This window comes from Bos grunniens, chromosome 14 (genome assembly GCF_055505025.1).
Source record: "Bos grunniens cultivar Pamir isolate PY7600 chromosome 14, Bosgru_T2T1.0, whole genome shotgun sequence".
NCBI lineage: Eukaryota > Metazoa > Chordata > Mammalia > Artiodactyla > Bovidae > Bos > Bos grunniens.
In genome coordinates this window covers 79,037,056-79,613,771 of record NC_141178.1, presented here as the reverse complement: position 1 = coordinate 79,613,771, position 576,716 = coordinate 79,037,056, and the positions used below count along the sequence as shown (strand labels likewise).

General features: G+C 48.3%; 3 protein-coding genes, 3 long non-coding RNA genes and 1 other non-coding gene across 11 annotated transcripts in view; 4 read left to right on the top strand and 3 right to left on the bottom strand.

Annotated features, from left to right (window-relative positions):
* Positions 1-34,341: 34,341 nt before the first annotated feature.
* On the bottom strand, positions 34,342-39,948 carry LOC147359718 (uncharacterized). The gene is given in 5 exon segments (XM_086335661.1): positions 34,342-35,312; positions 35,315-35,650; positions 35,653-36,285; positions 36,532-36,695; positions 39,779-39,948. Coding segments are annotated over 5 exon segments (2,031 nt in total). The 3' UTR covers positions 34,342-34,584.
* An 86,486-nt stretch (positions 39,949-126,434) lies between these two features.
* Positions 126,435-141,518, top strand: LOC147359717 (uncharacterized). 4 transcript variants are annotated; one of them, XR_015140365.1, is made up of 3 exons: positions 127,683-127,905; positions 138,032-138,167; positions 141,380-141,518. It is a non-coding gene; the product is annotated as an uncharacterized LOC147359717 (long non-coding RNA). The 4 variants fall into 4 exon arrangements; XR_015140364.1 differs by lacking the exon at positions 141,380-141,518 and adding an exon at positions 139,198-139,665; XR_015140363.1 differs by lacking the exons at positions 138,032-138,167; positions 141,380-141,518 and adding an exon at positions 134,790-135,059 and having other exon boundaries at positions 126,435-127,905.
* Positions 135,128-142,528, bottom strand: LOC147359716 (uncharacterized). The gene is made up of 4 exons (XR_015140362.1): positions 142,264-142,528; positions 141,442-141,657; positions 140,873-140,955; positions 135,128-135,774 (listed from the first exon to the last, which is right to left on the bottom strand). It is a non-coding gene; the product is annotated as an uncharacterized LOC147359716 (long non-coding RNA).
* Positions 142,529-146,312: 3,784 nt separating this feature from the next.
* COL22A1 (collagen type XXII alpha 1 chain) lies at positions 146,313-377,146 on the top strand. 2 transcript variants are annotated; one of them, XM_086335603.1, is made up of 64 exons: positions 146,313-146,705; positions 175,805-175,967; positions 179,569-180,135; positions 203,660-203,734; positions 208,215-208,326; positions 210,876-210,999; positions 215,120-215,395; positions 217,090-217,170; positions 218,343-218,459; positions 220,923-220,967; positions 223,059-223,121; positions 227,392-227,430; positions 242,764-242,817; positions 243,598-243,651; positions 245,042-245,095; positions 245,718-245,762; positions 249,397-249,450; positions 250,063-250,107; positions 251,694-251,738; positions 251,996-252,025; positions 252,244-252,297; positions 256,586-256,639; positions 266,529-266,582; positions 272,707-272,760; positions 273,390-273,443; positions 274,691-274,744; positions 275,674-275,727; positions 280,589-280,633; positions 281,158-281,220; positions 281,653-281,706; positions 284,894-284,935; positions 285,898-285,930; positions 288,891-288,944; positions 289,587-289,640; positions 290,596-290,649; positions 291,299-291,352; positions 292,918-292,971; positions 296,125-296,238; positions 297,544-297,588; positions 308,229-308,306; positions 318,085-318,120; positions 318,993-319,046; positions 319,691-319,735; positions 323,854-323,901; positions 330,626-330,739; positions 331,099-331,152; positions 342,877-342,930; positions 344,875-344,928; positions 346,675-346,728; positions 350,012-350,065; positions 353,605-353,658; positions 357,142-357,195; positions 359,856-359,900; positions 360,618-360,671; positions 361,995-362,048; positions 363,977-364,030; positions 365,699-365,770; positions 365,926-365,961; positions 366,987-367,031; positions 368,881-369,060; positions 370,670-370,736; positions 373,224-373,406; positions 375,609-375,686; positions 375,947-377,146. In XM_086335603.1, exons 2-64 carry the CDS (start codon positions 175,850-175,852, stop codon positions 376,135-376,137), a joined length of 4,854 nt encoding a protein of 1,617 aa, XP_086191729.1. In that variant the 5' UTR covers positions 146,313-146,705; positions 175,805-175,849; the 3' UTR covers positions 376,138-377,146. The 2 variants fall into 2 exon arrangements, 1 of the variants encoding a protein (XP_086191729.1); XR_015140361.1 differs by having other exon boundaries at positions 146,568-146,705; positions 373,228-373,406.
* Positions 331,670-331,776, top strand: LOC147359715 (U6 spliceosomal RNA). Its single transcript, XR_015141386.1, has one exon. It is a non-coding gene; the product is annotated as a U6 spliceosomal RNA (small nuclear RNA).
* Positions 377,147-399,904: 22,758 nt separating the features above from the next.
* LOC147359713 (uncharacterized) lies at positions 399,905-407,731 on the bottom strand. The gene is made up of 4 exons (XR_015140360.1): positions 407,555-407,731; positions 407,152-407,217; positions 400,634-400,695; positions 399,905-400,227 (listed from the first exon to the last, which is right to left on the bottom strand). It is a non-coding gene; the product is annotated as an uncharacterized LOC147359713 (long non-coding RNA).
* Positions 407,732-478,916: 71,185 nt separating this feature from the next.
* Positions 478,917-576,716, top strand: part of FAM135B (family with sequence similarity 135 member B) — a 225,651-nt gene continuing 127,851 nt past the window's right edge. The window contains exons 1-2 of the mRNA XM_086335602.1: positions 478,917-479,042; positions 553,180-553,275. Coding sequence (XP_086191728.1) covers positions 553,199-553,275 — 77 coding nt within the window. The 5' untranslated portion in view covers positions 478,917-479,042; positions 553,180-553,198. The remainder of the gene's footprint in view (positions 479,043-553,179; positions 553,276-576,716) is intronic.

Below are 576,716 nucleotides of genomic sequence, written 5' to 3'. Positions count from 1 at the left end.
GACTGGTGATAGAAGCAAAGTTCAATGCTGTAAGAGCAATATTGCATAGGAACCTGGAATGTTAGGCCCATGAATCAAGGAAAATTGAAAGTGGTCAAACAGGAGATGGCAAGAGTGAATGTCGACATTCTAGGAATCAGCGAACTAAAATGGACTGGAATGGGTGAATTTAACCCCGATGATCATTATATCTACTACTGTGGGCAGGAATCCCTTAGGAGAAATGGAGTAGTCATCATAGTCAATGAAAGAGTCTGAAATGTAGTACTTGGATGCAATCTCAAAAATGACAGAATGATCTCTGTTTATTTCCAAGGCAAACCATTCAATATCACAGTAATCCAAGTCTGTGCCTTGACCAGTAATGCTGAAGAAGCTGAAGTTGAATGGTTCTATGAAGACCTACAAGACCTTTCAGAACACCCAAAAAAGATGTCCTTTTCATTATAGGGGACTGGAATGCAAAAGGAGAAAGTTAAGAAACACTTGGTGTAACAGGCAAATTTGGCCTTGGAGTACAGAATGAAGCAGGACAAAGGCTAATAGAGTTTTGCCAAGAGAACATTCTGGCCATAGCAAACACCCTCTTCCAACAACACAAGAGAAGACTCTACACGTGGACATCACCAGATTGTCAATATCGAAATCAGATTGATTATATTCTTTGCAGCCAAAGATGGAGAAGCTCTATACAGTCAGCAAAAACAAGACTGGGAGCTGACTGTGGCTCCATCATGAACTCTTTATTGGCAAATTCAGACTTAAATTGAAGAAACTGGAGAAAACCACTAGACCATTCAGGTATGACCTAAATAAAATCCCTTATGACTATACAGTGGAAGTGACAAATAGATTCAAGGGATTAGATCTGATAGATGGAGTGCCTGATGAACCACGGATGGAGGTTCATGACTTTGTACAGGAGACAGGGATCAAGACCATCCCCAAGAAAAAGAAATGCAAAAAAGCAAAATGGCTGTCTGATGAGGCCTTACAAATAGCTATGAAAAAGAGAGAAGTGAAAAACAAAGGAGAAAAGGAAAGATATTCCCAGTTGAATCCAGAGTTCCAAAGAATAGCAAGGAGAGATAAGAAAGCATTCCTCAGTGATCAGTGCAAAGAAATAGAGGAAAACAATAGAATGGGAAAGACTAGTGATCTCTTCAAGAAAATTAGAGATACCAAGGGAATATTTCATGCAAAAATATGCACAATAAAGTACAGAAATGGTATGGACCTAACAGAAGCAGAAGATATTAAGAAGAGGTGGCAAGAATACACAGAAGAACTATACAAAAAAGATCTTCATGACCCAGATAACCACAATGGTGTGGTAACTTACCTAGAGCCAGACATCCTGGTATGCGCAGTCAAGTGGGCCTTAGGAAGCATCACTATGAACAAAGCTAGTGGAGGTGATGGAATTCCAGGTGAGCTATTTCAAATCCTAAAAGCATCATTTCAAATGATGCTGTGAAAGTGCTGCATTCAACATGCCCGCAAATTTGGCAAACTCAGCAGTGGCCACAGGACTGGAAAAGGTCAGTTTTCATTCCAATCCCAAAGAAAGGCAATGCCAAAGAATACTCAAACTACCACCCAATTGTACTCATCTCACATGCTAGTAAAGTAATGATCAAAATTCTCCAAGCCAGGCTTCAACAGTATGTGAGCCATGAACTTCCAGATGCTGTTGTTTAGTATAGAGTAAACATAATTTGGGGGCTTTCCAGGTGGCGCTAGTGGTAAAGAACCAACCTGCCAATGAAGGAAACAAAAGGGACCTGGGTTCGATCCCTGGCTTGGGATGATGATATGGAAAAGGGAATAGCAACCGCTTCAGTATTCTTGTTTGGAGCATCCCATGGACAGAGGAGCCTGGTGGGCTACAAAGTCCATAAGGTTATTATAAAGAGTCGGAACACGATTGAAATGACTTTGCATGCTTACATACATTATTTTTATACACACTGGAAAACAAAAACATTCATAAGACTCCCTTTATTGTGGTGGTTTGGAACATACCTCCATGTCTGAGGTATGATAGGTGAATATCCTTTGGATTCCTCTCTTCCGTCTCCACCTGCTCTCTTGATTTCCTTTGGATGAGAGCACCTCAAACAAAATTATATAATTTTCGGGGTGAATGAAACCCTTTTCCAAGCTCACCACCTGTGAGAGGGGGAGAAAGGAGCAGTGATGTTTCTGTACACCCCAAGTTGTTACACGTTTGGAACAACTACACCTGTGTGGAGTCAGGAAAGGCCATCTCCACGCGGGCCTCCCAGGATGCGGGGAGAAGTACATGGAGGTGATGGAGCTGGTCACAGAAGAGGCTAGCCGTCAACAAGCAGTTAACCATCCACCATCGGCACTTGAAGCCACGTGATTTGGCGATTTGAGGATTCGAGTGAGCCGCCTTCTCATCGTCTCAGCATTAAACAATTGCCTCTTTATCTCGCAGAGCCTCGCATAAGAGCCCGCTTACCTCAGGAACATTTTTCATTTCCTTCCCGGGCCTTATTTATTGCAGGCAATTCATCTTTCTCTCGGCGCCCTTTGCTGCCACCTCGTTAATTGCTTGTTGTGCAAAGTTTTTCATGTTTACTTTTTTTATTCAGTAACCAGGAAGCACAGCTTTAAAAGAAATATGTGGGAAACTATACTAGAAAGTTTAGAAAAATCAGGAGTTTAATGGGGGTTCTGAGAGTTAGCTGTGATGTATTTCAGGGGCGGTAGAAGGACAGTACAAGGAGAGAGAAGTAGACGGGACCTTGGGGAACCTGTGAGTTTTTCCTGCTTCACGATGTATGTTTCTATTTATTCCACATGTCATTTGTGTCCTGTGGGTCTTGGGAAGGAATGGCCTGGATTTGTGTCCATGGAGCTTGTAAGAGGCAGAGGCAAGCACAGAAGGCCATCTCTCCTTTCTCATCAATCAGCCATTACCTTCCTTTGGGACAGTGGTTTAAGTCTGAAAGCAATTGCCTGGTGAACGCGCATCTTCTCAGGAGAGTCGGGCAGGCAGGAAGCCTCAGGAGGAAGCAGTCACCTTGATGAATTCTCTAGCCCTTGGAGACTTGCAGGTTCAGAGATAGCTTCAGCAGCCCACGGGGTTTGTGCTTTGGCTCAGTAGGGCACTCACATTAGCTGACTGCGCGGGAGTGGGTATGTGAACCAAATCCACTTTATCATGTTACAGTGAGAAGCAGCTCTCTCCACTGGCAGGCTCGTGTTAGTGTGACAATCCCATTTGCTCCCTGTAGATGGACCGATCAAAGGCAGTCAAAATACCCAAACGCTTTGAACAAATCCATGGAAGTAGATTTACAAATTCAGGAAATAACCAGATATGTGCACGTAGATAATTCTGATGGTGTAATTTGTGGGTGAAACTGGAGACCATTAGAATGTCTTGCAGTGGGGGAACTGGTAAGATTGTGGTATAACCAAACTGTGGACTAGCCTGCAAGAGTTTAAATTTATATTTATAGGTGGTTCTTAAGTGTAGACAATATGTTCATTTTACAAAACATATTGGAAAGCTTGTATCAGCATTGAATGTGTGTGTGTGGAGAGGAAAAACTAAGGGGCAATACCTGAAATTTGTAATTTTTTATTTTTTTAATATACAATTTATTTTAATTGGAGGCTAATTACTTTAAAATATTGTATTGGTTTTGCCATACATCAACATGAATCTGCCACGGGTGTACACGTGTTCCCCATCCTGAACCTCCCCTCCCACCTCCCTCTCCATACCATCCCTCTGGGTATCCCAGTGCACCAGCCGTGAGCATCCTGTATCATGCATTGAACCTGGACTGGTTATTCATTTCACATACGATAATATACATGTTTCAATGCCATTCTCTCAAATCCCACCCTTGCCCTCTCCCACACAGTCCAAAAGACTGTTCTATACATCTGTGTCTCTTTTGCTATCTTGCATAAGGGTTATCATTACCATCTTTCTAAATTCCATATATATATGTATTAGTATACTGTATTGGTGTTTTTCTTTCTGGCTTACTTCACTCTGCATAATAGGCTCCAGTTTCATACACCTCATTAGAACTGACTCAAAAGTATTCTTTTAAATGGCTGAGTAATACTCCATTGTGTATATGTACCACAGCTTTCTTATCCATTCATCTGCTGCTGGACATCTAGGTTGCTTCCATGTCCTGGCTATTATAAACAGTGCTGCAATGAACATTGGGGTACACGTGTCTGTTTCAATTCTGGTTTCCTTGGTATGTATGCCCACCATTGGGATTGCTGGGTCATATGGCAGTTCTATTTCCAGTTTTTTAAGGAATCTCCACACTGTTCTCCATAGTGGCTGTACTACTTTGCATTCCCACCAACAGTATAAGAGGGTTCCCTTTTCTCCACACCTTCTCCAGCATTTACCGCTTGTAGACTTTTGGATCACAGCCATTCTGACTGGCGTGAAATGGTATCTCATTGTGGTTTTTATTTGCATTTCTCTGATAATGAGTGATGTTGAGCATCTTTTCATGTGTTTGTTAGCCATCTGTATGTCTTCTTTGGAGAAATGTCTGTTTAGTTCTTTGGCCCATTTTTTGATTGGGTTGTTTATTTTTCTGGAATTGAGCTGCAGGAGTTGCTTGTATATTTTTGAGATTAATTCTTTGTCAGTTGCTTTATTTGGTATTATTTTCTCCCATTCTGAAGGCTGTCTTTTCACCTTGCTTATAGTTTTGTTTGTTGTGCAGAAGCTTTTAATTTTAATTAGGTCCCATTTGTTTATTTTTGCTTTTATTTCCAGTATTCTGGGAAGTGGGTCATAGAGGATACTGCTGTGATTTATATCAGAGAGTGTTTTGCCTATGTTCTCTAGGAGTTTTAGTTTCTGGTCTTATGTTTAGATTTTTAATCCATTTTGAGTTTATTTTTGTGGATGGTGTTAGGAAGTGTTCTAGTTTCATTCTTTTACAAGTGGTTGACCAGTTTTCCCAGCACCACTCATTAAAAAGATCGTCTTTTCTCCATTGTATATTCTTGCCTCCTTTGTCAAAGATAAATCCACGCACCTATGGACACCTTATCTCTGGGCTTTCTATTTTGTTCCATTGATCTATATTTCTGTCTTTGTGCCAGTACCATACTGTCTTGATGACTGTGGCTTTGTAGTAGAGCCTGAAGTCAGGCAGGTTGATTCCTCCAGTTCCATTCTTCTTTCTCAAGATTGCTTTGGCTATTCGAGTTTTTGTGTTTCCATACAAATTGTGAAATTATTTGTTCTAGCTCTGTGAAAAATACCGTTGGTAGATTGATAGGGATTGCATTGAATCTATAGATTGCTTTGGGTAGTACACTCATTTTCACTATATTGATTCTTCTGATTCATGAACACAGTATATTTCTCCATCTATTAGTGTCCTCTTTGATTTTTTCATCAGTGTTTTATAGTTTTCTATATATAGGTCTTTTGTTTCTTTAGGTGGATATATTCCTATTTTATTCTTGTCGTTGCAATGGTGAATTGAATTGTTTCCTTAATTTCTCTTTCTATTTTCTCATTATTAGTGTATAGGAATGCAAGGGATTTCTTGTGTGTTGATTTTATATCCTGCAACTTTACTCTATTCATTGATTAGCTTTAGTAATTTTCTGGTGGAATCTTTAGGGTTTTCTATGTAGAGGACCATGTCATCTGCAAACAGTGAGAGTTTTTCTTCTTTTCCAATTTGGATTCCTTTTATTTCTTTTTCTGCTCTGATTGCTGTGGCCAAAACTTCCAAAACTATGTTGAAAAAAGCAGTTGTAAAAGTGGGCACCCTTGTCTTATTCCTGACTTTAGGGGAAATGCTTTCAATTTTTCACCATTGAGGATAATGTTTGTTGTGGGTTTGTCATATATAGCTTTTACTATTTTGCAATACCTGAAATTTTTAACATTATTTATCCCAGAACGATAGTCCTTACATTTAAAATTTCTACTTATTTCACAATGAACATCCATTATGTTTATACTTATAGGATGATTTATATTTTTATAGCTTATAAGATGCATGTTTACACATTTCATATTAAAATATAACGATAGAGAAAAAATCTGATAGAGTATGCTAGGAAAAAAACTTTTAAAATGAGGCAGACCTTGTTTATTAAATCATTCTGCCATTTTCTAACCTCAGACCTTAGATTTAAAACAGCAGTTCACCTTTGAGTTGTTTATTCGAATGGGGATCTATAAAAACTCTGACACAATTTCTGTGAGATATAGCATAGAGCCCTTAGCACATCTGCTCAAATAAGGGAGCTGACATTGTTAGAGAACAATAACATTCCAGTTTTCTTCTGTGCAGGGACTTGCACGGATGTGATCTTGTGACTCAGAGCAAAGGATGCTGACTGGGGAGCCGGGTTTCAGTGTGAGGCTGCCGGGGTCCTGGGCCTCGGGGCACCCAGGTCCTGGCAGAACCTGCTGGCATGGCCACCGTCTGCCTCCATGACTGCTTTCTCTGGGTGCTCCATGGACCAGCCTCTCCTGCTTTGCAAGTTCTCTCCCGTGCACGATGATGATAATGACTTTAGTTAGAATGGATGGCCATCCTTTCCCCTTCAGGTAGGAGGGAGGTCTCTGCTCTCATCCCTTCATTCTTGGGGACAGCTCTCTGAGGAGCTCAGATCTTACTTATTACATTCAAAACCCAGAAACAACTATGGCACTACCTCTGAAACCCCTGCCCAGGAAGTGCATTTTTTTTTCTTTTCCTTTTGTACTGGGGTATAGCCGATTAACAATGTTGTGATAGTTTCAGGTGAACAGCAAAGGGACTCAGCCATACATAACACATGTGTCCATTCTCTCCCAAGCCCCGTCCCCCCCAGGTTTCCACAGAACACAGCAGAGTTCCAGGAAGCATGTATTCTGATGTAGGGCCCGGCAGTAGGACTCTCCGACTTCCAGCAGTCTCACCGACCCTCTCTCACAGTTGGGCATCTTTCTAAACAATATTTAAATTCAAGCTCTGCCTAGTCTTAGCTGATGATTTGGGGTGAGTCACTTCCCCAGGCTGGGCCTTTGCCAAGTCTCATCTCCCCACCTGGCAGGGCCTTTATGCATCATCTTGTCCAAACTCCTCATCTCGACAGATGAACAGTCACTCCGCCCCCGGCCCCATCACTCAGCAGCCCCACTGATCAGGCTGGGCCCCCCCTCACCCCTCTGCTGGAGAAGCGGGGGCTGGGGCATTCCAGGCCAGCAGAGGCAGTGGTGACTCACGGGCATGGAGGGCCCCCCCCCACTGCAGAAAAGTCTATTAATCAGAGTTGCAATGTGCCGAGGAAATTCAGTGTGAAGTCTGACTCCAAGAAATATTTCTGATTTGAGTTTTCTGTTATTTATGTTGCTGATTTCAGGAATGAGTATCATGTATGGGATCCCTACTCTATGCTAAACAAGGGAGAGATATGCTAATACTTCCTAATTCTTCCATCAATGCTTCAGGAATATTAATGTTATCCTCATTTCAAGGAAGAGGTTATTATACTTTAGAGAGATGAGATGGAGAGATTTAGAGATGGCCAGCTGTCACAGTTAGTAAGTGGGCTATAAAATGCAATTGATGGTTATTATTGAAATAAGGAGCTGAACTCTTTCTAAACCCCATTTTTTCCTTTTCAAAAGTGAGGAAATTGAGGTTTCAAGAGGGTACCAGGTCTGGGGTCCCCAGAGCTGCTTTTCCGGATGCTGCAGCTCCTTGGCGTTCTTCACCACGTGCAATTGCTTGAGGCCGTGTCCGTGGCCTCTGCCCCTCGTTTTGGAAACTCACCCGCTCTTCCACGTTCAGTAATGTCTATGGATCTAGGCGTGCCCATCCGTTGTTACAAGGCTTCCTGGGGGGCAAATCTGCCTTGATGACAAGATGAGGCTGTGGTCTCAAAGAGAGACTTGCAGCCTGAGCTGGGGACATGGAAGGAGAGAAGGAGGGTGTGGATCCAGGTGGCCTCGGGGACAGAGGAGCCAGAGGAAGGTGCTTCTCTGAGTGCCCGCGAGGCGAGCTCCAGGTTTTTGTTTTGTTCGTTTGTTTTTTCCCATTCTGTTATTTTTGATGACCGGCCTTCCCCTCATCACCTGTGTGCAGGAGTGTCTGTCTTCTTTGTTCCTGAATAGAGGACTTGGAACAAGCTTGGTATGAGCATCACCATAGTTCAGACTCATGTCAGAGTCTATTGTTTGTATATTCAGTGTAAATGAGTAAAAAAAAGAAAATAAAGAGTAAAAAATAATACAGCAGGTGCCAATAAAACAGTACTAAGAGGAAAGTTAAAAAAATAAAGGCCTACAATAAGATCAGATAAAAATCTATCTTTATGCCTCAAGGAACTAAGAGAAAGAACAAACTAAGCCCAAAGTTAGCAGAAGGAAGCTAAGAGCAGAAACACATGAAATACAGACTAGAACGATAGACCAGTGAAAATGAGAGCTGTTTTTTTAAAAAAATAATTTTAAAATGATTCATATAAATGTAGAAATGAAACAGGAGACATTACAGCTGATGCCACAGAAATATGAAGGACATGAAAAATACTACGAGAGCAGAGTGGTACAGGGAGGTGGAAGGGAGATTATTTTTCATTAAGTTTTGGTTTTTATTGGGTATAAAGTTTTTGTTATGTGAGATGAATAAATTTTTAGAGATCCACTCTACAACACAGTAAGTTTAGTTAACAAAAACTGAAGGTTAAGAGTATGTGCATTTAAAGTATGCTCACTTTTAAAATGTTAAGAGGAGAGATCTCGTGTTAAGTGTTCTCACCAAAACAAAAACCCATGAAAGAACATAAGGACCTTTTTGGAGGCGATGAACATGTTAGTACCTGGGTTATGGTGAAGGTAAGTAAGTGAAGTCGCTCAGTCGTGTCTGACTCTTTGCGACCCCATGGACTGTAGCCTACCAGGCTCCTCTGTCCATGGGATTTTCCAGGCAATAGTACTGGAATGGATTGCCATTTCCTTCTCCAGTGGATCTTCCTGACCCAGGGATCGACCCGGGTCTCCCGCATTGTAGACAGATGCTTTACCATCTGAGCCACCAGGTAAGTCATCACAGGTGTAATTATATGTCCAAACTCACCAAGATGTGTACGTTAGATGTATGCAATTTTCTGTATATGCAATTTTCTGTATACCAGGTATACCTCAATAAAGCAAATAATTAAATTCATTTATAGTGAGTAAATGAGCAAATGAAGAAAAATCCCAACTTCCATACATCCAGATTGTGACCTGAGGACCAAAAGGCAGCTCCACTCAGTATGAAGACCACAGGTGAGCACCAGACAGACTTGACTTCAAATGCTGGCTTTGATGCATATTAGTGGCTCCATTCTTTGAGTCTATTTCCTTTTCTCTAAAAGAGGGTAATAATTCTTACCACTATGGTTGTTGGGAAGATAAACGTTAGCTTTTGTTTATGTTGTTCAGTCGCTCAGGCGTGTCCAACTCTGAGACCCCATGGACTGCAGCACGCCAGGCTTTCCTGTCCATCGCCAACTCCCAGAGTTTACTCAAACTCATGTCCATTGACTCGGTGATGCCATCCAACCATCTCATCCTCTGTCCTCCCCTTCTCCTCCTGCATTCAATCTTTCCCAGTGAGTCAGTTCACATCAGATGGCCAAAGCACTGGAGTTTCAGCTTCAACATCATTCCTTCCAATGAATATTCAGGACTGATTTCCTTTAGGATGGACTGGTTGGATCTCCTTGCTTTCCTTATGTTGTTATTCTATGACTAATTTTCAGTCCCATGATGACAATGATTAAGCTGGTCACCAGAGTCAGCTAAGTCCATCAGAGGGGCCGGAAGCAGGGGCCAGGGGCTGCACTGGCCTGCAGCAGACTCTCTCCAGATGTCTAGTCTTTGACCTTTTGAAATACGACCATATAAACAGAAGTGGACTTCAGGGTAAACCTTCCTCGGGGGGCAGCTGAGCCATATGGTTTAGAATGATGTGGATTCCACCGAGCTATGCAATCTTTGAGTAGAAAAGGATGTAGGCTGGCTTTGTTGCCTTTTTAAAATTATGCCAAGATCTATTTCAGTGAATCCTGAAAGACCTTCTGCTCTAAAGACCAGAGCCAGACTGGGTGGAAGAACCCCAGAGGGGACACCCAGCGCCGCTGCTTCCTGGGTACACAGCGCCCTCTAGTGTCAGGGAGCCCAAGTGTTCTGGCCGCTTCCTTTGAGCAGCTGTTTCTGAAGGGATGCTCCTGAGATTCCCACCATCCTCTGAGCTGTTCTGTCTCCCTTGGGAGCCTAGAGATTTAAGAGGGAAGGAGGACAAGGGGAGTCCTCTCATTGTGTTCAGATGTGGGCTCATGTAATGGATCTGGGCTGTACTACGAACTTGCTGAAGGATCCACAATTGTTTGCCTGGCCTCAGTATTTGTAGGAAATTAGAAGACAGATAATGCAGGTGTAAGCACCCTGAGCATTTCCTGACACTCCGTAGACTCACATTAAATAATTAGTTGCCTTGACTTCAATATTTTCCTTTCTAAGCTAGATGAAATTGCTAAGGTCCAGAAGAAGGTCTAAACCCTTCCATAGATGTTAATGGAGTGCTGAAGAGTGGTGGATTCACAGATCTCTAAAACCTGACCACCCTCCGCCCCCAGGAGCTCATAAACTCAACGGAGAGAAAGCACTGTACAAGAATACAACTTTATTTTTAAGATGGTTGCGTGAAAGTGAACCTTCTTAATGTATTGTTAAGCTAGTTAAGTTGAGGCTGTGGTCTCATTGTAATTGCATCCCTGCTTCAGAGATGGGAAAGGAGTTAATGGTTCTAATAACCATGCCCGGTCCATAAGGCACACACGAGAGGGAGGAGGCAGCAACAGTCACATAAGAAGAATCCCTTTGGAGTTAACTTGAATCTACTGCACCTCGAAAAGAACAATTAGGAAATGCAATTAAGTATGCTATTGCCTTTGACCCAGAATTATATTCCCAATAAATTATTCTAAGCAAACAGTTTATATGAAAGTTTTAAAAAGGAATTAGTCACATGCAGAAGATACTGTTAACAGGACTTGGTAAAGGACACAGATATGGACATAATCTAACTGAACAGAATTACAGTCAGAGGGACCCTGATGCAGCCATACAAAGTTAGAATTAGGGAGATACTGAAAGGTGGAAAGATGTATGCGGTTAAGTACAAATATAAGAGCAGGTATTTACAGCTAAAAAAAGATGTACCCTCAGTAAGAGGAGATAGTATAGTAAGATGTAATTTGGGATACGGTCTTTTGCTAACGTGATAAAAATTGAGGAGCACACTTTCACGCAAAGATACAAATTTTATGTGAAGGTTTTAATCCTAATACAAAGTGAATAAATTAAAAATACAGATTATTAACTGTGCAAAAGAAAGAACCAAATGATGACATGATTTCAGAATGGTGAGAGGTCCCTTCTGGGTTGGGTGGTTTGTGCTGCCATCTGGGAGTTGGCGACTCGTTTTCTGAATAGTGGAAGTAGGAAAGCTGTAGCTGTCCCTGGAGATGGAACCGCCCAGGGATTAGGAACATAGGCTTTGGAGCCAAAGTGGGTCGATTTGAATCCTCCTCTGCTTTGCTGCTCCACCTGCAGCGATATTTAAACCTTGTTACTCAGCATCCTTCCTGGTCCTGTGAGATCATAAGAGGACTTAAATGGCTCTTAGGAAGCTCATGTTAGTTAATAGACGGGAAGAGTTCAGTGCATAGTTAGCATTTTTTGATGTCTTATCACCGTAATTCTCATCACCATTGTCATGTAGTTTGAGAGCTAGGAGAGGCTTTAGAGACTGAAAAGGCTTGGATATGGGACAGCATTAACCTTTACCCAGTCACGATTTCCATGGAGTACACAGTAACAGATGATGTTACTGGGCAGGTCTGTGCAGGCATGTAAAAATCCAGGGTACACTCGGATACCATCTCACAGGGACCTTTGAGGTTCACGGGGAAGATATGGGGACAGAAGGCAACATGTCCCATAAAGACATGCTTATATCAGCCACCAAAACCTCAAGATGTGGCTGGCAGCAGCGTTACCAAGAAGCCATTTCTTTAGCGTCTTCACTGAATTGCACGAAGCAATAAATAAAAACCTCATATCGATTTTATGCTCCAATTTTACGCTTGGGATGCTGGAAAAAGTTCAGCAAGTGAATAAAAGAAATCCAGCTGAATTTTAGAGTTGGTGGACTCAGCATCAGACTTTTGGATTGCACAACCCTGAGAGTTCATTGTCCTTTAAGTGTTAGTCAGTCGTGCCCGACTCTTTGCGACTCCATGAACTGCAGCCCACCAGGCTCCTCTGTCCATGAGATTTTCCAGGCAAGGATACTGGAGTGGGTTGCCATTTCCTTCTCCAGGGGATCTTCCTGACCCAGGGATCGAACCCGGGTTTCCTGCACTGCAGGCAGATTCTTTATCGACTGAGCTGCAAGGGAAGCTCGTTGTCATTTATGGGACCATAAACCTGGCAGGGGATGAGGGTGGGGAACGGGGAGACTCTGAGCTGAGACAATAGCCAAGGAAGCTCTGTGTCCAGAGGGGCTACCTTTCTACGGCTTTTCCGAGGGCTCCAAACCAGAGACTCCTGGTGCAACAGCGATCAGCACATGCGTGTTCTACAAGCGAGCACCAAGGCCCCACGCGTGACTGGCCACATAGGTGATGGGAAGAGAGAACCCAAGGTTCAGATCAGGAAGGCTGTGCAAGACGTAGGTTTCTATCCACCAACTGAGCACAGTGGTGCTGCGAGCGCCGGGGCCACAGAGGAGTCTGGTTCTAGGCCCATTTGTTCTAAACCCAGGTCTCCCCAAGGTCCCTAGGTCCCTAAAGCTCCTTCATAAAATTCTCCAACATCTTCACGTTATCAGAAGCCAAAAAGGATCCTCCTCACTCTATGGACTTCGAGGCAGATGGCCTTGCTAAGGTGCAGTGACTCAAGTTCAGCCTTTGGCTTAAATAGAAGCCAGCACCTGAGAGGCAGTGGCACCCACCTGGCTCCAGCCCTGACCGCAAAATCCATGCCCCACAAGAGGGTGAGAGTCCTGCATTTTTCATGGCACCAGATGCCCTTTTGAACTTGTTTTTTCTTGCAAAGTAGTTCTTAACAGAACAAGTGTTAATCTCCATATGTATCATTGATTATCCACTGGGTGCCAAACCTTTGCTAGATACTGTGTAGACGAAGGAAGAGAAGTCCCATTAGCTGATATGATGAACACTTTGCACCTGAGGTTAAGGGGAAAAAAAAAAAAAGGACCTGATCCTAGTTATTTCCTGGAAGGACCCCCTTTGTCCACAGGAGGAAATGTTGACCAGGAACTACAGCTGATTGGATGTAACAGAGTAAATGCTCTGATAGCTCTGAGTTACCTCCATGGGCACCCAGAGCAAAGGCACCCATGTCCCATTGGGGAAGTAGGTACCGGCCTGGAGTGCTTCCTGGAAGAGGCAACACTTTAGCTCAGTAGAAGTTAAGCTCAGGATTTCTCAGTTTTAGCAGCATGGGCATTTTCGGCTGGATGAATCTTTGTGGTGGGGGGTTGTCTTGGGCACTGCAGCATGTTCAGCAGCATCCTTGGCCTCTGCTCAGTTATAAAAACCAGAAATGTCGCTAGATATTGCTCCTGTCTCATTGAGAGCCATGGATGGAGCTCCATGAAGGCAAGTGGGGGTGTGTCTATAAAACATAACTCAGCTTTATCTGTAGGCAGTCCTTGTGTGTCCTGCTGTGAGGCTCAGCTGGCAGAGGCAGTAGCTAGCGGTGATGTCGCCACTCAGCTCAGCTTCTAATTAGGGAGAAGTTTTGGAGCAGTCACTGGTCGGATCCTGCCCCAGGTGGCTTTTCCTACAGAACAGCGCGTCCTCGTGGTTTCTGGGCAGTCCTACATGGATCCGTGATGTCAGCATCTGATTTCAGTGTGGTGTGGGCTTCCTCCTACAGCGTAGACAGCACGTGAACAAAGGGAGTTTGAAAACAGGAGAATCCAGGTTCTGGTTCCAAGTGAGGGTCTGTTCGAAATTCTGAGATTCAGAAGTTTGGGAGCTAGAAGTCGGCCGTGGAGGCCATCTGATCCATTACGTGGGTGGTCAGTAGAAGGGAGGGGCTCAGATAACAGTCTTTTCCCCCAAAGACCCTCCACACTTCAGCAGTGAATTTATATGAGCTCCAGATGCTGGAAGGGGACTTTTACTTCCCTGGGTAACAGTCCAGGCAAAATAAGCGGTGACAGGGACAATGACACACCCTGTTCCACCCTGTTCCTTCTGGGTGCACACAACAGGGGCATTAGCAACAGCAGGACAGAAGACGTGCAGCCGTTAAGAATTATTGGCCAACACTTTGTTGTTACACAGTAGCGAGTAGTGAGTAGTGAGTTCTTGCTTAAAAGAAGGCATTTCCAGGAGGCAGTACCTGTCGTTGAGCTTTGGTGTGCTTAGTCGCAGAGTCGCGTCCAGCTGTTTGCAACCCAATGGACTGTAGCCCACCAGGCTCCTCCACCCATGGGATTCTCCAGGCAAGAATACTGGAGTTGGTTGCCATTTCCTTCTCCGAGGGATCTTCCCGACACAAGTATAGAAGCCGGGTCTCCTGCATTGCAGGCAGATTGTTTACCATCTGAGCCACCAGGGAAGCCCATTACATCCTGAGCTATCAGCAGACCTTCTCCCGAGCTCCCAACAACTCTGGAGAAGACATGACCTGCCAGAGGCCACACAACGAGCAGGCGACCCGCGCGTCTGACCCCAGGTCCCCAGCTCCTAACCCCTATGCTGGTCAAGGTGCTTCCTGCCCATTCCCCATTGATAATTTAAGGGCTGGTGAAACTGATGACATGTGAAGTCATTTTCGAAATAAAACCATGATTCTTAGATAAAACAGAGTGACCTGGAGGACTTGTTAAAGCAGATTTCTGGGTTTTTCCACCCCGCCAGAAGTTCACCCTGGGTGATGGTGCCAATCCAGCCTGCTTGACGTGGTATGTGGCATCTGCATCTGAAGATGCAGGAGATGCATGTTTGGACAAATATCTTGGAAGTCCCACACATACAGTTTACCCCGATCCTGGTTGCTCACGGCTGGCTGAATCAGCGCCCCCGACTCCTATTCTTAGCCTGTGCCTTCATGTGCATTATTCATGGTTATAGGGTTGGATAACTGGTCGAGTGCCTTCTATTCTTATCATAATTAAAGGGTTTTAGGGGAAAATCAGTATAACTGCTACATGCCCTCACATAGCCTTGGAGGGTTGGGACAGAAAATGATGGGGGTTAGAATGAAGCACCACAGGCCTGTCCATGGTGACGAAGCCCACAGACACTTCAGTGCAAGAATCTCCCAGCCCAGGCAGAGGTGGAAGGGGACAGTCGGTCTTTCCTCCAGCTCCATCTGATGCTCACGAGTTTGCCAAGGGAATGGTCCTGGGCCCCTGGCACGGCTGGGCTCCACACTTCAGCTTAAGTGCAGTGCAGAGATGACCCAGAGGTGCCCACGGCTGAGGCTAGATCAAGGTCGTTGACCATCCTGCTCCACTACATACGCCCAACCTGCTTCTCTGATGGTTGTCAGGGTGCTGAACCCAGAGGCAGGACAGTTTGAGCCTGTGGACTCTAAACATAATGGGTTTATTCAAACCCAGTGTGGAATTCGTGAGACTAGGAATAAGTTACCCCATAAGACTTGGTTTCCTCAGCTCTACTTTGGCTGCTATAACAACTCCTGCTTCAGCATTAACGTGAGTATTAAATAAAAGATAATCACATATGGGAACACTCAAGATTAGTTGTAGCTGTGCTTACCCCAGAGAATTATTGACATTTATGTATACCTTGTACACCTAATGGTGTCATCTACACCCTCTAAGTCAACGTCCCCCAGAGGCTGGCCCACAGTTGACCACATCCAAGCTCTGAAGAGTCACCCTAAGGATTCCTTCTTAATGCCCACAGCTTCTTGAACGTAGCACAGAGCTTCTCAATGAGCACACAAATCGCGTGGGTCTCTAGTTAAAACGCCTGCACTCCTTAAGGTATGGGCCCTCGACCAGGAGCCTTGACATCACCTGGGAACTTGTGAAGACAGCAGATCACAGGACCCACGTCAGACCTGTTGAATCAGAACCTGCCTTTTAACTAATGCCGCAGACAATTTGCATGTTCACTAAAGCTTGAGAAGTCCCAGCTTAACAGGCAAATCCTATTAGTAACTGCTTTAACTCGGGGTGTTTTAGAAGGAAATCACTCCTTGGCTCATGGTATTGATAATCCTCTTTCTTCCATGGCCATTTACATCTAATATTACTACTGCTCATCACTTACTGTCAGATTACATATATACACATGTATTCGTGACTTTAATCCTTGGAGCAACTCCATAAGGTGGATACTGCAATCTGCAGATGAGCCAGCTAGGAATTGGTAACTAGATGACCTGAGGCAGGTAGTGTTAACTCTCCCAACCACCAGGCCAGGATCTGACCCCAGACCCTTCTTACGGTTAGTGCTTCACTATCCAGGACTCACCGAGTGGAGGACCTCCATTTCTGCACAAATTGGAAGAAGATACAGTCCAAGCGGCAAACAGATGACACAGTATCACAGTTACACAAAACTGTAACTGCAAACAAAGCAACCTCTTTGTGAAAATTTGATAATGAAAACTGATAGTAAACTGAGAGACACCAAGAAGTCTTCCTCTGACCTCTAGGTCTTGCCCCTTGGTGTAGACAGTCCTTAGACCCCCAGGTGCTGAGAAGTGGGGTGGTGGTAGATTTCTTCCATGATGTGAGGCTTCTGCAGGAAGGGGGGATATTTGGATGGCATCTCAGAATCAGAAGGTGCCTGCAGAGGCCAGGTGATCCTGGTGAAGAGGCTACACGAGCCTCTATAACCCCTGGAACTAACGGAAGTGTTTCTATACACTTACCCAGCTTTTTAGTTTTCAGAACATTTCATATTATCTAATTCCATCCTCCCAACCTCATGAGTAAGCCATGTTTGAAATTCTGATTTCTGTTTTACAGGAGAGAAAATGGGGACTCCCACCTTTTCCCCCTCAGTGGCATTCCTGGTGCCATTTATAAATCAGCATCCAAAAACATTTTCACAAGCAAAGTCTGGAAACATCACTGACTCCCTTGTTAGCAGTACAAACCAGATTTGGGAGGCCGAATGACTTATCCCACCCACCTAATCTCTCCAGATTCAGTACGGCAAAACCAATACAATATTGTAAAGTAGCCTCTAAGTTTAAAAAATATATATATGATTGATTCGGTACCATGGGGAAAAAAAAAAAAAAATCACACGTGAGTCAATCAGACAACACCTTAGGAACAGTTTGTCTCTGACCAAACCACAATCCTCACCATCACCAGGTAACAGTCTTGCAACCCCAGGAGGTCTTTCCTTCTGCTCCCAGCTCAAGGGGTCTGTACAGACCCATTTCCAACAGGGAGACAAGCCATGACTCACCCCTATGGAAATGTTAGTGTTCTTAAGATGTACTGCACAGTCCTCGGTCAGGTCCCCCATTGACGTGCATTTGAAAGTAAAAGTATTGAGTCTGAGACTCAGAGCTTAAGTGACCTACTTCGTGGGTACAGAGATAGAAAGTTGGAGCTCCAAACTGAACACAGTTGTTCTGAACGCATGCATCTGTACCAGGATTCCTCAAAGGACAGTCCACAGGCTCATCACCAATGAAGAATGGCTTCAGTACTTACTAATACTACTGATTCCTTGGTACAGACAATAAGATACTTGATGAGAACCTCCGGAGTGGGGCTGTCACCTAGAGTGGGGTTGGCTGCTGGCCGCTCAAAAGCCATTAAAGAGGCCGGGTTGGTGGAAAGGAAAGTTTATTTTGGATGCCAGCAACTGGAGGGGAGGGGAGACACCTGTCCAAAGGCTGACTCCCCCAGCCCCACACACTGACAATCAGGGGGGCGAAAGCTTTTATAGGCTGAGGGAAGGGGCTACAGCCAGTAACAGCACGGTCAGCTCTGGCAGTCATCTTGAGATTGGTCATCAGTTGTTTGACCAGCATCGTCTTGGTTGTTTTATGCACAGTCTTCAGTTCCAGGGTTGGTGTGTTCCCATTTCCTGGAGGGAAGTTCTTGAATTGTTTCAGCTTACATCATGGCTTCTGTCTGGTCATGATGCGTGTATTCAACTTCCCCACCTGGTGGGAGTTTCCACATCTATATGACAGCTTATAGGGTATGGCTCAGAATATTATCTATAGCCCTTGAGAAGAAATTAGAAGTTGCTGACTTTGCTCAATGACCAAGTATTATTATTTGGTCTCCTCTGATTGTTGCTTCTGCATTTTCTCACTTCTGATTTTTCTTTAAACTTGGAATAGATTTAAAATTTTTCCACAGACAAAAGGCAGGCAGAGGACGTGGGGGCAGGGGCAAGGACCATAGGGTCACGCTCCATTTCAGGGCCTGGGATCTGCTTTTTAGAAGCTCACCAGCATCTTGCTACTCTCTCAGCTTTGAAAGACAGCCATCAGTACTGCCGGGAGCCAGCGTGAGGCACTCCGCCCGTGGCAAAGGTCATGAGAGGGAGGCTCAACATACGCAAAGGCGGGATGGAGCCTCAGGAGTCCCCCTGGAAATTCCCGAGCATCTACCCCCCAAACCAGAGTCTGCCTACTTTACTACTTTGTGCTCTCACCTACACCTCTGACTTTATGGGGGGCTGTCCCCCACCACCTCTTTCAGAGAAGGAGTTAACTTAGAGCTCCAGTTAAAAATTCCTGGGCGTGACAGGAGTGTTTCAACCTACAAACTCCTCTGAAGGTTCTCTAGCTTGCCTGACAGGCTTGTCTGGCCACATGTGATTGTTCACAGCCTCCCAACCGTGAGAGGCACGAGATGCTCTAAACTTTCTAAAAACAGGTTCTTTAGAGAAGTTAGAAAACTATTAGCATAAGTATAATGGGCTGATTAAAAATTGTATTGGTGAAGGGTTTTTCGTTTGTTCAGCCAATGTTTGCTGCTAAGTCTCCACATCCCCTGCCCTTATACACATTAATGAATATATAGAAGAAATAAGTATTAACCTTTGATATTAATCACATTAGACCTTAGGCTAAGCAAATTCTTTCCTTCAATTAAAACCCACTGCACCCTCACCCTATAGGAATGTAACTTTATCTGGTACCTTCGGAAGGTGGCGTCTGTTTTAAGAATAATCACCCCTGGAGAAATAAGTGTTCTGGTTGACTGACCGCTGTCACAAGGAGAGGGTCATAAATTGTTAGCAGGCCCCCTGGCCAGAAGATGATGTAACACCCCTAAGACCTCTGTATACATTTGTATGAAGCACCCGACTTTAATAAAAGTCAGGACTGCTGACCCCGTGTGACTTTTGTATAACATCTCAGTGTATAAAAACAGATCCTGGAAAAATAAAAAAGGGGATCAATTCCTCGAAAGACTGGTCTCCCCATGTCGTTCTTTCTCTCACCTTTTGGCTGAATTTCCATCTGAAATGTGGAGGCTCGTCAAGCCTACTAATTATGCCTGGGCTTCTAAGATCTGACTGGGGAGGCCTTAGTTAGTCTCCTCTCCTTCGGGAGAATGGGAGGACGCCTGCGGCCTATGTAGGTGACGTAAATTCCTTGCCTTGGAATTTTATTAGCTTTCCACGTAAACCAAGTTATTCAGCCTCTTTTCTCCACTGAATTTTCCCACTGAGCTATCCTCATTCTATTACTCTTTATATCTCTAATCAATATTTAATTAAAGCTATTGTATCCAGTTCGCCGAAGCCATCTCCCCTTCGAATTCCCTGGATCCACCAGGGCTGGACCCCGGCACAGTACAGTTAGCACTTCTGAGTCAATATAACCATCATGTCACATTTTTCTCAAATGTCTTTCCTCGCAATGTCCTCCCCCTGCAACTTTCAGGAAAACCATTGTCCTTTATTCTACTTGATGACTTCCTAGTATTTGCCGTGACATTAATAGGTGGCTGCTCTGAGATGATTTGTTACCCTTGTCTGAGACATCAGTAATCCTAATGAACAGATGTGACAAAGACTTAGGGAGATTAAGGAACTTCACAGTAGGCATTACAGCTAGTAAGAGATGGGCCAGCCTGAATTCAAATGCAGGAGGACCTGATGTCAAAGTCCAGTGTTTGAGTTTAACTATCTCAGTGACGATACAGAACAGCATTTAACACACGGTGTGTGCTTGATGTTTGTTGAATGACTGAGTCACTGCATCCTTGGTGAACTCACTTGTTCTGAGCTCATTCATCCATGTTAGAACTCAGGGAGGGTCACACCTGCAGTGTGGCCATGAGTACAAAATGACAGGCGATGTGGAGGGTACCGCAGGGCACCTGCACTGGTAATTCCCCTTCAACTCCTGACCAGGGCTGCCTCTGGCTGCTTCAGAAGGTATTTAGGCTGAGCTGAATTGCACTCGAGAGAGAAAAGCTTGAAACCTTGGGAGAAATAGGCAGCATCTCCTGGAGACTTCAAGCAGCCCCGGGCAAACAGCCTCCTTCTAAAACCCCCCCAGGGGAAACAGGGGGGTGAGGAGCCCCTCCCCTAGGCTCACCATAGCTGGTGGTATTCACACCTCTCCCCCAGGGCCAGCCCCCGATGGCAGCCTGGCTTGTGAGCACCTGCCCAGCAGGAGATGTGAGCCAGGGCACATCCACTGCTTGTCCGAGCACCTCCCTGTGCGTCTTGCATCCTTGCATTGAGGGTCAGGAGGGATGGGAGCGCCTGGTCTCTCGGGCTTAAGATCCTGGGCAGGAGGCTCCAAGCGGAGCTGCCCAAAGCCCTGTTTTGGAGAATACAGTCAGGGGCACAGAGCAGGGATCAGCCTGAGGAAGTGCGGTGAGGGCCCCGGAAGGTTGAGACCTTGCAGTGGCTTCTGGAAACTTGTCCAGGAACATGGAGGATGGTGTTCCCAGAGCCCAGGTTGGGGCACAAGGAGCTCTGCAGCCGATTTTCCAGTCAGTTCAGTTGCTCAGTCCTGTCCAAATATTTGCAACCCCATGAACCACAGCACGCCAGGCCTCCCTGTCCATCACCAACTCCCGGAGTCCACCCAAATCCGTGCCCATTAAGTCAGTGATGCCATCCACCCATCTCATCCTCTGTTGTCCCCTTCTTCTGCCCTCAATCTTTCCCAGAATCAGGGTCTTTTCAGATGAGTCAGCTCTTCGCATCAGGTGGCCAAAGTATTGGAGTTTCAGCTTCAACATCAGTCCTTCCAATGAACACCCAGGACTGATCTCCTTTAGGATGGACAATGTTCTTGACTTGATCACTGAGAAAACCGAGACAGCCGACAAGATGCACACCAGAAGCTCCCTGGTTACCAGCTCACAGAAACAGCCTGGAGGTCCCTGATGCTGCCACCCCCTCATGAGGCCAGAGCCAGGCTCTCTAGTGGGGTGGGTGGCTTGGACCTGAGTGCGCTGCTGAGGCCTGTTCTCTATTGGGTTAACATTTCACACAAGGCACAGTTAGACCAGTTAACTGGAAGTCAGATATTCCTAGAACAGGCCCATGTTAGCCTTTTGGTCAGCCTCAGACAGGGAGAATTCTTTTAACCCCACATTGGAAACGGGTCATCACATTTGTCCCTGAAGCTGCCATAAAAAATACCGCAAACTGGGTGAGTCAGAAACAAAACTGAACCACGGCTCTGGATGACAGGAGTTGGAGGTCAGGGCAAGAGCAGACTTGGCTCCTGCTGGGGGCTCTGAAGAAGGTCTGTTTCACTCCTCTTCCACGCTGCTGGTGGTGGCTGCCAGGCCTTGGCTTTTGTGTGATTCCCTTCAGTCTCTGCAGCCATCTCACGTGGGTTTCTTCCCAATGTATCTTGATCTGTGTCCAAGTTCCTTTCTGATAAGGACAAAGGTCATTGAACCCCAGTTCACCGAATCCAATAGGCCCTCATTCTAAAGGTGATTACATCTGAAGAGATCCTATTTCCAAGTGGTGTCACATTCACGAGTACTAGAGATTAGGACTTGAACCTGTGTTTTGAGGGTCTTAAGTGTGATTTTGGACCGAACTAAAATTTGGTCCCTAAGGATTCAGGCTGGAGGGTACTAAGTTCTTTTAAGGCTTATGCAACATGGATAACCATTTAGAACATCTTTGGCTATACATCATGGATACCACCTATTTCTAAAAAAAGTCTATTTCCCATATCCAACATGTTAACTAGAAAACCACTTAGTATTGCTCACAAGTAAAGCCTACCACTACCCATACCTGGAGGGGTTTTCTGACTGAAATGCCACTCGAACATCTGAGATGTGATTTCCTTAAAACAGTAATTTCCCCTCAAGAGGTGGTATAAATTCACCAGCACCCCTCAAGAGGTGGTGTAAATTCACCAGCACCCCTCAAGAGGTGGTGTAAATTCACCAGCACACACATTGATAACCGTTTATGATAAAGCGTACGTGAACTTATGTGTAAGCGTAAGTGATGTTACAGCTTGATGCTGTAACATCAAGCAACAGTCGTATCTACTTCACTTGGTTGCCAAGGTAAAAATAATACATTCAATTATCTCTGGTTAATAAACAACTTGAGGAAGAGATATGAAGCCATTAGCTTAGAAAACACAGTTAATACATCACAGGGGGGAAGTGAAAATACAGTCTATGCTCCTCAGTTTCTCACTGAACTTAGACTCATGTCTTATTCCTTACCCACTTGACAGCTGAGCGACCTTGGATGGGTCGCTTGCCCTCTCCCAGTGGTGGTGTCCCCAGCTGTTTCAAGATTGAGAAATTGCTTTCTCTGCCAGGGACTTGTTGGTCAATGGAAGGAAGAGTGCTCTGTGGACCCTAAGCTGATAGGCATCCCAGGAGGTTTGTGATGGGGCGTTTTCTGCTTCCAGAATGGTCTAATGTCTTAGCTCTTTTATCAAGCACTAAAACAGGTATGGGAGGTCAGGCATCTAGGTCTAAAAATAGTTTCTCTCTGTCGATCAAGGAAATGCAATGGAAGTTACTGTTTGAAACAATCTTCCAGCAGAGTCTGATCACAAGGAGGTGGGCAGGACTTTTTCTTAGAACCAGGTTTTATGGGTCTCCCTGTGTAGCCAATCTTCTACACAATTTTCTCTAGGAAGGACAGTCATTGAGACGACCAGATGTTTCTTCATGGAGTAAAAATCTCCTCTTATCCCCTTAGCTCAGCCATACTGCAAAACATATTTATAAATTACAAGAGTTTTTTTTTTTTTTTTACCATTTTAAATATAGCTACATATTAGATACCTGAAAGCCAGAGAATAGCCTGTAACATCTCCCCCCGACCGATCACAATAATTATCTGTATTGGTTTCAGGACATTCTTACATATTTCAATATTTACCTAGATGAAATCATTCTGCTTTTTATCCTGTTTTTTCCCTGCTTACATCATGGTGTAAGCTTTTTTCCCATGTTATTTTAGAGTTTTAACTCATTTAAAAGAGCTGAGTGTATATACTGAAATTTATATACCCATTTCCCTATTATTGATTATTCAAGGCTCTTTCTAGTTTTTTCCCCATTAAAAATGCCTTAGGGAATATATTTATACATAGATGTTGCTTTTGTGTCTCAGACAAGAAATTACATCCTTAGGCTCAGTTCCCAGAAGTGAGTTATTGGGTCAAAGAATATGAGTAGTTCTTTGCTTCTGGAAGTATTTGCCAAACTGCTTTCCAAAATAGTCACTTACAAAAGAGGGACAGGAGAGTTCTATCCCAACTCCAGTGATTTTTATTTTCTCCTTCAATCACTGATATTTTAACAAGCAAAGCATTTTTCTTTGCATTTGGCTTTCTTTGCATGTGAGACTGGCCATTATGTATCTATATGCTTCCTGTGATTTCTATAAAGCCTATGACCTTCTTTATATGTGGTATCAGGCCTCACTGGAGGTCTTTGCCACCCCCTGGCCTGTAGCCCACCAGGCTCCTCTGTCCATGGGATCCCCCAGGCCAGAATACTGGAGTGGGTCATCATGCTCTCCCCTCCAGGATATCTTCCCAACCCTGGGTTGATCCTGCTTTGGCAGGCAGGTTCTTTACCACTGAGCCACCTGGGAAGCCCACAGAGGTGCAGGCACAAGGCAGTCCGGGCTGATTGCACAGACATGGGGTTCAAGTGATTGGGAAGGGATCTGAGCCTTGTGGTCAGTCATAAGCAGGGTTTAGGGAACTGGTGGGTAACAGAAGCAAGGGGAGGGCGGAGATCCAGGGTGTATAGGGTGTGGTGCTCTGCTGTAATCCACATCCCCAGTGGCAGAGAAAGCCTGGGAATGAGGAGTTAGATGGTGGCCACTGTCTAAAGGTGCAGGCTCATCCCCTAGCTGGTGTGTGTCACTGGAGCTGAATCATTCAGCCTGGGGCGGGTCTGCCGTGCACCTGGCCCAGCATCAGTACCTAGTCCCAAGCAGCCCATGTGAAGTGCAAGCCCTGTCTTCAGCGCCCAACGACAATCTTCAGAGGGAAGGTCACAAAAAGGGCCACCGAGTCCCCAGAGCTCAGCACAGTGCTCACCACAGTGGCACACCCTTGCTAAGTACGCATCACGTTTATTAGCAGGTAACAGTAAAACAGAAACAGTGACAGACTCTTCTTGGGCTCCAAAGTCACTGCAGATACTGACTGCACCATGAAGTTAAAAGACACTTGATCCTTAGAAGAAAAGCTGTGACAAACCTAGACAGTGTTTCGCAAAGCAGAGACACTTTGCTGACAAAAGTCTGAATACTCAAAACTACGGTTTTTCCAGTAGTCATGCATGGATATGAGTTGGACTGTAAAGGCTGCTGAGAATGGAAGAATTGATGCTTTTGAACTGTGCTGCTGGAGAAGACTCTTGAGAGTCCCTTGGACAGCAAGGAGATCAAACCAGTCAGTCCTAAGGAAATCAGTCCTGAATATTCATTGGAAGGAGTAATGCTGAAACTCCAATACTTTGGCCACCTGATGTGAAAAGCTGACTCATTGGAAAAGACCTTGGTGCCGGGAAAGATTGAGGGCAGCAAGGAAAAGGGGACAACAGAGGATGAGATGGTTGGATGGCATCACCAACTCAATGGACATGAGTTTGAGCAAACTCCAGGAGATAGTAAAGGACAGGGAAACCTAGAATGCTGCATTCCATGGGGTCACAAAGAGTTGACATGACTTAGTGACCGAACAATGACAGCAGTTGAATGGTTAGCATGTCTGTGATGGTTAATGTCCTGGAACCAGACCCATGCATCAAGAAGAAGGAACCAGAATTGTTACAATTAGAGCTGAGGCCTGTGATGTGATACCACTTGAGTTTTAGCAGCTCAAGAAAATCCCAAAGGAGATGACAGCTGGAGACTGCTCTTTCCTTCCTATACTTGGTAGAAAGTTCCAGTAAAACGCTAAGAGCATTGGCTTTTGAGTCAGAACCTAGACTCCTACCTTGACTTGGCCACTTACTAGATCTTAGGTTGTTCAAACATACTTAATGTCTAGCCTCCCACCTCAAAATTAGGGAGGAAACCACACCTCTGAGAGATTCTGAGGATTAACTAAGTGAAAACAGTTGGCATCTGGTGGATGCTTCATAAATGTTCAAGCAGCAGTCAAGTTTGAAGGGACTGTAATCATGATCCATCCGACTGGTGGGGACCCTACCGTCTTTACCACATTGGTTCTAACTGCCTTATATCATCTGATCAGAAGAGCCATCACATCCAAACATCAATCATGAGTCTTGGCAGGGATTTCAGATGAGTCTTAATTCAATTAAGTGTTAATTAAACAACCTTTTCCTGGATGAGGGATTGGTGCTGAAGAGACAGGTTCACTTATCCATTTATTAAATACTTGCCAGAACCTACCATCATAAACAATGGGGAGAATCTAGCAAGATTCCTATCTCTTTAGCAACAGAATTCACATCTCGAGAACCAAGAGATTGACAACTTGAGCTCTCAAATGCCGAGTTGTGAAACTGGCTACCTATTCAAGGAAAAATTGCTTTTATAAATTGGCTTGTTTTACAATTTCAACTGAGACTACCAAAGCTTTTCTCATGATGCCATGCCATTATCTGGAGCATGTTGGTCCTGGACATAGATTTTACAGTGACATTTGGAGAGCAAACCCAATCAAGGGGATCTTAAGTAACAAATACTAGAAGAAGAAAAAAAAAAACCCTTTGGGTTCATCCTTAGACCACCTGGAAAGCACACAGATTTCTTGTTTTGTGGGATTGTAATCAGGTCTGTGCGGGCTTGCTGATTGAGTCATCTGAATCATTATTGTAGCCCCAGGGAATTTCATGGAACTTGGAGCAGAGTTGTCGCTCGAGCTACGCTTATGGAATGACAATCTCATAGTCATAATGGAATCAGCCAAAGCAATCCATTTATTTGTTCATCTTCTTGAGTGTTCATTGAGCCTTTCCTGTCTGCCAAGCCCTCTGGAGAATATAAAATTGAATCAGATGAGGGCTGTGCTCACAGTCCAGTAGAGAAGACATGCCAAGTACAGAGTGGAGAGAACTGAGACCTGGGGGAAGAGTTGATAAAGTTATTCGGCTTTAAGAGAGATTATTTCTGGATGAGATGAGAGGTGGAATAGGACGTCCAGACCATCTTCATGAGAGCAGTTGAATTGAGTTATATATACAACAGCAGAAACCAACACAACATTGTAAAACTATATTCCAATAAAAATTGAATTTTACTTTGCCAATCTGATAGGTAAAAATAATATATATAACACACATACCATGCATTTTATCCACTACATATCTGGCACTTTTCCTATGATAGCTTATAAATTCTGACCCCCGCCCCCCCCGCAAAACAAAACAAAACCTCAAGTTGGTGCATACACGACTCCCATTTTATGTGTAAAAAATAGCTCAGACGTTAGCAGTGTTCAAGACCACTATGGAGTACAGATGTAACGGGAGACAGTTTGGAGCAAGGTTAGTCTGTCCCACTCCAGCTCTTCTCCTGGCACCGTGCTGCCCACATCTATTGGCTGGCCGACATTTAAACAGAGCCCAGACATGGCCAAATAGGGAGGCAGGATGTGTGTGACTGACAGAGGGCACCGCACCAATGGTGGGGGAGTGAGCAAGAGTGGAAGGTGTACGCTTTCTCTTGCAGGCAGTGGGGTCTGTGGAAGTATGTCGTCTATGGAAGAGAAACAGCTGGAACAGAATACAAAGGTAGATGAAGGTGAAGAGACATAGCCTTAACGATTGAAGCTGGATGGGGAGCCCTCAAATAGAGGGGAGGACCGGGCTAAGCCTGGGTTAGCAAGAGGACGAGCACCAACTCCTGCTGAGGGGTTCAGAGCATGCCACCCCAACGTGCCCCACCCCGGCATGTTATTTTGAGCTGAAAGTACTTGAGAAACAGATGTAGGAAGGACTGCTGGCCTATCCACTTCTGCCCTTAAAGCAGGTCATAAAATTTTCCTGACCAAAGGTCACAGTATGGCAGGCGGGGAAGGACATTCTTGTCACTGGAGACAGTGACAACACCAAAGTGAACCCGTGGGAGCCAACCTACTCAGACAACCCTTCTCTCCCATTCTTTCCCCATCCGTTTCCTGCTTGCTGGCCTGTAATTCACTGCCCTTAGACCAAGCCCCTTAGTCTCCTCACATCCCCACAATCATTGTGGATAAAGAGATGTGAAAACGTTTTAGGACCAGCGACTTCTTCAGATCTTCATTTTGCTTCTGAAGACTCCTGTGTATGTATTAAAGATATTAAATTGGTATGTTTTTCTCCTGTTACTCTGTCTTAGGTTCTAAGAATCAAGCTGACAAGAGGGTAGAAGGAAGCTTTGCTTCCCTTACACTGGGGAGGCTGGAAGCCCTGTCTCCATTTCTAACCTGCTGGTGCTTGTCAGTTTCCTATGAGCTTCATCACCATGAGCTTGTATGTGGTGAAGGAGATGAAGACAGACACACAGAGCCCCAGACCCCTGATGCTCACAGACAGGCAGGACCCTCGCTCATACACACACCGGATGCTTGCCTCATAGATCATAGGATGCTTTCCAAATTCAGAAACATGGAAGAAATGCAGAGATGTGCAGCTTGCATGCAGGTACCCACGTTTATTGCTCCAAGTAGCATCTGCGCTCCCTCTACTGATGGAGTCAAAGACTCGCTGGTGGATGACACCAGGACCGTCCCTCCCTGGCCTCCATTCTGAGGTTCAGGAGGGTTAAGATGCAGCAGGTTCAAGTCTGCATGGCCGGGAAGAGGCAGGGCCAGGACCAGCCGGCCCAGTTCTGTCAATTCCTCTTTCTGTAAGATAAGGCCTAGTCTTCAGGAGCTTGTGGGCATTAAATAACGCATGCACACTGCTCATTTAGGAGCTGGCAGGTGCTCAAGGCACAGGAGTTCATTGTAACTTACTGCACAGACACACAGAGCTTCCTGTCAATCACAGGATGTTAGAACCAGCGACACCTCAGCAATCTTACAGCCCAGCTCCCTTGCTCTGCAAAGAGGAAGTGGAGGTGCCGAGATGGTGGGGCCAGGGACTGGCCAAACTGGAGTGGAGTGCTCAGGTTTCCTGACTCAGGCCAAGGGATTAGCCTTTGAGCTGGTGGAGGAAAGACTTGGCCAATTGACATGAGCCGCCCCCCGTCTTTGGCCTCCCCATTGCCGACACAAACAGCACATGAACCAAGTGACCAAGGAGGCAGGCACGGGCCAAACAGCATGGGCTCTCGCTTACCAAAGCTGAGTTAATGACTTTGAATCTCCGGCAAGGACCAAAGTCAAGTCAGGGGTTAATAGCCATGAGAAAATCACCACGGGAAAAGAATAAAAGCAAAATATAGCAATACAGCATAACCCAAATAAAGGTTCATTGGGTTGATCAGTTGGGGTCGTCACACCCTGCTAAGCTAAGGAAAAACATAGTGTGGACCTTGGAACGCTGGGTCAGCGCAAGTTCAGAACGCTGCTTGTGCGCACACCAAGATGTTTCCCCAAGGCATATGCGGGTCTATGACCTCCAGCTAGGTGAGAGCCCTTGTACAAGAAAACAACAAAGATAGTTTAATCAATAAAATGGGAGACGTGACCAGGGACACGGGAGGCTGACTTCATCATAGCACAACAGATCCTTTCTGCGTGCCAAGACACTAAAGAAAAGTGATGTGGCTCCAAGGAGCAGGGCTCTTGATCCAAGAGGTCTTGAGTCCCCTGGTCCCACCTTTAAAACTTTACTTCTGTCTCTAGTTTCTTTTTCCCAAACTGTGCATCGACCACTTCCGATCCCTACCTGCTGTGCTGGCCACAGCAGTCGAGGCCCTGGCCTGGCACCGTCATTCTAGGGGACCAACTTGGAGCTGAGCAGACTCCTGGGATCCCTCTACTACTGAGGGAGGAGGAAGACTGCTGATAGGAGCAGGCATTCGGGGCATGGGCTCGTCTTTCCTCTGGATTTTAGCCAGTGTCCTCACTAAGTCCTTACTGACTGAATGTTTGACCCACTGGCCTCGGGTCCTACTTAACATATCATGAGAGCAGGGTACCCGTTTTACAAAGGGGAGGACCAGCGGGCATAAGAAATGCAAGTCATGTGACAGGCTGACACCCAAGTGCTGCCTGCCTTCATAAAGCGTGAAGTGGCCGGCTGCAGGCATAGCCACAGCCCCAGCTGAGAGGTAATCCTGTGAGAATTTGGGGCCAGCCCCCAGGATGCAGTAGATGTACTGAATCAGACATTAAGTCTCTGTCCCCAGGAGGAACAATATATAGATCTGGGAATAAAGGGGATAAGGCAGTGGGGTCTCACTTAACATCTATCCAAAAGACTCACAATGGCAAATGTGTGTTTACTGAGCCCACAACTCTGGGCTTTGCAAGATTAGGTGTACTGGTCCCCTGGGGGGAATTATTTCACCAGGAAGCAAGAGGTTGGACTATAAGCTCTAGCTTCCTTTAGGAACTTTAGGCTACTTGTGATCAGAGACTAGCAGACAAGAGCTGTCAGCACGTGAGGAGGAGTTGTTAGTCCTGATCAGGAGATGCGGGCCGCTCTGATGTAAGAAGGGCAGGAAGGAATATGGTCAGGACCTGAATCATCCATCCGGATACTTCTTGGAGCTCCTCTGCCCACTGTGATGGTAAATGGGTACATAAGCAAACTGGTTCAAGTCCCCAGGGATAAGAGTCTGGATCCAGCAGAGGTGCTAGGTGAGGGTGATATTGTCTAGGATGGAGAGAGGAAGGGGCACCACACGTATCCGTTACAGGTTTGAGATCAGGTGCCACGGTGGGGAGGGATATTTCATCCCACCCTTTAAGCTCCTTGCCTGTAGACAGGCCCATAGGAATGTCTGATGAAGAATACAATGGCCCTCCCTTCCCTGTAGTCAAATTCAACCTTCACCAGCTCTCAGCTGCCTATGGATCAGCCAGCAGCTTGAGGATTTGTAATGCCTTCAGTTGAAGGTGAGGGGTCAGTTCTCAGCACCCCTTCCAAGGGTTCCACATACTACACTGTCTGCTTCTGTTTCAAACTGTAACGGCCTCTAATATTCCTGGAGTGTATACCACATAAGTGAGTGCCTGTCATAACTTACAGGTCACACTGTGGACTCCATAAGTGGTTTACTGTAGTTATAACTATGTTCTTGCAAGTAATTTCTGAGATGCGTGTAATTGTCCTCCAAGGTAGGGAAAACAACTCAAATTGTTCAGTGAGTAGGTGAGACCTGCAATGGAAAACCAGCTCTGGCTCCACTGGGTTGTATCCCTCCTCCAGTTATTTTTTGCATATTGAGCGAATGGTTGACTGTTAGCTAATAAGCATTTGACTGTGTTGATTTTGCAGATCATAAATCTGACTCATGAGTTATTTCCTTTGATCCACACAACCTACCATGTAGGCAATCCTCTTTAGCCCTCATGCTACAAATGAGGAAATTGTGGCTGGTTCTCTGTTGTTCCTCCATCTTCTGCCTGACCAGGGTTTGAAAAGTGATCAACCAGGATGTTAACTCTAAAACCCTACTCATTCCTTAGAGAACAAGAAAATGTTAGTGCCACTTATGTTTTAAGCACATTAAGAGATCAGTTAATGAGTTAGCTAAAGTTCTGAACCTCAAGTAAGTTAATTGTATATAAAAATTGTTTGCACCCTATAAAGGGCTATGCCAATGGGTTGACAATGAGAACCCATTTTTGTAAGCATTCTGGAATTTCTAGATAATCTTGATTTCCAAGGGAACAGGGGTAGTAATATAATATCATGCTCAGTATCATAATGGAAATGGGTGGTGAGAGGCAGACCTGTGTGAGATAAAGAATGATTTTTACCCAGGCTCACAGCACTTTAGGAGACTTTCAACACCGTAGATAGAAGATAAGTTGGAAGATGGATGGGAACTCGGCTATCCAACTCAACTAAGACAGAGGCACAACTCAACTAAGACAGAGGCACATCCCTTCTACTCGGCATGATATAGCAGAGCTCATGTGAAGGTCATTGCCTGACTCAGACTAGTCCCAGCACATCCTTAAAAATAAAGGAAAATCTGTTTCTGACACTTTTGGAAGGAGACAGGGTATGCATTGCAAAGAAATATTCCCTGTACCTGCTGTGAAACCTCAGCTCAAGAATGCAGACAGAATGACGTTATCCTCCTAAACTCCCTCCCATGCAACTCATCTCCAGGAAGCGAGGCCTCTCTCCTCTAGGTTTCCTTTGCTGCTTTATGCTACTATTTTAAAAATAGCTCTTAAAACCTGAAGACTCACTGTATGTCTGCAAACTGGTATCCGGATTATGATGTATCCCATTCATTAACTGACAGGTGAAGGTGGTGGTGAATGCAAAGGTGTCAGTTGAAGCCAGATGTCTTGTTACTGCTGCTGCGTGTGTGTCTGTACATGTGTGTAGTTTGCACGTGTGTTTAAATACAATCTAACCACCTTCCTTGTTTGTTTCACACCCCTGCTATTTAGGAAGCAAATCAATACATCATAAATAATAGGCAGAGAAGGGAGTGTTGGGTAAGTGAGGCTTATTTTCCTGGGAGAGTTATTAAAATTAGTATTAGAAATGCTTCTGTTAACTCTTGAGAGAAGGGAAAAATCTTCAGGGTCATGAAATAGAGGAAAACAGGTACGTTATAGCTCAGCCAAATTCCCCTCTATTTCTAAAGGGTGAGAAGGCTGAAGTACAGGAAGTCCAGGTGATCTAGGCCAGGCTGCCCAGTGGATGGACGAGGACACAGGACTCGGGTTAATTCTATTTGGGTGAGGTGGGAGGCACGGATCCCAATACTGGGCTGCCCACGACTTGTGCAGTGTTAAGAGATTACCTCTACAGATTTCATAGCGCTTGGTTGTCTCTAGATAATAGGAATAAAAATACTGAAGGAAAAAGATTCTGACCTCAAAACTTACTGGCAATGAGACTTTGGACTTTAAGTTTCTTGGCTTCTCTACACCTCAATTTCCTTATCTCTGTATCTCTAAAGAAGAGATCTTATGGCTCCTTTTCAGAATCAAGTGAGCTCAATGTGTACTGGACTCATCTCTTTCCCATCAGAGACAGAAGAGCCCCTTCAGGGAACAGGTGAGATTGCTACACAACGGCTACAGCAAAAGTGGCCAAGCGGGTGTGGGGACTTGCAACCTCCAGCACAGGTCAGTCACTGGCTACGGTCCCCGTGGGGAGATGTGGGCTGCCAGGCATTTCTAGCCACCTGTGCTCCAATCAGAGCAGCCCAGGGTCACAGTGAGGAAGTCCACCATCCTATGCAGCGACCCGCTTGGCTTTCGAAGGGGTCCGTCTAGGGCTATGGTGGGCCCAACGACTCCAACTCAAGGGCACCATTCACCTCTTTCATTCCACAGGAACCTCAGCTGGGGTTGGGGTCCATTGGGCCTTTCCTGCCATTATGGCTCCCTACCCCACCAGTCAAGGAACCAGTGAGCATTTGGCCAGTTGCTGGGTCCATCCTGATGGGGTACTTGGAAACTGGGGATGTAATGGATGGGCCTGTGGACCATTCTGAGCTCTATTGGTCAGAGCTGGGTCAGATTCATTTGTCCCTTGACCTTCAGAAGTCCTTACTCTCACGGGGCACTTTGGGACTCCTAGAATCATGTCACTCTCACATCCCTACTGCCTAGTTATTTGAGAACACCATAGGATCCTTTGAGCAGGAACTGCAAAATAAAATCTGTGATCACCTATAGTGATTTAATGCCAGGTGCTTATGCATTGCTAGATCCATTCCAAATGAACCTTTTCTTTCAATATGTCCTCAGACAGAACTGGCTCAGTTCTGAAAACTGAGGGATCAAGACTTTCCAGTAGCCTCTGCTCACTCTCCCTATCTCTAAACGCTTATGTGTGCATTTATATGTATTTTCACATATCACATACAATTATTTTGCTGGCTGCCACTCCTGTATTACATTTATAGATACAAGATCCCTTCATCAGCAGCCTACTCGTCTTGCCCTTATGAATGGTGTGGCCCACTCGATTCCTCTGGGTAAAGGCCCCTGGGTATCATTGTGGTCTTTCATCTAGTCAGTCATGTGATCCTTGATTTTGCTGGTTGGTCATGGCCCCTCCATGGCCTGTGCGTCTCTGTAATCCTGTCATCTCAAAGACACCAGCATTTCCAAACGTCACCCTTTAAGAGCTGACAGCACGGCTCAATGTCAGCACCCAACCCCAGCACACTGAACTGAAACGTGTTCTCTAGAACGCCCAGAGAATGCTGTCGGTTGATGGGACTTTCTGGTCTCATATCATGGATCCTTCCTAGTATGTCTTCTTGCCTGAGCCTTCCTTCCTGGGGACAGAGTTCCAGCATCCCGTTGAGACCTTCTCCCCGCTCATAGCATTCATCATCTTTCCTATCATGCAGTAGAACTGTCTTGGGGACCCTTGCCAAGGCATTAAATCCCAAGCCAAGGAGAATGCCCATGTTACTCATTCATCTTTTTACCATTTTCTTGTTGAGGATCCTGAAGATCTCTTCTCAGGTATATTTCCCCCAGGTTCTTCATAGTAAGTACACTTGAGTCATGTCTTAAAGCTGCTTTGATAAATAACTTATTCCTTGAACACTGTTAGCATTACCCAATCTGGTCACAGTGAAACTGACCCTAGTTAACATGTACGACTCATGGCAAACTTCTGCTAACTAGAGGGCAGTGTGTATGCACATTTGCTTTTGTCTTTAGCCTTGCAGACTCCACTCTTAGGTTTGGGATCTCATTCCCCTACCCACTTTTAGTGAAGTTCATTCTTTTTTTTTTTCCCCGACAGAAGGGAGGTGTTTATTCTTATGGGGAAACAAAAAGTCTTTTCCACATTGTTCATATTTTACAGGATTCCTGTCCAGTGTGAATGTTTTCATACACCAGCACATAAGAGAAAGTGAAGGTTTTCCTGAATGTTTTTCAATCATTGGATGTTTCTACAGTATGGGTTCTTAGATGTTTACTTACACATTCCTTACATTTATAAGGTCCATCTCCAGCATGTGTTATTTTGCGTTTCTGGAGACTTTCCCATATTCTATACACTCATAGTGTTTTTCTCCACTGTGGATTTTTTCATGCCTTTGAAGAGAGCTGGGCCAAAAGAATACTTTAGAACATGTTTTACATACATATGTTGTCTCTCCTGTATGACGTCTTTTGTGTCTCTCTAAGGAACTCAAATAATGGAAGGCTTTACCACACTGCTTACATTCATAGGGTTTCTCTGCCCTGTGAATTCTTTCATGTTTTTTAATACTTTCAGGACCTTTAAAGGCTTTTCCACATTGTTTACATTGATATAGTTTCTCTACATTGTGACTCCATTCATGCTTTCGAAGATCACAGGAAAAAATGAATCCTTTCTCACATTTCTGACATTTGAAAGGTAAATCACCAGTGTGTGTTACCATGTGTCTTTGAAAAGTTACTTTCCACATGAAGGCATTCCCACATTCTTTACATTCATAAGGTTTCTCTCCAGTGTGAGTTCTTTTGTGTTCTTGGAAAGAGTTTCAATATGGAAAAACTTTTCCACATTGTAAACACTCATAGGGTTTCTCTCCAGTGTGATTACTTTCATGTATTTCAAGAGAATTGAAATTAATGAATGCTCTCTCACACTCCTTACATTTATAAGGGCCATCTCCAGTGTGTGTTATCATGTGTTTCTGGAGGCTTTCCTTAAATCTGAAGGCTTTCCCACATTGTATGCACTCATATGGTTTTTTCCACTGTGGATCGCTTCATGTATTTGAAGAGCGCTGGCACAAGTCAATACTTTAGAATATATTTTACATACATATTGTGTCTCTCCTGTGTGAACTCTTGTGTGTGCCTTTAAGGAACTCAAATTATTGAAGGTTTTCCCACACTGGTTACATTCATAGGGTTTCCCTCCCCTATGAATTCTTTCATGTACTGGAACACTCTCAGGGCTTTTAAAGGCTTTTCCACAGTGCTTACCTTGACTGGGTTTCTCTCTATTGTGTTTCCTTTCATGACTTCTAAGCCAACTGGGAGTAAGGAATGCTTTCTCACACTTCTGACATTTGTAAGGTAAATCTCCGTGTGTATTAACATGTGATTCTGGTAAGTTATTCTCCACAAGAAGGCTTTCCCACATTTCTTACATTCATAGGGTTTCTCCCCTGTGTGAGTTCTTTTGTGTTGTTGCAAAGAGTTTCGATATGAAAAAACTTTTCCACATGGTAAACATTCATAGTGTTTCTCTCCAGTGCGACTCCTTTCATGTGATATGAGAGCACTGGGAGAAAAGAATGCCTTCCCACATTCTTTGAATTTACATACCTTCTCAGGGTACTTTCGATGTTCTCTTGATTTGTCTTCAATGTGACATTTCATGTATCTAGTAAGGGATGAACCACTCATGACGGTATTTTCATATGCACTGCATTCCCATGGTTTTAAATCAGGAGTTTTCCCCTTCATTTTGAGAGTTGTAATAAGATTGAAGTTTTCTCCAAAGGAACTAATGTCTTTACTTTTACAGAGTTTCTCTATCATTGGCCTTCTTAATTTTTTCCCATGGTTTTTCTCCTGCTCATCAATGTCATGATGATCTGGCCGTTTTGCCACTACTGATGCCAAATTCCTGATGTTTTCCAACATCACGCCTCTGTGGAGTTTCTTCTGTGAGGAATCCAGTAAAAGCCACTCCTCCCAGGTGAAATTCACAGCCGCATCTCAAAGGCCAATGAGTCCACTTTGTTCTGTTACAGAGATAATTAGCATATTCTTTTAGGCAAGGGAGAGTCCAAGTCCGGAAGCTCTTTTATCCGGGGGTCTGGTTTTCCATTGGTATGCCATTTCTATAGACACTGGGCACAAAGTTCAGAGTCCATTGGGAGAGTGACCGTGCGTGTAGCTTAAAGTCTGTAGCCTGGCCTAAGGTGGGGTCCAGCTCTGTCTGTTCCCTCCTTCCCCCTCACGCACTACTCCACTGGGGATGCCACCCACGTGAGACAAGACAGGTTCGGTCCCAGAAAGGGGAAGCGGGCGCGGGCGGTCACCGGTCCGGGACCAGGTTGGGGGTGCAGGGTCGGGGGTGAGGCCAGCAGCGACGGGGAGGGGCAGCAACCACGCACAGCGAGGGCTGCGGGACAGGGTTGCATGTGCTGTCCAGGGACCAGAAAGGCTGAGACACGGACGGGCCACTAGGAAAACAAGCGCGGGGTCCCACCACCACACACAGGATGGCGGCCCCCGCGACGCCCGAGACACCGGACGGCCCCGTCCACCCCCGGAGCCTCCCACAACCCGGCCCCACCACCCAGCCTGGCGTGCCACAGCCCCACTGCGTGCAGCGGAGGGGCCCCGTCTACCCATCTCCTCCATCTGTCCTCAGCAGATCGGTCTTGACCTAGTCCGGCCCCGAGGCTCACGTCCTGGACACGAGCTCTCCAGGGAAACAGCTCAGCCCGTGCCTGACAACGGTACCGACACCAGTTGAGACTCGGATGGAGGGCTGGGGTGACAGGCTCCTCACGGCTGCTGGACTAGGGTGCTGCACCAGGAGTCCCCCTCCTCCTGGGCTCACCACAGGGATTGTCCACGTGCATCCATTCTTCTTTAATATATATTTTTTCATCACATTCTGAACTGAATTTGATCCTGGGGCGGGGGGGTGGGGGTCTCCCAAACTTTTTTCTGAACTCAAAAATTAAGGTTCAGTCTTTCATGCCTTTGTAAACTGTCCAAAAAAATTTAAAGCACAGTATCTTCACCATTCCATATGATACAGAATTGTTATTTTACCATATATCCAGAGCTTCATCTATTCTGCCTGTCTGGTTTTGGTATTGTCTGACCAGTAATTCTAACCTTTTATCATGAATTGTTACCTCTGCTTTTAATTTCTGGAATAGATTAGTGAATCAGTACTATTTCTTCCTTAAATGTTTACTAGAATTCAGAGCAATCTGGGCTGGGTACATTTAAGCTTTAATTATTGGTTCTATGATATAGGGCTATTCAGAGTGTCAGTTTTCCCTGCAAGTTTTTGTAGTTTCTCTTTCAAAGAGTTTGGTCAGCTTCACCTAAATTATCAACATGGTGGGCCTCACATTGTCACAGTCATGCTCTTATATTATTCCTTTAGTGTCTAGGAGTTCGGCAGTGATAAGACCCCGTTTTATCTGTCACTGATACTTTGTTCTCCATTAGCCTGGCTAGAAGTTCACTTTTATTGATCTTTACAAAGAACCCATTTTCCTGATTTCAATTCATTCATTTTTTCTCTATTGTTTTAGGCTTAATTTGATCTTCTTCTTCTAGTTTTAAGATATATAAGTTCAGGTTATTGACTTTAGACCTTTAATCTTTCCTAATACATTTATTTAGTCTACAAGTTTTCCTCCAAGCACAGCTTTTGCTTTATCCTAGAAGTTGATATGTAGAATTTAGTTCAAAACTTTAATCTTGATACTTTGAAAAGTGTTTACAAGTATGTTTAGTTTGGATATGGAGGAGGCAATGGCAGCCCACTCCAGTACTCTTGCCTGGCAAATCCCATGGACGGAGGAGCCTGGTAGGCTGCAGTCCATGGGGTCACTAGAAGTCGGACACTACTGAGCGACTTCATTTTCACTTTTCACTTTCATGCATTGGAGAAGGACATGGCAACCCACTCCAGTGTTCTTGCCTGGAGAATCCCAGGGACGAGGGAGTCTGGTGGGCTGCCGTCTATGGGGTTGCAGAGTCGGACACGACTGAAGTGACTTAGCAGCAGCAGTTTGGATATGTTTGAAGATTCTCCATGTATCTGTTATGTCTAGTTTAATCTTATAGTGTGAGAACATTCTATGGTTTGTTCTTTTAAATTTAAGGTGCATTCTAAACCCCGAATGTGATCTATTCTGGTGACTGTATCATGCAGGCTTGAGGAAGGTGTATTTTGTTGAAATATTCCATACAGGTTGATTAGATCAAGTTGATTGACAGTGCTGTTCAGGCTAACTTTAAAGTTATTGTTTTTCTACTTTTCCATTCAGCTCCCTGTTTGAGGAATTCCTGTGTTCTCATTAGGCAGATAAATTTAAAATTGTTATGACTTCTTGAAAAATTAGTCCTTTATCATTGTGTAATGCCCCTTCTATTCCTACTAAAATTTTCTTGTTCTAAAGTCTGCTCTGTCTGAAATACAGCTAGTTTTCTTTTGGGTAGTTTTAACATGGTCTTTCTTTATCCCTTTACTTTTAACCATTTAGTGTCTTTAAGAAGTTCACTTCTTATAGACAAATTATGTAGGCCTTTCCTTAAATCCTCTAGAAATTTCTTTTCGTTGGTGTATTTATACCATTTAATTGATATATCTTTATGTTTCTTAGTCTGCTCAGTCTGCTATAACAAGATGGCATAGACAAGGTTGCTTAAACAACCTGGAGGCTGGAAGTTCAAGTCACCAGCTGATTTGGTTCTTGGCGAAGGCATTCTACCTGGCTTACAGACACCCAGCCTTTTCACTGTGTCCTCTCATAAGACAGCAGAAGTGAAGCCTCTGTGTCTCTTATAATAACACTAACTATACCAGATTAGGTTGTATGTCAAAGGTCTTTGATTTTTACACAATTTTTTTTTGCCCCCTTATAACTATTCAGGATGTGGTTTATATTATTTTCTCCCAATTTATACATGAGAACTGAAGGTGGTTCTTCAACGTCTAGAAGTCTTTAAATTTTAAGTTTCTCAAAAGATGCACTTTTAAATAGAACCTACCTATATAGCATAGGCTTCCCGGGTGGCTCAGTGGTAAAGAATCCACCTGCAATGATCCCTAGGTCGGGAAGATACCCTGGAGAAGGGCATGGCAACCCACTCCAGTATTCTTGACTGGGAAATCCCATGGACAAAGAAGCCTGGTGGGCTGTAGTCCATGGGGTTGCAGAAGAGTCAGACTCAGCTTAGCAACTAAAAATATAGAGTATAGAGCTAATAAGTACTAAGGACCCTAATATTGAGGGTCATACTCTGCAAGTTGGCTTTTGCAACATTATCTCATCAACTCCAAGGGTGCTATGAAGTGGGCATTATTGATCCAGCTCTGTTGGTGAGGAAACAGATTCAAGGAAATATAGCAATTGTTGCGTTTCATCTACAAGGTATGAAAATGAGGCTTTTCTGGATCTAAAACCTTCTGCTCCAGGCTGCCACCTCCCTTGGAGTGTGTTTCTCACACACCCAAGCTCTAGCGGGAGGATCTGTGGCTGACTGGCCATGGGCAAGGCCCTGTGACATACTTGGCCCGTGCTGGTTTCACCTGGACCGCACACCTTTCTGTGCACCACCAGTGAGCTGACAGCGATGCTGGCTTTCGAGGGTGGGACCCTCGAGCACCCAGAAAGGGTCATGGGAGTCTTGCCAGTGGCAGGCTATGTTGAAATTGTTTCATTTAGGTTTCTAGCCCATCTGCTCGCTTTTCCTGCTCCAGATGGCAACAGCATCTGGAATGAAGAGGTTTGTGGTACTTTGTGACAGGGATGCGCTTTATGTCAGGGGTTCCAGGTGTTTGAGTGCCGACTTCAGCCTGACCTAGCGGAACACAATGCTGTTTGACGTTTGAAGACATGAAGAATGGAGACCAAGAGAAAGATGAGGCAGCTTAGAGCCTCTCATGCAAACAATTTGCCAGAATACCCCTTCTCTGGGCCACGTGAACTCCTGGCTTAGGAGTTGCTGCCTTGAGTTTCCAGGCTTCCCTTTTCCCTGTGCATACAGGCTGCTTTTCAACTACCAGCTCCATTTAGCACATTGGCATTCAGGCTGGTACGATAAAGCACACCTTTATCATAAGTCACAGATTAAGCTGCTACCCTAACAAGATATTTGTGGACATGAGGAAAAAAGGCAAGGAGTACATTCCTCAGCCTCAACACAGTTCTTTAGTTTTGCTAAGTTTGCCTTGAGAACACTTGCTTCATCACCACAACCAACTGTAGGGACCCAAGGAGACCAAAACACCACATCCCATCATTGATATGACTTCTACAAGGATGGTTACTAGCATTATAAGTGTTCACTACATGCCCAAACAAAGTTAAGCACTTTGCCTGCTATTTTAGCCTGTCTAGGATGCCATAATGAAATGTCACCACCTGCACGGTTTATGTAAGAAATTTCTCACAGCTCCAAGATCAAGATGCCAGGGTGGTTGGGCTCTGGTGAGAGCCGCTCCTGGCTGGCAGAGACCTCCTCCTACTGTATCCTCACATTATTACTGACCAGGGTTCTTGGCTGCCTTAATAAAAATTAACCAGAGGCTAGACAAAAAGTTCAGGCAAGGTTTCATTGGGACCCCTGATGCAGAGGCTGTGCCTGGGTGTTGGGTAGGAGGGGTCGCTTAGGTGGCTTGCTCACCCTTAGGTAGTGTTGTGTGCAGGGGGCATCGGCCATGTTTTTGAATTTGTTCAACCCCCTGCTTTTGCTTCAGGCTGCTCAGAAATGGCAGTTGGGTTGTTTGTTCTCCTATCTTGTGTCCAGAATTTGTCCCAACTGCTCATGTATGCAGTGATTTTTAGTCCCATACAACTTTTGTATTTTCTTGCTCGAGAAACGTCTAGGTGCAAGCGTTCCAGCATTGCAGAGGGACGTAGGTCCAAGCCTGTCTCAGCATTGTGCTTCTTCCTCTTCTAAGGACACTAATCCCATCTTGAGGCACCATCCTCATGACCTCATGTAAACCTCATCACCTACGCAAAGCTCCATCTCCTAGTACTATCACACTGGAGGTTAGAGCTTCAACATGAGTTTGGGGGATGAGGACACAGATATTCAGTCCATAACACGTGCATTACCTTCCCACTGAATCTTCACAATAATCCCATGAAATTAAACTAGCCCTTAGCATTTCCATTTTACTGATGACACAAGCAGTTAAAAATTTTATGTCAGTCCATACAAGTAAGAGGTTGAATGGAGTTTCATACTCAGGTAATGAGTGATACCCGTCTGTGCTGGGAAACAGTACAGGAGCCCAAAGTGGGAAAATAGCTCTACAGTCCCTTCCTTATTCATCTTTAAGATGCTCCTTTTCATTGTTGTCTGTTATATTTGTATATTTATCTTGTACAGGTGGCTTTCACAAGCATTTCCCCCTTTATTCCTACATAATGAGTTCCTCCATCTGAATTATAATTCAAAGGCTCAGCAAGATTAAGTGGGTTTTCCTTCCCTATCTCATCAACATGTTGATCTTGAACTTGGAAACTTTAGTGACTCATGTTACACAGGAAAGTAGAGAAGGCTACACCGATCATTATGTAGGTTTCCATAAGATTCTATAGCCATGTTAATATGCACCCAGAACTTTAAGATTACTAGAGAACTGCACTTTCACATTTCCTGGAAAGAAATCTTAAATGCAACCTGTTTTGACTTTAAGATTACTAGAGGACTGCACTTTCACATCTCCTGGAAAGAAATCTTAAATGCAACCTGTATTGGGCCTTGAACAGATTGATAAAGCAATACAATTCATCACCATGTCCTTAGCAAATCCTCTGTGCCAGGTGTGGGTGGAGTTCTCAGGGAAGAGAAAAGAAAGTGCTCCCTTGTTAGGAGCTGAGTGCCCACAAGGCAAAGCAGAATGGGGCATGTGCTGTGGGACTCCGGAGGACAGCCTACTTTCCCTGGACAGGCAGAGAGACTTTGGGGGGGAACAGGGACATTGCAGTCAGGCATGCCTGGGTTAGAATCACCTTCACATTCACAGCAAGGTCTGGGGCTTGTGAATGGCATTAAAACATGTATAATATCATATAAGAAACAAATCGCCAGTCCAGGTTCGATGCAGGATACAGGAAGCTTGGGGCTGGTGCACTGGGATGACCCAGAGGGATGGTATGGGGAGGGAGGAGGAGGGGGGTTCAGGATGGGGAACACGTGTACACCCATGGCAGATGCATGTTGATGTATGGCAAAACCAATACAATGTTGTAAAAAAAAAAAAAAAAAAAAAAAAAGACTCTTGCTGCCTGTCCTTGGGGCTTAGTTCTACCATAATCACATTTCATCACACACTCAACCAGGCTTGATCCTAGGTTCAGGTTTATCTGTGATATCTAAGATCACTATTTCTGCAGTCACAGATCATCACATTAACCTGGGGAGATTAAAGAGCCCACAGATCCAATAGAGCTCCTCATGGTTCATGTCCCTGGAAGGTTTTGACTTCGTCGCACTGGGGAATCAGCAATTCTAGCTTGTTTTGTTATTGAGGTTTCCTGGGAGGGGAACACTCAGGAAGTAGAGCGACACAGGAAAATAAATCGGCAAAGCCACAGAAGCAAAGTTGAAGCAGAGATAAAGCCATCACTACAGCCCAGGCAAGATAATCACAGTGACTTGTGCTGGAAGAGTCAGCAAGGATTGGAAGTGGTTTGATTGACAGTGGAAGGGAGGATGTTCTAAGAAGGTTTAGAAGAGAATCAGCTTTCTAGAAGTTAGAGCATGTTATCTAAAACATTTTACTGGCTCAGTGGCTCCCATGACTGAGGCCCTCCAGGGCTATTTGTGACCTACCCTCATCACCCCAACTTTCCTGCCTCATTTTCAGAAACTCTGCATGGGATATAGTTCCTTATATATGCAGGCATCTTAGTCCTCTGAGCATTTGCACACACTGTTCCCAGTATGTGAAACACCCAAAAATCCACGTCCAATGTCTTCAGTGATCTAAATTCTAAATTTGAATTCAGAAAATTCAAATTCACAACTGTAATAGCACGTGTTATGGACTGGATGTTTGCGTCCCATAAAATTCATCTTAGACCCTGACTCCCAGTATGGCTATATTTGGAGAAGAGGCCTTGAAGAAGTGACAGGATTATATTAGGACTCTATCAGTTTGTAATGGTGGATCTCTGGTCTGATAAAGTGAGAGTCCCTATAAGGGAGACCAGGTAGCTCAGACTGTCACAAGAGTGAGCCAAAGGCCATTGGCAAGCCAGAAAGTCTCACTAGAAACCAAATTGACCACAGCCATGAACTTGGCTTCTGGCCTCTAGAACCGAGAAAATACATTTGTATTTAAGCCATCCAATTTGTGGTATTTTGTGTGGCAGCCTAAACAGGGTAATAGAGCACGTAAATTGGTAGGGAGGTAAGGAGTTAGTGCTCTAGGACTTATGTTCCTGTGCATGAGAAAATGCTAGTGTACATTAGACCTTAGTATTCCAAGAGTGCAGATTAGAGTGGTCCTAGAATAAACTGCTGGACAATGGAAGAGGCAAGAGGAGAGGGGAAGAGATAACGATATGACTTATTTTGATAATCCAGAATAAGAACAAAAAGAACGCAAGATGAGAGTAGAAAGAATACTCCATAAAACACTAGGAGTAGCTGAAAAATGCCCCAGAGCCAAAGGCAGAAGAGGAAACTCCTCAGATGGCGAACAAAATGACATTTTTCAGAGCTCAGTATAGATATAATCAGTGTATTTCTAACAACAACTGCTTTCACTTCGCAAACTACCTACATTGTCCCTCAAATAACTAGTTTTGACCCCGGGATGTGGACAATTTATTTGGATGGCGGAAGCCCCAACAGCTCATCAATGTGGGTTTGGGAGAGTCAAGTAGAAGCGGGTGCAGACTCTGCCTCCCTGGAAGGTCTGGCTTAACCGCTTTGTTGCCATTCATGTTCCCTATTTCCAATTCCATAGTTTCGGGCTTTAGTAGAGGCTGGGGCTGCAGTTTACCCCTTGCAGGCTTCATGTGACAGTCATGATGTAGGATCTGTGACAAGGCCTGACAGAGCTGGGGGCCCCTCTAAGTCCATGGCACTAAGAAGGGTCCTTCCATTATTTTTTCCCTGAAGGCAGGTAAGAAGCATGGTACAGTGACACGGTTTACAATGCCCACGAATGTCTAAGTTCCTGAGCAGTCTACTACACAGCCTGACACCTGGACATTCAGTTTCTAGTGACAAGGCTCCTGGCTACTCAGGTGAGGCGTTGCTGACAGATTCTCCTTGAAACAGCCAGAGAAGAGCAGTGAGGAGCCATGGAATCTTTCTGCTTGAGCAGGAGACTCGCAGCCATGTCTGGAATCTCTATTTTTAAGACGTATCTTGAACTCTGGGCACATTTTCCCTCTCGATCTTGACAATGTAGAACGTGTACACACCTGGGTCTTCTGTGACCCGTGATGCAGGACTTCGTGTCCAAGGACTGGTGCAGCGAGAGACCCTTCAGGAGACCCAGTGAAAGGCTGCAGCTATCTTGAAGTAATCAGAAGGGCAATAAATGCAGGCCCCCAGACAGGAACCTGGGTTCTTCCTGCTGCTGCTACTGCTAAGTCCCTTCAGTCATGTCTGACTCTGTGCAACCCCATAGACGGCAGCCCACCAGGCTCCCCCATCCCTGGGATTCTCCAGGCAAGAACACTGGAGTGGGTTGCTATTTCCTTCTCCAGTGCAAAAAAGTGAAAAGTGAAAGTGAAGTCGCTCAGTCGTGTCCGACTCTAGCAACCCCATGGACTGCAGCCTACCAGGCTCCTCTGCTCATGGGATTTTCCAGGCAAAAGTACTGGAGTGGGGTGCCATTGGGTTCTTCCTAGCACACTGCTAATGTACCTTCCTAATGCAGGAATCTGAGCCTAAATGGAGAAGACACCCAAGGCTCTCCCACCTTAGGCACCTGGTGGAGAGAGGCTGCTAAACCCAGTCTTGGCCTCTGTGTCTAGTCAGTGACTGGTCACATGGCCAGAACCTCCGACACAGGGAAGGTGAGAAGTTCCAGGTGGTGTATTCTACTACAACACAGCTGTGGTGAGGGCAGATTGGCCACGGGACATAACAGGTGTTTAATATCTATGTGGCTTTGTAAGAGGATCATGTTAATAACAGAAGTTGTGTCCACAGCATCTTTATCTCACTGGGGACCCAGGAGCTTAAGTGCTCAGCTTCCTTAGCCTAACACGTGTGGGGCACAGGACTGCAGTGGGCTGTGCACCTGGCTCTCCATGGAGCTGAGCTCTGCAGCCTGGAGAAGCAGCGCTGTGAGCAGGTAGAGGCAAGGTCTTGTCAGACCTGAGGATGGGTATCTCACCAAAACTCAACATGGAGGAAATTAATGCTAAAGGCTTAAGTCTAAAAGGGCCTGTCCTGGACAACGGGATGTCACCACTTGTCTTTTCATGTTACCAGAACTTAGTCTGATACCTCTTGTTTCAGCAAAGGTTGCTGAGTATCCTCCCCACCCCCACTTGCTCAGAAGCAAAGCAGGCAGTGCACATTTCCACTTAGCAGGTGTGGTGACTCATTCATCCCGTCCCTTCCTAAAGGTTCTCCCTCAAGTCACCTGAGGTTCCCTCATCCTGGTCCCCATGCAGTCAGGAGAGTGCCTCTTTGCCCCCTGCCCTCACCCTGCCCATCAGGAAGAAGCACACCAGAGTGGTGGGGAGAGCTGGCCCCACACAAGCCCTGAGCCTTTAAGATCTGACCACAAACCAGAATGAGCCCTAAAAATGAGGTGCTAGATTCAACACCTAGGAAGCATTACTACCAAAGCTAGAAGAGATGAAATTTTAGCTTGGTGATTTAAAAATCTTAGATGCTGCTGTTAAAATGCTGAGTCAATTTGTCAGATTTGGAAAACTCAGCAGTGGCCACAGGACTAGAAAAGGTCAGTTTTCATTCCAATCCCAAAGAAGGGAAATGCCAAAGAATGCTCAGACTACCACACAGTTGTGCTCAATTTGAATGCTAGCAAGGTTATACTCAAACTCTTTTAGCTAGGCTTCAACAGTACATGAACCAAGAATTTCCAGATACACAAACTGGGTTTAGAAGAGGCAGGGGAATCAGAGATCAAATTGCCAACATCCATCGGATCAGAGAAAGCAAGGGAATTCCAGAAAAATATGTGCTACTGCTTCGTTGACTGTGCTAAAGCTTTGATTGTGTGGATCACAACTGGAAGATTCTGAGAGATGGAAGTACAAGACCACCTTACCTGTCTGAGAAACCTGTAAAGAGGTCAAGAAGCAAGTGTTAGAACCCTACATGGAACCAGCTGGCTCAAAATTGGGAAAGGAGTACAACAAGACTGTATTTTGTCACCCTGTTTGTCTGTGAAGCCTCTATTGCAAGATGGTGTCTCTTTTCTTTGAGCAGGGAAAGTATGCAGGAAGCCCAATTGTGGAGAGCTCAGCTCTCTTTATTCTTGGTTTTCTGTTGCCTTCCTTCTACAAGTATATTAGAGAACCATTGGAGAGAGAAACCTATGAAGGGTTGCTTTTTAGAAATGACTATGAAAGCTTGTATCACTGCTGCTGCTGCATCAATTCAGTCGTGTCTGACTCTGTGCGACCCCATAGACGGCAGCCCACCAGGCTCCCCCGTCCCTGGGATTCTCCAGGCAAGAACACTGGAGTGGGTTGCCATGTCCTTCTCCAATGCATGAAAGTGAAAAGTGAAAGTGAAGTCACTCAGTCGTGTCCAACTCCTAGCGACCCCATGGACTGCAGCCCACCAGGCTCCTCCACCCACGGGATTTTCCAGGCAAGCATACTGGAGTGGGTTGCCATTGCCTTCTCCCTTTTATACCCTTAAAAGCCTAAGCTCTACGCTTTTTGAAGTTTTAGGGAGAGTGAGCCTATAACTTCAAGATACCTTAAATAGCAAAATTTGAACCATGTCTTCCAAGTGCCATTCTTCATAAATCTATTTAGAACAAAGCTTAAAAATCACCACTAGCAAATCATTTTCATAGCCTATATGGCAACTGAACTTTCTTCTATTTTTCAGCACTGCTTTATTATAAGACATAGGTTGCAAAAAATAAGCTATTTGTATTGTAAGCTGAGAAGAATGAGAATCAGAGTAGATCTGCAGCAATCTCTTCTGAGGATGGCAAGAAAAATAGACATTTCAACTGTGCCTTTAGATTCACAATCAGGTTGATGGAAACAAAGAGCCCCAGGTCATTCACCTTAAAACCTAAACAAACATCGGCCAACCAGAGGTGTAGAATTTAAAGACTCGAGAGACAGTTTTCTATAACAGGTTAACCTGGGGTATCCTCTAATGCACATTAATGAAGTCTCCCTTATGTACAGTTGGGAAGGTCCCCTGGAGGAGGAAATGGAAACCCACTCCAGTATTTTTGCCTAGAGAATCCCATGGACAGAGGAGCCTGGCAGGCTACATAGAGTCCATGGGGTCGCAAAAAGTCGGTCATGACTGAGCGACTAATACTTTACTAATACTATAGAGGGAAGTGAAAGTCACTCAGTCATGTCCGACTCTTTGCAACCCCATGGACTGTATAAGTCCATTGAATTCTTTAGGCCAGAATACTGGAGTGGGTAGCCTTTCCCTTCTCCAGGGCATCTTCCAAACCCGGAGATCCAACCCAGGTCTCCCACATTGCAGGTGGACTCTACCAGCTGAGCCACAAGGGAAGCCCTATATGTAGAGAATGTCATGTGAAATACTAGGCTGGATGACTCACAAGCAGGAATCAAGGTTGCCGGGAAAAATAACTTCAGATATGCAGATACCACTCTAATGGGAGAAAGCAAGGAGGAAAGCAAAGAGCCTCTTGATGAAGGTGAAAGAGGAGTGAAAAATCTGGCTTAAAACTCAATATTCAAAAAACTAGGATCATGATATCTGGTCCCATTATTTCATGGCAAATATAAAGCGAAAAAGTGGAAGCAGTGTCAGATTTTATTTTATTGGGCTCCAAAATAGTGCAGACAGTGACTGCAGTGGTGAAATTAAGATGCTTGCTCCTTGGAAGGAAAGCTACGATAAACCTAGACAGTGCATTAAAAAGCAAAGACACCACTTTGCTGACAAAGTTCTGTTTAGTCAAAGCTATGGTTTTTCTAGTAGTCATGTATGGATGTTAGTTGGACCATAAAGGCTGAGCAACAAAGAATTGATGGTTTCGAACTGTGGTGCTGGAGAAGACTCTTGAGTCCCTTGGACTGCAAAGGGATCAAACAAGTCGATCCTATAGGAAATCAACCCTGAATATTCATTGGAAGGATTGATGCTGAAGCTCCAATACTTTGGCTACGTGATGAGACGAGCCGACTGACTGAAGAGTCCCTGATGCTGGGTAAGACTGAGGGCAGGAGAAGGGGCAGCAAAGAATGAGACGGCTAGACGGCATCACCGACTCAATGGACATGAACTTGAGGAAACTCTGGGAGATAGTGGAGTGGAGGACAGAGGAGCCTGAAGTGCTATAGTTTGTGGGGCTGGCTACAAAGTCAGACATTACTTAGTGACTGAACAGATTCGACACCCCAACTCTTAACATGACCACAGTGGACAAACATTTGATTTGTCCAGAGACGTTGTTGCAAGCATCCTTCCTCTGCAGCTGTTTCTGTTTGTGATGTAGTCTTGCTCTCTGGGAAGCTGGCTCCTCCCTCACTCCTGAGGATCTCAGTTTAAGAAAACATTCTATGGACTTGTGCTGATGGCCTGAAGTTACATGAGCCCCAGTTTGTAGAAGACTGATGGAAGGCATCTTGTTCTTATTTTCCTCCGGACTTCAGTTGTGCTCCTTCTCAGAGTTCTATTCTGCTTGTCTCTGATGTGTCTGCTAAGCACTGAGATCCCAGGAAATAAGGCAGCCTGGAGACCAGGCCTGGCTGCCCTCTCTGGACCATTCAGGGAGCTACAACTGGCCAGGGTGACTATTGGAGAAAGAAGTGTCTGCTGCCAGCCAGGACCTCCATCGTCATGGAAACCCGAGCTCCATCCTCAGCCATCCTAGTTGTCACAGCTTTAAGTTAAAATTCACCCCCATCATTCAGACATCCAATGAGTGACTCACCCACATCCCTTCTAGAAAACGAGAACTTGTTAAGCCCTCCGTGATTCCCACCCTCACATCCCATTCCTTTTATTACATGGTGAGATAGGACCTAGGTGAGAACAAGTCATTCCATCAGTCTTGCAGAGAAACCAGGACTCCCATGAATAAAACATTCTAGTCAACGTTAATAGTTTTTGAAAATAAGTGAGTGAGTGAAGTCGCTCAGTCGTGTCCAACTCTTTGTGACCCCATGGACTGTAGCCTACAAGGCTCCTCTGTCCATGGAATTTTCCAGGCAAGAGTACTGGAGTGGGTTGCCATTTCCTTCTCCAGGGGCTCATCCCGACCCAGGGATCAAACCCGGGTCTCCTGCATTGCAGGCAGATGCTTTACCATCTGAAGCCAGGAGCAAAAGCTCACAGGCTTCTCCATGGAAAGATTCTATAACTCAAAAGTCTGCGAAGCTAAGAGGAAATGTAATCATTTAAGGCATCATTAATGCATCACCTGCACTTATTCCAAAACAGGTGTGCCCTGGGCTAAGTCGATGCATGCAGGAGCTGGGGGCTTTAGGTAATGAGACGTGGCTCATGCAAGCTGCAGTGTCAAAGTCCATAGAGCCAGTAGGACAGTTTTTTCCCACAGTGACAAGGACCTGGGTGACCCTCTGGTTACAATGCTGTAACAGAGGTGCCGAACGTCCAGCACAGCAAGGAAAACCTCAGCCACGTCTGATTCACACTCCAGCTTGTGTCCTGGATGTCACAAAGCCCCCTCCCCAACATGCCCACCCTCCAGTGATGGGGTTTGCTATCCCAGAAAAGAGACTAAGGTGAGAGCAGTTCCCTTACCTTCTGGGCACCAGCACCTCCAATCCTCCTACTCAAAGACTCCCTTCCTGACACAAACACCATGATAAGTCTGCATCAAACCTGGTTTCTAATGATCCACCAGAGGCTAAATGTTAAGAAAAATTCTGAACCAGCCCTCTAGACCACCATTTTCCATAACTCCGGTTTCCTTCAGAAGTGGTTGGATCAGCCTCCAGAACATCAGACATCGCTCTGGAGAGCAAGCATTCCTTCACTGCGGGCACAAGGTGGTCCCCCTGGGTGCCCAGCTTGTCGAGTCCATGAACTCTGAAAGGTCAGGCTCCGTGTGGATGTGCAGTGACCTCTTCCCTCCTACTCGACTTGTCCTCGGGCGTCCTCGAACAATCGAGGAAGATCGGAGGCAGCCAGTGCAGATCACAGAGCAGAGACAAGGTCTGAGGGTTTTACAGAGAAGTTTACATACGTTTAGAAGCCAGTTCATTTTTTTATTTTACATGAGAACCAGGAAGAGTGTGGTCTACACAACCTGACTAGGATGAAAAGTCACTTCAACGCTCCTGAAGTTGACCGGGAAGGATGACAGAACAGGCTTCTAGAAAAGGAAGCAAGCCTGCTAAGATCAGAGACTGCACCATTTCTAGAGCTGGTACTTTCTGCCTTCGGGCCTGACCCACACGGGCACATACGCCCTCGGCACTGTGCCCTCTTCTCAGGGCCTGACCCACACGGGCACATACGCCCTCGGCACTGTGCCCTCTTCTCAGGGCCTGACCCACACGGGCACATACGCCCTCGGCACTGTGCCCTCTTCTCAGGGCCTGACCCACACGGGCACATACGCCCTCGGCACTGTGCCCTCTTCTCAGGGCCTGACCCACACGGGCACATACGCCCTCGGCACTGTGCCCTCTTCTCAGGGCCTGACCCACACGGGCACATACGCCCTCGGCACTGTGCCCTCTTCTCAGGGCCTGACCCACACGGGCACATACGCCCTCGGCACTGTGCCCTCTTCTCAGGGCCTGACCCACACGGGCACATACGCCCTCGGCACTGTGCCCTCTTCTCAGGGCCTGACCCACACGGGCACATACGCCCTCGGCACTGTGCCCTCTTCTCAGGGCCAGTGGCCTTTCTCAGCCTTACGATTAGCCCCAGCCATCTCTAGCCACAGGCCGGCTTGTATCTAGCCCCACATGGAACCAGATGAGGTGCCATCCCTCACCACTCAGCCTTGCTCCAGGGGGTTCACTTCAGACCAGGACACTATCATCCGGCCTCTTTTGCGGGGATCGTAAGCCAGTTCAGAGAGGAGTATGAAATGCCAAACAGATACAGTGTCTAACAGGATGCTCCCTTGGTCCCTATCCAAGTTTCTGGGGGTTCAAGGACACAGTACATTTTAGGTCCAGAAGTTTCTCCACAGAAATCTGTCTAGTACAAAAGTCTGTTTCAAACAGCCCTCTTTGCACTTATGGACATCACAGCACTGGTGGGATAACGGTCATCTTGGTCCTGGGTAATGGGTCTTTAAGGGAATATTCTCTATGCACAGTTCTAAAACTGCCATGGGTTCCGAGAGGGAGGTGGTGGACGTGGGTCCTGGCTTGCTGCCTTGAGCAAATGGCCATGAGTCTAGAAGCTGATGCCGGTTGGCAGGCCAAGACTACCCGAGTCGGGAAGGGGGAGATCAATATTGGGCCAGGAGTGTACAGAGTGAGGTCCAAGGACAGTCAAGCCGAGGGCATGGACGGGCCTCCTGGAGCAGCGTGCAGCTCTGGAGGGGCCCCTCGCCGCCTTCACGCTCTCACTGAGCGTTGAGCACCATGTTTCAGTTCACACCAGCCCTTAATTTGAGATCCCATCTCTGCAAAAGATTCTTGCCCCTATACTTCAACACCTTGGATTTCTCAGCTCTCTGGATGGGTCCCTACTGGCAGCTTGGGGGGCCCAATGCTGGCTTGGGATCCAGCGTGTGGATTTTATCCTGGAGACAGTCACCACTCACCTCAGGCCGTACCATCCTCTGACTTCAGATGCGACTACCCATCCTCCCACCCTCCTTGTAAAGGCAGCATCACTCCCTGTCCTCTTTCTGCAACTTGTTTGTAAACTATGGTTGACTTACAGTGTTAGTGTCAGGTGTACAGCTTCAGATTCTTATTCAGTATAGGTTGTAACAAGATACGGAATACAAGGTCCATGTGCTCTACAGTAAATCCTTCTTTATGGCTTCCTGTATTCTTAATGGGTCACTATTAGAAGAGATGTTTGTCCCTCCAGGCCTGGGAAGTCCTGTTACCCCAGATGTGTCACCCCTGGCTTTCCTGCACCTGTGCCAGCCTCTTAGCTGATGCCTGAGCTGCCTAGCATCTGCCACCCACATCTCTGTAGTGAACAAGGGTAGAGCAGCCAGTCCAAGAAGTCACTTCACTGAAGTCAGTGCCACTTAGTGAGGTATCTGTTCCTACAGGTCCCCCCTTCCCTTTTTCTTGGGCAACCTGGTTTTGCAGAGGGGTTCCTCTCAAACTCATTTCCTCCCAAACCAGAGGCTACTGAGGTGCCCGAAGTCCTAAGTGTTTCAAAAAAAAAAAAAAAAAGGCTTTGGTGCCTGAATCAAGAAGGCCAGTTTCCCCTGTACTAAAGAGTTTTGCCAACCCACTGCCACATCACAACACTTCTAGTTTAGTATATACAGTTTATGTTTCATTAAGAGAACTCAGCTTTACTCTTGACACTTGTTTTACGACATTCTCTTAAACTTGTGCTTTGAAAAGTCTGTTCATTTGAGATACCACGATCTAGGTTGACCCATGACTCCCTGGATATCTAGCCATGGACAACTCTGAACATCACTGCCCGTCTGGGTTTCAAGGACACAAGGACCAGGATGGGGCTGAAAACTCCTCTGCAGCGTCTGGCATCTATGTTGGTTTATCTTTTAAAGAGAAGCAGATTTGGACTTTGACATATGGACCAATGCTCTCAGACCCTCATCACTCAAGGGTTCTCACAAAATAAAAGCAAACTCAGAGAAAATTGGTATTTGCCAGAGGGGAAGAAAATGGGAAAAGCTGGGTGAAAGGCAGGGCCATGACACACTTCCAGCTATAATCAAGGGGACGTCAAGTCCTCTGTTACTAGAGCTGCCATGCTGTATATCTAGAAGTCAGACAGAGCAGACCTTCAGTTCTCATCACAAGGAAAGACACCTTTGTTACTTGAATGGTGATCAGTGTCCACAAATCATGATTTTGTATACCTCAAACTTACGTCAATTTGACTCAAAGTTATGAAAACTCAGTGGAACTCAAAACAGGCTCATGCTAATAGAAGTAATTTCTAGTTCGGTAAACGCTTCTTTAGTGACAACGAGAATAGGCATGCTTCACTTAAGACCAAAATAAATGTTTGTTGAAGTGGCCCTGGGGTTTTTCCTGGCTCAAGTGACTCGATGGTCTGAAGTTCAGAAATATCTTCGAACCTTCCAAGCCTGGAGTACGAGAGAGACATTCCTACTCTTTCACAAGGTAAACACGAAGTGGGGCTCTGGCTTTGGTCTCTCGTGGGTGAGCCTGGAGAGGGAAGGCCTGGTGTGTCCTGTGTCTCGTGCAGTGCCCTCATGGAGATGGAGTCCTCTGTCCGACTCCTGAACCACATGCAGAGGAGCCACAAGTCCACCGATCCCATCACCATCTGTCTCAGAGGCGAAGAACTGCCCCAGAGACACCCCAAAGCAACAGTGGCTCGACCACAGTGCCTTTAGGGAGGGCAGTGGGCGTGGCCTGCAGCTCCCCCAGGGCCTGGTGGGCAGCTGAAGACTGTGCAACCTGGAGGACAGGAGCACTGAGCCCCGACAGACAGCCCAGCAGCCTCAGAGCCAGAATTAGAGGAAGGAAGGTGCTCACAACAGAGGACAAGGAGCAAAACAGGAGAGACGGAAAAGTGATACGCTTACTGAGGGCGAGTTACGAACAGACATAGGGATAGGGGACCTGGGCCGCTGAGCAGCCCCGCCGGCAGGTGGATGTGAGTGATCCCTGGTTTCAGAGACAAGCAAGACCTCAAAAGCAGAGCCTAGTGCCAATTCCTAAGGAAAGAGCAGTTGCATCCACAAGAATGGCCTCAAGCTTGGGCTCAGGAATGCTTACAAAAAGCAGCCAGGGGAAAGCAGACATTGTCACCCCATCACAGACACCAGTATCCTCTCCAAGCCTTCAAGGACTAGTTTCCTGGTATTGCTGTCAGGGAAGAACAGGCTAGACAGGCAGGCACACCTCAGAATCCAGGTGCAGCTTTAGAACCAGAGAGGTGGGCATCTAGAGGGGGGCCCTGAGTACCTCAGGAGGCCCCGGTCCCAGGCCTCAGCCAACTGTTCCCCTGGACCAAAGCTCCCTGTCCACTGTCCCCAGAGGCCCTCCCCTTCTGCCCCACCATCTTCTCAGGAGCATCCAATCATTTGCTCAGCAGAGCTCTTTTCTCCCCCCACACTTTGGTCCTCAAGTTCCTCTGGGGGCTTTGGGGGCCAGTCACAGGAAGGTCCAGCCCATCCAGACTGTAGGAGAGAACTCACCCTCCAAGGACATTTACGAGGTCACTGACAATAGTGTGACCCAGGGAGGGCCCCCCTCCCATCTCTCCTCTGGGATCCATGACTTGGAAATGGCAAGGAGCACAGTGGCCTGGGCTCACTGCCCACCCCCAAGACTCCCTTCGAGCCTGACTCTGACCATCCTCAGCAGTGGGGGCAGCACTTGAGTCAGCCAGGAACATTCCACACACTAGACAGAGGTGGGATGAGCGGCCCCAGGTTGTCCTTGCAGAGTGGAGGGGGCGGAGGAAGGGGACCATCCTGTAGCTTCAACACACGTGACAAGCACCGTGTGCCAAAGAGCTACAGCCCTGACAGCCCCAGAGTCAGCAGAAACCTAAGTTAAGCCCCTTAGATGGGAGCTCCTCTCCACCACGAAGCCCCAGGAAGGGGCATCACCTCTTCTGCATAACAAAGAGCAAGAAGAGGATTTTACGAGACCCTCTGCAATGAAGAATGTCAGGCTCCTCTGGACACATTGCAGAGCTCAGGAGAAAGGCATCAGCTTCTATCCTCCACCCTCATAGGACTTCTTTCCAAGGATGCAGAGCCAGTCTGACAAAGGAACTAGGATAGCCATCATGTTGGGGACCAAGACAAAGGCAAGAGCAGCCATCACCTGGAAGCCCAGAGAGGGTTTCCTCCATCCTGTGGGTGGCACCCTCTCTGCTTCCCTGATGGTCGCCAAAGCTCGGACGGCCTCTGCAGCCCACCACAGGTACCAGGCAGTGGATGTCCTCCTTGGAGTCTGAATGAACCAGAGCATTCTGAGGACACAGGATCCCCTCCCTGCCATCTCCATGATGCCAGATCTGAACATGGCAAGTGTAGATCTGAAAACTCACCCAACACAGGTGTGCCTTTGGGCAGGATCAGAAGTTGAACCCAAAGGTCGGTTGGTGTACAGAAGAGGATGCTCCACATCTGGGCTGTTGGAGTCCAGGAGCATGCTTGTGTCCTAGCCGTGAGCACTGGACCTGGCGATGGCCTGGTCTTCATCTAGCGATGTCTAGCTCAAAGGTCAAGCCCATAGGATGCTGGAATCTAAGTCTTGGAGCATTTAAAACATGCAGAAAATAGCAGACGAAGGTATAATAGCGACTCTATGAAATCCCTCAGTTTGTGAAACTGACTCTTTCCATAGTTGTAGCAGCTTTGTACATATGAGCACGCATGTTCACCCATGATCTTTCCTTGTGTCTTTATGAAGTGTAAGTTGTCTAAGTCTCTTGGTGGTCTTTCATCTGTCTCCTCCCTTCTTTAAGTGTGAACTTGGAAAGATACAGCCTGGATTATCAAGATATGTGACTTTCCATTGGTGCAAGTCTTTGTAAATTCAAAATTGTTCTCAGATTCATATATAAAGCTGACTCCTTGAACTGAGTGTTACCCTAATTCTGGGTTGTCTGAGAAATGTAATCAAAACCTTTGCGTTTGTTCCTGGATAAATGTCAGGAGTTATTGACCCTCTGTACTTTCTAGAGGCTCTTTTTCCATTTTTCTCTTAAAATTGCCACCTGCCAATTTTGGCAGACACCAGCTCTGTGGCAGGTAGAATACCTTAAAATCCACCCCCCGCCCCGCCCGCCGCCCACAGCATGTGAGATCTTAGCTCCCTGATTGGGGATCAAACCTCTAGACTCCGCAGTGGAAGTGAGGAGTCAACCACGGGCCCACCAGGGAAGTCTCATTTGATCCCATCCTTGGGGTCTTCAATCAGTGTTATCATGGATGGCAAGGACCTTCTGAAAGTTTCATTTTGTAAAGCTTCTTTTATGATTAAGCTACAGGCTAGGCACACACTATTCCCTACTTGACCACTCTCAATTTGTCTAGATTTTGGAGATTCAAATTTTTAAAAAGACATTCAAGGCAGTTACCATAGATGCCCCAGTGAGTTGTTAGGCTTTTGGTGGTACCAGAGATCCTTGCATGAAGTGCCTGGAGGAAGAGACAGCTGGAGGTCTAGTAATGTAGGATTTAGACATCAAGACAAGTTTCACATCAAAGCCAGATTCCATCTCACACTGCAGGGTCCTTTTTTTTAAACTATTATCTCGATTTCCAGCTTCTCCTTATGAAAAAGCTAACAGAGCGCCTGAAATCTTACACGAATAGAAAAAGGAATGTAAGCTGACTACTGAAAACCCTGGCCTTGTGGAAGTCACATCCTTTTCTAATCTTGCTGTGGACCCGAAACCCAGCAGGCCTCTGTACTGCCCCTGGGGGCTATTGGCCCTGCAACTTCATAGCAACTTCAAGTGTTTAGCTGCACTTGCACCGATGGCAGCCACAAGTTGTCGAGACTTTTCCTCCTAGAGGGTGTGTTTGTATCCGTGTGTGTGTAGATCTGGTCTAGTTTCTGGAGCTCTGCAGAAGTTTAACACCTCACATCCCTTTAACCTGTCACCACCACTGTCCTAGAGATTGTTAGCAGAAAGCCTCTTGAATCCTGGCTAACTCACAGATTAACTTAGTGAATGTAATCAAAGCAGGAGATGCCATAAGTGAGGTGGTGTCAAGAGAAAAACAGAAGACAGAAGTAGCATAGGGAATGCGGGACGTGGCAGAGGAGAGGGCTAACCTGCATGCGGCTGTGGTCTCAGCAGGAAGAAGGTAAGACAGATGATATAATAGCAGTTTCCCCAAACTAAGATCTACATTAACTTTTGCCTTCAGTGAGAACTATTTGCATTTTACTTTAAATGACGTCTACTGTAAGCCCCACATCCTGATCCAGATCCATCACATTCAACCCCCATCAACCAATTCCTAAAAGTATACTGAGTGTCACCAGAAGCCAGGACTTGATATAAAAAGCTTGGATTCTAAACCACTGTGACGTAGCCAGGCAGGTTCTGGGGATCTCCTGGGCTCTCATCTGCCACCAGGCCCAACACAAGGCATAGGAGAACACCCAGTCCTCGTCCACTTCTAGAGAACCTCCTCCTTTGGATAGGACTCCCAGGTGGCCAGGCTCTTGGCATTGAGAATTGGGGCAAATATGAAGAGATCGGAGTCATTCCCTTGGTTTGGAAAGACGCAGGAGATGGTGGTTACGCTTAAACGGAGGGATAAAAAGTCCACAAATATAGGTCACTCCAAATCACTTCCTGGAATAATCTGAAGACAGATTTGTAAAACTGAAGCTCAGTTGTGAGGCTCAATTCCAGACACACAATGTTCAGGAACGTTCCCTGAGGAACCTTGTGGTACTGCTGGGAGAAGCAACTGAGTGGAGTTTTAGGAAGAATTCTTAGGATTTGGAATTAAGATGGCAGGGTAGATGTTTCCAGAAAAGATTATCCCTCAAGATACATCCTACCAACACCCAGGATGTTGTTCCGTTCTCCACACTTCCTCAGAAGCAAGTAGCCCCTACTTTCCCCGCCATATAGCCAATATTTTATAGTAGCTATAAAGTATAATCGTCAGGCTATCAGTATATTGTACACCTGTAACAATGTTGTATAGCAACTATAATTTGATAAAAAAAATTAAAAACGTTAATGTGAATGAAAGTGACTCCATACCCAACAGCACATGGTTTGTTTTTTTAAACACACATGGATTTACACTTGTAACCATCCTGGTACCCCGTTACCAACCTCATCTGTCTGTCCCTCATTCTCTGCCTGCTAACACATCCCTGAGTGTTATAACAGAAGTGAGGAGCGAGGTTGGACTGCTGACCTCAATTCCCTTTATCTTTAATACAAATACGAATTTTCCTAACCCTTTGTGATCACAAGATGGGTAGAGACAGTTTTGAGTGGAGACACCACAGATCTTCTAAGTAGACTTAATGCAAGTTGACATGAGAGTGTATTACAGGGTAGACAGGATCTGCCTGTTAACATAAGGCAAGGTGACTATTTCTAGGATGAATGGAAAGGGCTCATCTCATCCTTAGACTTGGATTCAGGGTTTATTTGGTTCATCTTAAGTATAGGAAAGGAAGACACCTAATATCACTTCTTCCAACTGCTGTTTTCAAAGACTAGGGACAGAGGGATATAGTAGATTCAGACACCTGCCAGTTACTCCCACTGGCCACTCAACTAAGACTTGAATTTGGGCTGTCTAGACTTGAATTCGAACGTATGACCCAGATATCAAAGTCCCACTAGAAGTGGAGGTCAGAGGGCAACATGAGCTCGCGAGGGGCAGTTGGCACCACGTCAACAGGCACCACAGAGGGGGAGAGTCACCCACGAGGGACCGAGACGACCAATGAAAGCAGAGCTGATAAAAGGTGGTCGATGTCGCCAGTTCGCTCCCTGCATTTTGCTTCATTTTTATGGGCAAATAACCTTGAGAACAGATTTTCACATCAGGCAGCTGACGGAAAGTATGGGAGACAGTCGTCAGAGTCTACCTTTAGACTGTAGGTTAGCTACAGGACACCATGTAAAGAGCCTGAAGTCACAGTTCTAAGCCCTCCTGTCACATGGCTGCTTGTGCTGCCTTGGATCTGTAGGTCAGTGTGTGGCTCATGCAGGATTTCTAGCTGAGCGTAGAACCAGACATAGATGACCATCCTCAGGGCAAGACAGACACACCCTAGTGACAGGGAAACCTTGAAGCCATCCCTCACTTATTTTAGGGCTCAGGCTGTTTACCAGGAGCTTCCCTGAAAGGCTACCCTTCAGGGGACCATTAATATTTTAGTTACTCCGATTTGCAGCATCATGAAGCCTTCCAGAAAAATCTAGGGATATGTTTGGCAGATGCCAGAGAAGGAAGGAAGTTCCACAAAAGGACACCACAGTGAGTAGAAGGTTTCTTAGGTGTAGACCTCCCAGCACGGGAGGAGATACGCCCAGGGAGCCCTGAAGAGTGCATTTGGGTCATTCAGGTCCAAAATGCAGAGGGACCACTTTTAAAGTCTAGAGTCAGAAAAGCTGGACCAGGACCTCCAGGACTGTATGCCAGCTACCATCTGCCACCAAAAAGGATGTCAGGGGAAGCCCCTATGTGAAGGGCTATAAGTGATCAAGAAAATTCTATTAGGTTTTGGGAATAAAAATGTCAGCGGCTTATAGCTATTGTGGCCCCATACTGAGTTTTTCACGTTAAAATGGTGGTGAGTCGGCACCCAGAAGGTCCCCAGTGAGAAGCCTGCAATGCTGGGGTCACCCCTGGCTCCCCAGGACTCACCCTCAGCCAGTTATCGTCCTGGCTCAGTCCCTCCATGCTTCTCACTCTGGCACGTCCATCATGAAGAAGGGTCCAGAGCGTCTTGGGCCTTGGGGTCATTTTAGGACCCCTGTCCTCCCGCCAACACACGTCCAAGATCAAGCCACATTCATGCAGATCCTTTCAGACTCTTAGGAAATAAATTTTAAGATACATGAATTCATGGATTTAACCTGTCTCAGAGGTTGTCCTGAGGGTCCTGTTCTCCTTGAAAACAGACAGCTAGTCTGAAAAGTGGTCAGTTCTTCCTTCGCCAGGCTAGTGTCTGAATAAAGGCGCTGAGCAGTCACGCAAGCTGGGCGCCAGAGGAACAAGGTGTGGACATGGTGGCATTGACCGCCAGGACTGTGGTAGCAAAATGAAATGAGTGAACAGCCTTATGGCACATACCAGCCAAACAGACCTACAGGAGTTAAACAACCCTGGTTACTGTTTAGCTGTTCCTAACACACGCTTGTAGCTAGACTTGTCCTTCGGAAAGCTAATCACTCTGACTCCATGTAGATTACACTCTGCACCTAGCATTCTTCTCCCCTCTCGTGTAGAATTCTGCATTTCAGAAAGAACGTCATGGGCCAATAATTTCAGGGACACCAGACCTGCTTGCTGAGTTGCCCGAGGCCGGCTGTGGCCATTTGGAAACTTCTCAAAAGAAATGCAAAACCTTCAAGAGGATATAAAACCTCTCCCTATTCCCCAAAGAGGCGGCATGTTCTGGAGGCACTAGCCTGCTGTGCGTTTCCCTTGGACTGGCAAAAATAAAGCTGCTCTTGTCTACTTCCTCCACAAACTCAGTCTCCACCTCTCTCTCTGGCATCGGTAGACAGAGCCAAGATTCTGGCAACAGAACCAGTCCAGCAGGCGAAGAGCTAGTGGAGGCGGCCCCCGCAGGCAGCTCGCCTCTGCAGGGCCCACAGGAAGCATCGCCCATGTCCATCACTGCACCCCTCTGTCCTTTCCCACCCCTTGGCTTTTTCTCCCGTGATTGTGGAGCCTGCCGGATAATCCTAGGTCACCTCCAGGCTCCGAGAGGTCCATGGCTCCCTATGATAATCACTGTTGTGAGACAGAAAGGGAACCAAGGATGTTTCAGGCCAACTGACCCAGGACAGGCCCCCAGACTCTCTGGACTGCAATGACTTAGGGTCGTCAGAGGTGCCAAACCCAAGTTCGTTTACCCTGTCCCCAAGCCCGCTGTGACGACGTTACAGTTTGCCAGTTCAGGTCCACCGGGGAGCCTTGCCCCCTCTGCCCAGATGACCCTGGGCCCCTCCCTCCCTCCGTCAGCAGGCAGCCTCTCCCAGCTTCCCTGTGGCCTTGGGGACAGCCGCTCACCCTTGGAGGTAAGAGGGGCATCAGGGAGAATCTGTGTCCTCACCTAACATGCAGTTGCCCCAAGGGCAGTTCACACCACACTGTCTTACAGGAGTAGTGAGCATTACTAAAAGCCACTAGAGGAAATGCTGGCCAACTCTAACATGAAAGTGAGCTTCACAGTGGGACTGTCGGACTTCAGGTCCTAGGCTGACTGAAGTGAGTATGGTTGCCGTTCTGTTTAGTGCTTTGTAGAGGGTTTTTGTTGTGAAGAGTTTGAGGGAAGAGCAAACGAGATGCCACCCGCATGCCTGCAGGTGGCCCTCATCACCTGCCCCATACGTAGGACCTGCACTCTTTGGTAAGGAGCGACTCAAGACACCTGTTCTGAGTGAAGGACCACCGATCTCGAAGGATCCTGAAGCTGCCCCAAGAGCCCATTTAGCTCTCACGGCCAGCTGGCTGTCACTCTGATGGCTAAGGCCTCCTCCTCCCTGGGTCTAACACGAGACTCTTCAAAAGGTTAAAGGTGCAGGCCTGAGCCGTTCATTCACCCACACCAGGCAGCACTTAGAGAGACAGGCAACAACTGCGTGCCGGGATGGCAAGCGGCGTCTTGTTTTATGGAGAAGGAAGAGAGTGAGGCAGTGTCTTCTGGCTTAAGGAGACGGCGATAGCATTTTCCGTCTGGGTCTGTAGATTTAGGGACAGCCCAGCCCGGCTTCCAGTTCCCCAGGCGGCTCTAGTGGTGAAGAACCCACTTGCCAATGCAGGTAGACAGACACAGGTTCGATCCCTGGGTCAGAGAGATCCCCTGGAGGAGGGCATGGCAACCCACTCCAGTATTCTTGCCTGGAGCATCCCATGGACAGAGGGGCCTGCGGGGTACAGTCCACGGGGTCTCAGAGTCAGACGCAACTGAGCGACTTAGCTCTGTCCGCTTCTCTAAGGACAGAGACGCAGCCTGGCCAGAGCATCCTCCCCAGGCCTCCCAGCACGCTTGTCTCACACAGTCCGGGGCAGCCTGCTGTACCCTCTCCACATCCGCCCCCGCCCACTTTACTTCCCCGGCCCCCTGCTGCCCTAGAAGGCTCCAAGGGACGGGGTCCTCTCTCCACCTCATTTTCTATAAAGCAACCTAAAGCGTCACCCCCCCTGCTGGCCTGAGGACAGGCACTTTTCAAGGTTCTTTTACTGAAGAATAAAGGGTTGGGGAGGAAGGGGGGGCTTCAGAAGAAAAGAGGCTTATCCCTGTGAGGAGGCCGGCTCAGGCCCTCCCAAGCGCCAGGCCCCTTAGAGAGGACGGAGGCAGGCCCCCCCAGCTGCCAGAGTGAGAGGGGCGAGCAGGAGAGACGCAGTGAGACCGCGCTCAGGGAGGAGAGTGCCAGAGAGAGAAGAAAAAGTGGGGACTTTGCCCTGAAGAAAAACAAAATCCTTCCAGCCCACCAGCCCCAACCTCCCCAGAAACCCATTCAAAGCAAACCCAACCCCTGGGGCAGAGCCCGGCTCAGCAACCCAACCCTGATCAGCAGCAGCGGGCTTGCCCTTATATACCCGCTGCGCTTCCCCGCAATCAGCAGTAACGACGCAGGCCTGGGCTGGGCATGCTCCTCACCCTCCTCTGCTACAGGTGGAAGGGGGCCTTCTAGAAGCTCAGAGCATCTGGCTTTCAGCACCAGGTCCATGTGGAGATGGAGGTGGGGAGGCAGATTCCGAACAGGTCTCAGTAGTTGAGCAGCTTCTCTTAATAAGAAATCTTGCATTTGCAACACCTGTGGCTCACTGAGGAAGGGGGTTCATCCTTCACATGACACATTGAAAGGGCAAAGAATATCACTTCAATTTCACAGGGAAGACTTTAATTTGTGGAGTTGGTGTGTGACCCTGGCCTCACTGAGTTGATAGCATTTGATGATGTTACATGGTCATATTTGACTCAGAATAAATTCTCTGAGTTCTAAAATGTCTACCACTGCTGGAGAAATACCTTTCAAATATGCTCTAACGGTTCAAAAATATTAAAATCTGGCATCCTTCAATTCCTATCATGTACATCACGTTAATAAAAGAAATCTACTCATGGAATTTAAATTTAACAACTTCTTGTGAGAAATTAGTTTAACATTCTTGTGGTTTTGTATAACACCATTGATCATGAATTTTATTTTTAATTTGCTTTTATTGGTGTTTTAATTCTTCAGGAGACTTGGAAGGTAGAACTGAGGACCCAGAGGACGTAGCAGCTGGGAGAGGGCTCTGCAAATCTTTCCTGCGCTACCACAGCGGCCCTGGAGTCCTCCTAAGACAGACCACATACATGTTTAAGGATACAAGACTCAAAGGAAGAGCCCCCTACAACCACCCAGGAAATGTTGCTTCCTGCTCTTGAAAGCCAACACCAAACAGAGCTGATGTGCCGTGAACATAGGTGGCTCAGATGGTAAGGAGTCTGCCTGCATTGAGGGAGACCCAGGTTCGATCCCTGGGTGGGGAAGATCCCCTGGAGGAGGAAATGGCAGCCCACTCCAGTGTCCTTGTCTGGAAAATTCCACGGATGGGGGAGCCTGGCAGGCTACAGTCCATGGGGTCGCAAAGAGTCAGACACGACTGAGCAACTTCACTCGCTCACTCCTTCATCCTACCACGGAGGGAATATTAATATTATGAGGGCTTGTCCTCATACTGTAGCCTGAATCCTGGTCAGAACAGGATGCAGGCGTGGGAATCCATTATTCTCTCGGGAGATTTGGGGATGGACTGAGTGCATCTGTGGAGCACACAGGACAAACTTAGATTCCCAGTAAAGAGAAGGGTATACGTGTATTTAGTGTTCTGGTTTTAGAAGACATCCATCAAATACCAGCCCCAACGTGGTTCGTGAACACAGCACCCATTCACAGCACCACAGAGTCCATGGCTCCAACCTCCAGACACAGCACCGATCACCTTGGAAACCACAAGCCCAAAGAACAGTGCCCACCAGATGTTTTGACTGCTGGACACTCTACGGCAAATTCCACACCGGACCATTCACCTGAGCCTCGCCTCCTGGTGACTGCCCTGTGCGTCCCTCTAGCCCTCCTGGTACTTAGGCTAGACAGTCATGTGGCCTTCGCTGTATTGCTGAGAACCAGTGAGGGAACAAGGATGGGAAGCGAATCTCGATGATGCACGGTTACTTGCATAGTTCAGGTTTCTTTTTTGTGAGCTGCCGTCTTCCGTCCTCCTCCTTTTGGATGGACTGTGGCTGTGTATGTGTGCTCAGTTGCTTCTGTCATGTCTGACTTGTTGCAACCCCACAGGCTGTGGCCCACCAGGTTCCTCTGTCTTTGGGATTTTTCTCGGCAAGATTACTGGAGCAGGTTGCTATGCCCTTCTCCAGGGGATCTTCCTGACTCAGGGATCTAACCATGTCTTCTGTGTCTCCTGCAATGCAGGTGGGTTCTTTACCACTTGAGCCATCAGGGAATCCCTGACTGTATCTATCCTTACTCAAAATGTATTCTTGTAAAGATGAGTAATTACAGAGATCTACTTTGAGATTTCAACATCTGCTGGATCATCAAAAAAGCAAGAGAGTTTCAGAAAAACATCTATTTCTGCTTTATTGACTATGCCAAAGCCTTTGACTGTGTGGATGACAATAAACTGCGGAAAATTCTGAAAGAGATGGGAATACCAGACTACCTGATCTGCCTCTTGAGAAATCTGTATGCAGGTCAGGAGGCCACAGTTAGAACTGGACATGGAATAACAGACTGGTTCCAAATAGGAAAAGGAGTACATCAAGGCTGTATATTGTCACCTTGCTTATTTAACTTCTATGCAGAGTACATCATGAGAAATGCTGGGCTGGAGGAAGCACAAGCTGGAATCAAGATTGCTGGGAGAAATATCAATAACTTCAGATATGCAGATGATAACACCCTTATGGCAGAAAGTGAAGAAGAACTGAAGAGCCTCTTGATGAAAGTGAAAGAGGAGAGGGAAAAAGTTGACTTAAAGCTCAACATTCAGAAAACTAAGATCATGGCATCTGGTCCCATCACTTCATGGCAAATAGATGAGGAGACAGTGGAAACAGTGGCTGACTTTATTTTTTGGGGCTCCAAAATCACTGCAGATGGTGACTGCAGCCATGAAATGAAGATGCTTACTCCTTGGAAGGAAAGTTATGACCAAACTACACATCATATTAAACATATTAAAAACATATTAAAAAACATATTAAAAAACTTTGCCAACAGAGGTCTGTCTCATCAAGGCTATGGTTTTTCCAGTAGTCATGTATGGATGTGAGAGCTGGACTATAAGGAGAGCTGAGCGCAGAAGAATTGATGCCTTTTAACTGTGGTGTTGAAGAAGACTTTTGCAAGTCACTTGGACTGCAAGGAGATCCAACCAGTCCATCCTAAAGGAGATCAGTCCTGAGTGTTCATTGGAAGGACTGATGGTGAAGCTGAAACTCCAATGCTTTGGCCACCTGATGCGAAGAGCTGACTCATTTGAAAAGACCCTGATGCTTGGAAAGATTGAAGGCAGGAGGAGAAGGGGATGACAGAGGATGAGATGGTTGGATGGCATCACCAACTCAATGGACATGAGTTTGGGTGAACTCTGGGAGTTGGTGATGGACAGGGAGGCCTGGTGTCCTGTGGTCCATGGGGTCACAAAGAGTTGCACATGACTGAGCGACTGAACTGAATTGAACTGAAGCACATATCTACAGAGGGTGATATGTAGTATGTTTGACATAATAAAAACTTCACGGGCCTTAAAATTTTATATTGCATACTTCTGTTACAGCTCATCCGCCTAGTGTCCACAGAATTTAATAATGACTCATTCTGAATTCTAAGAATCACTGTACACTTGGCAGAAGCGATTGTGTAAAGAATCCTTAGGGATGATTTAGGTTGAATGTGACCTGGTGCGTTTTGACCAAAATAATTCATTCAGGAACAGTTTGATCTCATTACTCTTCCCTCCACCCTACACTCTAATCACAGTAAAGTAGCTGAATTTTTACAAGCTGTTTTCCTTTGGGGCATCTGATTCAAGCAGTTCATTCTGAGTGATACATCTCTTTCGCCAAGAACCCAAGAAGTAAGGGCACGGGGGTTACATAAGGTTTACAATTGAACCAGTGGGAACCTAGAAGCAAATTGAGGATCCACCACTATTGATCGAGCACCAGCCCTCAGATGGAGCCTTAAATGTACAAGCCTGGGTGTGTCGATTCATGCACTGCAGACGGATTAGTGAGAATAACCTTTGAGATCATTAAAGCCAGTAGTCTCCTAACTGAAATATTTTTTCCAACAGAACTTTTAATTTTTTTTCACATGAAACCTGCACATCACCTCACTAACTCACATACTTGCAAGTGATTTGTAGGTACCCTGCCCAGCAATGACTCAGCCTGTGCTAACAGCAAAGTGCCCTGCTGGAGATTCACCCCATGCTGTCTCCAGGGAGCTGACGAGTTCATGTAGCAAGAGCTGAGGGAGGCTTCTAGGGCCCAGTTTCCTTCCTTCCAGGAGAGAAACCTGATATAAGACGCTCTCCCTTCTCCCCTTGGATCTGGTGTTCATATGTGACCCATGGAATTATTGTAGCGGACTTTCTCTGAAGCTAAGAACAAAGTCACAGAGTTCACAGCAATGTGAGGAGAGAAAAAAAATACACTAGTTTTTGATAATCTTTTTGAGTCACTGACCCAAGCAATGATGAAGTCCTGTATTACCTTTGGACTTGAAAATACGCAGCAGTCCATGCCTTCGATGTTAAAGTTGGGCGTTAGGGGTCTACTTTCATGGAGCCTGGATCATCCTCACTGGCAAAATCACTCCTGGGGACCTGTTTGCTGCTGCTCCTCCTGTGGGCTCTAAGAAATAAAGTTTGAAACCCTTCTGAGATGTTCCAAATCTTATTACAAATGTAACAAAAGGAAAATGTTATTTACAAGATTTTATGAGGTAGGTGATTGACCATACACTATCTTCATAAGTTTATTCTAAAAAAGAAATACTGGTTAACTTTCAGTTTCTTTACCTTATGATTAGCATAAGTGTGAATATTGTGTAGACTTCTAAGTCATTTGGTTGTGAGTAACACAGAGTCGGACACCACTGAAGCGACTTAGCAGCAGCAGCAGCAACTTTGTTTTGTTTTATCTCTATAGGTTATTTTGTCTCTTTATATTTTTATTAATGCTGTTTGATTTAATTCATTGTGGTCAGAGCCTATGAGCTGTATCTTGGTTATTTCAAACTTGTTGAGATTTATTTGTGATCTAGTGCCTGGTCAAAATTCCAAATGTTTCATTTGCATATGAAAGATAAATTTCAGATTAGGTATGTTAATACACTATCCTTTTGTATATTTTATTAATTTGTGTCACTCTGAGAGGAAAATTGAAATCCGTGAATGAGTCTTAAAGTGGTCTGCTGAATGCCTACCCTTTTATTCTGAGTTTTTTCAGGAGCTTATTTAGTACATTCAATATTTTAAACACATTCATGTATTCAACAATATTGGCCAAGCCCTTTCACTGCGTGCTCATAATGTATCAGACAGTAATGGTCAAAACCGAACAAGAAAAACAACCTGCCAAGAGGCATCTTTCATTGCAGGAGGAAAAAACTGAGTCATGAACGGAATGCCATAATATAATGGGTGATCTCAAGGAGAGGGAGGAAGTAGGGGGTGGGGGACGGGAGGATGACTCATAAGGTTTAGAGAAGCATAGAATAGCTAGGCAGGAATCCATTACTGTCTTATGCCTTGGAGGAAACAGCGTATTGTGGTAGCTTCTGGAAGGAGGTGACACTGATTTGAATTTAAAGCAGGAGTGGGAGATAGATTCATAGTACAGCCACTTTGGGGGAATGAAAAAGAGAAAGTAAATTGCAGAGAAGAACACGGCATGTCCTCTTGCCTTCCTTTAGAAAAGCATTTTAATTTCATACCTGAAAATTATCAAAGTTCCAAAAAGGAAGACTCATTAAGAGAATTAAAAACCAAGCCACGGTTTGGGAGAAAATATTTGTGAAGCATGTATCTGATACACAACTTGCATTTAAAATGTACAAAGAACTCTTAAAACTCAAAAATAAACACCCAAGTTTTGGCAAAATTGGCAAAAGAGCTGAACAGACACTTTACCAAAGATGATATAGAGATGGCAAATAAGCATATAAAAAAGATGGTAAATATCATAGGTCATTAGAGAATTATAAAGTGAAATGAAAATATACCACTACAAACATATTTGAATGGCTAAAATCTAAAGAACTAACAATACCAATGATGACAGGGATGCAGAACAAAAGGAACTTTCCTTCATTGTTGGTGGAAATGCAGAATGGTACAGCCATTTTGGAAGACTGGTGGGCAGTTTTTTACTCAGCTAAACAGAGTCTTATGAGTCAGCAGAGGTGCTCCTAGTTATTTTTTCAAATGACTTGAATGCTTAGGTCCACACAAAAACCTACACACAGAGGTTTAAATCAGTTTCATTTGGGAGAAGGCAATGGCAACCCACTCCAGTACTCTTGCCTGGAAAATCCCATGGAAGGAGGAGCCTGGTAGGCTGCAGTCCATGGGGTTGCTAAGAGTCAGACATGAGTGGCTTCACTTTCACTTTTCACTTTTATGCATTGGAGAAGGAAATGGCAACCCACTCCAGTGTTCCTGCCTGGAGAATCCCAGAGATGGGGGAGCAGACAACCAAGATGTCCTTCAGAAGATGAATAGATAAGCAAGCTGTGGTACACCCATACAGTGCATCCCTAAGTGACAAAAGGAATGAGCCATCATGCCATGAGAAGACATGGGAAAATGCCTGCTGCTAAGTAAAAGGGAAGCTATGACCAACCTAGACAGAATATTAAAAAGCAGAGACATTGCTTTGTCAACAAAGGTCTGTCTAGTCAAGGCTATGGTTTTTCCAGTGGTCACGTATGGATGTGAGAGTTGGACTATAAAGAAAGCTGAGGGCCAAAGAATTGATGCTTTTGAACTGTGGTGCTGAAGAAGACTCTTGAGAGTCCCTTGGACTGCAAAGAGATCCAACCAGTCCATCTGAAAGGAGATCAGTCCTGGGTGTTCATTGGAAGGACTGATGTTGAAGCTGAAACTCCAATACTTTGGCCACCTGATGGGAAGAGCTGACTCATTGGAAAAGACCCTGATGCTGGGAAGGATTGAGGGCAGGAGGAGAAGGGGACGGCAGAGGATGAGATGGTTGGATGGCATCACTGACTCGATGGACATGGGTTTGGGTGGACTCCAGGAGTTGGTGATGGACAGGGAGGCCTGGCGTGCTGTGGTTCATGGGGTTGCAAAGAGTTGGACACGACTGAGTGACTGAACTGAACTGAACTGAAGTGAAAGGGGCTAAATAGTGTCTTATTTTAATCACATAACATTCAGACAAGCAAACCACAAAGAATGTATAGAGAATGGTAGTCTCCAGGAGTTCAGAGGAAGGAGAAGGGTGAACAGATGAAGCAGAGATTTTCGGGGCAATTAAACTATTCTCTATGATGCTGTACTGATGGTAGGTTCATGACATGATATATTTATCCAAACATATTTTCACTGTACAACGCAGAGTGCACTTTCATGTAAGATACGGTCTTTAGTCAGTACACATGTATCAGTACTCATTCTTTAATTGTAACAACTATACCACAGTAATTCAAACAGTTAATAGAAGTAATTTGTGCAGGGGAGAGAGAAAACATGGGAACTCTATAGCATCCGCTTAATTTATCAGTAAATCTATTGATTTATTTAATAAATGTAGAATTGTTCTAAAATAGTCTATTAGCTAAAAAAAAAAAAAAAAAAGGCTAATCTAAAAATAAACATCTAGAAGAGCATTACAAAGCAGAGGAAGTGAGTGCGGAGTTGAGAAATAGCGCGTGGGCAGATGAGTTGCAGGGATTATCAGGTAGATGCGGCAGTGGGGGTGCCTACCAGTAATTCCATGTGGTTGCACTACAAGTCATAAGGCAGAGAAGTCACGAGTGATGGGCTGGGGAAAACCGGCAGAGGCCAGTCCATGGATCTAGTTTGGAAGAATGAATTCTATCCTGGAGGTAATGGATTTTAAACATGGAGATATAAAGTTTGTCTCCTGGGATGGTGTGGACAATGCCTGTGTGGCTTATCACACAAGGCTGCTGTGTGTGCCCAATCAGACCATGTCTGTTGAATGCCGACCCTGGATCAAGTTGTCAGTAAATGGCCTGTCGCTTCTGTAGGAACCTCAGGGTCTTGATCCCTCAAGGGAGGATCAAAAAGTCCTTACACATCTAACTTTCCATGTCTAACTTTCTGCTTGTGATAATGTCCACCCAAGTCTGAGGCCTGTGAAGTCACTTTTATGGTGTAACCAGTAACAGTGAGAGGTGGACTGTCTTGGATTGTGACTGGACTCTCTGGCTCCTCCAAAAGATGTTGGAAACAGTCTCATCCACTCAAGATAGCCTGGATCAGAGCAAAATTCTAGAAAGTTAAACTCACAGTATGGAATTGTAGTAGAATCATGCTGTCTGAATGACACTGCTGCTAAGTCACTTCAGTCGTGTCCGACTCTGTGTGACCCCAGAGATGGTCTCCTACCAGGCTCCTCTGTCCCTGGGATTCTCCAGGCAAGAACACTAGAGTGGGTTGCCATTTCCTTCTCCAATGCATGCAAGTGAAAAGTAAAAGTGAAGTTGCTCAGTCGTGTCCGACTCTTAGCGACCCCATGGACTGCAGCCTACCAGGCTCCTCCTTCCATGGGATTTTCCAGGCAAGAGTACTGGAGTGGGTGCCATTGCCTTCTCCATGACACAGTGTGTGTAAAATCTTGAGAAAAACAAACAACAAAAAGAAGTGGACAAAAAGCCCAAAGTATCGTGACTATCTGGAGGAAGGCTTATTTTATTCAACAAAATTAGTTTGCATTGACATAGCTATAAAAACAGTGGACAATTAATTGGGGTATAAAGTGAAATAATAATTAGTATTTATTGAGCACTTTCTACATGCTAGGCACTTGACTGTCATTTCCCTCATTTCTATAGTTAAAGATGACTTTGCAGAGAATTGAACTCATGTAATTTGCTCAAGGGCTTCCCAGGTGGCCCAGTGGTAAAGAATCCACCTGCAGGAAATCCCTGGGTTGTGAAGATCCTCTGGAGGAGGAAATGGCAACCCACTCCAGTATTCTTGCCTGGGAAATCCCATGGACAGAGGAGCCTGGTGGGCTGCAGTTCGTGGGGTTGCAAAGAGTTGCACATGACTTACTGACAGAGCCAAACCAAATCTGCTCAATATCAACCACGCAGGAAGCAGAAGCAAGATAGAAACACAGGAGGCTCACCTCAGACGTCACGTTCTCATCACAGTGCATTTCTGTCCCTCACTCCATAAGAAAATATCCTACAATAAAATACAACATCAAGTTTCATTAATTCCAGGAAGATATTAACTTTCCAGGAGTGGAGTGCTGAGAGAATACCTTTCTGGACAGACAGAAGTAGGTTCAAGCTCTGGCTCTGCTATACCCCAGCTCTGGGGAAAGTACTGAAACTCCATAAGCTTCTGGTAGTTTATCTCAGATTCTTTATTTGAATGAAATGTGATGGGATAAATAAAACGTCTAGCACCCAGTGCTTCACACATGCTCCATTCACGTTAGCTCAGCTCTCGCCATTTAATTTTTCATGCCTTGGTCTCCCAAATGGCTTTTCCCAGCGTGAGAGAATGAACTGATTATTTAGACAGCTCTAGTCTCCCCGTGAAACTGAATAAATAGGCACTCAATTTCAATCATGCGCTTGGTCAATATGAGTCATCCTGCAGAACGAGATAAACTCTTGGAGAACCTGTAAGTTCTGTTCTTTAGTTATATAAAGCTATTGACCAGAGTTTGAGTTCATGAAGTTCATTTTCTGAGCCAGCAGTCGGCTTCCCCCTCTCATATCTGTTCAGTTCATGCAAAATTCCTCTTTGATGACTTTGTTTTTATGGCTTCTATTGATGACCGTGTAATGAGGTGGTTATTAATATCCTAAACTGCTTACCTGGATGGCATATCAATGATAACTCGCTGAGTGAACAAAAACAAGATGTCTCGGTTGGTGAGCTCAGAAGTACACATCCTATGGATCTCTGGCATCTGGGTAGGGGGCACCTCCTGCGTGCAGTGCCAGCCCCAGCCTTGGCTCTCCTACTCCTCCCCATGCTGTCAGAGCTCAAGCTGCTATGCCCATGGAGAGCTGCTACCCTGCATGGGACAGGGTGACAACTCGAGAGTTCTAAAAGCAAGGATTATAATTGCGCAGGGCAATGTCCAGACCTCCTCTTGCTGCTATCAAGGGTCAGATACTCATTTCTCTATCGTAGCACTCAGGAAACTTGGTACCTGTGTTAGGCTATTTGGCACAAGTGAAACAGGAGGATTGCACAAGTTATATAGGAAGAAGGATGACACATACCCATATCTACTTGAAGAAGGCAGGGTTTTTCTATTTCTTGATGTATCACAAGTATATAAAATAGAGCTTGGCAATAACAGAGCCTCTGCACTGTATGATATACTCCTGGGACTATACGATACACGTCCCTGGTGGTCCAGTGGTTAAGAGTCCACTTGCCAATGCAAGGGGCACAGGTTCAATCCCTGGTCTGGGAAGATCCCACATGCAGCAGAGCAACTGAGCCCTTGCTACAACTACTGAAGCAGATGTGCCCTAGAGCCTGTGCTTGGCAACATGAGAACCCACCACAATGAGAAGCCCTCACGCCGCAGCTAGAGAGTAGCCCTTGCTCACTGCAACTAGAGAAAGCCCGTGTATAGCAATGAAGACCCAGTGCAGCCAAAAAATAAAAAAACAAATAACTTTGTATTTCCAATGCCTGATATGTAATGAATACTCTGTTATCACATATCCCCGACACCATCACTGGAACTACCTCTAAGAAACAACCAGAGAACCAGGACGCTACAGATGGACCTCTAATCATACTCACTCTGAATCGCTTCTCCAACCCTGGAGTTTTCATTTAAGCACAGTATTAAAATATTCTTATTAACTTGCATCATCAATATATCCTTCATCTATTATTTATATGCTTTAGTTCTGCAGCCTGGTCTGGAAGAAACAGATACCGTGGGGGTTATATTACCCTGTGGTTGAAAATTGCTTTTCTCTGACTCTTCCTTTCTCTCTCTCCCCATCAGTGAAGTGCTAGTTCAGTTTCTGTTTTCCACTGGTGTGAACCAGTTTCAAAGCTTTCTCATCGCTTGCATTACTTCTGATTCATTTTCCCTGCAATGAAATAGAGCTTCCTGGTTGCCTTCTAAACAATGTGCCGACTGCACCACTTTTCCTTACTGGGCTTAGCATCACCTTCAGAATCCAAACTTTCTTTAGAGACAGTGGCTCTTCTTTGCCTAATACCAGAGGTGTTATTGGGCCCTGTGTGTTTGTTAGTTGCTCTTTGTGACCCCTTGGACTATAGCTTGCCAGGCCCCTCTATCCATGGAATTCTCCAGGTAAGATTATTGGAGTGGGTTGCCATTTCCTTCTCCAGGAGATCTTCCCAACCCAGGGATTGAACCCGGGTCTCCTGCATTGCAGGCAGATTCTTTAACATTTGAGCCCTGGTTCAATGGATCAAAGGCTTCCCTGGTGGCTCAGAGGTTAAAACGTCTGCCTGCAATGCAGGAGACCTGGGTTTGATCCCTGGGTTGGGAAGATCCTCTGGAGAAAGAAATGGCAACCCACTCCAGTATTCTTGCCTGGATAATCCTATGGATGGAGGAGCCTGGTGGGCTACAGTCCACAGGGTTGCAAAGAGTCGGACACGACTGAGTGACTTCACTTTCAATGGATCAAATGCTTTGGATCAAATCCTAGGATCAAATGCTTCATCCTAGGACATCAAGTGACTCAGCAACCTCAATTTACTATTATTGGCTAATTGTTACCTGAACTGGCAAATCATTTTTTAAAAAAGTTGTTTAGTTAAGTGGAAGTTATTTAAGTGAGACCAAAACTAACCCAGAGGCACAGGTAACCTTCGAGAGAATGTGGCTCATAGTCCAAAGTTACCTGCTCTGACTGTGCTGTCTAATGAATCGTGTCTTTCTGAAATTCGCATGTTGAAGTCCCAACCTCCATTGCGACTATATCTGGAGAAAGGGTCTTTAGGAGTTAAAGTTAGATAACGTCATAAGAGTGGAGCCGTAGTCTGATGCAAACGTGGCCTGTGGCCTTATAGGAAGAGGAAACTCTCTCTCACTTTTGCTCTCCCCACCCCGTGCCATGTGAGGTCACCGGGAGAAGGTGGACCGTCTGCAGGACAGGAAGAGAATTCTCTTAAGGACCCACCCGTGCCTTCACCCTCACCTGGGACTTTGAGCTTCCAGAACTGTAAGGAAGTAAATTTTTATTGTCTTGGCCGCCCAGTCCCTGATATTTTGTCGTGTCAGCACAAGCTTACTTAATATAAACTATTAATACTCTACTACTTCTCCGTGAACTCACACCTACAGAATCACATGCAGCTCCAAGGGCAGCCAACACAACTGGAAAGAATTATGGGTCTCTTTCACCTTTGGGAACGAAACCATGAGAGAACCCCCTCAAGGGTTCCCCTTTAGGACCATTACACAATAAGGTTATGCAAGGAAGAGTTCAGGTAGTATTCTCTATATATATGTTCATTATACAATGGAAAAGACAGATCCTGTATAGTGATCACAAATGGATGGGTTGGCAGCTGGTATTTTTTCCCAAAAGATAACTCTTGGAAATTACATGTCATATAGAGGAGTAATGTGTGGATAGACCTCTTAGAAAGGGCATGGTGAATGAAAATATCTATGATAGAACTAAATAAGCACTAGGAGACATAGCCCATTGGGAAAACACTCAGTAGCCAGGTGGACAAGGTGAACATATGTGGACATCCCTCGGCCTCTTTCTCCAGGAAGCCTGGCATTTTCTCTGTGGGCACAAAGGTTCTGTGGCATCAGGAAGGAAGACTAGGCATGGTCTCCACAAGCTGGATGTCCTTCACCAAGCTGCACTGGACACTGCTACTGCCAAATACTGATAGTTCTGCTTTCTTCTATTTTTATTGGAGTTTAGTTGCTCTACAATGCTGTGTTAGTTTCTGCTGCACAGCAAAGTGAATAGCTATGATGCTTTTGAACTGTGGTGTTGGAGAAGACTCTTGAGAGTCCCTTGGACTGCAAGGAGATCCAACCAGTCCATTCTGAAGGAGATCAGCCCTGGGATTTCTTTGGAAGGAATGATGCTAAAGCTGAAACTCCAGTACTTTGGCCACCTCATACGAAGAGTTGACTCATTGGAAAAGACTCTGATGCTGGGAGGGATTGGGGGCAGGAGGAGAAGGGGATGACAGAGGATGAGATGGCTGGATGGCATCACTGACTCGATGGACGTGAGTCTCAGTGAACTCCGGGGGTTGGTGATGGACAGGCAGGCCTGGCGTGCTGCAATTCATGGGGTCGCAAAGAGTCGGACACGACTGAGCTACTGATCTGATCTGATCTGATCTGATATATATATATATATATAGATGTATCCCCTCTTTTTTTGGATTTCCTTCCCACGCAGTTCACCACAGGGCACTGAGAGGAGTTCCCTGTGCAGTATAGTGGTTTCTCACTAGTTATCTATTTTATACATAGTGGTGTGTATTCAGTTCAGTCGCTCAGTTGTGTCCGACCCTTTGTGACCCCATGAACCGCAGCACACCAGGCCTCCCTGTCCATCACCAACTCCTGGAGTCCACCCAAACCCATGTCCATCGAGTCGGTGATGCCATCCAACCATCTCATCCTCTGTCGTCCCCTTCTCCTCCTGCCCCCAATCCCTCCCAGCATCAGGGTCTTTTCAAATGAGTCAGCTCTTCGCATCAGGTGGCAAAAGTAATGGAGTTTCAGCTTCAACATCAGTCCTTCCAATGAACAACTAAGACGGATCTCCTTTAGGATGGACTGTTTCAGCTTCAACATCAGTACTTCCGATGAACAACCAGGACTTATCTCCTTTAGAATGGACTGGTTGGATCTCCTTGCAGTCCAAGGGACTCTCAAGAGTCTTCTCTAACACCACAGTTCAAAAGCATCAATTCTTTGGTGCTCAGCTTTCTTTACAGTCCAACACTCACATCCATACATGACCACTGGAAAAACCATAGCCTTGACTAGACAGACCTTTGTTGGCAAAGTAATGTCTCTGCTTTTTAACACGGTATCTGCTGCCAACTCACTTCAGTCATGTCCAACTCTGTGCAACCCCATAGATGGCAGCCCAGCAGGCTCCACCGTCCCTGGGATTCTCCAGGCAAGAACACTGGAGTGGGTTGCCATTTCCTTCTCCAATTCATGAAAGTGAAAAGTGAAACTGAAGTCGCTCAGTTGTGTCCAACCCTCAGCGACCCCATGGACTGCAGCCCACCAGGCTCCTCCGTCCATGGGATTTTCCAGGCAAGAGTACTGGAGTGGGGTGCCATCGCCTTCTCCGAACATGGTATCTAGGTTGGTCATAACTTTCCTTCCAAGGAGTAAGCGTCTTTTAATTTCATGGCTGCCATCACCATCTGCAGCAAGCTTGGAGCCCAGAAAAATAAAGTCAGCCACTGATTCCACTGTTTCTCCATTTATTTGCCATGAAGTGATAGGACCGGATGCCATGATCTTAGTTTTCTGAATGTTGAGCTTTAAGCCAACTTTTTCACTCTCCTCTTTTACTCTCATCAAGAGGCTCTTTAGTTCTTCTTCACTTTCTGCCATAAGGGTGGTGTCATCTGTATATCTGAGGTTATTGATATTTCTCCTGGCAATCTTGATTCCAGCTTGTGCTTCATCCAGCCCAGTGTTTCTCATGATGTACTCTGCATAGAAGTTAAATAAGCGAGGTGACAATATACAGCCTTGACATACTCCTTTTCCTATTTGGAACCAGTCTGTTGTTTCATGTCCAGTTCTAACTGTTGCTTCCTGACCTGTATACAGGTTTCTTAAGAGGCAGGTCAGGTGGTCTGGTATTTCCATCTCTTTCAGAATTTCCCACAGTTGATTGTGATCCACACAGTCAAAGGCTTTGGCATAGTCAATAAAGCAAAAATAGATGTTTTTCTGGAACTCTCTTGCTTTGTCGATGATCCAGTGGATGTTGGCAATTTGATCTCTGGTTCCTCTGCCTTTTCTAAAACCAGCTTGAACATCTGGAAGTTCACAGTTCACATATTGCTGAAGCCTGGCTTGGAGAATTTTGAGCATTACCTTACTAGTGTGTGAGATGAGTGCAATTGTGCGGTAGTTTGAGCATTCTTTGGCATTGCCTTTCTTTGGGATTGGAATGAAAACTGACCTTTCCCAGTCCTGTGGCCACTGCTGAGTTTTCCAAATTTGCTGGCATATTGAGTGCAGCACTTTCACAGCATCATCTTTCAGGATTTGAAAGAGCTCAACTGGAATTCCATCACCTCCACTAGCTTTGTTTGTAGTGATGCTTCCTAAGGCCCACTTGACTTCATATTCCAGGATGTCTGGCTTTAGGTGAGTGATCACACCATCATAATTATCTGGGTCATGAGGCTGTTTTTTGTACAGTTTTGTGTATTCATGCCACCTCTTCTTCTTAATATCTTCTGCTTCTATTAGGTCCATACCATTTCTGTCCTTATATTGAGCCCGTCTTTGCATGAAATATTCCCTTGGGATCACTAATTTTCCTGAAGAGATCTCTAGTCTTTCCCATTCTATTATTTTCCTCTATTTCTTTGCATTGATCGCTGAGGAAGGCTTTCTTATCTCTCCTTGCTATTCTTTGGAACTCTGCGTTCAAATGGGTATATCTTTCCTTTTCTCCTTTGCTTTTCACTTCTCTTCTTTTCACAGCTATTTGTAAGGTCTCCTCAGACAGCCATTTTGCTTTTTTGCATTTCTTTTCCATGGGGATGGTCTTGATCCCTGTCTCCTATACAGTGTCACAAACCTCTGTCCATAGCTCATCAGGCACTCTGTCTATCAGATCTAGTCCCTTAAATCTATTTCTCACTTCCACTGTATAGTCATGAGGGATTGGATTTAGGTCACACTGAATGGTCTAGTGTGTTTCTCCACTTTCTTCAATTTCAGTCTGAAGCGGTGTGTATATGTCAATCCCAATCTCCCAATTCATCCCACCCACTCCCCTGTCCTCCTTATGACTTACTTCATGCTGTATGACAGTCTCTAGATCCATCCATCTCTACAAATGGCCCAACATTGTTCCTTTTCATGGCTGAGTAATATTCTATTGTATATGTGCCACTCCTTCTTTATTCATTCCCTTGCATATAGATTGCATTCAGGTTGTGTCCATGCCCTGGCTCCTGTAAATAGGGCTGCAATGAACATTAGGGTGAATGTGTCATTTTGAATTATAGTTTTCTCTGGGTGTATGCCCATGGTGGGATTGCTGGGTCACATGGTAGTTATATTTTTAGTTTTTTAAGGAACCTCCACACTCTTCTCCATAGTGACTGTATTAATTTACATTCTCACCTAGAGTACAAGAAGGTTCCCTTTTCCTCGCATCTTGTCCAGCATTTCTTGTTTGCAGATTTATTGATGATGGCTATTCTGACTGGTGTGAGGTGATATTTCATTATAGTTTTGAGTTGCATTTCTCTAATAATTAGTGATGTTGAGCAACTTTGCATGAGTTTTTTACACATTTGTATGTCTCCTTTGGAGAAGTGTCTATTTTTGTCTTTGCCCATTTTTTGATTGTGTTTTTTTTTATTGGGATACATGAACTGTTTGTATATTTTGGAGGTCAATTCTTTGTCAGTTTCTTTGTTTGCAAATATTTTATCCCACTCTGAAGGTTGTCTTCTGATCTTGTTTATGGCTTCCTTTTCTGTGCACTGATGATTTCCTTGGCAGTGACTAATGTCAAGTAAATACAATAATAAAATAATAAAGAAATCTAAGTGCTGAAGAATCGATACTTTTGAACTGAGGTGCTGGAGAGGACTCTTGGGAGTCCCTTATACAGCAAGGAGATCAAACCAGTCAATCCTAGAGGGAACCAACCCTGAATATTCATTGGAAAGACCGATGCTAAAGCTTAAGCTTCAATAATTTGGCCATCTGATGTGAAGAGCCAACTCACTGGAAAAGACCTTGATGCTGGGAAAGATGAAGGGTGGAGGAGAAGGAAGTGACAGAGGATGAGATGGTGGGATGAAATAATGAACTCGGTGGACATAGTTTGAGTAAACTCTGGGAGACAGTGAAGGACAGGAGAGCCTGGAATGCCGCAGCCCCTGGGGTTGCAAACAGTTGGAGATGACTGAGCAACTGAACAACAGGGACCAAACAGAGTCGTGGTTTATCCCTTCGGTCCTGCTGTCCCATACGCTCCTCTTTTCATTCTCTAAAGTGTCCCACTAGAGAAAGCCGATTGTGTGGCCGCCCTGCTGATACGGCACCGCTGCCAAACACAATCACCCTGCCGCCAGGTGGGAGGTGCAGTACCTTTTTCCTTCCGTAGTGCAGTGGGCAGCAATTTATTCTAACAGAAACACATACATATTCTACATGCAGATTTGTCTTCCCTGCAGGAAACATTTCCAACAGAACCATCATCATTCAGCGGCTTGTGGAATTCATCACCATAGTATCCCACTTTGCATTGACACTAACCGAGGAAATCATTTTACTGTGAAGGAGAATTCGTAATGAGCTAAAACCTACAAATTAATTTTGCGGCCATGTGCCTTATACGACAAAGTCACTGGCTTGACAAACAGATGGAATGGGCTTCTGAGACTCAGCATAGATTTGAGGTAACTCTGTGCAAGGTTGGGGTGCTGTCCCACAAAATGAGGTGCTCCCTTCCACCAACAGTTTCCTGCATTGTGGCTTGACACAGACCTTCCCTTTACTATTGTCTGGTTCAAAAGACCCAGAGAGCAGAGTCCAAAGCTCTAAAGACCTAAAGCAGAGTCTTCTTTTGTGCTGAGCCCGTATGAAAACTTGCAGCCTATGGGTTATCTTAAGGGTAAATGGATTTAAACAGTATTCCCAAATGTGGTATGTGGTTACCCCTAAAATCCAAAGAGGCTCACAAAGCAGCATATCCTGTTCTGCAGAGTGGTATGAGGTGAAGCAAGTTCTCTCTTCCTTTAAAAGGACTTTTTCCACTTGCCCTACACTCTGGAGCCCAGAAGCTTCAAGAATGTGGCAGAGTACTTACCCAACATGCTGCTGCTGCTGCTGCTAAGTCGCTTCAGTCGTGTCTCTGTGCGACCCGAGATGGCAGACCACCAGGCTCCCCTGTCCCTGGGATTCTCCAGGCAAGAACACTGGAGTGGGTTGCCATTTCCTTCTCCAATGCAGGAAAGTGAAAAGTGAAAGTGAAGTTGCCCAGTCGTGTCTGACTCCTAGCGACCCCATGTACTGCAGCCCACCAGGCTCCTCCGTCCAAGGGACTTGCCAGGCAAGAGTACTGGAGGGGGTTGCCATTGCCTTCTCCGTGAAGCAGATGTAAATAAAAATCTGTCATCTCACTACCCTAATCCGAAACCAACTAATAGTATTCAGTGATGTCTTGGGTGCCCAGGACTAGAGACAGTGAGAGCCTGTGTCTGATGAAAGGTCTATGAGTTTCCATTTTTCTATGCACAGCTACCCTGGTGAATAGCCATAGGGTGTTTCTGTGACCATTTATGTTTTAATAATATACAATTATTGTTTTTAGCAATTTAAAATTTCATTAATTATTTTGAAAGTACATTTCTCCATAAATTTAAATTTTATGTATTTTAAGCTCTGAATACATTATTATAGCCTCCCACTCTTGAAATTACTGATGGTTTTAATCTCAGTTATTTTCCTCTGAAACCTGGAGGTATTTTTTGCATATTTGTGGTCTGTATTGTTTATTTGAGCCTATGGAATTTTACATCTCCATATTTTTTAGTCCTCAGTGTGACTTTTCTCTTTTTGTTTACGTTCCTTCACTATCTCATCCTGTTGACTTTTTGTCTTAAATTTTGCTTACCTAGTGGTTTTCTGCTCCATTTTACAGAGGCTCTGGCTTCTTGAATTTTTGAAAAGCCAGTTTAATTCCCATTGAACTGCAATTATACTTCATAGATGAAGTAATGTTCTCTTTGGTCATTATTCAATGAGGTGATTTTTTTCTGGATGTACTTTCAGCAGCACATAGTGTGGGTACCCAGTGCTTCGCTCGGCATACTCAAGTGATGATAGACAAGACACTCAGCTCAGACTTGCAATTGGATGCTGCATTGGTATGTTGGAAGGAAGTCCGCCCTCAGAGAGCTGTCCAGGGTGCTGTCTGGGGCACCAAAATGCTTCTACTTTGACAACTCCTGTTTGGATAGTGCACTGAACCTCCACAGTATTTAAAAGCCAAGATCTAGACGCTAATTGCTACTCTAGTTGCTATTGTCCACAGTCCCTCCCAGTGGAAATGTGTTTGTGCACATATACCCCTTAAGTCTAATTGTTTTATGTTTACAACTACCTACTCATCTACTTATATAATAACACACATGGTATTACCATAAGATGTCTTTCCATATTTCTACCTTCCTTCTTGTTACTCAAACACTGGCTCCCATTCCCAGCATATTTACTTAGATAAGTAAATGCCTGTATGCCAGTCTATGCCTCTATTGTCCCGTTCTGATACTGTATCTCAGACTAGCATTTTGGTCGCCACTGGACTGACTGGCTCTGTGGTCTGGTTCTGATAGCATCCTATAGGCTACTGTTGCTGATTCACTTTGGTCTTCCCAGTGACTTTTGGACTAAATTAACTGAAGAAAGAAGGAAGGAAGGCAGGAAGGGGGAAAGGAAGGAAAGAAGCAGGGGGAAATAAAAGAAATTTAATTGACTCAGATCTCATCCAAACTTCAAGGATCAGCTCAGAGAAATATTCCCTAGTTATGCAGAATGATAGCCTTCCAAAGATGCCCATGCCCTAACCCACAGAATCTATGAATATGCTACCTTGCATGCAAAAGGATCTTGAAGATGAGATTAAATTAAGCATCTTTGCTGGGAAGTTGTTACAGTGGGTCCAAAGTAACCACAGGGGTCCTTCTAAGTGAAACTGGGAGGAGCAAAGTCTGAGAAAGGCTTGACTATGACACACTGCTGGCTGTGAAAATGGAGAACAGACCACTGGCAGAGGAATGCAGGAGGTCTCTAGAAGCAGAAACAGGCAAGGAAATGAATTCTCCCTTAGAGCCCCAGAAGGAACACAGCCCTGCCAAACTGTGAGACCCAGGTCTGATTTTTGACCTCCAGAACCATAAGAAATCCATTGTGCTATAAGCCACCTGGTTTGTGGTCATTTGTTGGCATAGCAGTAGGAAGTTAATGCACCCATCTCTGCTGATAACTTACTTAAGGAATCTCCTTATGATCCTCACAAGGGTTCAGACTCCACAAAGACAGGGGCCCTATCCTTGGTGCCCATGGTTATAGCCAGCACATGGATGTGTCCTGGTGAAACTAACCCCTCCAATGGTTTAACTTTTGTGGCTTGACTCTTATTCATTTTAGTGGAGACTTTTAGGTCTTTGTGTGAATTACAAATAAAGGGAAATGACTCTGAACTCTACCTTCTTTTTGTGTTAACCTATGAAACAGTCAACATGCCAAGGAAAAACAATTCAGTCAATGCGTGATCTTCTAAGCATGCCCCGTGTGTGCATTTATTCTTCCACACCTTTCCTGCACTGGTTCCTCCATCAAGAGCGCCCGTCCCAGGACTCCCCGGGCCCAGCGGTTAGGACTTCACCTCCCAGGGCAGGTGGTGTGGTTCAATCCCTGGTGGGAGAGCGAAGGTCCCACATGCCTCCTGGCTGAAAAACCAAAACAGAAGCAATAGTGTAACAAATTCAACCAAGACTTTTAAAATGGCCCACATCAAAAATATCTTAAAAAGAAACAACAACAAAAACAAAAACGAATGCCTGTCCCTTCTTCTCTTCAACTCTTACTGTTGCCACCCAGAACAAAGATTAGGAATGCATGGCCCTCTCTCCTCGTGCATTAGAATGCATCATAGAAAGTTTCCAGGAAGTCGAAAGGCTATAGTCAAGGTTGCATTTAAAGCATGCATTGATGACTTCAGGAAGTGAGCTCATCAAAGACACTGGGGACTATGAGACATTGGTGTATCTTCAGAGATTGCATAATTCACTCAAATTCCCTGTCATGACTGATTGTCTCCTAATAGGGTGGCAAAAGCTATAATAGAAACCTAAAATGCTTCTAAGCCTGAGCTAAGGGAAGATATCTGGGCTCATTTAGTGTAAAGAGGGATGCATTTTACATCTCTGCCTTCCTACTCATTATATTACATCTTAGAAGTTCAACAACCTGAAAGTCAGATTTTTCTATCACATTAAGGACCTGTCAATGACTTATGGCTTTGCATTATTCAAGGGTTTGTTTAATCAGGATTTGCTTAATAAAAAAAGAAATGATGAAGCAGCTTTGACCTTTAAACTCTTCATGTCTGGTTTCGGATTTGGGTCTGCACTCATCTAAAAGGAAGATTTTGGCATTGAAAGCAATTGAAGTGGAAGCTTTTCTTGCATAACAGTTATACATTGTTTTCCTCTGAGATGCCTGCGTATCTTCCTCCTGCTGTAATGTGTTCTCATCAGTGAGACCTGGATGAAGTGTCATTGTGTCCTCGAAGCCAGGTGGAGATGTGAAAGAAGTGAATTTCATTAGGCTGATTTCTGCTGTCAGCTTGGAACTCTGTAGTTTGGATTTGCTCTGGGACAATATCATTCTTTATGCTTTTATAAATGTTATAAATAATACTTTACTTATTTTTGTGAAATGTTTAATGAAAGGTTATCTTCATGAATGAGAGTTATCCAAAATTCTGTAAAGAAATCACTGTTCTTTCTACCCTTTTCAGACATGAGAACTTGAGGCTTATAAAGATCACTCACCCAAGCTAACCTCTGGCCACAGTAGTGAGGGGTCAGGCGAAAAACCACTGATGTAACACAAGTTCCTCATTTTCCCAACAGCAAGATGAAGGCTTGATTGAGAAAAATGGAGTTTCCAAAAATTACTCCATGACTTTGGATCAAAGAAGCATTAGAATGCCAACTGAAATATTTTCCTTCTGGTACCATATTTGAGATAATTCATAGGGAATTTAGGTCAGAAGCCTGTTCTTCTGATTCTGTTGCCATGGAGGTGTGGTGTCTATATGGTGTGAAGTTCTGTCGGATCCCTGGTGGTAGAATTGATAGGATATGAGGGCTGGATGAGTGGGATGGGTCAGAGTGATGGAGGAGTTGATGGTGACTTTTGATTTTCACAATTCCAGCATTTCAGTCCGTCTTTTTAGAAAATCTCTCTTTATACTTCGCATAGACAAGCTTTCACCCACAAAATATTACCCAAGAAAACATGACTGGGTATGTACCTAGCAGTTGTCATTGGGAATATCTTTTTAATATGAAATAGATGTGTCATGCTATGAAGAATCCATAACTTTGCTCAAGTCAAGATATATTACACCTGTCCCCATCTTCCCATCTCTAAGCCCCATTACCCTGTCATGGGAGATTAGACTCATCAGGCTGAAAATGGGCCTTCAGAAAATCTCTCAGGCTACTGCCTAACTCTCTGCTCTCTTCTGTGGTATCACATTTTTTCTCAGTAAGCATTTCGTAACCGTGTAAGAGACTAGACATCTGGCTTACAAATAACATAGCTTCTAAAGTGATTGAAAAATTCATCTGGAAAATATATAGAATAAAATAGCTGAATTTCAATTAACTACTTGACAAAATAGATAATTTTCAATACGCTAATATTCACTTGCTCTTGACTACAAAGGGAAGATGTAAAATTTGTTGTATATAATTACTTAACAAGTATTTACTTGTGTTCTAATGATATTATAAGCTAGGAGCCCAAAACATCTAAACCTCTGGGAATATCACGTTTCCAGTCTTCATTCCTACTCAGCTCCACCAAGAAACTCTTATATTCTCTACTGCCTCAACTTCAGCAGCTCCATCAATATTGGCTTTGGAAAATTCTGCTGTGTGTTGTTAGTCACTCAGTTGTGTCCGACTCTTTGTGACCCCTTGGACTATAGCTTGTCAGGCTCTTCTGTCCATGAAATTCTCCAGGCAAGAACACAGAAGTGGGGTGCCATTCTCCAGGGGGTTGTCCCGACCCAGGGATCCAACCCAGGTCTCCTGCATTGCAGGGAGATTCTTTACCATCTGAGTCACCAGGGACATTTCCCCTAAGGAACCTTTTGTTCTGTGACTATGTACTGTCACTGGCTTGCCACCACATCTCAGAGGGTTGCCCTGCAAGTGCCCTACACCATGCACGGCACTTCCCTTCTCATCCTGTAATCAACCCTGCCCACGGCCCCTCCTCTGGACCAAGGTGCTTAACAGTTAAGCAGCATAAACTGGATGGCAGTTCTGGGAAAGGAGGCCTGGGGTCTCTGAGAAGACAAGGCAGGAAGGCAACTTTCACTTGGCATCTCTGGGAAGCCCTCCCAGAGGAGAGGCAGCATCCTGGAAAACAAGTAGGAGTAAGCCAGACGCACACAGTTAACGGCTAATGTTGGAAATCCAGGTCAGCAAGAAGGAGAAGTCAAGAGGAAGAGAAGACAGAGAAGGAGGAGGAAGAGGAGGAGAGTTATATTATTGAAATCCCAGCGCGTAGAGATAACCACTATATTTTTTTACTATCTGGCTACAGTCCAATGTGGAGAAGGCAAGGGCACCCCACTCCAGTACTCTTGCCTGGAAAATCCCATAGTGGGCTGCAGTCCATGGGGTCGCTGGGAGTCGGACACGACTGAACGACTTCATTTTCACTTTTCACTTTCATGCATTGGAGAAGGAAATGGCAACCCACTCCAGTGTTCTTGCCTAGAGAACCCCAGGGACAAGGGAGCCTGGTGGGCTGCAGTCCATGGGGTCGCACAGAATCGGACATGACTGAAGCGACTTAGCAGCAGCAGCAGCACAGTCCAATGGGGTCTCAAAGAGTCAGTCACGACTGAGCGACTGAGCACACACAGACGCCCAACCATTCTATATGCAAATACAGGACAAATGTACTCAATGCTATTGTGTAAACATAGATTGTATTTAATTCTCCCCCATGCAACTGGACATAACGCATCATATACATCCTGAAACCCAAGCAGAAGTGTCTTCAGGTTCTTGAACAATTCAGGTGGCCTCACCTGACAACTGATGGACAGGGCAGGTTCTCAGGTGGCAGATACTCAGCAACATAATCAGGATGCACCGTTAACTTTCACAGTGATGTCTGATTGAGTAACTTCTTTCCAGCGCAGTTAAAATGGACACACAAAGAAAGCTTTGTCACACATGTGCACAGACACACAGGTGAATGAGGGCATGCGCAGGGCAGCTGCCTCTCCCATCCTGGGTTCTCAGATGCTGCTTGAGTGGGAGAGGGGATTTCCCGGGTCTAATGGGAAAACCGCCAGAATCCTGACTCATCCGCGTACTTCCTCAGGTTTTCAGTGACCTACGGCTGGTGAATAGTTTCCTAAGCACCACCTCAAAAGAGAAAGTCTGTGGGACTCTTTGCTCTCCTTCTCTTTAAAAGTTGTTAGAGTTTTGTAAAAGTAGAGTAGATCTATGGAAGCAGGTTAAACATGACATCCTTCATTGGTTTGGGGACAGGTGTATGTCTCACAAATAAATGGAATGTAGAATGTAGAAACCTCCCTGGAATTGCCCCAAATCCATGGATTTTGAGTACTTAAAGCAGGGGTTATATGGCCACTGGAAGGACTAAGGTTTCACAAAAATGCTAAATACCTTCTGTTGGTGAGATGACCTTATTTGAGTTGGTTTGGGTTTTATTTTTCCCATCCCAGAGGCATTAGGGAAAACCATTAGAACAACATTCACTCTCCAGGCATATGGACCACGAGGGCCAGAAGAGTGAGGGAAACTCCACCTGCTTTCTGATTTTCAGTGCGGTGTGATTGGTGGGCTTGGGGTGGAACAAACGTGAGTTCAAACCCTGGTTCGCAGCTTGCTGTCTGTGAGATTTGGAATAAGCCATGTCCTTTCTATGAAAGCGTCTCCTTCCTCTGTCCTGCTGCTGCTGCTGCTGCTGCTAAGTCGCTTCAGTCGTGTCTGACTCTGTGCAACCCCATAGATGGCAGCCTACCAGGTTCCCCCATCCCTGGGATTCTCCAGGCAAGAACACTGGAGTGGACTGCCATTTCCTTCTCCAATGCGTGAAAGTGAAACGTGAAAGGGAAGTCACTCAGTCGTGTCTGACTCTTAGCGACCCCATGGACTGCAGCCTACCAGGCTCTTCCATCCATGGGGTTTTCCAGGCAAGAGTACTGGAGTGGGGTGCCATTGCCTTTTCCTACGGGATAAGAAAATAAAGCCTGATTCCAAAATCAGCTCTCCACAGTTAGTGCCAACATCCTCACACGCTAACATCTCACGGCCCCAACGCCTCTTCTCCCCGGTGCAGAAGCTTAAACTGCTCACAGTGGGCCTTGGAGTCCTGGGATGCACCTTCTGGCTCTTCTGCTGAATCGTCTGGAAATCTGCCAGGGACCGTTCCACAGCCACAGCTGTCCCCCGCCGGCTTCCGTCTCCTGCTCGGCCCTGGGCCACAGTCTCTCCTTATGCTCCTTGGCCGGGGACCTGAGAGCCCTTTGACAATGATTCGCTATGACATGGGCCTTGGCGGGGAAGGGACCCCAGCCAGGGAATGAGAGATGGTGCTGGTACCTCCTCTCGGTCCTCCCTGGCTGTACTTGCCAGCCCATGTTCATGACCCCGGGACCCCTGGCGCTCCGTGGGTGCTGCAGTTTCCCACAGGGAGCCTGGTTCCTTCCTAGGGACATACTATGCTGTGTGATTTGTCTCCTCTCGAGACAAATGTGAGTGCAAGTGAAAGTCGCTAAGTCGTGTCTGACTCTTTCAACCCCATGGACTATGCAGTCCATGGAATTCTCCAGGCCAGAATATGGAGTGGGTAGCCTTTCCCTTCTCCAGGGGATCTTCCCAATCCAGGGATGGAAACCAGGTCTCCCGCATTGCAGGTGGATTCTTACCAGCTGAGCCACCAGGGAAGCCTGACTATGTGAGAAGCAGATCCAACTCTGTGCAGCTACCTCTCAGGTCCTGTCCCCCACTCAGCAGATGGTGGTTTTTTTACTCCACGGCTCCATCAGCCAGCTCCCTACATTCCTTCCCAGGTCTCTCCTAACATGTCTTTGGCTCAATAGAAAGCAAGTTGTTGGTGACTAATATCCTGTGCATATAAAACCTTTTTTTTTTTCTTTAAAAATTACTAATTTCAAATGTATGCTCAATCGCGTCCGACTCTTCAACCCTATGGGCTGACCAGACTCCTCTGTCCCTGGGATTCTCCAGGAAAGAATAGAAAACTGGAATGGGTTGCCATGCCCTCCTCCAGGGGATCTTCCCTACCCAGGGATCAAACCTGCATCTCTTATGCCTCCTACATTGGCAGGCAGGTTCTTTACCACTAGCACCACCTGGGGAAGCTGTTCTTGAAGACTGAGCATTGGTTGAACTAGGCAACCTTTGGAGAAGGAACTTGATATTGTTGTCATAGAAACGTTCATTCGCAACATTGTGGTTCTTTAGCCTTGGGGAGAAAAGTCATTGCAGCTGTGAACTACCCTCTAAGAGTTGGAAAGACTTTCTGATATTTGGGGAAAATATTTCTTTGATGCTACCTCAAAATTTTCAATGAGGACTAAGAGATTCAAATATTGAAAGTGAACTTCTTCTTATTTTGAAGAATAACTTTAACCCCCCAAAATTAAAAGAAATCTAAATGGTTCCTTGGGAGGCAGTGAGCTTTCTGCCACCTTTGATTTTTTAAGTAGAAATGGGATGGGCACCATGTAACTCTTGGAGGAAAGCTTTTGTTCATGATCCATCTACCTTACCACCTTGTAGCCATTCTCACAACTTGACTTCTTTAGAAACATTACAGAAGTGTGTAAATGATTCAGTCACTGAAGCCAGACTATCTGAATTCTCCTTGAATAAGCTCTAAAGATGGGTTATTTCAGGTTATACCACAGCTTTAGACAATGTCCTTGCCAAACCTCAAGGTGCTTGTCCATAATACAGAGGCTGCGCAGGTACCCCTCTGGTCTCTGCTGACGTGCTGAAGCTGCTCTCACTCTCTGCTAACCTGGAAGAGAACTCATCCTCGTGGAAGTCCCTGAGATAACCCATTTGCACAGAGCCTCACTGAGCACAGCAGACTTTACTGAGGTGTCAGGGTGGAGGAGGGTTTACACGGCATCCTTCATACATAACAACTCACAGCAATGGGCAAATATCTCCCAAACTCCCTTCTCGCCTGTGCCTCCTCACAGGCTGATGGGTCTTTGTTTTTCCTCATTCCTCTTCCTACCTGCCCCCTCGAAGATACTTATTCCAGCTCCCCTTTCTTTCCAGATTCCAGCCCTGCACCTACCTTCAAATCCCTCTGCTCTAATGCAATTCCACTTCCATGGCTGTCTCAGACCATCAGAGGCTCTTCAAAGAAGGGATGGACAAAGGGCTCCCTCCTTGGACGGTTTTGTGCGCGCATGCTCAGTCACGTCTGACTCTCTGTAGTCCGCCAGGCTCCTCTGTCCATGGATTCTCCAGGCAAGAATACTGGAGTGGTTTGCCATTTCCTTCTCCAGGGGATCTTCCCAACCCAGGGATCAGACCTGCATCTCCTGCACTGACAGGCAGAGTCTTTACCCCTGCGCCTCCTGTGAAGCCCCCAGAAGGCTTTATACTGGGTTATTTTTGTGATTTCACTTCTACCTCAGAAAACTCTTAAAAATATTTCTCCTGAATAAACATATTGCCATCTTTATAAGAAAATTTTTATTTCTTTTCTTGATTCAATGAGTTAAAACTAAGATGCCTCGGCTGTCTTATTCATAATGTGATTCATTATTATAATTGAATGCTATAAAATGCACAGCACCCACTGTTCAGTGTTCCTTAGAGGAAAGAGATTAAAAAGGAGGATGACAATACACATAAATGCCAAAAGGGAATTTCAAGTCAACCAAGGTGCTCTGGACTGAACTATACCCCTTCCCTCATTCATTGCTGAATCCCTAACTCCCATTGTGATGGCATTTGGAAGTGGGGTCTTTGGGAAGCTATTAAGCTTAGTTGAGGGTGGGGCCCTTGGGATAGGATTAGTACCCTTATAAGAAGAGGAAGAAACACCAAAGCTCTCCATCCTATGAAGACCTCTTGAGAAGGTGGCCATCTGCAAGCTAGGAAGAGAACTCAACCATGCTGGCTCCTTGATCTTAGACTTCCAACATCCAGAACTATGAGGAAAACATGAATTATGAGGAAAACATGTTGTTCACTGTAAATCAATTATACTTCAGTAATTTTTTTAAATGTCTGACATTTAAGCCACCCAGTCTACTATATTAAAAAATGCTTGCTCCTTGAAAGAAATCTATGGCAAACCTAGACAGCATATTAAAAAGCAGAGACATCACTTTGCTGACAAAGATCTGTATAGTCAAAACTATGGTTCTACCAGTAGTCATGTATGGCTGTGAAAGTTGGACCATAAAGATAGCCAAGTCGAAGAACTGCTGCTTTTGAACTGTGGTGTTGGAGAAGACTCTTGAGAGTCCCTTAGACTGCAAGGAGATCCAACCAGTCAATCCTCAAGGAAATCAACCCTGAATATTCATTGGAAGGACTGACACTGAAGCTGAAGCTCCAATACTTTAGGCACCTGATGCAAAGAGCCAATTCATTGGAGAAGACCCTAATGCTGGGAAAGATTGAGGGCAGGAGGAGAAGGGGACGACAGAGTATGAGATGGTTGGATGGCATCACCAACTCAATGGGCATGCTGCTGCTGCTGCTAAGTCGCTTCAGTCGTGTCCGACTCTGTGTGACCCCATAGACAGCAGCCCACCAGGCTCCCCCGAGAAACCCCTGGGATTCTCCAGGCAAGAACACTGGAGTGGGTTGCCATTTCTTTCTCCAATGCATGAAAATGAAAAGTGAAAGTGAAGTTGCTCAGTCGTGTCCGACTCTTAGCGACCCCATGGACTGCAGCCTACCAGGCTCCTCCGCCCATGGGATTTTCCAGGCAAGAGTACTGGAGTGGGGTGCCATTGTGAGTTTGAGTCAATTTCGAGAGATAGTGAAGGACAGGGAAGCCTGACATGCTGCAGTCCCTGGGGGTCACAGAGAGACACACAGTTTAGCAACTGACCATTCATTCAAAGGTTGAGGAGCAATATCAACGGTATAATCCCATGTGTCTAGAAAGAAAAGCCTTACCTGTAAAGGTCCAGAATGAAGTACAGGAAGCTGTGTAGGGTGAGTGACAGGCGTGGCTGGCTCATGTCAGCCACCAGAGGAGGCACCACAGGACTGACATGGCTCACAGCTCTGGAAAGGGGTGGATCAGCCTGCATCTGTGCATTGAATTTCCTGGCGAAAGGCACCTTTCTACTCACCACATTTTCACACACACATACAGGCCAGGGAAGTATTTGTAGGGAGTCGTTTAGTCGCTCAGTCGCTCACTCTTTGCAGCCCCATGGACTGCAGCACACCAGGCTTCCCTGTCCTTCACTATCTCCCTGAGTTTGCTGAAACTCAAGTCCATTGAGTTGATGATGCCATCTAACCAACTCATCTTCTGTCACCCCCTTCTCCTCCTGCTCTCAGTCTTGCCCAGCATCAGGGTCTTTTCCAGTGTTCCCTACTGGAAGGCGTGCTACTCCAGGGGGCCGACCCCCGTGCTGTCTCCACGTGGGTTTGATTGTGAAGGTCTGCAGCTGCTCCCGGGCCTGATAATCGGATTATTCTGGCAGAAGGACATTTCACTGCTAATTAGTACAAGGAGATCTTCCAGGCTTCTCGGGTTGGGGCCTGGCGGATGATAAAAGGCCTGGGTCCTGAATGGTGCCCTTTGAGATGTTTAAATGGGTTTGGGAGAGAGCCTGTCACATCTGGTTGCTGTGATAATTAGATTATGAAACAGGGAGGGAGAGAAGGTGTCCAATATAATCTGCAGAGACTCTGCCAGAGCCTGGAGCAGGAAACTGGCCATGCAGTTGACCTCCAGAGGGTCACAGGCGATGTGGGCCCCAGGGCCGGAGCTGGGGGCACCAATGCAAGGAAGCTCTTTTTGGTGTCTAAGGGCTGTTGAGGACATCTTGTTGAGTGACTTCCAAATATCAGGCGCTTGGCATGTTCGTTTGAAAATATAGGTTTCCAGGCCCTGTCCCTGCAAAGTCTAGGTCACTGGACTTGGCTTTGATCCAGGGATGAGGCCTGTATTTTTTAAGTTCTTAAGTAGCTCTTTTTAATGTATACAGTTTAGTAGTCCCTTGCCTAGTTCAGCATTGACATTTGGCAGACGGAAATGAGGAGACATCCTGGAGACAGTGGTGACAACAGAACCCACGTATGCTTCCTGGCAGCCCTGCAGTGGTGGCTGTGTTTGCCCAACTTGACAGATGAGGATACCAAAGGTCTGAGAGGACCAGGGACTTGTCCACAGTCACCTGGCCAGTCAGCGATGAAATAAGACTCAGCAGTGCCTCCCAGGGGGCCGCTGAAAGCACCTGGTCAGAGTCCACAGGCTTATCACCGTCTGGTCCCTGCAGAGCCGCTGAAGGTAGTCACTGGATCCTGGAGGGAGGGGGTGCTGCATGGGGAACAGCATCTAAGATGAGCTGTGGTTGCCAAGGACACCGCCAACCTGCAGAGATCTTGCTGGGAGAGGAAAAAGAAGGAAGACCCTGATCTTGCCACCTCCCTGCCCTCGGATCTCTGCCAGGGCTCCCCTGTGAGCTTGGAGCAAAGTGAGAAGAGTAGAGAGAGCAAGTGGGGAGAGCGGTAGACAGAAAATTTACAGCACACAATTTGCAGGAGACATCGGAATGCGATCAAGTAGAATTTTACAGAGATAACCTTGAATTGCTCCAAGTTATTTATAAAGCCTGTAATTTGCAAACCTCAGCATGTTAATGGTTATTAGTCTCAAATTACTTGGGGCATATCTCTGCATCGTTGGAGGTGCATCAAAGGAGCCTCACCATGTTTACAAGGATGATCAGAGACGTGGAGAAAAGATCGTTTAACTGGAACATATAAGACCTGCTGTGCGCCTGACGAACATTTCTACAATGTAAATATGTCAACTGGAAAGAGTATAATTATCTAAAAAGTATAATTCACTTGTAGGATCATCTTCATATATCCTGTTAGGTTCTCCACCCATTATAGGAAATGAGAGACATGACATATAACATATATTTACACAATCTGCAATTCAGCAACTCCAAGGGCTTGTTATTTACTGACCACAGAAGCACCTGAGAACAATCACAATCCTTGTATTATCATCAAAACTACTGTTATCATAATGCACTTTATAGGATCTAGCCTGCCTTGTCTTTACTGAACGGATTGGATTAATGGGGCATGGTGTCCAATTACTCAGGAGGTTTCAGTCTTATCATTCTTCCATTCTATGCCATTTAAGAGGGAAACTGTTCTTCAATTATATTTGCACCACTGATGTGAAAAGGCGTTAGGCCAACACTCCTTCCAAGAATACCAAGAAGAGTTTAAAAATATTTCATTTCACATTGCAATTCTATGAATGTGTAATAAACCACCCAATATATTCATGTGCACACACACACATATATTCCATGAGTGTATAAGGAGCTACTCCAAAATTTAGAGGCTTAAAATAAATAAAGGAATTCATTTTCTCAAGCGCTTCAACTGGGCACGTGGCTCCAGCTGGGGGAGCTTGAAGAGGGCTGGAGGACTTATTCCCAGAAGGGTTCACTCCTGGGGCTGGCAAGTTAGTGCTGGTTGTTGCTGGAACCTCAGCCAGGTCTTGGGGCCTGAACAGCCTCTCCAGATGGCTGGGTTAGCTTCTCATGGTGCCCCAGCTTCTCCTAGGTTTGAAAAGGAAGCATCCCAAAGTCAGTGTCCCAGGGACCAAGCATCAGAATACATGATTTTGCTGTTTCAGGAGCTAAAAGTTAGCCTCAAGGTCAATCCAAAGCAAGAGTCAAGGTGACAGAGGCTACAAAGTACATATGTTCCAGGAAGCACAATGCACTGGATATGAGTGTGTATTTGTTGATTTACTGGCATAGATAATTTGTCAAGGAAGTTAGAATTTGGGGCTGTAAATCATAGGGAAATTAAAACAAAATGAGGTGAATCCAAAATCAAATTGCATATTGCTTCTTTCATCTGAGTCATTTTTATGTAATTACAAGTGATAAAAATAGCCAAGACAATCTTGAAGAAGTAGAACCAACATGGAGGACTTTTACTACCAAACATTAAGATTTATATAAAGTTAATAATTATGGCAGTACACTAACAGATGCAGAAATGGGCGAATAGAGGAATGGAATACAATGAAAAATTTCACTGAATACACACACACACTGCTGCTGCTGCTAAGTCGCTTCAGTCGTGTCCGACTCTGTGCGACCCCATACACGGCAGCCCACCAGGCTCCCCTGTCCCTGGGATTCCCCAGGCAAGAACACTGGAGTGGGTTGCCATTTCCTTCTCCAATGCATGAAAGTGAAAAGTGAAAGTGAAAAGTGAAAGTGAAGTCACTCAGTCGTGTCCGACTCTAGCGACCCCATGGACTGCAGCCCACCAGGCTCCTCTGTCCACGGGATTTTCCAGGCAAAAGTACTGGAGTGGGGTGCCATTGCCTTCTCCACACACACACATACACACACACATGTAATCAAATAAATGAATTATTCCGTATAAATTGGATATCCATATTTTAAAACTCTGAATATTGATTCCTTCTATGTTGGATCCATAAAATTCATTCCAGATAAATTATAGATCTAAATATAAAGAGAAATTGTTATACATTCTTAAAAGGTAACTTGAAGAATGGCTTAATGCTATGATACAGGCATCTTAAAAAAAGGTTTTTTTTAAGCAGGAAAAACATTCATAAACTATTAAGTATTTTTTTAAAGATAACTTGTCTAGGATGTAATTAAGAATTGCTATTCATCAAAACACTCCAGTAAGAGAAGAACTGTGCAAACCATGGATAGGAGGAGATGATTATATCTTATGAAGGACTCCTTCTCAGAATAAAGAAATCTTTTAAATCAGTAAGAAAAAGAAAGAAAATTCAATAAAAAATGAGCAAGAAATTGACTAATCAGTTTCCAAAAAATTTTATCCAAAAGCCAAACAAGTATATGAAGTGTGTTCAACCTCTCTGCATGCTCAGTTGCTCAGTCGTGTCCGACCCTTTGTGACCCCCTAGACTGTAGCCCACCAGGCTTCTCCAGCCATGGGAGTTTCCAGGCAAGAAGAGGGAGTTGCCATTTCCTACTCCAGGGGATCTTCTGGACCCAGGGATAGAACCCAAGTCTCTTGCATTGGCAGGCAGATTCTTTACAGCTGAGCCCCCTGGGAAGCCTTCAACTTTTTTAGGTAAATTTAATGTGCAATGAGATCCCAGTAAATGCCCTCTCACCTCCCAGAAGATACTAAATGCTGGTAGCTGACTGAGAATTTGTCAACTGCAATCTTCACCAACAGGAGGATAACCACAATTGCAGAGGTCCTCCCCAAGGAGTGCGGGGTCTCCAGCCTCCACACTGGGCTCCCAGCAAAGGGATCCTGAGCAAGGAAGATGAGCCCCTGGAACATTTGAAGGCCAGGGGGCTTTTGTATGATAGATCTGGTGGGCTGTAGGAAAAAGAATCTGCTCTTGAAGGGGCTACACAAAACCTCATGCACTCTGGGTCCCGCAGAAAAGCAGTAGTTTGAAAGGACCCTGGGTCAAAGCCATCTGCTTATCTTGCAGAGCCTTTTGGAGGGAAAGGAGGCAAACGGGGCTCCTCATTTTGGGGAGCACGTCCTACCGCAAGGACACTGAAGCTGGCAATTGCTATTTCAGAGACCTCACTCTAGTCCATGAGAGCCAGGAGATTGAGCTGAGACAAGGATTCTAAATATGGAAACTCACAGGATTGGATTAAAGAAACATTTAGAGATGACAAATTATCAAGCTACAGTGATTGGCTGGATATGAGAGGCTTAGAAGAGAAGACAGATAAGGGATGAGTTTGGAGATGAGATGATGAGTGTGAAGGGCCCTGGACAGACTCAGAAAAGCCTGAAACTCAGAGAACAAAGAGAGGCCCTGAAGAATCACAGAGAGGAGAGTTAGATCATCAGGGGTGTTTTATACTAAAGATACGTGACAGCTGCTATGAAATAGTCCTCCTGGTAGACTCTAACCTAAAGCTCCATTTTAGCTTTAAGGTCAGTGGCCTTCATGAGTGATCTATTTGAAATGGCAACATATTTCTGCAAAAAGAAAAAAAAAATGGCTCAATATCAAAATATCTAGCAATGAAATTCAACACATGTACATCCTAAAGGAGAGGAAAGGACTGAGCAACTTAACAAGATTAAGGAAATGGAAGGTGTATCCACGTTGAACACTATCTCTAAGGTAAGAGTATATAGGGGAGGAAAAGGCATTTCCCTCCACCCTCCTAGGCTTTCGGCTGAGAACCCCATAAAAGGCACTAACAGGGGGAAAGCCAATGTTTAGTAACGTGATTTCTCCTGTACACATGGGAGAGACCCAAGAAAACTGAGTAACCTGTTGAAATGGCCCATCCACCACCTTCAATACTGTGCTTGGAACAGTGACCACGGCTTAGCAGTGATGAACATCAGTGGCCGTTAATGTTATTATGTGTAAGTCTCCCGTGTCCACAGGGTGGCATTTAGGATACGGCCTCAGCTGGGCTCCCAACTTCCCTTTACGTGTCTCTGGCATCCACCAGCGGCTCCTCTGCCCTGCCCATTCCTGGGGTCACTGTGGCCGGGCCTCTGCCTGCCCACGGCTGTCCTTGGCACATTGCCTGGCACTGTTCCCCTCTCCCGCCACATCGTGCCTGACTTCTGTGCTTTCTCCTTGGAAACCTGCCTCTCCTGACTCCTGGGAGGCTGTCCTCACCTGTCCCCCTCACGCCGGCCTAGGCTCACTGGTCCTCCCCATACCTGCCCAGGGAGGGGCCTTAAACCCTTGAATGGCAGTTCCTGTCTCTCCTCTTCTCAGTGTTCATTCTAACCCACGTTTACTCGTCTGTTCGGTCATCTCTCTGGGGGACTCCGATGACCTTCTGGACACAAGCTCCTCCTCGTCACTGTCCACTCTCAGACCCAGAGTCTCCCTCCTCAGGTGGACGGGGCCCCAGGTGGGCCTGCCTGCCCCTGGAGGGGAGCAGGCTGTTGCCTCCCTGCAAAACTGCTCTGTCTGGTCTCGGAGAATGGCCCACCCACCTCCCGCCTGGCGTTCAGCCTCTCACCACCATCCTGTGAACCAGACCACAAATGTCTCTGTAATTACAGTGAAGATACTACTAATCTTAACACTTAATCAATAGTTAAGCACTTGGCAGACACCACAGTAAGCACTTTAAGTGGATTAATTCATTCAGTAACAACGTATGGAGTGGATCCTATCACTCCTCCCATTTTGCACCTCCCATTTGGCCTGGAGGGGAAGCTGCTCGCCTGGCAGAAGAAGAGGAAGACCCTTCCTAACAGGCTACCCCGTCTCCCACAACCACCCCATTTCATTGCCAGAACCTGCCCTGCAACTGCTACAGCGAGCTTCCGAAAACAAGGGGGGGCTATTCTGTTTAGGAACTCCCCATCTTCTGCAGCTGCAAGCCCACCTGTGACCTGCCCACCGACCAGCCTCCAACTGATGCTCCGAGGCGGTCACCCGCGCGACGCCTCCTCAGGCTCCCATCACAGCCACACGGATGTGTGCTCGGAGGATGTCGACACACGGAAGCTCTTTGCTGCCCCCTGCCGGCCGCCGGCCGCTATAAGGGAGCCCCGTGGGAGGAAACCTGCAAACCTCCGTAACCATCCCATCCGTGGGGTTTCAGCCCCAGGATTCTGGGGGATCTTACTTCGCACCGGGTTCCTGTAACATTCTCCAAACATGAATCCCAGAATCCCCAGCTGAGGGACCCTACCATCTGTAAAGTGCCTTGGCTGATTTTTTGTTGTTGTTGTTTCAAAAGTGCCTTTGCTGACTTTCATTATCAGGCAGGTTTAGAGAAATCACGTTCCAAACACATTTGAGATCCAGCCGAATGGGCTTCGCCTGTCAGCTCTGCCCCTCCCGCTCCCATCGCCAATCTGAGCATCTCCTTAGGGTTTGCTGTGTGTGCAAACAGCCCCTGATTCAGTGGGGGAAAAGAGGTACCCACTCTCTGAAAAGTATAGTGTTGCAGACACAGGGGCTCACATGTACATATTGAACGTTAGCTATTATTACTGTCCTCTGGCACTCTTGGGTCCACAGGACGGGGGGTGAGGGGGTTGCTTAGATGATAGTGGGGAGTTTGAGTCTTAAGATTATAGAAAGGAATACAACTGGCTAAGGTGGGGGGGGGGGTCTGGTCCCCTTTGGATGGACAGCACAAGACTTCTTGGTTTCTTATTTCTTCTCTCATCTTGGTCCTTCTTCCTCCTTTTCTATCTCCTTCTATGGAAGACCAGCCTCAGGGCCCAATACAGGCTGAGGTCACGTGGCGGAATGAGACCAGGTTCCTCCCATCAAGAACCTTCCCATCACCTCACATGGAAGAGACAAAGAGGAGTCAGCGTGTGGTCCTCCATGGAGGACTCCCCACCCGCTGCCGCCCCAGGAGGATCACCCTCTACCTCTGCCTCAGTGAACACGCAGTTCCTGGGGGTGAATATGTGCTCCACCCCATGCCCTAAGTCAGACCCAGACATCCAGAACAGACACTCATGCCTACAATACTGAACTTTACTTTTTCCCCCAGACCATGTTTAAGGTTGTTAAAGTAATCAGGTGCCCTCGCTTAGACTGGATTACAAAATTTTGAAGATAGGAGACTAGTCTTTAAAAAAAAAAAAAAAAAAGTGAGTCAATTCTTTATTCTGAGAGGAGACCAAATTGACTGTTTTTAGGGCAGACTCGACTTTGTTCTGGAAAATCTACTACATGGGAGTGCATTGTAGAGAATTTCTTATCCTCATGCCTTGGGAAAAAATTTTAATTCAGCATAGTGACCCAAATGAGTTCTCTGAGACAAAATGAAAAAGGACATGTTCTGCTTAGTTATGGGAATTAATTGGATGTGGTAATTGGATGTGGAAGAATTCCTGCAGATTTTGTTGCTTCAGTTGGAGCAAAGTCACTTTTCTCTGTGTGGGTTAGACTGCCATAGGCCTGAACTTACTTTGTGTTCTTACAAGATTTCATGGCTTCTCACAAAATGAGTTGCAAGGTGAGACCTTGAGGCCCCAGAAAAAATCAAACATGTTTAAGATTCACTGCATCGTGCTGGAGGAGGAATTTAGGTGAAGCAACCTGAAAGATCTGTGTGGTCCTTCTTCTGGCTGAGCGCTGGAGCAGTGGGCCCGGTGGTGCCTACGGTCTGAAGTCAAGGCCCTTTACATTTTTCATCATGAGCTAGCCCTAACCTTGAATCAAACCCAACAAATAAGAGGCGCCATAAACTCCAAGTCTCTTAACAGGAACTCAGAGCTTATAACCCCCTGGTCAAAAACAGCCTTTGCAGCTTTATTTCCCATCGCAGCCATAATTGTTTCAAATTGTCCCAATCAGGACCACGGCCCCTCACTGTCGTCTATTTCCAGTTGGCTCTGCTGGGAATGACTGTGCCACTACTTCTGTTTCTCTTGGTTGTTTGAAGGTTATGTGAAATGCACGACTCTGTGACGCTTTTTCAGACTTGTCCTGCTCTGTAGACTTGCAGGCCTCCTTGCGCCCCACCCCCGCCCACAGGTCACATCCTTCTGTAAGAGCAGATCACCTTTTGGAAAACAGGGCACAGTGAGGCAGGTGAGCAGAGTGGTTGGCAGATCCCACTGTGGAGCAAAAGTGCTAACATTAAAATCTACGTTTCACAACTGGCTGGGAATGTGATTTCGAGCTGTTTCCATAAACCCTCTAAATCTCAACTCTGCACAAGCATGCAGATAATTGTGGTAACTGTGCTAAGAGTTTTGAAGAAAATGCAGCAAAATATGTAAATATCTAACCAGAGTGCTTGGCACTGCTGCTGCTGCTGCTAAGTCGCTTCAGTCGTGTCTGACTCTGTGCGACCCCATAGACGGCAGCCCACCAGGCTCCCCCGTCCCTGGGATTCTCCAGGCAAGAACACTGGAGTGGGTTGCCATTTCCTTCTCCAATGCATGAAAGTGAAAAGTGAAAGTGAAGTCACTCAGTTGTGTCTGACTCTTAGCGACCCCATGGACTGCAGCCTACCAGACTCCTCTGTCCATGGAATTTTCCAGGCAAGAGTACTGGAGTGGTGTGCCATTGCCTTCTCCAGCTTGGCACCGAAGCTATGCTCAATTCCTATCCACCATCATCTTCACCATCACATCACCATCGTCATTATCAAGATACCATCATCCCCATCAGCAGCAGCAGCAACATCATCACCAGTAACATTATCATCATCCTCACCATCCCCAGCATATCAAAATTAACATCATCATCATCACCCTCATTGATATGCCTGTGATGGTCATCTTATCACCATCATCTCATCATCCCCATCATCCTTATTATCATCCCCATCACCAACATAATCATCAACACCATCATCATCACTGTCATGCCCATGATGGTGTTCATCTTGCCATCTCTATCATCTCACCATCTCCATCAACTCACCGTCTCCATCATCTCCACCATCTCACCATCTCCATCATTTCACCATCTCCATCATCTCACCGTCTCCATCATCTCCACCATCTCGCTGTCTTCATCATCTCACCATCTCCATCATCTCACCGTCTCCATCATCTCACCATATCCATCATCCCCATCATCTCACCATCTCCATCATTTCACCATCTCCATCATCTCACCATCTCCATCATCTCACCATATCCATCATCCCCATCATCTCACCATCCCCATCATTTCACCATCTCCATCATCTCACCATCTCCATCATTTCACCATCTCCATCATCTCACCATCTCCATCATCTCACCGTCTTCATCATCTCACCGTCTCCATCATCTCCATCATCTCGCTGTCTTCATCATTTCGCCGTCTCCATCATCTTGCCATCTCCGTCATCTCACCGTCTCCATCATCTCCATCATCTCACCGTCTCCATCATCTCCATCATCTCCACCATCTCACCATCTCCATCATTTCACCATCTCCATCATCTCACCATCTCCATCATCTCCATCATCTCACTGTCTTCATCATTTTGTCATCTCCATCATCTCACGGTCTGCATCATCTCACCATCTGCATCATCTCCCCGTCTCCATCATCTCACTGTCTCCATCATCTCCATCATCTCACCGTCTGCACCATCTCCCCGTCTCCATCATCTCACCGTCTGCATCATCTCCCCGTCTCCATCATCTCGCTGTCTCCATCATCTCATCCTCTCCACCCTCCTCGTTATCATCTTCATTAATACCACCATCATTCTCATGATGCTCCTCATCCCTATCATCTTCATTACTGTCATCAGTATCAACATGACTGCTGTCATCATCTGTGTTCCCAGGTCTAGTTCAGTTCTTAGCCTTAGCAACCCCTTGAGGTTGCCATCCAACAGTCACATGAGTGAACCTGGAATTTGAGATGATGGTGGCCATGCACTCAATGCTTACCTCCTGAGGGACCTTTAGCCAGAACCACCCAGAGAAGCCACTGCAGAGTCCAGGCCCCTGGAAACCATGAGATGATGCTTCCTTCTCTTTTTTCTTCAGAGATAAATGAGCCTGTAATTCCCTTATTGTCTGATATATGGAACCTATTTTGTATCTATTTTTTTTAGTAAATACCCTTATTTTTAAATAAATATTTAAATATGTTTTAATTAAATTTCAGTTATTATTAAATATTTCTATGTTAATTTTTATCCTCTTAAAGACATTTGTACATTTTTAACTTCTCACTGAACACCCTTCTCCCACCACAGTAGTCAAATGTTTTTTAAATTTATTTTTTAAACCTAAATTATAGTGTGAAGTCAAAGTGAAAGTGTTAGTCGCTCAGTTATGTCTGACTCTTCACGACCCCATGGACTGTAGCATGCCAGGCTCCTCTGTCCATGGAAGTCTCCAGGCAAGAATACTGGAGTGGGTAGCCGTTCCCTTCTCCAGGAGATCTTCCCAACCCAGGGATTGAACCCGGGTCTCTTGCATTGCAGGCAGACTCTAAGCCACCAGGGAAGCCCAAATTATAGTGTATAGCCTCCTAAATGTTCTCATTTAAAATCATTTTGCACTGTCCTATAGGAATATGGCTCAGATGGTAAAGCATCTGCCTACAATGTGGGAGACCTGGCTTCGATCCCTGGGACAGGAAGATCCCCTGGAGAAGGAAATGGCAACCCACTCCAGTATTCTTGCCTGGAAAATTCCATGGACGGAGGAGCGTGGTAGGCTACAGTCCACGGGTCACAAAGAATTGGACGCGACTGAGCGACTTCACTGCACTACAGGAGTAGCGAGTAGAATGGGCAGTTTTTGTTTACATTATTGATTTTGCTGGCCTCCTCTTTGCTTGGATGAACTTCATTTATTTCTTGTTATTTAGTGAGCTGTTTTGCTAAGGAGATGATTTTGACCCAGAGTAGCTCATTCTACACGTGTTTCCAGGCTCTGTGCTCACCCTTACTAAAAAGTCAACAGAAATGTCCTCATCCTCCTGTTTGCAGCCACGTGTTCCTATTAGTTACTTAGGGTCCTGACCTTATGGCCCAGCTCCTGCCCCTTCTGCTGGGCTTCTCTCTCCCTTCCTAGCCCCCCACGTTCTTAAGGAAAAGTTAAACTCAGAAGATACACTGGCGGCAGCTTCATTCGGCTTAATTTCCTGAGTGCCACAGGAGTGTGCATGGAGGTGAACTTGTCTGTCAAAGATGTGTTTGGTGCCCCAGGTGGCATTGTCTCTGGCTCTGATTTCAGTCTCACCTGTAGAGACTTGTGAATAGCAACACACCTTGGAGTCTTTCTGCGATCTGCCTTGGTGCCTTCTTGGAAGCCACCGGAGTTCACTCAGCACAAAAGTGCTGTCAGGAAGTGTCTGTGGGTCTGGCTTTTCATCATTGATTTTTTTTAAGTGTTCTTTATTGTGTGGATTTTCTCAAAGACTTAAGTCTTCTGTCACGTAGGCACTGCACTGACTCTTTGTTCCCCAGCCTGCAGCTTACCCCTCAATTTACTTACAGATGTCATTTGATGAGCACATTGAAGCAACAATGTGTTGAAGCCCAGGTTTTCTCTTATTTCTTTTATAGGGTTGGTGCTTTTGTGTCCTCAGAAGCCTTTGCCTATGTGAAAGTGGCATATATATGACATGTGTTCTTTTGCAAGTTTTAACGGCTCTAAAGATTTTAAAATTTAGTCTATGATTCACTTAAAATGTATACTAAAAATAGTGTGTCTGTATGACTGAGGTAGAGATTTCATTTTTTTAAATATGGATACTTGATTGTTTAGCAAGTTGACCTTATGAAATTCACTTATCTGTTATACTCTTCTTTTTTTAGAGCCCTTAGATTTTTCTGTAGATACAACCATATCCATGAAAATAAAGAGTTTGAATTCCTTCTTTGTAATGTTTATCTTCTTCCTGTTCCTTGCCCATTGCTCTAAGATGCCCAGTTCAAGATTGGGTATGAAAGGTGAGGATGGGCATCTCTGCCTTACAAACAATGAGAGAAGACAAACATTCACTATTTTATGATTAAGTGTGATGACAGCTGTGGGGTTTTGTAGACGGTTACTATATATTTCTCATTGATGCTGATTATCATCATGAATAGTTATTAAAATATATAAAATAATTTTTATTCCTTCATTAAAATGGTCAGATGATTTTTCTTTTTGATACTCTTTTTTAATTGAGGTATAATTGACTGATACTCTTAATCTGGTGAATTACCATGGATTGTTTCTCAAATGCTGAAAACACCCCAAGAGTCCTGAGATAAACTTCACTTGGTCATATTTTAGATACTTCTAGATTCATTTTACCAACATTTTGTTATAAATTTTTGCATATATATTCCATTCCTTCCTTCCTGATTTTGTACTCTATATTTCACTTAGATTTTACAGACTCCACAATATTGTTATTTTTGCTTTCTACAGTCATTATGTTTTAATGAAAAAATGTACAGAATAAGATTTTTCATATATTTATGTACATATTTATAGTGTCTGATATTCTCTTATTTTTCCTGTAGATCTGAATTTCCATCAAGTGTCTTTTCTATACCTTTTCCACTGTATTTTCTTCACATATTTTTCACAGCTGTGTTGAAGCCCCCATCTGCTAATTCCAACCTCTGAACTACCTATGGGTCTGCTTCGATACAACATTATGACACCTGATTTGGTTTGGTTTGCTTCTTTATATGGGGTGGGGGGGCTTCCTAGGCGGCTCAGTGGCAAGGAATCCATCTGGCAATGCAGGGGACGTTGGTTCAACTCTTGGGTCAGGAAGATCCTGTGGAGAAGGAAATGCTAACCCAGGGGGCTACAAGAAAATGGTCCAGGGGGCCGTAAGGAGTTGGACATGACTGGGTGACTGTGAACAGCAGTCTGGGTTTGTCACGCTGGACTTGTTTGAGTCATCAGTAGGAACATGAGTTGGTAGACCAAAACAGATCCTTAGAGGTCAGCAAGACAACCCCCCTCACATTTTAGAGTATAGAAAATTGGCTCAGAGAGAACCAGTCCAAGTTTACCCAGGAATTAGCTACAGGGTCAGAACTCCAACTCACCATCTATCTATCTCTTTGCTTTTGAAGCACCTGCCTCCCGGAGCCTAGGTTCCCTCATTATTAAACTAAGGGAGTTGGACTAGGTTAACAGCCGGTCCCTTCCAGCAACATGATTCTATTTTTTCCTTTCATTGTGCCTGTGAAAGCTTTCAAGGGCGTCAGGGACATGACCCGTGTTACATCATCGGAGGCCCTCTTCTATTTACGCTTAAAGGTTTGTCAGACCATGTCTAGATCACAATTCCAGGAAAAAAATAATAGCTTCGTGTAAAAAAGTAATAAAAACCAAAAACAAAACTTTTTTTAAAAAAAATTGGTTCTCACCAAATCCAAATGTGTTCTTGTGAAATATTTATTAGGCATTGTCAAGTATAATAAAAACACTATAATTTCCTCCTCCTTCCATCCCCAGATATAACTGCTATAAAGAGTTTGATATATGATTCTCACAATACTAGGGGCTTACATTACATCTATGCTTTATTCCTTCTGCATATGCTCACTGATGTCCTTTAGTGTGCTGGAATACTCCGCTAGATCCCAGGGCAAGGCAACAAGACACAGTCTCTCCTCTCATGGACTTTATATTCCAATGATGAAGGCAGATAGGAAGTAAGCAAGTGAATCGACAGCAGCATCCCACAGGTACAGAAGGGGGCAGTGGCTCGGAAGAGGGCTGCTCTGGAGAGGGTGATCAGAGTGCGTCTGTCTCCGAAATTGAGATCCAATGATATAGAAGAGTCAGACGTTATAAAGCATGGGTAAGAGTGAGCTGATGAGAAAAAGCAAAGGCCCTGAGAAAGATCAAGCTATGTGCGTTCAGCCCCCAAGCAGAGTGGCTGGAGTGTGGAGGACAGGGAAGAATAGAGTGAGGCGCAGGGCAGCTGGGGTCCAGGTCACGCAGGGCTTCAGCCAGTGAATTAGGTGTGGTCTAAGTGCAGCACAAAGTCAGTGAGCAGTGTTAAGGGAAAACCTGAGTCTAATTCATAACTTAAACTGTGGTTAAATATAGACTCACACATAACACATGCTTATACTAAAATAGATACATATCCATTCACACATCCATTTCATTGAAGAGACGATTCCTTCTTGCTTGAGAAGGATAGGATCTTTCTTTGTATACTCTCTGACACACCTTTCAGTCCATATCTGTCAGACATCTTCGCTTGTCAGCATCTAGAGGTCACACATGGTCTTTTCAACAGCGTTTCTCTGTTTTCTAAACCCCTTTGCAGAGAGACATTCCTTTGTATGAAATGACCATGTGTGTATAAGTTCTATTTGCTTATTTCAGTTACTAACGACTCACCCATTCAGTTACCCAGCATTCGTTGTCTGAGCCTCCACAGTGTCTAAAGCTAGATATTCATAGGAATATGAGTGAGTGGAGGGTCCTCGCCCTTAAGAAGCAGCGTTTGGGGAAAAGTGTGCGCAGTGTATGACCATGTCCTGTCAGGTTTCACGAGGTCTGGAGGGAAGACCGCACAGAGTAACAGAGGAGCACAGGTGGGGAGGAGTCCAGTCTCGGGATGCTGGGGGACAGGGGAGCCTTGCAGAGCGGCTGGCTCCCAGGGGCCTCTGAGACGTCGGTAGGAACGTGCAGCAGACAGAGCCAGTAAGGGGAAAGCACGGGGCAGGATGCGGCCCCGCATGTGAAAGGCATTGTCATTAACACTTGAGGAGACTTCAGTGAGGAGAAAAAAGGGACTGGCGCTGGTGGTAAGGCCCCTGGGGTCCGACTTGCTTTTTCCTCTAATCCCCGTGTCTTCACCGCTCAGTCCCTTCCCTTTTCTGTGCCTCAGTCTCTGCATCTCAAAGGAGCACTCTGGCTTTCACATCCTGTGGCCTTAAGTAAAAATACGACATAAGCAAGACAGCTGGGAGGGGGCGGGAGCAGAATCTGCTTTGATTGCTCCCCAGCTCTGAGATGCTGCCAAGTCCTTTTCCCAGCAGACAATATTGAAGCAATTAATGGAATGAAAAATACTGATCTCACAGAGGGCATCTTCGACAGACTAAGGGGAATCATCAAATAATACTGTAGTTAAAGTTTCAAAGTAGCAAGGAGGTAGTTTGGTCCCATGCCCAGTTGGTAATTTGATAATCCTCAACAGTGCCACCTAGTGGTCATCCAGCTTGGGCTTTAATGAAGGAAGGTGTCCCTGGTGGCTCAGTGGTAAAGAATTCGCCTGCAATGCAAGAGATGCCAGCAATGGAGGACCTGGGGGTTGATCTCTGAGTGGGGAGGACCCCCTGGAGAAGGGAATGGCAACCCACTCCAGTATTCTTGCCTGGAGAGTCCCATTGACAGAGGAGCCTGGCAGGCTACAGTCCATGGGGTCACAAAAGAGACACTACTTAGAGACTACACAACAGCAATGGAGGAAGCCCACCCTCTGCAGGATTTGCTCTAGGTGCCTGCTGCACCCATAACTTCGGCTGAGACCCCAGGCTGTAGCCCTGAGCTGGGGTGTTCATGATCTTTACAAAGTGACTCCCTACAGTCTGAGTAGAAGCAGCAGGGCAGACCGAGGCAGGGCCCTTCCTTGGGGACATCAAGCTCCAGCCTGGTCGAAGAATTCAAACAAGGGTGATGGAAACTGGCTGAAATGGGTTCCTTCTTTGAAGAATTTGAAATGGGGATGTAAACAGACAACTGATGGGAAGAGCAGAGGGACAGACGTTCACCATGCAGGACACCGTGTTTGCCCTTCCATTACCCAACCCACTTTGCCCCTGGGATTGGAAATGAGTTTTCAACTCTTTCCTAAGATGCAGGGGCACTTAACCAGAAAGATTACTTCTCCCCTCTTCACTGTGTTGACCAGCATAGGCCAAGAGATCCTGATTTCTCTCCCAGCCACAGGGAGTGCCTTATGAACTCAGGATTTTACAGGCAATTCTGAGAAACAGGCTTCCTATCTGTGGTTTAAAAATGCAAAACTTGGAACTTGATGACTGCCATTGTCTCCCCAGTATGAGATAAAGCCAACATGAGAAGAAAGCAGACGCGTAGAGATGAGCAGAATAAAGGAAGTTGCAGAGAAACAGAGGTGGTGCTGTTCCACTGGTCCTAAATCCACTCTCTTTTATTGTCTAGGCCAGTTTGATTTGGAATTTCTGTTACTTATTAAAACTCTATCCCCAAAACAAAAAAGAAAATGAAAACAGTGTCCTCTCTAAGACACCGAGGCAAGGTGCATGTACCATCAGAATCCTGCACCCCAAGTTCCCCCTGCGTGGGGGCGTGATGATCTGGACCAGACTTTAGTGCTAACTCAGATCTTGGTTGTTCCAGACCCAGGAACCTGCTTGTATTCCAGCTTTCAAGTTGTATCTTTCCTGATTACCTTACTTTACAACATATATTTGACTATATCTACCATCCTTGTGTGTGTGCGTGCTTAGTCGCTCAGTCATGTCCAGCTCTTTGCAACCCCATGGACGGTGACCCGCAGGCTTCTCTGTCTGTGCAGTTTCCCAGGCAAGAATACTAGCGTGGGCTGCCCTTTCCTTCTCCAGGGGATCTTCCTGACCCAGGGATTGAACCCCAGGTCTCTTGCATTGTAGGCAGATTCTTTACCATCTGAGCCACCAAGGAAGACCATCACCCATCCTTGCTGCTACTGCTAAGTTACTTCAGTCATGTCCAACTCTGTGTGACCCCATAGACGGCAGCCCACCAGGCTCTGCCATCCCTGGGATTCTCCAGGCAAGAACACTGGAGTGGGTTGCCATTTCCTTCTCCATTGCATGAAAGTGAAAAGTGAACGTGAAGTCGCTCAGTCGCGACCTACTCATAGCGACCCCATGGACTGTATCCCACCAGGCTCCTCCATCCATGGGATTTTCTAGGCAAGAGTACTGGAATGGCTTGCCATTGCCTTCTCCGATCTCCCATCCTTACTCCTGCTTAAAACCTTTTATTTGGGTTTTCAGTGATTTGAGAATGCAGAGCCAAATCTCTCCTCTGGCCCATAGGGCCCTGTGTGGTCTGGCACAGAAGCTCACTCTTGGGTCTTCTTGACCAATGTCACCTCCTTTTCAAAGCTCAGGGCTCTGATCCACCTGCAGCAGACACCCCCTGTCCCTAAGACAGCCCCTCCCGTCTCCAGCTCCTGGTGTGTCGGATGATTCTGCCAGTGGGTGTGTTTGGGGAGCCCCAAGAGTACAGACCCCGAATCTTCTTCTGCTCACCATTGCCTTCAGTCTCCAGCAAAGAAGAGGCAGGACAGAATTAATAGGTACGTGAATGAATTCCTACCACTAACAGAAAGGGTCAGTTCTTACTAAGCCGAATCTCTGCAATTAATCCCTTCCAGCAAGTCAGAACATGATATAGAACTTCTTGAACCACCAAATCAGGTGTCATGATGTCCCCAGGAGTCTCACACCATCAGAGTGGGGGGAAGGCACACCTCTTAAGTGGATACAAGCAGGATCAGCTGCTCAGTGATACCTTGAGAATTGCCAAGGCATGGAGTTACTGCTGCTGTTTCCACTGGATTGAGGAAAAGACTGCGGCTGACGCACTCCTCTTAAGTGTGTTAGTCGCTCAGTCGTGCCTGACTCTTTGTGACCCCATGGACTGCAGCTCACCAGGCTCCTCTGTCCGTGAGATTTTCCAGGCAATGATACTGGAGTGGGTTGCCATTTCCTTCTCCAACACTCCTCTAGAGTCTAAGAAATATGTCTAATTGATTTCGGGGTGGTGTGGGGGTGGCTTTTATAAAATTCATCCCCAGACCCTGGAAATGTATGTGTATCTGAAGTGACAAAGTGTGCCATGCTTCCCAGGCAGCTCCTACCCCCTGCCTGGATGGATGGAGGTCGCGCTGAGCTGCAGGTTGCCTCAGTGGTACCAGCACTGAACTGTGCAGTCAGAACTGAGTTTTAACTCCAGCCTGACCACTTGGGAGCATGGATTGTCAAACTCTAAGCGTGCATTAGAAGCTGACCTGTCCTCTCCTCTCATCTTTTGTAGATGCTGACTTGGATGGCTGGCCGGCTTGGCATTTGGTTAGCAGTCTTCCCTGTGGCTCAGATGGTAAAGAATCCACTTGCAATGCAGGAGGCCCGGGTTCAGTCCCTGGGTTGAGAAGACCCCCTGGAGAAGGAAATGGCGACCGACTCCATTATCTTGCCTGGAGAATCCCATGGACAGAGGAGCCTGGAGGGCTACGGTCCATGGAGTCGCAAAGAGTCGGACATAGCTGAGCGGCTAACACACACAGATACTTCCCAGATCACAGTGGAAGGTGTCCCTTCATGAGAGATTAGAGCTCAGGCTCTGGATTCAGACTAATTTGGAGCCCTGACTCTACCCTGTGCTTGGGTTAGAGGCCTGAGCCATCATTAAACTCTCAGCTCTTTCCTGATCTATAAAGAGGGGTGGGGGTAGGGGGCATGGAATCTGCTGTAGGCCTCAACAAAAAGCAATTAGTGAGACACCCTTCAGTCCAGAGCAAGTGCTGAATATATCTGCCCCAGTGCTTTTCCCAGTGAAGTCAAAATCCAGCGCCAGGTCTTGTTACCCAGCTCAGAATTCCACATCCTACACCATGAAGAGGGGCCTGCCTGGGTGACCCACAGGAGGCAACAGCCAAAGGCGGAGAAGCCATGCACATTTCTGACATTGGAAGTCTTGCCAACCAGAGGAGAGGGCCTTGGGATCTGCTGCCCGTGCTTCTCCATGGGCTGAAGGGAGCCCCGGCGTGCGTCCAGGCCCCATTCAGTGGGTTCCATGTTTCCATGGACTGGAGGAAGCCTCAGAGGTGGGCCCAGGCCCCATTCAGTGGGTTCTGTGTCTCCATGGACTGGAGGAAGCCTCAGATGTAGGGCCAGGCCCCATTCAGGGGGTCCCGTCTCTCCATGGACTGGAGGAAGCCTCAGAGGTGGGGCCAGACCCCATTCAGTGGGTTCTGTGTTTCCATGGACTGGAGGAAGCCTCAGAGGTGGGCCCAGGCCCCATTCAGTGGGTTCTGTGTCTCCATGGACTGGAGGAAGCCTCAGAGGTGGGCCCAGGCCCCATTCAGTGGGTTCCGTGTTCCCATGGACTGGAGGAAGCCTCAGAGGTGGGCCCAGGCCCCATTCAGGGGGTCCTGTGTCTCCATGGACTGGAGGAAGCCTCAGAGGTGGGGCCAGACCCCATTCAGTGGGTTCCAGCTGTCTTCAAGGCAAGCAGCCCAAGACCGGTTTCCTCTCCCTGAAGCTTGGTAGCCACCCCTTTGGCTTCTCAGTATAAATCAGGATGGACAATGGTATCGTTTAGCTCCCATGACGATGTCAGACGCATAAAGAGCAAGACATTTTGTGAAATGGAGAACAGGTTCTTTGCTGAACTGAAACCTAAGCTGCTGAAGCTCAGAGACGGAAGGGATCTTAGAGAGACTTGTGCTTTCCTGAGGCCAGAGAGGGAAAGGAACTTTTCTGCACAGTGAGTTGGAGGAATGACAGGAAGAAAATGCTCATCCTGGCCCTGAGTTCAGTTATTTTCCATTATTCTACACCATTTTTGCTTGCTCCCTCAGATAAATTATACTGCAGCTCTTTGTGAGAATTAAATGTTGGGGAAAACTGCAGAAGACCTGCAGTGAGAAGACCCCAGCCACTCTGCCTGTGTGGCTTGCAGGGGGCAGCAGGGATGCTGGGAGAGTCAGGAGGGCTGGTCCCCACCCTACCTCTGCCCACCTCCCCCCACCCCCCTACTGCCACTCTGAGACTCTGGGGAAGTCACTCTGCATTTCCGCATCCTTGTCATGAGCGTGGATGACATTCTGAGGCATCCATGGATTCTGAAATACCTGTGGTCCAATTCCCCCAAGTGATCAGAGATCAAGATGATTGGCTTTCTTCCAAACAGCCCATCCTGGACATAGCAGTAAACACTCGAGAGAGATTTGAGGATAAATTAACAAAGGACTGAAAGGAGCTTCAAAAAAAAAAAAAGCTGCACCAAGTGAAAGAAGCCAGCCGCAAAGAACACATAGCGTTTGCTTCCACTTGTATGAAATGTCTAGGAAGGGAAAATCCACAGACAGAAAGTACAGCAGTGGTTGTCAGAGTGATTATGCTCCGAGAAGCATGACATCTGAAAGGACTTCCACGTGTGCCATCTGACAGAAGCCGTAGAAGGATGGTGCACGGAAGGTAATCACTGGTGTTTCATCCCCATAGAACTGGGATCCAGAGATGAGAAGTGGCTTGCACGATGACCCGCACACCTCGACAGGGGCAGAAGGGCAAAGGGACCACTTGGTGCTCCTCTGAGGCTCTCCACAGCCTCTACCCACACCCTCCAGACTCAGAGCACTGATTAATGTTATTAATAAGAGCAACACATCCTGGACAGATGCAGGAGTGGTGTCTGCCCCTTCCTCGAGGGGTGCTACGCCGTCTCCAATGCTGCTTACTCAGCACCCCAGAGACGCTTGACCCACCCGTCACTCTTCGCCCCCTGCCCAGCGCCTTCACCCTGCAGCCCCTCGGTTTTTCTGTTTCGGGCCCGCTGACGACCGGTGCTCTCAGCCCCCAGATGGGCCAGCTTACCCTACGATCCCCCTAGGGATATCTCCCTCCCTCGGGGACCCTTCCTGGGCTGTGTCGGGCTCTCTCTCCAGATTCTCCCCTCTCAGGATCTCTGGTCCCACCTCTGCACGTGCTTCCTGAATTTCAACTGCTGCAGGGCCCAGGCCCACGTCAAACTCGACTTCATCAGTATCTCCTCTGCTGGGCCGTCTCTCGGCCCCCGCCCTGGAGGGTGCAGAAACCTCACGTGCAGAGAAAGGGACCGGCTGTATTCCTCAGTCCCCACTCGCCCGCATCCGTACAAAATGTCCTCAGTCTCAGGCTGAGTCTCAGGCTCAGTCTCGCCTGTCTCCTCCCCCTCCTCCCCTTCTCTGTCTGCATCTCTCACCGTGTCTGGCTCCTCCTCTGCTCCTTCCTCAGTTATACCCCTTGTCTCCCCATGAGTAACTGCTGTGCGTTTGCTGGCATTCCCTGGAGGTGTGGGTATCTTCGGGAAATGTGTCAAGTTGTCTTCTGCATACGTATTTTGAATGTGTATCAACGATGTCTTGCTGAGATTTCACTCGGCACTTTTAAGACCTAGCCGTGTTACGGGGTGTTCCTCTGGTCCGCCGCTTCTGACTGCTCCGTGTCCACAGTGCGTTCGCACAGCCCACCTGTCTGGTCTGCCATTGATGGGCGACTGGGCACCTTCTGACACTTGCTACCGCAAATGGATAGCCGGCCACGGGCCTTCTTATTTCTGCGGATTCCGCCTGCCTTTCCGCCCTGAGGGGCCGCCAGTGTCCCTTTCCCCACGCCCCCTCCCACACGCCCCATTGTACCCCCGCGCCGTTGTTGTCAGGATAAAAAGTTGTACCTTTCTTTCCATTAGCATTTTTAAATTACTGAGTCTCCATGTTTTCACTAAACACATTAGTAATTTTGACTTCCCCATCTGTCAGTAGCCCTATTTATAGCCTCAGCTCATATTTGTACTCTGTTTAGTGTCTTTTATATTTTATTTTCAGGAATTTTACCTTTTATTACTGATATTAATCATATGTCTGTTTCGGAAGTTGGGGAAAAAAATCTTTTCCTGGCCTGTCATTAATATAACTTTATTTTTTTGAATGGGGATTATTATTGTTCGTGTTTTAAGAACCATTCTTGCTCCCTTGTGGCTGGGGCTTCCTGTGGCACCTGTCCTGTCGTTCTGCATCCTAGCTGACCGCCCCAACGTGTCCTATCTCAGCTCAGCACCGCCCGCCCACCCTCCCCGATGGCTCCCTCTCCCCCGCCAGCCCACCAGCACCCCCGCCAGCCGTGCGGTCTCCTCTCCCGGCACCATCGCTGCCCCGGTTTGTTGCTCACCGGCTCTCACCTACACTGTCCACCGGGCCTCTCTCCCTACCCCGACCCCACCTCTTCCCACTCCAGTCTCCCAGCTGCTTTCGTGTAGTAGTGTTAGTGGCTCAGTTGTGTGTGACTCTTTGTGATCCTGTGGACTGTAGCCCTCCAGGCTCCTCTGTCCATGGGATTCTCCAGGCAAGAATACTGGAGTATGCGCTCCTCCAGGGGATCTTCCCGACCCAGGGATCAAGCCCTGGGTCTCCTGCATTGCAGGCAGATTCTTTACTGTCTGAGCCACCAGGGAAGCCCCCCAACTGCTTTAGTGCAACTTAAAAAAAAACCCTAAGTTTATTATTACTGCTACTGTGACTCCTAGTGCTGTGACTTCTATTGGTCTGGGGCCGACGGGACTCAGTTAAAGGCTCTAACTGGGAGGCAGCCACTGCATTGCAGCCAGATGTGGCTGAGGTGGAGTCTGTCTGGAGGCCCCCTCGCTCCTGTACCTGCTGGCTGGGGTTGGTTATCGGCCACAGCACCTGCCTGTGGGCTCCCCATGTAGCCTGGGCTTCCTCAAGGCACGGTGGCTGAGCTCCAAGAACGAATGGCTCCAGAAAGAGTTAGGAAGAAACTATTTCCTTCCACGAAAGTCACATGGGTCACTTCTGCCTCACTGTCGTGGCCCAGGCAGTCACCGAGACCCCCCTGATTTCCAGGGGAGGGGACGGACACTCCTCCTGCCTGGGGAGCCCTGGGTCACGTGGTCCAGAGAGCACATGGACTTTTGTTATGACCCATATTTGGAAACTACAAGCTGCCTCACCAGGAAGCTGGTTAACTTCTCTGAGCCTTGGCTTCCCTGTCTGTAAAATATGGACACCAGCACAGACATCACAGGAAGGCTGGCTGAGAGGTTTTGTCTCCAATGAAACCTGACTTCTGTTAGTAAATATTGAGCATCTGCTGAGTGAAAGCAGAAATGGATTGAACATGCCTGAGGTTCATGATCTTAACAAGCCCACAATCACTATTAGCTTCAAGTTCCCTGTAGAAAATGACAACATGCAATGTTCAAAGTCGGTATCTCTGTTTGGGAGTGGGCCTTTGTAAAAAAACATTAGAGCAGGAAATTGCCTGCCTGTGTACTTCTCCCCAAGCCACCACTGCTCCCCGTCTTCCCTATTTTCACCCTTGTTCTGAGCTGTTTTCAACCAGATCTGGGCGTATTTCCAGCAATGAACACCCTTAACTGTTTTGTCTTCAAATATTTCATTTTGGAAGAAATCCACGTTTAATTAAATAAACAGCTTGGTCTGGGGTAAGGAAAAGACAGAATATTCCCATTTTCACTACAAGAAGTCTTATGTCTCTCTCTTCATTTTATCTGATTATGCCTCTCAAATTCACAAATTTCCATCCATTAATGTCACTATACAACATGTACAAATTTTATTAAATACAAGGCTTAATTTTTTTATCCTCTTCCCCTTTCCCCTTTGGTAACCATAAGTGTGTTTTCTATGCCTCTGTGTCTATTTCTGTTTATATATATAAGTTCATTTATATCACTAGGGGGTTGAAAAGAGTTGGACATGACTTAGCAACTGAATAAGAATAACAAATCATTTTCTTTAGATTCCATATGTAAATGAGATCACATGATATTTGTCTTCCTCTATCTGACGTACTAAGTGAAGTAAATCACTTACTTAGTACGTGACTTATTAGTGTGATAAGCTCCAAGCCCATTCATGTTGCGGCAAATGGCATTAGTTCATTCTTTTTAATGGCCGAGTAATATTCCAATGAATATATATGCACCACTCTTCTTTACCCATTCATCTGTCGATGGACATCTAGATTGCTTCTATGTCTTGGCTATTGTAATTCCTGCTGCTATAAACAGTATGCAGTGTGGAGTTCGAGGGAGTATGGACTTTGGGGTCAGACAGACAGAAGTGCAGTTTACAGGGATGGAATTTACGTCTTGGCTTTAGACACATCACCTTGCCCACTGGGTCTCATTTTTCTTATCTGGGGTGATTAGTTAGTTATTTTTAGTGCTTAAAATATCAAAATCTATTCCATGAAATACCAGCTCCATGATGCTAATAGATATTCCACATATAAACGGATACGTTATCAAACATGGCTCATCATTTCTAAGAAGAAACTATTTTACATTTTATGATTCCTAAAGGGATCTTTCTAGTGACTATTCTAAATCTCCAAGGAAGTACCAGAATATTCAGTTTTTCAATACATCTCTGACACACAGGAAGCATTTTCCACAGAAAACCCTAGTGTTGTACAAACACGCCTGGTGCAATGATGGTGTAAGACAGAATATACATTCCAAAATGCTACCTACTATTATTATTACTACTGTTATTATTGCTAATATAACTATTATTCAGTTATTAATTATTACTTAGCAGCAACAATAATAATGCAAGAGGCCCAAATCTGAAGAAATCCAAGTTACAGTTCAAAATTCCGAGTTTTCCAAACAAAATTTTGCATGTTGGATTTTCCTTGGTGCATCTCCTCTGAATTCTACTGGTTATAGAATAGACAACTTGAACACAGACAAATCCCTCTTCCCCTTGCTAATTAGCAAGTTGGATTGTTGAGATGGGACTGCTCCATCACCGCAGAGATGATGCCATTGCTTTTAATTAACCATACAGGGACTTGAATTGATTCAAAAAGAAAGAAAAGTTCTGAACATGCCCACTCACCTGGGTTAAGGACCAAAGAAGTCAAAGAAATAACAGCTGTGGGCATGTGTTTCCTATTGAGCTCCTTACATGACAACAAATTTATACATACAATCCATGGGGTTGCAATGAGTCAGACACGACTGAGCTCCATCACCACCACCATGACTTTGAATATTTATAACTGTCTGTGTTTTCATGACGTGGGGCTAATAAGAGCATAGTCAGAGAAAGCGGTACACTCACATAATTCTGAAGTGCCAGCTTTTTGTCCAGTGCCTTCCTGGATTATGCTATTAATTCCTTGGAAAGTGTGAATCACAGTAGTTTCTAGGTGATGAGTGATTTTCCATTATTCATGAATGCATTCTTGTATATAAACAACAGCCTCTGTGTTGCCAGCATCTGTTTTATTCACTGAGACAGAGGCCCCCACCCCCTGCACTCTGGCTCTAGCCCTCCAGCCTCCCTAGGTCTCCAGGATGAATGGAAAACCAGAAAGCACCCAGGCCTTGGGGTCTTTATTGCCTCTGGGTTCTTATCTAGACTCTTCCCCGTGTGGGAGTCTGGGCAAGATTCACCATCATTCCTCTTCTCTTTCCTAAGATGAGCTAGATGCCTTCTGAGTCCAAGACTGCATGACTCCATGGCTTCGGGTTAAGGGAAAAATGAAACCCTTGGGTTGGAGGGAGAAAACGGGAATATTACTCTGTCACTGGCCCTAGCTATCTTTTATAACTACTCAGCAGACATTTACTGAGCACTTAGTTACTAGGCCGTGGGTTGGACACTGGAGAAATAGAGCTCATGATCAAATTGCAGAGAAAAACACGCGCCCATAAAATAATGCGGTGTGTGGTATTCAGTCCTGATGCGGACATGCTACCAAAGAGATTACAAAAGGCAGGGTGGTTGCAGCAGGCCTCACAGAAGTCACTGCTCTGAAGCAGAGTTCTGAAGGTTGAATGTGTGTTTGGCAGTTGAGTAGGGATGGGAACTCTGAGTAGAGAGAACAGCACGTGGAAAAGTGCTGTGAGACTCAATATAGAAAAGGAAATACACACACACACATATAGTAACTATATATAGTAAATCAATCTACAGGCAATCCAGAAAGCCAACTCAAGGGCCTCCCAGGTAACTCAGTGGTAAAGAATCCGCCTGCAATGCAGAAGATACGGGTTCAGTCCCTGGGTTGGGGAAGATCCCCTGCAGAAGGAAATGGCAACCGGCTCTGGTATTCTTGCCTAGGAAACCCCATGGACAGAGGAGCCTGGCAGGCTATAGTCCATGGGGTCACAAAAGAGTCAGACACGACTGAGCAACAACAACAACAAAAAGGAAACCAACCCATGACCCACAGTAGGTCCAACTACTATCTTTAGCAACCAACTCAGGAAGCCAAACAATAACCCCTATAACAATCAGCCCCACATGGCCAGGTCTTGTTTAATAACTGACAGCTTCCCTCATTTTTGTCCCCTTTTCCAGCTTAGGGCCCAATGGAATAAAACAATGGTCACCCCTAAACTGTCACAGAGGAGGCCCCACTGGAGGGAGGTAGTCCACTTCCAGCTTCTCCAGGCCAACAGCCTCCAATCAGGGGACATCTGAACTTTTGTGTTTCCTCCACTATAAAGCTTTCCAACTCCTCTGTGTCGATTCCCTGCCAAACGTAAGAGATGGTGGTTGACTCCCCTGCTAGAGCAAGTTCAAAGTAAATAGCCTTTGCTTATTTTCATTTGGGAAATCTTCTTTTAATGTCACAGCACAGAAGCATGAAACCATATGTTTTGTGTAAAGAACTGAAAATGTGTGTTTACTGTAGGTGGTTTTGTGTGTGTGTTTCTGTGAATGTTAATATGCATTGGTTGAGGGGAGGATGATGGCAGATGGGTTTGGAAAGCAGGCAAGATCAAAGCCACTTAGACTTTTGTATAATGTATTAGTTAACCATTGCAGTAGAATAATATTACCACAACATCAGGTGCTTCAAGCAACACACATGTACTCTCTCCATTCATGTGAGTCAGGAGTCCAGGCACCCTTGGCTTCAACCAAGGTCTCCTTTGGGACTGGATTGAGGCTGGTCTGGGGAAGGTTCTGCTCCTGGCCCACGTGGCTGCTGGCAGCATGCAGTTTCTTGTGGAATGTTAGTCTGAGGACCTCAGTTTCTTCCTAGTTATTGGCTGGAGGTCACTGGAGGAGGCAAGGTAATGGTCCCCCAAAGATGTCCATGACTTCATAACCAAAATCTTGAATATATGCCCTTACATGGACAAAGAGACTTTGCACATGTGATGATAGCCAAGGACCCTGAGATGGAGGTGGGGGTGTTATCCTGGAGTACCCAGGTAGACCCAGTTTCATCATATGGATCTTTAGTACCAGGGAACATCTCCTAGTTATAGCCAGAGAGAATCGTGAGAACACAAAAGAGACGAGACTGTGGCTGGACTTGAAGATGGGGGAAGAGGGTCATGAGCCGAGGAGAGCAGGTACCTCCAGGATCTGGAAAAGGCAAAGGACAGATTCTCCCCCAGAACCCCTGGGAGGAACCCAGCTCCTGATCTGTGCACTACACAAAGGTCCCCCCAGCCTGAGCCTGTGGCCACTGAAATCCTGCCTGTGCTCTGCCTATGCTCTGCTCACCAAGCAACACCTTGTTAAGGGGTGTCCACCCATCTGTCTAGTCTGTCCAGCTGAAGATGGTGCCACTTCCTGAATATCTCTAGGAGCATCCCTGTGTACTTTGCCCACAGGTACCAGACAGCAAGTCCTCTGTTTTCACAAATGCCTCCACAAAGTTACTGTTACCCACTTCCTGGGAACAAAGCTTAGAAATAAATGGTATTTTGCTCTTAAGTCCAAGGGATCTAGGCTCTAATTTTAGAGCCCAAGCTCACTCCTGCTTCACGCCGTTGAGCCCCTGTGCTTCCCCAGATGGTCATGCTCCCTCCCTGCTGAGTCTATTCCTCTTTCCTCTTCCCCGGCTGTCTACTGAAGCACCAAACTAGCCACTCAGCTGTGACCTCAGAGCTGAGAACCAGGCAGGCAGCCCCTGGCCTCAGGCAGGCCTTGCGCTTTCCTGCTGAACCCAAACATTTCACAGAATATCCACATTAGACAAGGCCACTCTGCCCATGATGGATCTAGACAAACAAGATTGTTGGGCAATCATGAATAAGAACTTTGTCAAAACCACAAAAATGTGCACATGTCCCCCATCCTGGTTATCAGAGCAACTGCTGCTTTTTTTGAGAATCACAGCTGAAGCTGTCACCCTCCTGGCCCCTGAGAGCTGAAAGAGCCTTGCCTCAATTTATCTCTGTTTGTTTCAAAAGCACTGGGGATTTGACAGAGATGTTTGCAGCTGGACTTTAAGAGATATGTGGTGGTCAACTGCCCTGAACTGACTCTGACTTGACCAAAGGAAGAAGCCAGCACAGAAGAGATCTGGAGGTGTCTGAAAGCACCCAGAACAGAGCTTTCCCCACCTCTTCCCACCCTGTGTCACCGCAAAGCCCATGAACAATTCCAGGGAATAAAAACTTAGTCTTGGTGATAAAATAAAGTCTAACCTTTTCTTTTCCTTTGTGCTTGGTCAGTTTCACTGGCTCACAGGGGGCCACGTGCAGAGGCCTTGCACCGAGTGCTTTAGTCCAGAGTTCCTGATGAAAGATGGCTGCACCCACACTTCAGCTCTCCGGCCGTGTGCAGGATGCTGTGCAAGACACCACGTTAACCAAGATGGCGGCGGCGGCGGGCTGTGTGCAGAGGTGCCGCACACGACAACCAGGCCAAGATGGCGGCGGCGGCGGGCCGTGTGCAGAGGTGCCCCACACGACAACCAGGCCAAGATGGCAGCAGTGATGGGTCGTGTGCAGAGACGCCACACCTGGGCCTGCAATCTGGAACATCAGGATTCTACTCACCCTCCAGGGCCCAATTCAAATGGCACCTCCTCCACGGAGTCTTCTCTGGAATTCGCCTTAAGAAGGGGTCACTTCTTCCTCTGTATTTCCTGAAGAAGAAAGCTAATCCTTATGGGAAAATAAAGACATGGAAATGAATGAAGACCAGCTCCCTGGTATGGAGACACTTCTAAAAGCTCACCTTGATCTTGCCCTTCTGTTCCCTCTCTTGCCACAGGTAAAATAATAAAAATGCAAAAATACCATTTTGTTTTGGGGGTTTGCCCCTTCAGGAAGCAGCTGGTAAACAGTAAACCTCATTACACAACACACATTCCAATTAGAAGCTCAACGCCCAGGAATGGAAGGATGGGTCAGCCCCCTGCCATTGTGAACAAGAGTATCTCTACTTACTCTTTCTAGCCCTGCAAATGGACTTGTGGGGTTGGTATTCAAAAAGACAAAAATAAAGTCAGTTTAAATTTGTGGTGATGTATGTCTTGGACTGCAAGGAGATCCAACCAGTCCATTCTGAAGGAGATCAGCCCTGGGATTTCTTTGGAAGGAATGATGCTAAAGCTGAAACTCCAGTACTTTGGCCACCTCATGCGAAGAGTTGACTCATTGGAAAAGACTCTGATGCTGGGAGGGATTGGGGGCAGGAGGAGAAGGGGATGACAGAGGATGAGATGGCTGGATGGCATCACTGACTCGATGGACGTGAGTCTGGGTGAACTCCGGGAATTGGTGATGGACAGGGAGGCCTGGCGTGCTGCAGTTCATGGGATCACAAAGAGTCGGACATGACTGAGCGACTGAACTGAACTGACTGATGTCTTGCCAGGTAAGTTATTTAAAATTGCTCAAGAGTAACACTAGGGCAAGTAATTATAGAATCAGAAAGGTTATAGCTATAAATCTATAGCTACACATCTATATGACAGTATTTTGTTGTAGACAACAAATACTGATATAACAGAAAATTCAAGAAATTTGTTGTAACCAGATCTGGTGTTTATAATTAAATTAATTATAGTAATTATAATTACTTCTATCACTTTCTGGATGGATGAAATCAGTCAGGCTTTTTGAACCTAAATGCTGTCATCCTGTAGAGTGGTGGTGGTTTAGTCACCAAGTCGTGTCTGACTCTTGTGGCCCCATGGACTGTAGCCCCCAGGCTCCTCCATCCATGGGATTTTCCAGGCAAAAATACTGGAATGGGTTGCCATTTCCTTCTCCAGGGGATCTTCCTGACCCAGGGATTGAACCCAGGTCTCCTGCATTGCAGGCAGATTCTTACCCACTAAGCTTTTAGGACAGTTTCAGGACAGAGTTTTATGCAAGCAGTGAGTTTCCTTCCTTCTCTCTCCCTCTGACAACAGCATGTATTGTCCCTCCTGGCTGAGCATCGCCAGCATTTGCTGGTCTGCCTCAAGATTGCTCTCTCAATCTTTAAACTCCAAAGAGTTAAACTCTATCAAACTGAAAGTGTTAGTCATTCAGTCATATCCAACTCTTTGTGACCCCATGAACTGTAGCCCACCAGGCTCCTCTGTCCATGGAATTCTCCAGGCAAGAATACCGGAGTGGGTTGCCATTCCCTTCCCCAGGAGATCTTCCCAACCCAGGGGAAATTGGGTCTCCTGCATTGCAGGCAGATTCTAAACTCTATCAAGGCCTTTCTCAAATATTTTTCTGTTCCTGTGTCCATGTCACTGCTCCATACTGGAACGCCTTCTCCGGTCACGAGCCTTACGAACGGTCCCCATCTTCCCAGACCTGGATCAGAGCTCATCCCTGCCCCGGAGCAGCCCTCAGCCCCTGCTGCTCTGGGCCCAGGGAGCCCGGCCAGCTGTCACAGAGCTTTGACATCAGGTCATCCTGTGCCCTCTGGGTTGGCGAAGGCAGAAATGTAAACAAACGATTACAGTGAACTGTGACAGTGTTCTGAATGGAGATGAAAAGGAGTCATTCTGTCTGTGGTTAATGAAGGGACCGCTGAGCCTTGGGTCCATTGAAAGGGGGTGGGGGTGCTGTTTATAGGAAAATGGAATCTGAGATGCCTGTATGGTAGCTGGTGCTGACCAGGAGCAGACAGACCACCTGGAGGGCACCGGGAGGAGCAGAGTGTCAGCTTGGTCCAAGACCCACAGCAAGCAAGCGTCACCACTGCTGCAGTGTGACCCAGGCAGGCAGTGCCCGGCACTCCTGAGCTTGGTGCTGGGAAAGATGACAACAGGGTTTGGTCTGAACACCACATCACCAGAATGCAGTCCATGGGGAAGGTGTGGTCACTGTGGCTCCCCTTTCTCCCCCTCCCTCACCCTTCTTGCTCCTGCTCTGCGTGGCCTGAGGCAGGGCAGGAGGTCCCGAGAGCCAGGTAGACAGGCAGGCAGCCCCACTGCACCCAGAGAGCAGGCAGATCTGACCAGCTCTCTGCTCCCACTGGGCCAGACCTTAGCCACTCTCTGGAATTGACTTGAAAACTTGGCCGGAAGAGCACCACCCAGGCTTATGCAATGGCCAGCACATGGCTTGGATGTCAGGGAGGGGGGAGGCAGCATTGTAGCTGGAGGTTTTCAAGAAAAATGCTTATATTGAGGACAGTACTAAGAGCCATCAGCACACGGCCAGCTTCGGGCCAGCCTCCCAGGCACCACTGCTTCCATGCCTCTCTCCAGACACAGCTGTGAGCTGCCTTTCACTCACCCCATTTCACAGATGACAGCATCACCAATATTTGTGAGTCATTTACACTCCACGGAGGGCTTCCCAGGTTGCTCAGTGGTTAAGAATCCGCCTGCCAATGCAGGAGATGTGGGTTTGATTCCTGGGTCAGGAAGATCTGCTGGAGGAGAAAATGGCAATCCACTCCAGGATTCTTGCCTGGAAAATCCCACAGATAGAGGAGCTTGGTAGGCTACAGTCGGGTCACAGAGTCGGACATGGCTGAGTGACCGAGCATGCAAGCATGCACCTCTGTGGGTACTGATAAACACCAGAAGGCACTGCCTCATTTAATAAAATAACCTCTTGAGGAAAATGCCATTAAGATCCCTACTTCACAGACAGATAGACTGAGGCTAGAGGGCTCTTAGTGTTTACACACAATCACACATCGTGAACTGATGTTAAGCCTGCATAGAAGTCAGCTCCAAATACCATCCGGGGGTCTGGCGGGGAGGGTGGAGGCAGGGATCCTGAAGGGCAGGGGGGGCAGGATGGGGAGGGAAAACCTTTCTGTGAAGCAGCTTTAGCCAGGATCCGGTCTGAGTACAGGCCGAGAGTCCGAGGGGCTGCTGCACCTTTCCCGATGGCCTTGAGCAAACCAGCTCATCTCTTAGGCCTCCCACTTCCAAGGCGGGAACAGTAGCACCTGCTCGGGTTATGACGGTGAATTCCATTCCAAAGTCCAGCACTACAGTGTGGACAGACCTTGGAAACAGTAGGCTAAGTGGAAGAAACCAGCCACAAAGGCGACACACGCAGCGAGGACTTTATGTGAAATTTCCACTGTACGCAAAGCTGTGGAGACAGGGCGTTATTGGTGGTAGGGACCAGACGGGGGGAGGGGGAGTGACTGCTGATGGGCACGGGTTTCTTTCAGGATGATGAAACTGTTCTGGAATTAGGGATGATATCATACAACCCTGTTAATATATGAAAACCCCTGAAGTACACAGCTTAAAATGGTAAATTTTATGTGTCAACCACAAATGGGCACTTGCCAGGGGTGTTTGCCATTTACCTCTACAAGGATGAAATCACGTGCTGTTGCAGCTGAAGGAGTTCAGCGTGGAGATCAGGAATGGGGCACTCATGTGCTCCTGGAAAACTGCCAGGACAGGTCTCCAGATAGATATTCTCAGGAGCTGATTTTATGAGCCCAATTTTTGTATCTCCTTATATCTAAAGAAGCACTAAAATCCTTCATGGTGTCAACTGTTTCTGGTGACTAGCTTCCCAAGACCCGCAGAAATGTTGCAATGTATGTCAAAACCACTACAACATTGTAAAGTAAGTAGCCTCCAATTTAAATAAATAAACTAATTTAAAACAAAAATGCGGGCTTGATTGCATGTACTCCCGCTTGACCAAAATCACATGTGTACTGTCCCTTCTCCCTGCCTCTTTGGAGCAGGTGCTCAGGGCTGTCTGAGGTGCTTGCTAACCGTCCCCTGGGCTGCGGTCCTCATTTTGCCCCAAACCAAATTTAACTCACAGCTCTCATTGTGCATTTTTTAAGTCAATATATAGTATATGGATCATATCTCAATAAAAAAGATCAATTTCTTTTGACATTCAGGCTGCGCATTGGGCTCCAGACGTTTATGTATTTTAATTTTTGTGGTCTACCCTGGATCTGAGAAGGAAGGATAAAGGAGGTCAGGCTCTGGCACCTTAAATCCAGATTTGTGTCAGCATTTCCCCACACATTAAATCATTAAAACTTGGCCTCAGATCTCTGAGCCTGTATAGTGGTTCTAATTTTATCTGCAGGAATCTGAACTCGGAGAGGGGTGAATTTACTGGAGGGTGACATGAAGAAGCGGCACTTGGCAGCCTTAATAAAACAGGCAGGTGTCAGGGGAACTGCCCGTGACTGTCATTAACAGTAAAGCCCTGTTAACAGTCAGCGCTAAAGTGACGCTGACCCGCCATTGTGCAGAGGGTACTGTATTCCCCGGACCTGTGGTCACTCACCTGCTTCTCACTAAGTGTGTGGATCAACTCCATGAGGCAGGAAATGTTCTCATCCTTTCCTTCTGAACAAGGCTCAGAGGTTGCATGACTTAGCTAAGGTCGCAGGCCCGCCTGGAACCTACAGGAATGTGTAGTGACAGCGTGCTCGGAGGCTCCTGACTTCAAACATAGGTGGGCATTGTGGAGGACGTACACAGTTGGGGCAGACGAGGCTCTGTGGGTGAAACCACAGAGGAGCTGCCCTCTCCACTGAGACGCATCATTTTCTGGCAGCTCAAGTTGCCCTGGAAGGGAGAGGTTGTCAAGGAAAGAACTGAGCTCCCTGTTCCTGGAGGCATTCAAGCCGAGGCCACCCAGAAAGGAGGCTGAGGAGCAGACTCCCAAGGAAGGGGTGTATGTTGAAGCAGATGGCCCCTAAAGCCCCCCATCATTCCTGCATCCAGGGATCCCAAAACAATACATAGATTTCTCGGGGTGTCTGAGCCTCTTGCATATCTCAGCAGGCCCCATCTTCTGTACAAGTGAAGACTGCGGTTAGTCCACTGGTTATGTTGGCAGAGCAGCTGTTTTCATAGCTTCCTTTTAGAAAACACAAGAATTACAAAGTCCAGTATGACAAAGGGACGCCCTTTCTTAAGGAAATCAGAAACCCTGCTTCACAATGAAACCCCAAGCAGAGGACTGGATGGTGAATTTACAGATCGTTCTCTGCAGCTGTGAGCATTGGCCTCCTTTGATGGGGAGCTGGTTGTGTGTATACTGATAGGGTCTACATGGGGGCTCATCATTAAGACAGTTCATTATGTTGACCTCACAAACAAAGAAGAAAATCCGTGACCCTTCAGGCTGACCAAATTGCCCAGACGACATTCTTTTTTCACTGGCGCCTACCTTCTCAAAGCTATGAGACCTCCAGATTCCAGACCTCTGGCTACATGACCACAGGACTCAACTGCAGGCTAAAAATTAAGCATCCCTTCAGAGAATGTTTCATTAGTGGGTATAGAGAAAGACCCCATCAGAAAGGGAGGATGCTGGTTCTCCTCAAGTCGCCCTCTCATTTCCCTCTAATAAATTTCCCTTTTATTGCCTGACTGCCCAGCTCATTGTCTTTTTCTCTGCACTTGTCTTCCATATACATGCTCTGAATTTTCCCCAGAGGCTAGACAGACGATTAAACTGTAAGTGTATCTCTACGCACCAAAGCTACACCAGCAGATCCCGGGAACCAGGGTTTTCGGGAAGCAGCCAAATCCATGGTGGATGCCCTGGAACAGGAGAGGGGACACAGCGTGGCCAGCTTGTGCCCAAAAGAAGAAAAAGAGGGGAAGCACCTGGCCTCCCCTCCTCCAGCTGCCCTCCAGGCTGGCTCTTGGGAACTTGGTCCGCCCCGCCCCCCCCCCCCCCCCCCCCGACTGGTAAGTCAGGAACAAAGCTGTCTGGGGAGTGCAGGTCCCGGCTTCGCACATGAGGGTGTGCCAGGGTGGGCGGATGCGAGAGCACACAGAAACCAAGACCACAGCCTGCCCACTCTCACATGTCTGCTCCCACAACCCCTCGGGAAAGGACCCACAGCCCCCGCTTCACACAGGAGGAAACCGAGGCTCAGAGGCGAATGACTCACTCATTCAACTCCCGAAGCTGGGCAGCGTCACAGCAGAATTCCAGTCTGGGGGTCTTTCTGTGACAGCGGTCGGCCCCCAAATGGCAGGGTCGTCATGGCTCACTTTGTTATCCCTCCTGGGACCACAGCATCCAGCCTATGTGTGACATCCTAAACGCTCGCAGAATGTCAGTGGCGGTGGATGAGTCATGACCGCGTGGGGAGCAAAGGCTGCAGGTGGCCTGGGATTTCGCGATGACAGGACTGTGACAGCCCGGTGGCTTCTGGACCTGGAGTGTGGATTTGGAGCCGCGGCTCCAGGGACACAGAACCGTAGAGTCAGAGGCCTCGGGCCTGTTAGGCTGCTCCGGGTCAGCTCAGATCGTCCTCACGGTCCCGCCAGGCACTCATCTCCCCCACAGGATATAGCAGGGGGGCTTCAAAGCAGCTGTTGTAAGCTGCATTGTACAGAAGGGCCAGATGCCCCTGAGGATGGGGAGACAGCCGGGGCGGGGTGGCGGGGACTGCGACACGCCCTTCCTTCTGGGGGCGGAGCCTGGTGGGGGCGTGCGTGCTCAGGGCGGCTTCACAGAGAAGCTAGGTAGGCGGTGCGCATGTGCGCTCAGTAGCTTCAGTGGTGTCCGACGCTTTGAGACCCCATGGACTGTGGCCGCCAGGCTCCTCTGTCCATGCGATTCTCCAGGCAAGAAGACTGGAGTGGGGTTGCCATGCCCGCCTCCAGGGGAGCTTCCTGACCCGGGGATCGAACCTGCGTTTCCTGAGCCTCCAGCATTGCAGGTGGGTTCTTTATCGCTCAGCCATCTGGGAAGCCCTGGGTAGGCGAGCTTGAGTGTGAACTTCCAAGATGTTTAAATGGTGGTCATGAAGTCAGATTTTTTTTTAATACCACACAGGTAATAATAATAACAACGAGAGTGAAAACTTTAAAGGTCGAGTCTGACCTGCGGGCCACTGGTTCTGTCCTTCCACCCTGGAGAATCTGACCCAGGCTCCGGGCCCGCAGGCCTGTCCTGGCTGCCGTCCACCGGCCCTGCTAGCAGGGGGCGCTGTGCCTTTTGTTTACGTATTTGCTTTCTGCTCACCGGTGCCCCTCCCAGGGCAGCTTTATGGGGGGCATTCGTGAAAGGCCTTCTCCGGCCGTGGCCTTCCCTTTCTGAGAAGGCGGTAAAATCAGAGACGCTGAGAGCCGCCCTTAGACCAAGGGAGTGCAGGGAGGCAGCCAGGGCAGGGGCCTGGGGGACGCTGCAGGGGGCAGTGTGGGGGGGTGTGTGTGTGCACGCATACTCGCACACAGCCCGGGGTCAGGGACGCGACGTGCAGGGGACGCTGGAGAGCGTGTGTCTGTGCCCCGCTCCCTTTAGGGATCTGCATTCTGAGCCCCGGGCCTCCCGAAGCGGAGGGGACTCACCTGGGGATGGGGGGAAAGCTGGGAAGGAAACTCAGCTGAAAGTGGTTTAGCTGACACTATCGGCTTTCTACCGGAGAGGGAGACAGACAGCGAGAGAGATGGAGAGAGAGAAACAGAGGTATAGAGACAGAAAGAGAGACACAGAGAGAGGGAGATGCACACGGATGGACAGACACAGAGAGAGACTGGGAGGGACAGAAAGACAAAGAGACAGAGAGACAGACAGAGATGCAGAGGGATGCAGGGAGACGGACAGAGACACAGACAGAAAGACAAAGAGACACAGAGAGAGACACACACAGATGGACAGAGACACAGAGAGAGACTGGGAGGGACAGAAAGCCAAAGAGACACAGAGAGACAAACACAGAGATGCAGAGAGATGGAGGGAGACAGACAGAGACACAGACAGAAAGACAAAGTCACAGAAAGACTCTCCGAGAGGGAGCACTTCCTGGGAGTGAGACGGTGTCGGCTGGAGCTCGTCCCTGGGTTCAGCTGGCCTTCAAGCGGCGATCACTGGTCTCTGGGCTTGGCCCAGGGAGCACTTGGCTCTTTGCTTGCTGCCCGCTTACAGATTTTGGACACGTTCTCCTTGTGTGGCTCAAGCTCAGAGGGCAGCCTGGGCTCAGCGTGCGGGCGGCCCTGGCATCCAGGAAGGACCGAGTCGGGAGAGAAAGCCCAGGAGGACCGGGGAGGCGGGCAGGAGGAAGTCCCTGCGTGGCGGGGCCTCGGCCACCAGCTCTCCTGCCTCAGCCCACTATCCCTGGGATGGGGTGCCAGCTCCACGTCAGCCCGCGTCACCCTGGTCAGTCCTCGGGATACTCAGAAGCCCAGGCGTTGCTATCACCCTCCCCTCCCCTGCCCCGACTGTACGGGGAGTGAAACGAAGTGCAGAGAGGCTAACGCTGCGCCCAAGGAGGCACAATTTCTAACTAGCAGAGCTGCCAGGACCAGGCACTCCCTTGATCGCCGAGAGGGTTTGGAGTCTCAGGACACTGAGATGCTGGCCTCAGCAGGATGCTGGCCTTGGCATGGTCCTGCCTCCCCACATCCCCTTCCCTGAGGCCCGCCTTCCTCCAAGCTGCAGCTCTGTTTCCCCCCAGGCTGCTGAGGGCGTCCTGGGGGAAGAAGTGACCCCTCTCCAGCCCCAAGGTGTGTGGGGTCCGGCCCTGGTCCCGCCCCTCATTCACTGAGACTGTGTTAGTGCCTTCCCCCTCTATTGACCCTTTTTGTAGCTGTTGGTTGTTCCTCTTATTTCATTTTAAAAATTGACTTCATATTCAATGTGCTCTGAGTTTTTGAGTTCCTTGCATGGAAGTCTGGGGTACTGCTTTGACAATTTCCCCCTACCTCTTACTGAACAGCATTCTTTTCTGACACTTCTGTTCATTGAGTTTTTTGATGAAAGAAACCACAGCTGGTCCTCTGTGTGCCCCCAGAGCCTAGAGTAGCACCCAGCGCCCAGCAGGCATTGAGAACACACTGAAGCCACATGTCCAGGGGTGTGGGGCAAGATGAAGTTATCAAGGGGTGTCAGAGCCTCAGATTTATAGACCCTGCTGAATCATCCTTTCAAATTGGCTTAATAAGTTGGTTGTCTTAAAGGTTTGAAGTCAAAGTTAATGCTCACTTTTTATAGAGCAAGAAAGGAAGGGAACTATTAAAATAATGACAAAGGAAATATCAGTGAAGTGACATTTAAAGGGCACTGTCGGACATCCAAACTGCACAACAGAGCTCCTCTTGTGACATTATCAAGTTTGCAGTTGCCTGGCCTTAGAGAGCTAAACAGGGCCTTGATGCTGGTTTTTATCCAATGACAAGGATGAGAGGAAGGCAGAGAAAGCAGCTGAGGGACACTGGGCCATGAAGCCAAGGACTCACTCAGGCACCGCCTACCTCCAAGCTCCATAGGCAAAAGAGCCTTGTCCTTTGGTTTAAGCCTTAAATGTAGGGGAAAGCAGTCAAATAATGTAATGTTTGTGATATTTTTCCATAATATTGGAAATCAACCAAAATAGAGAATGATTTACTAAGATGATTATATAATTTATACCCTAAATAATATTTATATAAGTGGGACTTTTTAATAAGCATTTGAAAATAATATTTAGGACATGTTTGTATTAAGAATCAAACCATGATATACTTGGACACTTCTGTATATTCTCAGTAACGTTCAAAATAGCTTTTTCTTAATTAAAAAAAAAGTCTAGATTAAAAATACTCCAAATTGTTCATAGTGAATATTTGCAAACTTAATATTTGGGAAGATTTTAATTTTAAACATTTTAGTAGACTACTTTTCTACTAAATATGCATAGACATATTTTCTATGTCATCTGTTTTGTAGGAAAAGAAAAAATAAAAGTGTACACATATGAGAAAACTGAAAGCAAACATCTTCCTTGAGGCTCCGCAGATTCCTGGATTTCTTCTGGAATTTATTTATAAATATGAATCTATCAATTTATTTATGTCATAAAATTAAAATACATATATTTATAAGTTACAGATTTATAACTTGTAAATATATGTTATAAATTTACTCATAAATATAAATTCAATAATGCCTTCTTGAAGCAGACTTAAAAATAAATATAAATCAGAAACAAATGAATTTCATATTATGACGTAGAACTGGTTTCTGAGAGAATGGAGGCAGCTGGTGTGACCTGGGTCTCACACTGTGTTGGTCACATAGAAAGCCTTCCACATGGGCTTCCTGGCCACCTGTCATCCTCTCACTGACACCAGTGAATTATCATCAGGTTTGCTGTGTTGTACGAGGAGCAATTATTTTCCTACCAGAAAAACACTCTGAAGCTGAGTGACTGCAGACATCCCAGGCCCTGTGCTAACACCATTCCCCAGCCGACCTGTCCTGACCCACCCTACATCACCACTCTACTCCTAACTCATGCAACTGTGAGAACTGGTTCATGTAATTACAGAGACTGGCAAGTCCAAAATCTGCAATGTGGGCTGGCAGGCTGGAGATGCAGGAAGAGCTACTGTTGCCATTCAAGTCCGAAGGCTGTCTGCTGCAGAATTCCCTCTTGCTTGAAGATCAGGCTTTTTGTTCTAGTCATGCCTTCAACTGATTAGATGAGGCCCACCCACACGTGGGAGGGCAATCTGCTCCCTCAAATTTCCACCAGTTTACATGTAATTTAAAACATCCCCAAATAGCCTCGCAGAAACACTCACAGTGTTTGACCACATATCTGTGCACCATGGCCCAGCCACGCTGATGCAAAGCAAATCATCACAAGCTTAAAATATAACCAAGTCCATCTCCCCACCCTCACGCAAGCCTCCCTCTCCTGGCTCTTTGGAATTGGTACTGGCAGCACATTGCTTAGTCCATGCTGGGCTCTTGAGAGGGAGAAGCTAACTGGCTGGATATTGGCAAGGTCAGCTGCCTGGACCATTGGGGCATTCTGAACTGGCCACAACCAGTCCACATGTCTGTCATGACCAGGGAGTGTGGTGGGCGTGGGGGTTGTGGTGGGCACTCCCCCGTCAGCATGGACCATGAGCAGAAGCTGGCGCTGAAGGGGGTGGGTGCCGGCAGGAGCATGGAGTCTTGAGCACCATGAAGACCAGGCGGAGGTGGGAAAGTTCAGAAGGAAAGTGCCAGCCGGTCCTTACTAAGGGCGCCAATTCACTGCCGGCCTCGTCTTGTTAAAACAACGTGCCCACCATCAGGAACTGCACTGCCTACCATGCAACAGGGAGAGAGCCGTTCACTAGGTCTGCAGCTTTGGGCCTGAGCATGACTCAGTCTTTGACATCAAAAGTCAGAGCCCAGGGTGGGAGAGGGCAGGTTGTCCTTGTGAGCAATGGAGGGAGTGAGGAGTCCTGGGAACAGAGGGTGAATTTCTGGGAAGAGTCCGCTCCAAAGCCCTCGGGGTGGGAGTACGTCTGGGTCTTGCGAATATAGCAGATTAACCTCCTCCCCTCCACAGTTCGTTCTCGTGGCTTGTACCTTTCCCGGCTCATCCTAATAGTGCATGTGCTTTGGTATCTAAGAGCGCACCGGGCAGTCAGACCCAGACAGACCAGAACGGGGTCCGAGCGCGGGGCCGGGCCATTACCCGCGCCGTCCACCAGGGGGCGCGCTCCTGTCGGGAATCAGCCCAGGCAGGAGTATTGGCCCCTTGTCCAGCGCTCACTCCCTTTTACCCGCTTTGCTGCTGTCTTTTGGATGGACCTCTCCCCTGCTGCTCCCTCTCCCTGCCCACCTGTTCTCCCCTGCACTGGCTTGACTTCCGGTGTGAGTCCAAGAAAGAGCTCCACTCTGGGGACCAGCCTGTGGTCACAGTCCCAGGCTGGACTGGTCCCTTAGTGACAGGAGGGAGCCCAGAAGCCCCCTTAAGCAGGGCCCATCACCTCCTCCCCGCTTCCCTTCTCCGTACTCCCGGACTTCCTCCAGGCAGCTCACTCTTTCAGGAGGCAGCTCCATCAGGGGAATGAACTCTGAGCTCAGCAGCTTCACCCCTTCAGGTGCTGCCCTTCAAAGGGTGGGTGGGTGATTAGCATGGTAATTGATTGTATCTGCATTTTACAGGCCAGAACCTCACTCAGGTTTGCACTTGTTATGGAAGTGGCCCTCCACTACAAGGTTAGGGAATCGAGAATGCTATGATTTAGATAAAGATTTGCCAGGATTCCTGCCTCGCCTGTGTGCTCCTTTGTCCCGATGCTTCCTTGTCCATGTGTTTGAACCTGCTTTCTCCCGAGTGGATGCCTGACTCTTCCCACAGTTCAAGTTCTCCCCTTGGGAACCAAACAAAAGAGCCCAGGGCAGTGTTTTTCCATATGATCTAGCTCGTTCGTCATGTGATGAACGTGCTGGATAAGAGCTTCTGGCTCTTTCATTTTCTGCGTATGGACTCTGAGGCTCACCAAGGGGCAGAGAGCTTACTCAGTCTCCCCAGGTGCTGATGTTGAATGTAGAGCACTGAGTTCTCATCCACCGGGCAGTGCCCTGGGCTCCAAGGGAGGAGAAAGAGAGTTTCTTAGAGACAATGGGCCAGTAACAGTGCCACCAAGTGACCGGCCACTTTCCTCAAAGACAGCACCTTCCCAAAGAAGCCTGGGGCAGGGGAAGGTCCGCTATGCCCGTCCCCAGCCCCAGGATTGGAGAGGACGGCTGTGGGGTGCTGTGGACTTTGCCCTGAGGGGAGAAGGTATCGGGCTTCTGCAGAAGCAGAGCCAGGTCTCAGAGGAGCCTGGCGAGCTGACGGGACAGATGTCCCTGGACTTGGGCGGGGGCGGCTGTCAGGCTGGCGTGGGAACCAGACATGACCCTCCCGGAAATGCTCCACTGCTTCTCATGTTTGATGTCCCTGCCAGCCTGGCTTCTGCGGAAGGTTAATGACCACCTGCAACCCTGCATCATCAGATGTGGTACCCAGGCCAGCGTCTTCCCCAGAACAGCGACCTACACGGCTCCTAGCACGCTGCCTTTTCCTCTCCTGGTTTCAAAACTCTGGGTCCCTCCAAGGGGCGTTAAGAAGGGGCTCACTACCCGCCCCTGCTCTGCCTGGCCAGCCCAGATGTCCCCAGTGAAGGTCCCAGCCTCATCAGAGCTCCATGGTTTGGAGTTGCCTAACTATGCTCCGCAAAGTGTTTTCCGGAAAGTGCTTCTTGTGCAGATGGGTCTGGGACTTCCTGCCGGCAGTTCACAAAGCTCTGGAGTCTATTAATGATGCTGTGGGTTTCCATGTATAGAGTTTGTTGAAATTTAACTTGTTATTTCCCAAACCATCATGCTGTTTTTGTTGTTCCCCTCCCTCCTCCCCCTCTCCCTCCTCCCTCTTCCTCTCTCCTTTCTCCCCTTCCCTCCTCCCCTCCCTCCTCCCCTCTCCCGCCTCCCCCTCCTGCTCTCTCCCTCCCTCTTCCCCTCTCCTTTCTCCCTCTCTCTCTCTCCTCTCCCCTTCTTCCTCATCTTCCTCTCCCCCCTCTTCTTTTTCTTTCTTCCCTCCCTCCTCCTCCTTTTTCCAAGAAACGTGTATTTACACCTCATAGAAGACAGAGAAGTATTCCTCTAAGCCAGTCCTGACAGGGAACAGGGCTGGACAGATAAACACAGTCTCAGCAGGAAGGGGTCCAGAAGCCATTTAGCCCCTCGTGCTTAACATCCGATGCTCCCTGTGGTGGGGCTGGGAGAGCCTTGGGCATCTGCATCCCTAGCCAGGGTCTACACCCGCCATCTGGTTTTGAAACTGAATTTCTGCCTCAGTTTCCTGTCCAGCACCTCAGCTCTGTGCAGGGCTGGAGGCCAGTCTGGGGATCCAGAGAGACTGGCTGGGATCCTGCAAGCTGCGTGGCCCCCGTGAACTTCAACAACTCTCTGATCCTGCCTCAGATCAAGCGTTGGAACCACGCCTCTGCCCTGCCTGACTCTGAGAATCGCTGCAGACCCTGGGCCCTTCCTGTTCTTCCCCATGCACCTGGGGAGATGCTCTTACTTATGATAATTATTAAAACAAGAGTTGCAGTACGTGCCAGATATTTTGCAGGTATTGTCTGATTTAATGGTCCTAACAACAAAGAATGTTCTCAAGGTGAGGAAGCAGACTCAGAGAGGCCCCGCCACTCATGCCTGTAATCCCCACGGCTGATTAAGTACTGTCAGTACCCCCATCACGCAGGTGAGAAGGAAGATGAGGCTCAAGTGTGCAAGGCTTTTGTCTAAGGTCTTCCAGCACAAGGTGGATGGGTGTGTCCTTGTCGCAGCCTATGGAAGGGTTTCATACAAGCCAAATCAGATAAACCCTCCAGAGGAGCGACAGTGACTGGCACCAGCGGCTGGGCCAGCCTCACACAGGAGACCCGTGCAGACACATGCAGGACCCCACGGCCAGAAGGGCCTCGTGATGGTGAATTTTCTATATCGACCTGGCTGGACCTGCAGATGGCCTGCTATCTAGTTAAACCTTATTCTGGGTGAGTCGGGGAGGATGTTTCTGGAAGATACTGACATTTGAGTCCATGGACTACGATTTCCCTCTTCAACGTGGGTGGGCATCACCCAATCCACTGAGGCCGGGATAGAACAAAAAGGTAGAAGAAGGGAGAGTCCGCTCTGCCGACCCCTTGAGCTGGGCTCTGGGTCTCCTCCTGCCCTTGGACTGGAGTTGTACTGCCAGCTTCCCTGGGTTGGTGTCCAACTTCAGACAGTAGCTCATGAGACTTCTCAGTCTCCATAGCTCGTAAGCTGGCTCCTTGATAGAGAGAGAGATAACAAGGCACCCTGTGTGGGTGTGTGCCAAGTAATGTTGATCACATCCAACTCTTTGTAACTCCATGGCCTGTAGGACTGTATCCCGCCAGGCTCCTCTGTCCAGGGGATTCTCCAGGCAAGACGACTGGAGTGGGATGCCAAGCCCTCCTCCAGGGGATCTTCCCAACCCAGGGATTGAACTTGCATCTCTCATGTATCCTGCATTGGCAGCTGGGTTCTTTACCACTATTGCCCATGTGGGAAGCCCCAAGGCATCCTACATTTTCATTTTGAGCTAGAATCTGCATAAAATGTAGCCAGTCCTGAACAGCAAGTTTTTTAGTTGAAAGGGAATTGGGAGGACTTTATTTTAACCCTCCTTTCACAGCTTAGTTCTCTTGCCCCACACAGTCCGGCCCCACGCAGGCCCTGCCCAGCCTCTGCGGAGCTCACCAGCTGCCAAGGCCATGCCCAGGACACAGCTCTTCTGGGAAGCTGCCAGGGGCCCCAGCCAGGCTGGCCTCCTCTAAGGGCACAGGCTGTGTACTTAACTGTTTTATGAGAAAGTCCCAGAAACTCCCTGCTTCTTCCCCAACAAAGTCTCTCTGGCCACGTGAAGCCCCATGCTGTGAGGCCCGTGGCCCACGGAAAACCCCTCATTGTGGCCGGCACAAAGCCTGAATGCGCAGCCTGGCCCGGAATCCCAGCCTCATTCACTGCATTGTACCCAGAGAAAGAAGGGTGCCTTGAAGTGTGCAGAAAAGAGGGGGCACGTCTCGCCTTGAGCATGGAGTCGGTGTCCACCCTCTGGTTCGTGGGGCCTCCACTTTCCCACGGCAACTCCCCCCACCCCCCCTGCTTTGGCCTTATCCTACCGGCTTTGAATCCGAAGGTCATTTCCAAGGGCCACCGGGTCAGGGCGTCTTGGCTCAGTGGAAAGGAAAGGTGCTTCTTCAGGGAGGCAACAGCACCGTGGGTGGAGGAAGCTGGGCTGGGCTTTGGTGGCAGGGGGCTGGGGGTTGCGCAGGCAGCAGGCCTCGGAGGTGCTCTGATGGGCCTGTGGCTGGACGCGGCGCACCTGCCCTGTCCTTAGGAAAGTCTTCCCTAACACAGCCTTTCCTCCCAGGTTGGAAGCCCTGTGCTCATTCTGCCTCCAACCAAATCTGAGCATGCCTTAAAGTCACCCACCCCCTCTTCTTCCTTCCCCATCTCACCAGCCTCCTGCGTTTGGTTGACTCAAGGCAGCAAGGAAAGGCTTCCCAGGTGGCTCAGGGCTGAAGAATCCACCTGGCAATGCAGGAGATGTGGGTTCGATCCCCGATCCAGGAAGATCCCACACGTCTTAGAGCAGCTAAGTCCACGCGCCACAACTATTGAGCCTGTGCTCTGGAACCTGGGAACAGAAACTACTAAGCCCTCATGACTTAAGGCCTGTGGCCTGCAGCAAGAGAGACCGCATGCGAAGCCGGCACATCACGACCAGAGAGCAGCCCCCACTCACCAAAACTAGAGAAAAGGCCATGCAGCAGTGAAAGCCCAGTGCAGTCGAAAATCAATAAGATTAAACAAAAGAAGATAGCAAGGAATCACGCCCAGCCGCCTGGCTCCAGCCCCTTCAGCTCTCCCTTCCCTGGGCCCTGACCTCCACGTGCTCCCTCAGCTCAGACTGGAGACAGGAGGGGTCTTGGCTCTAGCCGACCCTGCATGCTAACTTACATGCTGGAACTCAGGCTTCCTGGCTAGTCTGGTGCTGACTTTGGACCTCACCTATAACGTATGCACACTTAGTCCTGACCCTGGAGCTGGTGAGAATTGCAGGCACCTTACTGGCTCAGACGCCAAAGCGTCTGCCTACAGTGCGGGAGACCCGGGTTTGATCCCTGGGTTGGGAAGATCCCCTGGAGAAGGACATGGCAACCCACTCCAGTATTTTTGCCTGGAAAATCCCAAGGACGGAGGAGCCTGCTGGGCTACAGTACATGGGGTCACAAAGAGTCAGACATGACTGAGCGACTTTGCTTTCACTTACCTGAGAGCAGGGATGGGGCCAAGAAGGAGCACCAATCACCGAGTCTCGCGGGTCACCCAGGGGTGCCTGAGTTTTCTCTGTGCCCACAAACATCTTCTCTTTCATTCTCAGCACCTCACGCACATCCCACATGCAGACCACTCTCCTGAGACTGTATGGTTCAATAGAGGACCGTGACTAGCTTTTCTGAGCACCTACTAAGTGCTGGCATTTGTGGCTAATTTCACAGAGGGGCTGTCATTTACATGAGGAAACTACTGAAGGCTCGAAGTCACCCTCAGAAGACTTGCGTGAACCCACGGGATGGGCGCCACGAGGCAGGACCTAGGAGATAGTGGGTGTTTCGGCCAAGCTTACGCAGCCAGGTAAGCAGCAGAACAAGGGTTCCTGGTGGTCTCCCCTCTCTGCCTTGAGTCCTTGCAGCGGGTGATACTCAGACTTCAGGGTATCTCTCCGAGACCATGTATGGGTCCGCCTCCCCAACCCCTGCAGGCAGAAGGCCGCCCCTTCCAACCCTTTCCTTGTCCAGATAGCCTGAGGGCAGGGCGCATCCCGCGTGCAAGCCCATGCCCAGTCCACTGTCGCTCTGTAAAGATTTGTCTGCACCTTTCTCACAGCCTGTAAAGGTGGGTGAGCGCAATGCCAGACGGGGCATGTGAACACAGGCCGTTTGTCAGCATAATTGATACTGCGAGGCCGGAGGCCCGGCTCAATGGATGCCTGCCGAGCAGATGGGCGAGGATATGTAATCCCTATAATACAGGCAGGCGTGTAATTTAGGAAAGTGGATTTGTTTTTCTGGAACAACGGGGACAGATAATGCCACTCCACGCAGCCAAGACGGTCTCTGGAGAGTTCAGATCCGCACCGCTTTTCTCTCCTCCGTTTTGAATGCTTGCTCTGCAGGCATCCATCACCGGATGGCGGCCCTGTGGGTGAGCACTCCATCCTCGCTGGTCCCCCCCACCCCCTCCCAGCTGCCCATGGGGGACACAGATTGACTTCTGGGCAGCAGTGGGGCGTGGGGGAAGTCGAAAACCAGCTTCTGCTTTCTCATCTCTGCAGCAGGGATGATGGTGCCTTCTGCATCATTCAGCCACATAAGCGTACTCGTGGAGCCCCTGTCTCTGTGAGCTGGGTGTAACCAGCTCTGACAGTGCCGAGCAGATAGTAGATTCTCCACACATGCACCGTCCAGACTTTTCCTTCTTTCTTAAAACTCCAGTTTATAAAGCAGCCCCCCGTCTTCAAACCCCCTCCCCCCATCCCTCTTGTCCTGTACAGAGTAAGATTGCTATTTCTTTATTGGGCTCTAACATTGAAGCTATCCAAGAAAAATAAATCTATCAGGAAATAAGGTGTACACATCCTTTAACCACCTGGGACCATTTCTAGGACCCTTCCTGCCTAATTCACAAGCACAGACAGAGAACAGAGTGAGACGCACACGGAAAGATGTTTCCTGCAGCCTGCTGTCAGTGACTGAAGACTTGGGAATAGCCACCTATCCCTTGAGGAATCGCGACGGAAATTCCTGTTCTCCATTCACTAAGCTTAGTGAAATTTCCTGGCATGTGATGGGCGTCTAGTGTGTGTGTGAAATGAAAGAACAGATGGAAATCAAGATCCCCTGGAGGAGGGCATGGCAACCCACTCCAGTATCTTGCCTGAAGAATCCCATGGACAGGGGAGCCTGGTGGGCTACAAGTCCACGGGGGTCGCAAAGAGCCGGACATGACTGAAGTGACTTAGCACGCATGCAGGGTATGTAAAGAACATGTTCTCATTTTAGAAAATAGAATGGAGAAAATATTAAGAAAGCTACAAAAGCATCTCTTCGATAAAGACTTTTGGAAAGAGAAAGGGAGAGTCTGCTTTTTTTCTTCCCCCAACTCTTCTCCTGTTTTATTCTTTCTTACCTTATAATGAGCATAACCCTAAATCTCCACTTGAATGACTTTCCATCGTTTCTTTCATCCGCTCCCCTAGCGTTGGACATTATGACTGTTGCCCATTTTTCACTTTTGTAAACAGTGCTGGTCTGAACACTCTTGGGAACATATCTGTGCTGATGAGGAATGCATTCTGGGAAGTACAATCACTGCCGTTTTTACTAATGTTCCTTCCAGTTGTCTTTGACCCACTGCACATAATTTAATTGATTTCACAATCAAGGAATGGTTCAACCTTTACTAGCTCTGACACAGAGCAAGCGACCCTCCGAAGCTCACTTGCCTCACCTGGAAAAGGGAAGTTTATGATTTGAGATGCTGCCAACCGACAGGGAAGATCCCTGGACGTGGGCAGTTAAATCACCCGGGGTGCCAAGGAATATTAGCAGGGGATTCACAGGAAGAAGGAGTTACTGATGTTGGGGTAACTGGCTCAATTTCTAAAACAGGGAAGCCTGGGAATGGGGTGTGAACCCAAGGGCAAGCAACTGACCCAGGACTTGCCTAGGTGGCTTTGGCAGGATCACACCATGAATGTGATGGCTCTGGTTGAAATCACCCTGAATGGGACACCGGGAAAGATCCAGGAAGAAGGAGATTCTGAGTTGCCAGGAAATCAGTGTTTGATTTCTCAGCAGATAACTTCGACCCACTTTTCAGAAACCAGAGCATTTTTGTGCTAAAAAAAAAGGAAATTTTCAAGTCATGTTTCAGGCTGGGATATGTAGAAGAAAAGCTTCTAGAAGAAGACCTAGGTTCATAGGCAGGTGGACAACTCTGGCAGGATTCTCAGCAACCAAGCCTCTGCCTTGTATCCATGAGAGGAGGCTGGCCCTGTTACCCCGCCAGCTGTGCTCAAAGTGACACACGCATGTCTGCAAGTGTTTCTAGCACACAGGTGCCTAACTCGTGGTGACTGATGTCGTTGTTGTTTAGTTGCTATATTATTTGCTGTCTCTCCTGGAGAATTCCATGGACAGAGGAGTCTGCTGGGGCTACTGTCTCTGGGGTTACAAAGAGTCAGACACAACTGAGCGACTAACACTTCCAACTTCACTGGAGATGTCAGGGCATCTCAGGAGGAGACATCAGCCCAGGGACTAAGTCCCCTCACTCACCAGCTCCTCTCTGATCTGGACCAGGCGCTGTCCTCACCAAAGGATGCAATAGAATTTCCTGCCCTCTTGGGTCTTGTTTCTGGCTGCGGAGACAAAGAGGAAACACTCAAACATAAAATACACCATCAGAAAGCACGACCGGCCTGTCCTCAGTTGCTCAGTCGCTCAGTCATGTCCGACTCTTTGAGACCCCATGGATTGCAACCTACCAGGCTCCTCTGTCCAGGGGGATTCTCCAGGCAAGAACACTGGAGTGGGTTGCCATGCCCTCCCCCAGGAGATCTTCCCAACCTGGGGATTGAATCCAGGTCTCCCGCATTGCAGGCAGATTCTTTACTATTTGAGCCACCAGGGAAGCCCATGACAGGCCTTGGAGAACCACAAAGCCAAGTAGGGAGCAGGGACAGATGTCGAGCTGGTTTGCATTTTTTTTTTAATTCATTATTGTCATAAATTAACATGACACCTACCCTTAACATGAGATCTACCCTCTTAACCCATTTTTAGGTGTGTAATACCATACTGTGCACACTGTTGTAGAGAATCTAGAACGGATTCATCTTGCTTACGTGAAACTTCATACCCCTGGAACAGGGACTCTTCGTTTCTTGCTCCCCTGGATCATGGCAACCACCATTCCATGCCCTCCTTCTGTGTATCTGACTACTCCAGCTGCTCAGAAGTGGAATCATACAGCGTTGGTCGTTCTGAAACTTGCCCGTTTCACCGAGAGGAGTGTCTTCAAGACGCACTGTGTTGTCACATATGGCAGGATTTCCTTTTTTCTAAGCAGAATGACACTCCATCATATGTCCATACCGCACTGTCTTCATCCATCCATCCACAGGGGGCATTTAGGTTGTTCCGAAATAACCTCGGACATCGTGCCCAATAAACGCAGATGGGGTGGGGAGGGGGCCTGCTGAGGAGGGGGCCTTTGACCCGAACCCTCCGTGGAGGAGCACACGACGCCTGAGGCCGGCCCTCGTGGGAGGGAGGGTCACCGAGAGCCCCGACTGTGCAGGGGGACTCCAGGTGCGAGGAAAGGCAGGGAGGCCACTGGGGCTGGTGCTCTGGGATGAGGGTCCAGGGACAGACGGTGGGGAGGGCAGGGTCCTGGGCAGTTTGTGAAGGAACACGGTGTGGCCGGGGGGCTTCAGAGTTGATTCTAAGCAAATGGGGAAACCCACAGGAGCATTTCCAGCAAAGATAAAGAAACTGGATTTGATTTTCAAAGGATCCCCTTGGAGGCTGGTGGGTGGAGGGAGGAGGGTGCCCAGAATCCATTCCAAACATGCCCTCCCCCGCCCCACCCTTCCAACCACCGCAAGCTGGCCCCCTCGCTTTTCCGCGATGTTCATCCTGTCAATTGTATTTGATTTGTAACGTACCTGTTACACGGCAAGCACCACCCTAGGCTTGGGGACACAGCAGTGATCAAGAAGATGCATTTACTGCCCTCACAGAGACTGAAGTAAGAAAGAAATGCAGGAAATACCCCAATTTTCTTAAGAGGAAGGAAAAGAATAACTACAGATTTCAATAAGTGAAGAAGTTTGATAAAAGGGCGTGGTGGGTCAGAGTGACTCCTCCCAGGAAAACGTCCCTCTCTAACCCCTAGAACATCAGCATGGGGTGGGATATCACTCTTGGGTTTGTGTTATGTGATGGGGCCCACGTGACATTAATAGAGGGAGCTTATTGAGATTGTCTGGGAGAGCCTCACCTAATCCCATCAGCCAAACTTTCTCTGGCTGGTGGCAGAAGAAGGCAGAAAGAGACACGAAAGCGGTGCTCCCACTGAGCTGGCCCAGGAAGAAGTAGACGTCTGACGGAGAGCACTGACCTCTCACAGGGATGCTGGGGCCACGCTCGGCCCTGACGGGGAGCCAGACAACAGGGATCTCTGTGCTACAAGCAAGGCACCACAGCCAGCAACCTCAATGCACTCGGCAGCCAATTCTTCCCCAGAAATTTCTGAGGGAAATGTGGTCTGCAACACCTGAACTGCACCTTCGGGAAACCTTGAGTAGAGGATCCCATGATGTTTCCACCCAGAAATGCAAACTATGACTGGCGATCACCTTAAAGTTGTTCCATATGTTTACCCATGGTGTTAATCATCACCATGATGGAATGGGCGGAAGAAATGAGAAGGAAGTAAGTCACAGGAGACATTTTCTAGCTCTTTGTTTAATGGATATCCATATACTTTTGTATGCAGAATGGTGTGTGTGTGTGTGTATTAGTCAGTCGTGCCTGACTCTTTGCAACCCTATGGATTGTAGCCCATCAGGCTCCTCTGTCCATAGGATTCTCCAGGCAAGAATACTGGAGTGGGTAGCCATTCCCTTCTCCGGGGAATCTTCCCGATCGAGTCCAGGTCTCCTGCATTGCAGGCAGATTCTTTACTGTTTGAGCCATCAGGAGGCCCATGAGGAATGATACCCATGTGCATTTTCCATTTCTGTTTAACACATCTTGAAAATGTGGGCAGCTTGGCATCAGAGTTGGACTCAGCAACTGGACTCAGCAGAGAAAGAGTCCAGAAGGGAAGGAGGCGAGACAGAGCTTTCTGAAATTGTCTTTGCAGAGCCCTCTGCTCACTTCTCCAGGCTCTCAGCCTCTCTTTGCAGAGATGCAGAACAGAACAAATCCTCGTGTCCATTTCTCAGAGGAAGGGCATGACCTTGTGAACCCACGGATCCGTTTTCGTGAAGAGGTTTGGTTTGGAAGAACGGCAGCGAGGAGGGGCTGGACAGCAGTCCCGAGTGTGCCCAGCCTCCTCTCTGGGCCTCGGGGTGCTCAGGTGGGGAAGGAGATGGAAGGGGAGGCCGCTGGTCTCCGGGGGTTTGTCCAGTCCAGAGAGGCCTTCATCCTGGTTTAACAGTGGCAGCAGGGATTTCCCTGGCAGTCCAGGGATTCAAACTCTGTGCTTCCATTGCAGGGGCAAGGGTTCAATTCCTGGTTAGGGAACTAAGTTCCCATGTGCTGCTGCTTCTGCTGCTGCTGCTGCTGCTAAGTCGCTTCAGTCGTGTATGACTCTGTGTGACCCCATAGATGCTGCTGCTGCTGCTAAGTCACTTAAGTCGTGTCCGACTCTGTGCGACCCCATAGATGGCAAAAAAAGGTTACCATTACATTTGATAAAAATTAAAAACAAAATAATTTTTAAGAAACCACTGGCAGCAGCAGAAGGGAAGATGGGAGACTGAGGGCTAGGGTGTGTGGTGGGGGCCGTGGGCTCTGTCCACAGTTGGTGGTCAGGACACACTCCGTCATGGTGAGGCGTGGGGCAGGGGCAGGGGGAGAGCCCTGGGCGACAGGACCACTGCAGGGCAGGGTCCCAGAGACAGTCACAATGGTGGAAGGGGCCTTCTGTCCTGTGAGCCGACCTCCCTCACTAGGTCTCAGGGGTCATCAGAGGGGAGAGGTTGTTTGTGGGACCCCACTGGGGCCGCCCCTCAAATGTGCAAGCTCGTTTTCAGCACGGGGCTCGGCACTAGCTGTTCTAGGAGCTCTCTCTCTGATCTTGGATGGTTTCCCAGCTCACCTCCCTACCATGGCCCATGGGCTCTAGAAAGCTCCCTACTGGCCAAACCCCTGCCCCACAAGTGCTCCAGACACTCCTGATCATCTGGCTCCACTCCACACTCTTCTCAGGCCTCCCCAGCTGCATCAGTCACCTGTGCCCTGCTCCCCTCTCTAGCCTGGCCCTGGCCACAGTCCCCCCACGAACCCCAGGCCACAAGGGGCCCTCAACTCCACGCTCAAGTCCTTCACTCTGCCTGGACAGCTGTCTGTGCCGTAGTGACCTATGGGCACCCTGCAAGCCTCGACCCTGGGTGCCCTCCTTCACCAGGCAGGGCAGAGGTGCTCCCATCTCTAGTCACGGCCCCGTGGTACTGACTCTGGAGTCCGGCTCCCTCTCCATTCACTCTCTAATTCATCTTTCTTCTCTGTGTCCTTCACAGCTCTTAGGACAACCTGGTCATTCAGTGCGGTGGGCTGCATCCCTGTTTTCTGTCTCCCTGTGATGATGGACACAGGCAACCTCCCCCTCCCAACCAGGCTCACCATGATACCTGGCACCTGGGCACACACGGGGCCCATGACGCCTGTGTGTTAAGTGACTGTGCCGTCTAGTCCTTTCACGCAGGTGTGATGACTCTCTTCCTAACCTCCCTACCCTACCTGTCACTCTGATAACCAGGGCACCCATGTCAGTTCGTCGCCATCCCATGCCAGGACAGTGCCCCCCACTCCCCCGCTCCCAGCACGCCTCCTGTGTTCCATTTACCTGGCACCTGACACTCTGCCTGGTACCAAGTGGGCTCCCAGTAACCACATGTGGAATGAACTGCCACAGGGGAAAAGGGAAATGAGGAGGAGGGGAAGGAAGGGGCTGGATGGCTGAGAATTCCCTGGGTCACAGATGAGCCCCACTCTGTCTGTTTATTAAATCCCTGCTGCCGAGCAGGAGGCCAAATAAAGACACCCCCGAGCTTGGGAGTCTGATTTGGGTCGAGTGGGGCTGAGGGAGGTCATTCAAATTAAGCCATGTTCTCATCTAGTTCAAAATACTCATGCCCGGCCCATTTTTAGGAACGGAGGTCAGCAAGAAAAAGCAGAAGAGCCCCTGGGGCCAGCACCTGTTCCTTCTCTTCTTTTGGAGGCTTGGCAACCCTTGAGGAAGGGAAGTGTGCTTCTCACACCCACCTGGCCCCCACCCCTGCTCTTCTGGGGGACCCCCGCAGGCGGATGACAACGGCTCTCCCTGAACTTTCCTAGTCCTCATCTCAAAATAAGGACATCAACTCACCCCTCGCCCAGGATGTTCTGAGAGCAGGGAGAGGGGCCACCTGTAGCCAGAGGCAGGCAGGTGCTGAGCCAGGAGAGGGGCTCACAGAGCGCGGCAAAAGCGAAGCCCCCCACCTCCGGCCCCCTGCCCCTCCAAACTTTCCAAACTTGCAGGCAGCTGCTGCCTAGCGAGGCGGCTATTTCAGACCAGGCTGTAAAAGGGACCGAAATACCCGCTAAAGTCTATAATTGGACGAGTTGTCAGGCCCTGTCCCGGGCTTCTGAGCGACTTCTCTTTGCCGCCTGGGGCCCGACGCTGTTCCTGCTGCCTGACCCCTCCCCAGCCTCCTGCCCCCACCCCCCAACCGCGACCCCCAGAGGGACACCCCATCCTCCTCTCCCCCTTCTTCCGGGAGCCTCCCGCCCCTCCGGCCCCTGGCACTCCAGAGGACCAGGCGTCTCCTTCTCCGCTCGCCCCGCCCCCGCCCCTTCGCCCGCCCCTTCGCCCGCCCCGCCCCTCTTAGCCCCTCCCCTCCCACTGCCCGCCTCCCTCATCGCCCCGCCCACCTCCGGGCCCCGCCCTCCGCGCTCCGGGCTGGGGATCCCACCGCCCCGGCCGCTTCGCCCCTGGGGGGACCAGAGCAGCTTTGTTCTTGGGCAGCAGCTGGGCTGGCTGCCGCTGCTGCATTTTTTTCCCCCCAAGGAGGTGTCTCCCGTTTCCTTATTTTTCTGTTTCTCACAAACTTTCTGTTTTATCCTCTAAGTGCCAAGCCTCACCTTTTTTACAGTATTTATTTAGTTAGTGGTCGGATAAGTAGCTCTCTCTCCGGACCCCGGCCGGGGCCAATTCGCCAGAGCTATTACAGGTCTAACCTAGGGAGTCAGTTTGCTAGATTGGGGGGAGGGTGGGCGGTGACACCCCCCCGCCCGGGAGGGGGCTGCCTGGGGCTCGCGGCTTCTCCAGACTCGCTTCTTCTGGATCCGCCTGGACTGGGACCCCGGCTGGCATCCCCCTGAGCCTCGCCCCTGCCAGGTAAGGCCGGCTTCTCTTCTCTGCTCGGGGCTGCCGGGGGTCACAGGGCTTCAGGCTTCCCCCATCTCCTCCGCGACCAGGAGGGGAGCGTCCTGGGGGCGTGAGCCCCGGGGGCAATGCCCTCTCCTCCCTGGGATCTAGCTCTTTCTGGAGCACCAGCACACTGAGCTCCTCAGGCAGTGTGACGTCGGTCCTGACAGGTGGGCCTGTGCTGGGCCCAGGTTCAGAGTGGGATGGAGCAAAGTCGGTGAGAAGCACCTGTTTGATTCCAGCCAAACAACCCTGGGAAACAGGAGCACAGGGTGGCTGGCGCCCGGCAGCCTGTCAGATGCAGGTTGGTTTCTGAGTTGCTACTTTTGAGTTGTTGAGACATCCTAGCTTCTTTTAACTTTCCAATAAGAAATTTGGAAGAGGAGCCAGAAAGATTAAAAAAAAAAAAAAAAAGACAAAAAATCACAAAGAGAGTGAAGTGGGGAAGGATAGTGTCCCTTTGGTTTTGCATTCAGTGTCCAGGAGCTTTGCCTGTTGGTCTCAGTTGACATCTCTTTCCTATCTGAGCAGTGTGTCTCCCTCTCCCAACTTTCTCCGGCCCAGGAAGGTGTTTTTGTTCCTTTTCTGCAAAGCCAATCTCTGCAGCAGACCTGAGCTTCTTGTCCCAGGTTATAAAGTGTAATTGAAATTAGTCACATTTTTGGGAAAATGTACCTTCCCTTCTCCCCACTCAAGTCCAGACTCAGAGATGACAGACAGGGGAGAGGCTTATCAGGCATGTCCTGAAGGGGGCGACCCCCCTGGTCCCCTCCACAGAACATCATTCCATTACTTGTCATCTTCCAGCACTTTGTATGGCACCCCTGTGGGAACACAGGTCATTCCAGCTCCCGTCTGTCTGTGTCTCATTGAGGATGTACACCCGGAAAAATCCTAGGAAGCCAGACTTGTGCTGTGAGAGCCCCCGGTGATGGGCCACGTCTTCAGACCCTTTGAGTTTAGTTCACTGAGTTGTTCCAGGGAAGTTCTAAAGCCCAGGGCTTCTATGTTGGGCTGAGTGGGGTGTGCTATCTGGTTGGCACTGATGCTGAAGAAGGTCAGGAGCCTTGCTGCTCATTTGGCTTCCTGGTCTTAACTCCGTTGCTCTCTCTGGCTGCCCTGAGCTGGGGGAGCTGTGCCCAGGGAGGTTCGGGTTCCTTATCTGCCAAATGGACATGATTAAAGCACACAGGGAGAACTCTGAGAGTGCCCGGGACCTCGTTGGCATGCGGTGGATCTAAGTTAGCTTCTGCTGCACAGACCCGGGGAGGGGGTGGCATCAGTGGTTGTACCCCCACCCCATCCTGCATCTCCTTGTCACTCTGCTGCTCAGGGGCCAGCTGTGTGATTTGAGGGAAATTGCCACCTTGTGTCGGTGGGTGTCCTATGTCTGTCAAGAGGCTGGAAGAGTCGAGGGTTTCCTTTCCTGCAGATCTACAAGTGACTCTGGGGATCAATGGGGCCTTGAAGGGGCTTCCCAGGTGGTGCTAATGGTAAAAAATCTACCTGCCATTGCAGGAGACACAAGAGACTCGAGTTGGATCCCTGGGTTGGAAAGATCTGCTGGAGTATGAGATGGCAATCCACTCCAGTATGCTTGCCTGGAAAATCCCATGGACAGAGGAGCCTGTGGGCTACAGTCCCTGGGGTCGAAAAGAGTCAGACACAACTGTCGGAACACACGCACACACCTCCTTGGGGCCTTGAAAATGTTGGGAGCAGAAATTTGTAACTTTTTTTTCCCCCTGGAGCTTCTTCAAAGTTTCGTCAGGTTCTCGAAAGTTTTTTCATTATTTACAAAATGGTTAAGGAAGTGGCCTACAGGCTGATCCAGCCCTCAGATAGTCTTAATGCTTCTTAGGAGCATTTTGCATTTGTTTTGATTACTTTTCAACATAAACTGAATCAGGAGATTTCATGTACACATCTTAATCTCTGGCTTCTCTTGAAAAGTGAGAAGATGGGACAGCCTTGGGCTTGTGTCCCAGGGAGGCCGTCCATGTGGCTGCCCACCAGCCAGGCGGATGCCCCCTGGTCATCCACGGTCATCGGTGTGACTGGTGTGACCGGCAGGGGGCTTGCCCCCTCTGGACTGGAAGGTCCAGCTTCTCTCTCTCCCTCTGGCTCCATTCTAAGAGGATTGCAGATAAGCAGAGTCACTTTCAGAGAGAATGCAGGCTGCCCTGGGAACAGAGCTGTGGACTGTAAGAAAGAGCCTCTGTTGCGGAGGAGAGAAGACCCGTGGCTGATGGAGTCTGCGGGGATGCTGTGGAGAAGAGACAGCTGACCCACTCTCTTGGTCCCCAGAGGGTGGAAGCAGGAGGACCGGTGAATGAAATTTCACTGGATGCTGGATTCCTGTCCAGTGGGAATATCGGGTCAGAGACAGGAGGGGTTCCCCTGGATTCAATCACTGGGGGACGAGGCTCCGATGCTGGAGGGATTTAAACAGAGGTTGGACGGCCATTTCACAGGGCCGGAATGGGTGCTGATCTGAACGTCGATGGCCATGTGAACATTTAAGGTCTTCTCCCAGCTTGAGGGTCTGCACTTCCTAAGTGCTTCCTTCCCTAAAATTCTGCTCATCCACTCTGGCCCCCTGCTCTTACTTCAGTGCTGCTGCCAATAGAGGCCAGCATGGGTGTGTGGTCACTCGGGTCAGGACTGTGAACTCTCTGTGGGTCATTCATTTCTTGGTTTTGTGAACAAGGAAACCGAAGGTGAGAGTCTGAATGGCTTACCTCGGGACAGGTAGAGGGAATACAAGAGCCAAGATTCAAAGCCACATCTGGGGGATCAAAGCCCTTATCACACCAACAGAAGGAGCCACCATTACAGATGCAGGCAGCTGAGGAGAACCAGAATGAAAAAAGCCCACAGGGATCTTTAGGGTGGGAAAGGTCCCTGAGGAATTCTTAGCCCATCTTCCTACTCAAGAGTGGAAGACAAGGCAGCTTGCCTGACAAAAACAGCTTTAATCATTTTTATTAAATAAATATTTTTATTAATAAAAATCAAATAACAGAAATCAAGAAAGATGTATCTGGTAAGATGAGAAGAGTACAGTTGCCCCATTTTACAGATGAAGGGACAGAGTCCAGGAGAACGTGAATGACTTGACTGTTTTGTATTTAGAGACAGAGATGGGTCTTAAATGCATGTCTACTGAGAGATGCCCGGGCATAGAGGGCTTCCCCTTGGTCTTCCTGCCCATTGTGCATGTGTGTGTGTGTGTGTGTCAAGGCCAGGCGGCCACACTGACCTCTCCTCCTTGCACTTTGCAATGAGTAAGTGAACAAATGTCCACAGGAATTGCAACGTTGAATGAGTGAATGACATGTAGCACTCCTCAGCCTTATGATTTAGCAAAATTGGTCACTTTCTTTGTGGTTTGCTAAGTCGCTTCAGGCGTGTACGACTCTGTGCAACCCCTAGACAGCAGCCCACCAGGCTCCCCCGTCCCCAGGATTCTCCAGGCAAGAACACTGGAGTGGGTTGCCATTTCCTTCTCCAAAGCATGAAAGTGAAAAGTGAAAGTGAAGTCGCTCAGTCGTGTCCAACTCTGTGCGACCGCATGGACTGCCACCCACCAGGCTCCTTTGTCCATGGGATTTTCCAGGCAAGAATACTGGAGTGGGGTGCCATTGCCTTCTTTGTGGTTTAGTAAGCACCATTTTTTATCACTTCTTCTAATCCTTTTGGTGGATGTGCCCCCCCAACTCCCCATTCCCGCTTGCTGCCTCAGCGAGCATCTTTCTGCATGTGACTTCCCCCCCTTGCGATGCCTTCCCTGAGATTATTCCTAAGGAATAGGCATTCTGGGTCAAAGGGCACGGCCATTTTAGTGGCTCTCAGGAGGTTTTGGGACTGGGCCTTCATGAGAAGCCAAAAGCTGGGTAACATCGTGGTCTGAACAGAGGGAAGTCTTGGCCGAGATCCAGGGAATGTGCCGACCAGCCCTCCCGCTGTGGTCGTGGAGCTTGTCGGAACCCTCTAGTGACAAACCCCATTTGATGGGGTTAAGTTCTCATCTGCTGTCTGCCTGCCTTAGCTTGGACACTCCCAGTTACTGTATGCTCACTACTTCTAGCTAACTCTGCCTAAGTTCTGATAGAGATGAGAACATCATTTTAATTTCTTAAAGTTGGGTTCATAATACAGTTTTGGAAAAAAAAAAAAAGCAATTTGCACATCCTTTTTGTTTGGAGCTCTCTAAAGAGAAGACTTTCTTTTAACTGCATCCTGACAGAGAGGAGCCAATTGGAACTGGTCTTGACTGCCCAGCAGCCAAGTAGCTGAAGCCAGAGTGTGCTGTATAAAAACAAGAAAAAGCAAACTGAGCTCAACAATCCATTCAACAAAGTCTCACTTGAAAATCAAACAGTGCTACAAGCTTCTTTGGGGTGATAGATTCATGACCACACAGGGCTTTACCGGATAGTCGTTCCTTTAACAGGCTCTTTCTTCTCAAGCCTGTGAGATGACCATCACAGCCACCTTGCCCCATCTCCTCTACCGGAGTCTGACTCATCTGTCCCAGCCTTTGCCTACCTTCTCCTATCCTACTCCCGGGGCAGAGAAACTGCCACCTCCCAAGGGGAACCAGTGGTTTGTTAGTGGATATCACGTTAAAATGAAAACTTTCTCCCTGCCACCTCTGTCTGTCAGCCCTTACTCCATGTTTTTGGCGGTACTTAGAATAATTAAAGGGGGCCTCCCTGGCAGTCCAGTGGTTAAGACTCTGTGCTTGCAATGCAAGGGGTTAGGTTCCATCCCTGTTCAGGGAACTAAGATCCCACATGCCATGCGGTGTGGCCAAAGAAAAAAAAGAAAAGTAGAATAATTGAAATCTCCTTTCCCATGACATTTTTTTGACCCCTATAAAAACAAGACTAATGTGACCCTAAGCCTGAGATTGGACTCCAGTTGGTCCCAGGGTATATAATCCACATTCTCCCATCACTCCTGGGGATCAGTTATGCTGCTAACCCCTGTGCAGATGGACAGCCCAGTGGCCTGTCCATCCGGGGCTTACAGATGTTTAGTCCCTCAGTAAGTAAGCAGCTGAGCTGGGACTCAAACCCATGTCTTCGTGCAGAATCCATGGGCTGAACCAAAATTCCGATCTGCCTTAAGTGTGTAAGATAAATGTATAACATTCATCCAAAGGACAATCTTTGTTCTTTTTAGAAAATATTTTTCATTAGAATGTCTTAAATTATAAAAGCAATGAAAGCATGTTTTTTAGCATTTAAATACATGTATGTTTGTTTTATTTTTTTTTTATTAGTGTATAGTTGCTTTACACTTGAAAGTGTATTTTTACAAGGGCAAAATTATTGGCAATGTCCTGTGTTTTCATCTCCCCAGCTTATCCAGTAGTAACATTCTGACAAATACCCTTTCAGAATCTTATATCCAAACATACACATCAATCAAAAATCCAACATTTGAACAATTGTAGCAACAATGACCACTACAACAAGTTTACCTACCACTGTGTCTAGCTCATAGGAGGGGCTCTGTTAATAACTGAAAGGTAGAATTGCCTGTTTTGCCTGGTCTAATGGTTTCTCTGAGGCCACTGGGCTGCGGGGCAATGGTCTTCATTGGCCTTCAGCGAAACAGACAGGCAGGATAAGACCCTGGATGGCATGTTTGCCATGGTCTCTGTGGAAACACCTACTGCAGCTCAGCTTTTCCCTTTGCTCCTGAGTTGCTGTGGGCGAGTCCGCGTGGGCTTTCCCTGCAGCTCGCTTCTCCCACGAACCCCGCCCTCCCGGTGCTCCTCGCCCCCTGCCCCCCATGCTGCCACAGCTTCACGTCTTCAACTTCTGTCATCCCCCAAGGGCTGGTCTGTTTCTGCCCCTTGCTAGTGAGTTCCTGGAGTTCACGGGTTTTGTGTTTCTTATCTCTGAATTACTAGTGTCTGCACAATGGTGGGTGCAGTAAGGAACTTAGTACATCTTTGTGGGAGGAAGGAATTTCCAAACGGTGATAATCAAGTGCCTGGCACATAGTATCCGATTAATAAAATTACAGCTTGGTTTAAATCACAAATAAGGGAGTGAAATATCAAGATTGGAAAAGTGGTACCATTATTTGCAGTGTCTGGCACAGCGTCCCACACACAGGCATGCATGGCGGATGTTAGTCCTTCCCATCAGTGTGGCGTGGTGGTGGTGGGGTGGGGGGTGAGCTCCGAGTGATGACCAGGCAGCTCTGGACCTTGGGCATTGCTGGGGGTCCCACTGAGCCCTAGGGGCCTGGATTCATGGACTGGGCTGTGTTGGTGGGTGTAAGTCTGGCTTGGGTCTGAATTTGGCCCTTCTCTTGCTTGTCTGTGTGGTCCAGGACCTTTTAGAGAATCTCTACCGGAGCCAAGGGGATAGGCTCAGAAAACACGGTGAGGGACAGCTCAGGGCCCAGAAATCTCTGGTCAGTGAGTAGATCTGACATCCTTAATGCCTGGTAGGTCAACTTGCTAGAACCTTTAGAAGGTCGTACAGGCCCCAGGATTCCCTGTCAGCCACACCAGCCTGTTCTTATGCTGGAAAAGAAAGTCCTCAACACCTGATCACAGAGGATCACCCCTCCCTCAGACGATGCACTGGCTGTACAGCACATACTGAATGTACTGTGCTAAGTCGCTCAGTCATGTCTGAGTCTTTGCAACCCGGTGGACTGTAGCCCACCAAGCTCTTTGTCCATGGGATTCTCCAGGCAAGAGAGTGGGTTGCCATGCCCTCCTCCAGGGGATTTCCAACCCAGGGATCGATCCCACGTCTCCCACATTGCAGGTGGATTCTTTACCGTCTGAGCCACTGGGGAAGCCCAAGAATGCTGGGGTGGGTAGCCTATCCCTTCTCCAGGGGAACTTCCTGACCCAGGAATCCAACCAGGATCTCCAGCATTACATACTGACTACAAATACCTATATCTCTTGCCTCTTTGGTTGGTCATTTCCTGATAGCCCTGCCCCCAGGGCTGTGTCCGGTTAGTGCTCTGAATGCCTGCTGCAGGCCAGATGTGTTTAGGGCCTCAAGGGGCAGATACCCCAGTGCCCTGAGGCCAAGCTGCCGCCGGTGTGTTCAGGCGGGGGTTTGGGTGCCTCTAGCCAACCACTCACCAAGCAGCAGGACTTACTGGAACACACTCCCCCCGGCTAATTTCTGCAAGAATACTAGACAGAGTTAGTCATCACTTTATGTAGGAGAAGAGACCTAGAGCGGTAGGCGACCTGTCCAGGGGCAAATGGCCAGATAAGAGCAGAAGCCTCTTTCGCTTGTGCTCCCCCAACTTTGTCCTCCCCTCCCCTCCCTTCCCTTCTCTGTGTCAGTGTGTTGTCTGTTAAGGCTGGGCTCTCACATCCGGCTTCCTAGAGGGTAAACACGGAGCCTTGGAGGAAAGTGGAGAATTCCTCAAACTATTTTTATCTGTTTTTATTTTTTTAACTGGAGTATAATTGCATCACAATGTTGTTTTAGTTTCTGCTGTGAAAGAAAATGAATCAGCCATGCACACATATCCCCTCCCCCTTGAGCCTCCCCGCTACCCCTCACCCCCCACCCACCCCTCTAGGTCATCACAGAGCAAGCACTGAGCTGAGCTCCCTGTGCTATGCAGAAGCTTCCCGGTAGCTTTACACATGGCAGTGTATATATGTTAGTGCTACTCTCGCAGGTCGTTCCACACTCCTTCCCTGCAGGGTCCACACGTCCGTTCTGTTTGTCTGTGTCTCTATTCCTGCCCTGCAAACAGGTCATCAGTGCCATTTTCTAGATTCCACACATACGCATTAATATGTGGTATTTGCTTTTCTCTTTCTGACTTTCTTCACTCTGTTCACCCACGTCGCTGCAACTGACCCCACACTATTTTGAATGCCTTGTTCCTCTCTGGGGCTGTGTTCCTACCATGTGCAGTCCCGGAGGCAGGAACTCTGCCTGGTTTATCTCCGTTGCCGAAGCTCTGGTGTGGGCTTGGGTGGGAGTGGGTTCCGTACTGGGCCTGTGGTGTGAGTGAGCGCCTGTGTGGGTGGGTGGTTGGTGGTGATGAGGTGGGGAGGGACGGAGGGGGTGCAGAAATGCATGACTCCCTGGGTGGAGGGCGGGCGAGAGAGCCGACTGACGAAACGGTGAGTGAGAGACCAAGCCTGCGGGTGGATGGATGCACGAGGGCCTTGTGATGCGTTAACGTCGCCACGAGTTGATCTGCCATGTGTGGACTGTTCTCAGGTGAAAAGGAAGGAAAGAGGATGGGGTGGCAGGGTTCAGTCCTCAGAGAGAACCTTTCAAGAGGCTCTTCTCTATCGCTCCTGCGAATTCTCCCACCGAGAAATGCTCAGACTGGGTTTGAAAAGCCTGACTTCACTGGACACGGCAAAGCACAGAGGTGATGAGCAGAACCCCTCCCACTGCCGCCCCCCCTGAAGGGGAGGTATTTCTGGAGCTTCCTCTTCTCCTTGGTCCTGGAGTCCCCGCACAGTGATGCCAGAACAGCGGATCCTTTGAACCACAGTGAGCCGGAGCCCTGGGAAACGCTGGGCACGAACCTCCCTGGTCCCACTGTGTCAGGCACATCTGTGCATTGATTCCCTGAGAAGGAAACTCACCCCGTGGGGGTCTCTGTTCCTGGTTCCTCCCCAGGCATCCCTGACCTTCCCCACCTACTCACACCTGTGGAGCATGGGTCCTGGAGATCTGAGAAGCTCTCTTAGAAAAAAAGAAACACCCTTTGTGACTAGACAGAGACGGTAACTCCTGTGCTCATAAGCCACATGCTTGCTCTATTCTCAGCACGTAGAAGTTTTAAGATTATATTTTTTAGTTTTTTTTTCAAAAAAATAAAAGAGAACGTGCTTTTATTATCTAAGTCAATGTAGAGTTAAGTTAGTGGAGACACTCTGTCATGGTTATGCTGATGCATGGAGTGCCTGCTCTGTGCCTGTCACCCTTCCAGGCCCTGAGACATGACCGCTAAGTCTAAGGAGCTCCGTGGAAAACACAGACCAATAAGCTGTTGTGCTTAGTCGCTCAGTCGTGTCTGACTCTTTGCACCCCCATGGATTGTAGCCCGCCAGGCTCCTCTGTCCATGGGGATTCTCCAGGCAAGAATACTGGAGTGGGTTGCCATGCTCTCCTCCAGGAGATCTTCCCAACCCAGGGATAGAACCCAAGTCTCCCACCTTGTAGGTGGATTCTTTACTGTCTGAGCCACCAGGGAAGCCCAAGAATACTAGAGGGGGTGGCCTATCCCTTCTCCAGGGGGATCTTCCTGACCCAGAAGGAGAAGGAAAAAAGATCATAGGAAATAAGATAAAATAACATAAACACTAGATGAGGGGATGGGAGGAGCCAAAGCTGCCTGAGTTCACCTCTGCCCACCCCCAGAGGCCTGGCCAGAGGGGAAATGCCTTAAGTTCAGCTCAGTCACTCCTTAGGCTCATGTATTGATGGCCCAGAAAGAGGGAGAGAGAGACAGTTATGCTGGAGCCCACCATAATACAACCTGAATCAACCCTGAATATTCGTTGGAAGGATTGATGTGGAAGCTGAAACTCCAATACCCTGGCCACCTGATGCGAAGAACTGACTCATTCGAAAAGACCTTGATGGTGGGAAAGACTGAAATCAAAAGGAGAAGGAGATGAGATGGTTGGATAGCATCACCAACTCAATGGACATGAGTTTGAGCAAACTCTGGGAGACAGTGAAGGACAGGGAAGCCTGGAGTGCTGCAGTCCATGGGGTCACAAAGAGTCAGACCCAAATGAGCTACTGAACAACAGCAACACACTACAATATCAGCTTCCCACTTGACAGGATTCAGAAGATAAGGAGGTCAGTTTTAATATTGTTTGTGAGATGATAAAACAGTATCATCCCGGGGGTCTGTGGGAGCCTGAAGAAGATAGTGACACTCCCTCTGTGGGAAATCAGAGAAGGCTTCACAGAGGAGAAGATGCATCCTAGGGGTTTTGAAGGATAAGTAGGAGTCTGCCTGGCAAGGAAAAGACTGTTGTCATCCCAGAGGTAATGACAGAGGCAGTGGCAAAGACTTAGGGCAATTGTGGGGTGTTGAAGAAAGAGGGGGAAGTTGCTGAGGCTGGAGGAAAAGGCTCATGAGGAGCCTTTTCGGTGGGGACCACGAACCTGGAAAAGGAGATCGGGACCAGACTGAGGGCCGGAAGGAGAAGGCTTTCTGCTGGGAATGACGTGAACAGACCTGTGTGCTCCAATGACAACTGTGCCCAAGGCCCTTTACAGACTTACAGAGCTTAACCCACAGGGTTACAATCTGGTTTAGATGTCAGAGTCTCACCCTCAGAAGGAAAAGTGTCTTCAGAGATTCTGGGGTCCTGGGTACCCCCAGGGCTGAGCCAGGAGCTTGGATGCTAGACTACAGCATCTCTTAAGGTAGGGGCTCCAAGTGAGGGCTGGATCCTCCCTTCAGCTTCCTCACCCGAAGATGGTTAACGTCTCTCGGACACCGTGCAGCTCCAAGAGTGCAGGATTCTGAGATGTTCTTAGTGCCTTGAGAGGTTGCCAGCACCTGGTTACTGGGGGCACTCAGGCTTAGGTGGAAGCATGAGAGGGGCTGAGAGTGGATTCAGTTCAGTTCAGTTCAGTCGCTCAGTCACAGACTCTTTGCGACCCCATGGACTGCAGCACGCCAGGCTTCCCTGTCCATCACCAACTCCTGGAGTTTACTCAAACTCATGTCCATTGAGTCGGTGACACCATCCAACCATCTCATCCTCTGTCATCCCCTTCTCCTCCCACCTTCAATGTTTTCCAGCATCAAGGTCTTTTCAAATGAGCCAGTTCTTCACGTCAGGTGGCCACAGTATTGGAGTTTCAGCTTCAACATTAGTCCTTCCAATGAATATTCAGGACTGATTTACTTTAGGACGGACTGATTGGATCGCCTTGCAGTCCAAGGGACTCTCAAGAGTCTTCTCCATCACCACAGCTCAAAAGCAACAATTCTTTGGCTCTCAGCTTGCTTTATGGTTCAACTCTCACATCCATACATGACCACTGGAAAAACCATAGCCTTGACTAGACAGACCTTTGTTGGCAAAGTAATGTCTCTGCTTTTTAATATGCTGTCTGCTGCCGCCAAGTTGCTTCAGTCGTGTCCGACTCTGTGTGACCCCATGGACTACAGCCTACCAGGCTTCTCTGTCCATGGGATTCTCCAGGCAAGAACACTGGAGTAGGTTGCCATTTCCTTCTCCAATGCATGAAAGTGGAAAGTGAAATTGAAGTCACTCAGTCGTGTCTGACTCTTAGCGACCCCATGGACTGCAGCCCACCAGGCTCCTCCATCCATGGGATTTTCCAGGCAACAGTACTCGAGTGGGGTGCCATTGCCTTCTCCCAATATGCTGTCTAGGTTGGTCATAACTTTTCTTCAAAGGAGTAAGTGTTTTTTAATTTCATGGCTGCAGTCACCATCTGCAGTGATTTTGGAGCCCCCCCCAAATAAAGTCAACCACTGTTTCCACTGTTTCCCCATCTATATCCCATGAAGTGATGGGACCAGATGCCATGATCTTCGTTTTCTGAATGTTGAGCATTAAGCCAACTTTTCCACTCTCCTCTTTCACTTTTATCAAGGGGCTCTTTAGTTCTTCTTCGCTTTCTGCCATAAGGGTGGTGTCATCTGCATGTCTGAGGTTATTGATATTTCTCCCAGCAATCTTGATTCCAGCTTGTGCTTCATCCAGCCCAGCATTTTGCATGATGTACTCTGCATATAAGTTAAATAAGCAGGGTGACAATATATAGCCTTGACATACTCCTTATCCTATTTGGAACCAGTCTGTTGTTCCATGTCCAGTTCTAACTATTGCTTCCTGACCTGCATACAGATTTCTCAAGAGGCAGGTCAGGTGGTCTAGCGTTCCCATCTCTTTCAAAATTTTCCACAGTTTGTTGTGATCCACACAGTCAAAGGCTTTGGCATAGTCAGTAAAGCAGAAATAGATGTTTTTCTGGAACTCTCTTGCTTTTTTGAGGATCCAGCAGATGTTGGCAATTTGGTCTCTGGTTCCTCTGCCTCAAGCATGGGGCAGTGGGGGAGTTTGGAGTAGACCACTCTCTCAGACAGAGGTCTCATGTGGTGGTACAGAAGGTACTGTTGACTTGAAACAAGTGCTAGAAAGGGCTCTCTGGTAACTTCCTTTAATTGAGTGCTCATAGCTTTTTTTTTTTTTAATTGACTGGCAACCGGGCACTGTGGTAGGGACCCTAATCCTTCCCATAAGCTGATGGGGCAGGCTAATCCCCTTGTTACAGACGAGGCGCGGAAGCTTAGACAGTAGCTGAGATCATGGAGCAAACCTGACAAGTGCTGGACCCGGGAACCGAACTCTAGTCTGTCTGGCCCCACGGCCCGTGGCTCTCTGTTGACTGCCAATCTCAGCTCTCACCGGGGCTGAGAGCTGAGATTGGCAGCGGGGGACACCGCTTAAGACTCCTCACTGTCCTTCCCCCCCAAAATGAGGACTCTACTGGGTCGGCACCTCCCAAATCAGAGTGGGCACTGCAGCACTATTTATATGCATTGCTTCATCAGACCAGACGCTACTCAAAATAAGTTAAACAGAAATATCTCTCTGTGTCCTCAGGACCCTGTAATCGGAGACAGTCTCTTGTAAAATGAACTGAGACAGTCTATTTGGGGTGGGGCGGTGGAGAGAGAAAATAAAGAACAAAATCAAGAAGAATTCAGTACTGAACATGAAAGAGAGAAGAACAGGGTTACGGCAGCTGTCGGATGTTTGCACAGACTCACAGAGCCATCACGGGCCTTGAGTGGTTTCTGGTGCGGATGGTGGGGCTCTCTCAAGGGAAGGCATCCTTCTCTGTGCCGCCCCATTGGCCCAGGAAGGATGCAGGGGTGCGGTATCTGGATGGACTTTGGAAGTCAGCCCCTGGAAAGGGATTCTGGGAAAGCCAGTCTAAGCTGAGTTGTCAATCAAACATGAAAGGAGGGGAAGAGGGGAAAAGACACAGAGCAAGGAAGGAGATTAAGGACCCGGGGTGGGGAGGGCACTTGGAAGGGCCTGGGTGAGCGCGAGATGGAGCCATTATCTGCAGAGCCATATAAAGTCCAAGGCCTGTCTGTGGTTTGGAAGTGAAAGAAGCCCAGCTCAGACTGGCTAATATTTTTTAAAAAATGGGGCTGGAGAAATATTTATCCCCAACACAAAAGGTCTGAGTGCTTGTGGACTTTGGGCAACACTGGGCTAAGGTGCTCAAGCGACAAAACTCATCTCGTTCCCCTCAATGGGTGGCTTCCTTCTCCATCAGGATTCCCCCACCCCTGGGTCATGGCAAATGGCCCTCCACAACTCCAAACCTAGCATCTCTATCAGAAACACGCCTCTCTTCCCGGAAACTCCAGCAGAGTTTCCAGAGATGCCGTGGCTTGAGTTTCATTCACAGTTTTTAGCAACTGGCAGAGAAACGCGACTGGCATCTGGTCTCTTGATAAAAAGAACTGATAGGAAATATTTTTGAATTCCACAGCACAAAGAAGGAGGTTAGCAAAGCACATTTCTCATTCTGTTTCCATCCCCTGCAATGAAACTGATCCTGCATTTTGGTAGCCTGGGGTTTAAGCTGATTCCATGTGAGTCTTTCAATGTCTGAGTAGAAGGAGGGCTGGGTGGGTGTTCTTGCTGGTAATTAGAACTAGACTCCTAAAGTCCCGAGTTCCCTTGTTTCCTCCTCTTCTATGAGACATCAGCTAGTGCTTTCGTTCTGTAGAGGGCAGGGAGCAGTCCTCTGTGGTTACTGATGGTATCTGTCTACGGCTGAATTCTAGTTCTGTGTGTTCCTGGGTGTATGATTTGAGACACATGTGTTAACTTTCCTGAGTTTGAGATTCCTGGATTCTAACCACCATTTGGTCAGCTTGTTGTGAGGAGATAAAACAATTCAAGTGAAACCACAGCATGGCTCTGGCTACTGTTTACATTGTTCATGCCACTGTACGTTCACCACATCTGTTATCGCATAACCTGTTGAACCAGCTGTCATACTGTGGGTTTGGACATGTATTTTCACTGCCCTAAAAATCCTCTGTGCTCTGCCTGTTCATCCCTCCCTCCCCTCACCCCCGACACACTCTTGGAAACCACTGATCTTTTTATTGTCTCCATAGTTCGGCCTTTTTCATAATGGCACAGAGTTGGAACCATACTGCATGTAGCCTTTTCAGATTGGCTTCTTTCACATCGTAATATGCATTTAAGGTTCCTCCAGGTCTTTCCATGGCTAGCTGGCTCATTTCTTTGTAGTGATGCATAATCTTCCATTGTCTGGATGGACCACAGTTTATTTATTGATTCACTTGCTGAAGGGCATCTTGGTTGCTTCTGCGTCTTGGAAGTTATACATAAAGTTCTATAAACATCCGTGTGCAGGTTTTTGTGTGGACCTAAGGCTTCAGTTCCTTTAGATAAATACCAAGGAGGGTGGCTGCTGGATCACATGGTAAGAATGTGTTTAGTTTCGTAAGAAAGCACCAGAGTGTCCTCCAAAGTGGCTGCGCCATTCTGCGCTCCCACCAGCGATGACTGAGGGTTCTCGTTGGGCCACAGTCTCGCCTGCATTTGGTGTTGTCAGTCTTTGGACCGTTCTAACAGGTGTGGAGGGGTGTCTTGCTGCTGCTTGAATTTATGTTTCCCCGATGACAGGTGATATGGAATATCTTCCCCTGTGCTTGTTTTCCCTCTGTATATCTTTTTTGGTGAGGGGTCTGTTAAGAACCTCAGCTTATTTTTAAAATCAGGTTGTTTTCTTATTGCTGAGTTTTAAGGGTTTTGGGTTTATTTTGGAGAACTGTTCTTTTTTTTTTTTTTTTTTTTTAGCTTTTTCATATTGGTTTATTCTACTTAGCAATATGCATTTAATGTTCATCAGTATCATTGGGTATGTTGATAGCTCATTTCTTTTTATTTATTTATTTATTTTTTTTAATTTTATTTTTAAAAAAAAAATCACATGCTCCCCATCCTGAACCCTCCTCCCTCCCAACCTCCCCATACCATCCCCCTGGGCCTTCCCAGCGCACCAGCCCCAAGCATCCAGCATCGTACACTGAACCTGGACTGGCATCTCGTTTCATACATGACATTTCAGATGTTTCAATGACATTCTCCCAAATCTTCCCACCCTCTCCCACAGAGTCCATAAGACTGTTCTATACATCAGTGTCTCTTTTGCTGTCTCGTACACAGGGTTATCGTTACCATCTTTCTAAATTCCATATACATGCGTTAGTATACTGTATTTATGTTTTTCCTTCTGGCTTACTTCACTCTGTATAATAGTCTCCAGTTTCATCCACCTCATTAGAACTGATTCAAATGTATTCTTTTTAATGGCTGAGTAATACTCCATTGTGTATATGTACCACAGCTTTCTTATCCATTCATCTGCTGATGGACATCTAGGTTGCTTCCATGTCCTGGCTATTATAAACAGTGCTGCGATGAACATTGGGGTACACGTGTCTCTTTCCCTTCTGGTTTCCTCAGTGTGTATGCCCAGCAGTGGGATTGCTGGATCATAAGGCAGTTCTATTTCCAGTTTTTTAAGGAATCTCCACACTGTTCTCCATAGTGGCTGTACTAATTTGCATTCCCACCAACAGTGTAAGAGGGTTCCCTTTTCTCCACACCCTCTCCAGCATTTATTATTTGTAGACTTTTGGATCGCAGCCATTCTGACTGGTGTGAAATGGTACCTCATAGTGGTTTTGATTTGCATTTCTCTGATAAAGAGTGATGTTGAACATCTTTTCAAGTGTTTGTTAGCCATCTGTATGTCTTCTTTGGAGAAATGTCTATTTAGATCTTTGGCCCATTTTTTGATTGGGTCATTTATTTTTCTGGAGTTGAGCTGTAGGAGTTGCTTGTATATTTTTGAGATTAGTTGTTTGTCGGTTGCTTCATTTGCTATTATTTTCTCCCATTCTGAAGGCTGTCTTTTCACCTTGCTAATAGTTTCCTTTGATGTGCAGAAGCTTTTAAGTTTAATTAGGTCCCATTTGTTTATTTTTGCTTTTATTTCCAATATTCTGGGAGGTGGGTCATAGAGGATCCTGCTGTGATGTATGTCAGAGAGTGTTTTGCCTATGTTCTCCTCTAGGAGTTTTATAGTTTCTGGTCTTATGTTGAGATCTTTAATCCATTTTGAGTTTATTTTTGTATATGGTGTTAGAAAGTGTTCTAGTTTCATTCTTTTACAAGTGGTTGACCAGATTTCCCAGCACCACTTGTTAAAGAGATTGTCTTTAATCCACTGTATATTCTTGCCTCCTTTGTCAAAGATAAGGTGTCCATATGTGCGTGGATTTATCTCTGGGCTTTCTATTTTGTTCCATTGATCTATATTTCTGTCTTTGTGCCAGTACCATACTGTCTTGATAACTGTGGCTTTGTAGTAGAGCCTGAAGTCAGGTAGGTTGATTCCTCCAGTTCCATTTTTCTTTCTCAAGATCGCTTTGGCTATTCGAGGTTTTTTGTATTTCCATACAAATTGTGAAATTATTTGTTCTAGCTCTGTGAAGAATACTGTTGGTAGCTTGATAGGGATTGCATTGAATCTATAAATTGCTTTGGGTAGTATACTCATTTTCACTATATTGATTCTTCCAATCCATGAACATGGTATATTTCTCCATCTATTAGTGTCCTCTTTGATTTCTTTCACCAGTGTTTTATAGTTTTCTATATATAGGTCTTTAGTTTCTTTAGGTAGATATATTCCTAAGTATTTTATTCTCTTCGTTGCAATGGTGAATGGAATTGTTTCCTTAATTTCTCTTTCTGTTTTCTCATTATTAGTGTATAGGAATGCAAGGGATTTCTGTGTGTTGATTTTATATCCTGCAACTTTACTATAATCATTGATTAGTTCTAGTAATTTTCTGGTGGAGTCTTTAGGGTTTTCTATGTAGAGGATCATGTCATCTGCAAATAGTGAGAGTTTTACTTCTTCTTTTCCAATTTGGATTCCTTTTATTTCTTTTTCTGCTCTGATTGCTGTAGCCAAAACTTCCAAAACTATGTTGAATAGTAATGGTGAAAGTGGGCACCCTTGTTTTGTTCCTGACTTTAGAGGAAATGCTTTCAATTTTTCACCATTGAGGATAATGTTTGCTGTGGGTTTGTCATATATAGCTTTTATTATGTTGAGGTATGTTCCTTCTATTCCTGCTTTCTGGAGAGTTTTTATCATAAATGGGTGTTGAATTTTGTCAAAGGCTTTCTCTGCATCTATTGAGATAATCATATGGTTTTTGTTTTTCAATTTGTTAATGTGGTGTATTACATTGATTGATTTGCGGATATTGAAGAATCCTTGCATCCCTGGGATAAAGCCCACTTGGTCATGGTGTATGATCTTTTTAATGTGTTGTTGGATTCTGATTGCTAGAATTTTGTTTAGGATTTTTGCATCTATGTTCATCAGTGATATTGGCCTATAGTTTTCTTTTTTTGTGGCATCTTTGTCAGGTTTTGGTATTAGGGTGATGGTGGCCTCATAGAATGAGTTTGGAAGTTTACCTTCCTCTGCAATTTTCTGGAAGAGTTTGAGCAGGATAGGTGTTAGCTCTTCTCTAAATTTTTGGTAGAATTCAGCTGTGAAGCCGTCTGGACCTGGGCTTTTGTTTGCTGGAAGATTTTTGATTACAGTTTCAATTTCCATGCTTGTGATGGGTCTGTTAAGGTTTTCTATTTCTTCCTGGTCGAGTTTTGGAAAGTTGTACTTTTCTAAGAATTTGTCCATTTCTTCCTCGTTGTCCATTTTATTGGCATATAATTGTTGATAATAGTCTCTTATGATCCTTTGTATTTCTATGTTGTCTGTTGTGATCTCTCCACTGTCATTTCTAATTTTATTGATTTGATTTTTCTCCCTTTGTTTCTTGATGAGTCTGGCTAATGGTTTGTCAATTTTATTTATCCTTTCAAAGAACCAGCTTTTGGCTTTGTTGATTTTTGCTATGGTCTCTTTTGTTTCTTTTGCATTTATTTCTGCTCTAATTTTTAAGATTTCTTTCCTTCTACTAACCCTGGGGTTCTTCATTTCTTCCTTTTCTAGTTGTTTGAGGTGTAGAGTTAGGTTATTTATTTGACTTTTTTCTTGTTTCTTGAGGTGTGCCTGTATTGCTATGAACTTTCCCCTTAGGACTGCTTTTACTGTGTCCCACAGGTTTTGGGTTGTTGTGTTTTCATTTTCATTCGTTTCTATGCAAATTTTGATTTCTTTTTTGATTTCTTCTGTGATTTGTTGGTTATTCAGCAGCGTGTTGTTCAGCCTCCATATGTTGGAATTTTTAATAGTTTTTCTCCTGTAATTGAGATCTAATCTTACTGCATTGTGGTCAGAAAAGATGCTTGGAATGATTTCTATTTTTTTGAATTTACCAAGGCTAGCTTTATGGCCCAGGATGTGATCTATCCTGGAGAAGGTTCCATGTGCGCTTGAGAAAAAGGTGAAATTCATTGTTTTGGGATGAAATGTCCTATAGATATCAATTAGGTCTAACTGGTCTATTGTATCGTTTAAAGTTTGTGTTTCCTTATTAATTTTCTGTTTAGTTGATCTATCCATAGGTGTGAGTGGGGTATTAAAGTCTCCCACTATTATTGTGTTATTGTTAATTTCTCCTTTCATACTTGTTAGCATTTGTCTTACATACTGCGGTGCTCCCGTGTTGGGTGCATATATATTTATAATTGTTATATCTTCTTCTTGGATTGATCCTTTGATCATTATGTAGTGACCTTCTTTGTCTCTTTTCACAGCCTTTGTTTTAAAGTCTATTTTATCTGATATGAGTATTGCTACTCCTGCTTTCTTTTGGTCCCTATTTGCATGGAAAATCTTTTTCCAGCCCTTCACTTTCAGTCTGTATGTGTCCCCTGTTTTGAGGTGGGTCTCCTGTAGACGACATATGTAGGGGTCTTGTTTTTGTATCCATTCAGCCAGTCTTTGTCTTTTGGTTGGGGCATTCAACCCATTTACGTTTAAGGTAATTACTGATAAGTATGATCCCGTTGCCATTTACTTTATTGTTTGGGGTTCGAATTTATACACCATTTTTGTGTTTCCTGTCTAGAGAATATCCTTTAGTATTTGTTGTAGAGCTGGTTTGGTGGTGCAGAATTCTCTCAGCTTTTGCTTATCTGAGAAGCTTTTGATTTCTCCTTCATACTTGAATGAAATCCTTGCTGGGTACAATAATCTGGGCTGTAGGTTATTTTCTTTCATCATTTTAAGTATGTCTTGCCATTCCCTCCTGGCTTGAAGAGTTTCTATTGAAAGATCAGCTGTTATCCTTATGGGAATTCCCTTGTGTGTTATTTGTTGTTTTTCCCTTGCTGCTTTTAATATTTGTTCTTTGTGTTTGATCTTTGTTAATTTGAGTAATATGTGTCTTGGGGTGTTTCGCCTTGGGTTTATCCTGTTTGGGATTCTCTGGGTTTCTTGGACTTGGGTGATTATTTCCTTCCCCAGTTTAGGGAAGTTTTCCACTATTATCTCCTCAAGTATTTTCTCATGGTCTTTCTTTTTGTCTTCTTCTTCTGGAACCCCTATGATTCGAATGTTATAGCGTTTAATATTGTCCTGGAGGTCTCTGAGATTGTCCTCATTTCTTTTAATTCGTTTTTCTTTTATTCTCTCTGATTCATTTATTTCTACCATTCTATCTTCTAATTCACTAATCCTATCTTCTGCCTCTGTTATTCTACTATTTGTTGCCTCCAGAGTGTTTTTAATTTCATTTATTGCATTATTCATTGTATATTGACTCTTTTTTATTTCTTCTAGGTCCTTGTTAAACCTTTCTTGCATCTTCTCAATCCTTGTCTCCAAGCTATTTATCTGTGATTCCATTTTAATTTCTAGATTTTGGATCAATTTCACTATCATTATTCGGAATTCTTTATCAGGTAGATTCCCTATCTCTTCCTCTTTTGTTTGGTTTGGTGGGCATTTATCCTGTTCCTTTATCTGCTGGCTATTCCTCTGTCTCTTCATCTTGTTTAAATTGCTGAGTATGGGGTGTCCTTTCTGTATTCTGGCAGTTTGTGGAGTTCTCTTTATTGTGGCTATTCCTCACTGTGTGTGGGTTTGTACAGGTGGCTTGTCAAGGTTTCCTGGTTAGGGAAGCTTGTGTCAGTGTTCTGATGGGTGGAACTGTATTTCTTCTCTTTGTTCAGTCGCGCTGTGGGGAGGGAGGGAGGGATGCTGCAAGCAAATAACACTGGCGTGCGCTCGCAGTGCCTCAGCCACACTGGGTCTGCCCCCGCTCACTGCGCATGTAGCCTCCCTGCCCACACTGCTCGGGCTCTAGCTTGTTCCGCCGGGAACAATCCAAGGCTGGCCCTGGGTTGCATGTACCTCCCAGGTCCAAGCCGCTCAGGTTCAGGCACTCGGATAGTCCTCAGAGGCGCAGACTCAGTTGGGCCTGAGTATTGTGCTCTTCCCAGGTCCGAGCAGCTCAAGTGATGAGGTGTTTGGCGAGCGCCAATGCTGCGACTTATCGCCTCCCCGCCACTCGGTTATCTGGGCGCAAAACCGGCGCACCTTCTTAGGCAGATGTTAACCGTCCAGACCCCCAAGAAGTTCTAGTTAGCAAAGAAGCCTGCTTACAGTTTTACAGATAATGTCTCTCTGGGGCTGTGATTGCCCCCTTCCGGCTCTGGCTGCCTATCACCGGAGGGGGAAGGTCTGCAGCCGGCTATCTCTGTTCAATTCTTTGTTCCGTGCACGGGCCTGGCGGTCTTAGGTTGGGGCTGGCTTTTCGCGTAGTAGATATCCCACAGTCTGGTCTGCTAGCCCAAATTATTTCGCTCAGATAGTGCTCAGGGTATTCAGGCCAGATTCTTACTCCAAGCGATGCAGCCCGCGCTGCGCCTCCCTGCCCAGCCCCCGCTTGTTAATGGCGCCTGCAGGCGTCTGCGCTGCTTCTCCACTGGGGGAGTTACCGTAGGACTCGCAATCTTCGAGTTTTAATTGTTTATTTATTTTTTCTTCCTGTTACGTTGCCCTCTGTGCTTCCAAAGCTCGGCACAGATTCGGCAGTGAGAAGGTTTCCTGGTGTTTGGAAACTTCTCTCTTTTTAAGACTCCCTTCCCGGGACGGAGCTCCGTCCCTCCCTCTTTTGTCTCTTTTTTTGTCTTTTATATTTTTTCCTACCTCCTTTCGAAGAGTTGGATTGCTTTTCTGGGTGCCTGATGTCCTCTGCCGGCATTCAGAAGTTGTTTTGTGGAATTTACTCGACGTTTAAATGCTCTTTTGATGAATTTGTGGGGGAGAAAGTGTTCTCCCTGTCCTACTCCTCCGCCATCTTGGCTCCTCCTCCTGGAGAACTGTTCTTTATCAGATGTATCTTTTGCAAATATTTTCTCCTGATCTATGACGTATCTTTTTATTCTCTTGAAGATTTTGTTTGTTTGTCTATAGTTGAAAGTGCACCACAGAGGGTTCTCCACCATGGAAGTCACAGGAAAACATTGGATCGCGGGAAGCAAAGCAGCGGCACAGAAGCACCCTAGCACTTCTGAGACTAAGTGCGGTAGTTGACCGTGAGGCCGACGCTGTGTCAGCAGGGCAGGGGACGGGCACTTGGTTCCTCTGCCTGCCCCCACCCTGGCTGCACACTGCTTTCCCTAAGGGCTCTGTCCTCCGCTCCCTCTTCACTTTTCCAGGAGGGTCTCCTGCCCCATTGTCTCTTCTGAGCTAGACTCAGATGTCTTTGACTTCTCCACCCGGGTGTCTTCCAGGCGACTCAGACTCACTCACTATGTCCTGCTTATCGCCCCCACCCCACTCAGTGCCTGGCTCCCAGATGTTCAAACTGGAAGCCTGGTACCATGGGATCTGCAGCTGGGCCACTTGAAAATGTTAGCGTTAGTTGCTCAGCGTGTCTGACCCTTTGCAACCCCATGGACAGTAGTGTGCCAGGCTCCTCTGTCCATACTGGAGTGAGTTGCCGTGCCCTCCTCCAGGGGATCTTCCCGACCCAGGGATCGAACCCTAGTCTCCTACATTGCAGGCAGATTCTTTACCGTCTGAGCCACCAGGGAAGCCCAAGGACCACTTGACCTCCTTACTGTCTTAGGAAAGATTATCAGCATCTCTCTTTGGATGTTGCACTGACCTCCTTGTTGGTACTTCTGCTCCATCCATCCTTCTCAATAGGGTTTTTGAAATTGCACTAATATAGGTCACTCCCTTGCATGAGGACATCCACTGCTTCCAAGGGCAAAGTCTGACCCCTTTTACTAGGTTACTGACCAAGTCCTTTGACTGCCTTTATTAACATGGATTCTGGCCTTGTGGTCCAGCCTGAATTTTCATCATTGCTTTTACTTCCTCATCTAAATACTTTACTTATTGCTCATAAGTGATCCTGGAAGGGAGGCGGGCTATTCCTGGTGAAGACAACCCTTATCTCCCTGCCTGCTCTCCACCCATCTTTCCCAACTCCGCTCAGGTGTAAGCTCCTCCAGGAAGCCTTCCCTGACTCTCAGGCCTAAGTCAAGTGCTATCAGAGCACTGACCCTACAGAAATGGAAGCATCTAATTGCTTATCTGCGTCCACTATTAGGTCTGAAGCTTCTTGGACAGTGTCCTGTTCTGTGCGCCTGGCACTTAGTAAGTACCTGACCTGCCTTCAGGGCATAACTGAATTGGGGAATAGTTAGACATCAAAGGCCTGGGACCCCTACGCAGTTAATATTGGCCTGTGACATAGGTGTTATACGGAATGGTTTGAGGTCCAGAGAGGTTAAGTGACTTCCCTGGTTTGCACAGTGAGTCACAGGCAGAACTGGACTCTGAACACAGGGTTCTAAACAGAAGCTCTGTCATTGTGCCAGCTGCTGCAGGAATAGTCAACGGCCCTGAAGGTGCTCGGTTTGTGGTGACTGAGGAGGACTTTTGCAGGTCTTGAATCCAGGAGGCAGGCTCCCCAGCACTCCCCAGGCAGCTGGCCTCTTGGGCTTCCATAGAGACAGAAGCCAGCCAGCTCCCTCTGCCCTTCTGCCCCTGCAAGTGCGGTCTTCATCAGACAGCACAGCAGAGGCTCAGAAGGACCCGGCTCAGTGTCCTGGACACAGCCACGCCAGGCTTTCCTGTCTCCACCAGATTCCTGCCCAGAGCTTCGTCCGTCGCCCCAGCAACACATCCGCGGTGCCTCACTCCACGCAGTCTCCACCCTCCGTGGGCAGCGGCCAGACCCTCTGCAGCAGGCAGAGCTCGCACTTTGTCCAGGCTGCCTCGCGATGTGCCAGATCTCATTTTCTCCCTCTAAATTGCCTTCTGCTCAGTGTCTTTTCTCCCCCACCTCTGAGTCCCTGAATAGGGAAGGCTGGTTACTATGGCGATGGGCTGGCTCGTGGAAGGAACTCAGCTCAGTAAATTAATTGCTGGACTTTTTGGAGACTAATGGCATAGCCCTGCCTCCTAGGGACAGGGTGTGGCCTGCGTCATGCCCACTTGGCAGCCAAGTCCTAGACAGAGCTGGTGAGAGAAGTAGAATCGTGGTACCCATGCTTGCTGGTGGGGAAGCAGGGCACACAGATCTCACCAGGTACAGTGGCTGTGTCCCTGGTCTGTGCCAGTATCTCTGCAGCATGCTTTGTAGAAACGACTTCATGGAACCCTCACAGCATCCCGTATGGAGTAGGGGTGATCCCCTCTTTTGATGGAGATGGGATGCTCATTTAGTGGCTCCTGAGCATAAAGGTACCTTACCTAGCCTGCCTCCTCGTGGGCATTTTGCTATGAACACTCATTCATTCTCTTCCCTACAACATCTTCCAGAAGACAGAAGTACAGGGAACATTTCCTATCTCATTCTGTGATGCCAACATGATCCTAATCCCAAATAAAGGCATTCGAGAAGAGAAAATGGCACACCAATATCTATTGTGAGACTCGACGCAAAAACTCTCAACAAAATATTAGCAAATAAATATGACAGTGAATAAAGGGAGTTCTAGGTCATGGCCAAACAGAGTGTATCCCAGGCATGCAAGGATGGTTCAATGTTTGGAAATCACTTAATGGAATCCATCACACAACAACCAGAGAAGACCCTTCTCTGTCCTCTGGAGGATGCACGACTTGTTTTGGCTATATCCATGTTGTCTCTGTGCTTAAGAAAGAAGGGTTTCTCCAGCCAGATCCCAACATCCTGAGAAGCCCTGTTATGCTTGATTATACCTATGCGCCTGTGTTTGCCTGGGACTAAATCCCGGCTACTGGGTGTGCGTCAGGGGCAGGTTCCTGAGCCCTTTGTGCCTCAGTTTCTTAATCTGTAAAATGGGTCTCATGATACCTGCCTTCCAGATTAAATGAGCTATTATGTATCAAGTCCTGCGAATGACTCTTGGCGTTTAGTAAGCATGTGATATATGTTAAAAAGGTGAGTGTTGGAGAGTGTGGACTTTGGTCATTCAGGCCTGACAGCAGGTCCAGCTCCGACTTTACTGGCCTGGGTGCCTAGCAAAATTGTCTGTGCTCCCTGATCCCAGATTTGTCTTCAGGAGGGTGGGGCTCGCAGTACTGCCTTGCAGAGAAGATGTTGCTAAAAGGGGCCTGGCTTGCAGCACACACATTTCCCCAGCCTTTTCTTTAGAGGACCAGACAGCAAGACTGAATTTTCAACTCCACACATATTCACCGGGACAGAGCTCAGCACAGACTGGGCCTGGGGGAGCTTGCTGTGTTGCTGCCGCTGCTAAGTCGATTCTGTCATGTCCGACTCTGTGCGACCCCAGAGACGGCAGCCCACCAGGTTCCCCCGTCCCTGGGATTCTCCAGGCAAGAACACTGGAGTGGGTTGTCATTTCCTTCTCCAATGCATGAAAGTGAAAAGTGAAAGTGAGGTCGCTCAGCCATGCCCAACTCTTAGTGACCCCATGGACTGCAGCCTACCAGGCTCCTCCATCCATGGGATTTTCCCATGGAAAGAGTACTGGAGCGGGGTGCCATTGCCTAAGGAATAGTTATTTCTGAGTCCTGTGGACCTGCTTTCACATGCAGCTCTACCCTTCACCGGCTGGGTGTGCTGGGGGCATCTCCCTGCTTGTCAGCCTTGGCTTGCTGGCCTGTGAATGGGGGATGCAGGTGTCCACACCATGGTGCTGTTCTAGAGATGGGACCTATGATATGTGCAGTGTGGAGGCTCTCCAGTGACGCCGGGTTTTACCCAGGTAAGGGACCCTTGGGCTTCCCAGGTGGCGCTAGTGGTAAAGAACCCGCCTGCCAATGCAGGTAGAAGTAAAAGACACAGGTCCAGTCCCTGAGTCGGGAAGATCCCCTGGAGGAGGGCATGGCAACCCACTCCAGGATTCTTGCCTGGAGGATCCCATGGACAGAGGAGCCTGGAGGGCTGCAGTCCACAGGGTCACAAAGAGTTGGACACGGCTGAAGTGGCATAGCATGCACACGTGCACAGGATGGTGATGGGCTGAAGAAGCACGTGTGGTCGGAGTCCCTGCCCTGGCTTCTGCTACTGACATGGCCTTAAGGTTGTGCTAAGGCTTTACTTGCAGGTTTCTTTTTTTTAAGGTTTGTTTTTGCTTTCACTGAGTCTTTGTCACTGCACCAGCTTTCTCTAGCTGCAGTGAGTGGGGGCTGCTCTCTAGTTGCCGTGGGCTGGCTTCTCATTGCAGTGGCTTCTCCTGTTGCAGAGCGCAGGCTCTAGGTGCACAGGCTCAGCAGCTGTGGCTCTCTGGCTCTAGGGTGCTGGCTCAGTAGTTGTGCACATGGGCTCAGTTGCCTTGTAGCATGTGGGATCTTCCCGGAGCAGGGATCGAACCCGTGTCCCCTGCATTGGCAGGTGGATTCTTAACCGCTGGGTCACCGGGGAAGCCCTTACTTGCAGTTTTCTTGTTTAATCCCCTTGCAGCAACCCTGTAAGGTGGTTTGTTCGTATCTCACTCCTCAGTGAGGATGCTAAGGCGCAGAAAGTTTAGGTCGCTCTCTGAGATTGCAGAGTTGGTGATTGACGGAGATTTGCACCACCAGGCACTCTGGGTTGAGGCTCTGCCTCCTGACCTCCTGTCGAGGTCTGCCCCAATCTACATCTGACCCCATCAACCGAAGCTGCTTTTCTCTTAGTGGTGCTGGTGGGTGATGGAGCTGTGAGAGGGCTGAGCGTGCTGACCTGCAGCCTGGGATGTGGGGTCAGGCAGTCCTCAGCCCAGTGTGGGGATGCTCCTGGGCTGTTACAGAATCTGCTGCCTGTTTCACAGTTAGGCCAACCAGTCCACCCTCACTAGAGAGAACCACTCCTGAGATCTCTTCTTCTTATAAGGACACTAATTTATCGTGGTGAACACAACCTCATGACCTCATCTAAACCTAAGTATCTTCCAAAAGGGGCTTCCCAGGTGACTCAGCCCATAAAAAATCTGCCTAGAGTGAAGGAGACCTGGGTTCGATCCCTGGGTTGGGAAGATCCCCTGAAGGAGGGCATGGCAACCCAGTCCAGGATTCTTGCCTGGAGAATCCCATGGACAGAGGGCTACAGTCCATGGGTCGCAAAGAGTCAGACACAACTGAGCAACTACCACACACACAGTTTCCAACGACCCGGCTTCCAAACACCATCACACTTGGGATTGAGGTTTCAACACGTGAATTTGGGGGGGACTTGATTTAGTCCAGAGAAAAAGGCCTGGACAAACATTTGTAGATGGTAGGTGAAGAGAAAGGGAGGGTGGGAAGTTGCCAGGAGGGACCACTCAGTATGCCCCAGGATCCACTGGGCCCTCCATTCCCCTAAACTGTCATCTGAATTAAGTGTCCTGTGGATGCTGTGACAAATCATAGAACAATTTAAGCAATGCAGATTTATTATCTTAAAGTGTTCAAGATCAGAATTCCAAAATGGGTCTTACTGGGCTAAAATTAAGGGGTTGGCAGGGCTGTCCCCTTCGAAGTCCAGAGGGGAGAATTCAGTCCTTGCCTCTTCCAGCTTCCAGAGGTCACTTGCATTCCTTGGCTCGTGGACCCTTTCTCTGTCCTCAGAGCCAACAATGGCTGAGCAAGTCTTTCTCAGGTTGCCATCTCTCTGTGTTCTGACCCAGATTCTTCCTTTTGTAAGGATCCTTGTGATTACATGGAGCCTACCCAGATACTCCAGGTTATCTCCATATTTTAAGGTCAGGCGATTAGCTATGTGTTTTTTTTTTTTTTTTTTTTTAGCACTAACTTATTGTTTTTTTTTCATTTCCTTATGTATTTATTGGCTGTCCTGGGTCTTTGCTGCGGTGTGTAGGCTTCTCCAGTTGCAGCGCACAGCCTCTCTAGCTATGTGTGTGGGCTCAGCAGTTGTGGCACACAGATTTAGTTGCCCTGTGGCATGTGGGATCTTCATTCCTCAACCAGGGATTGAATCCACGTCCCTGGTGTTGGAAGACAAATTCTTAACCACTGGCCCACCAAGGAAGTCATGATTTGCGATCTTAATTCCACCTGTATCTGTCATTCTTCCTTGCTATGTAGCATAATATATTCACAGAGATAAGGATATGGACATCATTTATAAGGTTTATTGTAATAAAAAGTATATAACATAACATTTACCATTTTAAGTGTGTGACTCAGTAGCATCAGGTTCATTCAGATATTATATAAACATCAGCACTATTTCTGGAACATTTTCATCACCCCAGACAGAAACCCTATAACCATAAAGCAGTAACAGAAGATGTCTTACTGCGTATTTAGGCCTTTCTTTAATTCCGTTCAGCAGTGACTTGTGGTTTTCAGTGTACAAGTCTTGCACCTCCTTGGTTCAGTTTATTCCTAAGTATTTTACGCTATTTTTTGATGCTGTTGTAAATAAAATTCTTTTCCTTAATTTCTCTATGGATTGTTCATTGCTCCTGGACAGAAATACAGAAGATTTTTGAATGTTGTTTTTTTTTTTCATTCTGCAACTTTGCTGAGTTTGTTTATTGGTTCTAATGGCTTTTTGTGAGTTTTTAGGGTTTCTTACACGTGGTAACTATCATCTCACCTTCTCCTGAAATGGTCACAGGACAATCCCCCTCCTGTTCCTGAGCCCCATAAACACCCCCTTCCCTCTCTCAGTGTCATTGAGCCTACCTTGCCTGGGCCTATGTCTTACCTGTCTCCCAGGTGTCTGTGAGTATGGATTTGGTGACATTCATCTGCCTGCCCTCAGAACCTGTCACATGAGGGCCACTGGCAAATATTTGTGAGTGAATAAATGAATGGTAACATCTATAAGCAGTTTCCTTTACCTGGATCTTGGTGTTCTCAATGACAAACAGTTTTTGAAATGGCCATCCACGTGAAAATAAAATACACAAAATGGGAAATCATTTAGCTAATAAACCTCAATGGATCAAAGAAATGCATTGAAAGCAAGAAGGGATGTTGAGTTAGCCAAGATCAAAGGAATGGTGCCAATCTGTGCGGCCAGGTACGCAGTGAGAGGGGCACCCACACATGCACTCTGACCCTGCTAGGGGCAGTGAAAACAGGGCAGCCTTTTTGCAAAGCAGTTTGACAGTTCTTACCAGGGCCCTTTCAAAACCCATAGGACGGATGCCCCAAGTGTTTTCCTACAAATCTATTGTAAGAAAATAGCTGAGTATGGGCAAAGAGATGTCCTCTTGTGACATGCTAAACAAATAAAGCAGCCTATTAATGTCTAAAAGTAGAAAATACGATCAGAATAATGACGTTAGCGTCACAGGTCAGAGCCTTAGGGAGCAGATAACAGGAGGCCTGCGGGTTCTTAATTAATTTGCATCTGCTAGTGGATGGATGGGGATCGGAGAGATGGATGAATCAGGGAACAGGAGGTAACACTGAGCTTTGCTCTTAGAAAGTCACACCTTTGGCTGTGTGAAAAGTTGAGTCTCAGCAGTGAAGAGGGTTGGGAGGCTGGGTCTGGGGAATTCCTCCCCTGAGGGGGTCCAGAGGTTACTTCTGCAGCTTCTTAGCTCAAGGGCCCTCCTGTAAAGATGTTCTTTCTCCACACAGGACATGTTCCAGTAGACCCTCACGGTGTCTCTTCCTGGCCAAGAAATGCTGGTTCCCAAGCACGAGAGAGCCATGGGCCAGCTGAGAGGGAGCGTCGTGGCCGGCCTCCTGTGGATGCTGCTGCTTTGGAGCGGGGACCGCGGCTGTCAGGCCCAGAGGGCAGGTAGGGCCGTAGGCGGAATACAGAGCAGTGGGTGTGTGTCCATGTGTGTGTGGGTGTGGGCCAGGGGTGAGCTAGTGCCAGGGGGTGTGAGAGTGTGGGTCATCCCAGGTGTGGTGTCCACTGTCCCCCAGCCAGTGTGAGTCATAATCAGCCATGCCACTGGGGCGTGTACACGTGTGTGAGAGTGAACACACATCTGAGGTCGATCATACAACGTGTTGAGGCTGTGTCTCTGTTGACCACATACATGGTGTGGGGACAGCAGTGGGGTTAGCGTCCTGCTGCCTCGTCTGGTTCCTGAGAGGACCTTGGGCCACAGCCCGAGGGGCACTGAGTGCCCTGGAGTCCAGCCTAAAGGGGTGGCCGGGACAGTGAGCGGCCAGAAAGTGGGGAAGTTAGGAGCAGAAACAGCCCGGGCGGGAGAGGTGAGAAGTGACAGAATGGCTTGCCCACCTGTCCAAGGGCCTCCTGAGAGGAGTCATGGTCCGTGGGAGACCTGGGGAAGGAGTCAGGACGGGAGCGGCTTGGGCTGTCCCGGCACCCAGCCCCGAGCCTGCATGCCAGGTCTGCAGTACACAGCTGGACCTGGTCTCAGGGAGAGAACTGCCGCTGGATGGCTGGGTGTGAAATGCTGCCCCATTTTACAGACAAGATGCACAGTATTGGATAAAAACTACGTAAACCGCAAGGATTTACTGTGCAGTCCAGGGGACTATATTCAGTATCTTGTAGTGACTTATAATGGAAAAGAATTTTTAAAAAGACTATAGATTGATACATAAATATGCATAAGCAGATCACTTTGCTCTAAGCCCTGAAAATAACACAATATTGTAAATCAACTATGCTTTGATTTTTTTAAAACGTTGAAAAAAAAAAAAGAGAGCCCCCCCCCCCATGCCCCACCCCCTGTGAGGTTGAACGAATGGGCAGGGTTGAGCTAGAGTCAGGCTGTTTATCTGGGCCCTCCAAAGAAGAGGAAAAACAAACAACAACCCCCCAAGGCTTGTGTTTCTCCATCACTTTACAAGGGTCTATTCTGCCTGCGACTCACAAAGCTGGGGTAGCTAGACAGACAGTGATGAGTGTGGACATCTTGTTTTCCGTGTGGGGAACACGGGCCTTCCCAGGAGATTTCTGTGCCCCCAGGACAGCTGCAAGTGCCCAGTTGGCACCAGGATTATCAAATTCAGAAGTGGGAAGGCCCGAGGACCTTCTGTCTCCGCCCCCATTTCATGGAGTGGAAAGCAGTCTGTGGGGTCACAGGGCCCCTGCGAGTGGCAGGACCGAAGCCAGAAACCAGGGCCCCTCCCGCCTCATTGCCCTTCATTCTCACCTTCCTGCAACCGCACCTGTGCCCTGGCCTCCAGAGAAAGTGGCCCCGTGGTGAGGCCTCCCGCACGAGTGAACCTTCTGCCGCCTGCAACCACATCACCTCAAGGGTTAGAGCCGTGGGCAGCAATCACCCTGATCAGGCTTGGACATCATGGTCCCAAAGGCAAAAGGATGACCTTTGTGTCCAGGGCAAAAACTCCCCAGGAGTTTTCTCTGAGTGCACACATCTGGGCAAACACACTTCAAAAGCTCTGATCCTGTTAGGGGATCCGTTCTGCGAAGGCAGGGGTTCACCTCGGCTTCTCAGCCGATTGGACTTGGATTTTAAAAAACTAGAGGGGAAGGTAGACGTGGAAAATTCAAGGGGAGCTCTGGAGCAGGGTGGGATGAGGATGTGTGCGTGTGTGTTTAAATATACCTAGCTATATTATTTTTGTTTTTTGAACTTAATGCATTGTGTATTGTGTAAACGCAAGATCAGGACTACATAGAACTACAAGGTAATACAATTCGCTCATGGCTCTGCTTGCCAGAAAGAAGCAATGGTTCTTTTCGTAGCTTCTCTCCTCAATACGCAGTTGTATACATGCACATGCACACACAGACACACACAGACACACACACATGTGCTTTTCATACCTAGTGATAGATGATAGAGTGAAAAATGTATCCACATTGGTAAATGTGGCAATGGTAGAGTGGAAGGTGTATCCACGTTGGTAAATACGGCCATCACTGTGGTGGCCGCCTAGCATTCCATTGAATGATGCAGGCGGAATATTATTTAAGTGGTCCTTATGCGTACCCATGAAGGCAGGCTCCGGGATTTTGCTTGGCAATGCTGCCATGAACTTCCTTACAGCTTTACTTTTGCCCTTTCTATTTATCTGCTGGTTTTCTTTAAGTAAATCACTGAATCTGGAATTGGCGGATTCAAAGATACAAGGCTTTTAGGGCTCTGATGATGGGGGTGACAAACCCCAGACTCACTCCTTGAGCCCATAAAGGCATTCTCCTTATATCCTCACTGGCCACCACAGTCAATATTTTTTACTTTTGCCAACTGGACGTTTTAACACAGTGAGATCTCTCTTTTAAAAAAAAAAAAAATTATTTTCACTGATCAACTGTCTGTGCCAGGTATTTCCAGAAGCCTGATCCGCTGCTCCCATTGTCATGGCCAAGACTCAGATTCTGGAAAAATCGAGGCAAGGGCATTTTGATGATTCCCCTGTCTACTTGGGCAGCACTTTGAAGTTTAGAAAACACTTTTCTTCCTATTATCTAACTGTAAAATGGGGACCAGCAAGCTCTCTGCACAGGGTTGCCCTGTGGATCAGAAATAAATTATAGTGCTGCATTTTATTTAATCAAAAGTGTCATATAGCTTATATAAAGTTTATATTTGTAAAGATATGAGCCTATTTTTATAAAGCACCGTAGACTTTCTAAAATATATGAATGCAATCCATTTTATATGATTTCTAATAGTGAGACACTGTGAACTGTTTAACTCTCTGACAGGAGAGGACTGGCTAAATAAATTATGTTCATCCCTGTGGCGGAATCTCTGCAGCCATGGAAACCAGCATTATCACACTGGAAATGGGCTCCTGGCCTATCACTGGATGCTGGGAACCAGCTTATATATCAGTGCCACGGGTACAGGCCCGCTTCTGCCAACAGCATAGATAAATACACCGTGGGTTAGCAGTAGTTATCTCTGCCCAGATGGAAATATGAGCGTTTGAAGATTTTTTGGATTGCCTTTTGCAGGTCTGAAAGACAATGAAGTCACTTTTGAACCAACATAGTAGGAGGAGTTAAAGAAACTGACAACAGTAGTCAGCACTGTTACATGACTGTTATGCACTTACATGGATATATCTGTAACCTATATATAATCATATATGCTTATACACAGTACATAATATATAATATATAATTATGTTATTCACTTGTATAAATACATGTAGACTATATATATAATTATCTATAGTATATAATATATACTTATATGTTATTCACTATGTATATATGTGAGTGTACATATTAACTATATACGTAGTCAGGTGAACTTCACAGCAATCTTGGGGAGACTCCCCATCAGATAGCCTTTAGGGAACCAAGGTTGGGGCTTTAAGGCGGCAGCCCAGCCTCGCTTCACCCTGCGGAGCGGGCGGGGCCTGGAGGCAGGTCTGGGGGACCCAGATGACCACGCTTCCAGCCCGCTGCAAGGACCCTGCCTTTCCCGTTGCCCCTGTAGGTTGCAAAACTGTCCACTATGACCTGGTGTTCGTGCTGGACTCCTCCTCGAGCGTGGGCAAAGAGAACTTCGAGAAGGTCCGGCAGTGGGTGGCCAACCTGGTGGACACGTTCGAGGTGGGCCCAGAGCGCACGCGGGTGGGCGTGGTGCGCTACAGCGACCGCCCGGCCACAGCCTTCGAGCTGGGCCGCTTCGGCTCGCGGGCTGCGGTGCGCGCGGCGGCGCGGCAGCTGGCCTACCACGGCGGCCACACGCACACGGGCGACGCGCTGCGCTTCATCACACGCCACAGCTTCACGCCGCGAGCCGGCGGCCGCCCCGGGGACCGCGCCTTCAAGCAGGTGGCCATCCTGCTGACCGACGGCCGCAGCCAGGACCTGGTGCTGCCCGCTGCCACGGCCGCGCGCCGTGCTGGCATCCGCATCTTTGCCGTGGGCGTGGGCGAGGCGCTGCGCGAGGAGCTAGAGGAGATCGCCTCCGAGCCCACAGCGGCGCACGTCTTTCACGTGTCTGACTTCGACGCCATCGACAAGATCCGGGGCAAGCTGCGGCGCCGCCTGTGCGAGAGTGAGTGGGGACCGTGCCCGGGGCGGGCGGGGCGAGGGGCAAACCCAGCTTCCAGGCAGAGGCGGGCCTGAGGACACCCTGCGGCTGCTCTGCAGCTCAGGAACCTGGAAACCCAGGCGCACCCACCCCCAGCGTGCACACCTACCCTCAGGGTCCCATGGGCCCTGTGCCTTGGGCCCTGAGTCCAGGGAAAGAAAATTCATGAGGGCTGGGTCCTAAACCCCATCCAGCCTCAGATTTTGGTTACCTGTCTCTGGTTGCAGCTCCATATCTGCCATGGGGACTATGCATTGGTTTCTCAGGGCCCTTGAGTCAGAGCAGGTGCTTGCAAGGCCTCGCCCAAGCACCTGCTCACACAGGTGAGAGATGTCAGGTCCTGCCCCTTTCCTGAGGTGTCACAGTGAAAAATCATGGAAGAATGGGGCACAGACCGCCTTCAGGAACTGTCCCCGACAAGCCCGAGGCAGCCACTTCAAGATGATGGCTGCTGCTGGTCCCAAAGGCCAGGGGCTCTTGACCTGTTGCTCTCTGAGGTCACCCGAGGCCTCCGAGTTATTTGTCTGGAATCTTGACTGTGGCTAGGGCTAGGGGGATGAGAGAGGGAAGAGTTTGTGGGTGGAGTAAGGGGACAACTGGGCAGAGAGCCAGGAGCCCCTAGGGCTCTGACCTGGGCGGCTGACCTCAAGATTCTAGTGGGGTCATCCTGAGGCCAGCCCCCTCTCCAGGACAGGAGGGGCTGGAGTGGGTTTCTCCTGTGTCAACCTTTCCCCAGCTTCAGCCTGTGCCTGCTTCACTGGGGTGACATTCCTTCCTTGCTGGTAACTTCCCCCTCCCGGGCCCAGGTGGGGGCAGGGAGCAGTGTTGCCTCTGTCTTACTGACTTCTCTGGGGGACTGAGCCCTGGGTCAGGGAGCCCCGAGGGTCCCACCTAGACAGGGGCAGGAGGCTGGGTCAGTGGAGGAGGGACTGACAGTGGGAACAGCAGGCCGGAGCTGCAGGGACCTGGTCTCAGGGATGGGCCAGCCTTGCAGCTAAGACTTGTCTGAGCCTTGATGCTTGTCTCCATTTCTTTTGCACTCTGTGGCTTTTTCTCTGTGTTGACTTTCTCAATCTCTACTTACTTATTCACAGATACTTAATGAGAGTCTGTTTTTTGTGCAGCCTTGTGCTGATTTCTGGGCCTATAGAAAAAGATAAGACACAGCCCTTGCCCTCAGGCTTTCCTCATCTGTTGCTGTTCAGTCTCTAAGTCGTGTCTGACTCTTTGAGACCCCATGGACTGCAGCACGCCAGGATCCCCTGTCCTTCATCATCTCCTGGCGTTTGCTCAAACCCATGTCCATTGAGTCAGTGATGCCATCCAGCCATCTCATCCTGTACCCTTGTGCTGCCTTCAATCTTTCTCAGCATCAGGGTCTTTTCTGATGAGTTGACTCTTCACATCAGGTGGCCAAAGTATTGGCACTTCAGCATCAGTCCTTCCAAGGAATATTTAGGATTGATTTCCTTTAGGATGGACTGGTTGGATCTCCTTGCTGTCCAAGGCATTCTCAAGAGTCTTCTTTAGCACCACAGTTCAAAAGTATTGATTCTTCGGCGCTCAGCCTTCTTTATGGTCCACACATGACTACTGGGAAAACCATAGCTTTGACTAGACAGACCTTTGTTAGCAAAGTAATGTCTTTGCTTTTGAATATGCTCTCTAGGTTTGTCATAGCTTTTCTTGCAAAGAGTAAGTGTCTTTTAATATCATATCTGCAGTCACCATCTGCAGTGATTTTGGGGCCCAAGAAAATGAAATCTGTTCCTCATCTAGATATTGGGAAAGACACCAAAGAAAAGAATGTGGTGGGTGAGGTCCTGCTGTGGTTTTGGTGGATGGTGACCTTGAGAATGAGGGAGGGCTTCCTGGAGGAGGTGGCACTTAGTTTAGAAGAAAGAGCACAAGCTTCAGGATGAGGTGGCAACGTTTAGTCAGTGCACTATAATGATTGGAGGAGAGGAGCAGAGTGGGGGCTGGTGGCTTTGTGTGATTGTCAAGGCCTGGATAAAGAGGGGCCTTGTGTGCACCGCGAGGCATTGAGGGTTCTGGGCAGGACGTGACATGGTCAGATCTTCGCGGAGAAAGGAATCCTGGCAGGTTAGTGAGCCCCCTCACAAGACAGCTGGGCAACTTCAGAGAATGGTGTTGGGGGTGGATGCCCAGGCCCGTTTTACAGATGAGGAAAGGGATGCCCAGAGGGTTAAGGGACACTCACCTGCTCCATAGCGTGCAGTTCACTGGCTGTGGACTTCCACAGTGACTTCATTTGACCCTCGTTACAGCCTCCTAAGATACAGATGCTCCCCTTCTTGCTGAATGCTGAGATCCAAGGGGGCACAGCTGCAAGGCCTGCAGGGCCCTCAGCAGCAGTCCAGAGAGGTGATGGCGCCACGTGGGGAAGAGGAGGAAGGGAGGATGAACTGCTGCGCCACGGCCAGGTAGAGACATGATCTAGGTGCATATGGCCAGAAATACCGGCTGACAGAGGCGGGTGCTAGGACCAGGTCAGCCCAGGGGCAGTCATCCAGCCTGGTGGCTCAGAGTCTGTGAGCACCCAGCTGACCACTCCCGCCAGCATCTCTTCATCCTGGCAGCCTGGGTTCAAAGTGGTTCTTCGTCTTGGCAGACCAGAAGCTAGATTTTGAAGAGGTTCCCCCTCCCAGGGGATGGCTTTGGGAATGGTTCGGACAACCCTGGAGACGTCAAGTCACTGGATCGTGTTGCCCAGTTAATAAAGTGGCAGTGTGGGCACAGAATCTGGGCTGTCGGCCTCTGCCCTCATCCCCCTGTGCCCCTAGAACACAGATTTCACCACCACTGACCCTGGGTCTGAGCGAGGGACAATGGTCACAGGTAACAGCAAACCCTGCTCTAACTTGCTTAAGGAGTAAGACACAGGGACATCACCCAGGATGCAGAGGCCAGCGGTTGGGCAGCCCCGAGCGGGGACCGGGCCCTCTACTCTCCTGTTGCTCTGCTCGCCTTTGCTGTTAATTCTGTTCTTGGCAGATTTGTGTGTCAGCGTCCGGCAGTGACCAGCGTGGATGGAAGAGATGCTGATGAGGTTCTGTTTGGAGAAGACTGAGGTTGGGGAGGGAGAGGGAGGCACCGGGAGCCAGTGGCTGGAGCAGGGATGGCAGGGAGCCGGGGCCCCTGGGTGGGGAGGGCCTGACCATCACAAGCTCTGGTCTCCTCGTCTCAGGGAGAATCGCGGCTGCCCACTCGGCCGTGACCCAGAGGGAGCAGGAAAGGAGTCCCTGCCTCACTCCCTGTCCGCCGGGCTGGCTGACATCCCACAGCAGCCAGCGAAAGGGCTGGGTGACAGGGGCCCGAGCAGGACAGAGAAAGAGCGGGTGTGGGTTGGACCCAGGAGAGGAGAGGGTGACCCCACAGGCCTGGACTTGACTAGCTGGACGCCTTTTAGACCCTGTGACTGTCCCCAGCCAATCACCGTAACCTCAGAGTGAAAGCAGGCTGACTCTCTGGGCCTGAACCACAGGACCCTGTTTGATATTGTGCAGTGGGGTCAGTTACTGCCTCTCCTCCCCCAGGGAAAGGGATCTGACCCCGGCAGGAACACCAGGGACCAGACCCAAAGGGGAAAGGATGCACGTCCAGCCGGCCAGCACATCTCACATTTGCTGTGGAAATGTCAGGAGAAAGTCAGGACTCTCCCTCGCAGGCTTCTCCACATGCCTGAATGGAGGGAAGAGTCGAGTTATTCTTAATCATCTGAAGGGAATCCGGTTTGTAAATACAGCTGGAGGCTGAGAGGGTCCGCTGTATTCTGGAGACTCAGGAAGCAAAATGTCTTCACAATTGCTTCAATTAGAAACAAAGCAAAACAAAACAGAAGAGCGAACAGGAACGTAGTGGGAAGCACATGGCGGGTGAGATTGAGGAGCCTCACAGCATCCAAACAGCCAGAAGCCCTTTGGCACAGGCAGGGTACCTGCAGATGATGCATGGTCTGGATCTGGGCTGTTCCCGCGGGGGCTTCTCACTGATGACCTGGGAGATCTGAGAGTAAGGACATGGGTTTCCAGTGTTGTGATCATTCAGTCCATCCAGTCCACTCATTCATTTATTCATTCAACAGCCATGGTGGATTCACACTAATCTGTTCATTCATTCAACTTCAACCCAACCGTACGCTGTAGTCAGCATTGGTTCACTTCAGTCCATCTGTCGGTCCATTCATTCATTCACTGAGCAGTCACACACTGAGTGAGTCCTCTGCCAGGCAATTATCAGGTGTCCAGGATGCGGTGTTGGAGCTGATGTCCTTCTTGTCCTTGGGAAGCTTTTCCTCCTGGAGGCAGCAGGGAAGTGACACATGATTATACCACAGACTGTGCATGCTGGTTGCCTCCTGCCGTTTGAAATTTCTGTTCGTTTGTCTGCGTCAGAGCTGCCTTCACCCACGGAATATAATCCTTACCAAGGAAAGGCTGTTCCTAGGGGTACCAGTGCCTGGAACAGAGCCTGGGATGGAGGAGGAGCTGCCTGAATGTTGTTGAAAAAGAAATCAGGGGCAGCAACCTGCAGTGGATTCTGTGCTGTGCATGTTGGAAGCAACTCATGCAATGATCTACTGCCTCCCAAATGCAAAGACTAAGCATATTCAGCAAATCTGAAATCCTAGCCAACAATAACTGTTTCCCTCGTGTGTATGTTGGTGAGCAGAGTGGAACAATTAGACGTTGGAGGTTGATGAATGTCTGGAAAAGGTAGGCTGGGGCATGGGGGGTGGGGGGTGAATCATACCTGCACCCTATGGCAGGCCACATCTGGGGGAGAAGGACCCCAACCTGACTTCCCAGGGTGTGGGGGAGGTGAACAGCACTCAGAGAGCCCGCTGTTCTCTGAGCACCAAACGTTTTGAAGGCTGGGGAGGATATTTGCGTTTCATTCACACTGTGTTCTCACCCAGCCCAGTTGGGGTGGGGGGAAGGGGCGGTGTCAGTGCTCACGATTTGCATCTGGGGAAACTAGTGCCTCGTCCCGCGCTGGCCATCACATGTGGCCAGTGACCAATCTGGAGCTGGTCCAGACTGAGAAGTGCCTGAGTGCCATACCCACTGGATTTTGTAGACGAGGTATGAAAAAAGGGAGTAAAGCATCTCATGCATCTTTTTATATTAATTACATGTTTAAATGATAGTATTCTGGAAATGTGGGGCTTCCCTTGTAGCTCAGTCAGTAAGAGTCTGCCTGCAATGCAGGACACCTGGGTTGGATTCCTGGGTCGGGAAGATTTCCCCTGGAGAAGGAAATGGCAACCTACTCCAGTACTCTTGCCTGGAGAATCCCATGGACAGAGGAACCTGGCAGGCTACAGCCCGTGGGGTCGCAAGAGTCAGACACGACTGAGAGATGAAGCACACACACATCCTCAAAATTTAGGGTTCAATACAACATATTCCTAAAAGTAATTTTACCTAGTTCTTTTTACTTTTTTAAAACTGTGGCTGCTAGGAAATTTCATACGATCTTCTTCCTCCTCCGCTTCCTCCTCCTCCTCCGTCTTCTATGATGCTGATGCTGCAGATGGGAACTGAGGTATGACTGCTTCCAGAGCCTGTGCTTTCCAGCCAGCCTGGCTACCAGAGGGAGGCAGGGCAGTCTTGGGGGACAGTAGGGAAACTGAGTCCCAGCTCAGCGCACAGGAGGTGAGGGGCCAGTGTCCAGGTGGGTGCCCAGCCCCAGCCCTCAGGCAGGACAGGCTGGGATGTGGGGGCCGTGGCTGCCCTGCTCTGGTCTGGAAGCCCAGCCGGGAGTGACCATGTGAGCAGAGGAGGGGGTGATGTGGGGACAGGACCAGGCATGAGATTGGACAGCGCTTTTTGAGGGTGGCTGCTGCAGAAGCTTCTCTTTGTCCAAATTGCTCCTGGATCAGCCATGGACTCGAACTGTCCTGCTTCTCAGGCCTCAGAATGCCATCATCCCTCTCTGCTTGGAGCAAAATTCCCATAACCTGCCTCCTAAATCATAGCAGCAAATAGGATAACTTAGTGCCGCCAGCTGATTTTTTTTTTTTTTCTAATGCATTTATGGCTTCCTTTCCACGTCCATCCTTTCTCAGAGTTCATATTCACAACACTTAGGTACTTATATTGGCTTTTACCCCATGGCCACTCCTGGTCCCTCGGAGGGTGGCTAGTTCAGGTCACTCCTGAAGTGGCCCTGCTGGCTGGGAGCAGACCTGGGATTTTGACCTCACTCTGACCGCAGAGCCTGAGCTCTTCCCACTAAGTTTGGATATTCAGGAACCATCTTTAAACCTACTGTGGCTTTGAAGTCTCACCCCAATCCCCTAAGTAAGTTTTCCTTCTGTCGCTGACGGCACTGAGGGGCCGAGTGGCTTATCCAGGATCACAGGGAATCAGGCCTTCGACTCCTCACCCAGCTCAACACTCAGTGCCCGCGAGTCTGAGCTTTTCTGAGCTGTCCTTCCGTAGTAATCCCATCAGATGTCTAATTATTGAACCCTACCAGGGCCTGGACCAGCCCTGGCTCCTGCACGGTGACCAGTGGCTGTTTGTTCAGTAGACAGATGAAGGTCATGGTAGCTGAAGAAATCTTTATCCTCATTTTATAAATGAAAGAGATGATCTGCAGACTTAGGAGTGGACCAGCAGCAGCAGCAGCATTAAGCATGCATGGCGGTGTTGTCAGAGGCCTGTTTCTAGCATCATGACCTCCGTGGCCTTGCCCAGTGACCTCCCCTAAGGTCTGCTCTGGCCCATGGCTCACTGTCCCCCTGGCCCTGGACTCATCCAGGGAAGCACTTCCGTGTCAGGGCATCAGCTCCTGCCCCTCCATGGCCTGCCGAGGCCCCCAGGGGACTGGATCTCAGCCTGGCTTCCTGCAGAGCGTGGGGCGGAGGCCCAGCCCCAGAGCCGCAGCTGTAATTAAGAGCCCTCTCCACCCTGGGCTCGGTCACGGCCACGACACAGCCTTTATATAGCTGGTGGTGTGGCCTTCAGCGATCCTGTGGCTGCCAGCACCCACAGCCGGGGAGCCTCCACCTACTTCTATTCTGGGGACGCTCTCTGGTGGTCCTGCCTCCCCTCTCCCCAGGGACAAGGGCCATGTCCTGGGCTGTGTCCTGTAGCTCTTGGATGTTAGTGTGACAGGGCCCAGGAGGAGCTTCTCGTGTCTCTGCAGCCTCCCTCCCTCCCTCCTCTGTGCTATGTGTCCACATGCTTTCCCAGTGGGTTTTGACTACTGGATGCGATCCTTACTCACTCACACACACTGACACACACACACACACAGAGGGGCTTTCTTATGTGTGAGGTGGAATGCATTTCACTGTTCTCCTGCAGATCTCACGGGGAGCATGTCGGCATCCCCTCCCCAGCCATGCGTTTCACCAGTTTGTGATTTTATGCATGTCCTCAGCCCCTGCAAGAAGGGTCCCGACGTCCTCTGCTCGTTAGACCTGCTCACAGACTTGGCTACCGTGAGGATGGGGAAGATGGGCCTGGGGGCTGGGCACTGAGATTCCTTGAGAGGCTCTTTATTGCTTTTGACCGTATCTGCCATAGGCCACTTCACCTTCAGGTGAGGGAATCACTTGAAAATATATTCTATGCTTTTTTTTTTTTTAATAGCAAAAAACAGTGTGAGTAAATCACAGGACTTATTTGTGTAACTGGGAACGGACCAGGTGGACCTTTGAAGACAGCAGCTCGCGGCAGTGCGTGTCTTAAAGGCTCTCTGTGATACGCTTGTGTTACTTTCTCAACACATATTTTTTGTTTCCCTCTTATCTCCTGGACTTTGTTCTGAGGCAAGGGGATCACGATGGTGAGTGATCACATCTGAGATTCTACTTTTAGGGCAATACTTTCCAGAAAGAAGATGGAGGGAAAAAAAAAATCAAGTGAACTTGATTGTGATTTCATAGAGTGGTTAAGTGCTTTGAAGAAATGAGAAAGGGTTGCATGATAAAGGGTCTTAAGTGGGAAGGTTATAGGAAGGCCTTTGAGAAGAGAAAAGCTGGAATGACGTGGAACAGCCGTTCACGCCAAGGTTGATGGGCCAGAGTTCCAGCAGAGGCAAGCAGGAGAGCCAAGGGCCTGCAGGAGGCCTGGGCCTGATGCTGGTGGAGGAGGGGCTGGGCCTGGCGGGGGTGGGCAGCAGTGGTGCCCAGGGGTGGAGCATCATGGCGCTTACCTGTGAGGGCCGCTTACCCCCGAGGGGTGCTTATCGCCAAAGCCGCCGAGGGACCCTTACTGTTGAGGGTGGATGCTGAGGCTTGACTCTGGGGCTTGATTCTCCAGAGTCCACTCAGCTGGGAGGGGGCCGAGAACCAGCCAAGGGCAGAGCGCACCTCAGCACCCAAGAATGTCCCCTTGAGGACCAAGAGATACTGTCCAGGGAGAGCCTGGGCCCAGCTGTTGGCATGTCTGGGCGGCGTGTCTGGGCTGGGAGTCTGTTTGGGCCTGTCTCCCTCGGGGCCTGAGTCTTGTGGTCATCAGAGAGGGCACAGCCCTGCTGGCGGCCTTGTGCCCAGGGACCAAGTCCTCCTGTCCCCACCTGTCTCCTTTCCCACGTCCCTCTGCATGGCCCAGAGACTTGTGAGGTCAGCGCATGCGTGCACACACACACACACACACACTTACTCACATACACCCCATAAACCATACATACACCCCCCCACACTCTACACACACCCACACACACCCCATAAATCATACATGCACCCCCAGACACTGCACACACCACACACACACTCACATCTAGGAGCACACACGTGCCCATGAGGCGACCTGCCCAGCTTGTCCCCCCTGGATGGATCTGAAGCCGGGCCAGAGCCGGCGGCCGCCCCAGCTGCGGGTTTGGAGCCTCTACGTGGATGCCTGTGGCCTGGCTCCCTGACCACATCGCCTTCAGGAAGCGAGGCTGGGGGTCCCACCCTTTGCCTGAAGGTCACTGGGAGGTCCTCCCTGGGAAAACTTGTCTTGATTGAGGTCACCCCCTGGAAACGGTCATGGGGTTTCTTAATTCTGATTATGAGCTGGGACATTTTATTGGAAAATTACTGAAAGCAATGGAAAACTAAAAACCACCCATCACTCATTCTTGATTTGTGTGCTTGGGGAAGAAGGCAGAGTTGCCCAGCCCGGCCCCACAGGGCCCGCGCCCCCGATGAGGCCCCTGCCTGACTCCTCTGTTGGCCGCATCTGCGTGACCCACATGTCCAAACCCCAGAGCTTCCGCCTTTAGCCTCTGCTGAACCAGGGAGGGCAGCTCGTGTTGTCCACACTTGCTGATGGGTGTTTCCCGATGCACAGAAGGAGTAGGCCCCCTCGCATCCTGAGTTCTCCCCACCTGACCATCGCTTTCTGCTGCTGGGTTCTGGGGTCTTAGGATGGCTGTCCTGCCTTTTAAGTGCTGAGCTCTCTGTGGATTTGTGCAGGTAGGGAGGCTCCTAGAGCAGGCTTGCACATGCCCAGTGACTCCCCCCGGTGCAGTGTGGGCTGGTGGGAGGCCTTGGCACCCCGCACCCTGGGTGAAGCCTCAGGCCCGTTAGCTCACCTCTTCCTGTCCTGTTCATTGGTACAAAGAGGATGATGGTGACATTTCTACCTTGTTGAGCGTCCTAAAAAATCTAAGGATTGGGATGCGGAAAGTGCTTGACACAACAATGGCCCTGAGCACACATTCTGCCACTGTCTTCTCTTACTGTGTGTGTCGGCATGTGTGGGCTGTAGCCCCCAGGCTCCTCTGCCCGTGGGGTTCCCCAGGCAAGAGTACTGGAGTGGGCTGCCATTTCCTTCTCCAGGGGACCTTCCCGACCCAGGGATGGAACCTGCATCTCCTGCGTTAGCAGGCCAGCTCTTTACCGCTGAGCCGCCTGGGAAGCTCACGTGTGCATAGTTATTGTTTGTCAGAAAGGTGATTGAGTTTATGTGTTTTATGCAGGGCAGTATTTCTTGACCTTTTAAAAATAATTATCTCCTTTGAAGGGTATTTATGTAAGTGTTTTGTTTCCTCTCATTGCCTGCTTCTCTGAAACCGTAATATCACACCTACTATTTATGCTGTTTGGGTAGGTTGAACTTTGGAGGGCCCCATCTGAAATCCCTCAGATTTTTTCAAACCCTCACTGAAAGCCATTTTTGCTCCTTTGGAGGCAGTATTACCTGCTTTGGGAATGCGTGGTTTCTGGCGTGTGTGAGGATTACAGGATGAGAATTTGGGGAGGGCCTGCGTTCATAGCCTGCCCTCTGCCCCTGGGGAGCTACAGTGTTGTAGCATCTGGGTTGAGCAGATGGACTGAGGTCTACAGGCCCCAGTTAAACACAAGTTTCTCTGTTTGACAGCTTCCTTTTTTAACCTTTAGTTTTTACTATAAATCGAGGACAGTAATATTACTACCTACTCTCTGGAGCCCAGGGAACATGCACATGAAAGGCTCCCTTTGTAGCCTGGCACAGAGTTTGTGACCATCATAATCAGGGCACGGCCTTGCCAGCATTTCTGATCTGTGGACAGAGACTGGATGGAATCCCAACTCTGCCCGCTGCCTGCTGCCCGCTGGTGGTGCCTGGGCTGGAGTGTGAGCCTCTCTGAGCCTTGGTCTCCTCGTCTGAAAGAATGTGATATTTACTGATCTAGTGAACCACTTACAGTGGTTCTTGTTTTTATTGCATTGTTTATTATCATACTTAATACCATGATGCTGGGAAAGATTGGAGGCAAAAGCAGAAGGGGGCGAAAGAGGATGAGATGGTTAGATAGCATCACTGACTCAATAGACATGAATTGGAACAAACTCCAAGAGATAGTGAAAGACAGGGAAGCCTGGTATGCTGCAGTTCATGGGGTCAGAGAGTCAGGTGCAACTGATAAACTATTTTTATGACAAATCTATATTTGAAAAAAGTAAAAAACTGAAGTTCTGAGACATAACGACTGCGTTTGAGCTCCTCATCCCAGGAGAGAATCAGGCAGGGTCTCGAAGTTCACGCACTTTGGATTCTGTAAAGAGAGTTAGCCTATTCAGGAAGGCAAGCCCGTCCTTGACCTAGTGCAGGGGCTGGCCAACTCCAGCCCGCAGGCCAGATCCGCTCAGGCACCACGTTTTACACAGTGAGTTTTATTGGAGGATGTAGTTCATGTCAGCTTGTTTACATATGGCCGGTGGCTCTGTTCACACAACCACAGGCAGAGTGGTTGTGACAGCGACCACGTGGCCCATGAAGTCCGAAGTGTTTACTCTCTGGCTCTGTAGAGGGAAAAATCACGGACTCCCGATGATGGGTTCTGATGCAATGGTTAGGAGAATCTGAAGTCGCTGCCACTGTCTCCTGGGGTGACCCTGGAGAGGGCGTTTCATGGGGTGCTGAGCAGGGTGTGTGGGGTTCCCACCCACCTATTATATTATAAATTAATATGTATTTTACATTATATTATAAATTAATACATTAAAAATTAATATTAACTATTATAAATAATATGTTATATATAATCCCACCCATTATATACTGAAAATTATAAATTATCCAGAAGGCCCCTTCCCTTCTGTGTCTTGATTGTCATCCTGCATAACCCTCTCCCCTGCCCCCAGGAGCTGTTGCTTTATAGGTGCTTCCTCGCCTTGCCATTTTTTAGGGGTGACTCGTGTATCCTAAAAAGTCCTTCTGCCATCCCACGTCTTAGACAAGGATTCATACCCCGGTACGACTAAAAAGGACTCAAGGTCAGCTGTGGGTCTGCGTGCTCCCCTTGCCACTGCCCGGCTGTGGGATGGTCCCAGCCATGGCGCTCTTTGTCCCTGGGCCATCCCAGACAGAGTGCGTGCACGCAGGCATGACTGTCTCATTTACTGGCATCGTCACGCCAGGAGTTCCAGCTCAGGGAGGGAGGTTTGACTCTGCACTTGCCACAGTGGCTTTCGTGTTGCGTTGGTAAAGGGATGAAATGTAGTGGCCACAGTGAAATTGGCACTTGCAAAATGTATATACACGTATACACAGTCTATATATACACACGTGTCTGTAAATAAGTATGCATCTATATAATTAACTATGTGGAGGAATTCTGCCTTCTGAGTGTCTCTCACGTCCTGTAGCTAACCTTGACCTAGCTGATCTGGATTCACACTTGTGGGAGGGCGAGGGGGGCACAGGGGTTACACGGTGTCTGGGGCTTTCCAAGAAATGCGGCTGATTAATTGCTGTGCTTCTGATACAGCCTCACGCTTCCTGGAAGGCTGAAGGAAAACAATTGTCAAAGCAGCATGTTCTTGGCGACTTTTTGGCTGTAAAATGTGTCTGTCTTTGTCCTTTTAATGACACAGATTCAGGTTTCTTTGAGTTTATCCACATATAAACACAACAAATCACAGACACACAGTCACACAGACACAGATACACACACACACTCAAACACACGGGCACGCAAACACACATGCCCACTCAGAACACACACATGGATCATGTATGTGCCTACACACACTCACACACGAATCTAGAGACAGGTGGTCCATACAGCAAAACCCCCTTCCTCCTGACCCTCACCCTGGAAGTTGTAAAATTACAGCTTTATTAAAAATCAGTGCATTTGGGGCTTTCCAGGTGCTGCTAGGGGTAAAGAATCTGCCTGCAGATTCAGGAGACTTAAGAGATGCAGGTTCAATCCCCGGGTTGGGAAGATCCCCTGGAGGAGGTTCTGGCAGCCCACTTCCGTATTCTTTCCTGGAGAATCCCATGGACAGAGGAGCCTGGAGGGTTACAGTACATAGGCTTGCAAAGAGTCGGACACAACTGAAGCGACTTAGCAGACACGTACGCGTGGGAGAGAGATGGAGGAATCTCATGGGGAATAGGAACAAAAAACCCCAGTGCATATGGAGTGTCTGTCTGCGCTTCTGAAATACCTGCTCATATTCTGGACGTAGCCAGTGTTGCTTGATCAAGTAATGAACACATAGTGATTTTCTTTGGTTTGTTTGTTTTCAGTCCATCTCCTGTTCCTTGCATCAGTCTAACAGCTGGACGTAGGATGAGTGACCAAGGCAGGGGCAGTGATGACAGGAGCTCTTGGAGGGGCCCCAGCTCCCCTGCAGGGCGAGCCCGGCGTCCCTCGCCGCTTGCTCAGCCTGGGTGTTTTGCGCTGCTGCCGTGTCTGCCTAGGGCCTGAGATCTGCCCTGAGCTCAGGTTGAACCAGAGGAGCCTGTACTGGTGGACCCTGTGGGACCCATGGTTCCAGGGGTTGGAATGCAGAGCTGGGCATCTCCAGTGACCTCCACCTTGACCAAAGCCTGCCCAGCACTGGGGAGGCCCTGAGCCCCGAACCCCAGGCAGAAGAACAAAAGGAAACCTACCCACTGTGCACTCTGTTACGTGTAAGTCACCAATCAAGTGTGAAAAGTGTCCCCGGAAACATGTCCCATCCCCGTAACGTGGGCCTAGGAGGCGGGCGAGACCCCCGTCCAGTGGTGTCTAGGACACAGCGGCCCCAGTCTGCCCAGCCTATGCCCAGCCCCCTTCTCGTCACTGCTCCTGCTCAGTTGGCCTTGCCTCACAGGGCCCTTGTGGGGGTAAGGACCCCCCAGGCTGCAAGGTCAAGTGTTGTCCACAGACCCCACCGAAGGCTGCCCCTCACGGTCCTGGTGCCCCCAGGCTCAGGGTGGAGCAGGAGAGGGAGCTGGAGCTGAGCCCAGCACCCCAGGCAGGTGGGCTGGGCAAAGCCCGGGAGATGGGGTGCGTGTCCCCGAGAAGGTTGTCTGAGGGCAGGCCTAGGGTGGGCGGAAGGGTCGGCCTTCGGAAGTTAGGAAAGGTGAGCGGAGGTTTGACCAGACAGCCCAGCACCTGGTGATGCCCTGGTGAAGACACGGGGCTGGAAGGGGATGGGGCAGCAGCCATGGTCAGCTGGGAGGAGGGGGGGCCCCCGTGCCTGCACTCCCTGTGTGAGGTCGGCAGGAAGCCGCACTGCGGAAGGGGCTCCGCAGCCTCTGCCTGCAGGTCCTTGGGGGAGGCTGCCACCTGTGGCGGGTGGGCGGGCAGCCCTAGGTGGGGGCCCTGCTCCCCGGACCGTGTGCCCTCGTGCCCCAGCCTTCCTCCCGGCCTCAGCCCCGGCTCCACTCAGCGCTCTGCCTCTGCGGCTGGTTTGTCCAGTGTTGGGGGGAGGCAGCCAGGCTGGCCGTGCTGACCCACTGGCCTCCCCATGGCTCCCACGGAAATGCAGCTGGTGGCCGTTCCAGGAACCCACCTCCGCCGACCTTGGGGAGAGTGGCCAGGGGCAGGTGGGCCTGGGGGCTGGCTGTGTCTGCCTCTGCCTGGTGCCCTGGTGCCCACCTTGCCATCCCACCCCCCACACACAGGCGTTCAGGGCCTGACACGGTGCACAGCTGAGCTGGGCCCCACTGTCCACAGTGGGCTCCAGGCCTCTGTCTCTCTCCCCTGACTGGGGACATGACCCTGAGTCTGGACACAGTCTGACCCCAGTCCGCCTGCTAATGGAGAGGCTGTGGCTGAAAGTAGAGAGAAGAGACTGGGTATCTTGCTCGCCCATCCGCCCTGAGACCCACAGACGCTGTGGGTAGCGGTCAGGGGTGTGCCTGTGAGGAGGCATTTGTGCTCCCTCAGCCTGTCCTCTTTCCTGAAATGCAGCGGGGAGGTGGTTTGTCCTGGCCACATGCTGAGGGCCTCAGATCTGCACTGCCTCCAGAGCTGGGTTCCCGAGGCCTCTTCCCGCCGTGGGTCTCCCCCTTCTCCCCCCACCCCCCGCCTCCGGTCTTCCCAGCCCAGTCTCAGCCCCTCTGCACAGGGCCAGGGGGACGTATCTTGTTCACCCTTCTCTGGAGTCATGTGATAATTTTGCCGCTTTTTTGGTTTTACCTATTTTTCCATCTCCTCAGACTCCATGTTGGAAGGAATGGAGGGTTCCTTTTGCCTAGCTTTTCTCGCCCGTTCAGCAACCTTTTCACGTGGGACCCCTGCCCTGTGTGAAAACCTTGGGGCTGCTCCCTGTCCTCTCTGATTCTGCAGAAGCTCGGGGTTCGGGGGTGCGGACACCTCAGGTGACACCTCGCTGGGCACCGGCGTCCTGGGGTGAGGGGGACCGTGACCCCGTGGGATCGCCATGGCCTCAGCCCTGAGTCTGGAGCCTCCTGTCCTTTCTCTTGTCCAGTCCCTGTTGGAACCCTGAAGGGTCGATGCTAAGGGTGTGGATTCGGTTCTGGAACTGAGGAGACAGTCTCGGAAGGTCAGAGAAGATGGAGGGTGCCTCGCACAGAGAGCGTGGCTTCCCCCACGAAGCCTCCCCGGCCCCTGGCCGTCCACATGGTGCTTTCGGGGTGCAGGGCGGGGTCGTGCTGCCATCCCACACTGGGCGTGAGCTCTGCCTCCTGGTGGTGAACTCTGTTACTCAGAGGCCTGACCCTGTCCTCTGAGACGCTCCCTCCTGTAGCCTCTGGGCCTCCTCCCTGCCCCGGGTCCTACTCCCATCTCACGAGCCTCTCCTTCTCAGCCTCCTCTGCTGGTCAGTTCTCGTGTCCCGGCGTGTGACACGGGAGGCTGGGACCTACTCCGAGGCCTCCTCTTGGCCCTCTCACTCTCCAAACCATGTCCTCCACGCCCTCCCAGCACGTTAAACGCTGTCCGCACATGGGCCACTCCCAAACCAAAAGCCAGGCGCCTCGTCTTGGAGTCGGAAAGCCAGGCTTATGGATCTGGTTGCTTGCTGGGTGTCTTGAGACACCTCAAACACAGGGTGGTGGGAACTGGACTTGGGTTCTCTGTTTTCCAGATGGGTTCTTCCTACAGGTTTCCAGACACTCAGAACATTCTTTCTGGTTCTCTCCTCATCTAGTCGGCCACCCGCCTGCTCATTCTGCTTGGCAGAGAGCCCAGGGTCTGACCGCCTCTCCCTCCGCAACCCTGTGGCTCTCTGCCACCCCCTGGCTGGTCCCTCCGCCCCCATCTTGCCCAGGCAGAGGGGCATCTCCCACCAGGGCCTGTCCGCCCCCATCCTTGCCCAGGCAGAGCGGCATCTCCCACCAGGGCCTGTCCGCCCCCTTCCTTGCGCAGGCAGAGCGGCATCTCCCACAGGGGCCTGTCAGTCCCCACCCCTCCTGGACCACCCCCAGCTTGTTTCACGGTCGCTCCTCCCTGTCTGCCATCCGGGCCATGGTGGCCACGCTCCCTGGCCCCCCGGCCCTGGCCCATGCCCGTGCCTCTGGAGGACCGCCCTCCTCCTGCTATCACCTGCCTGGCTCCACCTCAGACCTCAGTGGAGACACCCTGGCCCTCCAGCCAGCTCCGACCCTGCTGTTTGCACCCCTCACTGGCCTCCGCACCTTCCAGGGGTTGGGATCACACGGTTCTTGGAGACATCAGTGCCTGGCTTGACCAGTTTCCACCCTGTCTGCTGGAGACAGCAGCTCCCTGAGTGCCGAGGGCCCCTTACCACGAGCCCTGGCCTGACTTAGTGCCAGGTGTGTGGCAGGCGCTCGTCAGATGCGGCGTGAAGGAGGTTTGCATTCAGGTGCTGCTCAGATGCCAGGTGCTAACGGTCACTGCGGGGCTGAGCACCTGGGTGCTGGCCGAAGGCTCTGCCGCCCTCCCAACTTCCAGCCGCCCCAGGCTTCTCCCTGCCTGGCCTCCAGGAGGTCCTCGCAGTCTCTGCTGACACCTACTGGTGCTTAGCCCACGGGACAGTCCCCAGGAGGAAGGAGGTCCAAGGAATACGGACAGCTGGAATCACACCCTCCTGGCAGGGGTCGCACTTCCAAGGTCACCGTGATAAACTCTTTCTCCCTGGCCGGGATGGCCCCCTTCCTGCCCTGCTCTGTATCCCGGGCAGAGTCATTTTCTCATTGCTCTGAAAGATTCTACCTGGGGTTAGGAGATGTCCCCTGATCCACCTCTGCCCTCTCCCCTCCCTGGACTTTGCTACAGGGCTTGGTACTGCCCTCCCACCCCCCTGCCCATCACCCTTGGGCTGACCGAGCGGCTTCCTCCCCGGGGCTCTGCCCTCACTGGGACCTTCTGGCCCTCTGCTCTTCCTGTGGCTGCTTGCTCCCTTCTGAGCTTTCAGCCCAGAAGCATCAAGCCCGGAGTCGTCTCAGACCCCACGTGCGTCCTGACCCCCACACCTAGCGCCCCTCACCAGCCAGTTTCCTCCGTGGACTGATCACCCATGACGACCCCTTGCTTCTCCGTGTCTTTCTCTGCCTTTGCTCCCGGCATCCCCCATGTCTGGCCTGTGACTCCAGCAGGGCAGGACTGCCTCGTCTGTATGTTTACACATTTGCTCCTTGTGGCAGGATGTCTTGAGTCCAGACGTGCATATGAGCCCCACGAGGTCCCTGCCATCCTCCGGGACTCCAGGTCACCCCTGGAAACAGCCCTTGTGCCCGCCTGCCCATCCCTGGTGACCCTGCCGCCCCCTGCCCCTACAGCCTCCAGCTGCCTAAGCATCGAGGGTACCAGAGCAAGGCTCAGGCCTCCTTCTAGTAAAGTATAATATTGATAACCTGCAAATACTGTACTAGTGAATCACTTTCATATTTTTAAGGCCCACATGAAAACAAAGAAAAGCAAAAAGGAGGTAAAAACCACTTCAAGTCCTGCCCTCGCAGAGGTAGCCACAGTTTAAGTGTTAACGTGTGTTCTTCCCCACCCCATACGTTTATATCGAGTTATGGTGTCAAGTGTGGAAATGCTGGGGTCATACTGGGTCTGAATCCTGCTTCTACCGCTAACCAGAGGTGTGCTTGGAGCAGGTTCTCTAAGCTCTCTTAGACTCAGTTGTCTCATCTGAAAAATGGGCATAACACTTCACTGACGGGTGTCACAAAGGAGGCCAACCACTGGCCTCTGTCGGCAGAAGATACGGAGGTGAGTCACTAGCACAGTATTTGCAGGTTATCAATATTGTACTTTACTAGAAGGAGGCCTGAGCCTTGCTCTGGTACCCTCGATGCTTAGGCAGCTGGAGGCTGTAGGGGCAGGGGTGGCAGGGTTACCAGGGATGGGCAGGGGGGTGCAAGGGCTGTTTCCAGGGGTGACCTGGAGTCCCGGAGGATGGCAGCCACTCCTCAGCCGTGCCCCGGGACCTGTGAGTGTACGGTGTGTGTGCTCATAGGTTGGGGTCTTACTGCTTCCGATCTTCCTCTCCTGGGTGAGGGAGCTGCTGGAAACAAGGGATGCTCAGCTGGAGACGATTGGAGAGAGGAGGACGCTGACTATCTGAAAACATCTAACCCACTTTTGTGAGAGACAGTGGGGCCGTTCTGGATTTGGCACCAGCAGAGGGTACACTCAAGGTCAGAGTCTTGACATCTGCCCTCCCCAGGTTCCCCAGTGTCCTGTTCAGAGCCAGCCGTAAGCGGGCCCAAGTATTCGGGTCTGACGGGCGGAAGTCAGAGAGCAGATGAATCCTCAGTGCAGACCAAGGAAGCTCTGGGTGCATGTCGGGGCGTCCAGAGGCAGAAGGTGTGCCCCCAAAAGTAGCAAGCTGGCCATCTGTCCCCGCAGGCTTTGGAGACAAGACAGACTTGGGTCCTCTGTGTTGGGTGACCTTGGGCTGGTGACCTTGGAGAGAAGCTTCGTGCTGTCGTGGTCCCGAGCCAACGCCAGGGCTGGCGTGCTGGCTTTGCCTCCTCGCTCTGTGGCCTTGGACAGCCTGCTGACCTCTTTATGCCTTTGTTTCTGCACCTGTGAACCGCCGCACCTGGCCCGTAAAGCTGCAGGGAGGAGTTGGTCAGACGTGCTGATGTTTTCAACGCCCCTGGCGCAGTGTCTGTGCAGAGCAAGCTCCCTCCGTCTGCTGACCGCAGGGAGAGCTCTGGCCCCGGGCAGAAGCAGACCACAGTACCTCGATGTGTGGGCCATCGGCCTTGGAAGCCTGTGGTTCTAATCATTATTCCTTTCATCCCTGGGGCCTTGGGGCCTGGCTCTCCAGAGTGGGGGTGTGTGGACTGTTTTCCTGGCTGGCCTCCTGGCCTCAGAGTAACGACCCCATGAGTCTGGCCCGTGTCTGCCTCCCCCGTCCCCTCCCCTGCCCACTTGGACCATCGTCATCCCGTCTGTGGTTCATGGCCGTGAGGTGATGGATGGGCAGTGACCGCCTCCTCCCTCGGGCTCTGCTCCCAGCTTCTCCCGGTGCTGCTCAGCTTGGCCGGGGAACCACCTCTGCACGCTCATTCTAGACACAGGTGGCCCTTTATTCAAACCCAGACACCCTTCCTTCCTGGTGAGTTTCTTAACCTGTCTTAGCCTCCATTCCTCCATCTAAGTCATGGGAACAAAATCTGCCTCCTGGAATGGCTGTTGTGAGTCAAATCTCCAGTGTGACTGGTGCGCAGTAGCCACTCAGTAGTTGCCAGCACCCTCCCATTTTCCCCCCACTGGAGAAGCTCTGGACTGGGAGCCAGGGGACTGGGAGGCATGTCTGGGATGGCCTGGCGTGTCTCCTCCATACAGAGCTGCAGAGTGGGTCAGCTCGAAGCAGAGGACAGCAGAGACTGTCTCTGCTAACGTCCCTCCCCTGATGCTCAGACACATGCTCCCTATTTGCAACTCGGTAAACTGAGGGCAAGTTTTTTTTTTTTTCTTCCTGAGAACCTGCAGTGAGTTTCTGTCATGTGCCCCAGGGAGCAGCAGCTCTGATCAGCCAAGACTCAGCCTCTGTTGCAGCTTCTGATGAAAAAGAATCCATCCTGGGGAAAGGGAGATCGCTTTGCTCCCAGGAAGTCTAGAATGTTCTACCTTCCTAAAGGCTGAGGGAATACAGACATCAATGAGTGAACTCTGGGGGAAACGGGGCTTTGTCATCAGCTGTATCTTTTTTATGCTCTCACACTTTCAAAAAGGAAAAGCAACCAGCTCACCGGGAACTAGTTAAATACACGTTTTGACTGCTGAGAACTTACTCTCCTCCTTAATTCCAGAGCGGCTCCTTACGTTGATCCTGAATGATAACCTGAAAAGTCTGTATTGACTGGATATGTGACGGTAATCCAGTCTCTCAGTAGCTCCTTTGCTTTTTCTCAAGCTTTTCACTTGGACTTGGGGGCAGCGGAATTCCTCTTTCTTCAGTTCTCCTAGACAGTGCTGCAGATGTTCTGTCCTGCATTTGAAGGAGGAGGAAGGGAATGTGCCCCTGCCAGCCCCTTCGGCCCACCTGTCCCCGTCCATCAGGGAAACGGAGGTCTTCTCAGACCTCAGCCTTCTCCCACCCACCGTGCACTTCTGGTGTTTACGCCCTTAGCCAGAACTGGGTCACAGATGCATCTCTAGCTGGAGGGGGTGGCTGGAAAGGTGGGGACCATAGGAGTCATAACTGGCTTGGACCTACCACTCACCGCTTTTCTCCCTGGGCTAACAATGCTGCTCATCTGAATAAAAGTGACATTGTTTTCGCCAGGAGGAAGTGAGGGATGGGTATGAGGGTGGCAGCTAACAGTGCCTGCCCCAGTGGCTGGGGTCCTGGACTCTGAGTTCTCACCTGGTTGAAAGCACAGTGAAGCCCTTTCCCAGGAGGCATCTGGTCTACCACTCAGCGTTTACCTCTTGGTTCAGGCACCGCTGGTCCTTCCGTCCATCATGGACTCGCCTCCCGTTCTGAGCCTGGAGCCGGGAAGGCAGTGGAGACAGGGCTGGACTGAGACTCAGCTGGGCCTCTAGACTTAACTGGGGAGGCAGCCACGCTGGTCAGTGCCTTCAGCACGGCACCACCAGCCCTAGGACACGGGACCCTGCTGAGGGGTCCTCACTCAGGCTGGGGTGAGTGGGAGCAAGGCCCAGGGGGCTGCTGATCAGGGTCTGGAGGGTCAAGGAGGAGGATGCTGTGAGGCAAGAAGACAGACACAGGGTGTCAGGGCAGCCCTGGCACTTTCTGGAGCTGACCCATCTCAGGCCCTGGCCACAGTCAGCCCACGAGCACCCTGAAGGCAGGGATGCTATCTTATCTGTTTTCTCATTTGTGGGTCCTTAAAACTAGCTCAGGACCTGGATTGTGTCTGGACCTCTGTATTTCAATTCCAATAAGCAAGTTCATGTGGAAATAAATAGATCATTATCCAAGAGGTGGACGTGTCTTGGCCAAAGGCACATAGTTACGAGCTGAGAGTGACTTTGGGTGCTCACCCCCACTCCCTGCAAAGAGGTGACCCTCCAGGGCCCCCTCTTCCCTGGGAAGCCTGGATGTAGTGTGTATTTTGGGAGCCATTTGTCCTGACTTATTGTCAGCTATAAATTCCCTCTTGAGGCTTTGGCATGTATGGGGCTTAGTGATGGCTCCCATGAGGGGACTGGCAGGTGGTCTGGGGACTGATTTCTTAAAGTGGTTTGGGCACATGTTGACATCTCTGAAACGTTTCCATCTTTTCTGTGTTCGTGGCCTTCAAACTGTCTTTGACCATCGGTTCGGGAGTCAGGGCCTCCCCCTGGGATATTTGCAGAGATGAAGACTCAGTGGCTTTGCCTGCCCTGAGCTCCAGCCGTCGACTCCAGAGGTTTGCTCATAATCAAGGCTAGAAGGTTCTGAGTCAATTCATTTTAATGACGCACAGTCCCAGTGCATCCCTCTGGCGGCCCGCCAGCCTTGGAGCAGTTGGTTGTCACCCGCAGCTGCCTCTGTCCTGGGTGGCGCTGTCTGTACCCTGCGCAGCGCCGGCACCCACTTGCATATATGTGGTTCTAGACACAGACAGCTCTGTGCTGTTTCCAAAATAACCCCTTCCTTGGGGCCTGTCAGACCTCTGGTGCCTTCAGGGATAAATGTTAAAAATACCTCCTCCCAAATCAGGGAGAATCCCATTCTTGCTCCTCACTCCTGATTGGTGAAGGGTCCCACAATGAAACACTTGTGCCGAAAAGAAGTCATTGTATGTGACATCTGTGGGATGACAGGACTGCCTGATCAGGTGTGATTATTACAATAATGTGTGTTACCAGATTGCTTCCAGGGCAGGGCAGCGTCTGTGCTGAGTTGCCTCTGGTGATAAATTTAATCCCGTTATGAATTGATCTTGCCTGTCCTCCAAGCTACCCTATGACAAGTGTGTTCTCTGTAAGGTGTCCCATGGCACACATGCTCACACAGAGAAAGAGATTAGGGGAAGCCTAATCTCTTGCAGGGAAGCCAACACTAGGGCCCGAGACTTCAACATCCACAGTGGGTTCTCTAGGATTTTTAAAAATTGAAGTATAATTGGTTTACAATGTTGTGTTAGTTTCAGGTGTGCAGCAAAGTGACTCAGTTATGCACATATGTGTATATATACAGTTATGCACATATATGTGTATGCACATATGTGTATATATACATATGTATTCTTTTTCAGTTTCTTTAATATTCTAGGTTATTCCAAGATACTGACTATAGTTCCCTGTGTTGTATGTACAATATGTCCTAGTTGTTTAGTATATATATATATATATGTGTGTGTGTGTGTATATATATACACACACACACATGTATATGGTAGTTTGTATCTGCCAATCCCAAATTCTTAGTTTATCCCTCCCTACCCTTTCCCTGGGAAGAGAAGGGGATGACAGAGGATGAGGTGGCTGAATGGCATCACCGACTGGATGGACATGAGTTTGAGTGAACTCCGGGAGTTGGTGATGGACAGGGAGGCCTGGCGTGCTGTACTCCATGGGGTCGCAAAGAGTCGGATACAACTGAGCGACTGAACTGACCCTTTCCCCTTTGGTAACAATGAGTTTCTGGGATTTTTAGGGCAACTGAAAGAATCCCTTTTCCTTCCAGTGTTTTTTTAAAGGTGAGAAATCATGACGATGTTTAGATATGATATGCCATATAACGAAGTATGTTTTACTTTGACTTCCTCCATTGCCTCTGTATAACTGAGCAGTCTTGCTTCCTCTGGGGTTTGCCTGGAGTGGCACCTGAAGCTCCCTCGGGCGTTGTAACAGATGCCTTGCAGGTGGGCCCTCAGCACATTTCCCGTTCCATTGACACCTCTCTGACTTGGGATTCTCATCTTTTAGGTTCATGCCTGTGTGAGTGACATTCCCTCTCTGCCTGTGTCCCCTTTTGTTCTTTGGTCCGGCTGGCTGAGTCTTACTGTTCCTTTAGGAGAAACCGCAAGCATCACCTTTCTGGGAAAGCTTCCCTGACCTCCCAGGCAAGGCTGGGTGTTGGATCCTGAGACCCCCAGGAATCCAGACCTATTCCTGTCACTTAGGACGCTGTTGACCCTGTGGGCATTGCTCCTGGGCTCCCTCTAATGGGCACACTGTGAGCTCCTTGCTGGGACCTTGCCTGTTCCTGTGTCACCTCTGGGCACGGCACTGGCAGTAGGGCCCATGCTCATCAGGTACATCTGGGAGTAAAGAGAACACGCGGTCGGTGTGGCCCTGCTTCTGCCGCTGCTCTCGGCAGATGTCCCACATGCTGGGGGGTGGACGGGGTCTCTGCCCTGTCACTTTCCACGGAGGGAACGTCAAGATTGCTCATCAGTCTCTTTCCTCTCGCCCTTCTCAGATGTGCTCTGCCCGAGCGTTCGTGTGGAAGGAGATCGCTTTAAGCACACCAGTGGCGGAACCAAGGAGATCACAGGTACGAGAAACAGCCACCCAGCACGGCTTGCTTTGCGATGCCATTTGCCAGACGTGAATCTTCCCTGATGGCTCAGACTGCAGAGAATCTGCCTGCAATGCCGAAGACCTGGGTTCGATCCCTGGATCAGGAAGATCCCCTGGAGAAGGGAATAGCAACCCACTCCAGTATTCTTGCCTGGAGAATCCCATGGACAGAGGAGCCTGGTGGGCTACAGTCCATGGGGTCACATAGAGTCGGACACAACTGAGCAACTAACACTTTTACTTTCTTCTTTGCCGGACTTGACCGTGACCCTCCTGGACTCAAGGGTGGTAGCCTTGCTGGTACTGTCCTCATCGCTGTCTTTCACCAAATTCCTGGGGACGGTCTGAGCTGTGCAGGTAGCAACTCCTGTCCATGAACTGCCCACTGAGGGAGGCCATTCACGTCTTCCATCTGGGAGTCGGTGGTGATGCTATAGGCGTCGGTAGAGAATGAAGTAGGATGAGGGATGTGGGGAATGAGTAAGTGATGGGCAGCCCGAGTAAGAAGGTGAATAAATAGCTGCATTTGGGCGTGAAGGAGAGAGTGAATCAGAGTTATAAATATAGGAGCGAATCAATGGATGAGGGAGCAGAGAGACACATGACTGCAGAGCCAGCAGCAGAAATAAGCACTGCAGAGGCTGTCTCCATCCATGACGGGGTGATTGGGGGTACGTAGGGACGGCTGAGCCAGCTTCCCCTTCATCCTGGCGGTGATGAGCATCTGTCTACTGCTCCCTGTGGCCAGGCGTCCTGCAGACACTTTAGGTGCATGATCACAGGGGAGCTTTCTCCCCCTCCAGGACAGCAGCCCAGCTCTCCTCACCAGTGCCGGCCAGGTTGGGAGCCCCATCCATCCACCCTAAACTATCTCAGGTCCAGTACGAACCCACGTGCAGTCTCCCTCCCGAGGCAGTGAGCCGTGGGCGATCAGAACCAGGTGTCTCGTAGGTGCCGCTCTGCCCGACCCCTACCCCAGGAACCCTGCCTGCTCACATGAATGAGCCAGCATCTGCAACTTGGTGCCTGGGGGATGTTTCTAGAATGGCAGGAGACTGTGCTGCCTGTGTGCACAGCAGGTGAGATGAATCAGGAGGTTAACCCTCCTCAGGTGTAACAGAGTAACCCAGACCTCAGCCAGTGACCACGGGTGAGGAAACACTCAGGCCCTCTGACCCACTTCCTGGAGCGTCCCAGTGGGGTCCCGCTGCAGCCGCTTGCCGGGGCTGAGGCTGGAGTTAAGGACAGAAGGTGTTGCGGACATGCCATGTTCAGCACAGCCGGGTAATGGGAGGAGGTTTTGTAAAAGATGCGGTTTGCAAAGGCTTATCTCCAGGTGTTTCCTTAAGTGACTCCAGCTAGTCTTCGGGCTCAGTGGGGCTGGAGCAGTGAGGACGGGGTGGAGGACAGACCAGGCAGTTGGAGGCGGCAGTCTGGGACTCAGTTTACCCACTTCTGGCACAATGCCTTTTAGGACCCCTCCCAGCTCTGAAACCTGAACATTCTGCAGATTCTAGCAACTACGATGCTATGCAGTGCTCTCTGAAGGAGTTATTTAATGGTGAAGGGAGGTGCTGGGCTCGGTCTTACTCTGAAACTTGGCCACAGGCATTCTGATGGGTCTCTGCTTCTGTCTGGTCTCTGACTTCCAGATAATCATCACCAAGTCCCGACCCACTCAGATGATCCCAGCCTAGTGCCTCTTCCCTCCCCGCCCCCCAGCCCCGTGCTTCCAGTCTGGTCCTCCCTGGTCTCCCAGCTCCTCCATCCCTGCAGCCAGAGTGACTTCTGAGCACAGGCCCGGGGTTGTGTTTCTCCCTGCTTTAAAGCCTTTCCCCGCCCCCCCTCCTACAGAAAGAAGCCCAGGCCACCTCATGTGGCCGTTGGAGCCTGGCCCGATATGCATCTGCCTCACTCACTCCTTGGTCCCCCTCTCGTGGTTCCTGACATCCTGAAATAGTGGGGATTCTCGGAAGGAACCTCACTGCCTCAGGTCCGGTGACCTTTGCACATCCAGTTACCTTGAATGCCCTTCCCTCCTCCTCTCCCCAGATTTCATTTGTTTTTTAAATTCAGGCCAGGCCTTGCCTCCTCTCGGGAGCCCTCCTTAATGTCTCCTCAGCTGGGCCAGGCAGATACTCCATGTGCTCCTCTACAAGCCCAGACATCTCCCTTCTTCCCATCTACCCACTATACGGACACTGCTCACCTCTGTGCCCGTTTCTCTGTGGACAGTAGACTTCAGGCAGTGGGAGGCACGGTGGGAATTTTGTCCTGTTGATTACTGAAATCTGAGCAGCCAGTGGGGCATTGTAAGACGTAGGAAGCCCTGAGTGGTTTAGTGAATTCCTTTCTTCTCTCCTTCCCTCTCTCCACCAGTGTGAGCCTCAGTTAAGAACAGCAGCGGATCCCATCCTTTTTCAGGGATGGAAGCGTGAATCAGATCAGGCCCCACCCCCAATTGCTCAGCTTCCTCCTCGGACACAGACACTGTGTGTACCTCAGCCAGACCCACTGAAGACCTGGAAGTGACTCTCATGCCCGGGGTGTCCAGCGGAGCTTGGTCCCACGCAGACCCCTGAAGGACTCTGAGCAGGGTCACAGTGTCCCTGATGCCATTTGCTTCAGCTGAGTCCACGACTTCAGGGAGGTGCCCCCTCGCACTTGCTGCATTAAACAATTGCCTCTTTATCTCTCGGTGCGTCACATCTGAGTCCGCTTACCTGGGGAACATTTTTCATTTTCCTTCCCGGCCTTTATTTATTGCAGGCAATTCATCTTTCTCTCGGTGCCCTTTGCTGCCACCTCGTTAATTGCTTGTTGTTCAGTTTCGTGGTGTTTAAGTCTTTGTTTTTATTCATGGAAACCAGTGAAAGTGGAATTAGGCAGCAGAGCATATGTTTGCTTTTTGAAAAGTCTTTTTTTTGTTGTTCTTTCACAAATAACTACTACAGGGAAACCAAACTGAAAGTGGAGGTTTCCAGGAAGAGGGATGGCGCTGTGAAGGGAAGGAGCAGGCCTCTTTCCCGTTCAGCCCTGGCACCTTGCTGTGTGGGCATCGGGCACGTGCCCGCTGGATTTTGAACCCACTCTCTTGGGAACCTCTGGGGGCCAGTTCTCCCAGCTTGTTGCCGGTGCTGACATGTGCTTGGCTCAGAGCAGCCTCTCAAAAAATACATATTGAATGAATAAATGAAATCCATGGACAGATGTAGTGGGATAAGAGACGGCAGTCATTGTCAGGGGAAGTAATTAATATGAAAACTGTTCCGTGGATCTTTCACTGCATGTCAGGCTATGTATGATGAGCTCTGTACCATATTATTCAAGCTTCACCACAGCCCTGTGAGACGCATGCAAAGACAGCCCCCTTTCTACAGATGAAGAAATGGATGCTCAGAGACGTCAGGCACCCTGCCTCAGGTCACATAGCTAGGACCTCATGATCAGGAGGACATGGAAAAACCCACCCCAGTATTCTCTGGCCTGGAGAATCCCATGAACAGAGGAGCCTGGCAGGGCTACAGCCCATGGAGTGGCAGAGTCAGACATGACGGAGAGACTAACACTTTCACTTCCGGGTCAGCCCAGGTTGGTCTGACTCTGCTGCTGCTCAGACTCTCGGTTGGAGGTCAGTGCTTTCTGTCCTTGCAGCTCCTTGCGCAGAGTTGGGAACAGACAGGCTCTCAAGAATACAAGCTGGATGACTCAGTCATCTCTTAGGGCAGAATTTTGTGGTAGAAGATGTTTTAATCATCCTAACGTGAGAGTTCATTTCCTCTTTTCCGTGGCCTCACCCCAGAGTGTTGGAGACAGAGGAATCTTACTGAAGAATTGTGGGTTTGGTGCTGCCGATGCTGAGCGGCACGTTAGACCTGGGGATGCGGAGATGGGTGAGGGCCTCCCTTCACTGGCCGGGAGTGCTTCCTTCCCCGGGGATGCGGTGTCAGGCCGACGCATCCCACTGACGTGTCTGTGCGGGCGCTGTGGTTGGGCTTCTCTGAGGACCGTATCTGCAGGACTCGAGCCAGCCCCCCACGCTGGTCCAGGAGGTTTTGTAGAGGGTCGTGGGTCTGGATGTGTGGCTGGTGATGCAGAATCCTGAGGAATAACCGACCTGCTGAGTCAGCTTCCTACCCTGTGTTGAGTGACCACCTGGGGGCCTTAGGACAGTCTCAGGTGGCGTGTCAACCTTCTGTCACAACCAAGCGCCCAGGCTCCTGGGGGTTATGTCGCTGCTCAGCATCACACAGATACATGACTGACCTGGATGCCCCCGCCTCCTCCTGCCAGCTCCCCCGAGCCCTAGGATCATGTCTTTCCCATTACTTCCCATGACCAGTGAGCCAGGTCCTCTCTTGGAGCCAAAACAAAGCGAAGGACACGCTTCTGTTCCTGCGGTATCACAGACAGAGTCGTCTTCTCTCTGATGTGCCTTTCGTCTCTTTGGACAGGTTTTGACCTGATGGACTTGTTCAGTGTGAAGACGCTCTTGGGGGAGAGAGAGAACGGGGCACAGAGCTCCTACGTCCGGATGGGATCCTTCCCTGTGGTGCAGAGGACGGAGTGAGTGCTTGCTTCCCCCCCAGACCTGCCCCGGATGCCTTAGTAAGGGCGGGAAGCAGCCAGAGAGCTTGGTTGCTCGCTGAGCACTGGGTAGGGGTTTAGCCTGCAGAGTGCCTGGTGAGATCACCCTGCGATGAAGCATCCGTATCACTGACCCCAGAAATTCCACCTGTTTCTTAACTGATCTGTTCCCTGTAATGTTACTGGTTCCCCGGTCCTCCTACACTCACCTCTCCATATGGATTTGGTGTCCATCCTTCATTCACTCATGCGTGTATTTTTTTTTTTTTTTGTCTGAAAATGGGACAGTAACCTGTTCAAAATCTCATAGTCCTAGGAAGCAGAAGTTGGCCTCAAACTCTGGTCCTCCAACTTCAATCCCTTTACCCCCTCCTGTATATCTGTGTATGTATAAACAGCCAAATAAAAAGTCTTAGTCTCTTGATAGATTTACAGGAAGGTAGTGACAGAGGTAGAGAGAGAGAGGAGCACGCCCTTAAGTTACTATAGGTTTGGTTCCAGACCACCCCAGTAAATTGAATGTCGAAACAAAGCAAGTCACAACTCTTTTGGTTTCCCAGTGTGTATCAAAGTTACGTTTGCACTGAACTGTAGTCTGTTACCCGACTCCAGTACTCTTGCCTGGAAAATCCCATGGACGGTGGCCTGCAGTCCATGGGGTCGCTAAGAGTCGGGAACGACTAAGTGACTTCACTTTCACTTTTCACTTTCATGCATTGGAGAAGGACATGGCAACCCACTCCAGTGTTCTTGCCTGGAGAATCCCAGGGACAGAGGAGCCTGGTGGGCTGCCGTCTATGGGGTCGCACAGAGTCGGACATGACTGAAGTGACTTAGCAGCAGTAGCAGCAGCAGTAGTCTGTTAAGTGTGCAATAGCATTATGTCTAACAAAACAATGTACATATCTTAATTAAAAGAGAATGCTGTGTGACAGTGGCAGCCATGGGCCTGCTTGGTGCAGAGCAGCCACCAGTCTTGTGTTTTAAAAAAAAACTCAGTATCTTCAAAACTAAAGCAGTATCTAAACACAGTATCTTTGTAAAGCTAAAGCAAAACGAGGCGTGCCTGTGTATAGATAAACAGATGTAGATACAGTTATAAATACATAGACACAGCATATATATATACATGGGCTTCCCAGGTAGCTCAATGGGTAAAGAATCCACCTGCCAATGCAGGAGATGCGAGAGACGTGGGTTCAGTCCCTGGGTTGGGAAGATCCCCTGGAGAAGGAAATGGCAGCCCACTCCAATATTCTTGCCTGGAAAATTCCATGAACAGAGGAACCTGGTGGGCTAAAGAGTTGGAGATAACTGAGCAACTGAACACACACACGCTCATAGCATATCTGTCTGTATGTTACACATACACGTGTTGAGATGTAAGTGTGTTTAGAAACTCCGTAGCAGAGTTGGCCTCATTGACGCAGTAAGATGAAAAAGGAAGTGAAGGGCAGCGTCTATCCGAGGCTCCCAAGCCCATGTCTGTGCAGACCCTCCCGTGGGCAGTGACCGGGGGTGGCCCTGACTCTGGGGGAGGCCCAGGGGAGTGATGGGCGCTGCTTACAGCGCTGGGGTGTGATCCAGGGTGAGACTCCAGCTCAGAGAACGACTCTGAGCAGCTGGGCCAACTCGAAGCTCGGATCCAAGACCTGAGAAGCACAGAGAGAGGACCAGTCTTTGCTCGCAGCTCCTACAGCCAAACCAAGGGCCCCTGAGGGTCCATGAGTCTGAGAACCAGGAAGCCAGACGCCCCCTCATTTCCCGTCCTGGCTTTCAGACCAGACAGCCTCCACCTGCTCCAGCGCAGAAGGCAGTGCCTCTGAACAGGGCGTGCAGGGCAACAGCTGATAGTGATGAGGGGTGCTCTGGAGACCAGCTGCTCTCTGGGGGGGAGCCTCTACTGGGCTGCTGAGCCCCAGGAGTTTTGCCCTGACAGCCCGGCTGCCCTCAGCTAGGACAGGAGCGGCACAGCTCCTCACGGCCCTGACTCCTGGTGGGGAGCCATGCTCCCTTGGGATGCTGTCGGCAAAGGGCAGTGTGCCTGCCTTGTAGGGCTGTCTGGGCTGGAGCTGATGGGGTTGAGGGACTTCCCCAGATGAGAGCTGGCCCCCGCGCTCTGTAGGGGATGGAGGGTGTCCTGTGATGTGGGGCAGCAACCAGGCAGGATAAGATACCCCTGTGCGGCCTTGCTGGGAGTCAGCAGGCAGGGAGAGGTGAGGGCTGGCACAGTCGGCTGCATCTGACCCCAGGGCAGGAGGCAGGGTAGCGCATCTCATTGATTTTGGAGAGATGGAAGCAGGTGAGCCCTGGAGGGGAGCAGGTGGATTTGAAGGGGCTAAGGCAGGGCTCAGAAAGAGTTGGGTGGAGGCACTGCTGGAAGGAGAAGGCAGTGAAGGCAGGTGAGGAGGTGGACTTCAGAAATCCACGAGGTCAGCGTGGCAAGACTCAGTGACCCTGGGGTGCGTGGGCTGCCTTTGCAGCCTCTGCCCTCAGCCTGGTGGTGTCTGTCTCTTGTCTCCCTCCAGGGACGTGTTCCCGCAAGGTTTGCCCGATGAGTACGCCTTTGTCACCACCTTCCGGCTCAGGAAATCATCCCGGAGAGAAGACTGGTATATCTGGCAGGTCATCGACCAGTACGGCATCCCGCAGGTGCGAGCTGCACACCATGTCCCAGTGCGGGCTTCTGTCTCCTCCTCATGGGCAGGGCAGCACCCGCTGTGTTTTCTCCATGGGTCCTGTCTTGGGCTCTGAAAATGGAGAGTCCAGTGTATCCAGGCCCAGGGCACCTGCAGGGACTGGGAGACCCCTGGGGGACCGGGAGGCCCCCGGGGGGACTGCAGCCTCACTTCTCACTAATGGCCAAGCCCCCAGCACCCTGGTGGGCTGGAGGCCTAGCTGCTGCCTCAGGGACCCTCAGCCCAGCCAGGGAGGTGGCGGCCAGCACTGCTGTCCTAATGCACGTATTGTGTTAGCAGCGTGTTTGTGATGCAGTGGAGGAAACCGGCTCAGAGTTGGCACGACTGGGCTCAGACCTTGTGTCTGGTCCTTTCTTGGTGTGGGCTCAGGGCCACATTGGCTTTCCGAGTCCTGATGTTCTTAGTCGGGACACAGAGCACCTCTTGTCAATGGTTGGTGGAGGCATCGTACAGAGTGATGTCTGTAAAGCATCTAAGATGCTGCCTGATGTATAATAGAGTTTTTATGGTCGTCCTTGGTTTGACCTTGAATGGAGCGCTGCAGCCTGTCTTTGCCCACATCAGGTGCATTGTGGTTCTCATCCCTGTGAAGCTGGGACAGTGCAGCAGAGCAGGCAGCCGAGTGAGGGCCTGCCTCTCTCTGATTTGACCATCAAAGCAGCATGATGTGTTCATCTGAGGTGCAGCTACCAAACCCCTTGTTCTCAGAGCTCATGGACCAACTGTGTCTGTCCTTCACCCTTGTCCCCTCTTGACAACGTATGAGCTGTATCGAGACATGACTCATCTTCATCCGGGAGACACATGTATTTTCATTTGGGGTTGAAACAAAACAAAAGCATGCTCAAGCCGCAGGACCACAGCAGCCACTCATGGGCTGCTCGCTGAGAGGGGACTTGCTCCATGGTGGTGAGTTCCCTTCCCGAGGTTGAAGCTGAGCCCTGCCCCCGAGCACACGTTGTACCCACACTCACACACAGTCAGTAGGAGCCCAAGCTTGTTCCGACTGCTTCGGCGATCCTTCTTCAGTTCTCATAGCCACCCTATGAAAGGGTGGCTTTCACCCTTTCTGTGAAAGGGGTAGTCGCTCCGTCGTGTCTGACTCTTTGTGACCCCATGGATTGTAGCCCGCCAGGCTCCCGTCAGTGGGATTCTCCAGGCAAGAATACTGGAGTGGGTTGCTCTTTCCTTCTCCAGGGGCACTTCCTGGCCCAGGGATCAAACCCAGGTCTCCTGCATCACAGGCAGATTCTTTGTCATCTGAGCTATTGGGGACCTCCTGTGAATAGGAGGAGGAGGCATCACAGTGAGCTTCAGCGTCTGCCTAGCATTCGTAGGTCATGATGTGGGGAGGTGGGATTGGAGCCCAGGCAGTCCCTCCTGGCTCCGGTCCCCATCAGCTAGTCCTGTAATGAGACTGCTACAGCATCCCTGGTCAGACTGGGATGCAGAGCGTGGTCAGGCTTGGCTGCCCTGGCCTGATTTCCTGAGCGCGGGAAGCTGGACAGAGGAGGTGAGCGTCTGCTCCGGAGGCTGTTATTGCAGAGAGCAGGCAGCGCACCATGACCCCTGTCTACCGTCTGCAGACACGCACATCTCTGGCTCCGCGGGGTCCGGTGCTGTGGGCCTGGGCGCCTGCCATGACATTCCTGTGGGTGAGCGTGCACTGCCCCCGCCGTCTGGGTCCTCTTCCTTCATGGTGTTTGCAGGGCTGCTTGCTCCCTCTGCCATGTCCACCCCCTCCTCTTCTTCTGCCAGAATGCGCCCCAGGCTGGGGTCCTGCAGAGCTGTGCGCAGTCAGAACCTGCCTTTTCGGAGAGGCACCTTGCAGTCCCGTTCCGTCGAACCAGCCTCGGGGTTGATCCTCCCCTGGAGACGCCATGATGGCCACCCCAAGCATGCCCTGGGGAATCCTGGCCGGACCCAAGAAAAGTGGACAGAAGCCAAGCAGCAGATGAGCTCTGAGCAGAGTGTTGCGAGCAGCCTCCCTCTGTGCTCTTGAACCTGTAACCGGACCTAGCTATATTTACCTCCATGACCCCATGTAGGATTACAGCCTCCCTTGACCACTGGCATATCATTGGGAGAAACTGAGGGGCGCTCACTAACTCCAGGTCTGATAAAGGGCCAGGAAGAGACTGGCCTTGGAGCAGGGGTGGAGGGGGGCATACTTGGAGATGAGGCTCCTGACTGGGTGGGCGGCCAGTGCAGGGACCTAAGCGCGGGAGGCTGGACAGAGGAGGTGAGTGTCTGCTCCGGATGCTGGGAGGTGGGCAGGCCTGGAACAGGGAGCCTGGGAGACCGTTGTCCTCTTGGTGAGGGATGGCGAGGGATGAGGCTGACTTAGATCAAGTGATCGTGGGGAACTGCGGAGAAATTGGATTCCGGGCATGTATTTTGAAAATAGAATCAGCAGGGTTTGCTGATGGATCCGACCCATGGGTTGTCTTTCTGAGGCTTCCTGGCTCAGATTGGTAGACACAGGACTTGGGCCTGACAGGCCTTCCTGTGTTCTTATCATGCTGGAAGAAATGGAAACATTGGAGAAAAATTCATGGCCTCATGAAGCTCGCCAAGTCCTCAGGGGTTCAGGGTTCAAACAGGTGAAGCCAATTTCAAGAAGTAGCAGACTAGGTATAATCACAAGTATTAGATTACATGTATGTGAGTTTCAGGAGGAGGGCACGGCAACACACTTGAGTATTCTTGCCTGGAGAATCCCCATGGACAGAGGAGCCTGGCGGGCTGCAGTCCATGGAGGTGCAAAGAGTCGGACCCAACTGAGCAACTAAGCACAGCACATGAGAAGTTTCAGGGTATTAAGGGTTCATAGTTTTATTTCTCCCTATAATTGTAACATACCACCAGACAGTGCAAAAAATAATAAATCTTAGGTCCCCCTTGGCTGGACTGAGCCCACGTGGAGCCCAGACAGAGAAACTAGAACACCTGGGTGGTGTCCTGAACACTGGCTGATATGCAGAGCAGTGGGCTCCTTCCTCTAACCTCAGAGCTCCCATTCATTCATTCCCTTTCTGTTAAGTGCTACTGTGTGGAGTGTGTTGGTTGTCCTAGCTACTGGGGTTAAAGAAATGAGCGACAGAGACAGAGTGCCTGCTTAAAAAGATGGGGTGGGGCAGGCAAGAAACAGGTGGACAAAATAAGTGAATGGGATACTTTCATATACTGACCCAAAGTTCTATGAAAAAATAAATCAACATGCCTGAGGATGTGAGAGCAAATGACCAGGCTAGAATCCAGTTATGTGTGTGTCTCAGAGAAGGCGGCACTGCAGTGATGTCTTTGAACTCGCTTGATTTATTATAGTTGATACGTGTAACAGCGCTTGACTTATAACAAGTACTGTAAATGTTTTACATATCTGTAAATTAATTTAATTCCTGTAATAGCTCTATGAAGTCAGCACTATCATTGGTGCTGTTTTACAAATGAAGAAATAGCACAGAGAGGTTAAATAACCTGCCTGAGGTCACACAGCTTAAAAGTGATTTGCCAGTTTGGGTGTAGGAGGAAAGTAAAAGTTTCCTCCAGAGTTTTCCAGGCATTTTGCAAAAGGCTAGGGGGTAATCCAGTGAACAAGATGGGCAAGTTCCCTTTATTCTGCTGGGGATTCATTTTTATCCTCAAGGTGAGAGAGAGAGCAGGTTAGTGGCAGGTTAGTGGACGGATTACACACTTGGCACCTGGCATCTGGAAACAGTCTTGTTCTCTGGGCTTTTAAAAGACGCTGAAACCACCCACGGTTTCTGGTAGGTCTGACAACTCAAGCCCCATCCACACTTGCAGGTTTACAAATGTGCTCTTACGGCATGGCCCCTCTGGGCATTTGAGAGTTTGACCCCTGGATTAACGTGTGAGCTCAAGTCTTCCAGTACAGGGTTGGGAACAGTGTACAAGGGAGCTGTCAGCCATCGCATCGCAGTGAGGAGGCCCCGAGGCTGACCGGCTCGGGAGGGTCCTGGCCGCGGCCTGACTCTGCGGCCTCCCCTCTCCGCTGTCCTCTCCGCCTCGGGCCCAGGCAGCTCACAGGTCCCTGGTGCCCTCCTCCGCAGGTGTCCATCCGCCTGGATGGCGAGAACAAGGCCGTGGAGTACAGCGCTGTGGGCGCCATGAAGGATGCCGTCAGGGTGGTCTTCCGGGGCCCCCGGGTCCACGACCTCTTCGACCGGGACTGGCACAAGGTGGCCCTGAGCGTGCAGGCCCAGCACGCCTCCCTGTACGTCGACTGTGCACTGGTGCAGACGCTGCCCCTTGAGGAGCGGGAGAACATCGACATCCAGGGCAAGACGGCGATCGGCAAGCGCCTCTACGACAGCGTGCCCGTCGACGTGAGTTCCGGGGTCGCGGGGTCACCTCAGGGGAGGGGGCCTCAGGAGCCGGGTGCCCCCATGCCTGCCTGTATCACTCACCGAGTCGTCACCGTGGGCCGTCTTAGGAGGGAGGGCCCCGGCTCAGAACACTGCCGTGTCCCATCGATCACTCGTTCAGTGACCTAGCCACTTACTCATTTAGCATATATGCCGAGCACCTCCTGTGTGCCGGGCACTGTGCGCTGGGGAAGTGGCTCATGTATCTCCATATCACACCCACACTCATCAAGCAGTCACGTCCGACTCCGTGTGACCCCATGGACTGTGGCCCACCAGGCTCCTCTGTCCATGGGATTCTCCAGGCAAGAATACTGGAGTGGGTCGCCGTGCCTCCTCCCTGGGTCTTCCCGACCCAGGGATTAAACCCACATCTTCTGTGTCCCCTGCATTGCAGACAGATTCTTTACTGCTGAGCCACATCTACGTATATGTGTAGGCAAAATCGATGGGTAGGTAGAGTTATATAGTTTCCTTTACATTTAAATAGACTCTTTTCCCTTTTCTGATTGTTGGAAATTAGGAAAATATAGGCAAGTATGTGGGAAGTAAGTAAAAAGCATCCTGATTCCACTATCCCAGAATGTTAACCAGTGGCTGGAAAGAGCTGTCCTTCCTTCTTCATTCCATCATTCTTTTCTTTGTCTTTCCTCCTCCTTTGTTTCTCTTTTCCTTTAATGTATTTTCTTCTCTAGAGGTGCATTCCGACACCTACACACACAGACACACACACTTATGCACCATCTTCAAACTAAAGTCATTCTATCCTTCTAACTGGAAGTGTCCCCCGCTTGCCAAGATGTAAACAAATCATAATCTGGGATAGCTAGCTCTTCCCAAGGCCATCTCTCTCTCTCTCTTTTTTTTTTTTTTCATGTATTTGCATTTCTGTGATCGAATGTAGTGTTGTTGGATGTGTGCTGGATATTTTGAAATGTATGTAGTAATGTATAGCATGTATAGTCACATACTGCTTTTTTCCTCTAAAATTATGTGTCTAAGCCTTTATTCCTTTTAGCTGCTTCATAATACTCTATTTTGGTGTACATTTTGCTTATTTGTTCCCCTGTTGGTGGGTATTTAGGTTGCCTCGATGTGTTACCATCATAACCAGCAGGTCTTGGGTTTTGAATATGCTGGTCTCTCTCTGGTGTGCTTTCTTGGAGAAAATGGGGTAATAGAGCCCCTTTATATTAAGGGCACAGTGATATTGAAGACAGTGATAGAAGCAGATTTGTAATATGAAAAAAGTTCAGTTAAGACACCCTGTGGAGCTGCTGAAGGGTCGAAAAGAGGAACATGCTGAACCTTCGGAGACCGTTGGCGACCACGTCACAGCCTGGCCTGTAGTGAATGCAGGGCAGTGAGCAGGGAGAGGAGGGGTGTGCGAGGGCCTGACTCACAGAAAGCAGGAGACACTGCTCCTAGCCTGTGCTCATTCGCTCCTTGCACGCAGGGCTTGCACTTTTGGAAGGATGGGATGTCGGTAGATGATACTTTGGCTCCCTCTGACATTCAGCTTGGAGTCAGACCACCACACAGGACCCCAAGGAGGAAGTGGGCTGGATCCCTGAGCGGGGCCTGCCTGATACCAGGGGGAAGCCTGGGTTCTGAACCCCCCCAAACTCATCCTCTGACCTCACTTCCCCTCCCAGTTTGACCTCCAGCGGGTCGTGATTTACTGCGACTCCCGACACGCGGAACTGGAGACCTGCTGTGACATCCCCTCGGGTCCGGTGAGCAGAGACTCTGCCGGGGGGTGGGGGGATGGGCCCTTGACTTCCTCCCCGTGACCCTCTGGGGAGGGGGTGTTCAGGGTCTGGGAGCAGAATCAGGACACCCGCCATCAGAGTGCGGGCTCGGAGGGAGCCTGGTGGTCATCACCAGGGGCTCCAGTTCCGGGTCGGGTGGGGTGTGGGTTGGGGGAGCAGGTCCCTCTGGCCTAAGTCAGCAGTCCCAGGGGCCCAGCTCTGGGTGATGAGGGGCAGAGGCTGGCCACGTGTCCCCAGGAGAGAATGGCCTTGGTGCTGTCAGTGCTCAGGGCTCATCAGCAAGACCGGGGAGGCAGCTCGGGGTCGGGAACAGCGGGCCGGACCAGACTGCCTGGTGTGCCTGGACCCTCCGTGCGGTTCTGCCTGTCCTGGGCCCTCCCCACCTCCGCCTGTGCCAAGGTGCCTCCTCTCCACTCTCTTTACCGAGGACCCACCCCAAGGATGCTTCAGTAGTCCTGCCTTCCAGGGCTAAAGGCTAAAATCCCCATACTGTGCTTGGGCGGCCCAGATCCTAAGTACAGTGAGCACCCTGTCAGTGTGTCCTGTCTCAGGACGACCGTTGGGCACAGGCACCCAGAGGTGGTCATTGTCAGAGGTGGGGCTGCAGAGTCAGATGAGCCTGGCTGTTGAGAGAGGAGAGGGAGAGAAAGGAGGAGGACAGATTAAATTAGGAGAGAACAAAGGGAAAGAACGAGCGAGGCAGTGAAGGGGAAGGGAAGGAGGAAAGAAGCGAGGGAAGGGAAGAAATAAGTCATCCGGCACGTGCCTGGCTCCTGGTGTCCAGCTCGATACTTCAGTCCCACTAAACCCTTCTCACCGCATTATGATGGAAACGCCCTTGTCCCCATTTTGTGGAGGTTAACACTGAGGCTCAGAGGTGTTAAGCGGTTCCCTCAGGCTGCTGAGAGGCCAGTGGAGGGGCCGAGACCTGTTGTCTCATTTGACTCCAGATGAGCCTGACTCCATGCCCATCTGACTCCGAGATCTCGGAGTGCCAGGACCTATAGTCAGATACTTGCCTGTCCTGCTCAGGCTCTGGCCTCCTCAGGGTTCCTGGCTCCCCTTTGCCTGGACAGGGAAGTGCTCCAGGGTGCTGGACAAAAAGCCAGGTTCTGACCGCTCTGCTTTCCTCCCAGTGTCAGGTGACCGTGCTGACGGAACCCTCCCCGCTGCCCCAGCCGCCTCCCACCTCCGGCAGTGAGCAGATCGGGTTTTTGAAGACCATCAACTGCTCCTGCCCACCTGGAGAAAAGGTACACAGTCCACCCTTATCCGCAGGCCTGGGGCCCCAGAGCTCAGTGGGCCCACAGCTCACAGAACTAGCGGTGGAGCTGGGAATTTCCCATCATGCACATGGGCTGCCAGGGCAGGATGACCCCGGGCTCCAGGTAGCTCTGGGGTCTGGGGACCATCCTTGCTCCTGGGACTTCTTCCGGATCTCTGTGGGCCTTGGGAGGGGAGCCCCTCAGACCCCACTGGGATGAACATTTTCCTGACGTTAATGATGTCTTCCCAAAGTTTCTCTGCCTCCTGGTGTCCTCTTCACTCCTGTGCAACTAAACAGCCAGATTTGCTTTGAGAATAAGTGTCAGCAGGGCAGTGGCAGAGGGTTCAGGTGGCTCTGTGGGGTCCACCGCCATCCGTCTGCATTCTGTTGGCCATGCTGTGGAATCTGAACGTATATAGGAATAGAGTTCAGCACCTCTTGTTTTAAAACCCAGTGCATTTCTGACTAGCACCACCACCTCCTGTTTGTCTGGATGAAATGTCTCCTTGGATGCCTGGGGCCATCATCTGTTGTTTTCCTGTAGACCAGCGGCCTTCTTAATAAGAAAAAAATTCCACCGTTGGAGCAGAACAAACAAGTAACACCAGGATGACAAATTGGAGTTGGTCTCCACGAGGCTCTGCTTTAGGCTCTGCCCTGGGTGGCTCCAGGGCCCTCCATCTCCAGTGTTCAGCATAGTCATCGCTCTGTCTACCCCTCCCAGCTCGGGACTGGCACGCAGCAGGTGCCGCCCGACTTTGCAGGGGTCTTGGGAGACAGGCCAGCATACAAAGTGGTGATTGAGGTTACCTGGAATAAACACACTTTAAGAATTTCCCAACAGATGTGTTTCATTAAGCCTGCCCGTCGTGGCAGCCTCTCCTCCCTACCGCCTTCCCTCTCCTCTGTTCTCCATCACTCTGTCTTTTCTTTTTCCTCCCAGAGGGCCCCTCAGGAGCGCTCAGTCAGGTGGGGTGGTCAGACTATGGCCCTACCTGTTGGAAGACCTCGAGGAGCCAGCCCAGTCTTGCTCCAAGCTGAAGCTTTCCTGGGGAGTTGGTGAAGTGAGGCACCTCTGGCCTGGTTCTGGGTTCTGATTGGGAGAAGCCAGGGAGGGAGTCAGAGTGGGTGCCCACAGGGTGCTGGGCAGGGCTCCTCCTCCATGGCGCCTTGGGCACGCTCAGGGCTTCAGGCCACGGACAACATGCTGATCATATTCTCACTCATCAATGTCATAACAAAAGCAACCATCCAAACCCAAATCCTTTTGGAGTCTTTGTTTTCCGTTAAAAACCCCAAATGAGAAGGGTAACTGCAACAATGTGAGGTTTGGCGCACCGGCACGCGGACTGTGCCAGAGAGGGTGGCCAGTGGGGCTGCCCAGGTCAGGATTCCCCGGGGCCTTGCCCTGGCGGGGACCCCTGCAGGGAAGTCTGGGGTCAAGCAGGCTTCTGTCCCCTCTTAGCACCCACCTTCCCCGTCCCCAGCTCACAGACACCCGCTGGATGGCCACTGACCTCCTCGGCTTGGCCTCTGGATCCCCTCCCCCAGCTGTCCCTGCTCTGTGCGGCCCCTCGTGGCTCCCAGTTGCCCTTCTTGCCTCATTTCACTCCACGTTCCCCTCCCAGTCTCCAGGCAGGCAGGAGCGTCCTGTTCCATGGAGGGGGCGAGATCCTCCTTGCCTTCTGCAGTTTGCATGTGAAGGTTCTTCTGCCTAGAACACCTTTTCCCCCTCTGGCCTTTTTATCTGGCTAATGCCTGCTCTTCTTTCAAGACATCCTCAGAAAATCCTTTTCTCATCGTATTATTGTCTGATTTTCCTCCTTCCTTCCTCCTGTCCTCCCCTTCCCTGCTCCTCCCTTCCCCTCCTTTAGGCTCCCTCCCTGTTTGTATTCTTCCTTTCATTATCACATCTGTCCGTAATTATTCCTTCAGCACCTGCTATTTGCATGACATTATGGCCTTTTTCTCTCCCTCTTCTTCCATCTACCACGGCAGTTATCATCCTGGATGAAGACTGTTTGTCTCTACTTCCATAAGCTCATAAATTCCAGATGGCAAAGACTGAATCATTTCATGTGTGTATTTTCAGCCACTGTATTAAATGATTGAGTTGATGGGAAGGTGGGATCCAGGCAGCGTATGAAGCGATGGATGGAATGGATTATTGGGTGATGCTCCCCAGAGTTTGAGGCTGGCGTCTGTCGATTGATGGATGATCTCTCCACCAGTAGCTGTATTTGGAGGCCAGGTCCCAGCTCCCCATGCAGGTTGGCAGTTTGCAATCAGGAGCTCTCAGCTGCCGTGAACTCTGTCCAGCTTACTGATCAGCACATGGCTTTCTAAGAGACTGGCTTACGAGCCTGTGCCAGGGATCACCCGCCAGTGAAGAGAGAAGGGGGAAATTAAGACAGAGCCTTACTTGTTTCTTTTGTCTTTCTTCCTTCAGGGTGAGAAGGGCTTCGATGGCCCCGTGGGACTCCCCGGCCCAAAGGTCAGTACTGGAGCTGCAGACGAGTCCTTTGAGCCCGAGGATCTTTTGATTTGCTCTTTTTGTAAGAAAGAAAGAAAGAAAAAATAACCAAAACAGTGGTGTGTTAGTTTACTGTCCTGTGGGGTTTTTCTTCTGAGCTTGTTGAGATGGAAGAACAGAGCAAGTGCCACGAAGTTCGGAACCTTTGAGTCTCTTCGCAGCTCAGAAGGTTCATTTCTCAGCTTGACAGTGTGAGCTAGAAGGAGGTGGAACTCGCACACCCAGGCTCAGATCCTGTTTGTTCCAGCAGCCTCAGTTCTCTGTGGTCAGCTAACCCTCATCCATCCTTTCAGGCCTCTATAGTCCAGAAACTTTGGGGGTTGGGCTTTAAACAGTCTGTTTAGCACCTGCGATCTGTTTATTTAAATTGGTTGGAATTATTTTTGTGCTCATTTTCCAAGCTCACCAATTGCTCAAAGCCAGGTGTCTCCCCGGGGCCTCCCCCTTCCTCATTCAGGGCCCAGCCTCTTCTGTCTCCACCACTGCCCAGGTTTACAGCATTTATGGGGTGGGACGGGGCTGTCATCTCCCATCATGGTTTTGGTCTCAGAAAGCTGAGACCCAGAAAGATGTGGATTGCCCCTGGGGGTGGGTCATACAGTGGCTGAGGGCAGAGGTCAGCGTGCCCCAGTGACCATCACCTGGTCTGGTGTCAGAAAGAGGGGCTGAGTGTAAGGGTGGAGACACAGGGATGCCTCCCTTCGCTCCTCCCTAATTCACTCTCCCCTCCCCCTCCCCCTTTCGTTCCCTCTCCCCATCCCTCACCTGCATGGATGATGTTCAAGTTCAGCGAACCACCGTGGAGTGCCTGCTAAGGTCCCTTTTTGTCTTTTCCCTTCTTCCTTCCTCTGTGGGTATCTCCTTCATCTCCCCTCCTGTCACCCTGCTCCCCTCTGCCCCGAGTCTGCTAGGATGGAGAGGACACACACAGACACGCATGGGCGTGCACTCAGACACACACACAGACACACATGGGTGTGCACTCACACACACAGACACCACACATGGGCGTGCACTCACACACACACACAGATACACAAGACACACATGGGCGTGCATGCACGTGCGAGCACACACACACACACACACACACAAGCAGCTCTGAGATCCAGGGTGCCCGGTGTTCTCTGCAAAGAGGAGAGTGGGGGTTTCTGCTCAGGTATCCCCAGGCTCTAACCTTGACTTCTTGGCTGTCAGATGAAAGAAAGGAGCAGAGCCGTCTGGGGGTGTGAGCCTCTAAGTAGAAAATGTTTGTCTGAAGCAGCGACTGTTCACAGAGCAACCGTACTGGGGCTGTGGTGGAACAGATCCGGGCTGTGGGGCGGCAGAGCCCACCCCCCGGCCCTGGGAGAGAAGCTAGGTGCGAGGGAGGGATTCCAAGGAGAGAAGAGGCCCCACGGCCTGCAGGGGAGCCTGGCTGCCCTGTGGCTGGTCAGCTGTCCTGGCCCTTCATCTGTGTCCCAGCCCGTCCATGGTTAGGAGGCTGCATGAACACTTGTGAGTCCCTTGGCTCCGTTTACCTAGAGGTCACTCAGGTCATGTCCACAGGTGTGGCCTGGTGGACCCAGGTGCCCAGGCCCTCTCTGGATGCAAGGATGTGCCTATGGGTGACAGGGAGCCAGGTCCCCAGGACTCAGAGGCAGCAGGAAGAGGCATGACTGGGAGATGGGAGAGTGGGTGGGGGAGTGGGGCCAGAGGGGAGCCCTGAAGCTGCCTGGGGGGCTCCAGGATGCCTGGGGCCCCTGCCTGAGCTGGGTCTGGTAGGATGCATGGAATCTCCCATTCCTGCTCCCAGCAACCAGCGTGCGAGGCTTTCATCCACTCGCTGTCTCAAGCTGCCCTGGGCTCCTGGAATTAGGAGGTTGGGGAAGTTATTCAGATGCTTCTCCCCTCTCCGGGGGTGGGAAGCCTGGCCTCATGGTGCAGTTGGCAGTGATAAAACCAGTCGGTTCCAGGAAATGGGGGCAAGGTGGGCTGTGGGCAGCCGGTGTCAGGGAGCCTTGCCCGACCGGAGGAACTGACCTGCTGCTGTCTCTGGTTTCCTCCCCTCAGGGAGACATGGGAGCCACTGGGCCAGCAGGCGCTCCTGGACCCAAGGGAGAGAAAGGAGATACGGTGAGTGAAGGCCTCTCCACCATGGCTAGTGTGGGGGACCCCTCTCCACGGGCGTGGGGGTGCCTCCCGGCCACTCTGGCCTCACCCCACACCACCCCACCCCCAACCCCCGGAATCCTGTGCTCCAGATGGGCGCTGCATCTCCTAGCATCAATGGCACAGATTCAGAGTAGGTGGACCCCAGCCATTGGCCTTGGCTCCAGTCTTCGTTAGCTGGGTGACTGTGAGGTTAGTCTCTTAACCTCTGAAAATCTCATCTTACTCCACTAGCAAAGTAAAGAAAGTAACAGCTTTGTCTATAAAATGCCTGGGCCGTGGTAAGTGGTCAGTGAATGAGAGTGGGTATAGCCAGTTCCTTTTAGGTTCTGTGCTCAGGGGGTTCCCTGAAGACAAGACAGATGAGACAGAGTCACTCTCCTAGACGAGTTAGCCTGGCAGATAGCACCCCTCACATCATCATCTGAGAGCTCGTAATTGTAACTGTACTGCCTGCCCTTCTTCACCAGTGCTCCATGTGGGTTCCCTCCTTACTTCTTAGAAGCGCTTATTTTAAATTCTTATTGGAGTATGGTTGGTTTACAGTGTTGTGTTGGTTTCTGGTGTACAGCAGAGCAAATCAGCCATGCACGTCCCTTCTTTTTTGGATTTCCTTCCCACTTGGGTGACCAAAGAGCATTGAATGAGTTCCTTGTGCCATACAGTAGGTTCTCACTGGTTATCTATTTTAGACATACTATCAATAGCGTACATATGCCAATCTCAGTCTCCCAGTTCATCCCACCCCAGAACATAGTCTCGTCACTTCTCTGATGTGAAGGATACAGGATTTTCAGACTTGTATGATATGCTTGTTATCATGGAGCCTACATGTGTCAGAGGCGAGATTTGAACCTGTGTTAGTCTGAGTCCTGTGCTCACCTGCTGAGCTCCGCCTTTCACCCACACCGTGTATGCCTGCCTCCTGTAGGGGTGGGAAGCACCTGCTATGTGCAGAGCAACACGGAAGCAGGAAGACCTGCTGGTGTCACAGTGTGCATTGTGTACCTGGCTCTGTTTACCTGAGTACTGTTTGACAGTACTCTTTCTCACTTAACCTTCAGATCGGTGTTACAAGGTGGGGGCTAGTGAAACACCCATCTTACTCATACACGGGGAAAAAAAGCAGAAACAGCCAGCGAGAGGTCTCAGATGTCAGATTTAACAGACAAAGCCTGCAAAGCAGGCACTAAATCATATCCAAAGAGCTAAAGGAAACTTCTGAAGGAAATGGAGAGGAGTGTTGTGACAATATCTCATCAAATACAGAATATAAAGAAGTATAACAGATTTGAACTGGCTGAAGAAAGAGCCAGAATTCTTGAAAATAAATCAGTGGAGATTACTTAAACTGAAGATCAGAGAGAAAAAAATAATGAATAGAAATGAAGAGCCTCAGAGAAATGTGGGGGCCCGTGAAGTCAATCAGTGGGCACATAATATGGTTACCAGGAGAGGAGAATAAAAAGTAATCAGGGAAATCATGTCTAAAGACATCCTCAACTTGATGAAGCATAGTCACCTACACACTCGGAAAGCCTCAGGAACTCCAATCAAGAAATGCAAAAGGAGATCCATCCTTAGAAACATCATAATATCAATTTGTTGTTCAGTCACTAAGTCATGTCCAGCTCTTTGCAACCGAATGAACTGGAGCACGCCAGGCCTTCCTGTCCTTCACCGTCTCTCAGAGTTTGCTCAAACTCATGTCCATTGAGTTGGTGATGCCATCCAACCGTCTCATTCTCTGTCGTCCCCTTCTCCTTCTGCCCAGAATCTTTCCCAGCATCAGGGTCTTTTCCAATGAGTCAGCTCTTCACATCAGGTGACCAAAATATTGGAGCTTCAACTTCAGCATCAGTCACTCATGAATGTTCAGGGTTGATTTCCTTCAGGATTGACTGCTTTGATCTTGCAATCCAAGGCACTCTCAAGAGTCTACTCAAGAACCATAATTCAAAAGCATCAGTTATTCAGTGCTCAGCCCTCTTTATGGTCCAACTCTCACATCCATACATGACTACTGGAAAAGCCATAGCTTTGACTATATGGACCTTTGTTGGCAAAGTGATGTCTCTGCTTTTTAATATGCTGTCTAGGAGTCTTCCAAAGATCAAGCATCTTTCAATTTCATGACTGCTGTTACCGTCTACAGTGATTTTGGAGCCCAAGAAAATAATATCAATAAAAAATGCTAAAAGACAAAACAAAAAATGGGAAAGCAGCAGAAGAAAAATGAGTCACGATGTGGAAGGAAACCCCAATAACATCATCAGCTGACTCATCACCAAAAATAATTGAGGTCAGAATGTAGGGGGATGACAACTTCAAAGTAATAATTATGGCAGTGTATCACTGGGTACTTAAATATTTGTCACAACAGTAGCTCAAAAGGGGGGGAGATGGAATAGGTCACACAGCAGTATGTCTCTCAACCTCAATGGAAGTGAGTTAGTGTAAGTCTGAGGTTGATCCTGAAAAGTTAAGACATATATGGGAAACTTCAAACAACCTCCAAGAAAAATAATTTAAAAGTATACAGTGACAATATCCTTAAAGAGGTTAAAATATTGCAGTAAAAACGTACTCATGTAGTAAAGGAAAGAGTAATAAAGAACGAAAAAAAGGAAGAAAGTCAGGAGGCATAGAAACCAGAAAGTTAGATGGCATATGTAAATCTGCCTATATCAAAACCAGCATTGCCTGTAAATGGATTATACAAACTAATTAAAAAAGCAGAGATTTTCAGACTGGACATAAAAGCAAGATCCAGTGTGTTCTGTCTAGAGGAGACAAACTTTAGATTCAAATATATAAATAGGCTGAAAATGTGTCCAATACACATTCTACAAGTTGAAAACATTAAAATTGGAGTGACTGTAGCCATACCAGAGAGAGTAGGCTTTAAAAAGTTAATAGAAACAAAGAGGAGCATTTTATCACCATAAAAATGTTGATCCTTCAAAAATATGCAACAGTTATCAACATATGTGCACCTAAGAACAGAACCCCTAAATACGTGAAGTCAGTACTGAGAACTGAAGTGAGAGATAAACAAGTCGTCACCAAGGATTAGAGATGTCGGCGCTCCACTCGCAGTAACAGGCGCACAGCGAGGAGTGTGGAGGCGTGGAGCCCCACGCACAGGGACGGGTGCACAGCGAGGAGTGTGGAGGCGTGGAGCCCTCCGATACGCTGCAGCTGCTTTGAAGAACCATCCGGCGCTCATTCAAGGGTTAAGCACAGAATTACCGCAAGACCCAGCAGTTCCACTCCTAGGTATATAGCCAAGAGAAATGAAAACACGTGTTTGTATGAAAATTTGCCCATGGATTTTCATAGCGGCGTTATTCATCATAACCAGACAGCAGAAACAAGCCAAATGTTCACTACCTGATGAACGGATAAATGAAATGTGTCAGCCATGCAACATCATATTGTTCTGCAATAGAATGAAGTTTGATACAGGCCATAAGGAGGGTGAACCTTGGAAACACTTCGCTAAGGAAACACTGGCTATGAAGCCAGTCATAAAAGCCCACATATTGTATGATTCCATTTATATAAAATATCTAGAATAGGCAAACCTACAGAGACAGGAAGGAGACTGATTGTTGCCCAGAGCAGAGGGTGAGGGAAAAGGGGAGCGACAACCATGGGTATGGGGTTCTTTGGGGGGCGATGAGACTCTAAAATTGACTGTGGTGATGTTGCACAAGTCTATAAATGTACTAAGTTGAATGTAAATAGCTGAATTATGTGCTGTGTAGATTGTATCTTGGGCTTCCCTGGTGGCTCAGTGGTAAAGAATCTGCCTGCCAGTGCAGGAGACTCAGGTTCGATCTCTGGGTCAGGAAGATCCCCTGGAGGAGGAAATGGAAACCCACTCCAGTATTCTTGTCTGGAGAATCCCATGGACAGAGGAGCCTTGTGGGTTATAGTCCATGGGGGTCACAAAGAGCTGGATGTGACTTAGTGACTAAACAACAACAGATTACATCTTTAAAAAGCTGATGTGGAAAAAAGAATACTACTGTCATGCTGAGTCATTGGGAAAATGAAATAAAAATGTTGATAATCAACACTCAGTGAATGATAGACGACTTTTAGAGGTTCTCTGGCAGAGCTTGTGAAAAAGCAGCCAGCCGTTCGAATCCAAGGCACGCTCGCCATGTGTGGTGCCGTGCCATGGAGATGGTCTGCAGCAAACCTGTCTTTTGCTTTCCCCTTCCAGGGCGGAGGACCTTTTGTGCAAGGAGAAAAGGGTGAAAAGGTAAGCACCTCCCCGTTGTCTCACTCCTCCAGGGGCCATGGAGGTGGCTCAGGACCAGGATGAGGGCCTTGGGTTCAGGAGAGGTGTGTGTGCCGTGTTGCTGCTGGTAAGAATTGGGTGGGAGGGAAGAGGTCTCCCGGCTGAGTGCCTCAGTGTTAAGTGCGAGGAGGGAAAGGCTTGTCTAGGTCCTGGATGCTCTGCAGTGCCTAAGAGCACAGGGCACTTCATGGGGCTCCTGGTAAGTGGGATACAGAGCTGCAGATGTGGTTTGAGGACCAGCACGCTGGGCGTTCAGTATCAAAACCTGTCCAGGCTTGTTTGCAGTGATGGGAAGGATGGTCTGTGCTTGATCAGACGTGCTGAGAAAGTTCGAATAGCAGGTACCGGGAGGAGGGGGGAGACCAGAGGAGCTTGGGGAATTGCCAGGAGATTGTTGCAGAAGCACAAAAGGAAGATGAGGAGGGACAGAGTGGCAGGCGGCAGCAGCAGGACAGATGGAGGGACGGAGGCCTGTGACGTGCTCCCCAGCTACGAATGCTGCACCTTTTCTGACCTTCATCCGTCGTGGCGATGATGCACACACTCAACAGATTCTGGGAAAGAGGGGATCACTTTCTTACAGTGTCCACCTAGAAGAAGCAATAAAATAGTCACTAAAATGCCATCTTCTACTCACACCAGTGATCAAAGCTACATCTCCCTTTTCTCAGGAGAACAGCCACAAGACTTTGCAACATACATTCATGTTGATCATTTTGTCAGAGTCTGGGCACTTTCAGACTCAGGATGCAGACCACTGGACCCTGGGGGGCTCACATCAACCTCTTGCATAGGGTTTATGGTGTAAAGCAGGTGCCGCTCTGTCAAGTTACTATGGAAACAGAGCTCTCACATACCCAGCCCATTTTCTCTGTAGAGTACCTTTTATTTAGTTCGTTCAGGTCTAGAGATTTACTCTGAGGAGATAAATGGAGGTTGTGCACAAGTACATAGCCACACGTTTCCTTCAGCGAAATCTATAAGCCAGTCTGGAAAGAACTATTGCTCTGTCGGCAGCTACAGCACTGTAGAATGAGTCGTCGTTGTGCTGTTCCATAACACAACGGCACAGCTCCGTAACGCAATAACACTTATGGACACATAGTCACATTTAGAAGGATAATTAACGACCCAGAAAATGAAGGTAATATTTTGTTAATTTTTAAAACACATTGCAAAATATCTATGCAGTGTGACTCATTCATTGTGTGTGGGCATGTGCGTGTGTGGAAGAGAGACAGATGAATTCTGGAAGCAAATCCCCATTGTTGACCTCTGGTTGTCTGGGTGGCCAGGCTGTGAGGGTCTTTATTTTGTCCCTTATATTCCTTTGTGTCTTCGTTGATTCCACAATGAACTTCTCTTTGTTTACCTGTATTAGAAGCTCAGGCACATGCTCACACACATAGTAACTGGTGCACAAGAATGCAAAGCCGTTGGAGAGAGGGCATGAGCAGACAGCATAACGCGAGCTCTGCACCTGCAGACCTGGGTGGCTGGTGCTGCTCTCAGCCCTGCTGTCAGAGTCTAGTCTCCCGATGCCTGAAGCAGGGCTGACGGACCACCTTCCACGGTTCCTGTGTAGGCTCAAAGCATCGCAGCTGGAACTTGGTTTGATAACTGCCAGCGTGCTGGTTCCTGAGGGCCCAGAGCCAGAGCACAGGCTATTAACAGGACACCCAGATGCTCCTCGGGCTCAGGACTGGGGCTGCCGGAGCCCTCTTGAAGTCGGGGCTCAGCCTGGGTCCTGGTCCAGCCTGAGCTCTGAGTGACGTGCTGCCCTTCTCGTGTGTAGATGTCGCCAGGAGAAACTGACAGTCACCCCTTCTCCTCGGAGGAGCAGCTGCATCTCTGCCCCGTGCATTCTGGTTGAGCTCAGGTTAGGCAGCCTCCTCCCGATGCCTGGAGGCACGTCCCTGGTGCCCTGGAGTCCAGGCTGCAGCACCACCCTCAAAGCTGAAGCTGCTCTGTCAGAGCCCCGTGGGGGCACCTCCTCACACACGTGGCGCTGGCAGAAGAGGCTCTGGCATGCCTGGCTCTGTCCTCGATTGACACTCTCTTGCAGTTGGACATTTTTAGTAAAGTCTGAGTTTAGATTCTGCCACATATGAGCTGTGCGATTTGGGGTGAGTCACCTCCATCTCTGGGTCCCTGCTTCCTCATCAGTGGAAACGAGGGAGTGGGTGTGATGATGCATAAAGGCCCTTGCAGGTGGCTGTTCTGAGGTTTGGTCATCAGCCCACCCCCAGCCTGAGTCCCTGGGGTCACCTTCAGTAGCTTGGAGCCTCTGCTTCTCCTCCAAGGATGCAGGAGGCCCAGGTGAGTCAAAGGGATGACTGAATCCACGGCAGGGAGAAGGCCACTGGTGACTCATGCACTTGGAAAGAGCTTTGCAGACTGGCTTTTTTGCTTGAATATTCTCTCGAAAGCAGTTGCAGAATACCAAGCAGATTGGATGGACAGGAGCCCGATGTGTCTGGAAATCATATTGCTCTGAATTGTGCTGTTTTGTTTTTTTTTAATTTTTGGTGACGCAATTAACCAGTGTGACAATGTGCATCAGCCCCGTGAAGGCCACGCACCCTGTAAGCTGTGTCTCATGCTGTGTGTGTCACTGTTCACATGGTGCTTCAGGGAAAGCAGTGCCCTGCCCGTTTCACAGATGAGAGAGCTAGCTTAGGGGTCAAGTGGCCTGCCCAAGGTCACTGCTAGTAAGATGGCTAGAAAACAGTCCCGATGGGTACTACCATGAAGGGAAGCTGGGAGGCTGATTGAATCCCCTTTGTCCGATAGCTGAGTGAACTGAGGCTCAGAGAAGGTGATGAGTGGCTGAGGGTCACACACCTGAAGCTCTGTAGGAGCTCTTGGCCCCTTGACTCTCCTGGCCCAAGACTGGTGTGTGGCTCTCTGTTCCTGGGCTGCTTCTGCCCTTCATTTTGGAAATTAACGTCCTCTCTGGTTCCTGTTGTGCCCCATATTCTCCCCGGGGTTCTTGGGGTTCTGGTCCCTCAGTGTTTTAATATGTATGGAATCAGGCTCAGGGAAAGGGGAAAGCAGGCTTGTGGGGCTACCTGAAAAGATCTGCCTGCACCTCAGGCACTGGGGAGATAGAGAAAAAGGGACTTGAGACCTCCTCACAGTGTCTGGAAGACATCTGCAATTAATCCGTACTTGTCTAAGAAGTGAATGGGTGGTTGGAACGTGGACCTCCATCATCCAGGACCAGGGGCCAGTAGAGGGGTCCCAGACTCTGTGGTCAAAAAGACTCAGCTTCAAATTCATGTTGATTGTGTGTCTCCCCTTGGGCTACTTTGAGCCTTAGTTTCCTTTTCTGTAAAAGATAGGAAAAGAAATAATAGCTCCTACCATGAGAGGTTGCTCAGAGGATTCATCCACTGCCCTTGCCTGCATAATGTGTGACACTGCTGTTCTTGTTATCCCATCATCGTTGGCAGTTCTGTCTTGGTGATGATGGTGGTGGTGGTGATAGTGATGATGGTAGTGATGATGATGATGTGATGGTGGTGGTGATGATGGTGATGATGTGTTGATGGTGGTGATGTGATTGTGATGGTGATGGTGATGTGATGGTGATGATGGTGATAGTAATGTGGTGGTGGTGATGATGGTGATGTGGTGGTGGTGATGGTGGTGCTGTGATTGTGATGGTGATGTGATGGTGGTGGTGCGATTGTGCTGGTGATATGATGGTGGTGGTGATGATGATGATGTGGTGGTGGTGATGGTGGTGATGTGATTGTGATGGTGATGTGATGGTGATGATGGTGATGGTGATGTGATCGTGGTGATGATGGTGATGTGGTGATGTGATGATGGAGATGGTGATGTGATGTTGGTAGTGATGATGGTGATGTGACGGTGGTGATGGTGGTGATGTGATTGTCATGGTGATGGTGATGATGGTGATGGTGATGTGATGGTGGTGATGTGGTGGTGGTGATGTGATGATGGTGATGTGATGGTGATGATGGTGATGTGATGGTGGTGGTGATGACAGTGATGTGATGGTGGTGATGTGATGGTGATGATGGTGGTGATGTGATGGTGGTGATGGTGATGTGATGGTGGTGGTGATGACAGTGATGTGATGGTGGTGATGTGATGGTGATGATGGTGGTGATGTGGTGGTGGTGATGATGGTGATGGTGATGTGATGGTGGTGATGTGGTGGTGGTGATGTGATGATGGTGATGTGATGGTGGTGGTGATGACAGTGATGTGATGATGGTGATGTGATGGTGATGATGGTGATGTGATGGTGGTGGTGATGACAGTGATGTGATGGTGGTGATGTGATGGTGATGATGGTGGTGATGTGATGGTGGTGATGGTGATGTGATGGTGGTGATGATGGTGATGTGGTGGTGGTGATGATGGTGATGGTGATGTGATGGTGGTGATGATGGTGATGTGGTGGTGGTGATGTGATGATGGTGGTGATGGTGATGTGATGGTGGTGGTGATGACAGTGATGTGATGGCGGTGATATGATGGTGATGATGGTGGTGATGTGATGGTGATAATGGTGATGGTGATGTGATGGTGATAATGGTGATGGTGATGTGATGGTGGTGGTGATGGTGATGTGATGGTGGTGATAGTGGTGATGTCATGGTGGTGATGATGGTGATGTGATGGTGGTGATGATGGTGATGTGATGGTGATGTGATGGTGGTGATGTGATTGTGATGGTGATGGTGGTGATGTGATAGTGATGATGGTGATATGGTGGTGGTGATGATGGTGATGTGATGGTGGTGATAGTGGTGATGTCATGGTGGTGATGATGGTGATGTGATGGTGGTGATGATGGTGATGTGATGGTGATGTGATGGTGGTGATGTGATTGTGATGGTGATGGTGGTGATGGTGGTGATGGTGGTGATATGATAGTGATTATGGTGATATGGTGGTGGTGATGATGGTGATGTGATGGTGGTGATAGTGGTGATGTCATGGTGGTGATGATGGTGATGTGATGGTGGTGATGATGGTGATGTGATGGTGATGTGATGGTGATGGTGATGTGATGGTGGTGATGTGATTGTGGTGGTGATGGTGGTGATGGTGGTGATGATGGTGATGTGATGGTGGTGATGGTGGTGATGGTGGTGATGTGATAGTGATGATGGTGATATGGTGGTGGTGATGATGGTGATGGTGATGTGATGGTGGTGATGTGGTGGTGATGGTGGTGATGTGATTGTGATGGTGCTGGTTATGTGATGGTGGTGGTGATGATGGTGATGATGGTGGTGATGTGATGGTGGTGATGGTGATGATGTGATGGTGGTGGTGGTGCTGATGTCATAGTGGTGGTGATGATGATGAGGATGATGGTCATGATGGTGGTGAAGGTGATGACAGTTACATTGGTGACAGTGATGACGATGGTGATGGTGGTGATGATGATGATGATAGGGTAGAGCCACTGCTCTGGGCTGGTTTGGACTAGTTTGGGGAGAGTCAGGGAGAGCAGGGAGGGGCGATGACTTCCACGGCCCTCCATCCTTGGTCCTTCCCTGTTGACAAAGTAAATGAGTAACCGTGGTGAGGATGTTGGTGTGAGGTTTCCTGCAGCTGGGCACAGTGTCTTTTTTCCTTGGAGACGTGGTTCATGAGCCCCAAGGAGAGAAAAAGATTGAGAAACAAAAATGCAAGGCCAAACCGTGGGGTGTCCAGTGAACCTCCTTTTCATTCTGAGGGCCCTCGTGCTCTGGGGACCAGACCCTTCAGGGGAAGAACCAGGAGAGGCTGCATTGTGGCCGCTTCCTGGACCCACAGTGCCCTCTGGTGTCTGGAAGTCAGGGTGTCGGTCCAGTTTTCTTCTGCATGGCTTCATTCAATATTGGGGAACTCTCTGCCCTTTGGGGGTGCACTGCTTTTCCCTGGGAATCTGGCACATGGCGGAATAAGGGTAAAGGAGCCTTCGTTTTGTGCTCGAATGTGGGCTCAGGTGTTGGAAAGAAAGCAGGTTTGGGGAGTGGGCAGACCTGGTTTGGACCAGCTCTGCAGTGGCTGTGCGAGTTTTAGGTGGTGTCTCTGAGCCTCAGTCTCATCGTCTGTAAAGTGGGGCCGCTGATGCCCATCCCTTAGGGCTGTGTTAAAGGAGGTTGGCATTGCCTGTGAGAGTGCCTGCCTTAGGTCCTTAGGTAGGTGCATATAAAAATCTGTCTTTCATCATTCTTCCTTTCATTCATCTGCTAGAAACTAGTACTCAGATCCATGAAAGAGTGACAAGTGCTTCTTCAGGAGGCAGTCTTAAAGTACTGAGTACGTGGGAGACAGTGGTGGGTTCACGGAGCTCTAAAACCTGCCCTGGGTGGCCTTCTGGCGGAGAGCAGCCCAGATCTGGTGCTGGGAAGACCCAGCCCCCCCCCACACACAGTTTCCCTAGAGTGGAGAGTAACCGAGGACAGGGTGGGGAGCAGGCTTTACAACCCCCCTCAGGAGTCTGGATCACAACTTATAGATGGTGACGGCTTTTGGGAGACATGGGATGGAATCAGGGCAAAGTGTCTCCAAGCCATGCTTGGGTCAGCAACTCTATACTCAGCACTTGGTACACGGGGTAAAAAAAAATCCAAACAACAACCTGAAAGCCCTTTCTTCAGCATTTTCACAGGAATCCTGTCTGGCAATAAATAATACTTTGTATGGATTTTGTGCTTGGATTTCACAGTGCGGTGCCCCAGAAAATAATACACGAGCAAGTAGAAGAAACTCAGCTGAATTTTTTTGGGCTGGTTGGCTCATAGGAGATAGAATTTTCAGTTCAGTTCAGTTGCTCAGTTGTGTCTGACTCTTTGCGACCCCATGGACTGCAGCACACCAGGCTTCCCTGTCCATCACCAACTTCTGGAGCTTGCTCAAACTCATGTCCATCGAGTCAGCGATGCCATCTAACCATCTCATCCTCTGTCGTCCCCTTCTCTTCCTGCCTTCAATCTTTCCCAGTGTCAGGGTCTTTTCCAGTGAGCCAGTTCTTCCCATCAGGTGGCCAGATTATTGGAGGGCAGTGAGCTCAGGTGGAGGGCATCACCTTCTCTCTCTCTTGTGGAAAAGGCCCCCAAGATTTAGGACAGTGCTCTTACACAGTGATTTTTTCATTGTAGAAGGTGTAGGAAGTAGTCTGTAAGGAGCTCTGCTTCATTCAGAAGTTTAAGAGTTACCCAGTCTAGGGCCAGGCACTGGCCGGAGACGGGGGAAGGATGGCACAGTGAGGGGCATGAGCTTTAGAGCAGGATTAACCCGCTGTCAACATCTGAGAGTCAGGGTGGGTGGAGGAGCCAGGATGGGGTCGGGGTGAGTGACAAAGAGAGAGAAGGGAGAATCACTGTGGCCCCTGCAGAGCTCGCAGGGCAGAGCCAGCGGTGGGTGGCAGTGTGGCTACTCACACGGTCCTGATTAGCCCGCAATCTGAGCCAGCTGGGAGCCCTTCCCATGAACATCACAGGGGTGCCTGGGGCCCTACTCCAGAGGATGGTCAGACCTGCTCTCACAGTGACTGTTCTCTCATCTCAACACGACAGACCCACCTTGTGCCATCACAGCATGAAAGACCTGGTCTCTCCCACCGGATCTGGTTCTTTGTTTGGTGTCTTTAAAGGCAGGCGGTCTTTGAAATTGTGAGATGAGAGGATTTTGCGGAAGTGGAGATGGACTGCCCAGGTGGATGGGAGTGGAGCGCAGGCTCTGCTATGTGATGGATTTTATTCCCAGCACCTCCTTTCAGAGCTAGTGACCAAGTCAGGTCCTCAGAAGGTCTCAGCTGTCTCTGCATATCACGGGGGTCTGGTGCAGGTGAGACGTGGACCCTTGCAAGGGATGATGGATCCACTTTATGTCACAGATTCTGTCTGAGAGGATGGCCTGGGGGAATTAACACTGGTGGCCAAGGTGAATTTAGTGGCCAGAGCTTGGTGATTTTTGTCTGGAATCGTCTCCGAGAGGTACCTTGAAGTGGAAAGAATCATGATGTCAGCCTTTTATTGACCGCTTTCATCTGCCTGCTGTCCAGTTTATGAGTACTAGCCTCTGCAACTCTTTGAAGGAGTCTAGGGCACGCCTGAGGGCACAGAGCGGTGGGTGAGGGTGGCTGGGGCCGTGTCTGACCCTACATGCCCCACTGTTAACACCACACTGGCCAATGCTGGTTCCCTGCCCGCCCCTAGAGAGATGCCTTTATCTGGGATTTCTTGACCCTCAAAACCCACGTCCCTTGTGGGGAGGAACTTATTTTAGGCAATGACTACATTATAGAGCCTCTGAGCCATAAAATATAAATTATATGTGTGTGTTTATATGTGTGAAACTTCTTTTTTTTTTTTTTGAAACTTCTAAGATGTATTTATACCCTTTGCCTCCAGCTCTGGGTCTCATCCCCTTTGTTAACGACTGGCTTAATCAGCACCCCCATCTCCTATTCTTAGCCTGTGCCTTAATGTGCATTATTCATGGTTATCGAGCTGGATAACTGTGGTCGAGTGCCTTCTATTTTTATCATAATTAAAGGATTTAGGGGGAAGTAAGTTTAGCTGCCTACGTGCCCTCAAATAGCCTTGTAGGTGGGGGCAGATTGCTGGGAGTTGGAATAAATAAAGGTGCTGCTGACCCTGTCCGTGGTGCTGAAGGACACACTGAGGAAGTTTTGAGTTCACGGGTTCTCACAGCCCCAGGCAGAGCCAGAATAGTAAAGTGTGCACTTTTTCCAGCTCCGTCTGACACTCAGGCTCTTGCCAAGTCTCATGGCCCAGTCACAGGGCCAAGGGCCTCATACAGGAGGGTGAGAGCATTTATTGGAAGGGTAAGTGCTGGACTGGGAGGGCAGTGGAGGCCAAGCGTGCAGACCCTAGACACCAGCTGGCTGGACTCAGATCCCAGCTTGGCCACTTAGCAGCTGTGTAACCCTGGCGAAGTCAGTTACTCAACCCCTGCAACCCTTGCTTTCCCCCATCTATAAACTGATGACTATAATTCTACCGGCCTCGGCGGGTTACAGCAAGGACGAAGTGAACTAGTGAAAATAAATGACTTCTATTGTTAAGAAGTACTCATAAATGTTGAGTATAATTACTATCACGCCAATGTAGTTTTTCACTTTTTACACCGAATGACATTTTCTGCATCCTCTGCAGCAATGAGGTCTTATCCCCAGGGGTGGCCGACAGCTGGGAAATGTCAGTGTCCCCACCCCGCCCTGCCCCACCTCAGGAGGACTTGTGCAACTCCCGGAGCCTCAGGAAGCCTGGAGGGTGTTTTTAGAAAGTGTGTCCCAGGTGGGCTGACACAGGGGTATAACGTGTCTTTCTCTTTCTTCACTTCATCCAAAACAACTTGCAGAGCATCCAGGAGTAACAGCAGTCCCCTGTACTCACAAGTGTCTGCCAGCACAAGCTACTTAGTTTCGGGGTAGATACTGTTGTCCTTGTTTTCAGGCCTGTTCACTATGTGACCAGGTGCAAGTGACTATCTCTGTGTGGCCAAGCCAGGGATTGTGCTCATATATTCAGACACCACAGAAAAGTGGCTCTCAAACTTGAGCAAGCACCTGAACCACAGCGGGGGTTTGTTGAACCCGCTGGCCAGGCTCCGCTCCCCATCTGTCTGATTCGATGGCCCTGGGGTGAGGCCAGAGAATCCGCCTGCCTAACCAGGCCCAGGGATGCTGCTGGGCCAGAGCCGCACTTGAAGGATCACTGTGCAGAGGACCCCTCTGTTCCACCTGAAGAGCCTGCTCGGGCTCAGCCAGGGGGCAAAGAGGAATCCTAACGGGGCATCTCCACAGCGAAGCAGTGCTTTTGTCAGGATTTAGGGGGCAGGCTCTGATATTTAAGTAATAGAACAGGAGACATTCCTGTTTTCTCTTTGTATTTCGCCCAGTGAAGTCACCATATGATCCTTGGAGCTATGGTTCTCGCAAGTGGGCCTAGGTGGGTAATTTCCTGCCAGACGTTACCCGCTGGGGCTTCTGGCGAGATCCTCCAGGCAGTGTGTTTGTGGAGGGGGTGAGGTCAGCGCTTTGACTTGAAATCAGGGCCCCCGATTTAGAGTCACAGCTGCCAGTGTGAGCTGCGGGGAAGCCCTCACCCCTGAGCCCTGGCTGTTGTTGGTGATGCGTTTCATGTGTACTATCGACACTCGTCCTCCTGTTTGTTTTTCACCCAGGTTTTAGTAATTCTATTCCATCATGACTGTGACACAGGAAGATGAAGCGAAGTGTATTTTCTTTTTATAATTTATTTTTTATTGATGTATAGTTCATTTGCAATGTTGTGCTAATTTCTTCTGTATAGAAAAGTGACTCAGTGTGTGTATGTGTGTGTACATATATTCTTTTTTTCATGGTTTGTCCCAGGATACTGACTATAGTTTCCTATGCTGGACAGTAGGACCTTGTTGCTTGTACCTTCTCTATGTGATAGTTTTCAGCTACTATCCCCAGACTCCCACTCCACCTCTCCCCTTTCGCCACCAGGAGTCTGTCCTCCATGTCTGTGAGTCTGTTCCATGCTGCTGCTCCTGCTAAGTCACTTCAGTTGTGTCCGACTCTGTGCGACCCCATAGACGGCAGCTCACCGGGCTCCCCCGTCCCTGGGATTCTCCAGGCAAGGACACTGGAGTGGGTTGCCATTTCCTTCTCCAATGCATGAAAGTGAAAAGTGAAAGTGAAGTCACTCAGTCGTGTCTGACTCTTCGCGACCCCGTGGACTGCAGCCTTCCGGGCTCCTCTGTCCATGGGATTCTCCAGGCACGAGTACTGGTGGGGTGCCATCGCCTTCTCCGAGTCTGTTCCATAGACAGTTCCGTTTGTGTCATGTTAGATTCCATATGTAAGTGATAAGTATGGAGTTTGCCTTTCTCCTTCTAACTCAGTTCACTTCATATGATAACCTCTACTCTCATCTACATTGTTGCAAGTAGTATTATTTTGTTATTTTTTATGGCTGAGTAGTATTCCATTGTATATACGGATATAGTCATCTTAAGCTGAGTGATTTCCTTTTCACAGGCAAAGAATGGAGGTTCCAGATATTATATTCCAAATAACAGAACCTCATGCTCTTTTCAGATTCCCGTATGTTCAAGTCATTTTCTAAAGCATTGTCTCAAGGCATCTCACTTTGGGCCGGAGGTGCTGCTCCTCCTTGCATCACCCTGCTCACAGGTGATGAAACTGAGACCCAGGAGGGGAAGGAAGCTGTTTCTGCTCAGCTGAGGGTCAGCAGAGGCGTCGCATGAACCCAGACCCGCCCCCGCAGCCTGGTCCTCTCCTCTCCTCCCCATCTCTCATCTTTATCTTTCTCTCTCTTTCCTTCCTCCCTTCTCTTCCTCCCTTCCCTCCATCCATCCCCTTTCCTTTTTTGTGTGCTTTGCCGTGGATCCTGAGCTCCAAACTCCCTTTTCAGGAGCCCTCTATGCCAGCCTTTCCTGCTCCAGACCAGCCTCCTGTCTGTTTCCCACTCCTCTCATTGACCCGCCTTACAGACCTGAGAAAGTGTTCTTAGTTCTCCACAGAATATAAGCAACTGACACATCAATAATATTTTATAGTCTACAATTATATCCCCACTTGTTTACTCATCTCAAGCAGCACGAACCTCTATCTTACAAATGATGACACCAAGGCTCCAGGAGGCAGTGTGACTTTGCTGGTGGGATGTCAGGGAGCGGCTTAGGGCGCTGACTTCTCTCTTCACAGATTCTGCAGGCAGCTGAGTTCAAGAGAAGGACTTTGGAAGGTGTGTTCTGTGAACATGGTGGCATTCTGTGATGCTAAGATTATGTGACCCTGGAACATGAAATATCTGGGCCAGGTTGACTTTTTCTTGGGCACACAGCCTCCTGGGGCAGGAACCCATCTAAATGAAATGCCTGGACCTCACGATGACTGAAAGTGGAAGTTTCTCAGTATGTGTCTTATTTCTAGTGCTGGCTTGGTTATCTCAACCATGATTCAAAAAAAAAAAAAAAAAGATGTTAGCTTCTTAGACAAAGAAAATACTCGTTCATCTCTACAGAGGCTGACTTTCTTAGGCTGCAGGGCTAGCCCATCCCTGCAGACAAAGCAGAAGGGACTGGCTCTAGGATGCGTGTGTGCTCAGGTGTGTCCGACACAGACTGTAGCCCACCAGGCTCCTCCGTCCGTGGGACTTTCCCAGCAAGAATACTGGAATGGGTAGCCATTCCCATCTCCAGGGGATCTTCTCCACCCAGGGATCGAACCCATGTCTCCTGCATTGCAGGCAGATTCTTCACCACTGAGACACCGGGGAAGCCCTGGTTCTGGGATACCAGTTCTCTAAAACCAGTTTGTCGAGCTGTTCCCATTTGTGGGAAGCACAGATCCTGCAGCGAGGTTCATGACACCTGCTTCCCAGTGGAGCCTGAGACTCAGAGCGCTGCCCTGACCTGGCCTATTCTGTCAGTACGGAGTGACGGAGCAGGATTTGAAGCTGTAACTTACTGGCTCTTGAAGCCGTTGTTTTCCTGCAACAGCCTGATTTTCACTTTGGCCCTGGCATTTCATACCCCCAGGGCTAATTCTGAAGTACGGGGCTTTCCCCTTTGTCTCCTCTTGCATGCCCATGGGGCTTAGGAAGGGATGGATGCCCAGGGAACACTTGTGGGGCTCTGGGCCCGGTGGACACTGTTCACACGGATGTGTCCGAGTCCCGATTCCCACCTCGTGGCTCTCCGGTCCTGTGATCAGACAGACTCACCCAGACACTTGCTGGACAGCAGTGACGGGGCTGGACCTGCGACAGCCGTGGGCACAGCAGAGGTTCCGGAACTCTCTCGAGTCCCCTCTGGCATTGTCTCTGGACTCCTACCCGGCTTCCTTTATTACACGGTCCTGGCAGCTCTGTGCCCTGCTGCTCCTGCCCCCTGGATTCCTGCGGCAGGAGCCCCCCAGACCTCCCTTCCCCACCTGCAGCCGCGAAGAGACAGACTGGCCTGTGAAGGACTGGGTAACTGACCCCCGGGGCAAGCTCTGCGCCATGCCACCCCAGGGGGCCTGATCTTGGGGGTGTCCTTATTCTTCTTGATGTTTCCCTTTTGGGAAATCTTGAATTTCTCCCTCATGTTGTAGGGAAGCACCATTAAGTGTGCTGGCCCTGGCTACCTGGAAACACACTGCCTTTTGCTTTAGCTCTGAGCAGATGAAACGTGGGCCTTGGAGACAGACAAGGCATCTGGGGAGCTGAGCCCACACTGTACCTGACCCCCAGCATGCTGGCTTGAGCAGGGGGCCTGCCTCCTGAGAGGCCTTTGGGGAAACTCTGATGCTTCCCCAGGGAAGGGGGGCTGGTGAGGCCGAGTGGGGCTGACCTTGATCCCTGGGGAGGGAGAGCAGGGCTGGGTGCCCAGGCTTCCGCTGCCCCAGCCTGCCTCACCAGGCCATGGAACTGCTGGGAGGCCACCAGGAATCCAGTGTCCTTGTGTGCTCGTGGGCTGCATGTGACGTGAGCATGAAACACGGACGTGCTGGGGGGACGAGTTCAGTGCACTGATGAGCGGAGAGAGCTCAGAACATGACAGGTTGGGAATGTTGGTGGGATACTGTCTTTAGTATCCCGTTCGTATTGCTGTTGGCTCTGCCATTAATGCTAATGATAGCAGTGCTAGCTGGTGTCTAGTCGCCGTTCCATATCAGAGAAATCACTTGCATCTGGACTGGTCGCCTCGTTCAACCTCAGCTGAGTTTCAGAATAGTCAGATGGAGGGACAGGCGGGCAGGGGGTTCATCCCCACAGTGCAGCGGTGGGATTAGAGGCTGAGGGATCTCCGGCCACAGCTGCCCTTCCCTTATAGGGGTGGACAGGGGGGGACAGTCTGACCCTAGCAAGCATCCCATCAGCTCCCAGTTGTCCTGAGGAAATGGCCACCCAGGCAGTTTACTATGCACATCGCACGTGAGCTGTGGTGTCCTTTGCTGGCCATGGGGGTGCCCAGTGGGCTGTGAGCTTTATATCTGAAATCGCCAGTCACCCGCCCAGTGATCCTGCTGGTGTCTGCACACGGCCTTCCAGGGTGGCTGCCTTTGGGGTCCCATGGCTAGAAAGGTGCAGGTGTGGGCCAGAGATGTCTGTCTGTCTGTCTTTCTCTCCAATAACAGAATAACTTAGAATGTTCGGCCGTAGAATGCACTCTGTAAACATTTTTAAAGTATTTGTGGGTGTGCGTGTGTGTGTGTGTGGACGTGTGCATACATGCGTGCATCTTAATTTCTAGGTAAAACTGTAAATGTGTGATGTGTCTGTGAGAAAACGAAACCTCTCTCACGGGCGTATTATAAGAACTAAGTAAGAAAATATTTGTAGAAGACATCCTGCAGGGTCTAGCCCATAGCATTTTCTTCTAAATATTACTTACAGGTTCATCAGTTCATTGATTCATTGAATGTCCGACATCCTCATTTCACAGATGGAAAAGCCCCAGAAAGAGGCATTGGCTTGCTCTGTGGTCCTTGGAAAATTGATGGAGAGTGGGGAGTGGGATGAAGGTCTTGGTGGAATCCTTTGATTTGAAGGAGACGGTGTGGGAGCTGGATGGGAGATAAGGGGTCCTCGGGTTCCCTGTTCCTGAGTTGCCCCCCTGCTGCACTTCCAGGGAGCATGGGGGTGGGATGAGGAGGCCCCCACACCTGCTCCATGGGCACATGTGTTGCATGCTTCCTCTTGATTTGCTGGAACGGAGTTTGCCCCAGCTTAAGAAGCATTTTTGATACCTGGCCTAGCCCAGCATTTCTGGTGTGATTTTTCCTCCCAGGGATGCTTGGGTTGTCACACCCGGGGAGTGGTACCCGGCATCCAGGGCCCCTGGAGGACACCCTGAATCACCCAGGGCAGCCTCCCCGCCCCCAGCAAAGACTGACCCATCTGGTGCTGGGGGACCCAGGTCGAGAACCCTGCTGTGGCTGATGCTCTGCTCGCATGTGTGACTGGGGCCTGGAGTGGGGCGGCCACGTGGCGAGTTACTGAGAGGCAGGGCTGGGGCATCTCACTCCCACCGTCAGGCGCATACAGACCCCCCAGGGGTCTGGTTAAAATGTGGCCCCCTAGGCAAGGGTCTGGAGAGAGGCCCGCGGCCTGCATTTCTTGCCCTCCCCTGGAGGCATCCGGGCTGCAGATCTGTGTGTTGCCGCCCTCTGAGTAGGAGTATCTCAGCCATGATTCCCGTCTGGCGCATCCTCTGCTGCCACAGCGGAGAGCCTATGTCCAGCGTGGTCCTCACCCCGTCTTAACTGCTCTTCTCTCTCTCCCCTCCTAGGGCTCCCTGGGCCTGCCGGGTCCCCCAGGAAGAGACGGCAGCAAAGGCATGCGGGTATGTCTGTTCTGGGGGCCTGCTGATCGGAGCCCCTGTCCTTGAGGGGGGGGGGGTGGCCTTCGCCAGGGCCAGGCTCCAACTGGGCACCTTTGTACCAGGATCGTCCCAGGTCCCTGGAGGTCAGCCTGGTAACTATCACCACACCAGCAGCTCTGGCCACCGGGCGTCACCTGGCTGCCCCTGGGAGCTGTTTTCACAGTTGGTTGACCAGCAGTTCTGGGCTCTTGTCCCAGTGCCTGGAACTTGGAATGGAGCCAGGGGACCCAGTTCCCAAGTCCTCAGTTCATAGCTTAAGTTGGAGGGGGCCCCATAGCCCACGTGTCCAGCCGGCCCGCCTGCAGTGGGCACCTGACTCCCCCTCTGCCTCCCCGGCCTCTGAGTCGGAACACACCCCGGGACCCCAGGCGGAAGTGATCTCAGCTCAGGCGGGTCCGTCTGACCCGGGATAAAGAGGTCCTCTTCGCCACCAAGAACTCAGTTTGGGTCCTCAGTGGCTCCTCACCATCAATGCCAGCTGCTGTGCTTTCTCCGCTCTTCCATCCGGCCTGGTTCTGTGGACCAGCAGAACTGGGGCGTGTTGGGGGTTCCAGTGATGAAGGCCTGCAGTGAAGATCAGCTCCTTTGCTTGTCGGAGGCACTTCTGGGGGGAGCCTAGGTCTCGGCTTGCCGGCCGTTATGACGCTGTTTCCGTGCTGAGATCCAGTTCTGGGAAGGACGCCCCGGGGCCTGGGCCTGAGTCCCCCGGGTTGTGACCTTGTGCTGTTCTCTGTGCTGCAGGGGGAGCCAGGAGAACCGGGCGAGCCGGGGCTGCCCGGGGAGGTGGGCCTGCGGGTGAGTGTTGCTCTGAGCTCTTCTTCTGATGTTTCTGGGCTTCCCTGGTGGCTCAGCCGGTAAAGAATCCGCCTGCAATGCGGGAGATCTGGGTTCGATCCCTGGGTTGGGAAGATCCCCTGGAGAAGGGCTAAGGCTCCCCACTCCAGTGTTCTTGCCTGGAGAATTCCATGGACTATACAGTCCACGGGGTCACAAAGAGCAGACTGAGCGACTTTCACTTTCTGATGTTTCTAGTGCACAGATCTTGATGCAAAACCAACGTTTATGGGCCCACTCAACGCTCTACAAATGCTTCTCATGCAGCCACACGCCTGCTCGTGTGTGTGTGTGTGTGTGTGTGTGTGTGTGTGTTCACATCCCTGATGTTTCCTAAATTCTCACAGAAAGTGAATCCTACCGTTCTCTGCCATTTATCTTTTCTAACAAGAGACGTGTCTTTCCTCCCCAGTTCAGATCAATACCACCTGTTCTCTTAATTAGTGCTTACCGTTCCATGATATGGATGCATCATAATTTACATAACTTTTCCTCTGTTTGTGGCCCTCCAGGTTATTTCTAATTTCATTTGTTTTCCACAAAAATCAGTAAATGCACACACCACTGTTATTTTTTTGTTTCAGTAGAGTAGGTGACAAAAATTAGGGTATCTTTGGCTGAGGAAAAAGCACTTTTTAACATTCAGTTCAGTTCAGTTCAGTCAGTCAGTCGTGTCTAACTCTTTGTGAGCCCATGGATCGCAGCACGCCAGGCTTCCCTGTCCATCACCAGCTCCAGGAGTTCACCCAAACCCATGTCCATCGAGTCGCTGATGCCATCCAGCCATCTCATCCTCTGTCTTCCCCTTCTCCTCCTGCCCCCAATCTTTTATTAATGGGTTTTAACAAATATGGCCAGTTTAACAGCCTTAAAGTGGCAGCAGATCCTGGTCCAGGTAGCAGGGGCTCCCGGGCTCGGGACCCCAGGTGGGCTTTGTGAGGATGTGTCCAGGCTGTGCTGGCCCCACGTGAGGTGTGCGTGATGAGCCACGGGAAGCCAGCCTGTGACCAGGAGCTCTGCACGTGTCCAGCCCGGGTCCCAGCATGGCCACGGGGCGCGGCCTCACCAGATTGCTGCACTGGCCTCGTGAGAGCTCAAAGGCTGCTGTGGAAGTCGAGCCGAGCTGCATGTGAATCCCAGCTCCCCCAGGCAGGGGGTGACATGAGCTCTTCATGGAGGGGGGCAGCAGAGGTGGGGGGGTCTCCTGGGGGGACTTTATGCAGGTGGCACGTGGCAGCGGATGAGGAGCAGCTGTCTCAGCCCCTAACACGGTTATTGAGTGCGTCTTCCCTCTGCCCCTGCCCTTTTCTCTCCATCCCCAAACCTCTGCTCTGGGAACTGTCTTCTGCAGGGATCCCAGGGACCGCCTGGACTTCCAGGACCTCCCGGCCCCATCGGCGCTCCCGTAAGTAGAGGCTGCTGTTGGAAGGGGCTGTGTTGCTGTCCTAGGGGACTGGGACCCAGGCCCTGTGACAGGTCCCTACCCCACATCTGTGCATAAATACAACTTGGAGCATGTGGTCAGAGAGGCCCACACCTGGGCTGCCGTCTCCATCACGTCTGCTCCCAGAGGGGAGGGTGGCCTTCGCGCAGGTTCTGGGTGCTTCTCCTGAGGACAGTGTGTGCATGCAGGGCGGGGCAGTGGCCCTCTCCCAGGGGAGGGGGAGGAATGTGGCTTCAAGGGGCCCTGAGTCTCAGGTTCAATTCCTTGGTTCCATGATCAGATGGCAGTGGGGACTGACTCCGGGGCCACCTTGCTGCACTCGGCCAGCTGAGCTCAGGTCTTAGCTGGGGGTACCTGGATAATCCAGGGATGGGGGGACCAGCCCCAGGGGCTCTCATCCAGGCAGGGGCCGAGCTCACCACCCAGGCCCAAGGGAGAAGCAGGCTGCCGTAGGGAGTGAGATACACGGGAGACAGACCTTCACCACCATCCCAGGCGAGCAGGCTGTCCCGGGGCCTCAAGCTCAGTGCAGAGAAGCTGGACGGGGCTGTCTGCGTGTTACTCATCCTCCCTTCCCTTCCAGGGTCTCCATGGAGAACGAGGGGAAAAGGGAGCCCGGGGAGAAAAGGTATTTACAGTCTGCTTCAGTTAGTTGTGCAGCTTTCTGTGGACAGCATGTGTGTGAGTGTGTGTGTGTGAACATGTGTGTGTGTGTGTATGTGTGTGTGCTATGGTAACTGAGGGCTGGTGCAGAGGAGGCATTAGCTTCTGACCCAAATGTAAATTCTGGGCCCAGAAGGCCGTGGTCCCGGTACCTGCAGGGGTTGAGATCTCCTTGCAGAGACAGTTTGGGGTTTCCAGGCCAGAGGGGTTTTAAAAGTGCCCAGGATTGGGATTCAAAAAGTTCCAGTTGCTGCTGGGGACTCACATCTTCCTTAGCAACTGGCCTGCATTCTCCATACCTCAGGGACGCTGACTGTCAACGGAGGGAGGGGGTGCAGGGACAGCTGTGGCTTTGGTGACCCACACAGCCTTGTGGACCGAGTGCTGTGACCTGACCTCAGCTGAGACTCTCCACGCCGAAGCTGGCTGTGCCTTCATATTGACGCCACCAGGTCACAAGTCATCCGCAGACCAGATCTTTCCATGGGTGGAGTGCTCAGGGCTCTGGGGGTGGGGAGAAGGATGGCATCCCACCTCCCCACCTCCCCGGACAGCAGCAGGCATCGAATTCCCAGGAATCCCAGGCCCATCCACTCACTGGGCTCCTTCAAATCAAAAGCTTAAAATTGGCCCTCTCGAGCTTAGCTGTGTTCCAGCCCCCTTTTCAGCACCTGCCCTGTTCCGTCTTCCTGGAGTACGTGTTTCTCTCATTTATAGAACATTTCTAAAATATTAAGAAATTTAATTTTATTTCAAGCAACTTAACACACACACACACAGCCATATCTGGCAACAGGAAAAAAAACCAGCAGCCTGTAAGTGCACCATCCCACTGCAGCTGCAGCGACCACTCTGGCCCGTTTCTTGATTTCTTGCAGGACTCACTCCTGTGTCTCTGACGTCTTTCTACATCGTCACACGTGACGTGTTCTGCTTTGCGTACCCTCGTGTCTCCTCCTCCGGGTAGCATCTCCCCCGCCGTGCTGCTGCAGACGTCTATGATTTATCTTAAATGGCTGCACAGTGTCCCCGTGTGTGAATAGGCCATGATTTATGGGCTCATTCCCCTATTATCGATCAGGGAGGATTGTTTCCAGTTTGTCATGATTAAAAAATACTGCTTTGGTGAACATTTTCACACCAATGCCTTTATTTATTTATTTTTCCCAACTTAGGATGGTTTTCTCCGGCCGCTCCCTTAGAAGGGAGATTGTGGTCAAAGGAGACGAATGTGTTGTGTGACTCAGGAAGCGTGTGGGTCCCCAAAAGGCTCTTCGGAAGGAGTGTGGCGAGAGCCAGGGTGACGCCCCTCACCTCAGGCCCCAAAGTGTGGTTTCTGTTTGTTCGGATATCAAACTTTCATCACTGCAGCTTCAACAGTGGAATCCCTTGCCCTGTGTGGTTGGGACGCGTGTCTCTTGGTTCTTTGGAGAGAGTTCTTGTGGCTCCGTGTGTCAGGTTTTGGGTGGAGGGCCTCTCTGTGGCCCTCTGCTCCTCCTCTGTACAAGGTGGGGACTGGGAAGTGACCCTTCGGGTAACTGGGGGTCCAGGCACAGGCTTGATGGGCAGCCCTGGTGCACAGGGCGATAGGGGTCCAATTTGAAGGTTCCCCCCCTGGGAGCATGCAGGGTTTGGGGAACAGACGTGGCAGGAGGGCTGAGCCACAGCCCAGTGCCCTGCAGCCGCCACCTGGCAGGGAAGCTGGGGGGGCAGGGGGTCACCTGCAGGGCAGGCCCTGGAGAGGAAGTCCAGCCGTCAGCCATCAGCCTCAGTCTACAGCGTGGCCCAGAGGACGCCCTGCATGGTGATTTCAGAGCCAGCTTGCCGGAGTTTCAGGCTCAGCTCTGGGGTCTGCAAGCAGTGTGGCCTTTGGAGAGTTCGTTTCACCTCTGAGTCTCAAGTGTCCTCAGTGTAGAGAGTAGCTATTATGTAAGGCTGCTATGAGGATTAAATGACCTAATGTTTGTAAAATGCTTAGAGCAGTGCTGGGCAACAGAGGCCATATTTACGGAGGGTGGGAGACGAGAAGAAGAGAAACAGCGAGGCATAGAGGATTGGCAGGGAGGCATAACCTGAGCACTGAGAGCTCTGCTTTGACTCTGATCCCCAGCTCCCTTGCCGATGTTCTCGGCGACTCTGGGGGGAGCTGGTTCCTTCTCTGCACCTCTGTTTTCCCATCTGTCAAACCAGATGCTTGGGCTGCATGATCTCTTGGGCTCCTTTCCAGTTCTTATATCTGATAAGTACTTAGAACAGTTTATTTTCTCGTGAACCTCCTAAATTTCTTAAATCAGCAAAAAGGAAGTTTCCATCTCCCCTCGAGATAGGCGCATCCCGCTGCCTGGCCTCCTAGAAGTGGAGCATGGCCAGAGAGAGCCAGTGCCCACCTGCCACCAAGCCCAGCTCTGCTACCGCCTGTCAGGACCTTCTCTGCGGGCTTGGGGTGGGTGGGCCAGCCTTGCTTTTGGCATCTTCCAGAAAGGCCCTGCCAGACACGAGGTATGGAGGCTCTGTGGACACAAGGACCTCCTAGTGACTGAGGGACAGTGAGGCCTGAATGGATTGTCCAGGGGCCGCTGGGCTCGGGGCAGTCAGCAGAGTGTATAGTGGGTCTACTCAGTCAAAAAGAGGGGTGCCCACTCCCTGGGGACCAGGGGATGGACACAGCCGCCCCCGCCCTGTCCAGAAGAGCGTGCTCTCTGGACAGCTTTGGCGGGGTGTGATGGCAACCTCCTGGGGTCCTGGGGAGGACATCCCAGGGTCCTGCCCTGTCTGGGGATGGAAGCCCGGGCGTTGGAGCACCAGCTTTGGGCTCAGCAGCCCATGGCTCTGCCACCAGCAGCTCTGGGACCTCCCTGCAGCTTCTGTTCCCCTTGACCCCCAGTACACGTAGAGTCCAGTCTACTCTGTGTGTGTGTCTCCTGGGTGTGTGTGTGTGTGTGTGTGTGTGTGTGTATGTAGGCAGGGGAGGGGCTCTCCTGGTGTGTGTCTCTGGTGTATATGTGTCTCCTGGGGTGTGTGTGTGTGTCTCTTTCTCTCCTGGTGTGTGGGTGTGTGTGTAGACAGGGGAGGGGCTCTCCAGGTGTGTGTCTCCTGGTGTATGTGTGAGTATCTCCTGGTGTGTGTGTCTCCTGGTGTGTGTGAGTGTCTCCTGGTGTATGTGAGTGTCTCCTGGTGTGTGTTTGTGTGTCGTGTGTGTGTGCATCTCCTGGTGTGTGTGTGTGTCTCCTGGTGTATGTGTGTCTCGTGTGTGTGTGTGTCTCCTGGTGTATGTGAGTGTCTCCTGGTGTGTGTGTGTGTGTCGTGTGTGTGTGTGTCTCCTGGTATGTGTGTGTGTCTCCTGGTGTGTGTGTGTGTGTCTCCTGGTGTGTGTGTCTCCTGGTATGTGTATGCGTGTCTCCTGGTGTGTGTGTGTCTCCTGGTGTGTGTGTGTGTATCTCCTGGTGTGTGTGTGTGTGTGTTTGGGAGGTTCTCTCCTGGTGCCTGGTGGAGAGTAGAGCACAGTGGAGCACTAAATGCCTTCGCTGCTCCTTCGTTTCTGTGCCTCTGACCCTGGGCGTGTCCCTCCATTGTTCATCTCACTTTCCTTCCTTTGCCAGGGGGAGCAAGGCCTGGATGGATTCCCCGGGAAGCAGGGGGAGACTGGTGAGCAGGTAGGTGGGCAGGACAGGGTGGGGCCTGGGTCAGGCTCATAGGGCCTGTGGGCTTCAGTCTATCCTGCTCGGCTGGGGGCTTTGGGAGGCTTAATGACCAGCCCCCAGCTTGCCACTCATGGACTCCTCCATGCCAGAGTGGAGGGATCCCAGAGAACACACCACTTTAAAACTGGTCTAACCGTAGTAACACGACAGCTGGTCATTAATGGGAAGACCACAGGCGATATGCGTGTGTTCAAAGTGATGGATGAGTTGCAGTCCTGTCCCCGAGACTAAAAGATTACAGACAGCCCAGATGCTCATAAATAAGAAACAAGTTGAATAAATCAGGGTGTGTATTAAATAAATACAGGGAATAATATGAAGCTGTGCAAATTAACGCAACTCTTAAAGTCCTGACACGGGTGTTCCGTGAGATGCATCCATGAGCCCACAGGGAACCACGTGGAGATGTGGGCCTGGGGAAGCTTTATAGCGACAAGTGCGGTCTGGGAAAACTTGTGGAGGGGCCCTTCTGGGGAAAAGGCCAGGAACAGGTCTGGAGGTGTGTTACCCTCAGCCCTGCCTTTTCCACTCACTCCCCTGATGGACCCCGTGTTCTCTTTCCAGGGAAGACCCGGCCCTCCTGGTGAGCCAGGGCCCCAGGGGGAGAAGGTAAGCCAGGTACTGGGGTGGGAGACGGCTCCCGATGAGCAGCTGTGGAGCTGCTCCCCTGAACAAATTGAGGCCTGTGTTTTGGGGGGTGGCCACGCTAGAGTTCTGGGAACGAAGGGCAGACAGAGGTGGTGAATCGTGCATTAGAACTCAGCCTACAAAAAATTTCTGGTTATTGTATTTAAACATGTTTTTCTATTTGGGGGAATAAAAATCCATCTAAAAAACAAATGAAAATCCCCATTATATAACATCTGGACATACTAAAATGTTGTGCTACTTAAATGGCTTTTTGGGCTAAGGCAGAGTAGGAGCAAATAGAAAAATCTTACAAATTCCTTTTCCTCTTTCTCTCCTTTGCAGCGTTTACTGTTTTTTTTTTTTTTTTTAACCAGAATTATAATTCTGAAAATGTGCTGGGTATTTCATAAATAAAATAGAGGTTGCATCTCATCCTGCTGATCATCTGTGTTAGAACATTTTCACAACAAGGCTTATTAACTGAATTTGCTGCTTAGGATTTCTGTTATGCAAAGAACTGCATGTAAAATTGTGAAGCGCTATGAAAATGTATGAAGATAATAACCTTGCTAGGCCTTCAGGGTCACAAGGGAAATGGAGAAGGCAGGCTGTGCTCTGGATTTATGGCAGGAGGGGTGATGAGACCCAGCCCTGCATTTAGTACAAGAGAAAGAGTTTCTTTCAGATGATTAGGCCCTTAAGAAAGACATCAGACTTTGGGTCTGAGAATAGCCAGGAGAGAGACGGGGCAGCGGGGGGAGTCCGGCTAAAGCAGAGGGCTGGACCAGAGATGCGTCACTGCTCAGTGTCACACTGCAGAGCGCAGGTCAAGGTTACTGCCCGACTCGGATGCCTTCCCAGCACACGCTGGAAATGAAAAAGGCTGCTCTGACTCCTTCCAGAAACAGGGTATAGTTATAAATAAGACACCTGTGGGCTGAGAAAGCCTCTCTTTAGCAGTGGTGGCTGGAGAAGGTTGATCCCTTCCAGACTTGCTCACTTGAACTTCAGTTCTTGCCTAATTATTTTCTCTCTGTCTAAATATTTTTAGAGTTGAGATTTATATTGCTCTGTTATCTGGTGTCAGGATTTTAATGTATTCTTGAAGTTTCTTGACACCGAGGATGCTAGAGCCTAAAATAAGTAGTTTATTTCAAGTCACTAAGAGGGGATGGTTCTTAAAGTTTGGATCTAGGTGACAGCTCTTTCCCACTACTGCATGTGTGTGTGTGTGTATTATAAATTCCAACCTCCCCCTCATTTATAGAGATGTTTGGTCCCTCCTGATTGGGACCAAACTGATAGCTGAGTTTTCATTGCTTATTATGATGAATGCAGCAGAAGTAGGAAGACAAGGTCCAAGGGCCATGGTATGATTTGGAGCATTTGTTGGAAGGGTCTAGAAACCAGAGGTTCTTGGGTGATGATACAATGACTCTCAACTCATGTTGAAGGAATGTTACTGGGACAGATCTTGGCTGCTTTCCAATTTGAAACAGTCATTGGGGCTATAGCTCAATATCAAAATAGTTCCCTATAATGAAATGCCTGTCATTTCTCTGCAGGGTGCCGTGGGTCCTGCAGGCCCCCCTGGGCTTCCAGGCTCTGTGGTAAGTGGTGCAGCCCCTAGAGGGTAAAATCCCGGACTCAGACACTGATCGTATTGTGTAGTTGGGAGAGTTGTTGCCTCTGAGAATGAGGAGGAACTCTTCTGATGACAAGAGAGTCTGAAGCTTTTGCACACTGAAAATGGGATAAAATCAGAGAAAAGTCAGAAATGGCTGTGCAAATGCCCACCATGGAGTGGAGTGAGGGTGACTGTTGAGAAGAGGCTGCCAGCTTTGCTGACGTCTGGTTTGTCCCCCAGGTGCAGAGAGAGGGCCTGAAAGGCGAGCAGGTAAGCGGGATGTGGGTTCTCTTGTCCTGGCACCCCAGGTGGTGGCAGAGACAGAACGGCCACCAGCGTAGTGGTGAGACTGCTTGCTGAGCTCAGACGGAGCCCCTCAGAGACGCTGGGAACTCGGGAAGAAGACAGTCAGCAGAGGGTCCTGGTTGGAGGCCTGGGACATGAGGAGAGGGTGTCACGGCTAATTCGCGTTTGGCTTGTGTTACCAGGGAGCCCCCGGACCTCGGGGTCACCAGGGCCCACCTGGGCCACCAGGAGCCCCGGTAAGTCACCCCCACCGCCCCGCCCCCACCCCCAGCCAGGGGTCCGCTCTGAACACCTCTAGGTCTGCAAAATCATGGCCATTCTCGCTGCCGAGTCATTTCAGGGTTATTTCAGAGTCTCATCCCGTCACCTTGAGTGACAGGGGTTGTTGCCAGCATCTAGCACGGGAGACACTGGGCCTTGAGGGCTGAGATCGCCGGGAGCGAGTCAGGCGTGAGCATGTCTGCACCTGGAGTCGAAGCCCAGGCAGCCTGCCTCCAGAGTCCCCAGGCCCAGACTGGCCAGGGCTGGGGTTCTGGTGCTCAGTATGGTGTTTTACCGTCCTTTCAGATAAAACAGAATGAAAACATTGGACACTTCAACGCCGATTGAATCGTTTCCAGTGCACATTTGCTTTTCGCTTGTTTCTCATTAATCCTGACTTTGAAGTGGCTTGGAACACTTCAGCCTTCGGTTTCTCCCTCTGTTAAGAATTTAATGTTAAGAATTACCATCTGGGAAGAGGCCTTTCAAAGGGACTCTGTGATGATTTTTGATGTGAGTTCAGATACTAAGGATAATGAATATGAATCAGTCAATTCCACATGGTGGAGGTTGAATCAGGTCCCTTTTGGTAACATACTTCTGCTTCTTTCAAGTGACTGTTTCATTGAAGGAAATAAAACAACTCTTATTTTGAAATGCCCATAGATCATACTTAAAGTAACTCAGATTTATCATAAGTCAGATTTATAATCAGATTTACAGTAAAGCCTATTCCTCATTAGGATAAATGTGGATATTCTTGCTGGGGTAAAACTAGAAGAAACTTAGAAGATGTATTTTGCTGTGGTTCAGTCACTCAGTCATGTCTGACTCGTTGTGACCCCATGGACTGCAGCATGCCAGGCTTCCCAGTCTTTCACCATCTCCCAGAGTTTGCTCAGATTCATGTCGTTTGATTTGATGATGCCAGCCAACCATCTCATGCTCTGTCACCTCCTGCTCCTCAGTCTTTCCCAGCATCAGGGTCTTTTCTAATGAATTGGCTCTTCTCACCAGGTGGCCAAAGTATTGGAGCTTCGGCATCAGTCCTTCCAGTGAATATTCAGGGTTGATTTCCTTTAGAATTGAGAAGATGTTTAATTCCAGTATAATTAGAAAATTTTCACATCAAAAAATTCAGGTTAGAATAGCTTCCCTTCTGTCTCTATAACCTTAGATACCTTGCTTAAACCCTTCTGAGGCTTGATTTCCAAATCTCTCCACCATCGTCAGTATGTTGAGAGATGTAAAGTAGATAACATGGGTAATACAGTGTGCTCAGATCAGTAAGTGGCAAGTATTGATCATCTTTATTGTAGTACATCTCGTAGGCAAACATATGCATAGTATGGAAGGGTGAAGTTGTTTTGTTTTGTTTTTTTAACCAAAGAAGATATGCACAGAGATATAAGTAAGTAGCTTGCACAAAGTCACATAGCTAAAAAGCAAGACTGAGCTTTGAGCCCAGATCCATCTGACAGTCTAGCCCATCGTCTTTTCACCCCTGAGTGCACAGTGCAGCAACACGTCCTCCGAGTTGCACAGAGCAGAGTGACTTTCCCTCCCGGTTCGCACTAAGGAATAAGAGGGTAACAGTGCCCAGGCCTGCTTATTCCCAAGGCAGCCTTCTTGATCTCTCATTCGGGGGTCTGGGATGTACTAACGGCAGTTTCCCCCTTTGTGTAAAATTTGATAAATGAGGAAGGGAGGGAGGGAAGAAACCTCAAACATTTTGGTCACATGCTTTATATCAACTGAAATATTTCAGGGTGGAGATACAGGGATGAAAGCACATGGACTGATTTCATAGTTTGGTGAAGAGTGTGAAAAAGAAATAATTGTGAGTTGACACTTGCAGTGAGGATTCAAGTGTTTCATGTCATTCCTGCAGGCCATTTTCTAGAACAAGGAGAGGCTCCTGAACCCACGGTTCTTGCAAATACTGGAACAGCACAACCCTGCAGCTCAGTGGAGCTGTCCAGGGTCCTGAAGAGGGTATCGGGGCTAGATGCTCTTGACAGAATGGGATTGAGTACAGTACCTGGTGTTGGTGATGAAATTCCCTTGGAAGGAGTTCAAAAAGCCAGTAGCCTAACCTAAAGACCTTGTGAAAAATGAGGAACAGTGATGAAAGGCCCAGAGTGTGAGGTTCTTAAGGCCAGGGCCAGTGTCTCTCCATCTCTCAAATCCACAGTTTATCACATGGTGGGAACTTAATACATGCTTGTGAAGGAGTGACCCACAGCAAATGTTTAGGAGGGACATCAAAGTGAGATCTGATTTCAGTTTGAGCTCATAAGGAGCACTGTGGCCACGGAAGACTCTTGGGGTTAGGAGCCCCAGACCATTGGTTTCACGTCCCAGTTCTTCCACCAAGTAGCTTTGGGTCTTGATGGCATCACTGTACCCATCTTATCCTCTTCTGTCTTCCTGGCTTGGAAATCATCATCATCGACGTCACCTCCTACATTAACGTGCTGTGAGAGTTAAACGGGTGATTGTAGGAAGCACTGCTCTAGGAAGCCTTATTAAGCCCAACACAGAGATCAGTTGTTATTTCTGGCTTTTCTGAATCTCCAGCAGCACCTGGCCCAGGGCCTTCCGCAGAGCAGTGGCTCTCATTAGATTGAATGAGAGTGAAAGCCTGGCTTCAGCAGCTTCTGTTGAGAAGTGAAAACTTTGAGTTTGTGACAAGCAATCCCAGAGAGTGAAAAGTGCATCCCATTCTCTAAGTGGAAATGGCACACAGCCTTCTGCTCCCGGATGCTGGGAGTCATTGAGGAGGCCTGCATCTTTCATCCTTTCCCCAAGATGGAACGGGTTGTGGCAGTTGTATCAATGTTTGATTGAATGTAATAAAGAAGGATCAGCTGGCAGATCAAATGAGAGACATGTCTTGATGCTTCATGAAAACTCACCTCTGCAGGGGCTTCCCTTGAAGTGTGCCCTGATCTCACTGGAATAATCCTTGTGAGAAAGGGATATTTAAGTCTTTGGTTACCATAGTTGGTACAGTAACATGCTTGTTTTAATGGTGTTATTAAGAGAAAAGACCTTAAACCTCAATACAGTTCTGTCGCTTAATAGTTATGCAAAATGTGGCAATAATAGCTGTTTGTATGACAGTCATATTATTGAGTCTATAGACTCGCTTCCCAGGTGGCTCAGGGGGTAAAGAATCCCCTGCTTGCCAATGCAGGAGACATAGGAGACACAGGTTCAATCCCTGGGTCGGGAAGATCCCCTGGAGATGGAAATGGCCCACTCCGGTATTCTTGCCTGGGAAGTCCCTTGGGCAGGGGAGCTCGCGGGCTACAGTCCATAAGGCTGCAAAGAGTTGGACATGACTGAGTGAACAACAACATATTATTGAAAATGAGGAAATTGAAGTGCAGAGAGGGAGTTGTTGGCCCCAATTCACTGATAAAGTTGGTGATAGGGTCTCAGAGCTGAAGGCTTCATTTTCCAATCCACATTTCATGCCGTATTCTAGGCGACGTCATGCACATGAGTGTAAACCAGGGTGCCGTCAGGAGACCCAGGTGGATGTCAGGGCCTTGGCACCCATTCCTCGCTTTGTCCTCACGGCCACTCAGTAGAAGGTATATTATCCTCGCTTTGGAGATGAACTGACTGAGGTTCAAGGACGCCCAGTGTACTTGTCTGAGATCAGGCAGGAGATACATAGTGAGGGGTCAGAGGGCAGGATCTTTGTCAGTTCAGTATGACCCCTTCCTGTGCCCGTTTTCCTTGCTTAGTGGAAATTGATCTTCCTTAGACAATTTCGTTTATTTATCCAGACAATCAGTTTGGATATCACTATGGATGGAGGGTCAGATAACCCAAGCCCGTCCTTGCCCAGCCAGCAAGATACAGCGACAAAGGCACCAGGCTTAGAGCTAAAGACACTTGGGTTCCGGGCGCTCTCTTGTGTGCACTCGATACAGAGCACCGAGGCCGGGCATTTGGTCCTTACTGTGCATGTTTTCAGAGCATGAACGATGGTGCCTACGCCTTGCTTGTCAGTCACACTTAATTACATCGGATAGGCGCACATGTTTAAGTGTTACAGACTTGACAGAATTAGATGGTTATTGTTCTATTTTTTTTTCCCCTCCTGACCTCCCAGGTTCCCCATTTGAACAGGGTGGTATTTTCCTATCCAATGAGAGTGTCCAGACAAAGTATGTCCTGTGGTGTTGACTGTGTGTGTTTGCCATGATCCATCTCTGTTGTTTTTTCCCCTTTCTCTTCCTCCTAAAGGGTCTGATGGGTCCAGAAGGCAAGGATGGACCTCCTGGTTTGCAAGGTCTCCGAGTAAGTAAACTGTGTTTCTTTCCTGGTGCCCCAACTCAGCCACACCACACTCCCCATTTTAGCTGCTCACACAGAGGAGATAGTGCCGGTCTCCTGAGCTTGAGATGAATGCTGGAAGCAGATTGAAGGGTTAGCTGAGTTCGGTAGTGGCTGAGGATGGGCAGCCTCGAGCTGGGTCCTGGCTCATCTCCTGCAGACGAGTGTGTGGTTTTCCATGAGTTGTGTACATAGAAACTCACATCTCTGTGTGATCAGGGGACACTCAGTCCTGAGAGTACTGACCCAAGCTGGGCGCAAGCCAGGGCCTTCTGAAAGAGGTGATGTTTGAGCTAAGCCTTGAGGAGAAAATAAGAAAAAATAGCCATGAGATAATAGAGGTCTGCCGATAGGCTCTCAGCTACTCTTGAGTGAAGAATCCGTATGGTTTTTGAATCTCATAATTTCTTAGGAGCATGTCATTTAACCTGATGGAGCCCCCTTTTCTTTTTGTCCAGATTGTGCACACCTTACGGGTTTGACTCCTGTGTTGTAGGATAGAGGGTGTTGTGGCACACCAGAGCTGGCTGCCCACCTTGGTGCCCCCACCACCACAGACTCAGTTCCCAGCAGGGGACGTCATGCAGAGTGAACACTCAGCTCACATTTCCTGACCCCTGGCTCTAATCTTGTAGCATCACGGTTTTGAAAAAAATTATTTTATTCAAGTCCGGTTGATACACAATGTTGTGTTAGTTTCTGCTATACAGCAAAGTGACTCAAACATACACATACGTGCACTCTTTTTTAGTATTCTGTTCTATTATGGCTTATCCCAGGCTGTTGGGTATAGGTCCCTGTGCTATGCGGTAGGGCCTTCTGTTTATCCGTCCTGTATGTTTATTAGCAGTTTGCATCTGCTAATCCCAGACTTTCACTCCTCCGCTCCCCTCACCCCTTGGCAACCACAATGTCTAAACGTCTGTGAGTCTGTTTTGTAGCCGCTTTATTTGTGTCATGCTTTAGATGCCACGTGTAAATGACATGAAGTGGGGCTTGTCCTTCTCTGACTTCCTTCACTTGGCACCATCATCTCTAGGCATTGTTGCATTCTCTTTTGTACTGGAGTCACAGGGCAGCATGGCAAGAGTGTTAGTAGAGCATGTGCCAGGGGCCCAAAGGACGGCGCCTGTCTCGTCCTGCATCCATGGGTGAGCAGGGGGTGACGACCAAGCATGTCCTTGGGAACCCCGGTCCTGCAGCATCACTGATGATCTCCTGACTCAAGTTGTTCCCTCCCATGGGTGCTGCTCATTGGCGGCCGATCCTGTGGACATGCTGGAGAGACAGCAGCCGATGTCAATGTGGCTGGGGTGCGGCCTCCTGTTGCGCCACCTCTGGCTGAGTCAGGAGGGCCTGAGACAGGGTGACGACTCACTCACAGCCTTATCCCTCCTCTTGCCGTGGGTGACCTGCCTTGTCAGTGTCCATTGAAATGTTGGTCTACAGAGCTCCTGGTTTCAGCGCTCAGGCTGCGATGGGGGAAGAGATGAGACAGTGATGAGTCCAGGGACCTGGGAACTGAGACCCTGAGACTAAAACGTGGGTTGAGGAAAGGGATCCAGGCCCTTTACTTTAGAGATTAGCAACAGGCAGACAGCATAATTCCCGGCGAGGCGAACGCCTTCATTTTGGACAAAGCTGCTGTTTTTCCACAATGAGGACGTGAAAGGGAGGGGAGGACGTGAAAGGGAGGGGAGGTCGCAGCGAGGCACCCCCTTCCCCATCCACGTCTCCACCCCGTCTCATCCCGCTGCCCCCGCCGGTGGAGGCAGGGGTTGGGCACTCACTGCCTGGCTGGGTTCCCACCTTAGATGGAGGCAGAGGAGGCGCTCAGTCTGTCCCACCCTGTCCTGCTCCAGCTGTGTCCACACATCCATGCTCCAGGTCTGGGTCTGCATTTCTCCTCTGGATAGGTTCATCAGTCCTAGGACACGAGGAGAAAGTAGCATGCACATATGTTCACTATCATGTGTAAAGGAGAAGACTAGCAGGAAGCTGTTACCACAGCTCCCTGATAACACCAGGAGCCCAGCCTGGTGCCCTGTGATGACCTAAAGAGGTGTAATGGGAGGAGACGGAGGCTCAAAAATTTATTTTTATATATTTTTATAAATTTATAAAAATAAGCTTGTATTTATATATATATATACATTATATATAGAGTTATGATTGATCCACATTAATGTACAGCAGAGACCACCACAATATTTTAAGGCAATTATCCTCTATTTAAAACAAATAAGATTGGCCATTAGAGCAGACTGTTAAAACCAGTGATGAATGCGAAGATCAAGTCTTTTTTATGGATCTGAACAGATACCCTCTTTTGAATTGTCATGTTTTCTAAGTTAGCGGACCTGTATATTTTAATAAAGAATACTATGCTGTCAGAAAAAGAAAAAGGAGGTGCTCAAGCCTATCTGAGGTTCTGATTTCCTCATGCTCGTCTGAGCGAGGCACTGGGGAGAGGGCGGTCAGGGGAGCGCTCTTAGCTGGAGCTGGCAGCGCTGCAGAGCATCTGAGCCCAGAGCGTTCCAGAGTGGAGGCAGCCTGGCTCCAAGCCACTGAGGCAGTTGGACACACGAGAGCGTCCACGAGGCTAAGTTTTCCCCCAAGAATATCCTCTTGCGCCCTGATCATCAATCTCAGAACAGACATCCTGTCACTCTCACACCAGCCTATTTTAATTTGCTGTAGAGAACTTGTGTTTTTCTTATTTGAGAATCCATTTGTTTTTGTTTTTCTTCACTAAAATGTAAGTCCATGAGAACATTATTTTTGTATTTGTAGCACTTAGAGGAGTGCCTCACATTTATAAAATTATATATATATGAAAATAAAAGCATATATGAGTGCATAAAATATGCCTAAATGTATAATGTCATCAGAAGATGAAATTTATAGATGCTTGCTCCTTGGAAAGAAAGCTATGAAAAACCTAGATGGTGTAGTAAAGAGCAGAGACATCACCTTGCCAACAAAGGTCCATCTAGTCAAAGCTATTATTTTTTCAGTAGTCATGTATGGATGTGAGAGTTGGACTGTAAAGAAAGCTGAGTGCTCAAGAATTGATGCTTTTGAACTGTGGTGTTGGAGAAGACTCTAGAGAGTCCCTTGGACTGCAAGGAGATCCAACCAGTCCATCCTAAAGGAAATCAACCCTGAATATTCAATGAAACGCCTGATGCCGAAGCTGAAACTCCAACACTTTGGCCACCTGATGTGAAGAGTCACCTCATTTGAAAAGACTCTGATGCTGGGAAATAGTGAGGGCAGGAGGAGAAGGGGGTGGCAGAGAATCAAGTGGTTGGCTGGCATCACCGATGCAATGGACATGAATCTGAGCAAACTCCGGGAGAGAATGGAGGACAGGGGATCCTGACAGGTTGCAGTTCATGGGGTCACAAAGAGTCGGATGCGACGTAGCAACTCAACAATAACATAATGTCACTAGTGAGCATCAGACAATTAGGGTTGCAAGAGTGAAAGGCTCATGGGTCACACGTGAGTGCTGCAGTTGGGCGGCTGACACACCCAGGTGGTGTGGGCAGAACAGGACCCAGGACTAGCCATCTGGCCATCTGGGTTCTGACCTTCCACAGGGAATTCCAGCTCTTTTTTTTTTTTATCACTTTTACCACCTTTACCCATTTCACCCACCATCTACCCCCTCTCCTCTGACAGCCACCAATCTGTTCTCTATACCTATGAGTTCAATTTTGTTTTAGATTCTGTACTATAGGTGAGATTGTAAGGTACTTGTCTTTTTCTGTCTGATGTATTTCACTTGGCATAGTGCCTTCAGGATTCATCCATGTTGTTGCAAATAGCATGGTTTCTGTCTTTTTATGATACTGTTCTATTGCGTGTATAATACCATGATATTATTCTTTGTCCATTGATACATCTTTGGGCATGTAGGGACCTTCTATGTCTTGGCCATTGTAAATAATGCTGCGTTGAACATGAGGGTGCATATGTCTTTTCAAGTTAGTGTTTCATTTCCTTGGGATAAATACTCAGAATTGGGGTTGCTAGATCATGGATTGGTTCTTCTTCTTCTTTTTTTTAGTAACCTCCATATTGTTTCCACAGAGGCTGAACCAATTTACATTCCCACCAGCAGTGGGCTTCCCTTTTCTCCACACCCTCGCCAGCACTTGTTATTCTTTATCTTTTGGTAATAGCCATTCTAACACGTGTGACATTACGTCTAAATTGTGGTTTTGACTTGCGCCTCCCTGATGATTAGGGATGTTGAGCGCCTTTCCATGTACCCGTTAGTCATCTGTGTATCTAGAATGTCCAGTTTTAAAGAAGAAAACGTGGTTCCTTCTGTACCTTTTACTTAGCTTTTATCTTGCTCTGTGGTCCTAGCCCCATCTGAAATAGCCTAGGTATCTTCTTTCCCCTTTGGACAAAAATGGGTCGGGGGGTGGGGGGTGGGGAGATTTGCTTAATAGAATTCCATGTTGCCAGGCATTTAAACAATGTCAAATTTGAAATGGCTAAACTGGAGACTTGTCATGGTGGAGGGAGTCTCTGAGATTGATAGTGAGAAATTTAATGTCCAGAAATTCCCTGCTCAGGTCAGGGTCACTCAGGGCTTTGTCACTGCTCCTTCCACAAGCTGGGGACAGTCTCTTTGGTTCCTTTGATCATTTTATCAATATTTTTTGGCTTTTTTCCTCTCTTACCAAGAGGTGAGACCTGAAGAAGTGATGCTATCAAGTGTGATGCTCTCTTTCTTACTAGAGATAGAATGATCCCCAAGTGTCTTATGGTGGGTCTGATTGTGCCAGTTGCTTTAAAAACAATTTTAAAAACAGAATCTATCCATACATGTGTAGAACTCTAGTATAAGATAGGAAGGAGGTGACATTGGTTGAGTCATTGCATAGCAGGCATTTAGCTGTTTGTTCATTTGTTGTTTTTCGAACACATGTTTTGCACTTAATTCTCACAAAGATCCTATGAGGTCTGGCAGTTTCAATCCCATTCTGCAAATGAGGAAACCAAGATGTGAAGGTGTAGATTGGATTACCCAGCAGCACACAGATTGTAAATGAGGAGGCAGGGATTAGAACTCAGGTCATCCTGGATCTAAACCGTTCCTGCCATTGCTTTAGGATGGGGTGTGTATGTGTGTGTGTGTCCACATACACACCAGAATTCTAAGCTGGACATTAATAGGCCTTTCAATGGAAGCTTTGGAGAGATGTGGGACGTCTTAGTGGACTTCCCTGGTGGCTCAGACGGTGAAGAATCTGCCTGCAATGCAGGAGACCCAGGTTCGATCCCTGGGTGGGAAAGATCCCCTGGAGAAGGGAATGGCAACCCACTGCAGTATTGTTGCCTGGAGAATTCCATGGATGGAGAAGCCTAGCAGGCTGCAGTCCATGGGGTCACAGACCTCTTAGTAGCTGATAGCACCTGGACCTCTTAGTAGCTGGCAGCACCTGTTCCGGCGGATGCACTGAGCACCCATCACTTGCATCTCTGACCGCTGCCCTTGGAGCCAATGGTCTCATGTGGCTGAATGTAGTCAGGCCCGTTAGCTCCAATTTCTGATAGATCTAAGAGAGAGAAGCACAAGAAGTCTTTTGTCAGTGGCAACCTGGGTTGAACTTGTTTTTACTTTTCGATTTTTAAAGCCTTTTTTTCTTGCCTTTCCCTGACCTACCAGATGGTAACAGCATCGTTTGGATCACAGGCTACTGTTTGATTCCTGTCATGGCACGGAGCCAGGTTTATTTCAGGACACTCTAGGTTTTCCCTGAGCACCTGGATTCAGCTCTCACCAGTAGAAAATAATCATGTTTGACATTTGGAGGCACGGAGAACAGAAACTGAGCAAAAAGGACCATACGGCTCAGATTAGAATCACTTGCACAAGCAGTCTTTTTATCTGATAATGGTCCCTCATGCGGCCGTGTTAACTCATCCTGCCTGGGAAGGAGATGCTCTTTTGAATTTATCGACTTCTCTCTTCCATGGGCAGACAGGCGGCCTTGGAAATAGTGGTCTTGCTCAGCATCCAGACACCCAGAATAGCTTGAGAACTCTGCCCTCATTGATAAACCACAGACATTTATCCAAACAATGTGTTGGGTGGCAATTTAAAAGAGAAGAAAAATGACAGGGAATAGGCTATTGTGAATGAATGGTTCTTTACTGATGCATAGCTTGCACTGGCCAGCACTTCTCAAACCCCACACCCAAGTATAGGTCCCGAGTGCAGAGTTGCTGCTATGTCCACCACCACTAGGGCTGCTGCCTCCACCAGTAACTTTACCATTAACACCAATAACAGAGTCATCGTCACCACCACCATTGCCATCGACACCAATAACAGTATCATTGTCACCACCATCAATACCAATAATAGTATCATCATCACCACCATCGTTACCATCAACACCAATAACAGTATCATTGTCACCACCAGCATTACCATTGGTACCAATAACTATCATCACCACCACCGTTACCATTGACACCAATAACAGAATCATTGTCACCACCAATACCAATGATAGTATCATCATCACCACCCTCATTACCATCGACACCAACAACAGTATCATTGTCACCACCACCATTACCATCGACACCAATAACTATCATCACCACCACCACCATTAGCATCGGTACCAATAACTATCATCACCACCACCGTTACCATCAACACCAATAACAGAATCATCATCACCACCACCATTGTCATTGACACCAATAACAGTATCATCGTCACCACCATGAATACCATCAACACCAGTAACAGAATCATCACCACCACCATTGCCATCAACACCAATAACAGTATCATTGTCACCACCATTGCCATCAACACCAGTAACAGTGTCATCATCACCACCATCATTACCATCGACACCAACAACAGTATCATTGTCACCACCACCATTACCATCAATACCAAAAACTATCATCATCACCACCACCATTGCCATCAACACCAATAACAGTATCATCGTCACCACCATCAATACCATCAACACCAGTAACAGAATCATCACCACCACCATTGCCATCAACACCAATAACAGTATCATTGTCACCACCATTGCCATCAACACCAGTAACAGTATCATCATCACCACCCTCATTACCATCGACACCAACAACAGTATCATTGTCACCACCACCATTACCATCGACACCAATAACTATCATCACCACCACCGTTACCATCAACACCAATAACAGAATCATCGTCACCACCACCATTGTCATTGACACCAATAACAGCATCATTGTCACCACCACCGTTTCCAGCACCACCATCATCAGCATTACCACCACCATCACCACCACCATCAACGCCATCACTACCATATTCACCACCACCCACCCCCACCATCATGACCACCATCATTCCCACCATCACCACCCTCATCACCTCTACCATCAACACCATCACCAGCATATTCACCACCATCACAGTCACTGCCACCACCATGACCAGTGTCATCACCAGCACCTCCACCATCACCACTGTGTACTTCTTAATGTCAGATCCTGTGCTGCGCACTCTGTGGACATTATCTTAGTCTTTGCAGTGCTCTTCAGAGGTAGTGGTTTTGAAGCCGGACCGCTTGACACGTGGTCTCTCACCCACTTAAGGACTCAAAAGGGCCAGAATTCTATTAGCATTTCTTCTTCATCAGAGTCACCGTCATCTTCCTTCTCATCCTCATAACTATCTATTATATTTGCATGATGCTCTGTTATGCTTTTTAAATCATTTTCTCAAATATTGAATTATTTCTTCTACTATTGTCTTTTCATATAATTACAATAATTATAATTTTCCGCATGAAGAAACTAAGACTCAGCAAGTTAAATGGTTTGCCTGTCCTCATCTATGTTAGGTTTAGAACTCTTTTTCTTACAATATTGCAGAGGAAGGGGGTTGGGAAAAGAAAAGATCAAAGACCTCTTTGATTGTGGTGAGTGGCCGAGTTCTCATAGCCGCTTACTTAGAGCTCCATGCCCCACCCCTGGCGATTCTAACTCATGAGTTCTTTTTTTTTTTTTTTTCTTCCAATTTTATTTTATTTTTAAACTTTACATAATTGTATTAGTTTTGCCAAATATCAAAATGAATCCGCCACAGGTATACATGTGTTCCCCATCCCGAACCCTCCTCCCTCCTCCCTCCCCATACCATCCCTCTGGGCCGTCCCAGTGCACCAGCCCCAAGCATCCAGCATCAGTAACTCATGAGTTCTTGAATGACACCTGGGAATCTGTCTCAAATATGTTTTTGCCCTATTTTGCCAGTATTTCTCATTATAGCTGGGACTTCATGAAAGAGGAGATAGTGGAGTGGGGTGAGACTTTGACCAGTTGACATGCAGCGTGGGTCCTACAGACAGAGGTGGCTTGGCGGGCCAAGTCCTTGGGATCTTTGGGGCCAAGCTAAGTAGCCCACGTGAGCTGTGGCTTAGGGCTGGGAGCAGGGCCACCGGACGCCAGACTGAAAGAGCAGGTCAGAGGGCTGGGCTGGCACAGTCTGCGGTCGTAAAGACACCTTCCCTCTGGGGGTGGGCAGTGCGTGGGGACAAACAGGAGTGTGCAGGAGCAGAGAGGGAGGGGCCAGAGTTTAAGGAAGAGGGGAGACGCTGATGTCATCCAGCTTCCGTAATCCAGCAGACTGTTAGAGACGCTTCATCCCAATGATCTCATTGTCAGAGCCCTGGGAAGGCCCTGCACACAGCGCTGGGGCCGGATCTTAACCTCATCAGGTTCTAGCTGGGTCCCCGGTGAGACTTGACTCTGAACCTCAGTGTCCCCGCCTCCCAGTAGGACTGAGAGTGCCTGCATCCTGGAGCGAGGGGATTCCTGCAGAGTGGAGACACAAGGAAAATACGGGAAATCCCCGAAGAGGGTTTGACACAGAGGAGGTGCTCGAGGAATGTGGTTCTGATTCAGAGTCCTGCCTTCCTTTTCATTTCTCATTGCAATGCTGTGCCCTTGTGAGGATAACTAAGGAAGGAAGCAGATGAGCGGGCCTTCCATCGTCTGTGTACACGTATGATAGGGTACATGCTGTGTGTCGTGAGGACTCGCCAGCACGCACCTCACCCCTGTCCAGACAGGTAGACTCCGAGGCTTAGTGATCACACCCCCAAGGGATGACCGGCTGGGGTCATGCAGAGTAGCACGGATCCTGATGGCAGAAGCGCAGAAATGGTCCATGTGACCTGCCTGCCCAGAGTCGAGATGCACCACCTTTCATCCTCGTGCTGAAAGGTCTGTAACTGTGAGAAAGAGTGGAGCTGCTCCCCACGTGCTGACCCAGGAGGCGTCTGGGTTAAATCCTCAAGCGAAATAAAGTGGAGTTTATCAGCGGATTGAATGTTATGCCATATTTCTAAAGAAAAAAAGGGATAGAGGGGGGAGAATGTGTGTGCATGTGTGGGCGCATTTGTGTGTGTGTGTGTGTGTGTGTGTGCGCGCCTGTGCAAAGCTTGCCTAAACATAAAATGCCTCTGGAAAGCAACCAACATCTGGTAGGATTAGTTGTTGTCAAGGAAAGGGAATGAGTGTCATGGGGACAGGACAAGGGCATTTTTCTCAGGTAAACCGTGTGGTACTTTTTAAAATGTGGGGCCATGTGTTTCCAAAGTCATCCGCATTGCAGCGCTGACATCCAAAGGGGAGGCTCCCTGGCCCCAGACTTCCCCGACCCCCACCCCACACTGCCTCCTTGCAGGGTGTCTCGAGACGGACAGTCTGTTATCAGGGGGGTTCCTCCAGACGTGTCATTAGACGGGCTCTGGGCGCGGGCTGCCTGTTAATCCTGGCTTCTTCTTTTTGTCCTCAGGGAAAGAGAGGTGAGGCGGGTCCTCCTGGAGTCCCTGGCTTGCTGGGGCAGCAGGTAACTACTGTCTTCCTATCCTCTTCCTTAGCCACACTGCTTTCTCTGATTAAGGAAATGATAGGGTAGCAGTTCTCAGGTTGTAACCAGACTCTTGCATGAGTCTGAGCAATACTCATCAGAGCATTAAAAACAATGTGCGGCGGGTCCCTCGCCCTCCCTGCATCCCACCTCAGTGCTGGGAGAACGGGCTATTCAGTCTCCTGGGGCGTGGGGATTAGGCCTGAAGGAGAGCAGACCTCCTCCCCCGGCCCCAGGCTGGTCCAGCTCCCTACTCCCCCGTGGTCTCACGTGTGCCACCCCTGTGATCCCCCGTGGATCCCTCCAGCCGCCCCGGCAGGTGGGCAGGCTCAAGGTCACCCTCCCCATTTCAGACCAGGTGGGGGTGCGACTCCCCAGTACATGGACTCGCTTGGGGTCACGTGCTGTTCAGGAGGGCCCTGCCCCTATCCCAGGCCACCTGGGCCCTGACCCCTCTCAGTCCCCCTTTTCTATAAATTCAGAGTCACTGTGACACCCTCACCCTCCTCCTAACACACACACTTCAGTGTGGACAGAACAGGCACTCAGCACTGGTGGTGATCACACCCCACTTTGTGATCTCTTTGCTAATTGCACCAAAGCTCGCCACTGACCCCCAGCCCCAGCCTTCCTGGAATTAGGGTCGGTAAATTCCTGGGAAGCACTGGGGGGGGTCACAGTTAGGGAGGCGGAGATTAGGAGCTTAGGGTCCCAGCCGCGGCCACTTGCTGGCTGCGGCATCTTGAACAAGTCCCTTTACCTTCTGAACTTCTGCTTCATCATTTGTCGCAAATGCCAATAAAAACAAAACAGGGTGATGATTTCAGCAGAAGATGTGGGGATGTGGCCCATGTGCTGGGGTCCCAGTGAGAGCACAGGGAGCCCTGGGCGGGGTGCTGTCCCATCTTTCTGGCTTGGTGGCCACAGCAGGCGGGCGGGATCAATACAGGCTTGTTTGCCGGCTTCCCACTGCAGTAAAGGCTTGGCTCTGGCGCCCACTTGTTCCTGGGCACATCTCCTCCACACCCAAGTCTGTGATGGTAGCCACTGTCCTTTAATATCTGGTAGGCACCCACCCAGGGCACGCTGCTGACCATGCTTCCAAATGGGCTTTTCCCGCTCTGAATATGAAGTGTGTGCCGGGCACCCCACACATGAATCTCAGGCTTTATTCCAGCCCCTCACATGCCAATCAGGCTGTAACACAGGATAAGGGGCTGTAAAACCAGCCATTATTCATGGTCTTCTAAAGATTCCACACTCACTGTGACATTTTGATGTTAGTAGTGCAAGATAAAGAGTGTTTTTGCATTTGTTTTATGACCTTGTTTCTTGCGAGCAAAGCTTGTGTATTTCAAAAATTCACCATAAATACGGCTCCATCAAAATACTTTAAGTTACAGATTTTTTTCCCTATCACTGTTTTCTTGGCTACCCTGAAAAATATATTTCTTTCTTTTGTTTTAAATTCTGAAGCCTTTTTCCCTTCAACAAAATCTTTCCTCAGTGCCAGGCCTTGAGTTGGATGCTATAGACACAAATAGGGCAGGGATTTTGCCAGAAATGGGGCACCCTGATATACTCGGGGATCTCCATGGTTCAGAACCAGAGGGTGTAGTGTATGATAGGTACCACCTGGCTCCCTGCATTGGATCACCACCGCACAGATGCAGAGCTGCATTCAAGCCCACCATGCCCACTTCAAGAGCAGTGTTTCCCTGCTGGATCCCTGCCCAGCTCGTAATTCACTCTTCCTAACTTACACGCACGCTCACCTGCCCTGGGCCTGGCCACAGTTTTGTGCTGCTTGTCATCTGTGTGTTTGCTCATCGATTCATCCAGCAGGTGTTCACCTAACCCCCACCGTGTGCGGGTGCGGCCCTGGGAAGGGGAACCTCGTGGCCCCTGTCCAAGCCCAGAGGAGCCAGATGTGATGGAGGCAGGGAGAGATTCTGATAGAGGGACGATCCTCTGAGCTAAGGCCTGGGAGGGGCGTAGTCAGAGCTCTGGTTCTGGGGGACGGGGCATCAGCCTCTCGGGCCCAGAGGAGGGTCCCTGAGCTGATCTGGAAAATCTGGGTTGATTCTGTCACAGCAGAAAGGAAGTTCCTGGGCTTCCTGGTCTGATGAGAAGGCTGAGGGTCCATCCGTTCAGTTTCTGCTCCTGTCAGACGCTCTCCCTGTGTCAGTATACAGTCGCATCTGCTCTTTACAGCCACCTGTGAGAAGGCTTATCCCATTTCCAATCGAAAGAAATGGAGAAGTGAAAATGAAAGTGTCAGTTTCTCAGTCCTGTCCGACCCTCTGCGACCCCGTGGACTGTAGCTCACCAGGCTCCTCTCTGTGGGATTCTCCAGGCAAGCATACTGCAGTGGGCAGCCCATCCCTCCTCCAGGGGATCTTCCCGACCCAGGGATCGAACCAGGATCTCCTGCATTGCGGGTGGCTTCTTTACCATCTGAGCCAGTAGGGAAGGCCCCAACAGAAATGGAGCTTAGAGTTGAGTTAGCTTTGCTGTAACAGGAAGAGCCAGCCTCAGGGTGAGCCAGGCCCCAGGGCAGCTGGCCTTCTGGAAGATGCTTTTGGTGCCTCTTTTTTCAGGATGAAAACGGTCATCCTGGAATGTTTTAGACTCAAGATACACATTCTAGGTGGTGACTCCTGTGTACTGGCAGCCTTTTAGGAAAAGTGGGAAATTGTGTCTGGTCTGGACGACTGTTTATGCGAAGGTATTGAGGTCAGCATGGCTGGCAGACCCTTGAGTGGATGGGAACACAGCCAGGGGAGGGGCTGACCCCAGAGGACTGACCTGGGTTTCTCAACCCAGAAACCCCCTCCCCTGAGGGGGGAACAATCCCTGTGCCCTTGGAGCTGTGTCCTGGAGGAAGACTTTCCATCATGGAGGAGGACTCACGATCACGAATAACCTCTGAAAACAAACATTTGCAAGTTGTTCAGGAAGTGTGACTAAGTGCTAATTATGCAAGGGATTTTCATGCATCTTCAGATTCCATCCAATTTCATAAATCTACTCCAGTTGGAACAAGGTGGTTATTAGGAATAGTTATTTGCTTTTCTGTTATCATTAATGCTAATTAGGTTAATTGGTTATTTACACGTCACCACTGCAATCACTGAGCATGTTGGTGTGTAGTCACCATCGTATCAAGAAGGATAAAACATCCCATTAATAATAATTAGACTTATTGGTTAATTGATAGAGTCATTACTCAGTTGTTTTTATTCATAATAATTAAAACAGGGATTTTGTTGTTAACATTTAGATCTATTGGCTAATTTGTCACTCTCTTTAATAATTAGGTGAATTGGTTATTTAGATATTGGCTTCCCTGGTGGCTCAGATGGTAAAGAATCTGTGTCTAGATTCTATAGAACCCCAGAACCCTGGGTTTTATCCCTAGGTCGGGACAATCCCTCAGAGAAAAGAATGGCATGTCACTCCTGTATTCTCGCCTACAGAGTCCCATGGACAGAGGAACCTGGAGGGCTACAGTCCATGGGTTCTCAAAGAGTTGGGCACGACTGAGCGAGTAGCATTTTCACATTGATGATAAAAAGAGAAGAGCGTGAGCTGAGTTGGTTTCACACACCTTCGTTCATCGGCTGGCATGAGGCCCCTCCTGGTTTTATCATCACCCTCTGCCTCTATATTTAATCCTGCAGCCTCCACTCCCCGAGCTCCTGGGCACCTCTGCCTGGTGCCTCGAACACTCGCCAAGAACACTCAGCCGGTGTCCGCTCCACCCAGACACACTCACCCTGCTGCATCCTCACCGCAGCGCAGGGCACCATCACGGATCCCTTCGTTCTGGTGACTCCAGGCTCTTGCCCCTTCGCTCCACACACCCGACTTGCTATGAAGTTTTGTTAACTTCTCCTTCCAAATGCTATTCCAGCCAAGTCAGACCAGCTCTTGTGTTGCTTCTCCACTGCTAAAGCCAGGTCCCGGGCACTTCCCAGCAGCTCCCCCTCCCACCACTGTGTCCCCCCGCTTCCCGGAGCCCTGTCTCCCACCCCACAACCCCATTCCACTCCTTCACACTGACTGTCGGTCCTGGCAACACATGGAGGTCTGCCTGTTCTCAGGCCCTGAACCTAGTGTTCTTCCTTCTCTGGACTTCCTCAGCTCTCAGCTTAGATGTGGCCCCTACTGCAGGGCCTTCCTTGACCAGCCCCAGCTAGGATGGCCCCTCAGGTACAGGCACAATGATTTCATCACCAGGGCTTCCAGTCCCCAGAATGGACCCTTCACTTGCTCCATTTGTTGTCTCCATCATCCCAGCCCCCCACCAGCCTCTAAGAGTGCCGTCAAGGGAACTGGTAACCTGGTTTTACAACGAGCTTTCCAGGTGGTTCTGTGGCAGATTCAGGATCCACTGCACGTGAGGGCTGTGTGACCTCAGGTGGGGCCCTTAGCTTCTCTGGGCCTCAGTTTTCCATACTGTCAAATAAGGAGGTTTAATTTCTAGTTGTTCAGTTGCTCAGTCATGTCCAACTCTTTGAGACCCCCAGGGAGCCCGCCAGGCTCCTCTGTCCATGGGGTTCTCCAGGCAAGAACACTGCAGTGGGTTGCCTTTGCCTTCTCCATTAGTTTATAGTAGAGGATCACTAAAACTCAGCCCACTCACACAGGCTGTGAGCCTGAGACAAGCAATCGTCAGCCCACAGGGACTTCTGCAGGACGTGGAGGAGGAAGGGGGGACGGGTTCAGACTAACGAACTGGTCGGGAGGCCCGTTTCCTGGAGCGGCTACTTTGAAAGAGGCCAGGGTACTCCAGGGGGTGTCGTGTCACAGGAGGGATGGAAGCCAGGTGTGTCTGGTTTGCTGTTGGAGGGAGAGTTGCGTGTGGTGGGAAGGGGCCTCGGATGAGCTCCGCAGGGCTGAGGTCACTGTGAGAACCTCAGAGGTCAGGGAGAGGTGGGTCCTGGGAGTGCCACCTGCAAGACTGCTGCTTTGCCCGGAGGTGAGCAGAGCTGAGCTGGAGCAGACGTGGAGAGAAGTGAGGTCACCAGCCACTTTTGGTGCCTCCATCGTACCTGCCCAGTCCCCTGTCCAGCGCGGCCTGGCCACTCAGTTGCTCCAGGTCCAAGCAGATGTCTCCCAGTAAAAGTAGACGCTACCCCCCAAAGACTCTCCAGCACTCAGTGAGCCACGCGGAAAACCAGGTCCAGGTGCCAAGCAGGAAGTTCTGTTCCGTTCACGTCTTCTTCGCTGCCCGTCGTTGACTCAGCAGTGCCCCCAGCGGGAGAAAAGGGAAGTGTCCGCAGCAGCGGCAACCGTGGCCATTTTTTAGAGTTTACCTCCCTCTAGTGGGGATGGGACGCTCTTCTCTGAGTGCACAGCCCTCTCCCCAGCTGTTTCCAATCAAGTTGGCTTCGAACATTGAGTGAACATCTGCTCTGTTGCAAGCCCTGGGCTTGTCGCTGTGTGATAAGAGGTGCGGGGCGGGGGACGAGGGGGGAACTCTGCCTTCAAGGGCCTGTGAGTCACGTGAGCACCGTCACACTGGCCTTCAGCGTGGGGGACGCAGCGGTTACTTCTGCCGGGGGAATTGCAGAACGTTTCAGAAAGATGGAGATGGGAGGGAGGGCATGTGTGGAGAGACACCTGGACAAAGAAGGGCCAGAGGTGCGTCTCCTGGAACCTGTGTCGTGGTGAGAGCTGCTGTTTAACGGATCTGTCTGTTCACCCCAGGTGATCCGATGCTGAATAATGCTTGGGTACCGCTGTTCTAGGAAATTTTTGTTAATGGGTTAACTCCGTGTGTGTGTGTATTCACACACAGACACATTTATTTTAAATGCACAAATATTCTCAATAAATATCAGAATAGATACTATACCAGTTACATGCCCATCACCCAGATAGCAGACACGTTATCATGGTGTAAGTTTTACTTCAGATCTTTTCTTTCTGCTTTTGTTCCTTTTTGTTTAAAAAAAAATAAGGTATTGCAGTAAAACTGAAGCCCCACCGCCACCCCCATCTCTTGTGTCCCCATCCCTCTCCCTCTCGAAGGACAGTGCCACCGGCAGGCTGCTCCACGCACGTTTGTCACCCAGGCCCCCCTCTTTCTTTTCAGGGCCCCCCAGGACCACCTGGTGTCCCAGGCTCCCCTGGACCCGGAGGCCCCCCGGTGAGACTGGTTTTGACTTTCTCTTCCCAGGGCACTTAGATGGAGGTTTCATGGCCCCGGGAGACAGGGACATCGTCGTGTGGAGCCATCCGTTGGCTCTTTGTCCAAGAGCAGAGCAAAGGCATGAATGAGGAGGGCCCCGCCCACAGCTAGCTTTGGAGCCCGTTAGACTGGAGATAGCTCCTGAGCTCATTCAGCGTGTTCGTGGCTGCTCCTAGAGAGTGTGCAGGAAGCGTGGGGTCGTCCTTCCCAGGGTTTTTCAGCAGTGTGTGGGTTGGCTCTCCTCCCCCAGTTCAGGAGCAGCTGGGAAGGTACCTGTGGGCAGAGTGGACGGTGGGGGGCAGAGAGAGGTGGTTCCTTCCACCCATCCCACCAGTGGAGAGTGAAGGTGCTGGTGGCCCCGACTGCAGCCCAGCCCAGCCCCGCGCTGGCCAGCCTGGGAGGCGTGTCGACCCCTCTGTTCACCGTGGTCCACACCACGGACGGCCAGATGCCCCCGAGGGGTGTCCACCCTGGGTGCCTTCGTCAGAGCTAAAGATCTGGGCTCCTGCCAGCAAAAGCGCCTAGAGAAGGGAGCCAGTGCTCGGAAGAGGTCAGACTAATGGTTCCCCTGTGGTTCCCCTTGGCAGGGTCTGCCTGGAGAGATCGGCTTCCCGGGAAAGCCTGGGCCCCCTGGGCAGGCGGTGAGTGACCGGGGCGCCCCTCCCCGCTCTCCCCTCTCCTACCCTTCCACGTGGGAGGGGCTGGCCCTTCCGCTGGCCGCCCAGGCTGCTTCCCGGTGGGTGATGCTCTGTGCTCTTCCCTTCTTTTTGGGGGGACCAGGGCCCTGGCACCCTGCCTCCTTCTCCTCCCTTCCATGGTGCCTGCTGCATGCTGTCTCTGGAGGGCCTCGCCCCGAGGGCCCCAGCCAGGCTGCGGATTAAGGCGCCCACTCCTCAGGCCACTGCCTGTGTTCTGTAACCCCGAGGCACAGTTGACAGCCCTTGGCTGTTGGAAGCGTGGCTTCTCGTCTGTGGGGACACCACCAGGGGGTCATGGAAGTAATGGGCACGGAGACGCGATGCTCGGTCCAGGACGTGGCAGGGCGGCCCTGCCTCTGTGCCTGCTGTTTCCTCTCTCCCAGTCAGCAGGAGCCAGGGAGCCAGGTCTTCTCAATCCTTTTAGGTCCTGAGGGTGGAGATCATCAAACCTTAACGTCCGCACAAGCAGGGTGCAGATTCAAGCTGGGTGTCTCCTGCCTCTTGGCCAGCAGCTCTTCAGGGCAGGGTGATAGAGTGGCCTTGGGCCTCTGAGACCATGTGACCATGATGGGTGTCAGAGGTGATGGCCCTCAGGAGGCCTCTGCTCGTCCAGAAGGAATTTCCTTACTGCTGCTTGTCTGGTGGGGCCAACGGGTGGGGAAAGGCTGTGGCTACAGAAGCCAGTGGAACCCGCACCACTGGTGGGGGCTCGGGACATTGGAGAAAGGGTGACTGAGGGAAAAGTCAGTCTGGGCAGCACGGGCAGTTTTCCCCCTGTCACTGGGCGCTGGATCCACAGGCGGCTGTAGGTGGAGGCCCCGGGATGCTGAGATGTGATGGCTGGATGCTGGCATGCTTGGCTCTGTCGAGCTCTGGGCACCACAGTGAAGGCTCTGGACGTGAGGTCCAGTGTTGTGAGGCCCATTCTCAGGGGAGCCCGTCCAAGCCTGGAGCGCATGCTTAGCTGCCATCCACAGATGTTCCTGAACGCCCATCCCCACTGTTTCACCCACTAACAGTTTACGGCAGTGACCGCACCCGAGAGCTGGCACCCAGGAGCGGTCCCACATGTGTCAGGCACCACCCGGCCAGCTCCGGCTGCAGAATCTGCTTCTGGCTGGAAGCAGTTCAGCGCAGTGCTGCCCTGACCGGGCCTTTTATGTTGGTCTGTTTTTTCCCTCTCTGCCCAGGGACCGCCTGGAAAGGATGGGCCGAATGGACCCCCAGGCCTGCCAGGACCCAAGGTTGGTATGAGTGAGGGAACCCAGAACCCAGAAGCCAGAGAGCTCTTTGATGGTTGGGTGCCACAGCTGTGGATCACATTTGGATCCTGAGTCATGCAGGGCTCGGAAATGTTTAATATTCAAGGTCAGATATGGGTGAGCCCCTTATTCCTACCTAGGTAACTGGTTGAGGATTTGGAGGCCGAGGACTTTTAAATTATTCTGTTAGAGACATGCATCTATTTTATTTGTAAGGAGGAAGCCTTTTCAGAGACTCTTACATAATAAGAGACTTCAACTTAAAAATATTCTGGGGCTCATTACAGTAAGATCATTAAGAGGAGTCAGAGGTTAACTGTCATAAAATTGGGAAGCAAGTTCACAGTTTACTCACTTCAGAGGGACAATTAAAAACCCATAAGCCAACAGTTTAACAAGTGAACCTCACCTTTTCATGGCAAAGATACAGAAGCTCAAGGATGAGTGTCAACAGTCCTTGCAAGGCAACTTCTGGATGTTACAAGCGTTTTCACCATCCCTTTCAGTAGGCAGACTTAGAAGCTCCACTTTTTCATGACAGAATACAGAATACATACGGATGTAACTTAATTTAAGAACATGTCATGTAAATATTCTCCATTCTCCTGTCTTTAAAAACAAAAGATAAGGGCTGACCAAGTATTTTGTCGTCTCAAAAGCACTTAGGCAGGGTCTCCCCTGCTCTGAATCCCTCATTCCCGCTCACTTGAGTCTGTAAATCAAAAGCAGAGCTGGTGAATCTAGGAGGTGGTTGGAGCTGCTGTTTTGGGCCACTGCGGTCTCACAGAATTAAAGGAGCTCAGTAGCACCCGGGTCCGAGTAGCTTTCCTGCTTCCAGCCTGGAGCTGGTCCTCAGTTGCTTCCCTCCACTCCCGGCTCCTGCTGTTGACTCTCTTCCGCCTTCCTTGCAGGGAGACCCAGGAGACAGAGGGGAGGACGGTCTGCCCGGACAGCGCGGCCCGCGGGTAAGGACTCTGACATCCTCCTCTCGCGCCTGTTATTCTAAGCGGTGTGTTTGAGGCTCTGTGTGAACCCCCACTGTCAGAGCCTTGTAGGCTGGGGTCAGGCAAGGGACAGCCAGGGCCATCGCACAGGGGCTGTTTGAAAGGTAGGGGCAGGTTGGGGTCACTGGTGACACCCTGGACTGACGACCGCCGAGAGCCACACCACGGCACGCCCAGGGAGAGGAGCAGGGAGTTCCTGGAGGAAGGGGGCCCTGCAGCTGGAGGAGAGGACCCCATCCCCACGGGAGAACCTTGGCCTCAGGAAGAGGGACAGCCTTGCTAACCAGCCTGTCCTAGGGGGTGAGGGGCCAGGGGGTCAGTCCCCGCCCGTCCTGTCCCCTGAGCTTTCCCTGCCTCAGTGTCCCTTCACACCTGACCCTTCCAGAAGGAAGGAAGCCTGGGGCTTCCGGGGGTGCAGACGTGTGGAGACTGGATACACGGAGGCGGCGGAGGCAACCTACGTGCCATGCAGAGGGGGCACCTCCTGTGGAAGGGGCCCAAGTGCTGGATTTGGGTGACTGTCCGTATGTGCTGTGGGTGTGTATATGGTGTGTGAGTGGGTATGTACATGGGTATATGGTGTGTGTGGGTGTGTATATGGTGTGGGCGTCTGTGTGTGGTGTGGGTGTGTGTGTGCAGTGTGTGTGTGTATGTGAGGTGTGTGTGTACACAGTGTGTGTGTCTGGTGTGTCTATGTCATGTGGGTGTGTCTGTATGTCGTGTGTGTGTGGTGTGTGTTGTGGGTGTGTCTGTATGTTATGTGAGTATGTGGTGTATGTGTGTGTGTATGTGTGTACATGGTGTGTGTCTGTGTGGTGTGGGTGTGTGTATGCGGGATGTGTCTGTATGTGAGGTGTGTGTGTGTTGTGGGTGTATACATGGTGTGTGGGTCTGTATGTCGTGTATCTGTGTGTGTGTGAGAGGTGTGTATGTGTGTGTGCATGGTGTGGGTCTGTATGTCGTGTGTGTGTATGCAGTGTATGTGTGTGCATGTGAGGGGGGTGTGTGTGTGTGTGCATGGTGTGTGGGTCTGTATGTTGTGTGTGTATGTGAGGGGTGTGTATGTGTGTGTGGACATGGTGTGTGGGTCTGTATGTCATGTGTGTATGTATGCAGTGTGTGTGTGTGTGTACATGGTGTGTGTGTCTGTATGTCATGCGTGTGTGTGTATGCAGTATATGTGTGTGCATGTGAGGGGTGTGTATGTGTGTGTGTACATGGTGTGTGGGTCTGTATGTCATGCGTGTGTGTGTATGCAGTATATGAGTGTATGTGAGGGGTGTATGTGTGTGTGTGTGAGGGGTATGTGTGTTGTGGGTATGTACATGGTGTGTGGGTCTGTATGTCGTGTGTGTGTATGCAGTGTGTGTGTGTGTGAGGGTGTGTGTGTGCATGGTGTGTATGTTTGCAGGCGCCTGTGCTTCTGGAGGGGCCTGTGTCCAGACAGACATTCATGCGGGGGCCCTCTCCCTCACACTCTGTCCGGGTAAGAGCTAGTTAAGGGCTGTGACTGGCTCTTGGTGACCACCCTCCAGCCCCAGCCCACAGCAGGCACCTGCAGGCACTCAGTCAGGGCTCACTGGTGGCTGACTGATAACTCACAGCCCAGAAAGGGCACAGGTATGGTCTGTACTTGGCCCAGTGGTGACCCTGCTGTCCCGGGAGGCAGGACCTGGGTCACCTTGCTGGCCAGTGAAGGCTGATGGGCAAATCCCTGGACCCTTGGTTCCTTGTGGCCTCGCTTTTTCAAGAAGTGATCATTCTTTAGTGAAAGTCGCTCAGTCGTGTTTGACGTTTTGCGATTCCATGGACGATACAATCCATGGAATTCTTTAGACCAGAATGCTGGAGTGGGTAGCTTTTCCCTTCTCCAGGGAATGTTCCCAACCTGGGGATCAAACTCGGGTGTCCCTCGTTGCAGGCAGGTTCTTTACCAGCAGAGCCACAATTTAGACCAAATTAAAATGGAGCAGAACACACGTGCATTACCACGTGCCCGCCCTCTCCAGGATGCCCAGTGGACTCCCTGTGGAAAGCATCCGCTCGGAGCCCCTGCGCCCCAGATTCCTCAGGGCTCTGCGAGCCAGATCACTGTTGCTTAAAAGCACAGTACTTCCATCTTTTAAGACTCAACATTCCTGTTTTTTAAAAATATCTGTGATTGAAATGTAATGATATGTAACTGGCTGCGTTTTGTCCCTCCATTGCTGTGGGGTAAATCACGTGGTCTTTTAAACACCAAAGGCCATGTTCCTGTTTTTGATTGATAGGCTGAAATTCGATCATCTTCCAGAAATAACTTAAAGCATTTGCATAGGTCACTATAATATTTCATTTTTGACTGCTGGGATTCTATGGACTCAGCCAGACCTGTGAGCTGTGTTTCCATAGATCCTCCTTGGATTTTATGGGGGATTTGTGGGGTCAGCCAGACCTGTTTGAGCTGTGTTTCCTCACATGTGTGAGTTGGCTCATCCTTCTGAGCTTACAGTGTGTAAATTCCCACATTCAATTAAACAGTCTTCAGAAGAACCTGTTCCCATCGAGTTCCTTGTGTGGACGATCTGAAGTATTGGGGTGAATTTGAGGTGCCCTCGGCGTTGTCTTTAGTCTTTCCAGCTACGTGTTCAGTATTTATGCTCGCCCCCAGTGACTGAAAGTTTCGGAGAGGTCCGTAACCACAGCTCGTCTGCCGTTTTTGTACGATTTCTAGTGTAGTGCAGTGCATTTAAAAATTTTCTCTAGGAAGTTGGAAACTGAATTTCCGCAGTTACGTTGCTCTTAGAACATCCTTTGTAGCTGTGAAGGAGACAGGGCAGGAGGTCTGTTGCTTTATTTTGACATCACGCCTCCTAAGGTAAGTATCTCTGAAGAAGGTCGTGGGTGCATCCTGGACCACGGGTCTCAAGCCCACTCGGAACAGACCAGCTGCGGGATGAGCAGGTGCATCGCCCTCTTGGGCTCAGGAGCCGCCCAGCCCTTCGTGGGTCATGCTCTGGCTTAGGATTCACAGCACGGATTCAGGAGGCACTTCAGGAGGCCTTCAAAATGCTTGCTGCCCAACCTCAGCACCACCCCCACCCAGCGCCTTTCCAAGTGTAAAGGTTGTCCTGTCCTAGCAGATTTAAAGTGACAATTTGTGTAGCAAGTGTTTGCACAGATCCAGTAAGAGCAGCTGTTTCTAATGGTGCTTGTGAGCACTGGGGATTGATGGGAGAAGCGGAGCGCATCTAGAATTTCTATATGCACCGACTCAGGCACCAGTGGCCCTAGTGGCACCAGAACTGCAGGATGAAATGTGTGCTTCATGCTGAACAGTGCTTTTAGTTTCTTTACTTTCTTTCTTTTCCTCTGTCTCTCTCAACATGCGGTATAGACTTCACTACCACTGGAGTCTGGCATAGCTGCGGGGAAAACCTTTATGTGTTTGCATAACCACTCATTCATTCATTCATGTGTCCACTTACCAGAAAACCAAATTTCCTTATGGAAATCTACATAAAGATTTTAATAAGGACCATACTTAGCTTCCCTGGTGGCTCAGACGGTAAAGAATCTCCCTGCAATACAGGAGACCTGGGTTCGGTCCTTGGGTCGGGAAGACCCCCTGGGGAAGGGAATGGCAACCCACGCCAGTATTCTTGCCAGGAGAATCCCCTGGAAAGAGGAGCCTGGAGGACTAAAGTCCATGGGGTCGCAAAGAGTCAAGACGTGACTGAAGTGACTATGTGTCCATGCATAATGATGTTAGAAACTGGCATTCAAGAAGTTAGTGTTTCTGAAGACACACGGCTGGTTAGAAATTGCAGTCCCTCCCCACTCCTCCCACCACAGGCCTCTTTGCCTCAGTGACTTACAGGGACCTGCTGAGCGTAGCAGCCGGGTGGAGTCAGAGAGTGGGCCCCTCTGGTCCTGTACCCCCTGCCCCCAACTTCAGCAGGACCAGGGAACGCTGGTCAGAAACCTGATGCCAGAGGACACGACTTCATCCACGCGACCGGAAGCCCTGCTGAGGGCTTGCTTTCCAACGTAATATAAGTTTAGATGTTTAAGCAACATTTTACCTGAGACTTGCCTATAGCAACACACCATGGGAGGGGAAATGGATCTCTCTCCTGCCCGTGAGTTCCTCCACCCCCAGCTGCCTGTGTTTTACCAAGGAGTCTGAACAACTGCGGGCTGCTTGGTCAGCTCGGACAAGTTCATCAACAGCTTCTCCACCACTGGACCCAGCCAGGGGTCTGAGATCCCCCTGGAAGGGAGCAGAGCTCAGAGTCGGGGCGGCTCCAGGACTCCCCGTGGCTCTAGACTGTGATTAGAGTCAGAATCACTGGATCCAACCTGTGTAAACTCCCATCAGGGCAACTCCAGAAACCGTTTCTTTTGAGGGAAGGTCAAGCCAGGGTGGGGCTTCCCGGGTGGCACTAGTGGTAAAGAATCTGCCGACCGATGCTGGAGATGCAGGAGACCCGGGTTCGATCCCTGGGTTGGGAAGATCCCCGCAGGAGGGAATGACAACTCAGTCCAGGATTCTTGCCTGGAGAACCCCATGGACAGAGGAGCCTGATGGGCGACAGTCCATGGGGTCACAAAGAGCTGGACACAACTGAGCGTGCGTGCAAGACCATGTGGGGAGTGTGGAAGCCTCCTTCCAGAAACACTCAGCACTTGGGGCTTCAGGGCCTGTGCTGCCTGTGCTGCTTGTGTGAGCATCGAGGGTGTGGGTGCCAGGTCCTCTGAGTCTGCGGGACCACCTGGGGGTGACAGCCATCTCTGCAAACGTGCATGGTAAGTGACGGGGTGTCTGTTATTCTATCTGCAGGGTGAAGTTGGGGAGCAGGGCCTGGCTGGCCGACCTGGAGAAAAGGTCTGTTCATTCATTCATTTTTCATTTGTTCATCCAATGCGTTCGTTTGTTGGTATCCGCTGCGCCTGTATCGTTTGGCTCCCTGGAGCTCACAGCACGCCTGTGTGCCTTCGTCTCTTTGCCCCGTGACCGTCAGCATGTCCTGTACACCCCTTGCTGTACTGGGTACCAGGGTCACCACCGTCAGCCAAGAGCAGTTGAGCAGGTGCAGCTTGTGGTGCCTGCAGGTGACCAAAGAGGTCCCAGGAGGCCCCTCACTCAGGCTCAGGGAATGTCAGGAGACGTGGCCCGGAGGTGACGTTGTGGCTGACCCAGAGGGATGAGGAGTCAGACAATGAGAGGGGAAGTAAGGGCTCCCGGGCGAGGGGCTGCAGAGTGGGCCCGCGCCTGGGGCCGCCCCAGAGCACCGTCTAGGATCCCCCTCTTTCCGCTGCTTTGTTTCCATGTTGCCCTGCTCCTGCAGAAGTCTGGCGCAGCCTCCCTCCTGAGAGCCCACTGATGACGGCGCTGTGTTCTTTCCGCAGGGAGAGGCAGGGCTCCCAGGCTTCCCAGGACTTCCAGGTGCGAGGGGAGAGAAAGGCGACCAGGTGAGGCCCTGCGCCGCGCCCGAGGAGAGCGCCCCTGGCCCTGGTTTGTGCGCTTGGGCATGGGCTGACCCGGGCTGGGGTTGGAGCGTTTTCCCCAGTGTCTAGGAAGGGGAAAGGCAGGGGACCGGGCCACCGTGGGCCACGCGCTGGGACGAAGGGACGGTGGCCAAGGGGTCCATCTGGAAAGGTGGGTGGAGCAGCTTAGATGAAATTTGTGGGAATGACCAGGGACGTCAGCTGTTGGGTGCCGAATGGAGCACTTGCCCCTTTGCACAACCAACATCCCTTGAACTCTATCCTCCCCATGGCAGGGCAGGCTGGGGAGACGAAACTGTATTTTGCCCAGGGTCCCCCCTTGCTCTCACCTGGAAGAGGCAGCAGTTACACTCAGTTCCGTTCTAATGTCTCCTGGTTTTTATCTTTTCTCTGTAGGGAGAGAAAGGTGCCCTGGGGCTTCCGGGACTGAAAGGCGACCAAGGTGTAAAGGTAGGAGCCGCTGCCCTTGTCCGGGGCGTCAGTACCCCGTGTCGCACAACCGCCTGTCCGTCGTTCACATGGAGGGAGTGCGTGCTTGGAGTTGCAGCGGTGGCCTGGGTGGCAGTCCTGGTTCTCCCTGCTGTGGTCCTGGGCATCCCATCTGATCCTGGAGTCTCCCTTGCTGGCCCGAAAGCAGAGCTGCCTGTGTAGGCTGGCATCCACGGGCAGTTGGTTCCAGGAGCCCTGTGGATAACTGAAATCCGTGGGTGCCTGAGTCTCTCGTATAAAGTGGTGGAGCCTGAGAACCGTGGGCCTCCAGGAACCAGCGCCAGGGAGGTGGGACCCGCCACGGGCCGGGGTCGTCATAGCGAGCACGGCACACATAGTGACTTGGGTGATCCTGGTGGCATCCGGAGGTGGGCCAGATTATCAGTGACACCCCCCACCCCGTTTATAGGTGAGATTGAGGCATGGAAGGGCCAGGCTACCGGCCCAGGGCTGTGTGGATGGAGGGTGGTGGGAGTCGATACCTGACTGCAGTTCAGGCCCAGCGTCCAGGCTCTGAGCGGGTCGACATGGCACACCGGCCTGGCCCAGGGGAGCCTGGGCAGCCTCACATGCCCAGCGGGGCCCTGCGATCCCCCCTCTGCTGCCCGGGGGGCCACCTGGTTCTCCCAGTTTGAGCTCTGCACCCTCCCGTGTCCCGCTTTCCTGCCCACCATCCTGCTTAGCAGCCCCCATCCCCGCTCCCAGGCTGAGGGCTGAGGTCTTTGTTCTGAACGGACCTGCGATCTATAAATAGAGATCCTGCAATGGAAAGGGCTTTGGTGGATAAGCCGTTCAGGCCCACTGCTCTCCTGGACTTCTCAGAAAAGCAATTTCTATTTGAGAAACTCATTTCCAAGATGCAGAGGACTCGGCGAGGCCATTAAGCCCCCTTTATTGCTTTGGCAGAATTGCCGGGGCCACGGCAGAGTCGCATTCACGATTCCGAAAAATCTGGCCTGCTTTTCTTTGCCTCTAGAGAAATATGTCATCATAGACAATTCTGCGTTTGAAAAAAAAAATGACATTGAAGCAACACTGCCCCCTGCTGGCTGTGCCTGGGTGTCCCTTCCTCAGTAGTCTGGTCTACCTCCTCCCAACCCGGCACTGAAGCATTTGACCCCAGGGCATCTCTGAGAGGATTGCGTCAGCTGGGGCTGAGACACTTAAACTGCAGAGAAGCGGGGATGGGAGCCCCCGCCAGCCCCACTGACTCCAGATCTCAGAGACCCTTCTCTAGGCGAGCATCTTTCCTCAAGTCAGAGAGCTCCTGGGCTCTGCCCCGCCAGCTCATGGTCCTGTGTTCACCCCACAGCCTTCAGGGCAGGCGAGGCTCTTCCTGAAAGGTGGTCTTGAGGCCCTCGGGGTTGGAGACACATCTCTCCTCCAACCCTCTTCTTGTTTATGTCTGTTCATACCTTGCACTGTCATGCTAATGGTAAAGAACCCGCGTGCCAGTGCTGAAGACGTGGGTTCAATCACTGGGTCGGAAAGATCCCCTGGAGGAGGGCATGGCAGCCCACTCCAGTGTCCTTGCCTGTAGAATCCCATGGACAGAGGAGCCTGGTGGGCTACAGTCCATAGGGTGACAAAGACTCAGGCACAACAGACGGAGCTTGATCGCACGTGCATTGCACGGGGAAACACTGAACTTGGATGGTTTGGTTGAGATTGGTTCTGGAACTCGGCACTAGAAAGGGTGCTGTGTTCTCTCTGGAGCTTCTGCAACGTGGTCAGGGGAATGCCTCGCAGTAGTTACGGGCTTGGGCTCAGAGTTTGCCACCAGGCTGCACCAGCTGCTGTCTGTGTGACTTTGGGCAGGGGCCCGAGTGTGGCTACGCTTCAGTTTGCTCTTCCATGGAATGGGGGTACACATGAAGTTCCAGGCATTTTGGTGGCGATGAAGGGAATTAATGCATGTAGGAAAGTGAGCTGAAACCTGGGATTAAATCCTGTATAACTGTAGAAACAAGGATAGAAGACAATGTCACCACTTAAAAAATTTTTTAATCAAAGTATAGTTGATTACAACGTGGTGCCAATCTCTGCTGTACAGCAGAGTAACTCAGTTACACACACATAGACATTTTTAAAGATATTCTTTTCCATTATGGTTTATCATGTAACTGCTTTCATTATCATCTTATTGTTGTCACTATTAATAAGAAAAGCCTAGCCCATCTCTCAGTCAGCTTTATTCATTCATTTGTCCACTAATAACCACTTGGGGACCTGGGGCTGCTAGGATACACGTGGGCAGAGATATCCATGTCCCAGTACCATCGTGACTCACATGGAATGAAGGGCTTTGGGGGCCGTTCCTCCTGATGGAGCAGCCCAGTAGTCTCTTTTCCTCGAGGCAAATGGAATAATAATTTCCTCCTCATTGGGAGCCCGCTGAAGGTCTCACTCAGTCCCCAGAGGACGCTGTGAGCTGTGTGTACCATCATCGTTATTTTGCACACAGGAAAACACGCCAACAGAAGTAAAATAATGTATAAAATGGTGGAGTTAGGTTTTAAGCTCAGGTGAGTCGATTCCCAAGCCTGTCATGTAACACTCGCCCCTCAGGCCGCTGAGAAGAGCCTGAGCCCTCGGGAGAGGGCAGGGTCCAGAGGAGCCTCTCAGGGGGCTCAAGCTTTGGCTTCAGGACAGAGTGTGGGGACGTTGGCTGCAGCAGGTGGGAAACCACGTCAGTGTTGTCAGCGGAGGATGGATCACGGGTCACTTTGTCTCCGTGTGCGCCATGGAATAGTATAGAGTGGTATAAACGACCTACAGCTACACATGGCCGCATAGATGTTTCTTAGAGCAGAGTTCTGGTGTGTTTGAAATATTTTATAGCTTGGATCTATATATCTATCAGTTGCAGTAGAGGCAGACTGGGTGAGTCTGTCTTCTTAGGAACGGTATCCCAGGATAAGCAGGGCTCTGTGTGTGAGTCGCTCGGTCGTGTCCAACTCTTTGCGACCCCATGGGCTGTAGCCCATCAGGCTCCTCTATCCATGGGGTTCTCCAGGCAGGGATACTGGAGTGGGTTGCCATGCCCTCCTCCAGGGGATCTTCCCGACCCAGGGATCAAACCTGCGTCTCTTACATCTTCTGGATTGGCAGGTGGAATCTTTACTGCTGTTTCCATTTCTTCATCTAGGGGGAAGTGGGCCCACCAGGGCCCCCTGGATTACCTGGCACTGTAAGTCACTCTGCTTCTAATCCTTTCTCCTCCTGTACACCGACCACATAGTTGTAAACATCTTTTTAAGGGAGTCTGCCCATAGCCAGACCCATCCCTGGGTCTCGTGATCCAGAAAGTGCATGAGCTTCTGTAAGAACCACCTTGTGCTTATTGATTTAGTTTATTCGGCCACACGGTTATCGCTGGTCAGAACACTGGCTAGACACTTGGCGCCCATGCCCACCTGCTGCCTGTGGGCATGAGGTCAGAGGCAGGAAGCAGCTTGTCCAGGGTGAGACTGCAACGTGGGTATACACCCGTGACTCACACCTCCACCCTCTGCAGGTCCCAGGGTGGGCATTATGAGTTGGGGTTCAGGCGTGAGTAAAGAGCAGGGGCTTTGAAGCCAGAAGAAAAGAGTGGGTTTGAATCCCAGCTGTGCTGCTCACCAGCATTGTGATCTTAAACATGTTATTTAGAGTGAAGAAGACTCCATCTTCTCATCTGTTAAGAAAAAAAAAAAAAATACGGAGCTGTGTCTTGTACATTTGTAGTGAAAATTGACTGAAATATGTAAGGTACATTGTGTAGTTTCGGATATATAATAAATACTAAATTAAAAAAACAAAGGCTATATAAATATGTGAGCATGGTTTGCATGTTTTTTTTTTTTTCACTTGAATGTTTCTTTCCAGCCTTGGTATTCTATGCTTTAATCAATTTCGGGGTGGGGGGGTGCAGGAAGGGAGATGAACATGGCTCTGGGAACTGGCCTTGTCTGGGCACGTAGGGATTGGTCAGTTAGTAGCTGAGGCAGGGGATGGCCTCATATGGAGGGTAAGGACTTTAAAAGGAATGTGTGATTCTGTTGAAAATCATCCTTAAAGGAGCCCCTGAAGCTGCATTCACCAGTAGGTCGGTCCAAGGCAGGTTGCTGATGTCCACTTATGTCTGTCTTGTTTCTGTGGTCTCCTTTGCAGACTTCCCTGTTCACACCACACCCGAGAATGCCCGTAAGTAGCGGCGGTGCCTTGTGGCTGCCCGGTGCCCCCTGGCGGGGCTCGCGATGCCCCTGGGTGCTCTGGGGGGCAGGGGGCTGGGCTGCGTCCTGACCCTCGGCCCTGACCTGCCAACTGTTGTCAGGCCTCTGGGTTCCCGACCTTGTCCTGGCAGCCGGCAGGGAGCGGGCCGGGCGAGGGACTAACCAGCTCCAGGGGCAGATGGGACCTCCTGGGTCAGGGGCCTGGACGGGGCCTCCCAGTAGCCGAGGGTAAAGGCCACCCCTCTCTTTGGGTAAAGTGACCCCCTCACTGCACAGGGTGGCCGGTTGTTCCAAGCAGGACAGAGCCCTGTGTGCGGCAGAAGGTGAAAGGGCAGAGGGGGCCGGCCTGGGGGTCTTGGGGGCCAAGTCTTAGAGGGCCGTTCAGGGGCCAGTGGGAACCGAACCTGCTTGGGGAGGTGGCTGGTGGGAGAGCACGTGGCTCTTTCTGAAGACGGAAGCGCATGATGGAAAAGGACACTCAGCGTGGCCACAGTCTCCAGGAGCCTTTCCCTCCTCTTTCTCAAGGGGCTTCTGTGAAAACGAGCGTGTTCAGGGTCTCTGACATCACCAAGCTTGCCTCCTTTGTTGGTTCGCTCTTGGGAACATGGTTCTCCTGTGGTTAGGACTTGACCTGCTGCACCACGTGTGTTGGCCAAGAGGCTTAGGAGAGGACCCTTCTCCACATTGCTGCTATTAAGTAACTATAACTTGAGAAGCTAAAGAGATCCTGGATGTGATGGAAAAGAACAGAGCAGAGCAGAGAGAGAGAGACTGAGTGCCAAAATCGTCATGGAAAGAGAGGGAGGACTTTGAGCTGCTTTGGAGGAGGAACGGGCAGGAAGCGAGGGCAAGGGGGCCGTCCCTAGGTGGTGGGGGGAGGCAGGGGACTGCAGGAGTGTCCAAGGATGCTGAGGGGAGAGCAGGCAGGGCTCCGGCTGTGTCTTCTCTCTCAAAGGAAGGGCTCAGAGGGACAAAGCAGGACTGGCCCTGTGCCCAGCTCACAGATGATGGCCCGAGGCTCGAGGAGCAAAGCGCCTTGCACAGGGCCTTCCTGGAGTCAGGAATCGGGATGTAGCTATCGGCCGTAAGGCCCTGGCTGAACCGCTGTCCCTGCCGGTGCCGAGGTTTGAGGCTCCGTCACGCTGGCCCACTGCCTTCCTCTTCCAGAACCATATCCCCCTACACGATGCCTCAGCCCTTCATCCTCTGGGACTCCTCCCTTTTGCCCACCCTGAATCCCTAAAGCTTGCGGCAAACCTACACATCCCGCCTCTCTGTAAAGGAATCGCTCCATCCGTAAAAGATGATGTCCAAGGTGTTCTCACGGGAAGGGACTGAGAGGGGCCAGAGGTCTGCCCAGCCTCCCCTTTGAATCCTGGTGAGGGGGACACCTTCCTGCAGGGTCTGAGCTCTGCAGAAACCAGGAGGCCACTTACAGATGCAAAGCAAGGAAATTGTGTCCACGGGAAAAAGGATTCACTGGGGGTTACTGCATGAATTCCTCTGGGGCTGCCTCGTTGCTGTGGTAACCGTGTTTGTATTGATGGTTTTGGAAGCCATTGTTCTGACTTCTCCCTGCTCACCTCAGTGGTCTGCCTTCGAATCCCTGTACACAGCGAGGGCTGGAGATTTGGAGGGGCAACCAGATCCCTTGGACAGAGGAGCCTGGCGGGCTATAGTCCACAGGGTCACAAAGAGTCGGACACGACTGAAACGACTTAGCATGCATGTATGCACAAAGTTTGCAGCATAATTAAGGTGACTAGAAAGGGGAGGAAGGCTGGAAGGAGAGCCCCAACTCTTGTTGCAGGAACAAGAAGCCTCCTGGGGATGTCGGGGATCCCATCTGGGGAAGCCGCGAGGCAGCATGGTGATGACAGTGGGGAGCAGAGCAGGGGCTGTTAGCTGGTGTGCAGATTCGATGTCAGGAGCGGGAACCCGTTCCTTGTCTGGAGGATGGAGTGACAGGCTGTCTCAGGCTGGGAGACAGTACAGCTGAGAGCTTACGGGGGCTTTGTAACTGGTTCAGAAGCCGCTCCCTGGAAGAGCAGCCTGACCCACCCCCTGCGCCTGCAGAGGGTTCTGGGAGGCCTGGCCAGTGCCTGCAGTTGTTGAGCCCAGAGCGGGCATCTCCCTGGGCTGGCATCACCAGTGGGGAGCGGTGGAGGACAAGGAGGCTCCCGCGTTCAGCATTCAGCAGCTGTTGATGGGCGCTTGCTGAGCACCCCCATGGTGAAGTCTGCTCCTGGATCTCAGGCCCTGGGGAGAAACGCCTGGAGCATCTTGTCTGAGAGCGTCAGGGTCCCTCTCCTGACCCGACCCCCACAGTCCCTTCCCCCACTGGCAGAAAGCATGCAGCGCTCCTTCCCTCTGTGTCCTCCAGTTCCACCCCGTCAGCCCTTCCATCTTTATGGGTCGTGTCTCCAGTGACTTGAGGACCAGACAAAGCGCTTTTGCAAATTCCTGCCTTGGGAAATTTTCTAGGGGGAAAGCAAGCTAGAGATAAGGATATTGTCTGACGAATGGAGCCAGAGTGTGTTCTTCTGAGCTGGTGGGAGATGGAGATTCTGGAAGGAGGAAGGAGCTTGCCTCTGTTGAAAGCCTCATTGTCGGGGTGTCCTCACTGAACCCTGGCCCTCTGCGGTGGAGCATGCACATTCCATCAACAGCTGGTGTAGGGGGAGCGGGGTCCCAGCCCAGGCGGTGGGGACGCTAACTCAGGGATCAGGGATGGGCTTGGGCAGTGGGGGGCAGGCAGGAACCTCGGGGGCAAGGTCGTGGGTGGAGAAAGCAGCGTGGAAACTGCACAGGGTGGTGCCGGCTTCTTCTGGCTTCTCCAGCGCAAGGTGCCTGCACAGGCCCGGAAGGTCTGCGCGGCCAACCCGAGGGTGGGCCAGGCGCAGCTGCCTTACTCTGCTTCTCTGCCAACAGGGAGAACCAGGGCCCAGGGGAGAGAAGGGCGATCCTGGCGCGCCTGGGGAGCCGGTGAGTGCTCTCTGCTCTGCACTCCGCACCCCTCCTGCACCCCTCCCGCATCCCTCCCCTCATCTCTGCCCGCACCCCTGCCCCTTACCCCTCCCTTCACCCTGAACCCCACCCCGCACCCTGCCCCGCACCCCGCCCCTCACCCCTCCCTGCACCCCTGCCCCTCATTCCTGCCCCATACCTTGCCCTGCACCCCTCCCCGCACCCCTGCCTGCACCCCTGCCCCTTACCCCTCCCTTCACCCCTGCCTCTCACCCCTCCCTGCACCCCTCCCCACACCCCTTCCCCTCACCCCGCCCCACACCCCTGCCTCTCACCCCGCCCCTCACCCCTTCCCCTCACCCCGCCCCTCACCCCTGCCTCTCACCCCGCCCCTCACCCTTCCCCTCACCCCCGTCCACACCCCTACCCCTCATTCCTGCCCCACACCCTGCCCCCGCACCCCTCACCCTGTGCGTCTGCTTTCCTGAGATCTGACACCTAAGGGCCTGTCTGAACTGCACACAGGAGCCCTGTTGAGCTGAATGTAGCTCCTTCCTCCTCTTTCCTCTTTGTGGATCTCAATCCCTTCCCGTTGCCCATGTTCATGCCTCCCCAGAGCAAGGGTGTGACCTCGTCTGCTGATGGGTTGTTTCATTGCAGGGGTCGCCAGGTCATCCTGGAGAACTGGGGCCTCGGGGACCCACTGGACCACCGGTAAGAGAGCCCTCTGTCCGCCGTTGGCTCCCAGAGCAGAAATTCGTGCTAGCTCTTCCCGCCCCTCGCCGGCCCCTCCACCCTGTCATTCTAGGAGTGTCCACCAGGGGGCGCCACAACAGGCGCTGCTAGGACTGAGTCCAGGGCCTGTGGAGAGAGGTTCTCCCAGAAAACCCCAAAACGCAACCTCTGGAGCCCAGGAGGTCATTTCTCTGTCACTGAAGTGTGGGTTTAGGAGAGCTGGTAACCTGCTGCACCCTCCCTCCCCGACAGCTCTTAAAATCCAGGGGGTCCTGACTCTCAGAGGCTTTTCAAGTGCAGGAAATCTCCAATGCCAATTTAAAGGACTCCTAGAGAGTGTTAGCATTTTGATTGTATTTTGATTGGCTTCTTAACTGGCTCTGTGCTGGGCAGTGGTTCGCGTGCTCTGAGTGGCCTGTCCAAGCTCAGATCCCAGGGGCCCCCGGCTGCCTGTTTGCACCTGGGCAGGCCCATCCCTCTGCGCCTCGTATACATCAAGATGAAGGGTAGGGGCTGCTGCCTGTGTCCTGGGGGTTGTGAAGACTGAAGAAGTTTAGGGGGCCTGGAGCTGTGATCTCTGCGCCTATAAACCTGCTCCCTGTCCTTTCAGTTTGGTTGTGGTGGTTTAGTCGCTCTGTCATGTCCGACTCTGTGACCCCATGGATTATAGCCCACCAGGCCCCTCTGTCCATGGGATTCTCCAGGCAAGAATACTGGAGTGTGTTGCCATTTCCTTCTCCAGGGGGTCCTGACCCAGGGATCAAACCTGCATCTCCTGCATTGGCAGGCGGAATCTTTATCTCTGAGTCGCTAGGGAATCCTGTCCTTTGTGTTTGGGTCACCTGATTCTGATGACAAAGTGCCCCCACGTCGCTGCTTAGGGCCGAGAACAGCATTGCAGGAGGTGTCTCACTTCTTTCTGTTTCCCTTGCAGGGCGCCAAGGGACAAGAAGGCGCCCAGGGAGCGCCTGGAGCAGCCGGGAGCCCCGTGAGTTCTTCCTGGCCACTGCCTCCCGGGCCATTGGGAGGGGGCTGGGCTGACCCCTGCCCCCGGGCGCCCAGCTCCCCGCTGAGTGTGCGGACAGGGCTGGGAGGTGCTGTCCACACCGGAGGGCTGGCCGGGCCCAGGGCTGGCTCCTGTCCACCCGCCTCACCAGATCCTCTTGCTCGTCTCCAAAGCTTGTTCGCACCCTTACAATCAACTTACATTGTACCAGAGCACGTGTCTCCGTAGTGCACATCTGCAGATTTTCTTCCATTTTCAGGGTTTCCATTCCCCCATGCTCGGAAGCTAGAGGCCACGCCCCACCTGAGACGTGTGCTTGACAGCACCTGACCTTCTTCTCTGCCCTCCCCTCAACACCCACTCCTCCTCCCTGCCGCCTCCATGCCGTGGCCTTAGGATTGTCCCAGAGTCCTCCTGGCCTCCTGTCACCCCTCTCTGTGCTGGAATCCACCTCCTTTGAGGCTTGGACCCTCCCGGACAGGAGGGTCATCCTTCCTGTGGAGGGAATGTCATCTAGAAGCAGTTTTAGCAAATCAGGGAGAGTTGAATAGGAGGCAAGTTTGGAGAAAGACTGGGGGAGCCGCTTGTGATCAATTCCTTGGCTTTCTGACCGTCTTCTGCCTCTCTATAGGGAGTTCCTGGACTTGTAGGGCCCCCTGGCCCCAGCGGCCCCCCAGGGAGCGTGGTGAGTAACTGGGGTGGGTGGGGAGGGCAGGGACACCAGCACTGGTTGTGGATCCATGGTGTCCATCCCCCTGGTGAACTCATGTATCCTCCACGACAGAACTCAGGGTGTAGGCATCCCTGCTCCCATTTCACAGATGGAGAAATCGAGGCCCAGCAAAGATGCCTACAAAGCTACAACCTGAGGCTTTCGGTAACTCAGGAGACCTCAGGGTGGTGAAGGAAACTGTTGGGGGCAGAAAGCTGTGAGTAGCGCTGATGCAGGATCAGCGTCACAACTGGCCTTGGCAGAAGCAGGATGAACCTGCAGGAATGTGAGACGCCCTGACTGTCGGGTTGCCGGGTCCTAGCCGCAGCTCACTGGCTGCCAGGCCTCTGTGGGGGCCTCCTGAGGCCTCGGCTTTCTCATCTTCAGCCTGGAGCGTGTGGGCTGTGTAGGCTCACCTTCGTGCCCCGCTGCGCTTGGCCTGCGGAGGCGGCCACCCCGTGGGGCCCTGGGGTCTGCTTGTGACCCGCGTTAAGAGCCACCCTGGACATTGATTTCTATTTCAATTGTGGAACACAACACCCAATGGCATCCGGTGGAGGGCATCGGTGAACTGTGCTCCTCAGACAGGTTGAGTCCAGTCCTGTTCTGTCACCAGCTTTTCTGTTAATAATCGCAGCGGCTTAGAGGACAGATGTGGGTGTAGGTGTGTGCCAGGCATTGTTGTAAGTCCCTCACACTCCCTGACTCCTCACGACCCTGGGAGGTGACTGTCAGAAGTGGCCCCGTTTCACTCAGGAGGAGACTGAGGCACAGGGAGGCTGCGTCACGTGGTCAGTGGTTGCTGTGGAGACCACAAGACCCTGGCCAGTGTCACGTGACCCTCCCCCCGCAGTGTCAGCACACTCTTCCCGGAGCCAGCCCTGCATCCCTTGGCCCGAGGGTTTTCTCTGGCCTTAAGAGACCTTATGGTCCAGCCACATGGCATGTGGCCAGTAGCAGCAGCAGAAGCAGCCCTGGCCAACAGGTGTGTAAACGGCCCACCTCCTTCACCCCTGGGGGAGCCGCTCCGGGCGCGCGTCTGCCGTTGGACCCCGGAGCCCCCAGCAGGACCGAGCTGCAGCCACGCGAACGTGTGCCTACCCGCCCGTCCTCTTTCTGACGTCCCTGCTGGTGCGTCCACGGGATGCCTGCCCTGAGCCTTGCCTTGAAAAGTCAGCCTCTGGGGGACGCTCATGACACGGGCAGGTCACCGACGCCAAGGCTGTGCTCTTGGGTCACCCTCTCCTCCCTGAGGTCCCCTCCGTGCCACGCACTGCCTGCCCTCTGAGAGCCACAGCCCACAGTGGGCAGGCCGCCGGGAAGCAGGGCCGCGTGGTTAGAGCTCCGATGTGCGAGGATGTGCGAGGATGCCTGACGGTCCCCGGGGGACAGGGAGGCGGTGGGAGGGCGGTGGAGGAGGAATAAGTCAGAGGTGGAGAACGAGTCGGGAGCCTCTTACCGGAGGGGGCCCAACGCTCTTCTCTGAGTGCCCTGGGCCCTCTTTAACTTGACCTTGTCAATCACCTTTCTGTCTCTAGGGTCCCCCGGGCTCCAGAGGCCCCCCTGGGAAAGATGGGGAGCGTGGTGAGAAGGTAAGACGCAGTGTGGTCTCCACCCTCCGCGGCGGTTCTCAGCTTTTAAGAGGCAGGAAAGGAGCCCGCTCTGCTCAGACCCACTTCAGGACCCGGCAGGCCGAGGGCTCCTCTGCAGTCGGCTCCTCTAATCCTCGCCACAGACGCAGGGTCAGATGGGGCCCTGCCCGACAGAGGTGTAGACTGAAGTTCTGTGTCCTGCGTCCCGTAGCTGCTGAGCCGGAGAGCTGGTCTGTCTGCCTCCCAAGCCCCCCTTTCTCTCAATTCAGTGCTCCAGCATAGCCACCCCATACTAGCCCATGCGCAATTAAACCTTCCCAGGCTATGAGAAAAGCTTTATCCATTAGGAAGAAGAGGGACATGGTGTCCTCCCCCAAAACAGCAATACCGCGAGGGCAGAGGGGCAGGCTCCCCGGCACGTCCTGACCTCGCATTCTAGCATGTGTCTCCCATGTTTACTCCGACTTCTGGCATCTTGTGGGTGGAGACGGGGATTCTGAACACCCACAGGACTGCACCCCTTCTCAGTGCAGACCGTCTGCCGTGAGCATCAGCGGTGTCAGGGCTGAGGAGCCCGGGTCTCAGGCTTGCACTGAGCCCACACGGACCGCGGGGCCGCACGGGTGGTGAGGAGGAGCTGAGGCCCTGACGTGTGGCAGAGAGCAGGCGGTGAGGGGAGAGGGGCTTGCTGTCCTGAGCCCCCAGCGGAGGCTTCTCATCCAGAGACAGAAATCCCAGTGCCCCTCCTCACCCTACCCCAACTCCTGATGCGTCCTCCGCAGCCAACTCCTACCCAGCTCTCCTGTCTCTGAACTTATCAATGCAAATTCCTTCAGGAAATTCCCACTTCACCTGGGACCTTTGGAAGGTGTGACCATTTTATCTTTTCTATTTTGGCAAAACATTGTAATAGGAGTAAATACAAACTTTTACGTTTTGATGGGAAGGCTGTTTGTAAATGCATCCCTTGGAGAAGGGGTGATTTGTTATGAAGAAAAATAATTGACCAGCCTGTGGAAAATCTCCTTAAGCGAGGGAGGAAAAAAAAAAAAAAGAAAAGAAACCTGGGCCATCTGTTTTGCTTTGATTATTACCATGTGTAAAGGATGGGCCTCTATTCTGGGACACACGGGCACTGACAAATTAGAAGGGGCTTAGAAGAGGGTTGGTTAGAAGGGAATGTTGAGGACTAGTTGAGCAAACGTGAGAACGTCTGGGGCTTCCCAGGTAGGAGACTCGATTTTGATCCCTGGTTCAGGAGGATGCCCCAGAGGAGAGAATGGCAACCCACTCGCGTATTCTTGCCTGGAGAATCCCATGGACAGAGGAGCCTGGCGGGCTACAGTCCATGGGGTCACTAAGAGTCATGACTTAAAAAGACACAACTTGGGGCTTCCCTTGTGGCTCAGCTGGTAAAGAATCCGCCTGCAATGTGGGAGACCTGGGTTCGATCCCTGGCTTGGAAAGATCCCCTGGAGGAGGGCACAGCTACCCACTCCAGGATTCTGGCCTGGAGAATTCCATGGACTATAGTGTACATGGTGTAGCAGAGTCGGACAGGACTGAGCGACTTTCTCTTTCATTAGTGAACTGAACTGAACTGAAACAGTAACAGCAGTTGGCTCATTCAGCCGCTAGAGGGAGCCAGACACCTCTGCTCTGATGAGCGGAAGAATGCATTTGCAAGGGGACTACCCCTCCGGTGCTGTACAAAGTGGTAAAAATCCCTCACAGCAGGATCTGCTCTTCTCTCTGACTGTCCAGTGGGTGGCCTGAGACTTGCAGAAGCTGATTCTGCCCTGTGCCTGGAGAGAGGTCCTTCCATCCTTTGCTTTGCCCTCCGTGGGACACGGTACCTCCCCTAACTTCCGCATCTGGAATGCCTGGTGCAGGTGGCAGCTTAGGCCCAAGAAAGCCCTGCCTGGAGAGGGCCTTCCTGTGGCCACGGGGTCCCCGCAGCAGTCCACGCTGGGGCTGCACGAGCACTGGCATGTGGTCAGAAACGGGAGCAAACCCCAAGCCCAGCTCCCTCCCTCATCAGATCCTGGCTCCCTTTCTCTCTCCCCACTTTGGATCCCCACATGGTGCTCACATCACTGAAGGCCTGTTGTGTGAAGAGGAATTGGATTTTGTCTGCATAGCCCCGAGTTTGAAGTCAAACCTCTGGAAGATTTCAGAGAGGACTGTCTCGGCTGAATATAAAGACAGCATCTAATGGAGCTTCCCAGTAAGGAGATGAGCTGCCTGGGGAGGTGGTGAGCTCTGTGCTCTCAAAGGAGTCCAAGCAGAAATGGGAGGGCTGCCTGGAAGAGGCACACCTGATGGCTTCCTGCTGTGGGCAGAAGGTTGGACCAGAGAACTACAGTGTCCTCCCATGCCCACATTCCACGCTGTATAGTTTGCTAAGGCCGCTGTAACGAGAGCATCACAGACTGGGTGCCTTAAACAACAGAAGCGCGCTGTGTCACCATTCTCACCGCGTTGGGAAGCCCTAAATCAAGGTATCAGACGGGCTGGTTCCTCCTGGGGGCTGTGAGGGAAGGATGTCTTCCAGGCCCCTCTCCCTGGATTATTGACAGCTGTCTTTTCTCCGTGTCTTCACGTGGACTTCCCTCTACACAGGCCTGTGTCCAGATTTCCCTTTCTCGTGAGGACAGCAGTTCTTTCTGGGTTAGGCTCCATGCTTCTCCAGTATCAGCACCTCTCAACTAATTACACCATATTTCTACATTGAAGCGCTGGAGTTGAGGGCTTTGGCATATGAATTTGGGGGTCACATTACACAGCTTGTCCTCTGTGCCTTCAGAAGGGGTGGGCTTTCTGAAGCAGGGCATCACCAGGAAGTCCACCCACCCCTTTCAGGAGGTGGTGGCGGTTTAGTCACTAAGTCGTGTCTGACTCTTTTGCAACCCCATGTGCCTTGCCAGGCTCCTCTGCCCATGGAATTTTCCAAGCAAGGTTACTGGAGTGGGTTGCCATTTCCTACTCTAGGGGATCTTCTTGACCCAGGGATTGAACCCTCTGCCCCTGCATTGGCAGGTGGTTTTATGACCACCGAGCCGCCAGGGAAGCCCTCCCTTTAGATTGGTTGTCCGTTGAAAACCTTACTTTCTGCATCTCTTTGATCCCGGACACTGTCACTTGTCTTTCCAGGGAGCAGCAGGAGAAGAAGGGAGCCCAGGGCCAGCCGGCCCCAGGGGCGATCCTGGTTCCCCCGGGCCCCCCGGGCCCCCCGGGCCCCCTGGAAGAGGGAAAGATGGAGACCCGGTAAGTGTCGGGGGCTTCGGTGACTGTAACGACCACGCTGGAATTAGAAAAGGAAAAAAGGCTCCGCTGTCAAACTTTGCAAGAAAGCCGCTGGGCTGGGAGAGGGGTCTTGTATGGGGGCAGCAGCTGGCTCCCGCCCGCATCAGGCCAGCACGGCACAGGGTCCCGTGTGGACTGCTAGCTGTGGGTCAGACTCCGAGGACGCAGACATGGGTTAGAGCCTGTGCTGTTGAGATGCTCACAAGACAGCCGAGCAGTCCGATGACCGTAGCTCGGCCATCCTGGAGAAGGGTTTCCCTGATCTGTAAGCCAGGGAAGCCTCACACAGGAAGTGGCATCTATGCAAAAAGTGAAAGTTGGAAGAAATTATTTTTTAGATGGACTAGCACAGAGTGGGTGTTGCAGACAGATGAGCTGTGTGTGTAAGTTCATGAGGGTGTTACGTGCACGGGGACTTAAACACATTTTAGTGTGTCCTGGACAGAAAGTGGTAAGTAAGAAAGAGACCAGAATTTGGGATCAGAAGAGCCCCTACAGCGAAAAAACCTGAAACCTGGCCTTGACCTTATTTGAGGGAATCTGAAAAATAAGGATCTTGCAGGGAGGGATAAGTTAGGAGGTTGGGATTAACATATACATACTACTATAATATAGGTAGTCACCTAGCACCTCCAAGCCCAGCAAACTCTGCTCCATACTCTGTAATAACCTATTTGGGAAAATCTGGAAAAGAGTGGGTGTATGTATGTGTAATCCTTCTGCCAGCACCAGAGGCACAAAAGGCAGCTTGATCCCTGGGTCGGGAAGATTCCCTGGAAAGGAAACGGCACCCCACTCCAGTACACTTGCCTGGAAAATGCCATGGACAGAGGAGCCTCGTGGGCTACAGTCCATGGGGTCACAAAGAGTGGGACACGACTGAGCACACAGCACACATGTGTATATGTAACTGAGTCGCTTTGTTGTACATCTCAAAATCAGCACAACACCTCAAGTATACTCCAATACAAAATAAAAATTAAGAAAATGAAATTTCACTACCTAAAAACAGAAAAAAAAAAAAAAGGATCTTAAGAAAGGAAACTAAGAGAGATCTGAGGGGTTTGCTCGAGGTCATGCAGAACTGGTAGGTGATAGGGTCAGAATTCACACCCAAGGCTCCTGTGTCTCAAAACCAGCTGCTTTTGCTTTATGCACAGCAGGTCGTGGAGAGAGCCCGGTCCTGTGTGTCCCCAGAGCACAGGGTAGATGGGTAGATGGTCACTCGTGGTTCCATGATCGTCTTTGTCCCATTTGTTTTCCCAGGGACTTCGTGGCCCACCTGGATTGCCAGGACCTCTGGGAACCAAGGTGAGTATTTATCTACCAAACTGTACATACCGTGGGTTGCACTTAGAAAGTGAACATGCCAGAGTTAATTGTGAGCATCTCTGGGCACCCCTGTTTACTTCCACGTTCATCGCTTGTCACCTAACAAAAGCCTCTGCAGCTCTGAACCATGAGATGGAAGTGGGTGCCACACAGTTGTTCCTTAATAAATACTTGCAGTTAAATTAGTCACAAAAGATGCGTGCAGCCAGTGAAGGAGTAGATGTAGTCTTGTACTGGGGTCTTCCCTGGTAGCTAAGTGGTGAAGAACCCACCTGTCAATGCGGGAGACCCAAGATCGATCCCTGGGTTGGGAAAAGCCCCTGGACAAAATGGCAACCCACTCCAATATTCTTGCCTGGGAAATCTCGTGGACAGAGGAGCCTGGTGGGTTACAGTCCAAGGGATCACAAAAGAGTCGGACATGACTTAATGACTAAACAATGACAAGTCTTGTTGGTTTAACTGGGGACACAGAGGGTCCTCGGATTTCAGATGATTAACATAATATAACTTTATTCTGCATTCACGTGAAGTGTAATGGGAGTTTTGGTGAGTGGAGAGTCCTGACCACACGGCCGTTCAGGGGCCCACGTTCCTGGTCCCGTGCACTCCCTCCTGTAAGACTTCAGTGTCTCCTATTGAGTCCTCCGTACGCCAGAGTAAATGATGGAAAAGATGGTAGAGGACCTTGTGGGAAGATTTTGTGGGCCAGGCCCGGAGGTGGTCACTCATTTCCACCAACCTCCTGACCCTGCAGGGGAGGGGGTTGGTTGTCATCTAGCCAGGCCTCCGAGAGGAAAAGCAGACACTTCAGTCAATAGCAGGCGTCTCTTCTTCAATTTACTTGTAACCATGACTCAGAAAAGACGACTTTGCCCATGAGGGAGTATTCATAAGAGAACTTTCCTGGGTGATGAGGACAGTTTTCCTGAAGTTATCCTTACACTGAATCAATGAGTTTATTGAGTCATTCATGCATCCATTAATGACATGCTTATTATCTCATTCATTGCGGATCTGCTGAGCCTCTGGTGCGTGTCAGATCTGGAGGTGGGCTGGGGGATGTCAGGGATGAGTGGCACGTTTCCCCAGCCCTCTATTGGCTCAGGAGCTGGGGGAGAAGCAGATGAACAGATGCTGGGATAGAGGGAGGCTTAGGCACAAGTGTTCAGAGGGGGCTCCCGGCCCAGCCTGGTTTGACTCTGGAAGGCTTCTTGGCAGAGATGATGTTTGTCCCGATTCTAAAATGTGTGTAGCAGCTGAAGGGGAAGACAAGGAAGGAGTTCTCTGCAGGGTCCTACCATGGGAGAAGACCAGAGGTGCACGAGATAGAATGTGTTCAGAGCAGAGCATGTGTTGTACAGGCCCCCACAGCCAGTGAACGACTGCTTGACCAGCTCAGATGCATAAACTTAAGAACGTGGGTGACATAGTCAGTGAAGGACATTAGAATGTTTATTTTTTGCTTTAGTTTAACAAATATATTCAAAATCACGTGAAGTATTAGTGTAGAGTTACCATATTTTTATCCACTTGCATGTATTTATACAAAATTTATACAGATTTTTAAAGTTTCTTTTTATGTGCCTTTGGTGTCACTGGCTATCTTTCCTGGACCCACTTTCTGAGTCAGCCAGCACTTTCCTAAACCACATCCCTACCACCCAGCCCAGTTACTGAAGATAGAACACTTTGGGAATCCATTTATGCTGCTCTTACGGGAAGTTTTATCTGAAGGCCCAGATACTCATTCTTTTATTTCTCTCCTTTTATTTTTTGGCTGTGTTTTGGGGATCTTAGCCACAAAACCACAGAGTATATTGTTTTTATAGTATGTAAAAGACTTTGTTTACAGTAATAACCAGGATATGGAATTTGAGAACTCAAGAGTAATTGCTGGGGGCTTCCCTTGTGGCTCAGTTGCTAAAGAATCTGCCTGCAATGTGGGAGACATGGGTCCAAGCCCTGGGTTGGGAAGGTCCCCTGGAGAAGGGAAAGGCTACCCACTCCAGTATTCTGGCCTGGAAAATTCCAAAGACTGTATAGTCTGCAAAGAGTCGGACCCGACTGAGTGACTTTCACTTTCTAGGTTAAACCTGCTGCCTGATTTTTTCCACCCTTCAGGCGGGTGACCTCTGCAGTCATACTGAGGTTGTACTGATGAAGATCAAGTGCGTTCCCTAATGGTGATTTTGTTTTTCACGATGAAAGGAAAAAGAAATGAGGGAGTTCTTTTGAGTGATCTGAGCAAATATTTGACAACTCCCTAGTTTCTGAAGAAAAAAAAAAAAAAGAGGAAACAACTTTGCCTGAATTTGCAGGCCTGTAAAATAATTCCTTGTGCCCAGAGCAGTGGGCTTGTGTGAAGCAGGGCGGCAGGACCAGGGACTGGAGGACCCCTGATCCACAGCCAGCTCAGACGTGTGTCTGAGGTCCCTGCGTGATGCCGTGAGCCCGGCATCTGCCCGGCAGCACTTTGAGCTCTCAGTTCCCCCTAGAGGAGGGATTTCAGGATCTGGGAGAAATCAGTTGCCTCTTAGAAGGCAGGGAGGCAAGGGCACTGGAAAGGGCACCAGAAACGAGAGATGCGGAAGTGGGTAAAGACGTCCTTTCTCTGGGCTGCTTATTTATGAGGTTGATAAAAATCTACCTCCCAGGCAGAGTTTGGGGAAAAAATGATGTAATGCAAATAAAGTATTTGCCTGCCTAGCCTTATGTTTGCCGCATGTACGTGCCCAATAAATATTAGTGATCCTTATCATTAGATCACCCTGTGGAGTCTACTTTAGGGTTCAGCAAGAAGGTGAGGGGTCTAGAGAGACCTGACTCATCCCTGTCGGCCTGTTTTTGGAGAGAGAAGCCCCAGTGGAAGTGCTGGGAGGCGGCAGTGAGGCGTGGAGAAGAGAGGTGGGCGGAGACCTGGGGTGAGATGTGCAGAGGGCCTTGCACTGGGGTACAGTTGACCAGCCAGTTTCAAATCCATGGGGCCCATGGTAAGCTGTGCTCTCTCCCTGTTTATATATGAGATGTGTAAACAGATGACCCTTTCAGCGTTAATACTGTATATGTTTGCAAGGTGGAATGTAGTTTAGAATAAAAGTTTCCCTAGTCAGCTGGCATTGGGAAGGTAAATTGGAATCAGAGAGATCTTTAGTTGTAGAATGAGGGGCTCGTGGGGGGACAAGGTGGGAGGAAGGGGAGAGACGCCCTTCCTCACAGCGTTTAGCTGTGGGCCTTGCCTGGGTGCTGTCCCTGGTGCTGAAAACCCCTGGGGACTTAAGAGTGCGCTACAAGGATTTTCCTTGGTGCTTTCTCAGCCCTTCATAGTGACTTACAGCCACAAAAAGACTCTTAAAGATGCCTTTCCTTCTCTTGGGTGGACTTGTTTCTAGCGAAATGAACAAGCTTTGCCTTCCGACGGAGCTGGGTTAGGATCCCAGCCCAGCTACCTGTAAGATAGATGCGTGCATGCCCTCGCTTTAGTCCTGACTGAGTCTTTGCAACCCTATGAGCTATAGCCCTGCAGGCTCCTCTGTCCATGGGATTCTCCAGGCATGAATACTGTAGTGGGTTGCCATGCCCTCTTCCAGGGTATCTTCCCATCCCAGGGAGCGAACTCACATCTCTTATGTCTCTTGCCTTGGCAGGTGGGTTCTTTACCACTGATGCCACATGGGAAGCCCAAGATCTATGACATAAGGGCAAGGGGCTTGTTGTTTCTGAGACTCTGTTCCTTTTCTGTATGAAGGAGTAAAACGTGGTTAACCCCCAGTGGGCTCCTGTGGATAAGTAATCTCACAGCACATAGTTTTTCAATAAATGACCTCCTCCTTCCATGACCTCACACATTTTCCTCCCTAAACACTGTTGAGCTGGCTCAGAGTGTCTTCCAAACAGATAACACAGTCACTATTCTAGATTAGAGCTCACATGCCCCCTTTCTTCTAATCAGGAACCTCCTTGCTTATTCTGACTGAGCTTTAAGGTCTTTGGCTCTTTTCTTGGAGCCATTTTCTCCGAGTTTCAGTCCATTAAGCTGTTGCTTCGGGGAAGTGTTGGTATCACAGAGGGCCATAAGCGTACAAATGGAGCCAGGCCTGTGCTCCTGCAGCAGAGATCAATTGTGACTCAGATTCTTGGCAGGGCTGCCAGAGGTCATTCATCATATTCCCTCCTGAGCAAAAAGTTGATTTTGGTCAACAGCAAAATTTAGTACCTGACAAAATGCGAGTGATGATAGATTCACTTATTCAGGCATTTAGGGATTGGCTGTTAAAGGGCTGTTCCAGGCCCAACAGTAGGCATTGTGGGTGCAGAACTGTGTAGATGCTGTGCCCAACATAGAGTCTGACTCCATTTAGGTACTTGACAAATATTTGTTGAACTAATGGATGAATGAATCAATGGAATATTTATTCTTTTAAGATACTTACATAAAAGTCAGAAGGTCAGAGACAATGGGAGGGTGGTGTCTTAAAGTTAACCAAGATACATTCAAATGTTTTTCGAAGGCTGAGAGGTGGGCAGGCAAAGGTGGATTTATAGAAATGAAATGATTGGGCTGAGTTTTAATTGGTGGGTAAGTATTCAGAAATAATGGAAACCGTGAGAGACTTTTATTTTGGGGGGGGCTCCAAAATCACCACAGATGGTGACTGCAGACATGAAATTAAATGATGCTTTCTCCTTGGAAGAAAAGCTACGACCAAGCTAGTCAGCATATTAAAAAGCAGAGACATTACTTTGCCAACAAAAGTCCATCTAATCAAGGCTATGGTTTTTCCAGTAGTCATGTATAGATGTGAGAGCTGAGCATCTAAGAATTGATGCTTTTGAACTGTGGTGTTGTAGAAGACTCTTGAGAGTTCCTTGGACTGCAAGGAGATCCAACCAGTCCATCCTAAAGGAAATCAGTCCTGAATATTCATCGGAAGGATTGATGTTGCAGCTGAAACTCACAAAGAGCCGAATCATTTGAAAAGACCCTGATGTTGGGAAAGATTGAAGGCAGGAGGAGAAGGGGACAATAGAGATGTTGGATGGCATCACCAACTCGATGGACATGAGTGAGTAAGCCCTGGGAGTTGGCGATGGACAGGGAAGCCTGGCGTGCTGCAGTCCATGGGGTCACAGAAAGTCAGACACGACTGAGCGACTGAACTGAAGTATTTGGAAGCTTAGAACCTGGATGAAAGAAGACCCGCATGTGAGGATCAGCTGGTTCGAGAAGCAGGAGTGTGAACAGCTACTTAGAAGAACACAAACTGCAACATGGGTGTGGTTTAGCTTGCAGCTGTTACGGTTTTGTGCTGTGCATAAAATACAGCCTTGGGAAGAAGAAAGGAGGCGAGCTAAAACAAAGTACAAGGGAGGTCCACTCCCTTGTTAACGTTCTTTTTTTTTTTTATTCATTTTTGGCTGTGCTGGGTCTTCATTGCTGCACTCGAGTTCTCTCTAGTTCCAGTGAGTAGGGACCACCCTCTAGTGGTGGAGTGCAGGCTTCTCACTGCAGTGGCTTCTCTTACTGCAGAGCACAGGCTCTCAGGGCATGGGCTCAGTAGCTGTGGTGCACTGGCTCAGTTGCCCTGAGGCATGTGGGGTCTGCCGGAACCAGGGATGGAACCCGTGTCCCCTGCATTGGCGGGCAGATTCTTAACCACTGGGCCACAAGGGAAGTCCCTATATTAACTATTTTAAAGGAGAAACTGGGATGCAAAAGAATATGGATTTTTCTAATATGTATAGTGCTTAGTTTATTTTTTGTCTTCTAACTTGGCTAACTAACTTCTAACAAAGGTAGTGGAGGTGATGGAATTCCAGTTTAGTTATTTCAAATCCCGAAAGATGATGCTGTGAAAGTGCTGCACTCAGTATATCAGCAAATTTGGAAAACTCAGCAGTGGCCACAGGACTGGAAAAGGTCAGTTTTCATTCCAGTCCCAAAGAAAGGCAATGAATGCCAAAGAATGCTCAAACTACCGCACAATTGCACTCATCTCACACGCTAGTAAAGTCATGCTCAAAATTCTCCAAGCCAGGCTTCAGCAATACATGAACTGTGAACTTCCAGGTGTTCAAGCTGGTTTTAGAAAAGGCAGGGGAACCAGAGATCAAATTGCCAATATCTGCTGGATCATCGAAAAAGCAAGAGAGTTCCAGAAGAATATATATTTCTGCTTTATTGACTATGCCAAAGCCTTTGACTGTGTGGATCACAATAAACTGTGGAAAATTCTGAAAGAGATGGGAATACCAGACCACCTGACCTGCCTCTTGAGAAACCTGTATGCAGGTCAGGAAGCAACAGTTAGGACATGGAACAACAGACTGATTCGAGATAGGAAAAAGGGTATGTCAAGGCTGTATATTTTCACCCTGCTTATTTAACTTGTATGCAGAGTACATCATGAGAAACACTGGGCTGGATGAAGCACAAGCTGGAATCAAGATTGCCAGGAGAAATATCAATAACCTCAGATATGCAGATGATACCACCCTTGTGGCACAAAATGAAGAAGAACTAAAAAGCCTCTTGATGAAAGTGAAAGAGGAGAGTGAAAAAGTTGGCTTAAAGCTCAACATTTAGAAAGCTAAGATCATGGCATCTGGTCCCATCACTTCGTGGCAAATATATAGGGAAACAGTGTAAACAGTGTCAGACTTTATTTTTCTGGGCTCCAAAATCACTGCAGATGGTGACTGCAGCCATGAAATTAAAAGACGCTTACTCCTTGGAAGGAAAGTTATGACCAACCTAGATAGCATATTCAGAAGCAGAGACATTACTTTGCCAACAAAGGTCCATCTAGTCAAGCCTTTGGTTTTTCCAGTGGTCATGTATGGATGTGAGAGTTGGACTATAAAGAAAGCTGAGTGCCGAAGAATTGATGCTTTTGAACTGTGGTGTTGGAGAAGACTCTTGAGAGTCCCTTGGACTGCAAGGAGATCCAACCAGTCCATCCTAAAGGAGATCAGTCCTGGGTGTTCTTTGGACGGATTGATGTTGAAGCTGAAACTCCAATACTTTGGCCACCTGATGCGAAGAGCTGACTCATTTGAAAAGACCCTGATGTTGGAAAAGATTGAGGGCAGGAGGAGAAGGGTACGCCAGAAGATGAGATGGTTGGATGGCATCACCAACTCAATGGACATGGGTTTGGGTGGACTCCCGGAGTTGGTGATGGACAGGGAGGCCTGGCGTGCTGCGGTTCATGGGGTTGCAAGGAGTCTGACACGACTGAGCAGCTGAACTGAACTGAACTGCACTTGGCTAATAAAATACAATATACACCTTTTAACGCTCCATGTTATATAGTCTCTTACCTTGTAAATGAGTCTGCAGTAGGTACGTGGGAATTTGGTAAAATGTTCTTTTGTTTCCTCATGATGAGGGTCTTAAGGGTGCCAGAGAGGTTATGGGAGTCATCCAAGGTCACAGGACCAGGTTGACATTATTGTGTGACTGAACCAAACTTGAGGACGCTTGCCTGATGCACAGCAAAGCCAGCCTGCTGCCACGGGGCGAAGGACAGTAGTGTCTGATGCCTGGAGCCAAGAGAACGGGGAGGCAAGTGAGACCCGAAGCCCTGGCAGCTTTCAGACAGGGTTGAAGAGCAACATTTATATGAGGGTCATGGGGTGGGTTGGTGGACATCTTTCTAACAGGTTGGTGGTGAGGTAATAGGGTGATGTTTGGAAATCTTAATCATCAACCTTCTGGTTCCAACCAGTCCGGTATCCACATGCTGGTCAGCATCCTCTAACGCGAGGGGATCTTGGTTTCTGCACGACAGCTCAGAAGTGCATGGCAGGTTTTTACGTATAGCCCTTCAGGAGAAACTAGGAGTCCTGCGACTCTGTCTCACTGCTCAGCCACTGTTTAGGTCATCATTCCTTTTCTTGCTTGACTGTGTTTCCTTTGTTTCTGCTTTTTGCTTTGTTGCTGTTCTTTGCTTTCTTTCCATTTTCCTGTTTTTGCTTCCCCTCTCTTCCCTAATTAGTAACTACTTGAATCTGCTCTTTGGGACTTGGGGAAGGCCAGACAAGAATCGAGGACAGGACACGGAGGGAGTTATACCCGGGAAGACCCTGCAGGGTCCTGCTCAGTTTCAGTCCCCACCTCCCACCTTTATCTTTGATCCTCTTCTATCCTGGGGGGAGCAGGGGCAGGGCAAGGGTAGGAGTAAACTTTTGGATAGAGAGGTTAGTCGTGAACCCGCAGGGGAATGTGGTTTTAAGGGGGACTCGGTCTCGGTCCTGAGACTGGACTTGCTGTCGCTCGGCGGCAGTGTGAACTCCTCCGCCTCGTCCTCTCACCGTCCAGGATGCTGGCGAGGGACCCGGCACTGATCGTATCTCTCTTAGTTCATTGCACTTTTTTCCACCTTTGCCTTATTTCTTGACTTCCTCCCCTCCCCGCCCTCCCTCTGCGCACAAATCAGCTTTTTTGGCAGTCCCAGAATCAGCCACAGCATTTTATTCTAAAGAAACAGGATGCACCATCTGGGGCTCTGAAGAGGATTTCTCGGGGACTGTTTGCAGAGGCGAGGGTGGGCCAGAGGGAGGCTGTGGTCCTGAGGACACAAGGCCACCGTGGGCCTGGGGGCAGGAGGGAAAGAGAGTGTTACCAGAGTTTAGGGAGCATTTAGGCTGTGGTTCATCTCTTTCGTGAGAACTTCTCAAGCCTGTTCCGATCTCTCTCCTGAATTGAACACAGAGCATTGGAAATGGGCAGGGCCCCTGAATGAATCATCTTTGGTCGTGGAGCCAGATTGCAGTTTGCTGTGAATAAACAACCAACATTTGTTGAATGAATATATAACTTACAAACTTGTCCAAGCAACAGTCACACTGCAGGAAAAACAAATCATCTTGAAGCATTATTTTTCTGAAAGGTCCAGATGTAAAGTTTTCAAATTCAGATGGTGGTTGCAGGATAAGCCAGTTATTAATAGGATTTTCATTTAATGCTTAAAAACATAAGCCTCGATAAAGTAGTGTTGCCTAGCAATGTCGGGTTCTACCTGGAATAAATTTGTTGCACATTATCTAATTGGCTCTTCGTGACGACCTCCTAAGGCTACTTCCATTTGCCATACAAATTAACTCACCCTGGAGATGGTAAGTGGCTTGAATAGGGTCACCTCCCATTTCAGTATTAGGCTTGGCTACCATCTGCTGACCTAATATAGGGGTACAGTCTCTTACGTGAAATTGTGTGGGTCCTGTGTGCTTTGGATTGGGTTTATTTTGGAATTTAGAAAAGTAGTAATTTATAAGTGATGAAAATAGCATTTACTGTGGTGTGTGGGGCAAAATTCCTCGTCAAACTCATTATAATGATGCCATGCTGCTGCTGCTCCTAAGTCACTTCAGTCATGTCCGACTCTGTGCGACCCCATAGATGGCAGCCCACCATGCTCTCCCGTCCCTGGGATTCTCCAGGTAAGAACACTGGGGTGTGCTGCCATTTCCTTCTCCAATGCATGAAAGTGAAAAGTGAAAGTGAAGTCGCTCAGTCATGTCCGACTCTTCGAGACCCTATGGACTGCAGCCTACCAGGCTCCTCCATCCATGGGATTTTCCAGGCAAGAGTACTGGAGTGGGGTGCCATTGCCTTCTCCAATAGTGATGCCATAGAAATGTGTAAATATCCATGAAAAAGGGGATGTCTAAAGATTTTAATTAGCCTTCAAGTCAGTAGAAGTCAGCTTTTGCTGCCTGATAAGTTAGGGTAAACACTTGTTTTCAGAGGTCGAGAATTTTGAAATTGTGGATACAAAGGTATGACTGTCTCAGTGTCCTTCTATAGAAAGTAGCAAACAGAATTCCTCCCCTGCTTTCCTTTCCTTCTCCTTTTTCTCGTCTGATCAAAGTCCAGAATGATGGGCACCTGAGACCAGCAACAACCACAGCAGCTGAAGTGCATTGACTGCCATGCCAGGCACTCTGTTCTCGTGATCTCTGAAAAAACATAGCCTCTACTGGCCTGGCAGCTCCTGGTATACCCTGGCCTTTGTAAATGAAGGAAATTGTTGCCCTCTGAAGCTGGCAGTTACCAAGTGTTGAAACCAGAACTTAAACCTACACTCTATTAACCACCATGCTTGAAGGCAGAGATTGTATTTCATTCTTGCCCCTTGCAAACCCTGGGAAAGTGACTCACAAAATATAGGTACTTGGTACATTATTGGCAAAATGATGAATTCATTTATTGATGATGTGGGGATTGGGTTGAAATGTGGCTACATGGTCAACTCTGGGGTGAGTTCAGGATGCTGGCAGGAGAAACGTGGAAAAAGCCCAGTAAAACTTGAAATTGTGGTCACCTGTGGTGGGGGTGATATTGTTATAATCACATCTGGAGCCATGGGCAACAGTGGGGCACAGTCACTGCTCAAAGGTGAGTCGTCACAGTTGGTGACTGTGGTCCAGGCGTTTTGGACTGAGTGGGATGAGGGGCAGCTTGGATGAACTCCAGGGAGTGTGCAGAGTGAGGTGCTGGGAGAGATGCTGGCTGGAGGGTGTGGTCCAGACAGTGGGAGGAACGGAACTGCCTTGCACCCTTGCTCTCTCCTGCCCAGAGGTGACATCTTGACTGTGTTGTTTTCTCTTTTCAGGGGGACCGTGGTGCGCCTGGGATCCCCGGCTCTCCTGGCAACCGTGGAGAGCCAGGCATGGCGGTCGCCGGCCCTCCGGTGAGTCTTTATTCACCCGGCACCTCCTTGCTCCAGGACACACAGCCAGGGCCTGCTAGGACCGCAGGGCCGCTCCTTTCCGGGCTGATCTGGTGGTGGGTCGTGATCCCTGGGTCAGTCAGGCTGTAGGCCTGTGCACTGTGGCTGATGCTGTTACTGTAACCTGGTGTACTTCTTATGGGAGTAAGGCCTCTGGGGAGACCAAGACGTGTCCTTTCAAAGAGGAGTGAGAGAACAAAGCTCATTAAAAAAAGAAAAGGGAGGAAAAAAGGACTCACTGTCCAAACTTGGCAAAACCTGAGTGGAAGCCAGTGAGCCTGAGCTGGTTGGGTGAGGGGTGTGGTCTTGGAGGAGTGACTTGCCTTCATGCTCTTTCAGGCAAAGGTGAGTTCATTATCCCTCTCCAATTAATATATCGCTGACGACATCAATAGAATCAAGAAAGGTTTTTTTCTTTTTGTAATAATTTTATTTTATTTATTTATTTCTGGATTTGCTGGGTCTTCATCGCCGCGAGGGCTTTTCTCTAGTTCCGGCAAGTGGGGGCTACTCCGTAGTTGGGGTGCTCAGGCTTCCCTGTGGCGGCGTCTCTTGGTGCGAGCACACAGGCTGGAGGGCACGTGGCCTGCGGCAGTTGGGGCAGTGGGTTCAGTAGTTGAAGCTCCCAGGCTCTAGAGCACAGGCTCAGCAGTTGTGGGCCATGGGCTTAGTTACTGTGGGACAAGTGAGATCTTCCCAAATCAGAGAGTGAACCTGTGTCTTCTGCATTGGCAGGCAGATTCTTTACCACTGAGCCACCAGGGAAGCCCCCAGGAGAGGTTTTTATCTCCAAAATAAAATCCTGTGACGTGGTCTTTGGATTGGTGGTCTTGGTGGATAATTCACATCAGTCTACTAGGAAGCTCCAACACTCAGTGGTTTTCTGATATAGCTGCTAAACCTCACAGAATCCAAACTGCCCGTGTTTCATTGATGATGTTGTCATCGTCATCATCTTAACCCAGAAGCACGATCAGACTTTACTCCCAGTAAACGAAATCTGAATATAAACTGGAGCAACGCATGGCCTGGTCTCTGCCTGGTTTCTCATTCAAAAAACAGAGCAGCAGCGTGCCTGGTTTGTCTCTCAAAGAGCTTGAGAGGAAGCCTGGTGTATTACAGTATGTGTGCAGTCACGGAGTCGCATCCACTCTGCCACCCCGTGGGCTTTCTCTGGATTTCCCAGGCAGGAATACTGGAGTAGGTTGCTATTTCCTTCTCCAGGGTTATCCTCCCGACCCAGGGGTCAAACCCACGTCTCCTGCTTCCCCTGCATTGGCTGGTGGATTCTTTACGACTGAGCCACCTGGGAAGTGCCGTTACCCACAGCACCACAGTAAAAACCCTTCTCCTTGCCCCAGTGCTGCTCTTACGCCTCTCATTCTCTCCCTGAAATTCCCCCCAGGGACCCTCGTCTGTGTTCTCTTCCTCCCAGGAATGACCACCTCGCTTCCACTCCACTCCCAGCAGTGGGGCTGCCTTCAAGGCGGGAAGACCAGTGCCTTGTGTCTTCCTAAAGGTCCCTGGAAAACAGGGAGAAGGCAGGTGGTATCCTCTTGGAAATGTCCAGTTTTAATCTGTTTTTCTTAATTTCTCTGCTAAAATTTCTGATGGAAAAAAAAAAAAAACCCTCTCTTGCATCAGCTTTATCTTTTGTCTTTGGCTGTCTTTTACAATCTGTTGGTAACTAGAAGAAACAATATGGAAAAAGATGTAGTGAAGACATGCAGCAGGTTCAGGCTTTCTTTTTGTTTCAGAAATCCTGCTTTTAATGGGGCCTTCTCTGCCAGAGTCAGGATTCCGAGTCCTGCAGGCGTTAGCTGCTTAGAAGAGAAACTGTGATCTGGAGTGGTCCCACCGTCATTTCACGGGCCTCTGCATGTCCCGTCCACTCCCCAGGGATTCACCATAGGAAAACCTTAATCAGAAAGCCAGGCAGCAGAGGGGGATGCTTGTCGCCCCACCTCCCAACGCAGAGCCATGAAATCGCCCCTGAAATACGTCCCCACCCAAGTGATTCCACCTGAAAAGTAATTGGCTGCCTCCAGCCGAGAGGCCACAAGTCAACCGCTCCAGGTCCTTCCTCCACTTCCACTGATTAAAAGCTTCCGTGGTGGGTGAGACCTTATGGAGCTTCCATAAATCCTGTCTTTGGCTGCTGGCCCGGGCTCCTTCCCGGTGGCCGGGCCATCTGTGTGAGGGTTCAGGGGGATGTGGAGGTGGAGCGGGGCTGATAACAGGGTGTGAATGCGCCCCTCATGCCCCCTGGCTCAGCAGCCCCCTGCCACAGGCTGAGTGGTCTGTATCTGGTGCTGGGTCTAGAGCGTCCACGTCCTCAACCCTTGCGTCCTGTGAAAGCTGGTTTATCCTTTGTTGAAGGCTGGGCTTCTGCATTAGCATCTCCCGAGATCAGAATTCAAGGGCTGAGGGTTTACTGGGGGAAATTATCTCAGAAATCACCCCTTGGGGAGTGGCATCCTCCCCTGGCAAGGCCCTGGAGATGTCGGTGCAGCTGCAGAGGTGATCTACACAGGTTGGGGTGGAGCCAGGGTCGACTCCTGGTGGGAGTCAGTGAAGGCTGCTCCAGGGTATGGGGGTTGGGGGGCTGGAACTTGGGCTAAGCATCCCCTCATGGCTACAGATGCCCCAGGGCAGGCACCTCAACCAGAACCTACAAGGTGGGTGTGTGCCTAGAGGTGCTGGAGAGGGTCACTGAAGGTGTCTAGGGCTTCCCTGGTGGCTCAGTGGTAAAGAATCCTCCTGCAATGCAGGATGACACAGGTTCAGTCCCTGGGTTGGGAAGATCCCTTGGAGGAGGAAATGGCAACCCGCTCCAGGTTTCTTGCCTGGGAAATCCCACGGACAGAGGAGCCTGGTGGGCTACAGTCCATGGGGTCGCAGAGAGTCAGACACCACTGAGTGATCACACTCGTACTGAAGGTGTCTGCTTCTTCAGTGTTCTCCAGGTAAACTGTCTGAGGCTCAGAAGGTGAGGCGACTTGGCTGATGTCACACAGCTAGTCCAGGACCAGGACCATCGCTTCCAGTCCTCTGAAGCCAGCTCTCTTCCTCTGCTTCAGCTGGCCTGTGGCTTCCCCAGCATGGGTGGGATTGCTCATTTCCATCACCTCCTCACATTAAGGCTGAGTTCCTCTGGTCCCTCCTCCTGTGGCTCTGTACTCCAAGGCTTGGGCATCCAGGAGCAGCACTCACCCCGCCTGGAAGGGAGCCCGAGCGAGGCTTTCTCTGCCAAGCTCTGCGCATCACTGGACAGGGGACTGGATGGAGAGGCAATTGTTTGGCGTTTCAACTGCTCCCTTCAAGACATTAACAAAACATCCCTTTTATCTTAAGGTTGCCTGTGATCTTCCTTAGCAGGATCTGATAAGTTTGAAAATGACCCAGTTAGGCCTGAGGGCAGATCAAAGTGCTGTTGAACTTCACTGAGCCTCTGAGCCTGAGGTCAGCGAGGGCGGGGCTCCCCCAGCAGCACCCCAGGACCCCGGCCTGAGCAGTAGTTTCTAGATCAAGGGTGTAGGGAGGGTTGCAGCGCGGTCATGTTGGTAGTAACACCTAGAAGCTTGCCTTGAACCTTTAAATGCCATAAAACTCCTCCCCTAACATCTTTTTCAGCCTCCGTTGCCTGGAATCACCTCTCATTTCTCTGTCTTCAGCGTTCCCTCTCTGGAGTCATTTGTTCTGACTTTGCCCAGACACTGAGGGTTCACATACAGAGAAAACGAGCTCACAGCCCTTTATAGACCTACAGACTGCGGGAGAGAGGAAGCATGGTGCTGATGATGTGGGAAAGCATCTGTCATGTTTCCTGAGTGGAGCCGTTCTTTTTCCCACTCCCCCCTCTTCCAGGGAGTAATAGAACAAGAATGGAAATGAAAGCCACTAAAAGCTGGAGCGCTCGTGACCACAGCTCACATGGCCTGCCCACTTGCAGTGTCCAGCTCTGAGCAAGATACCCACATCCATCCCCTCACTTAGTTCATGGGATCCTCTCACCCAGTCCTCCCAGCCACCCTGCCAAGCAGATCCTGTTCTCTCTTTCATTTTACGAATGAGGGAATTCACGTAAGAGATGTGACATTTGCCTGAAGTCATAGTTAGGACGTCGGGGAGCTAGGATTGGACCCCAGTGTTCTAGCTCCGAGCAGATGCCCTTAGCTGCTCTCCAAGCCAGGGCAGCAGTAGAGCAGGAGTTCACGTTTACATGGTCCTTCCTTGTAAAGTCCTGTAGCACCAGACTTGCCCGGTGGTGCTAGTGGTAAAGAATCCACCTGCCAAGGCAGGAGTCTCAGGAGATGCGGGTTTGATCCCTGGGCTGGGAAGATACCCTGGAGGAGAGCACGGCAACCCACTTCAGTATCATTGCTTGGGAAATCCCACGGACAGAGGAACCTGGCAGGCTACCGTCCATGGTGTTGCGGAGAGTTGGACACGACTGAGTGACCGAGAACACACTTTCCTTCGTGCCAGGGTCATCTCACACTCTTCGCTGCTTTTGAACTACTGACCTGTGAGTCTCACTGTTGCTTCTGTTCGTATGTCTTGTCTCCTGGTTGAGTCCAGTTCCTTTGGTTCTGAGAACCACACCACCGCTCCTGCCATCCCCAGGTCAGGCTGTCCTGTTGCCCTTCTAAAGGAGTGTGTGCAGACAGGTAGCCCCATCTCACCCAGCTGCTACTTGGGGACCCCAGGCATTTCTCGGCAGTCACCCCAAGGACTTAGGACAGGCGCTGCAGCTTCATTCACGCCCAGTGCTCTCATCCTGTTCTGTGCACAGCGAGGTCCCCTGGGCTGCAGAGGAGGGGCTGTGCACCGCCCCGGACCCCAGGAATGTGCTCAGTCGCTTCAGTCGTGTCTGACTCTTTGTGACCCTGTGGACTGTAGCCCGCCAGGCTCCATGGGATTCTCCAGGCAAGAATTACTGGAGTGGGTTGCCATGCCCTCCTCCAGGGGATCTTCCTGACCCAGGGATTGAACCCATGTCTCTTCCTGCGCTGGCAGGAAGGTTCTTTACCACTAGTGCCCCCTGGGAAACCCAGGCCCCAGGGCCCTTGTATAACCAGGAGCTGAGTACCCCAAATATCCTAATCTTGGCTTTTCGACTGAAGTCTCAGGGGGACTCCTCTGTTGTTGGAAGAAAAAAAGGTTTTAAATAAATTTCTACTCTCGTTTCCAATTGAAAATGCTCCTTTCAAAACTCAACAAGGCTTTTTGAGGTTCCTGTAATGGTTCCCAAGGCATACTGAGCACTTACACAAATGGGCAAGGCTCCCGTGTGTGGCTTCGCAACACATCACCTTCCGCAGTCTTCTCAGTGGTCCTAGGAGCCCAAGCTGTGATTGTGTTCAGCTTACAGATGAGGAAACTCAGGCTTGGAGAGGTTCAGACAGTGGGCCTGGCTCAGTCTGCTGATGAAAGGCAAAGCAAGTGTTTGAACCTGCCCCGGGAGCCCAGCATGTAGCGTGGTACCCATGAGCCTTTCAGATAAAAGATGATGGCGAATAAAATGGGCTGTGTCTTTAGATAGATATCTACGGGAGGAGGAGCAAGGTAGAGGGGATCAAATTTCAAGTTTAGATACCTATAAATCGCAATTTTTTAAATCGGTGAAACAAGATTTATTGTTAGGTCTTACGGAGCTTCTGGACTTTGCTCACAGAATAGCTCAGGGCTTCCTGGTCCCCGTGTTGCCTGTACACCCATACTTGGGCCTCAAGGCTGGAGCAAATTCAGGTTTGATCTTTCTGACAAGACTTCACAGGCTGTGTCCTTCCAGCAGGAGGTATCTGACGTCTGGTGGTGTCTTGTCTTGACGTGCACAGCCTTTGATGTCCAAGCCTTAGATCAATTAGCACATCAAGGCTTGCAAATTGGTGCTCTCTTAGTTCAGTCAGTTCTTTTATGTAGAAGCTCCAGTCCTTCTAGGTGGAGAGGTGTTCCCTCATTTTTCCTGTTAATTATTTTCAAATAACGACTTGGTTCCCTGGTATCTCACAAAGATGATCAGTGAGGTGTTTTTGGTTTTTTATCAATCATTTTGAACTCAGATTTAAACACATTCAGTTTGTTTTAATGTGCGGCAGATATTCTTCCTTTTGCTGTCCAGACTGTCTTATTTTATGCAAATAGGAGCCTCTTCGGGTTGACCCTAAGTGCTTTTAACACATGCCTAGCAGTCTTCGGGCTTCCCAGGTGGCGCTAGTGGTAAAGAAAGTGAAAGTGAAAGTTGCTCAGTTGCGTCCGACTCTTTGTGATCCCATGGACTATAGAGTCCATGGAATTCTCCAGGCCAGAATACTGGAGTGGGTAGCCTTTCCCTTCTCCAGGGGGTCTTCCCAATCCAGGGGTCAAACCCAGGTCTCCCACATTGCAGGCAGATTCTTTACCAGCTGAGCCACAGGAGTAAAGAACCCGCCTGCCAATGCAGATGTAAGAGATGCTGGTTGGTAGTTTCCCTGATCTTTGGAATGATAGAAGGTTCCAGATTTGAATATATTCCTTGTCCAGATGTGGGATCAGTCATTTCTCCAAGGAGTTGTAGTTCCTTTTAAGTGGAACACGGTTTCAAAGGCCAAAATATGTGTGTCGGGTAAAGTGACTCATGAATAAAACCCATCAGAGGGTGTGATCTCAGAAATGGGGTCGCTATTGTGGAACACGTGTTTAGGCTTCAGATTTCAGACTGACACTGGGAAGTCATTATACAGTCCTTCCTCCACAGCACACTCCGCTATTTCTTAAAAGTATAGTAGCAAGATAGCTGTGGGAATGCCTGTTACGGGCCAGGCACCGGTCCTGTTCTCTACTTAGAGGATCTTCTGCTTCTGATCATAGGAGCCAAGGTGATCACCCAGCTTTGTGTTATAAATAAGGAAGCTGAAGCTCAGAAAAACAAATGTGCTCAAGCTCAAACAATTAATAATTGATAGAACTAAGATTTGAAATGAAGACCTTTTTGACAACCAATTCCGTCCTTCACATGTGGATGTTCTATTAAATGACAGATGAGAGGAATCCAACGCTTAGTCTGATGAACAAGTCAAATGCTTGAGGTGCATCTTGGAGTTCAATTTAGAAACAAAAAGTGCCTCTAAACTCTGGCAGCATTCCCCAGGCCAGTAATAAACTGTCCTTAAGCCCTTTCCTTGAGCAGTAAGTATACAGCCTCAGTAAGGAGCTACTATGGTAGGAATGACATTTGGATGAATGTATATTGATCCATGGGTACCATTGACCTTCAGCTTGACGAGAGCGTGAAAGCTCATGGAGGGGGAAGTGATCTGTGAGTCAGGGAGATTCCGGGTGGGACTCTGAGTCCATTGTCTTCTCTTAAAAAAAAAAAAAATTGTTTACTTATTTATGTTCAGCTGCGCTGGGTCTTCATTGCTGCACGAGGGCTTTCTCTGGTTGCAGAGAGTGGGGGATACACCCTGATTGCAGTGCTTGGGCAGCCCTTTGCGGTGGCTTCCCTTGTTGCAGAGTATGGACCCGACGTGCCTGGGCTTCAGTAGCTGAGGCTCTGGGACTCTGGAGCAGAGGCTCGGGAGTTGTGCACACAGGCTTAGCTGTGCTGCGGCCTGTGGAATCTTCCCGGACCAGGGATTGAACCCGTGTCCCCTGGCTGCCACGCCTGGTGTATGTGAGGCTCTCAGTAAATATTTGCAGAGTGCAATAAGGAAAGTATTTCATGTATTACTCTTAAAGAAATCTTCTGTGAGGGTTAAAAGGGCTGTTTGTGTTTCTTGAGAGGAGTTTTTAGGTTGATATGAGTAAAGTACTGGAGTAGGAAATGGCAACCCACTCCAGTATTTTTGTCTGGAAAATTCCATGGACACAGGTGCCCACTGGGGCTCCATGGGGCCCCAAAGTCCATGGGGTTGCAAAGAGTCCCACTACTGAGCACCCCGCACTGACCCCCACATTGCAAGGCAGATTCTTGCCCGCTGGACCACCAGGGAAGCCCGGAGCCCACTGTCTTCTTACCTGCTTGACTTAGTCCTCTGGAAGTTTCCCCTAGTTTAGTGCTCAACTCTGCACTGAAAATGATGCTTATTTTATTTTATCAGGAATTTCTGGGACATATTTAATGGGCAGGCTTTTAGGTTACCTGGTCTGTCATGCTGTCTGGGACCTGTGCCTTTGTGTGAAGACTCTTCTCGCTCTTCGGATATCTTGGAGGTTCTCCCGGGTGCCGCTTCAGGGACACACAGGTGCCCAGGACCAAGAACGGGTGGTGGGACTCACTGCACCTGGAGAGTGACTCGAGATGTGGCTTGGGCTGTCTCTTTGTCTCTTTTGGCCTTAGTTTGATCATCAATGATGAGGATGATAACACTTGATTTTCAAGTTCTCATACCATAAAATTTTAATTTTAGCAGCATGCCGTGTGCTATGCTCTGCTGTGTCTGGCTATTCCCAGGGTGGTGCTGAGTCCTGGAGAGTGGGTGCTGAGCACCCCCAGGGCAGAGGAGAGAGGGCAGATGAGCCCAGAAGCAATGACAGTACCAGGCCATCCGTCCCAGATGGGGTGACCCAGGGGCTGTGGACCGGTTCTAACGAGCCCCCCGGGAGAAGCCTGGGAGATGCCCAAGGGTGCCAACATCTATACTGGGAACCCACGTGTGGCAAGGAGAACACGTCCAGGCAGGAGGGCAGGGCGGCATCTTCTCTGCAGATGCGAAGGCTTGGGGCCCAGGGCCAGTGCCGCTCACTCGGGGCCTGACACTCGACGCTAGTGCCTCAGGCAGGGCACGCATCTTCAGTGCAGCTCGGGAAGCCAGGTTGTAGGCTGCTCACATGTGTGGGATGGCAGACCGTGGTGTGTGTGTGTGCACGCACACACACATGTATCTGTATGTGTGCATGTGTGTGCAGGAAGGGGTACCACTGCACCCTCAGCCATGCAGCCCACTCTGGGGAGTCTAGACGTGCCCCTTCCCCCACCCATCCCACCCAAGCAAGCAGGGCATGCAGCACAAGAATGCTGAAATGCAGGGTCCACTGCACACCAGGGCTAGAGATGGGCTAGGCATGAGACACCCGCTGGCTGCCAGGATGGGGCAGCACCAGTGCAGGGCAGGTGGGAGAAGGTTCCAGGAGGATCCCCACACACAGCGATAATGGGTGCATGAGAGAGGGGGTGACACTGCCTTAAACATGCAGGAAGCCATTAAAAAGAATGGCATTGCCGTTTGCAGCAACATGGGTGGATCTAGAGATTGTCGTAGTGAGTGAAGGAGGTCAGGCAGAGACGTAGGAGTATCATATGCCAGCCTTTATACGTGGAATCTGAAAAGAAATGATACAAATGAACTTACAGAACAGAAACTGACTCACCGGCGTGTGGTTGCCTGGGGGAAAGGATGGGAGGAAGAAGGGATAGTTAGGTTTTGGGGTGGACATGTACACACTGCTGTATTTAAAATAGATGGCCAACAAGGACCTACTGTCTAGCACAGGGAACTCTGCTCAAGGTTATGTGACAGCCTGGATGGGAGGAGTTTGGGGGAGAATGGATACATACATATGTATGGCTGAGTCCCTTTGCTGTCCACCTGGAACTATCACAACACTGTTAATCAATTATACCCTGATACAAAAATAAAAAGTTTTTCTTAAAAAAAGATGGGAGGGCGTTAGCTTTTCCTTAAGGACCCAGCCTTACATTTAAACAGACATTTCATTTCCAGTTGGCTTACTTACTTGTTTGTTTGTTTCTTAGGGCCCCTCTGGACCACCAGGAGAAAAAGGTCCTCCGGTACAGTATGACTTAAATACAGGGCTGTGTCTTGATGGGAGAAATTATGCGCTAATCAAAGCCATTTGAGGTTGGAGAGGCCAGCAAAGACAGTAGTTTAAAAAACAACTTTAACGTTATACAGTGCAGACTCTCGAAGATACAGGCACTCACCTGTGGAATGGTGGAGTCGGGAGGAGGGTTGTCCAGTGCCCTGAGCTCCAGTGACAGCTGGGCAGACTGGCACTGCCTTTGCTTTTCGCCGCCTCTGCTTCCCTCTAGACGGACAGCTGTGGTTTCACGCATGTCATCACATTGCCAGAGGAAGTAATTTTGAATCCCAGCTTCACTGTCCCCAGCCACAGAGCCAGGAGCCAGTGAGGGTGCTCTTTTAATCTGTGAGGCAGGCAGGAAGGTCTAGGAAGATTCCTGCAGGAAGTGAGATCCGTAATTGAAAGATGATTTGGGTCGACTCCCAATACCATCTAGAAATTGTCAGCCAGGTGGCAACGACTTTCCAATAAAAATATCTAGCAGTCACCTGAGCGCCGGGCTCCGCACTAGTCCTCTCACAGGTCAGTGTGTCCAGCCAGCGGGCTCCTGAGGCTGGTAATCGACCCTGCACCCGGAGTGAGCTCAGGCCCGTCTCACTGCAGGAGTAAGAAGGGGGCTTGCGAAGGGGGCCTGGGCAGTCAGCCTCATGGGGAAGGTTTTCCAGAGCGTTCTATCTGTGTGTTGAAGACAGCCAGTCCTCAAGCCCTGGCTGCTCTCAGGTACCTCCGTTCCATCAGATTGGTCAGTGCGCCAGGCGGTTGGACAAGGAGAACCAACCCCAGGCAAGGGGGCCCTTGGTTTTTGTTTTAAGTGTTGGGGGATGTCTTCTTTCTCTTCAGGGATCTCGAGGCCCGCCTGGGTTTCCCGGCCCCCAGGGACCAGCTGGCCAGGATGTAAGTAAAGGCAAGGGGTGCCGGTTGTGTCCCCGCCGACCCCCCTCCCCCTCCCCTGGCCTCCCTTGACCAGGAAACCCCGGGGGAGCTGCTTTGTGCACCGAGCCCCGCCCGCTCCCCCGGGAGCCTGTTGTGTGTTTGGCCTCTCTGTCCACGGTGGCCTCTAAGCGTGTGTTGTCTGCTTGCACTTCTTTTGCTTCTGTGTGATGCTGTCAGAACCGTGCAAGTTCCTGGCTATATCCCACACAACACCTCCTGCTGTTCTGCCCTCCTCTCTTTCAAAGTTGGTCCTTCTGCCTGTGTTTGGAAAAAGACGGCCCGAGTTGAAGATCAGATGTGTGAGTGTGTGTCCACATGTGCACACACACGTACGCACTTTCAATTTTGTGTTTTGGCAAGGAGTTCTGAGAGGGGTGGCTTACTGTTCTGAACATTTCCCCCGGTTGATATATTCTGAGAAGCTCTGGGTCTTCAGCTGAGGTTGGAAGCTGTGAGTTTTTGTTGGTGCCAGTCTTCACGGTCGGGTGATCTGTTTTCTCCTGAGTTGCACTTGGCAGATAGAGAGGTTGAGGGAGAGAGTGGGCAGAGTGGATCAGGATTATGTGCTTAACAGAGTTAATGTTGTTCTTTCTTTCTTCTTTTAGGGTGTACCAGGAAATCCAGGAGAAAGAGGGCCTCCTGGCAAACCAGTATGTCATCTAACTGTTCTGGATGAATCTTGACCATCAGGGGTTCAGCCAGAATAAAATGCAACTCGGATGGCTCAAGAAGCTTTAAGAAGGGGCTTTTTACAAAGCTGTGGGCAGAGGGAACTAATCAGAGGTGGCTGTGATGCCCAGAGATAAACACAGAAGCCAGTACCACCTTGCACCCATCTTCAGAGCCAAGAGAAAGCGGGAACGGTGGGGACGGGGCTGCCAGATGGGAGCGGAAATTGTGGGTTCAAAGCCACTGCCAGGAAACCTGGCCAGAGGCTGGGAGGGAGCAGTGCCCCCATCCCGGTTTCCCCGTGTGCTTCTCTTTGGGCCAGCTCACCTGAGCACCAGAGGCAGGTGAGTCCCTGATACCCCCAGGACTTGGAGCAGAAAGGGATGGATGGGGACCTGGGGGTGAGCAAATGGACAGGAGCCACTTCTTGTCCAGGGCTAGTTCCTCACTGGCCTGTGTCCTGACCTTTTTCTCAGTAATGTCAGTTCCTTCTGGTTTCCCCCCGTTAAAGTAGAAGCTTCCTTTCCTCTCTCACAAGGAGAGCTACAGGAGCTTGCGCAGGACAAGAGAGTCCTGAGTGTCTGGTCCCAGGCAGCATGGCCGGGCTCTCAGCTCCAGCAGGCTTCCCTCGTGTGCAGTGCATCCCCTCTGGGAACCCAGCCCCCAGATTAAGTTACCAACGCCAGAGATGCTCCGAAGGCTTAGCCAGCTAACCAGGCTATCAGTGGGCCCTCCAGGGAAGGAGCAGTGAGGATGAGTGGGTCTGGGTGGGCAGGAAGCCGCTGGGAAGATACAGGAGAAATCAGCCCTTTGAAACCTGCTGCCTGAGAAGGAAGAGACAGTGGCAGCCACGACTGGGGAGTCCCAGGCCTCGAGACTGGTCTCAGACTGGATCTCCCCTGGGCAGAGGCTTACCCTCAGGATGGCCGTCTGTCTGCTCTGCGAGCCCGGCCTGCTGCAAGTGTCAGTCAGGCAAAGACCCAAGACCTGGAGGCCCCTGAGGGCGTTAGCATCTGTCTCTGCCTCGTCCAGGCTGCTGGGAACAGCAGACACCTGGATGGGCACCCTGGTCTCCTAGAAGGGTCCTGAAACTTCACTAAGACCCGCCAGAAGGGTGAGTGAAAAGTCTTGCTGGACGTTGAGGGTACTTATTCATATGCTCCTCGTCCTTCACGGAGTCAGATTTGCAGCAGCCAAATAAAGCTCACAGAATCCACCCTGATACCCAAGTGCCAGGCCCTGGTGAAGTGGGTGGAAGAGTAAGGTTCAGGCCAAAGGCTGAAGGGGTTCAAATGACCTCTGCCAGATCCAGACCTTGATACCTCTGCAGAGGGAAGTGCATCCACAGAGTCCAGCGGACAGGATGGGCTCACCTTGACGTGACTCAACTGGTTTCCGGCAGAGACTGAGAGAGCATCGGTCTCTCCTGACTACCTTTAAGTTCACAGAACACCCTCCCCCAACGTGGTCCCAGGTACTGCTGTCAGGGTCTCTGGTCTCGATAATCAGACGAGTCACGTTCTCAGGGGTCCCCAGGACCCCCTTCAGGTTCAGTGACTCACCAGAAGGGCTCCCAGAGCTCAGGAGAGCTGTTACACTCAGGATGACGGTTTATCCCAGGGAAGGAGCCCCCAAGACACGAGGCTGAGGCCTCCATGTGTCCCCTCCCCACACTCGGCTCTCCCAGAAGTTGTGTGTAATCTGAATCCATGGAGGTGACCCTGAGTGGTCTGAAATTCAGCGGGTGTTGCCATCAAGGGACTCTCACCCAGACCAGGCATGCCTCCCTGGGTGGTCTTGGTTACTCCACCGTCTCCCGTCCTCCCAGAGGTCAGACTGGCCCCAGGCCCCCAGCAAGGACACTGTTAACTGCATGGCCCAAGGCCCTGGGCAAACAAAGGCACTCTTATCAGGGAGGGCATTCCAAGGACTTAGTACATCTCTCCAGAGCAGCCAGGGCCAGACCTGTCTTGGGAATGTGCAGGGTTGGGACAACCAAGGCCTCTCCTGCAGTCACCAGCCCTCCAAGGGTGGACAGTGGGCCCTGGGCGGGGTTCCCCCAGGGCTGTATCCCTAGAATCCCTGTAGCAGGAGTCCCCTGTCTACCCTCGGGTGCTCTAGAAGCAGAGCCTCTGGTGGGGATTCTTGTGCCTAGTGATTGATTAAGGTGAAACCTGTTAAGATTGAAGAAAACAGGGCATGGTGAGGGAAGAGGCGGTCAAAGCTGGGGGTTCAGCTGGAATCTAGCCTCAGCCTGATCCCACAGGGAGCTCTCGGGTGTGAGCAGCAAATAGAGCTAGCCCGTCAAGAAGCGGTTCTTACTCACCTCCACGTCAGCCCGTCATCAGTGGCTGTGTAGCTGACATCTCTGTGACCAGCCAGCCAGCATCCTGGCAGCAGGTGGTCGGTGCCCAGGAGGTAATGATGGCCTGGGCAGGGCACAGACTCTCTCTCTTCACCCCAGCACTTCCCTCCCATCAACAACCGACTGGCCACTGCCCCCGCACGGGCCTTGCTCCTGTGTATTCAGGCCTCTCTCTGGAGGCCCACAGAAATGGATCACAACAGGGTGTTAATTAAATTATCCCCCAGGGCATGCTGTACCTAGACGGGAAATCCACCCCTTCTTCTCTCTCTTCTAACTGATGCCCAGCCATGCTCATAGAGCTTTAACAACTCTACAGAGGGCTCAAATGACAGCAGAAAAATAGCCCCAAGAATACAAGGCCAGCAGTATAAAAATCTCCCAATTTGTAAAAGAAGGAAAAAAAAAACTCCCAATTTGGACAGTATAAATCTTGCATTATTAACTTGCCTGAAGAAAACATGCAATGTCAAAATAAAACCCCTTTCCCCTTTTAAAGTTTTACTCAATTAGCGTGTAGCATGGGTTGGCCTTCCTCCCCAGGGTCGGTCTCCGATAACTAAGGGTATTCTAGGCTTTTTCCAGCAGATGCAGCCTAGGCAAGCTTTCCCTGCAGGCGAGGGGCCCCTTCAGAACCGCCGACTCTGACTCAGCCCGACCCCAGTTTGTCTCAGGTGGTGTCCTCTTGCAACCCAGGGCAGTGATTGAATACTTGAGCATTTCAGCTTAGGAAGCATGACGTACACCCAGCCAGTGCCAAGGTTATCCTATGTGAACTTACACAATGCCTCTGCCACTGTCTGCAGCCACAGGATGTGGCAGAAACCCCATGGAGTCAGGGAAAGTGGGGAAGCCAGGAAATTGTAACAGGCTAGACTGGATAAACCTGGACTCAATCAGAAGGAAGCAGCCACCACAAGTCTAATAGTGGTCCCAGGCTTCCAACATTCTGGAGGAAGCCTGCCATCCTCCCTCTGCACCGTGGGCTCTCTGGCACTCCTTGTCCACTGCGATGTGCAGAAGTGTGCAGAGCAGCACGCCAGTCTCCAGTCCTTACCTAAGAATCCCTCGTCCCTTCAGCATCTGCCTTTGCATTTCCATTTTCCTTCCCAGCTTCCTGTCCCTTGCACCCTGGGGTGAACCCAGCCTCCACTCCACTTGGGCTCTGGGCCTGCCATGGTCATAACACGCCACTTCCCAACTCACTGTGGGTTTGAGTGTGAATTCAGGGACCTGCAGACTCCTTCACACCTTCAGAGGCTTTGTAATTACTCATGATTTCTGAACTCCCCTCCTGAAGTTAGAGACTTCCAACTCATAAAGACGAATGAGGCTTAAAATGCTAGTTCACCTGGGGGAGCTGAAGGAATTGCTTTAGGTTCATACTAGATGTGAATGACAGCGGCAGCTATTACCCACCTGGAGTAAAGGACAACCTGCCCCCTTCGTCTTCCACAGTACCCATAGGACCTGCTGGTGGTGATGGAAGGGGGAGGAGGGGCAGCAGGAGAGAGAGAGGGCCAGGAAGGCGGGGACCAGAAAGTCTGATGTTAGTTAGGACAGCTCAGAAGAGTCTGCCTGTGGTTCCCAAGCGTGGGGCGTAGACCAGGCTCTTTGTGTCCTGTGTAGACATATCACCTGTTACAGTCACATTTTGAAGGCTGCTCTCTGCAGAAGCATGGAATATGCAGTGTGCACTTGTGTGTATGTATTTATTTATTTTTACTTTGACAGGGCCCCTCTTCAGTACTGTCTCCAGGGGACGTAAATCTCTTGGTGAAGGTAAAAACATAAATGTGCATGCCTTTTGAGAGTTGTGACGGGGAGGCTGGCGATGTCAATGATATGGTCTTTTTTTTTTGGTCTGAGCAGAGTATAAACAACTATAACAACATTTGTTGAGAACATGCCGTGCCAGCAGTGCGCTAAAATCCACTGTCCAGCACAGAAGCCACTGGCCACATGTGTGAATTTAAACTTGTTTAACTTAATGAAAAAAAAAAAAGATTCCGGTCTTTGGTCACACTAGCTACATCCTAAGTACTTACTGGCCACCTGTGGCTAGTGGCTGTCTTATTGGACAAAAAGATCCGTTGTCACGGGAAATCCTTCCGGGTGGTACTATGGTTAATGCTTCACGTGCATCTCTCGTGTCTACAATTGCTCCATGAGGTTGGTACCATTATGTTCTCGTTTTGCTTGTTAGTCGCTCAGTCGTGTCAGACTCTTTGAAACCTCATGGTCTGCAACCTGCCAGGCCCCACTGTCCATGGGATTCTCCAGGCAAGAACACTGGAGTGGGTAGCCGTTCCCTTCTCCAGGGGATTTTAAGGCTATGCTGGTGTGTTTTTGGTGCAGTCAGTTAGCACATCCAGCGATTAACCGAAAGGTTGGTGGTCTGAGCCCACCCAGGGATGTGTGTCAGCCTTTATAGGGCTTCCCTGGTGGCTCAGACAGTAAAGAATTGGCCTGCAATGCAGGAAGCCCGGGTTTGATCCCTGCATCTGGACTATCCCCTGGAGAAGGGAATGGCAACCCCCTCCAGTATTCTTGCCTGGAGAATCCCATGGACAGAGGAGCCTGGTGGGCTATAGTCCAGGGGTCGCAAAGAGTCAGATAAGACTTAGTGACTAGCTCTTTGTTTATTAGAAACCTGAGTCACCATGAGGGTCAGTGACTTTCTGGGAATAGAATCCACTCCTCAACGAGTCCAGAGACTGACTTTGGACCCCACACAGGACTGCGTCCTAGGGTTCTGAAAAGACAGTCCTGGGCAGAATCCAGCAGGTTGGGTGAGGATCCTGCTGGTGCCAGGTCCAGGGCGCAGGTGCCAAGCGGTGAGTGAGCTGCTGGGCCCTTGGTCAGGTGGAGTCTGGATCTGAGCGCAGACGGAGCTCATCGTCAGAACCACAGCACCCTCTCCCCGGGGGGTGGGGGACGTGAGCTGAGAGAGCTCGGTTGAGATAGGGCGGAGAGTTGGCTGCCTGGGAGCTCGGCCAGGGACCTCGGGTCTTGAACGGAGAAGAAGGGGGACAGGCAGGACAGAGTGGGGTAAGATCCATGTTTCCAGAAGAGCGGTCCTATGGCCACACACGTGGGGGACCATTTGCTGCCTCTGTTCTCAGCTTTGGTCTGAACTTTGGGTGGAGCCCGGCCCTGCCTTTTGCGTGACCACCCCCTCCCTCATCTCCTGTCTTCTAAAAACCACTTGGGAGGCATTTGAAAGCACCTGGTTCGTACATGAGAGCAAGGGAGGAGAGCAGAAGGAAAAAGGAAACCTCAGAAGCCTGGGACTTTTCATCTCTCTACACATTGAGACGCCTTGATGGAAAACGATACATTTTACTTAAAAATGAGGAGTGGAGCAATCTTTCTTGATTTTTACTGACAAGAGGGAGGTTTTTTTTTTTTTTTTTACAACCAGGACATGGCAAGAAATCATTATCTATTGAAGTCCTATTTAGTACAGGCTTTTTAGTCTAGGTGATTTTTCTCTAATTCTGTCCCACTGGGAAGGCATTGGATTTGCCTCGGTTCTTGTCCCCCACCTCCCCTTAAGGATTACAGCCTCAAAGTGTCCCAGTCTTTAAGGCAGAGATAACAGGAGTGACTGCTGTGTGCTTTACAGCTGCAGCATTGAAATAGACGTTTAGTCAAATTGATACTTCTGACCTGCCAAAGGATGTAGCAGCCAGGAACTGCAAGAGAATGTGAGCACCTACATTCAGGGCAGTACCTGAGACTCCCTGGCCTTCCAAAGCTGTGCTTTGCCTGGAAACTCTGTAGATGGAAGCCTGGCCCTCGTGGGTTTGCCCAGGTCTGCAGAGTCACTATCCTGGCTCCCTAGTTGATAATCACCCACTGCCATCTTGATGTTAGTTAAAGCCTGATGGGGTGGCTGTCGAGTGGGGGAACCCTCTCTTGCTGAGAAGGCATCTTTCGTTACAGAAAATTTGCCTCCTCCTGGTCATTGGAAGACTGCCTGAGTAGAAACTTTGTATTCTAAGAGTTCCCGTTTACTAAACTTCCATGGTTGGAAGTTTAGACGATTCCCAGGATAAATATTGTTTCACCCAGTCCCTGCCAACAACCCAGTTACTGTTATCATTCAGTTGCTCAGTCGTGTCTGACTTTGTGACCCCATGGACTTGCAGCATGCCAGGCTTCCCTGTCCTTCACCATCTCCCAGAGTTAGCTCAAACACATGTCCATTGAGTCAATGATTCCATCTCATCCTCTGTCATCCCCTTCTCTTCCTGCCTTCAATCTTTGCCAGCACCAGGGTTTTTTCCAATGAGTCAGCCCTTCACGTCAGGTGGTCAAAGTTTTGGAGCTTCAGCCTCAGCATCAGTCCTTCTGATGAATATTCAGGGTTTATTTCCTTTAGAATTGACTGGTTTAATCTCCTTGCTGTCCAAGGAACTCTCAAGAGTCTTCTCCAGCACCACAGTTTGAAAGCATCAGTTCTTTGGTGTGCAGCCTCCTTTATAGTCCAAGTCTCACATCCATACATGACTACTGGAAAAACCATGGCTTTGACTAGATGGACTTTGGGTACTATCACCTGCTGCCTTTTGCAGAGCAGGAGGTGGGCAGGGATGGGCCAGACACTTGTTCAAGGTGACAGAGCTGCACGGTGGCAGAGCCAACACTCACTCCCAGTGTGACCAGCTCCAGTTCCTCATGCCCTCGACCCCTCTGCTATGTGACCTCATCTTTGCGTGTATCCAAGCTTCCTGACGACCACCTGATGCAGGACAGGCAGGTAGTGAGTTCCTTGGCTGTCAGCTCGAGGTTTGAGGTATAGGCTACACGCTTGGCATGAACGTGCACTGGAGGTTCAGGAATCCAGCAGAAGTTTGTGTGAGATGATCTGGAGATGATTTCTGTGCCTGGCAAGAGACCGCAGCATCCCTCCAGGGTTATGCAGTTTTGAGCGCTTGCTTGGTCTGCTCTCCTGCACCAAATACAATGACACAGGGTTTGCTGAAAATGTCTCAGGAAATAGGAAGGGGATGGAGACAAAGGGGAGACAAAGGGGTCTGCATTTACACACTGGAGCTTGCAACATGTTAGATGCTTCACATGTATTAAAATTTGCACTCTCTCCCAAGTAGGAGAAAGAGCCTTGTTAACAGATATGGAAGTGGACTCAAAGGAACTAAAGTGGCTTGCCTGAGATGACTCAGTTAAGTGGAAGAGTTGGGAGCAGAATTGACGAGCAGGGTCATCTCTCTGATCTGCCAGTGGGACAAAGGGAGGAAAATCACAGCTGAAACCACAGGGATGTACATGGCAGCTGAAACTCCTGTGTTCTCGCCATGTATTTCTCCCCAGAATCTGAGGTTCTCATCTCACAGATAGGGAGACTGAGCCTTGGAAAGGTGTAGCCGTGAACCCCAAGTGGGCAGAGGCTTCACTGTGGTCTGGGCAAGCCTGTCCAGCTGGACACAGAACTCTGGCTGGTGATGGGGAGGGAGAAAATTCCACCTGTGGGTCCTCTTGAGTTCTGTGATGGGACTAAAAATTGACACAAGGCATTAACAGGAGCAGAATAAGCTTTAATTTGTGCACATGGAGGTCTCCTAGAAATGAGACCTAAAAAGTGGCCAAACAGGCAGCTTTCATACTTTGTAGGTAAAGACATAAGACATTTGTGAGGAATTGACAGGGCAAAGAAACATAGGCTCTGGGTGCTTAATTAGTGAAGACTTTAAGCAGAGCTTGGGTTCAGGGTAGTAAATTAAAACTGAAGATATATACAGGCTTCTTGGCCCTGAAATCCCTGTTTCTGGGGATAAAGGTGTCCTCCCACCTCCAGCTGCAGGGAGGGCCCCTTTCACGTGAGAGGTTTATTTCCTGTATTTTGGTTTATTTCCTGTTTTAGGGAAGACAGAAGTATCAATGTCTGTCTTACACTGACCATTTCTTAAGTAACTTTAATTCACAGTAGTTAATATGCCACTGAGATGTGTTTGGGGGCAGTCCGCTTGGGTCCCAGTGCTAGCATCCACATGACTGAGGTGTCCCAGGTCCAGGGGCTGGGGTCCCACGGGCACAGAGGCAAAGGGAGGCTTGGTGGGAGAGCGGGTCGGGGGCTGGTCTTGCCCTGCGCACTGGATTCCAGGACCGGGTCTGTATGTTAAGTCCAGCCCCCTCTCTAGCAAGTCTGGGGGCTGCCCTGGCCATCAGGGAACAATGCTCACAGGATGTGTGACTGTGACATGCTCAGGCTGACTTAACCATGCCAGAAATCAACAAGAAGTGAGAAAACAGTGAGATCTTGTCTTAGATGTGATCGCTTTCTGCTGTGGATCCCACTTTACCTCCAAGTCCAAAAATTCTTAGTGTCTGGAAGTCCTTCTGCAACCAGCCTAGCTCTGCTTCCATGCATCCTGTGTCTGGGGTTGCCCTATTTCATAGATATATCCTATTTTAAGCAACTATAGAGACTGTCTAGGAATAGAAGAGTTTCTCCCTAGCCTGCCACCCTTCCAAACAGCAGCAACTGAAGACAGTGCCCTTCAGCTCACCTCATTTGCCATTTCTTCACATACCCAACATTTCGTTCCCCTCAACATTTCAACCAGCTTCTGGGAGGTGGCCCTAGGCGTGTGAAGGTCAATTGGTGGTGGTTGATTGGGTCGGCTGGGCCCCTCACGGAGCTCATGCTTTGTGGAAGATTATTTGCTATAAATCAGACATGCAGAGATAAAGCAACTCTACTTCTGTTCTCGAAGAGCTCACACTTTTTTTTTTTTTTTTGCTTGATGGGGACGGCATGGAGCTATAAAGAGACCACTCTATAGTGAGACAGGTGCTTCTGTAGCAGGAGGTTCTCAGGGGCAGAAGCATACCCCCAGTGTGAAGCAATCAGGAGCGCTTCTTGGAGTAGGACACCTCTAAAGAAACATCAAAGATTGAGTAGGCGTGAGCACCTGAAAGGAAGGTGGACTGCTCAGAGATGCTTTTTGTTGATGAAAGCCCGTCCATCCTGAATTAGAGATCAAGATGAGTGCCAGGCCACCTGAGACATCACCCACTGTGAACGTGAGCAAGTCTTGGCCCGTCTCTCCAGTGGAGCAGCCCAAGGCCCGAGTTAGCACATTTGCTTGGGTCAGTTGGTGCCATGGATCTGTGAGCTCTTCAAGACAGCTATTTACTGTGGTCTCGAAGCAGAAGAGCGCCGTGCCCAACAGCGAGGGAGCTGCTGGCTGAGTATGTGAATTCATATCAAAGCCGAACGCTCTGGAAATGATCTGGCACTGTTCCGAGAGCCATGCTTGTTTTACTTTATTTAACCTTTATCACAAGGAGGGAATCGGGGAGGAAGACAGGATTAGAGTGAAGGCATGGAAGGAACACCGTGGTAAAGAATCCGCCTACAATGCAAGAGATGCAGGAGGTGTGGGCTGGATCCCTGGGTCAGGAAGGTCCCCTGGAAGGAGACATGGTAACCCACTCCAGTATGCTCGCCTGGGAAATTCCACGGACAGAGGAGCCTGGCGGTCTACAGTCGATGGGGTCGCAAAGACTCGGACATGACTGAGCACAACGACAGCACAAGGAAGGAGCAGTCCAAGATGCTGGGGTGTGAGTTGGACAGAGTGTGGTCAGGCCAGTGAATTTCATTTGGGGTTTACTGTGCTCCAAACTGTAAGACCTGGGGATGACACAGACAAGCTCGAGAATTGGTTCCCTGGCTTTAAATTCACTCCAGGGACAGAACTCACCTGCCTCAGAGCCGAGGAGCAAAGCTCCATTCCAGAGAGCCTTGATTAAATACCTACTTTGGACTGAGAAGGGCTTCCCTTGTGGCTCAGCTGCTAAAGAATCCGCGTGCAATGCAGGAGACCTGGGTTTGATCCCTGGGTTGGGAAGATACTCCACTCCAGTATTCTGCCATGGAGAATTCCAGGGACTGTATAGTGCTTGGGGTTGCAACAAGTCGGACACGACTGAGTGAGTTTCTCTTGGACTAAGAAGAATGCCAGGCGATACTTGGTGTGTGTTACAGTGAGCAAGACCTCGGGGAGGGGGGTTGCCTCTTGCGTTCTTTATTTTGCTTCTTTGTTCAGAAACCACTTAGGTAAACCTGTGAGACAGAGAATTCAGCCTCCAGCATTGTTTTGTCTCTGGCTTTAGGGACAAAGCATGCTGTTTCTTACAGTACTAAATGCTTGCTTTAAATCTGTACTGTGAATATTTTTAGATGTTCACAGACATCGGTACATGTGCTTTTGACGTCTTGGTCTTGGGCTACACTTCATCCATTGGCCGGAAGTAGGGAGACGTGCGGTAATAATACAGATATATCAATGCTGAAACCTAGTTTAAGAACGAGAGAGAAAAACATGAAGTTTGACACAGGCTGTGTGGGTAATGACTCCATCTACCCGTTTGCTTTTTCATCATTTGCTGGCTTCCTCCTGTCTGGAGGGGTTGGAGCTATGGGTCACCTTTTGTTTTGCAAGTAACTGTATTATCATGTTACTCTTTCTCTCAGGACGTGTGCAATGACTGTCCCCCGGGCCCCCCAGGCCTTCCTGGTCTTCCAGGTTTTAAAGGGGACAAAGGTCTCCCAGGAAAGCCAGGGAGAGAAGGCACAGAAGGGAAGAAGGTAGGAACAAAAGAGGAGATTTCGTTTTTATCATTGGGACAAAGTGAATCATCTTGGAGATGCCAGCACTGTCTCTCTGGTACCCGTTGGGAGGCGAGGATCATTGGGGTCACCTTGGGGACTGGTTCCTGCACCATTTACCACTTTGGGGGTGGGTTATACCCTTGAATCACAGCCACACACCTTATCACCGCCTGCCTTTGCTCAGACACTCTGAGGGGCAGGCGGGGACCTGGGAATCCCATGGGAAATGAGTGAATGATATGGAAGTGGACATCTTGCTGACGATGCCGTATGTCGGGTCCAGACACTTATTCCTGCTGTTTTTTCTTTTTTTCTCCCCGTTCTTCCTGCTGCAGGGGGATGCTGGGCCCAGAGGCCTCCCAGGGCCCCCAGGAATAGCTGGACCTCAGGTCAGTGAACCGTCATAAAACTCACGTGTATCTGTTCTCATCTCACTGGTTAGCCTAAGTTTGAGGAAGAGTGATGCCCAGTGTAACGAGATCATGGTTTTAAAATCAGAAAATTTTAAAATGCCAGTCCAGGTTAAAAAATAAAATAAAATAAAATCAGAAAATCCACATTCAAGGTCTCTCCTTTGCTCTGGCTGTCTCAGTGACCTTGGAAATGGGCACTTGAACTTGTTGAGTCTCAGATTGCTCATCTACAAATACCTGAGTGGTTGGAAGTACAGATGAGCTACTGGATAGGAATGTGTAGTGATGGTTATGACATGAACTTTGGGGTCAGACAACTCTGAATTCTAGTTGAGTCATTGTTGCTGTGTGACCTTAGGCAAAATCTTTGACCTCTCTGGGCCTCAATTTCTCCAACCACTAATGATGTGAATAAAAACAACTGCAGAGAGAAGTGAGAGTTGAACATATTGTACAGATAAAGAACTTAGCACTTGATAAAAGGATTATTAGGGTGCTTGCTTCGGCAGCACATACACTAAAATTGCAATGATACAGAGAAGATTAGCCTGGCCCCTGTGTAAGGATGACGTGCAAGGTCGTGAAGCATTCCGTATTTTTAGATGTATGGAAAGAGTAACATGGAAACTTACATTGCCATATGTAAAATAGACAGCCAACAGGAATTTGCTGTATGGCTCGGGAAACTCAACCAGGGGCTCTGTATCAACCTAGGGTGTGGGATGGGGAGGGAGAAGGGAGGGAGGTTCAAAAGGGAGGGGATATATGTATACTGATGGCTGATTCATGTCGAGGTTTGACAGAAAACAGGAAAATTCTGCAAAGAAATTATCCTTCAATAAAAAATAATTTTAAAAAAGAGTGTTATTAGGAAAGTGCTATAGAAACGCAGTGGGCATCATTCACTGTGCTGTGAATGATGAGACACCTGTCTGGAACAGGCAGCATGGCTCTATAGGTTCACGGAGCTCGGAGGCTGGCATGGGAGTGGGGAGCTGGGCGCGCAGCTGCGGAACAGGCAGGCTTCGGGGCTGCGGCTCTCAGGCCCTCGGTCAGGACAGTGTTCAGCACTCAGGGGGAGAGAGTGTGTAGGCTGGGAGAGTGTGTAGGCAGGGAGTGGACATCCACGCTGCCCTGGGGGGCTTTCTCTGCCCCCCCGCCTTGTCAACTCTGTGCTGCTGTGACCTCTGCACATTGCTCTGTCCCTAATGCGTGTTCAGGGACACGCGTGTCACTATGTCACCGTGTTTCTCTGGGACTCGGTATGGCTCCTCTGATGGGGGTTGCAGCATGAAATTGTCAGTGGGAGAGAGACCACAGGAGCAAGACCCTTGGGGTGGGAATACGGTCTCGGCAATGACCCTGGGCTGGCTTTTTGCCTCCCGGCCCTTCCCGTTCCTCCTGGTGAACGAGGGGCTGTGAGGGCAGAGACCCTCCAGGCTTCTGACCCTGACGACTGCTCAATGATGCTCCCACCTGCGCCTGGCGCGTTGTAAGCCCTCTGTCAGTGCCTGGGCCAAGACTGAGGTGAGACCTGGGCAGAAGGTGTAACCAAGCTAAATGAGACTCTAATGCAGTATTGTGAAACGTTTAAAATGAATGAAGTAGATCCATGAGGAACAAAATACAGAAATGTTAAGTCAAGATGAGACCCAGCCTACACGAGACCCTCGTTTTCCTTCTACACAGCTCAGTCGTGTCCCCTTGTCTCATGGTAATTTCTGCCCCTTCGGAGCCCTGTGGATCACAATAAACTGTGGAAAATTCTGAAAGAGATGGGAATACCAGACCACCTGATCTGCCTCTTGAGAAATTTGTATGCAGGTCAGGAAGCAACAGTTAGAACTGGACATGGAACAACAGACTGGTTCCAAATAGGAAAAGGAGTTCATCAAGGCTGTATATTGTCACCCTGTTTATTTAACTTATATGCAGAGTACATCATGAGAAACGCTGGACTGGAAGAAACACAAACTGGAATCAAGATTGCCGGGAGAAATATCAATAACCTCAGATATGCAGATGACACCACCCTTATGGCAGAAAGTGAAGAGGAACTCAAAAGCCTCTTGATGAAAGTCAAAGTGGAGAGTGAAAAAGTTGGCTTAAAGCTCAACATTCAGAAAATGAAGATCATGGCATCCAGTCCCACTACTTCATGGGAAATAGTGGAAACAGTGTCAGACTTTTTTTTCTGGGCTCCAAAATCACTGCAGATGGTGACTGCAGCCATGAAATTAAAAGACGCTTACTCCTTGGAAGGAAAGTTATGACCAACCTAGATAGCATGTTCAAAAGCAGAGACATTACTTTGCCAACAAAGTTTCGTCTAGTCAAGACTATGGTTTTTCTTGTGGTCGTGTATGGATGTGAGAGTTGGACTGTGAAGAAGGCTGAGCGCCGAAGAATTGATGCTTTTGAACTGTGGTGCTGGAGAAGACTCTTGAGAGTCCCTTGGACTGCAAGGAGATCCAACCAGTCCATTCTGAAGGAGATCAGCCCTGGGATTTTGGAAGGAATGATGCTAAAGCTGAAACTCCAGTACTTTGGCCACCTCATGGGAAGAGTTGACTCATTGGAAAAGACTCTGATGCTGGGAGGGATTGGGGGCAGGAGGAGAAGGGGACGACAGAGGATGAGATGGCTGGATGGCATCCTTGACTCGATGGACGTAAGTCTCAGTGAACTCCGGGAGTTGGTGATGGACAGGGAGGCCTGGCGTGCTGCAATTCATGGGGTCGCAAAGAGTCGGACATGACTGAGCAACTGATCTGATCTGATCTGGAGCCCTGTGTTTATTTCCATTTTCATATTTTGTTCATCTTGTATTATTTTGCATTAATTTTTTATTAGAAAAGAAAAATATTTTTAATCACTTAAAAATTTACCACTTAAAACATATAGTACGATTTTCTTTTAACTTAAATACAGACATATTCAGAAGTTCTCAAGTAGGAAGGGATATAGATTTATACTGAATAGGTGATGAAATTCTTCATTTTTCATTAACTTTGACTTTTAAAAATATGTCATTGACATATTCTTTATGTCCGATCTGAGGTTTATGGGGCCCCTGGGTGAGTGGTCACTTGCCTCACCCTAGGCACAGCCCTGAAAGATGGGGTTGGAGCCATTATATTTGTTATTAAAAGGTAAGGAGGCAAACAAAAATACTGAGGTGTGACACCAACTGGGAGCCTGTGGGGTATCAGGATGGAAAACAGCAGGTGTCCCAGGCCCCGGCCGGCAGGTTAAAACAACTCCTGTTTGTTGTGCAGAGATTTTGAAGTTTTACAGGGTTTTGACAAAACCAAGACTCCTGCTTCGGGAACTGAAGACATCAGGTCTCAGTGTAGATAGAACTGGAGGTTCTGCCCCAGGGAAGTGTTAGGCTAAGAGACACCAGCACAGCTGAGCATCCTCTCTGCTATTTCCTGAGGATTCCCCTTTTCTGGGGTCATAAGTGGCGGCTAAACTCCTTTCTTGAAGGATTCTGCAGGTGGGTCGTTTCAGCTGAGCCTCAGTATACGACCTTTGCTGTCAGCTTGCCAGCTTCTGGGTGCTACCTCTGCCACATGATAACCTTTATTCAGAGAAAGGAAAGCAGATCAATTAAACAGATAAGGCGTTCCTTCCACTAAGGAGGAATTGTTTTCTCAATCAGCCCAACCACTCCTGAAGTGCTGGTGTCTTGGGACAATGACTCTGCCTTTGTTCTTTTATAATTCCCTTCAAGGGAGGGTTTGTTCCTTTCCAGAGTTGGAGAAAGTCAAAGAAAGCTTCCATCCAGGAAAAGAACAGAAATCAGTGCTGCTTCTGAAAGACAGGGTGTTTTGTTTCTCTACTTGGGAGTCTGCGGTGGCCTTGTTCTCAGGGTCACCCTGCACAGTGAGATCTCAGGGAGCTGCAGGAGATGTTATACCTAGTGTATTAAAGACCAAAGACCAGTTTACCTGCTTTATAATGTCATCTCCTATGATGGTGAGCATCATCCTTGGAGGTAGAGATAGTGTTCTACTTTACATATTAGAAAACTAAGGTCTAGCAAGGTTAAATGCCAATCTTACAAAACTACTACGAAACTAGTAGGTCAAAGTGAATCCTTGAAGTCCAGGTCCCAGACCCCCACTAGTTAGTATGCTGTTACGCGTCCAGGAGGGGCTTCCCTTGTGGCTCAGCAGTAAAGAATCCATCTGCAAAGCAGGAGATGCAGGTTTGATCCCTGGGTCAGGAAGATCCCCTGGAAAAGGACATGGCAACCCACTCCAGTATTCTCATCTGGAATATCCCATGGATAGAGGAGGAGCCTGGCGGGCTGCAGTCTACGGGATCCCAGGAGTTAGACACAACTTAGTGACTAAACCCAGTAATGCTATCACCAACACCAGCACCAAGGAAAGCGCCCAAGAAGACTCAACGCTTCTATCTATTGATTCACTGCCCCTGGTACTGACTCTTAATAGCTTTCCCTTTCTCACCAACTGTGGCTGGGAAGATGAATCACACTTGTTCAGTCGCCCAGTCATGTCCAGCTCTTTGCAACCTCATGGACTGCAGCATGGCAGGCCTCCCTGTCCCTCACCTTATCCTGGAGCTTGCCCAAGATCAAGTCCATTGCATCAGTGATGCCATCCAGCCATCTTATCCTCTAACCTGCTCTTCTCCTTCTGCCCTCAGTCTTTCCCAGGATCAGGGACTTTCCCAATGAGTCAGCTGTTTGCATCCAGAGACCAAAACACTGGAGCACCAGCATAGGTCTTTCCAATGAGTATTCAGCATTGATTTCCTTTAATATTGACTGGTTTATCTTGCCTGGGCACCCACAGGCTTGCCTTGGTTTTTGGCTCCAAACTCAAGCGTGTCTCTGTGCTCTTCACTCAACCCATGCCTCTCTCTAGAAAACAAAACAGAGGGCTGTTTCATTTCCTTTCTGTTGAACTTGGCTTATCAAACAAGATATCTGTCAGACTTGCGGACCTCATGATTAATTTCTAAATTGAAAACGCTGCCCACAGTGGAGTATTTGTGGTCATTGTTAGTGTCTTTTTATAACCAGAGGCTCTAGGTATTCAGTGGTCACAGGCTTCATCAGGAAGGTTTGATTGTGACTGTGATCTAACATCTGGGGACTCAGGCTTCCCGAGACTTTTCCTGCTTATTTGCAGCTGCCGTCTCTGGATCTTGGGTCTGGGGAGGTGAATGACACCGTCAGCTCCAGAGCTTCATTCTGGAGCTTTCAGACTGCGTAAGATACTGACTAAGGAGAGGAAGCTGAAAACAGTGGCTCGCATTATGATCACCATCTATGCAGAGGAAGAAGAAGCGAGATTGTCATCAGACCATGACTTTCTAATGAGGCAGATGTAAAAGCCCCTTTGAGTTTGGAAATGCTGATTATTCTGTCCTTCGTGAAAAACATGGTTTTCTTCTTGTCCACATGTCCACACATCATGTAATGGGAACTACAGGCACTGGGGATGCTAGGTGAGTAGAAGACCTCATTGGAGGTTCTGGACAATTCTGGGAGGTGGGAGATAAAACCTCTTTTGCTGTTATTAGAACTGCCAGAAAAGGCCCTGGAATCCCATTCTTCCCAGAAGACAGCCCAGAGCCATTTAGTCCATGCTCTCCACGGCTGCCTCAGTCCTGAGAGATTCCCACCAGGCATGCCCTTAAACAGCTCCCTTCCAAGTCAGGAGGGATAGTGTTAGGTCGGATATGGGCCATGTCTTCTAGGGCCTGATGTGTTGGAGAAGAAAGATCTAGAAGGTGATGACTCTAAGCAAAATCAGACTGGGGCCAAGGCTATCGAGAGCAGTGAGTGGTCAGTGGTTCCCCAGCCTGGTTCTGCCTCTTATTAGCTGGGTGAATTGCACTGACTGATCATAAGACTTGGGGAACTGGGGCTTTTCTGAAGCAGGGGTCCCTAATCTGTAAAAGAAGGACCACATGGCTCATCTCACAGAGAGGACATGAGGATTAAACAAGGAAACATTTATAAAGCACCAGGCATGGTGCCCAGCACATAGGTAGGAAGTGCTGGATGCATGTGACTGTGGATGGTCCTCCTTACCGTTCCTTCTTCTGAGTTAATAACAACTATGACAGATAGCCAGGAGGAGAGTTAAATGATTTTAAGGAAAATAATGGCACGGGGCAGAGGTGAAGGCTACCTGGAGGAGGAGGTAGGATTTTTTTTAACATTTATTTATTCATTCAGGTCTCAGTTGCAGCACTAGGATCTCACTGTGTTGTGTGGGACCTTTCGCTGCGGTGTACAGACTCAGAGTTGTGGTGTGCAGGCTCCGTGCTTGTGGCAGTCTGACTTAGTTGCCCCTCGGCATGTGGGATCTTAGTTCCCCGGCCAGGGATCGAACCCGATTCCCCTGCGTTGCAAGGTGGATTCCTAACCACTGAACCACCAGGGAGGTCCCAAGAAGTAGGATTTTACTTGCATTGACAGGCATTCTTGGGGAAAGGTTTTCTAAGCAGAGAAACAGCGCACAAATTTTCAGGGACAAAATTTCTGAGAATAGCAGAGGCTTACTAATTTGAGAAAATTTAGGCCATGCTCTCAAAAATTTGTGAAATCCCAGAGAGAATTACCTGCTTGATGGATTCCCAAAACCTAACATCCTTAGAGCAGCCTCTGCTATGAATATAACCTCTAAATAATTGTTGTATTATGTACTTAGTACATGATGGCATGGGGGAAATATATTTAAAAACCAAACAGAATCTTCTCCCATACCAGAAGGTAGAACTGAAATAATTATTTTTTTTGCACAAGCATTAAACCAGAATATTATGGGTACCACAGGCAATTCTGCCAAGAGCTTGTAAAGACAAAGAAACCTCACCTTTTCTACGGTCAGGCAGCTGTGACTGATGACGTGTGTGTCCTCAGGGTGAATAGTAATTAGTCCTCACGTAAAAGGCCCACGTAGCACTGTTTGTCACGTTCATCCTAATTCACCTGGTAATTGGACTAATCATCTGCTCTAGTGAATTAGCTTCAGACAAAATCAAAACAAACTGCTCACATTTTTTGCCTGGAGGTGGTTCTGCAGCTTGGAAAAAAGGACCCAGAAGTTAGGCTCCTAGTTTCCTACAGCATCTGGCTGATGGGGTTTTATTTCTCTTGTTGATTAAATTTCAAAGAAATGTTCCCAGATGCTTGAGAAATATTTTGCTCGGTCCTTTTTGTTGTTGTTTAGTCGCTAAATTGTTTCTGACTCTTCCATGACCTCATGGACTATAGCCCACCAGGCTCCTCTGTCCATGGGACTTCCCAGGCGAGAATAGTGAAGTGGGTTACCATTTCCTTCTCCAGGGGATCTTCCCAACCCAGGAATCAAACCCATGTCTCCTGCCCTGGCAGGCAGATTCTTTACCACTGCACCACCTAGGAAGGCCATTCCTGGGTCCTGCTGCTGCTGCTGCTGCTAAGTCGCTTCAGTTGTGTCCGACTCTGTAAGACCCCATACACGGCAGCCCACCAGGCTTCCCTGTCCCTGGGATTCTCCAGGCAAGAACACTGGAGTGGGTTGCCATTTCCTCTCCAATGCATAAAAGTAAAAAGTGAAAGTGAAGTCGCTCAGTCGTGTCTGACTCGAGCGACCCCATGGACCACAGCCTACCAGGCTCCTCCACCCATGGGATTTTCCAGGCAAGAGTACTGGAGTGGAGTGCCATTGCCTTCTCCGATTCCTGGGTCCTAGAACCAGCAAAAGGCTTGCTGACCTTTGAAAAGGATTGATATCCATTTCTAAGAGACAGAGAAAGAACTCACAGTGTCACGTTTTCTAAAGGCAGTGCTCTGATATAAGGGCTTGTGGTACGAGTTTCTTCTGTCCATTTCAACAGGAAAAGCGAAGCCCTTTCATTGCATCCTCAGTAAACATCTACTGCAGAAAGCCAAGTTTGCAGAGTAGCAAACTAGTAATGTTCCTGGACGCAGAATCCAGGACGGCAGCTTGTTTCTTGGTTTGTTTTGTTTCCAATCTGTTTTTTCTTGATGGCTTTATTCTTAGTGTGTTGAAAGGTTCTGAGAACATGGTTAGCATAATCAGTCAGGCTTCCAGACTAAATATCTAGTGCTCTTGACATTATGAAACCAGCGGGACAAAGCATCGTGACCTAAAAACATAACCAGGAAATTAACTTGATTAGGAGGAGAAAGTTTGGACACAGATCTGGATTCAGTTCAGTTCAGTCGCTCAGTTGTGTCCAACTCTGCAACCCCATGAATCGCAGCATGCCAGGCCTCCCTGTCCATCACCAACTCCCGGAGTTCATCCAGACTCAAGTCCATCGAGTCAGTGATGCCATCCAGCCATCTCATCCTCTGTCGTCCCCTTCTCCTCCTGCCCCCAATCCCTCCCAGCATCAGAGTCTTTTCCAATGACTCAACTCTTCGCATGAGGTGGCCAAAGTACTGGAGTTTCAGCTTCAGCATCATTACTTCCAAAGAAATCCCAGAGCTGATCTCCTTCAGAATGGACTGGTTGGATCTCCTTGCAGTCCAAGGGACTCTCAAGAGTCTTCTCCAGCACCACAGTTCAAAAGATCAATTCTTCGGTGCTCAGCTTTCTTCACAGTCCAACTCTCACATCCATACACGACCACAGGAAAAACCATAGCCTTGACTAGACGAACCTTTGTTGGCAAAGTAATGTCTCTGCTTCTGAACATGCTATCTAGGTTGGTCATAACTTTCCTTCCAAGGAGTAAGCGTCTTTTAATTTCATGGCTGCAGTCACCATCTGCAGTGATTTTGGAGCCCAGAAAAATAAAGTCTGACACTGTTTCCACTGTTTCCCCATCTATTTGCCATGAAGTGATGGGACTAGATGCCATGATCTTTGTTTTCTGAATGTTGAGCTCTAAGCCAACTTTTTCACTCTCCACTTTCACTTTCATCAAGAGGCTTTTGAGTTCCTCTTCACTTTCTGCCATAAGGGTGGTGTCATCTGCATATCTGAGGTTATTGATACTTCTCCTGGCAATCTTGATTCCAGTTTGTGTTTCTTCCAGTCCAGCGTTTCTCATGATGTACTCTGCATATAAGTTAAATAAGCAGGGTGACAATATACAGCCTTGATGTACTCCTTTTCCTATTTGGAACCAATCTGTTGTTCCATGTCCAGTTCTAACTGTTGCTTCCTGACCTGCATATAGATTTCTCAAGAGGCAGATCAGGTGGTCTGGTATTCCTATCTCTTTAAGAATTTTCTACAGTTTATTGTGATCCACACAGTCAAAGGCTTTGGCATAGTCAATAAAGCAGAAATAGATGTTTTTCTGGAACTCTCTTGCTTTTTCCATGATCCAGTGGATGTTGGCAATTTGATCTCTGGTTCCTCTGCCTTTTCTAAAACCAGCTTGAACATCTGGAAGTTCACGGTTCACATATTGCTGAAGCCTGGCTTGGAGAATTTTGAGCATTACTTTACTAGCGTGTGAGATGAGTGCAATTGTGCAGTAGTCTGAGCATTCTTTGGCATTGCCTTTCTTTGGGATTGGAATGAAAACTGACCTTTTCCAGTCCTGTGGCCACTGCTGAGTTTTCCAAATTTGCTGACATATTGAGTGTAGCACTTTCACAGCATCATCTTTCAGGATTTGAAATAGCTCAACTGGAATTTCATCACCTCCACTAGGTGACAAATACTATGATTATTTTTTTTTTTCAGCTGTGTGGCCTCAGGTGAATGGCTTAACCTCTCTGGTCTTCAGGACTCTTATCTTTATGCTCTGATAATAGCCCCCTACTTCACTGAGTAGTTTTCCTGGCTGAATGAGAGAATGTGGACACATCGATTGCTCTTTTGCATTAGCTCAGGATATAAACAAAGAAATACATGAAGTGGAACCTCATGTGGACTCTGGCAGAGTGCCCAGCTGAGCAGGGGCTCTGTAAATGTCAGCACTCTTTTTTGAAAGGAAGTGAGTCAGGCTTGGGGGGTGGCTATGTGTGCTTTGATCCCCAGCTGCAGTGGAGAAGGAGACAGACAACCGTGGAGATCCTTGAGCCGCTGACATTTTAGTTGTTGCGGGATGAGGGTTGAAGCCACTCTAAGCCCAGACTGAGGATGGGAATTGAAAGGAAACCATTTACTTTTAAGGCGGTCATCCTTAAAGTCAGAGAAGCAGTGTGCTAGTCTGTGACTTCTTTTCATTGAGATTAGGAAGTGGCCTGCAGACAGTGTGCTGGCTTTAACGATCTTAAAAGAATAGACGTAATTGCACGCAAAAATGTTGCAACAAATGCTCTTCCCCTCGGAACCTATTTTTTTTTTCCTGCACACAAAAGCATTTGGCACTTTACAGATGCTGGAGCACCTAACCCTCCCAATATACCACAGAGAGGAGGAGGCTAGGGTGTTATTGGGTAATTATTGTCATCAACGAACTGCTGGTGTGGTTCAGTGTCTGGATGGAAAGAGGGCTGGGCGTGATGTTTCAGTGAGAGAATTGTAGGGTTTGGGAGTCTGGAAGGCCCCTCGGACGTAGGTCTGCCACCCACCACCTCTGCTCCTTCATCTACTGAATGAACAAACGGGGCAAACAGGGAACACGAACTTTCAAAGGTGCAAAGGTAAGGGAAGACAGGCCTGGAACCACAGCCAAGACTGAGTCATTGCCAACAGCTTTTAATGCATAATGCATTCTTTCAAAGAAACTACCGTGTTTTTGTTTAATAACATTTTACTGGAATACACTTGTTAACCCGCTAAGCCTAAGTAGGTGACAGTTAAGAGAGAGTGGAAGCTTTGAATGGTACTTTCAGGATTCGTTTGTAAGACTGTATCTTTGGTAGCTTGTATGCTGTGTCTTGGTGACCAGATAATGAAGACGACGGTGATGTGAAGGAGGAGGGGGATAGAGGTGCTAGTCGTGAGTGATGTAGCGATGGTGCTGATGATGACGGCAATGAAGATGACGATGGTATAGCTGATGAAGAGGATGAGGATGAGAGTGGTGCGGGTACTGATCATGGTGAGGGAGGAGGAGGAGGAAGAAAAAGATGATAGTGATGGTGCTGGGCAAAAGGATGACAGTAACGGTGGTGGTGGTGATGGTTGATAAGAGGAGGAGAAGGATAGTGGTTGTCATGGTGATGCCGCAGTGACAGCAACAGTGATGGTGACAGTGGCCTTGGTGACAATGACCTTGGTGATGGGACAGTGAGACGGGTGAGACCCCTGAAGCAGTCACTGGTCCAGGCGCTTTATGGATTTTCGGCCATTTCTTCCTCACAGCAACCCCACGACAAAGAGTCTACTGTTATTATTCCCGTTTTTTAAGTAGGAAGCAGAAGAGTTGAAACACCTTGACCAGTGACACACAATTAGTAAATGACAAAATCAGGATTCCAACACAGAATAGTAAAAATAATTATAAGCTCTTAACTATATTTTGAGCTCCATGCTAAGTATTTCCCATGTATTATTTTATTTCATTCTCCCAGCATTTCAGGAGGTGGGCAATCATCATTCTCTTCATTTTGTCGATTAAAAATGCCCCACAACTTGGGCTTTAAATGACCTGCTCAAGGTCATGTAGCTACTTGGGGCCCCAGCACAAACCTGATAAGAAACTGATGAAGAATGAGTGAATGAATGCAACATGAAAGTTTTCTTTTGCAAAGGAGCTCTGGCAAGATTTTCTGTAATTTTCTTTTTTTTTTCTCCTAAGGGAAATAAAGGAGAACGTGGTGCAGACGGTGAGGTTGGACAGAAAGGTGACCAGGTAAGAATTCAGTTTATAATAAACTGCTCACCCTGAAGAAGCAGCACTATGTTTTCCTAAGTAATTTTCACTCCACCATTTTGGAAATCTTTTCTTGTCTCTTCATTGTCTTCGGTGGGATTTTTTTTTTTTAATCAGGATTTCATAGTTTCCACCTTGGTTCATTGTCACACTCCCCTTTCCCAATCATCTGGGATTTTTTTTCCTTTTTTTTCTTTAATATATATTTTAAAATTTTGTGCTCACTTACCTTTAGTGCTTCTCGCTCACTGAAATGGCAGTCATTCTCTGCCAATGCACAATGCTGCGTTCTTTCCTCCTGCCCGCGCTCTGCTTCTGCCACATGACTCTCCCCTGTGAGAGCCTACCCATCCCTGCTGCACCACTTCTCCAAACGCCTTCTAAAATGGTCCCTGTGACGATGTGGTGCTCTTCCTGCGGGTCTGAACACTGTCCCCTATCACCGCCCAGCCAGAGCTACAGCAGCCTTTCTGCGTTTAAACCGACTCCTCTGCTTGTGCTTTGCTTCCGCCACCCCTTCCCCCCTTTCCTTCTCCTGTCCTCTCTCCACGTGCCCCTGCCTTTCCTTCTAAGTCTTCCATCCATCTCTTCACGGTAAACCCGCTCCACGCCAGGCCCCGCCCCAGGCTCTGAGGTTCAGGTTGAGTGGTGGGCAAATCCCTGACCCACAGACCCTCAGCGACAGGTGAGGCTCGGGGGCAGAGACCCAAGGGGCGAGGAGATGAGCACTGCACTCAAGGTCTGGATGACGTACTCGGCAAAAATGTCTGTCCTGAAAAACAAACCGTGTTTGCATTACTCTCAGTAGTTTTCAACAGCAGTGCTCTCTAGACCGAACGTTGCAGCTTGCGTTTTCCTGTGGAAGGAGGTGAAGGTGGAGGGCGGGGAAGCGTTTCTTTCGTGGCGGTTGGCTTGCTTTGATAACTTTGCTCTACTGCATGAACGCTGAGGTGCTATACTTTGCACCATAACCGATATAGCTCATTCTGTAATACACATAGACTCCCTTCTACACGGGGACATGACTGTCTTTCTTAAAATAATTGTAATGTTCTCAGAGATGCCGTAATTCAGTTAACTGAGCGATTTCCATTGTATAAATTGTGTATATGCATTTACCTGCTTTTAAGTTTTTCTTACGGGATACTTCAAACACATCAAAATAAGAGTGTAGAGACTTCCCCGGTGGCCAACTGGCTGGGACTCTGCGCTCCCAACGTGGGGACCTGGGTTCCATGCCTGGTTGGGGAGCTGGACCCCACACACTGCAGCTGAGGGTCCCACGTGCCATAACTGAGACACAGAGCAGCCATGGAAATAAATACATATTTTTTAAAAACGTGCTTAGTCTCTCAGTCATCTCTGACTTTTTGTGACCCTGTAGACTACAAGTAGCCTGCCAGGTTCCTCTGTCCTTGGGATTTTTTCAGGTGAGAATTTTGGAGTGGGTTGCCATTGCTTCCTCCAGGGGATCTTCCCTGGCCCAGGGATTAAACCCGCATCTCCTGTGTCTCCTGTATTGCAGGCAGATTCTTTTTCAGGTGGATTCTTTTCTCACTGAGCCATTGGGGAAACCTCATTAAGAAAATAAGAGAGTATAATAAAAAGCACCCCTTGGACTTCTCACCTGGTCACAGCATCTTCCAGCTCTATAGCCACTCTTGTTTTCATCTGTATACTTCTTCCTCATATTATTTTGAAGCAAATCCAGTTCCAGGGTAGATTGCTAGACACTCCCTCGGCCACCTTTTGATATAAATATAAATATGTAGATTTATGTATACACACACAAACACACATGTATATCCAGAATTGTTATCTGAGTTAGGAGATGGCTTCTGGCTAGTTATCTGAAATCTATAGTTGCACAAAGTAAAAAGCCTTTGGGGAATCATTTAAAATAATTGTCTTGTGTTTTCCTAGGGTCATCCCGGAGTTCCTGGTTTCATGGGCCCCCCAGGGGACCCTGGACCACCAGTAAGTAATTATTTGGAATGCCTTCCTCTTCTGGCCTTGCCATTGGTGTGCACTGCGGTGGCCACATTTGTGAACAACCTTGTAGGGAATTGATTGGGTTGCTATCATTTAGTTTCATGAAAATCTGGTTGTTTCAAAATGTATAATTTCATGTAGGAAATTTCTTTACACTGTGTGTGCCTGTGTTACTGGATTTGGTGACATCCGACGATCAGCAAAAAGAAAAACTGATCAAGATAGCAATAGTATAGATCATGGGAAAAGGCGTTGGCCTGAAGGGAGAAGGGACATTGGAGAGGCAACTGCTGCCATAAAAAGCTCCCGGTTCATGAATGAATCATGATGTGGCCGCTTCTGTATTCCTGAAACTTTGCCCGCACCTGGGCCAATGTAGGCACCCAATAAATGTATGAAACGACTGAATAAAGACGGCTGAAAGGCATAAATAAAGTCCTGTGAGCTTGCTTGCTTGTATCCCGTGTTTAGTTACTCCCTGCAGTGCTCCTGGCTTGGGTTGGCCACCAGACAGGCACAGAAGAAGACTGTTGTCATCAGACCTGCGATAACGGAAAGCCCTCTAGGAGTCTCTTAATATGTGCCTGGAACAGGTTAACTCTGTATTTATACCTTACTCAAATTAAATGAGTGCTATCTTTCTCTTTTTCTCCATTTTACAAAGGAACTGAAATGGCAGAGAAATAAAATAACTTCCCTGGGGCCATACAGCTCTCAGTGGGGAGCCGGGACATGGACCCAGGAAGTCTGGCTCTGAGAGGGTGCTCTCGTAACTGGTACCCTCAATTCTGTGCTAGGCACGTTGTGGGACACTGCCTCACTTACTCCTCACCCCGCTGTGGCTCGGGCAGTGTCACTGCCTACCTTCTATGGACGCGGACAGCTTAGAGGTCTTACACCATTCCCTCAGAGCCAGTAAGCAGTAATGCATTCATTAATCTAAAGAGCCTCTGCCTTATCACCCAGCCAGCCTGGCTCCTCGTTCATTGCTTTATTGAACAACTGTTGAGTGTCTACTATCTCAAAGGCACCATTTTAGTTCCCAATGAACACAGTGATAAACACCAGGAGGTCAGGTGGACATAAAGGCTGGAGAAAATATAAACAGAAAACGGGTGGTGAGGAGCAGGGACTTGCAGTTTTGAATCTGGTAGTAAGGAAATATCTCACTGAGGACCTGATGCCTGAGCTGTGATGAGGAGGGTGGGATCTGAGCTCTGACACGTGTGGGTTTCGACTACAGGCAGAGGGAACAGCATGCCCAGGAACCCTGGGGCAGAAGAGTGTCTGGGGCTTGCTTCACACCACTTCCTCACCTGTGTGGAATGCCTCCTCCCTTCATCCCTGGGTTGATACAGGCAGTCATTTTCTTCAGCTCCCTGGAAGATATTATACATCCAGTTGTATATTTCTTGCCTTGTGTCCCAAAACGTTCCCCAATATTAGCTGAAAATGTCCTCTCTGCTGGGAGGCCGTTTATTCCTCTTGCCTGTGGATCACTGGCCGGTGAGTGCTTTGGTCTCTCCTGCTGTCCTCCCAGCATCTTTGTGTTCCCAGAGGCTATCGCAGCCTGCTGGGAAAGGCAGAGCACCTCTGAAATACTCCCAGTTCAGGCAGCTGTGAAGGGGCGTAGGGTGCCAGCTCTGTGCATTGCCTCATGCCCAAAGAAGAGGTGCTGATGACCTCCATTCAGATATACAACCAACTGGCTTTCTGGTTTACCTTCCTTAGGGAGCAGACGGAATAGCGGGAACTGCTGGACCACCAGGAATCCAAGGACCCCCAGTAAGTTCCTCAATGGACAGGATCTGCCTTCAGCCTGTGTTTGGAACTTCCTAGAACCTCAGGTGTTTGCCAGCCCTGCCCTGGTCCTCCCTGACTCCCGTGGCCCACGTTCCAAGGGTCGATTGACTACTAGTCGACCGCAGGAGGAGTTGCTTTCTTTTAGGACCCTGGTTACCCAGCCTGTAAATGAAAGATTTGGATGAAATGACCTGGCATTGGCTGTTCCAAAATTCAGTTTACGACCAGTTCACACTGGCTCAAGGTTTAGCCCCATCTCTCTAGTCCATTCTGGTGTGGTTTCCACTTGGAACAGGCATGGGGGACTAGAAAGCCTGGAGCTGCTCCGTCCTGAGCCTGTAGTATGGGCGGCATGTCAGGCAGGAGTAGCCCCTGTTACCCAGCTGTTCAGAAAGCCCTGAGTGAAATGAGAGTGAAGTTAAGAGTGAAAGCGAAAGTTGCAGGTTAGGACCCTAAAAACACACAGGTCGATTTGGTTGGAACCCAAGACTTTTATCTCAAAAACCAGAATTAAATTCATTGCTTGAAGCTGTGGGACCATTCTTTGCTTCAGCACCATAAAGCAAAGATGAACATTACTTTAGCAGGCATTGTGTTTGTAGTCACTACATGCATAGTCTCTTAAAGGGATTTACAGTCCCCTAACACCTCTTATCTCATCTGATGGCCTCTTATCAATAGGAATCATTGTCTCCGTTTTATAGATAAGGAAAGCGGGCATCAGAGAAATGCAGCTACCAGTTCAGGGGCATGCAGTGAGGAAGTGTCAGGGCCAGGTGCAGACCCCACTCTGTGGAAATCTCAGGGTCATGTTCCAGGTAGGACTATTGCTAGTAAGCAGGTCAATCCTGCTCTGGTATCTCTGCACTCTGGTGCCAGTAACACTTCAGGGGTCAGCCAGGAGAACTCGTCTTCCTCAGATGAGAAGACAAAGCAGATGGGGTGAGGTCACTCATCCAAGGTCATACAGAAAATTAATATCCAAGTTAGGAGTGAAGTCAGTTTGAAAATTCCTATTTCGGGCATTCTTTCTGTTAACTCCACGCTCACCCCCTGTGTGGGATGGTGGGTTAGGGGCAGGGGGAAGCCAAGATTGAAAAGTAAGAGCCATGTGGTTCTTTTTATGATTATCATCTGGCTGATCCTTTAGAAGCAGCCCACCTAGAAATTCCAGGCTGAATAAAATATAAGCCATACTGCAGGCAGCTTTTTATTGATTCTCAGACAGAAAAAGATGGCCCTGATAAAAACTAACTTACTGTTTGCCCGAGGAAAATAAGATTTGGGGCCCAGATGTAAATCCTCGCATTTCTAGGAATTAAATGACATTAAATAAGACATTGATTCTGTCCTTGCAAGTTAGGCCTGTGCTTGAAGCTGTCCACTGTCCTCATCTTTACGCATAAACATCAAACCACAAAACAGCTGAAGTTTTCTTGGCACAAGCAATGAGTATTGGTAGTTAAAAGACAGAAATAAAATTAAAGAATTTACACAGGGAGAGAAATCTAAAACATTCCTATTGCATTTTGAATTAAAATGTATAAACTACTTGCCAATTTTTTTGACATAGAGGGAAGGCCCTCATTTTTATTTCTGTTCCCTTGAATAGAGTCTCTTGTCATTATGTTGTAGAAAGAACATCCACCCATTTACTATTTGTTGTTTTTTTTAAAAAGTAGTTTGAATATATAACAACACCTGTGAAGCAGTTGAATGTAGGATCCTAGTTTGTTAGGATTTTTTGCTAATCTTTTATAGCTATCTTCTGATGGTACAGCTATCAGCTATCTGTTTAGACAGTGAGTGTCTCACCTTTATCAAGTATTTTCAACATCTGAATTTGCATAAATTGATGATTGTTTTTCTTCTTTCCATCTAAATTTAATTGGGTAATCTAATGAAAAATTAAATTGCATAATTTCTATGGCATGCAACAACTCATGAAAACAGGCTTAGGAACAACCATACTGACTCCTTATTGAGTCTTCAACTCACCTGATTGGAGCAAAAAGACCCTGAACAGTGAATATTTTAGTCTTGGGGGCCATATGGTCTCTGGTGCAGATAATCAGTTCTGCCATCATAAGGTGAAATCAGCCACAGACAGTGTGTAGACTAGTGGGTGAGACTGTGTTCTGATGAAACTTTGTGCAAATGAGCTGAGAGCCAGAGCTTGCTGACTCTTGTCCTAGGTTCCTGGTGTTTACATAGTAGGATCTCTGGAATAATAAGCATCCAACGAGGTGTCTGGGAAGCTCTGTTATCGCTATTTAAAAAATACCTCATGTGATCGAGTATTTGGCCCAAGTTGACAGAAACCCCACTTTATTTGTTAATGTGTTTGCAGATGTTGTGATGCAGGGAGGGGATGAAATTTTTTTGTTTGCTTTGTGATTATTTTGCATTGGTGTAAGTGACAGTGTCTCTGGACAATCTCAAATATCATGCAACATAAGTTTATAGAGATGTTTACAAGTTGTTGTCAATCCCAAGTGTGGAACGTGGATTAGAGTGTAAAACCTGATGTCAGTGTCTTCCTACAAAGGAGAAGCAACGACAGGAGATTCAGAAGTCACCAGGACTTCTGAAATACTCGTGGTAGAGACACAGGGCTTATAAATAAGCCCACAGGGATAAAAATGGTAACACTGATTACCCCATCTGCTTGACGGTGGCGTGTGTTTTTGGTGACTAAAATGGAAAGGAAGTATTAATTAAGGCAGCTTGGTAAACACAATCCTTCAAAGTCGATTTCATAGAGGAAAAGGGATACTAAACGCCACCACGGATGGTAAAAAGTCGGGGAACCTCTGGATCAGAGGGCGGCAGTAACAAAAGCAGCTGCTGTGTGTGTCCCGGTCAGTTCTTTTCTTGTCCTGCGTCCTGTGTGCTGAAGCCCTGCGGGTGCTGTGTCTGTGCAGTGAGGCAGGCTCCCGAGACGCGGGCTGTTTGGGGACAGAGTGCAGAGTTGGATCTGGACCCAGGTCTCATGGACCCCTAAGCCTCTTCCCACTGTGCCTTCCAAGCCCTAATTCTCCCTGAGTCTATGTAATAAGGCCAAAGTGAGCTGCGGTCTGCACATCAGCTGTGTGATTCTGCCCTGCCCAGGGCACCTCCCTGCCCGCAGAGAAGCAGTTCCTGGAAAGGAACAAGGTGGATGAGGACTCCTTCCAGACCACGAAGGCGATTCTGCGAGAGATCACTCACCTCCAGAAAAGCCAGCCAAGAAATTTACCGGTGTTCTGTGTTTTGGATCTTTTAGGGGAAAGAAGGTCCTCCTGGCCCCCAAGGCCCGTCTGGATTACCTGGCATCCCAGTAAGTGACTTTTTATTTTAAATCAAGTTTCTCTACTACAAAAATATGCCAAGAAAATGATCTTTCACCATTGTTAAAGCAAAGGGTGTTTACTAGGGGACTTTTTAGTACAATAGAAAATTAGAGAAAAAAAAAATCACTAAGCAAAGCCAGTCCTAATCTCATTCTTTCTCTATGTATATATTTGTTGTTGTTTACTTATGTAAATAAAATTTTCATCTCTCTCTCTCTACACACACATACACACATAACTCTGATAATGGTTTGTGATAATATAAACATTTTATATTTTCCGCACTGGTATTAAATGCTCATAAATTTTACATACACTCTACCCAATAAATCTATCAAAATATATATGATTATTCTTTATTGCCTGATAAACTTTATAACTATTTAAAAAATCTACAGTAGAGTATTTTACATGCAGAGCACTTTCCTTACTTGTGTAGGATGGTGCCCAAAAGTCTACTTGTCAGAGTGTAGTAATATCTAAGATTCTTGAAACATACTGAAAATTGAAGTGAAGTGAAAGTAACTCAGTCGTGTCCGACTCTCTGAGACCCCATGGACTGTAGCCCGCCAGGTTCCTCTGTCCATGAGATTCTCCAGACAAGAATTCTAGAGTGGGTTGCTATTCCCTTCTCCAGGGGATCTTCCCAACCCAGGGATTGAACCCCAGTCTCCCACATTGCAGGCAGATTCTTTAGCCACCCGGGAAGCTTGCTGTTCTGGACTTTTCAGTTTAATATCGGGTTGGCCAAAATGTTCGTTTGGGTTTTTCTGCAACATCTTATGGGAAAACCGGAACAAACCCCTTGGCCAACCCAATATATTTCTCGATAGGGTCAGACTCTCCAGTGTGTTAGGAATAAGGCGGGCCCAGGGAGGCTGCCTGCTGCCTTCTCGTTGAGAATGCGTCCTCGTGTGGCTCCAGGCCTGGAGTGTGCCTGCTCCTGGCGCCGCTCCTGGCCACAGGGCCCACCCACTGCCCCCCACCGCGTGTCCTTTTGTTCCGGCTGTGCTGGCCATGCACTGGCTGTCTTTTGGGTTCCTGAACACTCTGCACCCTCTCTTCTCTGGGCCGCAGGGCCTTTGCACATGTGTCTGTGCCCCCGTGAATGCCCTCTTGGCACTTCTGTCACTAGTCGATGCCTGTGATCTTTCCCATCTCATCCCAGGCATCACTCTCCAGAAGTGCCCTCTGCCCCTCAGGCCAGGATAGGCTTAGTCTCTTTCCTTTTTTCTTAAGTGTCTGTCTCAGCAGGTATCACATCTTTATGTCATGGTGTGATCTGTGACCACCTCCCCCATTATTAATTGATTTGATTATTCAACACAGTCTAATTAGGCACTTACTAGTTGCTAGATCTGGGGACATAAAACAAGAGCGGCTGGTAGTCACTGGGATATGTTCTGGGCTGTGGATTCTATGACACCAGGCTTTTTTGCTCCCCACACATGCTGAGCACATGGAAAATATTACTGAAATAAATATGTGGGTGAATGAATGGTTTTCGTGGAGCCCTTCCTCCTTGAATGTCTGATAAATGCCCGCATTGGTCAAGGAGGCATTTCCTGGGCATCGCCAGTAGCCCTCACTGTGGCCATGCTACCCCGGAGATTGAGTCCCCTGTCCAGGGTGCCCAGATCTTAAAAGACAGTCTGGGATGTGAAACCCCTGATGGTATAAACTGCAACCATGTGGCCTAGTGTGTCAGAGCAACTAGGGAATGTTCGATTTCATTCCAGCCATTGTAAAGGTAAGGAGAGAAGATCCCAGTTTGAATTTTGTGCCAAACCCTTGTCATCGAAGTCCTAGGGTAACTGAAGAGGAAAGAAATGACCTTAGATGTGGTTCTGTGATTTGGAAGAACTCCTTCTTCCTCCTCTCTTGCCTCCCTTCTTCCCTTCCCGTGCAGAACCCATCTGCTCATGGTTATCAGCAGGTGGGAGCTGAGATCTGACCTCCATGGTGCCTCATAAGTTGAGCCCCGTTTCTTCCTCTCTGTCTCTTCAATTCTGTCCCTGTAAAATCCACTCTCACTCCACGGCCCTTCCTCCCAGCCACTCTACATTACCCTGCCTTCCTCTAACAAATCATCCTTGTCTAGAAAACTCTTTCTCTCCCTTCTGCCTGGGCGATAGGAGTCATAATAATTTCTGTGTGCCTGGTGCTAATCGCAGGGCAGGCTGTGGGCATGTTAACCTGCATAGTCCTTGCCACAGCCGCACTCCTCGGTTCATGCCGAGGTCTCCAGCCTCCAGTCCCGGCCGCTCTCTTTGCTGTGCTGATCTCACCCTGTCCATGGGCTCTCTCTGCTGTGCGTGGGTCTCTTGACCCTCCTCTCTGCCACTCCGTGTAGGGGGAGAAGCAGTTTCTGGAGTTAACTCTTAATTGAGAAAAGGACCAACATGCCTGGCCTCCGGGCCTGCCCAGCTGGCTTACCTGGTATTACCATGGTTATGCCAGGAGCGGGATCGTTACGGGTTACGGATGCACACGGAGCATTGGCTAGTGGCCCGAATGGTCAGTAAACTTAAATTACCGTCCACAGTGCTTCCCCCTGGAACCCGGGCACTGACATTGCAGGCGCTGATGAGGGGCGCTGCGTGATTTCCTGCGCACCTGACAGGCGGGAGCAGCTTCACTGCTGGTGTCGTTTGCCGTCGCTGGTTGGCTAAGCATCTCAGGTGGCAGCACTGATTCTGAGCCCCCTCATGACTCTGCCAGGCAGGTTTGTCATCTCTGTTTAGGAGAGGGGCCGCTCAGAGCTGAGAATGTCAGCAGTTCACCCAAGATCATATGCATTGTTGGTGCAAGTGAGTTCTAACCTTGCCCGCCATGGCTCTGGTTCCCACGGCCCTGCCGCCTGCTGCTTTCTTTCCCCGGAACCCGCCCAGTCTAGGTAGCCCCGGATTGGAACCTAAGCCTGTGTGACGTATCATTGTCCTGATCTGCAGAGAGTCCTGCAACCTCTTAGTCTCTTAGAGAAACATGAGGCTAAGGGTGTCTTGATTGAGAGCAGCGGGTGGGCTGGTAGGGGGTTGGGAGCAGGTGGGAGTCGTAGCTTGATTTCAAGGAAAGAAATGTGACATGTTGGTGGCCTTCCTGCACCCAGACGTGGCCCTGGCTGTCATTCTCAGTGCCCCCTCAAGTCCCAGGAGTTCCTTGAGTCCTTGGGGTTCCTGACCCTCATCAGAGGCCGCATCCTCACCCCCTCGTCGCTGTCGTCAACACAGGAGGCCTGGAGATGAGCCTGTGGTGTCCTAAGTTAGGGAATGTCCAGGAGGGGCTTCTCTCCATCCATAGCAATAAAAAGTGATGCCGGTGCAACGTACTGCTTTTCCGCTGTGCGCCAGGCGCTGCTGAACAGAGGATCCAGGTCAGAGTGGTGGTGCTGGGGAGTAGACCTGGAAACCCAGCCAGTCTGTCGGTCGCGTGTGGATGTAGCTGTACACCCGGCAGAAAAAGAAGTCTGTCCTTCCCTCCCTCTGGGCGTCTGCAGCCAGATAACTGGTTTGAATTTCTCTTGCAGGGAGAAGAAGGCAAAGAGGGCAGAGATGGAAAACCAGGGCCCCCCGGAGAGCTGGTAAGGGACTCTTTGGTGTCTTATCACTTACACGTCAGAGCAGCAGAAACGGCCGCTCTGTGTCCGGAGCTGCTGGGACCCCGGCACAGTGAGAGTTCTCTTCCGTGCACGTCTTCATTTTCTTTCCCCAAGAACCCAGTAGGGTATTATATTTAATTTTGCTTATTGATAAAATTAAATTATTTTATGCCAAAATTGCAACTGCCCCCAGAAAAAGGAGCTGGCTTTGGGTGCTGGCTCCACTCCATGCAGGCTTGTGATCTGGCGTGAGTCAGAGCCTGCCCCCGGCTTTAGTCTCACTTCAGACAGAACAAGAATAATAGTAGCCACTCGCTGGAGTTGCTGAAGAATCAGATGAGGTGAGAAGCTGGTTAAATGCATCAGGCTTCTTTAACTGTTAATCGATTTAGTGAGTTACTTTTCCCAACTGCCATGGTTTTAACTCCTGGTGAGGTTAGAACTGTGCAGCCTATAGAACCGCTAAGTGGAGTTACGTAAAAATCTCTTCAGTGAGGTTTGTGTTCCAGTTGATTTGTCTGGTCATAACTATTATAATTCATTCTGCGTCTTCTGTGACTCCCCAGAAGCATCTTCGTTATCGCTTTTTACACTTCGCCAGATGCTGAAAGCAGAATTCATTGCTGAGAGGAGCAAAGAGAGCCCAGGGTAACGAGCAGAGTGCAAAGCTCATCTGAGCCACTGAAGGCTGATGCCCAGCAAAGCAGCCCCAGTGGGCAAGGGGCAGGTAGCCAGGCTGAGGACCTGGCCAGGGAGAGAGAAGGACAAATGTCACCACTGTGGCCGACAGCTGATGTGGGGTACGAGTGCTCCATTACATTTTGCCTGGTGTAACCCCCAGAAAATCCCTGTGGGGTGAGGGTATCATTATTGGTACAGATGAGGAAACTGAGGCACAGAGAGGTTAAATAGGCTGGCTGAGGCCACCCAGCTGGTAAAGGAAGCAGTCAGGACCCACACCCTGAAGGCTGACCCCAGCGGTCAGTACCACAGAGCAGGCAGGAAGCTTGTTTGCAGGATGTGGCAATGCAGGAGATATGGGAGAGGGGGGCCGATCCCTGGGTCGGGAAGATGCCCTGGAGGAGGAAATGGCAACCCACTCCAGTATTCTTGCCTGGGAAATCCTATGGACAGAGGAGCCTGGTGGGCTACATTCCCAAGAGTAGCAAGAAGTCGGACATGACTGAGTGGCTAAGCACGCATGCTCCACGTACTATCCCGAGAGGGTGTCACTGACAGCACAGGATACCTGTGTGAGGCCCTCGGTCTTCATACAGAAAGGTTTGTGCCAGGCACTGGGCGTAGACGGATAGGGGCCAGGTCTGCTCCGGGTCACTGCTGGCCTAGTCCACCCACGGGAGACAGGGCCGGCTCTGCTGGGAGCAGAGGGTGCTCAGTGACTCTCCCCATTCCCCCTGACAGCAGGCAGTCCAGAGCTCACCAGCAGCTCCTTCTGGGGTCTCAGGGTGGCTGTCCTGACGTTTATCACTGTGAGCTGCTTGGGAGGAAACTGGCAGAGGATGGGTGGCGTCACCTCCTGGGCTCCCTCCAAGCAGACCGGGAGCCCAGGAGGTGGGACAGGGTCAGACACAGGGAGCAGACCCCAGGAGCAGGCACCGAGTGAGGCGGTGGAGCCAGGAGCGAGAGCCGCTGGCAGCCGGTGAGCGGACGGTCCAGTGGGCACGCCAGGTCCGCTCCCCTGGCGACCGGCTGAGAGCGCGTGAGCAGCACACCTGCCTGCCTGCTCCCACCGCTGCCAAAGGACCGGAGGCCGGGGTATTTATCTCCCCTTCACCTGCTTGAAGGGAGTATAGCTCCAGGGGGCCTGGACTCCCGTGCTCTTGGGCCTTCTGCACCCTCAGGGTCTGAGTGCTGCCCTGTCCCTGAGCAGAGGCTGATGGACAGAGTGCCAGGAGCCCCTCCAGGGGAGCCCAGGGCGGGGGTCCAGAAACTGCAGCGTTGACTGCGGGTGGCGGCTGGTTGCTTTCCACTTTGACCTGGTCCTTTAAATTCCTGTGCGCTGGGGACACGGAGGAACACAGTGGAGAGACGGATGGTGGACGCATGGATAGATACACAGATGGGTAGACAGGCAGCTGTTAAGAGTTGCCCATTGCATTATTTTTAATAGGAGACATTTGCACATGCATTATAGCGTAGGATGAAGTTCGGAGACTCTGGAGCCAAATTACCTGCATTGTAACCCCAGCTGTTTGACCCTGAGCAGGTCCCTTGATGTCTCCATGCCTTGGGGTGTTGCCTGGTGGGGAACAGAAGTGTCTCCTTCATGGGTTACAGGGAGGACTCATTGACGTCACTGTGTGAAGCACCGGCTGTGCTGGTGCATAGAACACCCTCAGCAGGGCTGGCGGTCGCCCTTTTCCTGCTACAGCTTCAGCCAGTGCTGGGCGTCCCACTTGCCTGTGGGGCCGGGGCCAGGCTAGGCCCATATCCCCTCCATCAACGGCCCTGTGGAGCAGAGATGGTCCTGAGTGTACAGCTGACAAACAGATCCAGGGGCGGGGGTGACACCCAAGACCACATGGCTAGACTTCGAGGAGCTGGGACAGAGAAGAAACCGACTTAGAAATCGGAGCTTGGTGCCCGTCCTCCTTCTCCCCATAATTCTCACTCTAAATCCACGGATGTTCTTGTGCCTCTCCTGTGCCCCCTCTTGGACCCCATCTGACCCTCAAGGTTGATAAGCTGTGGGGGTGGGTGTGCCCTCCTGTGCCCTGCCCGTCTCCCCATCAACCCCTGTGGCCTTTCACCCACTTGCCCTGCTCCCCCAACCCTCCCCTCCCCTCACCACTTTTATCTGGACTTCAGCACCCACGAGCCTGTGTTTATTGCTTATTCTATCCAGGGCTGTACAAGACTGCTGGTAGGGAAGACTCTTGAACCGAGTGTCCCAGTTACTTGCGTCGAGTTAGGAGGAGATGGGATGGGGCCGGGATGAGTCAGTTGCAGGCCCGCCTGTCACTCACTGCGGCTGGGGTGAGGAGAGCATCCTTGCGGTGTCACTGGGATTCATTCTGGCTCTGCTGTTTATTAACTCAGTGACGCTGTAACTTTGAGCCTCAGTGTCCCCTTCTGTAAGATGCAGTTGTTAGTAGCTGCCTTGCAGTGGTTTTGTGAGTGGCATAAAGCTACTTCTGGCTTGGGTGTCTACCTAATTTCTCATCCACCCAGAACAATCCAGAGAATTAAATAGGGGCAACCGTGAATGGGCGTCTCAGAGATGAACCTTGTGTAACCAGCACCGTCCCAGGAAAACCAAGAGTCTAATAGGCTGGACTACACAGTGCTGTTCTGTATGGACTGACATGGACCACGGTGTTGGAGGGTAGGGTTGGCAGGTGCAGAGACTGGCTGGTAGAAATATGATGTGAAGCCTGGGCAACCAAGAATAGGAAGATCCTGAAAATACTGTCCTCAGATTTTTCTTTTCTTCTTTATCCTCAGGGCAAAACAGGAGAGCCGGGTCTGCCAGGACCAGAGGGTGCCCGCGGTCCCCCTGTAAGTGTTGAGTGTGTATGTGACTGTGTGTGTGTGTGTGTGTGTAAGTGTGTTGTCCACATAGAATAAAGCCACCAGCCAGTTGCCTGTGACACTGTGGGTCGGGTTCTTTGGGTTCTTTGAGACCGCCCAGCCGTGGACTCCAGAAGTGCCTTCCTTCCAAGACATTGGTACTTACATGCAGTAAATCCAGGCGCTTCCTGTGCCATTGCGATAAAATTTATTTCCCCTCTTGCAGCCATTGTCACAGTGTTGGTACTCTAAGTTTCCTTTGTTCTTATCCTATTTATTATATTTTTAATAGGCTTTCTCTGGATGACAAACCCTAAAAATGAGTCTTAATTTTCATTCTGAAACCTTTCCACAGCTAAAGTATTTTTTCTCCAATTAGAAGTGTAACACATTTTCACAGCATAACAATAACAAATGATGATGGTCATAAAAAGAATAAGAAAAGTAATGTTATAGAGAAGAAAATTGAGTTAACATAATTCTACAACATGGAAGTAACGCTCTGTTAATCTTCTACATGAGTTTTAGTCTTCTATGTATGAAATCCAACATTTATATATCTAAGTCTATATCTATCATTTATATATTTAAATCTAGATCTAGCTGTTGAGCTATTTATTATACACATAAACAAAGATACCTTTTCTCCAAAAATGAACTCTGTGTATTTTAGAGTTCTTGGGTTTTTTCTTTCTTTCTTTCTTTTTTTTTTTTTGCTAAATGCTTTACTTCTTTATAATTTCAAAGTTGTTTACCCAGTTCCTTAGATTTTCTTTTGGGAAAATGTGATTTTTAATGAAAATCTTAAAATCCAATTATCTAGATATAATTTTGCCAGATATAAGATTGCCAGAAATCGCCTACTGGCAAGAAGTGGGAGAAGAAAATGCTAGTTCTACTTCCTTAATTTGCTTCTCTGTTAAAAGAAAAAAATCAATAACTCAGCTGGCTAGTATCCAATAAGGAGATAAAACACAAAAAAGTACTTTGCTTTTTCCTAAATCTCCCTGCTTTTCACCTGATTGCACCAGGAGAAGAAACCTAAGACTGCAGAATATCACCTCTTTGGAGGATTAAAACACAGAGTTAGGATGTTTTTTTTTAAGGTTGTTACTGGCTTATTGGTGGAGAAGGAAGTGGCAACCCACTCCAGTATTCTTGCCTGGAGAATCCCGTGAACAGAGGAGCCTGCCGGCTGCAGTCCATGGGGTCCCAAAGAGTTGGACACAACTCAGACTAAACTGCCACCGTAGCCACTGGTTTATTGGAGGGAGGGGTTTCTTGGTTTGTTTCTTTGTTTTTTTCAACCAAGAAGATCCATTTGCTAGGAACTGTGTTGGGGCCAGGCCCATCTCTCAACTGAGAGTTGTAAGGAGTCCTGCTTCAGTGCAGGGATAGAGGTTAGAGACCCAGGCAGGTGATGAAAGACCCGCCTCCTCTGGCTGGCACTGTGTGAATTAGAGACGTATAAGCTTTGAGAGAGACAGACCTGGGCTCAGCTTCCGCTCTGCCATTTAATAACTCTGACCTGGGTCAGGGGACCTTTCTGAACCTGTTTCTTCTATGAAATGGGCAGCAGAGCTGCTCCCGCTTCTGCAGGGTGGTTGTGAGTACTAAAGGAATTTCCCAGCCACATGACAGGTACGTTGCGTGTGGCTTCCTTTACTTGGTGCTTTTGTCCATGATTGTTGGGAGGAGAACAACCAGGGTCCCTGGCTCTGAGCATGGCTGGATTTGGGACTCGAGTGTCTTGGAAGAATATCCTGGGACCCAAGGAAAGGGAACTGGCCGTCTTGAACAGTGGAGAGCACTGTTTTCCTCTTTCTCAATCCTGAACAGCAGCCCTGCAGATGTGGGCTCACCCTCACTCGATAGATACAGACACTGAATCCCAAGAAAGAGAAGTAAAGCTCCCAAGGCCCACAGCTAGAGAGTGGGGCACCAGACCAGGTTCATTTTCTGACCTCGCTCCAAAGTCAGCCCTGCTCCGTCACACTGACTAGCATAGAACACCCCTTTCTGCCAATCAGTCCTGCAGAACTCTGCCAGGTGGGTAATTTTTATTATCCTCATTTCTTAGATGGTGATGTTAGGACTCCAGGGGGTCAACTGACTTCTCTGAGGTCACAGGGTTGAATCTGGAGTCAAATCCGAGGGAGTGCGTCTTCCTCTCTCCGGCTCCTCCCGGAGTCTCGAGCTCCCCTTGGTACTGCACCGCCCCACAGCCTGGGGAGTGACCCTCACGGCCTCCCTCCGGAAGTCACCATCCTTGTCCATCGAGTGGGGAGGATAGGACAGAGAACACATTTGCAGGATGACAGCCACAACCACACAACGGTGGGGCCTGCAGGTCAGAGCTCTCATCTAATGGCTGAGCCTGAGGGCTGGTATTCTCCCCAGAAGGGCCTTCACTTGCTCTTGAAAACAGGAGATTAAAGGAGATAAGGGCTTCCCTGGGGGCTCAGACGGTAAAGAGTCTGCCTGCAATGCAGGAGACCCGAGTTCGATCCCCGGGTCGAGAAGACCCCCTGCACATATCCAGCGGGGGCTTGCTGCCTCCTCCTGCTCCCCTCCACCCCCTGGAGTCTGCCTGGTCCTGCGTTACCAGTCTGCTCCCTGGTGGGATAACATCATTCTTTTTCTTCTAGGGCTTCAAGGGACACACAGGCGACTCTGGCCCACCTGGCCCCCGGGTAAGTGGACATGTCGCCGTCAGGCGGTCCCCATGCACCCGAATTGGCGCTTCTAGCCACAAGGCTCCTGGGCCCTGGAGGGACGGGCAGAGGTGTGTCCTGAGAGAGGACAGTGGCAGCCATTGGAAGCATCATCCCTCCCCGGTTACGTGTTTCTAGACCTTTCTCCCAGGGGCCTCACAGTGATGACCGACCAGTTTGACCAGGTCAGCCTGGAGTCAGGTGCGGTCACTGCCACCGGGGGATGGCGGTGGTTTTCCTGAGGTCCCAGAGCTCGTGTGTGGACACCTTCAGCTTATCCCAGCTGGGAAACCCTGGGTCCTGTCTTCCTGTGCTCCGCCTTGCTCTGTCTCTTCCAAGTGCCCCAAACAGAGGGATCCCTGGCGGGGGGGTCCCTCGGTGAGGCCTGCTGCTCTGTGCGGTGAGGAGGAAGCCAGGGTGCAGCGAGGGGCCAGCGGGTCGGCGCATGGAGAGGTGGAACCCCCAGCGGTTTGCCTAATCTGTCAGCTGGTGGTTCCCCGCAGCTTAGAGGGCTCACAGCTGGCCTAGAGGGGCACTGCAGACTCCACTTGGGGGCCAGGACCTGGGGTGGGGATGCTTTTGCGGAGGCGGTCCTCCCGGTCTTCCTCCTCCTGTGCTCCGAGGCCTGGCGGCTGGGACACTGGTGTTCCGCATTTCTCTCTATAACAGCAGCTGTTGTGTTTCTGCTTTTCCTAGGGAGAGCCTGGCGCCACGGGGCCCCCTGGCCGGGAGGGGTCACCAGGGAAAGACGTGAGTGCGGGTGTCCAGTGGGTCCTGGCTGGGCCTATGGGTGGAGGGGTGTTGATAGTTTAGACAAGGACCAGGAGACACTTAGAACTTGGGCAGGGGAGCGGGTACCACGATGGAGGGAGTCACAGGTGGATTGTGAGACTCTCTGGGCGATGTCCTGCCTGCTGGCACCGCAGGCCACCTGAACCCTCCCCACAGGGCCATCCGATGTGTGTGGACACGGCTCGGCCTCCTGGACGTGAGTGTCTGGTCAGGAGCACCGGCTTGCAGTCCTGAGGCCCCAGGTGGCCCCGTGCCCAGCCCCTGGCGCCCTTCAGGACCTGGCTTTAAGCCCTGGTGATGTGTGCCCCCCACCCTGGCTCTTGGTGTACATTGTCACCTCGGCTGCTCTGTGGTCATGAGATGCTGGAGCTGGAAAGGATCTAGCTCTTCTTGTGCTTTTCCTTAGCAGTAGGATCCATTCCACAAACCTACCTGTCTGGTACACGGGGGCCTTGCAGGCAGATCAAAGCAGGGCAGCTGCGTTGACTGGAGTGAAACCTCTCCCCCTCCCTGTCCCCCAAGGGTGCTTCTCGGTGTTGAAAGGCAGGTTGAGAATTCTGAGCTCCCTGACCCCTCTTGCTCCAGTTTATAGCGGAGGGTGTGAGGGAAGCCCCCTGGGCAGGGGGTGGAGGGTTCGGGTCGCCCAGCAGTTCAGGGTGCAGTGGGGACAGGCTCCAGAGGCCCGCTCGTGGTACAAGTGCCTGCCTCCCTGCCGCTCAGCTCTCTCTTTGCATGTAAAACCCCCATTTTTTTAGGGTGTTGTACAGTCTAATTTGTGTAGGAGTATGGCCAAGCTTCTGTCTTTTTCATTTATAATATGAGGAGATTTATACCCCAGTTAGGAGGCTGCTGGGAAGACCGTGTGGGAGGCAGTGGTGAGTCCCCGCTGCTCGGCACCTTGGAAGTTTCTGTAGACCTTCCAATGGCGTTTTTCTTACTGTGGAGACTGAGGCAGGAGTGGCCACAGGTGACTGACCAGCGTCCCATCAGAGATGGGATGCCAAGGAAAGTTCTTTTCCCTGTCACATCCCTTAGCTCCAGGTAGAGCCCCCGAGATCCCCATGTGTCTGGGTGGGCCAGGTCTATCCAAGTAAATTAAGTCAGCAAGTGTACAAATGAGGACTTACCTGCAGGAAGTGAGCTGTGCCTGGGGAACAGCTGGTGATTGGTGATGAGACACGTTGGGCCCCATTTGTTGGGTCTCTAGGGCACCTGGGGGAAGTCTGCTTCCACCATTTTCATGCAGTGACTCTGGGGTGATGTGACCTCTCTCTGTTCCAGGGTGACACCGGACCTACAGGGCCACAGGGTCCCCAAGGACTGAGGGGCCTGCCGGTGAGTTTTGCCTTGAGGGCGATCTGCTCCGTGCTTTGTCAGGCCTGTTACCATGGTGATATTTGGTTGGTTCATCCTGGTACAGCCCTGTGTGTCATTAAAAAATGACAAAATGTCTTTGTTGTTGTTGTTCAGCCGTGTCCAACTCTTTGCAACCCCATGAACTGCAGCATGCCAGGCTTCCCTGTCCTTCACTTTCTACTGGAGTTTGCTCAAACTCATGTCCATTAAGTGGGTGATGCCATCCAACCATCTCATTTCAAAACGTCTTGAAGTGAAGTGAAGTGAAAATTGCTCAATCGTGTCCGACTCTTTGTGACCACATGGACTGTATGGAATTCTCCATACAGAATACTGGAGTGGGTCGCCTTTCCCTTCTGCAGGGAATCTTCCCAACCCAGGGATGAAACCCAGGTCTCCCACATTGCAGGCGGATTCTTTACTAACTGAGCTATGAGGGAAGCCCTCAAAATGTCTTAGCAGTTGGTAAATAGCCGCTGCCCTAAGCCCACCCTTGTGGCCCAGCACACACTCCCCAGGCTCTTGTCTGGGACCACCTACCCACAATTCAGTTACTAAAAAAGGGCCACTTGGCATGGCTGGGGCACTATAACAGCCCCCAACCCTGAATCATGAGCCAACTTTAGGAATCCTGGGGTTTGAGTGTGCTCTGTATTCATTCACTAGGGCTGTCGTAGCAAAAGGACCGAAAACACAGCGGCTTAAGCAACATAAATGTATTGTCCCTCAGTTATGGAGGCTAGAAATCTAAGACATTCATCATCTCAGTGTTCTGTGGCCTAGGAGTCCAAGGTCAAGGTCCCAGTAGAGTTGGTTCCTTCCAAGGCTGCAAGGGAGAGCCTTGAATGGCTCTCTGAACCTCTGGTGGTTTGCAAGCAGCCTCTGACATTCCTTGGCTTCTAGAAGCATCACCCCAGCCTCCACCTCCATCTTCACATGGTTTTCTCCCTGTGACATTTCTCTGGTCCAAATGTCCCCTTTTTATGAAGACACCAGTCATATTGGATTAGGGGCCCACCCCATTCCTGTGTGACCTCACCTTAATGAATTACATATGCAGTGACCATATTTCCAAATCAGGCCAAAGTCTGACACCCCTGGGATTAGGACTTCAGCCTATGGATTGGCAGCAGGAGGGACTGTGAGTTTTGGGCACAAAATGCCCATCAAGTTAGAGCATGTTACGGTTATGAGTCTGTCCTGGAATCTGGAATGCGGGGACCTTCCATCCAGTGGCCAGGTGATGCTGCACCTGCCATGTTATCTGATATCTCTATCCACGCAGTCAGCGGTGCCCCTCACAGAGAAGGAGGAGAGCATAAAGGCAGGAACATGCATCCCCAGCTGAGACCAGGCCTCCAGGGATGTGAGCACTTTTGTTTGTTCCTTAAGTCAGCATCTGAGTGGGAGGATGAATGGATAAGTCAGCAAATGTGGTCCCGAAGATTTACCATGCCTGTGCTCCAGGCAGCAGTCACCAGCCCAGGATCTTTCATGCACGTGAACTCATTTAAGTATTTATCATTTATTATGAGTTAAATATCCCAAGCTCCATGCTGTAACCCCCCCAGGCTCCTCTATTAATGGGATTCTCCAGGCAAGAATCCTGGAGTGGGTAGACTTTCCCTTCTCCAGGGGATCTTCCCAGCCCAGGGATCGAACATAGGTCTCCTGCACTGCAGGCAAAGTCTTTACCATCTGAGCCACCAGGGAAGCCCCATAGGGTTGATAAGCAGCCTCTAAGTAAGCACGTGGAGTCATGCTGGTCCAAGTCATGGCTCTGTGTGAGACCGGCCCTCCGCGTCCAGCAGTCTCTGTCCCTGCGTCCTGCCCTGTGACCTGTGCCCTGTGCCCTGTGCCATGGCAGAACATCCCAGCAGAACCCTTACTGCTGTTTCTTCCATCAGGGTAAGAGTGGATCGCCTGGATCACCGGGAGAGCCTGGCACCCCAGGAAGCCCTGTGAGTACTGTCCCTCGGCTGTGATGCAATCAGGGCAAGCTTTGGAAGGGTGTGTGGTTTACATCAGCCTGTCTGGTCTCTGTTACCAGAAGCCTCAGTGGGGAAACATGGTATTTGGATGGTAGGAATAGGCTGGAGGCAAGAGGATCCAGGAAGGACCACTTTCATGTGATTACGCGCTTAACTCTGTGGTCTACAACCATAGGCATCCAATAGGAAAAAAAAAAAAAAAAACTATTAAAGAATTTTTAAAATGTGTATTAAGAGTGCAAGTTAGTTGTTTGATGCCTTTAGAGGATGGAAGGACAGGGTCAGGCCCACGACCCCTAACATATGAGAGAGGGTAGGCATCATGCATCGTGGGGCTGAATGTAACCCAGAGTGGGATGAAGAGGATCCTGCTGCTGGTTGGGAGGTGGGAAAAAGGGAGAGCAAGAAGGAACAACGGGCAGGGAGTAGAAAGAGCGGGGCTTGAGCAGTGTCCTCATCCCTGGATAGTGGATTCAGGATTTAGGGTTCAGGTCTGGTAGATGGCGAGACGTGGTGGAGAAGACAGGTCTTTGATGAAGCCTAGGGTTGGATAAGTCAATGCCTGTCCACTCGTCTTCTCCCACCCCAGCCTTACAGTAGATTTATTAGCTAAAATTGGCAATCCTCTTGAGATGGCCATCCTCATAGTTTGGTACTCAAGCAGTAACTGCACGGAGCAATGGGCAGACCCATCTGGCTGGCTAACTGTTGTCACTGTGGAAATCAGGATGAGCAGTGCATCCTGGTTTGCCAGGAACCCTCCTGGTGGTAGCTCTGCAAATCCTGCCTCCTGGGAGAGCCATCATTCCCAAGCAGACCAGGCACCTGGGTGCCCGGTAGAGCCCCATCTTCCTGTTGGACCAGGGACAGCCGTGTAGGAAGCATCGCAGGAGTCTTGTCAGCTATGCTGAGACATCTCAGACAGGAAGGATTGTGTCACGAGGCTGATCCACCTCAGCGCAGAGCTGGCTGCAGAAGGGCTGACCCACATTTGGTGGCTTCCCAGAAAGGTTGAAGCTGAAAGATTCCCACACACTTTGCCCCCAAAAGTGAGCCAAACCGTGAGAATCGCTGACCAGTTGGGAAGAGGAACTCTGCCTCTCTGGGGAAGTCACTTAGAGGGGCCCCACACATGTCAAGTGTGGTGGCTTAGTAACTGAGTTTTGTCTGGCTCTTAGGACCCCATGGACTGTAGCCCGCCAGGCTCCTCTCTCCATGGGATTTTTTCCCAGGCAAAAATACTGAAGGGGGTTGCCATTTCCTTCTCCAGAGGATCTTCCCGACCCAGAGATCGAACCTGCACCTCCTGCTTGGCAGTCAGATACTTTACTGATGAAGCCACCAGGGAAGCCCATCCCCATCAAGGGGTTTTGTTACATGTTTGTCCCTTTGTGTTTCTGTTGCTCTGAATGGGAAGGCCGTTGACTATTCACAGGAAATTCTCCTGTCCCCCACCCATGGGTGGGATTCTCAGCACAGCTTCTCTCCCTAACCCAGCCCTTTCATTCCAGGAAAAGGGTTGTCTTTTCTTTTGTTCACATGCCAGGCCTGCAGAGTACAGAGGGGCTACGAGATTTCTGAACCTTCTTGAGTTGGCCCTTGAGCTTGAAGAGTGACTGCCCCGTTTTCCCTCCGCAGGGCCAGAAGGGAACCAAAGGAGAAAACGGCAGCCCAGGGCTCCCGGGCTTCCTGGGTCCCCGGGGGCCTCAGGTGAGCAGGGACCCTGTCAGGGTCTCCTTGGCGGGACCCTTGATTGCTGTTGCTCGAGACGACTCGGGCCAAAGTGTCTGTTTTAAAGGCACTCGTGTTGCGTGCAACATGCTGATGCAGCCGTGCAGCTAACGGATACTTGTTTTGTGTTGTAGGGGGAGCCAGGCGAGAAAGGAGTCCCAGGCAAGGAGGTGAGTGCCGCAGCCCTGTTCCCCTGGGGCCTGTTCCTGCGGGAGACGCGGGGCCGCGTCATCAGCGGGTGGCGCGTGCTGTCGGCTGGTGGTGTGCTGCGTGCTCTGCCGCGTGGTGTCTGCAGGTGGCCCTCGGCGTAGCAGGGCGCCCGCACTTGCTTCTGCATTCTGCCATCACTGTCCTGAGATCCTAGTGCCTTCTTTTTATTTTATTTTTTAATATTTGTTTATCTGGCTGACCTAGTCTTAGTTACAGCACATGGGGTCTTCGCTTCGTAGCTGCAGCATGTGGCATCCAGTTCCCTGACCAGGGATCAAACCCAAGACCCCAGCATTGGGAGCTCAGCGTCTTATCCACTAGACCCCCAGGGAGGTCCCCCTGGTGCTTAGTCAACAAAGGTCCGTGTTTTCACTCTGCGTGGGAGCCGGTCCCGGGGTCCCATCTTGATACATCTCTCACTTATCGGTCTGCACCCAGCCCATCAGCAAGTCCTGTTTATTAACAAGACGTGTCCGTTCGGACTCCCAAGTACCTCTCAGCTCTGTCCAGCTGTCTCCATCTCTCCCACTAAGAGACCTGCCTGAGACCATCGTCATCTCTCCCCTGGGCATTTGCAGGGACCTCCTAACTGACTTCTCATGTCCAGCCTTGCCCCCCATGGTCCTTCCCCACCCAGCAGCATGATGTCAGTTTCCAGCTCAAGCCTCAGCTCTGTCCTCCCCTGGCTCCGTCAGCAGAGATGCTCCGGCCCTGGTCAGGATGAGCAGGGGCAGGGGTGGGAAGGGGTGGGGGAGACAGGTAAGGGCTTTAGGAAAAGACCGCTCGGCACATGTGAAGCATTGGGGAGAAAATGTGGCATGTTTCAGGAACTGCCAGGCGAAGGTGATGGGTACATAAGAGAGGGGGTTATGACCAGGCAAGAGCGGGACTCTTGGAGGACCCCCTGTCCTCCGCAGGCAGCAAGGACTAAGAAGGACAGAGATGCCCCTGGTGAAGTGACTGCTCTCCTTTGCTTTCATTGCAGGGGGCACCTGGGAAGCCAGGAGAGCCAGGACTCAGAGGAGAAAGGGTGAGTGGGACACGTGGTCACGTGCAGGCGACCTTCCTGGGGGCAAGGGGCCTGTGTCCAGGGCTTTGGGAAGCTGCCCACCCAGGGGAGCAGCTTGTGGGGGCTTTCCTGTTCTCTTTCCCCCCGCAACAGTCATGAGCCCACAGCAGGAGGTTTTTCCTGTTGTTGGGGTTTTGTTGTGGTTTTCATGGTTGTTATTTTAAGGAGTAAAATCATTGCAATTACACATTCAGAGGCAAGCATGCCCAGACTTTGACAAATCTCCCTGTCTCCTCCCCGTGCGCGGAAGCCTGTGCATGACATGCTTGGAGCCCAAAGTGCCAGTTTGCCAAGAACCAGCTCTGTCCCTGGAGGTGACAAGGGAACAGATTTTCCCATAATGAATCGTCTTGGCGCTGTGCTCAGAAAGCTTTTCTTTACATTGCATTCCTCAAAAAAAAAAACAAGAAACAGGGTAAAAAATCAATTCTGTTTTGGAAGAAACACTGGTGGGGGGAGGGGGCGTTCTCTCACCCATAACAACCGCTGTTCCCTCCAGAGAAATTAAACAGTCCTCCATGTGGCTGGCCATCACAGGGTCCCACTGCTGCCCAACACGGAAGGCACTGCCATCCCATACCCGCCCTGGGTTTTTTTCCGTGGTCCCACAGAGTTTATCTCTGCTTTCCTTGCAAGTTGGACGGGTGTGGACTGGTTTCCTCTGCAGACCAGAGAGAAATGGAAGCTGAGAGGTCGGGGATTCTCACCCCACCTGGATCTCTCGCCCTCCTCCTTCCCAGCGACTGTGATTCTCGTGGTTATTGGCCCCTGAGGATGGACCCAGGGGCTGGGGCTGTGGCTGTGAAGACAGTGAGGGTCCTGCCAGCCAGGAGCTGGCCGGAGCTGCCACATGCTGGAGTTTTGGTTGGGAGCCGGGGAATTCAGACCATGAACCTTCTCTAATACTTAATCAATAGAAGCTTCTCTAATACCCAGTCAATAAAGGAAGTTGCCTCCCCCCATTAAGTGGTTTCCTGGAAGGTTGCCAGACAGCGGTCAGGCTCCTCACGCCTTCCGCTCTGGAACATTTGAAATATGGGACAGGTCCTCTCACCGCAGAGGGATGTAGAGATGTGGAATAAATAGGAAACGCTGTACCACAGGCCTTGGCACTGAGATGCATGAAAGGGACCCTCCCAGACCCCCACACTGGAGACCACCCACAGATGACAACGCCCCCATAAAACCCATCACGTGGGAGAAATTTAGGAGACCCTCCTCAAATCTGGCTGCATTCATTTTTTAACTCACTCTTCTTACTGTTTCTGTTGAAAAGTGATACAGTTAAACAATATAAATTGAAAAAAAACAAGTGAATGCAGTGGAGACTAGGTGCCCATCCAGCATGCTTTTCTTGGGTCTGTCTCTGTACACTTGCTTGTATCTTTCTGGAACCCATGTGCTCAGAACCAGGTGGGTGTGCACGTGTAAATATGCATATACCTTTTATGTAAACCCCCCGAAACCTATCAGACTTTTTCCACCACTCTTTACGCTTTTCCATATAAGCATGTATATGGCAGATGGTTTCATCACTGCGCTGGCCTTCTCTGCTGGGAGGAGATGAGACTGGGATCTGAAAGTCCACACCTCATCCCCGGCAGACCTGCGTGACATAGGGGCACAGCTTTGTCCGTCTGGGCCCCGAGTCCTGTCTTCACCAGTGCAGCGTCATGGGCCTTGCAAGACTGAGGTCTCCTCTCCCACACTGAGGACCCGGGCCCGGGGGTCCCTCCTGCAGCCTGGGGCATGTCCGGCCTGGGGGTGCCTTCTAACCTTTGCTCACTGACGCTCTTCTTGCCTCCTCTAGGGAGATCCTGGCATCAAAGGTGACAAAGGCCCTCCCGGTGGAAAGGGCCAGCCAGGCGACCCCGGGACCCCAGGCCACAAGGGTCACACAGGCCTCATGGGCCCCCAGGGGCCACCTGGGGAGAGTGGGCCGGCCGGTCCCCCAGGGCCTCCGGGCCAGCCAGGATTTCCAGGGCTAAGGGTAAGCGTGCGGGCGATGCCTCAAACTTGGGGCTCCTTAGGGTCTCAGGGGAAGCCAGAGAGGTGTGTGGGCTCCAGAGGGGCAAGATTGCAGGTACTGGTGACCTGTGTGAGCCAGGGCTGACCCCTACTTGTCCTCTCTGAGCCTGCCCTCCCGTCCCTCCCAAAAGGGACGAGGATGCCTCTCTCCCGACAGGCTGGCTGTGATGGTTAAGTGAAATGACACACATGGCTTACGAAGGGCTTGGGGATAGAGTCCCTCTGTCCCCGTGGTTCAGGCTTCACTCCGGGCGGTGATGCTGTTTGCCCAGGACCCTGTGCAACAGGCAGTCGAGAAGATGCAGAGGCTCCCAGTGACCCGAGCTTCCCCATGGGGACGGCTCCTTCCCCGTCCATCTGACACCCGGCTCTAGTCTCCCTCCTGTCTGCTGTCTGGGGTGCTTGGTCTTCCCTCTGGGTCTAGCTTTTCCCAAGTGCAAAAGGAAAGGCTTGTTGAGAGCAGTTTGTTTTTTCTCTGAACACAGTGTTTCTTGTGGCCAAGCTCTTAACGTGACACAGTCTTGCAACACAGGGACACGCTGGCTGTAGTGTGTCAGGGAGGGCTTGGTGGGCTGGTCCCTGGGGGCTGGTTGCAGGTCCATGTGATCTCCCCACCCCCGCTCTGCAGCCTGCGTGGTCCTCGGGGGCCCCTCCTGTGGCCCAGAGCACAGGCCCGGGTCCCGTGCCCCGCCTGTTCTGAGGCTCTGGCCCTGTTCCTGCGGGGCTCTGCGGTCAGCCTGGGTTTCACCCCCCTGGAGAGGCCGGGCAGCCAGGTCCTGTCCTTCAGCCAAATGTGGGTGCTGGCGGACTCAGTGGGCTTCCAGAGCACCCCCACCCACCGAGTCTTTGCCGCGTGTCCTGCTGCTCTGGGTAGTAATGGGAATTCTGGGAGTAAGATAAAAGGTCATTGGCCAGAAAGGAAAAAAGGGAAATAAGACTGTAAGCCCAATGCTGGGGCTGCAGCAATGAGCACAGTAAACACCCCAACCCTTGGGAGTGGACACCTCCCTGAAGGGCTCTGACGACCAGGGAGGAGCCCGACATGGCATGAGGTCTGCTCTCACGGATCACTCTAAGAGCTGCATGTAGCAGTGGGGGCCTGGAGGCAGGGCTCTGCTCCGCTGACCGCTCATCTCATCGTTTGTGTGAGCAGACACCCTGTGGGGCCAGCGGGGCAGGCCAGACACCAGAGCCACCACGTGGCCAGTGGGAGGAAGGCAAGCCTGAGGTAGCGCGGGGGCAGCCTGCGAGCTGGCCCTGCAGGTGGGGGGACTTCAGCCCGGAGAGGCTCAGAGTCAGGCCTCCAGGGTCCAGGGCTGGGGAGGGGGTTTGTGCAGGAAGGAGAGGGAGCAGGGGCTTCAGGGAGAAAGGCATCCAGGTCACCATGCAAGACACAATGATGCTGCCTGCGTGGCAGGGGGTGGGGAGATGGTTCTAGGTGTTAAAGGGATTGGACTAGGGAGCTGTGGTCTGCGTGGCTGTGGCCGTCTTGGTTTCCTGAGCACTCTGGGTCTTGGGAGGCAGGTGGTCCTAGGAAGGTGAGTAATTCCACCTTCCCTCCCTCTTCCCAGGGCGAGTCTCCATCCATGGACATCCTGCGGCGGCTCATCCAAGAGGAACTGGAGAAACAGCTGGAAAGTGAGTCGCTGGCTTTTTCACAGCATCGGGTCCTAGATGCTCTGTAAGCCTGGGCGGTAGTCCGTTCACTTCTCCTTCGGGACCTCTGCAGCCTGGCTTGGTAAAGGCAGCCTCAGGGCGGCTCCTGCAGAAGTCAGCACAGAGGCTCACCTTGTAGGCTCCCTCCAGCCTCTTCTGACACAGATTCCGCTCCAAGGTGCTCTTTGGGGATGCTTGAGCTATGGCTGCTTGATTACCTCCAGGAAGGGGAGCTCACCACCTACAGAACCAGCCTTGCCATGAGCACTTATCTGTGCATTCAGTTGTTTATCTAATCAACAAGGAGCTCTGGCAGGCCTGCAATGGCTCTTGTAGAACTCACAGCCCAGAACAGGAGACAGAGACACAGGCAAGATGACTTCGGTATAGTAAGAAAATGCCTGTGATTTAATGTGACACAGAGGACACAGAGGAGGACAGGGGAAGAAACTAAGATTTCAGAGACGGTGGGGAGCAGGTGAGGGAAGGCTTCCTGGAGGAGGGGCCGTGGGAGCTGACACCAAGGACCAGACTCCAGACCTTAGACACAGCATGTGCAGAGACCCTAATGGGAGCTGGAACACACTGTGCTTTCAAGGAACTAGAATCCTTGTAATTCTCCTGTGTAGGATTCTTTGTGAAATCCCAGTCTTGCATGGGCCCCATACAGAGCAGGTGCTCAGGAAGTGAGGGGTGGGGAGGTAATAGTCATAGCACCAGTATGTAGGGCCAGCTCCACGTCAGGTGGAGTTCTCAGAACCCACACGTGTTTACTGACATAAGGAAGCCTCTGTGAGCTCTTGAGCCATGGATGAGGGTTAAATCAGAGACGCTAAGTAACCTGCCCGAGGCTGCAGAGCTGGTGAGTGTCTAACCAGGCAGCCAGGCTGCAGAGTCCAGGCTCTTAGCCACTGCATCCTCTCCCATCTCATCTCCGCCTGCCCTCTGTGTTGGAAACTGTTAGGAGAAGAAAGTCGCAGACCACTCTGGGCTAGGGAAGATCAGAAACCCACCACCATTACCAGGCAGGGGTGGGCAAAGGGGAAGGGCACATTAATTCACACGGTCAGGTCTCAGACAGTGAAATATTCCTCCTGGCACATTCGAGACTCTGCACTGGGTCTGTGGATGCAGCACAGAACACAATGACTGTCTCACTGCCCTCGTGGGGTATCCAGGCGAGTGAGTGTGGTCCGTCTTCCCTGCCCAGGAGAACCAGAGACCGTTCCCTGGAGAGGACAGCACAGAGCTGGGCTGGTGGTAAGGAGGGTGAAGAAAGGAAGGATCCCAGAGGCTGGAATGGTGACTCCCCCTGGGCGGGGCAGTCCTGAGGTCTCCCGTGTGTGAGCATCCCCATCTACAGCCTTTCTTCTGGATGTTAGATTTATCGGGCACACGAGGAGTTTCCAGCCCCTGGGCAGAGACGAGTCCTGTTTTGAATGAGTTCAGACGGAGCATCTGCTGAGCTGAGTCCTTTCTTCTAAACAGTCTTGGGAGGAGGAAGCATCAGAAGCATCTGCTCCACGTTCAAGATGACAGCGTCCGGGCTGTGAGCCGAACAGCTGTGTGCCCCGGTCTCCGGCGCATGCCCCTCCCGCTTCCTCATGTGGGAGGGTGGGGAAGGGGCTACTCGGGAGCCCCCCCGCCAGGCTGTCAGAAACCCGATTCTGCTTCGGTTTTACCACTGAGACCCAGGAGGGCGTCAGGACTGTCTCTCTGGGCTGGTCGCTCCCCATTGCCAGGTGAAGGGCATGGCCTGATCGTCTGGAAAACACAGGAAGAGCCCCTGGTGGCCCTGGGGTGGGCTGTGTATGCCCTGTGCAGTAGGAAGGCATGGAGGCCAGCGGCTGGACCTCTGGATTTGGAATCAGCCTGTGATCTTTAACATTTCACACACCTAAGAATCATTAATGACATTGCGTCCAGCCCTTCATTTATAGATGAGGAATTCCACACTTAGGAGAAGTCCCTAAGTTGCTCTGTGTAAGCCACTGAAGTCTCACCCTCCCCCACTGGCCTCAGTTTCCCCAGCCTGAGAGTTGCAACAGTTCCTGCTGCTGCTGTCATTGCCGCCTCGAGGGGAGCAGCGACATCCACGCACCACTTGGATCTCGTGCCGGGGGCTGTCATGATGCCTCGTCTCATTGGTTCCATCTTCCCACCAGCCCAGTGGGGTCGGACTTATTTCATTGCCCCCGTTTTGCAGAAAAGGCAGCAAAGGCTAAGAGAGGTCAGGTGGCTTGCCCAGGGCCATGCCGCTGGCAGTGGTGGCACTGGGACCCCAGCCTAGCTGCCTGGCTCCGGAGCAGCATCCACATGGACATGCGCCCTGCGGCGCACTCTTGGTGTGTCTCTCTCGCTGCTATTTCCCAGCTCTTACTGCCTCGAGCTTTGCAGTGCGCTGCTGGCCCATCTTCGGTCCTTTATCCCTCCTTCATGAAACATCTCTCTGTTTTTCTTACTCCACAGCCAGACTCGCCTACCTCCTGGCCCAGATGCCCTCTGCACACACGAAGGCCTCTCAAGGCAGACCCGGACCCCCAGGGCCTCCTGGAAAAGATGGGCTTCCAGGTCGGGCAGGCCCCGTCGGGGAGCCAGGAAGGCCAGGGCAAGGGGGTCTGGAGGGACCCTCTGGCCCCATAGGTCCCAAAGGTGAGTGAGGAGCTGGGACGAGGTGCTTTGTAGAGAAGGAACCAGTGTGCACAGCACACGCTCCGTTGAATATGCAGGAGTCAGCCCGTTCCCCGCCCCCGCAGCCTGCTAACACCCTGCATGTTGACATCGTGTCGTTTCTTCATCTGCCTAAGAGGTTTTCAAACTTGACGTTTTTGCAAAATGATGCTTCTGCCCAGAGGAGCGAGTCTGTTTTCTCCTCCCATCCTGGTCGGTCTCTGTCTCCACTGCTCACGGTCCGGGGAGTACACAGGATGTCTTCTCTTTCCCCGTTCAAGAGGTCACTGAGGAATAAGACATTTAATCTCCAGGCAAACGGGCATCAGATGCCAGCTATACATGGGCTGGAGGAAGGAAATGGCACCCCACTCCAGTATTCTTGCCTGGAGAATCCCATGGACGGAGGAGCCTGGTGGGCTACAGTCCACGGGGTCACAAAGAGCTGGACACGACTGAGCGACTTCACTCACTTCACTTGTACATGGGCTTCCCTGGTGACTCAGACAGGAAAGAATCCGCCTGCAATGGAGGAGACCAGGGTTCGGTCCCTGGGTTGGGAAGATCCCCTGGAGAAGGGAATGGCAACCCACTCCAGTATTCTGGCCTGGAGAATTCCATGGATGGAGGAGCCTGGCGGGCAACAGTCCATGGGGTTGCAAAGACTCGGACATGACTGAGCGAGTAACACTTTTCCATGGGAATGAAGTGGTTTGAACTAAAACTGGACATGGCTGCCAGCTCTCCAGCTCTCAGGGACATACCTGATCTGGACGTGGCTGTGCTGGACACAGCGAGCCTGTCCTGCAAGGCACAGTGCCTGCTGCCGTCAACAGCGCCCCGTGCACAGAGGAAGGCATTGTCTTTGCTGGTGGACAGATGTGGAAGGGCGAGGAAGGACCTGGGCCCAAATTCAGCAGCCTGGCTGTTCACCCCTTCTGTCCAGCGAGGAATAAGCACGGGGGAGGGGAGAGGCGGTGCTGTCATCTCAGCTGCCACGTCTCCCTCCTTCAGTCTTCCATTCCTTAATTCTTTTTTTGGGCGGATGCCCCCTGGGATCTTAGTTTCCCAACCAGGGATTATTGAACCCACACCCTGGGCAGTGAAAGGGCAGAGTTCTAACGACTGGACTGCTAGGAAATTCCCCCTTAATTCTTCGTTCACTGAGAAGCATCATCTTGTAATGTTTCTGCTTCTCAACTTTTTTAACGTTTGCATCCAAGTCTGTCTTCTGTTGGTTCATGAAACAAAATTTACTAAATAAATGCCAATAAGAAAGCATAAAGCACAGAAAAGTCAGACTGTGACAGACGACTGACCGAGTTTAGTAACTGGAACAATAAATAAGAGTGGCCTAGAATCTCCCTGGACTGGCAGAATTTCGGTTTGGATTATAAAAGAAAACGTTATACACTACATACAGGAGATATTCTGGAGACAACATCTCAAAGAAAAGGAATGATGAAAAAAAAAAGCTGCGAGGCAGTTTAATCAAGTTTGTATAGTATTAACCCCAACTCCTCCCTGGTCTCAGATATCCTCCCGGGGAATGAACCCTCTTTCTTCTGAACATGTTAGAGTTTTAAATTCCTGTGATTATTAAGACTTATACCTGATTCTGCTTCATATTAGAATCTTCTTTGTGTCCTGTGTCATCTGTCTTAGAATTCATGCTTCTCAAGAGTAGGGCTGTGTCTTACGTATACTCAGGCTTGTTTATCACCCAGCTCCTCCTAGACAAAGGCTCAGAAGGAATGCTGTGAGAACACGGGGACGTGTAGGCATGTGCCAGTGGATGTGTGTGGACATATGTGTTTGTATAGGAGAGAGTGTGAACGTTTGGGTGTCTGTGTTTGATGTGTTTATGACATATGCATATTCGTATAATATATGTGTGAGTGTACATATGTGTGTGTATCATTGGTAATCACACTTGAGTGAATGTGTACATGTGCATATGTGTATTTGAGCAAATGTTTTCGAGGGGGTGTCTGTTTTGGTGTTCACATGGGCATATTTCTGAGTGCAAGTGTGTGCTCGAGTGCGAGTGTGCATGAATGAGTGTGTGAACAGGAGCGAGGCGTCTGACACAGTGCTGGCCTTGCCCCCAGCCCCGTGGTGGGCCCCCTCCCTCCGCCACCATTGTGAGTCTCCAGCATCAGAAGCGCGTGTTTTTCTCACCAGGTGAGCGAGGAGCCAAAGGTGACCCAGGGGCACCTGGAGTTGGCCTCCGAGGCGAGATGGGACCCCCCGGGATCCCAGGTAGGAGTGGCTGGGCTGCAGTCTGGGGTAGGCGAGGGGCCGGGCCCCAGGGTGTCGGATGCAAAGAGCAGCCATCTGGCTGCACCGTGTCCACGGGGACCATTCTCATCTCTCTAGGCAGGGCGCCCAGACCGTGGGATGTTTGCTCTGAGCCTGTGGCATCCTCAGCTCACTTCTGAATGAAAATAGTGGCATCAGGGCTTGTGTGTGCTCCGGAAGGAACTTGAACCACCGTCTCTTTCTTTTGCTCCTTGGTCCAGGTCAGCCCGGGGAACCTGGCTATGCTAAAGATGGGCTTCCCGGGAGTCCCGGGCCTCAAGGAGAGACAGGACCGGCTGGACACCCCGGCCCCCCAGGTCCCCCCGGCCCCCCGGGCCAGTGCGACCCCTCACAGTGTGCCTACTTCGCCAGCCTTGCTGCTGCTCGACCTGGTAACGTGAAGGGCCCCTAGAAGATGCCGGGATGCCAGGAGACGCTGGTGGATTTCTGAAACTTGAACGCACAGCCCGATGGGAAGCCAGAGGTCTTGAGACATTTCAGCCATGTGGTTTTTGTTTTCCTTTCTTTCTTTTATCATGTGTGTGTGTGGTTTTTTTTTTTTTTTGTCTTGTTTTTCTTAAGAGACCTCAACATTATTAAAACCAACAGATGCTGCCGGTCGGTCAGATTATAATATTATTATTGTTAATTATTATTATTGTTATTTCATATGGTAATGCTTTTCGAGTTTTTCCCCTCTGCTCTGAAGTTGGGGAAACCTGATTCGTGAGGCAGAGAACATTTCTCATTCTCCTGACGGCCCCCGATTGAAGTGTAGCTGCCAATTCTAAGGAAACTCTCGGTGCTATGAAACCCTGACCGGACACTTGCCAAACTTACCTCTTTCCTCAAAAGGAAACTTTAAGAAAATGAGGACAATGGGCTTCTATTCTTGGTTGTGCCCAGAGGTCGCCCAGGGAGAGATTAGCTGACAGCCGCTGCTTCCCAGGAGAAGTAAGTGAAGCAGAAAGAGAAGGAAGGTGCAGACACGAAGCGCAGCCTCTGCTCTGGATGGCGGGTGCACGCAGCAGCGGGCAGGTCCGTCCTCTGGGAGCGGCTCAGCGCCTCCAGGTCCCAAGCCTGCAGAAGGGAGACACTGCACACGGCTGGAGGCTGCTTCCTGGAATCTCGCAGCGTCTGCACCAAAAATGTGGGAGCTGACACAGAAAAAGATGCCCCTGTGTGTTCACTTGGCTTCTGAGCATGGATAGGCTCCTCCGTGGCCCCTGTGTTGGTTTCACTCACTTTCATTTTGAAATAAGAGGGTCCAGAGACCACTCCCGTGTGTCTGATGCCGGGCAGTTGGCCGGGGTGCTGGCCAGAGCTGGGAAGCATGTGTCTCCAGCTTCTGGCGTTGAGTGTATATTTGTGAATGACTCGCCCAGCTCAACAGGTGCTCAATAAATCCGAGTTTCCTTTTCTTTTGCTTTCTGTGATGGTCCTTCCTTATCACCAGCATCTTCCCCACGTGGACCCCTCGAGGCCAGGGAAGCATCATTTTTCCCCCGGGGAGCACGGACCAAGCCACTGTTCAGGCCATGTGCTCAGTGTGCACGTGTGTGAGCAAGAGTGTGTCACTCGGGCCTTCCCTGGATTCTGAGCCAGGGAAACTCCTATGGGGTGTGGACCCTGCAGCCTCAGGGGGACGGGCCTCCCCACATGCTCACAGCAGATGAGGGTGGGTGTGAAGGGTCCAGGCCTACAGCTCTGTCTGGGGGCAGCTTGGAGGCCAATTCCAGCCCCCTGGCCCAAGGACCACCATCGTGATGGGCGCCATCTTCCGTCATCACCTGTTACCACCCTGGGGCCGGTTCAGTGAGAGTGCATACCATGGTAGGAGTCATCCCGCGACCCCACCCTGACCTAACACTTGCACCCGGCCTCACACCCACACCCCCGCCCCACACCTGCAACCCTGACCTCACACCTGCAACCTTGGCCTCACACCTGCACCCAGCCTCACACCCAGATGCCCGGCCTCAACACCCGCACCCCCAGCCTCACACCCGAACCCTGGCCTCACACCCGTGGGGCAGCTCTGAGGGACCTTTGGCTTCGGATGAAGCCCCAGTGTGTGAGTGAGGGAAGAGGAAGTCACTTCCGTTAATTCTAAACTGAGATGGATAGAAACACCGGGTACTTGGAGGGTGGGACAGAAAGTTCCGGATTGTAGACACACCAGCAGAGTCAGGAGAACTTCCAACAGACCTTTGTTCCAATACCTGCTGTGCACAGGCAATGGGGCAGCTCCTGCTCCCACAAGCTATCACCTGGCAGCAGAGCAGAAACCATGGCGCGTGGCCCGAGGGGCCGGGACAAACCACAGTGGGCTCCCAGGTCGTAGTTTTCGTCTCCAAGACGGGACCTGCCTGGGGCCGCAAGCGGTGGTGTGGGCACTGGCCCCAGATCTTGTGCATGCGTGCATGCTCAGCTGCTCAGTCGTGTCCGACTCTTTTTGACCCCGTGGCCTGTAGCCCTCCAGGCTCTTCCGTCCATGGGATTCTCCAGGCAAGAATACTAGAGTGAGTTGCCATTTCTTCCTCCAGGGGATCTTCCCAACCCAGGGATAGAACCCACATCTCCTGCATTGCAGGCGGATTCCTTACCTACTGAGCCACCTGGGAAGTCAGATCTCAAGACCTGCAAAGATGAGATGCTTCCTCCTCAGAGTCTGAGGATGCTCCAGTGTGTTTGGAAGAAATAGAGAGTGTGAATAAGTGGTCCAGATAATTAGGCTCCAGCCTGCTGGCTCTTTTCCAACCAAGCCTCAAATTTCTGCCTGCTGATGGCTGCAGCCCAAGGACTCATCTCCATGAGCTTCTGTTCTTTTCTTGGAATGCCCTGAGGGAGGTGCAGGAGAGTTGGTTCTGATTCCCAGAAGGAACAGTTATCTAAATATGTAGCCTCATTTAGATATTTGATAAATGACAGACCAGGGGCTTCCCAGAGACCCCCTGAACCTGTGCTTCTCCTGTGTGGAACCAGCAATAAAAGCTCACTTCTCTTCCAGCCAGAGGTGGGCAGCAAGCAGGAGTGGACTCAGCCACACTGGTCTCAGCTTGGAAACATTCTGTCCTCTGCTCAGGGCACAGCAGTGATTGTTACTGGAGGCATGTTGGAAGCTTCCTGATCAGCAGCCTTCCCCTTCTGGGAGCCAGGATTTGCGAGAACATCCATGGATTGAGTTCAGCCCAGCTTCAGGGCAGATCTGCCCCTGGTCAGCTGTTAAACAGTGACCCTCACTTCTGGTCCCTCGTGAGCTGTCCAGGTGGGAAGGTCCCCTCTGCACTGCAGCTGTACTAGCCTGGGGATGTCAGCTGCATCATCGAAGAGCCCACGTTTCCATTTCCTCCTTTGTGAAATGAAATTAACAGGACTTCACAGGATTTCGGGGGGTGGGGGAGGGTACTTCCCTGGTGGCTCAGAAGGTAAAGAATCCACCTGCAATGCAGGAAACCTGGGTTCGATTCCTGGGTCAGGAAGATCCCCTGGAGATGGGAATGGCTACCCACTCCAGTATTCTTACCTGGAGAATTCCATGAACAGAGGAGCCTGGCGAGCTACAGTCCATGGGGTCACAGAGGGTCCGACACGACTGAGCGACTAACGCGTCCAACTTCTTCACAAGATGTCTATGAGGCTCATTTTTTTCTTGCAGCTTTATTAAGATATGCTTGACATGTAAAATGGTATAATTGTAAGGTGTGCAACAGAATGATTTGATATGTGTATGTTTTGAAATGATGACCACAAGAAGGTGCTGCTGCTAAGTCACTTCAGTCATGTCTGACTCTGTGCGACCCCATAGACGGCAGCCCACCAGGCTCCCCCGTCCCTGGGATTTTCCAGGCAAGAACAGAGTGGGTTGCCATTGTCTTCTCCAATGTATGAAAGTGAAAAGGGAAAGTGAAGTCGCTCAGTCGTGTCCGACTCTTCGCGACCCCATGGACTGCAGCCTACCAGGCTCCTCCGTCCATGGGATTTTCCAGGCAAGAGTGCTGGAGTGGGGTGCCATTGCCTTCTCCGACAAGAAGTGAGTTAACACCTAAAAGCAGGGCACGTGAATCCGTCCCTTACAACATCTTATTTTGTCTTCCATCAGGAGCAGTTGAGGGATTTCTCTGGTGGTCCAGCGGCTACAGTGGTCGGCTACAGTTCATGGGGTCGCAAAGAGTCGGACACGACTGAGCCACTGCACTTTCTTTCACTTTCCAGTGGCTAACACTCTGCTCTCCCAAAGCAGGGGCCCTGGGTTAGATGCCTGGTCAGGGAACTAGATCCAATATGCCACAACTTAAAAAAAGAGCAAGATTCCACATGCTGCAACTGAACTCCTGTATGCTGCAAAAAGACCCAGCACAGCCAAATAAATAAGTATACATAAATAAATGCTTTTAACAAGCAGAGTGATTGAGTCCACTTTGCTCATCTGTTTACAGTAATCCAAGTAGAGAAACTTTTCAGACCAAATATTTGCTTGATATTTGGTTTGGTTTTCAAAGTATATTCCCCTAGGTTTAGATCCAACCAGTCCATCCTAAAGGAAATCAGTCCTGAATATTCATTGGAAGGACTGATGCTGAAGCTGAAACCCCAATACTTTGGCTGCCTAATGTGAAGAACTGACTCACTGGAAAAGACCCTGATGCTGGAAAATATTGAAGATGGGAGGAGAAGGGGATGACAGAAGATGAGATGGTTGGATGGCATCACCAACTTGATGGACATGAGTTTGAGGAAGCTCCAGGAGTTGGTGATGGACAGGGAGGCCTGGCGTGCTGCAGTCCATGGGGCTGCAAAGAGTTAGACACAACTGAGCGACTGAACTATTTGTCCTGTAACACATCTCTAGGGGCTGGGCTTGGCTCTGTCTCCCCATGGTAATTCAGAAACGGTGGCAGAACTGTGAACCCACCTATCCCAAATCACACACACAGCTCGTGTGTCCAGCTCGCTGCAGGACCACACGGAGGTATCCACGGGAGCTGGAAACTGCAGCCTTGACCCAGGCCACCTTGTCTTCTCACCCCGGTGTTTTCTCATGAACTGCTTTCTCCTGGCTCTGTGCAGAGGCGAACTCCAGACGTACGTTTAAAAGAATACTCCCATGGGGGAGAGGAGATGCCACTTGTTCAGTTACTAGAAGGCGGCAGGCGGCCTTTCTGGCTCTTCGGCATATGGTTGGGGAGACGCTATTTCAGGGCAATCATTTTGTAGCTCTCCTTTCCTTTGCAGCTGGGAACATCTAGCTTCAGGTTTCTTTTGTGGTGCTATTTTATGAGGCCAGGGTTCCAAGTGTGTGCCTATATATAGGAAGTTATTAAAACCATTGGCAAACTTCAGATCTGGCTAGGAGGTTCCCCTGGAGGGGGAGAGAATGTGGAGTAAGGGATGTTTCTCTCGTCAAGACACTGGAGACCTGGAAAGGTGCATAAGACGAAGCAGTGGCAGACCCAGACTGCTGACTGCTAGGCCGATTTCCCGTTTCAACAGCTCCTGTCCTCACCTCTTACAACCCTGATGTTTGGAGAGGGAGTGAGCTGAGGAGGCCAGCCCTGTTCTGAAAGACACCCTGGCGAGGAGGCCATGTCCTGGCGGCGTGACCTCTGACCACTTCGTTAACCAAGATTCTTTGTGTGGAACAGCACTGTGGCTGTTGCCATGGAGATGCTGGAGCGGTGGGCTGACCCAGTCTCACCTCGATTCCCTTCCAGAATATTCACTGTAGTCAGGGAAGAATGGAGAACTTGGCAGGAATTAACCCAGCCAGCTGCCATTCAGGGCATGTCTGATCCTCTGATGGTCTGAGCGTGTGGGGACCCTACAGACAAAGGGCACAGCAGAGACCAGGCTGGAGGACCTGTGTCCAGTCTCAAGAGGGATGCTGGCTTGTTTATGCTCAGCAGATGTGGTGCCAGGCACTTTGGATGGCAAGTCGACACAGGCCCATCTCATGGATGGAGGTCGCAGTCGGGAGAGATTTAAGGCAATTGTATATCATCGTATGTATGTAATTATTTCCATGACACTATTTCTGGGCAACACAGAGGGAGACAGATATACAAGAAGCAGAGCCTTACAATTTAATCTGATCAGTGCTGTGCAAGAGAAATCTGCAAAGATTATGGAAGGCTCCACGATAAATAAAACCAGTATCATCTGAGAATGATGGCACACACTATATGCCCACAGCCTTGCTCCCTTTGTCTGACAGCCATCGTGGGGGCAAGTGTCCTGAGCCTGGTTTTATAGGTGAGAACACAGGGAACTAGAGAGGTATGGTGACTTCCTCCAGGTCTTCTGGCAGCAGCAGGTCAGGCGTGTACTGGTGTGGACGTGGGCTCCGGGCCCCTGCCCCTTCACCGGCCACCCATCAGATGGGGGGCGGGCCTGGGTCCCTGCAGACTTCTCTTCATCGTCGCTCAGTCTCCCAGCAAACTGGCAGTTCTTTTCTATGAGTAACTGCCCTGGAGAACCTTGGATTCTACTTTTCATCCTGTTTCAGGAGACAAGCATGGTCCGGTCTGGACGGAGGTCTGCAGAGATGAGCTGTTTCAGACGCGAGGAGTCCTATGGGACAGACATCCCCCACCCCCAGCTTGGGCTCCTTCGGGGAATGTGGGTCTCACGGGATGGAGTCTGGACACACAGCGCCCCAGCCTCCTGCCTGCCAGCCCGCAGGGAGGGGTCGGGAGGCTGCTCAGGAGGAATTAAACCCACAGTGGCGCAACAGAGGACACTGGTCTGGACCTAAACCCCGATGTAAAGAGAGCTGGTGACATTCCACCTAGCAGGAGGATGCAGGGGCCGCCCAGCGAATCCAGGGAGAGCCCAGGAAAGGTACGGGCGGGTCAAGTTAGGAGGGGACAGATGTAAGTACCTGGTCTTCAGCGCCTGGCCCCATCCTGAAGTTCCAGGTGCTGTGGAGGAGGGGGTCACACCATGGCCCCCTGGTCAGGCTGGGAAAGTTGTGCCGGCTCTGGGGGAGTCACGGCTTGGGGTTCAGGGATGGGACATCCTTATGGGAGAACGATGAGAAGAGGGTACAGGGACCAGACAGGTTACCAGGCGAAAGACTGGGAAGAAAAGCTCACAAGACTGTGTTAGAAAAATCGTCTCTGTCAGAGGTGGGCAGGAACGGGGTGGGGGCACGCATGGAGGGTGAGAAGAGATGAGACAGTTACAGATACCCTTGTAAATGGCTGGTATGGATTTGACACTTGTCTGTCTCCGCTCTCTCTTTCTCATTTTTCTCTACGATCTCCAATCTCTGACAATCCAGCCTCTCTCCCTCAACTCTAGAGTCTGGCTCTCTGCTTTTTCACCCATCCTGGGGTCTCTGCCCTTCTCAGTCTCCTTCCCGCTGTGTTCTACATAGGCAGCCTTGGATTTTTGAGATTGCCAGCTGGGCCCTCCCTTGCCTTTTCTCTCCCACCTCCTCCTTGCTTTCTCTCTTTGCTCTCCTCCTCCTCCTCCCTCCCCTTCCCAGCACCCGCCACCTTCTCCCCTCACCCCTGCTCTCACTTTGAGCCTCCTCCTGGGCTGACCATCTTGGAAGCTTCCAGCTTCATGGGCCCTGTTTTCATTCCTGGATGCTCCATGCCCAAGAGGAGCAGCCTCAGTTCTCTGGGCAGTGGTGGCGGCCCAGGGGGTTTATTTATCCACCCACCCCAGGGCAGGCGGTCTCCCCTGCAGAGAAGCATGGAGTCCTCCAAGCCCCCATGCCTGGCCCACCCTGCAGCCTCTTATTCATTGCAGGAGGATGTGGGATTCCCTTCCAGCCTGGAGCTGCACAGTTGGCTTTGCCCCCTTAAGTCGGGGCTAATTCTGTTGCAGAGTTAGGTGAGGGTTTCTTTGGCCTCTAGTGAAAAAGCAGAGCTCTTGGCTTTGTTTGTTTGAGTGGATGCTTGTCACGGGCTTTTCCCCATTTAGAATCCATCTGTTAGTGCCTCTGCTCTGGAAGGCTCACAAAGCTGGTCATTAACAGACACATTCTCTGTGTCTGGAATCTTAGCGGACCTGATGATTTCCTTCTACATAAGCCTTTTGGGACTGATGTGGGGAGAAGGGGCTTCCTCCCCATATCAAGTTGGTCCAGACTCCTCCTCTCTGAGACCACCCCCTCCCCCAGTGAGGAGGCCTGTCCTTCTGAGCTCTGACGTGCAGCCACTCCCAGGCTCCCCATCTGGAAATTTCTGAGTCCACTCCCAGATTCAGGAGATGCAGGGGTTCACCTGCACCCCCGACTCCTCCCCTTAGGCAGTCCAGCATCTGATCTCCTCTGGTTGGTGAGGCAGGGCTTGAGGCCTGGCCTCAGCTGCCTCTCTGGCCCCAGCTCTGAGGATTACAGCCTTCAGTCCATCCCAGTGGCTACCCCACCAAGACCTTCGAGTCCAAGTGTCCTGCTCTTCTGGGCATGGGGTGGCCCCTCAGCCAGGACACCCGGCGGTCTCCACTCCATTCTCTGCCCCACCTTGAGGTCCCCCCAGCCTGTCCTCAGGGTCCACTCAGGCTTCAGTGAAGCCTGGAGCCTCCACTGGGTCCCGTTGGGTTGGCCACGCCCACGGGGGCTCTGGGAGAGGCCGTGGCTGCAGACCCCGTGGTGAGGTGGGTGCTCTGGGCATTGATGTCCGTGGGCTCCGGTCCCTGGCCCCGCTCTCCACTGTGCAGCTGCCACAAGTCTCAGAAGCATCCTCCACACTAGGGACACTGGTGTGCTGCCCCTTCCACCGGGGCCCCGTGACCCACTGTGCCGGGAAGGAAGCTGGAAGCTGGCGGGGCCGGGGCTCAGTACACACCCACCCGGCTCCTCCGGGCCGGCCGCCTCCCTGGTTGGGAGATCCCTTTACTTTCAGCTCTTTGGATCCCTGAGGACCACGATTAGGTGGGGACCCTGAAGTCTTCTCTTCTCTCTGGACCAAACATCCTCCCTGTCCAGGCTGTGTGCCCAAGGAGGGCTTTCTTCTGTCAACTACAAACTGGCACCTACCAGGGGCACTTGCCATCTACCTACCAGGATTAAATCATGTGATGCTGCAGCTGCTGACCTCCAACACCCCTGAAGGAGCTCAGGGCGCAGAGCAGAAATGAGGCGCTCTGTGTTCCGGAAAGTGGCAGGACAGGTCTTCAGAGAGATATTCTCAAGAACTGATTGTATGAGCCCGGTTCTTGTATCTCCTCAAATCTAGAAAAGCACTAAAACCCTTCCCTGTGATGCCCGCTCCTCGTGACTAGCGGAAACCTTCTACAAAACATACGTGCTTGATCACACATATTCCTCGTTCACCAAAATCACGTATATACTGTCCTTCCCCCCAGCCTCTTTGGAGCAGTTTCTCGGAGTTATCTGAGGCACTGTCTCCCGGGCTGCAGTCCTCATGTCGCCCCACATAAAACTTAACTTGAAACCCTCATTTGTGCATTTTTTTAGCCAACACTTCCATGATGGGTTTTGGGAGTTATCAGCAAAGAGTGGTGCAGGAGAGGGTGAAGCTGTTTTTTAAATTCATCTACTTATTTTGGGCTCCCCTGAGTCTTCGTTGCTGTGCGTGAGCTTTCTCTAGTTGCAGAGAGTGGGGGCTGCTCTGTGTTGCGATGCGTGGGCTTCTCACTGTGGTGCTTCTCTTGTTGCGGATCGCAGGCTCTGGGGCACGAGGACTTCTGTGTTGCGATGCGTGGGCTTCTCACTGTGGTGCTTCTCTTGTTGCGGATCGCAGGCTCTGGGGCACGAGGACTTCTGTGTTGCGATGCGTGGGCTTCTCACTGTGGTGCTTCTCTTGTTGCGGATCGCAGGCTCTGGGGCACGAGGACTTGGGTAGTTGCAACTTGTGGGCTCAGTAGCTGCAGCTCGCGGGCTCTAGAATGTGGTCTCAGTAGTTGTGGCTCAGGAGTTTAGTTGCCTTGTGACATATGGGATCTTCCTGGACCAGGATCAAACCTGTGACCCCTGTGTTGGCAGGCAAATTAACCACTGGACCACCAGAGAAGTCTCTGAAGCTTTTTTTGAAGCAAACTCTGAACTGTGTTCTGCTTCCTGATGTTCTCCTGATGGGCCATCTGGGGAAAAGGTGGATGCAGAGGTGATGGCAGAGGAGCAGGGCTTTCTTACCCAGTCAGTATCTGTTGTCCTTCTAGTCTAAGACCAAAGACAGAAACCGCACATCTTTCAGCAGACAAGAAAGGGCAAGAGGTAGCCGCAACTGCGACTGAGCCACATCAATACGTATAATCTTCACAGTCAAGCCTCAGTACCGATGGGCTTGTTATCCCATTTTACGGATGGCAACACTGGGGCTCAGAGATGTTAGACATTGAAAAAGAAAGTACTTTACCCATTTTCATGGAGCCAGTCAGCAGAGGATTCAAATGGAGGCAAAAATGACTTTTCTCTGCAGGCAGCATGTTGCTCTTAAATTTATTTTTCATTTATTTCTCAGCATTTGACAGTGACTGAAAATCACTTAACCACTTGCGCTTGATGCTAGTACATAAAAAGTGCACATCCATAAAAAAAACATTTCTTTATGGATCTGTGGATACTGCTGAACATATATTTGGGCTATGATATTTTCAGCTAACTTTGTGGGTTAAAGCCAGGCGTAGTGCCTTTAGGCTGCAGCTCTGTCTATATATTTATGGTTTATAACTTATCAGAAAGCAGTTATTAACTTTGTAAGGCACCATTTTAGACACAAGAGATATAAGAGTTAAAAACTAATTATTGTTGTTCTCAAGAAAGATTTATTCTGGTGGGGATATATATATATATATATATATATATATATATATATATAGAGAGAGAGAGAGAGAGAGAGAGAGAGAGAGAGAAAGAGAGAGAGAGAGAGAGGGAGAGAGAGAGAGAGTGACAATGTAATTCTCTAGGGAGGATATGCATGCACTACATAAAAAGATATTGAAAAGAACCACAAATAAGATAGAATGATTAGTAACATGATAGAGTACCTATATTAGGAGGATTGGAGGAAAGATCTCTGCCAAGACTGCATTTGAGATGAAAAGAGGCAGCTGAGCATAGGTCTGGGAAGGAGGAGAAGGACTTCCAAGCTGAAGGAGTGTGCAAATGTCCTGTGGCAGGAAGCAGGATGTCACGTTTGCAGGATTCTGAATGAAGGGTCTGCAGAGGAGAAAAAAGAGCTGAAAGAGGCGGGCACCTGCTCAGCAAGACCTTCAGGGACTGAACAGAGGGCTTTTCCTCTAAGAATAAGGAAAGCCCAGGGGTCCTTGGAAATGTTTCATTCACAAATTTGGGAAAGGAAGGTGGGGGGTGGGCAGATGAGGTAGGGGTGTTGCAGTAGTCCAGGTGAGGAGGATGGGCTGGGTGCAGGGCAACAGCCGTAGAGGTGGTGGAACCAGGGCTCTTTGGAGGCACTGCCAAAGGACATCACTGATGCGAGGTATGTGCAAGGCAGGGGGTACCCATTTCTTGGCCTGAGTGTTGGGTGGTGAAGGAGATGTTGGATGAAACAAAGATGTCATAAGTGTGGGAAACGATCCAGTGTGGTACCAATGATTCTATTTTACAAAGATTAACTTGGGATGCCCAAAGATCCTAGGAGAGGATGAACCTGGATGATGAACCTGGACTTCAGAGAGGAGCTGCTGCTGAAGATGTAACTGTGAGTGTCGTTAGCATAGAGACAGTGTCTCCGGTTGTGGCAATGAACACACCCTCTTCCCATGTGCATTTCCCTCCAAGAAAAAGAGATTGAGTCCAGCTCATCGAGACTCCTGACTCCTGGAGTTTCCAGAGAAGGGGGGGACCCAAAGAAAGCCCGGGAAAGGTGCAGTAAGGTAGACGGAAGCCAGCCTGCTCCATGTCGAGCAAGCCCAGAGTACAGAGTTTTCATAAAGAAGTGGCGGTCAGCCATGGCCACTGCTGCAGAAAGCCAGGAAAGGCAAGGACAGAGGATAGGCTATTGGCTGGAGTCACGTGGAAGTGACTTGAGGGTTGTTCAGCTCAATTTCAGAGCAGCGATGGGTCTGAGTGCCCAACTCAGCCTATGAAGGTCACATCAGAAGTGAGGGAGTGGAGACATTGATACAGAGAGCTCCTTGAGTAATTTTTTTGGGAAGAAGACCAGAGAGGGATATGGGATGGACAAACCTCTGTATCTGTATCTGTGCTTATAACTACACCTATCAGTAAATATCCAAATATACCTATGTAAATTATATACATGTAGATCATATTTATCTTTATCTAAATTATATTTAAACCCAAATTATAAACTTATATGTATAAGCTTAAATAGATTGGCCAAAAGTTTCACTCGAGCTTTCAGTAAGATGGTAAGGAAAAACCTGAGCAAACTTTTTGGCCAACCCAATATTTAAATTCAGTATCTAGGAATACAAGTTCATTTCCTTCAACTTTTCCAGACTTACTCTTCCCCCCCAGGGTGTGCTTCCTGTCCATTTGCTTTGCTGTTAAATATGAGGGTGAATGAGGACTTCCTGTCTTTGTAGGGCCTGTTACACGCCCAAGCCCTAGACCATGTCCCACTGCAAGATGAAGGAGGGGTGAGTGGACGATGCACAGACTTTAGGTTTCTTGCAAAGCGAGGCCGCAAGGAGTTCCTCACAGGTAAATGGAGGCTGATCATGGAGCATCTTGATACAGGCTGGTTGCTGTTGTTGTTCAGTCGCTGAGTTGTGTCTGACTCTTTGTGACCCGTGAACTGCAGCTCACCAGGCTCCTCTGTCCTTCACTATCACCCAGGGTTTGCTCAAATTCATATCCACTGTATCAGTGTTGCTATCTAACCACCTCATCCTCTGTCACCCCCTTCTCCTCCTGCTCTCAATCTTTCCCAGTGTCAGGGTCTTTTCCAATGACTTACCTCTTCCCATCAGGTAGCCAAAGTACTGGAGCATCAGCATCAGTCCTTCCAATGAAGATTCAGGGTTGATTTATTGACTGGTTTGATCTTCTTGCATCCAAGGGACTGTAAAGAATCTTCTCCAGTACCACAATTCAAGAGCATCAGTTCTTCAGTGCTCAGCCTTCTTTATGGTCGAACTCTCACATCTGTACATGATATTGGCAAAACCATAGCTTTGACTATATCGGTATGAGGTTTTAATTCTGTGGGTAATAAGAAGCCAGGGAAAGTTTCTAATAAGAGTGAGCAATGTATGTCAGGGCTGTATATTGTCACCCTATTTATTTAACTTATATGCAGAGTACATCATGAGAAACGCTGGGCTGGAGGAAGCACAAGCTGGAATCAGGATTGCCAGGAGAAATATCAATAACCTCAGATATGCATATGATGACACGCTTATGGCAGAAAGTGAAGAAGAACTAAAGAGCGTCTTGATGAAAGTGAAAGAGGGGAGTGAAAAAGTTGGCTTAAAGCTCAACATTCAGAAAACTAAGATCATGGCATCTGGTCCCATCACTTCATGGCAAATAAATGGGGAAACAGTGGAAACAATGGCTGATTTTATTTTTGGGGGGCTCTAAAATCACTGCAGATGGTGACTGCAGCCATGGAATTAAAAGATGCTTACTCCTTGGAAGGAAAGTTATGACCAACCTAGATAGCATATTAAAAAGCAGAGACATTACTTTGCCAACAAAGGTCTGTCTAGTCAAGACTATGGTTTTTCCTGTGGTCATGTATGGATGTGAGAGTTGGACTGTGAAGAAGGCTGAGCGCCGAAGAATTGATCTTTTGAACTGTGGTGTGGGAGAAGACTCTTGAGCGTCTCTTGGACTGCAAGGAGATCCAACCAGTCCATCCTAAAGGAGATCAGTCCTAAGTGTTCATTGGAAGGACTGATGCTGAAGCTGGAATTCCAATACTTTGGCCACCTGATGCGAGGAGCTGACTCTTTGGAAAAGACCCTGATGCTGGGAAAGATTGAGGGCAGGAGGAGAAGGGGGTGACAGAGGATGAGATGGTTGGATGGCATCACCGACTCAATGGACATGAGTTTGAGTGAACTGCGGGAGTTGGTGATGGACAGGGAGGCCTGGAGTGCTGCAGTCCATGGGGTCACAAAGAGTCAGACATGACTGAGCGACTCAACTGACTGAATGTGATTTGGCCTGGGCTTTAGAACACGAGTCGTTCACTGTATGTTAAGTCCATGTGCTTGTGCTTAGTCACTCGGTCGTGTCTGACCCTTTGTGACCCCATGATCAGTAGCCCACCAGGCTTCTCTGTTTATGGGATTCTCCAGGCAATGAGCCCATGTACCACTGTGTTAATGACTGAGAGATTTTTTTTTTTTTTTTTTTTTTAGTAAGGAAATAATTGAGAAATGGGAAAGGGGAACAAAGGTGGGGTGAGCAGGCCAGCCTGGAGGCAGGATGGAGGGGAGAGGACCAGAAGACAATAGGGAGGCTCCTGAGAGCAGGAGGATGGAAATATGATGAGAGACGAGAGCTGGAGAGGCAGGGTGCACCTGAGCTGGGGAACCCGGTGAAAGAAGCTGCCCTTCCCACGGGGCTGATCATCTGATCACCAAAGACTTCCTGCTGTTCTTCTCTTGCTGGAGTGACTTTTGTCCCCAACCTTCTCAGGCATCAAATTATCACAGTTCCCCAGTTGAGAGACTTTTGTAAGAAGATAAATAGCATAATTATCTACGTGTCAATCCGTGTGACGTGATTGCACTGAGCAAACATTCACTTGAGCTGCTGCTGCTAAAACAAGATGAAAATCTAATCAGGATGTTCACGAACTACTTGTCCTACCTTCAATTTGAGGCATGAATCACGGTTAATATCTCGTTTCTTTCCCACCCAGTGCTCATTATAACCTATGGCATTTGCTTCAGAAAGGCAGTCATCCGCTACACTGGCCCCAGTTGTAAAGGCCAAGTGATATTTCACATCCATGTGAGTGGAGGGGTCACGTGGCTTTTTATAGTCCTTGCTGAGAAATCGTACCTGGAGCCGTCCTTGGTCCAGCCAAGGGGACGTTCTCCAGCACAGGGTGAGCAAGGAGAGGGCAGCCAAAGGAAATTCCTGAGCACCCTATCCATCTAGAGATATGGGTTCAGAAACAGTCAAAGGATATCTTATCCAGGACCAGTGACGAGGAAGAGATTTGAAGCAGGAGATGAATAGAATGCCAGACCCCTACAGGGCAGCCTGTCAGAAAAGCTGAGATCTTAGTGATCAAGAGCCATAGTGATCTATGGCTGATGCTCAGAGTTCAGAGCCTTACTGTCTAGACTCAGAAAAAATTCCAAACCCTGAGAGATGCTATAAAGGTCAGAGACTGTAATAACTCCACCCCAATGATTCCACTGGCTTCCCTTCTCATTCAGATCAGAAGTCCGATTCCTCACCCTGCACTGTGGAACCCTACATCACCCACACTTTCTCCCCACTCCATCCTCACTCCTGTGCCCCCCACCTCTCTGGCTACCTCCCCAACTCTGGCTAGCTCTTCTTCCACACCAATTCTGTGATGGGTCTCAGATACACAAGGCAAACTGCTGTTCCCAGGCCTTTGCACAAGTAGTCTCCTTTGTCTATAAACCTCTATTTGCAGATATATATTTGACCATATATCACGTTCCCTGGTCCTTGCATAACTGTCAACTTCTGATTCACTTAGTTGTACAGCAGAAACTGACACAACTTTGTAGAGCAATTATGCTCCCCCCCCCTCAAAAAAAAAAAAGATATCAACTTGTGTCTTTCCGTGAGAATCTGGGGCTCCCCAGTGGCTTAGTGGATAAAGAATCCTCCTTCTGTGCGTTAGATGCAGGAGACATGGGTTTGATCCCTGGGTTGGCAAGATCTCCTGGAGGAGAGCATGGCAACCCACTCCAGCATTCTTGCCTGGAAAATTCTGTGAACAGAGGAATCTGGTGGGATACAAAGTGTCGCAAAGAGTCGGAGACGACTAAAGCGACTGAACACCTACACACACACACACACACACACGTAAGAATCTTATGCAAACAACCCTCTTTCCCAATTTCAGATTCCTATTTACCTGAATATTTGTTTGTCTCCATGGCAGTTAATACCATCTAACACAAGTCTGTATCCCTTCTCTAGAACATGACCTCCATGAGGGCAGCTTGCCAATCAAAAGCCAGTAAAGAGGCCAGGTTGGTGGAAAGGAAAGTTTGCCTCGTTTTGGAGGCCTGTAACTGGAGGTGTGGTGAGAGAAGGACTCCTGTCCAAAGGCTGACTCCCCCTCACTGATAATCAGGGGGCAGAGGGAGGGGGCTACATGCAGAAACAGCACTGTCAGCCCTGACAGTCATCTTGAAATTGGTCAGTGGTCTGATCAACATCATCTTGATTGTTTTAGGTACAGTTAATCTTCAGTTTCAGGGTCAGTTTGTTCCCATTTCTTTGAGGCCAGTTCTTGGAATTGTGGCCACTTATGTCACAGTTATCGGAGAAGGCAGTGGCACCCCACTCCAGTACTTTTGCCTAGAAAATCCCATGGACGGAGGAGCCTGATAGGCTGCAGTCCATGGGGTTGCTAGAGTCGGACACAACTGAGCGACTTCACTGTCACTTTTCACTTTCATGCATTGGAGAAGGACATGGCAATCCACTCCAGTGTTCTTGCCTGGAGAATCCCAGGGACAGGGGAGCCGGGTGGGCTGCCGTCTATGGGGTTGCACAGAGTCGGACACGACTGAAACGACTTAGCAGCAGCAGCAGCATGTCAAAGTTGCAATCTGGCCATCAACTTCTCCTGGTGGGCTTTTCAGTATCTACAATATAGCTCGCAGGTATGGCTCAGTATATTATCTATGGACCTTGAGGAGGACCTAGAGGTCCTTGACTATGTTTAATGACTAAACTTTATTATTTAGTCTCGTTGCAGTTGTTTCCTCCTTTGTGGCACTTTCAGTGCAGTTCAGTCGCTCAGTCATGCCCGACTCTTTGTGACCCCATGAATCGCAGCACGCCAGGCCTCCCTGTCCATCACCAACTCCCGGAGTTTACCCAAACTCATGTCCATTGAGTCGGTGATGCCATCCAACAATCTCATCCTCTGTCATCCCCTTCTCCTCCTGCCCTCAATCTTTCCCAGCATCAGGGTTTTTCCAATGAGTCAGCTCTTCACATCAGGTAGCCAAAGTATTGGAGTTTCAACCTCAACATCAGTCTTTCCAATGAATACCCAGGACTGATCTCCTTTAGGATGGACTGGTTGGATTTCCTTGCAGTCCAAGGGACTCTCAAGAGTCTTCTCCAACACCACAGTTCAAAAGCATCAATTCTTCGGTGCTCAGCTTTCTTTATAGTCCAATTCGCACAACCATACATGACCACTGGAAAAACCATAGCCTTGACTAGATGGATCTTTGTTGGCAAAGTAATGTCTCTGCTTTTAAATATGCTGTCTAGGTTGGTCATAACTTTCCTTCCAAAGAGTAAGCATCTTTTCATTTCATGGCTGCAATCGCCATCTGCAGTGATTTTGGAGCCCAGAAGAATAAAGCCAGCCACTGTTTCCACTGTTTCCCCATCTATCTGCCATGAAGTAATGGGACCAGATGCCATGATCTAACACCCGTAATTACCTGGGCTTCCCAGGTGGCTCATTGGTAAAGATGCTGCCTGCCAATGGAAGAGACATGGGTTGGATCCCTGGGTCAAGAAGATCCCCTGGAGAAGGAAATAGCAACCCACTCCAGTATTCTTCCCTGAAAAATCCCATGGACAGAGGAGCCTGGTGGGCTACAGTCCATGGGGTCACAAAAGAGTCAGACATTAGAGTGACTGTAGAACAACAACAATGATCTGATAATCCAGTTATTCATTTCCTCAAACAAATCATGCACTCTCCAGGACTGGAAGGAGATCACATCCGTTTTATTCACTTCTGTACACTCAGCCCTTCTCTGTGAATCTGCCGCATGCTGGACATTTGATGAATGTTTGTGAAGGGAACATACAAAAGGAGTTGAGAAAGTCATGTCCAGTCATGGCACCACGGAGAGAGATTGACTCATAGGTAAAGGAAACCTGCCAGGGTGGAGGTGACCAGGTAAAAGCAGGTAGGCCAGGTAGGGAGGGATTCCAGGCATCAGTGATGATATTTAAAGAGGAGGCTGGGGACTTCCCTGGTGCTTCAGTGGTCAAGAATCCCCCATGCAATGCAAGAGACATGGGTTCCATCCCTGGTTGGGGAACTAAGATTCCACATGCAGAGGGGCAAGTGTGCTATAGCAGCAATGAAATATCCACATGATATGACCAAGACCTGGAGTGCCACATGTAAGACCTGACAGAGCCAAACAAATATTTTTTTTTAAATACTAAAAAAAAAAAAAAAAAATAGAGGAGGCTGGCGACAGCATGGCCCAAGGGAGCCTTTGCCAGGAGTTGGTGGGGCTGGAGGACATGGAGCTCAGAAGATGTGAAATTAACAGCGAGGGTGTGTTAGTTTGTCTGTGGTCCCTGAGAAGGTCAGCATCTTTCAACTGTCTCACCTTGTCTCTCCCTGACGATCTCAGAATTATAATCCAAGTCATGAAAGCTGTCAGAAGACAGCAAACAGTAACAAGCAAGTGTGAAATGACAGGGCTTTTTTTTTTCTCAATAAAAATATAAAACTAGAGCTTCACAAATCATATGGAGCCAAGAATTTTTTTTTTTAAACCCACATATTTGAAAGCTGAAATCCTGATGAAGATTATTTTGGTCTGACAATCGCCTATGATGTGAAGCTCAAATCACTTGGGCTGCCAGGACACAAATATATATTCTTTTGCAGTAGACTTGCCGCATCTCTTTATCTGTTTAAGACTTTAGACTGAAAAATTAACTCCAGTCAAGTGTTTCAGGGTTCGCCCTGAGACTCGAGTTCTAAAGGACAGAATAGCTTCTAATTCTCTAGCTCCTACCAAGTGTCAAGGGCTTTGCATGCATTGCTTCATGACCTTTACTGGATTCTGGATTTCAGTGGAGGAGATGAAGGAGGCGAAGCCATCTCATTTTCTCAGGGTCACAGAGGTGCATGTTGTACACGAAGGTTTTGACCCAGGGCTGAGAGATTTCAAAGTCCGTGTCCTTCTCATGATGGCAAACTCTTCCAGAATTGCTTCTATTTAAACAATAATTCGGGGCTTCCCTGATGGCTCAGCAGTAAGGAATCCACCTGCAGTTCAGGAGACACAGGAGACGTGGGTTCAATCCCTGGGTCGGGAAGATCCTCTGGAGGAGGGCATGCAATCCAGTCCAGTAGTCTTGCCTGGAGCACCCTCTGGACAGAGGAGCCTGGGGGGTGGCTACAGTCCAAAGGGTTGAAAATAGTCAGACGTGACTGAGTGACTAAGCATGCCAACAGTAATTTGGGGTATAGGAAGAATGTCTATTTTCTCTCATGTTTCCTAAAAATATTTGGGATAACTGGAACATTTTAAAATGAAGACATGAATAATTTACAGAAAATGAAAGTCACTCAGTCCTGTCCCACAATACAACCCCATGAACTATATAGTCCATGGAATTCTCTGTCAGAATACTGGAGTGTGTAGCCTTTTCCTTCTCCAGGGGATCTTCCTAACCCAGGGATCAAACCCAGGTCTCCCTCATTGCAGGCGGATTCTTTACCAGCTGAGCCACAAGGGAAGCACAATTTACAGAAGCTAAACTCTATTCCCAGTTTTCTTTCCTCCTTTCCTCTCTCTTTCCCTCCCTCCCTTCATTCCCTCCTTCCTATATTTACTGGTCATCTAAAATGGATTAATCATTGTAGACGACAAGGACACAGATGAAGAAGACAGTCTTTACACTCAAGGAGCTCTGAAACAGTGGTAAAGTCTGCAGAGTTCAGTCAGTTCATTTAGTCAGTTCAGTCGCTCAGTCGTGTCCAACTCTTTGCGACCCCATGAACCGCAGTACACCAGGCCTACCTGTCCATCACCAACTCCCGGAGTCCACCCAAACCCATGTCCATTGTGTCGGTGATGCCATCCAACCATCTCATCCTCTGTCGTCCCCTTCTCCTCTTGCCCTTAATCTTTCTCAGCATCAGGGTCTTTTCAAGTGAGTCAGCTCTTCACATCAGGTGGCCAAAGTATTGGAGTTTCAGCATCAGTCCCTCCAAAGAACACCCAGGACTGATCTCCTTTAGGATGGACTGGTTGGATCTCCTTGCAGTCCAAGGGACTCTCAAGAGTCTTCTTCAACACCACAGTTCAAAAGCATCAATTCTTCAGCACTCAGCTTTCTTTATAGTCCAACTCTTATATCCATGCATGACTACTGGAAAAACCATAGTCTTGACTAGATGGACCTTTGTTGGCAAAGTAATGTCTGCTTTTTAATATGCTATCTAGGTTGGTCATAACTTTGCTTCCAAGGAGTAAGCGTCTTTTAATTTCATTGCTGCAGTCACCATTCTCAGTGATTTTGGAGCCCAGAAAAATAAAGTCAGCTACTGTTTCCACTGTTTCCCCATCTATTTGCCATAAATAGTGACAAATGGTGTGGTAGACCAATGTGAAATATTTAATGAGAGCACAGGAGTGAGAATAGAAAACTCAATCGTGATGTTGGTGAAGGTTCACTGGCTGGTGGGTGAATTATGATGGTTAAGCGGCTAAGACCCACAGAGCCTTGTTTCGAGGAGAGAGAAAGGGTGCTCAGAAGCAATGATTCTTTACTTAGTGGTGATTGGCAACCTTGTGAGTGTCAGATGCTGTGTGAGGTCCTGGGGCCAGTGGTATTCCAAAAGGATGTGCACTCTCTACCCTCCTGAAGTTTAACATATAGTCGGGAAAAAAGACTGCATCAGTCCTAGGTCCTCTGAGGAGCAGGCATCCGTGTTAGATTAAGCATTTAATCTATTTAAAGTATTTAGGGCATTTCCTGTATGAATAAAAGCAAGGGAGGGAGCCGAAGAGGCTGGGAAGGAGTCAGACTGCGATGCAAGAATGACTTTGACATCAGGGAATCCTGGAGCCAAACTTGGCTGTCAGAGGAGTCCCCTGACTCTGGAATAAAAGTCTGCTTTGGTGCCTCTGCTTGTGAAGACAGGCATCGGAAGGGTTGTGCTGTGCCATGCTTCCCAGGAGGTGCTAGTGGTGAAAAAGCCATCCCCCAAGGCAGGAGATGTAAGAGACATGGGTTCGATCCCTGGGTCGGGAAGATGCCCTGGAGGAGGGCACGGCCACCCGCTCCAGTACTCTTATCTGGAGAATCCCATGGACAGAGGAGCCTGGTGAGCTACAGTCCATGGGGTCACAAAGGGTCGGATAGGACTGAAGCGACTCAGCATGCACCACACAGAAGGGAGGTTATCTAATAGGAGATGGAGAGCTGTAATATCACCTGTGGATGCGTGTGGCTCCTAACACACCTAGCGATAGAAGGCAGGTCTTCGAGGTTTGAGGAGGTGTGTATTTTCTGTATTCCTACCTGGCCATGTTTAGCTGGGAGCAGTTTTCCATGCTCTCCTAGTGTTTCTCCTGAACAAAATCAGACATGAGCAGGTGCAAAATCCACGTTATCCATTATTGTTCCCTGCTACAGCAATCATCTCAAATATATATGTATATGTTGTGATTATTATCAAATATATAGATGAGTTAGACATAATTACAGAAGTGATTCACTCAACAAATATTGAATTAGTTCAGTATATGAATATTCACTATTAATTCTCTACCAGGCACAGGTTAAGCCCATAGGAAATTTGGTCTCTTATGTAGCCTCTCAATTAGTGGATTCTGTAGCATCTCAGTGCTTGATTTTGATAAGAGGTCCTCAGACTTGAAAAAATTAGGAAGCATTTGTTTAGGGATCAGAATGATTGAAGATCTGGGAACACTAACCATCTAAATGATGCTTCAAAGGACACTGGGAAGAATGTGATGGACTTCCTGTTAATCAGGAGAATTGAATGTATGAGTTTATTTCTGTTCCTTCCCAAACCCTACTAATGTGATAACAAAGAAACAAGTAAGAAATAAACCCACAGAGACACACACAATAATTCCTTTGGACTGAGCTATTTCTTTTGTATTGACAGTCACTGTATTTCAATTAATTAATTTTTAAGTGGGTCAGCTGAATGGTTTCTTGTGCTCCAGAAGCACAACCTCTTAGTTTTGTTGTTGGTAGATAGTTATTACTCACATAGAAAATTTAGATCCTCTTTTCTCATATTCCACTCATTTCAATCAATTTTCTTTGAAACTTGTGTAACTTAGAGCACAAAGAACAAGGTCCATGCTCCTAAAAAACTTTCAATATAGAGAAGAGAGGACATACTGTCTAGAATTTATCTGAGTAAACATGAAAGGGATCTCAGGATTTTGTCCATCTTTTCAAAAATTTTATTGAGCATCTATTATGTGCCAGGTTCTATTGTAGGCAATGGGGAAGGGAGTGTGTTGGTGAGAAAATAAAGATCCTTGCCCTTGTGGAGTTTATAATCAGAAGGAAAGAAAAGAAAGGGTTTAATAATATGAGGTCAAGGGGTGAAATATTCTATAAAGCAGAAGAAAGTATCTCAGGGCATGGAATCAAGGGGTGGCTTCTATGACCAGAAACCTGCTCATAGATTGAGGAGGGAGGCATCCCGCAGGGGAGGAGCATTCCAGGAAAGGAAGACCAGCAGTTCCAAGGCTCTGATGGGGCTGCTGCAACCCCTGTCCCAAAACAGAGAAGGGACCTTTGTGGCTGAAAATGGGGGGGGGGGGTGGTCACTGGCCAGAGGGGCAGCTGAAGGCAGCTCCCACAGGGCCTCAAAGTCTGTGAGATGGGTCTGGATTTCATTGTAAGATGCGAGGCTGCTGCAGGCCTGACTTTGGGGAGTGATGCGTTCTGGTTTGTAATTCATGGGAATCCCTCTGTTTGTCTCTATAAAATAGACCCCAGGGAGGTCAAGGACATGACGGGGGAGACCAGAAAGGAGATCATTGTCATAACCCAGCTGGGAGATGGAGGCACTTCTTCATTCCAGGGTGACCTGGAGACGGTGAGAAATGATGAGAAAGTGGACACAGTTGTTAATGGAATGAATGGACAGGGCTATAAGGTAAAGGCCAGAGTCACGGGCAATGCGAATAACAGGATGGAGTTAAGGTTTTTAAGGGAACTTAGGATTAGTTTTGGAGCAGGCAATGGCACCCCACTCCAGTACTCTTGCCTGGAGAATCCCATGGACGGAGGAGCCTGGTAGGCTGCAGTCCATGGGGTCGATAGGAGTCGGACACAACTGAGCGACTTCACTTTCACTTTTCACTTTCACGCATTGGAGAAGGAAATGGCAAACCACTCCAGTGTTCTTGCCTGGAGAATCCCAGGGATGGGGGTGCCTGGTGGGCTGCTGTCTATGGGGTCGCACAGTCGGACACGACTGAAGCGACTTAGCAGCAGCAGCAGAATTAGTTTAAAACATATCACAACTCACTGTGTTCAGAAGGGTAGACAGGCTTGGGGTGTAAGATCTACAGTGGGTGTGTCATATGTCAAGGTGACAGGCAGGCCCTGGGGGCAGGTGCATCAAGCCTAGCATCATCCTGGCTCTGCCGCTGTCTAGCTCGGTGATCTTGGACTACTTATTTATCTCCCTGAGAGTCTCAGTTGTATAGTTACTGTTACAATACTCTATCACAAGTGATTTTGACAGTGATCAAATGAAATAATGCAACAAAGCACTGACCGCAATGCCTCACATATAGGAAAACAAAAGAAACATCATTGTGGTGATTAAAATTTATTTCACACTTTGTTTAGATTATATCCTGGGACACAAAGGTTGTCAGAAGCAGGGAGAAATATGTTTGACAAACAGGTGGCGTCAGACCAGGGGTCAGCAAAGTGGGATTCCAGCCTCCAATCTCCCCTTGAACAAATCAATTTGTTTCTCTGGACCTCGGTTGTTTTATCTACAAATAGCATGCCTGTTTCTATCTCAAGGGTTTGCATGAGCGTGAAACAGAGACAACCCCAGTTAAACTGTCTAGCTCCATGCCTGGCATAGGGCACTCAGTGGGTTTTAGCTGACTCTCAAACTGAATGACTACCTTAGAAGCCAGTCAAGGAGTTTTTATGTGATTTGGTGAGGGGAACATCTTGAAAGAGAATTTAAAAATCCATTCATTGTCAATGTTTTCCAAATGACTAGAGTCCATAATTGTTAATAACTCTGTCCTGGCACTCCACAGAGTCACAGCCTTGCCAGAGTGGAAAGATATAATATTAAGAAAGATTGACCATCAGACGTTAATGTATTTATTTCACAAAGTCTTCAGGGTGCCTAGCAACCACAGAAGTTTCTATCCACGCTTTTTTCCCCTCAAATGATACACAGTCACTAAAACACACATTTCATCCTGCTTGAGGGAAACAGAAGGGTTAGCAGTTCAGGACCGTGATCTCACCATCCCTCTTTCCAGCTTTCATCAGGGAAGAGAATCCTGCCGCAGCAACCGTTATTGATTACTAAGTCTCTGAATGAGTTTATTTCATCTCTGCCGCGTGTGCTCTTCCTGCACTGCTGATTCCGCTTCCTCGTGTGGTCACTGTATGGCCCTGGGGGAAGAGTGAATAAGACAAGGTGGAAATGTAGAGGAAAGCACAGCTCCAGAGGCCCCCATTCCATCTAAGTCAACTCATGGAGAGTTGAATACAAACTCCCAGTGTATTTCCTGAACTCATACAAACTGAGGCCCAGAGAGGGGAGGGTCTGTTGGTCAAAACAAGTTGCAAGATGAGCCCAGATGGATGGGGGGCATGTAGACATCACTTCTGGATGAGAGATGCTCAATGCAAAGCCTTATTGCAAAGGGTATGGCCCTAGAGAAGTTTCGTCTTTACTTAAAGAACAGAGTCCCCAAAGAGCCACTCATAAAACTGCAGATAAATTGGGAAGTTCAGTAAGAGGAGGAAACTAGATCATTCCCCAGTTGGGTCTCCTTTATCCATTGGGCTTGCCGACCTGGCTGGTCTTCTTGGAACAGGCCACAGAGCTTTGCAGAAGGTGAGCCTGATAACACGTTCCTGCAGAAAAAGGAGAAAAGACATTTTCCTTGTGTTCCCTTTCCCGAGGGTTATAGAAATAGACCCTCTCCGTGCCCAGGTCCCAGAGTTTGGGTTCACAGTGGTGTGAGACTGGGGGACTCAGGCTGGGCGAGGACCTCTACACAGGGAGCTAAGTTCTTGCAGCAGAAGCATGGAGTACGTTGTAAAGGTGGGCCCTGAGAGGTCAGCAGGAAGGCATGGCCTGATGTGGAGGGAGTCCCCGCAAAGGGGGCTTTGTGAAGCAAATATCCAAACATCCATCAACACTAACAGGGGTCTTCCCCTGCTAGCTCAGTCGGTAAAGAATCTGCCTGCAATGCAGGGGACCTGGGTTTGATTTCTGGGTCGGGAAGATCCCCTGGAGGAGGAAATGGCAACCCACTCCGGTTTTCTTGCCTGGAGAATCCCATGGATAGAGGAGCCTGGCAGGCTACGGTCCAGAGGGTCGCAAGAGAAGGACACGGCTTAGCCACTCAACCACTACCACCATCCTCATCAACCTTTTAGAAGGCCGTCACTCCCAGAGCTCCCTTCTCTATGCTGTTATTCCCCCAAATCAGGGGATAAGACTGGAAAGAAGGAGGTGAGAAGAGAACCCCACAGCCTCTGCTCCCTTCCTCAGGTCCAGGGCCACCGATGAGGCATTGATTAGCAGGCACAGGTGCTGGGGTGGGAGGCTCAGGGTGTGGGGCCCCTAGAGTCAGATATGGGACAGAAATGTGAAAGTGACCGGCCATGTGAGCCTTAAGTAACTTAAGCAAGATGGCTTCAAAATGACTAAAACTATCATCGGATCTGATTTAGATGCTAAAGAAAATGACTCTCCAGAGAGTTTCACAGATCACAGCTGGGAATCATTATTGGAAAAGTGAAACGTTTTTATGTCTCTGCCTCCAGCATATTTGGGCTCCTCCCTAAAATAAAGATGTGATGACTATACCATTGATTATGATAAAATGACCGAGAGGCCCTGCTGGGTAATATCCATCTCTTATTTTTTCCTTTTTTTTTTTTTTTGGCCAAGCAGGCTTACAGGATCTTTGTTCCCTGACCAGGGATCAAACCCAGATCCTTGGCTGTGAAACCATGGAGTCCTAACCCCTGGATCACCAGAGAATTCCTCTTACTTTTCCCTTTTGAAACCATCCCTAAGTTTATTCTCTGTAAAAAATCTGTAGTTGTACTAAATGCCCATCAACAAAAGAATGGATCAAGAAGATGTGGTCCGTATATACAATGGAATGTTATTCAGCTTTAATAAGAATGAAATAATGCCATTTGCAGCAACACGGAAGGACCTAGCGATTGTCATACTGAGTGAAGTAAGTCAGATGGAGAAGGGGACATATTGTATGACATCCATTATACGTGGAATCTAAAAAGAAATGATACAAGAACTTACAAAACAGAGACTCAGAAACTTGGAAAACAAACTTACGGTTGTGGTGGGGGAGGGATAGTTGGGGACTTCGGGAAGAGCAAGAAAACACTGCTATATTTCAAATGGAGACCCAACAAGGACTTACTGTATCGCACAGGGAACTCTGCTCTTGTTATAAGCCAGCCTGGATGGGAGAGGAGTTTGAGGGAGAATGTATACGTGTGTATATATGGCTGAGTCCCTTCACTGTTCCCCTGAACTCCCACAACACTGTTAATCGGCTATACCCCAATACAAAATAAAAAGCTTAAAGTTTAGAGGAAAAAAGTGTCTATGGTTGTAGATTATGGGGAATGGGTGAGGACTCCTGAAATGGAGTTTTATTCTTTTTCTTATAGGTTTGCTGCTGGTTTTAAGTTATCCCAAAGTGTGAGTCTTAAAATGCTTATTTCTTCTACTTACTCTAATATTAAACACAAGATCCCCGATTTTTTTTTTTTTTCTGAAGAGAAGAGGAGGAAAGATATCACTTTCCCAGTAGCAGAAGAAGTGAATGGAAAAAGTTGATGAATGTCACAGGAAAGATTAGTTCTTCTGGAAAAAGAAAAAGAAATTAGAACACAGACACGGACAAAAAAGCAGTGCAGGCTCCTGGAAATTTTCATCTGGTTCTCACAAAGGAATAAAACCAAAGGAGAGTGAAGAGTAAGGGCAAGCTCAATGGATTCATCGCTTCCTCTTCATTAAAAATTTAAAGTTGATAAATACCAGATCAAGTAATCAGAGAAATTCATTATGTATAATAAACTGATGCACAGTGAATCTGGCTGGTGCTGATTTTCTATAAATATCAAAATTTAGGGATTGTCCCTGAGCTATTCATTAAACTTCAAAGTCAATGAATAATGAATAGGAAATCCATTTGTTCATTAACTTGAGAAACGAAAGATACCTCCCTCCCCTGTTATGTTTCTGATTAATTTGGCTCTGAAATGAGTTAGCAGGTCTATAAACATCCCCCAGGGCTATATCTGGCTCAGGGAGCAGCACTTTTCTCAAAAGAGATGCAAGCCTGTCTGTGCTCAATCTGTTAGAACCCAGCCCTGTTGAAGGTGGGCTGGCTGTGGCTTCTTTCAAGTGAGTTTTGCTCCAGTGAGGAACTGGGGGTCCTTTGATAACACGTAAGCCAGACTGTGCCCGTCAGGGAGTACCGATCACTGGGCACCTTGGGTAGTACTCTCCTGGAGGCGGATCACTTTTCCGGAAAGCATTTGCTGTCTGTAAGGAGACATCCGCACAGGGACAAGGAGCAGGAACGCGTTCCGGCTCCAGACAGCAGAATTCCAATCGAGGTCATCTCTGCAGGTTCCCGTTATATTTACTGCTCCATTACATGTTCCCATGACTCTGACCTGATTGAGTTTTGTTAGAAATCCCTCCACTTACACATCTAGTTATTGGCCCATCCATCCATCTGTACCAGCTTCCCAGGTGGTGCTAGTGGTAAAGAACTGGACTGCCAATGCAGGGGACATAAGGGATGTGGGTTCAATCCCTGGGTTGGGAAGATCCCCTGGAGGAGGGCATGGCAACCCACTCCAGTATTCTTGCCTGCAGAATCCCAGGGACAGAGCAGCCTGGCAGGCTACAGTCCATGGGGTCGCAAAGAGTCAGACACGACTGAAGTGACTGAACAGGCACGTACGCACATCCATCTATTCATCCATTTAATAGACTCAGGTATTTGTGGAGCACATGCTTTGAGGGCCATGGGAGGAATCTTGAACAAGGGAGACAAGATCTTTGCCCCAAGGAAATTACATTCTGGTGGGGATTTGTCACCAAATAAATAAGCCAGCCATGCTGAAACTCCAATACTTTGGCCACCTGATGTGAAGAGCTGACTCATTTGAAAAGACCCTGATGCTGGGAAAGACTGAAGGTGGGAGGAGAAGGGGACACCAGAGGATGAGATGGTTGGATGGCATCACCGACTCAATGGACATGAGATGGAGCAAGCTCCGGGAGTTGGTGATGGACAGGGAGGCCTGGCACACTGCAGTCCATGGGCTCACAAGGAGTCGGACACAACTGAGTGACTGAACTGAACTGAACCACAGGGCAGTGGGTGCAATGGAGAAACGCAGGCAGTGAGGTGGGATGGAAGGGTGGACAGTGTGCAGACTTCAGAGCATGCCATGAAAGAGCCAGGAGGCCAGAAATGAAACGTTGTCAGCCAGAAAGTAAATCCCCCTCCACCGGCCCCCACAACCTGAAGGGAGGTAGGAAAAGAGAGCTGGGGGGAAATACAAGACTAAGTCACCAAGAGCTTAAAGAAAAGGAACGGAGATCAGGGAAGGGAAGCAGACAGTTATGGGAAGTCTCTTCTGATTAAGCATTAGTGCATTATCTCCTTTAATTATTGCAAACAGGGAAAGAGAAAATTGAATCTCAGAGAAAGAAGGTGGTTTGCTGTCAGAAGGGACTGAAGTGGGCTGTGTCTTTAGAGGGAGGGGAGGCGTCGGGGGAAGGGAGGGAAGCGTGAGAAGAGAGAGGGGAGAGGGACTGGGCAAGGAACACAGGAGTAGCTGGGAGAGGGAGGCGAGCTGGGAGCCAAGGGAAGGCGAGCTTGTTGGGAAGAGATGCTATTTGGGTGGGAGACGAAAGAACAGGAGAAGCTCAAATGGAGAGAGAGAGAGAAGGAGAGGGGGCTGCCAAAAATTCAGGAGGAAAGAAAAAATACGGCATGATATCATTCTATGCGGTATCTAAAAATAGCACAAATGAATGTATATGCAAAACAGGGACAGACTCAGAGACAGACACAGAAAACAGACTGGTGGTTTCCAGGGGTGAGGCAAGGGGGAAGACAGACCCGGGCGAGGGGGAGGGGCAAGAGGGAGGGACAGACCCGGGTGAAGGGGAGGGGCAGACCCGGGCGAGGGGCTAAGGGATGCAAACTGCTGTGCAGAAGACAGATCCGAGCAAGGGTGTACTGTAGAGGGCAGGGGATTAGAACCATGATCTTATGATAACTTTTAATGCAGCTCAATCCGTTTCAAAAAAAAACCAAACCCGAGTCACTATGCTGTACACCTGAAACTAATATGATCTTGTATGAATAAATCAGCTGTGCTTCAATTTTAAAAAACAGAGGTAGCAATGGAGGCGCGAGCAATGAGGTGAATAAATAAGAAAGTAAGAGAGAGAAGGGTGGAGAGGAAAAGAGAACCGGAGGTCCAGGGAGCAGGGAGCAGGGAGCACGAAGCCTGCAGCACACAGGGGCTGGTCGCCTCTGCCAGATGTTCCTGGGGAGGCGTCGCTGGCCTCCGCTGCTTCCTCTTCTCTCCAGGGGTCTTCATGGGTACCTTCTCTCAGCCTGCCCTTTGCCCTATGCACGACCCCTCCCTCCTCCTTGGCTCTGGGTGAGGCTGCATCTCCAGGCAGCCTCTGGCCCAGCAGACCCCATGTGGCTTCTGGGAGGCAGAATCTGGCAATGCGCCCAGGGACTTGGAGCCCCAGCAAGATCACAGCCCTTCCCGTGGGAAGCAAGTATTCCTCCCACCTGGAATGATTCGCATCCATACCGGTGGGTCCTGTCTCCAGCCTCAAGGCTCACCCTGCCTTTTTCCCTCACTGTTTCAGTGATTGTCTTTCTCCATCTCCTAGCATTTGGTTTTGTCTGCTATGTGTTCATGGCTGTATCCTCGGCACCAAGAACATCTCCAGGAGCCAGAGATGTTAGTGAACTGTGTGTGGAATAAACCAGAAGCTGTTTCTTCTGCTTCTTTGGACTCTAGTTTCCTTATTTGTAAAGAAGGAAGCTGGATGAGATGGTCTTCAGAGTGAATTTCGCTTCGATATCCCATCCCATTCACACCACTCCATTTATGGTAGGCAGATTTCCCATCCCCAAGACCACCCTCTGACCCATGCCCTTGAACAATTCCCCTCCCCTTTAATTCAAGGGGGCCTGCAACTGGATCCTCAGCCACAGATGACGGCAAAGGCGATGAGACAACAGGACCGTGTTTGCACATCACTGTCACCCACGTCCATCCTTGACAAAGGGAGAGGAGTTCCATAGTCCCTAGTCAGATAGCTCTAAGGGGACTGAAAAGGAGATGATCCTGAGTGCACAGGACCCAGTCGAGCGAGGCTTTACTTATTTTTTATTCATTTATTTTTTGGCCATGGCTCGCAGCATGTATGATCTTAGTTTCCTGCTTAGGGATCAAATCTGTGTCCCTGTACTGTGGAAGCTAGAGTCCTAACCACTGGACTACCAGGGTAATCCTGAGTGAGATGTTTAGAGGGAGGTCTCGATGTGAAGAGACTTGCTCTCTTGTCGGTTTTGAAGAAGCAACTCCATAACTTCTGCATCTGCCGGGAGATGGATTCTCCCGACGACCTGGGGGACACAGGTGGATGCTTCCAGATGAGAAGGCAGCCCAGCTGATGCCTTCACTTCAGTTTTATGAACCGTGGAGCTGTGTCCATCAGAGGAGCCTGGCTGGCTGCAGTCCATGGGGTCACAAAGAGCTGGACACGACCGAAGCTCAGAGAGGGGGGCAATCTTGCCCAGGGCTCCCAGCTAGCCGGCAGGCATGTGGGGAGTTGAGCTTTTCTGCAACTCCACCTCCCTACGCCTTGCCTTAGGATTCTGGGGCGGACCAGAGGAAAGTTTTGAATGACAAAGCAGTTTCTGGCTTTTAAGAAATGACAGCAAAGCCCCTGATAGCGCGTCTGTGCTGGGCTGTGCCAAAGCTCTAACGGAAGACATTAGTCAGATTGGAAACAGGCTGTTCTCATTAACCACAGAAAACCTCCATTTCACGCCCAGATGGAAAGCATCCTGCTGTTCTCATCAAACCCCCCTCCCCTTGCCTGCAGGCCCCTTTGAATTTGTCCCCCACCCTCACCTCCTGGGGCATTCACCCTGCTGAGGGCACTGGGCTCAAGTCTGGGGGCTCAAGGTGGGGCTGAGTGCCTATCCCTCCCCCAGGGCCCTGCGCAGTGGCGACAGTAAAGTCTTGGACAGGTGACGTACTCACAGCTGGGCTGAGAAAATAGGCTCTGCTGACAGCGGGATGGATGAGACTCCCTCATTATAACAGACACTGGGAAGGAAAAAAGAAGACACGATCATTAAGGTTTCCATTAAACATCTTTTGAACATCATCTTGGGAGCTGAGCACGGGGAACCTGGAGACGTGAGGACCGCACGTTGGTGCTTACTGAGCTCAGAGTCCAGGGGGCTGACGACTAGGCACAGCCCATCGGATGTGCTGCGGGCCCCACAGTGAAGGCAAAGGAGCAGCCATCACTTCTTGTATAGGTGGGGGAGAGGGGTGGGAAGCCAGGAAGCACGCTGGACCTGCATCCGGAACGATCCATTTTAGTATCATTCTGCCGCAGGCAGGTTGCGCCTTCCGAATCTCCGAGCTAAAATGGTACCTGTGGTGAGTGCCTGCGACATGGGTTCATGCGCTGCCCGGTGGGCTGCTGTCTGCAGTCTCCCGAGGATCTGCCTCCGTCTTGTTGTCTGTGGAATGCCCTGGTCCTGAGAACAGCTCCTGGCGCATGGCGGATGCTCACAAACTATTTCCCAGAGGATGCGGTAAAACGAGCCACCTGCACAAACCGTAAAATGCTGATCAGACGCAAAGCCTTTTCTAAAGTTTAAAAAGAAAATTTTACGTGTGAAGCTGTTCACCCATCATTCAGTTCAGTTCAGTCGCTCAGGTGTGTCCGACTCTTTGCGACCCCTTGGACTGCAGCACGCCAGGCCTCCCTGTCCATTACCAACTCCCGGAGCGTGCTCAGACTCAGGTCCATCGCTTCGGTGATGCCTTCCAACCATCTCATCCTCTGTTGTCCCCTTCCCCTCCTGCCTTCAATCTTTACTGAGGCAATAAAAAGTGGAAACCATCTAACAGTGGGGATTAAGAAAAGTGGGCATAGGGAAGGGGGTTCAGGATGGAGGGGACACGTGTATACCTATGGCCGATTCACACTGATGGACAGCAAAACCATCACAATATTATAATTATCCTCTAATTAAAATAAATTAATTGACTAAAAAAAGAAAAGTAGGCATACACTTTTGAGATATTTTGCCAGCCATCACAATTGTATTCACAAACCTAAGCAAAGATGGAAAAAAGAAAAGTGAACAAAATATAAAATGCTAAATCTTGTATCCTCCATCTTCACCACTGGGTTAAAAAATAAATTCTCAGAAGTTTGTTGTTAACATCTGTAAAGAGGAAAATAAAAGTATAAAAGGAAATATATTACAATGCTAACAGTGTGTCTCTGGCTGGTAGGTGAGTAATTTTATTTTCTTCTTCCTGAGTTGATACAATTTCCAAATCCTTTTAAATGAGTTATCTATTTTTTTTGGAATGGAACAAATAATAAGCCCATTAAAACCCCTACAAGGTTTCTTCTTGTGATGTGTGCAGTGAATGTTTTCTGCACGATCCTCTTGCTTGATGTTCTTAGGCTGACTCATTGAAGATTGTACCTCCTTTACCAAGAAAATAAATCTTCTTCCTGCCATACGCTCATCACTACTCAGAGCTAGAATTCTAATCACTAGCATTTGTCACTGAATAATAGATATTCTTCATATTATCTCATTTGAGTCACACTATATCCCTGTGGGGTTAGGCTCCTTTTAACACCATAGTAACTACCTTATGTGGAGTCTTTCTCACATCCTAGGACCTGTGCCAAGCATTGTTTTTAAAGATTTCCTTAGATTTCTACAACAAGCACGCATACAGAGAACAGACCAATGTTCACAGGAGTCAAGTGACAGTCACGAAGCTAGCAGGATGAGAATGTGAATCCAGACTCTTGTTTCATTCACGTATTCATCCTTTCATTCATTCACTCATCCATCATTCTTTCCTGGATAACAATGCAGTCCCTCCTGTTTTAAAGGATTGAATGCTTAGCACGCTGGCAGTCATGTGCACGACACGCCACATCCAAGGGAAGTGCTTGGTGACGCGTGGGCTTGTCTCGATGGCTCGGCTCAGACACTTGTGACATAGGCTGGGAGTGTTCGCCTTCCACGGGCAGTAGAGCAGGGCATGGCTGACCAGCACAGCGGTCTCTGTCCTCAGAGACTGTCAGGGTAGAAAGATACCTTTAGTGAATATTAAAGTGGCATATGGGAATGACCTTGAGTGTTAAAAGGAAGTGCTGTCTCAGCATAACCTACTTCTAGGGGTCCATGGTGTGGGTCCCTTGGGACCCCTGGAACTCCCTTAAAGCTGAGATTTAGGCTCACTTAGCAAGACGTTCTGGCTTCCCTGGTGGCTCAGATGGTAAAGAATCTGCCTGCAATTTAGGAGACTGGAATTCGATCCCTGGGTTGGAAAGATCCCCTGGAGAAGGGAAGAGCTACCCACTCCAGTGTTCTTGTCTGGGAAACCCCAGGGACAGAGGAGCCTGGAGGGCTACAGTCTACAGTGTCACAAAGAGTCAGACACGACTGAGTGACTAACACACACGTACCCTGCGGGATGTTCACATGCTCCATAACTAGGTCCTACCAAGCCTGCTTTGGACAAAGCACTAAGCCAGGGCTTTGCACCCATGTTTTATTACCTGTCAGCTGCCCTGCAGAGGAGGCAGCATCCCCGTTTTATAGATGAGACAAGGCTGAGAGGGGCGGGGTGACCTGTGCAAGGCCCTGTGGCCCTTTGGGGGAGACTTGGTATCAGAGCCCACGTCTGCTATTTGCACAGCCACTGCACATCTGTTCATGCCAGGTGGCTGCGAAACACTCACTCTCCAGAGTCCTGGGACCACCGACAAGCCTAGAGGGATGCTGCGCCTCTCTGGAGGCAGCTGAGGCCAGCCCTCACTTTGATTCCAGGTCTCTGGGCTCCTTTAGAGTCAACCCTGATGTAATAAGAGCTACAGCTATCTGAGTTTGTTTTTGCCAGTGTGTTTTTTGTTTGTTGTATAAGTCTTTATTGAATTTGCTACAATATTGCTTCTGTTGTTTGTGTTCTGCTTTTCTGGCCTTGAGGCACCGGAGATCTTAGAATCCGCAGCGCCTGAACTGGAAGGCGGAGTCTTAACCACTGGGCTGCCTGGGAAGTCCGGCCAGTGTGGTTTCCATCGTCCTTTTGTTGTTGTCTGCCAGATATTAATTTTGATTTGTGATATTGTGTTAGTTTCATGTGTACAGCAAAGTGAATCGGTTATGTATATACACACATCCACTCTTTTTTAGATTCTTTTCCCGTATAGATCATAACAGAGTCCTGAGTGCTGTTCCCTGGGCTACACCTTTGGTCCTGGTTAGTGATCTCTTTTATACACAGTGTGTATCTGTCAGTCCCAATCTCCCAATCTGTCCCTCCCCTTCCCCACCTTGCCGCCCCCACCCTCCCCTATAGCTATGAGTTTGTTTTCTCCATCTGAGACTCTTTCTGTCTGGTAGGTAAGTTCATCTGTACTCTTTTTGCTTTAGATTCCACATATAAGCGATATCCTGCGATATTTGTCTTTTGCAGTCATTTGCTTGTTTGCTTCTTCAGGGAATGTGACTGTAGGTTTTAATGTTAAGCTTTTAAGTGTGATCTTGTTTGTTTGTGGTGGGTCCTTGCCTGCACCTACCAAGAACTGACTCAGTGACGCAGCACATAACCTCCGAACCCTCCCCGTCAACATCCATCCTGTCATGGCCCCGAACAAAGACCTGGGAGGGGTCGGGCACTAAAAATATGACAGTGCTTCTTCACTCAGCTTTAAAATAGAAGCAGTAACACGCCATCAAGTTAATGGAGAGAAGTCCCATGTGTTCTCATCCTGCTGCTATTTTAGTGTTCAAATAGAAAATCTTTCCAGAAGAGCTTTTTAAAAAATTATTTCTAATGTCTCGGCTGGTATCCCAAGCACAAGGCTGGTGTTATTATAATACTGAGTAATTCAACACAGATGAATCCCAAACTTTTCTGCATAATTACTCAATTAATTATTGTTTTCCTTGTTGTCTAAGAATGTAACTCAATCCACACACACACACACACACAAACACACCCTTTCCCACTCACACACATACAACTCATTCACACATACAACCCCCCACACACACTAACAAATACCACTTACACACATAAACACACACTGGCCAAAGCTTCTCTCCAAGGGTTTACTAAGACCCAGAATATTAGGTCACCTGCCCACTTATTTGCCTTCTACAGATCTGAGAGAGGAAGAAAGTGAGGTCAGTGTGTGAAAACTTACTCTTTGGAACCCTAACACTGTCTGTTCCTTTAACATACACCATGTGACAGTCCGGGTGGGTGCTAGAAACTTCAGACTCCTCAGCTCATATAATCCTTACGACTTGCATTAAAAGACGTTTTGCTGATGCGCTTTTTTTTTTTTTTTTTAAATTGGAGTGTAATCGGTTTACCATGCTGTGTTAGTTTCTGCTGTATATGGAAGAGAATCGGTTGTATATATGCATATATCCCTTCCTTGCCCTCCCTCCCACCGCCCCATCCCACCCGTGGGGGTCATCACAGAGCTCTGAGCTGAGCTGCCCGTGCTTCACGGCAGTTCCTTCCAGCTGTCTGTTTACACGTGGCAGAGTCTTTATGTCAGTTCCTGTCTCCCAGTCCCTCCCACCTCCCCTTCTCCCACGTGCCCACATGTCTGTTCCCCATGTCTGCGCCTCTATCCTGCCCTGCAAATAGACTCATCTGTGCCATTTTTCTAGATTCCACATATATGTTTATAGTTGAGGAAACTGTGACCCTGAGAGGCACTGGAAACTGCCAACTACTGAGTAAATTGACTGGAAAACGGAGCCCTTCATGGGGCTTCCCTGACCCCAGGACCACCCTCTTCCCCTTCCTTTCAATGACCCCTTCTGCTTCCTCCTCTATGTCCTTACCCTTCATCTCTTCGGTGATTTATTCTATAGTACTAACTAGGGATTTCCCAGGTGGCCTTGCTGTCCGTCTTCTATTGTAGAAGAGGTGGGAAAACTTTCTTCAGAGAGTCAGAGGCTTACTATGGAAGGCTCTGTGGGCACACAGCCTCTGTTGTAACTACCCAAAACTGTCGCTGTAGCAAAAGCAGCCATAGACAATCCATAAATGAATGGGTGCCACTGGGTTCCAATCAAACTTCATTTACAAAAAGAGTCTCCCAGCCCACCTTTGTTTGACAACTCTTTTCTGGATGTGATGGTGCAATAAAACTCCAGCTGATGAGTTTGTGGAAATCGTGGCATTGGGTTCCAATCCAAAGGCCACCCTCTTGACCATGTGGACAACATATCTTAGCCAAGGCTGAGTGAGAGCTGGGAGAAGCCTGGATCCCTGAGATCTCGGTGCAGCAGACTGGACCACAGACCTGGAATGCTTCCCTTATGACCTAGTAGGTCAAGAGAGAAATTATCTTGCCTATGATAACCCACTGCCATTTTGGGGTTTCCTTCCCGCACAGCTGAAACTAATCCCGATACATAAGTGAAGCCAGGCTCACAGCACATATTTTGTGGAATCTGCCTTCTTCAGACCTTTTACAAATCAAAATGATGTTTAATCCACCTCCACCCATTGGATACCTGTCTGTCTCATGATTTTTCAGACATCAGCCCAACAATTGCATTAGCAGTTTTTCTTAGTGCTTCCCAGCTGGTGCTAGTGGTAAAGAACCCACCTGCCAATGAAGGTAAACGTTAAGAGATATGGGTTTGACCCCTGGGTCAGAAGATCCCCTAGAGAAGGGCATGGCAACCCACTCCAATATTCTTGCCTGGAGAATGCCATGGACAAAGGAGCCTGTCGGGTTACAGTCCATAGGGTTGCAAAGAGTCGGACACAGATTTTTTCTTAATACTTTATAATATCCCTTCTTTCTTTCCTTCCACTTTTGAACAAGTATTTATAGAACACCATGAATGAGCACTGTGTAGCTTTGGGGGCAAGACTGTGGAGAGGATAAGCAAGATACACACTCTCGTGGAACTGCATGCCCGCAGTCTTAAGCGCGGTCTCACCTCATCTCTACCCCTCCTGGGCTTGTCTGCATTTATTTTATTCACTCATTCGTGTATTTAATTTTATTTCTTTCCTTTTCAGTTTTCTCCTTTTATTTATTTACTTCTTCTGTTTCCCTTTTGAAATCGCTTTGCCTGCCCTCTGACCTGGGTTTGGCTCTAACTCTCTGTGCTGCCCAAGGATGTAGTCTCTTCCTCCTCTCGGATTCATGCTTCATACCCATGCTCTCTAAAATTTATTCTTTATTTATCTGCTGGCTGCGCGGGATCTTCTTTCGGGCTTTCCCAGTTGTGGTGAGCGTGGGCTACTCTTTCTTGTGGTGCACGGGATTCTCATTGCAGCGGCGCCTCTTGTTGCAAAGCACAGGCTCCAGGGCACGGGCTCCGTGGTTGCAGCTCTTGGGCTTAGTTGCCGGTGGCATGTGGAACCTTCCCAGATGAGGGATTGTACCCATGTCCCCTACATTGACAGGTGGATCCTTCACTACTAGACCACCGGAGAAGTTTCCACATCGTGTTCTTTATTAAAAAATAAACCAGACCATGTCACTCACCTGCTCAAAATCTTCCAAGGACCTCCTCTGATGCTAAGAATAAAATTCCCAAGTCTCACACCACAGCCCATAAGTGCAGTGCAGGGTTGGGCCAGCTCAGTGTCTGGTACATAACAGATGCTCACTCAACATCAACCAAATGTTGTGGGCTGAATGTTGAGCTAGAACTAGAGCCTTTCCAGATCTGATATTTGGGATTCTACAGTTTTCTTTGTTTACTTCCCCATTCCCAGCTTGTGTTTGTGTGTGTGGAGAAGAGGAGGGCAGCATTTGATGGCGGAAGATGTCTTCTGGCCGAGACACCCATTCCTCAGTTAGTTGTGATGAGGGCATTGTAGTAAGAAGATTCTGAAGCCTGGGGCCACAGAAGTCAGCATCCAAAATGGGCTTTTCGCGGCTCCAGGGAAGAATCTATTTCCTTGCCTTTCCAGTGAATAAAGCTCAGCTGTGTTTTTTTAGCTCATGATCACACATCAGTCTGACCTCTGCTTCCATCACAAGATCTTCTCATGCTTGATCTTCCTGCTACCTTCTTTTAGGGACCCTCATGCTACATGGGACCCATACAAATATTTGAAGTAATCTCCCTATCCTTGTGGACTTCCCTGGTGGCTCAGATGATAAAGCATCTGCCTACAATGCGGGAGACCTGGGTTCAATCCCTAGGTTGGGAAGATCCCCTGGAGAAGGAAATGGCAACCCACTCCAGTATTCTTGCCTGAAAATCCCATGGACAGAGGAGCCTGGTAGGCTACAGTCCACGGGGTTGCAAAGAGTCGGATACAACCGAGTGACTTCACTTTCTTTTCTTTCTTTCCCTATCCTTAATTTAATCCTGTTTGCAAAGTCCCTTTTGCCATCTATGGTAACCTATTCAGGCTTCCTCGATGGATGGTAAAGAATCTGCCTGTAATGCAGGAGACATAGAGATGTGGGTTTTATCTATGGGTCCACAAGATCCTCTGGAGGAGGAAATGGCAACCCATTCCAGTTTTCTTGCTTGAAAAATCCCATGGAGGGAGGAGCCTGGTAGGCCACAATCCATGGGGGTCACAAAAGGGTCATAACCTATTCACAGGTTCTGGGTTTCAGGGTATGGACATCTGTATGAGAGTCCCTTGGACAGCAAGGAGATCAAATCAGTCGATCCCAAAGGAAATCAACCCTGAATATTCATTGGAAGGACTGATGCTGAAGCTGAAGCTCCAATACTTTGGGTACCTGTTGGGAAGAGCTGACACATTGGAAAAGACCCTGATGCCACAAAAGATTGAAGGCAAAAGGAGAAGAGGGTGGCAGAGGATGAGATGGTTAGATAGGCTCACCCATTCAATGGACATGAATTTGAGCAAACTCCAGGAGGTAGTGAAGGACAGGGGAGCCTGGTGTGCTACAGTCCATGGGTCGCAGAGTCAGACACAACTCTGACTGAACAACAACATCCGTGTGAGGGGCATTATTCCATCCACCACAGCAAATATATTCCACCGGAAGCTCTTATTCAGTCTCTGACTCAAACCAGAGCACTCCGCTTCATGTTTCCCATATTCTACTTCCAATTTAGATTTGTCTAAAGGAAGTCCTGCAATGGAAACAAATACGTTTGTTTGAAATGTCAGTTGCCTGGGTTACCTACAGCTCTAAGATGAATTCAGAGCTCTTGAATTTAATGAAGAATATCTCTTCCATGAAGTCTTCTATAGACTGAGCATCACCACTGGCCCAGCCTCTCCTCTGGAGGATCTGATTCAGTGGGTCTAGGGTGGGGCTTGCTCACACATTTGACAAGCACTCAAAAGGTTTCTTAGCACCAGGAGAGTTTGAAGGACACGTCTTAACAAGCTCTGCACCTGTATTCTTTCCTCTGTCAACTACAAATTGGCACTTGCCATCTTCCTCTACAGGGATTAAATCACGTGCTGCTGAAGTTGCAGACCTCCAACAGCCCCTCAAAGGAGCTCAGGGCAGAGAGCAGAAATGAGGTGCTATGTGCTCTAGGAAGACTGGTGGAACAGGTCTCCAGATAGATGGGCCGATTTTATGAGCCCAATTCTTGTATCTCCTCAAGTCTAGAAAAGCACTAAAATTTTTCATGATGATGCCTGCTCCTTGAGACCAGCAGAAACCTTCTGCAAAAAAAATATGTGCTTGATTGCATGTACTCTTCCCCCTTCACCAAAATCAAATATATACTGACCTTCCCCACTATCTCTTTGGAGCAATTTCTCAGAGCTATCTGAGATGCTGTCTCCTGGGCTAAAGTCCTCACTTTGTCCCAAATAAAACTTAACTCGCAACTTTCACATTGTGTATTTTTTTTAAGTCAACACCTCTGTGACGTAATCCTCCAGCAACCCAACCTCCTCGAGAAGGAAGAGACAGGGGAGGGAGATGGATGCATTTCTTGGGGACCTGCTGGAGAGAAGGAAGAGACAGGAGGATGGGGGCGAATTTCCTGGGGACCTGCTGGCAGTTGGACACCATGCCTTAGAGGCTCCTCATGCTAACCTGGGATGTCAGCACTGGTCTCTCTCTTGGACGGAGCAGGAAGAGGAGGGACAGATGCCTGCCCTTGTGCCATCCTTCATAAAGAGTGGAGGTGGAATTAGAGCTGGATCTGTCCAGATGAAGACACATTCTCTTTTACTCCAGAGAAAACATGGCAGAGATTTCACCAGAATCTATGCATGAGCGAATAGGTATCAAGCTGACTCACATGTCACGCACAATAAAATCTCTGACTACGAAACCCACTAGAGAGAATCCATAAAACAAACAAACAAACAAACAAAAAAACCAAAAACAATCATCAGGAGGATGAGCTTGACCAAGAAGGCTAACCCATTTGTGTCGCGTCTGCTGAAACACTGCTTACTCTCCACTCAATTACTGCTTTCCTTTTAACTCAAACGATTGGGAAAACTGTGTCAATCTTCCACTTTCTTCATTGTGTTTAAACACAGCCTCGACTCGCTGTTGCTCTCAAAGGAAAATTGGACAACAAACAACCAATCAGAAATTGGACCCATCGTTTTTCAGAGAAATAGAAAAGCTGGGAAGTAACGCAATTGCAGCCAAACTAAGGGCTTCTCTTTTCATTCACAGAGTAAAGCTGCTTAATTGAAAAACATTCTTTGCAAATGGACAAAGAGGGAGTAATAGGTAGGAGCCTGATTAGAAGTAATGGACGGGGTGGGGGGGTGGGAGGGGGGGTGGCGGTGAGATTCCGAGCTGTGTATTCTAAATTTCCTTGTAGTTTCTTAGAAAATTAAGAGAACACATGGCAGCATCATGTGCCTTTAAAGCTAGTGAGGGAGGAAAGGAACAGGCTGAGCTGACTCCATCTTGACAAAGAAGGAAACTCCATCTTGCACTTACAGTGAGCTTTGGACCATGTGCCTGGTAGCCATGGGGATAACATACCCACTGCCGAACTGGCCTCCCGGACTAATACACACAGATTCCATCCCAAGATTTCCTGTCGCCAGATAATCCCCTATGTAGTCAGTCACCTTTGTAGTCTTTATGGCACCCATTGGTGTAGGCTACAGTGTATAACCAGCTGACCCTTCTGATGGTGAATCATGGCTGTAACCTGGATCTCCCTTTAACACTTTCCAGGCTGGCTTTAAGGAATTTGGGGAAGTGAGCTTGAGCAGTACAAATAAGGTACATAAGGTTTTCACAGAAGTTGGTCAGGGTTCTGGGCTAAGAGGAGACTCTGCCCTGGGCCCGTCGGTGTAATAAACTGCACTCCACTATCTGCATTGCCCTTCTGTGTGAGTTTGTTTCCCAGAACGCGTGGCTATAACGCTAGCGGTTACAACCTTCTGGGTAGGTTTCAAAGGAAGTCCCGGCATAATAACATGCTGTTAATTCAAGCTCATCCCAACCAGTGTAGTATTAAGAAAACAACTTTCCACGACTTAGAAATAAGCAAAGACTGATGGCACATCTTTTGAAAATCAGACTAGAAAGTCGCCTGTCAGTCACCCCAAGGATGTTTTCTTTGACTTACTATTCACTACCGATGATGACATTGAATGCCGGTCTGAAGGTTTTTGTCCAGAAGAAATGTAAATTACTTCTTCCTAGAAAGGAAAATAACCACAGAGCTTAAGATTTTATTGGCCAGCAGGACACTGAATGGGTTTCCTGGGAGGCTCGGTAGTGAAAAATCCGCCTGCCTTGCAGGAGACGCGGGCTGGATCCCTCCAGCGGAAGGATCCCTCGGGCGAAAGGATCCCCTGAAAAGGGAAATGGCACCTCACTCCAGTATTCTTGTCTGCGAAATCCCATGGACAGAGGAGCCTGATGGGCCGCTGTCCATGAGGATGCAAAGAGTCTGACACGGCATAGCAACTAAACAACAACACAGGACATTGAACAACATATGAAAGTATTATTTCTAGTTTTAGAAAAAGTCTATAAAAGTTGCTGACACGAAACTACAACATCTTATTTTTCTATGTTGAATAATTCCCTCTATCATTGCCTTTTATTGGTTTTGACTTCTCTGTTGTTACATAATGTTTGATTAGAAAAACAAGCCTCAAACTTACAAATAAGGCCAAGAGAGTGCAGGGAACCTTCATCATGTCGAATGGGGCTTTGTTTAACAAGGACATTCAAGGATTATTTAATTATCTAGGGGAATTTACCTCTGTTTCATTTTAAAACTTGACATTTCTGTGTGGCATTCCCTATTCACGTCTCAGCTTTCTCTAATGATGCAAATTCTTTCTGCCTGGTAGAAAATACAACCTCTAGGGTTGTGATTTTATTACCCTGTAGAACACTGACCGGTTTGGTTAGCTATTGCAGGCAACTTCTCTGAAGCTGAACTTGCTAGGGCTCCTTTTGCCCAGCATGTGGGCAAGTTTACTCTGGTGAGTGTGGTCAAGTAGCAGCAAACAGAAGCCAACCGGATTCAGTTTGTCTGTGATTGGCTCTGGAAACCCGGTGTCGCTTGCTCAATACTTTGAGATTGTGAAACCATCTGTGTTTCTCCATGATTAGAAAAAGCCAGAGGGGAAGTCGGCTTTTTGTGAGCACTATTTTTTCCCTTACATCATTTACAGAAATCCTTACAACAAATGGTTACACCCATTTCTCAGATGAGGAAACTGAGGATCAATGGAAGTGTGTAAATGGCAAAGCCAGCATTTGAAACCCAGGGTACAAGCTGGGTTCTAGCTTATTCATTCTGCAACTGCAGCTCACAACACCCCGCACAGCCTAGAAAGTTGTTACATATTGATATTCATTGAATGGGAAGAAGCGACTGCAACACAGGGGATAAAAGGAAATTGATTTCTCCTTTCCAGAGTCTTGGTGTTTGTTGCCTTCTTTGAAAACTTCTCAAGTGATTACACAGTGTTTTTGTTCCTTTCTTGACTCCTGCCTTCATCCATACCTGCCCTCTTGATGGTATTCCTCATGAGTCCACGTCAGACGGGCTTCCCAGCAGGTGCTAGTGGTAAAGAATCCACCTGCCAATGAAGGAGATGCAAGAGATACAGGTTCCATCCCTGGGTTGGGAAGTAGAAAGTGCCATCCCCTGGAGTGGAAAATGACAACCCACTCCAGTATTCTTGCCTGGAAAATCCCATGGACGGAAAAGCCAGGCGGGCTACAGTCCATGGAGCTGCAAAGAGTTGGACATGACTGAGTGCACACACACACGCCATGGAAGACACTCTGATTCTGGAAAGAGCCCTTAGTGATTGTGCTACCTGGCTGCACTGTGCTCTATTTGGAGTCTGTACAGCATTTCCCCCTCCCTCCACCACCCCACGCCATCCCTGCTGCGCGCCAGCCACTGCAGATGGCCAGGGCCTTAGTTCTTCAGGGCCAGGGGCCCATTCTGTAGGGACATTGGCTGCGTCACTTAGGAGTGTGTGTCCCTCTGGGTGGGACAAACCAATAAAAGGCAGGGTACCCAGTTATGTGTAAATTTCAGACACCTTTTAAGTAGAAGTGTTTCCCATGCAATCCTTGAGACAAACTTCTACTCAAAAATTATTTGCTGTTGGCCTGAAATTCAAATTTAACTACACATACTTATTTTTATTTGCTGCGCCTGGGATCCTTACTCTGGTGAGATGGCTGGATCCTGGGATTTCTTTGGAGTCCCTTTGATGTACTCCTTTCTTTCAACTGCCTTCCTCCACATCCTTCTCCTCGGCCCTTCAGAGCTCCCAGCCCCAAATGTGACTGTGGTCCAAGGCTCTCTTTAGTTCAGTTCAGTTGCTCTGCGACCCCATGGACTCTCAACTCTTTGTGACCCCATGGACTGCAGCACACCAGGCTTCCCTGTCCATCATCAACTCCTGGAGTTTACTCAAACTCATATTCATTGAGTCAGTGATGCCATCCAACCATCTCATCCTCTGTCGTCCCCTTCTCCTCCTGCTCTCAATCTTTCCCAGCATCAGGGTCTTTTCCAAGGAGTCAGTTCTTCGCACCAGGTGGCCAAAGTATTGGAGTTTCAGCATCAGCATCCATCCATTCAATGAATATTCAGGACTGATTTCCTTTAAGATTGACTGGTCTGATCTCCTTGTGGTCCAAGGGACTCTCAGGAGTCTTCTCCAACACTACAGTACAAAAGCATCGATTCTTCAGCGCTCAGCATTCTTTATGGTTCATCTCTCACATCCATACATGACTACTGGAAAAACCATAGCTTTGACTAGACAGACCTTTGTAGGCAAAGACATGTCTCTGCTTTTTAATATGCTGTCTAGGCTGGTCATAGCTTTTCTTCGAAGGAGCAAGAGTCTTTTAATTTCATGGCTGCAGTCACCATCTGCAGTGATTTTGGAGCAGAAGAAAATAAAGTTTCTCACTGTTCCCATCGTTTCCCCATCTATTTGCTGCCGGGAGCCGGCATATTGCATATTGAGTGCATAGTGCATATTGCATATTGAGTGCAGCACTTTCCACAGCATCATCTTTCAGGATCTGGAATAGCTCAACTGGAATTCTATCACTGCCGGTAGCCAGCGTGAGGAACTCCGCCCATGACAAAGGTCATGAGGAAGGAGGCTCGGCATACGCAAAGGCGGGATTGAGCTTCAGGAGTCCCCCTGGAAATTCTCGATCATATACCCCCAAAACCAGAGTCTGCCTACTTTCTGCTTTGTGCTTTCACCTACACCTCTGACTTTACGGGGGGCTGTCCCCCACTACCTCTCTGAAAAAAGTTAGCTTACAGCTCCAGTTAATAATTCCTGGGTGTGACAGTGTTTAACCTACAAACTCCTTTGGAAATCCTCTAGCCTGCCTGAATAGGTTTTTCCGGCCACATGTGATTGTTCAGAGCCTCCCAACTGTGAGAGGCAGGAGATGTTCTAAACTGTGTAAACACAGATTCTTTTGAATAGTTAAAAGGTTGATTAGAAATTGTATTGGTGAAGGGATTTTCACTTGTTGGGCCAATGTTTGCTGCTAAGTCTCCATATCCCTTACCTGCTGTGTCCCTGGCAGTGTATTGATTAATATAATTGGTGTAAGTAGTAGCTTTAATGTTTGTAACCTGGGACCCTTGAGTTAATTCTTTTTCTTGTTATAGCCCACCACACCTTTGCTCTGTAGGAATGCAACTTTATCTAATGCTTTTGGAGGGTGGCTCCTGACCAATCACCTTTAGAGAAAAATAAGTTTTCTGAAGAAAGGGTCTTAAAATGTTAACAGGCCTCCGGGCCAGAAGATGATGCAAATCACCTAAGCTTTTGCACATGATAAGTTTGCAGGAAGAAAGCCTGGCTTGCTGCCTGACTCTACCCCTTCCCCCATTATCCTCTATGCATAACTTAAGGTATAAAAACTACTTTGGAAAATAAAGCGCGGGCCTTGTTCACCGAAACTTGGTCTCCCCATGTTGTTCTTTCTCTTACCTTCTGGCTGAATTATTCAGCCTCTTTTCTCCACTGAATTTCCTCACTGAGTTATCCTTATTTCAGCCTCTTTTCTCCACTGAATTTCCTCACTGAGCTATCCTTATTCTATTGCTCTTTATATCCTTAATTTACATTTAATTAAGCAGTTGTTTCCTGATCTTCGCCTACGCCGTCTCTCCTTCGAATACCCTGGATCAGCCGGGGTTGGTCCCCGGCAATTTGCCATGAAGTGATGGGCCCAGATGCCATGATCTTTGTTTTTTGAATGTTGAGTTTTGTGCCAGTTTTTTATCTGCGTCAGCTCTCGTCCCTCCACCTCTGAGGTGTCTCTAGATGCAGTAACTCCCGCAGGGATCTATCCTCATGCTCGCTGCCCCATGCCATAGCTCTAGCCTCTTTTCAGTCCCCTGAAAATGCCTCCTGCTCTCGGAGCTTTTATCAACACCCTGGAGCTTTGAGGTTGTGTTAGCTCAGGTTCGTGTGCCCGATGCACAGTGAGGCCCAACAAACTGAAACACTGGAGTTTGGAGCAGAGAAAGGTGTATTGCAGGCCATGCAAGGAGGGGGGTGGCTCATGCCCTCCCCCCCAAAAAAAGAAACTCCTCCTGGAGCTCCCCAAAGGGTATGGACAAAGCATTTTTAAAAGACAGGTAAGAGGGCGGGTCCCATCACTTCATGGCAAATAGATGGGGAAACAGTGGAAACAGTGGCTGACTTTATTTTTTGGGCTCCAAAATCACCATAGATGGTGACTGCAGCCATGAAATTAAAAGACACTTGCTTCTGGAAGAAAAGTTATGACCAACCTAGACAGCATATTAAAAAGCAGAGACATTTCTTTGCCAACAAAGGTCCGGCTAGTCAAGGCTATGGTTTTTCCTGTGGTCATGTATGGATGAGAGAGTTGGACTGTGAAGAAAACTGAACACTGAAGAATTGATGCTTTTGAACTGTGGTGTTGGAGAAGACTCTTGAGAGTCCCTTGGCCTGCAAGGAGATCCAACCAGTCCATTCTGAAGGAGATCAGTCCTGGGATTTCTTTGGGGGGAATGATGCTGAAGCTGAAACTCCAGTACTTTGGCCACCTCATGCGAAGAGTTGACTCATTAGAAAAGACTCTGATGCTGGGAGGGATTGGGGGCAGGAGGAGAAGGGGATGACAGAGGATGAGATGGTTGGATGGCATCACCGACTCTACGGACATGAGTTTGAGTAAACTCCGGGAGTTGGTGATGGACAGGGAGGCCTGGCATGCTAAGTCCATGGCATCTCTGAGTCAGACACGACTATGCTACTGAACTGAGCTGAACTGAGAGGGAGCGTCACAGGGTGTGTGATCCTCCCTTGCACGGTTCTCTGATTGGCTGATGGTGCGATCACCAGGTGGTATCACATTATCAGCCTTTAGGCTTCAGGAGGCCTGGGGCTACATGCTCCTGATTGTCAAGTAGTTAACTTCTTCCCTTTGTTGGAGAGGTGGAGGTTTTTTCATTTGTAGAACAACTCAGGAAATACCTCTCTGGGTATTTCAGAGAGGAGCTACAGCAAAGGATGAGGGGGTGGGCTGTCCTGGGAAAGTCGGTGGGTCCTGCTTGGTTACAGCTGCTCCTCCTTGGAATCATGTGAACATTTTTTTTTTGGTCACCCACCGGGGAGGCAGCATGATATAAAGCAGATACTGGACTTTGGAAGGCAGAAGGTTCTCTTCTTGAATCTGCAATGTGTCTTCAGAGAAGTGAACCCATCTTGCCCTAGCTTTGATGCCAAGAGGCAAATAAAATGATGTGTCTAAAGTGCTTGTCCACAGCTGATTCTTAAAGCCATTTTTTTCTTTATTTATCACTATGAACTGTCTTTCTCTCTATAGATTTTAATCTGGATAGTAATTGCAATAATCCATGCACTAATCTCATTTTTAAACATTTTTTTATTTTATTTTTAAAATTTTATTGAAATATGGTTGATTCACAGTGCTGTGTTTAACTTTGGCTGTACAGGAAAATGCCTCAGTTATACACATATATATATATATTTTGATATTCTTTTCCATTATGGTTTATCATGGGATGTTGAATATAGTTCCCTGCGCTATACAGCACAGCCTCGCTGTTTATCCACTCTGTATAATAGTTTGCCTCTGCTAACTCCAATAAATTCATTTTTTGAGCTTGACCATGGAGGAGATAACATCCTAAAGATGGTAAACTCAGCAACAGTCTCTCTTTGTATATAGCAGGTGCTTCTCAAGCAATGGCAGATTGAAATCTGCTATTTCCTTTACCCTAAGCTGCATAGCAGGTCTCTTGTTTTGTAAAAGAAGCATTGGAGCCATTGGTCACGTGGTTTTAAATCTGTCCCGCACACTCCACAGGCACTGCAATGATGTGTCAATTAAATGGTTGATTATGCAACGAATATATAATTTTCATATTCATAAAGCAATCATCTATTATTAAGATTTCTTCTCCATTTAAATGAAAAGAATCCTTTGTGTAGGAAGTTAGTCAATTACTTTTACATCAGAAGGGATGGTATGCATTTTCTTTTAGACATCAAAGTCTTATTTGGAGCCTTTACAGTTTCCAAAGATGCCTTTATGGGAAAACTGCTGTTTGTGAAATGGCTTGGGTTTCTGTAAACTGAAGTGGGCACGCATGAAACCTACTTGCAAAGTTAAACACAACACTGTAAATCAGCAAGTGCAAATCTCAGGTCATACATACAGGAAGTGGAAGCTTTGAATGGGCTTCTGCATCTGTGCATTCTTTTGTACCTTAAAAGAACCCAGGCAGGCAGGCCAAGCTGAGGCCTCTGCCCCACTTACAGACGCTTTTACTGAAGACAAGATTTGAGCCATTCCCTGGAGGTCACCGAGCCAGCGAGCAGGACATCAGGGTGCTCAGTGAAGCATGGAGGTGGTGTCTGAGACTTGGGAAGGGCTTGATCCACGTTAGTTCTCACTGTTGGAACCAAGCCCTGCTTCTGTGACCCTCATCCAGCAAATCTTCCACTGGCATCCACTGTTCTCTGAACCTCTGCACAGAGTCAGACTTGGGAGTCATCCTGGACCTCGCTCGGTGTGCCTCTGGCCCACTGGCTCCATGCCCACCTCTCCTGGTCTGCTCTTGGCTGCTCCAGCACAACCCACTGGCACAGAGGGGACGCTCCTGGTTTATGCTGTGATATGCACTCAGATCTCACGGAAGACAGCAAGATGTGAAGGAAGGACCACTCCACGGCCCAGCACCTCCTCCTTCTGCATGGGCAGATTTCTAAACTTCCCAATGGCTTTTGTTATATCCCAAGGGTCTGAGGGATTGACGCTAAGTAGTGAGATTATCTTTTTCCCCTAGGGTGGATGGATGGAAGGATGGACGGATGGGTAACTATTGTTTATTTGCCTAGTCACTTCCAACTCTTCAGGATCCCATGGACTGCAGCATACCAGGCCTCCCTGTCCATCACCATCTCCAGAAGTTTGCCCAAGTTCATGTCCATTGCATCCAACCATCTCATCCTCTGTTGCCTTCTTCCCCTTCTGCCTTCCTTCTTATCCAGCATCAGAGTGACTATTAAAAATACACAAAAGTCTAAAATTCAAAATTTGGGTTTGTTTGATTCCAAGTGATTAAAAAAAATTAAAATATTTATTTTTTACCTGATGACATAAAGAATGATTTCTTATAGGATATTTAGAAAATGCAGTAAAACACAATGGAGAGAATTACAGCCACCTGCACTCTCCAACTCCCAGAGCCTATCTCTGTTTTACATTCTTTCGGGGCATAATTTTTTTATTGCTGGTGGTTGTTTAGTTGCCAAGTCCTGTTCAACTCATTGCGAGCCCATGGGCTGTAGCCTGAGGCTCCTCTGTCTGTGGGATTTCCCAGGGAAGGGTACTGGAGTGAGTTGCCGTTTCCTTCTCTGGGGGATCTTCCTGACCGAGGGACCAAACCTGGGTCTCCTGCATTGCAGGCAGTCTCCTGCACTATTGTAGGCAGATTTTAAATGACTGAGCCACCAGGGAAGCCTGGTATTACAGCATAAAACTCATAAAATGGATTTTTCCACATAATAGAACATTTCCCTTTATTTTAAAATAAAGGATAAAATAAAATAAAGCATTTACCTTTAGCGATTGATTGATAGCTTATTATCTTTTATCGTATCCAACCAGTCCCCACTATTGTTCCTCACTAAGATGTTTTCCCCGTTTTGTGTACTGCAAACACTGCAGGGATAAACATCCTCACTTTGCAGAAGAAAGGTTATCTATGACGTCACTGCATTGAGCTTCACGCTGGTTGAGAATCTGCAGGTCGGCTCAGGAGTCGACCTCTGCTAGAGCTCTTTGACGACCTCTGGGTTATCAGAATCTGGGGACATCGTGAGAAGGGGACTGAGCGTTGCTTAATGAATTTGGTCTTTCCTGACTTATCTTGAGATCAAAGAATTTACCCAGGAGAGACGCTGACGGCGCTTAGTTTGTGTCCATGTGCCCCTGTGTGTGTGGTGGGGGTGATGTGAGATTTTAATTCTGATAAACAAGCAGTTATCTGCCACATGGCAAGCAGGAAGAGAGCAAGGGCAGGGACGCACGACTGGATGTCGAAAATGTGAGAAATGTCAAGTTGTGTGCTGTGTGTCTGGAGCGCTGACCACGTTGCAGGGGTGGAGTATCGGGAGCCGGAACTTCAGCCACCTTGGCTGCTAAGTAGTTTGGACTTGATCGTGTCCCAGGGCAATCAGCTTCCTAATACAATTACTATTTGTAAAGCAATCCACAGTTTATAGAGTGCTTCCTTAAATCTCAAGATTTGCCACGCTGTGTGAAGGACTTGGTAAGGGTTACACAGCTAGTAAGTGACCAAAGCTCCCGCTTCTGAAACCTCTTCCCCGAGCCATGCAAGCTACACTCTGGTGGGCTTCCTATAGTGTTTGATTTATGATCTGTCCACGGGTCAGTGGCTCCTTTGAGAGACTGGGCTCTGCTGTGTTCTCAGAGTCGACCACAGTGCAGAGGCCAGGGCATTGCTGTTTGGTACAGGGCTGAGCCCTGTATCATGGATGTGGTGTTTCCTCCTGTGTTCTTCAGGCAGAAGTGAACATCCCCACCCACACTCACTGAAATCAACCTATCAAGTCCCTCTCCGACCATCATTCCTGGCCTCTCCTGGCAATGACAGAGAGGGGAGTTGCCTCCTGAGGCTTTGGTTCTGCTGGAGTATGAAGGAAGAAGGAAGAGCCTGAGGTCCACGTACCCCGGATGACATAGAGACCATATGTTCATCAGAGCTGGGAAGGACCTTAACACATAGCTTGCACAATCTTCTTGCTCACAGGTGAGCCCCATGTTACAAAGTCCCTGTTCCTAGAAAGGGGACCCCAGATGCTTCTGGTATTGAAGAGGAACTCCAGGTCCTCACACCCAGCAGGTTTTCTCTAGATTGAATGAGACATCTTTAATTCTATTTTCACCATTTGCATTACAGATAGGAAGGGCACTTCATGGAAAGGAATATGGTTGGCTTGGGAAGAAGGGAGGGAGAAAGATCTCGGAAAATGGCAGAGGGAATCAAAAAGACTGACTCTACGGAAAGGATTGTGGGTTATAAACTCAAGAGAAGACAAAGTTTGTTCCAGAGCTCCCCACTCCCTCTCTCTCTGTCTCTTTTTATATTCAGTGGGTATGCTGCTGCTGCTGCTGCTGCTAAGTCACTTCAGTCATGTCCGACTCTGTGCGACCCCATAGATGGCAGCCCACCAGGCTCCCCTGTCCCTGGGATTCTCCAGGCAAGAACACTGGAGTGGGTTGCCATTTCCTTCTCCTATGCATGAAAGTGAAAAGTGAAAGTGAAGTTGCTCAGTTGTGTCCGACTCTTAGCGACCCCATGGACTGCAGCCTACCAGGCTCCTCTGTCCATGGAATTTTCCAGGTATAGATGAGATCAAATTCAATTCTGGTTTATTTCTCTATGTGTCTCCAAGGAGAAATTTCCTACATAACATTTACCATTGGCTGGAGTATCAGTTCACACTGCAGATGACAGGGTCTGCGCTCACAGGTCCATTCTTGGCTGCAGTGAACTTACACTGATGTCTGACCAAGGTCCTGTGGGTGGGTAAGTGAAAGTGAAAGTGTTAGTCGCTGAGTCATGTCTGACACTTTGTGACCCCATGGACTGTAACCCGCCAGACTCCTCTGTCCCTGGAAGTCTCCAGGCAAGAATACTAAAGTTGGTAGCCTTTCCCTTCTCCATGGGATCTTCCTGAACAAGGGCTTGAACCTGGGTTGCCCACGTTGCAGGCAGATTCTTTACCATCTGAGCCATCTGTGGGTGGGGAGTGTGTTAGTCACTCAGTCGAGTCCGACTCTTTTCGACCCCGTGGACTGTGGCCTGCCAGGCTCCTCTGTCCATAGGATTCTCCAGGCAAGAATACTAGAGTAGGTTGCCATTTTCTTTTCCAGGACCTTCCTGACCCAGGAATCGAACCTGGGTCTCCTGCCTTACAGGCAGATTCTTTACCGTCTGAGCTACAGGGAAGATCCATGGGTGGGGAGGTAGAGCTTAATCCACTCAGTGCTCATGGCTTGAGCCAAAGCAACTCCATGTAGGGAGAGTTCATGAGTTCTCTTTCCTCAGAAGGGTCCTGTGGGCACACAGCAGTTTCTGGAACTGTGTGACATCCTCTGCAGGGCACATACAAGGGGCTAAGTTTGAGGGTCTTTGGCTGCGGACATCATACCTTTTCAATATGGGAATTTCATCCAACTCGAGGGATAAGGCACAGTAGTTTCCATATCATGAAAATGATACTGTTTTCCTGAGCATCTTCTCTGTGTCAGAATCTGTGATCGGCATGTATTATAGGTTGCATGGTGCCTTTCCAAAGTCCACGTGTCAAAGTCCGAACCTCCCCCTCCACTCCCCGTCAGCACCTCAGAATGTGATTGTGTTTGGAGAAGAGGTCGTTAAAGAAGTAACTGAGCTAAAATGAAATCATTAGAATGAGCCCTAATTCCATAGTCCTTGTAAGAAGAGGAGATTAGGATGGAGACACACAAAGAGGGAAGAGCCTATGAAGACACAAGGAGAAAACAGCATCTACAAGGCAGAGAGAGGCCTTGTAACAAGTCAACCCCACGAACACCTTGATCCAGGACTTCTGGCCTCCAGAATGGAGAAAAAATTAATCTGTTGTTTAAGCCACCAAGTCTGAGGCACTTTGTTATGGCAGCTCTAGCTGACGAATACCGCAGCTTACTTATATTACCTCAATTCATCCTCCAAAGGGAAGGAAAATGCTGAAGTTGAGAAAAAAATAAAAGAAAAACAGAATTATGGCTTCTGGCTCAGTGAGAGAACTTGGAAGTTATCTTGTATTCTCTGGGCCTCAGTTTTCACATATGTTTAAATAACAATAACAATCATCATCATTAATATCAGAAGCAAAACTTATAGAATGCTTGTGTTCAAGGATCATTTGTCACAACAATCCTCTTGTAGGAATATTGCTGGGAGTTTTGAAAAACAAAGATATTGAGGTAGAGAGAGGTTCACATCCTACTCAGGAGCATACAGCTAGTAAGTGGCTTAACTAGAAATTGTTGTTCAGTCGCTCAGTTGTGTGTGACCCTTTGCAACCCCATGAACTACAACATGCTAGGCTTCCCTGTCCTTCACCATCTCCTGGAGCTTGCTCAAACCCATGTCCATCGAGTGGTGATGCCATCCAACCATCTCGTCCTCTGTTGGTCCCCTTCTCCTCCTGCCTTCAATCTTGCCCCGCATCAGGGTCTTTTCCAATGAGTCAGTTCTTCGCATCAGGTGGCCAGAGTATTGGGGCTTCAGCCTTAGCATCAGTCCTTCCAATGAATGTTCAGGGTTGACTTCCTTCAGCATTAATACAGGCAATTCAGCATGGGCCTGGGCGAGCTGATCAGCACCTAGGCAGGGGCCCTGGAACTGGTCACCCTGGCCTGTGCTATGTCTCCTGCAGGGCCCTCTGTTGGCCCATGAGGCACTCCTTCAAGTCCAGATGATTCAGGACAAGGGATCTTCAGTGGGTGCCATGTTCAGCAAGGTCTTCGGGGAGCCCTGAGCCAAACTGGTGCTATTCACCATGGTTAGCCTGACAGTAATGTCTGGAGATTGGCACTTTTTCTCGAGTTCTGGAAGAAGTATCATGACCATTATACAAAGATCACAGGAGGGACTTTCCTTAGGTCCAGTAGTTAAGATTCTGAACTTCAAATGCAGGGGGCACAGTTTCGATCCCTGATCAGGGGGCTAAGATTGCACATCCTGCACGGTGCAGTCAAGAAAAAAAAAAAAAATGACAGAGAGCAAGATGGACGAGGCAAGGCTTTGTCCTGGCTGCAGCATTCATGGTGATGAGGCTTGGATTGAGAGAAGACCTTCTCCTCTGCCAGTGGGGATCACAGGACTTGTCTCCTTCAGGAGTTCTTGGCAAGAACAAAATCAAGAGGAGAACATGGATGCAAAATCATACAGTAAATGATTTGTTCTTTCAAAAAGCTCTGCAATTGCAAGGGATGTTTGTACCAAGCCAAGTCTCAATCTCTGTGCTTAAGCTTTGTTGTGAGTAAAATGAGGATGATAATATCTACGTCCCAGAGTGACAACAGGGATCAGAAAAGATGCTAAGTGTGAAATGCCTTACTCAGTTCTCTTGCCAATTTTGGGAAGTAGGTGGCACCGAGAATCAGAGCAGGAGGGTTGTTTGTTTTGGAGGAAGAAGGATTGGAGAAGAGGGGGGAGACTCAAAGCCTATCTGTGTAACTGTGCAAAGGGCTTCCCATGTGGTTCAGTGGTAAAGAAAGCGCCTGCTAATGCAGCAGACGCAGGAGACATGAGTTCAATCCCAGGGTCAGGAAGATTCCCCTGGAGGGGGAAATGGCAGACCACTACAGTATTCTTGCCTGAAAAAATCCCGTGGACAGAAGAGCCTGGCAGGCTGCAGCCCACGGATGGGGTCGAAAAGAGTTGGACACAACAGAGCAACAGAGTGCACACCACTGTGCAGAACAGGACTGCCTTCACAGACCACAAAGGCCACTGTGCCTTGCAGTGTCCATAAACATGGCAGAGCCTCGGGAACCCCCGTTTTCGATGGGTGAGAAGGCATAGAACCTGGGGTTCCTGAAATCTGCGACAATGGATTTTCCCAGGCTTCACTTCTCACCGACATTTGTGGGCTCAAACTCTGTCTCCTCCCAAAGTCCTGCTATTTCTGTGAGATTTCAATGCCCTGGAAATGACTTATCCACATTCTTGGCCTCCTAAATAGTGTTTGAGGTCCGTTAAATGTAAAGTGGTTTGGATTAGAAAGAGTGCATTTGTTCAGTTGCTCAGTTATGTCTGACTCTTTGCAATCCATGAACTTGTAGCCCATCAGGCTCCTCTATCCATGGGATTTTTCAGGCAAGAATACTGGAGTGGGTTGTTATTTCCTCCTCCAGGAGATCTTCCCGACCCAGCGATTGAACCTGGAGTAGAAAGACCTGCACTTAAATCCCATCTGAGAAATGTCCCAAGGGCATCAGCTTTTTGTTTGTTTGAGTATCAGCTTTTCATCTGTACATTGGCGATAACACTGGGACTCACCTTAACCATGCTGTGCCAGGATTAAACTACATGATGTCTGCAAACCCCTTAACACTGCAGAGAATGGAAGGGTGGCCTAAAGGAAGACCACTCTGCAGCTTTTGCTTTCAGCCCTGGCTCCGTTGTGTCTTACCTAGAAGGTCCCTCCCATCTCCCTTCCATCGTGTCCCTAGGATTGATCCTAATCTTGACCCAACCCCAGATCTGGAAAACTTGAGCAGCATAAACTCAGGCCTGTCTTTCCTGATCACAACATCTGTCTTTCAGCTTCCTTGCCCTCTCCCATTCTTCCACTAAGCTTCCTTTTTATTTTGGCCTCACAGACATCCACTCCCCTGTTCTCTCATTCTCTTTTGGTCTATCATGACCCATCTCTTCAACCAACTTCATGCAATGACCCTTAATTCATAGCCCAAGAGCTCCCTTCATTCCTGCTCTAGGCCCTAGAATCCAAGCCCAGCAACTAATTCCCCGAGGATTTCTATTTCCTTTCCTTTCTCCCCTTTATCCGTAGTCTCCCTCTTGATGGTTCTTTCCTCTCCGTTTACAAAAAGGTTCAGTCCGGAACAAGCATCCCTCCTCCATCTCTGGGACCTCCCTTAATAACTATACTTCTCTATCTAGCATCTGCATCAATAATTGAAATTCTTACTGCACAGAGAATGTTAAGACTCCCAGTGATGTTACAGTTGAGTTAAATATTCAACAAAGAAATTCTTGCTAATATATCATACATTTTTTTTCAAAGAAGTAAAAAAAAGAGGAGACCCTACAACTTATTTTAAGAATATGGAGTCACTTGATTTTACAACCAAACGACGTTGATAAAGTAAAGGAAAATTGCATTCAAATAATGAAATAATTCTAAATAAAACACTGGCAGTCTGAAGAGGAACATATATACAAAAAGATGGTACATTGGGAGCCACCAGGGTTTATTACAGGAATGCAAATTCATATTAACATTATAGAACAGATTAATGTAATCTACTCTATTCACAGAAGTGAAGAGAAAAACCACCTTATCTTAATAGACTTAGAAAAGAATATTTGATAAAATTTCAATGACTATTCATTATTGTAAAAGTTTAGCAATATACGAGTAACAAGAACTTATTTAAAGTGGTAACTGATGAGTATTACAGATAAAATAATGGAACAATGTACACAAAATTGGGTTGTTAAAAACCACTTTTTATTATAAAGATTAAGGCAAGATTGCTCCCCTTTGCTCTTCTAGTCTATCTTCTGCAGGAGAGCTCAGCCAGGAACTATGACATGAAAGAGAAAAAATTTATATAAAATATGAGAAGTAAAAATTACAGTTTCATTATTTGCAGATAACACATGTTCTTCTACATAAGAAACTCAAAGAATCTATAGACAGATTATTAGAATTAGCTGGAGATTAGACGGATCTCTCCAGCAAACAAGGCTGTAGTAATTGCCATTTCTAGCTACTGATAGTTTGAAAAGCGACTTTCAAAGGGATATATTTAAACTAGTAACATGTATATCAGTGGTACCTTGGTCCAAGTCTAACAAAATATTTGTAAGGAGTTTAAATAGAAAATGATAATATTTTACTGCACTAGAAGACTGACATAAATGTACAGTCATTTTCATAAATACGTCAGTTACTCCCAATTGCTTTGTGGATTCAGTACAATTCCAATGAAAAACCTAATTGGTGATGTCATGAAACTTAACAAAATCTTCTCTAAAATTAAATAAAGAAACTTTAGTTCCATTCCTTGCAAACTCCTACAGTCTTGTGTTACCAAGAATAGCTGATATGTAGTTGAGGAAGTCCCAGGTGTGTGGCATTAGCCTGCGCTGTGCCCAGTCATGTCTGACTCTATGCAATCCCATGGACTGCAGGCCTGCCAAGTTCTTCTGTCCATGGGATTCTCCAGGCAAGAGTAGTGGAGTGCGTTGCCATGCCCTCCCTCAGGGGATCTTTCCACGGATCCAACCCAGGTTTCCTGCATTGCAGGCGGATTCTTTACTGTTTGAGCCACCAGGGAAGCCCAAGGATACTGGAGTGGGTAGCCTATCCCTTCTCCAGGGGATCTTCCCAACCCAGGAATCAAATTGGCAGATTCTTTATCAGCTGAGCTACCAGAGAAGCCTGTGGCATTAGCCTGCTGAAGAGAAAAGTTCACTGTAAAACTAGAGCATGATAAACAGTAGCATATTGTTGTAGCATATTATTGATAAGAGCGGGGAGAAAACTCTATCAGTGGAACAAAATAGAGAACCCAGAGCCAACCCCCTCCATGGATGATAGCCTTGTCTGTACCAGAGCTGGTGCTGAAGATTACTGGGCTGAGGGTGGTCTGGACAATGAATGGTGTGAGTGAACTGGATGAGAGATTTAAAGGTAAAAAACAACAACAACAACAACAAAAAAGCAACGACTTACAATTTAAGAAATAATAATACAGAGGAGGATCTTAATGTCCTCAAGATTGAGAAGTGGTCCAAAATACATACCATCAACAGAAAGTGAAGAGAGAAGTTAAACTGACATAAATAAAAGGCAGTTTACTATCAAAGGGGGCTTTCCTGATAGCTCAGTCAGTAAAGAGTCCACCTGCAATGCATGAGATCCCAGTTTGATTCCTAGGTCAGGAGGATCCATTGGAGAAGGGATAGGCTATTCATTCTGGTATTCTTGGGATTCCCTTGTGGCTCAGCTGGTAAAGAATCCATCTGCAATGTGGGAGACCCAAGTTCGATCCCTGAGTAGGGAAGATCCCCTGGAGAAGGAAATGGCACCCCACTCCAGTATTCTGGCCTGGAGAATTCCATGGACACAGTCCATGGGGTCTCAAAGAGTCGGACGTGACTGAGCGGCTTTCCCTTTCACTTTTACTCCTCAAAAGACACCACGGACATGTGGATAAACAACTTCCACAAATGGTGAGATGATATCTGGACACATAAACCTAAGAAATTCTATAAGTAAATGAAGAATTTGTACAAACCCATAAGACACAGATAAACAATCCAATAATAAAAATCAGCCAAATAGAAGCATTTCCAGGGAACACGAACCATGAACGGCAGCAAACGCGTAGAGCCATCGGAGCATCATTGCTCATCAGAAGTGTGCAAATTAGAACCTGTTCTGAATGAAACGTCATTTCCAATCCATCACCCAGGCAAGATCAAAGTCTGATCTTCCGGCTGTTGGAAACGCATGCCGCCATGGAAACTCGTGTCACCTGCTGATACTCCTACGAAATGAAGTGCTTGTTTGGAAAGTAATGTGATGCTACCCAGAAAAATTGGAACACATGTACTCTGTAACTCAGCAATTGTCCTTCTAAATAGAAAGAAAAACTGGCACAGGTGTACCAGGAGGCGCGTACCTGAATATTCATGGATATTCAGGAGTACATGAATATTCATGGAATTTTTATTGGAAACAGTGAACACATATACACACAGAGGAAATGACTCAAATGTCCCTTAATAGAAGAATTCCTTAAATGAGTTCCATTGTGTTCTTAAATGAAATATTCTACAGAAATAGAGAATGAATTTACAGTACTTGAGTCAATATGACTCTCTCTCAAAAACACTTGAGGGAAAAGGTCTCAGAAGAAGAACACATATAATTTAATTATTTTTATCCAAATAAGTAAGCAATGAATCTTCATTATATTTCAATATAAATGGAATAAAATGCATCTTCATTATATTTCAATACAAAGATTCAGCTAAGCAATGCATTTAATATTAATATACAAAGAAAGCATAGGACTGAATAACTCAAAATTCAGAATCACGCCAACCAGTGGGAAAAAGCCAATAGAATGGCATCAGGATTACAAAAGGACGCACACGACACTTCAGGGGTGTGGGCAGCGGTCTTTTCCTTAAACTGAATTGATTGCATCCAGTTTTTAAAAATTATTTTTAAAGAACATGTATGAGTACACTCTCTATGTATGTGTATAATATATGTGTAGAAACATTTTATCTGGTTAATCTATTTCAAAATGAAAAAAAACCTTAAGATAGTAGGAAATACATTCAGTTAAGGGAGAAAACACTGATATCAAATAAAGTAATATATTGTGATGAGCTTTGTGTCAAACTTGCACTTTCTTACACAAACCATGAGAGACCCAGAGGGAATGGAGCCTAGGTCTGGAGGCCCACAATCATTAACATTAGGAGGGACATTAGTGTTCCTCTTATAAGTCCTGTCCATTCTAAAGATGAGGAAGCTGAGGCTCAGAGGGTCACAGTAATTTTCCCAGAGTCACTGAGCTGGTTATTAGCAGGTTCCAGGACTAGCAGCCAGGTCTGGGCCCCCTGGCTGTGTTCTTCTTAGGAAGTTATTGCCTGATCACTGAGTCTCTTACATCCCCTGCAAGGGCATCTCAGAATGAAGGTAAACAGCAGGTCTGGGGAGGCAGCAGGAGTCAGGGAGGAATGGGTCCCTAGGGTGTCAGAGCTATGCAGGGGTCCTTGAGCCCCCAGGACTATCCTATATGGTACGCCGTTCACCTCCTACTTCACAGAGAAGGAAGCAAGCCTCAGCGCCAGGCTCACGACGAATTCCTCCCCTTTATAACTCACTGAGGGAAAGGCCTTGGCACAGGGCCTGGTGCTTCTGCAGACAGGAATGATATTGACATCCCAGACACTTCGATTACGAGAAGTGAGAAGGTCCTGGCCGCCTCCCAGTGCTGTGTCCTTTCGAGAAGGAAGAATTTGTCCCTAAACAACTACTGTAGTCATTTAATTGAATGATTCACCCACTTAAAATTATATACATATGTATATAACACAAATATCCTTTGCTACTGAAGGCAAGTTCGTGTGCCAGACGCACAGCGAGGCCAGACAAACCAGAACACTGGAGTTCAGAGCAGAGAAAGGCTTACTGCAGGTGAGGGACGGGCATCCCAGGGTATGTGATCAGGTCGAGCACAGTTCTGTGGTCGATGGTGGCCAATCCTTGGGTGCCAGAAGGTCTGAGTTACCAGCTAGTGATCATCAAGTAGTTGATTTCTTCCATTTGCGGGTGGTTTTACCATCTGAAAAACTCAGGAAATATGCATAAAAATGTATTATGGAGGTGCTTCTCAGAGGAGCCAAAGCAGAGGACCTGGAGGAAGGGCTGTTCCTGGGAGGCCCCTGGGCTTCTGCCCCCATCACCTGTTGAGTTAAACAATGGCACCATTGTAGCCTCGCTAGTTCAGGTCAGTTCAGCGCTCAGTCGTGTCCGATTCATTGCGACCCCATGGACTGCAGCACGCCAGGTTTCTCTGTCTATCACCAACTTCTGGAGCTTGCTCAAACTCATGTCTGTTGAGTCAGTGATGCCATCCAACCATCTCATCCTCTGCCGTCCCCTTCTCCTCCTGCCTTCAGTCTTCCCAGCATCAGGGTCTTTTCAAATGAGCCAGTTCTTCACATCAGGTGACCAAAGTATTAGAGTTTCAGCTTCAGCATCAGTCCTTCCAATGAACACCCAGGACTGATCTCCTTTAGGATAGACTGGTTGGATCTCCTTGCAGTCCAAGGGACTCTCAAGAGTCTTCTCCAACACCACAGTTCAAAAGCATCAATTATAATCTAATTCAGTTCAGTTCAGTCACTCAATCATATCTGACTCTTTGTGACCCCATGAACCGAAGCACGCCAGGCCTCCCTGTCCATCACCACCTTCCAGAGTCCACCCAAACCCATGTCCATCGAGTTGGTGATGCCATCCAACCATCTAATTCTCAGTCGTCCCCTTCTCCTCCTGCCCCCAATCCCTCCCAGCATCAGGGTGTTTTCCAATAAGTCAGCTCTTCGCATCAGGTGGCCAAAGTATTGGAGTTTCAGCTTCAACATCAGTCCTTCCAATGAACACCCTGGACTGATGTCCTTTAGGATGGACTGGTTGGATCTCCTTGCAGTCCAAGGGACTCTCAAGAGTCTTCTCCAACACCACAGTTCAAAGGCATCAATTCTTCAGCACTCAGCTTTCTTTATAGTCCAACTCTCACATCCATACATGACCACTGGAAAAACCATAGCCTTGACTAGATGGTCCTTTGTTGGCAAAGTAATGTCTGTGCTTTTTAACATTCTGTCTAGGTTGGTCATAACTTTCCTTCCAAGGAGTAAGTATCTTTTAATTTCATGGCTGTGATCACCATCTGCAGTGATTTTGGAGTCCAGAAAAATAAAATCAGCCACTGTTTCCACTGTTTCCTCATCTATCTGCCATGAATTGATGGGACCGGATGCCATGATCTTAGTTTTCTGAATGTTGAGCTTTAAGCCAACCTTTTCACTCTCCTCTTTCACTTTCATCAAGAGACTCTTAAGTTCCTCTTCACTTTCTGCCATAAGGGTGGTGTCATCTGCATATCTGAGGTTATTGATATTTTCCCTGGCAATCTTGATTCCAGCTTGTGCTTCATCCAGCCCAGTGTTCCTCATGATGTACTCTGCATATAAATTAAATAAGCAGGGTGACAATATACAGCCTTGACATACTCCTTTTCCTATTTGGAACCAGTCTGTTGTTCCATGTCCAGTTCTAACTGTTGCTTCCTGACCTGCATATAGGTTTCTCAAGAGGCAGGTCAGGTGGTCTGGTATGCCCATCTCTTTCAGAATTTTCCACACTTTATTGTGATCCACACAGTCAAAGGCTTTGGCATAGTCAATAAAGCAGAAATAGATGTTTTTCTGGAACTCTCTTGCTTTTTCGATGATCCAGCAGATGTTGGCAATTTGATCTCTGGTTCCTCTGCCTTTTCTAAAACCAGCTTGAACATCTGGAAGTTCACGGTTCACGTATTGCTGAAGCCTGGCTTAGAGAATTTTAATCATTACTTTACTAGCGTGTGCTGCTGCCGCCGCTAAGTCGCTTCAGTAGTGTTCGACTCTGTGCGACCCCATAGACGGCAGCCCACCAGGTTTCCCCGTCCCTGGGATTCTCCAGGCAAGAACACTGGAGTGGGTTGCCATTTCCTTCTCCAATGCATGAAAGTGGAAAGTCAAAGTGAAGTCACTAGCGTGTGAGAAGAGTGCAATTGTACGGTAGTTTCAGCATTCTTTGGCATTGCCTTTCTTTGGGATTGGAATGAAAACTGACCTTTTCCAGTCCTGTGGCCACAGAGAAGTTTAACATATTTACTGGCATATTGAGTGCAGCCCTTTCACAGCATTGTCTTTCAAGTGTTTATTTGTTAATATCATCACACTATCAACTCAATAGTTCCTGTTTTCTTTCAAAGTGTTTGAATTCTGAAAGACACTAATGATATATTTGTTGCAACTTCTTTTTTCAGCAGTAAAGTGATGAACACCCTGAAGTTTGACAAGTAAATGCAAGTAAGTCCTGTGCCTGGCATTCCGTCTTTCATCTCATAAACCTTTTTTGAGATGTCCCAGAGTTTGTCAGAGGAAGTCATGGAGAGGACATGATCGCCATTTGACCCAGAGCTGGGGTCATTTCAGAGGCTCCTTACCCCTCCCCTGTCCTTGGAATGTAAACTCTGCCCACCTTCCCCTCAATGAGAACACTTTCCAAGAATGCAGCCTTGAGGACTAAACAGCAGTTGGGACCTTCTGGATGGTCATATGTGATTGAACCCCAGGACAGCCTCTCTACAAACTTTGGCGATCAGGGCTGGCAAGTGTGGAGACTGACTTGTCTCTTGAGGCCCAAGACAAGTCTCCGAGGTAAGTCCCCTGCCTAGTAAACCTGTCACCTGCCCATCTGAAGTGGCCTCTTTCTTTGGTCTCTCCTTACCTTCCGAGTAATGGAACCAGTTTCAGACTTCACCCTGGCAAGCTCCCAAGGTTTTGAAGCAACAGAGCAGAAGTCCCATGTGTAGACCTTAGGACCGGTTGGTTAGGGTCAAACCCTGATTCTGCTGCTTTCCAACATGGGGACGTTCTGTGGACAAAAGAAATGCTGCCTGCCTTATCAGCAAAGGATGCTGCAGCCATCAAGTCGTCACCCTAACGGTGAGCTATGAGGGGATTTAGGATGGAGACAAGCCCTCAGCCACAACAACCACCTACAGTAGGGCATTTTGAAACTGAAACTCCAATACTTTGCCCACCTGATGCAAAAACTGACTCATTTGAAAAAACCCTGATGCTGGGAAAGATTGAAGGTGGGAGGAGAAAGGGATGACAGAGGATGAGATGGTTGGATGGTATCACTGACTCAATGGACATGAGTTTGAGTAAACTCCGGGAGTTGGTGATGGACAGGGAGGACTGCCGTGCTGCAGTCCATGGGGTCGCAAAGAGTCAGACATGACTGAGTGGCTGAACTGAACTGAAGGGACTCAAGGTGGGAAAGAACAGGGTACTGGCCCTGTGTGGCTAAGGTAGGTATCAAAGCAATGATTCTGGTGAGTCCGGACTTTTGCATCTTTCCATATGCAAACAACACATAGCTAGAAAAGCACTAAATTCATCAACTCAAGATATTTAGTTTTCTTTAATTAACAATAATCTTTTGATGTTCTGGCTACCTGTTTTCTCTTGCATAGCACCTATATATCCCAGCTCCCCTCTTACCTCTTTGAAGCAGTCTCTCAAACGATTTGAGAGGCTGTTTTCCAGGCTGAAGTCCTTGGAAAAATCCACTGAGTAAAATGATTTTCAACTTTTAGGTAGTGCTTTTTTCCAGTCAACAACTAGCTGTGCCTAGTTTTCTCATCTACGAAAAAAGTGAGCAGTAATAGCATTCATCTCCTGGTGTGGCCATGTCAACTGTTGCTGGTCTTGTGGATTAAAAAAATTAACACTTATTTACTTGGGTGCACCGTGCTGTAGTTGTGGCATGTGGGACCTTCAGTTGCAACGTGTGAACTCTCAGATGTGACATGTGGGATCTAGTTCCCTGACCGGGGACTATCTGTGTGTGTGTATGCTCAGTCGTGTCTGACTCTTTTGTGACCCCATGGACTGTACCCACCAGACTTCTTTGTCCATGGGATTATCCTGGCAAGAATCCTAGAACGAGTTGCCATTTCCTACTCCAGGGATTATCTAGTGGTTTGGAAGTTTGTGTTTCTCTACTCAGTGTTAGCCAATGTCAGGTATTCAATGCTAACCTGTAAACAGATTAACTGAAATCTCGGTGACATAGATAAGTTAACTTTTGCTCCATCATAGTCTGATGCAGGTCAGGCCACCACAGTCAGGAGCTTCAGAGGTAACCTCTGGTGTGTCTCCATTTTGAACTGGCCATTTTCTTGTCTGGGCTTATTCATTTTTTAAAAAAATTTTTTAAATATACATTTATTTATATTAATTGGAGGCTAATTACTTTACAATATTGTATTGGTTTTGCCATACATCAACATGAATTGTACCAATAAAGGAAACATTATGTGAATGTGTGTGCGTGTATGTGTGTGTGTGTATGTGAGAGAGAGCCTGTGTGTGTAATTCACACCCACTCTTTTTCCTCCCATAGGAAGTCACATCACCTCTGCTCACCCGATTTGGTACGGACTCCATCACGAAGTTCTTCATCAGCTACGAGGAGGGCTGACAAATGCAGCTTCATAGCTGCAAAGAATTAGAATGAATTAGAATGGTCACCAAAACTGGCCTGAGGTTAGAGTCCTTTCCTGTGTATTAAACACTGTAAATCTGCAGATGAGGAAACGTGCTCAGGCAGATTATGTCCTAGGCACGTAGTCCTAAGTCACATAAGTGGGAAATGGCTGAAGTTGGTTCAGCCAACATTGGGCCCTTCTGATTCTAATGGATCCCTAATTGATTTTTTTTTTTTTTAAACAGCAGGCCTCTAGGTTGGGAGTGGGCAAGTGCGAGGCTATCATATTTTAGAATCTAGAGTCCGAATATATTGAAGTATCCATTTACATTGAACTCTGCCTTTAAAAATGATTGTTCCATTAATGTTAAGTATGAAGATGGATTGAGGATGCCTTCAGTCCACATGTCGATGGGCACCTGCCTTGCATGATCCCGGGGGGTGGTTCCAAGCACCCTATGGCAAGTAGAACTTGACAGTGGTTCCCTTCATTCAGCGTAATGGGAAATGCTACAGCACATAGGTGCTTGAAAAGTGAAGGTGATAGTCACTCAGTTGTACCCAACTCTGTGGTGCCGTGGACTGTAGCCCCTCAGGCTCCTCTGTCCATGGAATTCTCCAAGAAATAATACTGGAGTGGGTTGCCATTTCCTTCTCCAGCAGATCTTCCCCACCCAGGAACTGAACCTGGGTCTCCTGCATTGCAGGCAGACTCTTTACCATCTCAGCCACCAGGGAATTAAATTACGATCGTGTACGAATTTAAACTGATCCTCTCAAACTGTTTAAATAACTTGAAAAGACCCCCTTTGAAATACATGTACAGAGATTAAAGATAGATGTACTTGCAATGGAAATACAAGCGAACAAGAAGAAAAGATCAAGCAAGCACCTTGACTGGAAGAAAGCCTTTGCCAGCCCAGTCTTCAGGGAAAAACAAAGATGATCTGATCATACCTAATAAATTCTGGCCTAATTTTAAAAAATGTAAGTAACTTTATTCAAAATTGGATTTGCATTCATTATAAGTTGTTACAAAATTTACCCTAAGTCTATTTTTTGGATCAGTGATTCTCAATATAGGGTGATTTTTTTCACCCTGTTCCCTGCCCAAGGACACCTGTCAATGTCTAGAGATTGTTGGGTTTGTCAAAATTGAGGGTGGTGGAGTGGCGGGCAGGGTGCTACTGGCATCTAGTGGGCAGGGTTCAAGGAAGCTGTTAAACATCCCATAATGCACAGGGTAGCCTTCATGACAATCAGTTGAATTCAGTTCAGTTACTCAGTCAAATCCAACTCTTCTCGATCCCGTGGACTGCAGCACACCTTGTCAATTCCTGGAGCTTGTTCAAACTCATGTCCATTGAGTTGGTGATTCCGTCCAATCATCTCATCCTCTGTCGTCCCCTTCTCCTCCTGCCCTCAATCTTTCCCAGCATCAGGGTCTTTTCAAATGAGTCAGCTCTTCGCATCAGGTGGCAGCATCAGTCCTCATGACAATCACCTGGTCTCAAATATCAATAATGCAGAAGTTGATAACCCTGCATTAGATGATGCGGGTAGGATTCCTATATAATTTACAAATACGGATGACAGATAATGTAAACCATAGTCACAACAGAGCATATAGGCTGCATTACACAGTAGTCAGGAGCTGAAATCCAGGCTTAGCTCCCTTTAGTTGTGTGATTTCAGTGAAGTTCTGCAATTTGCCTCCGTTTCCTCCTAAGAGGGTTATCTAGGGGTTGTTGTGAAGATGAAATGAGTTTAAAATAGTGTCTGGTGCCTACTAGGCCCATCTATCCATCTGTTGATGGACACAGGCTGTTTCCATGTCTTGACTATTGTAAACAATGCTGCTATGAACACTGGGATCCATGTGGATTTTCAAATTCATGTTTTTGTATTTTCTTGGCTATATACCCAGGGGTGGAACTGCTAGATCATATGGTAGTTCTATTCTTGGGCTTCTCAGGTGGCTCAGTGGTGAAGAATTCACCTGAAGAGCAGGAGATGTGGGTTTAATCCCTGGGTTGAGAAGATCCCCTGGAGAAGAAGACAGCAACTTACTGCAGTATTCTTGCCTGGAAAATCCCCTAGACGGAGGAGCCTGGCGAGCTACAATCCATGGGGTCGCAAGAGAGTCTGACCTGACTTAGCAACTTAACAACAACAACTTCTGGGACTCCTATGATTTGAATGTTGTGGCATTTAATATTGTCCTGGAGGCCTCAGAGGGATGGTATGGGGAGGGAGGTGGGAGAGGGGTTCAGGATGGGGAACACGTGTACACCCGTGGTGGATGCATGTTGGTGTATGGCAGAACGAATACAATATTGTAAAGTAAAAAAAAAAAAAAAACATCAACAACTAACCAGGAGTGGAACTGCTGGGTCGCACAGTAGTTCTGTTTTTAGCTTTTTGAGCAGCCTTCGCATGGTTCTCCATAGAGGCTGCACCAGTTTACATTCCCCCAAACAGTGTACGAGGGTTCCCTTTTCTCCACATCTCCTCCAACATTTGTTATTTATAGCCCTTTTGATGATGACCATTCTAACAGCTAGAAAGGGAAGCCTCACTGTAGTTATGATTTGCATTTCTCAAAGGGAACTTTTGTCAAAATGAAGACAGCTTACAAAACGGGAAAAATATTTGCAAATGATATGACCAGTAAGGGGTTAATATACAGAATATGTGTGTGTGTATATATATATATATATAAATACATATACATATACACACACACACATACATATAGCTCACACAAGTCAATAGAAAACAACCAAACTAAGACTAAAAACCGAGCAGAAGATCGGATAGACACTTTCCAAAGAGGGCATACAGATGACCAACAGGCACATGAAAAGACAGTTGCTTCTTTTTGCCACAGGATGTCACCATCGAAAGCCTGCTTTCTACAACACAGTGAGACAATGCAGGTCCACTCAGCTGTCATCGCTTGCTCATTCTGAAGGGGCTCGAGCCCCTCTTGTCCTGTGAGGGAGGCTACCTCCTTCCCTCCAGAACCAAATGCAGCCAGGAGCTCCCCACACTCAGCTGTATCTCTCAGCTCTTCATGTGGGGTGTTACCTTTCATCTGGAGCTGGACTGGGCTCTGTGTCTGTCAGTGTCTTCCTGTCCCATCTCGAGATGGCCACCTCAAACCATAATGCTGAGACCCATTTCTCTAGAGACACTAGTACTCATTGCCTCCTACTGTAAGACATTAAAAAAAAAAAAAAAATTCCTGTGAGGTCCCTGCTAATGACAACGTTGATTGCTGCTTACATGGTGGAAATGACCGAAGGTGGTATCTCATTAGGTGTGTGTGGGTCGAGTGGAATGGGATGGGTAAAGACAAGCAGGCAGGGAGCCCAGGACCCCAGGGTGATGCTAGGTCTCTGGCTTGTGTGATCTGACGGATGGTGGGTCAGTCCCTGGCTGGTGGGGTAACTGTGGAGGGTTACTTCTGCTTTTTAGTTGGTTCCACCTAGACCCATCCTGGGCAGTGGTCAGGGAGGGCTTTTCTCAAGACCTCTTGTAGTCCCCTAGCTGTTCAGAGCCTCATTCAGCCGAGCTGAGAATGCACCAGTTTGGAGCAGGGCCCTGAGTTTCTGTCTACATGAGGGCATGGGGTGAGGGCACCTGAGGACCTAGAGGACAGTGCTCCAGTTGCATGATATTGGATATCTTGTTGACCACCAGGGATCTGTGATTGGTGTCCATGGGGAGACCCCTGGGTCCCGATACATGGGTAATGTCCACACAGCTCCCTACTCCTGACTGCCTGGAGGCCTCAGTTTCTATAGTATCTCTGTGCTCCTCTCCTCTTCATGAGCAGAGCAGGAAATGAAGAAGAAGGCTTCACAGTGACAAGCCATAATGCTATTTACCCCATTAGGAGTTGGGGGTGAGTGGGAACATAGGTCTTGGGGCACATTCCTTTGGGTTAGACACTAATCACCCTAGTTGTAACAGTTTGGTTACAAGCACATCTCTTCTTGGATTGTGAATTAGTGCAACCCAGTCTAAAGGAGGAAGCACTGGTCTCTGCAGTCCCAATCTTGGCTTTTGTCTTTGAGGCTCTTATCTGTATCATGGGTGCCTGGAGTCCTTCCTAAAACGGAGATGGCAAGAATTAGAGACCTCTCCATGTGCAGTGCCTGGTTAAGCATGCTCAGTAGGCGGGGAGTTGGTTTAACTCTCCTCAGTCTTCTCCCCTCTTCCGGGGACCAAATCGTAGACATGTCTGAATCTTTAATGTCCAGCATGAAGTAGGTGACTAGCCAATGATGGGTTAGCCAATTGATTGACAGCCACTGCTGACTGTATTGGGAATATTGATTGCTTAGGGCATTCACCCTTTCTCGGGCATCTCATGTGTTGCCCCTAGGCCCCTCTTCAAAGTTTACCATCACTGCCGCCTGCTCTAACTCCTGTCATCCGTACCCCGCCTCCCTGGGCAGGGAAGAGGGCAGAGTGAGGTCTGGAGAGAACCTTTCTATTTCCCCGGGCATCCTAGTCTTTAATTCAGGAGGGCAACTCCCGAGGCGAAGACTGAGCATGCTCGCGGCCAGAACTGGCTGGCGGGAGCCGGTGGGCTTCGGGTCTCGAGCTGCTTGCGCCCCCTTACACGGGCCGGGCGGGCGGGCGGGCGAGCGGGCGGGGTCTGGCTCCTGGGCATCCGGCCCGGCCCGCGGGCTCCCGTCGCCGACTGGCGGCGGAGAGGGCCGAGGCTGGGGAAAGGGGGCGCCGCGCCTCCGCGCCCGACGCGCAGCCTCGGGGCGGTGCGCAGGGCTGCGGGGAACCGGGCCAGTCGGCGGCGGCAGGAACGGCTCTCCAGGCCGCGAGGGCGCGCTGCGCGCCGGGTGCCGGGGTCTGGCCGCGTCCCGGCGAGGGAAGGGGAGAAGCGAGGGCGCGGAGGTGAGCGGAGCCAGCGGGCGAGAGCCGAGAGCGCGGGCGCGGGCGCGGGCGCTCGGTCCTTTTTTGCCTTTTCGCAGTGGTGGCGGCGGGTCCTTTTCGCCAGCGTTGGCAGCCTTGCCACCCGGCCCCGCTTCACCGGGGCTGCCCCGGAAGAGGCCGCGGCCGGGCAGCTGTTGCGCCGAGAGGGGGGCAGTTGCGGAGTTCCATAACCATAGCAACCGCATTAGCACCACGGCGGCGGCAGCGGCGGCGGCGAGGGCAGCAGCCTCTCGCTCCTCCTCCAGGCAGCCTTGCTGCGGGGACCCGAGACCCAGCTCGCAGGTGCCCGGACTCCGCGGTCCTCCCATTGCCGCTGCAAGTGTTGGCGACTGAAAGAGGCGGAAAGAGCTGAGTGAGGGACCGAGGAGCTGGTGGCCCCGGAGGTGAGAGAGGGGAGCCCTGCAGTGGGAAGACAGGTAGGTGAGAGCGCTCCAGGCTCGGCAGCTGCAAAACTCTGTCCTCTGTGGTAGTGACGTTTCTGGAAGCGTGGTTGCTAGTTGAATGCCTTTCTTACTTAACAGGGATTCCGCCGCCGCGAAATGTGCTTTATCTCCTTCTGTCTCCACCAGTCTCTGTCTTCTAGTCTCAGGGCACATCTGGACACGTCTTGAGAGGGTACAAGGCGCAATCTGATGTGACTTGGTGGGGAGACGCTGGGTTAATGAGGTGATCCCCACGGAAGTCCCAGGTGGAGGCTGAGAGGGCACATCCCGACCCTTCTGCAGGCAGGTTCTCGGAGCCCTTGACCCAGAGCAGGCTGGGGGGAGGACCATGTTGGGAAGAACTGAGGCAGGGATAGTGATTCTCTGTGGTCCAGGCTGACCCTGTGGCTTGGCCAGGGGCAAGGGTGGGTGGTATTTGACACGGAAAGGGAGCAGAGCGCTCACCAGGTCTTGTTTTGTAAAGTCAGTTTCAAGCCTAGCAACTGGAAGGGATATTTAGACAAGGGGGAGTGGTAACTGTTACCATCTTTGGACCCAGGGTATCCCTGAAGTTTATCACATGATTGCCTTTGGCCATAACGGGTGGAGTGGGAATAGATATAAAATTATAAATGAACGGTCAAAAATTTCCCTCTTTTTTTCCCCTTAACTCATGTCTAGCTGTCCTTACAACTATTGTCAGCAAAATAAGACTTTCAGGGATTATAAGAATACTCTTTGTCCCCTTGGCCAAAGAGGACACCAGCTGTGGGCAAACTATTTCACTTTCAAACAGCTAGAAAATTCAGCTTCAGTTCTCTGTTTGAACTACGGAGGCATTGTTTTTCCATCAGGTTCTGCTGTTCCTGATATTAGGGGATGTGTCAGAGCTGAGAGGCACCAGTGCTATTCTCAGAGGATGGACTGTTAACCTTGTCTGGAGACCAGAGAGAGGGGCAAAGGTTTGGGCATGATTCCAAACCCAGCTCAGCAGGGGTTAGGGCTCCAGAAGACTGTAGAGGAGGGAGATGAAGTTGGGTGAATAATTTGGGTCTAACGTCTCTTCTGCATATGGGTAAGTGGGTCTCTGGGTAATTTCTGAGATGGGCAGCCATTGACTTTTACAGGCTCTCTCTTTATACTCGGGCTTCTGGGGATAGTGATAAGTCCCAGTTAAAAGGCCATGTTCTTTAATTGGGCTTTTAATTTATGCTGTAGTTATGTTGCCTGTGGGGTTGTGACTTGACCAGCCTTTCATTTGGGATTTCTGTCTTAATGAGAATGATATTACTGTATTTCAGGCAGATGGTGAGGTGTAGAGAAAAGAGGACATGATTTGGGAGCCAGGAAACATTGATGGGAGCCTTGATTTCTTCATACACTTGCTGTGTGACCTTGAATTTCCCCGCCTTACTGAGACTCCCTTGTCTCATCTGTGGAATGGGGATGCTAACAGTTCTTGATGCTTGCCAGGCTCTTGAGACAGTCAGGTGGGATGATGGGGAGGGTGGATGGGGAAGAACTTTTCAAAACCTAATGTCTCGTGCAAATAAAAGGAATTATCATTGTTTTCTAAAGAAACTCCCTTTCTCAGGTCATTTAATGCGCTTCAGCTATGAACAAGGAGTAGAAATATCGGTCAGTGACTCACAGCTGAAACCCTGTAGTCTGGTCCAAGATACACTCAGGGAAATATAAAGAGGGCTTTATCAGAGGAAACACAGCATGACATCCTTGCCTGCAGATGTTGAAGGTCAAGGGCTTTGGCATCAAATGCAGTACTTATCTAGTTTGGGAGCACTGAGGTTTGCTCTCCGCAGGGCTGGACTAAGCATTTTCCCCTGTGAACAGCGGTTTGCACATGGTGGGGACTCATTTCAGTGCTGCTTAGATGGATTCGTTGGACGCACATTGTGAGCTCGTTGGGGCAAAGTTCACCTTCACCCAGCTGTGCTCTGTAATGCCAGGTGTTTACCAAATCTTCGCCAGTTTGAAGGCTAATAGCTTGATGGCATGGCTGGACTGTCTTATACCATTCTCTGCTCTTTTCTAACCCTGAGATTGCTCACGCTGGTCTCTCTGCCTCAAATGGACCATTTCTCATTTCCTTTTTCTGTTCACGACACAACTCAAATGCCCCTTCCTCCAGGAAGCCTTTCTGGACTCTCCCCTGTGCTCCCACAGCACTTTGGACCTGCTCTGTGACAGCCTGTGCTGTGTCATGTTGTCGCTTGCATTTGTCACTCTGCTTCTAGATTCCATGCTTCCTGTGGGCAGGATCTGGGTTCTATTCTATCCCAATTGTGGTCCCTGCACCTGGCACAGCCGCTGTCGTGACAGATGGTTGTTGAAGGCGTGCACAAGTCTTACCTGCAGCATGACCGCCAGCCCCAGAAGAGACTGCACAAAGGCTGACCTGACCGAGCTGCCTTCCTCAGTCTCAGTCTGTGCAGTAAGCCTGAAGGATGCTTGCTGGGTTGTTGTGCGTTATTTAGGGTCAACCCACTGAAGCAGAGTGAAGGCGAACAAAAACACATATTTTGTCTTAAAAATGCTCATATCTTTTTGAGTGGGTACTTTAGAATAACGGTAATCTGGTGTTGAATGGCCTTCCTATAGCATTTGCTGGAAACGTCTGATGGCGTATTTTAAACTGAGAATGTACTTCTCTCCCTTCAATATCTTTCCTTGATTTCAGCTCCAGTGTAATGGAGAAGCACATGGGCTGGGTCAGGAAGGCCTAGGTTTGAATCCTGGTACTAAGAGGACCCGGGACAAGGACTCATGGCCTTCCTGTTTTCTCATTTGTGAAATATGGTGATCCCTGTGTCTCGGAGACGCCAAGCGCTAGGCATGAACGGGAAGCTGTGCAGTGAAAAACAATCCCAGTGCCTTATTTCTTTTCATTTTTTTTGGTCCTAGAAAATGAGCAAAATCTCTGTGTCTGATTGCACAACGTAAGACAAAGTGAGCTGGAAACACTGACTCTTACACTTGTTAGCTCTCTGTGACCTTCAGTGCCTCGCTTTGTCCCCTCAGCCATCTGCCTTGTCTCTGTACTGTTATAATGGCAGCTACCTTTCACGACGGGTTGGCAAGGCATACGTTATAAGAAAAGTGACATGCCTGGCACATAATTCACGATATCTGTAATTTCCAAATGACAGATGTAATTGCCCATAATAGAAGTTCCAACTTTTTTGAGAAATGTCCCCAAATGCATTCTCTCTCTATGCCTGTATTTCATTTATCTTTTAGAGGGCGCTGGGGGCAGAGGACAGGCAGGGGTCGAAAAGCTACTAATAGGAGGATGGTGGTTTCTAAGGGCCCTCTTTCCATGTAGGATGCCAGGAAACAGTGGAATAAGCTCAAAGTTTAGGTTTGAGTGCTGAGTGCTCATCCCGACTCTGAACCTAACTGCTCACAGGACTGTCGACCTGGCCTCCTCACCTTTGTGGGCCTCTGTTTATTCATCTATAAACAGTCTGGGTGATTTTGGTGGCCCCATCTTCCTGATTTCAGTGTTTCCATCTGTTAATTAATATTTGTCCTCACCAAGGTTACCTCTGTGGCCCTCTGGCTGTCTTTTGGGTCAAAGCTTGTCACTTGTCCAAATACTACATTTTAATGCACATGGCCTCAGCTGATAAAGAACCTGCCTACAGTGTGGAAGACCTGGGTTCAATCCCCAAGTTAAGAATATCCCCTGGAGGGGGGGTGTGGCAACCCACTCCAGTATTCTTGCCTGTGGACAAATTTCAGTTCATTAAAAACTGCAAAACCAATCTGTATCATGTACCAAACCAATCTAAAATAAATCTACATGTTTAAAAAAAAAAAAAAGGGATCTTGCCTGTGGACAAAGTCTACAGTCCTTGGGGATACATGGGCTACAGTCCATGGGATCGCAAAGAATTGGACATGACTGAGCGACTAAGCACAGCTCATGCCTGTATACCCACTTCTTCCCCACCATATTTCTCTTTTAGAATTGTCCCATGGTCATGGGACTTAAGCAGGTATTGAGTGCACCCTACCATCTCTCCTTGTCCTACCCTGCTTCTTATCTGGCCTCAAGTAAGATAGTCTGCTGCTCTGTCCATCCTGGAAGATCTCTTTCATTAAAAATATAAGACATTGTGTGGATGAAACTCTGTCTTACCTGCGAGAACTGGAGGGGATTCACAGATATCCCTAATATTCGCTGAGCTTCCCAGACTCTGGGTGCTCAGCAACATCAAATATTTCTGTTCAAGCATGAATCATTTCTAGATGGCTGCACACTGATTTCAGGAGCAATTCTCAAGGGAGGTTTTAGCATCACAAGTGAAACTGGCCAGCTGGGCCAAGGCTCTTTCCCATGGCCTTCCACCTCTGATGTGGTTGGACAGGCACTGTGTGTGCCCAGGTCAGGAAATTTGAATCAAGAGCCTGCTGCGTGTCACTCATCACACCAGGGCAGGGGTTTCACCTGTGAGCAAGGCCAAGAGCTGCCCCAGGTATTTGGGGATCAGGGATGGAAACAGAAGAATGAACTAGGCAAGGCTGGGTTCTGGAAAGCAAAGGGGAGAGACATTTGATACATTTCCTGGGAGGGACTGTCAAGAAAGTCTTCACAGAAGAGTGCGTTGTGTTAAGGTGCTTCAGTCATGTCTAACTCTTTGTGACCCCATGGACTATAGCCCACCAGGCTCCCCTGTCCATGGGATGCTCCAGGCAAGAATACTGGAGTGGGTTGCCATGCCCTCCTTCAGGGGATCTTCCCAACCCAGGGATCCAACCCTCATCTCTTTTGTCTCCTGTATTGACGGGTGGTTTCTTTACCACTCGTGCCACCTGGGAAGCCCTCACAGAAGAGAGAGAGCCTAAAAGAAATCTACAGAAATTTCCAAGTTGGGGGAGGGGCCCTCAGTAGGAGGTAACGTGTAAAGCCGTGGAGGCTGGGGGTAGTGAAGAAGTGATATGAATGGGCAAGGCTGGAACACAAGTAAAGCGGTGTCTGTTGAGGCTGGGGACAGAAGAGGGGCACGTCTTGGCGAGTCTTTTGAGGCCAGCCAAGGAGCTTGTCCTCTAACCTGAAGGTCTTGGGAAACATGGAGAGGTTTAGAAGTGGACCGACAACTCTCCCTAGCTTCAGAATAGAGTTTAGAGTCAAGAAGATGGTTCAAGCCAGAAATATGATGGCCTCTCTGGAGACTTTTCAGATAAGAGTCTTGAATTTAGGACTTCCCTCATGGTCCGGTGGATAGGACTTCCTATTTTCAAGACAGGATTGATCCCTGCTTGGGGAACTGGGATTCCACATGCCACTGGGTGCCATCAGAAAAAAAAAAGTCTTCAATTCAAGAAGGGGAATTAAGATGAAGAGAAGTGATGGATAGGGGATAGTGAGAGCAGGAATCCTAATGAGGGAGAGATGGAGAGGGGTCAGTTGAATGAACAAGCTACTTCCTTTGTCATAAAAATATCAGAGGAACACTGTAAGGCCTTTTGACCTTGAATGTGGGTCAATAGGAGGGAGGGATCATGGGCGACACTCAGAGGTTTCTTTACATCTTTACTGCACCCAGCACCTTCATCTGTCACCTGAACGAACACAAGAGCCTCTAAATGGGCATCTCTGCTCCATATGTGCACCTTCACTATACTCTGCACAGGGCAGCTAGAGAGATCTTTGAGAGACTAAAATCAGATGTGATGAGAACACTTATTATCCCCCATCTCAACAAATTTCAAGTGTACAATACAGTATTGTTACCTATAGTCACCATTCTCTGAATTAGCTCTTCAGAGCTTACTCATCTTACAGAACTAAAACTTTGTACCTTTGGCCAAAGGCTTCCCAGGTGGCTCTAGTGGTTAAGAACCCACCTGCAATTCAGGAGACTCAGGTTTGATCCCTGGGTCAGGAATATTCCCTGCAGTAGGAAATGGCAACCCACTCCAGTATTCTTGCCTGGAGAATCGCATGGACAGAGGAGCCTGGTGTGCTGCAGTCCATGGGGTCACAAAGAGTTAGACACAACTGAGACGACTTAGCACGCATGCATCTCTGACCAGTGTGTCCCCATGTGCCCCTCCCCCAGCCGCTGGTGACCACCATTGCACCTGCTGTTTCTGTGAGTTTGACTGTCTGATTTCACCTTTAAATGAGATTGTACACATTTTGATCTATATTACTTAGCATTATATCCTCCTTTTATGTTGTTACAAATGACAGGGTTTCCTTAATTATTTTAAAGCCTGAGTAACAGTCCATTGTCTGCATCCACATCTTCATTCATTCGTGCACACGTGTGCATTGCTGCTTCTGTATCTCGGCTGTTGTGAAGAATGCTGCAGTGAGTGTAGGATTGCAGATATCTCTTTGAGATCCTGATTTCAATTCTTTTGGACATACACCCAGAAATGGGATTGCTGAGTCATATGGTAGTTCTATTTTAAATTTCTTAAAGAAACTTTCATGCTGTTTTCCATAATGGCTGTACTGATTTATCTTCCCACCAACAGTGCACCAGAGTTCCCTTTTCTCCACATCCTTGCCAACACTTATCTTTTTTTTTTTTTTTTTTGTGCTATTGAGTTGTCTGAGTTCCTTAGATATTTTGTATATTAACTGTTTATCAGATATATAGCTTCCAAAATTTTCTCCTCTTTTGTAAGTTGCCTTTTTACCCTGCCAATTATTTCCTTTTCTATGCAGAGTTTTTTAGTTTAATGTGGTCTCACTTATTTAATTTTCACTGTTGTTGCCTGTGCTTTTGGTGCTGTATCCAAAAAGTCATTGTGAAGACTTGCATTAGTAACTTTCCCTGCTATGTATCCCTAGGAGATTTTTGGCTTCAAATCTTTTGTTCTCCACTTTGAGTTGATTTTTGTGCAAGGTGTAAGATAAGGGTTTGGTTTTATTCATTTGCATGTGAGTATCCAGTTTTCCCAACACCATTTATCAAAGAGGTTATCCTTTCCTCATTGTGTATTCACGACACCCTTGTCAAAGATTAGTCGACTGTATCTGTGTGGGTTTATTTTTGCCCTTTCTATGTGTCTGTTTTTTACCATGACCATGCTGTTTTAATTACTATGGCTTTGTGATGTAATTTGAAACCAGCAAATGTGATGCTTCCAGCTTCATTCAGCAGTGAGAGGATTTTACAATGGGTAATGACAGACATAGATGTGTATTTTGGATTCTGGCTGCAGTAGAGAGAGTGCATGTGAGGGGAGCAAGTCAGGACGTGTAGAGATGTGATTGGAGGTCATCGCAGGAGGTAGTGATGGTCCTGACCATGGTTAAGGTCACAGAGATAAAGAAAGGAGAATAAACTTCAGAAATATTAAGGCAGGTGAACACTGGGAAGTATGGATGACTCAATATACAGTATCTGAAAGTGCAGAATTATCAAGGATGACTCCTAATTTTCTAATGGATTGGCCTTGATGTTGTTCACTGGCCTGGGGACACAGGGGAAGGAAGAGATTTTCAGGGGGAAATGATGACTTCTATTTTGGATAAGTAGATTTTTAGATCTCTGTGGAAACCCATGTATGTTTTATGCAATTTGAGTTATCAGTCAAGCTCGGAAAGGAGTTCTTGACTTGAATCTGAGCTTAGAAGATCATCAGCACATAGATGTTAATTGAGAGCATGGGGGTAGCAGTGATCACCCCAGGGAGTATATAGAATGAGGAAATAAAAGTGTTCTTTTAGACTCACAAGGTCGATAACACCGCCTATTCAACCCATTCAAAAAAAGAAAAAAAAAAATACAAAACACACATTCTAGAATTTCCTCTTCCCTTAAGGGCTTTTTACTCTGTCTCCATACTGCCGGCTAGGAAGTCAGCCTTGATGTTTCCAGGGCTCTTTCCCCTCATCCAGTCTTTTCTTTAGAGAGGTCTCCCTGGACCACCCTAGTCAAATAGCCCCTCAGAGCTTGCTTCATTTTTCTCCACATCACTCATCACTGTATAACTGTTTTAATATTATTACATATGTATTTGCTTGTTTAATTGATTATCTCCATTGCAAGATGGTAAGCTCCGTGGTGCAGGGAGTTTGTCATGTTTATAGCTGCACCAAGTTCCTAGAAGAGATTTCCTGGCACTCAGTGAGCATAGAGCCCATATTCATTAAAGTGCATATAGAGGAATTAATACGAGGAATCTCCAGTAATAGAATAACACTCTTCCAAGTAAAACAAATACCCACAGTCCTATTTAAGTGCCGTTCCGAGCTCCTGATCATCAGGTGGGGACACTGAAACACTTCCTGGTCCCTTATGCACCCGCTCCCTGCAGGGAACCACCTCCCCTTCCTGTTTTCTCAGCCAACCCTGACAAATATGTTTCAAGTTTCCATTTAAATTAAAAAAAAAAAAAAAAGGAAAAATTTCTCCCGGTACTGAGATGAAGACAACCTGGGGATGAAGGTAGATGATTCCCACCCACTATGCTCTAGTAAATGCAGAGGTGGGTGTTTTGGCCATTGAGGTGGGAAACAGCTCTGCTTGAGGCCAGCAAGTATGAGACAGAAGTGCAGCACCCCACTGTTCAACTTAATCTGGAAATAAAAGCAATGTGTTCCTGGACAATGGTTCTTAACCTTCATTACGTTGAGGATCACTTTGAGGATCTGATGAAATCTGCAGTCATTCTCCAAAAAACAAAAAAAAAAAAGAAAGAAACAACACTTTTATCAGAAGGGTTATGGATCCCCTGAAGCCCTTCCTTCCGTGGACCCCAAATAAGAATCTGTGTTCTAGGAGAGGGATGGGGTGGTTTCAAAGCCTACAGACATCCCTTTGTGGGCACCATGGGGTGGTGTGTTCTCTGTTGATGCCTGAGCGAGTAGGTGCCTAGGTTATACATAAAGCAACACGCATTTTAATGAAAGACACTTTCTAGAGCCGGGGGCTGTTTAGAATGTGACTGCCTTGGATCGGTTTGTTTTGGCCTCACCTCGTGGCTTGTGGGATTTTAGTTCCCCAACAAGGGATCAAACCCCAACTCTAAGCAGCGAAAGCCTGGAATCCTAACCCCTGGACTTCTAGGGAATTCCCTAGACCTGAGACTGAATCCCAGTCTGACTACAGTGACCAACTTCTCTCTCTCTCTCCTTTTTTTTTTTTTCTGGGACTGTTCAAGTTTGCAAACTAAGAGTCTGGCATCCTGGGACTACCCTCAGTCCCGGACAAACCTGGTTGGATGGTTATCCTAGTTCTGACATTTGTCAGCCAAGTGACCCCGGACAGTTATGTGGCCTCTGTGGAGTGGTCCCCCCTGCTTCCTGCCTCAGGTTCTGTGACACAGACTTACCTGTCGCATCCCAAGATGGATCTTGTACAGGTGATTGGTTGAGAGGCTGCTCTCAGTGGAAACCTCAGAGGGAGTGAGGAGAGCAGAAATAGGCAGGGAAGAAGGCAGGCGTAGGTGTGGGTGCCTCACCTAAGCTCAGCCGGATCTGCTTTCCGTCCTGAAGCAAGCAAGACCATTCTCGTGGAGCCAACTCTGGGGGATCTGTCTACCCAAGTATTTCTGGGGCAGGCAGCTCCTGTCAGCTCAGGAAAGTCCTTTGGAGGACAGAGCAATAATGGGTTATTACCAGCCAACACGGTAACTCAGTGATGGGCACACACGAGCCTGGGGCAGGGGGCAGGGTGAAGCACCAGTAGGTCTACCACATTCTAACTGATGTTTCCACTTCTTCCCATTAGAGCTCCCTCCAAGTCCTCCTTTAAGACAAACAAACCTCCCCATAGCTGTTTCTTGGGGAGCTCACAATGTTTGGTCGCACAACCCTGTGATCCCCTTAGAATGTCTGTTCGCGTTAGGCAGTTGTGTAAACATGACTAAAAGGGTCTCCTTAAGCTGTGTAATGCTTGGAGCCCAGGGAGCCCTGCTGTGGGTTCCTTTCCCCATTTAGCCACACCTTCTCCTGCTCATACATTTCTTAAAAACATTAAAAGTTTAGTTCATCATGGATTTTTTTGTATCGATATAATTTTTTTTTTTTTAGGTTTATTTTTGGCTATGCCACACAACATACCAGATCTTAGTTCCTCAAGCAGGGATCAAACCCATGCTTCCTGCAGTGGAAGTGCAAGTCTTAACCACTGGACTACCAGGGTAATCTCCCCCTTACTCTTCTCTTAAGAGCATTGTAGGAAAGTTACAGTGGGCTGCCAGCTATGCTGGTGCCTATTGGACTGACCAGTCACAGACTGGTCTTTTGCTCACACATTGCTGTCCAGTCTCCATTCATTCTGGTCCCTGGGTCTTGTTTGCTTCAGCACCTGCCATTATCTTAGATGCCTTCCTAGTCAAGCTGAATGCCCCGATAGCACCTTGGCTTTCAGCTTCTCAGCTTGGATAGCTTTTCTTCTATTCCACTCAGCCATATATTCACTCATGTCTCATACTTGTTATAGACGCGCCGAATAATGTATTGAACCTGGCTTCCTCTCTTTGCTTGCTATATTTTACACTTATATATTCAGTATATCAATAGTTCTCTATGCTGTACTGTAAGAGATTGTTGTTTATGCATTCTATATATAATAGTTTACATCTGTTAATCTCAAACTCCCAATTCATCCCTCCCCTGCACACCCCCAGCAACAAGTCTTTTCTCTATGTCTATGAGTCTGTTTCTGTTTTGTAGGGAAGTTCATTTGCATCATATTTCAGATTCCACATATAAGTGATACAATACAGTATTTGTGTTTCTTTTACTTTGCTTCATATGATAATTTCTGTGTGTGCTAAGTCATTTCAGTCATGTCCGACTCTGCAGCCCCATGGATTGTAGCTCACCAGGCTCCTCTGTCCATGGGATTCTCCAGGCTAGAATACTGGAGTGGGTTGCCATTCCCTTCTCCAGGGGATCTTCCCAACCCAGGAATCGAACCAAGGTCTCCCGCATTGCTGGAAGATTCTTTAGTGTCTGAGGCACCAGGGAAGTCCAACCCAGGGAATCAAATCAGCATCTCTTTTGTCTCCTGCATTGGGATGCAGGTTCTTTACCACTGGTGCTGCCTGGGAAGCCCCATGACAATCTCTAGGTCCATCCATTATCCCTCTTTTCTAGGAGTTCCCTCCTTATGGGTCTATGGTATGTAATTCCAGCAGCGCTCTCCTGATAACCCTGCCATAACCTCAGCTTCTCTTGAGGATATTGTGTTACATTACCTGCACTGATCTTAGTTTCTTTAACTGTGAAACAACAAAAACAGGCAACTCATAAGAAGACGTTAATGAAAATTGAATTAAAAAATAAAGCAAACTCAACACTGTTGTAATACTTGACATGCTATAGGTGATTAATCAGTGTTTATTGTAAGTAAAAGCTCATTTGTGAACTTTAATGCCATCTCAGAGGGTGGTGAGGGCTTTCCCCATGACTCAGTGGGTAAAGAATCCACCTGCAATGCAGGAGACACAGGAGACTCAGGTTTAGTGCCTGGGCTGGGAAGATCCCTTGGAGGAGGATACGGCAACCCACAGTATTCTTGCCTGGGGAGTCCCATGGATAGAGAAACCTGGTGGGCTACATACAGTCCATGGGGTTCCAAAGAGTTGGATACGACTGAGCGACTAAGCACACACACAGAGAATGGTAAGGTTGGCATCCTGCTGTGAAAACTGAAGAACCTGAATGAGACTCTTGTTTGAATGGAACCTCTCTATGGGGTGGACGAAGGGAAATCCCTTAGGTGGAGCCTTTGGATCCTGAGTGAAGGAACTTGGAGATGTTCAGGCTTGAGGGGTCTTTGAGTGCGTCAAAGCATAATAGCACAAAGCAATAAGTTATGTTCTGAAGTGTGACAGTGAGTCATCAAGGAAGAACTAAATTACAGTCTGTAAACTCTGCTGAAAGAAGGCATGGGAGTATAATTTCTAAAATGAGTTACATTGAAAATTGCTAAAATTAAATATAAAAGTATTTGATATTTAAAGCATTTGGTATAAATCATCTTGAAAATTAATTTCTGGGCACACATCCTCATGGCAGAGGTATTACTACAGGAGAAGAGTGGATGACTGAACGGTGGTTTTTGTGAAACCTTATTGATTTTAAATCAGAATATAAAATGCACCGAAGAGTAAATGGCCTTTTTCAGTTTGCTTAGAGGAAATGTTTAAATATAAGATTATCTTTGGAATCTTGTGCCCAAGGTAGAATTCATCAAGCGTGATTTTTTTTTTTTTTTTTAGCATGCTGACTGGTGTGAACCTTTGGGAGAATAAAATGAATATTAATATAATTGCTTCTGAATATCAGAATGAGATTCCCTTGGCTTTCTCTTTTCCTCTTTCTTTCCAAAAACATGCATGTATTGGAGACAAAAAAAAAAAAAAATGATCATCAATCCTTTTAAAGTGACAGGCAGATATTGAGTTCTATGTAGTACAGATGAGAGAGACAGGAAGCTGTTTCGGAATACCTTCTCTGTGCTGGTGACTGTCATAAATATTTCCCTGGTGATAGTTTTATTTAATCCTCATGCAGGAGGTGTTACTAGTGATCTTTAAAGCCGGAGAGACGCAGGCACAGAGAGGGGGAAATCACTTGCTGAGTCCCACAGATAGCAAGAGAGGAAGCCTGAATTGTCCCTGAAACTGGCCTGATCCCAAGGCTTATTCCTTTTCAGCCACCCCATAGGCGTCCCTTGTGAAGGGCATTTAAAATTAAGCTATAGATCATAAAAGCAAAGCAAAACAAAAGACCAAAAGTAAAAGCCCAAAACTACTCAGTCAAAATATTTGGCTTTTAACCATGCAGTTGTTTAAACATGGGAAATGGAATTGAGCTTCTGTTTGACTTAGAATATGAAGAAGATGAGAAGAGGATTTGTTTGATGACCTTTAATACAGGTCTGCTTCCAGCATCTTTTGACTCTGGATTATGCATGAAAAGGATACAGCATGTTTACTTGAAAAGACACTTCTGGAATTAGCGGCCTTTAAAAAAAAGAAGAAAGAAATCTAGAGAAGTCTGTGTCTTCTTTAATTGTGTAGGTAAGCAGTTTGAATTTTACGTGTTTGCCTTTCCACTTTATACTTAGTTGACTATCTCCATCCAAAATGAAAGAAAATATGCTTACTGAAACAGCAGATCTGTCTTGCTTTCTTTGTGTGGTTTAATTGCACATCCTCCTGGAAATTTTCATTCAAAATTCAGTGATTAATGTACGTGTCAAAACTTCTGGGATGTTAATTTATACATCTAAACTTTAAATCAATATGTGCTTTAGGATAAATCTCATTTTAAGTTAAAACTGAGGCTGGGTTGGCGCCCAGGGACATATAATGTGAGTCATGGCAGGAATGAAGTGTGCACTGTGCTTGAGGTTTCCTTTGCAGAAAATCTTGGGGTCCTGATTGTGGTTGCCAGAGAGATGGAGAGTGAATACACACAAACACACATGCGCACACACACATAAACATCTGCACACACCCCCCACATCATACCCTGACACGCTTTCATCTGGGCAACTTCTTCATTGATTCAGATTCACCTCAGTCATCATCTCTTGAAAAACCTTTCTCCATCCTTCTGAGGAGCTTCCCAGGTGGCTCAGTGGTAAAGAATCTGCCTGCCAATGCAGGAGATGCAGATTTGATCCCTGGATTGGGAAGATCCCCTGGACAAGGGCATGGTAACCTACTCCAGTGTCTTGCCTGGAGAATCCCGTGGACAGAGGAGGCTGGTGGGCTGCAGTCCACGGGGTCCAAGAGTTAGATATGACTGAGCATGAACACTCTTCTGAAGGCTGACTCCGTCATCTTCTCTGGCCTCCCACAGGAGCTGGATGTAGCTTGACCACAGAATTAAACCCTTCAAGGCTGCTGAGTGTGACAGTGAGGCTCTGCTCACAGCCTGGCTCTGCTCCTGGTGACCTGTGTGCCCATGGGCAGATTACTCATCCCTGCTGTGATTATATTTATGCATTTATAAAATTGGGATTAAAAAAATAGTATCTCTTGGGGCTTCCCTGGTGGTCTAGAGGCTAAGACTCTGCACCCCCAATGCAGGAGGCCAGGCTTACATCCCTGGTCAGGGAACTAGACCCCACATTCTGCAACCAAGAGTTCGCCTGCTGCAAGTCAGGATCCCACAAACTGCACGGAAGAGGGAGGATCCTGCATGCTGCAGCTGAGACCCAGTGCTGCCAAATGAGCGAATAAATACAATAGTGCTGCTTTCAGATCTTTGTGAGGATTAAAGAACAAATATTAATATAAGTAAAATGTTTAGAATGGTATCTGGCATATTGCAAGACTCAATAAATGTTACTGTCTGCACATCAAACATTGATTTAAGTCCTTCTTTGTCTCTTTCTTGGGACAGAATCTGTTGCTTTATCTGTCAAATAGAAGGGTAGCAAGGCCACTTTCCTCATAGGTGGCCTGGACAATATGCCCACCTCAGGCATAGGGCTTATAAAAATGCCTGACACAGAGCAAAAGAATTGAGAAGGAAGAGCCATTTTATTAGTGAAAGAAGTTTACTCAAGCATGTACTTAGGGCCAGGCCTCATGCTACATTCTGGAATCTTGTTGAGAAGACAAGACTTAGTCTCTCTCTCTCGGGACTTACATTTTTGCAGTGGGAGAGTAGGGGAAGGCAGACACCCCGGGCGGTAGTAACTTGTTTTATTTCTTCTTCCAGACGGTGCACTTGAACCTTCATTCATTCATTTACTAATGCGTATGTACCTTCAACACGTATGTGAACACTTTCCCTGAACCAGCCACTTGACGTGGATTTTCTCTTGGATTCCTCACAACAGTTGTATGAGCTGAAAAGATTCTTTCTAGACCATTTTCACAAATGGAGATTCTGAAGCTTAGAGAGATGGAGTAACTTGCCAGAAAATTGCACAAATGATCACAGTTAGAGTACAAATTCCAACTTAGGGCCCTCTGATTCCTAATCCCTTTCATGAGGCTGAGTTATAAAACAGGAATGCTGGCAAAGTGCTCACAGAATGACGGGAACGGAAGCAAGTGCACTTGCTTCTCTGCTGCTGCTGCTGCTGCTGCTGCTAAGTCGCTTCAGTCGTGTCCGACTCTGTGCGACCCCGTAGACGGCAGCCCACCAGGCTCCCCCGTCCCTGGGATTCTCCAGGCAAGAACACTGGAGTGGGTTGCCATTTCCTTCTCCAATGCATAAAAGTGAAAAGTGAAAGGGAAGTCGCTCAGTCGTGTCCGACTCTCAGCGACCCCATGGACTGCAGCCTACCAGTCTCCTCCGTCCGTGGGATTTTCCAGGCAAGAGTACTGGAGTGGGGTGCCATTGCCTTCTCCGTTGCTTCTCTAAGGCTCACTTTTTTTCAAAACAAGCAACTTTTTATTGGAGCATAGATAATTTACAATGTTGTATTAGTTTCAGATATACAGCAAAGTTTTTAAGTTAAATATATGTATATATATTATTTTTCAGATTCCTTTTCTTTATGGGTGATTACAAGACATTGAGTAGAGTTCCCTGTGCTATGCAGTAGGTCCTTGTTTATCTACTTTATACACAGTATATATCCATTAATCCCAAACGCCTAATTTATCTCTCTCCCACCCTTTTCCCTTTGGTAACCATAAGTTTCTTTTCTGTGTCTGTAAGTTTATTTGTATTTTGTAAATAAGTTAGTTTGTATCATTTTTTCGATTCTACATGTAGGTGCTATCATAGGGTATTTGTCTTTCTCTGTCCGACTCCACTTTAGTGTGATCATCTCTAGGTTCATCCAATTGCTGCAGATGGTATTTCATTCTTTATGGCTGAATAAGTACTATTCCATTTATATACGTTCCACACACACGCACACACACACACACACACACACCACATCTTCTTTATCCATTCACCTATCCATGGACATTTAGGTTGCTTCCATGTCTTGGCTATTGTAAATAGTGTTGCTATGAACATTGGGGTCCATGTATTTTTTTTTGAGTTCCTCATTTTTTTCTGGATATATGTCCAGGAGTGGGATCACTGGGTCATATGGTAACTTTATTTTTAGTTTTGTAAGGAACCTCCATACTGTTCTCCATAGTGGCTACCTGTCTCCCTATTTTTAAAACAAGGAGGACGAGGAGGTGACTCCTGTTGTTGTTTCTGTTGGGCTTTCTTCCACTAAGAAATAATTTCAAGTTTCTTTTGAATTTGTTCCTTTTCTGATGCTCTCTTTCCTCCCCCCCCTTATTTCTTTCGTATATACTGTATTTATTCTTTTAATAGAGGCATTTGCTACATATTTTTTTTCTGTCATATTAGAATGTGAGCAGTGTGAAAACTGAATCTATTTCATAGTTCATCTTTCTTCCCAATGCTTTCATACCATTTAGCTCAGTTCAGTCGCTCGGTCGTGTTAGACTCTTTGCAACCCCATGGACTGTAGCACGCCAGGCCTCCCTGTCCATCACCAACTCCCAGAGCTTGCTCAGACTCATATCCATCAAGTTGGTGATGCCATCCAATCATCTCATCCTCTATCATCCCCTTCTCCTCCTGCCTTCAATCTTTCCCAGCATCAGGGTCTTTTCCAGTGAGTCAGTTATTTGCTTCAAGTGGCCAAAGTATTGGAGCTTCAGCTTCAGCATCAGTCCTTCCAATGAATAGTCAGGACTGATTTCCTTTAGGATGGACTGGTTGGATCTCCTTGCAGTCCAAGGGACTCTCAAGAGTTTTCTCCAATACCACAGTTCAAAAGCATCAGTTCTTTGGTGCTCAGCTTTCTATATAGTCCAATTGTCACATCCATATATGACTGCTAGAAAAACCATAACTTTGACTAGATGGACCTTTGCTGGCAGAGTAATGTCTCTGTCTTTTAATATGCTGTCTAGGTCGGTCATAGCTTTTCTTCCAAGGAGCAAGTATCTTTTAGTTTTGTGGCTTCAGTCACCATCTGCAGTGATTTTGGAGCCCAAGAAAATAAAGTTTGTCACTGTTTCCATTGTTTCCCCATCTATTTCCCATGAAGTGATGGGACCAGATGCCATGATTTTCGTTTTCTGAATGTTGAGCTTTAAGCCAGCTTTTTCACTCTCTTCTTTCACTTTCATCAAGAGGCTCTTCAGTTCCTCTTCACTTTCTGCCATAAGGGTGGTGTCATCTGCATATCTGAGGTTATTGGTATTTCTCCTGACAATCTTGATTCCAGCTTGTGCTTCATCCAGATTTTTTCCAAATTTGCTGGCACATTGTGTGTGGTACTTTAATGGCATCATCTTTTAGGACTTGAAATATCGCAGCTGGAATTCCATCACCTCCACTAGCTTTGTTCATAGTGATGCTTCCTAAGGTCCACCTGACTTTGAACTCCAGGATGCCTGGCTCTAGGTGAGTAATTACACCATTGTGGTTATCTGGGTCATTAAGATCTTTTTGTACAATTCTTCTGTGTATTCTTGCCACATCTTCTTAGTATCCTCTGCGTCTGTTATGTCCATAGTGTTTTTGTCCTTTACTGTGCCAGTCTTTGCATGAGATGCTTTCATACCATAGGTGGACTTTAAATGCTTATATCATTGAATCGTTCAACTAGGATTTTATTGTACTGCCCAGTGCAATGACCCACGGAAATAGGGTGATCCCAGCATGTCAAGGTGCAAATGTTTTGGAACAGGATGGATCCGAATTACTGAAGTTCTGAGGTTTCCTCTGAGCCACCAGCCCAGGCTGAGAGCTGCTCATGCAGCCTAGCCGCCCTGAGCTGCGCACTGGTTGTGAATGGCCACTCAATTCTCTCCAGCCCTCACTTGTCTCGAGAGCCCCCATGGAAGTTACACAGGAACATTAAATTCTTAAGAATGGAAAATCCAGAGCCGAACTCCCAGAGGCCCAAGGACATCCAGTTCCAACTACCAGCTGCATTGTTCAGCCTTGTTTATTATTAGACCAGTCCTGCCAGCACAATTGATTCCACCGAGAACCTTCTCAGAAAGCTCCTGCCCCAGGGTCTCACTGTGCTTGGAAACAGACTGTCTTAAGCAGGCACTGAGTCTGCTTAATGGGGTAAGCTCCAGGGGAGAAATATCAGGGGATATTTTGGTGGGAAAATTAGGTATCCAGGGATACCATTATGATTTCTGTATTATTTTAGGCTGGGACTTCAGAATGCTTTATAATTTAGAACTAAGAATAAACCTGGATTTCATTTGATTTCTACATCCAGAAAATATTACTGGGTACTTACCCTGGGTCAAGTCCAGGGCTGAGGATTCAAAGACACAATCATTATCATCCCAATAGCTAATATTGATTGAACTTATTTAGCAGGCATTGTGATAAGCACTTTTCATACATTATTGTTTTTAATCTGCAAGGTGCTCTACTCCAGGATTCCATTAGGATTTTATTCTGCACACACCCAAGGGTGGGGCACTTGTTAGAGTACAGAATGCTATGGTCGCTTTAGGCTTATCTCTATACATTATTTTAGTAATTTGGAGAAGCTGAAGGTCACAGCTTCAGTAGATGGAAGCCATAGATTTAGAGGTACCTTTAAACACATGTTGAATGCCTGATAGCTCTCTGGGTTTCAAGTTATGGGGGAGGAGGCAGATGATTAATAATTTGAAAGTAATTTACTAATTGCTGTAAGAAAATCAGCCATGGGGTGCTGTCTGGAATTCAAAGGAGGGAGGAGCTATCAAGGAAGACTGTAGAGGAGGTGAGCCAGCCTTGGTAGACTAGCTTTATGTCTCCAACTAGTGGGAAACAGTATTCCACATCAGAAGAACCTGTGCAAAGACAAGTTCCTGTGGAAAGAAGGGTTTTTTAGGGTACTTGCTAATGGACCCATTAGAATGATTGGGACTCAGAGAGCATGTGGTGATGAGGAGGTGTTAGGAGATGAGAATGATAAGGTATGTGGGCTCTGAGATGAAAGAGCTGTTATGGCAGTGGGTTGGGATTTTACCCTGTTGGAGAATGTATTATATATAGTTGTGTGTCAGCAAAAACTGGGTTTAGCTGTGACAATAGACACCTAATGACAGTAAGTTATCCAAATGGAGTTTTATGTAATGACATCTGGCTTCTACCACTGGTTGCAGGAAGACATCAAGGACACAGCTTAATGTTCTGCCCAATTTCCTGCTCTGCCATCTTTAGCACGCAACTTGCTTTTTCAGATTCATGGTGGTGGGGTCTTTTCTCTAACATCAGGCATGGTGTCCGTATTTCAGATGTATAGGAAGCAGGAAGGGGGAAGAGTGAAAGACTCCTGTCACCAGGTCTCTCTCTTTTGTCAGAAAACAATTGCTTTCTCATAATCCCATCCAACAGGCTTCCACTAACATCTGCTTGGTCTGAACTAGGTCTTGTGACCCCTACTGATGAAAAGGGTGTCTGTAGAGTGCTTATTATTGTGGTATGTGACTGAGCCAGATAATGCCAAAATTCCATTTAGAGAGAAAAGGAAGTTTTTTTTTTTTTTTTGGATAACAAATGAGAAAGCGCCTGCCATTAGGAGTGACGTCATCAGCTTAGGTTTACAGAGATGGCTTTGGCAGCTGTCAAGTGGCAGACCTTGCAACCGTGACCATCAAGTAGGGCTCAAGTGAAGAAACGGGGAGAAAAACGAGGATAATAGGATAGAAGAGAGGAAGTCCGTGGTGATGTAGAAGCCACATGAAGGAGCGCTTTACCCTGAGTGGGGCAAGGTCTGGGTAGGAGTTCCCAGAGGATGTGATGATGGGAGGGATTGAAGGAAGAATGTGGGTTGGTGACAAAGAAATAAGCACAAGCAAGACAGCTTGGAGGAAAGAGGAACAGCCCACATTAATGATGGGGATTTCACTCTGGCTTAAGAGCCTCCTGCCTGTCAGGAGCTGTTTATCTCATGTAAAAACTGTGTAAGGAGAGCTTCTAGGATGCCTGAAAACACACGCTTAGCACAGGAGTCTCTAAGTTCAGAGAATTCCAAAACAAGGCACCCCCATCCGATACCCATACTTCTCCCAGTCCAGATTCAGTCTCCCCAGCAGGAGTCATTTTACAATAAGCAATATTGTTTAGCGATAGAGTTCACATCATTATCTGTTTCCAGGGAAACAGACTTAGAAAGCTTAACCAGTGGTCAGATTCCTAACACAGGAAGGGAGAGATTTGCTAACCTGTTGCTCAGAGCCCTTTAATTTGTGAGTTGTTGAAAAGCCCTTGGAAGGGTTTTTTGGTAGTGGATACCTTGATCAGATTTTCTGTTTAGAAATGACTTCTGGACTCAGTGGTGGATTAATGAGATAGGACCATGACGGTCCTGCATAACTACATGGGAGGCTTGTTGTTTATGGAATATTTTATTTTTGGCTGTGCTGGGTCCTCCTTGCTGTGCAGGCTGTCTCTGGTTGCGGCAGTCGGGGGCTAGTCTCCAGTTGCAGTGTTCGGGCTTCTCACTGTGGTGGCTTCTCTTGCTGTGGAGCAGGGACTCTGGGCACCCAGGCTTCAGTACTTACGACTCCCAGGCTCTGGAGCGTGGGCTCAGTAGTTACGATGCATGGGCTTAGTTGCTCTGCAGCACGTGGGATCAGGGATTGACCCTGTGTCCCCAGTATTGGCATGCAAATTCTTTCCCACCTAGCCACAAGGGAAGCCTTGTTTGTTTATTTTTAATGGGCTTTATTTTTAGAGCAGTTTTAAGTTCATGGAAGAATTGCGTTCTCCTGTATTCCCTGCCCCCACACGTACACAGCTTCCCCTACCATCTCCATCCTGTACTACAGTGGTGTGTCAGGTACAACTGGTAAACCTACATTGACACATTCTTGCCACCGCGAGTCCACATTTTACATCAGGGCTCACTCTTGATGTTGTGCATTTGGAAACATTTGTAATGACGTGTATCAAATTCATTGTGACATGACAAAATACCATTTTACAGTCATGCAGAGTGTTTCCACTGCCCTAGGAATTCTCCACTTCGGCCTGTTTGTCCATCTCTTTCACTAACTCCTGGCAACTGACCTGTTAACTGTCTCTAGTTTTGACTTTTTCCTGAATGTCATATAGTTGGAATCACACAGTCTGTGGCCTTCTCAGATTGGCTTCTTTCACCTATTCATATACGTTTAAGCTTTCTCCATGTCTTTTGACGACTTGATAGTTCTGTGTTAGTGCTGAATAATATTCCATGTTCTGGATGTACCATGCTTTCTGTATTTATTCACCTACTGAAGGGCATCCTGGTTGATTATGGTTTTGGTAATTATGAATAAAATGGTAAACATCAGTGTGTAGGTTTTCGTGTGGGCGTTAAGGTTTCAACTCATTGGGTAAGTAGCGAGAAGCAGGATTGCTGAATCATATGGTAAGAGTGTGTTTTGTTTCATAAACTACTGCCAATCTTCCGAAGTGACTGTTCCATTTTGCATTCCCACCGGCAGCAAATGATAGTGCCTATTGCTGCATTTCCTCATCCTCATTTTGCATTTTCAGGGTTTTGTTTTCCTGGTTAAAAATGATGGGTCAGTGGAGACAGAGCAGGCAGATTCTAGAACTACCGCGGATTTCACGTCGACAGATCTTGGTGATGGGTTGGCCTTGGGTGTTACAGAAGTGTGTTGAATCTTGGATGACTCTAGGGTTTTAGTTTGGGCGACAGGATGAACAGTGATGCTACTTGCAAACACAGAAAAGTGAAGGACCAAGACAAGCTTTCACAACCACAATCTGGCGTCTTGGTACGAGATATCCATAGAGTGTGTGGATGTTTGGAGAGATCTGGGTTGGTGATAGAACTACAAGTGTTATTGGCATGAAGATTGTAGTTAAATTCATGAGATCTGATGTGACTCCCTAGTTAGAGCATTTTGGATTCTTTCCTGTAGAAAGAGAAAAGACGAGGACAGGAGAAAGAAGTATGGATGGTACAGAAATCAGCTTCACTTGGGGTCTGGAGAGAAAGGCAAGCTCACAGCAAACAACATAGCATCTTCCCGGAACTTTGGAGCCCGGCAGAGCAGATACGGAACTGGATTATCCAGTTATTTCTGGCTCCCTGTTATCCTTAGGAAACATAAGTTGTAGCTTTCAAAAGATATTTTTGGATTTATTTTTGGTTAATCTGGAAGCAAAAAGAGCAAATATTACACAGTTTGGTAACAGCACAAGGTGGTACCAGGTGTGGTCCCAAAGTGAGTATGTAAACTATTTTATTCATTTCTTGTTGACAAATGTTTCTTGCCACTTACTCTGGGATGGAGACCATGGGAAGAGAAGGCAAACAAACTGGACCACATGCTCAGTTTTCTGAGCCTCAGATCCAGTGGAGGGAGTCAAAATACAAAAATAAATAAATTTAATGGGAAGTAAAAGCAGCAAAATAAAAGATGACAAGTGGGTCAGATCGAGGGGTCGGGGACACTGTCTGGTGTCAGATCATTTGAACGGAGACTTCAGTCAAGTCAGGGATGCTCAGGATGACATCTTCAGAGCCCTATCTAGATTGTCAACAGGTTTGCATGGCTTAGAGCAGGAATAACACAGACATGAAACTTGCAGAAGCAGAAATCTGTGCTGGGGTCCCATCAGGTGCTGGTCTCTGCACTCACCACTTGACCTTTTCTCATTTGTCTCTTAGAGCCACGTGAGAGAGGCAGTCTTATTATTCTCATTTTGGAGGAGAGAAATTGAGGCTCAGAAAAGGAATAATTGGCCCAAGATCACACAGTTAATGAATGAGATGAGGAGAATGATACTTGGGAGTCTGTCTGCCTTCAAGGTTCGCACTCTTTGTTCATCTATACCATCCTCCACACATGGCCCTGACCATACCATCCACAGCATATTCCACAAGCAATTTTCAACTCTCTCTGCACTGGAAAGAAGGCACCAGGGCTATATTTGTTTTCTGTTGTCTGTCTGACTCTTTAAAATGATTTCACAATCCTCATATAGAATCACTGAATCTATTTAAAGTTTTGCTCAAGACGAGTTGATAAAGTCAAATAAAACATGAAACACTGATCTTTATGTAATGTGCATAGCAAATCTGTTCCAAGGCACTCCTTGCAGTGTTGCAGTCCCCAGGGCTAGCTTGTGTTTGAGAGAGCTCATTCTGTTTATAATTTTATGCACATTTACACAATGCTCAGCCTGAATTAAAACAATAAAATTACAGTTGAATAGAAAAATTCACGATCTCTCTCTTTCTGACTTTGGTATATAAAAAAGGAGCAACCCAAATACTATCAGTTCGTCAACAATAATTCTGTTCCTGTTTGTTTTCATTGTTGTTTCTTAACTGCTGCGATGATGACTGAGCTCCTGGTTGTGTGCTCATGAATTACCAGTGCACCATTCCCGTTGGCAGCAAGTAGCTGCCTTCAGTATCCAGAGAGTCTTTCAGTTCAGTTCAATTGCTCAGTCATGTCCGACTCTTTGCAGCCCCATGAATCCCAGCATGCCAGGCCTCCCTGTCCATCACCAACACCCGGAGTTTAGGAAACTGCTTTAAAAGACATGAGGCTGAATCTGGTTGGAGCAATGACTTTTCTTTTTTTAAAATTTTTAAATATTTATTTGTTAGTTATTTATGGCTATGCTGGGTCTTCACTGCTGCATGAGGGTCTCTCTAGTTGTGGCAAGTGGGGGCTACTCTCTGGTTGGTGGTGTGCAGGCTTCTCATTGCAGTGACTTCTCTCGTTGCAGAGCATGGGGTTTAGGGTGAGCTGGTTTCAGTGGTTGGAGGACTCGGACTCAGCAGTTGGCAGCTCTTGGGCTCTAGAGCTCAGGCTCCACAGCTTGTGGAATCTTCCAGGGATTGAAACTGTGTCCCTTGGATTGGCTGGTGGATTCTTTACCTCTGAGACACGGGGGAAGTCTAGAGCACTGATGTTCTCATCTTTTTATTACCATTTCAAGAATGACTGTCTTTTAGCAGTTAGAAAGAAAATGGTTATAAGAGTTTAGGACTCCCCAAGGTATTCATTTCCATGTGGAATATGGGATCTGTGGTGGAAAGGAGCCAGACAAGAGTCTGGAGAATTTTTGGAGACTATCCTAGAGGGTCATGTAAGGCACATCAAGGATGGTATGCCTTATCCTGTGGGCATCATGGATCCTTAAAGGACTTTTGAGCAAAGAATGACATGAAAAGAGTTTAGAACTTTTTATAGATTGTTCTGTGGCAATGAGGATGTGGCTATAGGCTAGGTCAGGTTGGATATAAATAAGGTCAGTACTTTTGATTCTTAACACTTAGTTTCAGATTCGTTGACTAGAAGCTTCTGTCTCTCATGATTAATACAAAGCTGTAATTAGTCATGAGAAAAGCTGATCACATGATCACAGTCTTATGTGGAACAAAAGGTGAAATCATTTCAAGCAGAGAAGAATTTAATTACTTTCAGCTTATTCTGATTTTTCCAAAATGTAATAATTCATATTAACAGCTGTGCTTCTGACTAGAGTTCCTGATGAGCGCATGCTCTTCAAGGGACTCACAGGATCAAATGACCTCTGGATAAAATGTGCTCCACCCCTTTGTCTTTAAGGAGGGTGCCGGGTGACAGGAGTTAGTGTAGCTGCTTTAACAAAGCAGTCAGCAAAGACAAACCTGGACATCTGCACCCGGTAGCATCCAGGCTTGAATGCACGGCTCTCTCAGGCTGCTCTAGAGCTGTCCAGGGTTCTGAAAGACACCCCCGGCCCTTCCACTTTAAACCATCATCTCTAAAACTAAGCTTGGTTCTTAACTTTGCCTAGGGAATTCTTCAAAACCTTCTTGATCTGCTCTTCCTTCCTACTGGAACTTGAAACATTCAAAATCTTCCAAATCACCACCTTCCTGGAGTTAGCCACCATTTTCCCTCACCTCTGGGGGGAGATCCACCTCTCCTCCTCACTGCTTCTACTGCTAAGTCACTTCAGTTGTGTCCGACTCTGTGCGACCCCATAGATGGCAGCCCACCAGGCTCCCCCGTCCCTGGGATTCTCCAGGCAAGAACGATGGAGTGGGTTGCCATTTCCTTCTCCAATGCATGAAAGTGAAAAGTGAAAGTGAAGTCACTCAGTCGTGTCCGACCCTCAGCGACCCATGGACTGCAGCCTACCAGGCCCCTCAGCCCATGGGATTTTCCAGGCAAGAGTACTGGAGTGGGGTGCCAGTGCCTTCTCCGCTCCTCCTCACTAGGCAAACACAATGAAACCCTAACAAGGTGGGCACTTTCCCTGTGAACGACCCTGTTCTCAGTGTCACTCCGTTTGTGCACATCCTTCCCTGGAAAGCATAGACCTTCTTTGAAGGTTAAACAACCCCATTTCCTCCTTCTCTGGACCTCAGCTCTCTTTCTCTCCAGAGAGAAAATGCACAGCATTTTACTTATATGGCTCTTGTAAGTACAAAGTAAGAAACTGGCTTTCTGAATGGTGACTGTTCTGCCTGGTTTCAGTGGCTTCACCCATACACAGGTCACCTGCAGGATGACAGGTGTTCAGAGAGAAAAGGAGCCTCCTGACAAGGCAGGGTGAAGTGGTGTCCTTACTTGTCCTTTCAAATTCATTTATTGTGACAATCTGGCATTTATAGGACCCAGATAGGTACATTTGTGGGTTAATATCATATTTACTTTTAATTAAACTGCCCTCAAAAGAATGCATGAGTGACTTTAAAACATCCCTACAAGAAAACTACAGGTTTAAGACAATGCTTGATAATTACAACTTGAATGAAAATCAAATAGCTTTTTCTCTGGTCATGTTACAACTTAAAAAATAGTTGATGTAATGAAATAATACCAGAAATTTGAAAATGCATTATCAAGAAGACCCTTGGAAATAGAGATGTCTGTTTCCCCACATGCCCAGTGAACTCTAACCTCTAGATATACTGAGACTTGAAATATTAATGAATGAAATAATATAAATGTATATAGATTATGATATGCATGCATGTGTGTGTATATGATCTTTGTTATCCGCTTGTGATGGAATGTTTAGAAAGCACCCCATGAAAGCTGCATGTATTTTGTAGTAGGGGATACACCACCCTCTTCCTGAGATATGCTGGTCTCTTCCCGTGTATGTCTTTCAGATTTCAGCTCAGATATTATACCACTCATGGCACTTGTCCTTATGTTTTATTTATTTCTTCGGTTATTTCATTAGCCTGCATGCTCCATGTGGAAGGGGACGTGTTTGCTTTTGCTGACATCTGGGACTATAGCCCGTCCTGTGTACCCCACCACATCCTACAGGTTGAATTAATAACTCAAAGTGTCAATGAATACACGTCAGGGCTTTTGGCATTTGCACTGCAGCTGTTATATTTTCCCAGTGAATGTTGCCATTTGAAGAGCATGCTTGAAGCTCTAGGTTAGAGACTGCCACCCAAGCTTGTTAAAAAACCAGTGTGTAAAATTCACATCCCTTCTTCCCACAGTGAAATTAGGTAGCATTAGCATACTCAGAGAGGGAACTTCCCTGGTGGCTCAGCAGTTAGGGCTCTGCGCTTCCTCTGTGGGGGAAAGGGTTTAATTCCTGTTCCGGGAACTGAGGTCCTGTGTGCCAAAAAAAAAAGATTCAGAGAGATTACATCTGCCCATTCTAATCCCTATTTTTTTCCTGCTGTGACCCATGTCTCAAGACATACGAAGTTACATGATTAATTGAGGAATCTCTGATATTTGAAGTTCTAGGGCAGAGGGCTTTGTATCCATCTCTTGGTATCAGGATGAGTCCATTGTTCATTTGTAGTGGGTGAGCTCAGCGTTTTCTTCTTTCGTTGACACTTCTCTTCCTTCTTGCCTCCCGCACCCAGTCCCTAAGATGTGCAGGATCTTCTGTGCCATATGGATGCACCTTTCATTCTCAGGGTATCCCATTAGCACCTAGGTTTTACACTAAATTAGCTGCCACCTAAGCTACTTGGGTCTGTTCAGAGAAGTGCCTGCTTACCAGTTGCTCTGTACAAATGACCTTGTCTTCCCTTTCCCACGTCTAATCATGCTAGGTTCCATTTATCATGGAGTTTCTTAATTCTAGGAACTTGATTCCTTTTTGTTTTCCTTGGCTCGTCCTGACACAGGGGAGCAACTCTAATTGTCAATTAAAATATTTTCATATATGTATTTAATCTTAAGTTTTGGAGCTGATGAGGAGGCTTTCTTGTGAGAGCTGGCTGAATCAAATGCGAGTTGGGATCTATGCCGGAGAAATGAGGTGTGTGGTGTTTAACGGGCAACCTGAAATAGATGTGTGCATTTCAACACACAGGAAGAGGAAGAGAGGAAGGAAGAGGAGAAAGAAAGACCACTGAAGCAGTATTGCAATGAAATTTATTCCTTTGGGACTGGGAGAACTTTGTTGAGGATTTCATGTTAGGAAAATGTGCAGGCTTTCTTCTGCCCTTGGATGATGAGCCGTGAAAAGTTGAAAGCTGTTGAATCACAGAGTACAATAAAGTTATTTCTCTCACTTGATCTCCTTGACACATGTAAATAAAACTGTTAGAAGAATGGAAATCTTCCATTACGAGGTTAAAAAAAGCAAACAGGGCTTTCAAATACAAATTTCTGCAGAGTTTTGACATACGTCAGCTTCTGTAAATTCCACTGGGCTGCTGTGTCACAAAAATTTTGTTATGAACCTTTTCAGTCATCCAGAAAAATTGAAGAAAGGCATGATGCTTGCATTTTGTATACCTAGATTTGGCAGTTATTAGCATACTAGCATGTCAGTTTTATCTGCATATGAATATATGCACATTTTTCTAGATCCTTTGAAAAGCTGCAGATTTCAAGACAACATACCACAATAAATCTTAGGAAAAGATATTCTTCAGTGCAACCTGAATGACATCATCACCCTGAAGAAAATTACCGTAATACCTTTCAGTGTATCCGCCATACTCATTATTCCCCAGTTGTTCAAGGAAGGTGCTTGTAGTTATTTTTGGCTGTACCATTTTGCATCTCCACTAGCAGTGAATCAGAGTGCCTGTTGCTTCACATTCTCACCAGCATTTGATGTTAGTGTTCTCTGGTGTAATAGGGGTATAGTGGTAAATTACAGTTGCTTTAACTTGTATATGGTATGTTTTCATATGCTTATTTACCATCTGTATGATGGAATTTCAGTGGAGCTATTTCAAATCCTGAAATATGACGCTGTGAAAGTGCTGCACTCAATATGCCAGAAAATATGGAAAACTCAGCAGTGGCCACAGGACTGGAAAAGGTCAGTTTTCATTCCAATCCCAAAGAAAGAAATACCAAAGAATGCTCAAACTATGGCACAATTGCACTCATCTCACATGCTAGTAAAGTAGTGCTTAAAATTCTCCAAGCCAGGCTTCAGCAATACATGAACTGTGAACTTCCAGATGTTCAAGCTGGTTTTAGAAAAGGCAGAGGAACAAGAGATCAAATTGCCAACATCTGATGGATCATCAAAAAAGCAAGAGAGTTCCAGGAAAACATCTATTTCTGCTTTATTGACTATGCCAAAGCCTTTGACTGTGTGGATCACAATAAAGTGTGGAAAATTCTGAAAGAGATGGAAATACCAGACCATCTGACCTGCCTCTTGAGAAACCTATATGCAGGTCAGGAAGCAACAGTTAGAACTGGACATGGAACAACAGACTGGTTCCAAATAGGAGAAGAAGTACATCAAGGCTGTATATTGTCACCCTGCTTATTTAACTTGTATGCAGAGTACATCATGAGAAATGCTGGGCTGGAAGAAGCACAAGCTGGAATCAAGATTGCCGGGAGAAATATCAATAACCTCAGATATGCAGATGACACCACCCTTATGGCAGAAAGTGAAGAGGAACTAAAAAGCCTGTTGATGAAAGTGAAAGTGGAGAGTGAAAAGTTGGCTTAAAGCTCAACATTCAGAAAACTAAGATCATGGCATCCGGTCCCATCACTTCATGGCAGATAGATGGGGAAACAGTGGCTGATTTTATTTTTCTGGGCTCCAAAATCACTGCAGATGGTGATCGCAGCCATGAAATTAGATGCTTACTCCTTGGAAGGAAAGTTATGACCAACCTAGACAGCATATTAAAAAGCAGACACATTGCTTTGTCAACAAAGGTCTGTCTAGTCAAGGCTATGATTTTTCCAGTGGTCATGTATGGATGTGAAAGTTGGACTATAAAGAAAGCTGAACACCGAAGAATTGATGCTTTTGAACTGCGGTGTTGGAGAAGACTCTAGAGAGTCCCTTGGACTGCAAGGAGGTCCAACTAGTCCATCCTAAAGGAGATTAGTCCTGGGTGTTCATTGGAAGGACTGATGTTGAAGCTGAACCTTCAATACTTTGGCCACCTGGTGCAAAGAACTGACTCATTTGAAAAGACCCTGATGCTGGAAATATTGAGGGCAGGAGGAGAAGGGGACGACAGAGGATGAGATGGTTGGATGGCATCATCGACTCGATGCACATGGATTTGTGTGGACTCCGGGAGTTGGTGATGGACAGGGAGGCCTGGTGTGCTGCGTTTCATGGGGTCACAAAAAGTCGGACATGACTGAATGACTGAACTGAACTGATGTTTCCTTTGGTGAGATACCTGTTAGGATCTTTGGCCCATTCTGTAATTGGGTTGTTTGTGTTCTTCTTATTGAGTTTTAGGAGCCCTTTGTATATTTTGGATACCATTCTTTTATCTGATATGTCTTTTTTATAGATATTTTAAAATCAAGTTGAGAAAGTTCTCCTAAGTGTACTGAGTTTTTGTAATGAATGCGTATTGAATTTTGTTAAGTGCTTTTTCTATGTCTAAAGTTATATTCATATGGTTTTTCTTTGTTATCTTGGGGATAGGATGAATTACATGAATTGATTTAAAAAAAATATTGAACTAGCCTTGCACGCCTGGCATAAATCCCAGTTGGTTGTGGTGTATAATTCTTTTTATGTATTGTTGAATTTAATTTGTTAATATTCTGTTCAAAGTCTTTGCTTCTATATTCGTGAAAATTATTGATCTGTAGTTTTCTTGTAATGTCTTTGTCTGGTTTTGGTTTTAGAGTAATGTGAGCTTCACAGAATAAATCAGGAAACATTCCATCTGTTTCTATCTTCTTAAAGATATTGTAGGGGATTGGTATAATTTCTTCCTTAAATTTCCAGCCTGGCTGTTGAAAAAAGAAAAAAAAAATACATGCACACATACCAGTTAAAGAATTTAGCCTCAATCAGAGACAGTAACGTGTCTTGCTGACACTAGCAAGTTGTATTATGTAGTTAGATCCTGAACTTTGATAACTATATGAGTGTGATCTATCAGAGTCCTTCAAATGTCTCTTCATTCATTCATTGAGAGGAGAGGCCAGTTGTGTTACAAAAATTGTCACATACTGGAGTTGCCTGCTTTCTCGTAATGTCATTCACCTTGGTTCTCTCCCCCTTGCATTTCAGAAACACTACCAGTTAGGTCTAAGGCATTCCTGTCCAGTTGAACTTTGTGTGATGATGAAAATATCTGTATGCAACGTCCAATGTGGTATCCGTTGACCACAGGCATCTACTGAGCACTTCAACTGTGGCTAGTACAACCAATAAGGAAATGAGGTCTTACTTGTATTTAATTTATTTAAAGTAACCACGGGTATCTGGTGCTATGATATTGAGTAGCACAGATCTGGAGGGATGAATAAATTCAGATAAAATATTTCAGCTGTAATGCCTCAGGATACTTTAAATATGTTTTACAATTTTAAAGATTTTAGTTCTGTTCACCCTTAGGTGAACATCAAGGTTAAAGTGATTCACCATTAATATAAGGTAGCAGGTGGTGAATCAGACTGTGTTTTCCAAGTCCTTCTGCAGGTTTAGAGAATAAGCCAGACAGAATCTTCAGCCAGTATTCAGGGAAGGCAAGAATTATGTAGAACTTTAGTGACCGAGGACTTATTTGGAGTTTGCCTTTTGATAGATTTTTGGAAAACCACCAGGAAGAATCCTTTTTCACTGTCTTTATTTCTGGGATTGTCTTCCGTTCTTCACACTTTGTCACACCTCCTTAATACATATTTCCATGTGATAATTGGCAGTGTTTCATCCATGACACAACTGCCTGATCCTGAATCATCAGAGCAAGGCTTATATAAATTTGCCTACCATACTTATTAAGAAAGAAAAAGGAACTTATCAACAGGGATTGATGCAAAAATGATATCTCATCTCTCGAACTAAACTTAAACACAACATCCCAGCCCTACATTCTTGTTAACTAGTAGCTTTAAAGGGATTTCCCAGGGGGCACTAGTGGTAAAGAACCTGCCCGCCAACGCAGGAGACGTCAGAGACATAAGTTCAATCCCTGGGTTGGGAAGATCCCCTGGAGGAGAGTATGGCAGCCCACTCCGGTATTCTTACCTGGAGAATCCCATGGAGCCTAGTGGACTACAGTCCATGGGGTTGCAAAGAGTCGGACATGACTGAAGTGGCTTAGCACAGTAGCTTTAAAAACAGAAAAGTTTCTTAACCTAGTCTAGTTGCATTGGCACAGATATGTTAATTTTTTCAGTTTTTAAAAAGTTTGTATAGAATTTGTTGCAATATTGCTTCTGTTTTATGGTTTTTGTTTTTCTGGCCAAGAGGCATGTGGTATCTTAGCTCCCTGACCAGAGATTGAATCTGCTTCCCCTGCATTGAAAGGCAAAGCCTTAACCACTGGACCACCAGGGACGTCCTCTAGATATATTAATTTGCCATTACCTCTCATTCCCTAAGGCACAATTTCTTCTTTTAGGTTTTTGATTCAGTTGTTCAGCCGTTATTTCCCATTATTTTTCAAGCAAACCTTACATGAACAACTTCTAGCACCGGACACCAGCTCTTCCACCTGAAGCCTGGTGGGCATTCTGGCGGCTCCCTCCAAGCTGTGAATCTTGTGAATCTTGCACACTCTAGACTCTCCTGCCCACCTGATCATGCTGCTCTTTGTGAGATCTTAGTTCCTCCTAGCGCCTATTCATGGGCCTTTCCAGTCATCCGCAGGTGTACCTCATCTCAGCCTAGCATTGACCCAGTTTCACTCCTGACCGAGATTCTGACCTGCTCTCTTTAACTGGGTCACAGCACAGCTCTCTTACTGACTTTGACCTGTCATAGTTTCTGTGCTAGAAAAGAGGTGTTAAGAGCGGGGACAGTCCATATCTTCTTATTGACTTGGAGAAGCTTTACTTCCTCCCTGCCAAGTGAACAGGACTGAGCAGGAGGCCAGGTGCACTGCCAGACTCGGGAGAGAGGTCAGAGGCTTTGGCTGTTGGCAGAGCTGGGCTCCCTTCCATTGGCAGAACTTGAGTGACGACATCCAGATGGGACTTGAAGGGTGGAGATTGCATTTATTGATGGTTCCAATGGACTCACGAGCACGCAAAAGGAGTTCAGAGATGCAGCTCAACAGAGAGGAGGAATGGGGTCTCAGAGTGAAAAGGACAAGGAATCTGGGATGGGACAGCCTTGAGTTCCTCTGGGAACCCCGCCTCTTATCATGTAATCTGAAGGCAAAGTCCTTGACCTTGTGTAACCTCGATGACTGCATCTATAAATTGGGGATCCGACTAATCCCTCACAGAAAAGTGAAGATCACATGAGATGATGTGTTGGAAAGACCTTAGTGTGGGGCCAGGCACAGAGCTGGTGCTCCCTAACCACTTACTAGTAAAGGATCACCAAGGGTAATTGACAGATGGCATTTGGCTTCCCAGGTGGCGCTAGTCGTCAAGAATCCTCCTGCCAATGTGGGAGGCACAGGAGATGTGGGTTCGATCCCCCAGTTGGGAAGATCCTCTGGAGAGGGAAATGGCAACCCCTTTCAGTATTCTTGCCTGGAAAATTCCAAGTGCAGAGGAGCCTGGCAGGCTACCGTCCATGGGGCCGCAAAGAGTTGGACATGACTGAGCAGCTAAACAGTGAGTGAAATTTGGGTGTAAAACGCCTGATATATACAACTTCCATCAATGTTCCTCCCTTCCTTTCCCCACTTCAGGACTCCCCAAATAGTGCCCTGATGTTTACTTGGAAGCTCGGCTTATGCATACGTTTCTGCATTCAAACTTGACAGTCTGCTTTCTGAAACAGCAGCCTCTAATTTTCTTAATTGCAAAATTGCCCCGAAGCCTGTATTCCAGCTTGTTGCTGTTCCCTTATTAATTGTTCTTTAAACAATGAGTCCAGCCAATAATAGTTTTCCCCAACTTCGGAATGTGTTTTTCTGCAGTAACTGAAGTGTGGTACTATGGCCGGGTACTTCTGAGTGCCAGGTACAAAAGAAAGGCAGTTTCTGCTATTTTAACTGCTGTATCCAGGGCCCTTGAAGCGGGTGTGATGCTGCCTAGGCACCGGATGCAGTGGTCCAAAGTGTTTGGAGGCATTTTCCACGAGAACTTGTTTTTCTAGCGTTCTGGGCAGCAGGCCCACTCCATCCAGCCCCAAGGGTTTCTGTTGGGGTGAAGGCAGACGGTCCTGAAAGGCTTCCATTCTGTGTTTTTCCATCTCGGAATTGCAGTGTAGTTTCAGCAAACCTCCCACCTCCCTTCCCTCCTTTCTCAGGGCACCACAGCCTGAATTCTAAGGCGAACTCTTCAAGTCTTTAGAAGACCCCGGACAGGGGTATCCCTGAGGCCAGAGGGCTCAGAGGTGCAAGTGGGAGTCTTGCCCTGGGGGTGCCTTGTGTGTCCTGTGGGGGCGGGCTGTTGAGAAGTCCTTCTCTGGAAGTTTGGATCTGAGAGTGGGGCTACTTGATGAGCCAGTGGCTCAGGCGGTAAAGAATCTGCCTGCAGTGGAGGAGACCCAGGTTTGATACCTAAGCAGGAAGATCCCTGGAGAAGGATATGGCAACCTGCTCCAGTATTCTTGCCTGGAGAATCCCATGGACAGAGGAGCCTGGTGGGCTACAGTCCATGGGGTCACAAAGACTTGGACACAACTGAGTGACTCACACTTTCACTTTCACCCTGGGGACTAAACCCAGCAGACCAAGGAGGTGTCCTGCTCAGGAGGAAAGAGGAGGCCTCCTGAGCTTCGTGAACCCCTCTGCGTGGTGCTGATGCTTCAGCACCTCACCGTCCATGCTGCTCTGCCGATTCCTGACATTAAGGATGGCGTTCGCTTCAGTGTGTCACTGTCACTGTCCGGTGAGGCTTGGCACGTGGTTTTGATAGTCAAATAATACCTGATGAAGGGACGAGCGAGTCCAGCTACATCAGCTCCTTGAGTCTCTTTCTCCTTGTCTGCGAAAGTAAGTGGTAAGTGCTTGAAAGTGAATGTGAAAGTCGCTTGGTCGTGTCCAACTCTTTGCAACCCCATGGACTATACAGTCCAGGGGATTCTCCAGGCCAGAATACTGGAGTGGGTAGCGATTCCCTCCTCCAGGGGATCTTCCCAACCCAGGGATTGACCCCAGGTCTCCTGCATTGCAGGTGGATTCTTTACCAGCTGAGCCACAAGGGAAGCCTGGTAAGTACTCATGCTCTTAATTTTAGGGAAGATTAAATGAGGTCAGGCAGTTTCAGGATTTCCCATCAAAACTTCTATTTTCCATTGCCCAACGTTGTTGTTTAGTCGCAAAGCTGTGTCCGACTCTGCGAGTCCATGGACTGTAGCCTGCCAGGTTGCTCTGTCCATGGGATTTCCCAGGCAAGAATACTGGAGTGGGTTGCCATGTCCTTCTCCAGGGGATCTTCCTGGATCAGGGATTGAATCCGCATCTCTTGCATTGGCAGGCGGATTCTTTACCACTGAGCCACCTGCAAAACCCCTCACTGTCCAATACCTGTTGATTATTGCTCTTGTTGTTGCTATGATCTCCCCTCAGAGCCTCTTGACCAGTGGGCTTTTCTTTCTATCTTAAAATGTAAGATGGTTCCCTTTCCATGGGACCCTTCTACTTAGAATTAATTGCAGACTCAAGGGCCCTTCTCCAGAAATGTCCCTCCATTCTGCCACATCTCAGATTACCATCCTTTGTCTCCTTCTCTTTATTAGCTCCAGAGGTGCCCAGACAGGCTGCTTCCTTTTTCTCCCAAGCCTCTTCCCAAACTCCTGCTCTGTTAAAGGACCCTAGAGCTTCAGGGCCCGCGATGCTCCGGGAACCAGGCAGGGTGAAGCACGCCGTGTCCTCTGCCCCAGTTTACATGGAGGAGCTCAGGCAGGGACTGTGCCTCCAGAAGGTGGTGGATCTGGGATTCTGTGCTTTTCTCACTTCATTTTGGTTTCGTAAGTTGTGATAACAGATCTTCGCTCTATCTGAGAAGCCTGACATCGCATTTTCCATTATAATCCTCTCTCATCCTCTCTGAATTCTCGGGTTCAGCTGTCTCTCCTTCTCTAACTGGCTGGGCCTGTGTCTCCTCTCTGATCCCCTGCACTGCGTGGGTTCTCTCTTGATTTCTGATTATTTGATAGTTGGCCTTTTCACCCTCTTAGATTTTCAGGAATTTGAAGGTAGCAATGCCCTCTTTTCTGTTTCTTCGTCTTCCAACCTGATGAAGGACGTACTAAATCGGTGCTTTTTGACCAAAAGTTCAGGAGCAGATCCTATTCCTAGGACTTGAAAATCTTCAGCTGTTTTCTGACACACAACTAGGTGCTTGTGGATAATTTCCACAAATAGTTTCTTGTGACTTCTTACTCTCTCATTTAACAATGTGATGTGAATAGTCTACCAGTAGTTAATTTTGGGGTGAGTATATAGAACAAACTTTATCTTTTGATTGATTGTTGTATATTGATTTATTAATTGATCAATTGCTTTTATTTTTGGCCACACCGGGTCTTCGTTACTGCCCGCGGGCTTTCTCTAGGTGGGGTGAGTGGGGGCTACTCTTCACTGCGGTGCTCAGGCTTCTCATCGTGGTGGCTTCTGTTACTGCAGAGCACCAGCTCTAGAGTGTGGGCTCGGTAGTTGGGGCGCATGGGTTTAGTGGCCCCACGGCATGTGGGATCTTCCTGGAGCAGGGATGGAGCCCATGTCCCCTGCATTGACATGCAGATTCTTAACCACTGGACCACCAGGGAAGTCCTAGAGCAAACTTTGGATCCCAGTGACTCAGAACCCTTGGAGAGGCTGTAGGTGAAATTCTCAGGCAGGCTGGACCAGGCAGTGGCTTTGCCTAACCTGGGCCTGTGTCCAGATGTGCTCTGACTCCTCCTCCTCCTCCTCCTTCTGCATCTTGACCACCTTGCTTCTTTACATCGCATGCTGGTCCTTGCTAGGTGGATAGCTCCTTAGCATTTTCTAGGGAAGGGTGCCAACTTACTCATGAAAAGGTGCCAACTCCTTTTCAAAGAAGTTAAGTAAAAAAATTCATACAGAGGCAATGGGAGAGGAGAGCTACTTGGATTGACTCGATGGCCCTGGGTTTTCCACTGCCCACCCCTCCTGTGTCTGGAGCAGTCTTCCAGGACCCACAGGCTCTCGGGAGAAGGTTTTAAAACCCACTGCTCTGCAGTTATTCCTTGTCTCTCATTGCAAATGCACGCTGAACAGTAAAACCACCTCCTTTGGAGATGACTTAGTTTATAACAGAATGCGTGTATGTGCGTGCTCAGTTATGTCTGATACTTCACGACACCATGGGGTCTTGTCCACCAGGCTCCTCTGTCCTCCAAGTGAGGGCAAGCTAGGATACCAGAGTGAGTTGCCATTTCCTCCTCCAGGGGATCTTCCTAACCCAGGGATCAAACCTGAGTCTTCTGCATCTCCTGCATTGGTAGGTGGATTCTTTACCACTATGCCACCTGGGAAACTTACAGAAAAACACTGGGGCTTAGTCCTCACCCTCTTGAATCCTTGAAAGAACTTGAATGTGACTTCCTCTACCAAATAGGAGAGCCTTCTGCAGAACAGCAGAACCAAGAATAATTGCAAAAAGCAGTAGAACAAATGTGCTGTCCCCAAATGGCCCTTGATGCATGAGAAAGTAGAAATCAGTGGAAAGGAGAAGAAGATAATTGAAGTATTACATACATATTTATGCATTTATTTTCTTGGTTTCTGGAAGTCTTTACATCAGATAGATATATTTAATTATTATTATTATTATTATAATTTGTGCCCATCAGGGCAGCCTTGGAAAATGAGCTCAGCTGGCCATCAAGGTGACTCAGGTTTCTGAAAGAGGACCAAGAGCTCTGTAGGGTGTGTGTCATTGGAGCAGGGTGATGGCCACATGAGTCATGCTGCTCTAGGTGGGTGGTTATGAGCACCCTGGTGGTTGAATGTGACAGCGAGAGCATCACCATTCTTGAGCATGTGCTGGATTTGAGAAGAATCAGGGAGCAGTGCCATTGTAACCATGACTTATAGAGGGATCTAGCCTGGACTTTGGTCCCAATACTGTCTCAGTTGGCTGTGACATACTCTTGGGGTCAGAACTTTATCTTTTGTTAACTAACCCTACTCATTTCATATGGAGAAGGAAATGGCAGCCCACTCCAGTATTCTTGCCTGGAGAATCCCATGGACAGAGGAGCCTGGAAGGCTATAGTCCATGGGGTCGTAGGAGTCGGGACATGACTTAGTGACTAAACCACCACAACTCATTTCATAGGGTTCACTTAAGGGTTAAATGTGGTATGTGTATCAAAATAAGGCATTTGTTAACATTTCATTTGCATATTGTAATAGGAGCTCGAGAAGCAAGAGAGAGTCTTGTCAATTCTGAAGCCATCTTTAACTGATTTTCTGGAAACCTCACTTGTGTGCTCTGCCTTTATTATGCCACACTGCTGTTCAGTTTAGCTCCTCACTGCAGAAAGCCAAAACCTCCAAATTGAGACGAATCTCTTCTGACATTTGATTTTTACAAATCTCTTTTTACAAGTGAGAATTGATATTCCAGAGGTTGAGTGTTCTTTGGGGAACAAGGATGTGTCCCCTGAACATGGACATGTCCTGCTTCTTGGTGGGTGCTTAGTGCTGTGCAGATCTGAGTACCTTGCAGTGTCAGCCAGACTACTGTCATCTCTCAGTCATAGTAGACTTGACCCAAGGTGATGGCTTCAACTGCTGTTTAATGACAGCATTACCTGGGGGTAATGTGTTCTTGGCTTTTTTTCCCCCTTCATAGTTTAAAATAAGGGATTCACTCTGTTTTTTGAATAAAGCTTTTCTTTGCCCTCCTTAGCTAAGGTCTTCTTGGCTCATGTCATAATATGATGACTAAGGATCCAAACATCACATCTGTGTTCAAGGAAAAAGGGATGGGAAGTTCAGCCCCAACCATTCACTTCCTTTGTCAGTCCCTCTGTAACAAAAACAAAAAAATCTTTCCAGAAGCCTCATAGAATATTTCTTCTTTTATTTCATTAGCAAAGCAGGATGGCATAGCTATTTAAACTAGAGGTTAAGTCTGGGAAGGTAAACATCTGTCCTCTTTTCTCAAGGCTTTAAGGGCTTCCTAGGTGGTGTGGTGGTAAAGAATCTGCCTGTCAATGCTGGAGATCTGGGTTTGATCCCTGGATTGAGAAGATTCCCTGGAGAAGGGACTGGCAACCCACTCCAGTATTCTTGTTTGGAAAATTCCATGGACAGAGGATCCTGATGGGCTACTGTCCATGGGGTCACAAAGAGTCAGACACCGCTGAGCATGCATGCCCAAGTCTTTAGAGGCAGAGACAGGATTGAATGGAGAAGACTGGAAATGAACAGCTCTTGGGTTGGACAGCCAGTAGCATCTGCTATGCTGGGATTAATACCTTGGGGGTGTGAACTGGCTCATGGGCTTTTGCCACATCCTTTTCTCCCCTCCACTTCCAGGGTTGGGTGTGTTTCACCCTCTAGGCTTGTGCTTTGGACTAAGAAGAAGGCTCCGGGTCTGTGGGAGTCTTGGGCATAGCAGCATGGCCCTGGGTTGTTATTCTCATTGGGCTTCAAACCAGACAGTCCATGGAATCTTCCATTCCTGGCTCCACTGTTTCCTGGCTGTATGCCTCTGAACAGATCATGTCCCTGATCTGTGAAATCTCAGTGATGCTTTTGTCTTCTAGCGAGGCTGTGAGGAATATATGTGATGATGAACAGAAGGTGCTCTGCACAGCTCACCTGAATGCTTCACCTTCAGATAAATCAAAGAATGATAATTAATACTTATAGGATACCTTCTAGGAGCACAGCTCCATTCAAAGTGTTTTTGCAACCATTAAGTCAGTTCATCTGCAAAATAAACTCAGGAGGAAGCCTCCTTTATTACATGTTTTACAGCTGAAGGAATGGAGCACAGATGAGAAGTAACCACCTCAGGTTATCTGGGATTCCAACCAAGGTGAATTCCGGTGAATTCCAGACCCAGCTCCCTGGACCAATCACAATATTAAGATGACACAGAGACTTTCACATTATTAACCTCTCCAGTTCCCTTTGCTCAGGATTGGAAGAGGAGATGGGAAGGCCTTAGATCTCATAATATGAGCCCTTTGACTGTAGAATGCTGGGAACCCCTCTGTGTGTGTGGGAGGGTCTGGGACCTACTTAGTTGGATTTCCATCTGAGTCTGTGCAGAACTGAGGTTCAGGGTGCGGTTCTTCTTAAAAAGGACCAGATAGGCTGAGGCTGACCATGCATCACAGTCTTTCTAATTTGAGTATTGTATCAGCACAGCCTGTGCCTCCCATGATCACGCTGGTCCTTAAGGAGATTGCCAGTAAGGCATTCAACGACTTCATCATTTTCAATAATCAGAAAGCAGCCCACTCTGGCTAGCTGGGCAAGAAATTGGAGGAGTTTCTGAAGTGGTTTTTCGAGTTTCTGATTTCACAATTCTGGCATCCTGCAGGTTTCAGCTCTCCCTGACACTGAAGCCCTCGGCCTGCCTCCCTGCCAGATCCCCGCTGCTGTTTATGCCTGTGCTTCTGGCTTTTCCCCATCATAGCATTTTAGCTATTGTGAGAGGTGGTTCTGGAACAATATCATCAAATTCTCCTAATGCCTGAGAATGGGAGCTTTCGGAGCCTGCTGATGTTAATGGCGAAATAGCTTGAGTCCTTAATGTCTTCCTTGTGTTGTTCCATCGGTTACAATTTCTGCTGAGTCGCTATCATTCTCCATCACAGAATTTCACAGCCACTGTGCTCATGAATTTCCTCACTTCCTTTTGCTCTGGGTGTATTTTTTTTTTTTTTTTTTTAGGGTGGGGGCTGTGTGGATTCAGAAGCCAAGATTCTGTTGTATTTCCTTGGGCTTCTGTGTGTAAGGAATTCCGACACCCATGCACTGTGTGGCCGCTGGTACATACTGACAGTTTTGAAAGTCAGAAATCTCATATTTTGCTTTTCCTCTGCTGAAATTAGCTGTGTGCTGGCAGAAAAGTCGTCATTTGCTACTTTTCCTGAACTCAGCATAATTCATAAAATAGCAGAAAATTAAGTAAACTCCTCCATCAGGGGTCAGCAAACAATTTCTGTAAATGGGTAGATGAGTGGTCAGTCTTTTGGGTTCTTAGGCCATAGGGCTCTGTCACAACTAGTCTAAGCTGCTCTTGTAGTGAGAAAATAGCCTTAGATATATATACGTGAATGGCTGTGACTGTGTTTTAATAATGCTGTATTTATACGGACAGGCTATAAGCATGAAATTCCCCAGACACATCTATCGTCTACTTACTCCCATTTCCAAAGGTTTCAATCTGTAAATCTGGGGGGTGTCTAAAATAAATACCATAAATGAGGTGGCTGGTCAACTATAGAAACTACCTCCTCACCATTGCAGAGTCTGGAGTCAGGATGGTCGTGCCAGTTGGTTGGGTTCTGGTGGGATCACTCTTTGGAGCTGCAGACAGCTGACTTCTTGTTGTACCTCACCTGGTGGGAAGAGAGAGCTTTGGGTAACTCATCCTCTTGTGTGGGCACTAATCCCATTGTGGGGGCCTCACCCCCAGGACCTAAGCCAAACCTGGTTACCTCCCAAAAGCCCCACCTCCTGTAATACAGGAGACGTGGGTTCCATCCCTGGATCCAGAAGATCCTCTGGAGAAGGAAGTGGCAGCCCACTCCAGTATTCTTGCCTGGAGAATCCCATGGGCAGAGGAGCCTGGTGGGCTACAGTCCATGGAGTTGCAAAGAATCGGACACGACTGAGCATCTGACACTTTCACTTTTGCTTGGGGATTGTGCTTCAACGTATGAATCGTGAAGGGACACAGACATTCAGTGCAGACTCGGGGGATATGATATACACCATGGCTCCTCAGAAGGGGCTCAGGCCCTCAACTGTAATACCCATCTCTGAGCCATAGTGAGCTGCTTGGTCTGAGTATTACACGTGGAGAAACTCTGGCGGGAAGGACGTGGTGAGGAAGGTCCAGCATGGCTCTCACTGGTGTAGTGATTAGACGAGTCCCTCTTCTCGCCCTTCCCCATGTGCCTGAGCCCCTGCCTCTCTCCTATCAGCACACACACATACCCTATGCCCCTTTGCCTGTTGTCTGCCTTCCAGTCATCTTCCGAGGTCTAACCCAGACACTTGGTTACAATCCCCTCCCCTTTCCAGATACATCTTGGCTATTCTTTTATTACCCTGTACTTTAAATTCTACATTAGAGCTTCCTTTGGTGTTCCTTTTATTTTTCCTTTGACATCTTCTGTGTGTCCCAGTTTTATTCTCCCCAAAGCTTTCCCAAAATGATTTTCCTGGCCCTTCATTTCTTTCATCTTTCCATGTCAGAGATGAGAGAAACTGGGGATGATTCAAGGAAGGGAGTGTGGCTCATATCTACACCACCCAGCTTCCCCTTCATCTTGCTAAGTGCTGATCTATGTAGAGCATCACTCTCACAACATGAACATCCTTTTCATCTTCTCTTTGATAGGGAAAACCGTGCTTCTAAAGAGCTTCAAGGGAATATGGGGGAAACACCTTTTGGTGTACATTGTAGAGAAGATGAAGGCTAGGAAGGCTTTAAAGTGATCTTGTTTTTCCAGCTGGTGCATAATTATTACCTAGGAATTGGTGGAGCTGCTCATAGGAGACCCAGACAAACCCATTACTTACAGGCTGTCCATGCTTTGGGGATGGGGGCTACCTGAAGCCAAGAGATACCATCTCCCTAGGCTGAGTGCCTGGGCTAAATAGGTGCCAGACCCAGAAAGGCTAACACCTTGTCTTAACCTTACAGTCTCTCAGTGCAATGCTTCCTCCCAACTCTTTTCACAGCCTTTAGAAATGCACTTGTTTTACAGTTCAGTTCAGTTCAGTCGCTCAGTTGTGTCTGACTCTTTGCAACCCCATGGACTGCAGCACGCCAGGCCTCCCTGTCCATCACCAACTCCCGAAGTTCACTCAGACTCATGTTCATCGAGTCAGTGATGCCATCCAGCCATCTCATCCTCTGTCGTCCCCTTCTCCTCCTGCCCCAAATCCCTGTCAGCATCAGAGTCTTTTCCAATGAGTCAGTTCTTCACATCAGGTGGCCAAAGTATTGGAGTTTCAGCTTCAACATCAGTCCTTCCAGTGAACACTCAGGACTCCTTTAGGATGGACTGGTTGGATCTCCTTGTAGTCAAGGGACTCTCAAGAGTCTTCTCCAACACCATAGTTCAAAAGCATCAATCCTTTGGCACTCAGCTTTTTTTATAGTCCAACTCTCACACCATACACTTGTTTTTGGCAGAGTGGAAATCTGCAGTTCAAAGATACAAAGTCTTAGGGAGGTTACCTGGCTTTGTGGATCACAATTAGCAGTTAGTCCATCCTGATGATTTAAATGTAAACAAAGGCAGAGCATTTCTACTACAAGTCTGATAATATGCATGAGGATTTACAGTATAAATCTGGAGACTTTGATGAATTTGTTGCAGTTGGGGGATTCTGTAGATTTTGTAGCTCACACCATAACATAAGAGAGACCCACTGAATCTTGACTTTCATCCGTTGTCAACTTATTTACACAGCCTTTCAACATACATTTACTGAGCACCTACTATGAGCCAGTATAATTTTTGATCCTTGTACATTTTTTTTTTGGTAGAAAATGTATTTCCCCCATTTAATATAGATAGAAATTGAGGCTCAGAGAAATCACACACAAGGGCAAAGAGTTTGTAATTGTGGAGCTGGCATATGGATGGGCGTATCTGACTTCTGAGCCTGCATACACAACCACTATTCTTGGCCTCCCCAACAATCCAGCATGACTCAGCCCACACAACAGTTACCCACACTGAATTATGGATTCGGCTGGTTACTTGGAGACTGTGTATCCATAACAGTGACACTGCCTTGGTTGCTTCCTGCCTCTTTCCGTTCTTTCGTTCACCCATCCGTCTATCTATCCATCCACCCATCCACCCACCTACCCATCCATTCACAAGACGAATGACGCCAGACAGGAAGAAGCAGAATCAGCATTTGGATGTAGTTGGCCTATTGTGCTTAAATATGTCTTCCTGCTTTAGTTGCCTCCTTTGTAAAATGGGGATGATAATAAAAACAACCTACCTCTTAGGTTTGTTGTGGGGATTAAATATGGTGATACATGTAAAGCTTTTAGAACAGTGGTTGGCTCTTTGTAGTTCTTGTTATAGTGTTATTATTTATTATTATTATTGCAACTACATTATACTTAATTTCATGTAACTGGCAGAAACTAAGAGAATCGGTCCCACCAACTGCTTGGGATCTATGGAGTATGAGATGCTGCTTACTTTGGCCTTCAGGGACTGACATCTGACAGCTGTGCAGACCATGGTCCCATTGTGGTTTTTGGTTTTTTGATTCATGGTCAATAGGTTGCTGAGCAAACAGGCAGAACTAAAATGTAACTGCTTGGTTGGGGGGGGGGTCATATTTAACCTCCAAAGCACTTTAAAAGGATCTGGTACCAACAATGCTGTTTTTGTTGGGTTTGTAGCAGTCTTCTTGTTCAGTCACTTAGTTGTACCCGATTCTTTGCAACCTGGTGGACTGTAGCACACCATATTTCCCTGTCCTTCACCATCTCCCAGAGTTTGCGCAAAAAGAAGTCTTACTTCTACATTAAAATAGATCCCCAAAGGACTTCCTCTTTCTGAAAGCCATACAGTTACTACTTGTTCCCACACTTATACCTTGATTAGGCCAAACATTGATTGAAGCTCAGTCTATCATTTTAAGCTCAGTCCTTATCTGGTTTCTTTGTTGTTGTTCAGCTGCCAAGTCCTGTCTGAATCTTTGTGACCCCTTGACCTGTAGCATGCCAGGCTTCCCTGTCTTTCACCATCTCCTGGAGTGTGCTCAAACTCATGTCCATTGAGTTGGTGATGCCATCCAGCCATCACCTCCTCTGTCATCCCCTTTTCCTCCTGCCTTCAATCTCTCCTATCATCTGGTTTCTTATGTGTTTTTTTTTTAAGATTTTTTTTTTGATGTGGATCATTTTTTAGTCTTTACTGAATTTGTTCCATTAGCGCTTCTGTTTTATGTTTTCATCTTTTGACTGTGAGGCATGTAGCGTCTTAGCTCCCATACCAGAGATAGAATCCATATCCCCTGAACTGGAAGGTGAAGTATTAGCCACTGGGCCACCAGGGAAGTCCCTGGCTTCTTAGATTTAAGTGAGATCATTCACTGACTCAACATGTTCATTGAATGTCTACTTCATGCCAAGCTTTCTGGGTGACGGCTAATAATACAAAGGTCAGAAAGGGTGGATGAAGGTCTTGTATTTGTAGAGACTACAGTCTTGTGGGGAACACAGGCTCTGTATGGGACCTGTAGTAGAGCACTCAGCACACAAAGGTCCACAGCAATGAGTTGTTCTCACCCTTGCTGATTCCAGGTTCAGTGATGCTCTTACAACAGCATCCCAGTGAGCCTTCTCCAGTGAACTTAATTTCAGAACTTAATTCTGAACAAAAAGGATAGTTTCCTTTTTGTTTGTACACGTTGAATGACAGAGGAAGAAAGCGTGCAGAGTCAGACCTTAGTACTTGTCTTGGTTCTGCCCTATTTGCTTGATAATACTGAGACAATTTTATAATATGTTTGACTTCAGTTTCTTCCTCTGTTTAATGAGGTGGTTCAGGTAGATAAACTCCCTGGTCCCTTCCAGGGGAAGACACTAGAATCTGACCACCATTTTGTCATTCCTGCCAAGGGAACTAACACAAAAAATCCCTCAAAAACCATCATACAAGGGAGGCGTGGAAGGCAGTTATTTTCCATTTGATGGATGAGGGAAAAATTGGGACAGTGAAACATGGCTGTGTTCCAGTAATCCACTTTCCCTCTAGCTCAGCCCATTTCTCGGCCAGGAGAATTGACCTTTGAGGAGAAACTTGGCCAACGCAATGGCTTAAACTCTGGCTGCTTGTCACAAAAGAATTTTCTCAAAATCATTCTTCCCACTTTAAAAGCAGTGGACTTAAAAGGAACTATCCCGCAGTTACCTCTCCTTTCTCCTGCCTCAGCAGAACTATTCTCCCCTTCTGTTACCTGCCTATACTAACTCAGCATCTACCCCAGCTGGTTTTTAAAAATTAATTAAGTAATTAAATTTTGGCTGTGTCGGGTCCTCATTGCACGGGCATTTCTCTAGTTGCAGCGAGCAGGGGCTGCTGTATTATTTGCAGTGTGGGGGCTTCTCATTGTGGTGGCTTCTCTTGTTGCAGAGCACAGGCTCTGGGGCAAATGGACTTCAGTAGTTCAGGGAACTCAGTAATTGTGCTCCTGGGGCTCCAGAGCACAGACTCAATGGTTGTGGTACAAGGGCTTCATTGTTCCACAGCAGCATGGGATCCTCCTGGGTCAGGGTTTGAACTCGTGTCTCCTGCATTGGCAGGCAGATTCTTTACCACTCAGCCACCAGGAAAGCCCTACCCCAGGTCTTGAAGTTAGGACTCATGAGTCCTGGATATAGCTTGCCCATCTGCATTATCCTTAGAGAAACCACTTAACTCCCTGGGAATCAGATTCTCCTTTAGTGAAATGAACAGAGTGTAAGATTGCCAAGAGAGAAGAGGAGATCTTCATACTTTAGGTAGATTAGTGGATTTAGTTTCCCATACAGCTGTTGTCCCCACTATACAGATGCTGAAATTGTGCCTATAGAGTGTAGGTCGACTGGCAGATGTCACAAGGCCAGTGTGTGCTGAGTGCTGTCAGCTGAACCCAGGCAGCCTGGCTCCAGAGCCTGCTCTCTGAACCACCACACTCCGCTGCTCCTAAGGTACTCAGGACAGCGCGTGACCCTGTTCATCCCAAGGGGTAACCTTGACCATGGACCCTGCCTTTTAGCTGAAGACAGTCCTCTTCCTCCTGCTCATTTTCCGAACTGATCTTCAGTTCAAATGCTGCTAATTGAGTAAATCCCAAACTTCAGGGAGACACTCCTTTGGTTTGCGGAGCTGAGGGGTTCTAGGTACGATGAGACTGAAGGGCATCATTTTACTTGTTTTATTATTATTTTTTCCACTTGGACCTAAGTGGGAGAAGGGGGTTTCTTGTTTTATTGTTTGGGGTTAACACAGTCTACTTTACCTGAATGTGATGAAAATCGAGATGAAAAAATTCACTGCCTGGAATTCTGGTAGATCATGGACTTTCTCCACCTCATGTGTACTTAGTCACTCCGTCCTGTCTGACTCGTTGCGACCCCATGGACAGTAGATCGCCAGGCTCCTCTGTCCATGGGATTCTCCAGGCAAGAATACTGGAGTGGGTTGCCATTCGCTTCTCCAGGGGATCTTCCCCACCCAGGGATTGAACCCAGGTCTCCTGCATTGCAGGTGGATTCTCCATAAACACACAGTTCTGTCTAGACACAGGACCTAGGGGGGTCGTTACTGTCCACTTTATACAAGCCTTGGAAAGAGTCCTGACTCATCATCCAGAGAAGCTGCCTTGTAGCTGTAACCTACTAACTTAGTTAAGGATAAACCATCCTTAAGGTAAAGCATGAGGTGATGCAGACTTGTTCTCCTGAGAACCATTGTCTAGTTCTTTCTGATTTGTCAGTGGCAATGCATTAAAATTAACTCACTTCCCAAACTCCATTGCTGTTCTTTACTCATCAAATTATAGCACCTCCTATGGTGCATCTGCCCTTCCCCCAGGAGCGGGAACTCCCCTGCACAGCAAGGCTCTTTGACACAATATGGTTTGCTTGGAATCCATTACTTGAGGGACTTGGTGAATTGAAGAGCTATTACTTTTTACATTTTACTTTCTGTGGAGTGCCCAGTGTAAAGTTCTGGCTACTCCCCAGAATCATTTTGATTGCTTTTGTCTCTCCATATATATGCGTACGCATAAAGACACACACACTCTCTCTCTCTTTTTATTTATTTTTTAGCTTTGTTTTCTTTTTCCCTTTGTATTTGGCAGTGGAGATTAGGTGGAGATAATATAATGGAAAGATATTTCAATTCTAGATCTGAAAGATGGAAGCTGAGTCCCCGTCATTTTATTTAAAGCCCATTGAAAAGGGATGATAAATAGCATCTGCATGAGGGGCGTTGTGTGTGCCTGGCACATAGTAGGTGCTCAGTTAATGTGTGTTGAGTAAGAGAAACATTAAACACAGAAACACACACACATACTGTGACCAAAAAGAGATGCTCAACTATCAACAGTTATAATTTCCATCTTCTTTGTCTTTAAATTCAACCTGATTATTTTAAAATGGGAAATACAAAAGACTTAGAAAAGCTGATTCTAGTCATGTCACACTATGTAAAGGTATTGTCAACATGGCAAACAACATCCTTGCTCTCACAGAGTGTATTTGCTAGTGGAGGAAAAGAAGAAAAAAGAATAATAAGCAAATAGCATGTCAGGCTATGCTAAATGCAGTGTGTTAGTTCTTTGCATGATAATGGTGGTGATGGATGATAGTTCGAGACTCCCAGTCTAGTCTGAATCCAACCAAATGCCCTCTTTCAAAGTGTCAGTGACTGGTACTCCTTCCCAATTCATGATCTAAAGTTCACACAAGAGATTTGATGAGTATGGGACTTTAGTATTCCTTGTCATTATGCAAGCTGTATAAATAGGATTTAATTCTGAGTTTTAGCCATGTCTGCTCTTTTTCTATAAGAAATAAGAACTTCTTTTAAGGTTACCGTAGAAGCACTCATATTCTCTGATCAGAGTTGAGCTGATGCAACAATCTGAAGCCTGCATCTTGTTACTTTCTTCCTGCTGCCTGTGCGGTGCAGTGAGAAGGGTCCATCCCACTGGTGTCCTTGTCGTCACCTTTAATACAGTAACCCAGGCCAACAGCTACTTGGCACTTGCTGGAATAGGAGCTTTCTCCCAAGAATGCCTGTCTAGGCAGCAAATGAACTGTCATGCGACTTCTTGCCGTGGGTCATCCGTATTCCATTTTTTCATTGATAAGGAGTTCAGCACAGCATTCAACTCTAAAGACATAAATAAACAGACCATTCCTTGACTCTTATATTTGAGGGTGTGCATCTTTGGAGTAATTCTGGTACGAACCAAAGTAGTCCTCAAAGCCTAATCAGAAAGACAGAACCCACAGTTAACTATTTCAAGCAGAGGGTATTTAATAGAGGCAATTGATTATATAAGCGTGGCAAGGTTGACAGGGCAAGAAGGGGACATTGGGATGACTTCACAATTAATGGTTAATAATTATCATTGTTAACGATTATTAATGACTCAGTGATCAACACTATTGTAAGAAGAGGCAGTGATTGCTCGGGCTGAGGAACTAAAAGGAGGAATTTGTGTTCCCAGAACGTAATAGCTCTGATCTCTAGGTGGAGCTTCCTGTAGTCCACGCTCAGACCTCTAAGGGGCTGTTGCAAAGCTATCGCACGGTTCTCTGGGGAGGACTCTCTGCAGGTGATATTTTGACTGACAGGGAGGCGCAGTCCATTTTTGTTGGTTGCAGCTTTGAAAAACTGATGCTGGGAGTGCCACACAGAACTGATGTCTGAAGTGGAGCTGTGCTCTGTTGCTAGTGCTGCATAGGAGGGTCTGAAAAGATGAAAGAAGTTCATTGTCCCTTTTTGTTGCTTCTTGTTCTCCCTCTGGTACCTCCATTAGCAGCAGCTAAGAGGAAGTCAGCCTACTAGTGTGACTGGTAATGTGGTTTGCAGAGACCTAAACTCTGAATCAAAGAACATAAAGCGGTGGGCTTGCGGCTGTGTGACAAAAGGTAAATAGCCCACGTAGAGCTACGGAGAGGCGGAGCTCAAGCCTGCAGTTCCAGGGTCTCTGCTGAGTGCTGGCGACTAAAGATCCCCATCACGTTGTCCTGACGACCGCGATGGGAGTCAATAAGGATCATTTCTGTTCATTGAAGGTTCATATGTGTACATACTCACCCACCCAATCTTATTTGTGTAGCAGGGCTCTTTTGATTTCATCTTTTTCCTTCTCCAGCTTGAGTTAATCTAGTCAAGTCTTGCAATACTTACCTGTTGAGTTTGCTGACAGCCCTGTCTCCATCTTCCTTCGTGTATAATGTGGTTTCAGTTTTGCACCATTTTTTGCTTCCCTTACTAAAGGACTTACCTGGTCTCCTTCCTTCCCTGTACTTGATCTCCCTCCTTTCCTGTGCTGTCCTTTTCTTTTTAATTTATTTTTTAATCCCATGTGCTATCCTTTAACATTCTTTCCTATTGATGCCAGATAATCTTTCTTCTAAATTAAAAAAAAAAAGTATAATTCTTCCAGCTAAATGGCTCACTGTGGCAGATGGATAAATCCAGACCTCCTGCATTTTGGCTCACAAGGCCATTGATGATCTAGTTTAGTTTTCTCTCTCTTTTTTTTTTTGCCATACCATCTGAGATCTTCATTCCCTGACTAGGGATCAAACCTGGGCTCCCTGCATAGGAAGTGCAGCATCTTAGCCCCTGGACCACCAGGGAAGTCTCTATAATAAACTTTTACAACAACCGTCAGTGCTTTTCTTTGACTTGCACACAGCCTGTCACTTCTCCTCCCACCCCAGTAGACTCTAAGCTCCTTGAAGTCAGGAGCAAGTTCGTCATCATCACTCTGATTTCGGCAGCCCTAGAAAGGTGTCTGGCACACAGCACATAATAAATGCACAGATAGTTTCAGAAGCTGTCCTTCCTTCCCTATGATTGATGTGCTGTGTGGTCCATGCCATTCCTTGGGAGGCAGCTGGGGCACAATAATGCATACCTGGGCAGGAGTTAGGATTGAATTAGGGAGCAGTGGTCCATATAATCAAAGCTATGGTTTTTCCAGTAGTCATATACAGGTGTGAGAGTAGGACCATAAAGAAGACTGAGCACCGAAGAACTGATGCCTTTGAATTATGGTGCTGGAGAAGACTCTTGAGAGTCCCTTGGGTTGCACAAAGATCAAACCAGTCTGTCCTGAAGGAGATCAACCCTGAATATTCATTTGCGGGACTGATGTTGAAGCTCCAGTACTTGGGCCACCTGATGTGAAGAGCTGACTCATTGGAAAAGACCCTGATGCTAGGAAAGATTGAGGATAGGAGGAGAAGGGGCTGACAGAGGATGAGATGGTTGGATGGCATCACTGACTCAATAGACATGAGTGTGAGCAAACTCCAGGAGATAGTGAAGGATAGGGGAGCCTGGTGTGCTGCAGTTCATGGGATCGCAAAAAGTCAGACATGACTTAGCAACTAAAGAACAACACGGAGCAGTGATGAAGCACCTAGGAGAGTCCCTGGCACATGCAGAGCTTGAACCAAGACAAGTCAGCTCCTTTTTGGTCACTTTGTGGCACCCCGTCCACAGAATCTGGAGGATCCCTTGATGATCTCCTGTCACAGGGAAGCTCAAAACACTCCCTCTCCCTAGATTAAGTCTTCCTCTAATGTTATGTGGGTTAGTGTGAAGCGTTTCCTTTTGGATTGAACATGAGACTGTGCATTTGGATTATGCCGTGTAGTGAAGAGAGAATGGGATTTGTGATCATCAAGCCTTAGCTGACTCACCATGGCAACATTTGTGATTAGTTACCACCTGATGCGAAGAACTGACTCAGTAGAAAAGACCCTGGTGCTGGGAAAAACTGAAGGCAGGAGAAGAAGGGGACAACAGAAGATGAGATGGTTGGATGGCATCACTGACTCAATGGACATGAGTTTGAGCAAGCTCCAGGAGTTGGTGAAGGAAAGGGAAGCCTAGCGTGCTGCAGTCCATGGGGTCACAAAGAGTTGGACACGACTGAGTGACTGAACTGAACTGAACCTAACCCTCAAGCCTCTTTTATGGTTCTGTGTGCTGTGGATTTCCCTTATGGTGACCACACAGGGCCATGATGGAATGACAACTCGTGTGACAGCGAGTTTTAATTTGTGACAGTAGTTTGTAATCTGAAAGGGTGCCATCTTTTTGCAGCCCTCCACAGAGATTTCCGTGGACACAAATGCTGGAACCTTTGCCTGGTAAAGCTCCCCCTGGATAAATGAAATCCTTCAAATTGACAGGAAATAATCTAATTTCCTTGAAAGTTAATTGAGATCTGTGTTTTATAAAGGCTAATGGTCTGGTGAGAGATGTCCTAAGTCAAGCTCATGTGATGGCACACTTGTTTTTTCAGGTACCAATTATCAAACAGAATTCACATCTGTCTCTGTTAACCTACTTGCACAGTGGCCTCTCCTGCTCCACTCACAAAGTCTCCATGGTCATTAGAGGGGGAAAAAAAGCATCCCATTAAAAGACATAAAATGCTGATGAGTGAAATGCAGCCCACTGCAAGCTTGGCTTGAATCATGGCTACATTTCATTAAGCAGCAGGATCTGTATTTCCTTAGGCCTACTAGTAGCTCAGTAGGTAAGGACTTGTCTGCCAATGCAGGAGACGTAAGAGATGTGGGTTTGATCCCTGGGTCAGGAAGATCCCTTGGAGGAGGGTATGGCAACCCACTCCAGTATTCTTGTGTGGAGAATCCCCATGGACAGAGGAGCCTGGCAGGCTGCAGTCCACAGGGTCACAGAGTTGGACACGACTGAGCGACTTAGCACTGTATACCTTTAGGGCTTCCCAGGTGGCACTAGTGGTAAACAACCCACCTGTTAGTGCAGGAGCGGCAAGAGACTCAGGTCCAATCCCTGGGTCGGAAGATCCCTTAGACGAGGGCATGACAATCCACTCCAGGACCCTTGCCTGGAGAATCCCCATGGACAGAGGAACCTAGCAGGCTACAGTCCATGGGGTTGCCAAGAGTTGGACAGGACTGAAGTGACTTACCAGTCCATTCTGAAGGAGATCAGCCCTGGGATTTCTTTGGAAGGAATGATGCTAAAGCTGAAACTCCAGTACTTTGGCCACCTCATGAGAAGAGTTGACTCATTGGAAAAGACTCTGATGCTGGGAGGGATTGGGGGCAGGAGGAGAAGGGGACGACAGAGGATGAGATGGCTGGATGGCATCACTGACTCTATGGAAGTGAGTCTGAGTGAACTCCAGGAGTTGGTGATGGACAGGGAAGCCTGGCGTGCTGCAATTCATGGGGTCGCAGAGTCGGATATGACTGAGCGACTGAACTGAACTGAAATGACTTAGCACCATTTGCCAGGCGTCTAAGCCTGGTCCTCCGTGTTCACAGGGCTGGCTTTTTTATTGCTGAGTGAGAAGAAGATTTGAAATAAAATCTCAATGCATATTATGAGCCACAGTTTCATATTAAATAGATATGAGATGAGGATGGGCTGTCATTTAGGACAGTGAATGCTATGTCGGTGTCTTTAAGGATTCCTAATTGCCAAGGGAAAGTATAAATACCATATCACAGACTCATAGAAGGAAGCAAATCACCCATTTTTACTCTTGGCACACTTTCTTCTCTTTTATTTATTGTCTTCATACTACTTATCAAAATTCACAATTGCCTTATTCTTTCTCTCTGTCTCTCTATATCCACACACACACACACACACACACACACAGTATCCTGGAGAAGGAAATGGCAACCCACTCCAGTATTCTTGCCTGGAGAATTCCATGGACAGAGGAACCTGGTGGGCTACAGTCCATGGGGTTGCCAAGAGTTGGACATGACTGAGGGACTAAAACTCTCTCTCTCTCTCTATATATATACATACATATTCGTATACATACACACCCACGCACACACACACACACACAGTACAGGGAGAGCAATACCTAGTACAATAAATGAAGACTTTTGGGGAGACCGTGAGGACCGCTGCTGCTGCTGCTAAGTCGCTTTAGTCATGTCTGACTCTGTGCGACCCCATAGACGGTGGCCCACCAGGCTCCCCCGTCCCTGGGATTCTCCAGGCAAGAACACTGGAGTGGGTTGCCATTTCCTTCTCTAATGCGGGAAAGTGAAAAGTGAAAGTGAAGTCACTCAGTCCTGTCCGACTCTTAGCGACCCCATGGACTACAGCCTACCAGGCTCCTCCGTCTGTGGGATTTTCCAGGCAACAGTACTGGAGTGGGGTGCCATATGCATGAAATAAGATTTAAGAAGACCCAGATACAATAGTTTCGATGGTCAATTATATAGTGTAAGCTAATTATCTCACACAAAGTGATGATCACGTATGATGAATATTTAATAGCAGGCCCAAGAAAGCTGGTAGCTTGTTGAGGTCAATTCTAGAGCTCTGCCTGAAGCCTAGTATCTTTTCAATAATATTCTGAATAATTAATTAAGTGATTAATGATTGTACAAAAGTTCTCATAGCTGGCTTATTCAAATACTTTGTTTTCCACCCCCACAGAAAAAATGGAAACTTTCCTGAAACTGTTATCTTTGTGAGATAAAAACTTTCCAGTCATATAGGAGTCTTTGCTTATTATTTTTCCTTTTGAAGTCTAAGGGATATGCAAGCTTTGTAGCTAATTTTTATTAGTTCTGAGCATATTTTCTGTTATGTCATTGAGCAGAGTTAATAACTGCTAATTCTAACATCTGGATCCTCTTGAGGTCAGTCTCCATTGATTGTCTTTTAAGAATGGGTCACGATTTTATATTTCTTCTCACGCTGAACCCTTTTGGACTCTGTCTTGGATATTGTGAACATTGTGCTATAGTCTATAATATTCTTCCAATGAGTGTGTTTTGTTAACGTTCTTGCTGATGTGATGGTTGTTGTTTGTTGGTTTGTTTGTTTAGAGTGAAATTAGCTTGGTTGAACTCCAATGGCATCTTCTGACTTTGGGACAGCAGCTCAAATCGGAGTTCAGTTATTTATTTGTTTTTTCATGACTCAGTTGAGTTTATTCTAAGAACTTTGATTCGACATTAGAAAATCGTCTTGTTGTGCTTAGTGTCTAAGCCATGTCCAACTCTTTTGCGACCCCATGGACTGTAGCCCTCCAGGGTCCTCTGTCCATGGGATTTCCCAGGCAAGAATACTGGAGTGGGTTGCCATTTCCTCCTCCAGGGGATCTTGCTGACCCAGGGATTGAACCCGCATCTCCTGTGTCTCCTGCATTGCAGGCAGATTCTTTATCTGCTGAGACATCTCTACTAGTGTAATTAATCACATTAATAAGTTAGAAGAGGAAAGCCAAGTGAACATTTCAATCTATACAGAAAATGCACCTGGTAATATGTCAACCTCTTTAAAAATTTTAACCTTAGTCCGGAGGCTTGGGGTCTGCCCCACACATGCGTGGTTTGGGGGCAGCCAGAGATTAGGACAGAATGTCTACAGAATGTGTGGTTCCTTTCTTTGTTTCTTTCATTTCTAGGTATCTGCAGAGGCTGAAATTGTCCTGAATTCTGTCCTCTAGTCCCTTAGGCCGAAGATACTATCATCTTTTATAAGAGTGGTGCCCTCCCTGCATGCTAAAGCCATTTAACAAGGAAGCAGTGATGCAGTAACAGGAGTGTGATTTGAACTTGATTTGTAGATTTAGGGAGAATCAGAATTTAGCTGGTGTTTGAAAGCACTCAAAATATCCTTTCTCTTACTGTCTTTTATAGATGCCAACTGTACTCCACACTTTTACTGAGTAAGTAGAGTTCCAAGAACTCTTGGGAAATCCATAGGGTCCTACCCTCAGCTAGAAGATACAGCACCTCCTTGAGATGAGAGGTGTGGAATTGTAGGAGCTCCTTACTTGAGAGTCCCTTGAGTAATAATCATAAAAGATGTTATAATAAAATTTTGCATTTAAATTACCTCTTATTCTCAGGATGTCAGAGTGCTTTACAAACACAAATTGCTGGAAACCTTTTAGGTTAATTAAAATGAGCAGATTTCCCAGACAAAGAAGGTGACTGTTTTTGTACTTTCAAGTGTGTTTTGTACAGGTGAGTGAGTTGAGGCACCAATAAGTTCTTGAACTAGTCAACCACTATGTTCTGAGAATGGGTGAATTCAGCACGAGCACACCAACCACGTTGCCAGATTCCACTGCTCTTCAGAATAATAACGATAATATCAGTGATTCATGAAACTCATGAATACTGATGTTCTTGTGAGAGTCTCTGTGCTACCACTGGTCAAACGCCTGCCAGTCAGCCTGGCCCGTGGTTGGCAGTCGGGCATTGCTTTCTCCCAGAGCCTCTGGAAGTAGGTCTTCCTTTCGCCTTCTGCTGCTGTAAGTTAGGTCTTCTCTTCACTTTACAGTCTAGGAAACTAGACTCAAAGCACTTGAGCCGCTTGCCCTGAGTCCAGCTAGGAGGTAGCAAACCCGGGAGTTTGACTCATTTGTCTGATTCTTACACCTAGACTCTTTTTCTCTGCTAATATCATTCACAAATGCTATGACTTTCCCCCTTATTCCTAACATCCTGAGGAATATAATGCATTCTCATCAGAAATAGCAGCTCATCACAGACCAGCTGACTCAGAGTGGGAGTTCAGAATTGGGGGTTAAAGGAGCTGAGAGGCTGTTGATAGAAGTTGGACTGTGAGGGGCTTGAAGAACAGGCTAATGCCTCGGACCTTATTCTACCTTATGTGTCATCCATTTGTCAGGGTCAGTCTTCAGCACTCAGTCGTCCCAGAGGCAAAGAGAGGGAGCAACTCATGCTCATGAGCACGTACTGTGGGCAGACACTTTAGGAAACACATTACTAAGTGTTGCCGCCACCAGCTCTATGAGATAGGTTCTTATCTTCATTATATAGAGCCATGGACCAAGACTTAGAAAGATGAAAGGATTTCCTGAAGGTTGCATAGCCCTTAAGTAATGTCACCAGCTTATTTAATTGCCAAGGCAGGTTCCTACCACTCAGGCTGTTTAAAAAGCCGCGTTCTGTAGATAACCAAGGACCTACTGTATAGCACAGGATACTCTGCAGTATCCTGTATAGGAAAACATCTGCAAAAGAATGGATAAATGTGTGCGTATAGCTGACTCACTTTGCCATACACCTCAGACTAACACATCGGTGTCAATCAGCTCTTTTCCAATATAAAATAAAACATACACTTAAAAAAGTCACATTCGAATCTTACCTGATGGCCAATCCTGTCTGAATCCAATATGCCTACCTGTGTGGATTCTGCAAGTGTGCTCAGTCGCTCAGTTGTGTCTGACTTCGTGACCCCATGAACTATAGCCTGCCAGGCTTCTCTGTTCATGGGATTTCCCAGGCAGCTGGACCAGTTACCATTTTGTACTCCTGGGGATCTTCCCAACCCATGGATCAAATCTGCGTCTCCTGCATTGGCAGGCAGATTCCTTACCACTGAGCCACCTGGGAAGCCCTGTGTGGACGTTACTATGTAAGGATTTTCTGTTCAAGGTGGACACAAGGTTGCCAAGTTTGTATTTAGAGACTATTGTGATTTTATGACTTGCTCATACCAGCAAAACGCAAGAGTGTCCTTTCCCTTATCCTTGTGCCAGCGTGGCATGTTTATGTTACAGACAGCCTTGCCCAGAGTAAGCCTGGGGGTGCTCCTGTGTTCTAACCTACATTGTGTTCACAGAATTGTTTCTGAAGCCAAGATTAACCCCCTGTGCCTCAGTCTTTGATTTCACACAGAGCAGACGGGATGGGCACACAGGCCAGATCGCTATGTTCTTTTCACAGAGAGCTGTACTTAGGACACGGTGGTCACTGGCAAAACCCACGGGCACTTCGATCCCTGCTGTCCAACTCAAATTAATACCTTTCAACAAATATTTCTGTGGAGGAAGCCACTTCTCCGCATTGCATTGCCATCACAGTAACAACACACATAACATAAAAATGCAGTGCAGGAGTGTTTTGCAGAGAAATGGAAGAGATGTACATGTAAATATGATCTTTTCACCAAATCAGATACATTGGGCCTCCTACATTATGCCCAGTGAGCTCTTCTTGTGAATATAGGTTCTCCCATCATTTTATTACCAAGGATATTGCTGAGTTCCATGATTTCCCTCTCCAGTGACCAATAGTCATGTCTAAGATATGTGTTAGGTTAAATGCTCCCCGTGTTAGGGGAAGGAGACCAGCCCCACCTCTTTAGTGACACTATTATTACAAAGTGGGGTACCCAACCCTCCCAGTACAATAGGGCATGCAGATCATCACAGATGGTGTGGTCTGAAGTCCAGGAGACGCAGGTGGTAGAAAGCTGAAACAGCCCTGCTCAATGCATCTGTAGTTTTGCAATATCTGCTAAATCCAGATCCTAGCCTTCCAGCTGGACACGGGGGTAGCTTGCTTCAGTTCCAATGGGGAACCAAATACGAAGTCTCTCTTACAGTTTTTAAACAAAAGGACTACTAGAACTGTGGTTTAGAAAAATCATTTTGAGAGTAGAGGGTAGTTTGTGACCTTTACATAGGTGGGGGCTTTTTTTTAAAGTTAGTTTTTATTTGAGTATAGTTGATTTGGGCTTCTCTGGTGGCTCAGGTAGTAAAGAATCTGGCCACAATGTGGGATGCCTGGGTTTGATCCCTGGGTTAGGAAGATCCCCTGGAGAAGGGCATGGCAACCCACTTCAGTATGCTTGCCTGGAGAATCCCATGGACAGAGGAGCCTGGTGGGCTTCAGGTCCATAGGGTCGCAAAGAATCTGACACAACTGAAGTGACTTTTATAGTTGATTTACAATGTTGTATTAGTTTCTGCTGTACAGAAAGTGGATCAGTTATACATATACATATATCCACTCTTTTTTTAGATTCTTTTCCCATGCAGGTCACTAGAGTATTGAGTAGAGTTCCCTGTGCTTCCTAGTAGATTCTTACTTATCTGTTTTATATATAAAAGAGTGTATATGTCAGTTCCTATCTCCCAATTTATCCCTCCCTCTTTTCCCCCTTGGTAACCATAATGCTATTTTCTATATCTGTGACCCTATTTATGTTTTGTAAATAAGTTCCTTTGTACCATTTTTTTATATCCCACATATAAGCGGTATCATATATTTGTCTTACTCTGACTTATTTCACTCAGTATGACAGTCTCTAGTTCCATCCATGTTGCTGCCAGTGGCGTTATTTCACTCTTTTTATGGCTGAGTCATATTCCATTGTGGATTTATTTAGAAACTTTTTTGTGGAGCTAATGCTCAGAGCAGACTGAGACTGGATGAGATAATGTTGGTGAAAATTCACAAAAGGTTTCAAAACTCTTATACCTAGCTATTTATAGCTATTATAATTGTTGCATTTGATAATTAATATTTAGTGTAATGCATTTTAATAAGTAAGACATTCCTAAGGTCACTGTATTAAAAAACAGTGGTGATACTACATAGTAAAGCAGTGCGCCCATAAAATGAAGATGACACCTTTGCTTCCCCGGTGGTGAGGAGGTATCGGTGGGATGCTAAGCCTGGAGCTTGGTTTCAGCCAGACTTGGGAGACAAAAGTCCCAAGAGGAAGAGCAGAGGTTGTGCCTGGGGTGCTCAGTGCAGGTGGTGGGCTGCTCAGGGAACGTCCTGGAGCTGAGAGATGGCAGGCTGACTGCAGCCACTCTTTGGTAATAATGTCTTTACTTGAACCGTATATTTCACATCAACTCAGAGAACCAGGCTTGGTTGGTATCTCCAATTCACACACAGTTAACAGGTCCTGAGATGATTTGCTTCTCAACTGTTCATACAGGGTCCTAAGATGATAGTTGGGCCTCGTTGGTCGTTCGGTGGTAAAGAACCTGCCTGCCATTGCAAGAGATGCAGGTTCAACCTCTGGGTCAGGAAGATCCCCTGGAGAAGGAAATGGCAACCCATGCCAGGATTCTTGCCTGGAGAATCCCATGGACAAAGGAGTCTGGTGGGCTACAGTACATGGGGTCGTAAAGAGTCAGATACGACTTAGCTACTGAACAGCAACAAACTGACAATAGATAAGAAATGTCATAGCCATGTTAAGGAGAGCACTGAATGTCGCTTCCCAAAGCAACCATGTCACGGGGTCACTCTGACATCCTTTCTTTATGCTGTGACCCGGTGAGCTGGGCAGGAGCATTGCAGTGTAGGACTTGGTGTCTGCAGTCTGTAAATGGATCCTAATCTTCTGCTTCTTACTAGGTGTGTGATGCTGGGCCAACACATTGCTTTATAACCTCTAGGTTCTTCATCTATAAAATGGAACCATTTATATCTACCGTGGCTTTGGAAAGTCTAATACAGGATAGATACTCAATACATGTCATTTTTTCTGTTCTTTTTCCTTAGCTTTCCTGATTATCCTCCCTTCCAAAGAAAATGAAGGTTCAGAATTGAAAAAAAATTCAAGAGCTGCAGAAACAACATTAGATTCATATTTAGACAGCAATTGATTTTTTTCCTTGGGTAAGAAAAATTATGCATTTGCTTCTAAAATATGAAGAGTGTTGATTATGATTCATGCACACATGATTCATAGAGAAAGCTGGAGCTAAAACACAGCTAAACTAATAATATTTCGTCCTTGTGACTAAAGCTCGTCCAAGCTTAGAACGCAGACCCAGAGTTAGAGCAAAGAATCCCGAGGGCAGTTTTGCCCATGTTTTGACTTAGTCACAGGGACAAGGGCAGGAGAGACTGCTGTTCCCTGGTAACCTACCTCCCCAAGGTGGGTGCATTTGTATTATCTGCAGCTGCTCCCTTTTCTTCACCCACTGAGCTTCCAAGTATGATTGATTTCTACTAACGATGCCCAGAGCCGGCTTCATCTTCTCTGTTGTGGATTATTGCAGCAGCTCCTAACGGGTGTCCCCACCTGTTGTATCTGCCCCTCTCCAGCATACCTGTTCTCTCTCTTCTTACCGAAGTGGATTCTTAGAGCATTGGTCAACTGTGTGGCTGAGAAGAAAGGTCACAGACTCGGGCATTAGTCATTTTCTCACCACGTGACCCTCAGCCGCCTCACCTTGCTGAGCCTGAATTTCATCCTCTATGAAACAGAAACGACATTCATTTAGCAGTCTCTTTGATGACGATGAAATGTGTGTGAAATAGCTTGCACTGTTCCTGAAATACAATAGGTGATCAGTCAATTTTGTTTGCTCCTCAGTGGCTTTGTATTGCTGGAAAAATCAGACCTAATTTTATTACGCTTTTCGAGGCCCTTCATGTGCATCTACTCCCTTTGCTGGCTGGATACCGCATGGCTTCCCTGCCTCCTCTTCCGACTTGGCGTTTTCCCGTCGGAGTCTTCTAGGAACTGAAGCTTGAGTGGATACCACTCCTTCATCTTTTCTTCTGTGTGCCTTTTTATGGCGGTATAATTGCTTTAGAATGTTGTGTTAGTTTCTGCTGTACCATGACCTGAATCAGCTATGCCTGCGTGCTCAGTTGTGTCTGACTCTTTGTGACCCCAGGGACTATAGCCCGCCAGGTTCCTCTGTCTATGGAATTTTCCAGGCAGGAATCCTGGGGTGAGTTGCCCTTTCCTACTTGAGGGAATCCGCTCTATGTGTACATATATCCCTTCCCTCTTGGACCTCCCTCCTACCTCTGTCCCACACGTCCAGGTCATCACAGAGCACCGAGCTGCTTCCCACTAGCTCTCTGTTTTATATGTGGTAATGTATATGCGTCAGTCCTGACCCTGCAACTCATCCCACCCCTCCTTCCCCACTGTGCCCACATGTCCATTCTCTGCATCTGTGTCTCTCTTCCTGCCTTGTAGATAGGTTTATCTGTACCATTTTTCTAGATTCCACATAAACGCATTAATATGTGATATTTGCTCTTTTCTTTCTGATTATTGTGACTCTGTATCCAAACTCTAGGCCCATCCACATCACGACCCAATTTCATTCCTTATTACAGCTGAGTAATATTCCATTGTATATACGAGCCACATCGTCTTTATCCATCCCTCTGTCGATGATTGAGTACCTAGACTCTTGCAAGAAAATCAAGTTCTTGTGGGGCTCCTTCAACCCCAAGGAAGTGAAGCAGATAGCAGCGTAGATCTATACTGTGTTTAATACAAGACACGTTCACTCACCAAGACCGTGAGCGCTGTGACCAAAGTAGGCTCCAGTTGCTCATTTGCTCAGAAGCCAGTGAGGAGGCCAGGTTGCTGGAAAGGAGCGTTTGCTTTATTTTGGATGCTAACAATGGGAGGGGGCAGGGGGGAGAGGACAGATGCTTGTCCAAGGGCTGGCTTCCCCCACACTTCACCACCAATCAAGAAGCAAGAAGTTTTATAGGCAGAAGGAGGAGGCTACATGTAGAAATGGCACAATCAGCTCTGAGTCATCTTGAAATTGGTCATGCAGTGGGTCTGACCAGCGTCATCTTGATTGTTCTCAGTACAGTTAGTTTTCAGTGTCAGGGTTGGTTTGTTCTCATTTCTTTGAGGCCAATTCTCAGAATTGTGGCAGCTTAAGTCATGGCTACGGTCTGGTCATCATGCAGTTAACTTCTTCTACCCTGTGTGGGTTTTGGTCTCTACAAGGCAGCTCACAGGATGTGGCTCAGAATATTAGGTACAGCCCTGGAGAAGGAATTTGACTTTGTTTACTGATGAAACTGTTATTATTTTGTCCTGTTTCACTGTATTTCTTTGCTTCTGCGTGTTCTCACGTCTCTGATTAAACTTATTCTTTGGCTAAAGCTTTTCCATGGGAAAAGGCAGGTGGAGGACATGGTCAGGGAAGGACTGTAGAGTCCTGCTCTGTTTCTGTGCTGTGTGCTCACACTGTTCAATACTGTCAGAGTCGCTGTGAGTCTGAGTCAAAATTGGCCACTGACCTTCAGGACCTTACATCGTAATAGGAGAAGAGAAGGCTGAGCTAATCCATGTTCCAAGAATCGTTGGCAGTACAGGTGGAATGAGACAGGGGGACACATCTGCTCCAGAGGACGTGACTAAAGACTTTAAGGAAGACCATGAAATAAGTGACAGCTGGTGAAGAACCAAGGACACATTCAATAGGCAGCTTGGAGTGGGGAGGACCACGCTGGTTTGAATCCAGACAGGGGCTCTGAATACCAGCTCTGCTCTTAACCAGCAGTTCCTGTACCTGAGAAGCTCTTTTATACAATCTTTTGAAGGCCTGCTTTTTTTTTTTTTTTTGTCATCCAGGTCTGTGTTCGGATGTCATATCCTGAGTCCTTCACTGAACTCCCTTTGTAATGGAATTTTTGACCCTTTTGCCCGCTGCAATCGCTCTTCATGTCAGATGTTGTAGGTGTCTAGTTCTTTCCTCTGTTGCCCCCAGTTCTTCACGTGTGTACCTCTCCGAAATGTGATTTCGGAGAGAGGAGTCCTCCTGCTCATCCCAGGGATTCTCCTATGGGTATCCGTCCATTCAGCCTCCTTCCCTTCCAGTGGCTGGTTTAGGGAAGGGCATGTGACTCAGTCCTCTACAGTGAGGCCTGGGGATCATGGGGGCCTCTGGGAAGGACTGTTTTTTCTCTCCCAAAAGACGCAGTTTTAGGAGATGTCTCTCCTCCTTCTGATATTGATGCTATGTCAATATGTGGAATAACTGTAGCCATTTTGCAAACCTGAAAGGCTTCAGCTTGGATAAAACTATAACCTGAAAGCCACGGGTGGAGCCTGAGAACCTCACGACAGCAGGGGCCCGGGGCATGATGTCATTTTCCTCTGACTCTTCACTTACTGTGTGTATGTGTGTGGGGGGATGAGTATACATTTGTTATGTTTCTGTGTTGTTTAAGCCAAAGATAGGAGATCTGTTATGAGTTGCAGGCTTGTGACTTGTTACAAGTATTTGGTACTGCAGTTGCACCATGAGGCAGCCGTGAGGATATGCAAACAAAAGGGTATGGCTGTGTTCCAGCAAAACTCTCATGAAAAGGGATACCCGGACAGCCCTGTGAGCCAATGTGGGTTTAATCATTGAATCAGGATTGTCTGTTTCTTTCCGGTGAAGCCATGCCACGGATGCATTTTCTCTCCCTTTACCCTGACTCATTTCCATAGATGCCAGTATTACTGCAAACGGATTACTTACTTGTTTGGTAATCCCTTCTCTGTCCCTGGAGATAAGTTCTGTGGTGACAGGGATGTGTATTCTCTTGTTCAACACCCGACACAGAGAAGAGTTCCATGAGTGTGTGAGGGAGCGTGCACGCAAGCACACACACTTGGGTCAGCTTATTCATCTCTTTGAGTTTCAGTTTGCTTTCCTCCTTTCTGAAAGGTGAATGATAATAGTAGCTGGAGGTGAATATACACGTGGAGGTTTATATAAATATAAACCTCAGTGGATACCTGTTGATAAAACATGATTACACAAAGCAGCCCCCTCCCCCCTTCTCAAAACTGCCCAAAATTGGATGTTAAATTGCACGGTCCCTTTAGCGTTAGTAACTGTTTATAGAGTCTTGCTCTGCATAGGCCTCGTGTTGAGCTCATTTTATGTGTTACTTTGTCTGCTCCCTTAGGAAATCTTTTGAGTATTAATCTCATTTCATTTATTATTTTATCTATTCCCTTAGGGAATCTTATGAGATGACGGCTGTTAGTCTCATTTTAGAGGTGAAAAAAAAAACAAAAAAACCCGAAGCTCAGAAAGGAGAAATAACGTGTTCATAGACACACAGCAATGGGAGAGCTGACATGTCTGACTCCAAAGAACGTGGCCCTAACCATTATACTCTGGTAGATTTCATGTCCAAGGATGCCTGTAATGACATATCTCTCCCTTTGCAAGGTGACCTCGCTCTCCCCCATGGAGGCAGAAATTCTTTCTCCTCCCTTTATGCCTGGATCAGTCATCTCACCTGGCTTGACAAGTAGGATGTGACTGAAGTACTGTCCTTTATCTTCCAAGCCTGGGCCTTAAGAGGTCTGCAGCTTCTACTCTTACCTTCCAGAATGTTCTCTCATGGAGACCAGCACCAACATGAACTCTGACTGCCCCTTAAGACGGACAGGCCAGGTGCCATTTTGCACATCCCAGCCACGACTCAGAGCCCCCAGGCTGGATGTAGGGTCAGGAAGCTGAGATCTGATCAAATTTCTGACCCAGGGAATTGGGAGCCGACAATAACACTGTTGTTTAAGTCAGTGAGTTTCAGGGTTATCTTGTCATGTGTCAGAGGATATCCAAGGCACATGTAAATGCCCTTTCAGTGTCCATCCTAGCATGAGAAGTGGTGCATGTCAAGTGTCTGGGTGTGTGTGGCTCATGGGTGATCAGTAAGTAGTGGCTGCTCATATCAGCACAGATGGAATTAGAAACCACAGGAGCCAAGTCAGGTACATATGAAAGTTGGCCAGGGGAGGGTGGGTCTGCAAAGATGTTGAAAGGATTAAATGAAACAGTGAAAATACTGACTTTGCCATCTCTGTAAACTTTCCTCTCTAGAAAGTACTCTCTTAGCTAGAATTTCATATTTTGGGTACAATGGATATAAAGTTTCAGTTATACAAGATTAAGTAAATTCTAGATACCAGCTGTATAACATCATGGCTATAGTTCACAGTATTGTATTGTACACTTAAAATTTTGTTAAGATGGTAGATCTCATGTTAAATGATTTAACACAATTTTTTAAAAAGATGCACAGAATATGTCACAAAGTACAAGGAAAAATATTAAAATAACCAGGCACAGTAGGGGGATTCTTGCATATAAAACCCTCAAAGCTGGGACCCAAGACACAGTTTTGCCCTTTGCTTGCTCATGTTCTGGAATTGATCTTCCCAGGTCTCAGTCAGTGCCTTTGTCCTTTTATGATGGGGGAAGATTTCTGAAAGGGGCCTTTCAGGTATGTGAATCCAGCTCTAATATTTAAAGTACTTAAGAGGAGATTTTGTTTCATGTCAGGACAGTTTATTTGATCTCTGCTCTGGTCTGGATGCCACCTCTGTCTGCTGTCCTCCTTGTAAGCAGGGGTTTTAGCCAGGCTTTTTGTAAAACACAATCATGATATGGGATTTGCCCATAGTCATCCACAGAAAGCTTGCAAGTTTGTGCCAGTGCTACAAGGAACTCGAGAGGAGGTGCTGAAAACAAATGAACATTCCAGAGAAGTAGTCAGAGTTCCTCAGCTTCCTCTTCTCTTTTATCATCAGCAAATGGCTGTTTTCTTCCTTTAGCTGCCAAGAAGTTACGGTTAATATAGAGTTCATCACACAGGGTCTGTGCTCACTTAGACGCTTCCTACATTTTTCTCCAGTAATGGTGGCAGCCACAAGGAGAGCAGGAATAATGGTGATGATCATACAAGTCAATTCAAGAGAGATCTATTGACTGCCTATAAGAGGCCACCCAAGTTTCCTTGGACATGAAATCAAGGCATGAATAAGGCACAGTCCAGACCTTGTGTTGCTCATAGACGATAGTAGAGACAGATAGAAAATGAATTACAGTGCAGTGAAGAGAGTGCAAACACAGAAGGTCCAGATGGTACCAGGTTAATTAACTCTGCCTGAGGAAGTCTTCCCTGACCTCCAAGACTGGCCCTGATGCTCCCTGTTTTAAAGCTCTGTGCATTGTTCATTCATAGCATTTACGACAGCTGGAAATTGTATTTGAGAGCGATGCACATGAGTCCTGCTTCAACAATGTAAGCACTGCAAGGACAGGCCATTTTACTCACTTAGTAGCTGGGCTGGTGACATCTATGCAGTAGGCACTCAGGGACAGTTTGTTGAATGGAATAAGGGAGTACGAGATCAGGAAAGACTTCTGAGGGAATGAGATGTTTAAATTAGGTTTTGAAGGATGAATAGAAGTCTGCATTTGTACTAGGGACAAAAGTAAATATAAAAATATTGACAATTTAAGAGGAAGGTATAACCTCTTTGAAAGTGAAAGTGTGAAAGTGTTAGTCACTTAGTTGTGTCCAGCTCTTTGCAACCTCATGGACTGTAGCCCACCAGGCTCCTCAATCCATGGGATTCTCCAGACAAGAATACTGTTGAGGGTTGCCACACCCTTCTCCAGGGCATCTTCCTGATCCAGGGATTGAACTCAGGTCTCCAGCATTGCAGGCAGATTCTTTACTGTTTCAGCCACAGGGGAAGCCATGACCTCATTAGCTATTTGTTATTGAATCCCCAGTTGGACCATAAAGAAGACTGAGTGCCAAAGAATTGATGCTTTGGCATTGTGGTGCTGGAGAAGACTCTTGAAAGTCCCTTGGATTGTAAGGAGATCAAACCAGTTAATCCTAAAGGAAATCAATCCTGAATATTTATTGGAAGGACTGATGCTGAAGCTGAAGGCCCAATACTTTGGCCACCTGATGCAAAGAGCGGACTCACTGGAAAGACCATGATGTGGGAAAGATTGAAGGCAAAAGGAGAAGGGGATGACAGAGGATGAGATGGTTAGATAGCATCACTAACTCAATGGACATGAATGTGTGTTTTTTTTTTTTTCAGGATAAAACATGAGCCTTTTGAAAAAATAAAGTTAAAAGGCATATTGCCATATATTAATATTGTGGAAGAAAATGTAAAAATAATGATTGAAATAATGCATATTTGTATAATCTCAATGGATTTTCCAAAACTCAGAAATTCAGTTTAACCAGCATCTATATCAAACAAACAGGCATCATATACATTCTGCCTGATTCCCTTTGGGTACTGAAAACCACTGCTAAGAACATACTGTCCTGACTTCTGACACCATAGGTTATTAGTTTTGACTATTTTGAACTTTATAGAAATAGGATCACACAGTATGCATTCTTTTTCATTTGGCTTCTTTTGTTCAAACATGACTATGTAATCCATCCATATTCCTGCTTATAGTAGTATTTTACCATTTAGTGTCTAAAATATAAATATACCCCATTTAATTTACTCATTCTACTAAGATTTGTATAATTTCCAGTATTGAAATATTATAGGTATGCTAGTATTCATATCCATGCCTTTTAATGTATATGTGTATGCATTTCTGTTGGATATATTGCTAAGATTAGCATAGCTATTTTATAGGGTATGTGCACATTTAGTTTTTATAGATACTGCTACATAGTTTTTCAAAGTGGTCATATCAATTTACACTAACCCCATCTGTACAAAGAAATTTCATTTATTTCACATCCTCTTACACTTGGCATCATCTGCCTTTTTCATTTTGGCCATCTGGTCAGTGTGAACTAATATCATACTACAGTTTTTAATTTGTGTTTGTAAGATTGCAAAGGAAGTTAAGCATTTGGGCTTTCCTGGTGGCTCAGATGATAAAGAGTCTGCCTGCAATACAGGAGACCCAGGTTGGATCCTTGGGTCAGGAAGATCCCCCAGAGAAGGGAATGGCAACCCATTCTAGTATTCTTGACTGGGAAATTCCATGGACAGAGGAGCCTGGTGGGCTGCAGTCCATGGGGTCACAAAGAGTCAGACACGACTGAGTGACTGACACTTTCACATCCTCTTACACTTGGCTTCATCTACCTTTTTCATTTGGCCATCTGGTCAGTGTGAATTAATATCATATTACAATTTTTAATTCATGTTTGTAAGATTGTAAGTGAAGTGAAGCACCTTTACATTTGATTACTAGTCATTTGGTGCAGTCTATTGATGTATAGTTCGAGGCATATGTTTCCTTTGTGCTGTGCTTACCAAATTGTACTAAAATTCTCCAGTTCCTGTAAACGCTTGGATGCCATGAACTAAGCCTCCTTTGTGTGGCTTCAGCACCAAGGACAGTGCCTACCAGCCCGGTTGTTCCCCAAAGCTCATGTGAAAGCTCAGCGTTCAAATAAGGTTCTTATTCAAAGAGGTGAAACCAGGATGGAAAGCCAAGCCTGGAGGATGCTAATCATGTGCTCTAAAGAGAATGCATTAAGAAGGCTTAGCTGCCCCTTTCATCTCCATTGCACTAGAGCCATTCCAAATGGAATGCTCAATGAAGCCAATGAGTGGAGTCCTTCTGAACAATGGACATTCTAATATGGCCACTGTCAGGAGAACACCTGCCTTCCCTCTCAACAGTTTTATGGATACAGGAGTGGGGTCTGTCTCATCTCCCTCCACAGCCACATCTCATTTACATGGAGCCTACTCAGAGTGATCCTTGATCTCCCAGTTACACCCGATGCTTCCAAGTAAGTGCTTGTGGCTGAAATACAGTGCCCAAAAGTATGTGCTTTGGGATCCAGTTCCATTTTTCATTTACTCCATTTGAGCTTTGGTCAAGTGACTTGCCCTTTCTGAGTCTTTTCCAGCTTAACATTAGGTTAATCTCCCCCACCTCCAAGGTCATTGTAAGGGTCAAATAGTCCATGAATATGAAATATTTGGGAGAACTCCTGGCAAAGACTGATCACTCACTTAGTGACAGATCTTGTTATTAACGGTGATACTTAAGAGTGTGTAATTTTGAGATTTAGTAAAAGATAGCGATGACCACGTGTTTGGCCCTACATAGCTTTGGGATGCATTTGTGATGGGCTTGCTGTAAAGTAAGAGGCAAATCAGCGGAGTAAACAAACTACGGCTAACTGAGCCTCGTGAAGTGAAGTCGCTCAGTCCTGTCTGACTCTTTGTGACCCCATGGACTGTAGCCTACCAGGCTCCTCCATCCATGGGATTTTCCAGGCAGGAATACTGGAGTAGGTTGCCATTTCCTTCTCCAGGGGATCTTCCCAACCCAGGGATCAAACCTGGGTCTCCTGCATTGCAGACAGATGCTTTACCATCTGAGCCACCAAGGTTACACAATATCTGTGCATAAGGACACTTTGAATAACTACCTAAGAAATAATATTTGTAAAATGCAATGTGTTGTATGGCTCAGAAAATGTCAAAGGGTTGAAGAGGAGGTTGCCTGGAAGGCTAGGGTGAGAGATGAAGCTAAGAAAGTACCTTCAAGCCATATCAAGGACAGCCTTGTGTGCTATGCCAAAGGGAAGGACTTTAGTCTCCAGACATTGGGAAGCCAGTGGAGATGTTTGACAGAGGAAGTAGATAAAACTATTTTTCAGGGGATGGGCCTAAGGGGAGCTGAGGGATTATTAGAGTAAGTTACTATATCACTGCCTTTCATTCTTAGACTCCAGAGAGTAAAGGATTCCCTTGAGACAATGTCCTCTTAATTGGCTCTTTATATTAATTAACTGCCTCTTGACCTTCTATCTTCAGCCACTTAAATCACTGATGATCTCCTGCAAAGGCCTTTGCTCTTTGGGAAGCTTCATGGAAAGTGGAAGGGACCCTATTATGAATCAGAGACCGTCCCAACCCGATTTCTGCTGCTCCTTTGCTGTGTCCTGGGGTGTCTCTTAACCTGCCATGGTTTCAGTGCCAAATTCTATATTGAAGGAGGCAGCCCAGCAATTTCCCCACCAGGCAAAAATTCTGTGATTAAATCCTTTGTCACTGTCACCACAGACAGCTAAACTGTAGAGATTTGCAGGAAGGTCAGGGTCAGTTCAACATCCCGGGGAGGAAGCTGCTACTTAGTTTACAGCTGCTCCAGATCAGACACCGTGCAAGGCCCTTAGCTCAGGTGACATAGCTCACCAATCAGATACTGAGGGAGGCCCTTAGCTCAGGTGACAGCTCACCAACCAGACACCATACCAGGCCCTTAGCTCACGGTGACAGCTCACCAACCAGACACTGTGTGAGGCCCATAGCTCGTGGTGACATTGCTCACCAGACACCGTACGAGGCCTTTAACTCAGGTAATATAGCTCACCAATTAAACACCATGCGAGACTCTTAGCTCATGTGACAGCTCACCAACCAGACACCGTGCGAGGCCCTTAGCTCAGGGTGACATTGCTCACCAATCAGACAACATGCCAGGCCCTTAGCTCAGGTGACAGCTCACCAACCAGACACCGTGCGAGGCCCTTAGCTCAGGGTGACATAGCTCACCAACCAGACACCGTGCGAGGCCCTTAGCTCAGGTGACAGCTCACCAACCAGACACTGTGTGAGGCCCTTAGCTCAGGGTGACATAGCTCACCAACCAGACACTGTGCGAGGCCCTTAGCTCAGGTGACAGCTCACCAACCAGACACCGTGCGAGGCCCTTAGCTCAGGTGACAGCTCACCAACCAGACACCGTGCGAGGCCCTTAGCTCAGGGTGACATAGCTCACCAACCAGACACTGTGCGAGGCCCTTAGCTCAGGTGACAGCTCACCAGCCAGACACCATGTGAGGCCCTTAGCTCACGGTTACAGCTCACCAACCAGACACCGTGCGAGGCCCTTAGCTCAGGGTGACATTGCTCACCAATCAGACAACATGCCAGGCCCTTAGCTCAGGTGACAGCTCACCAACCAGACACCGTGCGAGGCCCTTAGCTCAGGGTGACATAGCTCACCAACCAGACACCGTGCGAGGCCCTTAGCTCAGGTGACAGCTCACCAACCAGACACTGTGTGAGGCCCTTAGCTCAGGGTGACATAGCTCACCAACCAGACACTGTGCGAGGCCCTTAGCTCAGGTGACAGCTCACCAACCAGACACCGTGCGAGGCCCTTAGCTCAGGTGACAGCTCACCAACCAGACACTGTGTGAGGCCCTTAGCTCAGGGTGACATAGCTCACCAACCAGACACTGTGCGAGGCCCTTAGCTCAGGTGACAGCTCACCAGCCAGACACCATGTGAGGCCCTTAGCTCACGGTTACAGCTCACCAACCAGACACCATGTGAGGCCCTTAGCTCATGGTGATGTAGCTCACCAACCCAGGTTTACAAGGGATGTAGCTCTTTTTCTGACACTGAACTTCATTTCTATTCTAATCTCCAGGTTATAAATAGCAGCCATAGAGTCCAGAATCTCTCTTTACTCTTCTGTGAGGTTGAAGCCAAGTTCTTGGGCTTGCAGAAAGTCACAGTATCGGAGGTGAGGGTGGAGGTTGGGAGATGGAATTGTTTAATCCTTTTTTATTATCTGCCCTCATCAACATCATTTGAATTTTATATCTTCTTACAGGAGCCTTAGTCTTAACCTCTCATCTCTTAGCCCAGGGCCTCCTTCCGTGTCTGGCTCCATGAACACTTTGAGGTCCTTTTTCTAGGACACCAGTCAGTGCCTGGAAAACACTGAGGACTTGCTGTGTCCCCCAGCCTGACCTAGGATGAGCAGATACAGGGGCAGTCTGCACAGAGGTTGTCAGGAGAGACTCATTGTCTCTGTAAGTAGGGATACCTGGCCGAGTTTGCAGGTGGGGAAGAGCATGGAGCCTCTTACAGGGAATGTGGCATCATTCCTCCTTTCAACTATCTCTCAAATTGCCCTGTTCCAGTAAAACGTTGGTAATTTCTAGTTTGAAGAGGGGGAAGAATAGATTACACTGTAATGTTCTAAAGCTACTATTCAGGCTGGAATTCCTAGACTTTTGAAATTCCAAAATGTTTGCTGTCAAATTTTGGTCTTTCTCATTACATTCAAAAGTCTATTTTGAAACTTAAAATCAGGGGCCCAATTTTCTCTTTCTATGTCTTCAATTTAAATGCACTGTCTCTCTTCTGGGACTGGGGAAGGCTGGATGCCCAGTGGCCCCAGATGAAAGACAGTGCTGGGACAGTCGTCTGCATGGAAGAGGGAAGCTCCTAATATTTCAGAGTTCTACTCCATTCGTATTATTTCCTGTAATCATCACTTCCACCCCTTGTGGGGGAGCCATGCTGGCCCATTATGGTTTTGATTATAGATGAAGAAGCTGAGGGTTAGTGTGTAGGTGACTTGACACAGGTCATACCCTTACAAAGACAAATCGAAAATCCTGTGTGTTCATTATTTAGGTGGAAACTGAATGAGCTGCCCCAGGTGTTAATGAGCTTCCCATTTTGTGGTGTGTGTGTGTGTGTGTGTGTGTGTGCATGTGTGCGCATGTGCGTGTGACCCAAGGGACTTAAAAAAAAAAAAAATTGGCTGCTCCAGGGCTTAGTTGCAGCTCACAGGATCTGTGTCGTCACATGTGGGATCTCAATTGCAGCAGGTGGGATCTGGTTCCCCAACCATGGATTGAACCCGGGCTCCCCTTGCATTGGGAGGGTAGAGTCTTAACCACTGGACCACCGGGGAAGTGCCCCCCCCCACCCCACCACCAGGGAATTTTAAGTGGCTTGAATTATTAAGTTATCCCAGAAGGTCCTAAGTATCTTGATTTAAAGTCACTGATATATAGACACATTTCTCAGGCTGTAGAAGTTTGGATTCTTCATGTTCTTGCTTTTGGAAATACAGTCGGCATGGGAGGTGAGGTGTTGAGAGGTAAGGGTTGTTGGCTTACCCAAGGTAAACAGGGAGGTGAAAAGCACTCGTTACCTTCTCCCTTGAATTGCTGTATATTTTATTGTGTCATCTCACAAGGTCTCAAATGCATGAGGAGGGCCACGTTGTTGGCCTTGCTGGAAAGTGGCAATGGGGCCTGTCAAACTGTGGGCTCAAAGCAGAGAATTGCTTGAAAAAATATGTTCTTTTATTCCAACCCTTCTCTTTGAACACAGAAATGAGCAGCTTGCAGATTTACATTGAAATTGTCAGCAGTATTCAAGAGAAAAGTGTCTTTTTGCCATTCTTTCTTTATCCTATTTATCATTTATTTAATAAAGAGTAGTGACATAGTCCTAGTTGAGCTATTTCAAATCCTGAAAGATGATGCTGTGAAAGTGTTGCACTCAATATGCCAGCAAATTTGGAAAACTCAGCAGTGGCCACAGGACTGGAAAAGGTCAGTTTCATTCCAATCCCAAGGAAAGGCAATGCCAAAGAATGCTCAAACCACCACACAATTGCACTCATCTCACATGCTAGTAAAGTAATGCTCAAAATTCTCCAAGCCAGGCTTCAGTAATACATGAACTGTGAACTTCCTGATGTTCAAGCTGGTTTTAGAAAAGGCAGAGGAACCAGAGATCAAATTGCAAACCTCTGCTGGATCATGGAAAAAGCAAGAGAGTTCCAGAAAAACATCTATTCCTGCTTTATTGACTATGCCAAAGCCTTTGATTGTGTGGATCGCAATAAACTGTGGAAAATTCTGAAAGAGATGGGAATACCAGACCACCTGCCCTGCCTCTTGAGAAACCTATATGCAGGTCAGGAAGCAACAACTGGACATGAACAACAGACTGGTCCCAAATAGGAAAAGGAGTACGTCAAGGCTGTATATTGTCACCCTGCTTATTTAACTTATATGCAGAGTACATCATGAGAGATGCTGGGCTGGAAGAAGCACAAGCTGGAATCAAGATTGCCAGGAGAAATATCAATAACCTCAGATATGCAGATGACACCACCCTTATGGCAGAAAGTGAAGAGGAACTCAAAAGCCTCTTGATGAAAGTGAAAGTGGAGAGTGAAAAAGTTGGCTTAAAGCTCAACATTCAGAAAACTAAGATCATGGCATCCGGTCCCATCACTTCATGGCAAATAGGAGAAACAGTAGAAACAGTGTGAGACTTTATTTTTTGGGGCTCCAAAATCACTGCAGATGGTGACTGCAGCCATGAAATTAAAAGACGCTTACTCCTTGGAAGGAAAGTTATGACCAACCTAGATAGCATATTCAAAAGAAGAGACATTACTTTGCCAACAAAGGTCCGTCTAGTCAAGGCTATGGTTTTTCCAGTGGTCATGTATGGATGTGAGAGTTGGACTGTGAAGAAAGCTGAGCATCAAAGAATTGATGCTTTTGAACTGTGGTATTGGAGAAGACTCTTGAGAGTCCCTTGGACTGCAAGGAGATCCAACCAGTCCATTCTAAAGGAAATCAGTCCTGGGTGTTCTTTGAAAGGAATGATGTTAAAGCTGAAACTCCAGTACTTTGGCCACCTCATGCGAAGAGTTGAGTCATTGGAAAAGATTCTGATGCTGGGAGGGATTAGGGGCAGGAAGAGAAGGGGACGAGGATGAGATGGCTGGATGGCATCACTGACTCGATGGACATGAGTTTGAGTGAACTCCAGGAGTTGGTGATGGACAGGGAGGCCTGGTGTGCTGGGATTCATGGGGTTGCCAAGAGTTGGACACGACTGAGCAACTGAACTGAACTGAACTGAGTGATGTAGTCGAGGGCTCTCCTCTCGACTAGTGGTGCTAGTGGTAAAGAACCTGCCTGCCAGTGCAAGAGACATAAGAGGCACAGGTTTAATCCCTGCGTTGGGAAGATCCCCTGGAGGAGGGCATGGAAACCCACTCCAGTATTCTTGCCTGGATAATGCCCATGGACAGAGGAGCCTGGGGGGCTATAATTCATAGGGTCACACAGAGTAAGACACAACTGAAATGGCTTAGCATGTATGCACGACATACTCAAAAGCTAGATGAGAGAAGATTTCATCCTTCTCCCAGTTGAGTTTGTGGCATCTTTGGAGAAAAATGAATAATTTAAGGCAGACAAATGCTTGAGGTTCTTCCAAGATCTAGAATAAAGGATGTTTAGACTGAACAGGGGTCCTTGGGGCAGATGTCCTAGATTACAGGATAGGATGCCCTTTCACATGAGTTGTTAAAAATAAGGAGCAAGTGTATGGCACAGGGAACTCTGCTCAACATTCTGTAACAACTTAATTGGGTGAAAAAGAATAGATACATATATATGTATAACCTTTGGTGTTCACCTGAACACAACATTGTTAATCAATGGTTAGTTCAGTTCAGTCGCTCAGTCCTGTCTGCCTCTTTGTGACCCCATGAATCGCAGCACGCCAGGCCTCCCTGTCCATCACCATCTCCCGGAGTTCACTCAAACTCACGTCCATCGAGTTGGTGATGCCATCCAGCCATCTCATCCTCTGGCGTCCCCTTTTCCTCCTGCCCCCAATCCCTCCCAGCATAATGGTACTCCAATATAAAACAAAAAATTTAAAAAAAGAATGCTTAATTAGCTAGAGGAAACTATAAGCAAGGTGTCAAGACAACCCTCAGAATGAGAGAAAATAATAGCAAATGAGACCACTGTCAAAGTTGTATGGCTTTGACATAAACAGTATGGCTGCTGCTAAGTCGCTTCAGTCATGTCCGACTCTGTGCGACCCCATAGACGGCAGCTCACCAGGCTCCCCCATCCCTGGGATTCTCCGGGCAAGAACACCGGGGTGGGTTGCCATTTCCCTCTCCAATGCATGAAAGTGAAAATCTCCAAAATATATAAGCAGCTCATGAAGCTCAGTACTGGAAAAGCAAACAACCCAATCAAAAAGTGGGCAGAAGCCTTAAACAGAAATTTCTCCAAAGAAGACATACAGATGGCTAATCAACACATGAAAAGATGCTCAATGTCGCTCATTACTAGAGAAATGCAAATCAAAACTACGCTGAGGTATCATCTCACACTGAGCAGCATGGACATCATCAAAAGGTGTGCAAACAGTCAATACTGGAGAGGATGTGCAGAGAATGATACAGCCACTATGGAGAACGGTATGGCTGCGCTAAGGCGCTTCGGGCGTGTCCGACTCTCACCAGGCTCCCCCGTCCCTGGGATTCTCCAGGCAAGAACACCGGAGTGGGTTGCCATTTCCCTCTCCAATGCGTGAAAGTGAAAAGTGAAAGTGAAGTCGCTCAGTCAGGAGATTCCTTTAAAAACTAGGAATATTTAAAAAATGAATGAAGAAAAAACTAGGAATAAAACTACGATATGACCCAGTGATTCCACTACTGGGCATATACCCTGAGGAAGCCATAATTGAAAAAGACACATGTACCCCAGTGTTCATTGCAGCACTATTTACAGTAGCTAGGACTTGGAAGCAACCTAGATGCCCATCGACAGATGAATGGGTAAAGAAGCTGTCATACATATACATGGTGAGATATTGCTCAGCTATAAAAAGGAATGCCTTTGAGTTGGTTCTAATTAGATGAATGAACCTAGAGCCTATTATACAGAGTGAAGTAAGTCGGAAAGAGAAAGACAAATGTTATATATTAACACATACATATGGAATCTAGAAAGATAGTACTGAGGAATCTACCCAAGGGCAGCAATGGAAACAGATCAGACTTTTGGATACAGTGGGGGAGGGAGAAGGTGTGATGGTTTGAGAGAGTAGCATTGAAACATCCATTACCATATATAAAATAGATAGCCAGCAGGAATTTGCTGCACAATGCAGGAAACCCAAGGCTGGTACTCGGTGACAACCTGGAAAGGTGGGATGGGGAGGGAGGTGCGAGGGAGGCTTACGAGGGAGGGAACATATGTATACTATGGCTGATTCATGTTGAGGTATGGCAGAAACCATCACAATATCGTAAACTACCTGTCCTGAAGTTAAAAATTAAAGAAAAGAATTAACTAGGAACTTCCCTGGAGTTCCAGTGGTTAAGAATCCACTTTCCAATGCAGGGGGTGCCAATTTGATCCCTGGTCAGAGAGCTAAAATCCCACATGCCTTGAACCAAAATAGACCAAAACACAAAACAGGAGCAATGTTGTAACAAATTCAGCAGCAGCTTTAAAAATGGTCCATCAAAAAAAAAAAAAAATCTTAAAAGTATTAAGCATAAGGTGGGAGGGAAGCAGAGGGAACAGATGAGCAGACTTGGAAGTATGAACAGATGGTGAGATGGAGGAAACCTAAGTTGGGAAGTATCAACAAGGCAGGAAGGACAGGGTGGTGGTGGTGCGGAAAGAAGGCGGGGATGCAGGAAGGAGAGAGTTAAGAAGAAAGCTCTTCATTAATGTGATTCCAAAACCTGTTCATTGCCCAAGAGCTTTGTGCCCCAGGAAGGCGAGAGGCCGTGAGAACAAATAAAAAGCTATGGACTTGTAAAACTTTCAAAGTCAAAGGGGCACAGTTGGGGTCACCCAGCCATAGAGAGAGAAGGCTCAATAGTTCCCATTGACTGCACCTCCCTCTGTGCTACATATTGTCTATCTCAGCCCAGCTGGTCCAGAAAGCAGAACTAGAGACAAAGGCCCGTGTGCTTTGGGGAGAGTGATTCCAAGGAAGGAGGGCCAGTCCGTGCAGGGGGTACCTGGAGCCAGCTCTACCCCAAGTGGTTCCACACTCCAACGGGCAGCATAGAGCTTCACCTGGGAGCCAGCTTACACTGCATCTCTGATGCCCATCCTGGGTGGCAGGAGAGAGGAGACTGTTTATCCATTGTTCCTGCCTGCCTGTGGTCAAGGGTTGTTCCCCAGCAAAGTAACTCCCCTGCACTTCCAGACTGGACATGCATGAGGTCAAGCAGGTGGGAGGAGGGAGGGGTGTGGTAAGCATCAGGCAAGGTGAACGAAGATCTATCTCATCATGCATGTATACATGTATGTGTCCATGTGTGCATATGTATACATGTATCTTTATTTGTATGTGTATATATGTGTGTATGTGTGTATATATGTGTATGTGCATGTATGTGTGTGTGTGAGTATGTGTATATGTGTGTATATATGTGTATGTGTGTATATGTATCTTTATATGTATGTGTATATGTGTGTATGTGTGTATATGTGTGTATGTGTGTATATATGTGTATGTGTGTATATATGTATCTTTATATATATGTGTATATGTGTGTGTATATATGTGTATGTGCGTATATATGTGTATGTGCATATATGTGTGTATGTGTGTATATGTGTGTGTGTATACATGTGTATGTGTGTGTATATATATCTTTATATGTATGTGTATATATATATGTATGTGTATATACAGGTGTTTTGCCTCATTGGTTCTGTTTACTCCTATGAATTTTATTCTGTTTTGCATTGTTCATTGTTAGTGTATAAAAACAGAAATGATTTTGCATGTTGATTTGTATCAGCAACCTTGCTAGATTCATTTAATTGCTCTGAAAATGTGTGTGTATCCTGCTGTTTGCGTATATGTGTGTGTTTATATGTGTGATGACTGTAATGGTTTCTACATACAAGGTAATGACATCTGCAAACAGAGAAAACATTGCTCTGTCCTTCCATATATGGATGCCTTCATATCTCTTTCTTGGCCACTGGCTCTGGCTAGGAATTGCTGTACTATGTTGAATAGAATTGGCAAAAGCAGGCATCCTTCTTTGTTCATGGCTGTGTAGAGAAGGTTTTCAGGGTTTACTTACTGAGTTTGATTACAGCTATGGGTTTCCATGTCCTTTATTAAATTAAAGTGTTGTTTTTTTTTTTTTAAGAATCAGGCAAGGTAAGATCAGATTCCACCTACATGCATGAAGGTGATTGGAGCCCAAACAGTTCAGTCTGCTCTGAGATGGTTGGAATCAGAGCCGGGTGAGGCCAAGAGGGTTTGAAACAGCCTGCAGAAAGCATCTGATAGGCACGCTGTATTCGTTTTCTATGCTGTAAAATAAATTAGCACAAAGGTTATCAGCTTGAAAGAGCAAACGTGTATTATCTCACGGTGGCCGTGGGTCAGGCGGGTGGTTGTGGCTCAGCCGGGTAGTCTAGCCCAGGTCTCTCACCTGGGTGCCGCTAAGGTGCTGTCCGGGGCTGCGGTCCTTTTAAGGATGGTCCCCTGCCTGGTTCACTCAAAGGGCATTGGCAGGATTTGGGTCCCACAGACTGTTGGCTGGGGATGTCCCTCAGTCCCTTTATGGCTGGCCCTTGCCGTGGGGCAGCTTACGACCCTGTGGCGGGTTTATCTGACAGAACAAGCAGAGTGGAACCAGGATGTTTGTGGTCTTGAAAGAGGGTCCACAAGGGAATGCATCCCAGGAGATGGGGTTCCTGGGGCCATCTTAGAGGCTGCCTGCCACACAGACTCTTGCATTCACTATTTACAGTCATCCCCGGGACACGATCCTCTTAGGCCACTGAGGACACCAGCCCAGAGGCCTTTCAACCCTTCCTGGGCCTGGAGCCTATCCTGATAACTTCAGCCCCATTGCGCTCTGCTTTCTCCAGATATGCTGTGGGCACTGTGGCTATACCAGGTGACACCCCAGTCATCCTGGCCTTGGTTCTACTGTGTCTGCTGCGGAGCCTCCCACTTCGACCACCAGAGTAAAATACAGGCAGTGTCTTCTTCTACCATGAAGGGCAGTTCAGAGTGTGTGCACCTCTGAGGCTAGACTTTAGGGTGTCAATCTCCATTCTATGATGCAGAGCCAGAGAAGGCAATGGCACCCCACTCCAGTACTCTTGCCTGGGAGATCCATGGAAGGAGGAGCCTGGTAGGCTGCAGTCCACAGGGTCGCGAAGAGTCGGACACGACTGAGCGACTTCACTTTCACTTTTGTCTTTCATGCATTGGAGAAGGAAATGGCAACCCACTCCAGTGTTCTTGCCTGGAGAATCCCAGGGACGGCGGAGCCTGATGGGCTGCCGTCTATGGGGTCACACCGAGTCGGACACGACTGAAGTGACTTAGCATAGCATTAGCATGATGCAGAGCAACTGCAGTCAACTCTCAGCTTTCCACTTCCTCCACTTAAACAGAACAGTAGTTTTACTCATCTCATAATGCCATTTTGAAGATTGGTTAGTTTAATGTATAAAAACATGAAACAATGTAGAATTTTCTTGGCATATGATTTTCTTTTTAAAAAAATATGTATTGTTTTATTTGGCTTCTCTCTCTTAGTTGCGGCGTGTGGGATCTTTAGTTGCAGTGTGTGAACTCTTACTTGAGGCATCCAGGATCCAGTTCCCTGACCAGGGATCAAACCTGAGCCCCCTGCATTGGGAGCCTGGAGTCTTAGCTACTGAACCGCCAGGGAAGTCCCTATAATTTTCACTATATACACTCTACACAGAATTTCTCAACCTTGATACTACTGTATTGAAGTTAGTTGCATCTCAGGCCTCTACTCACCACATGCCAGTGACTCTCTCTGGTTGTAAGAGCCCAAAATGCCTCCAGATATTGCCAGAAAAAATGGCCTTTCCCTCCAGTTGAGGACTTCTGCCCTGTGCTAATCAAAACTCAGGAATTAAAAAAAAATGAATGGCTGGATGGATGTTGAGGGTTGTATGTCTTCCGGGAAAGGAATGGGTAGAGAGAGCTGCAGAAGAGTGTGTAGAATGTGCCAAAGGGGGAAGTGTGTCAGGGTCACTGTGTCCTGAGCACAGCGTTCAGCCTGGCTCTCCACTGGCATTGGGAAGCCTCTTCTGCTGTTTGGTGTCCAGTTTTGTCCCCTGTAGAACAGGGTAAAAAAAATCCATTCTTGTTTGGATTGTTATAAAAAGTCCTGTTCTTTTTTGAATTGTTGTAATGTTTAAATCAAATAACCTCTGTGTAACACTGTGAAGAAAGTTTATTTTTCATAGCAGCAGAATCCTTTTCATAGGAATACTCTGAAGTGGGATTGCTAGATAATATATTAGCTCTGGATTTAATTTTTGAAGGACCTCCATACCGTTTTCCCTAATGGCTGCACCTATTTACATTCCCATCATGTTTGCCTCTTGAATGTGAATTCTGTTTCCAAATAAAATAATAGATCCATGATCTGTAAGTGTCCAGGCTTTAGAGGACCTAGAACAATACCAGAAATATCCTGCATGTGTCACACCCACGGGAAAGGTTGGTTGTGTCTGAAAGGAAATGTTCCAGGTAATTCTGAGTCTGCAGGCTCCTAAAAGCCCCACGAATTAGGAGTTTACCCTTGACTGTTCTTTCTTTTTCTCTGTGCACAAGAGCCCTTTTGTTTGGAGAGCTTCTGCCAATTCTCCCTAACACACACACACACACACACGCCAGGGACACACACATAGTAAGCACTCAATAACTGTTTATAAGCCTCTTGACTGGCCTGTGAACAATATAAATATCTGTGAAAGACAGAGCTCATCCAGGAAAACCAAGCCTAGCTTCCCAGAGCTCTACTTTCTGTGAAGATCCACCTAAGCCAGGCGGTGCTCAAAAGTGAGGAGGTGAGTTCACTTTCCCCTAAAACGTGTCACCCAGAGGTGATACTTCTTGTCCATCAGCCACATTCATCACTCAGCTCCTGAGAAAGGAAATGCAATTGGTCATGACCTCTGAAGGGAAAAACACTGCGTTCACTAGAAAGACTGGCCTCCTTAGACTTTCCAGGTCCCAGCGCTGTGTCAGCTGGGTTAAAAGGCCATTTTTCTTTCTTTTTGCTGAAGGCTGGGAAAATAGATGTGAAGATGTCTCTGGGACCAACATTTGGCTCAGAGCCTGGGCTGGTAAACAGATGGGTCCCTTGCAAGTGTGTGGCTATCACTCAGGGAAGAAGGGTGGTGTGAGTACCATAGGGCTCCCGTGTGCTCGCTCCTGATTTTATAGTTATTTCTCTTCTGTCTGGAGCTGGAGGTGGGAATTCAGAGGAAGCAGCCAAGGCTCTGAAAGTGTCCGTGATGTGCTCGGGTTGCAGAGCTGGTAAATGAGAATTTCCTTATCTTTAATGGGAATTCGATCATATTATTTAATAGCTTTTCTCAAGAAGTGGACTGTAGTCTATTAGTCCAGGTGATAACCTACAAAATAGGATTATCACAATCAAGGAAGGTAGAGAGATACCCTGTGCTAGATTTGCTTGGATTGTCACAGAGGAAATTGTCTTATTAAAGGCTCTGAGATCAGTCCTGGGTGTTCTTTGGAAGAAATGATGCTAAAGCTGAAACTCCAGTACTTTGGCCACCTCATGCGAAGAGTTGACTCATTGGAAAAGACCCTGATGCTGGGAGTGTTTAGGGGCAGGAGGAGAAGGGGACGACAGAGGATGAGATGGTTGGATGGCATCACTGACTTGATGGACATGAGTCTGAATGAACTCCGGGAGATGGTGATGAACAGGGAGGCCTGGCGTGCTGCGATTCATGGGGTTGCAAAGAGTCGGGTACGACTGAGCGACTGAACTGAACTGAGAAGTCCTGCAGTCTTGACAGCTGCCTAACCCAGTTTCTCCTAAGCTTGGGTGAGCATTGAAACCTCCTTTGATATAATGCCAACAAGTATTTCATATATAGAAGAGTATCCAGGCTCAAAATTTTATAAAAATATGCTTAGTTAGATAATCTTAGAGGACTAAGAGGTCTTTCCTTGGACCTCAAACATTTTGTGAGTTTCCTAAATCGCCAGCTTGCCCACTCAGCACTGTGGAATGTCATCAGAGGTCTTGACATGGCTGATGGCTTAGTTTCTGCAAACTCGCCAGATGTTGGACAGCAAACTGTACATAGTCCATCAATGTTTCAATTCTTCATCTTAGACAGCATTTCTCAACCCTTCTTAGAACAGGGACCCATTCAGGGCAACTTAGAATGTTGGATAGGGAGGTGCCTAAAGTCAGGGGAAAGAGTCCCTGCCCATAAGTGTGGAGTGAGACTGAGTAGCCTCGGGGGGAAATGGCCGTGGCGGCCTTGTAAGGTAGAAGTTCCCTGTCTCTGGGGGGTTTAAACATGGGTTGAGCAGCAGCGTGCTAAGGAATCAGAGGGGATTCCTCGGGTTGGAAGCATCGTCTCCACATTTGGGGTTCTGCTGGAAGAGTAGGTGTCTGACCTACTTTCCCTGACGCATTTCTCCCTGTCCTCCTCCTCTCTTTCTTTCCTTCCTCCTACTTCCATCCAGAGGTGGTGGGTGGCAGGTGAGCCTGGGATAAACCAGGGATACACATCAAACCTTGTGGAAATGACCAGGTTTTAGGTCCACCACCTGCTCTCTGATCCTCAGAACTGTATCCTACTCCCCAGCCACTCCAGAACTGATAACAGGCAGCATGCTGTTCTAGATGGGCTCTGGGTAAATGGCCATGTGGTCTCCCAGTCTGGGACACTCATATTCTCCTTAAGTCCCATCCTAGCTGTGATATCTCTGGCTTCAGCATTAGCCAGCCTTCCTTTTGACCTCAAGCAGAATGCCAGCCTGGGCTTCCCTGGTGGCTCAGATGGTAAAGAATCTGCCTGCAATGCAGGAGACCCCAGTTTGATTCCTGGATCGGGAATATCCCCTGGAGAAGGGATAGGCTACCCACCACAGTATTTTTGGGCTTCCCTGGTGGCTCTGGTGGTAAAGAATCTGCCTGCAATGCAGGAGACCTGGGTTCGATCTCTGGCTTGGGAAGATCCCCTGGAAGAGGCATGGCAACCCACTCCAGTATTCTGGCCTGGAGAATCCCAGGGACAGAGGAGCCTGGCGTGCCACAGTCATGGGATCACAAAGAGCTGGACACGACTGAGTGGCTAAGCACAGCACAGCACACAGAATCCCCGCCAAGTCTTGCAATGCACCCAGAACACCTGAGCCCACATTCCAAAGAGAGCCAGCACAGGGGAAATCTTTCACCCCAAACATCCATCTGTGCATGCATGCTAAATTGCCTCAGTCGTGTCCGACTCTGTGCAACCCTAAGGACTGTAGCCTACCAGACTCCTCTGTCCATGGGATTCTCCAGGAAAGAATACTGGAGTGGATTGCCATGCCCTCCTCCAGGGGATCTTCCCAGCACATTGACTGAGCCCTCGTCTCTTAGGTCTCCAGCACTAGCAGGCAGGTTCTTTACCTCTCGCGCCACCTGGGAAGCCCCAAACCTCCATCCACACATCTGATATTTATTGAATCTTTACACAGCACTAAGTACTCTTCAGAGCCCCTGAGGAATTAGATATGAAAAAACCAAGTCCCTGAGGCTTCTGGCCTGATGGGGAAGGCAAGCAAATGAGGAATTATCTATGCCCTGGATAAATATAATGATGCACTTCCAGGCACTGGGGGATCAGAGAGGATGGGTGCTGATCAAAGGCTGGTTTTCAGGAGAAAATAAAAAGTATGTGGTTTTCTAGGTAGTTTCAGCAGATAATAATATGTGTTCATGGCTTTGCTTTTCTGTATAACCTTGCCAAGGGCATACTTTTTACCTGCAAGGTCAGGTGACCTCAAGGATTCCTTTGTAATTAGGACTTCTGTTGTTTTTCCCTCTGTGTGATACCCTCTGCCGCTGGGATTGGATGATTCTGACTTCAATATTTTGGTAGTGAATTTTGCTATGAATGTGAAGTCTGTGTCAGTCATGTTCAAACTAGCCATCAACCTGGGAAGATATTCAATATTGATTATAGTTCATCTGTTTGTTTGGTTAGCCTTTATTGGGGACCCAGTATGCCCAGCATTGTTCCAGGCCTTCAGTAAGCAAAATTGAAATTCTGTTTATTTTTTATTGATTTATCTTATTAAGCTTTTTACTTTGTATTGGGGTATAGCTGATTAATAATATGATAGTTTCAGGTGGACAGCAAAGGGACTCCGCAATATATATACATGTATCCACTCTTGCCCAAACTCCCCAGTTCAGTTCAGTTCAGTCGTTCAGTCATGTGACTCTCTGTGACCCCATGGAGCACAGCACGTCATGCCTCCCTGTCCATCACCAACTCCCGGAGTTTACTCAAACTCATGTCCATCGCATCAGTGATGCCATCCAACCAGCTCATCCTCTGTTGTCCCCTTCTCCTCCTGCCCTCAATATTTCCCAGCATCAGAGTCTTTTCCAATGAGTCGGTTCTTCACATCAGGTGGCCTAAGTATTGGAGTTTCAGCTTCAGCATCAGTCCTTCCAATGAATATTCAGGACTGATCTCCTTTAGGATGGACTGGTTGGATCTCCTTGTAGTCCAAGGGACTCTCAAGAGTCTTCTCCAACACCACAGTTCAAAATCATAAGTTCTTTGGCACTCAGCTTTCTTTATCAGATCAGATCAGTCACTCAGTCGTGTCCGACTCTTTGCGACCCCATGAATCTCAGCACGCCAGGCCTCCCTGTCCATCACCAACTCGCAGAGTTCACTGAGACTCACGTGCATCGAGTCAGTGATGCCATCCAGCCATCTCATCCTCTGTCGTCCCCTTCTCCTCCTGCCCCCAATCCCTCCCAGCATCAGAGTATTTTCCAATGAGTCAACTCTTCGCATGAGGTGGCCAAAGTACTGGAGTTTCAGCTTTAGCATCATTCCTTCCAAAGAAATCCCAGGGCTGATCTCCTTCAGAATGGACTGGTTGGATCTCCTTGCAGTCCAAGGGACTCTCAAGAGTCTTCTCCAACACCACAGTTTAAAAGCATCAATTCTTCGGTGCTCAGCCTTCTTCACAGTCCAACTCTCACATCCATACATGACTATTGGAAAAACCATAGCCTTGACTAGACAAACCTTTGTTGGCAAAGTAATGTCTCTGCTTTTGAATATGCTGTCTAGGTTGGTCATAACTTTCCTTCCAAGGAGTAAGCGTCTTTTAATTTCATGGCTGCAATCACCATCTGTAGTGATTTTGGAGCTCAGAAAAATAAAGTCTGACACTGTTTCCACTGTTTCTCCATCTATTTCCCATGAAGTGGTGGGACCAGGTGCCATGATCTTCATTTTCTGAATGTTGAGCTTTAAGCCAACTTTTTCACTCTCCACTTTCACTTTCATCAAGAGGCTTTTGAGTTCCTCTTCACTTTCTGCCATAAGGGTGGTGTCATCTGCATATATGAGGATATTGATATTTCTCCTGGCAATCTTGATTCCAGCTTGTGTTTCTTCCAGTCCAGCGTTTCTCATGATGTACTCTGCATATAAGTTAAATAAACAGGGTGACAATATACAGCCTTGACGAACTCCTTTTCCTATTTGGAACCAGTCTGTTGTTCCGTGTCCAGTTCTAACTGTTGCTTCCTGACCTGCATACAAGTTTCTCAAGAGGCAGATCAGGTGGTCTGGTATTCCTGTCTCTTCCAACTCTTACATCCATATACGATCACCAGGAAAACCCCAAACTCCCCTCCCTACTGTGTAGCACAGGGAACTCTGCTCAATGTTATGTGGCAGCCTGGATGGGAGGGGAGTTTGTTCAGTTTTTTAAATAATAGACTTTCCCCCCAAGGAACTCCTATAAAAGCCCTCCCTCCCCCTCTGTAAAACAGAGAAAAGAGGCTTGATCTGCTGACGGTAGTAGGGGTGGGAGACTCTTCAAGTTCCACCTACTTGGTTACCTTGAGTTCTCTTGATGAGTTCTAAGAATGGGTTCTCCCCTGCCCTGGGGTTTTAGGCGTACTATCTGAAAACCACTCATGCTGAGAGAAAAGGATTGGGGGAGAGATTAGCACTCAGCCTCTGTTTCAGACCAGCTAGATTGAATCCTTCTCTGACACTTGGCTGAAATAATTCATCTGTCTGAGCCTCCAGTGCATTCTTTGTAAATGGGCAGTGCTCATGTGATCATGAGGTATCTCTTAGGGGGTTGCCATGGACCAGAGAATGTCTTGTTCATATCTGGTTGCTTCTGAGCCTGAGTGAGGACCTGTTAACAATTCTGCCAGGACAGTTGGATGTCAACTGGGACGTTCCCTGGAAAATAAAGACACACGGGTTCCTTAAGATGACGGTATGTGATAGGTCCTAAATGGGTGTTTCTTTAAACAGATATTATTATTGCTTCTATTTGTTATTGCTTTTCAGTTACTAAGCTGTGTCTGACTCTTTGGGATCCCCATGAACTGGAGCACTCCAGCCTTCCCTGTCCTTCACTATCTCCTGGAGTTTGCTCAGATTCATGTGCATTGAGTTGGTGATGCCATCCAACCATCTCATCCTCCTGTCGTCCCCTTCTCCTCCTGCCTTCAGTCTTTCCCAGCATCAGGGTCTTTTCTAATGAGTCAGTTCTTTGCATCAGGTGGCCAAAGTATTGGAGCTTTAGCTTCAGCGTTAGTCCTTCCAATGAACATTCAGGGTTGATTTCTTTTAGGATTGACTGGTTTGATCTTGCAGTCCAAGAGACTCACAAGAGTCTTCTCCAACACCACCATCAATTCTTCTGTTATTTAGTTGGCATCAGTTGCTCCTATCATTCTTCTATCAATAGGGAGTTCGAGACCAAATATCCACAGCAAGGGAGTATGGTAGAACGAACTGTTCCAGAGTCTGGAGGAACCAGTTCAAGTTCTAGTAAGAAAGTGCACAGTGTGCTCCTAGTCTGTCTTTGAACAAGAGTACCCCAAGGAATTGACTGGATGATGAATCGAGGGAAGCAGAGGCTGGAGACAGGGCCAGTGGGGTGTGCACTGAGCACAGAGCGTGTTTAGCACTTTCTCTTGGGGTCTGAGTGCGGGTGTCTCAATAGCATATTTTCCATGGCTGCTCTGGAAAGCCTTTCACTACACATTTAAAATGGTCACATTAACGTGCTGCCTTAAGATGAATGAAAGCCCTGCCCCTGCACTTGGGGGGATGTTGTCCACCCATTCTTTGCTCCCTACACCACCTTCTCCCCCACCCCACCTGCCAGACCCTCTCACATCTGCCCTGTCCCCCAGTCAAGCCTTCAGTCCACACCCTGAGGTTGGGTCTGCAGGTTGATAAGCTGGACCCCTCCCTCTGGAGTCTCTGAACTTGACTGATTTCTAGTAAAACCCACGGCTCCCTCTCCTGTGTACTGAGAGCATCTGTTATTAGCTCCCTGAGGCCTGAAGGCATGAGGAAGGAAGGTAACGAGGTTAAGTTGAACAGATTTAATGGGAGAACCCATAGGAGAGCTGCTATTAATATTTTCAGCAGCATCCTTTGGGCTACGGATGTCCCTTATACCCTTGAAAAGCCAGTCGGTGCCTCTGCACTTACATGCTGGAGTGTCTGTGCTGTGACTCCTCACCGCCCTGGCGGGTGCAGAATGGCAGTCTTTCCCTGTTTTACAGAAGATGTCAAGTAGCTGACCCAGCATCACAGTCCTTGAAGATCAGAGGTGCAGAAACTCGTTACCAGGCTGTGTTGTCTGGAGCTGACAAAGACGAGCAGGCTGAGGTCCAGGAGAACCCCACGCTGAGCCGAGGGTGGGCAGAGGCCCCAGGGCTGCCGTGCACTTAGATGCCGTGTCCAGGGGCGGGAGGGGGCTGCCCCAGCTGGTCCAGAAGACAACTTGGGGGTGCAGTGAGCAAGGGTTGTTGACAGCGCCTCTCTCTTGTCTGGGGCTGAACGATCCCAGCACGTGTCATCTTCTGAGGAAAATGCTCTTGGGACACGAGCTCTGGTGTCAGACTCTTAAAGCCCTGTCCTATGGGAGAAGGAGGCTTAATCTGTGGATTCTAAACCACAGCAAGTGGAATCCAGGAGGGGCAGGTGGCCTTGATGTCAGAGCAAAGACGTAAGAAAATTATGAGTTATTTTCAGAATGAAGTAGTGTTTCCTGAGCTGTTGGATAGGGGAGTTGCCTAGTGCAAGCATGTGTGCTATTGGAGATGACATCTTTTCAACTGAGATAGAATTCACAAAACATCAACGTTACAACTTGAAGTGTACAATTCAGTGGCCCTGAGCACATTCAGGGTTGTGCAAGTATCCCCTTTAGTGTCACCGCCCTAGAGGGACAGCCTCTGCTCATTTAACATCACTCACCTCCACGTCCTTCCCCAGTGCTTGGAAACCCCACACTGCCTTCTCTGTGCATATGCATGTCCTGAACGTTTCCTATGAATGGAGTCATTCAATATGTGACCTTTTTGTGCCTGCCTTTAATGTTTTTGAGATCCATCCCCACCGTGGGGCTCGGCAATCCGGCTCTCTGGCTCCAGATCTCCCGGAAACATTTCACCTGTCACAGAGCCGGGCCCCACGTAGGATCACAGATGCACACCAGTGATCTCAATCTACTGGAATAGCTCGCCGATTCTTGGGCAGCTCAAGATTGGGGGTGATTAACCACCTTGCTCTCCAAACTTGAGTGTGGACTGTACACCCTGGCTCAGGCACAAGGGAGCTGGGATCTGGGGCAACTCAGCCAAGGACACCTCCTTGGATACATGTTTGGTGTGTTTCTGCAGATGCTTTGGTTACATGACTGAATGAGCCACGTGCCCCCTACAGATGCTTGTGAGGGAGGGGCGTGCACGTCCTTTGGGGCAGAGGCAGGTGCTGGCTGGCAGTAGGTCCAGGCCAGGGAACCAGATGGGCTCCTGCTGATGCTCTCTGGGTTGGGAGACCAGGCGAGCTGAGTCAGAGCACCTTCAGCTCTGGGTGAGGTTCTCCTGTGTGTGCCAAGGTGGACAGAGTGGAAGCTTATGGAGGAAAATCTGTGTTCGAATCTGCACTTCTGCCATGTACCTCAACTTCCCCAGTGCAACAGTTGTTATACAGAAAGTTGCTGTGAGGTTTGAATAAATGACTGAGTGCATCCACAGACTATTTATGGAGCCCTCACTAACAGTATCTGGGAATCCCAGGTGGCTCAGTGGTGGACAGTCTACCTAAGAGAGAGATGCAGGTTGGATCCCCAGGTTGGGAACATCCCCTGGAGAAGGAAATGGCAACCCACTCCAGTATTCTTGCCTGGGAGATTCCATGGACAGAGTAGCTTGGTGGGCTACACTCAATGGGGTTGCAAAGAGTCGGATACAACTTAGCAACTAAACAGCAGGATGCTGGGGAGGAAGGACAGGTTGAATCTGCTCAGGCTGTAGTCCCTTTTCCATCCTCCCTACCTCATGCCCGTGTGCTGGGGACTTGGTAGTTTAGATGGAGACTGAAAAGAATCAAGAATGAGTGTTCGCTAGTTCATACGGTCTTTTATAGCAGAGCTGTAAAGTGGCTGTCTTTAATTTGATCACTTTCTCTCCTTTATTCACTCTCAGTGATAATGGAGCCTGCCACATGCTGGCCACCATTCTTCCCTTATGGACACAAGGTCAAGGGTACACACAGGATTTAGAGGTCTGTGAAAGGAGCCCTCAGAGGTCCCAGAGCCCAAGGTCACGCTGCTCAGTAATGGGCAGAGCTAGCCTTCCAGTGCAAGTCTGCCCCCAAAACCTGGGTTCTTCTCAGGAGGCAGAACTGCCCTTCCATTGCACAGATGGGTAAACTGAGGTCCTTAAACAGAAAATAAATGACATGAATTTTTGCCAGGGATACTGACAGTGAAGCCCTGATACCCTGCATCCTGTTCACAGGTTATCAGGTGAATAACTGCCTTGATTTGTGAAGTACTGGCTGTGATCCAAAGACTGTGGTAGGGATTTACCCTGTATTATTTTAGTCATCACAGGCATATGGGAAAAGGTAACTATTCTCTTTGTGCAAATAACGAAAATGAGGTGCTTCAGAGTTAAATCATCTGCCTAAACTTGTCTTTTTTTTAAGCAGCAGAGGGGTTAAGATCACACAAGTCTTTGTGAGTCAGAATTTTCCTGCTTTCTCCCCACGAAGCACAGGGACCATCAATCCACTTTCGTGTTCGCGTGCGTGGTGCCGAGCGCACTATTTGGCACTGAGCGTGCACTCTGTAAATGTTTGCTGAGTAAATGAGACCTGATCCCAAGGAGACCCACCTGGGGCCTGGGAGGATGACATTCATCATTATACCTGCACTGATCCAAACTCTGAAATCTAACAGGACTGAATCTCAACGAGGTCGTGTGATGGCACCAAGGCCGTCCAGGTGATGAGCGGCAGAGACTAGATGCAGAAGCTCAGGTGTGAGCCTCACCTGCCCCCGCCCCCACCCCACCTTAGTGCTCCTCTGGCTTCTGAGCTTTGTCTGGCTTGGTGTGGAACACATCTGCAATGCAAAGTAGGAGACCTTCCACGCTAGCCGCTAACTCAGCGTTGTGCCGTCTCCCCGCCAGGCTCCTTCTGTTTGGGGGCTGGCAGTTCTGTGGGGAATTCCTTAGAGGACCCAGAGACCATGAGGTGGCTAGAGAAGCAGAGATATGGCAGGGCAGTGCAGGCAAATTTCTCGGACAAGTGGAGACATTGAAATATAATTAAGGTAACTGCAGTCTTATTAGATAAATAGCACTTGGGATTCGGGGCATGTTTCCCTTGCAGACATGGGCCCACAGAGAAAGGCAAAGGCGTCAACTTACTACATCAGGAATGTCCTGCTGGGTCAGTGGGGGTAATTTAAAAAGAGTAGGGTGGAGAAAGGTAGAGAAATAGGGGAAAATGAAAGTCTTGAGAAGGGTCACAGTGACCTAATTGTACCACGCTGTTAAAGGATTTTCCTTAAATGGTTATATGTGTTTCCTTCCCCCATCTTTCAGGAAATTGCATGAAGTACCAGCTTCCTTGTATGTGCACAGTGAAAGTCGTGCAGCTGTGTCTGACTCTTTGCAACCTCATGGACTATACAGTCTATGGAATTCTCCAGGCCAGATTAGAGTGCGTAGCCATTCCCTTCTCCAAGGGATCTTCCCTACCCAGATATTGAATCCAGGTCTCCCACATTGCAGGCAGATTCTTTACCAGCTGAGCCACTAGGGAAACCCAAGAATACTGGAGTGGGTAGCCTGTCCCTTCTCCAGGGGATCTTCCTGACCCAGGAATTGAACCCGGGTCTCCTGCACTGCAGGCGGATTCTTTACCAGCTGAGCCCCAGGGAAGCCCTGTGCACAGCCTGCAGCTACCTGCGGCGCTGCTGTTTTCAGTCGCACAGACCTGAGTTGGAACCTGCCTGCACTCTACTGGGGACTCTCTGAGCCTCAGTGGACTCACCAGGAAAATCAGAACCTCTCAGGGCTGCTGTGGGGTTGAGTGAGAGCTGATGCCAAGGACAAGGAACATGAGCTTCTGTGCCATTCACAGGAGGAGGCTCTCCCAGGTCACCCAGCTCTGACCCTGCTGTCTGGTGACAGGGAAGTTACTTACTTAACCTCCCTGAGCCTCTATCCTCTCATCTGTCAAGTGGGGATGATGATCATAAGCAGTCCCAGAACCGGTGGAAGGTTGATGTTGTGGTAAAGCCCGGCGGCCACTGAATAAACACCAGCTCATGACTATCTGCTCCACATCTCATGAGCTGGTGGCCCTTGGGACAAACACGTTCCACAGATGGAATTTGTTTAGACTGCAGATGGTTTTGAAAATTATTAAATTTATTTCCAACAATTGATGTCAGGAGATTTCACCTAGTAAGGAAGATGTTCGTCTTTTCTGTTGGAAAATAGATTGGGCAGCTCCAGATCTACGTAGCTCAAAAGCCACTATCACTGGGGCTTGGGGTGCTATTCTCTGGCCCATCACGTGCCCCATGGTCTCTACTGACTCATGCAGGTCACTTGTTTTGTAAACGAAGAGGTGGAGTCACAGGCATATATGTGCTCATGGAAGATCTGGGTTTCAATATGGGTGGTATGAATCCTTGATTAGCACTTTGACTCTCATATCATTCTGTCTCTTCACCATCCATCCATCTATCCACCATCCATCCATCCATCCATCCACCCACCCATCCATCCATCCATTCTTCCATCATCCATCCATTCATCTATTCATCTGTCCATTCATATTCATCCATCTTTCCATCCTTCCATCTGTCCATCCATCCATTTACCCATCTGTCCATCCATCCATCTTTCTATCCATCCATCTATCTACCCACCTTTCCATTCACCCATCTATCCATCATCCATCCATCCATCCATCTACCCACCCACTCATCCATTCCTCCATCATCCATCTTTCCATCCATCCATCCATCCATCTACTCATCTGTCCATCCATCCATCTACCCATCTGTCCATCCATCCGTCCATCCATTCAGTCCTCCATCCATCCTTTCAACCATCATTCTTGTGGATACTTATTTTGTCTCACACTCTGCTCTGCTTCCCAGGATATCAGAGACTCTGAGAGGCACACACAGAGATAATGCAAAAGAACAAAGGGTGGGCACAAAGGAGGGCAGATGCCTGGCATGTGCTCAGTGGGGACTGGAAAGTAAACCGCTTGAAGGTTCCAGCCCCTGGATACTCACTGAGCTGTCACGCCCATGCAGAGGTCCCCACACTGAAATCATAATTATCTTTTCAGGCAAAAGGGGATTTTCTGCTAATGCACATACCCTTCCAGCCTGTAAGCAAAGTTTCAGGAAGTAAGTTCATTGTTGGTAGATAGCAATGTTCATGGCATGTAGCATATTCTTAAAATGTAATTTTTTAAATATAAATTTATTTTAATTGGAGGTTAATTACTTTATAGTATTGTATTGGTTTTGCCATACATCAACATGAATCTGCCACAGGTATACATGTGTTCCCCATCCTGAACCCTCCTCCCACTTCCCTCCCCGTACCATCCCTCTGGGTCGTCCCAGTGCATCAGCCCCAAGCATCCAGTATCATGCATCGACCCTAGACTGTGACTTGTTTCATATATGATATTATACATGTTTCAATGCCATTCTCCCAAATCATCCCACCCTCTGCCTCTAATTTTTGGGACAAATCAGCATCATAGTCCTTGGCTTGAAGAGTTGCTGCAAGTAGCATCGTGTTTAAAGGTTGTGAGAAGTTCTTTAGGCTCAAGAATTAACCTTGCATAATCTGGTGATTCCCAAGCTTACTGAACTAAGAGATTCTTTTGGGAAGAAACATCTGGTAAGAATATCTTCAGCACATAGCCCAGGAGGTGCGGTAAGTTCCCTACATGCGAACAAGTTCTGTTCTGAGAGCACATTCTTAAGTCCAATTTGTTTGTAAGTCCAACGAAGTTAGCCTAGGTACCCAGCTAACACAATCATCTGCATACTGCTCCTTTTACCCTTGCTACTGGACATCCTGGGCTGGAAACACAGATACTGTTCTACTGTTCTCTACACATACTCTACAGTAAAGTTCACAAAAGCACAAGCCCTTGCAGGGGATGCGCACCTGTGACAATGCATGCCAGACATGCGAACTAACTTACCTGACTGGACACACGTTCAAATCTTTGAGAGTTCACAACTTGAGGGTTCGTATGTAGGTGACTTGGTGTAATTTCAAAGTCCTTTCCAGAGACCTGGAGAAGGGGAAAAGAGGAGGAGTGAGGCTGGCACAGGGAAGAGAGAGCAACGCTCAGCACACTGTCCCCTTCTTGTGCCAGGACTGTTTTGGGCTGATCTAATTCTCTCCAGACCCATTTTACAGGTAAGAAACTAGAGGCTCGGAAGATGTTAGGTTACTTGTCTAAGGTTGCAAAGCTCAAAAGTGGAGGGATTCAAACTCAGGTCTAATTCTAAAACACTGTTCTTTTCCCATTTGGCTCAAAAATATGATGCCAGTGGACAACTGAGTAATTTGGCTTTGTGACTTTGAGGGGGAGGATCAAGGTAGGCAGGCTGATGAGTGTCCGCGGTGACCCCGAGTTCCAGAAAGTTGAGGTGCTTGCAACAAATAGAGGATTTACTCAGCTCCCACCTTAAAATGCCTTCTCCTCCCTGCTCCCCTCCCACTGTTGGCTTCATTCGCACTTTAGTGTGAATTACCCCATTTAACTAATGTCTTCACACATAGCAAAGTGCTGCTTAGTCTTCTGGCCTAGAGAGTTCTCTGAAGCAGGCCTGGAGGTGCATGCAAGTTGGGAGTAGAAGCTCAAATGGGTGGGAGGGCTTCCTGGGCTGGGGGCCAGGAGATGAAAGAGCAGTTTGCAAAGACTGTTGCAGAGACAGGAAAGGCAAATATTTATTCAAATGAGAGGTTTACATTCCAAACTGTATTTGAATGTGTGACTATGCAAGGTGGTTTGCATATGTGATCCAACTCCTTTCAATTAATGAATTAATACCCAGTCCTATTCAGGCTTCCCTGGTGGATCAGTGGTAAAGAATCCATCTGCCAATGCAGGGATGTGGGTTCTATTCCTGGGTCTGAAAGATCCCTTGGAGGAGGAAATGGCAACCCACTCCAGTATTCTTTCCTGGGAATTCCCATGGACAGAGGAGCTTGATGGGGTCCCTAAAGAGTCAGACATGGCTTAGTAACTAAACAACAACTTCCCATTCTACTCACCGAGCACCCCAAGCTGCCTCCTGGGCTTGGTTCTGGGTCAGACCGGTAAGCATCCTTCCTTCCTGCATGGTGCCTGCAAGAGGCACTGTGGCAAGAAGCTGGAACCAGCCACATTGCCTTGATTCTATTTAGCTGTGTGACCTCCAGCAGGTTGCTTAACGTATCTGTGCATCATCCATAAAATGAGAATGACTATAGCAGTATTTACCAGTGGGACTGTTGGGAGGATTAAATTAATTATACAGGAAATCTTAAAATTGGGCCTGACACCCAGGGAGCACTCAGTAAATATTAGCTGCTCTAATCATTAGAGAATGACCTTAGTGAGTAAGAGGGGAGCAGGGTCACGACTGAGGGCCAAGCAGCTAGGCTGTTTGATGTCAGAGGGCAGCTGGCGTGTAAGTTCTTCTTGAGTGAAGTGAGTGAATGAGAGTCGCTCAGTCATGTTCAGCTGTCTGCGAACCCATGGACTGCAGGATGCCAGGCTTCCCTGTCCATCACCAACTCCCAGAGCTTGCTCAAACTCATGTCCATTGAGTTGGTGATGCCATCCAATCATCTCATTCTCTGTCGTCCCCTTCTCTTCCTGCCTTCAATCTTTCTCAGCATCAGGGTCTTTTACAATGAGTCAGTTCTTCACATTGGGTGGCCAAAATATTGGAGTTTCAGCTTCAGCATCAGTTCTTTCAATGAATATTCAGGGCTGATTTCCTTTAGGATTGACTGGTTGGATCTTCTCGCAGTCCAAGGGACTCTCAAGACCCATCTCCAACACCACAGTTCAAAAGCATCAGTTCTTTGGTGCTCAGCTTTATTTATAGTCAAACTTTCACATTCATACATAACTACTGGAAAAGTCATAGCTTTGACTAGACGGACCTTTATTGGCAAAGTAATGTCTCTGCTTTTTAATATGCTGTCTTGGTTGGTCATAGCTTTTCTTCCAAGAAGCGTCTTTTAATTTCATTGCTGCAGTCACCATCTGCAGTGATTTTGGAGCCCAAGAAAACAGTCTCTCACTGTTTCCATTGTTTCTCCATCTATTTGCCGTGGAGTGATGGGATTGGATACCATGATCTTAGTTTTTTGAATGTTGAGTTTTAAGCCAGCCTTTTCACTCTCCTCTTTCACTTTCATCAAGAGACTTCTTAGTACCTCTTCGCTTTCTGCCATAAGGGTGGTGTCATCTGCGCATCTGAGGTTATTGATATTTCTCCTGGCAATCTTGATTCCAGCTTGTGCTTCATCCAGCACAGCATTTCACATGATGTACTCTGCATATAAGTTAAATAAACAGGGTGACAATATACAGCTTTGATGTACTCCTTTCCCAATTTGGAACCAGCCTGTTGTTCTGTGTCCAGTTCTAACTATTGCTTCTTGACCTGCATACAGATTTCTCAGGAGGCAGGTAAGGTGGTCTGGCATTCCCATCTCTTGAAGGATTTTCCAGTTTGTTGTGATCTACACTGTCAAGGTCTTTGGCATAATCAGTAAAGCAGAAGTAGATGTTTTTCTGCAATTCTCTTGCTTTTTCTATGATCCAATGGATGTTGGCAATTTGACACTGTTAAAGTGCTGCATTCAATATGCCAGCAAATGTGGAAAACTCAGCAGTGGCCACAGGACTGGAAAAGGTCAGTTTTCATTCCAATCACAAAGAAGGACAATGCCAAAAAGTGTTCAAACTAACACACAATTGCACTCATCTCACACGCTAGCAAAGTAATGTTCAAAATTCTCTGAGGTTAGGTCAGGGCAGCGGAATAGTCTGTGCAGAGCTAGGGAGGTGAGAATTATTTTTTTTAATTAATAAATTAATTATTTTTGAGCTTTTTTTTTTTATATATATTGGCGTATAGCCAGTTAACAATGTTGTGGTAGTTTTGGGTGGACAGCAAAGGGACTTAGCCATGCATATACATGTATCCATTCTCCTCTAACCGGGAGGTGAGGATTATGAACTGTCTCAAATATTCTGGAAATCTGTGGGGTCTGTGTGCTGCTGGCAGGTTGGGAGAGATGGATGGGGTGAGTCCTGGGCTCCAGCTGGGTGTGGCCCTTTAAAGGCAGGACTTCGAGAGCCTGGCTCTGGTGCTACGCCTGCATTCCCTGCGGGGCCAGCTCTGTCATGCTCCTCTGTCTAATCAAGCGTGCTATTTGTGTGAACTGTTTATTATTTGTCCCTCTCCTCTCTCATATAATCTTATTGATTTATTTTTGGCTGTGCTGGGTCTTTGTTTGCATGGACGCTCTCTGGATGGAGGTGGGGTCGCTCTGTAGTTGCGGTGTGTGGGCTTCTCTTGCTGCGGTCTTTGTTTGCATGGACGCTCTCTAGATGGAGGTGGGGTTGCTCTGTAGTTGCGGTGTGTGGGCTTCTCTTGCTGCGGAGCCCAGGCTCTGGGCTGAGGGCTTCAGTAGTTGTGGTGTGCGGGCTTAGTTGCCCCTTGGCGTGTGGGATCCTTCCGTTCCAGGGCTTGAAACTCTTGTCTCCTGCATTGGCAGGCGGATTCTCAATCACTGAGCCACCAGAGACTCCCCCATCCTTCATCCTTAAATATCGACTAACACCTCATATGTGGTTAAGCATGTCAGGTTAGGTGGGAGACGGTCACCGTGGCAGAAGCACTTCACATGTGCTCAGCCTTCACAGGTGTGTGTCCTGTTACATGATCTCCATGCCCCTCACCTCTTACATGGGTGAGACAATGGTGGGAGGCTCCATGGCCCTGGGACAGACTTCCTGTATGATCCCCTTGTAGCACTTACTGTAGCATAGACTAATCATCTGTTGTCTTTTCTCCCTTTCTTCAACTCCTGACTTACACATGCCTGTCTCCCTGGTACCTAGTACCACTGCTGACACATGTGAAGCCTTTAGTTAGTATCAGCATTTTCAGAATGATTGAACCAGTGGTCTCATCATGGCCACAAAGGGAGTCTGAGCAGGTGTTGCTGAGATGTTTATAAAGGGAAGCTTGTTTTTAAAAATTAAAAAGTGTAAGCTCATGATTAATTCATGCCCCAAAGCACATTGTCATCATCCTTTTATAAAGATTAATATTCACGCCAGTGTGAAGGTTGCTATTTCAAGTCTGCTCTATGTCACACTTGAAGGTAACTACCCTAATCCTTCACCCTGCCACATCTTGCATTGTGTTCATCCCTTTGGGGTCTTACCTTCCATCCTTACTCCCTGTGACCCCATGTCTCAGCACAACCCTGGTTTCCATTTTCCAGGATACTTATCATCCCCTTCTCACTGGTCAGGGACTCACAGCCGAGGCCGTGCTGTTGTAGAACCATCATGACATTTATTAGCCCACAGAAATCTGGGCATTTCTTTTTTTTTTTTTTAATAAGAAAAAAAACTTTATTTGAAGTGTTCACAAGAATTTTAACATAGTAAACCTCAACTCAAACATTGACACACAAACAATAAAAAATATTAAAGAGTATCATCATACATCATTTTGGCAAAACAAGATGGTCCAAGTTCTTGTCACAAAACATATAACAAGGAGATCAATCCTAAAGGAAATCAACCCTGAATGTTCATTGGGAGGACTGATGTTGAAGCTGAAACTCCAGTACTTTGGCAACTTGATGGGAAGAGCTGACTCATTGGAAAAGACCCTGATGCTGGGAAAGATTGAAGGCGGGAGGAGAAGGGGATGACAGGGGATGAGATGGTTGGATGGCATCACCAACTCAGTAAACATGAGTTTGAGCAAACTCCGGGGCATGGTGAAGGACAGGGAAGCCTGGCGTGCTGCAGTCCATGGGGTCATGAAGAGTCAGACAGAACTTGGCAATTGCACAACAGGAATTGCTGACCTTGAATGAAAGGCTTATTGCTTCCTTCAGTTATTGCTCACTGAGTATCTGTTGTCACTATAGAAATCATGTCAATAACAGTAGCAGCTGCTTGGAGTGTTTTCTGAGGGCTGGCTAGTGCAGCACCTACTTAGTATACTTTACATATCAATTCTTCCATTCCGCACACTAGCTCTGCTGGAAAGGTGTCAGGAGCCCTATCCACAGATACTAACACTGAGGACCAGAGAAAAAGAAATCTGCACAAAAGCAGGAACTAATCAAGGCCAGGACTTGTGGCTGTGACCGTTCATGGCCTTGATGTCACCAAACTTTGCTGCCTCCTCTGCGTCTGGCTGCCTCTCAGTGTACTCTGGCCTCAGTTTTCTCTTCTGTGTCACAGGGGGGTCAGGCTTTCTAAGCGCCAAGGCCTATGTAGCTCTGTGGGTCTATGAGCCAACAGCCCAAGCCTCGGCAGAGACCTTCCTGGTGGGACGCGCCGACCCCTGGAGGTACCTGTGTTCCCGGAGGAGGAGCCTGCAGCATCAGTTCCAAAGAGCCGACACTGGACTCCCCTGTTGGTCCAGTGTTTAAGACTCTGTGCTTCCAACGCAGGGACACAGGTTCAATCCCTGGTTGGGGAACTAAGATCCCACATGCCATGTGGCAAAAAAAAAAAAAATAAATAAAATAGACGTGCCGAAGCAGGCCGGTTCTCCCTTTCCTCTTGGCTCCCAGGAGGCTCCACAAAACATCATTCACATCATTTTTAAGTCCTTTCCTCTCTATTTTTGGCTGAAAGGGTGGCTGGGAGGAGGGTGGCCATCCGTGTGTGAGAAGGTTGCCAGTGGGGGCTTCCAGATCTCGTGGGTGGTCCACGTGGGAACACCGCCTCAGGCTGAGTCATTGCTGCCTTTGTGAAGCTGGTGACAGATGTCAGCAGAATCAGATCCCTAAGCTCCACGGATGGGGCACCAGCACACAGCGCGCCTGAAATGCCAGCCTCAACGCGTTGGGTGGGAGCCTCGCGGCTGGCATTCACCGCCTCTCCTGTTTACACTGTGGCTTCTGGAAGGATAAATAGAGTGTCCTCTGCTGTGGAGCCACCATCAGTGACTGCCTCCCTCTCGGATGTTGGCTTCTCTCTGGAATTTTCTTAAACATGATGGATTGAACTGCCTTGCGTTTCCTGCACCAAGCACAGAAAGGAAGTCAGGCTTGCATTGAAACTAAGAGCCATGAATCATTTCAGACTCTTAAGTCCTAAGTCGGGGCTGGTGCCAGGTGCTCAGGGAAACTTTATATTTGATTGGAAATAAGAGAATCAACTCATCGATTCATTTATTTATCAGTGTGTATGTAAATTTCTCTTGCATTTGTTTTTGTTTTATTCCTTCTCTGATTTGTCCCACAAATGCTATTTCATGCTCTTCTCTACCATGTTTTCTACTAAACTCATTAAATGTCCTTCCTTTAAAGAGCTCACATTTTTTCCCCCATCTGTGCCAGGTTTTCCTTGCTGCTCCAGCTTTTCTCTAGTTGCAGAGTGTGGGGGTTACTCCCTGGTTGGGGAGCTTGGGCTTCTCTTTGCGGTGACTTCTCTTGTTGCAGAGCACGGGCTCTAGAGCATTTGAGCTTCAGCAGTTGTGGCTCCCAGGCTCTAGAGCCCAGGATCAGTAGTTGTGGCACACGGGCTTAGTTGCCCTGTGACGTGTGGAATCTTCCCAGACGTGGGTTTGAACCAGTGTCCCCTGCATTGCAAGGTGGATTCCTCCCCCCTGGACCCCCAGGGAAATGTATAACCTGAAAGACAGATGTACTTCCAGACACAGGCTGGTCGGGGTGGTGGTGGCACAGCCTGTTGGGGGCATAACTGTTGAGGAATGGTCCTGGGGGAGCTGGGTTGGACATTTAAGCCCTGGGAGCAGGTCAGGGAGGGAGGAGATATGTGAGCCACCTGGTGGACAGAGCGGATCACAGTCACGCAAAGGTAAGCCTTGTTCAGAGGAGGTGGAGCGCTTCCATGAGGCTGCCCCTGGAGCTTGTGATGGAGGTGGGCAACAGGGTGGGAGAAGACAGGTTGGCAGGACAGAGTGCCCCAGAGTTTGAAGGGCATGTCTGTCTTCGGGGCTCAGCCCGGGTTCTCCTGCTGGTTCCCCCACCCTCCAGGATGAACTTCTTTGGTGCTCAAGCTTGTCTTTGCTCTGTATAAACTCCTATTGTTATTATTAACTATTCTAACATTAGCCTTATTCACTATTTATTGAGCATCCATAATGTTGCTGGAAATATGTTAGTGTCCATTTGAAAATATAGTCACTGCGAAACAGACACTACTTTTTAGGGTTGCAGATGTGGAAGCTGGGAGGACAAAATCTGGTTTAACAGGCCCTTGCTGCTGCTTAGTCGCTTCAGTTGTGTCCGACTCTCTGTGACCCTGTGGACTGTAGCCTGCCAGGCTCCTTTGTCCGTGGGATTCTTCTGGCAAGAATACTGGAGTGGGTTACCATTTCCTGCTAGTCCTTAAAATGGTCTGCACGTGACACATATTTGGCAGGATCAGAGCTGCTGCTTTTTGTAGGCTTCTGTGTCGTCTTTCCAAGAGGTCACTCCCAACATGCATTTTAAGTATGTGTGTGTGTGTGTGCACAGACACACAGACTTAGGTGCCCATTTGTGTACATGCATTTCAGGAGGTAGAAGGAGCGATGCATTGCCACCCATTCTGGCTACATGCTTAACTTCTGGGTGGGCGCCACCAGCACTGGTGGGAAGGGACCGGCTCTGCGCTGGGAGCTGCCAACAGCAATGGTGTCTGCTCCCTTGCTTTTGGTGCTTTTAGACTACCTGAGTTTACAATTCTGTCATCCTTTTCCGAGGTTGTGAACCTTATGTGCCTTTATGCCTGGGTTTTCAGATGCTGCCTAAGGCGAGCTCAGCATCCCATGGGAAATAAGACCTCAGTGCAGTGTGGGATGCTTCATTTGGCATTGTCTTCAGACATGAAAAATAATAGACATATACAGCCCATTTTAATTTCTACGCTGAAGGAAAGAAAATACTATTTTTTAACATCAGGGGGGCCAAGTGGCTGAGGTTGCATTTGCTGTGATGTGTGGGAATCAGAGACATGAATTCTAACCACCCCTCTGCCTCCTGCCAGCTGGGAGACCCCAGGGAAGCTCACAGTCTGCCAGGGGGTCCAGTAACTTGTAGGAGGAAGGCAGTAATCATTTCTTTCCTGCCATGCTCATCGTATTGTTTTTAGGTTTTCTTCTGTATCAGAATGGCTTGTACTTATTAAGTGTGTATGATAGGCTGTTTGCAAAGCAGTTTCCAGTTGGGAAAACCAAGGCACAGAGTGCATAAGGTCTTGCCTGAAGTCCTGTGGCTCTGAGGGTCTGATCTTGGTACCTGAGAGACTGGCCAGTCTCCTGCAGGCTACCCTGCTGGGTCTTCTCTGTACACCTTTATGTCAGGGTACCTACTCCCATGGACCACAGCTGTGACCCGGCTCTCTCCTTTCTGGCCTGTGTCCTCTGATGACACAGTTGTCTGTCTATCCCTGGTGCTCTGGGTGGGTCCCTGTGCTCGATTCTGTTCCCAGTGTCTGAAAGGAATGAACACCTCCGGGAGATGCTCCAATTTGGATCCTAAGCAATCCTGCCTGAAAGCGGGGTGTTGGCCCACATTCCAAGTGTGAATACGGAGGCTCAGAGATGCTGCTTGGCTGGTCCAAGGTCCCATTCAGAGGTGAGGCCCAGGGTTGGCATATAATGCAGCTGGGGTGCTCTTGAAGCAGGGCACAAACCTTCCTCATAGGTGAAGCTCCCTTTCCAATGAAGAGATGTTGGTCTTCATTCCCAATGAGATTGTTTTCTTTGAACATAGAGCTGATTCCCATTGCAGTGACTGGGCAGAAGAGTGGAGCTATCTACCTTCTTAGAATGGCTGCCAGGAGAAAACTGCCCTGGGGAGAAGGGCACTCATGAATGCAGTTACAGGAGGTCAGAGGACCATTTCTGCTGCATCTCTCAGACCAGAGGAAGCCGCAGGATCTGATAGAGTGTTCGGGTCCCCCTGGAACGTTGCTGGGTTGTGCTCTGGCATGCCTTCTCTGTCCTCACTTTCTGCTCTGTAGCATCAGACAGTCCTTTCCTGAACCTTCTCCACTCGCTGTGTTGTAATTCTATGGCTGGTAATCTTTTGAGCACAGTAACTTTGCATGCCCTTTTCATAAAGTCAATGCTGATGCCCATTAAGATCAACATGCCTTTTTTCATTTAATCTTTCAAAGGCCACACACTTTGAAGATTGATGTTTTAAGGGAAAGATTACATTTTAAAGGAAGACCTGTTTGTAAAGGGATTTGTTTCCAAGCAGTATCTAATGAGGTTTTGGCATCGTGGTATTTCTCCAAAATAGCCTTAATATTTTTAACAAATTTCCTCAGAGGCTCTTGAGGATGTTCTGAAACATTTTCTGAAAATGTAAGTCACTAATGAAACATTTAAGAAACATTGCAATGAAAAGTGCAAACAATTTTTCCACCTTAATTGACATGGAGGGCAGGCCTCCAGGGACCCCAGAACCTCTAATATAAAGGAGAGAGAATGAGTCTTCATTGGGTCTGCATTGTGTGAGGGGGCTTTTGAATTTCTGCCAGTGGTGTTGAAGGCAGAAATAAAAATACATGCTGCTTCCACTGATGAATGATTGACGATTTGTCAGAAAATGACGGAAGCTCTTTATATACCTGATAATCTTCAATCCTCTGAACCTCCTTAACGCGATTTCTTTCACCATACCCATGGAGAGATGGAGCTGGGCAGGATCTCAGTGTGTGAGAACTAAGGGGAGGGGATTCAGACTCAGCTCTGACGTGCAGGGGGAGGAGAGTCTTGTGCCTGTGTTACTGAAAGTGTGTGTGGGGTCCGGCTGCTGACCACCCAAAAGCCGATAAACAGGCCAGGTGGGTGGAAAGGAAAGTTTGCTTTATTTCAGATGTTGGCAACTGGAGGAGGGTGGCAGACATCTGTTCAAATTCTGACCTGCCCCCCTCCCCACCACCACCAAAAGCAGGGGGTGAGCGTTCTATAGACAAAGTGCAGAAACAGCATAGTCATCTCTAACAGTCATCTTTAAATTGGTCATCAGTGGCCTGACCAGCATCATCTTGGTTGTTTCAGGTACAGTCTTCCTAATTAATATTTAATCAGTACAGTTAATAGTCCTAATCACTTCCTAATGGGCTGCATTTGTTCCCATTTCTTTGCGGCCAGGTCTCAGAATTGTGGCAGTTGTGTCCTGGTCATCATGTAGGTAACTTCTCCACCTGGTGTTTTAATATCTATGAGACAGCTCACAGGATACGGCCCAGGCTATTGTCTATAGCCCTTGAGAAAGAACTAAAGGCCCTGACTATGCTTAATGACTGCATTATTATTATTATTATTTAGGCTCATGTGATTGATTTCCTTGGTTTCCCCATTTCCCACTTCTCTGATTAAATTTAATCTTTGATTAAAATTTTCCACAGACAAAAGGCAGGCAGAGAATGTGGAGGCGGATCAGGGAGGGGCAAGGACCACAGAGTCCTGCTCTGTTTCACTTGTGAGTGGAGGTAGTCCCAAAAGAGAGTGGTGATCTGGTCAACCAGGTGCCGCAGGCCTGGGGAGCGAGCCCTGTAAACCACTGCTGTCACTGAGCTCTCTCTAGGCCTCAGAAAGACCAGGGAGGGGGTTGGAAACAGAGCCAGTGAGTTTGAATTCCTGCAGATTCCTGCACCTCCTTCAAAGTGGACCTAGTGGTTGCCAGCAGAATCAATGTGGAGTTTTAAAACTGATGTTTTGAACGTGAGCTCATCACCCTCATTGAATTACTGGGTATTGGGTTATAATGAACTACGTCGGGTTAAAAAGGAAAAAGCAGCTTCTCACCAAGAAGCTGGGTTTGCATATACACTTTCCAGGATTGCATCCTATTAGTCCTGAACTGTAGGAGGGTGGGGTGTGACTTCCCAGGAGAAAATGTTCTGTATGATATTTTCTATGTATTTTTTTTTCTTCTAAATGTTAATTCCCCACTCTAAAACAAGACACTGGCTATTCTGCAGGTGAGGCATGGCGCTGGGAAACCAGGGCTGTGGGCCCCTGGGTCAGTGTTCTTCCCTCGTGTGGAGTGGATAATCACCTGTGTGCATGGGGGTCAGTACTACCTGCCTCAGAGAGGACATGAGGAGGGTATGAAATAATGAATGGAAATCCCTGAGCCTGTGGGTGTTGGGGTGTCCTGTTCCTGCCCTCCCCCGATCTTTCCCCCCAGGAGCAGAGATCACAGAGGGTTCAGGAATTATTGGAACTGATATCTACAAGCAAGGGTATCAGACACCTTTGCCAGTTCTGCCGTATTTCGAGAATTGAGACCGAGAGAGGTGATGAGAAAGACAAGATGTTGCATGGTTCCTGTTTAATGTGATAATGAAATGAAGCTCAGAATGGCTTTATTCGTTGGTCCCTCCACTGAGCTTTTACTAGAAATGCCTTGAAACTGAGCAGCGGGTTCTGACCTTGACTGGCTCTGATGCCTTTTGTGGGACTGGGGCATGCCTCAATGGCTCACCCATTAGGGAAATAGGTTTTTAACACATTTTCTGAGTTTGGCCTTTCAGGCTTATCAGCTTGAAATTCCATCCTGCAGAATTTATAGAGCTTGGGTCCTAAGATCCGCTGCATTTTAACGTGGTATGTGGAATCCTGCGTCTTCAGACACGGTGCCCCAGATGGCACTCTGGCCGGAGCTGAGACAAAGCTGTTGTCATTGTTTAGTTACTAAGTCTTAAAGCCTAGTTAATCTCTTGTGCTCTTATTTTTGGGTCTGGCATAGCATGACCCCATTACCTGTAGTGAGGTTGGATTCTGAGTGCCAGCAACGGTGGTCTGGTCCTCCAGGCAACTTGGGGGCAGAAAGAGGGGGGCCTTTGAAAGGAAACTTAGGTGCCAATCATCCTTTGCCAGCCAAGAGAGACCAAATCTCTTCTTACTCCCTCCTTATTCTCTCCCCTTTCCAAGATCATGCCAGCTACTGTTATGACCTATTTAGAAACATCAAGTTCTTTGAGGCTTCCCAGGTGGCTCAGTGGTAAAGAATTCATCTGCCAATGCAGGAGACGCAGGTTTGATCCTTGGAGATCCCCTGGAGAAAGGCATGGCAACCCACTCCAGTATTCTTGCCTGGAGACTCCCCTGGACAGAGGAGCCTAGTGGGCTACAGTCTATGGGGTCGCAAAGAGTCAGACACGACTGAGTGACTAAATAGCGGCAGCAGCAACAGTCCCCCCAGAACCTGCTCAGTTGCAAGGAATTTCAAGTAATTACCTTTTAGCTTCCTCCTAGGTAGCTTGTATTGTCCCGTTACACATGGTAGTAAAGAAAGGCTGCTGATGAAAGCACACACCACTAGAACACTCTAAAGTCACAAAGGGACTTCAGGTTAGAGACTTCCTGATCTCTTTCCTTATCTGCCATATGGGGCAAGAACTTTTATCCCAGCATTCTTCTGGGACTCTCCCTTGGACTGCAAGGAGATCAAACCAGTCAATCCTAAAGGAAATCAACTTTGAGTACTCCTTGGAAGGACTGATGCTGAAGCTGAAACTCTAATACTTTGGATGGGAAGAGGCAACTCATTGGAAAAGACCCTGATGCTGGGAAAGATTGAGGGCAGGAGGAGAAGGGGGCGGCAGAGGATGAGAGGGTTAGATAGCGTCACTGACTCAATGGACATGAGTTTGAGCAAACTCTGGGGGGGGATGAAGGACTGGGGAGCCTGGTGTGTGCTGCAGTCCCTGGGGTGGCAAAGAGTGAGACATGACTTAAGCACTGAACAGCAACAAGAAACTGTGTGAAGTGCTCTCTGTGGCAGATTTATTTAATCTCCCCATCATCTATGAGACGCCTATGCTGTTACCAGTCCTTCCATTACAGATGAGGAAACTGAGGTTGGGCGAGGTTCAGTGACCTGCTCAAGGTCACACAAGTAGAATAGGGGTTGTTGCACTGCTGGTCATTATGCATGTGTTCGTAGCCAGATGGTAGTGCCTCCAGGCACTGACAGGTAAGGAAGGGCAGGGGCTAGCCCAGCTTTAGAAACTAGGGTATCTGGGTCTGAGTCCTAGTTCTTGGAAGTGTGAGCTGTTTGGCATTATGTAAGGCATCCCATCTCTCTGTGTCTTTCTTCTGAAAGGAGCCCCCCTGAGTGATGACATCCGGTGGACACACTATGGCCCATTGGCCAGACACTCTTGTCCATCTACATCAGCTCTGCTTGGGGTCCAGTTGTAGAAGCCCAGGCTGTCTGTGTTTGGCTGATGAGACCTCAAGCTCTTCATTTCCCTCTTGTTTTTTTAGGTAATGAACCAAGAAGATCATGTCTGAAGTACAAGGAACAGTTGAGTTTTCTGTAGAGCTACATAAATTTTATAATGTGGATCTGTTTCAGAGAGGGTGAGTATGTTTTCACTAATTGTGCTTCTTTATCTCGTTGCTTGTTCATTTCTCTTGTTTTGTTTTTCCTCTGGCAGGAGATGATGGTGGTAAGGAGAGGTTGGAGGGAATTTTGGATTCACGAGAAAAGAATTGTATGATTTTTTTTTTCCTGCCAAGTGGAAAACCCAGACTTTTAGTGCACTTGAAAATGAGCCATAAGTTGACAAAGACCAGAAAATGCTAATTTCTCTCTTCCTCCTGCACCTCTACCTACTTGCTATTCCCATTACATCTGTCAGTCAGCATTTAAGGAAGGTGAATTTATTGGAGATGAAGCTTGCCTGTGTAACTCTAATAAAAAGGTGTCTGTAGGATCAATATTTGTAGAGGCCAGCTCACCAAACCACATATCATACACCTGTACCCAGATCGCTCAGAAACTGAGAATTTACATTGTCTTTTAAAAATACACAATTAAAATACAGCTGGGTTCACTTTTTGAGGATGTACTCTGACTTTGGCATTTGAATCCCACGCTGACAAAGAATGACCAGTTCATCAGAACCAGCACTTAGTAGACTGAGAAGCGTGAACTTACATATGGGTTTGTGACCCTAATTATTAATAATGTACCTCATCTGAGCTGTATATTGACCTTCAGATATTGACTGAAGCTTGTGTGAAATCATTATTGTTAGCAAGATGTCTCAAAGTGGCACATCCAGGGCACAAAAAGAGCTCTGTGTAGGTGGTAAAACTGGTTGAAAATGAATATGGAAATCATGAGTTATCCAGTAAGTCTGTGGTACTCTTCTTTCCATATCTACATGGTTTGGGGAGCCATCTTATTTAGCCATGTTCACTGATAAAGTCTAATATTGAATTGGGCCGAGTTAAAACCAGAACTTTGAATCACTATTCTATGTTTTTTTATATGTATATTTTAATATATAATACTTATAATTTTTATTATTGTATATTACCGTATATATACTTACCACTGTATATCTATGTTATATATGCTATATATATTTTGATTACTGTGTATGTTACAAAAAGTTATGTGTTCCATTAACACATAAAATATTTTTAAACCATCAATTATCATATTTCTTATCTTTTAAATACCTTTCTTACATTTATAACACATACCATTTATGAATAGAACTGTACATGCATATGATTTATAAATAAACACACATATATTGGGGCTGCATGCCTGAAAATATTTTTACGGGTAAATATGCAGATCCTAAAGCTTGGAGACCACTGGTCCATCTCATCTCCCAGAGCAAGGAAGACTCTCACAGCTTTCTTTCAGCTCTTAATGCTTCCATTTCATGGAGTGAAGGGGTATGGAAATCTAGGCACACTTCAGAGTGGATGGGGGCATAATTGTATGATCTGAGTTGCTTGAGAGTAGGTTCAGTTTAGCTATATTCAGGAACAGGCCAGGGCAACTTTTGGATCAAGTCTGTTAGACTTCTCAGGGAGGGATGGCAGGAGTTTTAAGATCCCTAAGGTCCCATCTCCAGGAAGAGCTTGGTGTAGATGGTCCCCAGCCCCCTGGATTCTGTGAGCAGGGAGCTGCAGACAGGCTGGGCTGATGCTAGCCAGGATTCTGCCTCTGCCAGCGGAGTTCCTGACAGGCATGACCCCTGGAGCTCAAGGGCTAAGGATTTTTCTGCTCTGAACCTCTCAGGCACCCTGTGTACGTGAAATATAATTACTTTCCTAGCAGGCACTCCATGGGGATGTGATGCCTGCTGTCCAGACCTCGTGGGCACAGTGGGGGCCTGGGTGAAAGGTGGCGGATGATCTCCTGATGTCATCAAAGAGAGAGAAAGTAGGCTTGGGGGCTGTGTGCTCCATGCTGTCCTTGGATGGTAGAGAATAGAGCTGGGGCTTGGAGAAGAAGGAACGTGTCCTTCTTTGAACTGTGTTTGACTGTGGTCATCTGTGTTCCACTTGGTTTCTCCAGTTAATGAGAGGCTTCTTGAGCCTCTGTCCAGATATGCCAGTTCATTTACCCTGTCTGCCAAGACAGACAACCTTTTTTTTTTTTTTTTTTAAATGTATTTGGTTGCACTAGGTCTTAGAACAAGTAGGCTCTTTAGTTGTGGCATGTGGGATCTAGTTCCCTGACCAGGGATCAGACCCAGGCCCCTTGCATTGGGACCATGGGGTCTTAGCCACTGGAGCACGAGGGAGGTCCCAGCCACCTCCCCCACTCTTGATTTGCTGTGAGGTGCTGTGTTGTGTGAGAGGCTGTGTTGTGTGAGAGGCTGTGTTGAAATCACATGGCTACCAAACTGAGAATGCTGACCGGGGATTTGTCCTGATCAAGGAGTTACTTGCTTACAGGACTTTAATGTTTATCATTAGTTTTTTCTAGTTCCAGAATGTATACTGCTTTTTGGTGATGTTGAACAATCAACTTGCATTTATCTCAAGTCTATACTGAGGTGAGCTCAAGGATTTAGGGCTGAGGGCAAAGGTGAATTCTCAAAGGAAAAGCATCTCCTGAGACCAGTCAAAAGCTTCATGAATGGTCACCTCTGTGCTTGGTGGTGAGGCTCATCCTGATAAAAAGGCAGGGTGGGGAGGCACTGGGGAGCCTGGCTGTGGGTCAGACTGGGCTTTGAAGTCAGGCTCTGCAACGTGTAGGCTCTGACAACATGAACCAGCTATCATTCTAAAATGGTGATGACAAAGTCCATCTTGTGGGGTAATCTGATCAGGTAGGGCACTAATTGCATTAGTTAATACATGCAGAGCAAGCAGCTAACATGGAAACTGGTATCGAGTAGAGGCTGTCTAAATAGTCCTTTCTACCTGTGAATCCTGGCTTCCAGTCTGTCCTTCACACTGTTAGTGGAGTTATTACCCCAAAGGGTTGACGTTTGATCTTGCTTCCCTGTTCAAAAATCCCCCCTTCCTTTTCTCACTCTCAGCCCAGTGCTCAGACTCCCAGTGGTTTGATCTTAAACTTCTGCTATATTATTGTCTGCACTCAGACCCTCCTGCCCCTAATATTAATATCTGCCTTGATCGTTCTACCCTCTGCAAGCTCCAGCTCAAATATAACCTCCTCTCCAAACTATTTCTGTATGTTGATTGATATTCACCTGCTCTGTTCAGCCCAGTTTTTGTGAATCCTCTTTTCCCCTGCTTCGAAAGAGTATCTTTTATGTTTTATTCTGTCATCCATTCACTTACACATGACTATAATGTATGTGAAGGTTTTCATTGCTTGATATTAATTAAGCTTCATTTCCTGTCTTTCCTCCATTCCTTCTTTACAATGTCACTTAGAAGATTTTTCTGCCCAGAAGTTTTCAATGATTTTACATGTAAATTTTGTCCTGCCCACAGAAGGGTTGCACACAAAAGGACCTATAATCAAGACCCGATGTGGAAGGCCAAATATTGTAGAAATATTAGGGTTGAAATCCCCTCTGAAAAAACTCACTTGCCTCATCTCTGCTGGAGAGAAAACGGTTCACTCCTAAGTCAAGTGGCTCCTGAAAGAAAGTGCCATCTCGTATTGTTGCCCTGACATTTCCCATTGTGCCCCAAAGCCCAGTGACAGCTAAGCTCCCTGTGAAATTAGCTAACTAGCCCTGATGTGCCTTAATAGACTCAGAAATACAATTATCTTTGCTTGCCAGAGATCAATGAATTGATTTGTCTGATTCTGTCAGAAACAATCCTTCTCTTCACTTTTCTTATTAAAATTTGTTGCTGTCCTTTTCAGTCCTTCCCGCCTTTAGAAAGGGAGGAAGGACTACATGAGGTTTGATTTGGGACTTTTATCACTTGCTGCCAGTGGTTCCATCTAGCACAAGGGAGAGTAGATGGACTCAGTGATCTTTAAGTGTCTTTCTTTCTGTGAAATTCCATGATATTATTTTAATAAAAATTTGATCTCTCTTTCCCCATGAAATGGCATTTAAAAAAAAAAAATTATTCCTATGGAGAGGGAACAGACGTCAGACACCCACGGGCTTTTGCAGCTGGACTGTCCGGATTACTTTTCTAGCAAATCCACATTCCTGTTAACAATTACCCTGTCCCATTTTTTTCCCCCATTTTTTTCCGCTTTGAATCTGTGACTTCATAAGCCTATGGCTCTAAGCCTTTTATCCTCTTAACCCCTGGCTGAGGATACACTCGGCAGATCTGTAGAGAAAAGACCCTTCCAGGGGGCTGAGAGTTGGCCTGCAGAGACTGAAACATCTCTGTGAGCTCAGAACCACCCACAGGGCCTGATAACTTCCTGGAGGAGTGCAGGTGGACCAGAATGCTGGTGGGTGGTGCCGGCCCCTTCAGTTCTGCACTCACTGCGGTGCTCGCTCAGGCCTCTCAAGCGGAATGAAAGGGCACATGGTCATGAACCTGGTGTGGAGGAAAAAGCAGAGACACAGGTCTGGTCTAAGAGTCAGAGATCTCAGGTCTGCTTCCACGTCTTCTGTTACGAGCCGGGCACCCGTGGGCGCAGCACTGACTCTCTGGCCTCAGTTTCTTCTTTGGCAGTATCTTATGTATGCCTATGGCTGATTCATGTTGATGTATGCAGAAACCAACACAATACTATAAAGAAGTTATCCTTCAATTAAAAATAAATAACCACACACACACACACACACAAGAAGTCATGAGTGAGGTTTGTAAAGCATCTAGTTAGAGAGAGCCAGGCTTGGCAGTGCTGGCAAGGCGGGCTAAGCCCATCCTAGCCTTTCTCTCTCATTGGTCACAACTGAAATCTGCACCCGATGGTCCTCAGCTGGTTAGTGCCAGGGCTGGAGCTGACCTGGTCGGGCAGCTAGTGAATACTGCCGTCACTAGAGATCCACTGAACTTCAGCGTGTTTCTTTCCTGGAAGGGTCTTTGAGTGCACCTCGGGTCAGAGGAGTAGACATAAGACAGTCCTTAGCTGCTCTGTTTTTGTTCCCATCAGTTGTCAAATGTTGCTCAAAAGCAGTTTTAAATGTACTTCATCATGTTCTCATTTTAAGCTTTTAATGGCAGACACATACACACACATAAAGCAGTTTTGCCTATTGAAAGAATTATGGTGACTTTTTCATCCTTGTACTTTTTCTTACTTTTCATGATACACATCATCACTTTTGTAATCAGAACTCCATCCCTCTTCCTCTCCTTTTTCACTGGGCAAACATTATTTCATATGCACATGTGTTTTCCTTTACAAAAATGTAAAATATTGGACTTCCCTGGTGGTCCCGTGGTTAGGACTGCATGCTTCTACTGCAGGGGCTGCATGTTCGATCCCTGGTCAGGGGACTAACATCCCACATGCTGTGCAGCTTGGCCAAAAAAAAAAAATGTGCGATATTAATTTGTTCTCTATTTTCTCTCTTTCCACGTGGTGAACATTTTTAATCACCTGTATGTCCCTTTGCAACATGATTAACAGCTGCAAAGAATTCCGTCATATAACTCCACCATAATTTATTTAACCAGTGCTCTATTTTTGGATGTTTTGCTTCCTTTTTTACATATTAAAATGCATCTCATTATTCAGAAGTTACCGTGACATTTTTGTTCTTGAATAACTAGGAAGCACTTTAGTCTTAATAATATAAACAATACACCCTGAAAATGAACTTTCCCCATGTGTCTTGGTTCTAGTGAAAGTGAAGTGAAAGTCGCTCAGTCGTGTCTGACTCTTTGCGACCCCAGGGACTACACAGTCCATGGAATTCTCCAGGCCAAAATACTGGAGTGAGTAGCCTTTCCCATCTTTAGGGGATCTTCCCGACCCAGGGATTGAACCCAGGTCTCCCACACTGCAGGTGGATTCTTTACCAGCTGAGCCACAAGGGAAGTCTGCCTTGGTTCTAAGTCTCTGATAATGTTGATAAAGATGAATACTCTTTGACCAAGCACCTTTAAAAAAAAAATTAGAGTATAATTGCTTTATAATGTTGTGTTGGTTTCTGCTGTACTAGTAAGTGAATCAGCTATGTGTGTACATATATCCCCTTCCTCTTGAGCCTCCCACCCCCAACCCCCATCCCCACCCACCTAGGTCATCACAGAGCAGTGAGCCGAGCTCACTATTTTATACAACAGCTTCCCACTGGCTATCAATTTCACATATGGTAGTGTATATATGCCAATCTTATTCTCCCAATTCATCCCACCCTCCTCTACTTCCCATGTCCACGGGCCCGTTCTTTATGTCTGCATCTCTATTCCTGCCCTGCAAATAGGTTTATCTTACCATTTTTCTAGATTCCACTGGACAGGGTGTGGCAAAAAGAGAACCCTCTCCGCTGTTGGCTTCCCTGATAGCTCGGTTGGTAAAGAATCCACCTGCAATGCAGGAGACCCCCGTTCGATTCCTGGGGTGGGAAGATCCGCTGGAGAAGGGATAGGCTACCCACTCCAGTATTTTTGAAGTTCCCTTGTGGCTCAGCTGGTAAAGAATCTGCCTGCAATGCAGGAAACCTGGGTTCAATTTCTGGGTTGGGAAGATCCCCTGGAGAAGAGAAAGGCTACCCGCTCCAGTATTCTGGCCTGGAGAATTCCATGGACTGTATAGTCCATGGGGTCACAAAGAGTCGGACATGACTGAGCAACTTTCACTCTTCCTGTTGGTGGGAATATAAATTGACCAAGCACTTTTATCGTCCAGTGAGGTGAGGGAGGGCATGATCTTCAGCCTAACCATCCCCATTTACCCCCAGATCCCTGTTCCATCTCCTCTTAGACTTCTGCAGCAGGCATTTACAAAGCTTAGAGGAATTAAACACCGATCAAGAGTCTTCATGGCATCAGGCAAATCTCCACCTTCTGTTGAGGAACATTTGTGAACAGTAGGGATGTAACAATCTCCCATGTCACTGGTGTCTGGGTGGCTCTGCAGGTCCCAGGGGCTGACACTCAGGTCCCTGCAGGTACTGTTTGGGAACTTTGGGAAAACGAAAAGACACCCCTGCAAGGCTGGCCCTTTGCTGCTCCTTCTAAATGTAGATAGAACTTAACTTTCATCAGCATGCTGTGTGTTCCAAGAAAGGGGGAAATTCTCTCTTCTCTTTGAAAAAAGTCTCTTTAGTTCCACTGCATGAAACTTTTATGTCTCAACCCACTAGAGTCAACAGCAATATATTTGGGGTTGGAAACTGTAAAATCCAACCCAGGGACTGACCCTGGGTCTCCTGCATTGAGGGCAGATTCTTTCACCACCGAGCCACCAGGGAAGCCCATTATGAAGAGCTTCACATAAGCCCTCAGTTCTGCAAGGATGCAGTGTTATCCACAAGTCACAGAGGAAGCACAGACTGACAGGAGATCCAGGTCTGGTTCAGTTTTGCACTTTGTGCAAGTGGCCAGGTGAAGGGCTTGTCCTGGGGTGGCCTGCACCCCAGAGTCCACACATGTGCTTTCTGCCCCGCTGGGCTTGTTTTGTTCCTCTTGGAGCAGACAGAGGTGTTCAGATGTTCTGACGGACACTCCCCACTTCCACTTCTTTAAATACTCCCACTTCTGCAAACAATACAACTTCAGAGCACAACTTTTAGGGGGAAGTCTCACCCAGACTTCCTTTCCTGGCTGCCCGACACTGTCTGTCTGTCTACCTTGAACAATCAGAGGATGATGTACTGAGAATTAGATCCTCTTGGCCAATGACTGACAGGCCCCAGAGGCATTTTCTTACCCAAATCTATTCACACTTCCTTGACAAAAGATCTTTCAGTGAATGGAATCCTCAAAGATGATCTCTTGCCCTCTTTTATTTTTTCTTTTTGAGTTTTATATGATTAATATTTATTGGGCTGAACCTTAGTTGAAGAATGTGCTAGTTGTTCTTATTTATTTATTTAAATAGGAGGATAATTGCTTTACAATATTGTGATGGTTTTTACTATACGTTAGCATGAACTGGCCATAGGCATACAGGTATCGCCTCCATCCCGAGCCCCCTCCCACTGACCTCCCCACCCCCTCACCCCCCAGGTTGTCACAGAGAGCCAGTTTGGGGTGCCCTGAATCAGTCATACGTACATTACCAGGTGCATGACGCCATCCCCCTTTTCTACCCATTAAAGCTTTCTCTTGTCATCCTTCTCAAGAAGAAATGTGTGGCATCCCTCCCATGGAACTGTGGTGCAGACGGCCCCTGGTGAAACAGACAGAACCTTTGTCGGAGCTGCTTGTGTGTGTGTGTGGTGGGCACATGGTCTGCGAATCTGGATGCGAACTGGCCCCATAGAGGGAAACTGTTCCAGATGCTGGGGAGAGCTACCACCTAAAGCTGACATGGTAAAGCGGGTTTGCTGTTCAATGTAATCAAGCCAAAATCGGGTGGATGGGCTGATAAGCACAGTCACCCATCGCTTGATGGCCTGTCTGAGCTGATGCTGCTGAGGTTGGGGAAGATACACAGAGAAGGCTCCTGGCTGGAGGAGCAGGTCTGGAAATACGGACCAAGGTGTTTGAACTTTCTCCTCTAGGGATAGGATGAAAAGAAAAAAGTGTAAGTGATAGTCTCTCAGTCATGTCTGACTCTGCAACCCCATGGACTGTAGCCCGCCACGCTGCTCCGTCTGTGAAATTGTCCAGGCAGAAATACTAGAGTGGGTTGCCATTCCCTTCTCCAGGGGATCTTCCCAACCCAGGGAGCTAATATGGGTCTCCTACATTGCAGGTGGATTCTTTACCATCTGAGCCACCAGGGAAGCCCCAAGGATGGTATAGGAGGGGAGAGTATGGCATGTTTTAAGAGAGGATCAAATTCGGGTTAAAACAACCTTTGGCTGAAGCATGGAGAATGCAGGCACTGCCTGACAGATAGTTGACACTCATACATTTGAATCCTACTCATTGGGTGAGGTTACTTATCTGAGTCCAGTCATGATGATTAAGGGGATGTTTATTGAGCCTTGTGACAAGGAAGTTTCTCTTTGCACTCCAAATCCTGTTGATTGGTAGTTTCTGAGGTTTGTATAAAGCTCAGATCCCACCACTGATTTCTGTCTTCAGATGACTTAGTGGGCTCTAGACCCATAAGAAACAGTAATGAAATGGAACCGGTGTCCTTTATTTATAGCTGGGAAAGTTCCTAATACTCTCTTAGGGCAGGGCATTGAGAAAATAGATTGAGCAATAAGGATTAAGCATAGGCTTGCATGCCAAAATGGGATTTCTTCCTGTCTCTGTCTACCCCAACTGAAATAAATCTTTAGACTCCAGTGTTTAGAGACAGGGGAGGAAGAGGGAAGGAGAGAAGATGAATGGATACCTCGGGCCCAAGAGGGGCCCGGTGTTCATAGACTGAGCTGTACTTACTGAATACAAGGAATAAATAGCAGAAGTCTGTGCACGGTGCTTGATATTTATTATCTATTATTAAAATACATCTCTTATTATCTATTATCAAAATACATCTCTTTCAGTAGCCCAGGTTTTCACCAATCAATTTGGCAGTGCCTTCCTGCATTCACCCCTGGGTCACCTGGTCCAGTGGACTTAAATACCACCTATAAGCTCTGTTGTGCTAAGTCACTTCAGTTGTGTCTGACTCTGCAGTAGCCCTCCAGGCCCCTCATGGAATTCTCCAGGCAGGAATACTGGAGTTGGTTACCACGCCCTCCTCCAGGGCATCTTCCAGACCTAAGGATCAAACCCTCATCTCTTACGTCTCCTGCATTGGCAGGTAGGTTCTTTACCACTAGGGCCACCTGGAAAGCCTGCCTATAAGCTACTGACTTCCCTATTAGGTCATCAGTTTCTCCTCTCTTCTCAACTTCACACTTGCCCAGTAGGTGTCCTCCATCCAACATCATCTTGCTGTCTTAAGGCATCTTAAACTTGCTCTATCCAAACAGCAAACCTGATCTCCTGCCCTCCCAAACCTCTTCCAGCAAACAACCCCATCTCAGTTCATGGCACTTCCATCCTTCTTGTTATTGAAGTCAACATCTTAGAGCAACTCATGACTTCTCTCTACCTCACACCTCGTGTCCACTTTATCCAGAAATCCTACTGGCTTTATCGTCCAAGGTTATGCAGAACATAACATTTCTCACCTCTACTGCTAATGCTCTCTGGTTCTAGCCACCATCAAGTTCCACCTGGATTTGCACCATAATCTGCCCAGCTGATCCTACTGATCCATGCCCATGTCTAGTTTCCTCACAATGCAGAAGCCAGATGGTCCTTGCAAAGCCTAAGTCAGATAGTGATGCTCCTCTGTTCCAACTTGCTGTTCTCCAGTTGGCTATGAATGAAGCCAAAGTCCATATGGCTGGTTTACTCGTTCCCTCTTTTGCTTACCTCCGGCCACAATAGTCTCTCTGTAGTTTCTTGATTATACTGGACGTGGCCCTGCCTTAGAGCCTTTGTGCTGTCTGTTCCCATTTCCTGGAATGCTCTCCCATCAGCTCTTTCAAGTTTGCCTCATATATGAATAAGGAAACTGGGTGCAGAGAAAGGATGCTTTGCCTTGTAATAGACAGCTGCAGAGCGGAAAAGTCTTCTCAGGATCTCAGATTTCCTGGTTCCTAATCAATAACTCTTCTCTCATAACCAAAAAATCCCCAGTGTCTTCTGTGGAACATTAGTCCCTCCATGGTCTCCTGCCAGAGTCCTCTCTTGGGATGTTCCTTGCAACAGTATTTCTCTACTCATGATATCACAGATGTGTGCACACACACATGTGTATTTGTGTGTGTATGCACACATGTGGAGTGGGCTGTGTGATACGAATGTTCCAAAGAACATCTCTTGGAGGTTGCTTTTTCTCTCATGCTGTTGTCCATCCATCACAAGGATAGAATTGCAAAACTGTCCAAAGTTGGAATTAACTGGGGGTGGGGGGACGATGGTACCTGACTTTTTTCCATTTTGTCCCGAAGCCTTCTTTTGAAGAATAAGCGATATGAATGCTGATGTTGGTGAAGGATCCAGGGTGACATTTATTGCCCTCTATTTGTATTAAGAATGTCGAATCGGATTTTTAGTTTACATTTTTTAGATACCGTATGACTGAGGAAACTTCTTAGATGAGCACACAAGGGAAATTCAAAGGGGCTTGCTCAGTGGCTGATGTTTGGGCTCTGGTGTCAGAACATCTGATTCTGGGTCCTGATTCCAAGCCCCCAGAGCAGTATGGTCCTGGACACATGACTTCATTTCTCCACATCTGAAAGCCAGATAATGATAGTATCAACCTCCTATGGCTTTTGTGAACAAAAAATTACATGTGTGTGTGTTGTGCTCGATGATTTTGAGCTATCTAATTATTATTTATCCTTATCATCATTATGGTTATTACACAATTTGCCTGAAGGAGCCCTACTGCTGGTGTCAGCCCAGGATTTAAGCCTGCCTCCAGCTTGCTGTGCAGCTCATATATTCTTGTGCGTGCTTTGCATTGCTGACTCCACACTCCTTATCTCAGCTTGCAGAAGGGGCCACAGAATCACCTCTCTTGAGATTTGACCGTTCATCTCTCCACATATCCATCCCTTCATCTCCCCATTTATGCTTCCTCTCATCATGCAGATATCAAATAGGTAATGGGTGGCCCGACCTATGCAAATAGTGGGGAAGTAAGCAAACAGGAAAAGAAACAAAGAAATGAATTGGCCTCAGCTTAGTCCTTGCAGTATCCTGGGAACTGAGCTAGGCATTTTATCTCCATCGTTTCATTTAATTATCCTGGAGAAGCAGATATTATCTTTCCCACTTTACACATGAGCAAACCGCCTTTGACAAACAGTAAAACAAAATGCCTGAAGCCATGTAGACTACTACAGCTGCCATTCCAAGTCTGTCTCACTTCCAACCCCACACGCTTTCTCAGAAGCCACACGGCTTCCCTTCCAAAACCCATATCCTGGACCTCTACATCCACACATCTTCTCGGGGTCTGAAGAACTGAGGAAACTCACAGACACCATTCGTTTTGTTGGCGGTAACTTCACAAGTGGCATTGGTCCAGAGTGAGCTCAGGAAGGACTTGCCCAACTCAGACGTTCTTGGCTTGCATTGTCCAGTCCTGGTGCCAGAGGGAGGCTGGGCATCACTCCCTCCTCTAGGCTGTGGCCGTGTCTCAGGGGCTTTGAACACCTCTCAGTGTCTCACCTCCAGGACACCTGGCAGCGTGTTGACAAGCCTGAGTTCTCTAAGCTTACAAATGATGCCCCAGCTATGCCCAACAAGGAGTAATTAAATGAGCTGGGGAGGATTCAGGATTGTGATCACCATTTCAGGATCACTAATAGTCTTCCAGGAACGTGAAAGAGATTCATCAATAGTTTCTTCAACTGAGACCAGAACTAAGCCTGTGGGAGTGAAAGGAAGATATATTTTAAGTGCTTTATGTCAGGAAATGTTTTCTAGTGTACCAGTCTTTAGTGGGCCAGGCTGCTTTGACCATCACGAATGTTCTCCTTCTGAAGAATATGGGGTTCGGATGGTTGAGAATCTTGGAAAACTACATATTTGATGCAAAGGTGATGATATATTCAATCACAAACCTTCAAACGTTTGTGAAAAACTTTTGACTTCCTTTCCTCAGGATGAATCTTCAAGGAAATCTGAAATATAAAAGGGAAAAGTAGAGTTGGTTTGGTCAACATTTCTTGAGGTGTGCCCTCTGAGGCTGTTCATCAGGACACGGGGGTATCATTGCATCTGTTCGAAAACCACTGGGAATCCACCAGTAAATATGTAAACACCACATTGGCTAACATTTTTTTGAACGCTGAGCCTGAAACTCTTTTAGGCTTCATATTTATTATCTCATTCAGTTCTTCAAACAACCTAATGAAGTCAGGGTTATGATTGTGTGGACTGTTATGCAGACAAAAGAAAAGAGGGTCACATTTGATGGGACACATTTGAGTCGACACAGCTGGGCTCAGGATCACAGGTCGCTAAGGTTGTGCCAATTCTTTACCAGTCTCTGATTATGCCAGAACTGGTGTATCTGAGTCCAGTCCTGACTAGCCAGCAGCCCCTGTAGATATGTAAGCAGAGTGGATGGTGGGTGACCGAGGGCTGCTACCTGGATTATCTGAAAAGCAACTCAAAAATCTCAGGAGACTGCAAGAGGGCTGTTCGCTGGAGGAGAGGCACATTGTCCCTCTCTGTGAGTACAGTGCTAATGGCCTGTGAAATCTTCCCGGGCTGAGGATCAAACTCATGTCCCCTGCATTGGCAAGCGGCTTCTCAACCACTGGACCATCAGGGAAGTCCTCTCATGATTCTGGCAGCTTACTTGCCTCCCATCCACCCTGTGCATTGGAAATCAGCCGGGGTTTTGCATGTTCTGTTGCCTCCAAGCCTCGTGCCTCCCCCACAGCTGCTGCAGTATTCTGTCTGCAGTGTTCTCCCTGCTAACTCCTGCTCAGGTTGTCTTTGTCTCTTCTAAGAGATCACCTATCTCAGGAGACTTTATTATAGTTTAGCCTGATCAGGAGCATCCTTCGGCCCTCCCTTTGTCCCACCGCTAGTGCCAACCACCTCCTCATTACTTGCTAGGTCTTGGCATCCAGGTTCCATCCACTCCTGGTTCCCAGGCTTGCCACTCAGGGCTGGCACCCAGTGAAGCCCAATAAAAGCTTGTTGACAAGTGGATGCTTTGGGTTGAAATATTTTGACCCTCCTCTTCTCTGTATTGAACAGTACAACAGTATTCATTGAGGGTCAGTTGTGTAGTTGACATAGTTCTGGGTGCCGTTTTCGGGGTGATGACCCAAACAAAGCAGTCCCTGTTCTCACAGAACGTTAGTCCAGTGGTCAAGACAGTCATTGAATCTAAGCTCCCTTTTCTAAAGGAGCCAGTTTGGTATGAAACGTGTGCTGTGATGTAAAGTGCAGGTGGCCGTAAGAAGTATGACAGGAGATGCTTCATGTATTAATAGATGAGGGCTCAGGAGGGATCTCGTGGAGGAAGGAACATTTAAAAGGAGACTTGAAAGTTACTTGAAAAATAATAGCCAAGTACGAGTGGGAGGAAAGAGAGCAGGAAGAAAGGGCAGGTATGAGGCCCTGGAAGGAGCAGCTTCATCCAGAAGCTGAAATAAGGCTGCTGTGACTGCTGGAAAGGTGAGCTAGGGCCAGATTCTCTTGCGTGTTACTGCTTGTGCTTGGATTTTCAGGCATGTGTGTGTGTGGTGTGTCTGCTCAGTCCTGTGTGACTCTGCAACCCCGGGGACTGTAGCCCGCCAGGCTCCTCTGTCCATGGGATTTCCCAGGCCAGAAGACTGGAGGAGGGTTGCCATTTCCTGCTCCAGAGGATCTTCTTGACCCAAGGATTGAACCCAAGTCTTTTTCATCTCCTGCATTGGCAGGCGGATTCTTTATCATTGTGCCTGGGAAGCCCTTCAAATGTGTGTGTGTGTGTGTGTCTCTCTGTGTATAATAATCACCTCTGTTCTGGGAAAAGTCTTGAATGAATAGAGTATTTTTCTACTGCAGTATTTGATTCTGTAGAGGTAACATTGTTTCATCAACAGAAGAAGCAACAGGGCTGTGGATACATTTTTGTTACTATCTACCACCTCTGTTGTTCTTCTGAAGCCAGGGATTCATGCACTTAAACCATGTTCTATTTGTGTTTGATTTTAAAATATCCATGTAAATTATATTTTTAAAAAGACTACCTGGTTCTGCATGGCTTCAGAGCGCCATTGAAGGTCTTGCATTGTAGCTTCTCCTGTCTCGGAGAATCACAGGCAGCCACACACAGACAAACCTCAGAGTTATTCCTGGTGCTTCTTATGCCTCGGGCAGTGCCTTGGACTTATACTCACCAGGTACCCCAGACCCTCCGCAAGGCTCTGTCCTTCCTCTCTGGATGCCTTCCACTGCTCTCCCAGGCTCTGCTTCCTCCTGGTTCCCTCTTCCCTCTGTTGTCAGCACAGCAGCCAGAGGGTCCTTTTAGGACCTAAGTCAGGGAGTGTCACTTCTCTGCTCAAAACTTCCCAGTGACTCAACTCCCTGTTTCACTCAGGACGGCATCCTGAGTCCCTGTGATGGCCTCCGAGCCCCTTCCTGATGCTCCAGCCACTCTGGACACCTGCCCATTCCTCCATCACTGCCCTCTGTCCCCCGCTCCCACTGTGGCCACCAGGCAGGGGCCTTTGGGGTATCTTCCTCTATCCGGAACATTCTTCCCTAGTATGTTTGCAGAGCAAAACTTCTCACCTGGGTTAAGTCTGTGCTTGTCACCTTCTTTAATCACACTTTAACCCCACAACTTCTCTGCATCACCTTCCCATGTACCGTGGACATAACTAATTTGTCCCTTCTTTCTTTATTTGATCCTCCTGCTAAAATGTAAGCTGCACAGATGCTGTGATTTTTATCTGTCCCTTCCACTGATGAATTTCAGTACTTAAGCTCCTCCCTAACACTCGGTGCTCTGTGATGACCAAGAGGGGTAGGATGGGGGGGGGTGGGAGGGAGGCTCAAGAGGGAGGGGATATATGTGTGCCTATGGCTGATTCACATCGTTGTACAGCAGAAACTAACACAACATTGTGAAGCAGTTATCCTCCCTACAAGTGAGTACATTCTTCTACTATTCTTCATGCTCCAAACTTTCAAAGAAAAAAAAATGCAGGCGTACCTTAAGAATAGGTGCAGGTCACTGCAGCAAGGAACTTAAGCAAGTTTGCTTCCTTAGGGACTTAGGAAGATTGCTTGTCTGTGAACATATAACTTGAGTGCAGTTGGTTCGGAATCTCGTGCATGGTGTGTGCACCCATGTTTGTGGGTGTGTGTGGTTGTGGTCATGCTTGTTTCCGTGTGCCCATGCCTGTGGTCATGTGTGCTTACATTTGTGGGCATGCATGGGCACACACTCATGTCTCTGACATGCATAGTTGTGGACATGCATGGCTGTGTGCGCATGTTTGTGGGCACACATGTATGCTTGTTTAAATAATTGCTCTAGCAGGTGTATCTGAACTCTGGCATGCAGAACTGGGGGCTCTGGACTTCGAGGAGGGACCTTGGTTCTGTCGTTTCTCGTGTCCTTCCCCGGAGTCAGTCTTTAATTATCCACCTCATTGTGCTAAAAGTGAAGTCTCCGCCGGATGTCAGTCTCCTGCTCAGCCGCCCTCTTGGACGTCCTCTCCTCTCCTGGGGGTCTGCGTGGCTGTGTTCTAAGAGCCGTGTGATTAGCACCAGCCCTTTAAAGTCACCCGGAGGACTCTTTGTCACAAGCACTGTTTCAAGTGCCTCCCCCTGCCTCAGATCTGGAAGGAGGCGGTGCCTTTTGTGAGCTTGCAGCTGGCTGCATTCATTTAGAGGTCATTTTTCCTCTGGTGTATTCAGAGTCCAGTTGAATTGGTTTGGAGTTCAGCGGGCTCCTCCTGACTCCCGCATGGGTTGACTGTGCTCTGTGTTCACTCCGGTCTCTTCCCAGCCCCGTAACAGACCACACAGACCTTCACCCGGGTCTTCACTTGTCAGGGTTAATGGCATCATAATGCATCTGTTGCCTGAACTCAGGCAGGGCAGAGTGGTACAGAGGATGAGTGTGCTCTTTGCAACCAGGTCCGGGTCCCAATCCCAGTTCTACTGCCTCAACAGATGGGCTGGTTTGACCAGGTTGACCTGTGACTTTCAGGTTCATCTCCTGGGAATTGGGATGTGGCACCTCAATAGCATAACTGCCAGGGTTGAATGCTGTCATTTATGTGACAGCATCCATCCTGGTGCCCGGTGCCTAGTAGACGCTCTCTGACTCCATTCCATCAACCCTGGATTCTGCCCCAGCACACACCCTCACCGCCCCTCCTGAAGCACATGTAACAGCAAAGTCTGACCTGGCCAGACTCATCCACCTCCACACCTTCGCTGATCTCTTTACCTGGGATGAGTGGTAGGTCACCTCTTTTTGTCATATACAGGTTTCTCTCTGAACTCCTGCTTCCCCTTAAAACTGAGTTCAGGGCATCACTGAGCAGACATGGGCTCAATCCCTGGGTCGGGAAGATCCCCTGGAGGAGGGCATGGCTGCCCACTCCAGTGAACTTCCCTGGAGAATCCTATGGGCAGAAGAGCCTGGAAGGCTGCAGTCCATGGGGTCGCACAGAGTAGGACATGACTTAGCATGCGTGCACAGCAACAAAAACAATCATCTCAGGGTTCTCAGGGGGATCACCCTGATTCTGTTACATTTCTTTATCTCAGCTTCAACTCAACCTGCCATAAAAGAAGTAGAAAACTAACCAAACCAAACAAACAAAACCCAGTGCTTTGGGAAGCACTCAGCAGGTCACTCAAGTGTAAAGACATTTTTTTTTTTTTCCTTTCAAGTTTTCACTCATTTGTCTTCAGTGTGAGGTTATTAAGGTTTGACTGTGTTATGCTCAGCTTCAGAAGATCTCTCTCTAGTGTGGGATTATGTGGTTTAACGAGTCTGACAAACCTTGTTTTTAATCCCATCTCTGCTGCTTCTTGGCTGTGTGGCCTTGGGGAAGTCAGTCAATCTGTCTGAACCTTTTTCCTCACCTGTAATCTCAGATAATGATGACTATTAGACCCGCTTTTAGAAAGAAGTGAAGCTGTTTTCTGTCATCCTGAAGATAGTAGGGCCATTTTATTTCTTGAGAACTAAGTCATAAAGTCAGCTACTTGGGGTTTGGCACATCATTGGTTAAAACCACCCAGAGACTCTCGATTAGTACCTTGTATGCCTGAGTCAAGTGACAGAATGCATGCTGAAGGACGCATGTGAGATATTTACTGCATTTATGATCTATGCCATTCATTACTCAGCTCTTCATGTTTTGGGGACTCTGTGTTAAGTCAGCAAACGTTCCCTAGCACCCACTATGTGTGATGTGCCAAGGACATGGGGATATAAATGACAGCTCACTCTGGAGGTGATCGATCGCCTCCAGGATACACGTCTCATTAAGAAAAAGTGGGGTGGGGAAAGGACATGGGCTTTGAGGCTGGGCACCCCACTTCAGTACTCTTGCCTGGAAAATCCCATGGATGGAGGAGACTGGTAGGCTGCAGCCCATGGGGCTGCTAAGAGTCGAACATAACTGAGAGACTTCACTTTCACTTTTCACTTTCATGCATTGGAGAAGGAAATGGCAACCCACTCCAGTGTTCTTGCCTGGAGAATCTCAGGGACAGGGCAGCCTGGTGGGCTGCCGTCTATGGGGTTGCACAGAGTCGGACATGACTGAGGTGACTTAGCAGTAGCAGCAGGATCTCAGTTCCCACTCAGCTAATTATGAGCAGCAGAGCCTTGGGAGAGCCACTTAACCTCTGAGGACTCATTTCCTTCATGGGTAAGATGAAGATGGCTGCACTTAGGTGGTTCACTGACCCCTGGACAGAAGGTGTCCTCCTGGACTGAGCTGCACTCACTGCAGGGTCAGGGCTTGGTGGCCGGAGGTTGTGCTCATTTCATTGGACAGGGCAGCACCTTCTGGTCGGACAGTGTTGAGATTGCGACCGTGCAGGGAGCTCTCTCCAGTGTCCTCTGTGGATCCAGACTGCCTGGGGCTGCCCTGCCCTTGCAGATGTTGGTTGGGTGTTTGTCTTGCCCAGTCCTCAAGGGCAGGGAGGACACTGGAAGTGGTGGATTGCTCTCCATAAAAACGACTGACATGGCCCTGAAGGGCCTATCCCAGCAGCCGGAGTTTTGAACTCAAGGCCCCTTGATTGTAGATTAAGGGAGAAATGTAAGAAAAGGCAACTGATAGTAAAATCGAGCAGCTGGTGCCCGGCTGCAGAAATACAAGCAGATGCCTCAGCTTTATCGTCAGAGAAGAAGGTGTCAGTGATGGGGTGGAGGGTGGTGGATGGTGGGGCAGGAGAGAGAGAATGGTTGGAGAGTTTGCTTAGGGAGAGACTGAGCAAACCCAGCCCATCAAGGAGCAGTCTTTTGCCCACCAGGGTGAGAGGCACCCCAGATTTAAGCTAGCATTCCTGGGTTCAGTGTGCCGCAGCTTTCTTAAGCTGCCTCTGCATTCTGCTCTTAAGCATTCGGGACTCTTTTCCCTTGTCTGTCTGTGCAAGTCATTTAACGTTTAGGTGGTGTCATCTGTCTCTTAACTTCCTGACCCGGGTCTCACTCGCGCTGAGCCCAGGGCTTGTCCACACGCACTTATCAGGCTTGTATTAGCATTCACAGCTGTGACCAGAGAGCGGAGGCTTGGCTGGGAGTCTTGTTGCCTTCTAAACACACCCCCCCTTCCTCTGAGCCTCATAGCCAAACAGAGAGGTCTTCTCACCCCAAGGCCTTGCTTTCTTCCCCACTCCTCCACTGGCAGAGACAATTGGCCTCATAGAAGGATATTTTGGTTTCAAAATACCTCCCCCATGGTAATTATAGAGCGCATCTCTTAGTCAAATGGAGCTCAGGGACTTCTTCGTGGTGGTTCTGTCTGAACGGTTTTGCAGTAATAAAGATCTGATGGGTGAGGAAGTGGACGTTTTTATGCAGAAAAGGAAATTCCTTGAAGTCTCCAGGACGCCTTCAAACTTCTGTTAGTTTTTATAGCAAAAGGCAATCAAGAGACATAGCAGCCAAGGGAAGAAAATTAAGCAGGGTAGTGACCATGTCTTCTCAAAAGAGACACGTTCTCCTTGGAAAGGGCTGGAAATTGGTCAGCGGTTCCTCCAAGAGAACAGTTGGTGAGGGTGTTTATGCATCTATCTCTGTGCACTCATCATCTTTCAAGCTGTTTTTAACACAGATTTAGTACCCACTTACTCGTCATCGTGGCACATGCATGATATATGACTCACACCAGATTCCTTGTGTATTTTTTCAGGAAGAAAGCAGAGTAGAAGGTAATATCATCCAAAATAATGTCTGAAGAATCTTGTATTTTCTGAGTAGACGTGGAGTGGAGGCACTTTTCATACATTATCACATTTATTCTTCCAACAGACCTACCAAATGGGTGTTGCTACCCCTCTTTGACAAATGAAAAAAACTGAGGCTCAGAGAGGTGCAAGATTTTCCCAATGTCACACTCCTGGCAGGTGGCAGAGCCAGGATTCAAACCCAGGTTTAACTCCAGATATTGGTCTTCCGTGGTGTTGCCCAATGCCTTCCACAAAACTACCTTTATTAGAATAATCGTGGTGATAATTAATTCAGCCAACAATTACTGAGGACTGACTCTATGCTGTGCTAAACTATCGTATGTCACCCTTAGGAAACACTAGCAGTTTGGTCTAATTGTTTATCTGCAGGTTGCAAGGGAGGAAATGGTAGCTCAGAGACATTGAGTAACTTTCTTGAGGTCAAACAGCTGGGAGGTGATGAATGTGGGACCAAACTCTCTTTGATTTCACAGTTGGTGTCTTTAGCCATCACACTTACATCCTCTGGTGCGGGAGGTTATCTTGGGTATCTTGCTGTTTATAATAGCAAATGGTGGTACTAGTGTAAAGAATTCTTCTGCCAATGAAGGAGACCTAAGAGGCAAGAGTTAGACTCCTGGTTTGGGAAGATCCCCTGAAGGAAGAAATGGCAACCCACTCTAGTATTCTTGCCTGGAGAATCTCATGGACAGCAGAGCCTGGCTCCGCTGGGCTCGGAAAGAGTCAAACATGACTGAGTGAGCACGCATACTAGAGTAAATATTTGGGAAATATGTATTTATAGTTCCTCCTACCCCATCCTGCAGTCCAGCCAAACTCAGCTCCCTACTGTTCTCACTCACGCTCTCCAGAAACCACCCCTCTGCAAGGTCTCCAAGTTGCTTTTCCACTTTAAAATATCATTCCATCTTCCTAGCATGGCCAAGATCTACCCATTCTTCAAGGGTGAGCCAAAATGGCACTGAGCTTCATCAGTTCTAACCTACACCTGTGAGATGGCTCAAACCCTACAGAAATCAGGTGAACTCACGCATAGATGCATCAGCTACGTGCAACATGAACACACTTCTGTTCCAGAGCACCCCTGCCTGCCAGGATCTCAGTCACGATCGGGGGCAAAGCCTGCACTCTAATACCTAAGAAGCACATCGTGGTTCTACTGAACAAGGGTCTAGCCTTATTTCCTGGAGACCAGCATTATAATGCGGGCATACTGAAAATGGGTGACATTCAAGTTACCCCTCTCTGCTCCAGCTACTCTGATGTCTTCATTGGGCTTGAACACTTGGCTTGCACTCCTGTCTCTTGACATAGGACGTCTCTCCAGTACACTGTGCTATTTTTAAGGATGAGTTTTAATTCACTTCCTCCTTGGGTGGACCCCTGCTTTGTACTGGAAGCAACATCTCACACTCTGAGCTAACCTTGCCCTTCATCTCATCTTCTTGAAAACTCAGAGAGCCTCCCTGTGATTAGAATAATTTGTGAAATCAATTTTCATATCTGCTGGACTGTAAGCTCTTTAAGGGTGGGGACTGTTTTCTCGTTTGTCTCTGGGCCCTCAGCCCCTGCCTTGATGCTTTGCACTTAGCATAGGTTAATTTCCAGTTGACCATAACTGAGTAGCAAGAATGTGGATAAAGTGGACACAAAGGTTGCAGATTTTTTCGCCATTATTATCACTGGCATGATGGAATGTTTGGATTCTTCCTGTTATTATGAGCCATCACTGCACCCCACGTACATTTGCAGGTGACCAGTATATATATGAAATGACCTTGATTTGTTTTAAGTTAATTTGTATTGGAGTATAGCTGCTTTACAATGCTGTGTTAATTTCTACTGTATGGCAAAGTGAATCAGCCATGTGCATACATATTTGTCCTCGTTTTTGGATTTCCTTCCCATTCAGGTCCCCACAGAGCACTGAGTAGAGATCCCTGTGCTGTGCAGTAGGTTCTCATTAGTTATCTATTTTACACACAGTATCAATGGTGTCAGTCAATATACATCAGTATCCATATGCATCCTGACCCTCCTCTGTCTCCTGTGGTGTCCACGTGTTTGTTCTACCTCTGTGCCTCTTTCTGTTTTGAAAATAAGATAATCTATTTTTTCTAGATTCCACATATATGTATTAGTTTGTGATATTTGTGTTCCTCGTGCTGACTTATTTCACTCTGTATGACGCTGTCTAGGTCCACGTATGTCTCTGCAAATGATTCAGTTTCATTCCTTGTTCTGGCTGTGTGATGCTCCTTTGTATATATGTGCCGCACCTTCTTTTCTTTATCTGTTGATAGACGTTTTGGTGCTTCCGTGTCCTGGCTGCTGTAAATAGTGCCGCAGTGAGATTGGGGTGCATGTGTCATTTTATTTTGAGTTGACCTTAATTTGAAATATATGAATATATTTTTATTTTTGGAGTTACATAGCCATGAGTTTATATTTCAGTTCTAGCGACAAGCTATAAGTCTATGAGTGTTTAGTTTTGTTTTTTATGAACTTCAGTTTCCTCAAAGGAATAGTAGAGGAGATAATGACCACCTTTTATGAGTATTATCCAAATAGAATGTGACACTGCATATTAAACATCTGGTATGGTGCCTGACTCAGACTGGCTTATAAGAAATATGCTTCCTTTATTTTTACTATGATATTGTGGTGGTTGTTAATATGTGCAGAGTATCCAAAGCTACAATAAGATAATTTAGTCATCTCTGTGTAGAGGGCCTTATCAGTTAATATGAAAATATATCCTAGAATTAAATTGTATGCAAATATATTGGTAGGGTGGGTTGGACAGTGGGCCAGAAGGAGCAGTCTCTTGTTCTAGCATGGTGTTGGCATGGTTTCTGCAAACCAGCTTGGTGGTCTTGGGATTGTTTTCTCTTTTGATGCATGTGCTTCTCAATGGCTGCATCTAGATAAGTCACGATTCTTTTAATAATTACAATTATAATTTTAAAAGGAGTTGGTGCTTCCCATGTCTTATGCACTGTGCCACGCGCTCTCCCTATAGGGCCCCATTTGTTCTTCACAACCATTAATTTTTAAGATGAGGAAATCAGTGCTCAGAGAGGTCAGATGAATTGCTGAAGGTCACTCATAAGAGATGAGCCAGTGTTTAACACCTGCCCTGTGAGGTACAAGCTCCAGGGTTGCATCCCATGCCTCTGACCTCGCTATACAAAAGACCTGTGAGTTGTGTTTGCTTTCCAACCCTGCCCCTATCTGCAGACAGCTTGGAACTTGTAGCTGGGTCGGGTCTCACCCATCAGAAAAATTCTCTCTGCCAGAGACCCTCACCCCAGTGTGATACCGCACAGTAGATTTTCTGGTCTGAGGTTTTAAATTACCCCTGTCATTTCAAGCTGCAGGAGAAGCTTGCAAGCCTGCTTCCACCCAATGTCATTTAATCAAGCAACACAAATGTGAAGAAAATCAAACACGGCCTCCAGTCAAAAAGGAGGAGAGCCTGCTGCCCTAGGTGTCAGGCATCCCATCCTAGCCTGGCTCTTGAGAAGGCGCCTTCATTTTACCTGCACAGGGTGCTTTTCTGGATGACATAAAGACTGGCGCTGACAACACTGACACACGGCCACTCGTGCACA

Bases quoted from the DNA above. Each gene is read 5' to 3' on its own strand.
- COL22A1 (XM_086335603.1), top strand. From the start codon at position 175,850: ATGCTGGTTCCCAAGCACGAGAGAGCCATGGGCCAGCTGAGAGGGAGC. The intron at 215,396-217,089 runs GTGAGTTCCGGG...TTCCCCTCCCAG, and splicing joins ACGACAGCGTGCCCGTCGAC to TTTGACCTCCAGCGGGTCGT. The intron at 250,108-251,693 runs GTAAGCCAGGTA...ATTTCTCTGCAG, and splicing joins CAGGGCCCCAGGGGGAGAAG to GGTGCCGTGGGTCCTGCAGG.